A 516920-nucleotide genomic window follows, 5' to 3' on the forward strand; every position below is an offset into this window, starting at 1 on the left:
TGGAACTATTTTTGATGTCTAAGTGCTAGACGAAGACAGTTGGACTTGCTTGAGTTCTTAAAGATGTTTCACCTCATCGAAGAGGCGTCTTCAGTTCTGAACTATTTTTAATAATTTATTTTGAGTGGGTTCCCAAATTGACACTTTCTGCCCAGAGGTGCATGTGTGCAACAACACAGCCGCACAATGTACTGGAAATGTATTTCACATGCAAACAAACCAGACCCTGAGGACAATATAGCATATCTCATCTACACATTATGCATGATCGAGCCCAACAATGTGAGGAGGGCATACGTATGTACTCAGTGTTCTCAAACACATTTATGTAGGCAGAATACGTTCAATATCAACATTTCAAGAAGAAAACAAAGCTGATGTGAAGACCTTACACTAGTGATCTATTGTTTTCATAATAAGCATATTTTACTTTGTATGCTACTTAAATAGGGGAACCTCCAATGCTGTTTTGTTTATCTTTAAAAAAATGTGGCTGGAATTATTGAAGGACACATATTGTGCTTTTTTCCTTTTTTGTCCCTCTCCATTAGTGTTTTATGGGTTTTTGTGCATGTAAAAGATCTTGAAAGTTAAAGAGGTCAAAGTCTGCACCAACAGAAGCTCCTCTCTCCCACAGAAAACACTGCCCCTGAAACGCCTCGTCATTAGTCCTGCCTTTTAATTCAGTGATTTCATAACATTACACTACGTCACCATGTCACACATTTGCATAATTTATGCCTAGCGGCTAGTTTGGCGTTAAGCACAGCTGCTCTATTGTTGTAAGTGGTGCTGGGTCAGGCGTGTGTGTGAGCTGACCAATCAGAGACTGTGTATTCGGGAAGCGGGGTCCTACAGAGACAGAGGTTAAAACAGCGTTTCAGACAGAGGGGGAATACAGTGATGGACCATATAAGAAAACTGATGTGTTTGTTGAGTACTAAAGCATGTAAACCCATTCAGTGGTGGTGGTGGTCCAAAATAAAATGATGAACCTGAAAATGAGCATAATATGTTTGAGGGTGATATCTCTGGTACGAGTCAAATATATCCTTACAAGCATGGCATTTCATGGCAATCCATCCGATTGCCATGAAATTTGGGACAGATATCAAGGAACCCCAGAGGAGGAATCTTGACATTTCTTATTTATCTGGCAACCCCAGTCGGTCAAATATTTACATTGTCCAGAGCTTTGTTTTATGAAAATAAATCCACTTTACTTTGGGTTTAGTGGTCATTAAAGCATGTTAGCATGCTTAAATGATAAACTAAGCAGGTGAACGTCTATTTAACATCCGCAGCACTTACCATGCTATTGCTAGCATTCAGCTCATAGCACCACCCAAAGTGCCTCATTCTTGTTTGAAAATATTCAGGCTGTACCAAGTAGTTCTAGTAGTTTTTGCATGTCTATACAGCAATTCTAAAGAAAGATAGTCGATGGTTGAATCTCATTCAAACATAATCAAATACGTACACTTTTGGCTGTTGGTTTGCTCCTGCCCTTGTGTGGCAGTCTAAGAGCAATCTAACAACATTATAAATTACATTTATACAACCACAATGACAAAATATTTTGGTTCTGACATTATCATAGTAAATTATTTAAGTTATTACAAAAATGGAAATGATCTATGTATCTGCTTTCTGCACTCCATTTAATGTGATGACAGAAGCTTTATATGTGAAAAAATTACATTTGATTCAGCTCTAGAAAATATATGTAGTTATTAAAACTGGCGGTTGAAAATTCTCATTTTCAAGGTTTTGAGCATCACAAACGCCACTCACCTCTGTTGTGACAAAAGTCTCCATATTATATGTATCAAAATAAATTGTGACCACTAGGCAAAAGCTGGAAAAACATTTTGGTGAGCTGAATCTTTTTATTTACTCTGCAGCTATATCAAACAAATGCATTGTTCTCCCTCAGCTTTCATTTGGTTGCACCCCCCATGGACTGGTTAATATTTGTCAAACAAATTTCAGTATATCGGTGGCAGTCAACCAAAGTCTGAGAAGAAATATTAAAAGATAAATGAAAGTGGGAAGGTGTCATCACTAAATGCCTGGGGAGAACACTGGCCTTGACACTGATGTAGCAACATCAAACAGTTTTATTATTGTTCACACAAACAGAAACAACATTCACAATGCCACCTGACGAGGGGTGACATGTTCTTCTTTTATTATTTAACCAATTACTTCATGCGTACCACTGACAGATGCCTTCATGAATTTCAAATGGTCTCCTGGCCTCCCTCTGCTACCACCTACTAGGCCTGAATCCCTGAAGCAGGTGAGTTGAGTGCTTGAGCATGAAAGTCAGTGAAGCGTTTAAAGTAAAAACTACAAAAAAGAAATTCTCACAAGTGCACTTTGATCTTAGACAAATATTTTTTCTGCATATACACTTGTGGATTTTACACAATGGATGTAGTGTAGCTTGGTTTCAGAGCTCTGAATCACCCTGCACATGTACAAAATGTTGTGGAGCTTAAATCTGTTTTGCATAACTTAAAAAAAAAAAAAAAATTAAAAACTCACATTCCCACTCCAACTGCTAGCTGTCTTTTTTTCATTTTGGGTTATGTGGATTTAATACTTAAAACATTCTGCCAGACTCCAGATTACCTTTGGTAACATATTCAAAATTCTCTTTTTCTGAAATATCCTTGAATGGAAACTAGGGTATGGTAGAGTTTTAGGAAAGATTGTGCTCGTGGCAAATAACAGGGAACCACTGTCCTATCCATACCCTAATCCTAATATTTTCTGCGGACAAGACTCGTCGTATTTTCTGTCTTTGCTTGGTAGCTTTGTGTAGACAGTGGCAGACTCAGGATGTTATAGGGGCAGGGGCAAAAACCATTAAAGGGGCACCAGCTGTATGCAGTGGGGCACCAGCACGCAGAAAGGGTACCCCAGAGGGCACTTCATCCTGTTTTATCTACCACAGGGGCATCCAAGAGGACACTTTTGCAGTGTTTTTGCATTTTTGCCATGTTTTTTGGATTTTACATTTCCCTGGGAGTCCAGTGACAAACTTGTTCATGCTTTGCTTGCGTCACTTGGGTGCCCTCCACTATCCACTGGGATAGGGTTAGGCCACAAAAACTTTAGGTATAGGTGAGGGAAAGCTCATGGTTTTGGGTATCAAAAACACAAATGTTTGAGGTCTTTTAATGGGAGGCAAACTCCAGTCTCCTGTAGAGGAGTCAGACACGGTGCAACCTCATTCACCACCCCAACCTCCACAATTATGATCCACCTAGCTACATATAGGCCCACTACCTCCTGCAGTGGCACAGAACATTGGCACTGGATGTAAATTGTGATGTGTGGAAATGTAACAGGTGACGACTGTTACTTTAAAATAATATCGCCATTGGTCAAAAAAGGTATCAGGACACCCTCCATATGCAGACTGTAGAGGTAGAAACCTGCTTCCCAATAAAGCCCATTTCACTATCTGCCCTTATTTGTCAGTAAAGCCTTTTTTCCTGGTGATATTACCAATAAATGTCTATTGAGCTTTCACTGCCTCCACATGTTTTATGGTTTAAGCTGAAATACTGTAAGCAGAGCTGCAATAGGCGCCATGGGTGTGCTGCAACCATGACAGTTAAGGGGCTCAAAGAAATATATCCAAACAGGTTACAAGCTTTCCTGGTTAAGTAATAATCGTTTCAGACAGGCGTTTTTATCAACAACAGAGTCCTGCAGTATGAGAAAGTGGCTCCCATTTGTTCTGCCCCAATGGCTGTAAAGGAAATATTGCAAACCATTTTAATTAGTATCCAATGTTGTGTTGTCGTGACAGCAGATCAGGGGAAAAAGCTCTTGATACACGGTGTAGGAGGTTAAAGTGATAGTTACATACAGGACTGTTTGTTTTTTTATCGCCAATTTAGCTCACAACATCTAAAATGATCTCACAGCAGTCAATGCGCTATTTCTGTTACACAAAAAGCAATAAAAAACCAGACTTTCAGCCTGTTTCACAGACCGCCCTCCCTTTTGCAATGTCACATTAAAGTTGCACTTTGTAGGAATGCTTACTCAGTCATTGCAGTGTACTAAAAAACTTGCATGTGCCCTGCAAAAAACATTTTCTATAGGGTTGTTCCATTTGGAAATCTGCATCGCTGTTTGCACAGTAAATATTTAAGGAGGGGGGACGGGACACTAAATGCATGGCCTCAAAAACCATATACTTCTGTATGTGTGACCTATTAAAGTGAACATGATCACATTTTGCCATCAAATTTGTACATCAAATCCAATCAACTCTAATTAAATGTAATTTAATCTCATCTAATCTACTTTTGAAGCAGCATACATTCTTAGGGAAGCTTGTATGTATTTTTTCTGCAAGGTATCCAGGAAAAAAAACACTCTAGCTTCAAGTTATTCCACAAAGGAGAGGTGAAATTTTAAAGAATAATTACTGAAATGCATGTCCAAATTGATAAACACCGACTTTCAGCATGTGATGTGTCTGAATGTGGACAGTCAGGGTGTATATGCTTGGTGTGGTAATTTGTTCCACCCTTCTCCACATTAGTAGGGTAATTATAATTCATTGCACCCATATGAGTAGCGTAGCTCTGCCCTTGTTATGCCATAATCAGGTCTTTACATTAATAATTCTCATCCCCTGAAGGGATATTTCTCCTGTTATTTACACTCGTTACTCTAAAGGTTAAGCCCTGGAACTTTCTCCTTGTTCATTTGTCTTTTCACTCTGGAATTGACAGTGGCTGACAGGTCTACTAATCTTTAGTAGAGAAAAAAGATTGTGCTTTATTAGGTGCACTGGATGTTGTGTGCATAATAAATACAAGATCTGTGACTAAATCATGTGATTACAGACCAAGTTAATGTTATAGGTACTGTATATGCTGACCAATCCTCAACATTAACTCATGGTGCAAAAGGAAGCAGGAATGGGAACTTGGTGAATTGCTTGATAATTAACAGTAGTGAGTAACCTTTTGGATCCATTCATCATTTGAATTTCCAGTAAGCACAAAATGTCTTCAAAGAGTGATGCTTTGACAAAAAGATTTGAAATAAACTTTCAGGAACAACTCTGACCAAATGGTATTGTAATAAAAGGAAAACGTACTGTATATTTCGTAACCATCAAAGAATAATACATCGATGTTTCAGCAGTTCTACTCCCCTGATAAATTAAGTCCACCATTGATCTCACCAAAAGGGGCACTCTCGCCAAGAAATAATATCACGGTTGATCTAATTAAATTCACTACCTAATATGCAATATTTATCGTCTCATTTTTGAAATGCTCTGTAAACTGTAGCCAGACTTGAAACAGCCACTGAAATTCTCCATTTGCACCATTAAAACACAATATTGCAATAATTAGTACTCTGTTGGCACAGGCTTCTCGTTTTCCATTCTGCTTACTATAACTCATGTTGCATTATTTCTAATACATCACCCAAGTAAGAGCCATTTGAGTTATGTAAAGTTGAAAGCAGCCTGTTCTCGCTGCCAGTACGTCAAACAGACCAGCCTGGTAAGTGGCCCTGTGCTGTCAAGTTTGACACCTTAGGTAGGCAGGAGTTTTAAAAGTGAGAAAGGGCGGGAGGCGGTTGGATGGGTTGCGTTACGTGAGAGACATTATGTAAAATATGTTACGTAAGTGTTACGTACATGACTGTCGATACATGACATGAGTTACGTCACGTAGTTATTTTAACCTAAAGAATGATCTTTTCTTAAACCTAACCAAGTATTTTTTAGGCAACCTTTAGGCAGCGTTAATAACAGCTCATAACAAGTCATACGTCATAATGTGTGAACTGTTTGTCAGCAAGCTTTATTTTGAAAGGGTAACCGGACGTTTGTGTATGATGTACAGTATTATTGCTAACATGACTTTGGAGTCCTTTAATTGCACAGGTGATGCTAGAAGGGTAGGTAAAGCATTATAGTTTCAAACTTAAGGCCACTGACCAAGCTGCCGTATTTGAAAAGCACAATCTCTGGCCTGAAATCAGGTTGTGGGAGCCTTCAATATTGATTTCGAGCTACATTTCTTTTTCCACTTCTACTTACTAAGAACACTTCAGCCTATCAATCCAATTCATGACTGTCAAAAGTCTTCACCACTCTAGCACCACTCCACCTGCTGCATTAGTTCTAGTTTCTTTCATGCCAGAGACAACCCTTGAACCGATGCTTTGGGTCAGCACGGACTTCCTCCGGGCTGACTATGCACCTGACGCCTGCTTCTGGTGGGATGTGAAACGTTAACGAATGTAAATTTGGTAGCTGTAAGTACTGCACTATATCCCTTCAATGCCCATAACGAAAAAGCTGACCGTGATGTGTTTTTTTTTTTTTTTTTTTTTACAGCCGGGGGTGGGGTCGAGAGCTGGACAAGAGCCCTGGAACATGCGAGCACATTTTGGAAATATAAGATGTCAGAGCTGCTTTTGAGCTGTTTTCATTGGGCCCAAAATTTCAAAAGAAGTCCCTGCTAACCCTGCTTCAAGCTATCAACACTCTGACAACCAAGACATGCTAAGTGCACGGTGTTGTCAGTAGCATGCAAAATCATGTCTGTTTCATTTCAGACAATTTGAAAAGAGAACCAGTACTTTTATCCAGGCTTGTGGTTTCACACAGTCTGGAGGACGGTTTGCTGGAGGACAGTTAGGGTGATGAGGCTAAGAGTTATCACACACGCACACACACACACAGACACACACAGAGATGACTAAACCAGGCTTACAAAAAGAAAGATGAGACATGGGGTGAGTTTGATACAACCACGCAGATATTAATCAGTGAAAAATTCTACACTGTGGCACACAATTAACAGACCAATGTGTAGACTGCAAAATACAAATGAGAGCAGAGTTATCCCAGGGCAATGCGTTGAAAAATTCTCAATGATCTGCCATTAGAGAAACAAGGCTCTGCCCAAATAAAAAAAAAGTCTCTAACAAGCACAACATTTACATTTTAAGACATATTTCTCCCTCATTTGTCACCACAGAGAAAGTGTTTCAAATATAATGGGATGCAAATCTTTACCTCACACAAACACATGCATGCATCTAAAGAGACACACACACACATATATATAGACGAACACCCAGGCCTGGGGCTTGGTGGGGCACTAATGGGCTTTTGCTGTCAGCTCCTAGCCTTCCACAAGACAAAAGGATGATTTCTGTCACGTCCACAGTCATTGCATTTTGTATCCAGACCTTTAACTGACCCTTCAGACTCCAGCAGTGAGTCATGCTATGGAAATCAGGGCCTACGCACTGACAATATCTTCCCATTTCATACAGACAGTCTCTTCACTACTCTCCAATTTAACCTCTCCATACCTACATTTGTATTATTTTTCTGTTCATTCAGTAGGCAGAGAGGGAAATAAAAACCTGTGTCCCAATTCCATACGTTAGGAAACCACTTTGAGCTGTATATTAATCTGTATAATGTAGTATATCTTCAGTTAGACTTTATAAAGGAGTTATAAATGTATTTAATGATGCATTTTCAATGAAAAAAAACAATTAAATCAGGACATTAAAGCCAGTTAGTGTATAGATAAAGCTAGATGTTTTCCAGCTATTTTTTTTCTTCTTTCTTACAAGGCGTGACCTGTTTCCCCATTTCTTTCATGGATTGCATTGTGGGCCAATCCCGCCATCAACTGCACACTCAAAAGTCAAGCAGATTTAGCATGCATACAGATAGCATTATGTATGTATTCATCTTCTGATGGTTCTGATCCAGTTTCTGTGAAGCGCTCCCTGCACTGCTCCCTTGGAAACCTTGAGTCTAGCCGTGATTTGAGGCTCAGAAATACCCGTCTTTGCTTAGCATAACAACAAAAGAACAATAAGCTCCTACTTTCAGACTATCCTGATTATTTTTTTTCAGGTTTACGAGACAATATTTTAGATTTTTAGTGTGGTCTCAGACTGTAAGACCCCACTGTACATAATTCATTTAAAGGTCTTTAGTAGGCTCACTATAAATTTCCTGCTTTCTAAAGAATGTTGGTGGTTGACCTTGCACTGAGGACAGCTCACAGGACTGATCATGGTTAGTAAGGACAGCACGCACTAGTGGCCAACAACTCCTGTTTTCCATAAATGCCACCACAGCTGAGAAATCTTGAGAAGCGCCATCGCAGGAAGGTGAGTCAATGCATCAGAATACGTGTCTGCCAGTGCCGACGGGCAGCAATTGGCACAATTTCTTCGTGTCGTGTCTTGCATTTTATTATTGATGGGCATGGGAGACAGTTTAGCTGTTGCTCAGTTGATATGTGAGAGATAGAAGAACAAGTGGAGAAGCTGAAACACCTCAGTTTTCTTCTGTTTGGATGGATTGTAAAGTGATCTGTGCTTGCAAGTGTTTGTTGGAGCTTTGTGGATTAAACGCAGTCTCTCCTGTGATGATAGCTGTCAGTAAGTTGAATTACCGGCGCCTGTTCTTGGATAGTGGTCTTGTATTTTTTATGCGTCTGTGCCTCTTTGCTCTTGTAATTTAAACAACAGTGTCAGACTGAGAGAGACTGGAGCGCGGAAGCAAAAGTTTAGCTTTCACATAAATCTGCTGGAGTTATTGATCTTTCAGTCGAGGGCTTTTACGCCTCTTACATATCCTAACATTCCACTTGTTGTTTTATTGTATAGTTCGCTGCTTTGCTTTATGGCCACAGAGAGTTTGTTATCAGGGAGTTTGAGCGTGGACACAAACACATCTCACACACACTTACAGACGCAAACACATACGTAAGCGGGTGCGTGAAACACTGACACATGCTCTCCCACTCAAACATTCATCCCATTATTACTCATACGCACACAAACACACACACACTGAGACATTTATTTAGGGTTGCCATTTCCTCTGTCTGGAGGCAGTATTTGTGGTAGCACGCTTTAATGCCAGTCTCTTCACTTCAGTCTCTTGTGAGCTCCCTCTACTTCATCTCCGTCTGGTGTGTCAGAGCAGCTTTACCATGTGTATTTCTTCTGCTCAAAAGCCGGCCATTACTCTCTGCCCCCCCCCCCCCCCCCCCCCCCCCCCCCCCAATTTTTTTCCTGTGCGCTTGGTCTGTCTCTCAGTGTTGCCGGTACTTTTTCTTTTGTGATAAGCCGTCATTCGTCTTGATATTGTTTGCTATCTGTCTAGCCTCTTGATGTAATGTTTTGTATTCATCATGGTGGAAAGGAAGAAGGAATGGGGACGGCTGTTTTTAAGCTTGAAACCAGGCAAGCAAACATCCAACTGCCAATCATCACTAAACCGAATCTGAAACATGCTTTAACAGGGCTGGATGATGATTCAATGTTTTATCTCTTCATCAGTGAAAACAGTTTAATGATGGTGTAAGTTATTATTGATATTGTATTGAGTCTCAACACTGTAGCAGAAATTAAGTTGATCTACAACAACAACATATTTTTCATCCTTTTTACTTTCAGTCACAAAAGTGTTATATTATGAACTGCATGCTAGTTGAGGTGGTCAGGGTGGATGGTGGATGTGTGAAGTGCAGGACACCTGACCTGGGTTCACATCCTGAGTTCTGTGTGCTTGAGTTCAGGTAATAAAAGCACTTCAGTTTGGCACCAGATACCTAATCTTTACCAAGTGCTGAGAGTGTTTGAATATAACCTTGAAAAAGATGAATCATGCTTTAGCATTAGCTATAGAGCGGATATTGAGGCGATTGCAAGAATGGACTAAATACATGTGCAAAATATTTACTGACTACGTTTCTCATATGTTTTCAAACTGACATTTTTCCACTTGGCAGATACCTAAATAAGAATACCCTCCTGTTTTTGTTGGTAGAAATGTCATGCAACCCATATCACATTTGCTATCACTATGTATTGGCTGCTGATAATTAGAAGAGACAAGGTTAATTACTTTTAACAAGTTTATTTTTAATGTCTTTAATGTTCTTATTGTCTTTTATTCTTATTATATACTGTTTTCTTTATGCTGTCTACAAACAAACAGAAGGGGGGGGGGAGGGGAAATCTAATTAAATGGCAGGGTTAGGGGTTACTGATGCAGCAAGTAATCAGAAAAGTAACTAAAAAACTAAAGTTGACATGATATTTGCCGCTAAAATGAAGTGTAATGGCAGTATAAAAATCAGAAAATGGAAAAAACTCAAGTACAAGTACCTCAAAATTGTACTTGAGTACAGTACTTGAGTAAATCTATTTAGTTACATTCTATCACTGTTTTGGATTACTTCAATACTGAACATATGCAAATAAAGACTAGAGAAAATAAATACCAATAAGATTACTTTGATTTAATCTTAATAAAAGTGTGTGTGTGTGTGTGTGTGTGTGTGTGTGTGTGTGTGTGTGTGTGTGTGTGTGTGTGTATACACTCATGACTCATGAAGTGTTTACATTTGTGCACATGGATGGTTACTGCCTAGTATATTCTTTATTTATAAATTGTAATCCTGTTAGTAATCCCCCCCCCTTTTTTTTTTTTTACTGAATGTATCTGTAATCTAATTACATCTTTTTCTGTAACTTTAATAGAATACAGTTACCTTTTTTATTTTGTGATAATTGTGTCAGGTTAGAAAATGTATTAAATAAAGAACAACCAAAGCATCAACCCCCTAAAGTCATTGTTGTTGATTAATTGTGTCACATTAATTCAGATATAGAAGTTATTTGCTATTTGATAAGTTAGCAATTATATTTTTGACCAAAATGCAATATATTAGGAACTATGATAAATTGTTTATCTAATACATGTCTCTACTTTCATTTCAATTATTTGTCTGTTTAGATGCTGGTTGTCCTTGGATAATATAGTTTTTGATAGTTATTTGAGGTATAATGTAATAGCTCAATAAGCCAACTGATGTCACATTATGTAAAAGCCAGTTTAATGTCTCTATTACCTTGGTAAAGGCTTGATTCAAAACACTTTGAAAGATGTCATGACTAACATTTGCTGCTTGTGTTCCAGGAACTGCACCCACAAAACAGCCCATTCACTTCTCAAAAGGAGAAAAGGCACCAGTAGGCGACTTGTTAAAATAGAAGCTAATTAATTTTCACTTGAACAACTGCTGCAACTCTTAGACAGCAGCTAATATTGTAAACAAGGAGGGAAAAACAAAACATGCGCCCCTTTCAAGATAAGGTTATGATCCTAAAGTGACACTTCCTGGTGTAGCTCAAATTTTTCAGACAGCTTGGTCGAGTCTGTGGCCTCCAAAGAAAAACAAACTTCCTGAGTCATTGCAGAAGGGCTGAGGTTCTTTTGTAATATGAATACAAACTTGTAAACAGTACACAAGTGCCTTTGGCCAACCCTGAACTGAAAGCGTTAAAACCATATCTTTAATTAAAGTGGCTTTTATTTGTGAGTCACTGGTAAACAATCATTAAAAAAAAAAGCAGGCATCTCAATATTCCCCTTCCTTTCAAATCAAATCAAAATTAATTGGCTAATGCTAAGTAACATAGCACACGCAAATGTCACACAATGTTATTTATAGCACCAGGATAGTACCAATGCCAAATTAATAAAGTGACAGTAAAATAAAAGCTTTTGACTCCACGCTCTTCTCTCTTTTTTACATTCTTGTTCATTCCTTGTACTGCAGTTAATGTGGAAGTGACGGTTCAGGACCCTCAGAACATACACGGAGCTTCAAAGTCTGTCAGAGGCATGCATGTTTTACCGGAAGCCTAGACCTGTTAGCTTGATAGGTGACAAGTAACCCTGGAACTTCTTAAGATACTTCTGAAATACAACCTTACCCTGTTTAACCTCTGCTACTTGGCAGCCAAGACATTCTCTATTTTTGTCCCTCTATGTTTCACAACAAGCCGACTCTTTTCCTGAAAGGCTCAGCAGCAACCTGACAGATGTGTTAAGGGTGCGCCAGGTTACTGCAATTGATCATGATGCGCGCTCTGCTCACAGGGGCTGGCTGAGGGAGCGTAACCAATATGAAAGACTCAACAACAGCCAAATGTGTTGTATAAAGTGCACTGCTGTGTATAATCTACAGTATAAACCTACACAAATACGCAAGGGAACTTATATGTTTGTGTATTTTATCTCTGCATTTTTTTATCTTTGTATTTCACACTTTTTTTAATATAGTAACTGACAGATAATTTTCCCAAGTACCTTTCCATACCTGTCGCAGGATTTCACAGAACTTTCATGAATAATATACTGAATGCAAATGTGCTATCTACCATCACCATCTCACTCCGAAACCAACTATCAAATAGGCGGCTTGGTCGGTGGCTTCAAACTACTGAATGACGCTCTACCTGCCCCACTAGCCTCTGTTTTGCCGTGAAGGGCTCCGTGGGAGTGACCTTTTACATGTAATGTGAACATGGGAAGTTAGAAATAATATGTAACATACAACCTCCAGTTAGACTTTCAAAATAAAGCTTGCTGACCAACAGCTTACATATTATGATATATTATGACTTTTGGAATGTTATTAACGTTGTCAAATGGTCACAGTTTGGTTAGGATCAGGCGCCAAAATTACCTGGTTAGGTTTTGTCAGAGATCATACTCTGGGTTAAAACGCTACTCACGTCATGTAGTTAATGTAACATAGCATTTGTTAAGTTGCTCATGTTACATATATTAAAAACCAATCATTCTTGGTCACAAACAGGATGCAAACACCAGAGGGGAAAAAAACTGTGAATGAGTCACCCTACCACCCCCTGACTTATGGGTACCTACAGCGTCAAACTTGGAAGCATAGCAGGCTGCTGTATTTAACACCTTGGGAGTGAAAACGGGCTGTACCTGCATTGTAAAAATGAGAGACACTGAAATGAGTCAAAGAAGTCTGCCTGTGAACATGTTACAGTGAGGCCTTTCCTTCCTTTGTGTGGAGTTTCATCTCATTTCAGAAATGTACTCTCTCACAGACTGTATGTGTGAACTGATATATGTGGTACAGCCCCGTTTCTAGAAAGGTGGGGATGCAGTTTAAAACCTTGCATGCTTTGCTTGTGAGCAACTGAGCCTTGTGAGGATGCCCTGTTCATACACATTAATGATATTACGACCCGTTACCAATGAACCTGTTTACCTGTGAAACGTTCCAAACAGGTGTTTTTTGAGCATTTTCCAGTCTTTTGTTAGCCCTGTCCCAACTTGTTTGAAATGTGTTGTAGTAATGACATTCAGAATAAGCATATATTTACAAAAGTTAGTGAAGCTGATGTGGTAAAACATTAAATGTTCTGCCTTTTATACTGTTTTCAATTGAGTATATGTCAAAGAGACAAATTATCACAATTTATTACATTTCTGTGTTACAGCGTCACAACTTTTTTTGGATCAGGGTTACACATGTGTAACCCACATTGTACAGATGAGCAAGACACTGAAATAAATCAAGGAGTTGTGCCTGGTGAACAGGAACTGGTAACATTGAGGTCTTGCACTTTCTTTATGTGGATAGAGTATTCATGCTTTTTTAGAAATGTACTGTCTCACATACTGTATGGGTGAACTGGAGTATGTTGCCTCCCTTCGGACTTAAAACTGATTTGTTTTTGCTGTCCTGCATGTGCACAACTTTCTAATTTATATAGAATTTAAACCAAACCTTAGTTCAGGAGAGTGGAATTATTTTATTGGATTTCTTGGGTTTAGTATTTCTGTATCTAAATTGGATTTACTAGAATCCCACAGTTGTAATCTAGTTCTATTGTTGTTACAAGTTTGTATTAGTTTTTTTAATAATTGCCTTTTTTAACCTACAGTATGGTTTATCCAAGGAGGGAGGATTTCTCTTTAAATTGACTCTCCCAAATTTGTTCACCTATTTTTTATTTATTTTTTGTTTCTATATATCACATTGGGCAACACAAATAAAGGTATGGTTTTCCTGACCTTCTGTAGCTACTTTGTTCCACCCAGGGTCAAAACGATAATGCATTATGGTTATTTCTCATTGGAAAACCAAGAACCAAAATGCTTCAGTTTTGTGTCATACTATTGTGTGATTTTAGCTTTGCAGTGTCCACAGCATAAGTGAGGCAGAAAAGAGAGCAATTCAAGTCAGTTTTTCAATTATACCAGAAAAAAAACAGCTTAGACTATTCACTGCAAGGGTTAAATAGCATAGCCTCGGTAGCCCACAATTCCAATAGGCAGAAACATTTCCTAAAAGCAATTCCTGAAGGCAACAACAAAGGTGCCACCAAAAATGCTACTGTATTAAATGTATGTAGAAGAAACACTGACGACTACTATTAAACTATCCTGGATAACTGAAAGGTAAATAACTTGCTAAGCTGCTAATATCCAATGTAGTGGCGCACAAAATTCAACCATTCAGTAAGGGACCGAATAAAATGCAGTGATTTTTTATTTATATATATATATATATATAAATATATATATATATATATATATATATATATTTAGCAGAGTAGCAGAAGCAAATAAAAATGTCAGCCACGTCTTCTTTTTTTTTAAGTTAACTTCTGCAAAGTAGCTACTTACTGGAGGTCAACCACCCCCACCAACACACTCCTGCAGACCGCTCCACAGACGCTCATTCTGAGCGCTGTTGTGTGTCAAGGTGCGGGATGGTAGGCGGTGGACCAAACCACAGAGGCATATAAACGGGGGACCGTATCTTTAAAAATTTGAAAACACCTTGCTTTTAAGTCTCCAATTCGCACAAGTGTTTCCAATGCATATAATAACGATATGTATGTACAGCGGCTTTAAAGCAATAGCTGTAACAGTGCACACATAAAATGTGGTTCTCATCATTCAGTTATAAGTTAGACCCACTGGGCCTAGATATATAAAGTATACAAATGCAATGACACACTGACATGCCATTTGAAAACCATTAAGTATTTCTTTTTTGAAGCAACTTAACTACGTTTAACTCACTTGTATAATGACACCACACATACAAGTTATGACGCATTACACAAGCCATGTTTTTGGAGGCGAACAGTCAGCGGGATATGAACCATTATACTGCAGCAGCTCAGCTCTTCATTGGAGTCGAAACGCATGCATTTATCATGGATGAACTGTCTCCCCTTCATTTTAATGATCAGAATGTGCAGCTGAGTGGAAAATAATCCAAGGTGCATACTGCCATATTTTAACTCCCACAGCAGAAACATTTTTTGGGGTAAATATTTATCACTGCCATTAACCTTCAAGGCGAGATTATTGCTGTTTACAGCATTCAGGTCATAGCTGTTTCTCAGTAAATATTGTGTGCAAATGTTGTATAACAGTAACTCTAAGGACATATTCACACACACGAATAGTATGCAACACATGCTAAACACATGCCCATGCATGCACCTTGATGACGCTGTAAACTGTGAAAGTTGGAGGGGTTTTTTTGTATCTTTTCAATGTGCGAAAATCAAAAAGGACACTGGCGCTAAGGATGTGAACACCTTGGCCTGGAGCCAAGGCTGTGAAAAAATGTGCTTTTAACTAAAAGACAGGGTTTGAAAGAGGTTTTGAAAGTTTAACAGAAAGTTTTGAAAGTGAAAAATGTTTCCAGCACTTTCATTCAGGGGTGTCCATTTACAACTTTGCACTTTAACCACCTCATCTTTAAAGCCTTAATGTGCAGACTTCTTACGTGATTAAAGCTTCTTTGTTTTGTTTGAGTTTTTTAGCTTTTGTAAAAATGAGACAGTCCAAGTGAAAATTGGTGCTGTCTATGTCCATTCATGTCTGTGTCCCCAGGTCAAATCCACTTGAGAGTGTAGGACAGTTAGCAGTCCATCAATGAAACCACTGTGTCAGCATAGCAGGGGTCCAGACACAGAGGGCTACAGAAAAATAGTGAAATTAACGAGAATTACCGCCTCACGGTTGTATGCCTCCGCCAACTAGACAAGTTACAGTTTACATCCGTGTGTGTCTAGCCTCATATGTAGTGAAGAATTTGAAAGAATTCAATAAAAAGGTATAAAGTTTATTTTTTTAACAAAATAGAAGCTATCACTATATTGACATGTAGGGTCAGGCCAGTCCCCAGAGTAAAATGTTTGCAATTAATGTTTCCACAAATCATGGATATGTTCAGATTTGTATATGTCAAATGTACCATAATGACATTTGTACAAGGCATGCCACATCATGTTCACATTATATGTAGAGGTCACAGTTGTGTCGGGATGTGGAGTTTCAACATCAGTAAGCGTGAAACCACTCTATTTGATACAGAAGACGTCTGATCTTTTTCTAGCAAGTCTGCTGCAACACATAGTTTTGATGAGATGTCTGTTTGTGGTGACAAAACATGGTGTTTTTGATGAGATCTTGGGAACATTTCCAGCCATTTTTGGCAACAAAATCAGGTGTTTTACGTAAAAAAAAAATGTCTGTTTGTTTTTTTTCCAAAACGGTGTTGCCACAGCATTAAATTTAAAATTGAACCTAAATGAAACTTAAAGTTGCAATATAAAGAATTGTAAAGTTTCAACATATCTGGTTTGCAGAAATGTACATTGCCAACATTTATTATGGCGATTGGCTTGATATGATTCCAGTGAATAATTTCCAGTGAGAAACATGCTGCCTTCTGTATTTTTAGAGTACAGAGGACTGATACAGAGCTACGCCACATTGTTCAAAGACAATCACCTGGAGCTCAATATCAGCTAAACCAATGAGCTTGTGCTGGACAACCAGAGGAACAGCAGGCCCCCTGTTTCAGTTGTCATCCAGGGGGAGGAAGTGAAGAGGGAGGACTCATACAAGTACTTGGAGCCTAAATCGATAACAAGCTGGACTGGACTCAAAACACTGAAGCCCTCTTCAGGAAGGAACAGGGCAGAGGGTTCTTCCTGAGTAGACAAAATTGATTTGACTTGACTTGAGCTTTGTTGGTCATGTTCTGATGTATGGGAAAAAAACAGTCAAATTGACCAATGAAGCAGATTCTGATAGAACAAAGTTGTAGCCATGACAGTTAAACAGTGCCTCAAATAGTGATGTTGCTGCAAAGGAGCTACAATATGTAAAACATGGATGCTACACACACATCTTCAACACAGAGAAGATCTATAAAATCACCACAGTTTCAAGATGGGTACCAAAGATTATTTATGTAACCAAATCAGTCGCAACAAAATGTGAAATATGATCACAATCTCTGTGAGACAGTTGAGAAAAAAACTGTGCTTGAGAAACAGCATTGAAAATGACCAGCACAGCTGTTTTGCAGAGCATTATGATGTCACAGTGTAGCTGGCCTTTGACCTTTTAGGATATAAAATGCCATTGTTTAATTTCATCCTAACATTTGTGTGAATTTGTGTCAGAATTACCACACAAATGTTTGAGATATGGCTGAAAAGGTGTTTTGTAAAGTCACAGTGACCTTGTCCTTTGACCACCAAATTCAAGTCAGTTCATTCAGTTCAAGTGGATTTTTGTGCAAGATGTAATGTGATTCCCAACAGGCGGAAATATTTTTCAACTAAGTATAAAACAGCATAAGATGAGATGTCATTGAAAGCACAAACCGCGAATGTGCAGGTCCCATTGAGGGCTTGAGGCAAATTCTGCAGCTCGCTGTATAGTCGCTGCTGTCACAAAAAACAATGTTCCCACACACTCAAATCTGTGAAGCTCCACTTCTCAGTTTTTTTTTCTTTAAACGCTACATCCACTGTGCTCTTCATTTTTCTTCTTGGATTGTTCTATTCCAGCAATGTGCCACCACATACTACCGTAGACTCTATGGTTGCACAACATTCTTCTTCATGGTACCCGACCCGGATTACAAGTGGCTAGCTTGACAAAGTAGGCGAGTGGAGATGGTGGACAGCAAAGGTCAGTCAAAGAATTGCAATTATTCACGGTCATATATTACATGCCGCTACCAGTGTGCAGAGTCAATGCAGTCAGTCAGCTGTGTTAAAGTGATGAGAGATTGAGTGAAGTAGGTCTATTTTAGCAACACGCCAATGGCAGCTGACCTCAGTTATTTTATTTATTTAGATTTTTACTCACATTTCTGTGAGCGGTGGGTGCCAATTTTAGACCCTGTGTACATGCCAGATTTTGATTTCTCTGAGACATGTTGTCTTTGAGTCTAGTTTAGGGAACATGCTGCCAAGCCTGACATCACTTCTCTCTTCATAACACTCTCCTGAATGAATTTAAGGTAGAAATAGAAAAATAAAAAAAATGAAGCACAAGGCTGGAGAGTGATATTGAACTTAAACTGGAACTGCACTGGAAAGACATACTACCACTACATGATGTGAGAAATGGTCATAGATTAATATGGTTTAATTGTTAAATGCAGATATAGCCTTTCAGAGATTTAGAAGATAATTATTTCTTTAAGTTGTTTTTTTATAAAAGGCCTTATCATCATCATTAACTTGTGCACATATGAAAAACTGCTGGCCTTCTCTCCCAAGCATCTCATCAGCACTCAGGCTCTGCTCAAGGGCTTCATTTCCATCCATTTAAAGAGTTTTATTTTGGCATCTAGAAATTCTGCCTCCTTGAGTGGCCTGCTCAAAGCGTCAGGCATGAGGCAAAAAATTAACCTCTAAAATTTACATTTATTCTCTGTATAATGAGGCAGCTAGGGGTGGCTGAACGGAAAGCAAACACAAATTATATACAGTGTGCACATATACCATTGATTGTGAAACTCATTGAGAAGAATGTCCTGAAATAATAATATACTTGGCTTCAAAATGGACAGTTTTCAGATCACTCACACTCACCAGTCAGATCTGAGAATGATTTGAGTCTCTGCATCAAGAAGCGTCAATATCTTTTTAGATATTCAGCATTGATGTTTCCAAATCTAGGTTTAGCTCCATGCAGTAAAAACAAGCTATTTTAACATGAAAGAGTCTAGATATGCTGCGGTATGGTAATATTGTATGGTGTTGTGTTGCAGGGTGGGAATGAACATGTTTTGAAAAGATGCCTGCATGTTGTGTTCTCACATTATTTGTTATAAGATGCACAGTTGCGTTGTGACAAATACTCCTCCCACATCTCCTGAGTCAACTGAGCAATTCCTGTGGGCACGGAGGGCAAGTGACGAGACAGCGGAGGGTGGCACAGCTGACAAGGCGCACTGTGCCAACACAGGAAAGGAACCACTTTGAAATGAAAGGCATTATGGAGAGCTACTTGGTTTAGTTTACTTCATTTTCCCCAAATAATGACCTACTTGCCGCAACCATGAAGTCAAGCTTCATTGTCTTTTCAGTAATCGAAAGTTAGCCACCAACAAATGAGCACAAAAAACATGTCAAACAAAAACAGGGTTGAAATAATGATAGAAGAACTTTTTTTTTTTTTTTTTTTTTGAAGGCTCGACTGATACCACAAGACTGTCTGATTTTCTTTCAAACATTGACGAGTACTCCGCACGGGGAGACAGTGTGGTTTTCTCTACACAGAAAGAGCTGTCAAGCCTTAAAATAGATGTTGAGGAAGGTTCAAATAAATGTACATGTACTGACAAAACTGAGGAGGCAGAAGAAAACTGCACTTGACAAGTAGAAATGGAAAATATTTAACATGTGAGCCTAAAGATTAACTGTTGATCGACTAATGAGCTCATTGACAGTAGTTGCGAGGAGGACTTCAGCAGCCTGTGGAACGAGAACACATGCCCCAGTTAAAACACTGGAGCTGATTATTCTGCTTTGATCGGGAACAACACAGCTACTGTAGAGCTGAAACTGTCAGCTGATGACTTGATAAGTTCTGCAAATTCTAATAAACAATGGGTAATGTAATGATTACAAATGAAGTTTTAATATTCAAAATATTTAAAAATCCTTTCAAAAGTCAGTGCTTATTTGCGGGGCATGTGCAGCCGCTGACATCAACTACTTGCTAGATGCATCTGAACAACACATTCTCACTCCTCGGTAAGTGGCCTTAAGCTTCAAACTATGACATCCTACTCAACTCTCAGGGTCAATTTTGCATGTGAATGGCTCTGCAGTCAAGTTAGCAATAATACTTGTTGACAAACACGTCACATATTGTGACTCTTGGACTGTTACTAACGTTGTTATACAGTTGTTTGTTAGGTTTGGGCACCAAAACTACTTGGTTAGGTTTAGGAAAAGATCATACTTTGGGTTAGAATAACTTTGTTTACTTACATCATTTACGTAACATGATTTATATATGTATCTTACATAACATAACTCAAAAACATTACTCTTCACTCTTGGAGCAATAATAATAGTAATGCCTCCAAGAATTAATGACTAACAGGACATAAGCAGCGTTAAAACATTAAAAATAATACTTATTGTAAGTATTATTGTACTTAAAAGAAAAACAAATACAATGTTAGTATGCAAATGTGACCGTTGTGACCATGTATACAATATGAATGGGAAGAGATATATGGAGTGCTTTGTCAGTAAAAAACAAAACAAAAAACAACTACCATATCTCTCTCCACCTTGTTGTTCCCATAGAAACAACATAGTCAGGAGGCTTTCATATGACCAACCACAAAGAAGGATGGCAGGAGTCCACGCACTGAAATTCCAATTCAAACACATTTATTTTCAACAATTTCCTAGTGAAAATTTGCTGCGCTCTGCGAGACAACTCAATAAAAAGCTCATCTGGATGCACATAAATAAATAGGTGTTCACAAACACACAGGCTGCTGCACAACAAACCATCAGAGCTTTTTATTTGACCCAGACTTTCCATCCTAGTTCCAGGGCCGTGGTCTTATTCAGGAGTTTTACTGAACCTATGTAGCTTCCTGAAATGCTGGGACATGTATTGATTTAGCCTTCCTTCGTAGTTTCCTTCATTATTTCTCTCTTCTCTCTTTCTGTATTCTCAGTATCTGTCTTGTTGTGAGGTAAGATATAAATGATCCTGAAAACGAAATGTCATATTTTGCACGCTGGTAATGTGCTAATTCTGTGCAACATAATCACTTTACAGTCATCACTGTATTTTGTTCTGATCTACCCCATATTAATTGTAGTTGAGAATTAGTAGCGGATGCAGTAATTGCACAATCACCATCAAGATCAGCACAGGCTGGGAATACTGACATCAACAAGCCTTTTGAAGTTCATTTACAAACTCCTCTCATACATTAACTTTTACAGTCTCAAAGGCACTTTCACTGGTTTGTATCCTTACTGTAGATGTAATGGGTATGTATACCATAATTGATTGAATAGTCCCAACTGATCCTTTAATTAAAGAGTATTTTGGTGTCTGTTGTGTGTAGATTTGAAGTTCATGATGTTCATGCGATCGTTATATATAATGCCATACAGATATATTATCATGAAGTTGTACTCCATTTCCACATTTTTTCTACAAGTTTTTATTTTTGAAATCCTCTGCATTTATTCCTGTGTGGTTGTAAATCATTTCAACAGACAGAGTAGGCAAACTTCATCTAATTACTGTGTTGCAGAACAATAAGCCCATTGCGCATAATTTACCACAAAATGCTTCTGAGCATTTCTGGTGTGGACTGATTGTGATTTTTTTGATTTGTTTGTTTGATCTTTGTTTAATCCCTAATGACCATGATATTTTGCCAAGAGCATGATCTTTTCCAAAAATAACCCTAACAATGCTTTAGTTGCCAGGAGAAGATATTGTGAAAAGAACCAAAAAAAAAAAAGATTTTACATTTTACATCGTGATCATGATTATAATTAGTTTTATGCATTTTTGATATTGCTGTGTTTGTGTTCCTGTAACATTATAATAATTGTGTGTCTAGGATGGTCATGGCAACTGACCAATGGTATTTTTGTAATGTTGTAGCCTTGCAACTTGGGAAGACAGAAAAAAATATGCACATGGGAGAAGTCATCCTTTGTAACACGTGGTTAATGTTGTGAATGGGTCTATTTTAACCCGAACCATGTTAACCTAAACCAAAACAGGTAAATGTGTTGCCTAAACCTAACCGAGCGTTTTTGTAGCCTAAACCTAACCAAGTATTTTGCAGCCTTTATGTTCTCTGTTCAAAATGCGCAGCAGTATTTTGTGTAGAACCCTTGCTTGTTCAAGCATGGTGACCAATAAAGAAGCAAGGAGGACACGTTGCTTGTTGCTTTTAGTTTTTCTGGGCATGTTGGCATGTGAAATATTGTATAAAGCCCCCCACTGTGGGATGTGTCTCTCTTTCTAAGTGGTTACTACCAAGGTCAGCTGAAATTGTTCTTCAACCAAAACCTTGTCTACACTGTCAGCATGTCAGAAGCAACCCATCAGCACCACGTCAGCAGCAGTTGCAGTCCTTTTTCTACACTGGGTAAATTCAGTCACACTATTGTTGTGCATGCAGAAACACTTTGACAGAAGAAAAGAGTAGAGTATGTAGTGCTGAAGTAAAGCGTTGGAACTTTTCCTCCTGAACTTGTTTCCCTCCAGTGGATAAGCATGAAGGGTGGGTGTTCCTGCTGTACGGGTCAAGTAACCTGTACAGCAGCTTTGTAAAGGTGCACAAAAGCCCACATTTTCTATTCCGTTTCCATCTCAAACTTTATTCTTCCACCACAGACACAGGTTTTAGAAGGAACCCTGTGAATTACCTTCATGTTTTACTCATTTGTAGATACTTGCAAATAAATGCGGTATGTAATAAAAAAAAAAGTGTAATGTATTTGGTTGTTTTGACCAATCAACAGTCACAACCCACAGGCCATTAATTTAGAAGTATATAAAACTGAGGAAAGCAGAGAATTTACTGATTTCTCTTTTTTTTTTGACATTACAAACTAGTTGCATATGTACAGAATTCTTCAGAGAAAATGCTGCTCAGAAAAGGTTGTTGGAAGGCTTTCTTTTGGATTTGTTTAAATTCCACTTCCAGTAGAGCATTGTTGGTCCTTGTGGGACTTTGGACCTACTCATCTATGGCTGTTTTTTTTTCCATTTTGACCTAGGCGGGCTGTGGAGTTGATAAAGACCCACAGCTCTGTCCGATGGGACACTGGAGGGCAGGAGAGGGCAGAGGTGCTTCCCTGCTTGCCCTCTGTCTTTCATTCCTCCCACTACTTAGATCAATAACAAGCTCCTTAGCCACAGGTGCTCTCCAGGGAGGCAGACCTGGAGACTTCCCTCTTCAGCACATTGTCTGTTGCTGACTCCAGCAGAGCCAAGCATTCGAGCCTGACCGATGCACACAGCCTCCAGCCCTCTGAGGAAATGGAACATACAGTATGCAGGTATACACAGAGCCTTTTTTCAAAATGTGGACATGCATGCATGCACTCTTCACATCTAAATCTCCCTCTCTCATAAACACACACGCACAAAAACAGAGAGGCAGAAAATGGTTTCATTAAACATTGACAACACACTGTGCAACATCCCGAATACCAGAGAAGATAAAGTAAGATGCTCGGTCATAATTGCAGTGATGTTGAGCCCTCCTCAGTGCCGTGTGATGAATGGTGTGCAACACTATATACCATGCAGCAAAATGAATGCTGCATATTTGTGTGTGAAAATTTAAATATGCTTTGAATGGGCAAGATACTGAGATACTATTCAAATTACACTTAATTGTACAGTGCTCACACCTTTTAAATTAGTCGTTTTTTTTAACCTACTACTTACTTACTACAACAGCTGCCCAAGGAAAAGAAAATTGTAAGCATAAATTGCCCCTTTGTCTTCTTTTATTCATGTTTCGGTCTTGTTCAGACTACATGATAATAAACTTGACCTTCATCTAACATCATGTCTGCTAACCGGACCCGATCCCTCTCCACAGGCCGGCCATCTACAGCACGCAAGTTTGCTGTGCCTTTGTGCTACAAGTGTAGACTGGGGAACCAAATATGTTGTCACCAGCATTGATTTTTTTTTTTTTTTTTTTTTTTACACTTTCAGAGGAAGAGAACACAACTGCATTTTGTAATATATGTTCCACAAAGGTTCAGAGAGGTCTAAGAAAATATTTGTTGAGTTTTAGCACAACAAATCTTATTAGCGCTGTGGAATATGAAACCATCCATCTTTAGTCACTCCATCTTGGCCTTTCTTACCCTGTGCTGTGAATAAACTACAGGTAATGAGGTAAGAGACTTATTTTTGAAACACAAAAATGGTGGAATCAGTATCAGGCATGAAAAACAGTTAATTATTGTTATAATAATAATGCTAATAATAATAATACGATCTTTATTTATGTAGCACCTTTCTTAACAAGGTTACAATGTACTTGTACAGTGAAATAAAATAACGTTATCAGTATCAGCTGGAAAAAAATCCATATTGTGTATTCCTAATATGTATTTGTCCAATCGCCCAACCTTAATACACGTGACACAGGATCCCAATTGGATGACCCAGCAGGTGTCCACTGTATGTTTATTCAGTTTTAACAGCTAAATCTCATTCACTGACTACATCTGCACTGCAAGCTGAAGAGGCGCCACCCACCAGCCCAACAGACACTTTCAAGGTCCAATTTGTAAGATAGTTGATTGTTGGGTCTCATTCCCAACTCGTCAAATACTGACGTTTTGGTCAGCCTGGCCAGACGGAATACAGAGTAGTATTTGTATTGGTGACTTGATATCTTTTACTTTTACTCAAGTATGACTTTTTGGGACTTTATACAACACTGCATACGTAAATGGTCACTTAGGTCACTTAGGTGGCATGAGTGACATACTTACATCATTGACGTTACATGACGTGACTTATGTCACCTACGTTACAAAACCGAATGTAGTTATGAATATGTATGTTTGTAAAAAATGTAATCTTTTCCTAAACCTAACCAAACTGCAACTGTTTGACAACCTTAATAACAGCCCAAAGTTACAAATTACCTATTATCGCTACCTTGACTGCAGAGCCCTTCATGTGCAAAACTGACACTAAAGGAGCCAAAACTGTCATATATGACAAGCTGTGAGTGAGAACATTCTGAACAAAATACACATAGGGATGTCTAGAATACTGTTTTAAATGCAGATAGCTAAGCAATATGTTTCTTACTTCGTGTTCTGAAATATTCATTTAATTTCTGTATTTCCACAAATTCATGCTTTCATTTGTTCAGTAATGATGAAGACGGCACTGTAGCATTTTCTGCAAGAAATTCAGCATGGGGTCAGGTAATATGGTGTGAAGCTGGCAGATTTGACAACCTCTGGCTCTTCAATACAAGCAAGAAATTCATGAGCTACCGCAGATGGGATGGAAATGACCTCTGTGCACAAGTCAGGCAGGGTTACATTGCACATGAACAGCTTCAAATCACAACTCGGGCCCTGTAGAAATACCAAGAGGAAAGATGAAGAAAGAAGTAAATGACGAGGCCAGGTGGGAGCAGCTGGCTTTCATCACTTCCAATAAATTGTATAACTGGCTGTGATATTTTTTTGTATGTATCATAATCTCAGGAATTATAACATGCATATAGCAAACGCTCAAAATTCTTCAAATAAAATGGGAGTTGTATGTATTCAAAATAAATTGTTTATGCACAAGATGAAAGACGTGCTGTCGAAATAAACAGGACAAAACACTAGAGTCTTACATCCTGTGGACTGCCCTACTTTCTGAACCAGGATGACAATGTAAGACGTCATGCTGATTCACTACCAAGCGATAACATTCCCCACCATAAGTACCTTGTTATCTACATCATTTATGCTCATTTCGAAGTTTCTCTTCCTGTAGCGATATGTATTCTCCCTTAAAGAAATATGCAGAACAACGAGAGAAGTACAAAAATAAAGCATGATGTCGTTGCGGATGTTCGAGGTATAAGGGGGAACTCACATAGTTCAAGGAGCACTGACTTAAGCTCAAACCTCTTTGTTCAAGAGAGCTGGGTTTAAAGTTTGGCTTTAAAGCTTACATTCCATGAAACTCCCAGAAGAAAGTTTTTTGATCACAGGTTGGGAACTGAAAACTTGTGCAAGGTTGTGGTCCTTTGTGCTCTTACTGGCACTCAAAAGGAAATATGGTGCCAACTGGAATATGAATTAATTCGATTAGATTGAATTTTTGTCGCTCAGTTTTAAATGCTTATTCTGAATTTGATGCCAACATGTTTCGAAATAATTGGGACAGAAGTAACAAAAGACTGGGAAAGTTGTGGAATGCTCAAAAACAAAAAATAAAAAACAAAAAAACAGGTTTGAAATATTCCACAGGTAAACAGGTTCATTGGTAACGTGTGATGGTATCATGACTGGGTTTGAAAGGGGCACCCTCAAAAGACTCAGTTGTTCACAAGCAAGGACGGGGTGAGGTTCACCACTTTGTGAAACAACATGACTGTATAAAGAATATTACCACATGGGCTTGTGAACACTGTGGAAAACTGTTGTAAAAAGATTGCATTCTGCTTTTGTTTATTTTACACAACGTCCCAACTCTTCTGGAGTCAGGGTTTTACAGTTTATACACACTGCCGCAGTACTGGCTGTCGCGTCTCTCCACTACAGATTGCTAACAAGGTTTGGTTACTGGTAATACAAGGAAGCTTGCAGGATCCAGATCTAAGGCTGGATTGCACCAACAAGGATTAACTTTTAAACCTGATTAAATCATGTTGAGTAAGTTTAAATTCTGTTGTGCCAAACTTTAAAACTATCTTAAAATTAAGAGATTAAATTTAAACCTGTTTTCGTTTTTTCTCTAAACCTAGAGTAAATTCAATTCTGGTGCACCAAAACTTTAAAAATCTGAACTATGTTCCAGTATTGACTTTTTAAACTAACACTGGAGGAGATTTTACTTTTAACATGTCTTTTTTAAATGAACTGAGCAAAGTTATCAAGGTACTGGAATAAAACAAGGGACAGACTTAAACCAAATGAGTTTTGTGATGCTGCTAAATTTTTTATCAAGATACCAGTTCAGTAAGACATAGAGCTGAACAGACAGACTGGACTGACTGTCAGACAGGGAAGTGAAAGAGATGCAGACGGTTAACTGATAGGGCATTTCCACATGTGCTAGCTTGGCTTGGCTCGGTTTGACTCGCTACATTAGTCCAGTGCAGCTGGGATTTATATCTCCATTACAACAGGGCTACCTGCTTCAAGGTGTGTCTTTAACTAAAGGGCACTTGTCTTGAGTAGAAGACATCTAAAAGCAGCAGGCTGGTCGATGGCTGTGATTAGCAGTCAGAGGAGCGGCTGAAAACACTCTTCCTCCCGGCTTTATTCTCAGAATCTCTGCTAACAAAGACAATCAAGGAATGGGCAAATATCTAGTTTAAAACTTTTCAGAACATTACTCTTTCTCTTTGTGATTTTTTGATAAAGGGAAGAGAAAAAGGGAATATCCTCCTGTCATCCTCGCCTCGAACCTTTCCCATTTTGATTGACCATTCTATTCATGTCAAGCATAGTGGTTCCCAATAGAAATCACAGTGTGAAGGGCTCAAATGTCATCTCACTATGTTTGGCATCAGAGGCTATTCATCACAACTTTTGAATAGCTGAAGAATAAAGATGGACAGCACCGGGCCATCAACGTTTAACCTGCTATTAAACACCACAAAAAAAAAAGGTAGCGGCCCCTCAGACCTTTGTTGAGACAGTTTAGGCACAGCTACCATGCGGAAACTTTTATTTGGAGGGTGACTCTGAAGGATGGGGGTTAGGGAGGAGAATTGGGACTAGACCTCACTGGACAACGAAATTTTCTATTGCTCAGTTGGCATTACTGTCCTGTCCTTCAAGCAGTGATGCAATGACATCCAAACCCAATCAGAGGCCTTTATTTTCTTCAAAATAAAGTCAATTTTCTTTTTTTTTTTTTTTTGTGGATTCAGATTTATGTTAATAAAACTTGCGTGTTGTTACCTTTTCTTCCCTAACGTAGTGTCTTGCATTTGGGTCCTTTTTTGATAACCTTCATAGACAAATTATTAAGAGAGACAGTCCCAATCCCAATGAAAGCGAGCACAATGTTGCTCATTCATGTGTTGTGGCATTTTAATTATGATGCTGTAATTTGAACAAATAAAAACATTTTCCAACTGATCATGGTTAAAATGCTTGCATGTGACAAGTTACACCAGCCTAGCAGTTTGTCAGTGCAGCACCATGACTTAATTCTGCAGTAAATGAAGGACAGTGGTGCAATCCAAAGCTGGATTTAACGAAATCCGGATCTCTAATCTTGTCAGCATAATATGCAGATAATGACGGGGATGTGTCCGCACTGGCAGGATATCCCCACTTTGAACCAAGATGGCTACTTGCAGAAGCACTGCCTCATGAATCAACATGGCACATGTCATTCATCTCTTCCAGTTTACAGCTGGAACTGAGAGTGAGGGACACAGCACAGTCAAATACAAGAGCCAATCACATCTGTCGCTCAGTGCCTGAGCCAATGCTGCACAAGGAGCAGAGACTTCCCTGACAGTAGCTCAAGCTCGCTGTGCCAGGCACCTGGAGTTTGCCACAGTAATTTAGCCCTCAGTTTCCAGAGATTTCCACTTTCACAGGAAGACATGGCTTAGTGTGATAGCTATATGGTTTATTACATTATCGCATAACTCGATTAAATACTCTATCACAATTAAGGCTCTGAAAAGGCTCTGCTGTAATGCACTCTGGCTCCGTCGAGGCTGCCGGAGGTGATCCGCTGCCAGTCTAACTGGTCTGCCAATGTCCATCATTAGCTCTTTTATCTTTCCATCATTTTAAATGTAGGTCTATTTTTGCTCCAGATCATATCTATAAAGTTAGATATTTACTTTTCCCCAAATGTATACAGATGCCTACATTTGACTATGATTAAAATTGAATGATATATTACCCACTCTGTCTTTATAATCACACTGCAAGGTCATTTTTATCTTGCCTGGTTTCAGCACTTTTCTTCCAAAGTTTGTGAAGCAACAGAAGAAATGCTTCCTTCCGTTGATGTACTGTATTTGGGAAACACAGAAAACAGATAACATGTTATGCTGTAGTCCATCCAAAAAGTTTAAAATCTATGAATCTAAAAATTCTATGTGCTAACATTCAGGAACTGTTGTCAACTCATCAGACACTTTTGACACATTTAATGCTTTTAAAGACATTTCCTCTTTAAGCATTGCAGGTAAGTATAAAGGTATGTGGACCTGTGCAGAGGTTGGTTTTATGCAGGAATATGTTATTAGTATGAGTTCGGTTAGTCTACATATTGCCAACAGTTAAAGGATAAGTTCAGTCATTATCTACTCGCCCCATGCCGATGGAAAGTCGGGTGAAGTGTCTTAATCCCAAACACATTTCTGGAGCTTTACAGCAAATCAGTGTTGCAGCAATCCTTCTGGATTTGAATCCTTTTTGTTTCATTTCTTTGTAGCATTCTAAGCAATTCCCCATCTTCTTTAGTTGTTTAGGAGAATCCCGCAATGCTGTTTTGCTGTGAAGCTGCAGAAATGTTCTGTGGACTTCCAATCTTCATGTGACTTCCCATTGGCATGAGGGTGATCAGATAATGACTTATGTTTATTTGGCCGTAGCTCAGGAGGTAGAGCGGGTCGTCCAGTAATTGGAAGGTCGCTGGTTTGATTCCCTGGGTCCCCTGGCTTCACTTTGAAGTATCCTTGAGCAAGATACTGAACCCCAAATTGCTCCACCTTGCATGAAGCCTCTCTTCTGCCATCAGCGTATGAATGAGTGGATGAATGTGTCAAAAAGCGCTATAGAAAAGCAGTATTTGTAGAAATGTGTACTTTCATGCAAACGAGGTTGACTCAGTCAGTGTTTCCCACACATAGACTTATCTTGAGTTGGCTGCCCACGTGTATTTTTAAAAACTCATTTTAGCATTTTTTCACTTTAAAAAAAAAAAAACCCGAGTGAATGACACCATCTGCAATCAATTAGCTAGTAGACAATCTTCCCTCGCTCTTCACCTCCCGTCTGCTGACGATCACACAGGCTCTGCAGAGAAACACAGAAAGAAAGAGACGGAAAGAGAGGTTCTCTGGTGATGTAACCTCTTCTTTTTAATGCAAGCCTACTTATGACATTGTTTGGTACAAGCTTGTAAGTGCACCTGGTCATTCGGTACAACGTTGATTTCAATCATTTTGATTGGCTACATAATTAACGACAAGCTTCCTCCACACACAGCTCACCTGCTACCTCACAAACACAAATTTAACACTATTGACTTTTAAGGTCTAACATTTATAAAAATGGAATTTCAGACATTTTAAGAGTTTTTAAGGACCTGCGGACACCCACTGATTTAAGGGCTCTAGTTTCCAGTCGAACACATGACATATAAACCTTGCAGCCTATATTACAACATGTTTGCAAGGACCTTTCACTTTATCTTATAAAGTAAGAAAGGGAGTATTTTACAGCCTCGGCTCCTTTAAACCCCATTGGTCCTCACTCACAATCCCCCACACCCCCATCATCACTAATGACAACTTTCCATCTTCCATGGTCTAATTCTAACTCCATTATAATATCCTGTACAAAATATTAGGATTTGCAGCTCTTTGCATGAATAGATTGAGTGGATCAGTTGCCAAAGTTAAGAGTCTTCATTTCACCAGATTCACCCACTAATTTCATTCAGGAAAGGGAGCAGACAGGATTTAGATGGATTTTTTCAGCTTTGAGGCTGGTGAGACCTGTGTTATGCAAAGCAGGCTCAGAACAATATGAGAAAAAGGTGGCTTTCTGCTGGAATTGATTTTTAATGATTATGGGTTAATGACTTGTGTGCAGAGCTCACGGTATGAGCGATTCAAGCCTCCCAAATGAAGCCTCCCCATCGTTTGCAGTGCTGTTTTCTGTTCTAAGACAACACCAAGATACTTTTAAGAAGAGATCCTGAAAAAAAAATGAGACAACTGTAGTGCTGTCTACACACTCTGCATCCCTGAAGACTCTTTCACTAAAAAAAACACACACACACACGGGGAGGATGTAGTGTGGTAGTTTAAACGATTCGGAGCGATCAAACCTACTCCTGAGCTCTGGATGCTGCCGTACAGGCAGACCTGTTATGCTCTCCTTCAGCACTTTCACAGCTCAGCATGAATCCACTGTGCTAAAAGGCTTATAATAAACTTCCAACACTTTCAAAGGTGCTCCTCAAAGGCTTCTCCAGGCTGGGTGAGCGGAATAGCCACCTACTAAAAAATTGGCCACTATGCAAAACCAGAAAAGTATATTGTAGGCCTATTCATTGCAAGCAGCCAGTCTTTAAGGAGGTATAATAGGATTTAGGAGTTAGATACATAGAATAGTGGAGCAGAGACCCAGAAACCCGTGACTGCAGCTTTGACAAGGTGATGAAAGTTTTTTTTTTTTCCTCTTCTTTTAAGCTGCATGTATCTGCTCTTTTGTGTGGGGGCTTTTGCTATTTATGGGTTTATAAATGGATTAATACATCTCTTTAAAGTACTCTCATGCAGTTTAGTGGGTTAAGATGTGCAATTAAATCAATGAGTTGAATTGGATTTATGCCTGCAAATGTAATTGCTTAATTTCAGAGAATCACTGATGAAGGTAAGAGCATCCGAAATGTACAGAGGCGTCTGTTTATTCTGAGATTTAAAAAGTCTTTAGCTGCTGTAAAATAGGAACTTTTTGACCATCTTCTATAATCATGCATGTGTTTATCCCAACACGCACTGGGTGAAAGCCCAATTTGTAGACTGTCCACTTCCTGTTTTTATCCTTTGCCTGCCCTTTTTCTGTGTACACCTGTGTTTCATTTGTTCAGCCCTTGTGTATTTAAGTCTGTCTTTTTCTCCATTTTTTTGGCAGTTGGTCTGTCTTTTTCCATCTCCTGCGTCTCTCGTCTGTTCCCTGGTCCAGTCTTCTCTGTGTATTTTACCTGCATTTGCCGCCTGTGTCCTTGTGTAAGTCTGGTTTGTACTTACTTGCCCCTCTTTTGTTGTTGGCCTTTCTTGCCTGCCTTTTGTTACTTGTATTCAAAGTCCTCACCTTTGTTCGCCAAAACTTAAAGCAACATTATGTACAGATCGTCATTTTGTGTGGTTTGGCACCGTGGTATATACAAATCCCAGTTCCGTAACAATTTGTCAGATGTAATGTAAGTGCCAACTACAAACAAAATCATAACAATGGTATGTCACTGAAGCTGTTATATTAAGGTTAAAACGTCACATAATGTTGCCTCCACACGAATCATCTAGTTTACTTCACTAAGTTTCCAATTTCTCCATATCTGCATATCTCTTTGGACTGTGGGAGGAAACACAGTCCAGTGCAAACCCACACATACATGAGATTAACATGCAGAAATCGCACAAAAAGTCAACAGCCTACACAGATTTTACATATACTTTTGTGGTTGCCTACGGGAATCGATCTGAGTGCTGGTTTTAGCATTTAACTGTAGGCTGTTCAGAGTGTAACATCAGCACGAGTATGCACATGTTATTTTGTTCACATATTAAATGAATGACTATCTGAAAAATGTTTGTTTTATATGATTATTTTATACAACTTCATGTTGTATTTTTACTCATATTAACAAACATTTTATAGAAACTGTACGACTGGTTTTATCACACTGTGCCTAACAGAGAAACAGGCATCAGCCACATGAATACATTTGAATAAGTCTACCAATTGTTTTCATTATCACAATCGTTTGGCCTATAAAGACGTCTTGTGTTGTCAAAACAACGAACTCAAAGACACTCGGCTTCTTGTCATAGAAGATGTGAGAAGTTGGAACCTGTAAAGACAAATCAACAGCAAAATTGTTGCAGATTAATTTTCTGTCAATAAACTGATTCTTGATTCATAAAATGCCCATTAGTTTTTGCCAGAGCCCAGTGTGGTGATGGTACTGGTGTATACGTTGTCCGATATGAAACCTTTTTTTTCAGAACATAACACCAAAAAAGACGCTTGGGGAAATATATAAATAATCAAATTCCCAGTGAAGTTAACTGTGTCAGGGCTCTGTTGTAAGTATATTGGCAAATTATAAACTATCCCGCCTCCGTTATGTACATGCCTTTGTCACAAGTGTTTGAAAAGCACATGTTTATGTTTATATGCTGTGTGTACAGGCATATCGGCAGATATACCGATATTGGCATTTATTTTCTCCCCCAATATCAATATCAGCATCGGCCGAAAAAACACAGTATCAGTCATAGGTTGTGTGTTTGATGGTTAGGCTGAAGATAACATTATAGCTGTGAACATAGCAAAGCAGTGTGTGTACACTTTAGGCCATTTGTCATTGAATAAAGAAATGCTACAACTCCTCGAGACCCAAGCTAAATTCACATTTCTTGCTTGCCACCCGCTGATTAAAGTGAACTGGGGTAGCCACAGCATACGCAATATCTTTGACCTTTAAGTGAACCAGCTGCTCTAATTGGAGTGACAAGCCACTTCTCCAACATGTCACCACCACCACCACAACTTGGCCGTCGGGTCGAACAACTTTTCTAGCAGAAAACCTGCTTTGTATGTTTTGTTTTTTTTTCTAAAAAAAAACCTAAAACACTCGACGCTGTCACGTACGCTGATTATTTGACATTCGAGGGGCTGGAACCAGCAGTTCTTTTTGCATTTTCCTTAAAATGGATGGACTTTGATAATAAACAAAATATTTAGTCATTTAGAAATTTTCATTTCCGTCTCTAGAGGATTCTTTTAAGTTGTGCAGATATATAAACTGCACATGAAGTTGTGCACAGAAGTGATCGAAGGAGTTTCTTGAACTTACCCACGTCATGCATTACCACACACAAAGTTGCATGTAAGCATTGTGTTTGCATCCCTTTGCCCTGTCATTCCAGCTTATGCATCTATCTGTCAACGTTCACATCAAAGCAACCCTGATGGGCTTCATAGCCGATCCTCATAACAACAGGAGATGTTGGCTTATTAAAAAATAATATAACCTCTTTTATGAGGCAGAAAATGTCTGGAGAAACATCTGTGAAACAAGTTGTGTATTAAATATGTAGGAGCTACATTCAAAATTCCTTTTTGCATGGGATGGCAGAGCTATAAAGAGAATCCAGAGTGCGGGCCCCCAAGCTCATTCAAGTCCCGCCATTCTCCCTATCTGACAGTCAAAGCAGAATGATCTTGCTCTCTTTGCCTCCCTCTTGCCATTTCCCCAACTCTGTGGGGATAAAGCAGTCAAAATGTTCCTATCACTGCCAGAAATTAGTGACTCGGGATTGTCTCTGATCATTTTAGAAAATCAAGAGAAAAAAAAACAAAGCATTAAGAGGTATTTTTTGTACTCTGCTTTCCCTGAAAGCATTTGCGCAGGCTAAAGAGTTCATTAATGCCGTTTTTGTTCTGAAGTGGAGTCCTCTGGAGACTTCCAGAGAAATGAAGTAAGGATGGGGGTGTGCTGCAGTACAGCACGAAAATGAGCACAATACTGTTAGATTAAAGAGGCTGGATTTCAAAGGGTCCTTTTATAACCTTTTAATGTAATGTTGCTTTATCCTTGAGAATTACATTGGATAGATATTTTCTATTTATCTTCACACAGCCTATTTTCCGACTGAATGGTATGGTGGAATCTGTATTTGTGCTTTAATCATTATCGTTATTTGCACGGTAGATCTGTAGAGGACTTTATTATCCTGTGGTTTCTCCGGCAGGTCCAATATCTATCAGGCTGCAGTTTTCCTCTTCCACTTTAATTGCAGCTTCATCACATGGCTGCATGGTGAAGAGAAAACTGCAACAAGAAAAAAATCACTGGTGACTGCGTTTGACACATTTGATATGGCGTTTTGATGGTTTGAACCCACTTCTCTGTTTCTGGTTACATCAGTCTTCTCTCTAAAGGGAAGCATCGGCTTAGTTTACAGAGAAATCATTCAGATGTGAGCGACACAAATAGGGCCGACGCCTGCAGTGGTAACTCAAGAAAAAGGACATTCAGCAGAATGTACACCATGCAAATGTAGACATCAAGTGTCGCTCCCTGTTGAGTACAAACAATCACACACAAATGAAAAATGTAACCAAGCAAGTTGTGCGACAATGGCAATTTCTATGTTTTCCAATTTGACTCCAAATTAGAAATCAAAGGGGCCCCACTGCCAACATTTAACTTGCTGCTCTCAGAGGCAGAACCCCAATATTGAATCACACAGGGGATGCTCGGGTTTTATTTTTCCTAGATTGGAGAGAATGTGTGTGTGTGTGTGTGTGTGTGTGTGTGATATTTATAATATAACTTTTACTCTGTATGTACACTGATACAGATGGATGCTTTGGCTCATAGTGAATTGCCTACTTTCCATAAAACATTTGGAAAAAAAGAAATAAATATCATCAACAGCAATGAGCAAAGTAGGAAACACACACAGAGAGACACGAGAGCCACTTAGAGGATTTTATGCTGTTCTGCTGGCAAAACATTTCTTATTTCATACTGCAAGATGAACTCTAATGTGAGCTGAAAGTTGTTTGTGCAGATTGTACCTGAGTATTTTGGACGCTCAGCAGCTTTGTAAAAATCTCAGACAAAATACCTGATTATTTATGTGCTAGAACGAAGGATGCATGATATTTAGAGGCTCCATCCACTTTCGGCCTGAGATTCGGAAGTTTATATTATCAGTTATCGGTTGATAATGAAATTGCACAGAGCTGGTAATCTGAAGCCAAATTGCTTTCAGTCAGATCTAGGCTGCCCATCAAAAATGCATTCTAAGACCTGAGGCTTTGTTTGGAAAACACCCCCTAAAACATTAAGTTTTCTGAGAAACATGACAGAATTGTCAACATTCACTAAAATCTTTATTTCTCAGCCTCCGGAGCAGATAGAAACTGAGAATAAAAAACATTTAGGATCTTAAGACTTTGGCTTTATTTGGAAATTATTGTCTTTGTTATAATGTCCATTAACAATTCATGATGCATTTCTTCAGTCACATTTTTGAAAGTGACAACACCATCCAAAACATGCTCACGTCGCATCAGGCTCTAAAGGGAGAAACATGCAAACATTGCACCTGGTCTTCAAGGAATATACACGCAAATTTGCAAAGATTTGTAATGGAGGCAGGATATTTGTGTTGTCTACAATGAAACCAGTGCACAGAAACAGTCAACTTTAATTAGTGAATTTAATCATTAAAAAAGTACCCCAGGCAACTTTTTCTGTATTATAATCCCTAAATAAAGAGTTTTCATATCTGCTCATATTGAGCAACATATACGCAGATACCAATTAATGCCAATTAATATATTGTTCAGGCTTTAAAAAACAAGTTTTGGAGTACCCCCAGGTTTGCATAGACTAAAGAAAAGGGACTTCTTTTTCAATTGGAAAATGTGAAATTATTGGTTATCATATCGGATTCGGCCACGAGAAGCAGGTAATTATCGGTTATCGGTATCGGCTGAAAGAAAATCCATATTGTGCATCCCTAGCTGGAGGAGATTCAATCATGCACTTTAAGTCTGTTTGAAGGTCTTTACACTTAAAATCTCTGTTGGAAGGATTTGGATGTATCTATACTGTATGAGAGACCGTGTGTATTCATTAAGAGCTTATGGTCTTAAACACAGAGATTAAGTGAAATGTGTGGGCTTGAGGATTTTACACATTGTCATCCCTGGCCTTTGGTCTGCTGCACCAGAATGTCTACTGCCTTTGAGCCTTGAATGATATGTCTCAGTGACTGCTGGCAAAGATGAAAGGCTCCATTTTGAAGTGGTTAGTGCTGTTGTGCTCGACCGGCTGCCTTATATTCCTCCTCCTGTCAGAAACACTTGGCTAGACACGTGTGAAAACCCCACTGCCATCCGGAGCCTGTTATCACATGAAAAGGCTGCTCTCTGACCATAGGACATTTCTGAGCGTGTTATTGTCCATCGCATTGTGCACAATTTACTTTGAGGCTCAGGGGGACTCAAAGTAAACAGGAATAAAATGCATTGATGGCACCTCGAACAGTGCCGAAATCCTGTTTGAAATGGATACACCAGTGTTGCCAAAGCATACAGACACCTCTCTACAGCTGTGGACTTAATATGGATGTGGGGAAACTGCAATTTATATGTGTGGCCATGGAGGGGACACACCTGGCGTTGACTAGATGAAGAAAACACTTCACTTTAGACGCCATGATTTTAATTTTCGTCTTCTTTCAGCTTTCCATTAAGTCATTTTGAAACTTAAAAGCCTCATTCCCACCAAGTGCCTGTCGTTGAGATGAAGAGCTATTACTTTCACATCTGGGACCAGGAACAATAGCATCTAAATAAAATGGTACGGGGAAGGGCTCTCCCTGTGCAAAACAGATTTTACTGGGCTCTCTGGGGCAGGCTGTTATCACCACAATTGTCAGAGATCAAATGGAAAATGTAACCGAAACAAATCTGCTGTAAACCAGTTTGGACAAAAAGCCATTATGGAGAAATTACCAGATAATAGCTCAGAAATAAGTAAGTAAATTCAGTACAGAAAATAAAAACAGAGTAAGGATGCCAACGATTTGTGTGCTTTTACTGTTTATTTGAATGCCATTGAAATGCTGTATGGGAATATTAGCCTGGCATCAGGTATTTAGAGTGAAAAATACCTTAATCTATTTACACTCACAGGTAAATAAGAAGTCAGCACGTACTTACACTGTCACATGGTTATACTTATACTAAAATGAAAGCACACAGTAATTTGCAGACTCCATCTGGCACTTAACCTTTTCTTCTCATGTTTTCTTAGCTCCTACAGTGTTTTCTCACAGCGTGGTTGTAATACTGCCTACATTATCATTTTAACCAACATACACTTTTACACATAATGTTTATGTTGAACAAATATCCTGTTCCTTTAGTATCCATTTGTGATACCTCAGGTGTCATCAGTAACATTTTCTGTGAATAAAACTGCTACTACTGGTAGAACTGATACTAATAATGCCTCTGTCAATGATGTACTGTAAATAGCATGGCTGCTATACTCTGTAACTACAAACTGTAAAAAAAAAAAAAATAAAAAAAAAATCCTGCCTCCAGTGTAAATCTTTGTCAAAAGTGTTTGATAACCAGTCAGTATTGACATTGGCCCCAAAAACTGAATATCAATTTGGGCTCCACTAACAATTACTGTGATGGCAAGTTCTGTAATGACTACTGTGATAATGTGAAGTGGAATGAACACCTGAATAATAGGCCAAGATAGTACATATGTATATAGGATCATAACGTCATTTAGTACAAAGATGGAGGCTATATTATTTGACCTTGTTGTCGTTGTTGTTTGAGAATTGTACTGTGGCAAAAAGCTGAAATAAAGAAGCTGAAATAGTAAATTGTTTTTAAATGTGAGATTTAAATACCATTCTGGTGACTGTTTTTCAACCTCTGAGAGAAAAAGGCCAGTTTCACATCGTCTTTATGGCGAGTTTTGCGTATTTGTTACTGAATCCTTCTTGTTTTCAAAAGCAGAATAAAGAAATACTGGCACTAATCAGCCTTGTTGGCAAAGCGGAAGTATCTAGGCAGCATAAAAGAGCAAACGAGCGAAATAACTTAGCCTAAATTGACAGATTTACTGGAAATGGTGTTGTTATTAGAGCCGACTGATACTTCATTCTTTGGGCCATTACTGAAAAATTCCAAAAATGATGTCAGTCGACATGCACAAATGTTTTTTAAAGATACCTCAGATGTCTTTGATTGAATTTCATCATGACAGTAAACTAACCCTAAACAACATATACGCCAATACCGATATATCTGTGATAGGCCAATGTCAACAATAACGGTCAGGATTTAGAGAATATATGACAAATAAGTGAACCTTTAACCTTTCAAACTTGAATGTAAATGTAGTAAAGTAAGGCTCCAGGTGTCTGTCCTGCAGGCTTTGCACCAATAAACCCTTTTCACAGCGGATATTTTGACTTGTCAAAGTAGGACAAGCACAAGTGTGACCAATAACGTTAACGATGGCTCCATTTTATTAAGTGTCCCAGTAAGCCATGTCATTGAGTGAGCATGCACAATACCAGAGCCCTGGAAGTAGCTCACTGAAATGGAATGCAGCCGTCACTAATGTTATAAATTCCACCTGTGCTTCTCCTGCTTTGACAAGTCAAAATGTCCGTTGTGAAATCAACCCTTACCCACAAGTACAAGAGAAACCAACACGTGTCGCTTTTTACACGAAAATCTAATCTGAGGCAGCATATCCACATATATTCAAAGCTCTGAATCACAAGCATGCCTCAAAGGAATTCATAGAAAAAGAAAATAAAAAGCCTGCCTAGGTCTAACTAATCAATAATCAATCACAGTGGAAAATGAAGTAATGCATTATGCAACAAATAAAGACAGAGAGTAGCATGTTGGTAAATCCACACTAATCTACATGTCTGAGCCTACGGATGCTACTTGAGAAGTGTGTAAATGGCAAACAGGCCTTTTTCACAGACGACAGTTTGATATGTCACATTATGAAAAACACAGGTGTGCATATTAAAAAGCGCAAGTTTCAGTCTCCTGATATTATTCATGCTGGCTCACTGTTGTGGCTTACTGGAACAACTAGAACAGAGTCGTTGATAATGGTATTAGTAACATCTGTGCTTTTTCTACTTTGACAAGGTAAAATGTCTGTCAGATTAAAGCTGGTACATCTGAAGAAATTCATTTTCTTACGATATCTGGAAGACATGATGGAGACGAACGTCCTGTTAAGCCAGTTCTAAAAACTTAAATTGTGTACTTTACACTATTTTCAACTGTGAAAAACATTCTGTACTCCCTGGGTGCCCTGGTGGCCTGGAAGTTTAGGCAAGCCCCCAAGAAGAGCGCCAGGCTTTGAAGCCAATATGACATAGTGGCCAGCCACGTAAGAACAATTTCACATGATGTGCAGGGGCCCAAACAGTCTTTTCCTGAAGGCTTATATTGTGAAAGAAGCAGCTGAAAAATGGTGGATACTTTTTTTTTTTTCCCAAGTCCCCGCAAAATGGCTCGCTTTACTTTCAGAATTTGATCCATTCACAATACATTTAGAAAGTCTAAAAGACCAGCATAATATCTTATGTTACTATGTTTTTTAGGCACTGCAATGTGGACGATCTGGTTAATCTTAAACATGGGGAGTTTTACTTTTTGGGTTCAAGCCCCACAAAAGCTGCATTCCATTGCAGGTCGGAAGTCGATATTTCCAAGTCGGCATTCCTCTCTTCCAATCCAAATGCGTCCCAGTACATCCGCTTGGGAAAACATGGAGGCCTGCAGCAAGCAAATGTTTGTTTGGCAAGTGTGCTTCTTTATGGGTCCATGGGTTATAGCGCTGAACATGACAAGCGACGTTCCCGCTTCACATCCAGACAGGGATCCCTGTCATGTCTCCACAATTAGCTGTCAAATCACATATTGTGAATGTATCGAATGTGGGGCTGTCAAGATATCAGATTTTCACCACATGATTATCGTGGCCAAACAAATTCCCGATAACGATATAATTGCAATATTCAAGGGGAATTTAGAAAAGAAAAAGGCTGTTGGCTCAAATGTATTTTGAACTTTGGCAAAAAAGAGACAAAACACACAGTAGACAAAGAAATTCCACTCAAAATAGAAGTGTCAGGAGGTGGAGAAAGTCTGTAACCAGAGCTGTGAAAAGAGTACAAAAAGAACAGTTACACTTAATGAATAGTGAAAAGGCAGCCAGAGGAACTGACAAACACAATTCACAAGTCTGTGCTGGATAACACAATATTATCATATGTGTATTATTGACACAATATCAATATTTCATTTTCTAATATCACAGTTATCATCAATATCTGTATACTGAAAGCTGGGCCGTGTGCTGCATCAACCAATGACGCTCAAGTGGTTATAAACACGTCTCCCTCTGTGTTTTTGTCAAGCACAGTTTCAAAAAGACTTTTCAACTTAAAGTGTTTATTCGGCATATTGGGTTGTTCTGTCGATTAGGAGAGATTTGGGTGTGTGAAAACAAAATGATGAGAGGGGAACAAACAACTTTAAAAAAATCAAATAGAAAACCATGCACACCTTCTGTCTGTATTACATTCCACACACTTTGCCAATACAGTCTCTGCCAAAATCAAATCAGAGCCACATTTCTGTAGGACAGTATTTTAATTATAACACTGGATACAGTGTATTGTGCAAAGCTTGCTCTAGCAGCACTTGAGTGTGTGCAGAGGTGCAAAGTGTACAATACGGAGTTTTGTCAAGATCAATATTTAAACAGCTCAGTGTTCATTTTTCCCTGTTTCTTTTCCTTTTTCATTGCTCAAACATGGCATTAAGCAGACCATATTTCTGTGTTCAGTCTAAATTGGGCATCAGCAGCCTCCCCAGGTTCATGTACTAAGACTATACCAGTCATAATAGTGATGGATTGAGCTACTTACAAAAAGGTACAGATGCATTTAATGGGCAGTCGAACATTTTAATGGTTATAGGAGCACCTTGGTGCCCTACTCAGAGCTCTCACAACACCTCACTGTGCTATTAAGTGCAACCGGAATGGAATTATAAAGGCATGAACAAAGCACTCTAAATCCTTACCACAGAGACCATCAATGCACAAACATTGAGACAGAAATGTATAATCGTTAGGTAAACTGAATCTCCTGTCATTTCAATGTGTGCCATTATGCCTGGACAAAGACACAACAGGAGGGCCAAAGCTGACATACACTATAGAGTATAAAGGCTTTGGTTGTGTGGTTCACGGCCTCCTCATACTTCCTGTGATACCTTCAAAAGCTACAGTTTACCCTCAGAACTGAGCTGAAAGCAGAGAACTTATGTCGGAGATTTTGAAATGCTTACACAAAAACAAAGAAATAATGAAGGATTCAATTATGTTATGAAATATTACATAAATAATATGTAGCTTTTCTATCAGTCTAACACTTACACTTCTGTCAGGCTCTTGGAAGCGGTAAAATAGATTTTCTCAGACATATTTCAGACTGTCATTTTGTGTTTTTGAGCAACTCATCATCTGTGACACCAGTAGTGTTCGGCTGCGTGACAGATGATCACCGGTCCCCGGTGAATTTCTGCAGTCGACGTCAAGGGGACGCTTTCCACTTATTTTCACTCATTGGGAATTTATTTCCTCCGTGTGAGTAAAGCTTAGAAGAAGAAGCCATCATAAACGCCTGCAGGTTGAACAAAGCTTTTTTTTGTAATGTTTTATAAGGAAGTAAATGCATTTGTAATATTCACACAATGCGTATAAACACGACTTCTGTTTATAGAAAACTTCAAACCACACCGTTAAGATTCTTAATTAATTTTATCAATTCTGTGATGTTTCCAGTAGTAGTCCACGCTGCAATCGGTAAAATGCCTTTTATTTTAAAGTTACTTTTGATTTATACTTTTTTTCTTGTTTGTTTTTGAGAGTGAGTTGGGTTGTCACAATTTTGATTCTGAATCGAAAATTCATCAAAATGAAGTTTCAATTTCAGTCATTTAATCAAAAGTAAGATCTGCGATTCTCCTCTCACCCTTTTTTCTCTCCACCAGCGCCTCCTTACCCTTATCAGGCGCGCGTCCTTAGAAAAATGATGAACTTCAAAGTTGACACAGCTAGCTTACCGGTGGCCTGCAGCTGCACTTCCAAACACTTATCCTGAGAGCACGAAGACGATCAACTGACTGGTACCGGTTTCTTTTTATCTCAGTGATCCTTTGTAACAACCTTGATTTCTATCTTTTGTTGTTGATGTTTAATCCCTGAACGGTAGTATGTTCTGTTTAACTCTGGTACTGTTATTTTTATTATTTGAACTTGCCTTACCCTAACCTGTAAAAAGCTTTAAGGGTTAAAGTCAAGTTATTGTTGTAAAATATCTCTTTTAATCTTTTTTTTTTTTATCATCTTTTTGAAGAAGAATTTGAAAATGCGAATGCCAGTAGTCAGGGCATAAAAGAAATGATCTGTTGATCTCTACAAATTAAGATGAAGAAAATCAAGGGCATAGCCGTCATTTCGGGGGACAAAATAAAATTTAAATTGAATCATGACCATAAAAATCAAAAATCGTGGAACTGGAAAATTCTGGCATCCCTAACAGTAGGAGTAGATGGATGACAGGAAATTAGCGGAAAGATTGTGATAGGGAATGACATGCACATTCTAATGAATGTTAATTAATTTTTATCATTTTTCTTACGTTGAGGTCATTATTTAATTCCCTGTGTTGATTATCTTTTTATTATGCATCTGTTATGATATGAGAACTATAAAGATATTTTTTGATTACCATTTCGACATTTAATGATCATAAAAGAGGGCGTGTTCACCTCTTCAGGACTAACTGGGAGAGGAAACCAGGGTCAGTTTTACTTAATACACCAGCTAGGCCTGACTAGATCATTACAAGGACCTAAACTGAAAGGCAAACATTCCACTGTATGAATAAAACACATTTTAAATCTCTTCGTAAAGCGTGCTTGGATGTCTTAAATCCAGTACCAAGAGAGGCACAAACAACGGCTGACAAAAAAAAGTCATGAATCAATTCAGATGCTTCTTGCTGTGATGATACCGTGCCAACCATGGAGTCACTACAACCCCCTATTGGAATCTGGCTTGTACCACGGCTACTGTCAGTGTATGTGTGTGTGTATGCTTTCCTGCACATGTGTGTGTCTGGTTCCTGCAGTTAGATTTATTGGATTTGGGGGTCTCTCCTGCTGGGTGCTCTGCGGTACGAGTGGGTTAGACTCAGTTTCTCTGTGTGAAGCTGGCAACGCTTTGGACTGACCTTGCAGTGGAGGTGTCACTATGCAGAGTTGTTGTCATTACTCAATTAGACAGAATTAGGCACTGGCTAACGTGACAGTAGCATGCTGTGAAAACTAACTCGGGATTAGATTCTAGGCCGGGCGATGGAATCAGTCACAACAGGTCTGTTTTTATGTGATGATATATAAAGCCTTAGGATATTACTATCTCTGCATGTCTCTGTAGGAAAAAAAAGACTAAAAAAGCATGCAGGCTGCTCTAATAGAGGAAGGTTAATGGAGTGTTGCGTCAGGATAAATCCTGTTATACCCCTTTCAGACAGCCGCAATGTAAACCTGTGTTTGGTGGTCAATCTCATCCAACCTGGGTTCAACATGGGTCAGACACTGCTTGGCCTTGGCGAACAGGTATTCCTATTAGGGATGGGGATCAAATTGAATGTTATTGACATTAAAACAACTTAAATCCAAACACTCAGCTGGAGTAAAAAGGGGAAGAAACACATGGAGACAGAGATGGCACCTGAGTGGACAAGTAAGACAAAAAGTGTTGTGCGAAGCTGACTTTAAACCTGCCCAAGACGTTCGGTTACTTTGGTTGCAGCAGTGTTTGTTTTTGTGTCATTGATATTTGTGCTGTTTTTTGCAAAGATGCTCCTCCAGGACGGATGTGGGGGACCCTTCCTGGATTTCTGACCATATGTACACATGTCTACTGCAATGATGAGTCCGCATTTTTATGCACTCAACCAGATTAATTACTTGTTTCTTGTAAGGACTGTCCATATTTCAGAAAGGGGTAACTCCAGTGAATGATTTCATATGAGCACATATAAGCTGGGACTGAAAAAGGTGTGTGTGCATGATAACGTCACAAGATGCAGTCACGAAAACTTTGGTGATCCACTTATTTTTCATGTAGCGCCACCATCAGTTCCGAATTTCAATTTACCCAACGCTTTTGTGGCCATATATTTGAATCCCATCAGTGTCAACTATACTTTGCGTTTAGTGCTAATTAGCAAAGCATTCTAACACTTTATTAACATAGTAAACATCACCTTGCTAACCGTGCCATCATGAACTGTTAGCACGGTGACGTTAGATTTGGCTCAAAGCATCATTGTGCCTATACAGCCTCAGAGATCTGATTGGCTGCAGACTCAGCCTTGTTGCTTATTCGTCATAGTAATGACTGATTTAATTTGAGGGTTAAAGACATTCAGTGTCCCCCAGTCTGTCCACTGGAGACCTTCATGGCACTAACACTATCGAGCTTTCAGCATGCGAATCCTTGCCCGAGCAGAAAAACTCTCATTATTTGATGAAGCATTAAAACAAGTAGTTTTATGTTATAGTTTGATTTATATCAGTAGTTTTCTGTGTTTTACTGTTACAGATGATTAACCAATAAAAAAGCTGCTGACCTGGCAGAGAAATGTAAAAATTTTCATCAGTGAAACACTTCTTATTCACTCTTTAACCTCTGTGAAAGCACAGTCCTCCTCATGGGTAAATACAGACTCCAGCAGACCCCTCACGTGTCCACTCTCTTTGAAAGCTAATGTTAATTGTATATAGTTAATAGTTGTGGGGACGATAATAGTAGGTGATGGGAGGAAATAACTCTTCCACATCCCTCGTGTCTGATAGAATTTTCCTTGTGATTGGCCGAGGCTCGGGCTCAGTAGAGGTCACTCTCTCTTTTCTCATTCAATTACAGATGGACATAAATCAAGCTGTTTCTCCAGCCATTTTGGGCGACTGCTGACCACTTTATTATGACCTTGCTCAAATTTGCAAAAGGGTATTTTACTCTTTGCCACTCTATTCCTCGCTCTGTGTAATTTAAACAGTGACAGCTTCGCCTCATTAAGGTACCATCTGGTGAGATGCAAAATAAAAGAAGAAAGCACTCAATAGAGTGCAGACCTCCAACAGGGTCTAATAGTCTACTCCGTTAATGTAGCTGTTACTTTCTCATTCAACGATGTACTGGATAGATTACAAGTTGTTATGTGAGAGTGTCCGAATGCAGAGTTGGTCCTGATGATGGTGTAGGAGGTGAGCTTTGAGCTTTTTTTTGTCTTTTTGACCATGACATCCTTCGTGCTTAAGCAATTTCAGTTCTCTTCAGAGACGAAATACTTGTGCTGCCCCCAATTTTGGGAGGACCACAGACCACACAATGTTATTGCAAAGTATATAGCAGCAGCTTTTGACCAACTGAAAAAGAATCTAGAAGGTGACTGAAACCCCCCCCCCACAAGTAGGATGAACACATGCTTTTTTTAAAGGCATGCTTAAAAGAGACATATTATGCCTTAATGCTGTAATGCTCAAAAAACACATCAGTTTTCTCATGCTGTCCATTGCTGCAGCACTGTATTCCCCCTCTGCTTGAAATGCTCTGTTTTAGCTCCTGTCTCTTTAAGCCACCCCCTCCTCCCGAACACACAGTCTCATCTGATTGGTCAGCTCACACATGACTGAGCCAGCACTGCTAACAACAACAGAGTAGCTGTGCTGACTTAATTCTTACATGCTGAACTAGCAATTACGCACGTGTGACATGGTGTCATAGTGTGATGTCAAGAAGTCACAAAATTAAAGACGGGGCTACTGACAAGACGTTTCAGGAGCAGTGTTTTCTGTGGGAGAGAGGCGCTGCCGTTAGTGTGGACTATGACCTTTTTAACTTTCAAGACCTTTTACATCCACAAGACCCTATTTACCACACTGAAGGAAAGGAAACAAGTGAAAAGCATAATAGGTCTCCTTCAGATTACTGAAGTTGATATTGTGTTTTTCAGTAGCCCAAAAGCTTGGTTTTAATTTGGACACACAGCAGTTCCCTCTGTAAAGCTGATGCTAAAAGGCTGAAGAGGGGGCGCTAATTAAAAATAATGAGCTGCATCAGTTGTACCAGTCAATTTTATTACAGCTTAACATAACATTATTTCAGATCAGTAATGTTCCTACACTACAACCTTGTTCTTGTCGAGATCCAGAACCCTTCTGACAGAAAACATCATATATGTTCATCTAATTGTCAAACACATTTCCTTGAGGATGAAGTAGTTTATGAGTAAGTAGTTATTTATGTGTGTGCTATATTACCTAACCCATAGCCAATATGGCCTTCTCTTAATATACTGCTCTTATGTGCATTGTAGTATCATCTAGTTATGTAAAGAAGAGGTTCATTTTGTGTGTTAGACACAATCATTCTGCTCAGAGGAAATGTTATTAAAGCTCTTTCATACTTCATTATCAATTCATTTTTAAAGCAGTCTGAGTATCCTAAACATAGGGTTCAACATAAGGGTTGGTTGTCACAGATAAACTCAAACTCAAACCAAATACAAAGCCTGATTAGCTTAACTTAGCATGAAGGCTAGCAACTAGCAAGACAAGGGAAACAGCTAGCCTGGCTCTGTACAATGGTAAAAGAAAATTCCAGCAGCACCTTTAAAACTCACTCATTCCCTTTAATAGGACCGTCCAATCATTTCATTTGGCCTGTATGGAACAATTGGATGCCTGTCTGTCTACCTATGTACCTGCCTGCTTCATGAATATACTATTTAGTCCTGAATACGATTGAGGCACTCAGCTGGCTTCATTTTGCTTAGTGGTCACTTGCATTGTTGCAGCAAAACAAATCCCTAAAAAGCAGAAACCAGTCAGAAGTATCCTGGAAATGTACCATATATTACAGAAATTAGCAGCTATTCGTTAACTGATAGTTGGAAAATAGCAGAATATGATTATTAAATCATGTTGGAGTCATTTTCAATAAATACTATGAAATTTCTTTAGCTGTAAAATGAAGTCTTGCCTTTAGCTTCATATAATAATATTAACTGGATATTGAATTTAAAACATATATGTGGTAAAATATTTAACCTGTCTCCGCATGGAGCAACCCAACAGTGTGCTGTTGTGGTCCTGTCAATCTTCTTTAAACCTATTTTTTAAAGGGTGTTACAGGAACAGGCAAGGCCAGGTATCGCCGCCCACCCCAACACGCAGCCCTAATGGCACGCCACTTTCAGCGACCTACCCCTCACTCACACTGGCCATCTCTCGCCCTCCTTCACTGACAAGAATGAAACAGACAAAATAACAGCCCCCCCATCCCCAAACTGTCCATCACTCTAAAGGTCAACGTAACACTATGGCCCTGGTCCCCTTTCGAACTCTTCACCCAACCTTAAACTGTTCATTACCCCGCAGCCCCCTCCTCCACTCCAAGACTGTCCATCACTGCCATCCAGGTGAGAAGGTAATTCCTGCCTGAGCAAGGCAGTGTCTTCTGAGAGGATAGATAGATAGATAGAGAGCTAGAGAGAGAGAGATGGATAGATGGATGGAGAGAGGGAGAGAGAGAGAGAGAGAGAGAGAGAGAGAGAGAGAGATACTTTATTTATCCCGAGGGAAATTCAAGTGTCCCGTAGCATACAAAATACAGAACATACATTACTCATATATAAAATCAAAATTAACAGTAGCTACAGTAAACAGTGCAAATAGATGTGCAAATAGAGGTAGATAAATTGTCCATTGTCTATTATCTATTGTCGTCCCTGCCTTTACTGAGAGCTGTTGTACAGTCTGATGGCCAGGGGGACGAAAGAGTTTTTGAGTCTGTTGGTGGAGCTGGACTGGGACAGCAGTCTGCCACTGAACACACTCCTCTGCCTGGTGAAGGTGTTGTGCAGAGGGTGGTGGGTGTTGTCCAGTATGGACAGCAGTTTGTCCAGGGTCCTTCTTTCTGCCACTGTCACCAGAGAATCCAGCTCTGTACCCACTACTGAGCCAGCTCTCCTCACCAGTCTGTCCAGTCGACCGGCGTCTCTCTTCTTGCTGCTTCCTCCCCAGCAAACCACAGCATAAAAGAGGACGCTGGCCACCACAGACTGGTAAAACATCTGCAGCAGTTTTTTGCAGATGTTGAAGGACCCCAGCCTTCTAAGGAAGTACAGACGGCTCTGCCCTTTCCTGTGTAAAGTAGTGAGTGCACGGGACATGTACCAGTGGTTTTCCCATGTACCAGGTTTTTTCATAGCAGATCAACATGTAGGCATAAAAAAATCATTTACCGCAGGGTTTCTTTCAACTTGACTGAGAGGCTTCGCGCAAATCAAGTTTTTGTTCAGTCTCTTCACATCAGACTTCAGATATAACTTCCAACACTTCTCCAACATTTCCTTCATTATGAAGTGGATGTGTGGAGATATGTAGGAAGACAGTAAGAAAGTGATGGAGCGCTATGTCAGGTGGCTCATAATAGAAACATCTGCGCAGCATTGCTGGTTAGATGAAAGACCTTGTGATGTATTTCCAAAAGAACAAAATGCCAGAGAAAAGTGTAACAATCAGATGCTCTGGGTGTTATATTCATATACGGTGACTTAAATCCAGTGCCAGGAAGTGGTGTTCTTTTTTTAATTAGGACAACAATGACAGTCTTTCCCTAAACAAACTACATTTGCAATGTGCAGATATTGTTGAAATGTTTCAAAAGTGGCCTTGATGAAATCTGTGATTTTTGCAGAAAAGTCCAATATCAACTGTTTCCTCAGCGTTACTTAAAACCAGAGGAACCAGTTGTCATCATTATCGGCAGATCAATTATCCGATAAATATAGGTATGTGAGCATAAAATATCTTTATATTAGTCTTAAATTCATAGGTCACAGTAAAATTTTTAAAAAAGTACAATAAAAGGATCAAAAATCAGCACCTAAAATTTACATCACAAGAAAATAACCTTCAATAGACAAGAGGGAGAATAAAATGATCCAGGACAAGCAAGTGAGACAAGGGGCGAATGTCAATAAAGGGGACATTTGGGCAGTGGAGTGACATTTGGAAGCATACTACTTCCTGTTTTAGCGACAAACTGAGCGGAGCCTCTAGGTTGGGTTGCCAGGTACCATGAGACAAATACTGTAAAAAACTGACACTCCTATTTGATTTGTATTATTGGAAATTGGGAGAGTAACAGGAGAGATTACCAATCAGGAGTACAGCGGGAGAAAGGGTTAAAAATAAGGGAGCAAAATCAGTAGTGTGGCCAGTTTGGAGGTACTGTAGGCCCGCTGTGTTCACACATAGATATGGATTGATTGTTTGGTAAATAATAAAACAATTATTCTCATTGTGTGTTATTATTCTGAACTGCCACTATAATAATTATTAAAAAAAACAAAACAACAGAGGCTTTTTTATTATATTGCCTACATAACAAATATGACTCAATGTGACTGTTACCAAGCTTCCTGTCTGGCAGTTAGCTCGCTATATCAGCTAACTTTTCTTATGAAGCATCTTTGCTCCGAGCGCTTTGCTCCCTCATTCATTTTATCTTTATTGAATGAAATGATGTGATCCTGAGAACAAAATGCCAGGGTGGAGTAAATGGCACAATACAGAGAAAAAAAAGAAAAGAAAAGAACCTCGGGGATCAGCTGTGACAAATTGGCACGTTCTTGGGTGTCTCGTGTATTCGCGGTTATCTCACAGCTACAGCATAGTTCACCAACTAGCCATGGAATTAGTCCGTACTGTATGTCACCAAGCTTCTAGGGTGAAATATTTTACGAAGATGTGAGGATGAATTTTGCTGTGCCGCTCTACTCAGGCCTGAAGATTTTTCTCAGCTGAAAGAGTCTGAGCCAGTGGGACCTTTTCATATCCTCTGAGAGATTGAGACATTGTGCCGGGGGAATGGCTGGATTATCGGCCGTCTACCAGGATCACATTTTTGCTTTTAATCATTGGCTGTACAGCCAAAAACCATTTACATCCTCCCAGTCTGGATTTTCAGATTGAAAACATAGAATGAGTCGGTGCAGACGAGTCTGAATCTGAGCAGCCACCCTGAAATGCCTTGCACACTTGACCTCCTCAGACACATTCAAGGGCTGATTTGGAGCTGAAGGAAGCGTGCAAAAAGAATTACTGGCACAAGGCCTTAAAATCAGCGACGTGTGTGTGTTACCCAGACTTTTGCAGAGCATAACGCAGCAGATCATGTAATTTCTAGCCTCTCCCCAGCTGTTGGCTTGCTTGAGAAAATTAGAATTTGAAACAGGTTTGACCTTTTCCTGGAAGAACATCTAAAGAGCTAAAAGAAAATATAAATAAAGAAGGAAGCGCCTGAGGTTTCATTTCATATCTCTCCAAAACTACCTGCAATGAATTTTGTAGTAGTAAAGTGTCATCAGGTTCAAACTGAAATCTTTCTCTTACTGCAGTTGTATAACAAATTGTTTGCAGTGTAAGATGAAAATTATAGCTCAAAATCGTTCGTATTAATATGATAATAGAAGTTATTAAGCAACCTGCTAATTATTTGTCCACCGAGATAACGGCCTAGTCCACTCAGTAATACCAGTAAACAACTCTTAGAATAGGTCTATTAACACACATATTAATTTAGAGGAAATAATTGTAATTTAAGTAAAGCATTAGCAAAATTGTTCAGAAACCAAACTGTAAATTGTACAGAAATCACAAGCTACATAACGACTTTATAATCAAACATTCATTAACTGATCTATAGACAAAAGACGTGACAACAACAAAACACAAACGAAGCTACAGTGACAAGACACTAAACAAAGAACTAAAGAGGTTTGGGGTTTTGGACCAGGTAGTATCGAGAAGTGGGCAAGAAAGGAGAATCTGAGTTTGAACTTAGTATTTTCCTTTCATAGCCTACACTTATTGAATCGGTAAACCATCAACCTTATTATTCAATCCTTGGAAAGTTTGTTATACCTAATGAGGATGTAGGGGAAGGAGGAGAAGTTGCATCTGATGAGGATGAGGATGCGCCAATCCTCCCCTGCATCTCTCTCTCTCCATTTCAGGCACCCTTTGGGAAGGTGTGCAGGTGATCTTCAGTTGCTTCAGTCCTGACTTTGTTGAGTCAGGACACAAAGGTGTAGCAGGCCTTTTCACCAAGCAGCTGAGGTCCAGGCCAGCAGAGGTGTGTCCCGGGTGGCGTCCAGAGGCGAAGTGAGACTACTATTGCAGTCTGACTACTCTCAGGGGGGTGTCCTGAAGACACCAGGCTGACAGAGGTTTCCCAGTCAAATCCAAATGAAAGCAGGGTTGATAATCCAACAGCAGATATCTGGTAATCCAAGTAAAACTGAAAATCTGTGCCTCAGTTAGAGCTAAGGACACTTCAGTTGTATCTAAAAATATTTTGATTAATATTTCAACTCAGTTCATAACCATTCAGATCCTTCAAACCTTGGTGAACACACTCAACTATGACTTCAGGTCAAAGATGACTCAACTCCACTTTCTCTGATTTAATTTTTGTGCTGCGTTATAAAACAACTGCAGCCATAAAACAGGTCCCTTTACAGCGCTGATGTCCATCTGTGCAGATGGCAGAGTCTCCAGTGTGTTCAGTGTCAGAAGGCATCTGACACCAGAGACTGAAAGCCAGAAACCATATTGCAGCAGCTGGTTGTATGCTGTTCATCACCATTCTGCCTCGGGGACTTTTAAGTCATTTTGCTCTCCGTCTATTTTTATGGTTGGTCTGAGGGAGGTTTATTTAACTAGATTAGAACTCAGTTTTAATCCTTTTAATTCAGCACATCCCATGAAGACATCTCTCAAATCAAAGTACTAATATCCTTCACTGCAGTGGCATTTCTGCTACCATCATTATTTCCTTTTAATTATTTTTTCTTAATTTTTAAAGAGGACAGGCTGTTAGCCATCATGTCATGTTTTATTTGGATGGTAGAAATGGATTACTCTGGTTAGACAGCGCCACAGTCAGGAATTAATCCGTTCAGTAAGTGGACCGTGTTACATTCCTCTCCTGTGGCCCTGTATCCTAAACACAAGGTACTTTGGTGATGCACGGATGCCTGATGCATGTTGTGTTTAATAGCCATTAGCAGTACAATGTGTATACATAAAGAGCCTTATTCATTATGAGTGACTAAACCGCTGAATTATCTCAACTAGTGTCCCGTGAGCTATTATTGGGACAATTATGCTTGTCGATGCTTTTGATTTGATTCATGAGAGATTCAAGGTCGTGTCAGGCAATCAATTGATTTTCTCTCCCTGTTTTAATGGCAGGGAGTGTCGGCGGTGCCTGTAGGGGCTAGACAGAGCCGCTTTCTAAAAGGAATGCATTGTGCTGTCTCTTAAAATGAACTAATTCACTGGAATCACTCGGCATGAAGGGAGGTCGGAGCCAGGTCTCTGTGGTTTCCCAAAGACCAGACAAGCTATATAAACTTCACATTTGTAGTATCTGCAACGATTTTCCCTCGCCTTCAGAGATTTCAAACACAGCCCGGAGCATTCTGGGGTTTCTTACTTGCTGACTGGCGATGTTTCAGGCGTCTGTTGAGTCCCTGCTGTGTAACCCCTGTTCCTGTTTTGCCAGCCCTCCTTTCTTTCCCCTGAACAAGTCAGCGGGCTTAAGAGAGATTGACAAGGACTTCAGTGGTCAATACTGGCTTATATAGCTTGACATGGAGTCAGCAGTTAACTTTGAGACCATGTGAAACAGATATAGCGTTATCTCTTTATTAGCAGGATGGCAGTCCAACAGACAGCTCCAATAAGTTAATTTTAGCAGGTAATGTTGATCATGTTCACCTCCTAGTTTAGAGTTGTGAGCATGCAAGTATTTTTTAACCTGATGATGGCTGAAGATAGAATCACCTACATTTTTTCAAGTAATTCTGAGGAGGACATGAAAGTGTGTATCAAACTTCATGGCAATCCAACAGTTGGTGAGACTTTTAACTAAAAAACAGTCAACCTTGTGAACCATGAATCCATTAAAGGATAATTCACCCAAAAATGAAAAGAAATCATTATCTGCTCACCCCCATGTGGATGAAAAGTCAGGCGACTAGTCCACAAACATTGCAAAACAGTGTTGTAGCATTCTCTTAAACTGAGAGTAACGTTAAAAAACAAACAAAAAATACATAAAATTGCTCCCTACAGCTTGTCCCGTGGAATCCGAGTGTCCTGAAGCCCCGAGATCCAGAATCGATTTGAGACGATATTTACATCCTCGATGTGCGATCAAGCTCTTGCACCCACTTCAGATGTAGTGGGTGCTAACGCTCTTAGCTTAGCAGCTACAGTGAATATTTCATCTTAAAAAAGTTGTAAATAATGTCTTCAAATTACTTTAAGATCTTGAGGCTGCTGAAGACTTTTATTACACCACCAGAGCTCTATGGAGCCATTTTATGGTTTCTGTTTTTCCCCCCCATAGTAGTCCCCATCTACTTCAGTTGTTTAGGAGAATGCTGCAATGCTGTTTTTGCTTTAAAGCTCCAGAAACATCTGCGTATCCTTTAAACTTTAAACCTAGTGGTAGTGCTTTTGGAAACCATGAATGTCTGTAAAAAAAATCTTAGGTGACCGACAGACAGACCAAAGAACGTAACCATCCCTGTAATATATGTCAAAATTGCGTGTGTTTTATGTTAACTGCTGTGGCGTTTTTTCTTTTTGGAGGACCTGATCAAATACAGCAAAGAAAGCAGAAACATTGCTGACCCAAGACCAATTATCTCAAGTCACAGTGAAGAAATGGGACTTGACCTGTGACCCTGAATCAATACACCTATTCTTGTAAGCTTTTAGTACTAATAGATTTTATTCTCCGGAGTCTTTTTTATCTGCAGGTCTTGCGTTGCAATCTCTAATGACTATGTCAGATCCTTCAAATTAATAAAAAGCATCGTTACTGTAATGCTCGCTCCCATACTGATACTGTAGCTGCTGCACAGCGCTGAGACTGTAACAATAAGAAAGACACGTGAAACTTTGAGAGTCAAGTTGAGGGATTTATTAGAGAAGGGTGAATATAAAGGTACTGTATGCAGGGATTTCTATTCTCTGAGCAAACCACAACTAGTCAAACCTCTCAGTCTATATTTATACGCTACACAACTTCCAATCAAGGTCATCATAGTTAGTGATGTAATCATTAAATAAATGGGATTTAAAAAGGCAATACAATAGACCATAAGTGTGCTTTGGAAAAAAAACACCATATGGATTATTATTATAATTATCAGGAACAAGGAAACTACTTGGATGCCGACACTTCCAGGTACCTTAAACATAAGTTATTCCTAGCACTACAGATTACATTCAAATTGAAAGAAAAATATCAAGAGGGAGCATACCAACATTGATATATTCCCTATAGAATAACTCCTCTAGTGAACCATTCAGGATTTCCATTCAGACAGTTTAAATGTGTATACAAGCAGGATATCAACTGCCACAATTTTTTTTGAATGCCACTCTTCCTCCTCTGATATGTTTTTCTTTTTTTATACTCCCATATTTTCAAAAGTACTCGTGTTTGTGTCACATTTTGGCTCTCACATATTAAGCTACAATAAGATCGATAAATAGTGTTGGGTGTGCGTGGCTGCCCTGCGAGCCATGAAGCCCACAGTGTTCACAGGAGCCATTACTGTGGCAGTTTAACATGTACTGTAGTCCTCCTGAGGTGTCACCACGCACACACAGGGCAAACAGAGGTGGGTTAACACAATGTAAAAAGGGACTTTTTCTTCAACTTGTCACAGTCATGTTTTGTTGTTTTTCTTGGGTAAGCATGACTTTTGTTTTTTTTCTTAGAAGGAGTCCATGGCCTTGAATTCGCTGAGGGCCTGGACAGGGGAGATGTGTTTCTTCTGGGAGCCTCGTCGCACACGTGTCTGGCACTCCTCGGGCTTCTCCCTTTTTACCAGAGGCTTCTTCTCGGGGGCCTTCATGCGCCAAGACACCACGGGTGAGTTAACAGCCGCTGTTCCGTACACCTTCTGGTACTTGGTGGAGGCTACATAAGATGCCTTTACAGTCAGCACCACTGCGTTCATGAGGTTCTTGGCCGCTTGGATCAGGGAGGTGGCGCTATCCAACTACAAGAGGGTAAGGAGAGTTGGAGGGGAAAGAGAGAGGGAAACACTAAAGGTTAACTCAAATAATTCAAAGTCTGTAAAAGCAAGCACTCAACAAGGATAATAGAACATATTAGCTACATACAGTACCTAGGAGGTCTCTGCTGCAACTGGCAATTAAAGCAGGCTGAAAACATGGCCCTCGCTATATGACGTCTTATTTTAGCAGTTCTTAATTAGCAGAGGCAGGGGTCAGGTATACCTCTGTCTCCGTCTGTTTTGTTTGGCTGACATTTAAGGGTCGGCGGCCAGTGGGCCTCCTCCTACCTCACACTGAGACGAGTCAACTGCTTAGATTTAATGAGTGTGGACTCCAGCTGGCCACCATGAAAAGGTTAAAATCTCAGCAGGGCTTTGCATATCTCATGCGAGACGAACGGTAATAGAGTCCTGAGAAATCATGAAGAACTGTATCAACACAAAACGCGAGGAAAACCCAAAAGCAAAGATTAAAGTCACGTCTGATTTTAATTAGAGGAACAAATCATACCGAGGCAATTCATGAGGAAGTTCTTTGCAAACAAAACAGTAGGAGAGCACCAATTTCACCTTTTTCTCTCCTGATAGAAAATCTGAATTCAGTGCAGTGCTTTTTTTGTTCATTTAAATATAGGAGCAGTTTAGAATGAACTCCTAGTCCACTAGTCTATAGTCCACTTCAAAAACATTTCACACCTACGACTGTATTAAATAACTCTGTTGTATGTATACATATACACACTAACACACACACACATATATGTGTATATATATATATGTGTGTATATATATATATATGTGTATATATATATATATATATATATATATATATATATACATGAGAGAGAGAGAGAGAATATACCACAAATATATTAGTAACATTAAAAGTTAAATGTCAAATGCAAGCAATATGGGATAATTTGAAGAGTTTGGGCAGTGATAATGGGGTTCACAAGGCATGAAAAATACAAATGAAAAGAAAAGTCAGCACTGCGTCTTTCTGCTATCATTAGATGGTAATCAGTCTGAAATAATTGCATCAGCCTTAATCTGCATGACCCTTCATCCGGTCTTCCAAGCTTCATCGTGATCTTGCACTGAAAGGTTTGCCCACCCGCAGTGCAGAGGATAAAAAATGGTCTCAAATTGACCAAGTGTAGTGATTCAAGCCCGAGGGCCGATCTAGAGCAGCAGCCATGTTCTGCTCTGTATGGTGAGACTTACCCCAGACACGATGAGCTCTCCACCCAGATTCTGAACCTCAGCTTTCACCTTGCTGCAAATGTTGAGCTGATGACAGTACAGGGCAATTCTCTGCAGGTAGGCCAGCAGATCCTGCTTGCATGCTGAATCAGGGCACTGAATGGAAAAGAGGGACAAGAAAACACACTGTTAGAACACACAAAAAACTAGTAGATATTTGTATTTCTAAGTGTCATCACTGATCATGATCACTCCAATGTTTAATAGGTAGCCTTTAATTTAAAGGCTTCCATGTAATAGCTGCTGGTTAGCGATTGGCCTCGTGGTAGCAGTATGAAATACACCTTAATGTCGTTTGATACACCTCCGCCATATTATCCATATCAGTTGTGTTACAAGAAGGAATTATGAAAACAACCTCCTTGGAAGAGATGAAAAGTTGGGTTGCTGTAAAAAAACATGAATGTGATAATGCACTAATCTGTTTTAAACTATACTCGTTTTGGGGTTAGTACATCAGTGCAAAGACAATATGTTTAATGTTTACCTCATCAAATCCATTGATTTTTTTTGTAAACATGCGCTTATTCTGACTTTTGCTGCCAGTGTAAGTAAACACAGATGGTTTTACACATCGTCCTAACTTTTTTGTAACAGGGGTTGTATTTACTGACTGACTTGTAATACTTGGATTGACTTACTGACACTGAATGTGTTTGAAATCACTCCCTCGTTCACACTTTTGTTACTTCCTCTGTAATAGACACTTAATAATTTACTCTACATTGCGCTTATGGCTCATGATCATTCTGCATCACTGACAGGCGCAGTGAGGTGTTAATGTAATTTCTGCAGCTCCAAAGATGCTCAAACTATATCACATGGAGGGTTATAGTGCACCAGTCAATGAATGTGAGAGGGATTTTGGACACAACCAAAGAGTATTCAAATGGACAGTAAGTTTATCACAGTTGGGTCGAATAAAGGCATTCAAAATCCATTAAGGTTGAGATGAAAATTAGCGTGCACGTCTTTGGTTGCATATTTGATCAATCTGAGAGCTCTATGTTATGTTTTTGGTTAAAACTGGGATACACAAAGATCCAGAAGTAGGTTAGCTGACAGAAAAGTATATACAATGATAACATGACAGAAATTAAAGCCATCAAGGCACTAGATTTGCCACTGAGCCAAAAAAAAAGGTTACTGGCCTTTCTTCAGTAATTATTTTACAAATCTAAAGCTGCTTATCATAAAAGTACCATCTTGTTGTAAAGTGTGTATGTGCTTCCTCAAATAGGTTTGAGATGTAGATTCTCGACTAAATTGGATTGTTATCAGAATCATGGTGACTGATGTTGAAGCCGTTTAAAGCAGAAAGCAAGAACAACAATCCTCATAGAAACAGTTGGGTTCCAACATTTTGGGTCGCTAATTGCATTTCTTTGCACCGAGCCTGGGAGATGTTGTTCAACTTGTTCTTTTTTTTTCCAGTGGTCGTTTTTTGCCAGTTTGAGTTTCAAAGGCACGTTGAGTTACACTGCGGGGTGTCAAACTGATTAATTTCACATAAAACAAGTTTGTCACAGCTTGTTGCCCAAGAAGAAAACCGATCAATCAGCACTGAATGGACATGATACTTTGAAACACATAACAACTTGCTTCCACAGCTAGCTTAATGTGTATCTCTCCTCTTCTTGTCTTCTTTCTCTTTTTTTGTTTTGAACCAGGAGATCTGTCCTGGTCCTGCTGGCCTTTGTGCCACTTCAACAGTGAAGAAACCAATCATTCAGAGCAGCAAATGGACCAAAAGAGAATACGAGGACAGCCTCTTGAGGTCTCATCCTATCACACAGTCTTCCCCATATTATTCCATCTGGAAGCTTTCCAGGTGTCAGCTATGGCCCACTAAGCTCCCAGTGGGTTAAGAACACTGCATCAGCTGCTTAAACACTGTGAGCATCATTTTGTAGCAACACCTTTCCTCTCGTCATTAATATTAAACGGTCCTAACTAGGACATTCAGCAGTACGGTGTGGGGACATGCACAGCTCATTTCCTTGTCTCGTGGGCTCGGGGTAGAAGGGGGGTGGCAAGTTAAACATCGAGCTGTGATATGAATATACCCCCTCCAGGACATGCAGCTTTTCCTAGCCGCCCATCTTCCCCCCGTCTCGCTGAGAAGGCAAACAGTATTGATTGGCTACAAGTGCCCTTCACTGATTGCTACAAATGGCACATAAAACACAGTCTTTCCAAAATCAAATAAATAGTTTGTTCTTCAACCTACAAATATAATTGGAAAAAGCAACTCAAGGCGTGATTTACATTTATAGCTATGGCCACTATCCACTATAACTGACTTGGAACAAAGACCAAAGCTGCCACCAGCATCCAGCTTCCTCTCAGTGAGTGGCACTGACTGGGCTGAAGCTGCTAGCTCATAGAGCAGCCAGTGAGGCAGAGGGAAGCTTCTCCTCGGGCATTATCACTGCACCGCCAGTCCTGGCTAGCATGACCGCTAACTGCACTTCACAGTGCTGGCACACACACACACACACACACACACACACACACACACACGCTGCTGCCCCAGGCAAGTTTGATGCAGACATGACACGATTGTTCCCTATTGTATAGTTGACTAATAGCCCGTTTCTTTCACAGATTCCCTGTTGATGTAAATAAACTGTATGGCCCATTACTTTGCCAGGCCCATTGAAGCTCTCTCTATCTCTATCTCTGTCCATCATATGAAAAACTGCATTTACCACAGAGTATTAAGGAAACTGTATGGCTCACTGCTTGACTTTACTTGGCCTTTTTGAAACTCCTCCCGACCTCAGTGCCTCTCTCTGCATTTCAGGAATCTTCTTTTTTTGTTCAGTCCGGAGAAACAGGTGAGAAATATCTTATAGTGTTTTTGTCACATAATTGGGCCCAAAATGAACAAAACGTGCTCCCCATGGATAATTCAGGAAGATGATGTGAACCCTGGTGCGGAAATGAGGGCAACACACTATCAGAGTGTGGCAGTCTGTCAAAACACAACTCACACCTTACACTGATGCAGCATTTATAAGCAGGCTGCGACTGACCTTTTACTAAATTATGCAGCGTGTAAAAAGTATTCATTTTTAGCCTGTTATTTTAGTTTAAAATACACCACTTTTGCTGTTCCTCTTTAAAGGTTAGAAATTATTATAATCTGAACATTAATATAGCAACAAACAACTATTTGCTATGTTATGATATAGAACCAATCACAATTAAATTGATAATAACTTCCAATTTAATTGTCTTTTTTCATGATGGACCTGTTAGTGAGTGATCCATGGCATGGTCATTGTGGTCTGGACCAGTTAGTGAGTGGTCTGGACCAGTTAGTGAGTGGTCCGTGGCGTGGTCCATGCGGTCCTCCAGAACATCAAACTGGCTACAGCCTGCTGCTTTATTAAGTGAACAACACACATTTGATTTGGTCTGAGATGCTGCTGCTCTAGTGTACTATCTAGTGGCAGTAAATGTCCTATATTTAACCTTTAATCATGGCACTTTTCTATACTACTCTTATTTCTGCTGAAAATAATTAATCTTGTTTCGACATATCAAATAGTATAGTAGGAAGATGTTTAAGACAGAGAAGGATGACATGACATGACACTACAGTCCCTGTAGTGTAAGCTGTCACCTGTTAGTTACTTCAAGAAAGCCGGTAATCGTTCCATCTGCTCATCTAGTCTCTCACTCAGACTGAGCACTACTGTGTTCTAGTACATGCTGAAACCACTGATTATATTTAAGTGACTTTCTAATGTGCCCGCTGTCTTTCCTTCTTTCATCTGGCTTTTTGCACATAAAAACCTGACCTTGTGTTCCCATTTGTGTGAATCTTTCAAACACTCTGTTCTCTTTGAAAATTAATCTATTGGAATCTGTGATCCGCCATATTAGCATCACATTGAAGGCTGAAACCTGTCATGTTGCAATATACAGTCAGTGTGAGCATGAAAAGTGGATTTTCTCTTCGTTTGATGTTTTTCTGAGGCATTAGTATGAAGCGTCATAATACAGTAGGTGTCATAGTAAAGGGAAAATGTGGATGCTTGGCTGAGCGAACAAATTTTGAGGTGTTTTGTTTTATCATAATAATTCATGTAAAGGATTTAAGGAGGCCTTAACAGGTGAAAGTTCTGGCTTATTGGGCTGCTCACCAGCATGGTCAAAATTGGAGCTGCAGCAGTCACGCTGTCACACACAACTCAAGGAGGCAATTAATGTGAATTTGCGTCACAGATATACACATATTTTTAGATTCCTTCTGACTAACGCTTCCTGAGGACATCATTATATCCAACGTGTAGTCCCACTGATTTAACTTCCGATAAATCCACTTGGAAATTAAAATGCTCCTTGCCTGACCATCATCACATTTTCAATTTTTTTTTCAGTATCAGTAAGTAATCCAGTGACAGTGAATGTCCTATTAACATGGGTCAGACTTTTATAACCCCTACTTTCATTTAACATGGTTTTCTTTATGCATCCAGAAATGCTTATGATAATTTTTGCATCCACAGGCATGATGGGGACGAGACACTGACATATCATGAGAAACTAGAACGGCAGTCAGTAGACCGCATACCTCCGCCAAGGCCCAATGGTCCCCTTTTGTAAACACTCATAGATACCAGCCACCAAATTACGCCCAATTTTTTCATCAGGATCATTATTCCCCAAGAAATTAAGGAAAATGTCGAAAAATGCCCTATCTCACAATGTTAAACAAAGTGACAGAAAAATTCCTGATTCCAAACAAAGTAAAACCGAAAGTTAATGGTGTCTGCTCTGAGCTGAGACTCATCCTCCATCCAAGTTTCATGGAAAGTTTCTGTTCAGTTGTTTTTGTGTAGTCCTGCTGACAAACCAACCAACAAACAAACTGAGAAGTGAAAACATAACCTCCTTGTCTGTGGTTATTACAAAGCAACTTACACAAACTTAGTACAAACCTTTCTAAACTAAATATTGATTTTGGTCAGGCACAAGCAGTGCTGTTTTCTAATTTCCCCGAAAAGCTGACAATCCTGAGATTTTCACTCGGCGAAAGCATTCACTTTTGAAGACAGTTGCTATTGACTCCTCCTTAGCCAGCTCCTGTTAAACTGTAGTTTTTGTTTTTACAGAGAAGACTTTGAATTACACATCAGTCACACTTGGTTTCACTGCTGTCAGCAGAGGCAACAGGAGCTCTGCTCTTATTGTTCTGCACACAGTGCGACAGAGCTTTCCGCTGTGATAACTACAGTGAAACCTGGAAATCTGAATACTTAGCCTCAAACTTGCATGTGTTTCGCAACATTTATAAACACTAACTTGACATCTTTATGGTATTTATGTTTCTTCAACAATGCCAAAGCTCAAACTGAAAGTTCATGAAAGGAAAAGGATTTCTGAAAGTTCAGACAAGGAAATAAACCAGGAAAAACCATTTAACACAGTCAAGGGGTAAGGCTGGCGATTTTCTGTCAACAGTTCCCATGAAAAGACCAAAACCAAAAATAAATTGGTTTTTACTAACAAGTACTGTCTATGTAGCCACAACCTCATGTAACTTATTCCACCGAAGACTTCCATTTTTGTCCAAAAACTAAAAAAAAACACATCAGAGAGCAACACAGTTCATTACAATGAACATTGCCACTGTAGTTTATTTCGAGTCAATCCCACATACACGGTCCTGCTGCAGTAAATACTCACAACTGCAGAGAACGGTAATAATCCGTGTATAAAAATAGCCCCCAAGAATTGCAGAGTTTGACAACTTTATATAACAACACTCAACTTAAAACAACTAAATGTACGGACATCAACAAAGATCACCAAAACAGGTAGACTTTAAGGCAATTGGTGCCGCAGAATTACTCCACAATCTGTCTTAAGCAGAGTGATGCATACTGTTACATGTATATAACAACATATATAACTCTACCGTGTCTCAGAATAAATGCCCCTAATATTGTAGTTGACATTCACTGTTTAGGTGTATGTAGGAGGCATACTTAAAGAATAAAGCAGTGTAGGGAAAATGGAGTGGGAGAAATAGAGTAGAAAAAAGGCATTGCTGGAGTGAAATGGGCTGAGGTGCCTCGAGGGGTTTTTCTACGTCAAGTGCTGTGCTTAAATGACTATGAAAGAGCTCGCCGTCCTCCCAGCCTTCCACGCAGAATTGACTTCTGCTCACACGTGTTCATCAATAGGGCTGATGTACAGTCACAGCGACAAGGTTTGCTACTTAAGGGACCTGTCTGAAAGCAGTGGAGCAGCCTTTATTCTTACAGTCAAGCCGCAGTGTTCTTGACAAGCACAGGTTACCTACCATAATGTGTGAATGCAAAATACTTGTCCTCTTCTTCAGGAATGTGGACAAATAATTTTGAAGTCATGTTATTTGTTCTATAATTCCATTAAGATGCTGGATAAAAGTGAACTTTTTAACTTTAAATAACTCTTTGCATTTGCTGAATGGCGAACAGATACTGCAAGTGCCTCACATGAAAACACTTTCACAAACAAATGCATGTTGGAAATGAAAAGGTCCTCTAGCCCCTCTTTATTTCCTGACACAGCTCTGATGTCTCTGGAAGAGTAACAGAAGGCTTTGAATATTCAGTAAACACTGGTCTAGGAACCATTTAAGTGAGAATTAAAAATGGCAAGCCACCTGCTCTTTTCATTACAGCAACTGTTGATTCAGACACAGGCCCTGCCAGTGATTTGCCATGTGACACATTCACTCCCACCAAAACCCTGTTAAACACTGATCATCACTCAGCAGCCTACAAGCTAAGAAATTAATACATAAGAACATGAGTTCATGCTTGCTTTGTCCTCCCTGTCACATGTCCTGCTCTGAACAACAGACACAAGCCGTGCCGCAGACAGAGACCTGCTTTCTGGAACAAATGTTGTCTCACACATAAAAACATGCTCATACAGATTGAAACTCTTGCTTTTTTAGCTCTCTGTTTGTGGTAATTACTGCATAACAGACAGAGTTGTGCAGTCATGGCTGCAATGCGCTGTGGAGAGCAGGACAGTGTGACATGAGAACAGTGCCAGCTTTGACTAAAGATGCCTTCTGGTCAGCTAAAGGCTTAGTATACTCAACGGCCTCTCAAACTGACAGTCAACTGTGCTAGTAGGTGGTGAAATCATCTTTATATATTGGTATACTGCACCCTGAGCAACATTTAATCAAACTTCTGCATGTTCCTTTGATTATGAACATAAATTACCCTGGATAGGATCTTGCCTCATGAATGAATGTGAAATGATTTTAATAAGTATAAAATGCCTTCACAGGACATAGTGATGAAGGTTTATTTTACCCTGCTGGGCTGAGAGTTATTCTAACTGCAAAGCAGAATATGTTTTACTTTTTCCTCTATTTGAGTTAGCAGGACATCAGTTAACATAGTTTCATTAACATTTTTAGAACATTAGGTCATGGGGCCAGGAATAACTGCTTATTTTGGGTTGTAGGTCTTCTCAAATTTTTAAAAAACATTTTTAGCACTGAATGGAAAACTTCCTGGCCCATTTATTCCCAATAATAATAATTGTGTATTTTGAAAGATTTAGAAGCAGATGTGTTGTAATTATAAATAAAAATATGTAATTATTCCATGTTCGTCTATCAAAGTTTCTATATTCAATATTTTATATTAACAACAGATCATATGATTACGAGAATTGTGAAGGGGGTCACATGCTGGTGATCATAAACAAGGGTGAGTATTGAACTAGATATGTGAATAAGTCACTGTTTGCTGACACAATTGCTGTATCAACTTCATAAGGTGATACATGTCAATGTTTTGTTTACAGTTGGTTTATAAGGCATTGATATGCGGATCGCAATCTGCTGATGGATTAAAATATTAGTCACATGACTTGCGGCGTTCCCCCAGCAGCGGAAATGATAAGTGCAGGATCTAATGGTTATTAATGTTCTGTGTGCTTATACACATCTCAAAGGTCACACACAAAGTGCAAGTTCATACAGTGAAATTGTGCGGAGAAAAGCAGCATTCTCTGTAATCATTAAAGTAAATCATTACAGATTAATTTAAAAGGAAATGTAGCCTACAGAGATCAGTAGAGGTGCTGTGAAATTTCCACGTGGGTGCGGGTCTAAATCTAAGAAAATCATTTGTTTTGGTGGGTGGATGATTTATGCCTAATGTCAGAGTGATCTGCGCATCACTGGGGGCAAACTGAAGCAGTTGTTGATCACTTGCGGGTAAGAGGTGTGAGAAGTCAGCAGTCAATTGCAATATACAGTAAAACAGAGCAGTCAATAAACTAGGCTTTTGAAAAATTGCCAATTACCACAACCACAGGAGGTCCTTGACCATACAACCAAATGTGCATTAAAATATAAGGTTAATAGGTCCAATAGTGTGTGAGATTAGCTGCGGACAGAGACACATGCACATACACATACGATCCCCTCAGACTATGCTGCCTTTATAAAGATGTGATTAATTTCTAGTTATCAATATTGTATAGACATCCACAGTCATTTACATTGTTGTGTGCAGGCCTCATGTGAGTTGCCAGACTTCAGAAAAAGATTTTGATTAGTGTGATTGTAAATTTTGATTTTAGCTCCAACATTTCTTCAGCTAAGCAGCGCTGGAACGAGGCCCAGCATGTGATACTGAAACCAACAATAATTGTTCCAAGGGTTTGCTAGCTAACAGCAGTTGCAATTACAGTGACAACAGGCTGCCTTAATAAATCAGTGAGTCTTGTGCCGAAGTGTATTCTCACTGCTTATTAGAGACAGATGAAATGAAGAAGAACATTATACATAACCTGGAGTGCTGCATTCTGAAATACCTCCCACTTCATTTTCTGAACGCACACATACACGGCATACACACCTACGTATTTCTTTTCACTCTCATCCTCCCCAGACACAGCACCGATTGATTAGATATTGAAAATGGTCTGTCAGCTGGTTTTGGAGTGGTACTCATCTGATAATGAATGTAACACCTCAGTTGGGAACTAATTATATTAGAGACACAACTTGGTTCTGCTGTCTTGCTCTCTCAGTGTTGGCCCCATTGGGAGACGAAGTCATGCGGCAACACAGCCCGCCGCTCCAGCTGGACTTGTCAATGCCCGCATTAAAGATTTCCAATGGCCATGCCCACTTACTCTAACTCAAAATTTGCTCTGCCGCCAGCTACGATGATCCACTCAAAGACTGTTTCAGAAAAGTGTAACGGTGAAAAACGACAGTGACAGACACATGCAAAGTCACCTGATCTGCAACAGCACGGGCCAATTTGTCCATCCTGGAACCAGCCTCTGCAATCTTCTTAGCTGCATTGATCACATCTGAGGAGTTCTTCAGGGGGCCTTTGCCTCTGGGAAAATTCAAGGAGTGAGAAAGAAGGAGAAACAGAATGTGGGTGGAGTTGCAGAGACAGAGGGCATGCAGTTTCCCGTTGAAGTCTGAGCTCACCCCTGTGTCACGCAGGCTTATGCAGCAGCTAATTTGCTGTGGCTTGCAAGAGGAATATTACAGGAACATTTCTATCAAACACTAATATAGGATTTTTCCTTATAATGTAAACAAACACAGTTTAACGTTGTCCCTAATGATGCATCATAGAACTGAAATAATAGAGATTTTTTTAACAGCAAAACAGCAGGAAATAAAACAGGAGAGGGAAATAATGGCCGACAACTGAGCCTGTGATCTTTGCTGTTTCCTTGATTTGCCAGCATGCTAAAAGTTAATGTGTGATGTCTCATTTTTAGTCAGTGATAAGCTGAAATTTCCACTCAGTTTGTTCATGCCACTCGGAGTTACTGGGGTCAATGCCAAGTAATAATGGCGCAGTCACAGCGCCACAGCCATAATCACTCATGACTAATCACTCATGGCTCTGATTTTTATTTATTTTCTTTATTTTTGGTTTGTTCCAAGCCATAAAATTGTGGAGTGCATCAAAACCCCATACACGAGACAGATCGCCATCAGTTAGGCCTTTTCCCTGATATGTTGAGCCCAGATGGGGGAGATTGAGAGGAAAGCTGCTGGCTTTTAGTAAACATAAGCGGCAAGACTCTTAATGCAAACAGATTATCTATTACAGTATATCTTTGAATCGTAGCATGGCTACGCAGTCTGATCACAACAAATGTTATCTGGGTCACTTTGCTGTCAGTCGCAAAGTCAAGATTGTTTCTCAGAAATCCCACTTATCACTTTTCTACCTGCTGCTGCATTATTTTTTTTTAAAAACAATGGATCAAGAGTATGTGAAAAGGACTGCTTGATGTGATGACGCACAGAGAATTATCACCCGTTAGATTTGGTCATATACTGTATTTTTCCCTTTTTATCTATTCTAACGCTTTCTGTTTTCACACACACTAGGCAGTTGTTTGCAGTGAAAAACCTCTGATACCCACTCAATGCTAACAGCACAGCACTTAATGGCAGAAAGACAAAGTTAGCGACTAGCTGGTGAACATTTGGCAGCTAAAAAGCCAGTCATGTCCCTCTGGAGTTTGTACCTGCTAGATGTGTAAATAAGCTAACTGTTTGCTGACAAATTAGCCATGTGAACTTGAAAATGTGACAATACATCAGTGTCGTGTTAACAGCTTGTTTCTGCTTTCAAGTGGCCAAAAAAATCCAACCAAAACAAATTTTGTTGCTTTTTACCTGGTGAAGTCTGTCATCTCCATCATGATCATACACATTTGCTTGGCCAGCACAATGATGTCATTGCCGTTGTCATCCCACTTGGCCACCTCTGCATCCAACTTGCACTTCTCCTGTCTGAAGCTCTCGACCTGCTCAGCAATCTTGGCCTTTTCCTCCTGAGGAAGCTGTGCCATGATGGCCTGCAGGCAACAGAAGGAGTGCGGTGAAAACCAAAAGCATTAGAAAAAGGGGGGGGGGGGGGGGGGGTTGCTAGGGAGTAAATTTGAGTAGAATTAATTGGGAAGATGCCTCAGAATGAGGGAAATGCCAGAGGAGAGGAATTTAGGTAAAGGAAGTAGATAAGGTTTGGGAGTAGAGAACGATAGGGAAATGAGGAAAGGGGCGAATAAGAACAGGGATTAGTTTTGGAGGAAGAGAATAAAGGAAAGAATATAAAGGGGAGAGCTGTAGCACCATTTCGTCTCCTTTTTAATCCGCCCTACAAAACTTGAGCATTAAGTTTGGAGTCTGACTACCCCTTCCCCTCCGAAATGCTTCAAAATAAAGTTCTAAACTTTACGTTTAATGACTGGACCTTTTCAAACCCCTTGACATCTTATATCCATAAAGAGCAAATCCATTTTTGCTTTCATTTTTTTTCCTCAGCGGCCTTTGGGGGCAGGTCCAAAATGGCATAAATCTTGTGGCAAGGTCACAGGCGCAGTAAGTACCCGGTATTATTTGGGAGATAAATGTATAATTACCTCGCTTCTTAGACCAGAGAATGAATAATGCATTTGTTCAACATTATGTCAAGGAGGTGAGATGGAAGGAAGAGTAACCTGGTTTCCATTAGGTCGATTCGATTGACTCAAGAGGCAGTGGGAGCAAACGAGTACAGTGAAAAAGAAAAGTCACCATTGTTTTTTAACCTCATCTATTATTGACTGTCCTCCAAGAATTACTATTCTTTTAATGAAATAATCGCCCTTGTCCTCCTTTTCCCTCTCTCACAGCCAAGCTGGTGTGTGGGGGGTGCGGGGTGAGCTCAGTGAGAAAGTGCGTCACTTTGCTCATGTCCCCTGGTAGATGTGTCGGGAGGAAAATGAAAACAAAAAATATAGATGACTTGTCCTCCTGAAATTCTTTGAGAGGAAATAAGCAGGAACAGGAGGGGGGCCTCAGTGAAAGAGCGAAAATTGAAATTACAGACAGAAATCGAGAAGCATGGAGGCACAACTTTTTCTCATCAGAGGCCAACAGATGTGTCCATGAGCTTTGGCCTACTGATCACTGTGTGAGAAGAGCTTTGATGGCGGTTAGTTTGGGAAGAAAAAAAAAAAAAGAGAAAAAACCCGAACGGCATAAACAAACAAGCAAAACCAGCCCCCTCAAGCCCAGTGTAGATTTCCTCTGCTGCTGGTGCCAAGACACACAAACAACAGCGGGGCAGCAAATCCCATTAAACAGCGTGTGCGGTGAAAACACTGCTCACATTTAAAACAAATACCAACTTAATATGTATTTAGACTGCACAATGAGGAATAAGCCATTTAAAACAGAGTGACTGATTCCAGCAGGGCAAATTGGTACTCACTTTGCAGGTACGCTTGCACGTGTCACTATGAATTATGGGTTGCACACAGCAGGCGGTGGCTCCTGGGCCCCTGCACCAACATTGATTTAATCTGTGACAAACCTACTGTATGTCCGCCCATCCACAAGTCACATATACCTCCATGGGTTCATGTACATTAGTAGTCCTCTGTTCAAAATCTCTAACAAATAAAGAATAGATTACAGTCAAAATTTGCTAAGATGGCACACTCTTCTAATAACATGTATCCATCGCACTCGTTTGATTATGGGAATAAAAGGGGCTCTGTGTAACAATTTGTAGAAATGTACATGCATTAATCACTTTTTTATTGGCCATTTGAGAGCAGATTGTAACATGACGGAAAAATTAGACCTTCCCCGTCTCTCTCGGTTTCTTTTACAAGCCTGTGGACGCTTTGTTGAAGACTTTAATGTTGCTGGACCTTTAAGCTGTCAGTGCTCTGCTCAGTCTCTTGCTGCCATGCCTGCCGCCACACCACTCACCCAAAAGCTATGTTGCTACAGCTACTGCTGGTGTTCATACAGCATTTCAAAAGGCCCGACTCCATCCACCCCAGCATCAACCTGGATGCTCTGTGCCCCTGTTTACACCTGGTATTATCATGCATCTTGTGTGGTCTGATTACAAGTGGATGATGTGAATGCATCCAAGACTCAGACTACATTCGGACATGGCCCCGTATGGCCACATTCTTTTAGCAGTATGTATGCAAATGTGTCCTGGGCCATGATGAAGGACCGCATACTCAACTGGCGTCCTCGGCATAAGCACACATCAAACATATAGTCTAATTTCCATTTGGTTCGCCAATTCATAATCATTTGTGCCTTCCTGTAAATTTGGCATTGAATGTTATACGTTAACTTGTGTCTTTACTTGCAACGTTCTCAGACTTACTTAAAACAAACCACACAATTGTGTGAGTAATTGAGTTAGGAGAAACTTATACTTTTTGAAATGCGGTCTATGACAAATTCTTGATTATTTGGGGCTTCTTGTAAATTTGGCAAATGTCATACATTAAGTTCATTCTTTGTGTAAAAAAACATTTTGTCCTTCATTGCCACTGTGTTGGCTATGATGTGCATGTGTTTATTTGAATATAGACCCAATCAAAAGTGGCCCCTTGTGATACATAGACTTCCTGTAATGCCACATGTGAAATGAAATGTTCACTTATGATCAGATCACTAAGGACTCATGTTAATACCAGATGTAAACAGTGCCTGAGTATTGGGGGGAAGTTACAATTATCACTCCCCACTCCCTGTTGTGCTGTTTTTCTTTGTGGAGAGTGACAAGGTTGGAGCTTACATGCCTAATGTTAATGCAATACATATTCTTCATTCAGATAACACTTCTTTCCACATGGCTGGCTGACTGAACTTTTATTTCCTGCTCGTTAGATTTTGTCTTATATAACACAACACCAGCTGCGTTTTATTTTTAAGAAAGTTTTATTCATGTTTTTCATTTCAACTATGACCTGTTTTAAGATTGAAGAAGTCAGTTTGAATAATAATTCAAATATTTATAAATATAAACTTGAGGACTACAAAAGGTTTTTCCGTTAAGACTAAAATTGGTGCTTGCGCTCTCAGTTTGTGCCTCTTGGTAGTCAGTGGCTCCCTCGCTTACATGTTCATGTTTAATGTAGCAAAACAAAGGGTTATGTAGGCATAGCTGTATTGTAATTGCTTTCTAATCAATAGCGACACAGGTGAGTGCACTGTGCCATGGGGCAGATCTCTCTGACCTCAGGACTTAAGTGTGTTCATTAGCATCCTTGTTAGTCATATCATATCATCATATACACAATTGAGGAGTAGTGCGGTTATGGTTTTGCTGAATGCCCTTGTAAAGAGTCAGATAGACACTGTGAATTGAGAATCACAGTAGTGCAGGTGTGGCTATTTCTGTTCAATCAAAATGTTTTCCCCACACTCTTCTGCACATAAGAGCTCCGCTAAACCGAGACGAACTGTTCCTCCAAACAGCTAAAGGGAGCAAAAAGTCTCTTGAAACTCCACAATTTGGATTGAAAATTCCTTTTTCTAAAATTAGGGATCAAGGGAGGTTGGGGAGAGAGAGTGAGGGATTTGGTTCGTATTCAAATTCACTCTGAAAATGGTGTGACAAAAGAGAGAGAGAGCGTCGGGGAGGAAGAGTGAGCGAGAGAGGGGTTCTGAACACAAAAGAAAGCTGCAGCGCAGGGGTAAACACACGAGCCAATTGGGACGTCAAGGGAGCAGGAAGGCACTTGGTGAGGACCCCCTCTCCCTCCTCCCCTGCTCTCTAGAATTCACTTATCCCCAAATCCCTTCCCCTACTTTACTGATAACAACAAGGAGCGGGCCTTGGGAGCTTAACATAGTGGCAAATCCGGCCGAGGGAGTGCTGTGCCAATACACTGTGCGACTCGGCTACGTCTGCAGGGATTAGAGCGCTTTCCGGGTTTCTTCACCGAGCGCTGCGTCTTGAAATGACTTTAATTTGTTTCATTTGAAATAAACTGCCCAGACACTCAGAGTTCAATTTTATGGATGACCTATCAACAGTGTTATCCAATCACTGTGTTAAGAGATGTTGGGTGTGTGTTTGTGTGCGTGTGTGTGTGTGTGTTGGGGTGGGGGCTTTGTGTTTGTCTCTCTGTGCATCATCCGCAGTGTGTTATAGAAGAGTTTGTGTCTGCATGTTCTAATGCAAAGAGACACTACGTACAGGCCTCCTTCCCCTGTGTGTTTTCCTGCCTTCTCATTATGCATGTTAGCTCTAATAACTTAGCTTTATGCGTTAAGTATAATAGAAGTGACAAGGGGAGCACCACACAAGGCAAAGCACACAAAGGCCTGTGGGACTGCCCTGGACTTGATTTTATTACTTTCTACACTGAGTAAGGGAGAGACAGTGAGATTGGGAAAGTGGGAGGGAGATATTATGCTTGTGTCATGTGTGTGATACCCGCTCACAGAAGGGCCTTGGAGGGATCATGACTGTAAACCTCAGTGTGCTCATGTCAGCTCCTATGGAGAAAATGGATTACGCTTCCTCTTGTCTGTTTGAATAGAAACACGGAGCACGAGTGTGCACTTGGCATGACCGTGAGAGGACAGCGCGCTTTATCCTGACACGACAGGCTGAGGCCGACTGGGCAGATCACCAGCAGTTCACTGCAAACACATCTTTTATGGATGTGCTTGCCTTCTGCGTGTGTAAATGTTTAGTCTCTGAGGGCATAACAGTTTCTATGAGTGGAAAAACAGGCGATATCAATTAACTGTGCGCAAGGCTTTGTCAGGATGCCAGATATAAAGTATGTTGTACACAATAATGTGCACTAAATGCACAACTAGGAGTAATCACATTTGATAACACGCTGCGATACAATGTCGTGCATTTATGCGATGCGAGCTCGAGAACATAACTTGCTAATTAGAGATGCCTGAAGTATCATTACATTCAGCCACGTCAGCCTTTAATCCGCCTTATATCACTGTATTAAAGTAACAAGTTATGACAAAGGGACATGCTGCTACTTCAAACTGTTCCCAAGAAGAGCTGCCCACTCAAAGCACAGTCGAGTGCCAGGAAAACTAGTCAACAGTTTGGTGCTGTGAAGCTCCTTTGTGTGGCAGCGCTGGTGCGTCTAAGCTCAGATGGCCCTGCAATGTTACGCTGCGGGAGCCTTAGTGGGAGTACATACAACAAACTCCAAGCACTTCACACTTAGGACCCCCACGGTGATCCTGGAGCAGCTACTGCACCTAAAGTCTGGGTCTGTTCTTTTTGTTCATGTCTGCATTCCAGATTTGACAATGCTTAACTTTTTCTGAGTTGTCTCTTAGTTCATCATGTTCTTCACTACTAGATTTCTGCGAAATCAAATCTCTTCATAAATGGCACTTTATCAACAGTAAATTTCATGGCTGTTACACACTGATGTAGAATTTTGATTATATTTTGTTTTAAACACACAGACGCATACATCCCCAATTCCATAAAAGTTGGGACATTGTGTAAAACAAAAACAGAATTGAATTTTAACTTTGACTCCATATGGTAATATCCTTTATACAATCATCTGTTTCACTAAGTGGTGAACACTGCACCATCCTGGCTTGTGAACAACTGATGTTTTTAAAGTAAAACATTAAATATATTGCCTTTGGAATCTGTGTGTGTCCCTATTATATCTGAATAACACTTTCTACTAGTTCTTAGACTTTTTTCAAGAGTATTTTCCTCCTAAAAGGGACGACATCAGTCAAATGGCAAAAAAAATGACCTATTTCTACATTTAAGGACCTCTAGTATGGATTATGATTCCTGTCAGTCAGGTGCAAAGGTGGAAGTAATGTGATGTTGTTCCACATAATGTCGTAAGGAACAGATTGGAATGGATAGATGGGTCAACAAAGCTGTGGCTTGGACACAGGAGACCATTGTTTGTTTCCTACTGACAGCTGATGTTTTCTTTTAAAATGCTCTTTAACCTCTCCGAACAATCTTTGGAGCCAAAAGCACAAGCTTTCCCTGATCTTAAACAAGTAGTCCTTAATCTAAAATAAACTCTGGCAGAAGGCACTAACAAAGAATATTGTTCTGCCAAAAAAAAATGCTCAGTTGTGGGTTTTTTTTTTTTGGCAGGAAATGGGAAACAATATATTTTGTCATTTAGTTTGGAGAACTTGTTGGCTGCACTCATAGCCCATAATATTAAAAACTGATGCAACATGTGAATACAGGTTGTGAGTTTCATCAAGAGCTTCCATTTGTCTGCCACTTTTGGAAAAGCTGAAAAAGGATAAGTAATGGCAGGGAAAATAGACAGGGAAAGATTTTATAACATTTGAAAAAAGATACACTATTACAAAACTTCACTATTGACAAAACAAGCCCTTGCTCAATTTGTTGGTTTGCAGGTAATTGTGGCTAATGCTAGCTAATGTGACAAACTTTTATTATTGCTTACTGATATTAGAGTCATTTTGCTGATCTTATGACACCTCTCCACTTCTGCTTCTGTTACGCTTTGATTTTTGATTATTCGCTATTCTATTAATGCTTTTTGTGGCCACAGTGGCTACTGTTCAACTACAGTTATATGGTCTCAGTTTAATGTACAGTATTTTGAGCTAGCCTAAAGGATGAAAGGTTGCCTATTAGCAGTGCCTGAGTTGATTACTTTTTCTAACTAATATTGAAAGTCATCATATTCAGGGCTACAGCTACACAGTACATACATTTAGCAACAACACGCTGCTGTTTTGGTTTTATTTATTTCTCCCTGCTTTGTGCATTACACTCCTGCGTGTGCAGACTGTGTAGAGACTCAGGCAGTATAATTCAGGCCTGTGCCACAGGGAGAGGCATTGGGCCAAGTCATACTCCTACCATCCACAATCCATTCAACATGCAACACACCGCTAGAGCCTCTGTTTTGCTGGAGGGGAGCAAGCACTGATACCCTCTTAATGTTCTTTAAGCTGGGCCCAAGTGAAAAATTGCTAATGTGCAACAAAGCTCAGACCCTGGTGATCGTGACTGAAGCCTTGGCGCAGTGCTATACTGTATTTAGTGTTTTTGTTTGGCAACTGAAGGGAATTTGGTAATTACTTCTTTGTTTGTGATTGCAATTTTACACCTGCCATCCCTGAACAGTGTTTATTTAAAATAATCCCACTTGTTAGGATAATTGAAATGGACTTTCATGCTATGTAAGTGGAACTAGTTGAAATTGATTGAAGTATTGTTTGGGAACAGGGGTGGGTGTTCAACTTGCACCTCAGCCCACTACTTAAGCAATAACACTTACATGATAAATTTGGGCCTGTCGGCCAGCCTTTACCCAAGCCAAATACATGTTTTCTGTTTCTTCTTTTTTAAGACATTCAAGAAGTTTCAGCACAGTGGGGAAGTAAACATTCACTCACCCGAGCACTCTGTCCAGCAATAAGCTGGTCATCTTCAGTCTGGACACTAGTCCTGCTGCGAGTATCATAGTCTTCCTGCTCAAAGTCGGAGTCATCTTCCAGCTCCTCTGGTGTCTGTGAGAAATACAGACACAAAGTTGGGCAAACAGTCAGAAAGAGAGAGAGAGGGATAGAGACTGGAAATGAAAAAAAAAACAACAACAACAAAAAAAAACATACAACTCCTAAATTGACAGCTGAAAAGGGCAATTTTTCTTTGCCTTTATGCCCATTGTGCTGGAAGCCAAGAGCATTTTCCTGTCTTGTCATTTCTATACAGTGTCTTATCTGGAGTTTTAGCTCACACTGAACTCAACATATGACAGCATGAGATGTAACACAATTAAAAAGAGTCAAACAATTGTCTTTATTCTCTGAACATGGTTTAAATGGCTGTATCAAACACACAATGAAAAGAGGGGAATAGTCTAAAGAGATTTGGTGAGTTGATTGTGTTTTTTCTGTACCTCCTTTCCAATCAAATTGAAAAACTAATGGGTGAGACCGCTGAACACATGCTGCTGGTTGTCATTCTGTTTTCATGAGAATATCCTCCTCAGAAAGATGACAGCATCAGTCAAATTTTACATTTAACTGACAAGTTCCTCTAGTATCAATTATAATTCCTGTCTGTCAGGAAATGGGTGCCACTCTTTGAAAATGCAAAACTTAAGAGTTACAAGTATTTTTTCTAATTCATTACTAATGAAGCAAGTTGTAAAGTTGTGTGAGACTTATCTCTGTTTGCAAAAATATTTGCACAGTCTGTCTCTGCACAATAATCGTATGTTCTCTGAAGATGTATAACGTTTGATCATTGCTATGTGACTATAATTCCTTGATGTTATTCTTTAAAAAGCAATGATAGTTCTTTGATTTTCCTTTTTTATTTCAAAGCAGAATGAAACACATTTTGGTAGGAAAGAAATATGCTGCAACATGCTAAATAATTGAAAAAGCTTTGGGAGTGCAAACAATTTGTGATGTCTCTCATGAAATAAAAACAAATCATTAATTATATTATATTTTTTGCATCTGCTCAAAGTAGGAGACTAAATGACTAATAAGCATTTTATTGGCCTTTCTGGCTACAAAGTGCTGTCTCACTAAATGAGATTTGTTGGTTAGCCAGCTAACTTCTACACAGGCTTGTTGATCTGATGAAGCTGGCTCACTTCCAATGGGCTACATCACCATGTTAATATATGCCAGATGGCTTACCTGCGGCATAGCAGAAGATCAGATTAAAACATGTAAATGTGTAAAGTCATCCTTTCCTACATGATGCTGACATTTAAAAAAAAGCCCTGCATTTACAGTGCTGTCACGGGTAACCTTGCAGAGAGCACTGTGAGTTATTCTATTTATAGACTGTGAGAATGTTGCCTCCCCATAATGATTAATTATATCACAGATATAATAAATGTTTTACACAAAATCAGTGCTCACACTGGCTATAAAGCAGGACTTCTAACAAACAACAGGTTGCTAGTAGACCATGGCCTATGGCAATAAAGAATGAAATTTACTGTGCACCCGCATAGGCTGGTAATTGATCTGAATTTCCTTCTTAGTATTCCCAACAGTTGTTGATCCACTGTGGCCTTGTGCGGTCAAGTTCTATCACTGCTGAATACAACTTAGTGAATAGAAAATCTTTTCATTGACTCAATGAGACAATGTTTGCATTAATTAAAATACTTATGCCCACTGTGCCTTAATTATGGGCAGTGATGAGCTGATATAAAAATGGGAAAAGGAACCGAATGCACTGGAAATTATAAATAATTTTCACAATATCTGGCTTCATTAAGCGTACTTTTCTTCAAACCTTTCTATTAACCCATAACAGCAGGAATACCATTACTTTGAACTTACATAATTACATAATTGTTTTTTTCTTGTTCATTCATAAAAGCACAAAAACATGTTCACAATTTCTTTAGTATATATTTTGATGTATTTGTTCATTTAGATGATCGCACACCTACCCAACAAACTCATACTATTTTAGTTTAATCTCATGGGAAACAACAATCTCATCATTGTCTCAAATTAAATGCTTGTCAAAATCCCTCTCGTCATGTGAATGAATTCATAGCTGCATCATAAATTCTATGCTAACAGAACCAGATGTTAGCCAGCTTTTGAGACCGCTAATCCATTATAGCTAATTTCAACAGCACCCACTCCAATAATTCCGCCAAATAGGGGTGACAGCATAATTATTCCCTGACCTGTGCAGCAGTGATGTACCATGGAAAAATAGTACCACATTAAATCACAGCTAGGTGTGGTCACAAGTAGGACAGACCACACCTGACCACACCCAGCTGAAATGCTGTACAAAGGATAACTTTTTGGAGCGTCAATGACTCATTGGACTATCAGAATTTGAGCCATTGGGTCCAATAAATGTGGAAAGTCTAGAAGAAACCAGAAGTGAGCCGGCTTGGTTGGTGTAAGTCTCTAGTGTGCACACTCTATTCTGCGATATTCCACATTGATCACAGTATTTTTATACTCGGGAAGTCGGGTTTTCTTCACTTAATGTGGCAGCAGCTTTCACAGGAGTAAATGGGGCGCCGCCTCAAATGATGTTGATCTTGTTAGAATGGCAGTCTAGTTGTGATATTAAAAGATTACATCTAATTTAGTTTATTTTAGCTTTACTTTACTTAAGGTTAATTTAGCTCTGAACTTCGAGTAAAACTTGAACTTTCTGCGTGAGAGAGGCTCTAGGTCAGTTGTTGAGAAAGGGAGGGAGTGCAAACACTGGTTATATTACAGTTGCTGGTCTCCAACCACTGTTCCATTCTATCCAGTGCTTCTACTTCATTGCGCTACTCTACTCTCTCTCTCTCTGTGTGTGTGTGTGTGTGTGTGTGTGTGTGTGTGTGTGTGTGTGTGTGTCATGGGTACATAAAGGCCAGGACAAAAGTATGTTTTCGAGAACTTTCATTATAACCGCACACTCTTCTCAAGACTTGCCTCAATTTTTAAACACTGTGGAGAATTGGTTTCTTAATCCATCTACTGCTCATAAGATCTGTGCTGTAAAAATTCTAAAGGAGCCATTATTCGGCTTAAGTGGGAGAAAACTAACACAGTCACAGAAAAAAAATGTGTGCAAGAAAAACTATTACACGTAGCACCAACATTCGCTATCTATAGGATGGAGTTAGACAACATAGAAAGCAAGGATCTTCCAAGTTGTTTCCTCAGAAAGTAATTGAACTTGGATGGGATTATGAAGCCAGCTGGTCCCGGGCAGTTCAAAGCTGCCTGTTTTACATTATTTACCAACATCAAATTATTTTCCATAATTAGATTTTTTCCAGAGCTGCACTGGGAAACCTTCCAGCCTGAATAAAGTTGAATAAATGAATTACATGGTGAAGAGAGAAGGGCCAGTTTGGGTGAAAAATGCAGATACTGTAACATCATAGAGCTGCTGGTGTCATGTTGTAATGCAGCATTTTTATCGTGACACGCTGAATAATGTTCTGTCAGCTGTATAAAGCGGATCATGTGTCAGGTGCAACATCTCAAATGGGAATTCTATTGAATTTTAGATTTCAATTATGTTTTCCTTCAACCTTAGGGTGGATATATTTTTGTCAGAGAACATCCTCTTTCATCTGAACTACCCAGCAGCACAATAATGTCTCACAGATTTGTAGCTAAAATGAGAATGAAGAGGCAAAAAACTGGACAGGTTTCTTGGAGTGTGTCAGGAAATGTTATTCTTTTATGAATACTTGCCTTTTGTAAGACAGACTTTTTAAACGTATTCAGTAAAAGGCATTAAGATCACAATATGTGGACTGGAAGACAACATACTTACATCAAATAGGCTCAACACACACAAATACAAATATTATTCTGATGTCTAATTTAACAAAATACCCAGCAAAATGTTTTGAATATATTGAGGAAGGCAGACACAAATTACTGCACTTGGCCTTGGTCAGCATTTCCAAACACATTCATTTCTATCAAACTCTTGCTGAGCATTTAAACCATTTCAGCGTGTTTCAGTGACTGTTCTCCTTTTTGGTCCTGCAGAGGAGGTAATGGACATACCCTTATCATGAGGACAGCTTTCCTGATGTCACGGACGCCATCGTAGACCAGACGGGATGCATCAATGAACTCATTCTCCTCAAACGCCTGTGGGGGGTTTGTACTCAGTGCCTCAATAGCTACCTCCACTTGTTCGGCAAAACGGGGCATGACTGCAGCGTGGAAAAGGGAGGAAGAGGGAGAGGGCGAAAGAAAGATATCAGAGTCAGGTGCAGCACGTGTTAGTAATCTTTAAAAATGGTTGCAGGCTTATCAGTCAGATAAAGGAAAATGTTGAGGACATGATCCCAACCTTTTCATCTCAAAGTTTGTATCAGCTGGGTCTCCCCCTGCGTCACTCTCTGCACTTGAGGGAAAGGCGAGACGTCACCCTCAGCCTCCGTGTAAGCGACAATATGCTGTTTGCACATTGAGCGCCAATTAGCGGTTTCACCTTGGCTTACCCAACAGGCAGATTGGCCTGTCTGTCACAGATGTGTTTGTGTGTAAGCCGGCGTTTGTGGAAGTGTGTGTATGAGCATGTGCATGCATTTGTGTAACCTGTGATAAGATGGCTGTGTGCGCTTCAGAGTTACAGCACAAGGACGCTTACTTGCAAGCTCGGTCTGTCAAATCACAATGCCGATGGAGGGAAACAAATTCATCAAAGTCTTTTGAGCTGAACAAAAGCCAAGCAACAAAAGAAAAGTCCCTATTGACCATAAAAATGGTTGGTTTTGTTGTCAGTACCAATTGGCCAGGCCCGATGGAAGAGCTTTATGCTCTTTGTGTGTTCAAATGAATTGTGCTGAATGTGAATAGACATTATTCAATATTCAAGAATACAGACTGAATGTTTGAATATTTAGCAGGCTACCTTTCTACGTAATCTCCTGTTGAAAAAAAAAATATTGAAAGCGAAGTGTATTAAATGTAATTTTTATATGGACTCTGCACTGTGCCAAATTATCATAACAAAAGCTATGGTTTACCTGGACAGACAGTTACCAGCCAGAGAAGGTCAGTCTTCATTTTGTGTTATCTGTAGGTGCTGTTTCAAACAACACAAATGCTTTAACTCCACCATTACTTGTAACTGTGCTTCAATGACAGCACAGGCGTTTCCTATAAATCCACAACATGTTTCTATATATTTAAAATTGAAGTTAAGATAAAGACAGGTGCAGAGAAAGAAGAAAAAGACAGACTTTTTTGATATGCTATAAAAAAAGATGTCTTGGCTTCTTTGGAAATAATCAGCAACAAATATGTATACATAAAGAGCAGATTTTTGGAGACTGGATACTTGGACAGATTTACGACAAAGCCCTTTGAGAGGAGAAGACAGGTCTAATGAGGACAGTCGGATAGCGAGAAGAAAAACAGGGGAAAAGACAAATAAAGCATGGCAGCTTGGCTGGAGAGCCTCCACCAGGAAGCCAACTGGGTGATTTTATTATTATTATCCACACTTTTCCTCCTCTCTTACATGCCGAGTGAGCTAAATCAATTAGCCAGCTTGCACTAAAGGTGTATCTGCAGTATACTTATTTGTCTGATATAAAACATAAGCTATATTTCACCAAACATAAAAGGCACTACAAAAAGTCTCTCCCTTTTTCTTTTCATTTTTAATTCAGTTTAATCCACTTACTGGAGAAGCGTAAAATAGGCTTTTGGGAATTGCTGGGAAGGCGTTTTAAATAGAAATATTTAAATGTTCTCCAAGCCCTTAATGAGCAAAGTTGCTGATGGTAAGGAGCAATTTCACTCATTCCAGTTGAAAAATGATGAAGGGAATTAAATGTGACCATGTAGGAATGGATTTTTTTCACCTCCTAGGCTTAAGCATAGTTTAAGTGAGAAGTTATGGAAGTACAATGAATGCTTAAGAACCGGAATGGATTTTTTTCACCTCCTAGGCTTAAGCATAGTTTAAGTGAGAAGTTATGGAAGTACAATGAATGCTTAAGAACCGCACAGCAGAGATGGTGTGCCCCTGTGAGGTGTGTAACGAGCTCCAAACAGCGGAACCTGCACAGCTTTTGATGCCTAAACCTCAATTTTGCGTGAAGACAGCTCAATTTAGACAATATATCAGAAGAGGTAAAATGAATATCACTTTTATACCAACAGAAGCCTGCATCAAATCAGGATGCACAACTTTAACCCTACAATTGAATGTGCTGTTTTTGGAGGATAAAGTCTTGATAAGTCCCCAATATTACAAGCATTGTTTAGACCCGAAGAACCTTATTTAGTTTTACTATATTACTATGATATTGTTATTAAATGCTATTTCATGGTATTCATTTCCATTACTATGATGTGTGTCACAGCATTCTATAGTATTGTATTGTACTTCATATATCGCATATATATACATATCTCATTGTATACTTTGAAGTAGCTCTTATCAATATTTCTCTATTGATAAAGGATAACATGACTTAAACATATGTGAAAGTGGTCACTCTTAGCTCTTAGTGATGAACTATACACAATTATCACATGTCTCAATAGTTCCCCTCAGCTGTACAGAGCTTTATAGTGTCTTTCAGGCATTGTTTCCGTTGTTTTAAAAAGCAGCATTACTGTTCATCGTTGAGCAAAAAAGCTCTAAAACCCCACTACCTATTCAGCACTAAATGTCAGATAAATTTGGCAAATAGCTGCTAAATATGGTGAAGCATTTAACAGCGGAAAGAAACTCCAAAAAAATGACAATTAAAGAAAATAATACACAGCAACAGATTATTCTTTCAGGAGTTGTTGGGGACCAAAAAAAAGCTACAATAAAGGAAAGTGAATATTCAACTTAAATTTGTCAGGTGGCAAGACAAAGAAGAGTAAATAAATCATTTTGTCAGTGTTGTTTTTGTAGCCTGTGGGCAAAAAAACATTACACATTAATATATACAGATAGCTCGGTTGCAGAGACCACTATGAATGCAGCCCTTCCACAACCTCATTCTGGCCCTTTGATCATTTTGTTAGGAGGCTAATTAGCCCTTTCATTAGTTGTGTTGGTTGCTAATCACAAAAATACTCTCGTATCATTACAATGTTTTAACCTCGGCTGTTAACCCTTGGGGGTCATATCTCATCTTAAACCTACGCATTACTCATCTAGTCAGAAGTTTACATGTGGCAGAAATGTTTCACTCAATACTGACAAGGCAGCTTAAATTCAAGTCCACATTATGAATGTACATACTTTAACAGTGAAATAAATAGTATCAAACTTTAAAGCTACTTGTGAAGAACTGAGGTGATTGAGTATTAAAACTTCAGTGATTCTGCTTGTAGTGTGTTTACTGCTCTGTTCACTCCACACTCTAACCTTGGTTAAAATGTTTCACCTACCTTCTCATACTGCATTGCTGCTCTCAAAGCAATTTCCTCATCAGAACTTGCTCCTACAGGAACTCCCACCTCTATTTGCCCACAGATTAAGAGACCTTACCTCTACTCCTTGCAAGCAATGAGGCTGCCATCTGCTTCCCATTCTGGCTAAAACTTATTTTCCCACCATCATAACAATGGATACAAACTTACAGTAAAGAGTGACTCATCCGGTTCAGCAACAGTGTACCATTTTGAGATATACTGAAAGAGCTGATTCACTGTCCTGTTTCCCCTTAAGTACTAATTGCTTTCTCTCGTGTCTATATTAATGGCCACTGATGTCAATATTAAGGTTTTCTGGTTAAAGATTTTAAAACAGCTGCTCAATATTTATGGTAGCTTGCTTTAAGTCTGACCAGACACAAAGTCTGGTTCTCAGAGCTATTATTTTGAAAGTAGACAGTGTGAAGAGTCTTTACTTCAATCCTTCAGACGCTGCTGCACTTCTTTTTAAGTGCACTTGATCCACTGATTTACAGGCATGACATGTGGGTGGCAGTGTGAGCATGTGTGTTATTACTCACTGCAAAACCCTGGCTAAATCCCATTTACTGTGCCCCGATGTAATAACAAGGAGCAACGCCACCCTGCTTCTCTAAATGGCACACTAGACTTAGGCCATATATCAGTTTTTTAATCTACCCTCTTCGGGCACCACATTAATGATCGACTCTAAAATTTGTCCCCCCCCCCCTTTTTTTTTGAGGAGAAGATTAGTTCAAACACAGGGAGTTAGTGGGCAAGAAAAGTGTCTCAGTGAAGAAGGAGGGAGAGGGGGAAAAAAGAGAGGGAAGCCATAACCACTTTCCCATTAGGCTATTGATTTTTCTCCCTCTCAAGGACACGCTTCAATCCTGGGCCCATGTGTGGACTGTCTGTCAGGAATCTATGGCTCAGCTTTACACAGAAGAGCTGTGCACCCAGGCCGCCTGTATTCGGCCAGGTCATAAATCTGACTGCTCTCAATATGAGGAAGAGGGATGGGCAAATTGAGATAAGGTCAAAGGGCAGGCAGTTGTGCTGAACGTCCTGGGTTTGATGTGGCAGCTGTCAGAAAGACAGGCAAGTGGTCGCGACTGGCACGAGTGGCTCCAGGCATAAACACAGGAGCCATCAAATAAAAACACAAACAGCCTACTCAAACACACACACACACACACACACACACAGGCACGGGATAAATGTTTTACATGCACACCACTGAGAAAAGGAAAAAAGGGATCACATCAATGAATTCCACTAAAATCCCCGCTCAAATCGCTTAGTGAAATCCTTGGTGACAGCTATTGATTTTTTGGTAGAGTCTAGTTAATTGGACTCAGTACCCTCTAAAAAGTGTGTGGTCCTATATCCTTTTTTCCTTTGTTCAGCTACACTTAATCATCTTTCCCCCAGCTATAGATTTCTCCTTGACTGTGTTTAAATCCATAGACATCAGGCCAGTGAGGACAGAGTGGGGAGGGAGGCAAAAGTTCACAAGGATCAATAAGTGCTTTATGGTCCAGATCAGATGTGCATGGTAGCCCCTAAAAAAGCCAACTAGCACCACTAAGAGGGAAACAGGAAGGGGAAACACAACAGCTCTTCATCAAAGAGAAATATGGAGCCAATGAAACGCTGGTCTAACACAGTTGCCGGTTCCCTGCCTTAACATCTCAATTAGCACCCGCAATCGAGAGGCCTCGTTAAAATTTAAGATAGGAGTTTTCCTTAGGGCGGTGCAGCCAGCATGACTCGCCTATTTGCTGCATCTGTATAGACTTAGCCATTACCTTAAGGTAAAGTCAGACAGGAAGCCGGCCATCTTGAAATCAGCTGCTTGTTGCTGCATCCATCATCTTGTCAATTTTATGCTAGGCTTCCTGCTTAAGTATAGGATACAGTCCTACTGAAGCTGAGAAGCAGCTGGTTATACAAGCTCCAAAGGATGGAGCGGCGGCATCTGAATTTTCCTTTTATTTTTTTTAGAGCATGAATCTGGCTTGTAACTAAATTACAACTTCACTCATGTTGGCAAGTTGCAGATGCATGATAAATGCCAAAGTTGCACAAATGACCACCTACACAACATTTTTTAGGTTTTGAGGTTTTACATTTCACAGGTCTACAACGTAAATTAATCATAATATATTTCCTTTATAAACATCTGCAGAATAAACCAGAAGTTCCACTAAGTGTCAATTGGCTGCAGAAATTGTAACCTATCCATAACTAAAGATTCTATGAACAAAGCCACAGGTCGTCCAAATTAACAGACAAACTATATTGTTGGTCCATTCCATTTAGAACAATACATAGAAGTGTGTTCTGATCCGACATCCAGGCATGACATAATTTGTCTCTGCCTTCCGAAACTGTCACAAATCACTGCTAAAATTAAACTTGTTTTATGATGTGACAACACTATGATTTACTTGGTTGGCTGTAGGGACAGATCAGTTTGGATTAGAATAGGCACTTCATTAAAGCAACATTATGTAAAAATGGGCATATTGTGCGATCTGGCAACCCCCACAGTTTCTGAGTGGAGCACCTCTGTTGTAATTATAAATCCCAGGTCTGTAAAAATTTGTCAGGCGTAGTGTAGGTGCTAACTACAAACAAAACTCATTACGTCGTAATAATGTTATGTCTTGAAAAATTGCATCTTGAAGTAAACATGTATGTTATGCTGTGGTCCGACCCTCTTACTGAAGTTACATAGTGCAGAAACAAGTGAAGAGGGGGAGGAGTGGCTGAGACAGAGACACCACTCACCCTTTTACAAGACACTGTACCATTAAAATGATTTTGCACTTGTTATTTTAAGGTAAAAAAGTTCCATAATGATGCATTAAGTTGTGGCCACATTAAAGGTTCCCTGTGGAGTTTTAAACCACTAGAAGCGCTGTGGAGCTGGTTTTCTATAAAGGGTGCCTGTTGTGATTATTTCAATTAAGCTAACATCATGATGTTTTAAGGGAAATACTGTCCTCTGGGTTCAAATTACTTCTTGACTATGGTTCTGGGACTGGATAAACCTGTGGAACGATCATGGTCATGCTTTTAAAAAACCCAGTCAAACAGACAGAATGTATACAATTTAGATGTTATGTTGACATATCCATCCACCCCGGGCATTTTATAACGACGTGAACTTACTTCCACAATTACTACAGTTGCTGGAGGGCTTTGCCACAAGAATGTAAACAAATGTTTTGGGGAACTTGCTGAAACGACTGACGGTGTTGGAAAGTCCGATCAGATATATATGCATATAATTACTGAACTAATATTAGCGTTTTTAGTGGAAATATTAAGCATCAAAAGCAGAAGTCACCCATGTTTTTTTCTTTGTACATACAGTATAAAATATAGCCCTGACACCACGAACAGTGTCAAAGACCCACAAATGGCCCTAACGACTCTGAAACTCAGAGCTCACACGTTTCCTTAACAACTCTGTAAAGACACTCCAACACAGAGTTCAAATGCCTGCAACTCCCGTCCAGTTCGTTAGAACTGAAGAAGCCTCTTGGATGAGAGGTGAAACGTCTTCAAGAAACTGAAGCAAGTCCAGTTGCCTACGATACGGCACTTAAAATTTTCTATAGATAGCACACATCAGCATGCCCACATCTGCACGTCAGGGTAGTAAAGATTGGACTAGAACTATTAGCCCAAGGCTGCAGTATTGGTTGTGCATGTTTCTTGAACCATTATTATTATCTCAGGGAAAATCTTTTCAAACTACAATAATATTACAGTGTTATCTGTGTATTCCTCAATTACAGAGGAGATCAAAATATTGTGGAATTTTTTTTATAGCATATGTTAATGGAGCCAATATTGGACTTCTCACTGGTTCCTGTATAAAGTGCAAGATGTACAGTACATTATTTCAATGTGTAGGTGGTTGAACTAATCCATATAGATCACTGTTGGCTATGTTTCACATTCAACAGTTAATGAGATTGATGTAGAGGGAGTTCATGTAATACCTCATTCTGTAATGTTATAACAGCCATAACATGTAGAAAGAATTACTGCATTTCTGAAATGTAACAGAGTGGAAGTTCAGAGTCTCATGAAGTGCCTCAGTAAAGTGATGCTATCTCTGCTCATGTATAGGGTTTTGTATATTGTGTTTCCAGGGTCTAATTGTTGAATCTTTCACCTCAATTCTCTTTTGCATAAACAATTCAGGTATTATGCTTCTTATTTTTAGGTATTAGATTTACAGTATGATGTTAACTCGCAAAAAAGCAACCACACGATAAAGATAAATCAGTGGGTGATCAATATGATGCTGCAACATCAACAGTTCTCCCTTCGTTGTTCTCAGTAATGCTGACATAATGCTTTTGGAGTCCTGCTGTCTCTAGAAACATACTCCATGGAGGATTAATAGAAGAGCGGCAGAATTATACAGTCTTCCTATGTGACCAGGTTATGGTCATATGAAATTGACCTTAAGTGTCCAGATATTGCCGCTGTACTTCAAGAATTGATTAACTCAATCAGCAAAACTGAATTATGCAATAATAGAGCAGAATGTGCTTGAGATAACATCTAACTAGTACTGAAGGTAGTCCATTATGGTGGAGATGAGCGCCAGAAGAGGGACTCAGACAGATGGCTGCGTGAACACATGTGACTTACCTCATGCTGTTGTGACGTTATCAGCTAGCGGGAGGGGAGTTGATTGTGTCTCTCAATTATCTCCGCAGATGAAAGTAACGAGCGAAACAATACATATAGCGTGTCACTAAATGGGGTCTAATGGGAGAGATAGCAACCGGGGGAGGGATGGATGGGTGAGGATAGAGAAAAAAAATAGAACAAGGAAGAGGTAGACTAGTGTAAAAAGACGGAATGTGTGGTCAGATTTGATTCTTGTGGACAAGTAATTACCAAATTTACTTTCATCCTGTGTCTTTGTCCACCTTTCATAATGGTGCACTTTTAAAAGGAATGTTTGCACCTCCTTTTAAGGGATTTGAGGGGCTATTTCATAAAGCAAAAATGTTTCAACAACAGACTCTTTCTTCTTTCCTTGCATTTTGACTCTTTTTTTTCACAATACATACAAACATAACAACTTAAACAAGGTTCAATTAATGAAAAAAACATATGAATTGTGACCCAACCAATGCTGGCAAAAAACATGAATGAGCAAATCTTGCACTGGTACAAACTGCTTCCAGGAAATAGCCACAGCCGACACTGACAAAAGCACTCACCTTTCCCTGCCTACTCAGCTTTTAAATATCACTATACTTAACCCCAGCGATAAAGGCGGAAGCTTTACAACCTTAAATAGTGTTACAAACTCACAGTGTGACAAAGAGGTGATTTACTGACACATGTTTCCCTCAGGGCTTAGCATAGCTGTATGCTGAAATCATTCAACACCAGAAACCGGTATACTTGACTCAGCCTGACTTAATTCGGCTGCTAATGTTATGCCATTTCCTATATACGTATACTCAATATCCCAATCACTTCCTACCTGTGTGCTGAAAAAGACCGAAGAGTGGTGTTAGCTTTACTGAAATAATCACATCAGACACCCTTTATAGAAAAACAGCTCCATAGTGCTTCCAGTGGTTTAAAACTCCACAGGAAACCTTTAATGTGCCCACAACTTAATGCAACATTATGTACCTTTTTAACGTTAAACAAAAGCTTTAAAATCATTTTGATGGTACAGTGTCTTGTAATAGGGTGAATGTTTTCTCTGTCACAGCTATCACTTGTGTCTGCAATGTGTTACTTCAGTGAGAGGGTAGGTTTACAGCATTAGATACATGTTTACTTCAAGATACAAGTTTTCAGCACATAACATTCTTATGACGTAATGAGTGTTTTATGTAGTTGGCACCTTCATTACAAATTGTCAGAACTGGGATTTGTATGTATGACAGTGGTGTTGCACTCAGAAACTGTGAGGGGCACCAGATCTCACATAAATGTGAATTCCTACATAATGTTGCTTTACGATTTTGAAAAGATGATGGACCATGAATAGCTTTTCTTCCACACAATACTGGTAGATCCTGCTAGCATACCATGTACTCTTGTGGCCCTACAATGCCTTCTGCTTGAAAACCTGGGAAACCCCAAAGCTATATAAGGACGCTGTGTAAAATCCTTTTTGACATATACTCAATAGAACACAGTGCAAAGACAGTATATATAATGTTTTACCTCTTCAACTTCATTGATTTTTGTAAATATATGCTTATTGGTTGGAACAGGGAGAGCAAAAGACTGGGAAAGTTTTGGAGTGCTGAAAAAACACCTGTTTGGAAGATTCCACAGGTAAACAGTTTAATTGGTAACAGGTGATAGTATCATGATTGGGTATGAAAGGATATTACTACATGGGTTCAGGAACACATGCATAAAACCGTAATTAATTATCGCAACCGTCGCTAAGCAAAGTGCTGTAAATCTTTTCATTTATGTTTTACACAGCGGCCCAACTATTTTGGAATCTATGTTCAATCCTATAAATACTGAGCCAACATAACACTCAAGCTTCCAGCACTTAACACCACTCTAAAAGTTGTCTCTTTACTGCCTCCTGCACCCTTACACCCCGTATAGTGTGAAATGGTTTCAGTCAAATTTAGGGGGGAGACAATCTTCACTGTAGGTGTGACTGAGATATGTGTTGTCTGAGCTGCCACAGAGATAAACTCAGGTCTCCTGGAATGTGCCGTGACACAGGAGAAGCACAGTGACAGAGGAAAAAAAATAATAGATGAAAAAAGGTCGAGAGGCAGATGAGTGAACAGGTGGCGACCAGGGTTTGTGTTAGAGCCAAGACACTGATCCAAACTGTGGGGCACTGGGCATCCAGGTAATTAAGGTGCATCTATAAGTCACTGACCAGACTGGGGAGCTAATGCAAGTGCTGGTGTGTGTGTGTGTGTGTGTGGGTGGGTGGGTGTTGCACTCCTCCTCATGAAAGTAGCTTGCCAATTTGTCAAAAGGATTGGTGCAAAATGTGTGATGCACAGTACAAGGGTGAAGGATATTGTATTTATCTTCACAATACATTCTAACACATTACAACTGTGGCTCCTTGTGCCACACCACCTTTGTGTACAAAACACTAACCGGTCTCAGACAGGAGCTTGATGGACTCCAGCACACGTTCAGTGTAGACTCCAGGCTCGTAGTTCTCCATCTCAGCATTAATGATGTGCACCACACGAGCGGCTCGGCCCCGGATAGCTCCAGCAGTTCGGTCGAGAGTGTCCACGTCGCCCTCTTGCAGAGCAATTACACATTTGTTGACATCTTCGAGGATGTGGTTCTCTTTGGAGGGGCAAAAAAAATGAATGAATGGCAGTGGAGGGACCCAAGACTTTCTTCAGCTAGAAGAAATAATGTTTTGTTACAAAATAATATGTTTTCCTTGTAAATGGAATGTTTTTAATAATATGTGCTGATGATTGACATTGTAAATTGTCTGTGCAAAAATAATTTAATGTAATTATTTACGCTTCTCTCTGAATGGAAATGAGTTGTTCATATAACATAATAATTCTTAGCAATTACAATTTCATTTATTTATCCATCGTCTCCATCTGCAAAACATGCCAGGTCCAAAGCCCCTGGGCTAGCGGTGCGAACACCAACACTTCCCTGGTGCTCCGAGAGCTACCAGTCCGGACCACTAGAGGCATGGCTAACTGGGCTATCTACCTAATTGGCAGCTATAGTTAGCTGCAACTCTGACGAAATGCTGTCTGTTTGAGTAAGAATTCCACACATGGCTTATTCTTACATATTGCACCTTTAAGTAACAGAAACTCCTTATAGATTAATATACAGGTGAATGGGAGCTGTTGGGCAAAATATAAATAAATAATAAATATAAACAGAATACAAGCATGCAAAATGTAAAAAAAAAAAAAAAAAAAGTTCAAATCTGTGGCTTCCTATTTATTATCTATAACTGTCTTATGTCTTAACTGTAATTTTGTTTTTCACATCAAGCTGCCACAGAGAAAGCAACTTGATGTTTACAGGAAATAAAATATATTTTTGACTGTAATTCTAATCTGTAAAGAAAATGTGATGTATTGCCTCATACCTGAGACAGACAGGAAGTCATCCACAGAGGTGATGTCATCCACAGCCTCAGTCAGGATGCGCACCTGCTTCTCCCACTGATCCTTGAAAACATCCATGTTGTCCTGGGCCACCTTGCTTTGGGGGCGGGCTGCCAGAGTGAGAGCAGCATTGATAACCTGGCATGGAGGAGGGGTCCAATTCATTAGACAAGGTTTGTGAATAACAACACATAATGTTATGTGAAAGGGTAAGTCTGGCAGTGTTATATTTTTTTTTCACAGTGAACAAATCCCATAAAAAGAACACTATTGTATATGTTTAATAAAAAAAAATCTAACTAATCTCATAAAACAGCTGGCCCCTGTAGTCTTTGGCAAACATTACTGGAATAGGAGTAAAAAGTGCATATGTTGGGGGATATTTTCAGCTTTCACTTTAATGCTCTAGTCACTATTTACAACAGCAGGGTGGTGTACGTGGGAATGACTCAAACTACACTGTCCATGTTTGTCTTAATGAAGACATGCGTCACTCACAGAATTACTTCGGTCCAATGAATGTTTGAAATAGCTTTTAGATAAGAAGAGAGTGACAGACTGCTCATTTGCATTATTGAATTGCAGGTTTTAGTATTTTTGTGGGATTTGTTTACAATTAAACAAATACTGAATATCATCAGATATATCTCTCAAACACACTGTCAGTAACCAATGTTGTGTTAAAAACAAAAAACAAAACACAAATATGTATTTACAGATGGCCGGAGGATGTATCAAAAAGATACACCAAATTGTTCAGCATTAAGAGAGCAAAGTTATCTTTTCCAAAAACTAACCAAGTATCTTGACCTCAAGAGTCTGATCGACGTAAGATAGAACATTTGGCTTCAAGCCAAAGAAGGAAACTTGTGTCCCTATTTTCTGTTTTTTTTTGGACTATTAACACCCCACCGGAGAATCATCACATCAACAGACTTGTACTTAAGAACAGGCAGTATTAATCATATCACTATGACAGCTGGCATGTGTACTTCAACCAGAAGTAGCATTTCTTCCTGTTCTTTATCACGTCCTGCTTTTTAGATTTAGTTTAAACTAAATTAATCTGATGTAGCAAAAGAGACACTATGATCTGGACATAGCAGTTACTGAGGTTGTGTGTTGTCCTGTGTGTGTGCATTTGCATGTGTGAAGATAAGGGACCACGGCTAGCTCTACCCAGAACAGATGGAAATATTTCTCTTTGTTCCACCCCCTCTTTGTTCCGTCTTCCCAGCCACAAAGTCTGTGTCTATTATGTTTTTTATTTAATCTGTCTGAGTTGTGCATTGCCAAGAGGTATCAGGAGACGCTTTCTCCCCAAGTTTTCTGAGTAAGTGGGTCTCAGCAGGTGTGCATGGTGGGTCCGGCATGTTGGATCCTGAATCTTAAAGTCAGTCTCCCTTCTCCATCTCTCCTCACCATTACTGTGTTGGGTCACGAGTGAGTAGGGCCCACTGTTAACCTTGGAAACAACCGATCGATTTTAACCTCCTCCTTTGCTTGCATCCTGAGAAACAGTACTACAAGGTCCACCTACACATTATTCATAGCTCTTCCTCACATTCTGCCGACGAGTGATTTTTTCTGTTATTTCTAGGTACTCCGATTTCTCAAAACTCTCTTAAGATACCCATTTGAGGGGAATTAAGAAGAGTTAATAATAAAAAAAACATGTTGACTTGTGCTTGAGTAGGGTTCAATATTATGGGATAAAAGTGTTTTTTTAAGTCCTCACCTGTGGACATAAGCTGTCAATTTGGGTGGCAGCCATTCGAACCAGCTTCACACCCTCTTCATTGTTGGAGATGGAGCAAGCCAAGTTGGCCACCTGAAAAACGAAGAAAGCAGAAAAAAAGACATTACAAGCTGAATGCTTTTCCTGAAGGTCATAAGCACAAATTTTTTTTCCCCCCATCCCTGCAAAGGCAGACCCCCCACTGTAAAGGTTAACTTTTTTTAAAGGCTGTCTTAAAATAACATTCATATGCCTGAATAAACAATGAAACAGTTTTTGGTTATTGCACATGTTCCTTCTGTTTCATAAAGGATCCCATCCTATAGTGTAATGATTGACAAAATTGACAGTCCACATCCTGTCTAAAAATGCCCTCTAACATTTTGTCGAAAGCAATAAAGCACCGGCAGCCTGAGATATACCAATTTTACACCAAAATAAGCGCATATATGCCAGTTTTTTATACACCGGCTGAAAAAATAGGCAACTGAATTCTTTCCACTTGCAAGTAGATGAGTTTGACTTTCTGTTTTGCTTCTGGTGTGTCATGATGACACAGGAACACCAGAAAAACAGGCATTAGTAGAAAAGTCTTGGAGGCCAGTGATAATGTCACAATGGTTTTCTTTTACATCAATCTCTCTTTGAAACTTAATGCCGACTGATCAATGTTAAAGAGCTGCTTGAACGAATGGAAAACTATTCATGCACCAATGTCCTTCGCTCAAACGTGCATCATATCATTGTGCCAGAATAGGGCAGAAAATCCACCTGGGTGTCAGTTTTCCATCACTGCTGATCGGAGCTGGAGCCAATAAATACACGACTACTACAAAGTCTTTTGACTTGAATGAAAGCTGATTGTAACCTTTCCATTTGAAAACAAAAGCCAAATGCTAATGTATGTTAGTGAGTTTCTATCCATTGTGAAAGGGGCGTTAGACTAATAAAGTAGGTATCACCCTCTTTTTGTTACTATCCCTTCTCTGTATCTCAGCAAGGAAACACTGTCAAGAGCGCCTACGAACTCTGTCCATATGGGCATGGTAGTGTGATATATTACTAACTATCTTTTAGTGTGTAGAGTAAAAATACAGCAGATACATATTGTATATCTTTGTTTTATTTATTGGATTTTGTTTGATCTTATTTCTTTGACTGTGAACCCCTTTGTGACCGATGTCTGTGAAAGGTGCTTTATAAATAAACTTTGCTTGCCTGCTTGTTTGCAAGATACATCCCCACTGTATATATAAATACAGCACATGGTATGAGTTTTGTATTGCTATTCGTGCAGAAAGGGAATTTAAACATTTGTCTGAGAAAATCATTGTTGAGGGAAACAATGCACCGAAGGTTTGAGTCCACTCAATTTATTGCCTCTTCCTTTGCAAACAGTCGATTGCAGGAAATAGCCAGCATCAGATCAGATGACACAGATTTATTTTGTGCTGGACAGTTGGAAGAAATATATTTGTAGATGAGTGGTGGATGACACAGGTGTTGTGGCAGTCCAACACTAATACGTGGCAACAAATGCCGTGCCAAGTAACATAGCAAAGGCAGGAACATAGTGCTCAGATGCTGCAAGGTTATTGGATTAATTCTGATCCAAAATGGCCAGGTTCACACAATATGTCTACAGAAAGTCTTACTCATTAGGCTGACATTTCCAGCATGCCTGTGATGCATGACTAGCATGCTTAAATCATTATGGGGGTGGTGGTGCAAAGAGATGTTTTATTGTATGATTAAGGTGCCAGATGCTTTTCATGTATGAAACAATCCTTAGTTTGATTTATGTGTTTCTATCGAGGAACTTGATAACATGTTTCAATCTGGCACCCATATTAGAGACACACCAAGCATCATAGTCAATTTTGTGTTCGTCAAGCTAATTTTGGTAAAAGAGCTGCACAACTACTAAAATGGATTTGTTAACAGTTTATTTTTCTAAACTGATTACATTTGACTGATGGCATATGAAGATATTGTGATCTGGTATCTGCATGCTGGAAGACTAAATGGGGACTGCTTGAATCATTTGAGAAAGGTGGAATATATTCTAGAGGCTTCAAAATATATTAAACCAACACTTTATTTCTGGCAGAAACACACAGTCTGCTATATTCCCATGTGAAGCCATCACATTTCTCCACAGTATCACTGTATTTCGCAGTTAATTTTCATAACTCCAAACTCTATATAATCCAATACCATCCTTAAGTAAATCAGATTTGAGCATGAGCCCAAGCTTTGAAACTGAGCTAAACAGACACATGCCCGTTGGCAGCAAAAGGTGCCACTCTGTATTAGCACTTCTAGCGCTCACATGTCACTGTTTGAGGCAAATTGAGGTAAATCAAATTTGTGTTAGAGGACTCTTGCTTAGAGCTCTGTCTCTTTACTCATGACAGCAATGAGCACATTGATGGATTGCAGTCCTTTATGTGAAGCCGTGTGTGTATGTGTTTAAAGCGTGGTGTGTGTGTGTGTGTGTGTGTGTGTGTGTGTGTGTGTGTGTTAGAGAGAGAGAGAGAAAAAAAACAGAGTGTGATTGAGAGTCTGCGTTCCACATAAACGCGAGTGGCCGCTGAGATTTGAAAGACATGCGAAGCAGAATTGAAAGGACTATTTCAACATAATTTAAGACCCTGCATTCAATTTCTGGTTTACATTACCGTAAACTAAACATAGAATTTTTCCTGAAACTTTATTGAGCTGTGACATATTTGCAATTTTCTCCTTGACTTTGCAAAGTAAATTTGAAATTAATGCACTGTAGTTTCTACAAAATATTCTTAGTAAAGAAAAGGATAGCCAATTGAAACCTTAAAATTCAGTTATATTTCTATTTCACTTTAATGGTTGGTGGAAGCATCCTGCTTTGGAACATTTGCCATTGCCTGTCCTGTCTGACTTCTTCAAAGCACACATTAATATGAGTGTATCTAATATTGTCAGGTTGGTGTCGTTCCTGCATCCTCATAATTATTGTTGCTTGTATCATTTCAACTAAGCAACGAAAAATGCTTTTAGGGCTAGCTGGTGTGGCTTAGTGGGTTACTTACAGGGCTCACACTCTATCCTGTTTGGAACATACTGTTCACTTATTATTTTCAGCTTCGTTTTAGTTTCCTGCCACTGTTTGATGAGGTTGAGGATACTAAAATACTTGGTTAGGTCTAGGAAAACGTGGTTTGGGTTAAAATAGACAATTCCACAACATTAGACACTTGTTTGAAAGGATAACTTCTCCAATGTGCATATTTTTCTGCTCTTTCCAAGCCGACATTCTAAAAACATGATTGGTCAGTTTCGATGACGGCCCTGAAGGGCCAGGGCTGGAACAACATGGTTATAGCAGATCGCACTTTTAGTATGGCACTGTGAATGGACTATTTTCAGCAAGCTCCCTGCTTGTTCCATTAAGACTTGGAGTAAATTGGTATATTAAAACTGAGCTTAAATAATACAGCCTTTATGTGCCATTATTTTCTCTGTCTCCATGAAGTAACAGGCTTTCAAGAAGTAGGACAAAGGTACAGCACTTCCCATTTTTTTCCAATTACTGTACGATTGCAGTACCTGCCCAGTAGAAAGTGAGCCTCATCTTTTTCTCGAGCATTGCTCACGCCCAGCTGCCCTCTGACAGGGGGCCCATGGGATGCAAAAGGGGCAGAGGGCTTTTTGGAGGCTGGAAACATGCCCATCAGGCCCACTCCCTCTTACCCAACACAGAGAGCTGGGCCTGGGCCTGGGCCAGGGCCAGCGATGCAACATCCAGCCAAAACTACTAATTGCAATTATCTAAGGAAGTGCCTCTCCTTTGAGGTTTTAGGTTTTTTTTTCCAAAGAGAGGAGGGAAAAACCAAGACAGAAGGTTTGGGACTACACCACGCAAGCCTAATGCTGATATGGTCAAGGATGTTGGAACAGAATATGCAATTCAAAGAGCTGTGCGTATGCGTGTGTGTATGTGCATGTGCATGTGTGTGTGAGAGCGGGAGAGAGACAGGGAACAGTAGAGAGAGAGATCCCTGCTGAACGCCCATTCTTCATTTTAGCCTCGAACAAAGAACTATCGATTTTGTCCTTTTGCTCTGCCCTGGATAATCACTTCAATTCTAATTTGATGAAGGTTTCCACTGCAGTTAGAGAGATGGGCATTCTCATGTATGGTATCTAAATCACCTAAATGGAGCTGAGTAACTGAAAATAGATCTGATAGTGTCATTTTTCCCCATTTTTTTTAGCCAGAGGGTTGTTACAAAGAACCTCAAATCTATTGCCAGGAAGCACTGAGGATGGCAATACATTAAATAACATCTTAACAGGCTCTCTATCTCTCTCTCTTATCGCTATTTAGCACTGTCTGTGTACAATGCACATGATCAGTTTATATCCATGAATCTCCTCTTTGTCTTACCTACTGTACGCATACTCCTACTGTTATCGGTACATTTATCTTCTTTTCTTCTTCTTTTCTAATAATTCCTATAAATTGATCTTTGGTCATTATGGAGGGAGTGAACACTTGAGTGGCCAAAGAGCAGGAAGGCTGAACCAGAGGAACACTCTCCCTGCTTCAGTCAGGATGGTTGGTGACCCCCTAAACCATGCCATTTCTATGGCCATTTCCAGCTACACCTCACAAATCCCCCTTCCGGTCACTTACAAGATTGACTAACAGAGCCTTGTCACCAAAGGTGCTGGGCACAACTGCTTCGCCCCAAGAAAGAAGCAGGAAGTGGACTTTAAAAACAGAGGAATAGCAGTGGTAGAAGCAATCAGTGCAGATGACATTTTAAGTTATGTCACGGAAGAAGGAAGCACTTTGGTCTATTAAAAGTGTGTCTTCTGGATGTTTACTTGTTGCAGGGAGGGTGTTGCTTTATTCGGCTTTATTGACATGGACTTAAGGGTAGTAGGGTTGGTAGGGTGTAGTTTATCTCTTTCAAATGCACTAAACAATAAAAATAATCACTTACTGCGAGAGCCTGACCAATACGTATTAAGTAACTAACTTAATAAGTAAATTAACTTAAGCTCAATTTGAAGTTGGAAAAACATCTGGGGGCCATCCACACCTTTAACCTAAATGTATTTCCTGCGATGCCACCCATTTACCTTGATCTCCACTTTTGGTGCAGATTATGGTCGGTAGGTGGCACACAGATCAATGGGAAACAGACTTCAATACATTATTGGATAAAAATAGGTCAGAAAAATCAATAATAACATATTAAAAAACTACCTTGTTTTATCAGTTCTAAATATTTAATCATAAATATGTTATGGCAAATTCAAACTCAATTAGAAAATTTAACAAAAAAAAATTTGAGAATCACTGGTGTAAAAAATTCTGATATCGCTATTTTGGCGGTGTAAATGTGTATACATCCATTTTTGCAATGATCCCCCCAATGTTTTTATCAAACACTTGTGACAGAAATATGTAAGGGAGGCAGGGTATTTTATAATTTAAATATAAACTTGACTTCTAAAATGACTGAAACATCAAACTTCACTCTGAAATAAATAATTTAAAATGACCCCAAGCACCTTTTTCTGCATTATAATCTTTATAAAAAAAGTTTTCATATTGGCTCATATTGGACAACACATATGGTGATACCTATATATCTGTGATAGGAATATCGGCCGACTGATATATCAGTTGGGCTCTACTAACTGCTCCTTTGTGGCCTCTCTACTGCTTGTGCACTCACATGAGCACCAACATGCACTCACACGCAGTAAATAAATCAGTCTGTCACCATAGGTGGAGCAGAACATGTAACAGGGGAATACAGTATGCAGACTGTGAAACAATTACAGACCTGCCCTCACAGGAATACCTCTGTTTGTTTTAGTTATGAGCTGTCAGCTCCCTGCCGTGATGCCTGTATGTATTGCGTATAGACCGGAGCTGACGCAAACAGGTTAGGGTGCGTGACATCAGGGTAACGCCAGATGTCAAGGTTGTGAGAAGTTTAAGTCCATGGGGGATATCACGCAGCAGGAGTCGATGACCTTCTGTGACTGACTATAAACCACACCTTTGAAAATCAATCCCTATCAAGGAGTGAAGTGCGTATTGCCTCAGGAAGAATGCCCACCGGGCTCGGGACGACATCAAAGGAATGCCAGACCTTGCAAGCACATTAAACAAGAAAAGTGTGAAATAACAAAAAACAAAGGGAATGGATCTGCAAGCATGTTCGCCATGATAATGGGCTGTAATGTCTGTTCTACACTTGAATCCTGTTCAGATGAAGGCAGTTCTTTTAATGGTGAATACTAATTTTCACTACAAAGTGACAGAACATGTGTTCATATGAAGTGACAGGGAAGGCCATTTAAATAAAACAAGAACACTGCAAAATATAATGGAAAACCATTAAAAGACAGACAATTAAACAAACTCTTATTATCTCGTACGGTGAGGATACAACATGATCATCATTTTGATTACAGATTGCTGTTTAATTGCTCCCTCTGCTACCTTTTTGTCACCCCCACCTCCCACCCTCGCTTGAGAGACAAAGTGAACCTAAATTGCGAGTGACTCTAATGCACTTAGGAGTTCTCTCTACACTTCCTAACTCAGAATGGAAATGAGTTTAAGTCACTGTTTACTAACTGACAGGTCCACTAATATGTGGCTGACTGGGATACAATCCTACACTCCTTCCAGCACAGCCCTGGTTCATCAACTCCATGCATACAGATGCAGCTGCTACCACAAGCACACACACGCAGCCACAGACCAAGAGAGTATCTCATTATTTCTAATACCCAAATCTTTGAGATAAAAGTAGCTGCTTTCAAATAGCCAAAATAGTGTTTACTGACTAGGCAACTGCTAGAGATGACCAATCAGGGATTCACCCATGCATTGGATCGAGAGGATTAAAAATAAGGTGGTGGTTGGGAACATTTTTGTCTTTTCTTAAGAGTATGATCTGGACCTGCTCCAATTGAAAAGTGTCATGAGATATCATCTGTTGTTAATTGGTGCCATATAAGTAAAACTGACATGACTTGCCTCAAAAAGCATATCAAACATATCATAATAGTACACACACACACACACACATACACACACACACATATATATTTTATTTTATATACTGTTTATCATTATTAGTCTATTCTCTTTTCTCTTTTTTTGGAAGTGGTGTGCATTAGTCTCTGAATTGATTGAACAAACTGATTTAAAAAAGGTAAACAAAACCAAACTAAAAGCACAGTATGACTACAAAGTACCTAAAATGAAATGTGTTGCGGAAAAAAAGGCTGCTTTCATTTGACTTGATTAAATCCATTATATCCAGGGTTTTTATTCTGTGCTGATTAACTTTAAGTGGCCAAGGTGTTCAGGTTAAGACATCCACAGAGGTCCCTTGATAGCAACATGGAAGTTCACTGACCCGATTTCATACGGTCAGTGATTCCTTAACAAATCTGCTTCTAGCTCAGCCCCAGCAAATGTACACATCCCCTTCGACCAATCCTTTACAACAGGAACATGTGCAGGAGCGTGTGATTGAGGTGGGGATGTGCACAGCAGACGTCAGGAAGAAATGAGACAATCCACTCTGAAATACACTGATTATAGTTATATGTCTTGACGTTCTTTCACTGAAAAATTACTTCCAAATTAATTACCCTGTAATGTGTTTAATGCTGCTCCTCAGTGGGATGGATGATTAAGCTTGCTTTTCGACAGCACTGCTTTTAATGGAGTGCTGCTGGGTTTATTTCCTGTCCTCTTGTATGTGTTCATTTAGACATGCATGTAGAGTTACTGTACAGTTGTATTTGGTCCTTTTCCTTACATTCAGAAATGCTCTTTAATTCTATACCTTTATTTATAAAGTTATACATTCTAAAACCTTCTAATTGAAAACACTTGACGCTCCTAGAATAAGACTAAAATCTAAGATCCAAAATGAATAACACACAAATAAAAAACTCAAATGTTATGCCCTGCCCGAGCTGTAATGCCACAACCACGGTGCTCAGTGTAACTCCACTTCACCAAGACAGACCCTGAGACCCAGCTCACAAATAAGCAACCTGTCAGTCTGTTTTCTCACTATGACTTTGATGATGCAAACCAAAAAGACCTTCTATAGAAAAAGTCATCTTGAGTTCCTTGTTTCTGGCACTTCTGTGACTTAGAAATATCTTATACATATATTGTATCAGTCTACTTTTTTTGAAAGCTTATTTAACTTTAAAAAGTAATTCAGAGCTTCTAATTTCACAATATTAAAGATGCAGTTTATTTACATGAGAACTGAGTGTGTACATGGCAAAGGGATTGAAATTTAAATTTTAAATAGCTTACTTAATATCCTTTTTATGTTGTGATGTGATTTTATATCTTGCACAACAGGCATGAGTCTGATAAGCTAGTGATTGAAAGAATATTGATTGGCTTTCTCCTTTTACCTTTCACCTCGCTAATGCTGTTTTTTTGTGTGTTTAGGTAAAATACAAAAGAGGCTGTGTTAGCCATTCAAACATTCATTAGAATGCAATGTCCCATCATGAATAAGAAGTATAAAAGAAGAACATGGATTTAACATCTTAGTTCTAACCTTTTCACGCTCACCAAAAAAACAAAGTTGCTGCAATGGAATCTACTTTTCTTTTGTTCGTCTTATGTCGATATGATTTTGAATGAAAGCTGTGATCGAACCCTACAGAAAACAGAATAGCCTTCACAAAAACATCATGGTCTCTGTGACAACCATGACTGAGCTTGCATGAAAGGCTGACAGAGTGTGATTTACAGTGGTCGTTTCTCTGGAGCTGCAGCTGAGGATTGGGTATTCCTGCTAATACCATGGCTGGCTTCTCGATAAATATGATAATTTGCTGCAGGCTGCTGGGGAGGTGAACCAGCACTGCTAGCGGGGAGCAGTTAGAGTCGTACATCAGACAAGAGCGCGGGTGGATGACTGCACAGTTCAGACAAGTACAGACACATAAACATGGCTGCAGATGTACATAAACACACCGCTGGAAAGCAGAGTGGAGGCACCTGATGAAATACAAGAAAATGAATCTTACAATCTGTTTGCATCAGTCCCTACTTTGCTTGTTCAGACCTTTATAGTGCTAAACGACAAGGACCAGTAGCTTCTCTCAGTGACCACATCTACAGAGGCTTCAAAATGTGATTTATTTACATTGAAATTTGAATGCTCAAATGAAGAAGGCTATAGGAAGAGAGGATGGGCACCTAGAGAATAATATCCACTATATAAAATTTTATTGACCTCAACAAGGGACAGGGAGAGGTAATTGAAGGCAGTATAAACAAATCATAAAGTTAGCTGGACAGAACTGACTTGGGACAAGGATATATATTTGTGTGTGTTTATATACTATACACATGGTCTAGATGACCGTCTTATTGGTTCAATTTTGAGTCCTGATATTGGATTATCTTGGCCTCATTTCTGTAAAGGAAGAAGGGAGAGGGGAACAAATGGCTGACTCACTCCCCCTCAGGCAGAGGGCAACTGTTCACACTTCCTGTTGGTCTCGGTGTCTTGCTGCTTTGCTGTGCTCAGGTCTCAAGGAGCAAAGGCTGGCTAGACTGATTTCTCTTCATTCTGCTACAAGCAGTCGCACAGGGGTGTTGGTATCACGATACAGTCAGAAAGTTGTGTCACCCAGGTAGGTAGTCCGGTAGTTTGTTCATCTTACAACATCTTTTTGCTCAAGATGGTACTGTAGCCACAGGGGCCAGGCTGCCTCTCGCATAGTTCCTCTCCATTCCACTCCCCCCCACAAAAAACAAACAAAAAAGAAACCCAAAAAGCAGCTCAGGCTGTTTCAACTGAAGTATTGATTTCTCTTTGCTTCCTCTCTCTCCCTCCCTCTCCCCCCATTCTAAGAGTGCCAGCCAAGCAGTCGGGCTTGGCACCAAAACATAATTATGAAAATGGACCTCTGGGTTGTTTCTTTTAATCTATCTGTACATTCCAGAGTCCCTCTGCAACAGAAGCTATTTAAAAACTGTTTCAGGGGAACTGAAATGTTTAACCCACTGTACTGTAAAGAATGGTATACTTATTGGTGGCATGACATCGGTTGTTGTCTAAATGTGTAACAGAGGTGTCACCTTTTTTAGCCAAAAATTATCAGGGAAAGCCTATTATCCAAACTTACACAATATATTGTTAGCAGAACCGCAGACGTCCAACTACCAAGGCAGAGTGAGATTTGAGTGCTCAGTAGTTCCTGTCAAACGCTGGCATCAATTTGCACTGTGTGGCACCCGTGACAAAGTGCCTAGAGTCAGACAGCAATTGCTGCTCCCTCCTCAACTTACAGTTCAATGGCCAGTGAAACCAAAATGACACAGCCAAAATCAGGCCCATTTTCGAGACATTAAACTCTGCAGCACGACGTGAGATACAGTAGCTGCAGTATCAGAACTGAGTCCTTGCTCAGGTGTTAGTGTTATGTCTCAGTACAAAATGTAAGTCCTATATCTGGATATATTTGGGCTGTCTTTCTATACTATTAGGTAAAAACAGAAAAAGGTTTTCGGCAAGATTTGTTCTTCAACAAAGGTCATGTGAGGTTATATGACTTATATTTAAATGTTTAGTTAATGAGCATGTTTGTGATGTAATCTACTGTATATTACCGTAGTTGCATTTGGCCTTTCAAAGAAAAGAAAATGATCATCCTATTTCATAGAGGACTAGATTCTCAGTTGATCCAAAGGATCTATAACAGCATATTCCAATCTCAGACAAAATGTGAACACGGCAAGACCTTGACATTTCTCCACATCACATCCCTCTGCCTCCTCACATCTGTCTAAGGCACAAGAAAAGCATGATTAGTCTTGTTGGATAATAGATGCAGGGAGTGGGAAAGGTCAGCGGTTGTCGGGCCTTAATGCCTCAACCTTTAAATTGGGGGATGGGTGAAAAGGAATGAAATTTAAAAAATGAGCAGCGACGACAGGAGTTGGTGGCACAGGTGATTTATAGGAATCAATAATTACTCATTCCATGTCGTACACATGTGAAGCATGGTGGTGAAATCACAGCCCAGGGGCCTTAAAAACTCTGCTTTACATCCTTCTGTCCGCTTCCAAAAGAGAGGAAAATGTCAGAAGACATCAGTCGTCCTCTGTGAATGTTAAAGTAGGAAACATTGAATTCATTAAAGCAAAGATAATAGCACTGATGTGATTGATTTTATTAGCATCACATCATTTTGCACCTAATTTTCTGTTTCTATAGAAGCCAAGTTTTCTACAGTGCATTTAGGTCCTGTACAAACAAAATCCTTCAGAGAGCCAGGACACATCAGATGGACTTATTGATCTCATAAATCTGGTGTACTTGTATCTAAGGAAGTCTAAATGTGCCGGCAGAAATGTCACATTGATTTCTGTGCTTTTATATTAATGCTTGTGTGATTTTCTCTCAGGTGAGAACAGGGAAGTGTGAAGACGTGAAAGGCCATCAGGCTGTGAGCAGAATTAACAGCAATTAAAATAGTCTCCATCCCGATGGCCATTAGTCCTCCTCTATCTTGGAATATTATTCCTAGTTGGGTGTTAATAAATAACACCTCATATATAATGCAGTGTGCCCTAAGCTCTTGCTGATATTTGAGCACTTTTATAAGTATAATTTCTGTGGTGATATATAGTACACTGCAGTACACTGTGTATTCTGTCTAGCTTCTTCTCTGCCCAGTGATAAAGACACAAGGCGATAAAACAGTGAGCATATAAGAAAAAAGTGATAAAAAGGAGATCTAGAAACTTTTTTTTTTTTCTCTGTGTTGTGTTGCCTTCAGATAATTTCCTCTCCTGTCACCTCGAACAAGAGAATTCTGGTCACATTAGGATAAAAAGAATTGCTGTAAACATTTCATTTTCCACTTTATTGCCTTTATGAAGACAAATGTTTTGCACTGGAAGTGTTAGTGGTATTACACATCTATCTTTGATTCATGTCAGTTTGACAAAATTATAACAGTAATGTCTTTGGCACACTTTTTGGCAGAGGACATTCACTGGAATAATAAATGAATCGCAGCAAGCTGAAGGACCCAGTGACCAGACAAAATCAAATTTGCAATCACCACAATCCTTTGATGCAATGGCTTTAGCTAATTACTTCATTAAGGAGAAGACATAACTTTTGCCCTGGGTTGCCAATTAATGTGAACCCTGGAACCAAATGTGTTATAGGTGCTTTTCTCCAATGATAAACTATAAATTGTGAGTCCAATTAATTTAGGATTGGTGTAATTAAGCTTTGGGAACTGAACACTGCAACACCTATTGCTCCTTGGGGAGTAGTGTATGGACATTTCCTCAGTAAATAATGCTCACACTCCTCACTCTCCACCTTGAAAATGCTCTTTCGCATAAAGAAGTCATTAAAACATGTTTCTATCATCAAGCACTTTTAGGAAACGGTTGCCTTATGACCAGCTGGGGTTCAGCCTGTAGCATTTAAGGTTATTTCCATAGTACAACAGACGCCAGGTTGTAGGAGTCACCATGAGGGCATATTCACAGCTGCTGTCCCAGGGGTGTTGTTGCTGCACTGTGTAATTGGATATTTGTCTTAAAAATCAAGCAGTCTGTTTTTTGGCTTTGCATATGATCCGACATTAAGTTAGGGTTATACTGTATGTACAATTACAAATCATATCATCTTACAGGGCTCTACAATAAACACTGTTCATGTAAAGGTCATGTTCTTCCATTCTGAATGACTGTAAAAACGATGTTTTCTTGTCTGTCTGGCAGTAAGAAAACATGTGTTTTTCTCTCGCTGCTCAGATCGAACTCAGATGACCTGTCCTGAAATGGTTCAATTTTCGAAAACGCTGCCTGTCGGTCAATATACTGATGGAGGTGGCTAAAATACAGTGACTGTTTACAAGTTAAATTCTCATAAAAGTGGAAGCTATACTGAAGCTTCATCTTCAACATCCTGCTGGGGACAAACAGACAGACAGACAGATAGATAGCTAGATAGCTAGATAGATAGATAGATAGATAGGTAGATAGATAGGTAGATAGATAGATAGATAGATAGATAGATAGATAGATAGATAGATAGATAGATAGATAGATAGATAGATAGACAGATAGACAGATAGATAGGTAGATAGATAGACTTTTCTCTCATATTAACAGGTATAACTAAAGAAGCTTCTGACGAGCAAACCACCAAAAAAAAATCCAGGAAATGTTTCTTTTGTTACTAGTTTGGCATTTGTTCAATGTTTTCATTCTGAGTTATGTTTTTGACTGTAAAAGAGGAAAAACCACACTATCCAGCCACACAAACCAGTGCAGTGCTGTATACTTTCTACTTTTTATTGTCCAACATTTTATTTAAGTGTCCAAAGACTGTGTTGATTGTATGCTCTGTGTAGTGCCTTTCAAAGATCTTAACAAAAGTGTTGATGGGAAAGTCACAACAACAGTCTTTGGACAAATGAATGTAATGTATGATTCATTAGTGTCTGAAATCTCAATTTACTGCTCACTATAAACTACTGAGTGTCTAGTATAAAGAGAATATGAATGAGTGAATGAGGTAATGATGTCAGAAACAGCAACACACGTGATAATCTCCATTCAAGCAATAAACGTACCCCTTTGCAACACTCACCAACAATGCTTGACCCAAACACCACACCCTTACCCCCAAGTTACTGCTACATTGTTAGCCACGTTTAAAATGCAGTCACTTAAAATAATCATAGGCGATGCAGTGGCCTGGCTTTGTATGACTTGGAAGTGCCAAGCAACCAGGCAGATAATCACATCATTTCACTGGTTCACTGAATGGATTCAGGAAACATATGCCCACGTTTGCCAAGCTGATGGTGAGTAGTCGAGTATATTTTGTATGTGTGACTGGAGAAGCACACCTCAGCCTAACAGGGGAAGTTAGGTGAAAAGAAAAGGACACAGCAACAACTAACATTTTTAAATTCGGATGTGTTACTTGCGCTAAATTACTCATCAGAGCCACGAGTAAATCTTCTGTCAAAAACCTTTGCCACCCTGATGAAATGGAGTTTCGGGGTAATTGGCTGGAAATGGTAGAGCAAAGAATTTCTGGATTATTTGCCATGGTAACATTTGTCTCTTCTCTTCAGCTAACACTGTTTGCAACTTTAGTCCCCTCATGTTTTCTCTTTATTGCTGCCCCTCTTGCCAGAATTAATTCACTGGAGCAAAAACTGAATTCTAAACTGAATGAAGTGTGTTGATATGAATTCATATGCTGTGGGCAAAGTGGTGAAGTTGTGCTTTAAAGAAGGCATTTGGGTAGCACTTCATTTGACAACCCAGTAATTACAAAGAACTTCCTACTTACTGAAGAGTTAATGAGCATACAGAAAACAACAACATGTTTTTTTACAGCAGGGAATGCTGTAATTACAACAGTAATGTAATTATTTCAGATTTTTACAAAAATGTAAGGATTTGTTTTCAACACATGTAGAGCAACTGCTTACCAATAAACAGCTACATGTAATTAGTATATATCTATGTAATTACTACTCCCCAACAGTAATACCTAAGTAAAACATTTGTAATGGGTACAGTGATAGGAAGTATATGAAACTGGACTATACAATCATGTCAGTGCAGAACAGTATTTTTATCTGCTGGGTCAAATTAAAGGTGATTTGGGTTAAACTGAACTGTAATAAAAACAATTATATTCAGACATATAATTTTTTGGGGGGCCCACACTGACCATGTCAGAGACCTGAGGGTCCCAAGAGTCCAGGCCGAGATTGTCACTGTGGTTATATGAGATCAGCATGGGGGCGTGAGCAGAAGGGGGGTGGGGTGTAAAGTGCCAAATCATCCTCCATTTGAGGCATCCTCCCCTTCATTTTCTCTGCTCCCCACCCCACCAAAAGTAAAGCTCCCCTCTGGAGAGAGAACGGATGGCTCCTTCTGCTCCATTAATCTAATGACAATGCCCCGTGACTAAGACCAGCTTAGCAGGCATTGCTCATCCCCATTGGCTCTTCTTTCACTTAGCATGCCATCTATGCATGAATGCAACAGGGGCAGTGACAGCAAACGAGGAGGAGAAAAAAAAAAGAGACACAAAGTTGCTGCAAACAATGGGCAGATTACATTGCACCGGTGTCCATGGTTATGGAAGGATGTCACATGCGTGGACTGATAAAGGTTGTACTTAAAAAAAAAAAAACCTAAAAAAAACAACCTGTCAAAATAGTGGTAAGAAGAGATTTCACAGAACTCATATCTGTGATTATCAGTGTACCAGGATGAGTGAAAATGCTGCGAGAGAGAAAAGGAAAGTAACATTCACTTCAACAAATAATCTGTATGAGTTGCATGAAATTAGATGATAAATAAATAAAATGTAAAAGGGCCACCTTATAGAAATTGCAGATTTTTATATGCTATCAAAGTCAGAAGAAACGTGCTCTTTAAAATTGCAATCATGTCTAAAAGCCATGCTGGCTTTGTGAACACCACGAGAACTGTGACGGACTGCAACAGGTCATAATCGTGTCTTTCTCATTAATGCTAGACAAATTAGCTCTTCATCATTGAGCAATGAAAGCCATTCCAGTGCACACCCTCTCCTTGCTGCTACTTTAACCACTCTACATCACAAAGGAAATGAGAAAGAATTTTCACAATTATTATTTTTCTGACAGAATGAATGCACAAAACTGCAATCTAGTTTCGCAGCAGTGCCATAACAGCCAATAAGTACAGTCTACATGGAACAGAAAATCACTAGCTTTTTAAAACGCATTTGCAGCACAGCAACGGCGCTGCCTCAAGTTTAATTCTAGCTTATGGGTGACTCTGATGTGATTTTTAGTTCAGTCCTTTGGAGTAGGTAGTCGAAACATCCCCTTCCATCTGATACCTCTGGGAATGTCACTGCTCTGTGGTGTATGTGTTGCTTTCTGATGACCGCAGGAGCACAGGCTCTGTGTATGTTAGCCCGGCTTCTCATAGGAGAGATGTCTGCTTCAACCTAACCTCTGGGGAAATAGCGACCAGAAGTTAGCTGTCAAATAGCAGAGCTGCTGGCCCTGAATAGCATGGGGTCAGTGTGGCAAAATAGGCCTCCCACACATCAAGAGCAGACAGGGCTTCTTAACTAAATGTGTGACACTCTTAGTCAAGCTATCTGCCAAATATTCTTGCCCACATTAAGATTTGATTAAACGAATCGGCTAGGGTGTGACATTGCCACATAAACCCTTGTAAACTCATAGCGATGACTGAAGTCATTGATGACAGGAAGTGGTTCTCTCAACCCCTGAGGTCTAGGCAATTCAACTGTATTTGTATTACACTAATTAACTGTGACTAAAGCTTTACAGGGCAAGACATTGTGACACATGTTATGAAAGTGACACCTTGCAACCTTCTGCAGGAATTAGAAAACAAGAAATCAAAAGAGAATGAGTTAAAAAAGCTGATGTGAGACCAAGGATTTCTTAAAATCATCAGAATGAGTGTGCAGGATAAAAACTATTCTCTTCAGCTTGACACAGTGTCAAGTAAAAAAGACAGGGTTCAGCTTATTTGATAAAGCTCAGTGTACTTTCATGACGCCTGCAAATTTGGGTTGTATCCACAATGCACGTAATTTGGCGGTAGAACATTCTTCCCTTGCGCTTTGTATTTTTCTAGCGTTTTTTTGAGGTTACAATATTCTCAATTTTTCAGCACAAAGTACGGAGTCCCACAGCTGTTTCTATTAATTACATATGATCGCCTGATCGTGCATGCAGACGTGCTCAACAGTCACACCACACTATTTTGCCAAACACGCTTTTCCAAGGTGTTTTTGAAGAGGTCACGCCTGTAGCGACAGGTCTCGGTGTGATCAAGGCCTAAGTCACTTTGGATTAAAGTGTCAGACAAATAAATGTAATGTAATATAACTGGCTGTACTATTTTTGAATACAAGTAAAAAAGATCAGAATCGCAGGTAAGATAAAGAATAAAATGATGTAGTAAATGTTTTCTGTAGGTAGCTACATTCATTTGTGTTTCATGGCAATAACTGAATCCTTTAAAGTTTAAATGTTTTGTTTTAACAAAAGGTCAATTCATATAGATGCACTTTTTTGGGATATAATTGATGTAATGTAATGGAATCAAACTTTATGATGAATTATGACATTTTGACCATGAAAAAGTTGGGTTCTTCTTTGCAGTTTGTCACAAATCATCTCTGGATCCTGATCAAGGGTCTGAAACATCCCTGGAAACACCTTCCTGCCTATTTCAGCATTGTTTTGGGGTAAAAATGTTTCCACCTCGATGACTCAGTCCTGATTGAGTGTTCTTCTGCTTTATTACCCAGGGGGATGTTTGTTGCCATGGTGATAGAGAAAGCAGGCGCCGATACAGTATTTCATTATTGACCGAACAAAGAGCAAAATGAAACATAATTTGCCATTCTGAAAGACGGACAGGAACGGATTAAATAAAATTTCTACCTTGCTATATCATTTGTCTGTTACTGCTGGTACAGAAAAGGCCATTATCATTTAAGTTATTTTAGTTATTACAGCAACTACTGATGTCAGCAATTACAGGAAAAGGCGACAGAAAAAGACGTAGAACTATGATCATCTTATAATACAAAAATGCACCCACTAATCCTACCTTACTTCCTTGTCTTTACCAATATAGCGTTTAAAATGGGAAGGGGTAATCTGAAAAATTATTTGTCTGTCATCCTACACAGCAACAGGCGGTGCTTGACATCAACATATTATGTTTTTATTTCTGGCTGCATTTTAACTAATAAAATAGAAAACCTTGAACTTGCAAATACTTCTTTCTGCTCTGACATTAGGGAGGTGAATACCATCATCCACCCACAACAGTACTTACAACAATATAGGCAGTGACAAATGTATGTTGTACAGGGGCACATTTCAACCTTGGCTTTTATAATGGTGAAGACATTTTAGTTTCTACTTCCTATTTTTCCAGTCCACAGTTAAATTCATACAGTACGTGATTTTTTTATATGCTGTCTTGAAAACGGCAAACAAATTTATGTTAATGTATTCCAGTTGTTCACAAAATGTTCATAGCATACCCCCCCTTCAGAAGCTGAAAAAATGTGACATTCCCCACCTCACAATTTGTATTAATCACAGGGGAAGCAGCTTATAAAAAAGGGTCCAGATTGAATTCAAAAGGAGACATACAGTTTTATGCTCTTTTTCAGGTTCATAATTTTATTTTGAGTTACTACTAGAATAGGTTTACATGCTTTAATGCTCAAAAATCAGTTTTCTCAAACTGTCCAGTACTGCAGCTCTGTATTCCCCCTCTGTCTGAAACGCTCTTTTTTAGCTCCTGTCTCTTTAAGGCCCCTCCTCCTGGATACCCAGTCTCCTTTGATTGGTCAGTTTACGCATGCCTGAGTCAGCACTGATCACAACAACAGAGCAGCTGTGCTAAATCAATTCTTTAGTGCCAAATAAGCCGCTAGGCATAAATTACACAAATGTGTGACACGGTGACATAGTGTGATGTCACAAAGTCACAGAATTAAAGGCGAGACTACTGACAAGGTGCTTCAGGAGCAGTGTTTTCTGTGGGAGAGAGGAGCTTCTGTTGGTGTGGACTTTTACTTTTAACTTTCAAGATCTTTTACATGCACAAGAACCTGTATAACACACTGAAGGATGTGTGAAAAAAAACAAAAGAAGCATAATAGGTGTCCTTTAGTTTCAAAACATCTGAATGACTCCAACTGCAATGACAAAAAGCTGTATAAATCATAACTTAAACTATGACTTAGGTAGACATACTACTAAAGAACATACACATTAATAAAAATATCTTTCACCCTTACACACTGGTGAAACCACGTGCATACAAGTGAAACTTGCTGCATGATATCACTGGTGTGTATGCAGGCATACGAGATATATTGTCTCTAGTATGGGTGTGTAATCCGTGTATCATTCGTTCATTCGTTTTTCAAAATAAAACCAAAAATAAGAAAACGAAAAAACAATTCCTTTTCTCAGTATTCGTTTCCTAAACTAAAATGAAAAAACGGATAACGACTCGTTTTTTTCAGTTTTCGATTTTATGCTCAAATGAATAATGGAAAAAACGGATAACGAGCGTTTCCCGTTTCATGTTGCAAGCATTTGACTGCGGTCAAGCCAGCCGTGGTTCGCGTTCGCTTGGTCAAATCAGCCGCACGTTGTTTTCTAGTGCGCGAATATACGGACATTTACGGTAATCGTAAAGACACCGCTCTAAAGAGCTGCTGGTAGTGACAGTGGGGCGGACTGAAGTCACACAGTCAGACCCGTGAAAATTACGATACTTTTTCAGTAATTATTCCTGGTAATATACTGAAGGTATCACGGAGGTTTGCGTACGGATTTCAAAGTAAAGGACGAAAGTCAAAACGTAAGGATATTTCACCCAACTTTTACGTGGAATAAAAAGCTTATTTTCCATCAGCATACTGCTGAACTTAGTACTCCCCAGACTACCTTCATGCATAATATCAAGTACTTTTACTGTGTACTTTTTGAGTAATCCTCTGTCAAAGTCCTTAACAGAGGACGAGAATAAGGACAATTTGCCCAACTTTGACAGGGAATAAAAAGGTTATTTTACATAAGTAGTCTATGATCCTTATACTGCTGAACTTAGTACTCCCCAGACTACTTGCATGCATAATATCAAGTACTTTTACTGTGTACTTTTTGAGTAATCCTCTGTCAAAGTCCTTAACAGAGGACATGATGAGCACAAGGGTAAGACAGTGCTGCTAGCAAGACTAGTTGAGAGCAAGCTGGGTCCTGTGGAGTACCAAAGATTTCAAACAAATGTTTCTGGCTTTTGATGTTGAACTTACTTAGGGTTGCTTTGGTGTTACAAAAAACACACACAAACACAAGCATCTCTTAAATTAGAATGATCTATTTCACATCTATAATACTACTTACATGTTAACCTTTTTATTCCACATCAAAGTTGGGTGAAATGTGCTCATCATGTCCTCTGTTAAGGACTTTGACAGAGGATTACTCAAAAAGTACACAGTAAAAGTACTTGATATTATGCATGAAGGTAGTCTGGGGAGTACTAAGTTCAGCAGTATGCTGATGGAAAATAAGCTTTTTATTCCACGTAAAAGTTGGGTGAAATATCCTTATCCTTTACTTTGAAATCCGTACGCAAACCTCCGTGATACCTTCAGTATATTACCAGGAATAATTACTGAAAAAGTATCGTAATTTTCACGGGTCTGACTGTGTGACTTCAGTCCGCCCCACTGTCACTACCAGCAGCTCTTTAGAGCGGTGTCTTTACGATTACCGTAAATGTCCGTATATTCGCGCACTAGAAAACAACGTGCGGCTGATTTGACCAAGCGAACGCGAACCACGGCTGGCTTGACCGCAGTCAAATGCTTGCAACATGAAACGGGAAACGCTCGTTATCCGTTTTTTCCATTATTCATTTGAGCATAAAATCGAAAACTGAAAAAAACGAGTCGTTATCCATTTTTTCATTTTAGTTTAGGAAACGAATACTGAGAAAAGGAATTGTTTTTTCGTTTTCTTATTTTTGGTTTTATTTTGAAAAACGAATGAACGAATGATACACGGATTGTGTGTGGTTTCAAGTCTGAATTGTCTTACAGCTTAGCAGATGCACATAGGCCCACAGCCAACATCACATCTGCATGAAGCAGCTGTATGACACCCAGATGTATGCACTTACAAGTTACTCTTGATTTCCAAGTCAAACAGCGGTTTAGCTTTGTGTAACATGTGAAACGATCCCCCCTCTGGCCGCCTCTAATGCAATAAGATCAGACCAATGAATGCATATGGATCAAATGAACCCAAAATAACACACATTACACCCACAACACACAATATATCACATTATATGCTCTCATTAATGCATATTAGAGCACATGTGCACAGGGACAGAACAGTTTATACTTAAATGAACAATAATAGATAGTCCAGTAAGCTGTGTTTACTGTATGCATCCTGGGAAAGAGCAAGCTAGTGTTGCTTACTCTGGGTGGTGTGGTCTGATGATCTGAGCAGCTAGCAGGAGGGCGAGAAATGCCTTGTGTGCTTCTGTGAGCACACATCATTTGCATACTCTATGAATCGGATCAAAGATAGTGTGATGAGCTGTTCCCCGCCTCATGAATATGCAGCAAGCAATGTTCTGCTTGCATTATGAGTCCATTTAGGCCCAAGCTGCACTGCTGTGTTTTTCCTCTTACTTCCACCTTATCCAGGATTCTCTCTTCACCTGTGACCTTTGCAAAACAAACCACAACTTATCTGCCTTAAAGTCTTGAAAGCAACTGGAAATGGAGAAGAGAAAATAAATAGACAAAGCACAAAAACTGCTGAGGAGAGAGATAAGACTACATTGGGTCAGAGAAGAAAGGAAATGAAATTAGGTATATGTCCTGTTTGTGCTCGGCTAGATTTATGTTCCCGCTTTATTTATTTCATTTGAGGAGAAAAGGGCGGATGCAGTAGAAGACATGTGGATATGTTAAGAGCTGTGGTCATGAATTTCGTAGGGAAAAATAGGATATGACTGAACATAGCCCTCAAAACAGGTTAACATACGAACATTCAACTAGAAACAACAGGAGGTACAATTCCTTGGGTGCAATTGCATATAGGATACCATGTACGAAATTGGGACAAAGCTGGCAGGCGAGATGATGTGTTTTTTAGATTATATTGAATCTGTAATTTCAGTATTTCTGTATTATAATTCTGAATATATATTACACAGGCTATTTTACACTGAGTAGCTTTGAGAAGACTTGCCGCTACGTAAACTTTAAATATTTCATCATAAGGATGAGGATAGAATTTTTTACCTTAATGACCCCCCTCCCTGCCTGCCTTTTTTTTTTTTATAAATTTGTAACACCGTCTTAATCATCTAAAAAGGAATATCCCAATTATCTATAGTGCTCCTCGCTCCAGCCATGCCTCTCTGTTGGTGCCAAAATTCTATTCCCCTCCAAACCTGTCACTTCACATTTGACAAGGAACAAATCCCTCTCTGCCCATCTACTCTATTGTCTCATGATTATTGAACCAATGCCAATGTGTGTTACTTGATATTTTGAAAATTCTTACGGACATTAGGGGAGAGATTAAGACAGTGTTGCTCAATCACCCTGGGGCACAACGGAAGGTCGCTTAACCACCGACTTGACTGGAGACTCACATATTTGTATTTGTTTGATATTTGTTTGATATATCTTCTTTCTCTCATATGTCACTGAATAAAGCAAAGTTACAGTTACAGTTGTTGCTCCTTTCACAGTTATTAGGCGACACACAGCGTGACAAATTTAGCTAACGATCATGTTTCATAGGAAGCACATCATAAAGCCTTGAAAATGTATTTTATCGCTGCATATACTGTCCCAGAGGACCTGACCTGCAATATATTGTGCTTTACCTTTAATAAGCTATCTTGGGCAAAATCACTGGGTCCCTGTGCTGGAGGTTTTTATTCACTTACCTAATTAATCAGTGGTGGGTGGCGCCTGCCATCGCTGGCTTGCATTATTCGGCATTTGTACAGTGGTAAAAAGCCGTGGCTCTAATTAGGAGAGATGATCTATTTTCCATAATAAGAATTGATGACTTTTCTTCTGCACCACCAAACATTTTCTCTCTTTCTCTCCCTCTTTCTAACTCAGGCCACCCCCATTCTCTCATACTCCCCCACACGGCCACACTTCAGAGCTGTATATAGAAAAGGACCAAATGAAGCACTATGTGATTAATGGACTTAATTTCCAGCAGATTTGACTTCACGGTGACAGCCCACTTCACCTCCAAAGCTTTCTGATTATTAGATTTAAGTCTGTGTCAAAAAAGTCAACCAGCTTACAGAGGAATGGCCCTCCCTGATCACCCACACAGTTTTTACCTGTCCTTCTCACAAGCCTTACATGAAAACTTGACATTTTCATGTTTCATGCACAGTATGTGAGCTAAGAAAAACAAGAAAAAGAATAAATAAGTAGGAAAAATGCACTTTATGAGACTACTTAGTTTAAAAACAGAAATTATTTATAGAATAAAGTTCAAAGCGGTTAAAATAGGCTCCTGTAGAAGAAGACAGATGCAGCTTGCCTAAATTAGTCACCTTGTAAAACAGTGAGCCCATATACTGTATGCTATAATCTTGTCGCATCCCAAGGGTGTTGGAGCTGCCTAATCTTTGAGCACAAAGGCGGCCCCTCTCTATGTGGCTTTGCAAGCCTGTGCTAATGCTGTGTAAACATTGCTGCTGCTGTTTGCCACTGATTTAGCACATGTTAATATTACATGAGACAGAGAGGCCCTTTGATGATGTAAGTGAACACTCAAACTAGGGCTTTCCACCTCAGGGAAGGGGAGACGGGGCTGTGGAGCAGCTCCTCCGAGATTTGTTTCACTTCCGCGTATGCAATCCAGCTTGGTAGGAGTTGAGTGGCTGAGTCTCATCACAGACGAGGATTGTTCTACTTTCATATAGTGGGACTGAAGAAAAAGGTAATAATTAAATGCAAAAAGTGAAACATACAGGGGCTGGCAAATGATGACTAAAGATTTTTTTTAATTTTTTTATTTAAAGCAGCCATTGATGTGTTTGGTTGCTTTTTCAGGCATAATTAATGAAACAGCAGACCAGTTAAAGTAGCTTGTACTTAAAAATCAAAGATGTGTCTACAGGGACTTAAACTCACTGTACCCAGTCCCTTATATCGTTACTTCCAAACAGGGACTGACAACCTTGCTCACTCCGATGCACCTGGACGGCATCAAATCAATGCCTACACAGGGCATGTGAGGTCTTTTGACAGGAAAAACTATTACCCAACAGCTGAGAAAGTCTGGCAGCAACAGCTAACAATGGCATTTGGAGTCAGAGGAAGACGATGAACAGTTATAGCTGCTAGCAGTGATTCGATGACTGGGATTTAGTGAAGCAAGTAAAACAATTTCATGTTTGTGATTAAAATGTGCTGTATTTTTTGTCAGAATCCTGTGTTGAGTTTTTAATCTGAAACAAAGTATGCCGACATTATGCATACTGATTTTTTCTTAAACGTGTTTGTAATTTTAAAAATACTGACACCATTCTTGTCATAGAGATATTATTTAATAGAGCCTTATTTTTTTTTTTTTCTGTCCATGTGGTTTATTTGAGTCAAAAGGAGAAAAAAAATCAGTTCATTACAAAAATCAAGGTTGGCAAAAAAGACTTCAAAGACGTAGTGTTATGTTGTAAAATGTTTTTCACTGTATGTAACATTTTTATAATGAAATCACTACACAATACAAATTCTCTATAATCAACCACACTGACTGAAGATTAAATCTAAATTTCAAAAAGGGGTACACTGGATCTACCCATACAGGGCATGTTTAGAGATAAAGAGCAAAATCAACCACTTTATGTTTTCTTCAGTAGAGTGGATGTTTCAGAAATTTGAGAGAGACTTAAAAAAACCTTCAGGTTTACAACATGTCATTTTTTTTGAGAATCCATCGAGAAATATTTTCCCCTGAAATTTCCCTTGAGCTTTCCTGTATCTCACAAATTGAAAGCCATCTCAAGCCTGTAATCTACCAACACACAGTCTTGACTGAGGCTTGCAAGATGCAGTGATCTCTATTTTCTTCTCCTCTGTTTCACCTGTGTGCTTGAACCAATTCCCCTGGTCTGTCAGGAGCCTATGGCCAATTTGTGCCTTCTGGGAAACGTCCTTCATTACTACTGCACCAACCTCTCATAATCCCACACCTCCCACAGCCACCACTGGACAGTGCAGTGACGATGAATCCGGAAAACTGACTCCTTTGTTTGTGCCTCTCCGCTCTCTAAGGTCACTAGCTCTCTCTGTCTTTTTCTGACTTCAACCATCCACCGAAACCACGCATGTTAGCTTGCCAGCTGGCATCTAGTTACTGTAAATTTTGAAAACTGAACTTTTATGCAAGTGCACACACACAAGCACAAAAATATGTGCGCATGCACAAATACTCATGAATGTGTGCTCTCACACACTCGCATCACAATGTCATCAATAGAGCGGTATAAGGACGAGCAGGCACAAGAATGAGAAGATCAGTTTTAGGAGAGAGAACAGACTCTTGATGAGCCATTAACCTGCTGTCGGTGAGCTAAAATGGCTGTGGGACGAGGTTTAATTTACCCTTTTATAAAGAGGTCGTTGAATTGATGAGCCACAGGAAAAGAGTTACACCCCTGGTTTGGTGAATTAGCAATGCTGACGGTGAACAGGTTGAGTGAGGAACTGGAGGAGCAGTCAATATCCCCAATCAATCTAAGCTTTCAGACAATCACTGCTACACTCGTGGTCAAATCTACAAAACTAATAATATAGATTTGGGCAGGCCTCTCTTGGCGAAAAGCTCCAATTTGAAAAAAGGAAAGCATTTGAAATTTCTTCTGAAGCACTCTTTGTTTTGTTTGTTTGTTTTTTTTTTCTAGCGAATTTGATTTTGAAAACAGATGTATTTTGGCGCAGTAGGCTAAATGATTTCCAAAATGTTTTATTTTGTCAGCCAGTACTTTCATTTATCTCTCTTTGGGCCAGTCCTTCTCAGCATTGAGTTTAAGATCTCTCTTTAAAAATATCCATCAGCGGGTACAAAGAGTCAATTTTCACTTTGAAATAAGCTGCCAGAGAGTTCTATGTGCTCTCCTCACCATCCATTACAGTAGCTCTATGGATGATAAATTTTAATAGACAAAAGATGGCTAGCGAAGGTCTTTCCATCAATGAAAGAGAGAAGAGAAAAATTGAAAATTATGGCCTATTCTGTGCGAACATGGTATTGCAGGTTGCCTACTGATCCATTTCATCTGAATGGACCTATATCCTTTCCCATTATGACACAAAAAAATAAAATTAGACACAGGCGATTCCCAGAAAACAAGTAACTAGGAGGATTGCCCTGGTCATCATATGGGTGGAAAACAATAATTTGTCCAACATTTGCAACTGACACACTATGAAATCTAATTGGTTACCCACAAGCCTGCCTCATATACTCACTACTGCCATCTGCCATATTTATATGTATATTATATTGACAATATGGATGGAGCTTCTGGAAGCCAATGTGGAAGCCCCTTAAACCTGCATTCTTTCTAATGACCAGCAGGAGAAGACTACACTGGTTTTAGAAAGAAGTGGGATTGTACGTAAACTCATGGAAAAATGGCCCTATATCTCATGTGCATTTTCTCACTCTTTCATACTACTTTGTCTTTATTGCCATGATAATTACAATTGCCACCAAAGCTGACAAGGAATGTCAATATGGGTCCTTATAAGCTGCTTTCACAGTCGACCTATAGGGTTTTTCCGATGAGGATGGGCTGTTTCTGACTTTAGAGACATCTAATGGCAGTAGAAAATCAGACATCATTGTACATAGCAATGCAGGTCAATGTTATTTCCTTCTCCAGCAGTAGGCCTAGCATCTTTGCATGACTCAATGGTTCATACCCCATCTCCTGACATCGGAGATGCAGAGACCTTCTTGACAAAAATCAAATTTACTCAGTTCCTGTCAGTTGTTGCTATGAATCTGAATGTATCTGTGTGTGCACTGTATGCCTATGTGAGAAGGATAGAGTACTTTAATATACATTTTCCTTCACTGAGAATAAATTAACAAATAGCACTTATTAATTGAAGTTTCATAGCATGCAAGAACATAAGGCTTTGGTCTAATGGTTAATAACTCCAGTGGCAGCGTGCTTCACAGTGACACCCATTGAGAGCATTTCCTGTTCCCCTGGTATACTGTAAGAGCTTAAAATTGGAAGTGATCTATATGGGTAATGACACACACCCGGGGCTTAAAACCATTACTACTTTTGATAAAGATTTTATGAGATCATAATGAAGGTAACAAACTGGGTTGTCAACACCCTTAACAGATTCAAAAAAATAACAGAGGTTCATATGTGATTGGTGTACAAACAAGTAAGAATAGTGAATGTATTTGTCTCCAATATTTTGATGATTAAAGGTGTGTACACATGCACACACACACACACACACACACACACACACACACACACACACACACACACATTGTCCAAGCTATTTCAATGATGTATATGTAGCCATCTACATAATAACTGCATTGCTTAGTTGTGAGTTATTGTTTGCAGTGCTCCCCCCCATTGATTAATCTGTAATAGAGGTCAAACACAATCGTGCAAATTTAATATAATGTTATGATTTGTGCAACAACACGACATTGAGTTCAAGGTCATCATCTAATCCTTTCCTTAGCAGACTTTCAGAAATGATTTTGTCCTCAGAACGCACACTGAACATTAATCATCGCATGAATAATGAGATAAAATACGTTTATGTATAGTCTCTACATTAGAGACAAAAGGGGATATATGTCTGGACTGCCTGCTCTGTGGAACACCGTATTGTTCACATCCTGGATAAATGAAGATAATACATGAATCATAGGCAAAAATGCATTATGGGGCATCTAAAGTGATATGACTAAGCCCCCATGGGCACATGACATAATTAAGGATTTATACGAGGCTATATATCATATTACCATTGGAAGTCTACTTGTTCAAAGCGCGAAAGCATGGTGCTACGTCAAGTCTTATTCCTCCTTTGCTTTCTCTTTTGTCGCACTTAATCTTGTGTAATCCACTTAGTGTCATATCTGAATAACATGACAGGAATTCCGCCGCTCCTTGTCATGTAGCACCTTTGCAGAAGCTACTCCGGCTCTTGGCGGGAATGCAGGCGTTGTTTTTGTCTCAGAGCTAAGCTTAGCTTCACGGCAATTTGTTTGGGCATGGTTTGGTGAAATATGTCACACAAACATTGCCACCAATTCATGCATTCTGTGAGAGATAATGGACCCTTGAGTTGACTCTCCTAAGCCTTCAGGAGAGGGTTGTGAATACATGCTAGATGCTGGTATAATTTCCATTTGTTTATCTCTCTTTTCCCCTTTTAGAGACAGTGGAGATGTAACACAAAGAATATAAATGTCAGCTTGAGGTTAAAGGATTGCTTGATTGCATCCTAGGGCACAGCTATAATTCTTCAGAAAAGGGCTGATGACCAATTCCCTCTGAAACACGAGGAGTGAGTCACAAGGAAATTAGCAAAGAAGCCAAGAGGGAAAAACAAATATCAGTGGGTATTATTAGAATCAAAGTTCCGCAAATTATTTATGTATGTACACTATGTTTCTAATGATTTGTTCATTTGTATTGCATTTTTTTGTTATAAAACTGTTGTTCAAATATCATTTGTTGATCTATATCCAATAAAACAGAAGGTCACAATAAAAAATGCGGTATCATCTAGCAACCCTCTGCAGGAGGACAATTTGTGGTATTATTTGTAACTGTATTGAATTTGCATTACCCTTTTGTTTGATACCTGTCATGCTAATACTGAAACTGAGGAGCAATGTGGGATACTAATGGTATTGCTAGAGGTAAGAGGAAGAAGTACTCAGATCCTTTACTTAGTAGCAACACATTAATGTCAAAATTGTCTTAAAAGTAAAAGTTCTTAATTTAGAATCTCAGTAAAATAAAATATTGTATTAGAATTATATTATAGTATTATCACCAAAATGTAAAACAATATAAAAAAAGTACTAATTCTGCAGAAAAAAATGTTGCCTTTGACTGTTTCTATACATTATTAGATTATCAAAACTGATGTAGCAATGTGTGAAATATATAACAGTTTGGACCCTTTTGAAAATTAAACTATCTGCTTGACTATTTCACAGACATCTGAAATCTGCTTTTTTTGTTAAAGGGTCACACATCAAAGGGGTTGGACATCATTGGTTTAATCTTTCACAATGCATTGCTTTTCATGAGCTTATCGTATTTTGTTTGTTTTTTTATGAAAAATTGCAATCTGAAAAGTAACTACAGCTGTCAGATTAACGCCAGGTTCAGACAGGATGCCGAAGCGCTGCGAAGCGCCGCGCTTGGAAATTCTCGCGCGAGCCACAGCCCTTTCGTTCACACCAGACATGGAATTTCTCCACGCTGGTCGGCAAGCGGCTCTGCTCCTCGGCTGTTCTGTAGTCACACTTGGAGCATTGGAGCTGTCCTTGTAGAATGTATGCTGGGGGTCATACAACTCCCTGTACTTCTCCACTTCCACAATTAACTTCACATCATCCATCTTCAACAACTCCGGCGTCTCTCTGCCTCTCTCTCTCACTGTCTCTGTTTGCGCGTGTATGTGTTGACTCCCCACCCCCACCCCTTATAACCAGCTCACTCTGTGTCTCTCTCTCTCTCTTTTGTGTGTGTGTGTTCATCTCGTGCTCTGATTAGATACACACACACACACATACACACACACACACACACACACACACACACACACACACACACACACACATCACATTCGTCAATCGGGGTGTTTAATTATTGAAAACAGTTTTATTTTGAAATTTGTTTTATTTTGAAAATCAACCGGATTCTCTCGTTGTTGCTTTGTTTGACTTCCTGCCCTGCTTGACACATTCAGCTGCGGCACGCGAAAAAAATAGACCAGACGCCGAAACGATCGGAGCAGAGCACCACGGCGCTTCCTATGTGAACGACACCATTGGTTAACATGGGCGCCGAAACGAAAATGGCTCCGCTCCTCAGTGCTTCACAGCTAATCCCAGCGCTTCGGCGTCCTGTCTGAGCCTGGCGTAATGTATTTGTTTCCTCTGTAATATGGTCTCAGTGTTTCAGTACAAGTGCAAATACCTCATAATTGCACCCAACTACACTACTTGAGTAAATATACCTTTCCACCACTGCAGACACAGTGCCACAGTCATGCCTAGAAGCACACTTGAGAAAAAACAGTGATTATCCTCCCATTGACTGGGACTCATCGGCTGTGGGTTGTAGCAGTATTGATCAGATCACCATACATCAAAGTTTCATCACCTTAACACCCCCCTTAATACACTGCTGTCAGTAATGACTGCTGAGGGAGAAAAAAATCTGACATCTTGCTGGCAGATTGATTTACTTATTTTTCCTCTTGATATTGCAGTCCTTGAAGGTTTCTCAGAATAATCTTTAGCGGCAATGACTGAATAATTTTGGCATGGTAAACATTCTCTTGCGCCTTATAATACCTTTTCGATGTAAATAAGTAATTGATAAAGACAAAGCTGCCTAGAGGTGTTGACAGTCGAAAACTAGTATTTTGCCTTTGGCAGTCAAGGCTGGAGATTCTTAGGGTTATTTCAGGAGAAAATTGATGTGCTCTTTGTGATTTAGATGTTTCATGTAAAATGTTATAAAAAATCATTTTGTTCTCTTCAAGGTTTCTCCTTAAATTTGATTTGTGAATGGCAAAATTTTCTCTAAGTATGCAGCACTAACTGAATGCAGCACTTACTGTTACTTTCCTGTGCTGGAAAATGAACACATCGATAATCTGGTGAACTTGTTGTTTAGAAACTGAGAATCTAGTGTGGCTGTGGCTCTGGAGATAGAGGGGGTCGTCTACTAATCAGAGGGTTGGTGGTTCGACCCCTGGTTATGGCTGCACGTCGAAGATTCTGAACCCCAAATTGGTCTTGATGGCTATTCAACGGTGTGTGAGTGGTTGTATGAATGGCTGAGCAGAGAAGCACTTAGTTGTGTGCTGTGTCTCTTCTGATGAGCATGTCTGCACCTTGCATGGCAGCCTGTCGGTGTATGAAGGTGACCAGTGTTGTGAAGTGTTTTGAGTGGTCGGTAGACAAGAAAGGTGCAAAAAACATTCCAACATATGTCAAAATACAAGTTTTAGAGCTTTTATCACATATGTCTTGCTCTATATCTTTTGTACACACCAGTATCAGAGGTATGGCAAAAAAGTGATTTTTTTTTCTTTATGCTATTTTAGAGTCTGTGATTTCCTGGAAAACAATTAAAACATTGTTGATGACTCACCCTGCACTCGGGGCGTCTACTAATTTCGAATCCAAGGAACGCTTTCTTAATTCTTATGACGCTGCCATGGGTGTCCAATTTCATCGATCTCAAACATGCTTTACTGCACCAGAAAGAAGTTGCCAAAGTGATATCAGAATGCCACCTAGTCTCTGGGGATATCGGGGATATCGGGGATATTGTCAGCATATTATACTCTCTTGAGCTGAGCTTCTAACCAAGGATCCTCTTGCTCATTTTGGGTCAATCAACGGGATTTCTTGATTTGTTGTTTTTTCCCACCTACTTCCTGATGATGGGGCCTACTGTCCTTATTTTTTTCATAAGCCCCATACTTTAAAATCCCTTTTGTACTATTCCTCAGAGCTATGCCACTCCACAATTCTGTTTCTGAATTCGAATAACTGACTATACACAGACATGTTCTGACATGCCTTGCAAGGTGTAAGAAACTGACGTCTTGTGTCCAAGACATCTCTGATGGGCAGAAGGAACAAGCACCAGAAAAAAAAAACACTCCGAGGATCTTGCAAGTGGTGGGTAAAGTCTCGTAATATCACCAGTTGGTTGTGTACACACTTTAAGTACTAGGCAGATTCAGCGTCCACCCAATGTGCTCCCATCAAAAAGTATTTCTCTCTTTGTTGTGGTAATGTGTGTTTTTCCTCCATTTCCTTAGTGGTAATCAATGGCATTAACTTACATCTCCTCTAGTGTAGGCATGAAAAGTAGTGTCTATCTCAAATACTGTGCTGATTTCAACTTGAAGTACTCAGAGGTGGCCAGAACAAGAAAAAGGGTTTCAGGGGAAAAAAAGGCACAGGCAGTCAGAAGAACCTGCTAGTGCTCTAAAACCATTAAAAGCTGTTTTTTTTTAAATAAAATGAAAACCCAGAAGGAGCCTAATGGCCACACACCCTTTGATAGACAACAGTGGTTCATTTTGCATGATTGCAACTCTAATTACAAACATTTAGTAGAATCTGGATGCCAGTATTATCACTCATTACTACTGAAGATTAGTTATATACTGTACTTAGAGACTCAAAGCAATCAACTAAATGCATATATCTGCTTTTACATAATGGATAATTGTGTGTAAATCAGTGTGAAAAGATCCTGTTTTGACTGTTTAAATTGTTTGCTATGTATTGATGTATTTACTTTATACCATTTAATATGGCCGAGAGCTTAAAATAAACAAAGAAAAATTGAAAAGTGAATGTGTTCTATAAGCAAAGTGCACAGATTTGTACTCATTCCAAGGCTTCGCTGCAAGAATCCAAATGATGTTAATCTGTTGCGGTGAGACAACGTTTGCATATCAGCATTCTTTTCTTTCTGACATTTTCTTGGCTATGAGCTCACCTAAAAATAACTCCAAAAGGGGAGGGGGACACCTTAGGTGGATTAGGTGGAGTGTGATGTATCTTTCTATGCACTTCAGTGGCTACATCTTCCAAAGGCAGATTTCCATTGAGGCTAATAACTTTGAATGAAACGAGAGGATTAATGTTGGCCTACAGGTTCGGGTCATCTCAAATAGACCTGCTTTAACAGCGATCCATCCACTTCCTGGTTAATTGTCCAGTTAAGTGTTTAATGCAGTGGCCCCCATAATAATATTTACTGCTGCACTCTGTCACATGTCGCTGAGCCCTGAAGGCCAATTCAGTATTGGTTACATTCAACTTTGTATTGATTATGCATAATCACTGGAGGAATGTCTTTCCCCTTGACTCTGGTCATGTCCAAAGTAAGGTCACTGCTGTAAATCCAAAGTAGGAAAAGCTAGGGAACTGATGAAGGTAAAGGGAATAACATAGTTTAATGTAGTACTGTATGAGGAATCCGTTTGACCACAGACATAATAAATTGTATTACTGATGTAGGAAATAGATTTGCTGTGAATAATAAGAGCATCTACAGCTCTAGGGATTAAGCTGTTATAACAACATTTGAAACAATCGGGTATCAAAAAGCTACTAAATTAAGCGAGGGACTTAGGTAAAATACTTCAAAGTAGGATAGTGAGGGATTCACAAAAAAATCAAATAAATGTAAGTACAAAAGCACATCATGGGGGGTTAATCATAATCAAAACAAAATACTAAAACATTAATCGGGGGAGCTTGAAAAGAGCAATAATAGGAGCCATGCAGTCTCATCAACCAGAGTACATTGTGCACATGTACTGTACAGAGACTTGTCTACCCATTAAGTAACTCTGCTCTTGATTGAAAAAGCATTGCAGAGATAGGGCACTGTCAGAGATAAAGCAGATATGGAGGTGTCCTTCATAACACCAGAGCTGTTCAAGAGAAAGGCTCCAAGATGGAGTCAAGGTCAGAGGAAAACCTCATTCTGACATTAGAATAGTGATGGAGCGTAACGTCCTTTAGATGTCCAAGAATTGCTGGCACTTATACATTCCCACTGCAGTGGCAATAAAAAAGGAACCATGGTAACTTTAAAAGATTGGATATTCATCTTGTGTTTGAATTAACAAGAGCATATCGGTGTGGGCAGCACTAATTTAATGGAGAGTGCGGCCTGCAGCCTCAATGAAACAGGCAGATATAAGGAAGTAAAAACTAAAGAATGATTATTATACATCTGTGCTGAATGGTGTTCAATGGGGAAGAAATGCATTACAAATGTATACAGATATACAGATATGGTAGGGAAGGGAAGTAATGGCTTTAGAGGAGTACAAATTGGCAGAGCTCTGGTGATAGATCACAATTTCTTCCAGCACTATAAACTTTTAGTTAGGTTTGATTTAGATTATTTGCCTCTACACATCATTTTACATGCGATACATCCAACATATAAACATCATATGCTACACTAATGAAACAAAACAACGAATTCAAACAGAGAAAAAAAGTAAAATGAAATAGCACTTTCGAAAGAAAAAAAACACGTGAGAAACTTAACTTTTCCTGGGAAGGAAACTCTACTATACTAAGTCTACTATACATCAATTCCCAAAAATGATCAAAATTAAATACAGTGCTGCTATCAATCCTCAGCTGGGATAAACGTCTGCAGTCTCGCAAAGTAGCTGCATGCAAATGGTTAATTACACAGAGTTGAATAACAGCACTGTCAATTATCTGTGTACATGTACTTGTGATGGTTGGATATGACGGTATTCTACTCTCTTAGCCATGTGAGCACATGAGAGGTGAATAGGGTGTGATAAAAATGCATTGTGTTGGATGATGTGTGCTTATGTTCCTGATTTTGGAGACCTAATGAATTAATCTCTATATTTATAGATATAGATATTAAAGGCAACATTTTATAATGAGTCCCTCAATAATGAAACATTTTCACCGACACTGAATTTCAAGGTTTAATTTAAAGTCCAATGTTCAGCCTATAATAATGCTGTAGCAAATCAAGTAATTTCATGTGATAATTTCTCACTCGTCTTGGGAAAAGAAATACTATCTCCATTAATAGCAGCCAGAATTGAGCAGTTGACTTGAAATATTGATAATTGCTGTGATACTTCTCAGCCAAATGACTATACTTTAAACATGAAATAAATGATTCGATAAAAGGTAGTCTATATAGAAGTTATGAATGTATAAGGGAAAATTAAACTTTTCTTGAGCCTTAACATTGAAGCTATACAAGAGTTTGTCTCTGATATCTTGCATGTGAGACACCAAGCGTACAAACTGATATTTTGAATGAGAGGGGAAATATTACAACACAATATTTTTACTTTTAACATTGCATTCAATATAAAAAGGCTTGATTACAGAGAGGAAACTTGTGTTTGCTGTTGAGTCTTTCAAACAGGAAAAATGTCTGGATTGCTGATGGGCTAGGATTATATACTTCTCATTAAAGTTAGCCTTGGGAATTAATTTGTAAAATCCTGTGTTAATAGACCAATGATGCAAAGATGTGCACAATTTTACCTACCAAACACAGAGGAATAACTAGCTCTCTAATTCTCAGTGTCTGTATGCTCTCGGCTTACTTACTTTTAATACACCTCCACCATCTCTTACCTAGTTTCCTCTATGGATGAAGACAGCTGAAATTATCCAACATCTCTGTGGTGTTAAAATACTGCAATTCCAAACAAATAATGTTGCCAAAAATGTTGTTATGTTACAAGTGCAATGCAAGAGTCTTTTCATCTGTCTGACAAAATGTCAGCTTGTACCGTAAGCATAGTGCGATTTCATTGTATAACTGCACATGTGAAAGGTTGTAAGTGAATAAACACAAAGGCTGTAACAATGAAAAATATATATTTTTGAGATACCTAGAGAAACTTTCACTGACTATTGCAGGTTCATTGTATTAAGTTTCACAGATCCATTACATGTCTTTAAGCCAATAACATACGGGGCTTAAATAATTAGTGGTTTCATGTCGCTGGTCAAGATGGTTTAATGAGTATGATGTGATTAGGAGAGCCCTCAGGGTGAACTTGGCTCTTCGCTGAGGTGAGCAGGGAACAATGGTGGAGAAAAGAGGGATATTAAATAGTGTGGAGCAAAATGGAACAAAATCAAATGAAAACAAAATAGAAATAGAGAGAGGCCCTTCCTTTTACTTTGATACTGCTGACCAAGTCCAAACTCCAGGCTAATGGCTTAAGACAGTTCCACCCTGACATCAGGAAGATGACTGCAGTGACATTGATCAGGGTGTTAATTAGCCTAATATATTAGAATATTGTGATGGTGGTGGTTATGATGACTGTGTCTGTGAAGGTGCGAATAATGATGATGACAGCAATGACAATGATATTGCCAAGTATATAACATAGCCTTGAGTGTATGAGCGATTAAGCTAGCAAGGACCGGCAATGTCCATGATCACCCTGACTAAAGGATACAATTCTGCATTGCACCTCCGTATAGCTTGTACTCTATGTTAGCCAAAATGTGGCACCAGAAATGCAGTATGACTGTCTGATGGAAGGATAGATCGTATAGGTATGTTATGTAGGTATCAAGTACTCATACATTCAGAGCAACTATACTTTGATCCACTGTTTTTTAGATGATACTTAAGTACAACAGTACAACAAGTACAAAAACTGCAAAATAATGTGGCATATAACAAATAGTGAAATTCTTATCTGCAGTGAATATATAATTCTCAGTTCTCTTTTTACAATGTTGCCTTATTTGCATGAATAAAAAGTGAATGTAATATGCAAACATCACATTAGTTAGAATAGTGATTCCAGAAGTTCCTTTAATAAGATTGTTCATTTAATTCTTAATGTATGACAGCATAGTTCATATCCAACCACACTAATTACTCATCTCCACCACTTGGCCAAAAAGACATTCTAACTATAGCTCTGCCAGCTGCAGACCTCTAATGAGACTTTATTGACGAATCACCCCATCAACTCATAATCCAAAATGTGTATGCATGAGCTGCTCTACCAGTTACAGTATGATAAACATATTTAACCCTGTAGAGCTTTATCTTATTAAAGGGAAGGAGCAGTCACATGTTCCTTTCTATAAGTCTTTGTGGACTCATGAACCAACATGTACTCATCCGGGGCTCCACCTTTGACCATAGAGCTTGTTGTATTTGAAACATGCTTGGGAGACCTTATTGGCTTCGTGAATGAAGCCCCTACTACTATACATACATTAATATGTAACCAGTCCAGCTAACTGTGAACCACTGTGCAAAATGTGAGCCAGAGAGGCATTAGGGGACCAAAGGGATGTAACATCTTGTTAACATGAGCCTCCTAGCCCTGATTGACTCTGAGACTCTCTGCGGTATCGCAACACCTTAAAACTCTTACTCCTCAAGATTCTAACTCTCTGGTTTGCTGTCAAAACAGTTGAATGGATATTGTTTTTTAGTAACAATGCTTTCACTGCTGCGGACATCTCTCTAAACAAGGCTGTAAATGCTCCTGCACTTCAAGCAGAGACATTTATAAGTCATATTTTTAACCCTTTTTTAACGAAAATATATTCAATTTAGCTAGTTTGTTGCCACAAATTTGCTGATACAAAATGATAAACAGTTCCCTTGTGACGAACAAAGCTGAAAAAATCTGGCCATTAAAGTGAATGATTATGTACCATATTCTATCTAAGTGAAAGTTTTGTGAACATTGTTAGTCTTTGGCCAAAGCTGAATATAATTATATGCACAAAAGTTGCTTTTTTTTAAAAAGATGAAATGATTTGCTCTAAAATTGTGCACAAATAGCTGCACATGGGTTCATGCCTGCCAACACACAAGATTGTGATAAGCCAATTGTACAGCCAATGGACAGGGGCTAACTCTCCATCTCCTCGGTATACACACAACTGCTGTATACCCCACTGTTGCCATATGCCTTACAGATACACAGGACAAAAACCTGCAAGAGAATAACAGAATGCATCTACTTAAAATGTCCCTGGGTAAACACAGTTTTAACATGTTGAATGCAAAGGACAAATTTTGATTGTAGCATCACTCAGATCCTCCCTCATCAGCAAACAGCTGGGGCAAACCAAAAGGGCACATAAATCACTCACTCTCTCAGCTGATGTCAAAGGAAGCAGCAGTGCTGTTTTAAGTGACAGTATGTAAAGAGATGCCCGCATAAAGGGTTCTAAAGGCTCCTTTTAAAGGGCCGTGAGAACAAAAGACAAAGCCAACTGAAGGGCAGAGGAATTTATCTCGAGACATTACCTCCTACCCCACTACAGATGGGAAGACCAAGAAACAAACTCAATCCAAACCCCTGATTAAAATAAGAGATACTATAAACCTTAAAAGAATGTGCCGAAAAGACTGAAAGCCAACCTGAGTAGCACACCATCCCTTCCTCTACATCACCTCTTCACAGTTTGTGAAGATGACCTGTGCCTGTGAATCATGGATAGTCTGCACAATGTTTACAATGGTTGATGAAGGTTCTCAGTCATCCAGGTCATGGTAATACTAAGTGCTATATTGTAGGCAACTGGACTTGTTTCAGTTTCTTGAGGACATTTCACCTCTCATCTAAGAGGCTTCTTCAGTTCTGTTCTCTTCAGTTCAGAAGTGAAAAAGCCTCTTGGATGAGAGGTGAGACGTCTTAGGGACAGTCTATAGTCAATGGCGTTAAACAGCGGCTAAATGAATCCTAGTAACAGTCTGACACATTTCATGACATATTTTCACAGTACCTGCCCAAGACACCCCAAATACCACAGTCCACAAACCATACATAGACTGGATGGGCAAACTTGCATGTCTTATCTAGTATCCTTGCAAGATCATGTTAGTCCACTGCTCCACAGCCTGGACTGCATTGCTCTTCCAAAAGTTTGGTTGAGTTTTAAAGAAGTGTTTTGAGGTTCCAGCCCCAGTAAGCTGTGCTGTATGATACCCCAAAAAATGACGTGCACCCTGCCATACCTGTTCTTAAAACTAGAAGCCTCCTCCATAGATGGCATGCACTTTGGGAAAAGGAGTTTATCAAAGTTTTCCTTCAACTGCTTGACCGCATCTCTATCTGAGGTAATCCTACCTTGCTGAGACCCACCTTGCAAAGGCTCTGACTCCCCTTTCTGAGTCATCTAATGATTTACTTCTTTGAGCTCGACTGAAAGTCCTTCACAGTGGTCTCTCGAAACTGCTTTCACACTTGTCAATCTGGGCTTATTCTGCTGATTCAGGAGTCGTCTGGGCTAATCAAGACCAATGATCTTGCTTCTTAGATGTCTTGTCTTTCTTAACCAATTGTGTGCACCAGATTTTTCTTGGGTTGTCACCATGAAACACCCCAATGATCATCTGACCACAACTCTGAGCAGCCATTACATTGCCTGCTATCCTCCATCAACTCAATACCAAATAACTTGGATTGGATTTTAGTCCGCCAGTACATATATTTAATGTGTAATGAAGAAGAATAACACCTTCCTTTTGCATTACTGACCTGTCTCACTGTATTGGCATACAAAGGTCAGTGTGCCTGCAGCATGTGGCAGTAACATGAACTGTATCTTAATCTTGCTGCAGGACGCTCTCAATTTTGTCTGAAGGACTGTTATCTTCTTTTAGATTAAATTTGCATTCAAAGTGGGAGTCAGACTTCTGCATTGCATAACTGTATGACTATTTGCTGCAAACCAAGGCAAAAAAGACAGCAGTAGAGCTTTGTATAAACAGACCCTCAATGCCTGTAGTCTCACACAGGTAAACAATAACTATCCACCACTATATATGAGTACATAGAGTATGAAAAAAACAGCTGAAAGCTTTATTTACAGTTGCTGTGATCATCATATTTCTTTTTTTTTTATCTTTAGATAGGTGGTGCAGTGGAGGCAGGTGCACATTTACGTAAATCTTTTTGCGACATCACATGCATACATTCATCTCTTATCCAGGAGTGTCTAAATTATACTTTAATAAATAACAGCACATTTGTGAGGTGTAGCTGTGATTGCCTATTTGCATCACTACAATGAAACTCAAAAGGAAAAAAAAGAAAGAAAAAGGTCTACTTTCCAGGTGTACGCAGCACCATTGCTCAAAGGGGTTGAGCTTTGCACAACAAGCTGCGTGCCACAAAGTCAATGGTGATTGAAGCTTCAAGTTGTGGCTTGGAATGTGATTTCAGCCACAAATATGTGCACAGACAGTTCAGAGGATGAGCATGCTTAGAAGCGTGATGTACTGTACCTCCACTGTACCAAAGGATTAAGAAACAGTATCCTCACTGTGTGAGAGAAAAGCTATATGTATGGCATTTAACCGGTGAAAGCAAGAGTAAGCATACAAGGTCGGTGCAGAATTCTAGAGGTAGTGTGCCTATGTGTGCTTGTCTAAAAAGGTTCAAGTTAAATAAACTTTATATATCGTTACATATCTCATTTACAGTTTGATCTTCAAGAATGCAAATGTGCTCTGTGTTGCAGTTTCTCAAATAGTCCATTTCTAATATGTGTATTTAGGCTTCAGGCATAAATGTATTTTCTTCCTATTTAATGAGGAAGGTTTTTATCGTGAGATCATACCTCTGTGTATTGGTCGAAGTTTACTTTGAGGCACCATTATGGTGACCTGACCTGCATCGCTCATATATTTGCACACAACTTGCAGATTCTCTTTAATTTCTGAACAGGTGAAAAAGAAAAGGGATATGTGTGTATATGCATGTGCCCTCATGCATAATTCATGACTGACCTCCACCAGCTTGTTAGCATGTTCACGGAACACCTGGGCGTACTCCTTGACCTCCTTTTCGTTTCCACTCTTAGCCGCTTCAATGAGCACCAGTAGAGGGACATTGGTCTCCAGGAAAGAGTCTGAGATGTGGTCCATCACTGCCTTTCTCAACTAGAATATAGAGAGAGAGAGACGGGGAAGAGGTCATATTATTAATAATATTGCAGATGACTTCACTGTATCACATTTGGCAATGATTACATATCAGTTAGCATTGTAATGAATATGATGTAGTAACATAATGGGGGTGGAAGGACAGAGGCAGAAGCAAAGCAAGAGGGAGAGTGAAACAGAGGAGTTGAACTCTCAATGGGCAGGAGTGTAAATTGCTTGTAAGGTGTCATTTTTCCCATAAGGCCTTTTACTAGGGCGGACTTAGCGACTTATATCTTTGTTTATGGAATCGTTTTGTACCAAACTGGCAGGGGACTGGTTGTTTTATAAGACAGTAAATGGACCCTGATGCTACTCACTGGGATATCTGATGAGATGCCAGAGGGAAAAGCATAGAAACCACATCACACAAGTTCTTTATCTTATACAAAGAGGGAGTAGGTCACATGAGACCAGTACCAAGACAGGCAAGAACACACTGTAGGGAAATTAAATATGATTCCCACACATGCATCAACACCATTCATTTGTTTTGAGGCAACTTTCAGTCTCATAGTCCATCACTATGAACATGAATTTGTTTAAATTCTCTGCCCTACAAATATGCAGTAGTATGAGTTTTAGTGTAAATTTGAAGATTATAGCCTAAACATAAATATTAACACATTTAATTCACTTTTTAATACATTTTTGTTATTGTTGAGTTCATGGTTGGATAGTAAAAAGACATACGTAAAACAAATAATCATATTACAAAATATAAGTAACTATAATCAGGCCAGACTACATTTGAAACATTATTGTTAAATTGTCATGGATTGTTTGATTGCGTTAATGATTGTGTTTTTAATATATGACAACTGCACATCAACGATGATATGAGATATATGAATATATGAGATATAAAAAGAAAAAATATATATATTTGTGGAGCTTTAATTGTTGTTGTGGCATCACATTTTTTAATATGGTGCAATATTTCCAATGTTTGAATTTGAACTAATCCAAAAATTGCCACAATTATTTAGATTGCATTACATTTCTTTGGAATCCAATGGATTACGTTCCTAAAAAAACTGCCATGTAACTTGTAATCAGTATCTGACTACGTTTCAAAGTAAGGTGACCTAACCTTTATCGTGTTGTACTATTGTAATTGTAATAGAAACAATTACTGCAAAATGGAAACAAAAAAAAGTAAAAGCTGTGCTTCATTATTCAATTCATTTATCAGAATTTCTTTAATACTTCAACATCATGTGCAATGCAAATTCAGTATCAAACATAATTAAGGTCTATACAAACTAAAAGAGCATAAAATGTGTGCACACCACCCATGAGTATGTGAACACAGACAAAAATCTTGTCTTGCTGGTTCAGTTATCAATTCTTCATACATAAAAATGGAGGCATTAAAATGAAAAATACTTAATTAACAACATGGATGACAGACTTTGTTTGAGTTTTCAAGCCTTTGTCTGTAATTAGATGCTAAGCAAACATTGTCACCGTATTCTTGAATTATAAATGTTTAAGCAGCACAAGAGAGGCTAGAGAAGATTGTGGCAGTGAAGACCTGTGACCGACAGAAAAATCATTTAGCCAACAAAAAAGTCATATGTAAGTCCGTCACTCGCACTTAAATAACCTGCAGCAATTACAAACTTAATTGCCAGTCCACAGAGTGGAGGAGAACAATGGTGAATTATGCCATCCTAGGGGCAGATAATCTATCACTATTGCCTCTGGAAACAGACTAGATTTGGCCAATCTAGTGGACATGACAGGTCTGCAAATGCTGTAAACAACCTGAAGCCCACACTCTCTGCAAGCACTCCTTTATTCAGAATGCTATAATCCTGGATCACTGATGTGATGAGATGTGTACTGAGATGCAAAACAAGACCAAAATGTCTGAATGCTTTTCTGAAAGGCTGATACACTTTGGCATTTTCGAATTGTGAATACTGCATCTTTTTCACTCAGCTGAGAACAGACTTGCATCACTGCAATTGTGTAACCTTGCTATCCTGTCACCTGGTGGCAAGGGTGAGGAATCAGGGACGATAAAAATCTTGCATTGCCCGAACTATCTTCACACTATGTTAGCGCTGTTGCAGCACTGAAGGAAGGTGTGGCAGAATACACTATAAGAATACACTATAAGGTAGATCTGGGTAGTTTGTAGGCCTTACTGTCATTACCTCACCGATGTTTTTACTGCAGTAAATAAAGTGATGGAGTGGAAGGGGGGAATGGTGTTGAGCTGCATTTTGAAAATTAATTTCCTTGCCCTCAGCCTGTGTCATAAATTAATACTAGTTCTGACCAAGTTCTGACTGTAGTGTGTCTGCCCTGGGAAAGTGACACAGTATGATAATGAGAGGTAAAAAAATACCTACTAAAAAAGAACTATAAGAAATAATGACATCGGTAAAATGTTCATATAAAAGGATTGATCTTGGAACAGGAATGCAGTGCCACTGATGTCTGTCACATCTTGTATCATTTTGTATAACACAGAATGGTATAGTGCACTAGTTTCTTATACAAACAGTATTCGTATGTTGCAACAATGCATTCATATGCCAGTGGAAGTCTTATTTTATATGTCAAATAGATTAAAACAGACTAGGATTGCATATACATATATTTATGTATAATTGATCAGAGCAGTAAGATTTATACTACATCAGACAATATTAGGATCGAGATGCAGTAATTGCAATAAATGTGTAATTTTACCAATTTTCATTTGTGATGCAAGTCACTTGGAAAGCCAACAGAGTCATAAAACAATCCTCTGTCTGTTTAATATATCCTGATGTAATCTAATAATAAAAAGTCTGGTTATGCTGAGCTTTTAGAAATATAAAATAATGAATGAAGGGACTGATCTGAGTGTGGAAAACATTTTTGAACAACTACTGGGTAAAAATATTCCTGTAAATTGCAAGATGTTTTTGTTGGTACTGAGGAGCAATCACTGGTTGATGGCATATACAGGTGCATATGCATAGAATATGTGTAAGAGAGTGCTAGACCTCAGGATACTCATGAATGCCCAACAGCGAAACTGATTCTGACGGTGGGTTTGAGTGGAGAAATGATACAGACGAGTGATTTCCCAAGTCGCAGTCTCTCCTGCACCATCAGCATTCTAATGCCCACACACCACTCCCACAGAAATCCATCTTCAATCTTTCAGATCTCACCTCCCTCCATGCTCCACCCCCACCGTCTCTCCTCTAACACTCCCTCTGTATTTCACTAACACTTAAAGGAAATAGACCTGGAATTCCAATAGATAGCAAAGGCTCTGCTCATTATAAGTTAGTGGGGCAACTATTTGTCTCCCCAGTCATGCAGTGCCACGGTGGTTTCAAGCTCTAAATGCAAGAGATTTTGTTTTACATATTAATATTCTAGATTACTCTGCTATGGGCGTTATGGGTGTTTCATTTCAGACATACAATTTACATACATAGATTTTACTCTACCAGGATGCTATTAGCGTGCTAGCTGGGAGCATGTAGGCTGAGGAGATATGCTGGGAATGAAACATAGCGGTCAGTCAAGAAAGCTGTTATGACTGATGCACAGGTGGAAAGATAAGGAGAAAGAGTCACTATGTGGTTACGTGGACATGTTTGGGTTGATATTCAAGATAGTACACCTCTGACTATATGTCAACAATTTGGGGGCAACCCTTTCATGTTTCAACATGGTAGGGCCAACAAGCACAAATTAAAGCCCATGAGAAGCTGTTAAAAGCTACTTTTACCAAGGTCAAAACTGAACTTCCGCACATGTAGTCCATAATGAAATGTTTTTTATGAATTTGCCTGGACATAGCCATGACCTCAATACCACCCGACACCAAGGATGAATTGGAAGGACAACTGAGAGCCAGACCTTATCGCCAAACGTCAGTGCTTGAGCTGACTTCTGCTCCTGTGGCTAAATGGGATAAATCCCTGCAGTCAGGTTCCAAAATCTTGTGGAAAGCTTCCCTTGAAGATTGGAGGCTGTTGTAGCAGAATATTAATGTCCATAGTTTTGGAATGATATGTTTGTGTGTCCTCACACTTGTGCCATATTGTGAAGACCAAAAGTTACATAATCATAGTCACATTGCATCCTAAATGTTAAGTATTGCTGAAACATTTGAATGATTCTGGTTCAATGTGAGTGAATGGAATAATAAATTAATGTTCATGCAGTTGAGTTCCTTAATGGAAACTAGTCCTTTCAATTTAAAAAAAAAAAGGACTGGGAAGTTGTAAATGATTTTGTTAAAATGGTTGCTGTTAATGGCTTTTCTATCCCAGAATTCTGATAATTTGAGAGATTGTGTAATTAGACCTCCTCCTCTTATAACCTCCATCATGCCTTGTATCCTGAAAGGGTCTACTCTTGCCATTCAAAGAGGAGAGAGCAGTGTAAGCCACCTGATACTGAAGTGACAACAAGATGCATATGCTTAACAAAACATGACAGACAAATACATGTGTTGCTCACCGATGAGTGGGAGGTCTGTGGTTCTTCAAAAATGAGATTAGCATGAATTTGGCGAATTTGCTTATCAGTGTGGAGAATGTTTGCATTTTGTGGGATTAGACACCTGTTCTGTCACAAAAACACATGCATGAGGGAAACTGTCGCGAACACCCCCTGTGTTCAGTTCATAACTCAAAAACAAATACATAAATTCATGTTCAAGGAGTGAAAAAATACAGACTGAATAATCATGTGTAAACACATGAATTTGAGAGGCAAACTCTGTCTACTTGAGTTGTTTACAATTCAGTAGAGTCTTAACACATGCCGAGGATGGATACCATGAATCTGAACTGAAAAGGGCACACCGCACTGTCTTTCTGAATGTTTTCAGTTGCATTTCCGTTTCTCTTACATTTCACTTGTGATTCAGAACACATAGCGGTGGGTACCTTAGGGTCAGCACAGGAAAGTTTCTTATTAAAATGTCAAGAGCAATCACACCATAAACGGCTGGAGTCACAGCTGAGGGGAAACAGCCTGAGCAAATCAAAAATTAAGTAATAGCTCTCATATATGATATCTATCAGGGAGCATGGGCAGATGATTAGTGAGAGGAGAGTGGGGGAATGAAAGGGGGATAGGAGGACTGAATGATTATCAACAATCTAAGGACACACACATTAGACACCTCATCTCAGAGCCTTCATTTAATGTTGCCCGCAAAATAAAACAGTTTTAGAAACTAGGAGAAGGTGCATAAATGCTGCTGATACATTGAAAAGTTTGTGTTCCTGAAGGAGAATTATACTCACAGATATTGCTCATAGCAAAAAGCAGTTGATCACCTGCATCTACTGCAGTTTTTTTTTGATAATATGATCAAAACATGCAACTGAGTGTACCCTTTCAGGTTGTATTGAACTGATTGAACTTATAGCCAGATATAAATATATGGTTTTCAGATATAATACAACAATGTCTTTCCATTACATAAAGATTCCCCATTGAATTTAAAATATGTGCCTGAAGTCATGTGTGGTGACATACAGTAAATAAACATACAGGCAGAACCCTGGCGGCCGTGCTTCACTCAGAACAAAAGTCAGGGATTATTAAAATATTTTACACCAATGACACCAAGCCTTTAGGAAAAGTGTTGTTGCTCCATCTCACTGACAAACCGGGCACCCGTAACCTGCCCTGGAAATCTGATTTCTATGATCTGCATTTGATTTGGCATAGGCTCTGGCCCTTCCGGACGCAACCGTCCCCATTTAATCAAGGCATTTAATCAATCATTAAAAACACACTGGCTCGTGTATCCCCTGTGGCTGGGAGAGCCTGGGGTTCAGTGTTAAGCCCAAGGACACTTAGACATGTGTGGGGATAGAGACGCCAACCCTGTAATCAGTAGACCCACTCTACATCCTAGCAACAGCACGCCCAACTGCCACGGCACACATCTTGCTGTAAGTCAAAATAAGTGCTAAATAGCGATATGTTCAAATAGTAATCATTGTTTGTCTGGTCAGTAACCTATGTGTCTCCTCCCACCGAACAAGCAGTAAAAGAGAGAAGAACTTTTCTGGTATCCCTGCCCACTTTGTCTAATCAGAACAGAGAACTCCATAAAGAAGCAGTCCTGTCTGCTCATGAATGCACAGAGAGCAGTTTGCTGTCTGTTTGATGTCTGGCGATTACCACTGCGCATTCATGTGGTGAGGTAGAGAGATGGGAGGGGATTGGAAGTTTGAGCAGCTTTATGTTAAAAAAGAAAAAAAAATCCAGAACACACAATTGCGAAACGTAAGCTTGTCTTTATATATTTAAATTAGCTGGATTTAATGACAAGCACCTATGTGTCATTGAATGTAATCTCGGGGTTTGCAGAATCTTCCCATACCAGCATTTTGTCTGGCAAGAGGGTTGCATGAGCAAGGTTAGTCTGTTGTGATGCAATTTCGATTCAATAATTTGGGCCCCTAACTGGACTAATTGATACTGCACTATAATTATTTTTGTGTGTATAGCTGTGTTTCTCATTGTGATTTAGTTATGTCCAAACATGCATTAACTGTAAAGACAACACTGACATATTATCACCTTATAAAGTTGATACAGCAAACGTGTTGGCAAAGAGTTGCCTATTTACACAACAAACAGATAGAGAGCAACATTTGCATTTATTTGGAGTCATGTCTCTGGCTACCTGGCAAATATAAATTTAATATTCACTCTCACTTTAGCTTTGTTTTTTGTCTGTAACACCTACTGAGGAAAATCTCTGGCAAGCTGCTTGCTAACCAGCAAACTTTCTCTTTCAATTGTCTGCTGCTGGCAGGTAGCATACTCACTGAATGCACCTAAACAACTACCTGCTGCATCTGGAATTGATGTGGATGAGAGCAGTACTGTAAGAGTAAACCATGGCAGAAAAGTTGCGGGTTGTAAAACCAAAACAATGAGCTGAAACTCTCCATCAAGCTGAGGGGAACTGCAGAGTTGGGTAATAATGTTCTGTGGGATTCATTTCACGAGTGACTCCTTTCTCGTACAAGTTGTCATGTAGTCATCTTTTTTATTTATTTATTTATTTTTTGGTCTTTATTCTATCAAAACATAACTAATCAACACGCGATGCCTCCAAAAATGGATGCGTGTTTTCCAGTGCCTGAGTTGACGGGGAATTTGCACAAATATAGCTAATGAAACTTTAATGCGTAGCCTCAAAACATTTTGCAGGAAAAGAGCGAATGGATTCACAGATAATCTAGAATTGTTAGTCTAAACAAAGAGTTACAGCTGACAAGATTTGTGGCAGCTGTTCCTCCTTTACATGATAACCCTCAACAATTAAAAACAGCTGCACTAATCAACAAACTAATGGCAGGAATGGAAATGATTTCAATATCCCAAAGCAGAAAGAGATGCAGAGAAAGAGAAAGAAAAAAAATACGTGAAGCAGTAGTGCTATAGGGAATCCTGGAATCAGCCATCAGTCAAAATAGGGCCCAGAGAGATGACTTGACAGATGCATTCATTACATGCAGGATGACAGGGGGTAGAACACATGGCTCATTTCCAACAACTTTGTCAGGTTGGTTACCTTTTGAATGCTAATTAAAGAAGGAAATATATTTAAATCCTCAGAAATTATGCTAAGGACTGTCCTCCCCTTATGTCCATCTGTTTTTCTGTCCACCTCTCACTCTCTTTCTATTTCTAGTAAAAAAGGACTTCTTCTTTGTTGAGAAAATGTTAAATAAAAATACAAGCAGTAATATGTGACGTTGTTGTAGTGCTTGTTCTTTATCAGTGCCTGCTCTCAAAAAGGGCCAGAGGCTAAAGCACTCTCATTTCAAACGGCCACTAAAGATGCAATGTAACTCATTTTTTGTGAATGAAGGTATTATATTTGCTGAGTAAGTGCACATTTTTCACCTGTTCTGTTGTTATGAAACTGAACAAACTACTTGATGTTCTTGTCTGTTTGAGAGGCAGACTGAGCCTCCTCTCCAAGAGTCCTAATCTAAACAACCACTGCTTTCTGTTTTTAAAGATTCCTCTTATAGCATCAGTCATTTCTAAAAAGCAACTATTAGTGACAGTAAAGCAGTAGTGAGTGATGGCCTACGCAACTATCCCAGTCTCAGACTTTCAAGATAGTCACATGGGTACAAGCTATAGATAAGATGTCAGCTTCTCTCAAGTGAAATAGGACCCCCCCCCCCATCTACTGCATTAAGTAAACATGGGCAATTATTTCAATGCATTTACTTACCTTTTAATGTGTTTATTCAACAGTAATTCATGCTTGAAGTACAGACCAAGTTAAGGGATACATGTGTTTTGATTCAAGGAAGGGTGTAGGGTTTGTTACAAAGGAGGCATTTTAAAAATACATCAGAAAATGAAACATGTTGTGTATTTCAGGCTCAAGAATGAAATCAGTTGTTGAAGATACATTTTACAGTCTGAAACAGAATATTATACACAATATTAAGAATTACAGAAGAAAATTGTGATTTGTCTATGAATAAGTTTAACTTTAAAGATGACCACTTAAAGATAACAACTTCCATATTGGATTGCTAATTTTCAAGCTTGAGTTGTTGGGCTAATTACAGAGCTACAGAATGCTGGATCACTCATTATCTCGTCTCGACATTTTATTTCTGTGATCTGGTAAGGTGCCTCATTTGGCATAGAAAGTTTCTTATCAGACAATGAGGTTAAAGCTCAGTTGATTTCATGTTGAATTTCAATTACATTTGCATTCACTGATGCTATTGTCATTTCTTTCAACCAAGTGGACTTGGTGAACTGAATCAGTGACTAAGCATTATCCTAGTTCTATGGGTATGTGGGCTTCACTCTGCAATTGGGCTATATATAGGCTAAACCACTCATCTCAAGGCAAACCGGACATTCACAGTGGTTGAACTGGTATGCCTAACTTTTTCAGTTAAGTGCACCTGCACATAATTTAGTTGCACCCAATAATCCATTTTGGTTGAATTTAATTGTATTGCATATTATGTAGATGTAAATGATTGTAAACATGAAAAAGGTGCAAATACATTCAACAAGAAAGAACAATAAATTATGATAATCTCAATTATCAATCTCAATTTCAGGTGAAAATGTTTAGTCGCACTTCACATATTTTTGGATGCACGTGTGTCCAAAATAGCTGCACCATGGAGCCCTGTATGGGACTGAGGGGATCTTCATTTCAGGACAATCAGGATTATGTCAGGAGAAGTTGGTTGTGCGGGTTCATTTGAGTAAATTATGTGGATTTATGGTAGAAGAATGTGGGACTTCCAAAGTTAAAATCTTGACCTTTCCAGGACACAGTATCAAAATACATTGTCCCTCAAAGTATTACCAAAATAACAACAGTGATATCACAGCAGCAATTTCAAAATAGCAACAGTGATTACAACTGAGTTGATCGTCAACTACTAGGTATCACAATTCTATCACCAGACAAGTAGATCAGATTTGAGCACCCAGATGACATGGGTGTTTTTTGTGCGTGTGCAGTTTTTTTATACTTTAATTCCTTTATTCAATATCTGCACATGACAACTGCTGTACAGTTAGAGTTATGGAGAGATCGTGTCTATGGCAAATGAACTAGGGTTAAAGTTAGACAAATAGAATTCTCGGTCCAGGTTGAGTAAAGATCATGGTTGCAGTTAATAAAAAGGTAAATTATGACATTCTGTGACTGGAAGTGAACCCATGCATAAAGATACTGTGTGCCCTTCCACCTCCCCGAGCTATGCGGCTTTACTTTCTATTGTATTACTTAGAATATTTTGTATAGGATGTAAATTCTAAATTTCTGTAATTAAATTACAGTAAACATTATTATCACTGGTTTACAGTTGGTACAGTATAACTGTCTTATATTAGTAAACCCCAATTATTCAACACTTTAATTTCACCTTCATTTCATCAGTCACCTTTAAACCGTCTTCATTTGGGATACAATTCAAGAAGCCACACATATAACATTATGCCTGCTTCAGCAGTGTGAAAGATAATGAAATACATTTCTTTAGAAGATCAGAAATCTCCTGCTATGAAAACCAGCAAAAAAGGTTACAGTCTTCACGGGAGCAGCATGCTGTAACTGAGCTTAGTGCTTCGCTCCGACGCCACTGGATCTAATGACAGCACTTGAAGTCATTGTCAATGGCATACTTCTCAATCATTTTTAGAAGTCGGTTTTAGTTTCTGTAACAGTCCTGCAATGTTTCTAATCCGACCTTGCAAATTGAACTTATCTGCTATAACAGGAACTGCGTCATATTCAACCAATTTCACTTTGTGCCACACGGACCAATTTTGAGTTCTTTATTGTTTTCAAACATTTACTTTGTTATGGAGAAGATTTACCACTGTATCCATCCATAACACCTGCTGACACTGGTAGCAAAATATTTCTCAAAAGATTTTCACAAAATCTTCTCTCTTTCTTGGCCTGTAGTTGTTAAGATCTGTCGTGCTATTTGCTTGGCCCTCTGTTTTGATGCTAAACTTCAAATGGTTGCAAAGTTTTGTTTTTCTCATTGAACATTTCCAAACTGACATATTTTGAATCCTCAATGCCGGGGGTGGATAACAATAACCTGTTGGCACAACAGTATTTTAATGTATTCACCACTAAAGCAGAAATGCCTGCAGTGAGTAAACTGTGGTACAATTTTTAATCAATTGAAAGAATAGGAATGTTCTCAGGTCACTTTAGCAAAACAGCAGGTCATGGCCTGTCTCTTGCAGAGTAATAATTCAATTCTGTGTCTCCAGAGGTTTAGCAGTTGGGGCAGCTGTCCTGTTAAGGCTGCCTCCATCTCCCAGGGCAACCAAGGCCATTGATATGTTTTGCTTTATCTCAGACTCTTACAGACAGACAGACTGCCTCCTCTTAGAGAGTGCTACACGTGACCTGAGAATCATACAACATGACCTACAGTAACTACGGTAAGCAAAGTTTTTTGTTTAGACTTCAATACCCCATGGTATCCATACGTAGATGAGTGATGAGTAACCTCATTCGGAGACTTAGTATGTCTTGTGGGTCAAGTACTCACTATTAAGATATGTCCTTTAGAATTGGGTAATTTCCTTGTGATGTACAACTCTATTCTCCTCAACTGAACTTTAATACATGCCTATTTTTAAGACAAATGAATCACTTGTTCAGTCACGAGTTAAAAAGCTCTCAAGATTTCCATTACAGCCAGTGTGTACACCCAGCCTTTAGACCAGAGGTGACCATATTTTCAATCCTAATTCTGGTCATATTTAGTTATGGTAATTGCTTCTATGTTATACTTCAAAATATTGTCTTATGTATGTCCTGTCTTGAAATTGTTTGTTAATAATTAGATGTTGTTTTGAAAGGCACAATATATAACACATTATTGGTATTTATCATGATTAAAATAACGGATAGCTGGATAGCAGGGAAATGATCACTGCTGTCATAATTACTGGCTACATCTTGGCCCAGAGGGTCAGCATGGAAGAGGCCCTGCTGCTGCCAGCACCAGATGTACAGCAGGAAAGCAGAGAGTCACCTGCTGCGAAAAGGCTGGTAAGGCATAAGGGGCACTGACTTATGGAGATGAAGTTTTGGGCAAAGACAAGACTTGTTATAGCAGCTTGTTGTATATTGTTGATAAAAAAAAATGCATACAGAGTTTTTCATATTTTTTTTAGCTGGTAAGAACATACCGTATGTTAATTTCAGTGTGCTGCCCCACTGAGCAGCATGGTCAAGCCTTCAAAGAGCTGAGGATGTAGAGCAGAGTGTGTGTGTGTGTGTGTGTGTGTGTGTGTGTGCGGGCGCACGCGTGCGTGTGTGTGTCTTTGTGCACATGCATGCAGGGGAAATTGCAAAAAACAGACTTATCCAAATGCTGTACCGGCTAGTGTGTAAATCTCATCAAGAAAATAAAATTATGACTGAAGGAGCATGGGTCTGAATATCAGCGGTGATTGAAAGTCTTTCTTCAGGAGATACAGATGATTAGTATGTATTGTAAATAAAGAGCAAACATGTAATCATTGTGAATGAAGACAGGAATAACATGTTGCTGGGCTGTAATTTTAGACTCATGAAGGTCGGTTCGATATTTGCTTGCACGTCCTCAAGTTATCTTGTTTGTTTAGAAAATATACTTTTATTGTCATGTTCGTATTAAAACATTCTTTTAATGCTTGTATAATGCAAAATGTTGCATAGTTATGCTACCCTGCATTGTCTCCATTAGGCTGGGTAGTGTTGTCAAAATTTACATTTACTAAGAAAACAAAACGGGGGTGGGAAAGACATGCTTGACATCTACCGAATTTGCCCTGGATAACAGACAGCTTAGCATTGTCTCGTATGTATAAACAACAGGATGAAAGAAAAAAAACAATGCCACATTTCTCTGGCGGTGTTGTCACAAGGCTTGTTCAGTCTTACCTGCTCTCATTTCACAAACGCTGTCTGTCATTTGTGCTTGTCTGCTCTAATATTTGATCCCTCCTTTTCACAATGGAGACGGCGCAGACTGAAAAGCTCAAACGCACAATTGTGCTCCTCCCTTCAGGAAGGTCTTGTGTCTCTACACGGCGCCACTGACTTGCTAAATTCAAAATGTTTTGACATAATTACAGTATTGCATCTCTATGCAATGCCTGCATGTGAGCTGTGAATTTGCCCTCCCATCCAAACTCAAAGCTCAAACAGACCGCCTATTCTGTCAAGCCAACCCCTGAGTCAATAGAACATCCTGTCAGAGTGAGTACCGCCTGGCAGTCTGTCAGGCAGCCCCACCAAATTCCCAGCGGGAGGGGGAGATATAGCCTCCCATCTGTAATGATCCCCTGGTCTTAAGAGGTCAGAGAGGACGCAACTGCAGCTACTCTGTGCAGGTAGTTTCTATTGTCAATTTTGCTTGAGTGCCTCTCTTGCACTGAATGGAAGGACAGGGTTGTTTAGGAGTGTAACTCTATTCAGGGACTGTAAGTGATGTCCTGATGGTTTATGAATGGGTGTGAGTCGTAGATGATGTCCTCATGTCTTTCCTGTGTGTGCTCCAAATACTTTAAATTTATTGCAGTGGTTGTTCATAGAGTATGTGTATTTCTGTATTTTCAGGTTACTGGTTACAGGTTACAGGTTACTGGTGACCTGTCCATGTCCTCGTCCATGGTCTCGCCAATGAGAAGACTGTGATTGCTATTAAGTATTGAATATTTAAACTCTGATGGCAGAGAAAAGGACATGTTCTGGTCTTGTATCTCACAAAAGCTGTGACTATAATTAGTGTTAAATAACATAGGGATGTCTATCTATATACAGTGCTTCTGGCACTCAGTGAGGTTATTAAAGAATACATTTAGTTATACGCTATTGTCAACACATGTCATGAGGGAACCCAAACCAACAATGAATGGATTCTAAGTATTGCTTTTGCATCCAAAGCCTGATATACTGTAGCACATTCATCTGTACAATATTCCTTTATTGTTGTCCAAAAAACATTAACAACACATCAATGTGCTAAAATGTTCCACTCTGACACGTTCCCTAATTAAAATAAACATTGGTACCATAGTTTCCACAACCAATGGAACTAATGAAACCGATCTGCCACTGAAAATAGTCCCCAACAAATACACTACTTTCTCTCATTTGAGAAACTTTTGCCAAAAAAAAAAAGGATAATCTGTCAGCCCGTCAGCCCTAACCTTTACAGAGATGTTAAAGGAAAAATAAGTCTTCTTTGAGAAAAGGTTTATACAGTGTTTAAAAGGTTGAGATTGAGATGTAGCGTGAAACATGTACTCACCTGTCTGCGCAGATCCCTGGTCTTTTTGGTCATCTTATCAATGGCTGAGTTCAACGGGTCACCTTTCTCTTTCCTCCCAGTCTGTGAAAGAAAACAAAAATACCATGTTAACCCAGTTCAAGTTCATGCTATAACAATTGTATCGGTTTGACTCCCAATACTGCACTATATATTTCACAGTGTATTTTTCCTGTGAAGTGACCCAGACAATGCTTATGGGGTATATTTGGTGACAACTGGCAATTATGAAAATACACTTCATCACAGTACTTGTGTCGACATTTACTGTGATGGCGTTCCATGATTAGACCGAAGTCAGTGGAAACATGTCTCAAACAGTTTGGTACCTAGCAACTAGCGTATCTGGCAAGTATCAACTTAGTTGTCGCCAATTCCCCTGTGTGCTGCACTTCATGTCACTGCCAACTCCTACTGGTGACTTTAGGAGGGTGTCGACTACCATGTGCTTCACCTGATACATGTGGAGTCACCAGCTGCTTCTTCTCACCTGACAGCAGGGAGTTTCACTGGCAGAGCAGCACGGACCTTCCCTCTATTCGGATTCCCCTACTCTCCAGCTAACACGCATCCAGACCAACCAGTAGGAGTCGCTAAGGCAAATACCAGGACAGCGTCTCTTACCATCTTTCATATAGAAATATTGCCAATTGTGTTCATTGAAAAGCCTGGCCAGAGTAGAGGCTCCAGTTTCCGCTATGCCGCCTGGGCACCCCATTTACTACTTTACAAGCTCTACTGTTTTTGCTCAGAGACCATGGAGAAGAGTGGGCTGATTTATACGACTCCAGTTATAAAATTTCCACTTTTACTATCAAACTTTGGATGGAAGCTTGGCCTGAAGGTTAGAAAGATACTGTCAGTGTCTTGGAGTGAATAATTTCTGCTCCAGGACACATATAAATGATCCTGTACTCTGATTCCTCAAGAGAAATGCATACATGTGGGTCTCAGGCAGTGGAGAATGGTTAAATAGCACTGTTTATGAATAAAGGATGACTTTTTAAAGGATATAATGTTAAGTATCGTTGCTAATTTTACAGACACAGTATTTGCATAATGGCGAACAGGTTGCCATAGCTTGATAGAAGATGTTCCCCAATTTCTCTGCAAAGACTAAAGTAAGGGTAAAATGAATGTACAGCAACAATATTAAAACTGTAATGAAGTGTGGGGATTGGGACACAGCTTAAGAGTTTAGCTGAATGGGAAACTAACAATAAAAAAGTGTGCTACGTGTGTGACAGCTGTACATTTGCTACATACTGTACACGGCTTCCCTTGTATGCTCCATCAACACTGAAGTCAATTGTCAACAAATAATGACTCCGTCCTTTTATTTTTACAACTGACAAATTGAAGAAGTTGTTTCTGGATGGTGAATGGTAGATGGACTTGCATTTATATACTGCTTTTCTGGTCTACCCACCACTCAAAACCCTTTAGAACACTTCTCACATTCACCCATTCACACCCACATTCATACACTGATGGCAGAGGCTGCCACACAAGGTGTTGACCTGTTCATCAGCAGCGATACAGCACTCCCTAACCAAAGCGCCTCACAGTATCTCTATGCTCAGCTAATCATACACAATGGAACAGCCATCAGGAGCAATTATGGGCTCAGTATCTAGTCCAGGGATACTTTGACATACCAACGAAGCCGGGGGTTAAAAACCACCAACCCCCCGATTAGTGGACAACCTGCTCTACCTGCTGACAAATGTTGTCAGGTTTTTTGTGGATTTTTTGATGAAAAAAAAATATATTATGCTCATTTTCAGTTTCATAATTTTATTTTGGGTAACTGCTAGAATAGATTCACATGCTTTAAGGCTCAGAACACACATTGGTTTTCTTTGCTGCAGCACTTTATTCCCCATCTATCTGAAACACTCTGTTTTAGCGCCTATCTCTTTAAGGTCCCCCTCCTGAATACCCAGTCTGCTCTGATTGGTCGGTTCATACACACTTGAGCCAGTAGTGCTAATAACAACAGAACATCTGTGCGGAATGAATCCTTATGTGCCAAACTAGCTGCTAGGCATAAATTATGCACATATTTTATTCAGTGTCATAGTGTGATGTCTTTGGGAGGAAGGAGCTTCTGCCGGTGCGGACTTTGGGTTTTTAAACTTCTTTAAAATCTTTAACATGCACAAGAGCCTTTAGAAAACACATACAAAAAAAAAAATGAAAACAGATTACATGTCCTCTATAAATATTTTGCAGGCAAAAAACAGGTTGTAAGACACAGTGGTCTTTTGTCAAATACCAGCATAAACAATTATGGTGCCGTCGCCAGGCAACCATTAGACATTTCTACCCAGCATAGCATGAGGACAAAAAAACAAAAAGACTCATCGGCCTTTGCAGAAGAACACAATACCTGGTGATACGGATCCCCATCCACCTATGCTTGTTCCGAATGAGGATTTCTTCTAGACAACCTGACCACAACTCCATAACAACAGGGCTTTAAATAAAGGGGCTATTTAGTCATTATCCTGTTTAATGAGACACAAAATGTGGCTGCTTATCTCTGTGTTGCCGCACTATTGTCCTGCCCTTTTGATAATTGAGTGGAACAGAACGGCTCATATCTACGTGTCACGAAGAACTAAATGATACAACATCACACGCCCACCTCATTGTAAACTCGCCTGTAGGTTAACATCGATTGTCACTTTCAATGCCTTGGTCACTATCAGGTTGTAAAATTACTGTTTCCACATCGGTTCTAAACATGCCTCCTATCACACAGAGAGAGAGCAGCAGAGGGAGAGGGCTACAAATAAAAAACTCAGGCCCACAACATGGTGACATTGACTACCTGACACTCAGAAGTTCAGAGTTATTTTTTACCACTAAAATTTGATTTTTGTGGTAACCCCTCTCTTTCAGCAATTTCTTCAGTTTGAATTTGTCACTGTCCAAGCTCAACATGTGAGTTTGTTCTGTGGGGAATTTGCATGTGTGTAAGGTCACTGATGTAAAAGTGCTGCTCAATGAAAAGAGCCTGTAGCCATAAAAACAGATACTTCTCTGTATAATGTATTGCTGGCTTGCCCTTGGCCAAGGCTCATATAGCACGCGTTTTCTTTCATATGGATGTTAAACATTAGGAATGAGCCATTTGTCTCTGAGCGCATACTACAGTTAGTCACCCCCTCTTCTAATAGCAATCACATGATGCAGCCATTTTTTTATAGAGCAATGCAGCAAACTGAAAGGAAGAAAACTGGCCCTCATATTGCGAGTAATATGTCTGAGATTCAGTCCAGCAAAGACAATCCGACCTGACCCGAAAATGTCTACTGTGCTGTATGTGTGATGTTGTTATATTTGCAAGCCGTATTCTGAAACATGCAGAAAACAGCTTTTAGCCGTTTGTTGATTGACATAGAGGGAGGAGAGGTAATGAGGATAACATTCAGTTGCATTCCATTATCCGCCACACTCTCATACAAGCACTCACACTTTGATGTGCATGCACAGACAAGCTCTGCTATGCCAAAACAGAGGACATGACATCATTAGTCATTGTAGTGCCTAAAGAGCCTAATGTGTCATTAAGGCACCAGAGGGACGCACGGGATTAAAGATGCTCACTGCCAAAAATAAAAAAGGGGCTTAACTGGAACCTGTCTGAGGACACTTCAGACATATTCATATGATTTTATGTATAACTCTCGACATTTATTGAACTGAGAGAAAGAGAAAATGGACAGGCTCATGATGACACAATAAACTCCTCTCATTATTTATACCATAATTAGACACACCAATAAACAATATTGGCGTGTATGTGTGTGTGTGTGTGTGTGTGTGTGTGTGTTTTTCTTTCATTTTCTGGAATCAGAAATCCCAGCTGTTTTATTTCTCAAAACTCTGTACTCTTTAATCTGAGTTAAGGAGATTAAAACAGCACAGTGATGTCAGTCTAAGGGGACAAAACCCAGCACCTGTTATTCTGAGCTCTGATTGACAACAGAGCAGTACTTATTGGAGAGAATAGCTTCTTATAAATGCTACAGCTCATTGTGTAATCTTGCATCTTAAAAATCAATGCAATATTCTTTTGACAGTTACAGTACGTCTATAAGGCTATCGTTACTAAAAATACATGCTTCTCTATAGTGTAATTCCTCTTCTGCTTGAAATGATACGTAAAAACTCCTTCAACATGCAATGGAAAATGTTTTGCTAATGTTTGGTTTCCTGCAAAACAACACCCAATTAAAATCCCTATGCATGATTTCCCCATCACAAACTTTATACATAAGGCAGTCCACAATGCTGAGTCATAGGTTAGTCAATGCGTCAGGCTCATATTCATTCCTCTATGATCAAAACTGTGGCGTTTAATATGTGGATGTATCTATGTGCATGTTTGTGTGTATGAGGGAGAACCAAACTGAGAGAGACGAACCGAGTCACATCATTGCATTTATGTGTCCACAGTGTTTATCTGGGAAACTATTTGACTTTCCCTGCATTCCCATCCAGGTGTGCCCTGTGTGTGTGTGAGCAATTGTGCTCTCCAATTCGCAGCCATTAAAAGCTTGACATCACAGTTGGCTGTTGAATCAATTGTCCCATACAGCAGCACTGATTGTTTAGTTTTTGACTGCCACATAATGAAATGTGCATGTTCGGTTTTTCTGGTAAACACAAGTCCCCGTGGTGCTTTGCAGACAATGTTCCCAACTGTCCCCATCCATTATTTCCCACCCCCTGGTGTGCACTCATTCATTCTCAGTTGGGGAGAGGAAGATAGAGGAGAGTGTCTGAAAATAAGAATCTAGCGTGCGGGGTAATGGGAGCAGTAGCAGCGGAGTTGTTGTTGCCCACTCAGGAGACGGCTGGCGCATGGCGCACGCTGGCGGAACAGCCGAGGGCCCTGAGTGTGTTCGCTCTCTCAGGCCCTCCTAAAGTAAGTCATGTAATTCTGTGGTGCACCACAGTGCAAACTGCTTCACTGCATCTCTCTCCTCCAAACCTGTAATAGTGGAGTAAGACATACAATACTATCAGAAGATTGTGGCACTTTGTTTCAGGTATGTTGGTTTTCCATTTTCCAGTTGTTATGAGCTGTAAAATAAGAGCTAGGGCCCAAATTTAAGTGCTATTTCAGAGACGGCAAATAAACACGTGTCAAATGCATTTGTAGTCGAATGTTTTTGGTAGGGCTGGGAAAGTTTTTCTTTATGCTTTATTTTTGTGATATTTGTGAGCAATGTGTGAATGAATGTCAAAAGCTTTTGTATCTGGAAAGAAAATCATGAACAAAGTTAATAAAAAAGCAGGTGATCAGTATTTCTCTGACGTATCTAAAAGAAAAGGTGGCAGCATTCACTCGTTCATTGAACTATCGCCATGTCTATGACCCACCCTTGAAACAAAGGCGAGAAAGAATTACAAAGGCGAGACAACACTGAAACCGATGGATGGTGAAAGGAGTGAGGAATGAATCTGGTAATTCATAGGCAATAACATGGCAAATCAAAGGAATGGGCAGATGAATCAGAGAGAAGAAAATAGAAGACAGGTGGGGGAGGAAAGGGGGCATGAGGCATTCAGTCTCATTGTCTCCCAAGATCAATGTGTTAAATGACATCAATTCCGGCTCCTTGTCAATTCAATTAGGCAGGAGCGAGAGGTACAATTACTGTCCAATGTGGTTATACTGTCTGCAGTGGGCTTAAAGGGGAAGGCAAGCTGATAACGAGAGGGTGAGAAAGTGTTTGTGTATGTGTGAGCCCGGGGTGGGGGTTGATAATGGTGGTAACATGTTGGTCGGGTTACCAGGAGATAATGGGTAGCCAGATCCTCATTAAGATAAGTTGTGCTCCCTCAGCTGATGGGCCAATTTGACTTGTTCTCATTAAGTGGAACTTAAAGAGGTGCAGCGGTGGCTATCAGCTAGTTTGATTACAGGATACTGAAAAGGAAAACACGCTGCAAGGCCTGCAGCTTAGAAAAATACTTCCAGATGAGCAGTTCAGATTAGAATATTTTTTCCTTTGTTATTTTTTTTAAATGAGATGATGCAGCAACAAAGTACAGAAATAGATGCCATATCATAATCTCATTATAGCCATTATAACCCCCTGGCATACTGACTGATATACAGTGCAGGCACAATGCAAGGCTGTAGCAAATAAGCAGAAATAGAATTTACAATACAATGTGAGTATGATTTGAAGCGTGTTCATACGCATTGAAACCGGCTTGCTAAATGTTCTTCCGAAGGAATCAAAGGTATAATAAAAATATAAATTAAAAGTATATATTATATTTTGTTTATCCATCCATCTTTTATCTATACATGCTTACCATGTGCAGGGTTGTGTAGGGATGGAGTCCATCCAAGCTCAAATACAGGCGTACAGCCAGTGTGGACAGGCCGCCAGTCTATCACAGGCTAACACATGCAGACTGACAACCATTCACACTCTTATTCACACCTATAGACAATGTAGCATCTCCAACTCAATTGCATGTCTTCAGAATGAGGGAGAAAACAGGAGGAAACCCATGTAGACGTGGACACTACTAACAATTTATTTGCTTTTTAATGACAGGGACTGTTTGTTAAGCTATAAATCTGAGATCTTCTTCGAGAGAAGATCAAGATTAAGTAAATGACTATAATAAATCCCTTTCTTTATGTTATTCAATTCTAAATGTATCTATCTGCATATGGGTTCTACGTCTAGGTAACATAAAGGAACTACAGCTTTAATTTTGTTCTACAACCTGTGTTGTCTAATAAAAAGTAAAATAACCTTGATACTTGAAACAAAAATGTAGAATTCAAAGTCGGACATTTTTCTAATTCTAAAAATTATTCTAACCGGCTTTACAGCTTGTAAAAAACATTTATGGTCAGTGATGGATACAAGTTTATCACGTACACAGAAGATAATAACTCATAACTGGAGGATTATCTTTGCACCTTCACCTCCCACGATACCAATCACACAACTGATCAGGTAACAAAGTGTGTAGCAGGGGTGTGGACAAACAAAAGCTTGACCTTTATTTGTGTGCTGGAGCTACAGGCACTGTGGATCGGTGAGCAGCATTGCACTGTTCACAGGATTTTAGATGACATTGACCGAGGACATTATTTTTACACTTTGCCTCCTAGGGCTTTACATGTTTCAGCTATTTTTGTGACTGTCTTAAAAGAGTTGTTTTGTTCATGCGGCTGTTTACAGTGAAATTAAACTGAAACGAAAAGGGCATAAAATGTTATTCTCTTCTGTCATGTGTCATAGGTATTGATTGTTTATGGGATGTCCTTAAAGGCATGCATGTACTGTAGGTCTGACACCAGACTTTCCTTTTTTAATGAGGTTTCATGAAAGTGATAATGACCTCAGGCAGTGGCTTTCAATCCTTGTCCTTAGGACTCCTGGTGCACCACATGTAGCTCATTATCCTTTATGTTTCACAAATTCTACACATCATTTACAATTTTGAGGATGGTTCTTACCCTGCCTATTTCATTATGAAAACGAAGAAAAAAAAATTTTTTTTTCACTGGGATTATCAAAAATCATTGCTTTGTGTTCTTAACTGAAAGATATGGATTACATGTTGGCATTGCATTGTAATTGCATTACATTTGTTTTTCATAATTTATTCACAATGTTATTGGAAATCGCTGACTCTCTCTCTCTCTCTCTCTCTCTTACACACACACACACACACATAACATTGTCACCCTTTTAAAATTCTGCTATGGGGGAATGAATGACTATCCAGAGCTCCTGTGTGGAGCCTGGGGACAGTCAGCACCATGTGTGGCTTATGCGAGGGCTTCATGTCTTTTCTCCTCTCACATGGTCGCCCATAGTGTCTCTAACGGTGCTGGCAGTCTCCTGTAACTTAGAGTTAATGCAGCTGAGAACGACATCGCCTGAGGAGGAGCCGGAGATCCTCCTGGCACAAGCTCTCTTATGTTTAATGGCTGATGCCGTTTGCTTACTCCTCTCATTACACTGGCTCATGTTTAGACTGTGGGCCTGTCACTGGCTATTAGCATCTGTGGTCAAGCAGGCTGTGGATGAGAGGAAGCATCTGGCTTATCATCAAGCACATCGTAAGTCAGAAATGAGCAGTTTGTTTAGGATTGGGTAAACACAGAATGGAGGATTAACACCCTGTGTGCATGGATACATGGTTAATTGGACGATTCATGCGACACAAAAAACAAATTCCTCAGTCATTAAAAAAAATAAAAAAATAAATAAACCAATATCCACATAGAGTATAGTATTTATAGTTAAGTATGTAAACCCTTGGATATTTTTGACAAGAGGTCGGGGCATTTTCCATCTATGTTTTTGGCGTCAGAGCCAGGTGAGCCAAAACATGATCTTTTCCTAACCCTGCCCATGTGTCTTTTGTACCTTAACCAACCCAGACAATAAGCACAGCATTGTCACAACACGTTTCAACAAATCCATGGTTTCCAGAAAAGTACATTGCCAACATTTATTCTGGTGACTGAGTTGTGGCTTCTTTTAAATGATTTATGGCATATTTTTTGCCATTAATTGAGATGACAGGAGTGAATCAACAGGGAACACAGAGGGAAACCAACAAGGATGACATGCAGCAAAGGTCCCAAGCCAGAATTCAACTGGGAACATTTCAATGGCATCTCAGACCATTCTGCATATGTTAACATACTGTTAGCAGACTTTTGCTAGGGGTTAGAGAAAATCTTGGTTTACCCAAAGGAGCTTTTGTAGATACTTTCTGATGGCTTCATTCAAACAGGACAAGACAGCTTTGTTTATATCCATGCGAGGTGTCGATACAGCACTTTCTAACCAGAAAACTTCAGGATAATATTGCACTCAGCCTTTCTCACAAACCAATGGAACAGCCATAGGGAACAATTTAGGGTTCAGTTCCGTGCCCAAGGACACTATGACATGCAGCTGGAACCTGGGGATCAAACCACCGACCCTCCAGTTAGTGGATGACCCACTCTACCTCCAGTAACATGTAATGTGACCCTGCATTAAGTGTTGCTCCAACGAGAAGACACAATAGTAGTAAATATTGTGATGGATTAATCTGCAATAACCTGAGGGAAGTTATTTATTCTCATAGAGAATCTAATTCTAGAAAATTCAGTTCCTCCACTGCCTTTACACACAGAGGGAGGATACAGATATCATTAAGACCGTATAATCCATCTACCTTATTCGGAGTAAGTACAATGGCATTAGGATGCTGTCAACCTCCGTATTTCTGTTTTTATAGTAGGAGGTATCCCAAAACAATTGAAAAATAGTCAGTGACTGAGCTAACGCAGAAACAAGCTCAGAGAGGCAGCACTGGAACATAACAAGGCTGTTCGAGGGCTCTGAAGCCCATAAAAAACTCAAGGCATCCCTGGAAGATGTACCCAACGTGTGAAGATGCTGAACTCTTACATGGTTGGCCTACTTGAAAAGACACTTTCATGATGACAAATTCAAGGCAGAGATCCAAGTCTGCATGGGAGTTAAATAGTTTGAAAAATGCTAGCCATAAAATCAAAGAAAGAAAAAAACGATGAAAGTTGGCATGGGTAATTGTGGGCTGGCTAATTTACCGATCCTGACATGCGCTTCCGAAAAACACCACTATGCGTAGTTGCTTGCAATGGGATGTCACGCAGCGATGCAGGGGTTTAAGAATAGAAGCATGAAGAGAGGGAGGAGGGTAAAATATTAAGTGTGTCAGGCGGACAGCCAAGGTTTTAGGTGCATAGTTTCAGGAGAATAAGAAGAGGAGTGAGGGGAAATGTCTGGTTATCAGACAGAAAGAAAGAGAGAGAGAGAGAGAGAGAGAGAGAGAGAGAGAGAGAGAGAGAGCAGAGGATAGAAAAGTCTAGTCCTGCAGCAGCAGTATGGGGAGCTAGAGCAATGCTGCCTGCAGCCTCCCTGAACTGAATAGCAAGTAGTTTGCGAGGGAGGGACTGAAGGAAGGGCAGCAGGAGAGAAGAGAAGCGAGGGAGGGAGAGGCTGAGAATAGGTTAGAGAGGGTGAGAAAATAAGAGAGTGGTGTGATATCTGTGAGAGCAGAACTGTGCTAAAGAGAAAAAAAAGCAAGTCAATGGGGTGAGAATAAGGTTTGAGTAGCATTGATGTACTTTTGTTTCACCACAGAGCTGAAAAAAAAAATCAATTTATCACAAACACACCTATACATGCAAACACAAACGTGACGTGGCTGTCTGCGGGTACTTGACGTTGTTTTTGAAAAGAGTGAAGCTTTAATACAAGTGAAATGCTGCTGATCGGCTAGAACGCCTCGAAACAGGAACTACTGTAGGTCAATCCAATTCAAGGACCTGTTCTTAATACCAGGAGACATAATCCCATTTCATCATCATTTTCTCTTCCCTGCATTGCATCACTCTCCACCCCTCTGTAGCGGATCAGACCAGACAATGACATGTTACAAATTATGGGATTTCAGTGTGCTAGACAGTCAACACAATACAGACATTAGCGTTGACTGCGAGGGTCGGACTCTCAAGTACTTTCGATTAAATGGATGTCAGTGTCAGACACCCTCAACTATGTACATACTCATCATGTCTCATCCATATCTTATGTGTCACAAATAGTGCTGTTAACTGCAATCATGGCTGTGGCTTTCATGTCAATACAATGAGGATGAAATATATGTCAGATTTTTACTCCATGACTTAAGCATTCACAATACAAAAATAATCTACCTTCCCCATTATTAATGCAGAACAGGGCTACAGAAAAAGAGTCAAGATGGGCTATTGTTGTGTTATGTACAGTTTAATCAAAACATACCAAAAGGTGCATTTTATGCAATATCATTAAAGGCAGAGTTTCTGTGTCCTGGAAAATTACTACCTGTTCTGTGTCCTGGAAGATTTCAATGTCTCAGACAAACAGGAGAAATTCAAGTCACACATTATATGTATTTTCTGTGCTTAAAAATTATTAATGTAGAGTTCTAATGCTGTGCATTACCAACCCAAAGTGACAAACAAAGACATACAATAACATTACAGGAGATTTTGTTTGATTTTCTTTGTTTTCATAGTGTTGTTTTGTAATACTTGATTGATAAACATTTAGAAAAAACATTGAGTTTATGTAAAAGTCCCCTTTGACTTTATATGTAATAACTGAATGGACACATGGGGCTCTATCTTACGTTTAATCAGCAAAACTAAAAGCTGTAGTTATAAACTCTCCAAAGGAAACGAGTCAGGTGTTTTAAATAATCAATGAAGTTTATCAGCTGTTCCTCGTGCGCATGTTAATGCAGAGATACACATATGGTTTCTGCTGCTGGAGGATCGTTGCAGGTAATGTCATTAATATTTTCCTTATTGAGGATGTATTTCACCCTCTCATCCCACCCTTTATTGATCAGGATCATACTTTTTATGATCCGTCCTGCCTGATCCACGGACTGAGATCTGTGCACACATAGAGGGATACGCAGCAGGAGTTAAATATCAGTGTATTTTTTCATATGCAGTCAAACAGTTGTTGATAGGACAGATGACTGTGAAATGGCAGGGCAGAGAGTCCAGCAGCCACAGATCACATCCCTTTCCCTCAGTGAAGATGAGTGCTGCTGTTTAATATGTGTTAGATCCTGGCGCACCTGGCTCTTAAAGGGAATGAGAGACAACTAGCGTTTGGTTTGATTAATGTTCCACCAAAAACACACCCATGACTAATTCAGAGTCTAAATACCACCTATTTGGCTGCGCACCGCACTTTGCGCCCAGATTATCTGCCGTTTAACTAGCAAAATGGACTTGGACACACCCTAAACGCACTAGCACTCTTCGCTTAAGACCGTGTGCTATAGACCGTCTAAATAGGGCCCATGGAGTCTATGTTTAAGTCTGCAATAGTCTGCAAACAGTTATTTAATTTATTCACACTGACTTGACATGATACATGTACATGTAATTGAAATATTTAAAGTCAGTAGAAAGATAGTTGACACCTTCATGAGTGAATTTAAGCAAAATAATGTAAATGATAAAAATTAGAGAAATCAGAAATGTGACGGAATAGACTGATTTGCTCTGTCTAGGCATTATCTACCCTTATACTTGCCTCAGACTCCATCCCTGCTTGCCTGACAGTCTCTTTCAACCCAAAACTACCCCTCTTTACGCGACCTCTTAACTAGGCTGTGTAGCGCACGGGGTTACAAGTCAGAAAGGTAACTCCATTAACCTGAAATGACTGACGAGAAAACAAGTTTTTCACTGACGCTGGCACATTTTAGCACTGTTCTATTTTTTCACACCCTGCCTCTCGAAAGTTAGATGTAATGCGCAGGGAGATGTGAAAGACCAGTTATCTCTGACACACACCGGTTTCAAATAGTCCACTGCACAGGCACACAAGAATGAACTGATTTAAATTATACAAAACATGTGACCAGCAAATGAGTTTTCCAGAGCTGCCAGGTCTTTGCTATCAATGTGAGGGTGGTGGTTGTCAGGGATAGCAAGGACTATACAGAATATTATGCGTGTTTTTGTAAACCAGGATAATGATGACTCAAGCTGCTCTTCCGGGTGGGTTGCTGTGTGTAGGTAGCACTAATCAGGGATTAGGATGGTTTGGGAAAAGGAAAAAAAAAAACATGGCCTCAAGTCTGACAGCAAAACGTAGCCAGCAGTGAATCAAACAAAAACATGCTAATGATAGCATGATAACACTAGCGTACCTACTGCCTATTGTGACTGAGCCCACCGTAGAGACAGCCGCTGTGCACACAAACGACACAGATATACTGTACAGAGCAACACAACAGTGTGCTCCCTTGCCGTAATGATCTGGGGTGCAACAACTTCAAAGACTGCTGGAGCTGGCTGAACTGGTGAAATGATTATGTCTCCCACTATCCTTTCATGTGGGCTTTGTCAGTCCAGCCACACAGCAGCTCAAGCCACAAACAGAGTTGTTGCTGCTATTAGTTACGAGGAATAAGGAACAGTAAAGCCACAGAATATCTGGACATGATGTAAGTGCACTGCGTGAAGACGGATCAGGGGATAGGACTTACTGTCATGGTGGGTGTTTGGGGATTGATGACTTCAAAGGACATCTATTCTCTTCCTTAAGCTGACTTATAAAATGTATTCCTACAATGGCCACAGCTGCTCGAGTCCAACCAGTATTTTCAGGAAATGACATGTAGACATCACCCTTGAAAATATTGGCCGTCATTTGTCAATCTGCTTGGAAACAGCACAGATTCAAGCACTAGGAGAGACATATGAACCTTTCTACATCTGATTTATTAAACTGTCGCACAGCATCTAAATGAGCACTGATTTGATCACAGGCTGAAAAATTGAATCAGCTGTGGAAACAAGGACATGCTGCACCAGTCCCTTATTTACATACATCAGGCCCTATGTGTGTTTGGCAACTCTTGGCCTATTAAAAGGGATGCCTGGTGCAGAATAATTTCCATACGCTAAACGGCAAAGGGGTTATAGCAAAAGATCTGCCATAGTTACTGAGGTTCACCAGAGAGATTCATCATCAACTCTGTTTCATAAAGACCCTCCAAGTGCTTCCATAGCGTCTGTATGTGTCTCCATATTTGAATAATGTTTTCAATGCAGAGAAGTGCTGTCCTCCTGCATCTATGACATAAAACCTATATGTGCAATAAATGCACACTGTTGTCCAAGTGCAATACATTTGCGATTTGAGGACTTAATTAGATAAACATCGGCAACAGAAAAGGAAGCACTGGGATTTGATTAAGTGCAGTAGAGCCTGAGACGATTACTGCCCACAGCATTTTCCGACCACCCAGCCAGGCCAGCAGGTGCGAACGCCGTCACAGGAGGTTAACCGCCCGAGGAAAAGAGGGAAGGGAGCCAGGAAAAGAGCTAACGGCTTGGACCTAGGGCTGATCCACCACCTAGCCTACTCCGGGCTAATGTCTAGTTTCTGGGAAATAGATTGGGCTGAACAATGGAAAATCAAAGACTGTTGTACCCAAATCTTACAGAGGTGGATCCATCAGAACATTCCAGATTAAGCTATTGCACTCATTTGTTGAGTCATGTCACGTGAACAGAACACAGGACGCCACTTAGACTGACTACGTTTGAGCACGAAGCATCATTAATATAAACAGTCTGCCTTTCCCAAAGTTAATTAACAGTGTCTGCCAGATGTCAAGTTTTTAATGGTAAGATGCCAACCGCACTATTAACACTATCTATCCTGCTTTTTACATTTCTGAGGTGCAAATAAAAAGAAAAAAATGCACTACAGAATTCTTACTATCTGGATAAGTAAATACAAAAGTAAATGTTGTTTTACTTAACATTTGTTTCATTTTATTCTATTCCATAATAAAATATTTGGACACATTATGTTCTTACATTTCATTGTGCGAACCTGTGTTTGCAAATAAAGGACCTTGACTCCTTGATATGCAATCTCTCACAGCAGTCCTAAAATAAATGCTTCATTTGTTTAGCTTCCAATGTTAATTTCTGTTTTTTTTTTAAGCTGTGTCTGCAGTCATTTCAAGGTGTTGTTTTGGATGTTGTCAATTTGTTGTGAAGGTATATAAATCTCCTGCATTAAAATCCTTGAAATTTGTGTCAATGTTCTCCAAGGTAAGGTGTAAATAATGCAATTGATAACTGCTTAGTGTCAAGGGAACATAATCAAAACTTCATATTATCAGGAATGTATTGTACAATTGGGGCTTTTCTATTCAGAAAACTAAATACACAAATATTGACAAATGTAATTAAAAAATAAAGCCAAAAGGGGACGCAGTATGAAAATTCAGTGACGTATTTGGAAAACCTTGACCATTTTAATACTACCGTGTGCTCTGCCTGGCAATAACAGTTAACATAGTCTGGGAGCAGCATAGCAGGAACTTGTGGGCATCACAAGAAGGGTGAAGTATGCCCCTGGGCTGGCCAGCCTTATTTTCAAAGCTGTGACAGGGTCAGGTCTCTGCTGAGGGTTATCGTCTTAATTATGCATGGCCCATCTGGTAGACAAGGCTCTGGTGAAGGTGGGCAGCTGCACCAGACAGTAGCTGATAGAAGAATGACATGATGAATAATGTCGATTCCCAGTGCCTGTTCTCTGTAACTTAAATAGAGTGATGCCAATATCTAATATAGCCAGTGATTTGTCACTTAGGTTAAAGAGACTGACAGTGTAAAGCAACACTGGCAACTTCGAAAGGATTCAGTCTACTCTACACAGCACACTACAAAATAAATGGCCAGTTGTAAATGTAAAATCTGTCCCTGACAGAACACTGATACTGGGGAAATTTGCTAATTATTTCCAGATTATGTTCACTGATGGGATTTTTTCAAGGCAAGCATGACGGCATGCAGTCGCTGCAGATTAAAATCATTCCCCTGAATTGAAGGCTCTTTAGCTACATACAATTTTATAAAAGCAGCACCCACACTGCTGGAGTTCTTTGTCAGTAAGTGCATGACAAAGGGTGATGTTGATTGGGCTGTAGATTTGGAGGTTTGAAATAACTGGGGTGGAGAGAGAGTAAATCATGCAAAAACATTTTTTAACAGTTAGACATGAACCAAAACACACACACACGCGCACGCACACACACACACACACACACAGACACACACACACACACACACACACACACACACACACACACACACACACACACACACACACACACGGCAGAGACGAAGTGAGGCTGAGAATTTTTCTCTTGTCAGAGGATTTAGCTGCCATTGTCTGCTACCAGAGACAGTACTCTGCATTTTAATCAAGGGTGCAGTTTTGAATCCAGTGGCCCTATGATGTGATAACAATTGGATTTTTCACTTCTACTGTGTCAGGCTCGGGATGCGTCATCATGCACCATCACATTCGCCATAGTTATTGGGATCTAGTTATCTGTGCATTGTGCCTGTGGTCAATTTACAGTATGTCATGATACTGATCAGCCTGTAGGTGGGTAGATAATGCTAGCCTGCATGGGTCCATTTGTACTAATGACTTATCTAGGTTGTAACTTCAGCTAGAAGAGCTAAACAAGGTGGTCAGTTTCACAGATTTGATACAACGATGGAAAAGGTGACATTTTCTTGCACTGCCCCAGGGCTGCAGAACAGTTTATAAACACTGTTTTTATTTGCAGTGCACAGTTTTCAAATATTTAAGGCTGAAAATATCTTGTGAATGTAAAAATCATAGCGCATATTCTAACTGACATTTACAATAGGAACTGTTTAATGCATGTGTAATGTGTACTGTACAATGCATAACAAGAAAAAAGTGCTTTTCTGGGTGTGTGTGGGTGAAAGCTATAATAAAATGTATATACCTATTTAGTTTGGTAAGCTGTACTGAAACACAAGAAGAGCAACCATAGAAACAGTGAAAGCCTGCTAAGATAAAGCAGATGAACACATCAACCTTGTTGAATACAGTCACACCTTACTCAGGAGAAAATATGTTTGTTTTATTTTAATGTACAGAAACACTTGTTTGACAATGTATTTGCTGCAAAGGACAAACATTGAATACTTTGTGAAAAAAATGTCTGCAATTTATTTTTAATTATTAATGTCTTGTTTCAGTTACTTGGAGAAACATCCATCTTCAGCCTATGGCATGCCCACCCCTTTTTGTGCCATTCTAATAGTAATGTTACTCCATCCTTTGTCAGCTAGTCCCCGTGTACATTTGTACATTGCACATTTTTCATCAAATATACACAGTGAAGTGTCCCCAAAAAACAGCACTGGTGTCATTTGCTCCATATGTAAACACACACTAGCTGCCAACAACGCTGACACACTCGCCCCTGAAATACCCTGAAGGCATTGCAATGCAATGTAAACTATAACGCCCAATTCCAGCTTGCCAGTAAAACAATCTGCATGATATACTGTATGTACACCAAACGGGGAAAAAGGTCCTTAAATCAACATAGACTTTTTTTTGTTGTTGTTGTTCATGAATGCTGTGATGTGTAAATGAAAAGCTCAAAAGACAAAACATCCTCCTAAACTTCTTTTGCACTGCAGCACAATGGCTCAGTGGCTGGAGTTAGGATGTCCTCCCCTTGTTCAGGGAGCCTAGTTTCATCATACACCAACAGACATGATTATTAGGTTACAGGAATGATCCTTTCATTGCCCTTGACCAAGGCACTGGCCTAAGAACTGGAGCTGAACACCCCATGGGGATTAATAAAGTACAACTTTAACAACCCCCTTAAGTCATTATAAAAAGGTGTTATGGGGATTCCCTTAGCGAACACAAAGGACATCCCTCTTTAGTGTTGAATTCTGCAAGGTATTCGTGCAAAGCCCTGAGATACAGAGAAAGATAGTGAGGAAGTGACCAGTATACAGGTGTTCTACATCTGTAATAGACTTAAAATAACTTCAGGAATAAATCATTCACAGGCTCTAAAAGCTTGACATCTACTGTGTTACTGCACAGTCTTTGTGCCGTCCTGTTACTGCGTACAGACATGACAAATTGATCCGTGGGACAACAAAATTAGATACTAACTAGGCTGAATGCAGCCCACAGGCCAGAATTAGCTGTGCAGTAACACAGCCTTACATATTATTTTGCTTTCCACTTGCTGATTTTTTTTTTTTTTTTTTTTTTGCTTTCTTTCAAGAAAATGATTTTAGTGAGGACTAGATATTGTCAAGAAATCAGCACACTGAAGTATCATGTATCAAGTATCACACAAAGTTTAACACACGCACATACTTCAGTGTCAGGTTAGTGTTTAATCATTAAGTGGATGTCAAGTCAACCTGAATGAAAAAAAAAAAAAAAAATTGAACTACTGAATTCACCTCTGAGTCTTCTCCCAATATCAGGCTTATTGCTGCCTGTGCTGGATGTGACAAAGCAAAGCCTGGCATTAAGGATAATGCCTGCATTATTTTAAATTTCCCATTATTATCAACAGTTCCCCTTAAGAGGCAAAAACAAGAAGTTAATTTATCCTACAAAAAAATTGCCTGTGTAGCCAGAGCCTGATATAGCATCTCCCTCTGTGCCACCGACTTCACTGTCATCCAAAACCCATTAAAAACACATGAACAAGCCATACTGTTACGCCGGGTGACATATTTCTTGAGATCAACACAAGTTTATTCTGAAACAACTCTCAGAGTAGCTCTTCGTCGAGCAGACACCATGCTTAGGGCACACAGATCTGTGTTTACATGGCTTTGCTAGTTTGATGAGCTGGGAGGAATAACACCTTACTGGCACAGAAGAGTACACTACACCTCGGGCTTTGAAAAAAAAAAAAAAATGTCTGAGGAGGTTTAACAAATGTGTTTGTGCGTCTGAAGAGAGAAGAAGGCATTCAGTAGTTTCTCATAATATTTGTAGAAGGACCTCATTTATAAATATTGTATACACACTTTCCATGCCTGAGTGGGAAAGCCATGGTGACGTGAGAATATACACATCCTTTGTAACACATTGAGATGGAAAAGTAGCTAATTAAAATGAAATGGTGCTTTCCATCATATCTTCATGCCCGGTTTTGATTTCTAATTAGAAAAACTAAAACATATATGAACAGGTTGTCTTTTGCTTTACACTAAAGGCTAGTAGTGGGTGCCATTTCCTATTTAACTTCCCTTGTAAGCTCAGATATTGTCACAATTAGCGGCACCACATTCAAGGCAATTCTAGGCAACCAGAATAAATGTTACAATGTCAAACAAGAGCTTACCTCTAGACTTGTCAAAGTAGGAAAATCACTATTACTAATATCATTAATGGGCGTTCTATTTTATTCAAGTGTCCCAGTAGGTCATGACAATGGGGGACAATGATCTAGCATGTGCAATAGCAGGACCCTGAAATTGTGGCAGCTAAATTGAATTCAGCCATCATTAATTTTATTATTTGTACCTGTGCTTTGTAACTGTGACATGTAAAATGTCTTCCATGAAAAAGGCTTATGATATGACATAATGGCATCATAAATGGTGGCTGCCTTCATGGTGCATGGGCATCATACATCATCTGGTATCTCATTGTGCAAAATGTGACTACCATTTTGAATAATGGAAGAGTCCATGGAAGTGCATTATGTTTATTGTTCAATATTAGATCTCTCTCTCATTAACATAATAATACAATCATTCCTAATCTGTAAATATTCTAGAGATAATCGGATTTTCAATGTTTATTAATCGGTCACAATGCCGCTGGTGATCGGGATCTGGTGGGTTGCTTTTTAAATTGACAGGTTCAGCAATTTAAAATGCCTTTGTATCGTTGACATGGTGATGATACTTTAATTTTCATTGCTGCATGACATCTACCAATTTATCAAACCGAGGAGTAAATAAAAGCAAGTGAGTTGAAGTCATCAGGGGCCTCTTATATCAAATGTCAAAAATAATTACGCATCCTGTATGTTATTAAGACATAGTTTAAATTATTAGCTAATAGTTGCAATAGATCATTTATACATAAATATGGGATTCTAATTCATTATGTGAGATATGACTTTGTTACTACTTACCATTTTCTTTTGTTCGGTTAATGAGCTGTTATACAGTATTTTGTACTGTAAACTGCAGTGATATATATAATTTTTGTTTGTGTTTTAGGTCACTTTGAAGTGCGAGATGATAAATGTGCTGTTAAGTTCACTCCAAAGTCAAAAGACACATTCAGGATACCTGGGTCACCCCCAACAGTGTATGTAATGGATTTCAGCATCATCATGTTTTTCAGACATAATGCTACTAATTATTACAATCAAGGTGAGACATCAGTAGAGAAGAAATAGAGCTCCAGTGTTTGCCACCACCTGTGGCACCGTCACTAAATGAGCAGCAGGGATATTCTTGACATCAACATTTGCACCAGACCAAACATAAACAGCATCAAATACAGATAAATATTACCTCTACTAAACATTTTCAGATGTCAGTCAAAATCTGAAGGACATGTTTGGTGCTATTTCTGTTAATTGAAAATGTGTTGATGAGTAGTGTGCAAAATTACTGTCTGAATCAAACTTGTAAAATGAACACTGAAATATATAATTAGTGCGGGTGCATTGTAATCAAATTTTATTTGTGTAACGCATTTTAAATAATTTAACTTCAAGGTTCAAGGTGTAGAACTTAATGCTTGAATAAAAGAGAGAAGAAAAAAGAGGGAGGGGGTCCAGTAGTACTCTTAGTTATAGTGTTCCTCTCCCTCTTTTTCTTGACCCATTTAATGTAGTGCCTCTTCTGTGTTTCTGATACATTTTTTTTCCATTTATTTGATCTCTTCAACTGTTGGTTTTTCAGATGTAAATAGATGGTGATTTAACTTCCAGCCACTTTCAAGTGATATGTTTTAATGAGGCTATGGGCATTATTGTATACAGATATTTACCTCTATCGACTGCCCTCTACAGTAATTGAGTTCTATGGTCTGTACCTTGCATGGCAGTGTAGACACTAGGGGTAAAGGCACAAGTAATTTTCAGTCCAAATTTACATGTGTTTCAGCCTTTTGCATCAGAGACCCCTCTGTTCCCAGTATTCTGCTCTGCTTCATCCCAACATTAGAGAGGCCAGTGGACACATGAAGGATGTAGAGGCTTGTTTGGCTCTGGATGAGGCAATAGGCCAGAGTAGTCAGGGCTATCAAAAGTGGGGGCATGCTGCTCGAGCGAGCTTGGTTTTGAAAATAGGCTTGGTGGCTCCCAGTGGGATTTCTGCGTCATCTGACAGCAGAACAAAGTTCCTTTGGCAGACAGAGCCAAGTCACAGGCGCTGTTTAATGTAGCCTCTGAAGCCAAAAACATAAGAACCAGAACACAAATGCACCAAGTGAAAATGTAAAAAAATGTAATTGAATTAAATACCGTATACGGAAAACCCACACACATCAACACGCCGAATCTGGGTGAAAAACTGGCTGTGGCATGTAGCGTTTAAATTCTACCAGCCGTGGTGGCAGGTGAATAATTCTGATCTCGTTTCTGTATAAAAGCATGTCCAACACCGAGAGTCTGACTGCTCTGTGTTGTGACATGGCAAAATCACTGTCTCCTTCGAGCTCACTCTCAACAGGGAACACCGCGCATTGGACATAGCTGGAAGCAATTTAGACCCATATTAATTCCGTCATTCACACACACACACATATGCACACACACACACACATATGCACACACACACACACACACACACACACACTCTTTTTCCTGTTGAGTCTCTTCCAATATAGAATCCCTAATACAAACCTTGATAGTTGCTAGCTCTTTTGCTATATTCTTTTGTAAAAAATCAAATATAATTTGAATGATAATGAATTAACGAGTATTGTAACAAGGTGGATACTTTTTGAACTTATTGTCAACCTATCTATCTATCCATCTATCTATCCATCCATCGCATACACAGGTTACTCAGTCCTCGCTGCAGTGTCATCATTTTTGATAATTAGTAAATTCGATATATCTTCTCTATCTCAATAACACTATAGGTATGTCTGTTTGGCATGTCCTTAAAACAGCCAATAATGTTATTGTAACACGGGCAGGCTGAAGCAGTACCTTTGCTCTTTATCCTTACCATAGAATTTGACTGGTCGTCAGTGCCAAACATCTATGTTTGAGCATCTCATATGCACCGTGGGGATGCATATGCATATGCCACAGAGAATAGTGCCACAAATAAGTAAAAAGAGAAGGAGAAGGACAACAAGTTCAAGGCATCAGAGGCCAACCGAGGAGCGACAACTGTGGTATGGAAAGGAGCATTTCTAAAAGCACCGTAGTTAATCACTTATGTTTCAGTGGACACATGATCACTGAAACTGGGCAATAAAAAGTGTCCACCATACAAAATTTTGATTAATACTTAATATTATGGGGTGTAAAGGAGAGTTAGAATGCCTTTGTGGTTTAGAATATGTGGCAAACACTAATAAAATACAGAAAGCACAGGAAGTCATCTCATTGCATAAATAAAATGTGTTCTATACCAAGGCCAATCACCATTGAAATTGTATGGAATTGAGAAGGTTAAAGTCTCACCTAGAAATGGCAATGTATTTTACCCAACCAACACTGAAAGCTTCGCTGTTGCAACCAAGAGTAAAAACATAGCATCTTTGATGCATAAGATGAAGAGGTCTTGGATATGAATGATGGCATCAAATAAACAGGGTTAGGGTGTTGGGAAAACAGCACAGACAATTAGTTAAAGTTTTCAACATGTTGCTGTAGCCTTGTGTTCAATAAATAAAGTAAGAGCATGTTTTATCACAGCTGCCGAACTTACACAGTGCAGAGCATTATTTTTTTTTGCTTGGAGAAAAACATAAAACTACAGGCAATTTAAAATCATGTGACTTCCAAAAGCCACCCCCAGATTTATTGGCATACAGTTTTTATTCCCTACCAACGATGATACACACTCTCTTTACTTTACTCATTTTGGCCTTTTATATGGAAGCCAAGAACGGCCATGTTTGCATTATTTTGTAATGATGCAATCTCGACATCACAAGTTAATTATTTCGTTATATCATCAACCCATTGTCATAGGAAACCAAAATGTTGCTTCTTGTTACTTAAAATGTTTATCAGAGGTCTGCAGTGCCAGGTCATAATGCATAGATGGTGTCTTAAGTAGCAACTCATTAAAGCTGAAAATGCTAGATCCTCATGGTCACATCAACATGGGCAAAATATCAGAGCTTTTTCTGGGCTTGCTCTATAGATCCTTTCTCTCTATACATCAACCCACATTTTCTCTCACCCTGAAAGCCTCAAAAATGGGCAAATAATGAGGATGGTGCTATATTGATTTTTCTGTTTAAGAAGTTGACTGTGCTTACTGAAGCAAACTTTGTATCACATAAAAACATGCTTCAAGGAGTCGTAACCCATTGCGACAGCCATGTTCCCCTGTCACATGCTCCAGTGAGCATTAAGATATTGTTTTTACTGTTTCGTTTACCCATCTTGGAAGATGGAGATATATTTTGTATAATTTGAGGAAAACCCAGGATCTAACGCAAACCTTCACTGGGTTACTGCCTTCACAATTTGATTTAGTTTAAATATATGAGATAAGATTGTGATGGTAATAAATACAAAAAATGCCCACAGCTATCTCAATTTATCTTTGATTACATTTCTTCTGTTCCTTAGTTCATCCTCAGTTGCTGATTATATAATGGAATTATGTCATTTAAAGTACAAAAGAAGACAGAAAGTAAGCACTAAAACTACAACAAATAAGCTCAATGTTAACTCTTTGTCTATTTATGGCCCTTTCAAACTGAGAGAAACGTCCATCTACTGGAGGTCGCACTCAATTGCAGATGCAAAATCATCTCTTGCTGCTTCCTCACCACACCACTGACAGCTACTCCATGGTGTAAGTGTCTGCACAGACCCCCACCACAATCCTTTCCCAGCTGCCCATCAACATTATCTCTGCAGCGGGCCAATTAGTCATCATCTGCCTTGTTTTGTTGGGCTCACACAGTCAGACGTCCTCTGATTCAATAAATGATTTAAATAATGGGCCTGTAATCATAGATGCTGATAATTTTGAGTCTTATTTGATCCCTCAAATCAATTCAGTCTTCCAACAATACACCACCACCGCTAACCATTTTATCATAAAAACTATGCAAGATCAGATACACTGTTCACTTAATAAACCAGGGAAATAAATGCCTCATAGTTTTTAAAGCCATTTAAATTTTTCATGTTTAGTTATACACAAAACAAAATATTTACACCAACATTGTCACATATTGAAATTTATAACAATGACTGCTCGTCTTCTGAATGCCAGTTAGATGTTGGGCAATTTGTTGAGAGGGCTGCGCAATGTCCTCTTTCCTAAAACAGGTAAAGCAATGGTCAGATAGGAAGCCAGTGAGGGACTGTGTTTTGTTATTTCAATGTCACTGATTTGAGTCTCCTTCAAATGTAATAGTTACTTAAGTGTTAATGATTGCTCACTTAGTGCAAAATAGCCAGCAGTGCAGCACCACTGGTTGGGGAAAAAAAAGTAGGGGCATTCCGGATGATTAAATAGTTTGAGCAGTTGTCTCTATGACCTGTCGATCAGAAGAGCCTTTCAGATAAACAAAGGAGACAGCTTCACAATGCACTGCATAGCATACTGCAGGGCTTGAAACAGTGTCCCATCATCCCCCAGTCAGGTTAGGGTTAGGGTTAAGAAAATGTGCTTGGGACAGGCAAGACTGGTACTTAGCAAATGTCAAACTGAACAAACTACCACTGACTACGCGGACTATAACATTGGTTTTCTCTTCCCATGGTCAAAATTAATGTAATTGTTTATTTTCCCATTTAAATGGTGTTTTTTATGGCACTAATAACAGACAGAGATGGCAATAAAGTAAATAAACATCCTTTTGATCATCGGTCACTATCAGCCGATACTGATTCCAGCAATCGTGATCAGCCCAAAAAATCCTGTTAAGAGCACTCTTAAAAAGAGATATTTTCCACATCAAAAACAGACATCAACGCCTTATTTTTTTTTAAAAATCTTCATGCTTTACTTGTCAATAGACACAGATACTCAGAATGTAAGATATGAGATATTCTTAAATCAAAAGAGATGAGTGATTAGTCAGAAAATGATACTCTTGCAAATGCATCAAACAAAACCCCTGATAGCTGAAAATTATTATCAGCTCCTAAGCAGTAATAAAAGAACAGCTCATCCATCTAGTTTACAGAAACCACAACTACTTGCTGAAGGCAACACAGATCCTGGATAATTTAGGTGAAATCTTGATTTATTAGTGTGATATGAAAGACGTTAACTAACATTGAAAAAATACAGACTAAACTTGAATTTTTGAAATTTATATTAAAAGAAAACAAAGAAGGTTACTGAAGGTTATTCATTTAAAAAAATCCATATCCTTATCAACCATAAACCGACCCTAACACACACTTTCACTCACACTTGTGCTGACCTTAACTCCGAAGCCGAGAGCCAAAGCTCTTAAAGTCTTAAAACTGATGGTCTGGATACTCTCATCTCCTGTTCGCTGTGTCAAGTCATTATAGTGCACCAAGTCATTAGCTGATGGTGTAGTCATCCATTACAGCTAAGAGGGAATATAGCAAAGGCAAGGCAGAGATGATTCCAACTTCAAAATGTCCAGATCATGTGAAGGACGACTTTTCTTCTTTTTCCTCTGTGCTCAATATATCTATGCTGCTGTCAAACGTTCACTGAGCTCTCTAATGATCATGATTGAATTTAAAAAGTGGATCAGAACTGAAGAGTTTTGTGTAAAGTGAGCTAACTGAATCAAAAGATCAGGGCAACATTTGTTCAGAGTTTTGACTGTCATCTAATGAAGTTATGCTAAATTTTAGAGGTTTGACATTGTTGTATTATTGTATCTTCCTCCACCGACTTTACTTTGTTAGATCTGAGTGATACGTGAGTTCTCCTGATAAAAATTAAAATGGAAAAAAAGATCTCAAAGATCTCAATTGAAAATAGGGGCTAAAAACTAAACAAAACATACATTTGTAGAAATTAACTGATTTTAAAATTGTGTTTCAATCAAAGAAACAACAGAGAAACAATTGACAATTCTTCACTTGTAACATGGATAGTAAGAACCTTTTGTGAGTATTGTGGTGGTGGATGCAGTACTTAAGGTGAAGTTGTCGAGTGCCAGACAGGGTCAGAACAAAGTACAGGGCTGTTAGGTAATTGTGGTTCATTGGTGTAATTATTGTAATCAACTAGAGACCCAAACTCCCACCCTATTTTCAAGCTAAACTACGTATGGTCCACTAGATGCAGCCAGATAATGCATTGTCATTTATCTGTCTTTTTAGAAAGCCTAGAAATTGCTTAAGATTTGGTAACCATTACAGGATCTGCTTCATATTGACTGTAAGAGCACCACTACTAGTGTTACGCAGAGGCATACTCTACTTTTTTTGTTCCATTTTGTAGAACTACTGATTTTGAAATCGAAAAAAATACAATTAAGAATAGTATTCAGTATTGATAAGATGAATATTGAGAGATATTTGTTAAACAATGAAACCAAATAGCTTTGGACATTCATGGTAACATTTCTGATGTGCTGCATACAAAAGCCTATGGTGATATATTGGCAAGGGTGAACCCGTTCTGGATTACTTGCTTATGTAATCCAGAGAGATGAATGCACATGTATTCAATGATTCCACCATCAACAACAAAAATCTACACCAAATCTTAGCTTCTGATCCCTTCTCTCATTATCTCTCAGCATCTCTCTCGAACCATAGATATGGCTTGCATAACAGACAAAAGCTTAAAAGTTGGTAGTGTCACAGTCAGAAAGGTCTGTAGAGTTGCTGCAGTAATGGGTTATACCACTGGATGGGGACACTTTGTGTTTGATAAGATGCACTTAAAACCATCTAATCCACTATCCTGTTCCCTGCAACACTGAAGCTAACTCTCCCGAATTAGCACTTACTGTAATCTTATATTCATATATGACGGAAAAGTGGAGACTAGATAAGATGTGGTTGTACAAGTACAGTGAAATACAGTAGACATTGTGGAAAGCCCGGTCTCAATTAGGCACCTGTTCCACAGCTAATACTAATGCCATTCTACCAGCTTCAAAACTAACAACAACATTAAAGTAACTGACCGCCAAAGCAGAACACATGAACAGGCACATTGACCTGATAAACATCTGCGGCAACACAACGCAAATCACCTGGGCTTTTGCCTTCACTTAGTTTAGACCTACAAGACCCCAGTTCCAAAGCATCAGGATATTTTATTCAACTTGCCGTTTAAAGCGTCTTTGAGTATCTCTGCTCTCAAAATGCATTATTATTATTATTAGGTCTAGTTAATAGGCAAAACAAGGTTTTCTGACAGCAGTAATTTAAATTAAAAATCTTACAAAATGTTAACTTTTACCTGTCAAGAAACAAAAACAGCCAGCTAACTCCTTGGCAAAGAAAAGCAATTGGTATTGCTGTTTGTAATAAGGCTGTATTAAAAATGTTTATTTTTGTTTTCATTCTTTCTTAACTCCTTTTAAAAACAATGATAAAGAAAGCCATGATATCAAAGATGTGGCATCTGTCAGTAAAAATGTAATGAAATCAGAAAGGGGGAAAGGTCAGATGGTTAGAAACTTGGCTGATATGAGGAATGTAAGGCCTTGTCACAGCTCATTGTCTTTGAAAATTAATGGGAGAAAGATGACAAGGCTAGGAGTGATTCCAGAGACGTACAAAGCAAGGCGTGAGCGGACCTTCGGAGAAGAATATTTATGTTATAGCTTTATGCTAATATTATGTGGCAAGCAATTACATCTGTATTCAGAATGGAGAGCCTCGCCATAATTGACAATGACATAGAAGGCATGGATACAGGACAGTGTGATCAAATGAAGAATGTCATAGTCTTGACTCACTTTATTGTAACCTTTTTTGCTGGCAAGACTAAACATTGATTATGAAAAGACCGAGATTGATTAATTACACAGTCATATTTGAATTCATTAAGCAGACATGACGATGACTACATTTAAATTGTATCGCCATTACTGAAATAAATTACTTCCGTGTGATGTGTGGATTTAGTTTGTGATCTTGAGAGAGAATATGGTGAATTTTAATTGAATTGTTTCTTCTTTGTTGTTCTTCCATATGTGGACTCTGTTAATATGCATAAAAAATGGCTCTCTGCTTTAGGGGTGGAACTAATATAGGCCACCCTTTTTGGATGGTGTCCCATTGGATAAATGTTATTTTGCAACTCTGAAATCAGAAAACTGCTTTCTCACAGCAACGTCAAAGGAGGCAGACATTATATGGCCCAATTTATTACAGTCAGGGAAGGAGGGAAGGAGGGAGAGAGAGAGGGAGATAGGGAGGGGGAAGAGAGAGAGAGGGGGTTTCATTAAAGCTCCTGGTTTAAGCCCAGCCCATTCTGAATATGTAAATGTCTCAGGCACAGAGAAAAACACAGCAAGAGAAAAGCGAGGAGGGAAGAGGGGAGAGAGAGCAAGAGGAGGGGAGCAGCATGAAAAAGTGAGTGAGCGATCAAGGGAAAGAGAGCAAGAGAGTGAGGGAAAGAGAGCGAGCACTCTGAATTGTGAGTGGCTTACGACACTCAGTGAACAGAAGGTGCTTCTGCATGCGCTGTCAGTGTACTGCTCTGCTGCAAGGGATTGCGCGCTCCTTTGCTTCCCACATTTACCGCCCCTGCCTGCCGACCAGCACCAGCCTTCAGCAGCCTCTTCCAGCTGGCTGAGAAAACACCCGGAGAGCATGGGAGTGAACGAAAACTGCAAGCCACAGGGGATGCAAGCGGCTTCTTAACCGAGATGAGCCACTGAGATGACAAGGAATACTGTTACACAAGAAAACAGTGAACAGGGTTCACCTCTTTAAATCCTTCTTTTTTTTTCTCCTTGCATCCGTCACTGAAAGCATGATTACCCGCTTGAATGGATTTAAACCTTACAAGTCAGTGATTGATTCCAGAGATGGACGATAATATGTGTAGACAGATCTGCTGAAACTTAAGCAGAAAGGGGAGGAGAAAAGAGCAGGACAGATATTTACAAAGCTTTTTTTCTTGGTCTTTTTTTCCCTTTCACTGGTTGTCTCTTCTCCCCTCTGATCATTGCAGCAGAGGACTGCGGAGGAGCAAAAGAGACAGAGCTCATGCATGCAGACAGGGGAACTTGCACTTCCTACCATCTCGCTGAAAGCTACTTGGATTCCTTCTCTTTCTGGCTCTTTCACTTGAGGAGAACTAAGACATTGTAAGCCTGCCAAGGATCTGGTGTCCACTGAAAAGAGAGAAGGGAGGGGGGGAGAATTTGTACCACAGTGGGGTCTTTTTTAGATTCGCACATAATTAGTGTTGAGGCACAAAGCGAGATGCTGAATGGAGATTGTCAGCTTTTGGATAGGGGTGAGTAGGAATCTTTTCAAATAAGATCGATCAATGAGGACGATTTTATTTTTTCATCCCCTCTACTCTCCACCCACTGCTTGATATCTAACATAAGCAAAGAGACTTGCCCTTTATCCTTTGAGTTTTTCGACAAGGACTCGCTTGGTTGACGAAATAAAATAAATATAATCACTGTCTATAGATTAAATACAGAAACGGAATTAACCAGATTATGAAATTAATTAAATATGATGTGATAAATATGATGTGATCATAAGTGCAAAAATAATATCCAGAGTGGTTCAATGGACATTTTCTCAGTGGCATCCCTGGATATTTATGCTAATGGATTTCCTTCTAATTGGACTGTATTTAAAGTGGCCACTGAAGAAGCCCCCTGGGTTGATACTGTGTTTATTGGGCATTTTTCTAAGAACGGTTCCCTTGGTGGAGGGGGTTTGTCCAAGGCTGTGCCGCTGCGACAGCAAGCTGCTGTACTGCGAGGGGCTCAACCTCACAGATATTCCCCGCAATCTGAGCAGTGCCATGGGCCTGTCCATGAGAGAGAACAACTTGACCGAGCTGCGTGAAGGCCAACTGGCTGGTCTGTCACAGCTCACCTGGCTCTACCTAGATCACAACAACATTGACATTGTGGAGGAGGGTGCATTTGACAGGCTAAGACGGGTCAAGGAGTTGGACCTCAGCAGCAACCGGATTGAGAGTCTGCCAAATGGTACCTTTAGGCCCCTCCCAAACCTGCGTATCCTGGACCTCTCATACAACAGGCTGCAGGCACTAGAGCCTGACCTGTTCCACGGCCTTAGAAAGCTCACCAATTTGCATTTGCGCTACAATGCTCTAAAATTTGTGCCAGTGCGGATTTTTCAAGACTGCCGAAGCATGCAGTTTCTGGACTTGGGATACAACCAACTGCAGAGCCTGGCACGAAACTCCTTCGCAGGCCTCTTCAAGTTGACTGAGTTGCATCTTGAGCACAATGAACTAGTTAAAGTCAACCTAGCCCACTTCCCTCGCCTCATCTCTTTACGTACTCTGTACATGCACAACAATCGTGCCACTATTGTTGTTAATACACTGGAATGGACATGGCATTTTTTAGAGAAGATTGACCTGTCAGCCAATGAAATCGAGTACATTGAGCCACATGTTTTTGAGAGTGCACCCAACCTAAAGGTGCTAATGCTAGACTCCAATCGGTTGACATCTTTGGACCAGCACATCCTGGATTCTTGGTCATCTCTGGACAGCATTACCCTGGCAGGGAATGACTGGGAGTGCAGTCGCAACGTGTGTGCCTTGGCCTCTTGGCTGAGTGCCTTCCGAGGCCAGCGTGACAATTCCCTGCTGTGTTCAAGCCCCGACACCGCACAGGGCGAGGATGTCTTGGATGCTGTCTACGCTTTTCAGCTATGTGAGGATCCCCCAATGGATGTGACTACAGCAGGCCTGTATGCCTCTACAAGGGATCTGGCCCAGGGAGGCTCTGTTTTCCTGGGCCCATTTACTCCCAACCCTTATGAGGGTGAGGGTAGTGAGGTGGTCACCAGTTCTTTCACTGTCACAGTGGGCCATGAAGACCTGGAGAGCACCATGCAGATCCACAAGGTGGTGACTGGCACCATGGCACTCATCTTTTCCTTTCTCATCATTGTGCTCATGCTGTATGTGGCATGGAAGTGCTTTCCAGCCGGAATAAGACAGCTGAGGCAGTGCTTTAGCAGTCAGCGCCGTAAGCAGAAGCAAAAGCAAAGCATGCAGCAGATGGCTGCGATTTCTACACCGGAGTACTATGTTGACTATAAACCTAACCACATTGAGGGAGCTCTGGTAATCATCAATGAATATGGCTCATGCACTTGCCAACAGCAACCTTCTCGGGAATGTGAGGTGTGACCCTGCTTTGTGAGTACGTCTTTACCTGTGATTATCTGGATATACAGTAAATCCCTTTTTTCGGATACACTTGGGCGGGCAATATTGCGGGACATAAGGAATAAAGGGATCTTTTGGACACTTTTTACGCAGCATCTCACTGTGACGTGGAAGGAGTGTGCTTTATGTGGCTGACTATTTTGCGGTGGATTTACTGCTACTGCTATCTACTGCTGATTTGAGGCCACAGGGCATAATGGGCCCCTGACTCTTGGACCTGTTGATGTTCTACAGAAACACAGAGAGGAATACATTGTGGGCACGGAGGCTTTTCTCTCATGTGTGGATATTTGAGCTTTAATGTGTCTTTCTACTTCAGGACATTTAATTATTGTTTAAAAACAAACTGGGGACACACAACAGAAGAAAAAAGAAAAAAAAAAAAAACCATTTGTATTATGGTAAACAATATTTGACTGGCATTTAAAATATTGAAAAAAAAAACATGTTTAAGTTCGATTACAATGTAAAAATTAAAGTCTGTGTAAAATATGTTAAAAGAAGAAGTGCAAGTGTGGAGAAAAAATGATACAAGATAATCTATTTCTTTTGTAAACTACGAAAAAATGTTTAAATAAATGAATTGCTATTCACAGTAAACTCATTTGTACGTGAGAAGCTGTCAGAAAGGATGAATGACAATAGACACAGTCTTTTGCGCTTGTGGACTGGAGAGCCATGTCTCTGCAGTGTATCGAACCAAAAAAATAAAATGAAATACAAAAAATTAAAAGGGGCAGAGGGATATCTGCATCTCATCTTTAATGTAAAATCCATGGTCTGAATTTTAGATCTCTTCTCTGTTTTATCTCTCATATTCGTTGTTTTATCATTCACTGTGTTGGCTCGCTATCAGTGTAGTTTCTTTCCCCCTTCCCATTGCCTTTCTGACAATAGATTCAAGCAATCTATTATATTCTAATCGGTTAGCATATTTTCATATTATTATGTCACTATTTGTGTACCATCCAAGTAAAGAAAGCAGAGTGTCAAAGATCTAAAGCTATGCCTTTCATTGCCTCTCACTGTTTGGCTTTCACGGAGGAGCAATGTCTCCTTTCACTGAATCAAGCACACTAAATACAACAGTCATTGAAAACATTGCTTACTTAAATCCAAATACAATGTCAGATTTTACCAGAATCATTAAAGAAATATTCCAGCAGCTTAAAGGAAGATTTGCACATACAATATTCTTCACTGTGTTTTCATGTGATGTAAAATGTTTGTTGAATACAAGGCCATTTTGAGGTGTATATATATCCTTCTTCCTCTGGTGTTCATTGTGTAAATTAGTCCACTGACAGATGTTGTGTTTCCACGGTCCTTTGACATGAACAGTATGTTTTGTGAGGGGGGAGGACGGGCAGTGAGAGGAAGATGGAGGATCACAACGACTGCAGAAAGAGGGAACAGACTGCTCTCTAGTGTGCATATTCTCATACTGTGGCTGCGTTTTACCTATTGTGCACCATATTCTGCAAACTTCTACAGCAGGGGCAACATCACTATACTGAATTTGCAGCAGCTTTTCTGAAAAAAATTGAGTGCATCAATTTGCATCATTTTTGTGTTCTTTTGCTATAAATTAAGATAATGTTTACAACTTGTAAGTCAGCAGGAATAAAAATGTTTTACGAACTCACTGACAATCATTATATAATAAGTTCCAATACGAGTAAAACATTATCTTCCAATTCATCAACGATATTGTAAGTGCTCACATGTTCAATTGAAAAGTATGCAACAAAAGGTCAGAAAACGGGTAAGACTTGGTTCTTGAAGGGTTAGAGATGGTCTGAAGAGTTTTAAATTGGTGGAGCCTGTTCTGGAGTGATATAGGTCCCAGGAGTGAGCCCTGCCTGAGAAGAAGTACAGAGGTCCCCCAGGGAATAATGTGTCCGAAGAAAATTGTTTTACTAGGGTTGAGGATTCATTTTATTTGACCAGGGCTCATTATCAGTGGCTCTGAATTGAAATGTTTTAGATGATACTGGTAGTGATGGTTAAAATGGTCAAATATTTTTACAATATTTTGTGGAAACATTGCAGGAATTAGACAAAATGTTAAACTCTTGAAAAGGATTGATTGAAATTGTGTTTACTCCTATAATCACTAGATTATCATATCCTAGGGGGACTAACAAAGTGACGATATACATATCAAATCACCTTATTTTCCTCCCACAGCTGATTGGATTTCTTTCAGGTAAAATCCCATTACAAACTAATCATCTTTAGTAATATGAAGGGTATGCTGGGAATTCAGTGTTTTGCACTTGAGTTCACTAAATCAAAACTATTTCCTTATTTCTTTCTTTGATAAATGCAAGTGGTAGTAAACATGCATTCCATGTTCCTCTATAAATACATTGGATAAGTATAATTTCCAATAATATGATAAGAAGGTAAAATTTCATCAATCAGTTTTTAAAAACTATAACGTGTGTTTGTTTGTGTACGAGTTTCTGCTCAAATTTGTGTTCAGGGAGTTTGTCTTACACATATCCACACCAAATGAATCATTTGCGTTCATCTACAACTGACCTCAATGGTCCGTGATAGTAAAGGGACCCTGTATAAGTCATTAACATCGACGTCTGAGGAAAGAGCACATATAGGATCAGAAATAAAGGCGCTTGAGAGCAATATACCTACAACGTGCCCTCATATTTTTTGGCTATTGACAGAGATATTAGTGTAGTGCTTAAGTAACAAAACATTCAACTTTGTGCCAAATTTTCAAGAGATACATTTTGGGGAGTGATAATGCCCTCATCGCTTAAAGTTGCCATGTGGGATTTATGATCCATTTCTTGTTTATGGGACCAAGGTCGTCCCACTTTAAGACTCAACATACAGCAGCTGTTTATCACAACTTGCCATGTCATGTGAATGCAAATGACTGCAGTACATGGCAGGCCTTCATGATAGGGACACAGATTTATTTCATTCTTTCATCTTCACATTCTGTGAAGACTTTTCCCTGCCTTTGAGTCCTTCACAGCCCCTTAAACATGAAACTGCTGGGTAAATTTGAGGTTGTGAAGCTTCATTTGTATAAATATTGGATGATGCCTGGCATAGAGGCCAGCGCTGGCACCTCTATTGATTTCATTTCACTCTTTTCTTGAACAAGCAAGCGGGGCAAAAGGTGATGGAGAATGGTTCTGAATATTTTAAAAGCTTTGGGCACTGAGGGTTAACATTAAACTTCTTTAGACTCATCTCTATCCCTACTCACCTTTACCTTACTCTCTCTCTCTTTCTTTGTCCGTAAAACACCATAAATTCAGAAAAACATCAATTCGTCTAACTGACAATAGATCAAAATCTCTGTTTGACCTAAGCCTGGGGTGATAATTCCCTGAGGAGAGATATGTGCTCTCAGACAGCATCCATTATAAATGCCTTGATTGATGATGCTCAGTAAAAATCAATATAGATGAGTGGTAACCAAAAATGATCATAGTGATAACAAATGTAGTCATCTCTCCTTCACATTTTCAAGCGTGAACTGATGAGGATGGTATGGGACATTTACATGCAAAAAGATCATTGATTTGAAAGCTGATTAGTCATTCTGCCGATCATTGTTCAGGCAGAAAGTGTGATGTTCTGCTCCTTTTAAGGGCAGTTGGGCATAAGAGCATGACATTTGTTCTGTACTCTACAGAGTCACAGCTGTTTGCCAGCCAGAGGATATACAGGGGTTGTATGTATACCGCACATGCTAATAGGTCTGAAGCTATTGTCTTGAAGCTTCTGTGTGCAAAACTGAGCATGTGCTGTATGTGTGCGCATGCAGTTACGTTTGTGTACATGTGTGGTTATAAATAGGCACAACAGACCTGGAAATCCTATGATGTCAAGGACTATTTTCTTATGAATGCAATGTGGAGACGAGAAGTCACAAAAGAAAGATGGATGTGAAAGGAGAGTTACTGACACAAAGAGCAAAGGTCACAGTGATGAAATGAGAAAATTCGGAGGGGGTGTGTTGTGAAAAAGGTGGGGCATTCTGTACATGAGGCTGGGTCAGCGCTTAAGGTCAACAGTTACAAAGGAGAGGCCCTGCAGGCTCAAATTGTACAGAAAGTTGCTAGCTGAGATCACAATAAACACAATTTAGCTTCACCTTAAATCAGCAAACACTCACAACTAGCCTTGTCAGTCTTGAACCTTGTTCACACAAAAACAAACAAAAAAACAATGAAGTAAACGGCAAAATGTTTTTTTCTATAACACAAAAACAGCAGTGGAATGCAGTATACAAAAATGGTCTCCGCATGTTTCTGCCAGTGGACCTGCACGCGCAGCTTATGCAGTGGTGTATGTGTGTGTCAGAGACAAAACATCATTCTGCAGATCTTTAGGAAATAGCTTGCATCACAACCTGCAGCAAAGGGGGGCCCTTAGAGATGCAAACAAATCCTTAAAAAATAAATTAACCTGGCTTCCTGTGAGGAGTATCGATCGGGCAACATTCTGCCATCTCACTGGGACCAGGACGGTGCTGCATAATAAACGCTTAACACCCCCTCATAACTGGATGGAGAGCTAAATCATGGGTGGCAGCATGTACTGCAGTAGGCTGTAAGGAGCTGGCGATGACTAATGACAATGAGTGGGTGGCTTTGCAATGCTTCTTTTATAACAGGTGGGTTTATCAGGATCAATATTGTAATCATCATCAACATTATCTTTGAATCCAAAACAACTGACACGGCATTTTCTCTCTTGTTGTAAATTCCCTTCTCTTCCTGCTTCCAAATATTGCTGTTGTTGTTGTTATAAACGTGATATTACTACACTGAATTCTATATACTTTAATTCTATATATTCTACATGGCCCCTAACCAAATCCTGGTGTTTACTTAATCTACATGTACAAGCTGGTGATTAATTAAAGAGGGCAGAAAATGGAAATTTCACTCACATATTATACAGACACATCTCCATTTAAATAATAGCTTTGAATGAGAATGGCTTTTAGTTTTCGTCCAAACCCCATCCTTGTGAACACTGAAATAAACTGTCAAAAATACGACTTTACTTAAACAGACAGAGGTCCAGTAGGTCACTTAAATTACATTCATTACTCAGGCTAAATCTCCAGGCAGCTTATAGCTCTCTACACCCACTGCTTCATTTACATGCACCACACTCAAGCAACCCTGAATTAATAATAATGACTGAGGTGTCATTATTCTTACCTACTGTACATATGGTATTGTAGGTAGAGCAGTGGTACCTGCTGAGGAAGGTGAAACTAGTTAGAGAATGGGGGCACGGTTTGCAACTGAATATTCATTACAGTGAGTCAGAGGGTACACGAGGATCAGACTACTATAGATTATTTATTATTTTTTTATTATTAGTGTGTATTTTGTAGTTAACTTTCCTGCTATATTGCTACATCGGATTAGCCCATGATAATGTTTTGTCTTGCACTTAACATAAAGCAACAGGGTCATTCAGTGAGATAATACATTGCAACAGCTGGGCCTGCATCTGGGGCTCCATGTAACCGGTATAAGAGCAGATGTGGGTCAGCGCCGACTATTCAGAGTATTATAGTGACGGAACTACAAAGCTTTATCCATGACTAGACTCCGGATTTTCCATTGAGTTATTGTTATTCATACCTTCACGGATTGACCCCGGGAAAATTGATGGGATATCAAACAAAATCCAAGATAATTTAGGCTAAAATTTCTACACCACAAATCTTGCGGGTCATGCATTTTCTGATATGTGTTTTTAGGCCAGTTCTTTTTCTCATGCGTCAATAGTCCTTCAAATGGTCATATTATATGAGAGACCTAAAGACATGTGTCTAACACATACTCCAGCAGCCACACAAGGAAAAGGAGATCGATACAATGCATGGCTGAGGTTTCTGTGACTGAATTGTGCAGGTTGTAAGTAATGTGATTGCATAGGGGACGCTTCTTGGCAAACACAAATCATTTAAAAAATGAAACAGTAAGTACTGTAAATACTTGAATTTTAGGATAACCCATTACCTCTCCAACAGCATTATCTTACAAATGGTTAAACTAGAAGTATATTTTTTGTAATAGTGTAATGGGACAACCTGGTGTCACGCCAAAGTGTGCCAGTGTCAAAGTGCATATCCTCATTCCGCTGTCAAGTTAGCACAACACATCCTCATACCTTTACAACTGCATAGACCGATTGTCACTGCTAAAACAACATACAGTATATCACCGTTCCCAAAACAACTTGTCTGTTGCAGAGAACCAGTAACCAGTTACCAGTATCGGACCTCCTGTGTACTCTTGCAGTACAACTACTTGGTTAAATTTCGGAAAACATTGTGGTTTGGGTTAAAATAACAAAGTTACTTATGTCACTTTACGAACTTACCTAGGTTCTGTATGAAACTGCAATTATGTAGGTACGACTCACACTGGACACAAACAGCGTTATCCTCAGTGAAAGTCATTTGCTTGTCGACCCAACCATCCGTCCCCAACCCTCTCTCTGTGTGGACTTTTTCTCTCTTCATACAACTCCCCGACTTCCTTCTTTATTGCTGTAATAATGACCATAGCCACTAGAGGTCCCCGTGTAGAAATAAACGTCTATATGAGTCGCAATAAGCTGCCTTTACAGTTGAGCCATATCATAATTTTACCAAAACCAAAACTACTTCATATCAAGTTTCGTGACACAAGTTAACTATATTACGTATGTACATGGCATTACGTACGTGACAGAACTTATGCAAGTTAACTTATGTCAAAACTTAAAACGAGTCAACATTGACTTTTGGTTTCACACAGGACACAAACCCCAGGCACAAGCCTCCTGGGTGAAAGTCTTCTGCTTGACCCATACATCCACCCTGACCCCTCCCAATGTGTGTACTTTTCACATCTAGGCGAGGCAAAACATTACACTAACAAGGTATCCACTACTGGATGAGCATGTAAGTTACATGCTTTGGCATGAGACTGTGCTGAATGAGAAACACCATCACGGTGTTTGCATCAGGACAAAACTGTGTCAGGATAGAGAAATACGTATCGAATTATATATACACTATAAATCTAAATACATTTGTAACTACTAATAATTCCTTTTTACTATCAATACAAATAATGAATTTTCTACTTTTCACCAAGGTGGCTGTAATCAAAGATGTTGAAGTATAAAAATAACAAAACATATTTGTATAACATTGTGCAGCCACACAGCCCACCTCAAAATATCAGCCACTTAACCATTCAGGGACATCCTGGCCTTTTCAGCAACTGTAAATTAAGCTGCCATGAAAGAACATTTAGATTCACTGTGTTATATGTGGGCACCAACAGCTCGACTCAAACAAATCAGCAAAAAGAAAAGAAATAAAAAATGCATACTGAGAAGTGATTTCAAAAGAATGCCTTTTTTCTTCCTAAATTGAAGACTGTGTTCTCTTTTGCCGAGCAGACTGACGTCAGCTGAACTTATCCACCATTTATGCTAAATGAGTCATCAGGACAACTGCATCATACTTCATTATTCATAGTCAGATCATCTCAAATAAAACTGAATCCCAAACAGCACTTTGATTAAGCATTTCACAGGTATGGCACAGAAAGACTGTCGGAGCCTCTTTTTGAATAAAAAGTTAACACAGGTTAAGGGAAGTAAAAATGGACAGCATTTATCATTTCCCATTTATCTGATCAGTGTCAGGATGAATAAATGCTATTCTACCCGCTCTCCTTGCTCCCTCTCTCTTCCCTATCTGTGAGGGCAGATTGGCATCTTTCCAGCAGCCAATGCGATTGGCTGCATAAATGGAATTGCCCCATTCTCCAAGTGTCAACTGAGCAAAGGGAATGCGTTCACTGTTTACTAAACCATTGGGCTAAAATACATCCCTGGTGCAGCAAGTACTTAAGATGCAATTTTGGTAGACTTTCACACTGTGACAGTTTATGTGCAGAAGCTAATCCAGCCTAAAGCCTTCAAAATTAGTACAGAAGATGACTTACCTGTCATATTGGAAGAAGAAGACAAATGGATCCACAAAGAATGCAAGAAGAGAAACAGAGAGAAAAGAAAAGGCTTGTTAATATATTTACTTTTTTGCTTTCGATTGTTTCTTACATCAAAACAGCTCTGGTAAAACACACTTCTAAAACAAGTTCAACTGTAACATTAATTCAATCAGAGATCACAGACACACAAACAGTTTAAGAATGCAACAGATTGCTGTGAGATTAGGCGGCCGATTGCAGAGTACAGTAGCGTGTTTGCCTTGCATAGACTGGAGAGCCTGCGGTATGATAGTTAAACCAACAGTGCGTTTAATGTCGAACTTGCAACAGACGACAACAGCGAAAAAGAGGATGAGCAGAAAGACGACCTTGTATTGGGAGACTGTGTTGAGCTGTGACGGCCAACTGTGACACTGTCATCCCGTTCTGCCGACCATGCTGCACAACACTACAGGTCTATATAAGTTTATAACACCCTCATGCTTCTGTGCACTCTAACGGTGTTGTAAGGATGTTAGGGTTTGATCACATCATTGCTGTTACGGCTTCACACAAATTGAAAAAGAAAAGTGCCATTGGTTGACTGACTGGTTAGCACTGCTGCCTGCCACTGGACACATGCTAGATTGTGAACTCTTAGAGGACTATTTTTTTTTTTTTTTTTTAATGATTTGAAGTTTCTCAACATTCTGAAGACATTCAAACAGACTGCAGGCTCCAAACATCCCACAGGAAACTTGATTGCTGCTACCTGTGTAAACCATGTTATGCAATGTTGACCTCTCCTAGGTGCCTCAATGTGTTCAGGCGCAACCATCATCCAGGTTTAGTTATTTGTAATTCAGTTTTTCTATTTAATGCACCTTTATACTTCTAGTCTGCTACAACTCAGACAGAAATATTGTCTAACGAAAAAATACAAGCGCATTAAATGCAATTAGTAGTATGTAAGTTTTATGGCGTACAAAAAAGCAAGTAAGTAAATTGTAAGTACTAAGTAGAAAGTGAGTACTAAGTAGAATGTTCAATGCAGAACTTTTACTTGCAACAGAGTACTTTTTTATTCAGTCCTTCCAGAAAAATGCAGAGTTTTTTTGTGATTGTTGCGGGCAAAAATCCTTGATTATGCGGCACATTTTCTTAAAAAATGCGATGGAATTTGCGGGATATTTATGCAATTTTATGCGATGAAATTGCGGGAATTCGCAAAAACTGCGGGAACTTGCAAAAACTGCGGTTTGATGAATAAGAAAAAAAAAAAGTGATTCCCCCAACACTGTTACTAGGCTCACTAGGCTACTACCTTAAAGTAAAGAGTCATTTCTAATGACTTCCTATGATAAGCAAGCATACTACATCACAGAAAGTGCTGGGAATAATTAAGTTCTCAGCTTTCCGATGACATCACTTCATAACGTTCCCAAGGCAACAAGAGGAAAATGGCTGCTCTTGTGTGAAGTAAACGCAACATTTTTCAACTTTCTGCGAAGATATATGTGACTTTTTTGCAACGAAAATGCGGGGATTATGAAATCATGCAAGCCCCGCATATTTCGCGCATATTTCGTGCATTTTGCACGGAAATTGACGATTTATGCGGCCAAAGTGCGGCGTCTTTGAAAAATGCAGCCCCCGCATAAATGTGCGGACTTTGGCTGATTATGCGTTGAATTATGCGATCGCATAATTGCTTTTTCTGGAGGGACTGTTTATTAATACATTGGCACTTTTAAGCTCTATTTCTTCCCCCAGTGTACTGTGACATCACTACAGCCCTACCGATATGCAATAGTTGGGGCCGATGCCGATACGATGGAGTAAACAATTCTTATATAGGTTATTGGGCATTATACACACATTTGTTGCAGTGATCCCTCAAATGTGGTTACTAAACACTTGTGAAAAGATATGTAATGGATATTTTACAGTTTAACAATGAACTTTATTGCCCAAAATGACATCAGTGCACTGAAACAGTAAGTTTCACTAGGAATTTAATAATTTTAAATTACTCCAAACATCTTTGTCTGTATTGTCGATGAAAGTTCTCAGTCATCCAGGTCATGGTTAATCTAGGTGCTGTATCGTAGGCAACTGGACTTGTTTCAGTTTATTGAAGACGTTTCACCTCTCATCCAAGAGGCTTCTTCAGTTCTACCTAACTGGAGAGGAGTTGGCAGGCTTTTAAACTCAGTGTGGGAGTATTCTTACAGAGTCGTTAAGGACACGTGTGAGCTCTGAGTTTGTCTGTATTATGTATGTAAAAACAAACGTTTTTATATTGGCTCATATCGGACAATATATACGCTGATAAAGATATATCTGATCGGCCAATATCGCTGATATTATCGGCAAACCAATATATCGGCCGGGCTCTAACTTTCACAATTAAATGGTTCAAGCTCAACACTGCTAATACCACCTGTACTACCAAAATGAATAGTAATAAAACTAATGAAAATACTGACTCGACAATGTGAAATGGAGAAGCAATGTCGCTGATGTGAGTGAAATCAACCTGCTTGAATTTCTCCAAGATGCTGTTGCAGCACAGTTGATGACAAACATTGTGTTATTTCATCCTTGAGACCCACTGTTTATACTCATTAAATGTGGCCAAACTGATCAAAAATGTATTTGGTTACAGTGAAATAAAATAAATTAGTACAGTAGTGCCTGAGCACCTGAACAGTCATGAGATATTCTAGGAAACTGCCCACAACCTCAATCATCTACAAATGTGTAAACTGCAATGTGATATATCATATGTCAGTTTGCCAACATGAGATCGGTTTCCAGGGATGCTATTTTTTTATAACAACAAACTGGTCCCTCTAGAGTTAAACAGTGCTTATTAAATGTTTCACAGTCCATTTGTTTATTTAACAGATCCGTTTATGACAGACTATAAATATGCTGTAATGCATTCTCTTCTAAATCCTCCCCATAGACACATATAGGAAATGATGGAGGGATATATGCTAAACTCATTATTTCTTGTTTTAACTTCACATTTGTCGGTTCTTGCCTTCATCTGTTTAAATATCACAATGAAATAGATATAAAAAATAAATAAATAAAAAAAGAAGAAGAAGCTGATTGTCCTTTCTCTTTTTGCTGGTAAAAGTATTTCAGGAGTCAATCACCATTAAATTTATCTTATAAATGCAGATCTGTCTTGGCATTGTTGTCGTACTGAATGGACTGAATTAAGTGAATTTTATAGTAGATGTATGGTGAATGTCAACTTTGCAATGTAAGGCTGCATTTCAGTTAATATGCCATTAGTTTCGCTCTTGGCTGATTTGTACAGTAAGTTTCCCATGCAAAATGCAGGCCCTCCAGACTATGTTGGAAAATGAATCATTAAACTTTTCAAAATGAACCTAACACACTTTTGTACAAAATACCTTTACAATCAGATCACTGAAGCTAATGTTTTGCAACAGCGATATTACTTTTAGTTACTGCATTACAAATTCCATTTGGATCCAGTTCCTCAGCAAGTGCATTAATTACAAATGAGAATAATTTACATTGTATTTTGTAAGAGAAAAATAGGTGTGATTCAAAAAGACATGTGCCTCTAGTGTTTCTCTTCAATGCTGTTCATTTACTGTGCAAACTTAAAGGTTGCCTGATAGAGCCCAGATGGCCAGCTGAACTGTGGGAGTGCAGGGAAAAGAAATAGGTGCTAAGGATCCCGACAAACACATGCAGTACATGTACAGTACATCAACCAAAGACGCCTCCCGCCACAGTGACAGGATTCAATGACATTTGAAAAGAAGAATCCAAAGAGAGATGACGAGAAAACCACCTTTAAGGAAATGAAGAGATCAAAATCGCACATATTGCAACTTTGAACATTACTGTACGTGAAAACAATAATGACAAGCATGCAGGTCTGTGGTTATTGCGTGCAACTGCTGCAGTAGAGGTTATGGAACTTTTTCAATTTTCAAGGCAGGAAAGTACAGGGTGATATAACTGCTGAGTGCTCAGTGAAAAAGAAAACAGTGGTGGATGGTAAAGTCTTTACGTTGAGAGGAAAAGGCAATGGTCAGAAAAATATTGCAGCAACAAAAAAGGAACACAGATGTGCTCAACCACCCATGCTAACTGTACATAAAAAAAGAAAAAGCAGTAAAGTGAGATCAGCTCTATTAGATTGCAAGTGCAAAATAAAACATGTTATTTGCTAACGCGTTGATTAGTTTGACAATGATATAATATCAATAACTTTGCTATAGCAGTGTGCCATTGACATTTTGGAATCAGTCCAGAGGAAATCGTCTTTATGTATTACATTCAGTGACTTATCATTCGACTAAAGCTTGTTGTTTGCATTTGTAAGACCTTACTTTGTAAAGGTTAGACTTTGCACTAGATTAGCAAGGGTAGACTTAAAACCCCATTCCCTGCGAGTGTGACAAATAAAGAGGTTTAGGATGTCTTTACACAGATCTGCCTCATGTGTCTTAACAATTCTGACCACCATAATCCATTAAGTGTCAACTTCAGCAGCATTAATTCAATCATTCTCATAATCAAAATGGTTGCTCTGAGCCCCTGCTGCGGGGCTTAGTGATGCTGTGCTGCGAATGAAAAGGCACATTAAAATGGGCTAGAGCATGCAATCCCCCAAAAAGGCATTTGCTGCGCTCTGCATGCACCAAGGACATGCAACAGTAAGGTCAGGATCACACATCGGCAGAATACTGAATAAGTCAGCCTCCTGGGCTGGGATTCCTGGATCCGGCTCATCCCTCCCTGTCCAATGGTAAAATGTCTGATTGCTCTAGATACGCCGTCCCTGAAGGCTTGCTGCGAACTTTCAACAAGCTGCACAAAGTCTGAGGTACTAGCAACGTGGAAGGTATACACACTCACAAAATAAATAAAAAACTAAGTTGTCTACAAAAATTCACAACATATTTTAACACAACATTTTTAAAGTGAATTTCCTCAGTCTACAAATGTAATTTCCAATCTGGTCCACCTATGGTGCGGAATATTTCCATGTAAAATATACTGTAAAAAACACTAAATGTGGCTCGGTATGTTTGACAGGCTCTACAGTGAAACATCAGGTGGTCTGCTCTGCTTTTATTTAGAGAAACTTGCACAGGCAGGGGCCATGGAAGCGTCCTTTATACTGTTGCTAGACAACCACAAAGTCAGCTGTTGTCCCCTTCTTTGATATAACATTAGTTAATGTCATTCTAAACGAAGGGGGTGGGGCATAATTCAGTCACGACGCTGCTAATCTGATGCTATTTAAGTGATTTTCCTCCATACTGAAACAGTGGGCACAAACCACCATAATCATGTTTTTTTTCACTATTCCTGTTTACAACAGTAGCTCTGTTGTGAGAGCAGAAAGCTCTGTTCCCATTTGATCAGACAGCAGAGAAAAAGCTGCAGTGACGTTGGACTTTTTTCAGCACTCAGCTGAAGACTTTTCAACTTCGGGTGCTCAGGGCATCTCTAAAACACATGCAAGGTGCGCTTGGCGGATAAAAGCGAGGTGCCCTGGGTGTATTCCCAAGCATACAAAACCACTCAGATCTAGTGAAAACAATTACAAAAGGCAGTGTTTGCTGCCAAAAAGGTGTCCGGTGTCATCAGCTGCTTTGCGAGCTCAATGCAGAGACCAAAGTCTTTAATTTCAGACAGTCCCTATATGTTTAGCATGAAATCAATCAGTTTGGTCTTCAAGCTGGCTTTTATTGCAAATTTGTGATCTTACCTGTGATAAGCACACTTAAGTAGTCCATGCCACTTTATTGCAGTTTGTTTGTTAGAAAACAAAAAAAGAGGTTGATCATGTTAAACTATGTTTCTCCTGAGCCAGTCAAATGAGAGCAGAGAATATAAATCTTTTTTTTCTTTTTTTGGGAATTTCATATGCACGTACCCTTCAGGCAAGTGTTGTTTCCTCCTCCACTGAAAGCATTTGGGACTACAGTGTGGGAGTGGGAATGAGAGTTGTTGTTTTAAAGCTGGCACTAATGAAACCCATGGGTCTGCAATGACAATGGGATGATGTTTGATGAGAAAGTATGCGGTCCAGTTTGTGCTTTGTGTTTGGCCTTGCATGTGTGTCCGTGTGTGTGCAATTGTATGTAGAAGTAAAACAGTTTGTTCCAAAAACAAAGATCCATAAAACCAGTTTTGAGACATTTCAACAACAGTGTGAAGCTGCCATATGTTCCTCTTTAATCCTTTGATCGTCTGATGTCCCATGTCTGTATACCTATGAATATATTTGGATTATTTGACGAAAAATGCCAAGAATCTTCAAACATGTACCATTAGATATTTACCTGCAGCTCTCCATTTGTCATGAAGCCAATTTACCAGAAATGGAAACGTTCCCATTTTTAGTGATTTAATAATATACTCCCTGTGTATGGAATGTACTTAAATCTTCCACCATAAATTTGAACTAATTGTTTCAAAGTTTAACAAAGATTCTGCAGGAGCTAAACGAGTTATGCTTTCTGTGCGAGTCCTATAATGGCACCAGAAGTGCAAGTCAAGATCAATTTTCAATAATGAATCCTAAAGTGCAGGGCACCTGACAACACCCCAGTTGAATTAAAACGTTAATTAATGAATCTACAGATGCAATGAAGAGAAAGTACCTCACCACATGAAGAAATTTAATTTAGCACAGATGGTTAGACAAACAAAAGGACAAAAAGCAACTGTTACAGAAAACGGGTCAATAAATGTTTCAGCTTCTCACAATGGTGATTGGATAGGTTTAGTACAGAGACAGGGTGATAACAAATTATAAATTCCATCCTGTCAGGTACTCGCATTATCCGTGCCCACAAGCTAAATTGTATATATTTTTTCCTGCATTTGTCAGAAAAAAAAACAAATATATATACCACAATTAAATGTAACCAACTTCACCTATAATATATTTATACTCCATTATCACAAAGGCTTTTAATAAAATTCTCCATTCAACTCTCGACAGCTCTCTCAAGTATACAGCTTAGAAACCTCAAATAACTCCCTTCTGGCAGCAATTTCTTTAAAGCCATGTCTCTTTGTTACAAGTACAGTCTCAGCTGCTATACATTTATAAAGAAAGAGACTGAATGTTTCACAGTCTATTGTGTGTCTTGCACGCTAAAGGCTCAATTGTGAAGGTGCAAATTTGGCACAAACACTTTATAAAAAATAAATTAATAATAATTATTTAATTTAATAATAAATTATGAGCTACAAGTAGCGGAGGTCGAATTTCTACTACTACTAGATTTTCTCTGGAAAAAGAAAAATAACTTCTGTGGCAATAATCACTACAAAGTGGGAGCAGAGTCAGTAGATAACAAGTAATTCAATAAAGTGGATTTAGTGTCAAGTTCATGTCATATCCAGTATATACTAGTACTGAATGAAATGCCTTCATAATATCAGACGAACAATCTTGCATAGCTCCGCAGCAAGATAAGGATAAACTGTACAGTAACATAGACAGTAAGGAACCAATATTTTAAACTGAACTCAAGAAAGCACAATACAAAATAAAAATTATGAAAAGTCACCTTGCTGCCATTTACATTTCCCAATGAATAACTATTTCCTCCTTACTCTTAATAATGCATGGAATTTACTGAGACAAAACACAATTCTGCCCTTTGCCTGTGCATTTTAATAAATTATAACAGACAAATATGCAAAACAAAACATTATGCAGGTAAATAGTGAAACTGTTTAACTGTAACCTTGATATGAGATAGAAGGAACAATAGACTGTAAGCGAGTCAAAGGTTTGGAGGACAGCGAATCAGCAATGCCAAAATCCAACACAACCAGATGGTCCCCGGAACAAGCATCGCCGAGAGCAAGCTACCTCCCCCCCTCACAATTTACTGTACATTCAAGCATGGACACACACCCAACATCCCCCTGTGAAATCTTCAAAATGTATTTAAGAATGGCGTTGAAGACATCCACAGTTTTGTACAACTGTATCGATAAATTATTATTATTAACAGAGTTTATTATATAGTCTGTTTCAGAGCTAGAGATGCTGTTGCATTATTACTTTTAAGATACAAAAGATACATGCACAGTTTCTCTCCTAATGTTTTCTTGTGTTTCTTTTTATTGGTATTTTTTGCATTCTTTCAGCTTCCATCCTATTGAGAAAAAGCCTCTTTTCCCTGCACCTTTTGAGGTAAAAGGGCGAGGGTACAGAGGATGGAAAAGATGTATCTAAATATCCTGAACAAATGGTTTTATTTCCTTGGATGAAGCAAAGCACAAAGTAATCAGTGAGCAACCTCTCTTGCCCCTCTTTCACAAGCCCACGCACCAACACATCCCACACTCGCAGATATACTGAGAGGAGAAGATGGGCTTGTTATTGGCCACAGTGTAGGAGAGTCATCAATCAATCACGAATTAATGGCTAGCCCATCTCACTGAAGCACCCCTGCAGTCACAAAGCCGCACACATACTGACTCCTGGCCTCGTGGACACACATGACTCAAAATCAAATCACAAAAGCCATTTCATTAAACTGTGCTGTAATTCAATAGCTGTAATCATTTACTAAATGATTGTTGGGGGAAAAAAAAAAACAGAAAAACAAAAACAAAAAAAACACTCTTTCAGACACTGTTGCTATGCTGCAAATCCTATAATTCTTAACAATAACACATTAAAAGGACAAATAAATGCCGCGTCTGGACAGTAAACAGCAACAACAAAAGCATCTTATATTCCCAAAATGAGCTTACAGTGTTTTTGTCTCTTAGGAACATTTTAAGCACAGTGCTCCTTTGTCTATTAAACAAGACAGCAACTAGAAGACCATGTGACAAATCCCTTTTTTGGAAAACACTGGCATGTTTTGGTCCATACCAGCCATAAGGGTCTCTGTAGGGGGTGGTGAGAAGGGATACGCTCTCCAGTCATTGTTGTTTGAGAGGCCACTGAGCCTCTTGATCCCTGGGTAATCTCCAGATATCTGTCTGAGTTATCACCTCTCCTGATTTAGGTCACCCTGGCTGCTTTCAGTTTTTTTAGGTTGTCCACCATCCCCCACAGAGCACACACAAAATCCTGCATGCAATAAGACGAGAAGATAAACAGGCAGCCTGACTTGGAAAACATACACATTAAAGCATTGCTTTCTCTCCAGTTAAAAACAAATAAATCCTTTTTTGTAGACAGAAGAGTGAGTCAATAATTTTACTCATGTTTCAATGACAGACACTTTTAGGAAAATAACCATACATATCTTAAAAACCTACCCTTAACACTTGACAATTAATATCAGAGTTATGCAAATATACTTTTCCCTAAAATTCTGACCCAGATCACTCTGGCTGGCATTCTTTATTATCTGTTGTCTGGTATGCTAGTTCATGGTTAAAGTTATATTTATATTTATTTAACTTTAACCATGAACTAGTCTCGTTACATAGAGGAATGCTTAATTTGTTGCATATTGTTCTAATAAGTATTACTAATTATGGCCTCAGTGGAAAGGGCGATACATAGCTTTAAGTGCCATCGTGTGGGCTATTTCAGAGTATAGTCAATATTAATAAGTGAATTAATTACAGTTACTTTTATGCACAACATTTAACTTGAAAGCACAATATAAAATAAATGATCTTGAGTGTGAGCAGATTTGTTAATTCTTTATTTTTACACATTTACGTTCTCCATAAAGAACAGAGGTAATTTTTCATTCTACTACAGGTATAGATAACTACAAATAATAGAGCCCAATCGATATATTGGTTAGCCAATTTTATCGGCTGTTATATTTTTTTTAAAAGAGATTATAATTCAGAAGAAGATGATTGGGGTGATTTTTAATTATTAAAATTCCAGTGAAGTTTAGACAACACAGTTGTTGTTAAACTGTAAAATATCCTGCCTCTGTTACATATCTTTGTCACAAGTGTTTGATGACCACATGAGGGATACTTGCAAAAAAAATGCGCAATACCAACCGATATATTGGTATCGGCCCAAAAACTGGAGTATCGGTCGGGCTCCAATAAATAAGTTACATGTTTAATTGAATATAACTTTGTGTCAGCAATTGTTGACTGACAGCAAACTGTGCTTGCCCACCTTACTTAGCCACTATAGCCAAAAACATTTTGACAAGGCTCACTTTGTAGGATTGTGCTGGTAAACATCACTCCATGCACCAAAAAGTAGCATCCTGTCCTCATATCTTTCTATTTAAATCCTCTAACAGTGGAGCACACTTAGCCTCAGATCTGTCTACAGCTCAGTGTTACTCACCCGACACCCCCAACCCCACCCTAAGCCACGTGGCTCTCTTGCTCCGTATCATCTCCTTATGGCCAACACTCCTCATGGCTGTGACTAACAGTTCGCTCCTCGGCCTTTGAGGAAGACTAATATCCTGTCCTCCTTTGCTGTAATGAAAAAACGTAGGCTGGGGAGAAAGGATGGAAAGTCTGGATAATGGACTAGCTTCTTATGGGTCTGGTCTGGGTGTGGCAACAGCTCATTTCTGCCATTTAATTTCACCCAGGGTTCATGCTGATAAGATCTGAAGCTGTTCCAAATTATTTTGTTTTAATTTGACATGCTAGAGAAGACGGTGGACTAACAATCTGAAGTATTGAGAATGAAAATTTTCAGGATATGCTAACTCTTTTATTTTTACGTTGTTATTATGTTATGAATACATATGAAAAAGTCTAATTAATACATACTGTAGATACTTGCCAGGTTTATTGTAACAAAATCATTACTCAATATTAAATTACTGATATTAATGGTTAACAATTGACTAATATATTGATAGCTACTTTCAAATGCTGTTAATAACTAACTCAAACTTTAAAACTGTATTTACATGTAAAGAACAAATGATTAATCTATTGTAACAATGCATCATGCTTTAGCAGTAATTTAACAAGTATGTTAAATGCAATGTCTGTAAAAAAATGATAAATATGTAATTTTTAAAACAGATGATAATAATCTGGCCAATAATGTAGCAATTTTTGCAGTCATTTGTTGAAAATATTAAAACTATAATTCTAAAATTGATTAGATTGCCAGTATTTTGGACAAAGTATAATTTCAAATGGTTTACATCATGTTAAATTTGAAGATGTTGATGTTGAACTACTTAGCAAATTAAGATTGGAAGGGAAACAGTGACCCAATTGTCAGAGGAGGCATGAAATCATTTTGCAGTTTTGAATTAAACTGTCCACACAGTGATACAGTGTGTGTATATATCATGCCTGACTTGAGAACAAAAAGAGCAAAAGTTTGGGACAGTAAGAGTAAATGCATCCATTCACAAAATAGGGGAATTACTGACCTACTGGGTCAACCGCAGTCTCACGCCGCAGGCCTCATTCCAATAGCTACCAATTTGGGGTAAGTTCTCATGATCTTGACCTCCAAAGATGTCACAGAGGATGGGTTGAAAACGGCATGTTTCCCGCTGCTATCCGACATATAATACATCATTTGCCATTATGTAGTCAACATCCCAGTCTCGCAGCAACACTGGACCATTGTTTGAGGAAAATGGTCGACATCGGTCACGGTTAAAAGAACGATTCTTCATCTAGGCCATGGCTGCTCTTGACAGCATTCCCCGCAGCACCAAGGGTCTGTGTAGTGCCCTTCTCAAATGCACACGAGACATCATAAACACACTTCTCATGTTTTCTCATTACAATTGATCGGGGAAGAGTTAATTTAATACCAGCTTTATCGCTTCTTACCATTCCTAATGGAAAGTTGAAGCCATGAAATTGCATCTTCCGCAATTTCAGCATCTTTTGAATTGCCCTTCACCAAAATGTGAGCTCATTTTTCATACATATCTGTATATACATGGTCATGTATATCAGTGCAGAGCTAGTATGGTGCTGTCATCATATATACATGTTCATTTACTGCTGCTTAAACTGGCTGTATTATAAAGCTGTCATCAAAGAGGATAAGAACACACTCCAGGTTCTAGTGAACACAGTCACCTCAAACATCTGGCACCGGATCTTTCATTGCTGAATTAGCATTTTATTTCCACAAGAGCAGCATGTGATCATAATGAGGTCATGGCTGCTCCTCATGTCACGCAAGCCAAGTGAAACGAAGATTATACATTGCCCAGAAGTATGAATGGTCTTGGACAGGCTCTGGTAACTGGTAAAGAATCAGAGGCTGTTGCATGTCACCAATGCAGACAAAAAATATGCACACAGACATGCATTTCTCTCCAGCTCAGTGTAGGTGGCAGTAGGCGAACACTGACCACAACTGTTTATGTTATGTGAAACCACATCAAACTTTTATGGGCATAATTTCTGCAAAGTTAACAGGTCTTGACAGTCCCACCCACACGCTGGGCCTTCAGGACTCACCGAAAAAAGGGCAAAAGTGAAGCCAGAGGACTTTCTTGCTGCACATGTCTAATTTTACCAGAGTCACCTGCAGCAGTTAGAGTGTGGAAGCAGGTTAGGAAAGGTTGAGGAATGTAGAAAGAACAAAATGAATAAAGAATAATGAAACTAAGAGACAATTCCCTTATCCTCACCCCTCACATCCTTAGCAACAGTTAGGCTGTTATCCACGTTGAGTTTATTCAATAAGCCTGTATACACATGCATCATCCATAGCTGATAGAGCTGCTTGAGATGGAACATGATGCAGGCTCTACTTCCTTCACTGGCTTTGAAAACAAAGCTGACACATTTGCTGATCGTTTCTTACTTTGTCTCAAAGGTAAGTGAACAGACAACATGATTTTTTTTTTTTTCTTTTTTTTTTCTCTCCAGTACAGAAGCTCAACTGTGAAACGGTGAACACATGTGGGGTGGATGGGTTGGATGGATGTCAGGTAAGTACATTTATACCATCTGATCTTTATTGGGGAATAAAACAACCTTCGATGTCTCGTCTAAAAGGGTGTTTTCAGACATTGATAGTGGACATCTAAGTGCATATACAGTAGAAATACTGCCCTGCAATTTCTATGGACCATTAATTAATCGTTTCTTGTAAATATGTACCATATAATACAGGGAGGGGTACTATAATTGACTGGTGAAGATCGGTAAAAAAAAAAAACAATCATAGAATGCAAGCAACCAAGTAAATATCTGTCAAATACAGCCCATTCCACCTGTGCTGCCTGGTGTCTACCTTATCGATTGTGTTGTTCACCAGGGTGAGACTCCAGATACAGTTAGGCAGACAGTGTCTAGGCAGTAGTGCATAGCAAGCACTGGTGCCAGTGTTAGCATGCAATGAGCCAAAAGAGCAAACAGGGAAAATTGACAAACTCAGTTCTCTCGGATCTCAGTGAAACTCTTTAGGGGAATTAATTTTTGGATGCACAAAACTTCCATTTGTCCACAGCGTAGGCGATGACAAAAATAACCACCGGATTGGAAATGCAACATGTGCATGGCGACTGTTAGTGAGGAGGGATTAATAATGACAACTGTGATGTCATTCTGGTTGGCACATTTCACTTGGTGTCTGAAAGAGATGTAAATATGGTTGTTTGATGATCTGATCGTTAAAGCTGTTCTGTGAGAGAGGGAGACATATCCAGAATTTTAGCAAACAGTTGGTGAGAATGTGATGGAGTTTAACAAGAAGAAATGAATCATGAGAGTAGCACTAGATATTTAATACTTTGAAGTGTTGGCTCCTACATTAGTTACCAAACGGGTAATACATGAGGAATAGGAAGGGCTTTTGCAGGGTCTCCTACGTGCAGGATCTATGCACAAAAATGTCCACAGGAAACGACTGGAGCTGTATCAAATTGGACAATCCTAATGATGTTAACTGCTGATAGGTATCAGGTAGGGCTGAAAAAGCCTGATCCCTTGTACAAACACAAGTACTGCAAAAGGCTGATGCACAGCAATACTGCAAATACATTTAAATATACATGGAAATGTGTTATGTAAAACAGATATTTATGTAAAAGTATAATATTTATACTTATGTATGTATTCATTATTATATTATTCTTTCTTTAATGTTTTCAAGTGTGAATTTTGCCTTAACATTGGGAAACATGTATTTCTGTCACATAGGACATTTTGAGGCAACAAATTGTGACCTTCTAGTTAATGATATTCAGGTATTACCATGTACAAAAAATGCTTTTACTGTAAAGGGGTAATGGCATACAGCTTACTTATGAATGATTGATGTAAAGGCCAGTGAAGCCTCTAACCTAATCCCCATAGATCCAGGGCTATTTCTCTGTTAACATGAACTGCTACGGCACAGAGACTTCTGTCTGTCTAGACCTGGTTTAAGCAGTAGAGTTAGGAAACTCTAAAGCTACCTTTGTGATGCTAAATTATACTAATGAACAAAGCTCACTGACAGTTTTTATGTACAACAGTAAAATAAGCTCAAGAGGGACTGTGAGTCATGACCAGTGTTGGACCACTGGTTGGACCAGTGTTACTAATGAAGATGGGGAAAAACAAAGTGAAAGAATGAATGCCAATAACCTTAGCCAACATCACATCAAGACATAAATACTGAAGTGGATTCCTAGAGAATACGTTGTTGAGAGTGTGAAGTGAGAAAACAAAGTAAAAAAAAAAAAAAAAAAAAGTAGGAAAAAAAGAATCTGACATTAACAAATGATAATTGTTGTATCACCATCCTTTGAGGATCACTGTGCAGGCAACAAGGATCCTGAGACAGATGGAGGCCCATCTGAGCAAACCCACAAACCAAAAGGGCCATCAATCAAAGTCGATGCGTTTTTATGGGGATGGGCTGTGATGTGAGTGTTAGCATCTCCCTGTCTGTCATCGGAAAAACAATCTCACGAACTCGCAAAGTCACAAAATGCTCTCACAAACACAGGAGCTGTTAAAGCGACCCACAGTGTTTGAGGGATGGTTGGGCGACTGGAGATTGGAGACCAAATCGACTCTGTAACCTCTGCAGGCCACGATCAGGCTGCGCGTTCACCCTTGTCCTGAAGAACATTCAAAACCTCTCATCCATTCCATTCTTGCTTTTACATCTCAAAAGGATAGCACCATTAGGCACCCACCAGCTTTTGCAATCTAACATATCAGCATCCGTAGGGAATCGTAGGTAGTTGTTCAAATTTTGTGCCTCGCTGCCTGGGGGGTTGGGGGTTTGGCAGTGCTCTCCAGTTGACTAATTAAAGTCTAAACAAGTGCATAAATAAATACAGATGGGGACTGCAATTCATGGGCAGCTTTGGCTCCAAACTGAAAGGCTGGACTTACAGTAGAGTCAGACCACTCAGACTTATCCAGTCACACAGGCATACAAGACTGAAATAATGTGTGCGTGCTCTGTTTGAATGTGTGTGTTTGTGAGAGGAAGACATAGAAAAAAAGAAAGAATAAATGAGAAAGAGAGGGGAAAAGAGAGAAAGACACAGAGGGAGAGGATGAAAAACTAGCCCCCCATGATGCATAGCAATGATTTGCACTGCCATATTTAGCCGAAGCTGTATGGGATCTCAAGTCTGAGGCAATAAACCACGGTCCCCTCCAAGAAAGCTGTAAACACCCAGCAAACACATTGTGCCATGGGATGTTATGCATTGTTTTCAACGATTAAAGTTTCTGTGAGGTGAAGAGCTGCCTTATGATCAAGAAACAAATTACATAACAAGTAATTTGTGTCGGCATCAAAAATATCTTTTCAGGAATAAAATCTGCACAAACGAACGAGCTGTGGCGCCATTACAGAATGAATGCAGTAAATGCTTATACAATTTTGGAAAATATGCTTATTTGCTATCTTGCAGTGAGATAGATGACAAGATTTATACCACTCTCACGTCTGTACGGTCAATATGAAGCTATAGCCAGCGTATGATTAGCTCAGCTCAGGTCAGCATAAAGACCAGAAACAACTAGCCTGCAGAGGTGACTAAAGTACATACATTATTTTTACTTTAGTCGATGTGCAGATACTTGTGTAAAAAAGACGCTGGTCAAAGTAGAATTAATGATTTACCTTTTTAACTTTTTACTAAATGTGAGAAAGTACCGGCTCGGAAATGTACTCAATGTATGAAAGTTAAAATGTCCCTCTGAAGGAAATTTCTACTTCTAACTGAATCTCACATCATATTAATACAATTCAAAGACTGAAAACTTAAAGGACTTAAGTTAAGTTAACTTAAAGACTTAAAGGCTGAATCTATATGATTTGCCCAAGCTGTTCGTAAATGCACCGGCAAGATAGTTGACATTTTGGGTTGGTAAGGCGTCCCGAGCACAGCGAAATAATCCAGGCAGGCTCTCCGCATATACAAAACACTAACATGACTTTTCTCCTTGTTCGAGTCTCCCTCTCTGTCTGCTTCCGTCTTGTTATGTCTTTTATGTTGTTTCGTCTCGCTACACCTGGTGTGCGTGATATGCACTGATGGGTTCAAATCAGTCTTGTGATGTTGAGAAGGCAGTGTGCAATGATGCAAAACTAAAAATGCCTTACAACTACAGTAACGAGTCTGTTTTGAAAATGAAAGGAGTAGAAAGTACAAATATTTATGTTAAAATGTAGGGAGTAAAAGTAAAAAGTTGTCAGAATAATAAATACTCGAGTGAAGTACAGTTAATTCCCACCTCTGCGTGCCTTGTTCTGTCTACAGTAAAGGTAACAAAATCCACCTACCAACAGCTATAATGATCTTAATTGACATATTAGGTCGTTTTTGTTTAATCTGTACAAAAATGTAAGTATAAAACAACAAGTTGTGGTTTTATTAGGGCTTATGTGCTGGACTATTTCTTGGCAGTGACTTCATGGAGTCTCCACTGTTTGCATGACAAAATAACTGTCATGACAAGACTCCAGGAACAAATGAGTTGCAGCATGTAGTGAGCTTTACAGGAAGTGAATTTTGTTACCTTTCAACAGAGCCAGGCAGGCTGTTTCCAGTTTGTATGCTGGAAACAGGCTGCTGTGTGTAGCTTCATTATTTTCCACGCAGACAAAATAACGGTATTGATGTTTTCATATCATTCTCAGCAGGAATGCAAATAAGTACATTTCCCTGTTGCTAAACCACTGCTTTTACTATTCTAACGTGTTTTTGTTCTATCTTTTTTTGTGAATCTTGAAGCAACACCAACCATCATTAGTAACCTTGACTTTAACTGTCGTTACCAGTTATGTGTGAGGCTATTGACCACGATGCAACAAATGTTGACACAATTATAAACCTATAACAACAACACACATAATTTGGATATCCTATTTCAGAGATACAATTTCACTGTAAACCTCTCCATCCATAAATGAAACAGCAGCCCATCTCTGAGTGAGTGACTGTCACCTGCAGGACTGTTAACATCACAGTGTCTATATCTTCTCAGATCCATCTTGGTGAGAGACAAGATATGACACAAGCTAATACCTGACGCCTGTGTTATAATGAGCTCGTTAAACTATATGGGGCTTTGTTCCCAACAAGAGACACTAACCAGCCTCTGCAACATGCACAAGTCCATAAATTTTTATTGGTTCCCACCCATTGCATCCTCAGCCATTAATTGTCAGGGTGGGCGGTGTGTACCATTACTAAGTGCAATTTAATCTTGTTCAATAGTAAATAGAGCAAGGATATAAAATGCATCTGGTGACTCACAACACAAGTTAAGTGAAATTCTAATTTAGAGGAGAGGAGATTGAATTTCACATAGTTATGATTCAAAAATCCAATATCATTTAATTTCTTGTATTCCACACACCTATTTTATTACATTTACCATCCTGTAGCTGTTGGCTTCACTTTACTCTGTTACGGCCCTGGGGCCTGTGGTCTTGCTCTTTTCTGTGTACTTGTTGTCGTTTCTGTTGCAGGACTGATTGGAGCTTGATTGCCAACCAGGCCAACCTGGCCAGTGCACCTGCAGGATAAATAGGCTGTTCCCTTTTTGCCTTTGTTTGCTTATTTTGTCGCACATACAACACCCACCATACATTGATCATAGCACCCACACCCTTACATACACTACTGATACTGATATACACACCCCATACTATCTTTAACACTTAATTTAATAAATTACCTTTGTTAAACTTTGATCAGCGCATGCGCATCTCCCTCTTTTTGTTGCAGCTTGAGAGCCAGTCGTAACAACTCACAGCCTTTGATAAATCAACACAATCAATAAAGTTTTAATTATTATGTAAACCAGAGCATATTTTGCATGTATGCTGTGAATAGACAGTAATGTATGGATAGAACAAAGAGGCTTTGCTGGAAACAAAATCGATGCAATTCTATAGGGTCTATTGCACCTAGTGTCGACGGTGTTAGATCAATGGCCATGGACACCCTCTACATGTTGCACCATGCTTGATTATGTAAGTCCTTGAAGACATGGAAACTCATTTACAGTATGGACACACACGCACACACTCACATTTCAGCCATCAATCACTCCAGAGTAACTGCCTTGAATGCCATATTTGGATAAGATAATTACTTACTGTCCAGATTAAATGATATCAACATCTCTATGACAAGATTTGTTGATGTCGGTATTTTGAATATAGAAAATACCTGAACAGTAATGATCATAAATGGGCCCTCTACTCATTTTATACAATTGGACTTGAAAGTTGAATTCATATAACAGCCCATGTAATGCACTGGATTAAACTGAGACCCTAAACCTAACCTTAATCCTAACCCTAACCCCATGTTATTGGTGTTTGGCCCATACTTGGTGTTATTTGGTAAGATATTGCCGCCTCTGCTTGACCAAGTTTGACTATTATGTTTTGAATACTTTTCTTGCCAGTCTCCCAAATTTCAAGAAATTGTGATACCTTTGCTCCCATTTAAAGGCTAATACTACAAATGATTATTATTGTTATTATTGGTTATTGTATGTTTGTTCATATGTTAGTTACCAATATAGCTCAGACTACTTCACAAAGGTTTGTGAAATTTGGAAGGAAATTAGGGAGACCTCAAGCGGCAGTAGCTAAGATGGTAAAAACTATTGTAGGGTATGGGGTGGGTGTTTGGATCATATCAAAATCAAGGCAGTGAACCACATGCTGCTTCCCAAATGTTGCTTTTGATGGGTGTTTGATGAAGTGCATGATGAAAGAAATGGTAACTGTTTGTTTTGGGTGTGGACAGCAACACCATGTAACTATTCATCAAGATCGTGATCTTTGGCTTGTAGCTCCTGAACCATGTAGAGCAGGTGGATCACCACAGCAACAAAAATGAATATCGACTAACACAATATGATTCACTTGATATTTTACAACATGCATACTTATAACGACTACTGTGATTTTAGACATGATTCAAGTACTCTCAAACAACGTATGACGACCATCAGGCACTCGGCTGATTGTCTGTCATGATGTGAATTTTGACAGAGATCCCGATCAAGATAAAGACTATAAAAAAACTAAACATTTTCTATTATTAAAATAACCAATTAAGAGGAATGTTTGGCCTTGATGGTAAAATTTATTCTGAGTGCCTTCTAGTTCCACTACATTTATTTTAGGTTTGTTATTGATGTTTGTGCTGCACAAGAATATTTATTCCAAGTACCATATCTTTGTCCTTCTTTTGCAGCCTGTCATTTGCATCCACTGACTTGAATACAGAATCATACTTGTTTACGTTTTAGCCCTGAAGCATGAGAATGACTTGTGTGGAGTGAATACATCATTTACTTCTGTCTCTGATAGTGATTTATGGCCTACAGCCTTTTGTGGCTGACAAAAGATAGACAGCTCACTGGCCTGCTCCCAACATGCCCCTAGCACACATCTCTAACATAACTGATACTGTAGCCTCCAAACTTTTGACTCAAAATGTAAACAAATGCTAGGTTTGCCAGGCTCGATGCTAAACTTTTAAAACCCCATCAAATGTGAATGAAAAAGACAGCAATAGGTGATGGCAAACTGTCATAAACAGAAGTCTGACACATGGTTATATGCACTGATATCTACCAGGAGTCCACAGAGCCTAGGAGGTGTCAAAAATAAATAATTGCAGAGCCGATCATATTAGCATTGGTTCAAACTAATAGCCACAACCAACATGTTTTATTTCAGTGATTAGTGGAAGCATCTGATAACATGTGATTCACAGAGCTTGGGCTTTAAACACCGGTAAAATAAAAGTGTAATTACTGAAGTTCATGTGCCATATGTGTAAAAATGTCCACTGTTTTGAATGAATTTGAAGACACTTGGATCATTCCTGCTACTGTAAGACAGCTACAGATATTTCATAATAAATATAAATAAATTGATAATTAAATCACATGTGCATGTAATTAGTAAAATTCATCAATCTCATTTTAAAAACAATATCAAATCCAGAGCATAAAATTAAGTTATCTACATGCACAAATTATTAAATTGAAGGCATGCAAAAATGATTAAAATTGGGGGCACAAATTAAGGAGCATGTGTGCACAAACTATTAACTTGTGAGCACACACAAATGATTAAAATCTGGACCATGAATTAGGTAATCTGTGCCCACAACCTATTAAACCAAGAGCACGGATTAGATAATCCATGCCCAAGAATTATTAAATTGAGACCACAAATTAAGCAATCCATGTACTCAGATTATTAAATTGAGACCACAAATTATTAATATGAGAGTACATGCTAATTCAGCACATATCATATGTGCTTATATTAAGTATTCATTGTTTTATGCCAGCTCAGCACATAGTTTAAAAAATACCAACTCATATACTGGTAAATAGACTCAAACATCATAACCCATTACTACATATACACCAATCTATAGAGTATTTTAAATGTACTGTATAAATCCACATTTACATAGTAAGAATATGCCATATAACTTGAGTATTTCTTCATCTAAAACAAACAAATATGCCACTGACCTGATATGAATTTACCCTTCGGAAAATCCACTTATAATAAATACAAGACGGATCTCTCATTCATCATCTCTTTAACATGTTTATGTGGATTGGGGAAAAAAAGATTTGGATTAGCATATCTCAACTGTACTGACACATCTTTTTGCTTACACCCAGGAAAACAAGCAGACTCCAACAAGACGACACAGATACTGCTTGTGGCTAAATTGCGGTGCAAGTAATGTAGGCACCAGGTTTTGAAAAGGATGAAGAGTGTGTGGTATCAAGACAATATCTCTGGTTCTGCTATATCAATTTTGATCATTTGTTTTTAAACAGTGTTATTGGATTGCAATGCTAGACCAGTTGACCGCTTTTCAAAACATGCCACCTACATTACCTACAATGCAGCTTAGCCTCTGAGCATCACCACTGGAGGCAATCCATCAGATCACATGCAGCTTCCTCTTGAGCCACAATACTATTTTTAACATATGCAGTAGTAGTCCCCTAAAATTGGTGGAGTTACCCTTCAAGTAGTTCTAAAACAGACTGGAAAATATGCGAGTGACCTGAAATAACTCGGCCTTTAGAGAAAGTCCTTAAGACAGATTTCTTATATATCATATCACACAGAAAGCACTTTCAACATGTTGATGGATTTTTTTTTTTTTTTTTTTTTTGCGAATAATTCAGTTGCACTGGCATATTTATTTATTCTTTCTTAATACTAGGAAAACAAGCAGACTCAAACAGAAAGACAGAGATTCTAAATTGCTTTTCAAGATGGACCCTGTTTTTACAGTTGAAACAATAATTAGACTTTTTTTTTATCTGTGAGCTATAGGGTATACTGTACGGGCTACTCACTGAATTGTATTACATTTGAGTTTTTGATCAAGTTTTGTTCTGGAGCCTGCAACTTCACTTATGTTATGATCTATGTACATGTATGCATAACACTCACATTATTAGCATATTGTATGCATAAGTGATTCATGTCCCTGATATGTATGAGGCATATATACACACGGACATCATACAGTAATGCATTATATCCTGTTATAACATATATGCAGACACATGCATCATAAATTTAAATCGCATAAATACACATAGAGAACAGTACATCTCTGTGACTGTTACAGTGAGAGCCTACAGTCCAAAAACATCCAACACTGAACTTCACCCCCTGCCCTCACCCAGCCACTTAGAAGCACCAGTCACACTCAAAAGAATTAAGGGTGCCATTCTGAGCAATTACGAAATTTAGTGGTCACATTGTCAGAATGATTTGGCCAAAGAGGAATGATTCAATTAATACACCATGGGTCATTAGCCATTTTCTCCTTTGGCCAGCAGAAAAGGACGTCCTGAAGGTACCAAATGACCAGTAAAGTGGAGTGTAATGCAATTTGATTTTACAGTTATTAGATGATGAGAGAGGGCGAAGGAGAAAGAGACAGAAAGACGGACAGAGAGACTAGAAGAGAAAGAGAGGAAAATAGAGAGAGACAAATTGTTTTCCTAATTATGTTTTTTTTGTGTCCCCTGGTCCCTCGCTGCTTCGTTTGAGATTTCATTCTCTGTGAGTATTTGTCTGTAGCAGGGAGGGGCACAAGTGGAGGGATAAGTGTCTCATCATATCAGCTACTGTATTACTTTACACAAAGTCACCACTGAATCACAGATAAATAATGCCAAAAGGAAGATAAACTGGATGTCAACTCAGCCCAAATGTACTGACAGGAACTAAAATAGGACAGAAACTCCCAAGCCATAAATAAGGTGGGCAGAAATCCTGCGCCTGCCTATGCTTACACGCACATATTCACATGTGCATGATACAGATACATTATCTCTATCACCCTAAATGTATCTATATTACAATTCATACAATCACAAGGACAGCGCAAGCACAGCTAAAACAGAAATCAGTCAAAGCAAATATCGCCCAAATAGCAGACTCTTGACTGTTTTGAGTAAATTTTATCAACTATCTAGCATCTTTTTGGCTGTGGGTGAGGACCATGCTGATGGCAGCCATGCCACTCCTTGGATCATTAAACTGATTACCCTTGCCACAACTGTTTCCCTCCCCACCAGCTTTGACAGACAGACAGACAAGAGAAAGACAGCATGTTTATTGACAAGGAGTGTGGGTACTTCCAAGCCACCCGGAGTAGAGCTGGCAAGTGGTGATTTGTACTGTAATTTTTAACAGGGGGGATAGCCCGAACCCTAGTCAACTTCTTACAACCCTAATCCTAACCCTATACCAAAAACTATATATGTGGTCAAGCCTCTCTTAATATATGTTGTTAAAGAGGTGGCTTGGTCTGGGTGCTGATCATTCAGCAGCACAGACACTAAAGAATGATCACAGAAATACTGTAAGATAATATGAGTAATACGGGCAGCAGTGTGACTGTACAATCCTCTATAGAGTATATAGGCTACAATATAGTATAGAATTGAGTATTTGTAGTATATAGTTTCAATAATGGTAGATCCAAGACGAAACTGACATAAGTGCAGGACTGGGAGAAAACGGTGCAGATATGTATATGTCTGTTAGTTCAGCACCATGGACTGCACCATTAATTTATAAATACACAGCACAGTTACATATTTCAGAGCCATGGTCGGTGAAGCACTATTGGCATAGTGGCAGCATGAAGTATTGCAGCTTCCATGTTCATGTTCACATGACACACACTGGGCCAAAAAACATTTTTCCTATACACCCTCAGAGGAAACGAGGCCGCTGTGATGTAGAATTTGATTTATTCAGTCCAACTTTTGGAAAATCTAAAGGGGCCTTCTGATAAAATTATTTAATCACATTTCAGACACATATGGTCTCAAACAGGTCAGCTAGAGAAGGATTCTAATGCGCATGCACTATGGGCCTAAAAATGTAGAAGTGTATCCACTTCTTCTTGAAGGTCTAGTCTGTAGGATTTAGGGGGATTTATTGGTGGAACGGCTGCTCTGAGCGCTTCAAGTTGAAAATCGTTCCTGGCCTCGGCGATAGTATTCACCGTATTTTTGTCTCCTATGGATCATGTCAGGCACCCACATCCTTGTTGCTCTGATGTCCCAATGCCAAATAAAAACAAACAGATAATAAACCGCAGAGGGGCAGTGTCGATCATACAGTGGCAGTTGTCAAGATAATGTTGTCATAGAGACAAGAAACACGTGCATCGTTTTTTCTCTCAGCTTCATCTCTGTGCACAGCCAGTGCTTTTCTGGCAAAAAAAACAAACAAAAAAACAAAAAACAAAAAAAGAGCGAGCCTTTTATTTCCATAGAGGGAGTGAATCTGCCAAGTCGAACTACCATATTTCTACAGTAGCTCAGAACGTCAAACCTAATACTGGCTCTAGAAAGGGCCTCTTGAATTGTTCCTATTTTTAGTGGCCACCGTAAGGGAAGGGTGACAAAAGCGGTATTCAGTTGTTCACTGCTCAATGCCACCAAATCCTTCAAACTAGATCTTTAACTCATGCTCATCTGTTGATTTTTAACTATGTTGCATGATGCCCCTCCAAAATGCTTCTTGCTACAGGCTAACATGCCCATTAGATTGCTTCTCTTGGGCTCCATGAGTGGAGGTTAATACTAACAGTTGTATAATTTGTAGAAAAAAAAAAAAAAAAAAATATATATATATATATATATATATATATATATATAAATCTTCCAGTGATGTCTGAAACAACCATCCATGTGTTCTTATATTATACTACAACAAGTTTGATTTCATGTAAAGAATGCATGACTTCTATCAGCCACCTGACTCAATGCTAAGGAATTCCTTATTCTGTATTATTTTTATTCATATTCTCTTTTCATTTCATTACAGACTTAAGACAAAATTCTTGTGTGTGTGCTCTTTGGATTACTACATTTGTTGCACAATGATCAACAAATGACATTACGTATTGTGATGTTAAACTCAAAAATCAATGTTCTGACCTATCTGAAGTCCTTGAAAAAGTTCAACAGCAATCCAATGCAATATACATAAAAAGAAAAACTCACTTTGAAGTCAAAGTACTATAACTGACTTCTTACAAGCCAGATTTATGTCCTAAAATATCCTCAGATATGAGCAGGAGAGAAGTGAAGGCTCTGTTTAGGTTAGACTTTCTATTCAAGTCCAGGACCACTGTCCTAAGTAAGGAGGCATTCAGATTGCATTATATGTAACACTCACGTAAATTCAAATTGTTGATACAGAGTAAGTAATTTGCACTTGTATAAAGGCTCATTTAGTATGTGCATTGCTAATGTTGTAGCTAGTTGAGCCTGGAATTGCAGGAAAGGGCTGGCATCAAGTTTCATGATTGACAGAATAAACTCTGGCAAGCTTAACTCCAAGCCTACTGCCCTCACGGAGAGATAGTTAACATCACTGCCGGGTTCTGTCCATGTCCTAAAATAGTACCTTTGAGCAGCATTTTCAGCTATTCATTGGGCAGCGAACAGCAAGTGAGAAACTGGCAAGCTTCAATAATAAATAATCCAATCTCTGTTTAGTACACAGTTTTTAAAGCAGCCAAATGTGATTAAAGTTGGAAAAACATGAAGCTCTAGTGAATATGTTTTTTTTTTTTTTCCTAAAACTGATCAACAATTCTGGTACACAGAATGGAAAATGGAAGGTGCATTATAGTTTGTATTCACTATGGATGTGTCCGAAACCTTTCCCTCAATCCTCTTAGCTCAGCTGCGGGACAGATGAAAGAAAATACGCATTCATTTTTTGGCAATCACTTTTTTTCACTGTACCACCATGAGTATGTGAGGGATAATTAAGGCCTGGTTGGGCTCAGGCTTCAGCTCACATGGGACAGTTAAGCGAATGCTTGAATTTTCAAGCCCACTGAAACCTCTAATTTAGCTCCTCAGTCTAATGGCACTCTACATCTGCATCTCCAGAGCCCTCTGAGGGGTCCGGCTGGAGCAACTATGATTAAAAGAAAAGCAATCTTTCGCCAGGGTAGAGCGAAAACTATCACAAAAGCCCGCTTAATTACAGAGGGACTGCGGCCACATGGCCAATTTCAAGCTATAGGCTCCCCACGAAAAGACTTTCATTTTAAGAGCACATAATCTGAAGATTTGTTGATGTCTGTGGTTAGAAAGGCAGCATGACCAGTGATGACAACCCCCCTCCTCCACCTGACAAACACATATCTCTGCCTCTTGCCCCCGGAGCATGCCAACCAAGCAGCTGGCAGGGAGCGGATGGATGGCAGACGACCAGCAGCTGAGGCAATGCTGCTTCTTCTTCCCTCAATCTCTGAAGTCTGGCTTGGTTGTTTCATTTTCCTACTTAGTCACTGCTCAGCAATGTACTATAAATGATTCTGCCTCTGATGTAGTATTTTATATCCGTCCTTCCGTATAGATCCAATGTCATTCAAGGATATAACAAACATTTAACGTGTGTTGTTGGATCAAACAATTTTCTTCCAACTGCTGTAACTCCACACTCTCCACCACACCAGCCCATCCATTCTCCTGTTAAACAGCTGCCCTCTTAGCCCTCACAGTTGGCAAATGTCCTCCATTTCCCCATTCCTTCCTGTTTCTCTGTGGGGCCTCGGTTCCTGCTGATGTCTGTGGTTTCGGCCCATGGCGCAGCGCCCTCACAGCAAGATGCAGCTCAGGCATCACACACATCAAATCGGAGCAAAGAGCAATCAATAGCGTGCGCTGTAATGTTTATCAAAGCAACAGACATCCATCTGTGCATGAGCTGCAGCACAACACTGCAGTGGTTAACGTACACAGAGACTGCTCCTTTTTGCCTGGCTGTGGAAACGAGAGGGAGATTGTTTGAGATGCAGAGAGATGCTTATTTTTAATTATGCATTTAGCTGGAGCAGGGAATGCATAATGTGTGCTGTGTTCATGAAGGGAAAGCATAATGACAAGTCAAAATGTATTTACTGCCCCCACAAATAACAGATTTGTACACAGGGGCTAATTCACATGAAGATTATGTCCTCCTCAATCCCTTTGAAACATCAGTGCTTTGATCTTATGTTGGGGGTAATTTACATTAAGATTATATGCTCTCATTTCTTTCAGAACAACAATGCTTTGATGATATGTATCAGTAAGGATCAGTGTTTAAGCTGGTCTTTTATCGCTGGGGACATTATTCTACTACAACCATACCAAATATTATCGAAGGACTATAAATAAATTATGATATCATCAATTATCATATCTCATGAAATACAAACAAAATATAGTAATATCTGGTTGTATTGCACAGAACAAACCTTTTTTTTTTTTTTTTTTTTAAAGATATACATTAATATGTGACATATACAGATTAAAAGCAAAAAAAAAGCTGTGTACTTACTTTATCCCAAATGTTTCCAACTATGTTCAAACCCAGAGAAATCCAGTTTATATTAAAGGTAATGGTACATTCCATTTGTTCTGCCATCGCTATAACTTCAATAGGGAACATCAGATGATATGTCAGAGAGTGAGGGAGGAAGTGGGTGAACGTGACTAAATGTAATGTGAATACAAACATTACTTGTTGTTGTAATTGTGAACATTTCAACCGGATGTGAAATATCACTTTATATATTATTATAATAATATGAAAGATAACATTTAATGTCATGTGTATTATTATGTTGATTATCAGGTGCAGTATTGAGTCATTTTTACTACCTTTCAATATCACTGCCAATTTCAATGTCATTGCCAATACTACTTTTTTTCTATTTTAGTTCATTTTTCATTTACTCTTGTACATGACTTGTTTTACTTCTACTGTTATACTATTAGGCACTGTTTTTTGCATTTACTGCTTAAACTATATATTGTATATTTCACTAATATTTCATTAATTCAACTATTTTACACTTGTTGTCTTAAACTTGGCTCAGTGTGTGGCCCTGACCAGAGGAACCCACAGGTTGTGACTGGTTTTCTATTGTACAATAAATTTTTTTGGGGATTAATAAAGTTCTTTCTTCTGCTGCTTCTCCTTCTCTTTCTCCTTCTTCTTCTTCTCCTCTTATCAAGCCGGAGCATTTCTAGGGGTAATTTAAAAAGGCTTTAACAACAATCAAAGCTACAAAAATATGAAGACATATCTCTCTTGTGTGCTGTCTTTGCATGCAGGTGAGCAAATGTATGTATTATTAACATTCAGTGTATGAATGCCACCTTCTGTCACACATGAGCAGCGGTGCAGCAGCGGCTCTTTGAGTAACACAATCAAGCCAACAAAACAGCAGCCATCATGGTGGTGGGTTGCAGAAGGACATGAGCCCCTGGGTCCCTGTCAAGTATTATTACTTGCTGCAGTATGCTGTCTACTGGCAGACAAGCAAATAACCATATGAGAACTGTTAAATCTGCTCCCCTGCATGTACGTTGCATGCTCTTTTTAAGCTCCTGCGGATTTCTCTGTGAAAAGTTAACAACAACTGTGTTGTAGGCGTAGGGCTGGGGCTGCATCTATGAGGGAGAAGAGACGCACTGTGCGTTTGTATGTGCACAATCACACATCTGTCTATATACTGTTTGTTAATAGAAACACCCAGGGCTGTCTTATTGTGGCAAATAGACTTTATTGCCAGATACAGATACAGAGAGAGAGAGAGAGAGAGAGAGAGAGAGAGAGAGAGAGAGAGAGAGAGAGAGAGAGAGAGAGAGAGAGAGGTATTAAAAGCATGCAGATACACATTTTTCAGGCGGTGCATGACCCACATGGTGTGGACCACTTACTCAACAGCAGACAAAAAGCAATCATTATTTTAGCACTAGGGCAGATTAGCAAGGCTTACCAGGAATTTTATCACTCTCCCATAATGTGCTGCATGGTATTAGCATAATGCGAAAAATGATTAGACACCCTTTATCTCTGAATCACATAGGGTAACTATGCAATTATTAATAGGAGCTGTCCCAAACATACTCTACTAACTGTGGAGCTTACCATGTCTAGATTAGAGAATAAATAAATAAATAAATAAATAAATAAATAAATAGCAACCAAATACAGAAGCAGGCTGAAAACAGCTGGGGTTTTTTTGTTTTGTTTTCTAAGATTCACTGTAAAGGATGTCTATACAGAAATCCTGCCACATCTGAAGAGCCACCTACACTCACCCTCACTGTCCCCATTACTGATCGAAAGCTGTGGCAGATTTTTTGCAGCTAACAATGGGATATAGAGGACATTTTTATTTAATTCAGAACAGCCATACAGAAATAGATTTTTGGATTTAGATTTTGCCGTCATCCACGTCACTGACATCACAACCTTGAGACTCAAAGGAAACTTTCACAATCCAGCATTACAACCAAAACAACAAGGGCAGCACAAAGACATGACTGGAATTTTCTTGTTTGCAGCACAGTAAACTTGTTTTACTGAGCAGATACTTTAAGATTACTGGGAGAGGAGAGAGAAGTCTGCAAGCAGTTAGGGTGGCGAATATCACTGTCAATATTATAGTTTGATGCACAATGTTTTTTTCAGTTATTTCATATTTTATTACTCATGTATTTATTTTTTACTTACTCGAATTTCTTATTGTCTTCTATATTTGTATCTAATCCAAATATCGCTATAGTGTGATATTCTATTATTTTCTATAGACGATATTTATGCCATATACAAAATCTAAGACGATATATACTTATATCACAATAACGACATATTATCAATATATTGCCCAGCCCTATTTCCACTAATAATCACATCAATACCTTTGGCAGAGAATTAAATGCTAAAAAATGTGTCAACAATACAAAAATATATTGCAGCAATGAGGCAAATGACTGAAAGTTCTAGGGACAACCAGTTGAGTTAATCGCAAAGTACACACGCTTTTTAACAACACTATACATTAACAGGTTTGACTCTCCGTGAAAAGGAGGATCAGGGTGGGCACATTGGCCAAAACGGAACGGAGAATGAAAGCAAAGACGTTTTTTGGGGGAAAAATAGCATTTGGTTTCAACAATATATTCCTGGATTTACTTCTTTCTCAGCTCATTTATTCCTTAATGGCCTTATTTGCTGGATTCTATTTGTTATTGAACTAATGTTATACTCATACAGACAGCACACCAAAACCAGTGACAGTATGCCTTAAGAATTAAAAAAAAAAGGAGGCTGAATACAAGTGTAGGGGAGGTGAAATAATAGCAGACCACAAAATGAAACTGCAATCTTATAAATATCCTTTATAATTTTGTAAATGTTTAATTTGTATCCTCGTATCTGCAGTACTTAATTCCTCTGTGAGTCATTGTGCCATGTAAAGTATGCTGCCCTTCTAATTAGATAACTGCCTTGATTTAAATTAGTCACTCAACTGGTGCTAATTGTGGTCCTAAAATTTTAGAGCATGGTAAATGTTTAGCATGCTCCTAAAGAAAATAAAGCCCAGAGAGGGCAAATTACTTGCAAATCAAATAAATCAGTGAGAAAATACAGGGGATTCCTCTGCAGAGAACATGTACACAAGAGTTCATGGGCTCTTAAACAGCTGGTTTATAAGCCCATGGAGACTGATGGGCATTATACAGCGTGGTTTATGGGTTTGGTCAACAAACAGGACTTTCTGCTAGCTTGCTCTGATTAGTGTGTAACTTGCTGTGAGCCTGGGAACTGCTGACTCTTTGTGGGCAGTATGTCTTGTTATTCTGCTCCCTCAAGATGACATGGAGACAGTGTAAAAAAAAAATGTTTTGACGGCGAGGAAATATACAAAGAGCAGTGGAATCAACGGAAAGATGCTTTCTTTTTCTCTCAACTTTACAACTCTCAACTAGACCTGCTGTCTACCATCCTTTTAAGTAAGGCCTTTGCATCCCAGCCCTACACCCATCCACACTCATGATTCAGTTTGTTATTGTTTTTTTTTTTCCCTGAATTCCAGCTGACAGTGCGTCTGTGCAATTCTTGCTCTCCCTAGCCTTGCTGCAATTTCATACAAAAAGATTTGAAACAGAGAGGCTGTATATGTCAAGTGAAGTGTCATGAAAAAAAGCGGCTGGGTGACACCGCCTAAAATCATTGTGGCAGCTTCAAACATGTGTTTGTAACCGTGAAATGGAGCATTGAAAAGAAATCAAAACACATGCTGGATGCTATTCTCACCAAATAAATGTAACAAACACCATGAAAGGCACTTTCTGTTGACTAGAAAAATATCTGCTGACGGAACACAACTTCATTAGCATGTCTTTCAACGATAGCAAGATGACAGGTCACAAGAAATTGTTTTCTCTCCCTTCTTTTCCCTCCTATGTGCTGTGAATGCTGATCTCGGTGTCTTTCAGTGATTCTCTGAGCTTAGCTTTCATCAGTGGCAGGCCGTCTGACTGACTGACCTGTGTGAGTTAAGGTGAGCAGCATCACATAAGGCCCGAGGCCAGCACCAGAAAAAAGAAATGATTAAAGAGGTCGGAGGAAGAAAGATCCACCTGCAAGCAGTCTGCAGAATCAGTCCTCACTTTCTATCTTTTTCTCCGTCTCCACCTCTTGCTCGCTCATTCACATCGTCCTGCTCATACTTCACTCAGCATCTTTCTATCAAATAAACCCTTTTCTTCCTCATTTCTGCACCTCCTCTGACTCAACCCCCTCTAACCTCTTTCCTGTATTTCCCCTTCTTTGCTCAGATTAAAGCACAGATAAAAGACAGTTTTCTTTAGAGCTTTTCAAGTTTAAGTGCGAAGCTCACATTCTTTAAACTGAATGACATGAAAAATAGTAGAATGGGGGTTTTCAGATTTGGCAGAAACATAACACAAACCATATGATGTACAATATATACCTATACAGCCAATTGTTGATATCTATCCTGTCATATCAACAATAATGCATATAAATCCTCACAACAACAAAAACAATTAAATAAATTATCATAGTTCAAGAAACAACACAAATCTGTTGGGAATTGTATATTTGCTAGCAGCCATATAACTTAGCTCCATGTGGCATGACTCATTACTCATGTGGCCACAATAATATTATCATGAACATGGTTCAACAGTGCATAAGTGAAACATAGTTGTGCATAGGCATTTGAGGACTTCTGATCTAAACAGTATTGCAAGCAAGAAGCAAGTAGTTTACTATGTTGCATCAAAACATACCACCCTTGACCATATATTGATTTTCAATATTGCCTACACTAATGCCTGTTGTAGTAAATAATACAGAAGTCATATCAGTAGAAAAGTATGCTGATGATAGCCTTTATTGAGGAAGGGTCTAACCAAGGATATGTAGTTACTGGTTTTGTGTATTGGTGTTAAATTTCATTCATTGCAAAGACAAAAAACATACGTGTACAGGAGATCTGCCAATTGTCATCAAACATGCCAAACCTGAGATACTGGACAAATGCGAGTCTGGGCACAGTGCTTGATGAAAAGATATGTTTGGAACCATTGCAGATGTAAGTTATCTCAAGAGAATCTCAAGAAACAATCTTATCTTTTTTCTAAAAGAGATTATTTCTTTTAATGTGTGCTCAAGCCTGCTGCCAATTTTTGTACATATTTTTTGACTGAATACTTTAATTTTGCTAAGTCTGTCTCTGAACTGGGGCCATCTGTGATCCTTAAATTTAAGGACGTGAGAACTGTTTAACAACCTGCTCAAGACGGATAAAGGGAGGTGGAGGAACTCTGATTATAAAGGCGATATGGAATGGTGATGTCCTAAGTAGATGTTGCAATAGGCTGAAATAACATATCAGGCAAAGTGTCAAGTAAAATCAGTTGGTCGATGGAGTCTAGGTTGAAATCTGACAGTGAATGCGATCGCATCCAGTGACATTTTCTCTATCTTAGTATCTCTGTATATGTGGGCGTTCTATTGCAGAAATGTCACGAGTTTGGTGCCAAAAATTAATGTCCCAAACTATTATGTCTACGTCTCAAGGAAATACTGTATATAACCATGTGGCATTCAATGATTTAAAAAGTAGTATGCATTTTTCATCATATGGAATTTAAAACAGGCTTATTACTTCTGTAGTTTCCTGGCATGTCTTCTAAAATCAGCCAGGCGGAAGGAGACAGTGACAGGAATCTAATTACATCCAAAAGAATTTACTTATCAACACACAGTGGCTACAAAAACACAAACATTGCCATGGGTGGTGACAAGAGAAAGCCATTGATTGCAAAATGTTTCAAATAGAACATATATATAGGCGCTGTGTCAGGGGACAGGTAGGTGGTACATTTTGCTATTCCAAGGCAACATTTCATATCAGCATGAGCATATACATATGGTGGGAGATGGCCCCTGGTTGCTCATATTATTGCTGCTGCAAGTAAAGATGAAAGGCAGAAAAAAAAAAAAAAGGAAAACCTCCATGACAATGTTGCAAGCTAGCATTTTAGATTCAGAGAAAAGAACAAACATGCACATCAAAAGATGAAAACAAAAAACAGGAAGAGTTTTGAGGACTGGTCCCAAGTGGATCTAAAATTCTACAGCTTCACACAATCAGAAAAACAGGCATTGAGCCAAAACAGAGGACCCCACATGAACATTGATGGTGAGGTAAATATAACAGCGGATGAGGGAGAAAGACAAAAGATGATGTAGAGGAAAGCGTGTGAGAGAGGAACGAGACAGGGAAAGATTTGAGAGAATTCGACAGAAGACAGAGATGCATGAGGAAAAGGTTTACAAAGCAGAGTATAGATCAGCTGATTGATTGATGTCACTTTTAGGATATCAGAGAATATGGATGAGTGTAGGCTCTCATCCCATTTGGTAGTCAAATGTAATGAGATTACCATGACACAACAATACATTACTGCAATTAAAGCTGAAGTATCGATATCGCCAGGAAAAGGACGAGAGTCAATTTTAATCAGGATGGGCGCCTAAACTACACAGGGCTGTCCAGTGTGCGTTACTTTGACAAATTGTGTGACAGTTTTCACAGACACAAGTGTAAAAATAAGAAAACAGTTAATTTTAGAGTTGTTAATGAGGACTGACATTTGACATAGTCAGAGTATCTTCCATAGGTGCCATTGTCGAAGCTAGAAATTATTTCAGCATCAAAGGACGAACTGTTCGAATTACGCAGGCTGCACTGTACATGCACTTGCACATGGCCTCAAGCAAATAAATACAGGAGATAAAACTGACCTCAGATGAGTACTTCGAAGATGAGGTATAAACAACAACAGTGGTAAGCTAAGTCAGCACCCAGCAGACCTTGGGCAGTAGTGGTATGAGTGTCATCCACAGTGAGGTGGAAGAAAAAGGACAACAGAGATCATCCAATTCAGGACCACTGGAGCACGAAACAGGCTGTATAAGACAGCTTACATGTGGCCCAATGGCCATATGGTTGTTTGCATTCCCGTAAGTGTGTGTGTGTGTGTGTGTGTGTGTGTGTGTGTGTGTGTGTGTGTGTGTGTGTGTGTGTGTGTGTGTGTGTGTGCATATGACACAGAGAAAGACAGAAGGTGACAGAGATGGAGGTATGTTTGTACATGGCAAACAGAGATGGTGATACAAGGGATATCCACATTCTTACTTGTTTCAAAATCAGTGAACTGAAGCTTGTGTAAATGCTCTTACATGAACCATTTTTCTTCTAATTTTTCATTGTATCTAATGTATGTATGGATTACACAGTATGCGGTGCATGTATGTCGACATTCCATCAATTGTTACATCGTGGTGACATTGGAAACACTTTTTCTTTGTTTGCAAAAAAAAAAAAATCATGTAGAAAATATAATATTTGCGTGGAGGATATACGGGCAACGCAAAACCATTTGGGTCAAAGACCTAAACTTGGCAGAAACTTTGTATTTTATTTTGTTAATTATGTTTTGTGTTTTTTTTATTCGTGCAGGCACTTGCTGCTCTCCATGAATTCCAACACAATGAATGGATGAGGCTCTACATTGCACTTAAATGTTCAACAACATACAGCATGCTTGAAATATATACACTGTGCACAATAAAGGGGTAAGGATTCACCACATGCTGCATTCTATTTGCTGAGCCTGTGATCAGTGTTACAATTATGGTTGGAAAATGAAAAAAACTTCCATGTATGAAACGTGGCTACATTCTTTACAGTGATTTGCTGTTTGAATTACATCTGTGTCCAGCACTTTGTGGATCCCTGACAGTGATGTCTCTCTATAATCATCCCAGCAATTGCTGTGTTCTTTCTAGGGAAGATACTGTACAGTGTTAAACTCTGATTTCATCCATTTCATATAAAAACATTTTCTTTTAGCTGTTCATGCATGCTGTCCTCATCAAGTGTCATTCCCTCGAACAACACAAACTTAGCTATAGGCTATGTACTTGTAAATACTCATCAAACTAATCCTTCATGGAACAGGGTGTTCGCTGGATTTGGCAGATTAAGGACATTTGCGAAACTGCTTATAAAAGAGAAGTAAAATGCACTGCACAAGTGTATAGCCTATTATTTGTGATGTTTGTTAAGGGATATGTGTTCCTTGCCAATTAAGAGCAGTGTCGGCTTTGAATCTGTATACTGTACAGTTGGATTAGAAGGTAAAGAAGCTGTTGTTCCTTGAAGGGTGTGAAGAGTGTACAGGTACAGGATTTAGGGAAATCTATCTGCTGGAATGGAATATGATATTCATTACAATATTTTCATTAGTATATAATCACTAAAACTGTGAATTGCTGTGTTTGCTACCTTGAAATGAGTTATTTCTATCTACAGAAGGAGTCCAACATGTTGCCCCACAGGAGCCCAGAATGGAGAAACCAAACTTCGGTTCTAGTGCGGGCCTTTTTCATTTTTTAGTGGCCACTGTTTAGTAGGCTGACGCAAAGGAGTATTCAGTTGTTTGCAATCTGTAACTTCACTACTAGATGCCAATAAATCCTACACATTGGACCTTTAACTAAGGCCTATCTGTAGCTTTTAAGTATGTTGCATGATGCCACCCCAAGAAGGATTCTGGTAAAAGTCTACCATGCCTGTTCGACTGTCTCTCTTGGGCTCCATGATAATATGCATAGGGTGTCAGCAAAAAATACCATATTTTTGTCCAGGAGGTTAATCTTCCAATGATAATTAAAACAAGAAAAACAATAGATCCTTTACCCCAATTCATTGTACTGTTTTGGGGTGGTATGAAAAAAGTGCAAGGAAAGTGAAAGGGTTTCACAGTGGGTTTTAAAAATGGAGCTAACATGGAAGAAGATTCAGTTTTCCAGACTATGGGACTTCGAGAGGCTCACAGGTTCCATGACCTTGCCCCGAGCTTTTGAGGAAGGTCATCACAGGTGTGTTGAAGTTTTTATTTCGAACTCCTGGTCTCACATGTCATACTTCTTTCCATTTAAGGGTGAAGCTGCTATTGTCAATCTCGATGTGTGTGGCTTGGTGTGTTAAGCTTTTAAGCTGTAATGATGCTCAGCATCGTAGGAAAAAAAAGAGAAAAAAACAGGTAACAAGTTGATATGGATTTTAAATACAATTCAGTCTCAAATGCTTTTTTTTTTTTCCTTCACAAATGTTGAAAGTGTAATGATTTAGATTTTCTGGTTGCATTGTGAGCTAACGACATTCAGCTGTCTTTATGATACAATATAAAATATCTTCTCACTCAAATATATTGTTAGATGGAACATTTTTGTCCCTGTGTTATTATTTATTGATTTGGAGAGGGGGAGACTGGGAAATAGAGTGTGCCTGTGTTTGTGTGTGTGTGTGTGTGTGTGTGTGTGTGTGTGTGTGTGTGTGTGTGTGTGTGTGTGTGTGTGTGCGTGTGTGCGTGTGTATGTCCAAATGCTGTGTCTAATCCTACACTGAGGCTTGCCCCAGTGGCCCCTCTCCTCTTCCAGACCTAAATGGAACAGGTGGGGAGCCGGAGCCTCTCGGGGCCGGCCTCACACCTCACTGGTGCCCACACTTAAATTGGCTTCTTCTCCTGCTGTTCCACACCAGTAATTACCCTCCCCAGCCCCTGCCAGGAACAGGAGAAATGAATGTAGACAAATAAACAAATAAATAGAATGCCGGAGGGGCAAAGTCACAGTACTTTGCACCCACTTGTTCAAACTGAGTATAGAGGTATGAAAATTGGTTGGGATGTGGAGGGTATCACAGCTGTTTATAAGAACATGCACACACATGCACATGGGGTTCTACAGCCTGGGTTTTCTCTCAAAATGTTATGGTGTTATATTTACAGAAAAATACCATGTTTTGGCAAAATACTCAATTATATTCAACAGTCACTCCAGTTGGATACCTACGACTGACTGGTGGAAACTCCACTGTGGCACCCCACTGTGTCCTGGCTGCACTTGTCTTGTCTAACATCTGAAGTAACAGTAATCATCACTTTTGTTACAAACTGTGGTTTAAAGAAATGAGGAGGGAGCAATATCTGAGATATCTGCTGTGCCTCATGTCAGAATAACCCAAGTCAGAAGCACATGATGACTCATGTGTGTCCTCATGCTTTAAGCTGTCAACATACCCCTCTGTCTCTCCGGCTATCCATTTTCTCCCTTCAGAGTGAACCATTAACTCAGACGGGCCATGTTTAAAGGGCTTTGCCTATGCCACTGACACCCTGTCAAAGGCTCTGAGATTACCTTTGTCACCTGCCTGTCTGTGACAGACCTGATGGCATGCATGACAAAGTTGAGAAAGAAGATGATAGCGAAGAGAGACTGAGAGAGAAAAGCGATCGCTTCAACCGAATACTGAGGAAACAGAAGGAGCAGCATCCAAAATATTCACTTCTGAACCAGTCATTGAGTACAAATTATCAGATTGAATCAACGTGCAAAGTAGTATCACAGAATCATGGTCCCATGGGTTACATGATATAAACAGTTCTTAAATAGTTATATGTTAAGCATTTTTGATCACAAGCAATGAATGAATTATAGTTTTGTGTTATTCCACTGATACAAGTTCAGATGAGTCTCTACTGTCTGTTGGGGGGAAATGTGAGACCCCTTGTCATTATTTTAATACTGCAGTCATAAACACAGAGGAGGAGGATGGCAATTACTGAGATTCAAAAACAACTTGAGTACACAAACTCTAACTAGGCCCATGATACCCCAAGACATGTAAACAAACAGCACAGCTGGATGTAAATTATTTCAGCTCTCTCATCTTCAAATTTTAGTTTAAATCTCTTGCCTGAAACAATAACAACGAGCCGGATAATCATGTTTTAATCTGGCTTGTGTCCCGATGTCAGCAGATAATGATATTCATATTCATGGGTGTGTTGCGCACACAAAAGCCTCCTAAATCAGGGTTTGCACCCGAGCTTCAGGCCAATAATTCAGTAAGTTTTAGAAAGCTTGAAGGGAGAATATGGCAGGGTTGCGGGGGATGGTGAGATGGGAGGGGGTTGCTATGCCAATTTGAACCACCCGAGCTTCACAATCTGCCCGTCCAGATTGCTCTTTGGACCCACTAGCCTCTCCATTGGGAAATAATATATCATGTAGTAGAAAAACTGTGGGTTACTATGTGCTACAATTATAGATCATTCTGCATACTTCTGTCAGAAAAGTTAAAAAATAAAAAAGCTGAGGTATGATTATATACATTTGTTGGAATTTCTAAAATTCTGAGACAATGATGTGTACAAAGTTGAATAAAATGGTTATTGTATAAATAACCTCAGATGCATGAGACATACACTCGAGAACTCGATTGGCTGTTAGTCCAAATGCGCCCAACAATGAATGCCACTTGTTGTTAACTGCACTGATGAAAAGGAAATACAAAATGATACAGGGACTTTAAGTATTTTATTACATGTGAATTTTGCATCTAATTTTAATACATAACCTCAATGCAAAGAATCACGTTTAATGCCAGGTTTTTGTATTATCTTGAGTCAATAAGAACAAATTATTGACCCTTAACATTAAACTTGTGTGATAACATGAGATGGGAAATGTATATGTAATTAAAGTTCTTAAAGTCAACATATATTGCAATTGTGTTCAGTAATAAATACCTTAACAATAATGTGAAAGGTAGACAAATGGGCTTCGAGTTGAACACAACAACAAAGTTAGTTTTGTTAACTTATATAGACAAGAACATGTGCAAAAACAGTGAAAGTACTAACCGAAGGTGTTGGCTGTGGAAGCCTCAGAAATAGATCAAAAACGTATTTACAACACCCAAGTGTTCTGTGACATGTTTTTGATTAAAGCACCACCCACAATTTCTAGAAAAGATTTTAAAGAATTGCAGCTTGCTCCTTTGCAGAGGGCAGGGGCTTTGACTTGCACTTCAGTTACAGTGGCATTCCTAGAAATAGCATCTATATAGAACTAATTTGCAAAAAGCAAATATGTTCCTACAGTAGTTCAGAATGGACAAACAGAAAACTGGCTCTAGAGAGGGACTTTTTAATCAGGGAAGCGTAGGATGAGGGGTATTCAGTTGGTTGCAATCTTAATCCGAAACTCTTGTACCTTAAGGCTAATATAATGCATGCCTGATTGCACTTTCAAGTAGAAGAAATGTTGTTGATTAATGTATCTGGCAGATCCGAAAAAATAATAATAAAAAAAAAAAAAATGTTAATGAAAAAACAGATCAGTAAAATGTTCATTGACAGTGTATTTAATCAGTTTTCTGCCAACATACCGGCTCTTGTAATACAAAATCAAGGAAAGATCATGGTCTCAAAGTGAACCCTAACACAATGTTTCTCTTGATTAAAAGTTATCCTAAACCACAACCTTTCTCTAACCCCCGACCATCTCCCTGCAACTTTGGTGAATAAATGTAGCGCCTCATTTACTCCAAACACATTCCCTCCGAACACAATCCAAGCAGCCATTACACTTGACAGCACAACATAATTGGGGAAACGATTAAGTACTATATAAATGGAATTTTGAGGAGACAGGTTGACATAAAACATATCAAGATACCAAGGAAGGGCAGCATTTTAATCTCCTAAATAAACAAACATAAAAAATGTAATAAACATTCTATTGATATGTATTTTGTACACCTTACTCTAGTTGGAGTGTAACTTTTAAGACACCATCATTTATTTAACACTTTGTAGTCGTCTCTATGCATAGACAGATGAGAGATGTATGCTAAAAGATGGGATGCCCTAAAGCGATTGAAACCGAAGGGGATCTGTGCAAATTAGCAAAATGTCTGCTGTTAAATACCTCTTTCTCTGTTGATGCCAGAAACATCATTCATGGCTCGTTACCACTGGAAAGGTGTATATTTTTAGCTCTAAATGTTTTATCACCTGAATGCTAAGGATGTGTAAGGCTAGAAAGCATTTGGATAGTTATTCCTTACTCTACCAAAATGACTTCCAGTGAAAACAGGACTCCCACCATCCTTTGGTGGACTGTGCAGACATCGCTGCACACCAATTCCACAACAATCCAACACATTTCTGCTCGCAACATGACCAAAGCGTTGATGTGTTTTGCCACCAGGGTGGATCATCAAGTGGTATGACTTCCTTGGTAAGCCTGAACATATCAGGTCTAACACTACAGCAAGCTAAATAAGCAAGATAAAAAGGCTGGAATCTAAGTCTTGAAGCTGACACCAGCTATGATCTACTCATTACAAACTCTTCCAACCTTTCCTTCACTTTTGTCTTGATAACAATCTACAGAAGAGTTGTGAACCAATAAACTGACATACAATGTCGTCTCTTTATTAACATTACATGGGAAAGCATTGAGTACTAAATGAGCGACAGATGAGATCTGTATGCTAAAAGATAGGAAGCCCTAAAGCCACTGGAACTGAAGGGGACCTGTGCAAATTAGCAAAGTCTTCTGTAAACACCTCTTCCTCTGTTGATGCCAGAAACATCATTCGTGGCTCATTAGCACAGAAAAAGGTGTATATTTTTAGCTCTAAATGTTTCATCACCCAATCACTAAGGCTGTGTAAGACTAAAAAGTATTGTCATATTTATTCCTTAAATTTCTTCCTGTGGAATTAGCGTTTCTGACATCCTTTGCCAGACTGTGCAGACATCATCGCTGCACACCAAATCCTCACCAATCCAATCCATTTCTGCTACCAACACGGCCAAGGTGTTGATGTGTTTTGCCACCAGGGTGCATCATCAAGGGTTATGACTTCCTTGGTAAGCCTGAACATGTCAGTTCTAACCCACCTGTGTAGCTAAATAATGAAAGATTTTTTTTCACACCAGCTATGAGCTATTTGAAATTACATTTTCCTCTAACCTCCCCTTTAACTTAAGTTTCATTAACAATCTACAGAAAGAATTGAGAACTGATTAACTGAGAAAAACAATACACCCTATATTCAGACTACGATTTACAACAAGTGACATTTCACTTTAAAATGATAACAGACCGCTCGCTCAAACTATTGATTCTGACAGCTGACAACTCCTTTCTAATGGATAGAGCTCTATACTGTATACCATTGTACTTAATACTGCCTATACCTACCCTTTTTAATGCAGTCTTTTAATGTTTTTTTGTTTGTCTTTTTTGTTGACAGCTGTATGCAGAGGTACTGAAGCTAAATCTTACAAAGGTGAATTTGCCACTACACCTACTACAGTACAACATTTCCAGGAGCTTGTAGCATAATTGTTGTTTCAAAAACAAACAACACAAAATCACTGGATGTTTTTCACATGTGTTTTTGATCTATTTTTGATGGGTCAATTTTCTCATGTAGTAAACATAGTAGTGTTAATTCTGCACCTGATTCTGTTCTAATTGTAGTACTTTATAAACATGATTTCTAGGAGATGGATTGGCATTAAACATGCCATGGTCACTGGATGTATGTATTTTTTTTTACAAGTTACTGTAGTTGTTAGTATGTGTATTTGGGATATTTTGTGTCACCACCATGGGCTGGTAGAGAGAACTCAGCTTCTTATCGGTTACTGATTGGTGAATTTTCTCTTATTTGACCAGTACATTTTGATGGAAAATTAGAAAGTATTTGGACATGTCAAGAAATATGTGAATGTTAATTTACACGTAATTCTGCTGTAGCTTTAGTCTCCAGTATTTGCCATGATATATCTTTTGTTGTTGACTGGTAATTAGCTATTTAGCTAACATGTGGTAGGCATGACATGAAAAACAACAAGCCCTCTCCTCCGTATGGAAGCTCATACACTGAGTACGGTGACTCAGTATGCACAGAGGTAGTTGCTTTAAAGACCAGCAACACATCAAGATGAATGATGTGTTTGAATGTGTGTGGCATAAATTTAAGAGCTTCAATGTAATTGCAAGAAGCCAACCATAGCCAGCTTAGTGACTGGTATGGCTAGAAGTAACGTTGGTGTAGCAATTAAGCTGACATAACTAGGTAACATTTTTTGGCCTGCATGGTTTGATAACTTGGAAATGTTACTATAATTAATTGGTTTAGCAATTTAGACTGAGACCTGTCAGCTGGATGGTTTCTTTACAAGTAAGTAAGCTGAAAAGTAATAATGTGCAATGGTAATTAAGTAAATAGTTACGTTCAACATCCAATGTTGGCACTGTATCTCTTACCAAGTGGCATATGTCAGAGTTTGCGTTTGCTATCCACAGTCAGCGATGTTTGAATTTCTCTGCTTCAGTCATTGCATTGGATGAATGAAAGAATAATAGAGGATAAAAAATAATAATAAATAAATAAATTGATCAAATTTGATTTCTCAAGGACTTAAGGGCTAGGAATAATGGATCATTTTAGGACAAAAGGAAATAACAAAATGAACAATATGAGCAAAGAAAGAAAAAAGCCAAGGGAGAGCAAGAAACACAGGGGCTTGAACTCCCCTTGATATGATTCAGGATTTTTGAATATTAAGCTTTAACAGCAGAAAAGAATGGTGAATAAATGCAGCAACTTTATGTTATAAAGCCTGCTGTCAGTTCCACTGAGGCCAACACATCTGATTTAGCAGCAGGCTCACCTCAGTCACTTGTCATTTTGTAAACAATCTCAGGGAGCATGTGGTGGAGGGCCTGTTGCCTGGGTTACAGTCTGCCCATCAGGCTCATTAGTGATGCCAAGGTTGTCCACAGGTTGGCCAGGAGCTTTCAGAGTATCCTCTACCCTCAGGGAGGGCCAGAAGGCACACTGGAGTGGATCCACGGCCAGACCAAACCCTCTCCTCCCCCCTCAAAACAAGAGATGCCCTTTTCTTCTTTAGTGAGCCATCATCAACCAACAGTTGAACCTCCTCTAACCCCCTACACTTTAAAGAATGTCATTCATTCATTCACTTTCCTTATTTGGCCTAATCATTGCTCTTCTGCCAGCATGTGATCTCTTTTGGTCACCTTCTCCGTCCCTTTGTTTTAGCCGACAGCCGTTAAATCTCAGAACACCTTCTCCTGTTAATCACTCACATTGTAAAGCACTCTAATCACAAAGTCACATTGGGTGGTCTTGGATATCACAATGGAGTCTCACTCCATGAAGAGCAAAATGGCCACATTCATTTTAAACGATTTAAGTCACATCCCCCCCCCATTGCAGCCCAAGAGCAAATCCTCCCAACCCTGTTCATCCACTCCTACTCGTAGCTACACCCACCCTTACTCTAGCAGTAAACGATTCTGCTTGAATCCCCAAGATGTATGGCTCGTGGTGGGAGGGCAGACCATTTAGGACCTATTTCATGTATTTCAGCTGCCAGAAAAAATGGATTGGTGGACTTAGTCTATTATTTAACTGTAGATAGAGCAGGCTTGGGTATTACAAGGTAGACTTTTAGCATTATAACTCTTTACTGTCATTAAAGGGTGAAATGAGAACATGATTATTTATTGTATTACTCTGAAGATAAATATGCATATAAATTGTGTAATTAATACACATAAACTGAGATATTAGACATTAAATAAGTCAAGTTACATCTATAAAAGGTATCCTTGACTTTCATTGTTGCAAAATGTTAATAATGACTTGAGAATTGAGCTTGAAATTCAGCCTACCACCTGTAGACATAATTATAGGCTACCTTTGATTTATATATATTGCCTTTCATTGCAGACACCTTATAATTACTTAGGAAACTACTTCTAACTTCAATTATGTTTGCACTTACAGCACCAATCTATGTAATGTGTTGTAATAAAAAGTAAAAGTCTGATATCAGACTTGGCCCCAAAACCTCAACTTTGGTAGGTTACTGTCTGTGTCGCCCGACTCCCAGACTTGTCCAGAACTGCCTGTACAATTGCACCCCCTCCCTCTCTTTTCTCATTGCAGCACAGAGGCAGACAAGGTCCTCCATCACCCTGACTTAGGTAGGACGGCTGGATCTATGGGCTGTAACAGGGTTGGTGAGGGGGGGGGGCATAGTTGAAAGCCTGGCCAGACACATCTCCCTTTAGATCAATCACATTTCCCCTTTCTGTCCTTGAACCTCCCTCTCCTTCTGTTTCTTTCTTTCTCCTCTGTCCTATTTAAAGAGAAGGGATATGTGATGGGAAAGTTTAACAGTATGAGAAAGTACCTGCAACACCCTGAGCTTTAGCTGCCTTGAAGTGCTTATTTTTTTGTCAGTACCAGGATGGATTGGAAAATGACTAAGTCTCTCTGACTCTGTCTGTCTTTTTGCCTTGTTCTGTGTTTATGGGCATATTAAAATGTGCTATTTAATGGTTGAAAACAAATACAGCAATTTTTTTTTTTTGTTTGTTTGTTTTTTTACATCTGTTGGTGCATTGATTTTATCTGACTTGTCATGGTGGTTAAAAGTGTGTTGTGCGCATACAAGTGCGCATGTGCATGAAAGCAAGCATGTCTGCTGTCAGGGGTTGCATCAGCAGCTTTGAGTGATCATTGTTGTGTCGACTCACTTCACTCTGGCACTGCCACTCCAAAACCAAGGAGCCATAAAGCATGGCTGTCTGCCTCAAAGCACCCATCCATCCACAGGCACTCGACACTACCTGAACCCTCTGATCTTTTACAGAGACCCAGTGTGTGAGTGGCAGGGCTTAAAATGCTAATGATAGCGTGGCAGCAGTGGAATATAATACAGCACAGACAAACGGAGTCATACCCTGACATTTTTGACTCTCTTTACTATGTTAACATGAAGAGCACGGTGTCGTGTGTATATTCTGTGTCACATATAACAACCGACATTTATGTCAGAGGTTTTTATCCAGAGTGCAGATGTGCTATTATTTAAATAACTAAATGTCGGCTTTGATTCGTTTTGTTTTGGCAGGCAATGTTTGAAATGCACTTTCTTCAGAGGGAATTGACTCCTTGTTACCACAGTAAAAAATGACTCAGTTAATTTAATTTTGAATTGAGAAATATCACTTTTAAGTAATATTGTCTGCAATGTTGACTTCAAGTGGCTACAAGCAACTGTCTTTTTTTTTTTTTCTTTTGATGATGATGGTGAAACTAAGTAAACTTTTTGTTTTAGCGCCATACTACCAGACTACAGAGGAGCTTCTTTCCTAAGACTGACACTTTTAAATTCATCATCCGCACTCATGTAAATACGTTTTGATTTTATGACTAACCCAACTCGAATAAATCTGAACGTGAGGCGGTGACAAACATTTAGAGTAAATATGATAACAATGTTTACAAAGCCAACCTTCTCGCTGATGGTCTTGTTTGCTTACGTAGGTCATAAAGAAGGATTAGTATAAAATTGAGGTAGTTTCACAGCAAGTTAAACTTGTACAAAAAAAAAAAGGAAGCACAGCATTGTGTCTCTCCTGTGTGCAGCCAGTACAGGGCAAACATGCATCATGTGAATCTCATAGTTTGCTCATTGTTGTTTTTAATATAATGTTAATAAATTAGAGTCAATCATATCCTCGTGTGGGCTGGAATACCGTTTCCTTATAGTACAGTTAAGTCGCAAAGACACATAATCATGTTGAATATGTTAACTGACACCAATTGTAGGTCGGTTGCTCAAAGTAATGTCACAGCATTATTGGGTCTGCTGTATTGCTATTCTATTCATTGGAGAATATCCCCACTATGTCAACTTTCACACATTTATTGTATTTTGTGAAACTGCAGAGTAAAGGGGCAGAACTAATCAATGAATTGCCATCCATTACCAGGTATCAGCTATCAAGGCGGCATTAACAACGTTACTGTCACCACTCACTTCCGTAAATCCTTAACTTAAGTTGCTTGGAATTCTGAACGCCCCTGTTTCACTCCACCCAATTCCATACTTGTAAAAGAAATAAGTAGAAAAAAATAGCAAACTGGAACGGAGTCTTATTTTCCAGTAAGTATCTGGTCCAACTGCGTATATTCTTATTGATTTTCCGTCTCAAGTGGCACTGTATGGTTTCAATAACCACACGGCTGAAGGTAATAAGAGGGGTATCAAATCAATTTATATCAATGTTGTATCACTGCTTAGACACTCAGACGGACAGATAGACACAGACAGACAGACAGACAGACAGACAGACAGACAGACAGACAGACAGATAGATAGATAGATAGATAGATAGATAGATAGATAGATAGATAGATAGATAGATAGATAGATAGATAGATAGATAGATAGATAGATAGATAGATAGTGTGTTAAAAATGGAGTCACTTACCTATTGAAGAAACCAATGGAAGGTAATCAGGATGCACAACAGAACACAAGAAGAGAGAAACAGAGAGGGAGGATTACTATGTGCTGCAAAAGTAAGCTTAAAAATACTATTATCTCTGGTAATGGACCACTTGATGGGCCAAACAACAAATTCTGTCATACTGACAAATGGTTTGAGGATTCGAACTACTCCCAGTTGCTAATGTTAATGCAGCCATACTGAGGTGCGTGGCAATCCTGTTTGCTTTAATATGAAACAGAGAGACTAAATACCATCTCTGGAGAAATCCCAAACCACCTTCTAGACAAAATGGCCATCTTTGTTCTTGTACAAAATGTGCACACTGATGTATGTGTACTTTCACCATCAGATATCACAGGGGAATTAGACAAACACGCTTGGTTGACTAGAGATATGAAATGAGGAAGTGGGGATGAAAAATGAATCAGATGTGAGCATGAGTAGGCATGGGTGTATGCTGAAGAACCAAGTTTCTATCTCTTGCTTGCTTTGGGTAAAATTCCTGAGTCCCATTGATTGAGCATTGTAATCCAGGTCAGAGCCCTGAACTGGCAGCCACAGAAGCTACCCAAGCAGTGAGCTGGCCAGGTTGAAATTGATCCTAGCGGTCTCCTGAATCAAATAGTGTCCAAATCCTCTGTGCCATGCAGCATGCTGATACAATCTTCTATTTGACCCCAGTGCAAAGAAAAGTGAGAAAAGAAAGAAAGAAAGAAAGAAAGAAAGAAAGAAAGAAAGAAAGAAAGAAAGAAAGAAAGAAAGAAAGAAAGAAAAGAAAGGAAGGAAGGAAGACAGAAAGACAGAAAGAAAGAAAGAAAATCGCTGTATGATTGATACTCTTTATAACCCCAAGATTAGGTTATAATAGTAATAGTAGGTTGTCAAGCTGACAAAAAGGTCTGAACTAACGAATCAGGGACAGTGGAGGAGGAAGAAACAATGATCATGCATGAGGTAGACCGTTTGTTTCAATCACCCAATATGCTGTATCCTGCTAAACCCAAGTGACTGTTCAGCAAATCAGCACTGTGTGGAAATCGAGCATATCTGACAGTCTACATTGAATCGATCACCATTGCAGAGCAATTTATGCTAAGGTTTGAGTTTAGGGGAAAAAATATCCAGTTGATTTAGAAGGGAGGAGGATTGGAGATTTTGACACAACCATAACTAAAAAAATATCTATTTTAATGCGTTGCATATTTTATTAAAGGTTTTATGTACAGCTCACATTACAGGTGTACCAGAGAAGCATAGCTAAAAACGGTACAAATTAAGTGAAAATGATGCAACGTCTATTAAAGTTGTATAAAGCTCTGAGTGTTTAGTGTTGATACTCAGTGGGTTTGGTAGTATGCCAGTAAGCCACACTCTTATAATATGGAGTCATATGTTTTAGTACTCAAATCAAAAGTATCTCTTGATGTAGTGGCGCTTTAAAAAACTCAAAAATCAGAAGTGGTATAGATCCAATGGTCCCCTTGTGCACTGAATTTCAATCTCTACTTCTTTAAACTTTAATCTCAGACAGAATTATGCTCTTAACACAAACTTAACCCAAGCCTGAACCATAAGGAATCAGTGGTTATGTTTACTTTCCCTCTCAGCAAACCATAGACCCAATCATTAAGCATGAGAGACTATGTTTAAACAAAGTATGAGGGACCTGTATGCTTTCTGCAGTGAAATCAGAGCATCTTCAGCCTGCCAGTTTGAGAACACCCCTCAAAAGTCTGGTGTAAATGAATGCTATTTCAATTAATCACCTCTGAATGTCCTGCATTTTCTGTAATTGCGGATTTTTCAAAAAACTAAAATTCTCCAAAATAATATGGACTTGAGACATTGCCTACCAATTATTGGCCAGTAAATTGCTGGGCATGATGTTCGTGCTCCCGTCTAGAGTATGATGCCAGAGACGACACATCTTTAATGAGAGCACCAATGTGCTTGGTGTGGGAAAGCACACTGGCAGCCTCCTCCTGGGGCCATTGTGGGGTTTTGTTTTTTCTTTGTTTTTTTGTTTTTTTTTATCTTGGCTGCAACCTTGCTTTTAAGTGAAAAGTTTTGAATCAAACTGTGTTCTTTTAACTTTGTGCACAGTTATCTGCAGGGGCAGCCTTCACCTGCTTCGTGATCACCATCCATGTCATTTTATTGTGAGGCTGTAAAAACAGCTTCTGCTGCAACATAGTATGTCAGTCCAACACAGGACAAGTAGAAATAATAGCTTACAGTCTGATCCACACCTATGGCCAGTTCAGAGTTCAAACCACCTGATCACAATGCTTGTGTGAGGCCAACCACGGTCCCTTTTATTTCTTTAACTGAACAAATACAGAGACATAAGCAGGAACATACGCAATCTACAGTACAGGCAGCAGAGCCGAACTCTACTTAAACCAATCTATGCTTTTAGTGTAAGAGAAGAGGGAGACAAAAATATAAAACCTGACTTTTCAGTTTCACAGTGGAACAACAGTGGATATCTGACTTACTGATACTTAGTATTGCTTGCTAATTTTATCTGGCTTCCCATTGTCAGACCTGACATGACTACAACTACAACTGATCGCACCTGTTACCTAACAAAAGAAAATGTTTTTATCTGGCCCCTTTCTACAAAAGCGGTAGTGTTTCTCGGAAAGAAGACTGCATTTTCCATGAGCAGCACCACCTCATGTCGTTAAAGTTATAGTTCGGGTCTTTTGATGTAGGGTTGTATGAGGTACTTATCCGTAGTCTCTGTATTACCTTACATGACCGTCAGCTCTCCCCCTGTGTGGAGAAGCAACGCGTAGAAACAAGGGAAGCAGAGCATTACTGCTAAATGGCACTGACAGCGAGATGTATTTTAGCCACCTAAAAGAAGGCACTCCTAAAAAAATATATATCTGTTTAAGTGTACACTCTATTTTGAACATTTTTGGTGCTTTACATTGCCTCAGACAGCTTCTGAAAGTTGAAAGTTGAGAGTTGAAAAGTTGAAAATTGAAACAGCTGATCTGCAATGTAAAACAGTGCGCGGTAGGCACAGCTATGTTAGTGTCTAGGAATAAGGATGTTGTACAGTTGAGGGGATGCAGTGCTAAAGGAAAGAGCTGTCTGACGGTAATGTAAAGCACCAAAAATGCATGGGGGAATTCCACTCAGTGACATGCATTAAGAATAAGTATGTACAAATAGCCAATGTTCTCGCTGATGGGAGATGTCATATATCGGTACTAAATTGAGACAGCTTCATAACCAATTAAAAACTCATTATATCTCTATAAGTAGCACACTGCAGTTTCTTATAATCTATGTAAAGGCCATTATTCTGGCCCAAGAGAAGGTCACATCTAACAAGGCAGTGCTCACCATGGAGACAAGAGAGTAATCCCATCAGTGTGCATCAGCCTGTCTTATTGTGTTTATCTGCAGGGTTTTCAGTGCTGGAACACTCCACACTGATTGCCATCCATGAGCAAATCCTGATGTCACAGCAAGTAAAACAGTGCAACTTCACCTTCACGTTTGAAGATATCAGTAAAGTCACTAAAATAACAGAGTCTGAATTCACTTTGTTTTTGTGGTTCAGAACCATTGCTGCTTCTTTGTGTGTATCATAATTACTTTTTTGCATTTTCATTTATGTTTCCCATCAGCCAAAAAGATACCTTAAGGGTGACAGTTTTGCTGTATCCAATTACAAAAGTCTAATAAAAATGCACATGATTATGATGTTGAATTTTATTTATTTATTTTTATTTTATTTTTTTTTAGTGAGTAGGAAATTAGCCGCTTGTGCCTCCTGTAAAAGTTAAGCTTTGCCCTGTGGTGTATGCTCACCTTGATTGCCTGTGTTACAGTACAAAAGCGTGCAAACCATGATTTGATGACATGAAGGGGACCTGTGGTGGCTTTAGTGCGTGTAAGGAGATGTTGAAGACATAAATTGTTCTTTGACTCCTATGCATTCATATTTTAGAGCAGGCAAATGGCAGAGCACTCCTTAAAACAAAATTGTCCTTTCTAAAATGTAATCTAAAATTAAAGGACAAAGAAAGCAAGAATTCTTGTAGCTCTTTCTCACTATGTCTTGCTCTTAATTTAAATCCAAATGAGGCCTCCAACTCTTCAAATTAAACAGCGTTAATTAATAAACAAACTCATAAGCATGCACCCAAAGTGTGTATATGTAACATCCTATTAATTAAATATTTAGTCCCCTCATCTATACGCCAGAGTGCCTTTGTCTTAATTGCAATGAACGCAAGCGTGAAGTCAAGCAGAGGAAAAGAAAATAGTGTGACAATTGCTTTTATTTTTCAGAGAATAAACATGTAAAAGGGATCTTTGTCAAATTTGCCACCTAGACAGGATTAAAGGTGCATCAAGATCTCTTTGTCTGATTCTTTCCAATAATGTGGTGAAAAATACCAGAAGCTGGAGAAAATGTTAAAGCTCGTTGCTTCAATGTCTTACTTACTTCTATTATTATTCTATTAGGCACTGTTTTTTGCATTTAACTCAAAAACAAGATGAACGAGACTCGCTATAGATACACACCGGTATTTACTTCCTGCTTTGAGCGACCGCGCAACACACAAACACAAGAGGGATCTGCCTGCACTAGTGATTTGAAACTTTGACACTCACAGTAGGATGTAAATACCGGTGTGTATCTATCGCGAGTCTCGTTGATCTTGTCCGGCGCAGCTTCCGTAGTGCAATCGGCTGTGAGGGAGACTCGCGTGAACGCGGAGCGTGCCTCCAGGCAGATAAAGCATAGTGACTGTTTAGGCTAGAAAAATGTACTAAATGACGTCGTTTCGAGTAAACTCTGGATGTCGCCACTTCAGGACACTTGGATTGCAGCGGACGAGCAGTATGGAGGAATATTACAAAGTTTTTGTATAGTTTTATGGACCTTTTCGTCGTTTCGTTGTATGGATGTTCCATGTATGTTCCATACAACCTGAAGGGGTTTATTTCTCCATAACAACCGACTAACTATACATTATCCCGCTTATTACACGGCTTACGAGTGAAATAAATAATAAATAATCACCCACAATGATTCAGCAGCGACAAGGATTGGTCGGTAAAGTTTTCACTTTCACTTTCAAGGCCGGCCTGAGAGCGGAGCTGGACAGCGGTGCTGTCTTGCTTATGTTGCTATATGTTGCCAGGGCGGATCAGAGCGCCGTCCCTAGCAACGGTCTGTTATACTTGACGACAGTCATTATACAGAAATAACAGACCGTAGAACGCAGCGATGGACCAATCAGAGAGCAGCATTCAATAGAGCCGTGTAATAACTTACCATAACCACTTTCAGTATTCTCAATTTGAAGTGCAATCAATTAGTGGCATATTTTGAGCAATATTTGTTAAAAACAAATGAGAACACTCTCAGTGCCTGCGTCACTGTTGAAAAGCAATTGTTGAAAAATGAGTACTTATCTAAACATATGAACACCTTCTAAGTATAACACAATTGTACTTTTTCAGCCAAGTCTCACACCAAAGCATGTAATAGACCCGATGATCCACCAAAGATCAGCATGTGAGGGTGACGGTTTGCCTCATCTACAGTAGGCATGAAGAGTATGAGCATATATGAAGGTGCTGTACCAGCAGGGGGCGATAATGATAGGAACAATGGATGGAAGTAGAACGAAGAGCAAGAAAGACTGTATGGAGAGGAGGTTGGGGCGGGTCGGACAACAAAGGTTCAGGTACCGTGTGAGGTCAGTTTTCAGGAAATAGTTATTTTAACCAAAACCATATTGTTATTTTTTTCCAAACCAAATAGTGGTGATCGTTTTAAGGAAGAAGCCAAACCATGATGTTTTCCTAAACTAACCAAGTAGTTTTGGGTGCCTTTATTTTGAAAATGTAACAGGATGTTGCACGTTTATTATTGCTACCTTGACCACGGAAGAGACCATGATGTTTTCATGAGTAGGTGAGGAACACTGGGACAGTAAGACTGGACCGATGGTGTTTGTTACAAATTTGGCGCAATATAGGGTTTACCTTTTTGAGAGCAATACTATTCCTTTTTAAGGGTGAGTCAGTGATTTGTTCACTTATTGTGAATCTATGGTATTATTGAGATCACAGTTAATCCAGCTCTGAGTTTATGTGGGGCAGATACTGTTACAGTATCGCTTCACGGGCGAAGATTTTAAAACACATTGTATAAGGTAATTGTACTATTACATACATCTTATTTTGTCAAAGGTCTTTAACTTTGACAGCCTATAGCAAGCACCTGCTTTATCTTAAACTAAACTAAATGTACTTATAACCATTTGGTCCTTAATCAAGCCAAGGCCTACTGACTGTTAGGGCTCCTCATGACATCAACTACAATGCTGAATTGTCCTCGATAGGCCGACAAAGGTGACCAGTAAAAATACTACAATAACTTTTTGTAAGTAAGCCATTTCTGCATCACATCCACAAATCCGGCCTCTTTAAGTTGCACACGGCTTGAAGGAATGAGTTAAGTTTCAAGCTCAGCTGCAGCTCTCATGTTAAAAGAGGGCCAGTGGATAAAAAAGTCTCCCTCAAAGAGAAATTTGAAGTCAGGAGGGGAAACCTATTCATCTTGGCTTTCACTGATGAATCCCCAGATTTGTGGCAGCAACAGGCATAACCATTATTCTTCCTTCATTCTCCGGTTAACATGATGTATTACTGAGGCAAGGGCCAGTAACTGAGCCCTGTGTGTTTCATTAAGAATGAAACATGGAGTTTTTCTTTGTCAGTAAAGATGAAATTTCTGCGATCAAGGGATTGTTGAATTGTTTAGTAGGAAGTTTTATTTACACAAAAAGCTCTGTGTAGACACAGCTGCACATCTACTATCTGTCTGTATTTAATTTCAGGGCTATTTCTTGCTGTCATGTCTTACCTTATGTTAACCAGTTTTGTTGCGGTTGACTTTGTTTTTGTTTGTTTTTTTGTTTACTGTTGCAATGGGATGTATAATGCTTGAAAATTATGTTGTAAAAAGCAAAGATTAGGCAGAGGAGCACATTTCCAGGGTCCCTGTTCTGGATACCTTCTGCAGATCCTGTTTGGACATTGCCTCTGGTAGGAACTCTTTTATTAGCCACTTATGATCAATGTGTTATTCCTACACCAGTTTGTTGTACTCACACTCCCACAGAGGGCCTGCCATTTAGTGTGTAATGCATCACAAGTAGGGCAGATGCCCAAGGACAGGGAAATATTCTGAATACGTACAATATGCTCCTGTTGTCTTTTGTCAACTGCTAAAATGTATTTGTTAATGAAATGCCATTCAAGGCGTTTGCAGCGAGTGCTGTTATTTGGTAGTGGCGATAGAAGCTGCAAATATGGATACCTGTAATTCAAGCGGCTGTGAACCAACAGTCTGGAAGTAATTTCAATCATGAATTGAAAATGAGAAAAATATTATCACAAAATCCTATTATATGTCAGAATTATAGTTTCCCATACAGACACGATAAGACAGTTTACCCTGAAATAGGAAACAATGACTTTTAGACGAAGAATAAACAATACTTGTGAAACTCTATTGAGTGAACAACATGAATTATTTTGATTGATATGCGATAATAGGGTTATGCGCTCCCTGTGTGACTGTCACGTACGCATACCATGGAGGTAAGATGATAGAGGGGCTGAAGTGAGTCGAACTTCTGACGATAAATAAACAAGTAGAGAAAAGCTTGATCTCAAAGAGGAGGGAAAAAAATGTACAAGCTAAAACGGGCTAAATCCAGTCTGACATTCAAAGCACATTATTTGAGGTACTTTATAAAAAATACATCTTCAGGTTACTGTAAAAGTCATTACTGAAACTTGGCCGCTCATATGATAAAAAAAGGCTTTTTTTTTCTTTTTCTTTTTTTTTTGCTTTTCCCTTTGGGAATGTAACTGAAACAATAATAAATACCAAAGTTTCACTCTGTTTGCAACGATCCCTGTGAGAGTTTTAGGATCAAGTCTTCATATAAGTTTAAATACAACATGGTTTAGATGGACACAGACTTGAAGAGAATAATTTAGCAGCAGATATGCCATTACAGTAAAACGTGGGTGGATATTTTCAACCATCACCCAAAGAGACAAACCATCACATGGCAGTGCAAGGATGACTGCAGCACATTTATGTAAATGACTGTCAAGATTTATGTCCCTAAGCAATGCACTCGACATGATGTACACAATGTTTACTTCAGGGCCACACAGAGATGCACCAACTGTCTAACCTTAAATAACTTCACTTGTTAGAAGTTGTACTTAAATGTATTTATCCTTTGTCCACGTAAAGAAAAAGAACAGTAAGTGTATGTTTATCAGTGATTTCAAAGGACTGATACTGCTTGGTGATACAGATGTTGACAGTGCTCATTATAATAATTTGGTCTTTAAAGACAAGGAAGTCACGGCGTCTCTGCAGGCCAGCTGGATTAAGAAGGGCGATTAAAAGTCTGCTCTTCAAGTGCCACAATGAAAATATAACAATTGTCACTTGACAAACAGCACCACAGGCTTTGCGTGTATGTTAAACACTCTCATGGTGCTGAAACATAACTACATTGATTAAAGCACAAGCGCGGTCCCGGAGAAAACAATAATTCAGGTATCAATAGTTTCTGTATGACAATTAATGAAATAATTCCCAGTTATGTGAAATGGTTGTTTAACCTACAGGTTCAAAACTATACAATGCAGCTCAATGCTGCTTTCATGCACTGTCAGCTATTTGTTTTAGTTATCCATAATTTTAAACCATGGGCAGCCAATCTCAGCGTAGAGGCTAATACGAATCTGACGCTACCTACAGTGCTGAATGGCACAGGACTAAAGTAAAATGAATGACTTAGCAAACCAAAGACAAAGTCAACCTTGGTCAAAACGTGAATGAATACAGGGCTAAAAAAAAAAAAAAAAGGCTACAATGGTGTTACCATGTTGCGCTGTGTCTGCTGTATTTGTAAATAGGTATGCCCCACTTATGCAGAAATGGAAAACTAATATTTTGTTAAAAGGTCATATTTATAACATTTTTATGTAGACAAATACATAAGAATTCTGGTTCCAGCTTCTACCAAGGTTTGTCTGCCAATAGGATAACGGCATCAGTATCATGTGGTAGCTGTGTTTCATAAGTGATCAGCAGTCTTGGTAGTTGCCAGTTTGTAGAAAAAATAAATAAATAAATAAATAAATATAAATATAAAATAAATATGTTATTATTATAACATAAACAATATGTGCCCAGCATACTATATTGCCCTAATGTTAGCTAGCTAGCGTTAGCAATGTAAACATTAGCTAGCGTTACTAAACTTAATGTTTGCCAGCTAGTGTTAGCAATGTTAACTGGTACACAAACTGGCAACCACTTAAGGGGGCCAATGATTCGAACAAAAGCGGTGTTGTGATGTGAATGCAATATAGGGGGGAGATGGAATGCTACATTTAGCGGCTGAATGTTATCGATAACACCTTTTAAAAGCTCTAAAAGTACATCATCATAATACAATACAATAGAAAAACTAGTATGAGACCACATTTTGTTCATTTTTGCAAATATTCTTTCTTGATTTGTATTCAAACATTTAGGGATGGAATCTTGTTTCAGTATGTGTAATTGGTATCCATCCATTTGGTTCCATCAAACTCAAAGTAGAACATATTATTCTACAGATCTACAAAACACAGCAGCAAAACATTATCAGAATCATCCAAGCAGGCTCACGGGAGATATAAAGGGCAATGGGAAGGCTATTCTAAGACAGTAGCTATGAGTGTTTTGAGCAGAATTTTCTAAAAACCAGGTCAGGCAAAAGTTTTGGGAGCAAGTTTGACCTTTAACATACATCTATCAAGGTATGCAAGCCTGTCACTCACCTCCATTACAATTTGATCAAACTCCTTTGTCTGTTTTCAACTTGGAAGATCTATCAATTTTTTAAGCTCATAGTATTTTAGGTGAACAAAAAGCAACCTCCCACAGGGACTAGCAATTACATCCAGAGAAGTGCAAACCTAAAATGTCCTTAAGGACCAGGAAGATGAGGAGAAAAACAGAATTGTAAGCTCTGAGTCTATCCTCTCTGTCACAGGTCCCTGAAGCATGCATAGACTTGAGTGTCTTAACCAAACTTCTGGCTGGTGGGTGACCTCAACTGTTCTTTATAATTTTACACTAAGAGATGTGATACATATTTTCTAATTACAGATCACTTCCAGAGGAAACCACGTCCTGCATAAAATGCTCCCTTGAAAGCCTTGTAAATAAATAAAGGCTAGCTCTCTAATTAAACAAGAAGGGGCTCTCATGCAATAAGCATGATGCCTTTCTTTATCCCTGAGCCTTTTAGGGAAAAGTGTGCCTTGAAGTTAAAAGTCTTTTATGAAAATGTGTTTTGAAAACTGTGAAAACACAGACATGTATTAATAAATGCCCACTTAAAGTGCAACGAAAAGTCAGCATCACCCTCGGGTCGTTTGCAAAGCACTCGGCTTTTAAGTTTGAGTTTAATTATAGATTGGGCAAAAAGGTGGTCACAGCAGGAATCAGAATAAACTGATATTCTCATAAAAGAGAGCTGGTATGTATCACGGTTTGTACTCAAACTGTGATACATACCCACCTACACTTCCTCTTTTGAATTACAGTTCATTGAAAAAAATTATAATTTTATGCATGTAATATCGAGGCTGTAAAGCACAGCTTGCATTGCAAATTTATACAAACTTTGCCTATGAGTCAGTGCAATAAAGGACACAAACAGAGAAATGTTACTTTAAAGTAAAGTAAGGTAGATAGGAATAGACAGACAGATAAGACACAAATCCTGAACCCAGTTATGTACAGTTCCAATAGATCTGACACAAATGGGATAAGCCAACATGTCCTGGAAATGTTTGTGAGGTCAGGATTACTGATTCATTTCATTTTTGTGCCATGACATTAAAAGGAAAATACATGAATGCGGGTGATGTTTTCACCTTTGAGTCTGTGTGTGAGTTTGTGAGTCATCATGGAAAAATGTCTTTCTGGAGACATACTGTAATTTGTAGCAGAAGTGATTTTGAGTACTTTGTCAGGATAGCTTCACAACTGTGCAAGATACAGTCACTAAACTTTACAGGTTTGTAGTTGAGATCAGAATGAAGGCTGATACTGTTGTGCGTAACGCAGTGCACAAGCTTTGTAATATATTATTTATTTTTTCCAAAATCTAAAATAATGTTGCCTTCAATGTTGTGTCAATTTACCCCCAGTAGCATCGAAAAATGGCATTGATTATCAATATTTTGCTCTTTTTCTTACATTAAATTAGACTGATCAGTTTTTTCCAGAGCTGACGATGAATGTAGGTAAGGAGTGAGACATTGTTGCGACAATGTTCCTTCCTCACCTCCATTCAGAAGAGCACATGCGCAATACCGTTCAGCTACTGACATTGAGATCAATGACAATGTTACGGTGGTTAATTTAAAAAAAATATCTCAGGGCTAGGCGAAAAGGCCTGAAAATCATATCCCGATATTTTTAGGTTATATCTCGATGCACAAAATGTATGTCGATATTTTTAAATCTCCTCAAATCATTTCATTAATGCTAGGACTGGGAGACAGAATCAAACATTACAATATTTTTGACCACATACCCTCTCTGATGTGACAATAATATAGGGATGACTATTGGTTCTTTCACAAAATTTTAACACAATGGGGTTTTTGTATTAATAATCATCAGTAAAGTGGATATAATGACTAAGTGGTTAAAGGCAAACATTAGAACAAGAATAACAGTCTGGTAAGTTTAGAAAATTACATCACTTTACTATAATGCAGCTTTTAAAACCAGGAAAAAACACATTTTTTGTCATATCATAATATAAGGATATCCAAATCTAAGACGATAGTAAGCCCCATATCTCAATAACGATATAAAGTATAAAATCTTTATATTGCCCAGTCCTAAAATATCTTTTACTTTTGTCTTTCTGTCAAACTCAATGATGGCAGATCATTGTTTGGGCACAGCTTAAACAGAGACGGATGGAAGAGTATTTATTCGGCATCATCCTTAACTTAAAATCGTGTGAAAAGGGACGAAAATTAGCACGCCTGCCCGGATGTTGTGATTCCATCACAGCTGTGACTATTGCAGAGTCATTTGACCTGTTAATTAATGCCAATTGTATCCTTTCCCACTGAAGACAAAAGCCAGATGTTAATGGGTATAGTGGGATTTTTTTCTGGTGTGAAAAGGGTAAAAGGCAGTGACTGCAGAGAAATACACAGAGGCATATGATTTGTCCATTGTTTATAAGAAAACAGCGTGCTGTATGGTACAATGGTGAATGCTTCACTGCTAAGCTTGTGCGAAACTCTGAAAGGCTCATAATTGAAATTTATATTGTTCATCTTTTCATGTTATTGCAGCTATTACAGACACCTGATAGAAGACAAATCTTTAGGCATCTTAGAGATTGTGGAAAAGGTTGTGGTGTGACGGAGTGTTCCCATTTTTGCTTCATTGCTTTGCTTTTGTGCTGACTCAGAACATGTCATATTTACAGTGGTGCCTTTTTTTAAAGAGAGGAACTGAGGGGGATTGTTGTAGAGGAACCCCTGGTAAATGAGTGTGCAGACCTTGACCACAACTCATAGCTGACATGGCCACAGAGCTGGACAGTATTTGCATTGGTGTCATTGGTGTCGGTGTCTGCATTAATTAATTAATTCATTTATTCACTTGTTTGCATCAATAATAACACTTCAGTCTCATAATTTGTTTTGATTTCTTTTGTGGATGTGGAGGCACAATTTGCATAAACCAGCTATTCTGGGTTGCGTAAAATCTATTGAAGTTACAAGGGCCGCACTGAATAAGCTTGCATTTGGCATAATAAACCAATTTGGTCTGAACTGACTTTGCAAAGGAAGGGCTCCATCTGAATGGCCAGCCTGATCAGATAGGCCACGAGAGACCACAAGGACCCCATTCGGCTTTACTAATCCATTATATATGCAATGCAAATCAACAATACAAAGACCACGGTTTAATCTGTTTGTATAATGCGGAAGCTCATCAGTGGAGTGACTGGCTGTCAGTGAGCAAAAAGGTCAGAAATTCTAAATAATGGATGCAAAACACTGATAAAAAAAAGTGATTTTAATTAGGGTCTGACTCAAAGCAATAAGCACCTTCGAATTTGTTATTGTGGCATAATGTTTATTAATGTGTTTATTCCCCGACTCAAACACCTCATCATGCAAATTGATTATATCATATTGAAAAGGGACAGACAGCTGAAACCCACTTAAGACCTTATCCTTCTTCTACAGCACAGACTACTAGAGGAGGTGTTAATTATGCCACCAAAGGTAATTGTAGATACTGTCGAGTAACAAGTTCAAACATATTATGTGTTACTAAATAATCGACTATGGAACTAAAATGTGATTGGCATGATTTGCATAAGTCCTGCAATGCTAAATGCATGTATCCACAGAGATCCATTTACAGTTTTGAAAGATTTGATGTTAAAGTCCCTTTTGAATGGCGCAGTGTCCCATCACACTTGCCCAGAGAGTGACGCTGAATCAGACATTCCGCCAGTGTTAGCACTGAACCAGATGACTGACTTCAATCTAATGGAAGCATCACTTTCAAAACAAACTCAATATACAGCACCCCTCTGGGACCCCCTCCATACAAAAAAGAAATAGCTGCCTCAAATCTACAGGGATACTATTCAGGGGCCCCTTCGATTGAATCTATAGTCTGATAGTCTCTGGCAGGCTGTATATTTCTTTACTTTATACTTGGCCCCAGCATGGGAGATTGATACCCATTGAATATAATAGAGGCAGGAAAAGCTATTCAAAAATCCCTGTAAGGATTGTGATGGAGTGTCTAAACAATAAGTAACCAAATGGGATTCATGACAGTCTCACAACTTTGAATCACCAATTCACAGCATTGACTCTGAAATGATCTTTCATGAGAAGAATATCAGATGTCTCCCAGTATGTATGAGAAGAAACATTAACTGTCAACACAGTGACTACTATTCATCTGTTTCAGCTGGACCAAACTGCCTTGTCTTCTTACGCTTCTTTTAAACAAAAAAGTAATTCGACAACACTTTTTTGGTGCATTGTTCTGAACTGTGTAACCCAAACTCTGACCTGACCCTAGAGAAAGAAACAATGTTTATGCTCTTCATATGCAAAATTTAACTCCAGTGTAAACACATTTATTCACGCACAAATGTGAGTCAATAAACATGTATACTCAGTCAAAATGTACCACTCTAACATACACAGGTTTTTAAATGATCTCCGGCCCTCTCTGGAGCCAGTGTTTGGTGTATCCACTCTGGCCTACTGTACAATATGGCCATGCAACATGCCAGACTTTGCGGAAGAGGTCATTCAAAGGTAATGAAAACACAATGATTCTTATTTTTAGGAAGCATATATGAATGGAAACGTAATATCCGCCCCTAAATCCACACACTTTAACAGATATCAGTGTGTTTTTCAATCAGCCTGATCCATATAAGACCACCTGATTTATAATACGAATAGATACTGGTAAAATATTTCTGAATAAGAGGAAGGCCTATTACAAGTGCACACAGCTTGACAAAAAGGCTCGTATGCTTAAAGACAGTAGCGGTCCTGTCTCACCCTCAATACTGGTGGCCAATATATGGTACAAAAAACGCATGTCAGATGTAAAAACACGTCACATGTGTCAGATGGCTGCAATGTAATTTTTTACGTGCTCGCATGTAAGCACCTCTATATGTCAAGACAGGATTTAATAAGGAAAATTAAATAATTCACAGAGAAACATCAAAGAGGACCAACATGCTCTCCTAACATCAGCGAGTCCTCTTTCCATACACCTGTGTGTGTGTACCTTTTTCATTCACAAAATCATCATGAAATGCTGTATTTTCCATCTAAAACATCAGCATGCCTCCTTTATGAAACCTCAATTATAACCACCAGCTGCCACCAAGCAACAAGCATGACATTAAAATTCTACATGGCCCCCGATATGTGCTTATCAAACAGCAAAGCATTGATCATAAAGCCTGACTGCTGAACTTCTTCCCTGTACATTAGCATCTACCATGTTATTAAAAACCAGGGCTCTGAATAAATCCAATTTATTTCCCTGGCAAAAACCTAACTAACCTCGGCACTTAGTTTTCTACTGGATTAGGTAAAAACAGAAAGAAAAATTAGCAATTAGGGTGCACTAGTTCAGTATGAATAGTTGTACAGACCAGTTAGTTCCTATGATGTCACTAGCATAAATGTCAGCTCCAGAATCACAGTCCCTGTCTACATGAAGACACAGCTCTCCCCTTTTTAACTTGGATCTATAGCTGAACTGCACTTGCAAATGGATGTTGTGGGTGTACCCAAGCTCACAAGTGAACAAGAAAGTTACAGTATATATTTGCGTGGTTGCTAAAATGTGGCTAATAAAGCGGCTAACATCAGATAATTAGCATAATTAATATTGTTATGTTCAGTGTTTCAGTAAACGCTTCTTCGCGGCACCAATGGGAAATTGTTTTGTTTTTTTTGTATCAACACAAAGTATCTTTCCTACATTAATATCTGCATGCTAAACAATTAGCTTGTAGCTTGGATGCAGAATGCAGCCTAAATGGCAGAAACGGTGTGTTCTTAGAACAGTTAAATAAACAGAAACCTAAGAGGACAAATGTGTTTGTCTTGGCAAATGGCTGTATTTGTCAGATTAAGCTTTCAAAACAGAGGCAATATACAAGATCCACCAATGTTCATTTTAACGGCAGTGCAAAACAATTCCATATGTGCTTTGTAATCCTGTCTGGCGGGAACACTAAAAATATGTCCGTGGCACACAGTCACTCTGTGTGGGGTGTCTCGTCTTTAAAGTGTAAAGTTCTTCTGTCTGTTCACAGCTTAAGGTGAAGGACTGTTTGAATATTTTCATGTGGTTCAGGGAAGTATATTTAGTGAAGCAGAAAATCACTGCAAGTAGCAGAGAATACAGAAATGTTTTATAAATGCTAAACAGCAAAAGTGAAACATATTAGAGATGTGTTAAGATTGCTCACAGTGAAGTGATGCAATCATGCATCACTGTTTTAATGTAAGTTCACTTTTCAAACAAAACATCATTAACTTTCCTGGTGCTATCGGTGTTATTTATGGAATACAAGTTGTTGCGATGAATTTTGCTATAATCCCAAAATGTCAGTATTATTATCTGACATGCTTTCTCTGAAATTTCCCCTCAAAATTCAACATTTAGAAAAGAATGGGGATCTTCATGAAGAAAAGAGCTTCAAGGGATTTCTATTTTTGTTTTTTATATTTATATATTATATTTCCCATAAAGAATATTGCATTAAAATCCCTTTGCATATCCTAAAATGATGAGTCCAGCTGTGAAGCTGAGCCCTCAAGCTCTCTTGAAAAAATTAGGCTTCAACTCTTGAAGATTTGGAGATGTAAAATTTAGAGGTTATTACATTTTGCAATGCTCTCTAAGTAAGTCTTCAAAAACTACAAAACTTCTCAAGAAAGTAACCCAAATGCAGCCCGCTGCAGGAACTCAACAGCATTTGGGTCATATTGGTTAAGTCTCCCATGTGTAGAAATGTTATCTGATTAAAGTATTTTTCAAATTATTCTGAAGGCATACGATTTTGAAGAAAATGAAACAATCCCAATGGAAATTGGTTCTGTGTATGAGTTGCTTCCAGCCCAGTGAAATCAACATCTCTGAGAAAAGAATTTAGATTGAAGAAGCTGTATAATCTACTTGGCAGACTTTTTGTTTAATGCTGTGAGTGTCTGGTCATAATGAAGGTTTAAAAACATCACGCAGACACTGTGCATGCTTGTGGAAAAAAAACCAAAAAACATTGGGAAATTAAACTTTTCAATAAATACGGTGACAATATTACCACTCACTAGCTCTGTTTTTTTCTGCGTATCTTTCCTCATGCATGAATATCAGTTTACAAAATAATAAATATATGAATATTAGATCAGCACACTACCTCTATAGACAGGGAGATAAATGAATGGATGAATAAATAGGTATAAAATTTTAAAACACACTTACCTGTTGTGATTCCGGAGTGCACATGTGGGAAAGACGAAACAGAACAAAATAATTAGCAATCTTGCAAATAACATCAATGTTCTCAGTGCTACCAGTCACACACGCACACGCACGCGCGCGCACACACACACACACACACAAAAGTGTGCAGTGTGGGGAATGTGTTATTCTGTTTTTACCTTCATACAATCCTCTTATTTATTATATTTTTTTAATTATAATTCAACTTTCAAAACCATTTCCAATGTATGAGTTGCCTGACCTTAACAGTTGACCTTAACTGAAGTTGTTTTAATTACTCCAACAGATGTTACGAGCTGATAATCGAGAGCGATATCTGTGCAGATCAAAGGATTTTTTGTTCAAAAGGATCTGCATGAGCCTAAGACCATTACAGCATTTGTATAATATAAATGAAGCGATCACTAATTAGAAAGTTCACATGAACGAAAAAGGTTCCGCACACAAGAGGACTTCACTGTTCAAGAGGAAAATATTAACAGGACCTTATGTGTGTTCCGTTGAGTAATTTAGAAATCCCACTGTAGTTCCGTCAAATTTGGCAACATGTGGCACATTTATATCATCGCTGATTGTGTTACCCATATGCCATGAAATAAAACATTGCTTTATTTATATCTTTTATCTGCCTAAAGTATTGTATATCTCCTCTACAGCACACTACTCCGGCAGCATAAAAGGCAATGACGCAATATGAAATGAAATGGCACAAGATTATAAAGACTCCCCATTTGCAGTCTTTGAGAGATCAAAGCCTGATATGCCTACATATGCCAGAACAAAATGTCGTCAATGGGTTTATATTATGACTCACAAAATTAACTGTAAATGAGAATGCATTTAAAAGGTATAAGCACTGCTGCAAAAGCAGGGTACATCTTCCCACAGCGTCACACTGACTTTAGTCTCAGAATTTACAATATATGTGATATGTCTTAGAGGGAGAAAAAAAGAGGGGAAGGAGGAGGAGGAGGAGGAGGAGGGGAAGATGACAACGAAAAAGGAAAAGGGACACAGTACTGCATTAACACCACCAACAGAGCTTTTGTTACATAGTGTCTCTGCCTCTCCAGCTCACGTCTGCTGATGAATGAATAGTCCGTACATCATTTTCCTTTATTGTAATGTCATTTGTGATTGCTGATGACAGGTATTCACATCTTTGCACGAAGTGAGCAGAACGGAATAACAATTATCTCCACTGTGCATAACATAGAAGAGTATCACTGGGCAGTTGCAGCCAACTCCCTCCAATGAAATCCCAACCGTCTGGTTCGCATGATCTCCGATTTGCAACCATCAATAATCTACAGTGATGTGATTGCTATTTTACAAGCAATTTTAGAGAAGAGGGTCACAGTATCAATAGGCCTGACCTTTTGAGTGATGAAGAAAGACAGGTGTGGCAACAGCTGCAGCCTTTTTAGTGCAAAGCCTATCTGGAGTACTGTAGACTGTGCTATGGGATACTCTGTACACTAGTTATATAACTGGATGACAAAATATAATAATTTAATCGAATTAAATAAAACTGTCCAACCAATCAACCAAACAATGCATCTATTCATTAATCAATCCATTGTGACTCACTTGAAAATGGCAAAGTCGGAAACTTTTTCAGCAGCAGGGTGCTGATTAGGAAATAAGCCATGATTTGTCAAGCAGACAGTGTTGCACAAGCCCTCTTTGACAATATCCCTGTTTTGCACACTGCAATATACTGATTTTAGGAGGAATGACCTGACCTGAAATAAGAAAATGACAGTGTAATCAAACATGACTAAAGACTCACGGAAAAAAATAATGACAAAGGTCTGAGGGAAGAAATTATTAAACTTGGCCCAAGACAAGAGTCTCATCCTCAGTATATATGTCTATGTACGAGAGAGAGAATGAGGGGGCAAGTGCATCTAGGGCTGCGACTAATAGATTCTTTTCATTATCGATTAATGTGCCCAGTACTTTCTCAATTAACTGATTGAAAATGTTGTCTGTAAAATCTCAGAAAATAGTTTAAAGTATTCAGCACAGTTACCCAGAGCATTAAGTGTTTTATCCTACGAACAATTTAAAACCCAAAGATATTCAGTTTGCTATCATATGACAAAGAAAGCTATTTTTACTTGAAACAGTTACTGATATGATTAATGAATTATATAAATAGTTTGTCATAAATTTTCATTTCAAATGTCTGATCTGAGCTGGTTCATGTCTTGCTGAGCTTATGTAAAACCATGAAATAAAAAGCACATTGTGTATTAAGAAAAAAACAGCTTTTTTACTGCGTTGAGAGGCAAAGTTATCTCCATTTATTACTTTTCCTACAATGATAACCAAGATAGACAGAAAATATCCAGCCTATGCAACATAAAAGAAACTCAAATTAGGCTGAAAATGCTGAAATGTCTCAGCAGTCAGAATTACCAACCTGTATTATCCCCACACAGTACTTGAGTAAGCTTTCACGTTTCACTATACGTCTCTGTCTCGTTGTCCAAAAGGGCTAGTGTACATCTAACAGTCAGCTTTAACACAACATCCCTCGTGAAAACAAAACTGGTGGTATAGTTGCATGTAAATTACCTTTCACATTGTAGTCATGATGAAATGTTCATATAAATATCCGTTTGGCTACTCCCTACACATATTATAGGCCTATCATACATATCAACCTAATGACTGCTTTAATGCAGCTACGCTCATGAGCTTTACTCCCACTACATGACCGAAGCTCATGCGATCCTATGGGGGGAAAATCTGTTTATGAGACACATTACTGAGATCCCCAGCACGGAGACCATCCCAGCTGATTCTATTTAAATTGTTATTCTTACCTAAGAACAGCGGGTATCAGTGTTTTCACAGAATTCCTCAAGTATTAAGCAGCCCATGCATCAATTAACATAATAATTGGAAAGATGTGAGACCCTGTTCAAAAACTAAGGAGCCATTTTGGCCCGGCCTCTGCAGCTCTAAATGAGGGTGGATCATTTGTAAAGGAGCCAGATCATCTGGTTATGATCCAGTTATCATCGTGCTGCTTCAGTGAGCACAATTGAGATGGCTCTGTTTATCAGTTATATAGCTCCTGCATTGCATTTGCACTGTGCAGTCACGGTACCGCCCTCCCCCCCTCTCTTCTTTTCTCACTCACTCCTGTTAGTGTTCCATTTAGTAGACAGCAAAGTACAATGAAATCAAATAGACTATGGCACCAGCTCTGCGTGGGATGGGACGGGATAAACTAAGCAAATCTTAGCAAGGACATGTTAGGTATCTTTATTACGCCACGCCGCTTTGCCACTCCTTTTCCTACATTCACATTTCCCTGTCAAACATCCATCACTTCAGTCTGGCTTTAAGGTCAATATGGTGAATCGATAAGTCCCAATTTACAGCTATTTCTCTCTCACTGTTTAGAGTTATTTCTGTTTAAACCACAAACAACACAAGTGTGCAGGTTTTCTCCCAGATTGCTTCAGTTATGCTTCAAGCATGATACATTGTTATTCATTGTTTCATTTCTGGTGCAGCCCATGTATTTATAACTATATTTATCATTCTTCAATTATTTGGAAAATGTCTCTTTAAGGCTTTCATGTCTTTCATTTCAGCATTTTCATTCTTTATTAATCTAATAAAATATATAACACACACATGCATACAAATACTATATTTATATGTACTATATACTATTATATAATATATAAAAAAAAACCTCTAAGGTCAATTACATTATCCTTGTGTGACTGAAAGCCAAAGGGCCCTAAGTAGAGGAAAAGCTCCTTTCGATGACAGTTCTGCCAGATTTTAGGGGACATGACAGCCAGAAGACAGACTTTATGAAGGCTATGGTAATTCCACTCCCACTTTACCCACAGCATCTCCTGACGTTTAAGCTTTTGGCTCAGTTGTCACACAGCGGCATGTGAATTTTAGTGGGAAGGTGTGAGATGAACAATAGCACCATCTGAAGGAGGGAAAAAGCAACAACTATAAAAACGCAACCAAATATCCTGTAATTTCATTAAATTTAGTCAGATCATTCAAATTATTGACTGAAATCAACATCGACTGTAGATCTTTCATGTTAGAAACATCTGTAAGACGTAACAAAAATGTATTACTGACTTACTGATGTGGGTACACCACTAGAAATATTAACAGGAAAAGTTAGCAACGACTCATTTCTGTGACAATCAGACTAGTTGATTAGTCTAAAAAAAAAAGAAAAAAACTCGGAAAAAACAAAATTGAGCATAATTTAATCTATAAGGCTCAACAATGTCCGACAAAAATAAAGCATATATTACATCTTAGACGAAAAAGTTGACCGGCGTTGATAACATTAGTAATGGATGCTCATCTTTTCACAAAAAGGTCATTATAGATCAAGTACTGTGGTAATATGATAGTGTAAATGCCAGCTAACTAAAATGCTGTGTGACCTTGAAAATACCATTAGCGCAAGTTGAACATTACAATATTTTTCAGGGATATTGAATTATTTTATATGCATTCAGTTTTGAACAGTTAAGTGGTAGCATGACATCAGTCTTCCATCTCATTCTAGATCTATTAAACAACGCACACCATAACTTTGATTTACAGTTTTTGCTGTATCCATATTTCATGATAAATCACAATTTGAAGGTGTCTCTGGAGAGCCCTTGGTTAGGATATCAGATGCTGAACGGACAGGTAGCGTAATAGAGAGGATGCGATTTATGGATGCGTGCCATGTCGACAAACAACCCATGGGACTTCTACGGTACAACTTCATGACTGTGTATTATTTTAGAAGAATACCTATGTGCGATGTTAAGAGAAAAAAAGCAGCTGGAAGTTTGTCCAAGCAGATGTCAATTGGTCAGAGGTGAGAAGGGGGCAAGCAGAGTGCAATTATTTACTCCTGGCTGTTTACCCGTGACAGACTGATTCAAGGGGAGGGGTTAATAACTTGGCGTGACCTCAGATCAACACTGACAGACCACTCTCAGTCTCTCCTACTTCACTGTTCTGGACCTAACAGCACCTTCAAAAAGATGAAGATTTTGATTAGATCATGTTTGCAATTCAAGTTGTTTGAGGCTAAAACATTTGAATTGATATCTAACATAATGTCATTATTAAATAATTATCTATAATGATGTGAAAATTATCATTTTTATTCCTTTATTTTCATGACCAATCGCACAGTGGTGGCTAGGGCTTTTTTTGTTTTATGTAAAATACCTTTAGAAACGAGAAGGTTGAGTACCAGCTCATGTTTTACAGAGTGAGCCTGTCACATAAGGAAAGAATTTAATATTGGTTGTTGGAAGCCGTAATACGTAATACTCTACCTTTTTTTGTGTATAGTTGAGTAAGACAGCCCCAAATCTTCCAGTGTGCCCAGTTGAACCAGTTTTAATAATTTCAACACTGTCTTTTCTCATCACTCTGACATAACAGAAAACTCTAAATACTACACATCCATGAACCTCTGCTGCTGCGCAATGAAGAAAGAGCCAGTCAGAGGTGTGAACCACAGTGGTAGACAATCCTAAATGCTGTGGCTTGGCAGTTGGGAACAAAAGATGGCAGCACAATTGCTAAATGTATTCAAAAGTCACCCAGAAATTAAAAGTGAACTGGTATAAGCTGCAGATTGTAAGTTGTTTTTCTCAAAACAGTGATCTTTAGGTTCTTCACATGAAAGAATCTTAAGCTAAGTGAATGGATATTTCTTGCCGAAGTGACTTGTGCCTTTGACTTTTAAATGCAGAGCCAAATATTTTCAAAAGGCACTTGTAACCTTTATACTAGTATTCACCCAGGAGTGCTTCATGCAGTTTCAAGCCCTAGAAGTGATGATTTAACTCTGAGTCAAGTAACATTCTTTAAGGAAAAACTAATGTAACTAACTAACTAATGTTATTTTTATTAGTGGAAAACGCCAATGTCTTTTCACAGATGCAGACATGAAATACAGTGTCAGAGGCAGTTAGCCCAAAAAGACTATTGAGATAATCTTCCTGTGGTCCCAAAATCTACTGCTGCCAGTAACTTGACAGGAGAGTATATGAGTATGTGACTGAATCACAGAATGAAGGAATGTCTATTACCAGAGCCGTCATTCAGCTGACCGCTTTGGAAGTCATCAAGCAGGTGAATCCACTGGTTAATGCTGACTTTCTTTGAGGTGCTCGGTTACGGCTCGGTCAATCATTCATAATGTCATAATATTTTGGTAATTATCATTTTAGTGATTTTATTTTAAGATACCAACATTTCAAAATAGCACGGCTAAGAACAAGTTCTGTTTTTCGTGTCAGTGTTCCATTAAAGTACTAATCCATTGCATTGTCATTCTGCCTTGTATTTCATACACACTGTGTGAGAGCCACCCACAAATTAAGTTTGTCCTAGTGTCTTATTTGCTATGCAGGGGATTAAGTCTGACCTGCAGAGAGATATTCATCCAGCTGTTTCTGTTTTTCAGTTCATAACAAAAAAGGAACAAACTCACCCTCTTTCTGACACTTTTAATGGCACTGATCTCCTGACCACACTCTATTCTATTCATTTTACCATAATGCATGTATGCACGTTCATAAAATTTAAGTATTAAGGTATGAGCAAACATACCAAATCTACCATATATTTTATTGTATTGTATTGTCTAGATCAAATGCAAAACACGCTTAGATATTAAATTATATGTTAGAATGTTAAATAGCAGAAACAATTTTAATGCCAAAGCTTTCACTGTGTCCACGTTCTCAACAAGTACATAACAGAGTGATGTTAAATGGCACAGCAAGGTGTATATTTATGTAGGTCTGATGAAATTTAACTTTTTTGTTTTGACATGCACGTTAACTAAGTGCATATCAACTAAAAAACCACAGAAAAAGCACTTGCACTTTCACAATTGGTAATGGTTTTAGTTGGCAGTAGCACACAAACCTAGACCGATAGAAATAAAACCCTCCAGTGAAACCCTTATAATTGTGCCTCTTTTAGTACATATCAAAATACAATTCTCCATGTGATTAAGAAGGTCTGTAGTGGGCTAGATGGGTCATTTTCCCCAATAACATTATCCGGAAGAGATTGTACCCTAAGGGCCAGATCTACTAAAGGTTTGCGTGTATAAAAACGTGTGCAAACTCCTTGCACACGCAAAAAAATGTACAAACTGATTTACTAACAGCGCGCAAAAAGGGTTGCGTCTGTCAAAGGTGCAAAGTAGCGCGTTAGTACGTTTGCAGCAATGAATATGCAATATGGGGCGTTTACACGCAATTGTGCGTGTTCTGGGTGGAGAAAATGTAAATATATTAATTTAGCACGCGCAAAGTGATTTATCAAACCTGAAAACAATTTTGCTAATAGAAACTGCTTCTATATTTAACACGTCTCAAAGAGAGGTGCAAACGGTTTGTATGCGTAATTGCGCACACATGGCTGCGGTTATTGTTGTAAGAAGGAGACGCCGAAACAATGGAATCAATCTTCTGATGTCTTGGTATCTCCTTCTCACTTCATCCACTGTTCGCCTGTTTTTTCCAACAGCATTAACTTTTTCACCGATTTTCTCCCACACCGCGTTTCTTTGCGCGACCGTCAGATTCCTTTGCTGCAGCTCGTTGAAATGTTTATTCGCTTCCTCTACCAACACTTCTAATTTCAAAGGGTTGAATTTCACTTTGCGCTTTCGCTCTCTCAAACTCGCCATGCTGAAAACCATGAAACACGCTATCCCTCATTTAAATAGGCGTGTCTCCAACACGTTTGCACCTGTTGTCATTTACGCAATCACTCTTAGTAAATCGCCCGCAAACCGCGGTTCAACCCCACACGCAAATTTCGAGATTGCGCACACAGATTAGTACAAGCAATTTGGGATCTTAGTAGATCCGGCCCTAAGTGTCAGTTTATAAAATTTTTACAACCATTGAACGGCAGCTGCAGTTTTGCATGTTTCCGAAGATTGAATTATGCATGTGTCATCATTACATTACATTAACTCTTGCAACCACTGAGTTAGAAGACAACCTGAAAAATACCCTAATGCAATTTGTTTTTGCTTAAGAGTCTGCGCGGGATGGACCATTTTCTTCTAATTTAAGCACATCAGAGTGCTGTTTTGATTTGCTGCACATTTCTGGTGCTGAATCTTGCCCCATGCCTTACTGAACCTCCAGCATGGTGACTTTCCCCCCCAAAAAGTCTGTCTTGTCTCTCCTCTGCTTTTGGTGAGGCATTTTTATCAGGCGCCACTGTGATTGGCACAGCTGTTAAAAGGTCTGAAATGAGCAATGTAACTGAGAGGATAATGATACATAACCAAACCCTCTGAGTTATATGTCACATAACACAATGTTTTTGCAGATAACATCCTGCACATACTGTGTAAGAACAAAATGACAAGTGCTTGTCCACGCATAGATGACCTAGTACTTGGTGCTTGCAACTGTGTCTTACTGTGTAGGACTTGTGAAAGTTTGAGTGGATGAATGTTTCAAGCCCTGTCAATCTATGCACCTCAGTGAATCTTAAAAGAAAACACGTTACTATAACCCCTTGCCACTTTAACTTCCTTAAAGGAGACATATTATGCCCATATTCAGGTTCATAATTTTATTAAACTAGGTTTACATGCTTTAATGCTCAAAAACACATCAGTTTTCTCATACTATCCAGTGCTGTGGCGCTGTATTCCCCCTCTGTCTGAAACACTATGTTTTAGCTCCTGTCTCTTTAAGGTCCCCCCTCAAGAATACCCAGTTTGCTCTGATTGGTCAGCTCGCACACACCTGAGCTAGTACCATTAAGAACAAGAGCAGAGCAGCTGTGCTAAATTAATTTATTTGCATTAAACTAGCTACAAGGCATAAATTATGTAAATGTAAGACATGGTGACGTCGTGTGATGTCAAGAAATCATGTGATCAAAGGCAGGACTACTAATGACATGTTTCAGGCACTTCAGGAGCAGTGTTTTCTATGGGAGAGAGGAGCTTTTGTCGGTGGTGACTTTGACCTTTTTAACTTCCAAAACCTTTTACATGGTTTTACAAACTTTTTGCAGAACCTATATAACGCACCAAAGGAAGGACAAAAACGAAAAAGCATAATAGGTCTCCTTTAAACTAAAGGATAAAGTGCTTTAACTAAATTACTAAACTGCACTGCTCAAAAAAATTAAGGGAACACTTAGTTGTGGCAGTATAACACCATATCAGTTAAACTTCAGGGTCATCAATCAGTCCATTAAGGAAGCACAAGTGATTGTGAATCAGTTTCACCTGCTTTGGTGCAAATGAAAGTGACAACAGGTGCAATGGACCGGCCAAAGCAAGACAACCCCCCCAAAAGTGGTTTTGCATGTGTTGGCCACAGACAGTTGATCTCTCCTTTTCCTTCCTGACTGATTTTTGTGTAGTTTTGTGTTCTGCTAGCGTTCTTGTCACTACTGGGAGCATGAGATGGTACCTGCAGCCCAGTTAGGTTGCACAGATAGTCCAGCTCCTGTAGGATAGCACATCCATATGTGTGGTCGCAAGAAGGTTTGCTGTGTCTCCCGGCACAGTCTCAGGAGCCCCGTTCTCTCACAGATGAGAGCAGGTTCACACTGAGCACATCTGAGCACAGGCGTGAACAAATCTGGAGATGCTGTGGCGAACTTTATGCTGCCTGTAGCATCATCCAGCATGACCGGTTTGGTGGTGGGTCAGTGATGGTCTGGGGAGGCATATCCTTGGAGGGTCGCACAGACCTCCATGTCATAGCCAACGTTACCCTGACTGCTGTTAGGTACCAGGATGAAATCGTCAGAGCGATTGTAAGACTGCATGCTGGTGCTGTGGGCCCTGGGTTCCTCCTGGTGCAGGCCAATGCCTGACCTCATGTGGTCAGAGTGTGTGGGCAGTTCCTGGATGACAAAGGCATCGATGCCATTGACTGGCCCTGTTGTTCCTCTGACCTAAATCCAATTGAGCACCTATGGGACGTTACGTATTGGTGCAACCAACGCTGCCAAGTACACAGACTATCCAGGAACGCCCTGATCCAGGTCTGGGGGTAGATCCCCCAGGACACCATCCACCGACTCATAAGGAACATGCCCAGACGTTGTCGAGATTGCATACAGTCACATTATGAGTTGCCGTGATAAAACTTACACAAGTTGGATCAGCCTGTGATTTCATTTTTTTTACTTTTACTTTACATTTTGTTCTCAAGAAATTATACAGTGTACATCAGCAAAGATTTTCAACTTGAATAATTCGTTCATCAAGATCTGTGTTTAAGTGTTCCCTTAATTTCTTTGAGCAGTGTAGTACTGTGTTGTGCTATTAGATACAGAACAGCATGGTAAGAAAACTTTGGTGCTGAGTATCAGAAAAAGGCTAATTTTCCACTGTGTGACTCATTTGAACAGTTGACAGACAAAGACTTTGCACATTTTATCTCTTGAGAGTTGATACATGCACCAGCAACCACTGGTTCTTTATTTCAGCATTTTCCATATCTACTCTCTCTATTATCACTAATTTTGTCAACTTCCAAAAGCCTTAACGTCTCTGCTTGCTTCTTCTCTCTTGCTGATATTCCATTAATACAAGAGTTTGTAATGAGTGCTGAAATTTTCATAGATGCAGCGCAAACCGTAAATGAGACCTGTCGGTAAAACAAAGCACCGCCTAACAAATTCCCTTTGATGTACAAGGAGCCAAGAGATGTTCACTTGTCATTTGTGTTTACTAATCTCTACTAAAGAACCAGCTGATAGTCAAAACATGCAAGAGACCTAAAAATATCAACCTTTCTTCCTTGTTTAGATTTGTTTATTTTTAAGCGGAGCATTACTCATCTCCATTAATAGATTAAAAATTATTTATTTGTTTCCCCGAATGCCCAGGGGAAGCCTCCACATTCTGCTTTAACAAGTGTCATATTTATTGATAGAATATTGTTTAACCGTGCATGCTTTCCACAATTAAGAGGGTGAGACTTATTCATTCCACCCCAGAGCGAATAAGCATCATTTTAATTTAAGAAATAACAAAAAATGCTTCACTTCACAATTGCTTGCATTTGCTGCCTCATATTGCTAATGAAGCTCGCACTGTAATTAATGAGATAAGCAAAAGAGACTTTTGATGAGGCCTGCATGTGTGACTGTGTCTGAGGGCTACGTGTGGACACAGGCTATCTCTGAGAAGGCTACAGCCTTGAGGTGAGTAATCACCCACAGGGAGTTTCTATGAGAGCGGCCCTCTTAAAGCCATTAATTAGATCTCTTCTCTCACTGCACTAACCCCAAGGTAGGTCACAAGAACTGCAGCTTTTCTCTAACCCTCTGTCTCTCCATCCCCCTTTGCCCCTTGTTTCACCCCCCCTCCTTCCTTTTGTCTTGCACTTCTGGCCTCCTATCTCTTCCACTCTCTAACCCCCTTTTGGCTTTGCCTGTTTACCCATGGCCCTTGTTTGACTGAAGGCTCTCTGGGTTGCCCAAGACGCTGGTCTATTCTCAGTGACAAGTCCTAGTGGCTATTACAGCAAAACAGAGCAGTGAGCTTCAGGCTCACAGGCTCACATATCAAATACAAAAGAAAAGCTTGGAATAAAAATGATGCACTCACGTCTGATAATGTGAACATTCAATGAATAAAACTAAAGGCAGAATTATAAACAGTTTAACATGTATATTGAACAAAGACAACTGTACAAATGGAAAAATAAAACCACAGTTGGTCTGAGTATATTTAGGGCCACAGCTCTCATGTGTAAATATTTGCTTAGCTATGAAAACAATGAACAGGGGTGGACAAAATAACTGTAGCACCTTGAAATATATTCCAACTAAAGTACAACATTCCTGAATTAAATCATTATATTGTTTGTGTGAAGCAAGTACTTTTTGCGTTCCCTGTATGGCATTTTTCTGCACTTTCTCAGACTTTAAGTTCACCACATACCTAGAACAAAGTCAATGCCAGTCAGTATTCCTACAGTATAATGGGAACGTACTGTATGTGCAACTATATGTGTCGATTTAAGGTGTGGCAAGTAAAATCAATTTGTAAATGTTAGCAAAAGATCATGGTTATTTACAGCATATAATAAAAATACTGCACAGAAAACTTGATACAGGTATTCAAACCTGGGCTACCGCTGTTGAAACTCTAAACACCCATCCAACAGCTTGACCTTCTAACATTCACATTTTGCTGTGCTCTGTGAATGTTGCACTACTTCCTGAATAATGAATGATAAACCCAGGACCGGTGCTAACAACTCTGTGCTTAACATTAAGACAGCGTGCCTCCCTGAGAATATTTCTGTGTGCAGTACCTCAGAGAAGATTCCTTTACGCAGTATTTAAAATCTTTCCCCTCCTTTGTTCCTGAATGTGTCAATATCAAAGAAAAAGAACTAAAACATACATAAAACACACACACACACACACAAAAAAAATTCTTTGTGAGCTTTGCTCTGCATTCACGTAATCTCTTTATTTTAGAGGTAAAAGGTTCATATGTAAAATATAGCACTATTATATATGTAAATGCACGCACAAAGCAAACTTGTCCCCTCACAGGGTTCACTTAATCCTATCTACTCCATATGTACTGTAACTCAAGAGCTGCATGCCTACAGGGCAGAATAATTTATGTCCCACTGTATCTGCCTGAGCGGTGGCATGTTCGTATCAGTGAAACAGCTTGTTGCATGGGTGCAGAGAGAGAGAGAGAGAGAGAGAGAGACAGGGAAAAGGCATGATAACAGCATTAAGTGAGGAAACTGGATTTATATGCAATGTAAACCAAGAAAGCTTTTTGTGGGATTTCTATAATTATTGTAATGTAAGTGTGACTCTTCTGTAGGTGTGTTCCGAATAAAACGCACAGATAATTTGCCCTCCATTTGCAAAGCTCACTTAGGCTTGTGAAAAAGCCCCCCCCCCAAAAAAAAGACGAACTGGAGGGCATTGAGTCTGCTGTGCCTCATATTTTTACAAAGAGATAAGAACTGTACGCTAGCTGAAAACATCCTCTTCACTAAGCTTAATTTAACTTATTGAACTTGAACTTTTAGAGATGATATCAAGCATCAGAGTGTCTATACATATGCATAGAGTTGTCTGACAGCATGCTTTCCACTTATTTTTTACACTTAGTTTTAATGTTTTTTCTAGTTTTTCACAGGATTTGAAAATCGTGCCTAGTCTATAATTATTAGGCTTGTAGTGGTTAAAAATATGACTGTTGACCAAGCTACTGCATGTGTTTATTATTTTTTTTATGTTAAGTTAAGTCTAAACGTTGCTCATATGCTAAACGTCCAATTGGATTCGTGCTGGAACAGTTTGCTTTTTAGAAACATAAAAAAGCCCATTAAAAAAGAATCCAATTCATTATCTATGCTTTCAACGACACCTAAATCAATGGAATAAGTTGGGTGTTGCACTCATTGTTATGGTGAAATCTTGAAGGCACCCACACACCAGGGTTTTCATCCATTTGCTCTCCAAGCTGCCAAGATATTTTACATTCTTTCCTTGTTCCATTCTTTTCTTAACCTGAGTGCACTATCAACTACAATGAATGGCAACGCAGTTTTAAGACTGATTCCCGTTCTCATATGTTTATATACTGTGTAATCGGTGATTATGTGTGTGTTTCTGTGACAATCGTTTTCTGTGATTGCACTGTCTTAGTGGTGATCTTGTATATATGTTAAGTAATTTGTTCTTAGGTCTGTCTTGCAAAAGACTTGATTTCGCTGAGACTTGCTGTATAAAAAGAGCTGAACAAAGCACTGCTGCATTGTGAGGATTCTTTTGCAGCAATTATCACCAAAGCTGGAACGAAAAACAGTGTATAACTGTTAACTGTTTATGGGGTAAACAATCTTCCAGTGCTCCAATATGCCCATTTGGATTACAAATCCCTTAAGACTGCTGGTACATCAAACACCTGGTTTATACGTTTTGTCAGGTTGAAATCATCCCACCTGACTTGTTCACCTTATATAACCTGTGGTCTCTATTGTAAATAAGAGGTTGGGAAACTGACGACTGCACAACCAACACACATTCATATTACTAAAAAACAGTGTATCATGTGATGAAGTCCGTTGGCTGATATTCATCTCGTGATATATTTTACATGTATGTTCTTTGTCTTTGGCAAGATGAAAGATAACATTCATGGATGTATATTTAAATGTCAAATCATATACTTTATATCAGGCCAAACTACTTCAATATAACACACAAGAACAAAACCCTTGCCAGCTGTGTTATTTCATTTTTCACTTTGAGCCATGATAAAAGATGTAACAAAACATAAGTTTTATGCTTGTGCTGTGTTAAACACACTCTCCTGGGGGAAAGAACGCCTGCTCTACATCCTACACTGTGGACTTGTGTAGTGGAGATCTATCTCCACTACACAAGGAAAAAATGTGAGTGTAAGGGATTATGAGTACAGTCCACAGAGCAAATTTATTTTTCCTGGAGGTTCAAAATACAGCAATCACTCACTTGGAGAATCAATGTGAACAAAGGACAACCAACCCTATTCTAGAAGATACCAATAAGTCTGTCTAACAGTTATCTTTATTTGAGTATCTTATTGATGCCCTTTCTGTACTCTTGTGTTTTGTGGTCTCTTACTTTCTGTTTGCTGATGTTGGATGTGTAGATGGAGCATCTTTGTAGCCCTTTGAATAGACATTTTCAAGTGAGAAACAGAATTTCTTCCATTTGCAAACACTTTTCTGAACTTTTCAAATATGCTGCTTGATTTGAAAATCCGCCTCAGCAGTTAAAAACAATGTTTGCTATATTCTAACCTGTCAATGTCGGCCATTTTAAAGTGTACATTTTATAATGGAGCAGAGGTGACACTTTACTGTCAGGTTTCTATACATTTTTGGCTGAAGACGTGGACCTGCTCAATCTTACCATGCATGACATAGTCCACCCATGAGTGATTGGGACTGGTTTACTCATAGGCCTCCGACATGTCACCTGACATTTGTTTATTTCATGACACATGAAAAGTTCAAAAGGGTGTCTGTAGTTAATACTAAAAAATAAATAGATGTTATCGTCATAATAACATTATTCCAGGTCCAGGAAAGGCCAACAGCACACAATGACCAAGAGACCAAAGGGAAGGGCTTATGGGAAAATTAAAGTATATTCTCCTGTACAATATATTAAAAAAATCTCCATTCATATGTCAAAATGTTGTGTCTGACAAATGGTTGCGGCCCTGTCGGTCATCTTAAGGAGCATTTTTTGCATGGCACAGAATAGACTGAGCTGTAAAAAGATATTCTTTTGGTGGTTCATTTACAACATAGAAATAAAAAATCAGACTTTGCCTCATAGGATTCACAGAATCTGTCTTCATTTCTCTACAATGTTTGGTTGATAAGAAAATTCTCTGCGGAAAATATATGGGGATAAACATAATAAATAAGAGAACACTAGATATGATTTCACATCCAATGATAGATCCTTCAAAACACTACAGATTGTGTTGAAATTACGACAGTTGGTGAAAACTGAAGCTTACTAAATGATGCAACAGACTTAAGCAGAAGCTGTGTTGATATATAAAAACTGCAAATCCCTGCAATATTTGTGATGAAGTGTGGATTGAAAAAATCGTATGGTTGCAAATTTGAAAATTCCTAAGGGGATTGATTCAATTTCAGCACCAGCCTGGAGAGCTCTCTTGTCCTACTTAAGGCCAAGCTCACTGCTGTTCTGAGCATTCCCCCAGACTGTTTCTTGGGTTTCGCAGTGCTGCGAGCCAAGGCTCTTGTAAGGTTAAACTATCTGACAGCTCCGGTTTCACTGCAAACAATGTTCGTCCTCCGGCTGATTTTCACATACTTAGTGGTGTGAATTTCCACATGCTCCATTTGTGTTGATCACACATGATTACACTTGGTTATGTGGTGTCTCCATGGCTAAGTGCAAAAGGGAGTGGTGAGAGGTTGTTCAGGAAAGTGGGAGAGATGAAAAGAAAGATGTAGGTGGGCTGAATATCTAAATGCGCCTTAATGGTCTCTGATTGTGCTTTGCCCTTATGTGCATGTGTGCAGGTTCATGTGAGTATCCAACTAAAGAATAACAGAGAGCCTGACAATCAGCAATCACATTTTTTATCCACTAAGTAAATGTTTGCACCTTAGATACACAATATGTAGTAAAGTTCACGTATCACTACATGGGCTTATTTCTATCCACCTCTGAGAGTTTTGTGGTTAAAAAAAAAAAAAGATTCTACCCACGTAATTATGCTGGGCTGAATAACCGCAAACAATTTCACAAATGTTCAGTTGAGGAAGTTGTGATACAGCTGCATAAAGAGAACTTTTGAGATTGTTTTCCTGTACTTTCTCAGCTGTCTCATTTCAACCTGAAGCTGCAGCTGTGTCTTGGTGATTGAGCTTACATGACGTTAACTGTGTCTTATTTTAAACAAGAACAGGATCGTATTCAAAATAGGCCATACCGTTGTCCTATTTTGCTGTCAATAATAGTTACAGGAACTCCTTCTAACACCACAAGGCACTGTGTTGTCCTATGTGAGTTTACTTCAGCATATTGTTCTCTGTCTTGCTTGTGTGTATGTGTGGATTTATGCTTCAAACAAAAGATAATAAGGTACAGTCACAGGTCAAAATCGACTAAGGGCGGCATTACCACACACTAAAAGATTAACACAGGCAGAAGACTCCAGTTCTGGCCCCATTTTGCAAATCCTCTCATGCAAATTAGGTCATCACCATTTCAGTATTCTCTAGGGAGGGAAATGCACTTGAAAAACAGCATCAGGTGGAGGGAAATAGAGAAAGAAGGACTTGTTACTATGCTTAACATGAGATAAGGCAAACTGCAGCGAAGGAGAAAAAAATTGTAAAAGTTACTTTGGACTGTGTGTAGTTTTGAAAATCGAAAAAACACACATCTCCTGCAATGTACACACAGACATTAAATTCAATTAAAACTAGACCCAAGGTGAAGCAGTTATGGCTTTACACAGTGTGGTTATCAGACCCAATCAGGCCAATAAGTGCAGTTTTTTAATGCCAGAACACAGTGCCAAATTATATCCGGGCTTTTGGGCAGGGGCCTGCTTCTTGGTTCGGCCATGTGCCAGCATGGTTCACGGGGGGGCTAACACAGTTTTAAACATGCAACTGAAGCACATGACTATGTTTTGATGGTTTGTTTGTTTTAATATATATATGTAAATATTTTTTTTCATTAATATGAGAATGAAATGAATCAATAAAAATGTTTAGTTGACTTCTGATTTCTTGCCATCTAAGCTTCAGTCCAAGTCCTGGCCTGTGTAATTTCCCAGAATGAACCTAGTCACTGCCGTATTCCTACACTTAAAAGCTTTAACAGATGGAGAGAGATAGAATATTACCTCTTTGAACAATTTATAAGGCCTTCCATTAAGCGAGACTACAGTCAAAGCCAAAGCTTCAAGATAAAATCCATCATGTATCTCTGAAAACTGCAAATGAAATGCATATAATGAAAAGTTTTGAAATGGCCAACCAAGGTTGAAACTTTTTGTCAATCCAAATGTGTCCTCTGGTTGGATGATCAAACACTCTCCTTTGAATATTCAGCATTATCTTGTAATCAGGTGCATTTCTACTGGGCATTTAGTTAGTGCTTACTGGTAGCAGTCCTTAGGCCTCATTGCAGCTGAGTGAACAGTTTTGTGCATAAGCACTCGTTTCAACAAGGATCAAATTGATCAATTCCGTCATGTTTCTCTAAATTTGCAGCCAGTCACAGCATCTAAAGGATTAACAGGTAATGTGATTCACACTGACTATTTTGTTGCAATACAAGGCTTCCTGACATCACCTGGACTCGAAATTCCCCAGATCCCAATCCGTTTGAGCAAGAACAGGTCCAATCCATGGTGGCCCCACACCACAGGACACCCACCGAGATCCTGTGTCTATGACCTAATGTGTCAGAGCCAAGTTAGATCCACGGTGGGGCGTCCATGGACTTGACTAGTTCCAGGACATCCCACTAGATTGAGATCTGTGGAATTGGGAGGCCAATGTCGATGCCTAGAGCTCTTTGTCACATTCCTCGGGCCATTCCTGAACATGTTTTTGTGGTTTGGGCACATTGTGCTGCTGGGTGTGCCATTGTCATCCGGGAACGAGATCGCCATGAGGGAGTGTACATAGTCTGCAACACTGTTTGGGTGGATGGTGCGTGTCAAGTGTCATCCACATGAATGCCAAGACCGAAGGTTTTCCAGCAAAACATTGCATTGTAACAAGATGATCAATTTTATTTACTTCACCTCTTAGTCCTCTTATGGTTGTGGCCGATTAAATTAAAAACCACTGTGTTGACAGTGTTTTCACCTGCTTCAGTACTTATTATTTTGCTTGTCTGTTTGTTTTTACAGTGTATATATGTTCATGGATATGCCAAATTCAGCAGGGCCTCAACCATATTATTTGTTAAGGCTGTCTTACTTTTCTTTCTGAGTGCTCAGTTTTTTTCAGAAGCTGTCCTACATTCAGGCTACTAGGTCTTTTTTTTAAAGGATGTTGTTTACTATGTATGGCAAATTGAGAGTGTTTCCTTATGTAAATGAGCCTTTTTCTGCACAAGCAGATGGTTGTGGAACAGGTAGGATTTATCATTGTTTAGTGCATACAGGCGTGTATACTATGTTATATATGTTTGATTAATACCAACTTTCTTGTGCATACAGGCAGGTCGTACCCACAGATTTAGAACTTGCATGCTTTGAAAAATGAGGCCCGTGTTACATGAACGTCTATTCTCAGCAGAACGTCAAGGACCTAGTTTTTAAATGCCAACACTTCATACAGCACGCAACTCACAGACAACAAACAGGCAAAGAACATGCAAGGTCATATACGTGTATGTGGTAGGGAAGCTTGTGCTCAATGTCTCCATTAAAAAAGGATGCTTCCTGTGCTTCAAAATGTGAGGTTTTATGTGCATTAGACCTCATGTTGTAGCCTCAGACATGACAAATCTGTTTCATACTGATATTTACCTATATGAAGGCTTATAGCTTGTAAAGGCCAAATGATAAGACATAATTAAATATCAAAATAGTTGCATTTTTGAAGAAGGCCCATATAGAGACATATCATTACATATCTGGTTTCCCAGATATAAAATTAGTGTCTGTATTTTTATATACCTCACATGAAAATGATTTGCTCCATTTAGGGGAAAATAATATTTAAAAAGTATACAATATTGCAAGAAACTGATGTCTAACTGATTTTTTTTCTGTCATTTCTCTCTTTTTTAAAAAAGAAATTCCTACATGTTCAGACTGTTGATCGCTCTCTACACTTAACAATAGGTCTCTGTGGTGGCTTTCAAATAATGATGGTGGGTGGGGAGCTTTTGATTGGTTAGAAGCTACTAAGCAGGGACCTAGACCATGGAAAATGATTTTAATTTATAAATAACTCCTTAAAAGCAACATAAAGCACAGGAATCAAGCATTTTTGTGTAAGAGTGAGACTGTGAGTGTGTGTTCAAATGCATTTCTGTGTGTGTGTGTGTGTGTGTGTGTGTGTGTGTGTGCGTGCGTGCGTGAGTGCGTGAGTGCGTGCGTGCATGCGTGCGTGTGTGTGGGAGGACTCTCTGGAGAATCCATTTGCAACAATCAAACAAGAAGACTACAGCATATCTGGTAGGCTAGAGCATAGAGATAGAGCTGGCTATTTCCCTAAGATCAGTTTTTAAAACAAGGGTAAGTTTAGAGGGAAAAAAAAGAATGATAAAATGATAAACCTGGTTAAAAAATAAATACAAAGTAATCAAGAAAATCAGAACATCAAGTTGTTCAGACTCTACGAAAGCCATCCTAATTCAGTAGCAGCAATAATCAAAGTCTATTTGCTTACCAACCAGTTTTGATCCTGTCAAGTTCTGCTCTAAATTTAATTCACACTAGTAAAACAAAGTAAATCATAAAGGTACAATGTAACAGAAAATAACTAATTTTTCATGTCCATCCTTTCCTAGACATAGAAATGCAAGGGCTTTTTTTGGCCTTTAAATAGAGTAATAAAGCTAACAAAATCAATAACGCATTATAAAAGAACAGGCGGGAACTGGGTGTCTATAGAGTACATGATTTAACAGAACAACACTCTATTTCTTTAAAAGGTCAGTGAGCTATAAAGTCTGTTCAAACAGTGTGGCCCCTTCTCATTCTTTCCTGACACTATAGTCACTTATATTTTACCAATACTTGAGGGAAGTATCACCCCGAAGCCACGAAAAGGCATTTTAGACCTTTTCTCCATCTATGTAATCACTTTATTAGTGAAACGAAGATGAGTTTGTGCTGTTATATGGATCCAAAGGGTGTAATGAAATTTGACTCTGCTGCAGAGTAACAATATAATATAAAGCGAAGGGAGGCAAAGAATCAATATGATATATACTTCACGTGTTTGTCTGTTTCATGATGAATGTGAAGGAGGTAAGGGATTTTAAAATAGGTAGCAATTAGTAAAAGTAATTATTCAATAAAAATGATTTACAATAATATATTTTGGCATAGGTTAACTAAACAGACCCCATCATTTTAGAGAAGATATGAAAAACATTTGGATTGTAGCATACTTGGTAGTGACACCGTGCTTTGCAGAAAATTGGTCAGTCCAAGTGGTTATATGAGGTCCCTTTTTTAATCATAATAATTGCAAAATTATCAGCATTTTTTCAACAAATTTGATTCAAGATTAAAGCTTAAATTACAGTGCCCATTACCCATTTATTTCCAATGCATCCCTTTCTCGTCTTTGTAGTTTGACCTTACTCATGGGTCGTTTATTTTACCATACATTTCATCTCACATCCAAGCTAACGAGTCATCCTCCTCTACCTATTAACTGTTGCAATTGTTCCTGCGATGCTTTCTCTTATCTTTCTCTTCTCTCAGTCATTCATCCCCAAACCCCCCCTCGCCCCCTCCAGTTCCTTCAGTGGGTTACACAGAACACAGTTCAGCCCAGTGTAATTGATCAGTGTTGTTGTGGACCAGACAGTAATGATTTGGTGCTAGCAGCTAATGCCACTTTCTCACGCTTCTACCTGTGAGGGCAAACGCTACTGAGGAAAGAGAGAGGGACAGGGATAGAATAAGAGAAGATGAGAAGAGAGATGAGTCAAAAGGAAAGAGAGAAATATATATAACAAAATACAGGGATAATAGAATATATGCAAAAAAAACAATATGTGCAAGGCTGCATGCTAATTTCAGTGCTTCCCTACAAATTAGCTTTTCAGGACTTGGGGTCAGGAATTCCGCCAGAAGGTCACTTCCACAACGTCGGAGAGGTTGATTAAACTTCACAGTACTTCAGAACTTTTATTTACCTCACAGGAGTGGGGTTAGGAAACAAATAAAAACAGGGAACAATTGCTGAAAAGTGCAGATGGAACACTGTCCTTTTATATTTCACTTTGTGATTTACCATCCCCAAACCAGTATATTTACGAAAACAGATTGTACATCTAAAGAGGGCACAGTAGAGCTCCACGACAGTCTGTCTAATATATAAACAAGCCAGTCTTTTGCCAACTACTATACAATTTTGTTTTAATTTCCACCTACTTGATGGTGTGAATGAGAACATTAGGATATCTAAGTGCGATACGAAGGCAACTGAACTTGCTTGACTTTCTTGAAGTTGTTTCCTCTCTCATCCAAGAGGCTTCTTCAGTTTAAAGAAACTGAACTGAAGAACTGAAGAGCTGCCAGCTGACTATTTAACTGAGTTTGACAATCTAGATGAGGCAACAAATGTTACATCTCACTTTCCGAGATCTCAGAGTGAGACTCCTCCTTCAATGAGATGTGTTTCTGGCTACAAAAATGATCTTGTTATTTATTTAGGTCTGTCTTCACAATGATCATTTCCTTAATGTTGTCAGACACTTAGAATAACAGCCTCAGCCAGTCCCACTTATAGTGGACGTGGACAGTGCAGCCACTAAGGATTACATTGCAGTTATTGCAGCAGTGTTGGGGTTTTAACACATCAAACCAATAATTCAATATAGGGCCCAGATTAGATATTTCCATTTAAACTTGCAATGAAGATTCTATGCATTTCACACTGTTTTTTTTGTTTAGTTTTTTTTTACTTCAAACTACAAGTAACCTTCTTTTTTTTGTTGTTGTTGTTGCTGATTTAAGCAGGCGCCTTTAGATAAAAGTTTCCGCCATCTTGTGTCGAAAGATCTTGACCCGACTAGCATATGCATTTGTTTTGAAAGTGAGTGAAAGAAAGACTCAAGGTATTTCTCACACTATTTTTTCTGTTAAAAACACAGCTGCATGATGCATGGTGATGAGGTAATGCATCTATGTGTGGCTATGTAGGATCAATAACTGTAATATGAGGATGGTGAAACATAGCAAACTTTTCTTTAAGCGGCGTACCACCAGACCGCAGGGCAGCTTCTTTCCTCAGGCTGTGAGACTCCTCAATTCATCCTCAGCGCTCACATTAAAAATAGTTTTAATTTTATGACCTATCCTTACTTATCACAAATGGCAATCCAACCCCGTGTCAGGCTTTAAAAATAACTATGAGGAAAAAGCCAATCTTCTTGCTGATGGTCTTGTTTGCTCATGCAGGTCATATAAAGGGATCAGTTTTAAACAGAGACTGTTTAATAACAATTTAAAGTTACTTGTAGTCCATTTAATACAGACAATAACTTTCAGTATTTTCATCTTCAAGAAAAGAAAACCAAGAGTATCAAAAAGATGTTCTTGGAATTTGGATGATATGGATGACACGTTGGCCCCGAGAGGATGACCATGAACACAACTGGAACTAACAGGAAGGTGGAGGATGACTGGAGGCTATTTCATTAGCTGTCTCCACTAATACCAAAACATTTGGCAGTGTTAGAGAGAGAAACTCCTACTTATTGGAATACAGTGTAATACCGCTCACTGCTACATGTGGATATCCTTTACAACTAATCCCTCATCAACAGCTGTTGACAGATGAGGGACATGTGCGGGTCTCAGCTTATGTATGCAAAATGAGGAAGTGGCTGCTTCCTACTGGACACCGGGACTGACAACAGTGCCTGATTAATGTAGAAAGCAAACAGACACTAACGGGACTCATTTGAAGAAAGCCCACATTTGCACATACACATACATTTGCTTACACACACTCAGCAGGGCACATCCAAAGGCACAAAGGTTACACATACACAGAGGCACACTTTTCTGCAAATTGTGGCTTGCATGCTTGATTTCCCAATACATTTAGCCCCCTGCATCCATAACCCTAACATATGTAACGGCTAATACAGTTAGAGCCCAGGTCTTTGCTTCCATGTCTGCTCACTTAATGATATTAGGGTTGATTCTATAGTTTGATCCAGCTATCAATGTCAATCATGTTAGCGCTGCTCAAAGCAGCAAGCCCTTGAGGCGGATTGGCATTGGAGGGAGGGGGGAAAAAGAGGAGAAGGGCTGGCAGCTTTCTAATGCAATAGAGCTGCCAGATCTGAGAGCTTTTTATTACATTAATATGTTCCTGGATAATTCTATCTCATCTCCTAATATTACTTAGCCTAAAAACCCAATTAAAGTCTCATTTATCCGATCACCTCAATTGGAGATGGTGACATAAGGGCGTTCAGACAGCCATGTGATGGTTGCTTGCTACCGCCTACAGAGGATTCGGTTTCTTCTCCAGCCACGCAGCAAAGCATAATTGGAATTGAGAGTACGGCGTGTAGCATTCTCTGGCTGATATTTCAGCTACTGTTTGCAATAATGGTGATCAGACAGACAAGAGCTTTATGTTATCAGGTGCATGACGGAAATCACTCCATAGAATTTAGGTGATATAGATGTAAGCTGGGCCATATTGAGACAATAAAATCCCTAGTGTGCGGTGTCTTGAAAGAATGAGCTGGGTTGTTAGAGTTTTCCTGCTTGCGCAGCCTGCCTAGATGTACAAGGATGCATTGCATGCAACCTCCTAAAGGTCCACCCCCTAATACTTCCTAAAACTGCCCAACACGTGAAGGTGGGTGTTTCAAACAGGGCTGTGTACAAAAAGGCATCTGAAATAAGTTAGCTACATCGTTGCCAGTAAAGAGGAAGAAGAGCAAGAATGTGACAAGATCATCATAGTTTTCATTGTTATAATACTACATAGACTTTATATGTGTGTATATTTGGTAGTGTTGTATAATACACAGTATATTTAGTATCCTTTGAATCTCAGTCCAGTGAGAAAAATATGTTTTCATAACATTGTTCACGATAAAAACTGTGAAGCGATGTTGTAAAAATACAACAGAAACAATAATATGGAAGACGGCTGAATGGACCGAACTAATAACATTTACTGATGACCCACAGTCGTCACAGCCTGTCACTTCAGGTCATATTTCAAGCAACACTAAATAAAACAAGGAGAAATGTGCATAAATGTCGGATCACCACTTGACCGCTCTGTGTATTATGTTGTGGTATTAATAATGATATAAAATAACAACCAAAAGAACATCTGTGTACGTCTATTGTCCAACAACTACACTTCAGTTCAGCTTTGGTCTCCTCATACTGATGACTAAGGAACAGACACATCCTTTCGGGGTCCTTAGTGCTTTGAATTAAGTGACTTTGTGTTAAGTAATTACAATAAGCTTTAGTGTGTGTTTTCCACAGGCCCTCGCACAAAAAGCTGTCACATATTTTTTGAGACGGTAAACTGTATGCCTACATGTTTTCCAACTATATTGACGACAAAGTATTCACTCAGTGGTCATCTTTCCTCTGCAGGTCTTGTTTTCGTCCAGTTTATCTTTAGGATCCTGAAGAAGGTCTCTGGCTTAACCTCTCCGCAAACCAGAATTGAACTTTCATGTCACGCACATGCACTGCTTCAGCCTGGTTATCGGTAACAGTCTCCAACAAAAACTGCCCACAACAAAATTCACTGCAGCAGAAATAATGAGTTTCTTTTGGCATCGGATGGCAATGTGAGCAAACGCACAACCAGTCACTGTCTTATGTTGGCAGCTCTCGATAGTCGCTGTTGACCATGTCCTCTCACGCTATTTCAGCTGCAGCTCAGCCTCTCTCTGCTGGATTTCTTCAGTTGTTTATTCTTACTCGAACAAGTATCCTGCCTGAGTATCATAGTCAGCCAAAATACTGTAAAAAGTCTCCCCCTCTATGACATCCTCTCCCCTCATGTTAAAATCACATTTTCGCTTTTGAACACATGGCTAATTTGCATACAACCGAGACAGGAAAGAAGTTTTGCGTTTGAGTGCCAGCTGACATGCCCCCCATGTATGTACTATTTCCATCCATCATATCTTTTTGAGATCATAGCTTGGGGATTTCATTTGGCAAGATATTGACAACCCTGCAAAATCATGCCAGATTCAGCCTTAGTGTCCACCGGGTTCACCCCAAGAGTAGCTCTGGTAAGGTCAAGTAACCTTCTGGTGAGTAAAATTTGACACTTTAGTATGACTTAATGGCAAAAGTGACCCCTTAACTTTACACTATTTATGTTTCTGGCTCAGAAACAGTGGCGTTCTTCCCAGAACTCATCCAACAGAGCAGTGTTAACTGCAAATGCACCAGCTAATACTGCTTTATTGATATCATTAGCATTGCTATTCACTGTTTCCTCTAGCACAGAGATTAGTGGGCGGACCACCCGGTAACGACTAAGTACCCACTAATTCCCATCAACAATCAGGCAACAGCATTTGCAGTGCTATCGATCAGAGCTGTAATTATGTCTGCTGCTAAGGTGCCACCAATGCAAAATGAACAATGTCTGCTGCAGCTGGACATTAAAAGCCTTTCATTGGTAAACTACTGGAAGACTTTTATTGTGAAGCCAGTAAAGGGAAGTCAAGCCTTAGTCACAGAGTTAAGTCATAGTGCTAACTCACTGTGTGATACTAATTAGCCCAAATTAAATATGGAATAAAGAATAAAATATTCTCCACCATGATGTCAGCGAATATGTTAATACTGTAAATCAAACCTGTTCAACCAAGATACAGCCACCCTGGCTTAGTTAAATTGCAAGCTGCCGGCAAGAGAGGCTTATTGTAGTTTGGCCAAGCTTAAGCCTCATCCATCATCAAGGAAAGTAACATGTTTTACCCTCCCATTCTAGCTGTATGTTAAACCAGTTGTGCCTTTCCAGCATTGCATGTTCTGGTCACCGTTGCTCATGGCACAGCACTGTGCACCTGTCTAATTTGACATATGACGGGTACATGTTATGAAAAGTAATTAAAAATAAATGAGCTCCATTGGCAGTCTTTGGCAAGCCTGTGAATGAAAAAACTAGAAGACAGAGGCCAGAGTCACTTCACAGGGCTCATTCAAGCTGAAAGAAATGCCACACACACGCATAATCAACTTTGCGCAACACTGCTGTGTAGAAAGGTTTCTGTATGAAGAGCCTGTCAAACTTTAAAGCTGACGGCGGCAGCAGTATAGGGCCACGTCAGTTCCGACTCATGTTAGCTCAAAACTGGAAGATACTGTGGACACATCATCGTCATCAGAACTAAATGATAAGCACCAAAGGATAATAAGATGTTCTGACTCAGTAAGGGCGTGTATTTAACTACTTGTCTTTGTTGTATTTCTTAGAATTGATTTTCAGAAAACAACATTATAAGAGAAACTTTTGTCGAATGCATCCCCAAGGCTAAAAGCACTCGATGACGATGAACATTGCCATGGAATATGTTTAGGCCCCACTTCAGCAATCTAATTCTGTCCCTCTCCATTTCTTTTTACACTTAATACAGCAAATAAAAGAACAGAGTGACAACAAATATTATACCCTTTAATACTCACCAAACACAGCAAACAGTGTATCTTTAATCAGCAATAATGCTTATACCTTTATCGCCACTAGATATTTTATAATAAATAGTGTTATAAGGGGCTCTGAAAATATGACAGCAACTTCTTAACTAAATCTCAGTTTATTGCAATGGCCAACACTGTCTCTGAAGCACCTGGGATTTGGTGGAGTGGGAGGATTGCAACATTAATGCATGGCCAAAAAATCAGCAGGAGCTACACAACACTACTGAGACAGCACTAGAAAAATCCTTAAGAGACATGTCCTGGACCAAATTAAAATATGTATGCCCTATATAAAGCACTTTGAATTGTCTTGTTGGTGCTGTACAAATAACCTTTTCTTGACTTGCCTGTTAAGAATTCTGATCAATTTTGTAAGAGCATGGATAATCAGAAATCATCAAATGAAACAAAAACATTGAGAAATAAAAAAACACACAAATAAGAGCTAAAACTCAGACTGACACCAACATGAATAGATCATTTGAATTATCAAGAAAATCTGTGAATTATTAAATTCAGCAGACTAGAACCAAAGTTGATTTGTGTTTGTTCAGGATTGTACAGAGGGTGCTCATGGCCTGGATGAAATTATTTGTCTTTGGTAGATAAAATGCAATGCAATTAAACACAGCAGAAATTCAATACTGCTTTCTGTGATGGTTATGTTCAGTTTTTTCAGTATGAGCTATAGGTTGCAATGTTGTTTCACGGTTGATAAAACACCTTAAAAATAAGGCAACCTCACACACATGAATGGCCCCATACATGGACGGAACTGGGGCCAAGATACATTAGAAAAAAGAACCCTTTTAAACTGTATGGGTTGTTTGGTGAATGTTTCACAGCAGGGGGTCTCTGAGCTTTGCTCGATCCACAGGCAGGCAGCCTTGCTATCTCAGTAGAGGACATTCACTGTGGGTCAGTTGCTTCAGCTGTCTCCAACTCGCTCTCAGACTAAAGTAGTAGGAATAAAGGAGTCATCTGAGTCTCCTGGGGGCCTTAAAGAGACTTACAGTTTTTACCTGGGCCTTCTGGTCAATCCCCCTTCAAGGGCTATGTCTTTGAGCCAGCCTTCAATGGCTGAGAAAGCTAAGTTGTTCAAAGTGAGTGGTGTTGGTGCACAGTGGATTGCAGCTTGTCGTGTGGCGCATTAGGTGTTGACAGATGGGAGGGAGGGCATGGGACGCTGTGGGGAACCAATGATTTATTGCTGGGCCTGGGACACTTAACGGGGTGTAAGTGCTGAGTCTAGAGGGACCATGATGTGAGGACAATTGGAAAAAAGACAGGAATAAACAAAGGGAGTAACTGAAAAAAAGAGAGGAGGTATTGCAAATTAGATCATAGATGAAGGAAGATTTTGATTAACTCAAATAACTATTGTTATGCAAAATGTGCATGGTTGTAACAAGGAAATCATGTACTGCTCTATGAATAATGAGAACACCTCTAGGGTCCACTACCAGGGAAGTCGAATTAAGGGAAACATACACATTATTGATGGGAATTTCATTCAATGTTATTTGCATTTAAACAACACTCATGTAACCGACGAACTCGCTGAAAATAAAAGAGGAGGAGAAAGAGGGAAAGGAGGAAAAGAGATAGAGAGAGTAAGCATAAAGCAAGAAAGAGAGAGGGGGAGGAAGAGAGAGTGCAGAGACACAGCAGGGACCAAAGTAGTGGGCACGCAAAGATAATGTCAGGCCGACATTATAGCTCCGGGTGTTGGTGGGTTCTCTCCCTCCACAGCACGAGTAGATCCTCACGGCACACGTGTCTACTGGTGTGCTATACATTGCATAGTGGTTGTGTTCCAAACCCTGCTGTGTCGTTCATAACAATAACCTTTTAAATATGATTTGATTAACATGATTTATCTCCAGCAGTGAGCTCTAGCTATTATTGTACATCTGTGCACCCTTAATTTTTTTAATGTCAAAATTATGATATGGTATGATACATATGAACTTCCCGGTCATTAAACTTTAAACTGAAATCGACGATAAAGAATATTTTGGTGTTGAAGCAGGCCAGTATGACAGGAATAGCTCTAAAAAAACATTATTACAGCATATTGTATTTATTTTACAGGGACAACGGATTAAGTTTGATTTGTTATCACATCTTAATGTCCTTTCACATGTATAATGCATGAAACATTAATGGGCTCAAACTTTCGGGTCAAATTGCTAAATGTCTGCTGCTAAATGGAGTTCAGACAAACAATCCAATTTACGTGTGGGTTAGCTTGCAAAAAACAATGTAAAATATAACAAGTAATAAACGGGCTGAATGAAAATTCAACAGCCCAATGTTCCTTCTTTCTACCAGACATGAGGAAAGCCTGTTTGATTGTCTGGCGAAACATTCTCTTTCTGCTACAACTACACATCTAATATAAGCCTTGCTTAGTTGTTTGGTTATCGTGTGGTTGTAGTACCATTAACAAAGTATGGATTCAGTTCACACTGAGGAAATAAACTGGAAGAATGTGAGTGAAACAGGGACACAGATTGAAACCTTAAACACATCATTTTGCTTCTTTAACTTTGTATGTAAGCTTCCACCTACACAGACCTTTGAATGGGGCTGAGGGGTTAAGTGTTGTTTTTCAATGGTCGTATCAGGGACATGGACATTGGATTGTCTAGATTCTAGGAAACCCAAGTACAACATGAAAACATAGGGCAGACGGGCCATGTAATGTGCTCACCAGGGTTGGTGAAGGAAAAAAACAGATGACAAGTGGACCAGTTCCCTCCAGCGTTCACCCTGATACTGTTTACATCTACCATCGTTAGAATGGCAAAATAAAAATAAAATATAGACATGGTCTTTATTTAACACCCTTGATAAGTATTATCTGTGGGAATGTAGAAAGTGATTGGTAAATTGACAAATTGGCAGCCACAGTACATACATTGGTAATTCTAATGCTATAGGCTAATGCTATGACAACAATACACTCAGTCTAGGGTACAATCATAGTGCGTTAACTTGCTCCTCGGACTGTCCCATTTCACAAGTTGGGAAGTTGTTTTTCCCATTTGTGTGTTAATGAATGTTTTTAAGCCTTAATGTAGAAACACGGACACTACAAACAAGATAACTTACCTACTTGGAAGGCAACTAACGGATTTGACCTAATACCATATCGCAAATTATATGTGAGTAAAAACTTTATATGCAATAAGTGAAATAATAATAAATGTTCTTCCTTCAACCAAACATTGCATTCTTCATGCTTCTACACCAACACTGCAAAATCACATTCCCTAATTTTTGGCAATTTGAGGGGTCATTCACATGAATTTTCCCAGTCTTGAACTTTTTTTTCCGAATCTTCTGTTGGGCCATTAAATGTATTTATGGTGCAGTTGTTATATATTTTAAAAAGTGTCATACTTCAATTGACAATGGCACAAGCAACTAGATCCAAACATAGAAGCCACGAATTGACCTAATACGGAGTCCAGTGTGACAGAACCTATCAGTGTCATCATTTTTGATGGCCCCCACACACCCAATTAGCCTTACAAAACCCTGTCAAGGTAAATTCAGCCTCCTTGCATCTGTTACAGCTGTGCCCTTCAGCCAGCTTAGGGTGATGGACAGTGGACCACATCAGAGGAGCAAGAGGATGGAGGGTCTGTTATGTTCAGCTTTGTTCTTCAAATCCAGTCTTTTTGTGACACTGAGATCATGTTGCACTGTAAACACAAAAATTATGCTCAAATCAGTGGCAGGCTCGCTCTGTGTTTTGTGGTGGTACCTTGCCAGTGCATTGGCAGGGTTTTGTTACATACAAATTCTTTGTGTGGAGGTTTATAAACAATGAGGAGAGACAGTGTGGGCAATTGCTGGCTCTGTGTGGGTTATTTTGCCAGAGTGACGCCTCTCGTCTAGATGGTCTCAGACAGGGAAAAGGAGTTTATATAGAGATTTGATCATGACTTGACTTAACGATTACTACGCTTTTTAGGGGTTCATTAATATTTTAATATTCCTCTCTTAAAACTTTCTCAACAATAGATAGAACCTTGAAAGTATAACAAAGTAAACAACTACTCCACTGGTGCAATCCATAATTGAACACAGAAACCATGGCAGTAGGAAACCATACCTTCTTCCACATCAAATTTAACTTTTCAAGCTCTTTCCAGGCCCAAATCCCTCAAACTCAAGGACCCTCTAAGACATGGTCTGAGATATGGATCAAGGTTTATTACTCTTAACACACTGAGAATTTTTAAGGAGAAGCAGCAGGCTTAAGGTTCACCTAACATTTGGTCTCTTGCTTCCTTGCCATACAATGCATCATTCAACTTCAATCACTCCTGCATGAACACAACCATTGCAATGTCTCATGGCATGTGGCGCAAGAAACAGTCAAGTACTTTAGTTTCCATCCTTGCAAAAGATATGTGAATATAAGCTACAACTCAAATTCAGAAACTTTCAAGGGTTTCAAGGACCCGTTGAAACATTGGCAGTAGGGTCTGTCCTTCACCTACCTGTCTCCGACTGTTCTCAGACAGCACCGTCAAGTATACACTATAATGGCCTTTAGCCCAAAAGCTCACTACTGATCACACTGCCCACACCTTCCCTTCCCTGCTCCTGTCAATGCTCAGCTTTGTCTGCTTCACAATGTCTCTCTTTTATCCTTTTTCATAACACTTTTAAAACAATGGCAGGTCAAAAGGAGAAGATATGATCTGATTGGGACAGCACAAGCACATAGAAACACACACATTATACAGTATGTGATCACTCAGCCAAATTGTTGATTGAGCATTCTTCGTGGCAACTCCCAGAGGAGCTGTGTGAGCAGAAGGGCCATCAGTCTCTCCTTAATGATCATTCTACCTCACAACCCCTGTTTTATGTGCCACATCCAGCTAACAGTTAGATTAGCGCGCTCGCCATCACACTCCCTAAATCCTTCTCTCTTCTGCTCACATGCCTGCCGAGTTGCCCCCTTTCACCCGCCATGGGTTCTGGCTATGGCTATATTCTGCCCGGGCTCCCTTGACCCAAGCTGGTAATGCATTACTCCCCAGATCAATTGATAGATTGGCCCTGTCGGAGCTGCCGTAACTAAATCAGCTGCTCCTGATGATTCAGCACCAGCCAGGGAGCCGGGCCTGCTGTCACCAATCACAGATCACCAGCAGCTGAGACAGGTATGGACATTCTCCTGTCACTTGAACCTAATTTATTGCCAGCTACCACATTGATTAACCTTGTGCTGTGGTTCAAGCTTCCTATAAAAATTTGTGTGTTGGGAGAGGGAGGGGTGTGCGAGTGTGTGTGTGACTGAATGAAGAAGGTGGAGAAAACATAAGGGCAAGTGGATGTTTACATAACTTCGGAAAACTTTGCACAAAAGGACATTCACTGTACGGCCAGGATCAACTTTGTGGCAGCAAAGGAATTATGTCTCTGAATGTTTGAGTGAAAAAAAGTATTTTTAACTGAATTATTTCACATCAAGTGGGACAGTATTTCTATCCTCAGATGCTACAATGTTGACCAAAAATCATTCATTATCCATAATCTATGGTCTAAATCTAAAAAGGACGGACGGACGGACGGACGGACAGACAGACAGACAGATAGATGCCTATTTATTCTGTGTTTATTAAATACAATTAGCATGATAACTAATGAATCCTTAGCAGTCACTGTGGACACCTAAAATCTAACTTTATTCAAAGACTTTTTCCTGGGTGATTTCTTTCAGCAGTCAGCTCAGGTCATGTCTAGTATTACAAAGAGTGAGCTGCAAATTGTCAGCCCTGAGTTTGTTAGATCTGACACTGAGGTAATGAGATGATTCACAGTTCCCATGGTGCCTACACCCTGCCAATTGCCATTTTTAGTTGTTTTTCTAATATTTTGACTGCACTGCAGTAAAGCCATATAAAGCAACATCTCAGCCAGGGCCACAGTAATGCATAGAGTACCCTGAATAACATTTGACCGTGAGTCATTCCTAAAATAGGCGGTTAAAGAAGGTCTTGAAGGTCTTGGTGAACATTTCTTAAAAACTGAAAGAATAAAAAAGTGGCAAGCCATCACCACCTAAAATTGTACAACTCGGAATAAAACCATCTGGAGTTTAGGTCATTTTTTGGATGAACAGCTTTCCGAAGAATCTACATTATTTATTAAATAATAGACATTGTGAGCTGGCCTGGTTACTATATCCTCACATATTTACTCTTGGTTGTTGATTTACCCTCATTGGTGATGCTGAGCTGAGAAGTGGAAGCATTTTGTTCTTTGTGTCTCGGTGATTTACTCTCTGTTCTTTTGCTAGGACAGCCAGGGGCTGTCAGCAATCTTCCAGCTGTAGCCTCTAAAACACAACTCATGGGCCTAATGAACCAAGGCACAATTACTTTAGCAAAAAGCTGCCTTGACTTAAGAGGGGGAAAGGGCATCTGAGTGTTCATAAACACGCACATGATTTTAGGTTTTTCAAGAGTGATTAAAAGGACAAAAACTCTTAATCTAACCCCATTCTCTGAGCACAAAATGGCTGCACTGTTTGTTTGTTCGTTTTTCATGAAAGAACCCTACCTAAAACCATGTGCATAAAACAATACCATTATTTGCACATCACAGAGCTGCAGCTGTCTCTTCTTTTAAAATGTACAATTTTTGTTTCTTCGCTATATTTGCAGACTGATCCTACCAATTGTCCATAAAAATACATTGTGTAACTGACAAAATAATTCTACTCACACTTAAAAAAAGTCAGTTTTCTATGTTATACAACGACAATAAACATACATTACATTACATTTTTTGTAGGATTTAAAAGGAATTACCATTTATATTTTCTAAATATCAAAATAATTGTAAAAGCAGAGCATTGTGACACACCTGGGTCTATTAGTTGTGAAATTTGAGAACTTGTGTGTAACACAGCAGTATTGTAAGCTCCCAAAAGCAAAAAAAAAAAAACATTAAGCACAGCATTCAGAGTCATGCATGCAGCGTGTAAAACCATTGCAAGCTTTTGCACTGTTAATATTCTATAACAAGCAGACAGGATCTCTAATCCAATGAGGACCTCATCTAATAGCCCCCCATTGCTTCTAGACTACTTTATGAGCACAGATGCCACAACAAATATACATTATTCGGTTGAAGATTACAGAGTATTGCACAGTGCCTTTTGCCAGCAGGACAACTGATACTGTAGGGATCAATAGACAGCCAGCTTGCCAATTGCTCAATGGCCTCAAATGACATTCAATACATGCTGGATCAACATTTAGAGCACAGTGTCAGCATGCACATGCAAGAAATCCAATGTACTACGATTAAGATTTAAAAAGTGAAAAACACATTAAATAATGCAGGGTAAATTGTTGTAGTTTATGTTGGGCTGTTTATCAAAACTTCATTTTAAAAACTGGAGACCATCTTGACGTGATCACAACAGCAAGGACACCAGTCAACATGTTCAGTTTTGACCCATGAGCACACAGTAGATATTACTACATTATTAAAAGAGGCCACAGCCATCTTCAAACTCAGCCATCATTTTAACCTTAACTACATATCTGTAAAGCTGAGATATTGCATTCACAAGAAGGGGAAGTACATACATACCGTTGGATGGACATATGTCCACATAAATAAATGTAAAAGTACTCAAAACTATGTCTGTGGTAGTTCCCGGTACAAAAAATGTGTCAGTGTTTCACCTTTTGAGACAGACTCACAAGGTGAAAACATTACCATCCGACTGTTAAAGACCTTCTTTGAGAGCTGCTTTCAGCCTAGACTAGATTTTAACAGTGGTGAATAAGGCACTAAACTTCTCCTTCCTTTGGGGAGAAAAGCAGTCTTTTGCATGCACTCTGGCTCCTTCCTTGAGACAGCAGTCATGCTGATGGTCCACTTCGGATCACCAGTTCACTTTTGAAATCCTGCAAGTTCCCATCTTAGCCTCAAGTAATGGTTTACAAAGCTGACACACAACAGCTGAAAAGAAAGGCAACAATAACAGGTTCTTAAGAGAGCATATTATGAGTTTAAATCCTTGATTTACCACTGGCAGCATCACTTAGGTATTAACACGTCCCGAGTTTCTTCCTTTACCGATGGCTAAACTACTTCAGGCTACAATGTTCAATGTGTACTCTGAGTCCCAGTTTAGTAGAGCACATGGGTACATTACAGTCATTTTGAACAAAGCAATAACTCACCAACAGTCGAGGCCCATTAGGGGTTATCTTAGAACTCAGGCTGGCCCAGTAAGTGCCCCACTGTGGAAGTTATAGGCTCTGCCTTTTCAGTGATGAATGGCTCTGTTTATGGCATCTGAAAGGTTGCCATGTTGATTGTATCTCAATGTTAACTTAACATTACTGTTTCCTCAAGGATCCTTGTATAGGAAAGAATGGATCTTTCCATTTAGACTTTTATTTGGCTTAAGTTTCCTTGGGTACAAAATAACTTTGTATATTTCATTATGATCAATTCTGGTATTGTTTAATTTTTTTTTTTTGCTATCACTGGTGCTGTTATTCTTACAATTACAAAATTAATGTGAAAACGCCTGCCAAACTCCCATTCAATAAGCATCGTCTTTAGTGCCATTGCTGTCAATAAAGAGGGTTGAGAGGCAACTCCATACTTTTCCCTCTCAATCCTTCTTTTAGTGTATTAATGAATAGAGAGTGAGCTATTCTTTATCATCATGTACTGTACATGTAATGTCATTTACTCAGACAGGGTGCTCGATTTTTGTAACCACACCACTACCCATCAAAATGTCTGCTGTACACATCTCCACAAATGAATACAGGAATGAGTCGAACACTACTAAAGGAAGCCAGACATTTAATTGATTCAACATGCGTGTTTTAGAATATGTTGGGCACCGGTTTAAAGTCACAATCCCAAAGTCCACCACAAATAAGCAAATTATGTGCGCAGAGCCAATGACAGTAACTCCAAATTTGTTATGCTTAAATAGACAAAGCTCACGCAGCTTAAAACTCCCTATGCACAAGGTATGTTAGAGGTAGGTCTGTTAAAGTAGAATATAAAGCTGGATGTGTGTGATGACTAATCATTGTGTTAGCCAGTCTCATAACCTTTAAACAGCTGTGCCAATTGCAGTGGTGCATGAGAAAAGTGGTTTACTGAATGAAGAGGAAAAGTCCAGACCAAGAAAAAAAAAACTAATGTTGCCCATGAGGTTTATAGTCGTAACATGCAAACATGTGACATTACCAACACTGTACGTAGCCAAAGGCCCATGATGTGCCCATTTAATGTGAAATTACATTTGCTGAGATATTGAAAGTCCTCTCATGTCATGTTCACACAATTATTACTAATGCATGTCAAGTCTGCAACTCTGATGTTGGCTTTCTTATATTTTTTAATATTTCAACAGTTTTCTTAGGAAAGTGTTACATTTATTTTGCTGGTTGTTTTTAGGTTGTGCATTTTGCATTTCATTAAATCTGGATGTTGACATGCAAATCATCAAAACAGTGATTATTTTACGTCAGTTTTATTCTGTAGTTGCTGTGCATTTTAGTCGCGTTTACTGACAGGATACTGAAATTAGCAACTAAGTGATGTACTGAAAAGGTGAGAGACCTAACCTTGTAATGTAAGTTTTTTTTGCCATTTTCACTGATTGTGTTGTCATTTTGCAGTCCACACAGCATTGTGTAAAATGTCACTCTGAGGTGCATTTACAAACCTAATTTGTAATTTTTTATGAAAAATGGTCTTTTGATTGGCATTGGCGCTACTGCTTTCCTGTTAATAATCTTGTCATTTGATCCTGAATTGCAAAGCACTCGATAAAGTTTGTTTCAACATGATCTCTGTAGATTAATCACTGATCATCCTTCTGACATTTAATAATGATGATTGAGATATTACATCGATAATGGTGTAGACGTACATGTGCAGGGACGACGCTATAAATAGCCACAGCTGTGTGTAACGGTTGGACGTAATGGCAGCTGTTCTGTTGCAGATGAAACAGAATTAGTTGTACTTTTTCTGCATTGCTGTTCTTCTCATTGACAAGTCGAATGAGTGGTGGAGCCGGCAGAAGTATTGATATACATCTGGATGTTTAAGGACTTTCTACATCCATTTATAGCTAATAATGGGTTTGGAAATGAATTTTGAAAAAAATGTCTGTTTGGTGTGTGTGTGCGCGCGCTTGCACGTGTGTGCCTGCGTGCGTGCGTGCGTGCGTGCGTGCGTGCGTGCGTGCGTGCGTGCGTGTGTGTATGTTCAAAGGTGAGCATGCGCACAGTTGTAATTAGCTATTAAGCATTTTATATTAAATCGGAAAGGAAACTCACATTGTTCATGTACTCGCTCAACAAGTCTTGAAGGGCCTGCCGAACGGCGTTGCACTCAGCCACTATGCGTTCACGGCGGTCGTCACGTGTGCATGAAGAGTCGGCCATTAGCGCGGCACCGCTGATGATGCTCTCCAGGCGTTCCTCCAGAGAGGGCCGGAAACGAGCCTCGCTGAATGTCAGAGGGTCCAGGATGATCTTGTTCTGTGGGGCCAGAGGACAAGTAGAAGGTCAGGACAGTAATGGGGTACCATCTGGGCTGAGACATGACCAATGGAGCCTCACACTCAGAAACTGTACCTAGTGATAAGAATGCGTCATAGGTATCATGTATAAAGTCATTATGGACGGTTACCCAGTGGTAGAAGACAGCAGCATTTGCCTGGAGGGGGTCATTTCTGATTACAGATCAATAGTAGCATTATCACTGTACTGTATATGAAAACATGCCAGGAGCCTGCTAACCAGCGACTGTACTTGTTAAATGGTTTAACACAGATTAGAGGAGTGGAGAGTTAAAGAATGTAGGAAAAAGTGCCTGTTTCTGCATAAATAAAAGAGTTTTTGATTTCAATAGCAGTTGTATAGTATCTGGAAAAAATATGAATGACTTTGATGCAGGTTTAAACCAAAAGATTACATGCATAAAACAAGAAAAAACAAGCTCAGGTTTGGACCTTAGACCTTTACTTAACAAAAAAAAAGCTTTGAAATATTAAGTGAGAAATTTAAGACTGTGTTTCTCTCCCCAAAAGGGAGGGAAGTGTTTTGTAATAAATCCATTCAAGGAGAAAACAGAAGTCAAACTAAAAAGCATTTTCTTGTTTAACCCCCCACACCTAAATCATGTTGTTTCCACCCAACAAATTCCAATTACAAATATGAACATCTATCCCAGACTTCAAGTCCATAATGGAGTTATATTTGTTTAAAGAACATGAAACGCTTCAAATACACTGGCAATCAACAGTTCAAGTTTTTTTTTTTTTTTACAAAAATATTAAGATTAATGCAAATTGTGGCACTGAATGAGGCTGAATCAAAAACAATCAGCCACCAGAATGTTGAACAGGGAAATCAAACATTGTAAGTGATACTCCATCCAAAAACTCTCTGGGCACAAAACACTCACTCCCTGTAGACTTGCATAGTCCAGGCCTGTATGTTTCGGGGAGCAGCCAGTCTCTCTTTTATTATGGACCTCTTCTGCAAAATGTGACTCCACAGGGATATGCCCCCTTCTCTACACATCTTATATATTGTTACATTCTCTTATATGATCTCTGCAGTGGGGGAATGATGTATCTGTGAGTTATTATACCCATACTATTTAAATGTGTAAATGGTTTTAAGAGGCGAGGTCATGCCTGACTCTTTTGATACCCATAGCAATCAGTACTCTGCATGTGCTTCATGCACCCTATGAGTCGCTCTACCATGTTTTAAAGAATTCAGGAAGCACAGTGCATACAGCTTTTTACACAAACAAGGACCAAGAGGTGGCAATTTTTAGCTCTAGTTGTGATGATAAATGCATTTGGTGCCATTTACAGTGTGTTATGCAAGTGAGCAATAGTTGCAGAAAATTGATGAGATAGAAACAAAGTGCTAGAGAGTTTATTTCCTTAGCAAGGTAGTGACCCCTGCAGACTATATAAAACATTATGTAAGTAACGTCCGGAAACATTACTCATGTAGACATGAGAACTAAAAAACAGATAGTAGTGAAAGGCAGTGGTATACTGTATACTGTATCTTTATATGAATAATAAGAGAATTTGTTACGGTAGCTCCTATCATCTCTTTCTTACTAAGATTCCAATCTCACCTAGAGGCAATATCATATACGATTGTAACTAATCTCCCAAGTCTTCTTCGACAATAGGGCTGCATAACGATTGTTTTCATTATCAATAAATCTGCAGATTATAGTCATGATTAATCAATTAATTCTTTAGTCTAAAAAAAGCCCCCCGCCCCTCCAAGAAAGCCCAAAGTGACATCTTCTAACAGCTTCTTTAGTCCAACCAACAGTCTAAAACCCAAAGACTCTTCCTTTACTATCATAAATGACAAAGAAAAGCAGCAAATTATTACATACAAGAAGCTGGATCCAGCAAATGTTTGATCATTTTTGCTTGAAAATGAAACAAAATGATTAATTGATTATTAAAAAAGTTGGCAACTAGTTTTCTGGTCCACTAAGTTGACTAATCAGCCAGCTTGATCAGACAATAATGCAAATACCATGGTAATAAAGCAATTTATTCCAATGATAACTTATCTTCACTTATTCCATTCGTAGAGATAGAAATACCCATGGATCAGTGAATATAGACACTAATTCTTGACGCAGGACAGCAACAGATGCCTACTGTCATGTCCCCTTTCCATCTATTCACAGCAAAACATTTACCTACGAGCAATCTGAGTCTAGTCTTTCCATCCTAAGGTTTAACCAAACCAATTATATGCTTCTAACACTGCAGCACCTCACTGAACTGAAGTTGCATTTCTGTGTCAAGTAAGCTGCAAATAAATCAAACATTCACCAATAACTCTGACTGGAAAAGCCTTAAGATTTTGCTCTGCGGCATACATGACGAGTTTCATAAGTGTTAGGTAATAGTACAGAGCAGTGTTTGGTCCCTTCTCAGCCAGTCTAATCCTGGGGCAGGATGACAGACTGTCAAATGATGCAAAATAACATGCAAGGTGAGAGAGCGCAGGCAAAAAGCATAACCTACTTTTCATCTTCAGCTGGCAGGAAAGTGCAGTAAATACAAGGTTTTGCAGTAAAAAAGAAGATAGATGGGGAAGGGAAGAGAAAGTTTGGGGCTACAAAAAATAAATTAAAAATACAAGATCGGAGGAAGAGATAGAAGGAGAGAAAATGCAGAATCGAAATGCAAAAAGGGAAAAAGAGATAAATATAGAACAGAAAGAAATGTCTGCAAGATAGTGGTTTAACATAAAAGACAAGCAATCTGATTACTAGATGTTTTTCTGTCCTACGCTTTGCTGACAGCCGGCCGACAATAAACAAGAGCCTCTACAGTGGATGACTTTGTGAACTCATGACATTACCTACACAGAGTTTCAAAAGTGTTCTTGCAACTGTAGATTTCCTCACGGACACAAAAACAACGGCCTTAAAACCTCTGTGATATATATACTTAACTTGTTTTGTTTAGGCTTTGAATGGTAATACAATTACTTCTGACATTTGATTACATTCAATTCATAGAATTTTTTAAAGCTATGTACGCCATATGGTAATTTGTTGTCTAAAAGTGAAGCATAGGGTAAAAATAAAACAACTTAAAAGAATGCTGTTAATGTTGTGTTGTGTTTCTTTCTTTCTTTCTTTCTTGCTTTTACTCACTTTCACTTTCTGTTTGATTGCCTTTTCCTTTCCACTCGTGAAAGCAGCGTCTTTTGTGTTATACATTATACGTCTACAGTACAGGTGTTTAATGAAGGTACAGCATCTAGCTGAGACAATACTAACTCCTTCAATTTTATGCTAAGTGTCAAAGATCTATCTCTGTACTGCAATCAGTGAGGTAAAATCTATATTGATCTTCTCAACTGACTGATCAATAGACCAAAATCCATATTTGGTTCTAAGCCTATGTAATGTATTTGTGCGGCAGTAGATAGAAACACAGTTTAACATTTGCTCTTACTAGTGCTACCCTCTGATACAGATCCTCCACAATAGAACTTGTGTAAATTTCCAATATCGAACAAGTAACTAACAATTATTAATCTTAAGAGATCAGTCACATTTCTAATCATGTAATACAATTGACATGCCCCAATGCCTTAAACCAGAAAATAATAAAAGAAAATCAGATCAGAAAGTGACATCAAGATTTTTCTAATTGCAACAAGTACTTGTCTCATAAATGTAATTGTTGTTTCTGTATTACAAGATAGTTATGTCTCAATTATACAGCTCCAGAAATTGTGAGATAGTATCTCATAACAAGAAGAAGAGGGAGGAGGAGGAGGAGAATTTGAAGCCAAGTCTTAACTATAAGATATGGATGTCATAATCACAAGAAGATTTAAAGGGGAAAGCAATAGTTTCCCATATAACACACAAAAAAATCTTGAATTATTCCCCTTTCCCTCGTCTTCCCTTGTTGCGTTATGGCTATCCTTATGTTGACATCTACATCAGAAATTAGCGCTTCAAGGAGGCAAAAATGAACAACAAAGTTCCACACTGCGGATCTCAACAAAGAAAGATACAAAGAAGAAAAGAACATCAAGGGAAACTGAGAACATCCCCTCTCAACCCAATTGTTATTCCACACAGGATGTCAGGTTGCAATTATCACCGGGAGTTGGGAATAGGCAGAGAGTAGAAAGAGAAGCAAATGCTGGGTTGACAAAGGCTGAGAGGTTTTCAAGGTAATTGGCAATGGCTGAAGTCATCCTCACAAGCTCACAAACGTGACTGATAGTGTCAGTTCCCTCAATAAGTTTCACAGTGTTAAACTCATTTTTTTAGACTTTCGCTGTCTTTGAACCTCATTATCAATTACTTTGTTGCTTGCTTTAAAGGCCCTAACTAGCCAGTATTTGTGTAAAACTGTCTCTGGCAAGTGTGCGCACAGTAAATAATGACACTGTTTGCGAAGCAGCTCAAGAAAATGCCACGATCAAAGCCAATACAATGCAAAGCTTCCTCATATGCCTAATATATCCAACAACATTTTGTTTTAATATACTGTGGAACCTCATGATGACTTTGTAGATCATTCATTCGTAAGTGCTAATCACACTACTGTAAAATATTATAATACAAATCTACATCAACATTTTTATTTTCACTTCTTGCCCTCTCTTCTAAGTTTGCAGAGCACAATGAGCTTCTGAGCAGTGTGATTAGCAAATAGGGATTCGGCAGAGCATATTTGCTGACACTGATCTTTGTACCATACCAAAAATGTTCAAACCGTCCTTAAAGAAAAGAATAAATTCATCTAAGCATAATGTGAAGTCAAGTGTGCTCTATGCTGTTTTGTAATGTACAGCGCAGCTAACTGAAATGCATTCTGACTAGATTACCAAATGGTTTGGAAAAAGATATATTGTAGTATTTTGATAGGTTGTTTGCACAGAGCAGTAAGACAGCTCTTACCTGCAGGCTGATGAAAGAGTTAAGTTCTATTTTCCTCAAGACTAGGCCAGGCTTCAAGCCTGTAATTCAATGTGAATGTTGATTTTGACAGCATATCAGGGCCAGAGGCAACCTTATGTTTGCCCCACACAGGGTGAGGTTATTAGTTTGACCCCACTTTGGGGCATTAACCAGTGAGACGGGGCGCATGTCATATCAGCCTATGTCAAATGTGCCTTCCAGGACTTTCCAATATTTGATGACAACTATTTTGTCTAAGAGGAAAATTCAACTAAGTCTTAAACATACCACTGTAACGCCTCTGGTGGCCCTATTCCAGGGTTCAAAGGCTGCTTGGTTGTGACTATTATGCTGTTTGACAAAGCTCTGCCCACACTGGCCCAGGAGGGGCATTAGTCATAACCCACACTCTGATTGATTAACCTAATGAAGAGTGCCTGACTCAGGGCTTGGCCTTCTATTGTGACACAGTGGAAGGCAACTATAACAGCTTTGAAAAGGCCAATTTGAGAGGGTGTGGTAAATAACAGCGGATTAGTTGTGTCACTTTAAAAAACACTTTTCTTCTATTTGCAATCATAAAAAAGTTAAATCTACAATTAGGTGGGTGTATGTGAGTGCTGTGATTACATGATTAATGGGCACACGCAATAATATCCCCGTGCAGCGTCATCAGTCTAAGAAACTCAAGGTTCTGCATGACGTGTACATATGTACATGTGTTCTGTGTGCACCTGTGTTTCATTAGCTGTGTATTTAACTTTGTGTTTTTCCTTCACTCTTTTCACAGTTTCTCATTGTTACTGATTTGTCCCTGTGGTTTTATTGTTTGTCCTCTGCTTTTTGTATACTCTTTAATTTCTATGTGCTTGTTGCCTTTTTGTTGCCTGCTTTTTTTTTTTTGTCGTCTGCCTTTTTGTTGCCTGCTTTTTGGACTTTGAGACTTTAAGTCGGTTATTTAAGAACGCTTTTTGTTTTCCAATCTGCCCACCACTGTTTGTCTTGTGTTTGGGTCCCTTTTTGATACACATAACATCCCTGTGTATAAATGTGAGTGTAGGAGATTATAGGCAGTATGTGCAGATTTCCCCTAAACCTCCGCTCTGTATATTTAAATCATCAGAGCTGGTACACGATACACCTCAACAAATGGGTGTACATGTGTGCTATATTATTTTGTGGCTTGTTTATTGATCTCTTGTACCAAAGAGTGATTTCACTTTACAACATGCCATCACTATGATGACCAAATTCTGGGCGAGTCAATAACATATACACTAACCTTTATATTATGAGTATTATATAACGGCCTGCAAATCAAATTTCCATTGGGATAGTAATAAAGTCGTCATTTTAGTTTACGTATACAACTTGGCTTTTTGGCTTTTGATCTTAGTATTGTACAATGTACTCTTAAAATAGAAAGGTAATTTAGTCATATGCTTTTGAAATCATTTTTTTCAGCCATCCATCCATTTGTTCACATTGTAGACCTCCTGGAGCACACTAAATATTTCAAAGGTGAGCCTTTACCTTGTCTTTATATTGTAAAGGAAGCTTAACTGGGCAGTGATTAATAATTTATACGTAAAAACAGTGGGACATATTTGCAAAGAGACCTAAATACATTTGACCATTACGCGACACCATCTACTAAACTGTGCTGAATGTTTCATACAATACAAAAGAGAAAGTAAAGAAAGTGAAACGTAACAAAAAAAAAAACAAATAAATAAATAAAAACAAAATAAAAAATAAAAAACACAAATGAGTGACAATTTAAGCTATTGTTGTATAACTTAGAAGTCAAAAATGTTTTTAGTGGTAATGATTTTAATCAACTCAGTCATTTCTTGATTACAATGTGAAAAACAGTCCCAAAGAACGTAATTATTATCAAATGACTAGATGAGATAGAACCACAACTTTGCTTTGTTACAGGACACAATGTCTCATGTGCACCACAGTATTTGGGAGCCCAACTATTTCAAATTCCCTTATTGAGGAAAACACAACTAGTTTTCTCAAGAAAATCACTGTTCTCCTCAAATTGCTTTTGCCAATGCAACCATGTGTAATTATGTTCAAACGCAAGAAAACAACGATAAGTCAATCAAACATTGTAGCACAAAAAATTGGAGCCAATTGAACCATCAGCTACTAACAGTGTCTTCTGTTAGAGTCCTCTCTATATTGGTGATTACAAAACACACGGCATTTAAAATTGAAGCTTAAAAATTATTATTAAAAAAATTTATTTAGATTTTAAATTTATTTCAAAAATTATTTAGTTGGCCATTTTCTTTGTTACACAGTTGTGGGATCAGAAAAACACAGAAAAGGTTTTACCATCGTCACTCAAACCGAAACTTAGTAGAGTTCACCATCATTAGTTGTAAAGGATATAAGCAAAATGTTAATGCATGAATTCATAACATTTAATTGAATTCTTCATTCATGTCATCAAGAATCAACACCCATTGTTAGTTAAGAACTCTTATATCAGCAAAAGCTAACTGTGATGTAAAAATATAAGCCAACATAGCTAGCACAAATTTACCATACTGTGCAGCAGCTTGACCTCAAAGGAAATGTAAAGCTCTACTTTTGGAAGAGATGTTCATGCCTGTAATTGTCTTCCCTTGGTCCTCTGAGAACTGCATGAATTATTAAGTTGAGTGGTATTGTCCCGTTTGCTGCAGCTACATGTTGTGTAGTAAACAAGCATTGCTATGGAATGTAGCAAAATGTCTACTGAATGGTAAATATACCACAAAAAATATCACATTAAAAATCAAAAAGTAAAGCATCCGTAAATAATTAATAAGAAAAGAAAAAGAGGGCCAATTGGGGCAGAGAAAGGAAAAGACACATGAATTAGTAAACTAGTGTAACCAGCAGGAAATCAAGCTAAAAGCACAGTAGTCCTAAAATAGTGAGTGCATGCCCCATTGAGCTCTCTACGGCCAGTTTGAATACATTTCCACAATGAAACCCATTACTACCCACCCTCTGAAACATGTGCACAGACACATGCTTGCTCAGGCTTACTTGAAACATAAACAGGGCTGGAATTACTGTACACATGTTAATTAGGATTTCACTTTGAACAGAGACAAAAGCCGTCCCGACTGCCAACAGGGACATATTCAGTCAACAATCCAACTCTACTCTCCAGATGTCTTCAGCATGTTTGAGAAATTACACTATATGAATATTTTGAGCAATGTTGTTTATTTGGAAAAGGGGTGAAAGAGCGGAGGAAAACAGAGACAGCTAGACAGATCCACGGAAACAAGAAGCACCCACACAAAACATACAGAATAGTTTTCCATAATAGATGTGCCACTTTCAGACTCAAATTTAGAAGGGAGACGATACCGTGCGGTCAGGACATCTTGATTAATGATTGAACTTGTATCCTGCTGGTTTAATTACGTCAAGTTTGAATGTGACCTGCCTCATGTAGGCTATACCGAAGGGGAGATATCTCAGTTGTGCATATAATCAACTTGATTAGGGAAAGGAAATAACAAGTTTCAGTATAATCAACATTTTTTACATAACATTAACAAATTTAGTTCTCTGTGGGCTATGCTCTCTTGATATATGCCTGTAACTCATATTCAAATTCATGTTATTTGAATGTTTATAGCATTGGAGCAGTCAACAGTCCCTCTTCTGTAACTCTGCATGTCTTATCACAAGCATAGCTTGTCCCCCCGCGGGTTTAAACTTCTTGACATCTCATTGCTTCCCTCCCTTTTGCCTTCTAACATTTGCTCAAAAAGTGAAACACTGATAGCAATCAAAATAACGCCCCAGTTCACAACAGTTTCAATAGGGAGAGCAATGATTTCTTTTTTTTGTTTTCCACTTCCTGGCTCAGCCATATCTGCAATGGCAGGTCTGGAAACAGAACCAGAGAAAGTGACTCCATCCATTGTCAGCATCTAGGCTTTGTTACAATGACAACCTCTGAAGCACTGTACAGGAAAACAGTAAGATAAAAGCTGCTTTTTTGTTGTTTGTTATTTGTTCTTAAGAACCAACTGAAGGTCACCTGTCTTGTCTTCAAACGAATGAATGCCCATGCTATATGATGAGTAGCATATCGGAGCATAACAGGCAATCACCGAGACTACATCATCTACACTAATGTGATGCTCATGATACTGAAGGTATGATATAACTTGTATTCAAAACCGTGTAGGTTAAATTATGAGTGTGTGCCCGAATGTTTATTAATGTAGCAGATGCACATAGACAGAGTCATAAATCATACAGTACAGTAGCATAATAAGGCCAACAAGGCTCCTCGCCTGCCCAGGTAATGGTAGTTGGACCATTGCCCAGTCTATCTGGCAGCAATGTGGACCCACAGTAAGCTGCAGGGGAGCATTAGGGTGGGGGCGGGTTTGAGTGGGAAAGGGGTTTGGCACAACACACTAGACAGTGTCCAATATTTCACTGTATCAGGTGCTGGCATGGGGATATTGGAACTTGTTCTTTGACCCTTTGATCTCAAAAACATGAGACAAAAATAAGCACTTGGTCTAAAATGTTAGTGGTGAATTGTTGAATATTTTTAGTCAAAAAGGTTTTCCAAGGTTTTCGTTTACTCAGAAACATGTTTTTGTTTTATTAAATGTAGCACTTACAGTGTCTCTGTTTTTCTCTCTACCCCAAAATGACCAACTGCTCTTAAGGAAGTTTTCTTTAACCCGGAGTTCCCCTGGAGTTAAAGCCATTAAGGCCAGTGAACAAACTGCATGTATAATAAGGCTTTTAGTGAAAGTTCAAAAGGCCAGCCAATTATCATTCTAAATTCCTAATCACATTGGGTCTCCGCCTGCCTTCGTTATTATCCAATGAACTCCCTGGTTTATGTTTATGAGACTGTCTGTCAATCAGTGATCATCCCGGCTATTTAACTACCTCAACTACTGCACCTCTTTGCTGTCATTTAAATGTATGTCACTTCAGCCGTCCACCACCCCACCACCACTAGTGTCAATGACTCTTCAATGGCTCCCAAGGGGGATATCTGTAATGGCTTATATTAACAGGGCTTTACAGCCATACACATTGATTTAATCAATGGGGGCAGTCCCAAAGATCTTTAAAATATTGAAATGCATTGACTCTGTTTCGGTGTCTTCCTTGATGTAAGTACAACACATGCTGACAATTTGTATCACTTATTTGTTAATGTCAGATTTTCAAATGTGAAATGGACATCCATTCTATATATTTTTTTTTAAACATATTAAAAGGATTTAATGTGATAAAAAAAACGGCCCATGTCTGACAGAAGAAATTCTGTAGCTCAAGGAAAAGAGATGACAATAATCAAAACCGTGTCGGGTGATCATGAATCATTATTAAACGTGTTTTACTTTTCATTGTTTGCATCATGTGATTGTCCCCATTTGGCTGTTGCTACTATATAGGCAAAGCCACACCTATGCTACTTGTTTTTAAAGCCCTAACCTAATTGGTCAAACGTGTTAGATTTTATTTATTTTTTGACACCTAAAATAAAAGCTTTTGAGCATCCCCTTTATGTTGTTACATTTTTTTATATTTGGAGTTCTTTATTTAATGATTTCCCAGTCTAATGCCAATTAGGTGTGTTATTTTTATCCTGTAGCTGGAAGCTGCCAAACAAGCAGGAGCAAGTCCTACAGATGGTCATTTGGCAGCAGTGTCCAGTTGTTTAAAAGAGGACACATACTGGGGGTCATCAGCAAAGGCACACCTGCCGTCTTCCCCGCTAATCTCATTTGATGTGTCCGGGAGATAGTTTGAATCAATGTTTTCTGGAAGTCAGGCTGTTCCGCTATACTGGGAGTCCAGTTAATAAGGAGATAATGACATCTCCGCAGGTTACAGAAAACAACAACAGATTTCTCAAAATAAACAATGACAAAAATAGGAGCAACTAGCCAAGTTCATGTGGGAAAACACATTTTACTTCATGAGTAATGATGGCAAGGCAAGAGCTTAGACAACCCATAAACCTGAAGCTTAAGCCTCACATTTTCAATACCCAATACAGAATGTAAAGGAGTACTTTTCATTTGAAATCATTGACTAACAGTTCAAATTCACTGCAGTTTACATCCATTAAACGAAACAGTTGTAATCATTTCTTCTTTGTTCTTCTTCTTTTTTTCTTACATTTAGATTGCATGTACATTATAATATCTTGTTAAATGTTACTGTCTGATAAGCATTTACATTTACATCTCTCTGTAAACCCACCATGACATGACCCACTGGTTTGTGGACACAGTTTTGAAGCCTCAAGTTTGGTATTACATCCATCAACATCTTGGGTTTAGATGCCACAAGTGACAATATTTGGACAAGAGGGTTGAGCTAGAGAGGATATCCTAGTTGAATCAGACTGAGAACCCAAGGACACGTTGTGGTAACAACTTGTCAATCACAAGGTAGCCACGCCCTAAAGCATACCCTGCATGATTGTCTATTTACAGAAAATTGAACCATAATTTACAAAATGATCACATGCTGTAAGATTTTAAACAAGTGATTAAGAATTTTTTTTATTATTTGTTTAATGAGGTAATAAATAAAGTGAGAAATAATTTTCAATTAAAGAGGTAATTTTTTCATATGCTTACATATAATCGGACTTCTTTTTGAAACCAATGGAGTCGGCCCCTGCTGGCCATTAAAAATAGTGCAGGTTTGAGGCACATGCATATTGGCTTGAACCTAATAGCCGTGAACCTATTTAGTTAGCATGTAGCATATACATTCCTGATTTTATCAAAGTACAGACTAATTTAAGTCTCATTGTTTTTCGCTTTTTTTCCTGTTTTGTTTTGATTTTCTATACCAAGTTGTCGGGAAAAAAACTTCTGCAATATACCTCCCAAAGTAGGTAATTAATGGGAGTTTCACCAAAGAGAAAAGGTCTAACAGCTATTCGTTGAGACAATGATACCAATCTCCAGGATTTATGTCCCGAAGAGAGACTCGTTGTTGGAAGTCATAGTGATTATGTTCGCTGTCTGACAACAACAAATAAAACAAAAAGGCAATGAAGCAACAACTGCACATCAATCAGTCTTCTGAGATTTTGCAAAAGTGCACGAGAAGAGGCTATTAACTGACCTCTAGCCCAAGTTTAGTGAGTCTGTGTCACTCATAAGATCTTATTACAGAAAGAACCTCCCTCCACTCTCAGAACCAATTTCTAAATACCTGTGACAGTGGCCTTCACAGTTTAGTAGGGGCCAAGATGTCAGTAAGTGAAAGTACTGATAGTGCCATACCTGCCAACCATCTACTGCCTTCAGAGAAGATGAGTGGGAGAAGAAAAAATAATAATGTAATATTGCACTTTCTGTTATCTCATCATTGGGTGTGACAGACCTTTTCTCCACTGGCTCATACCCCTTGTAAAGGATCACCTGAGTGCTCTTCACACATGAACTATTAAGAACACATATAAAGTTTGGCTGTTTCCAGAGTTATCCCTACACATACAAACATGCAGTCGACCACCTACTTGCATGACATTACCCACACAGCCGCGGGGCTTTTCTGTGCTGGTATTAACTGAAGGCTCCGACTGTCTATATCATATTGAGGGAGCATTAGAGGGGATTGCATGATCTCTGAGTAGAAGGGGGAGTGGGGTGTAAGGTCCCCTGCCTCCAGCTGAGCACAGCACACAAAACAGGCAGATGTCGAAGACTGAGTTCTTGTACTCTGGTGATGTCCATATACTGTATAGGCACCGTAGAAAATTGTCAGGACAACTCAAGAAGTTGGACTACAAACTAGCTTTACTCTTCACTACTACATAAATAGCAACAGGCACCATCACCTCTAAGGAAGAAGTTTGGGGTAGGGGTAATTATTGCCATCATGGCTCACCTGCTAATCTCCATTCATTAACCACTTTTTCCTGCAAATACAATGAAAAAGTAAAGGTAATTAAAAATGACAGGGTTATAAAAGATCCAATTAACATTTAAATGTTTGTTTGTTTGTCATTTCCATTGCTCTGTGGGTAATGCTGAGGCAAAAAGGGTTGAAAAGAAAAAGCGGACTTTACTAATTATACGGTGGGAGCTTGGGTAGACCTTCTCATGTGCTCTGTCGCAGTGTTAGACTGATGCTTATGTGTCCTAATGAAGATTAAGACCTATCACAAAACTGCAAGGTGTCCCCCATCCCAGGGAAAATTATGCTACAAACAGTAGGCACACTCTGTCTACAGAACGTAGCCGGAATTGTTGCAATGCCACCATATACCTCATGCGCTTATCAACATGCAGACACAGAGTAACAAGGGCTTTTATATTTACTGTAGCTGCCACAGCACAACTGTATGAATAACTGATGGACAGTTATGGGATAAGGCATCAAGGTGTATATATTTCTGTATATCTTTTACAAATTAAGGGCTTATCTGATTACTCTGATTAATTATAGAGGTCTCCAAAGGTCAGGAGCCGGTCGCATCAGTTGTTCTTAAGTTCAAACTGATCGTTGTTACAATGTAAGTGCTTACTAAGTGGAGATTAATACATTATTGAATCAAAACCACATAGTAGCATGAACTAGTTCATGTAGACATTAGTTCTTCCTTAGTATTTGCCCCATGTAACTGCCAGGTAACTGATCCAACTGACCCAAAAAAAAACTTTAACATTAGAAGATAAAAATGTCCCCGTTTATGCATCATGAGAGTTGTTTTGTTCCTGTATTGCATCTTAGCTGTATATTGCGTTCACTCAGTCGTAGTGTGTGACAGTTGCAAGTGTAATTTTGTATTGTGTTTACTGTTGTATTGGTGTTTATGTTGCCCAACTGGCCAGGTCAGTCTTAAATCTCAATGAGGTTTAAAAGGTTCAATGAGGGTTGCCCGATATTGAAAAAATCGATTTCTGCAATATGAAAAAATACTGGAATTTTTACCAGATAATTATGTATGTGATGTCACAGTAGGTGAAAGTCACCATGGTTGCAACCACTGACTGGCATAAAGACTACTGAGTGGCAACACTGCTAGTATTTATGAAGTGTTGCAATCTTAATCTCAGCTTGAACGCTGCAGAAACAAAAAACACAATTTAAAATGTGAAATAGTTGAGTTAATTTGCTTGACTTGACATTAATTTAGTCTAAAATTGAGACGTGACAGAATATGGTGCCAGGCTGTCTATCTGACTGCATCTCCAGCCAGCTTTCATTTTCCCTAGACATTTTTGTGCCCAGTGGAAAACAAAATTGCATGATGAAAGCGAGGTTTCTCGGAAACCACTCTATAGCCATGACATTGCGCGATCAACATTTGTTTCATAACTATATGTTACAGCAAACTGCTTTGCCAGTTTTAGTTTTACTGGTTCAATAAATCACTAGATTGAAAGTATCTAGAAGTTACAAAGACCTTAGCAAGGACTTTACACAGAAATGTGTTGTGATGTGATGTAATATAATGAATGGATTTATTCTGACATTTTCCCCACTTTGATTTGCTGTTGAAATAAATAAATATACATAGCTCTTCACACACTGAAGAGAAACTGAGTGACATAGGAAGGAACACAAGTGAGGAGAAAGAGAGAAAGCAACAGACACAGAGCGAGAGAGAGAGAGAGACAGTCATGAAGGCAGGCGAAGGGTTTTTACTAGCAGCCCTCAGGCGGACTGCAGTACTAGAACTTTTCCTGGTGGTTGCTTCACCTGTGCGCTGGAAGTAACAGAGGAAACACCAATGAGAACAGATACAATCATGTCCAATGCTGTTTGATTCTTCATCAGACTGGTGCTTGGTGCTTACAGGACCTTTTTTCATCACATTCTGTTACAGGTGCATGGGCAAAATGTCTCCCCTTTTTTGCTAAGGATGTGAAATTAATATACTCACTGAATAGATTAGTAAATACACTCCATGTGATAGGCCATACTGGTGCAGATCCATCAGAGAGCATTATATGTAGTGTATATGTCATACGTATTTTTTCTGATGAATGGTTTTGTTTATGGAATCCAAATTCTTCACCTGACCACCCGACAATACAAATACAGTCTTCATACTGTCAGCAGAATAACACACCAGATGCTCAGCCTTACAAAGGCATCAGGAGGTCCTGTCCAGTTTCCTGTGGAGCAAACATAAATATACATATCCCCCCATAATTGAAAACCATGCAGGCACATGGGGACTCGTCTCCATTTGAATATGAATGCAGTTCTCATTTCATTTTCTGCTTTTTCAAATTCTGTCTGGCAAAACGATAACCCAAAACCTCAGCCACTGCCACCCCTTCAATAGAAATCATTCTGCTAGTCACTGCCTCTGTCCCTCCCAATGACCCAGCCCCTTTCACTCTTTCTCTTTTGTCCAAATCACCTGTTCTCAAAATCAGCACCACATACAATGGCTTCTGGGACTTCAAAAAAGCATTCCTGCTAAAAAAAAAGAACATCTTGAGGACATGTTTCTACTGTATATGCAGAAGAAAAGTAAATGGAAGACTATTATTTTTCAAACCTGGGTTCTATTGTCCAATAGGATCGTGTAACAATGTACTCATCCCTGTCGTTGTAGACAGAATTACTTGGCTGGAAAAAATATATATCACTTTATAACTGAGTCTAGAGGTGGGGGATCAGGGTCTATTTCCCGCAAACCACAAGCCACAATCTAATTTGCAATCTTTATTCTCAATTCTAAAATGCCCTATAGTCTATAGCCAGACTTCCTATGAATATCCTATGAATATGCTCCATTACTGGAACATATGCCTTTACTCAGCATTCTTTACATCAGAGAAGTCAATGCTCACTGCTCTTTCACAGTACAGCTGAAGCTGTGACTGACAAATCAGACGTGTGACAACAAGTCAAAAGTGCATGATTGGTTTATCCCTCTGCCCTTCTTCCTTTATTGCATCACACCCCTTTGCCAAACTTAATCTTTACCTGACCAACAATATATTCAACTGCTCTTCTATTCTGTTTTGGCTGGACCGCAGCACAGCCACGCTAGTCTGTCCTTGACTTACTGAAAACATGATGAAGTTACACTATTGGTCGGTAGAGTGTTAAACTTTCCCCGCTGATCATTCAACTTTCAAAATGAATAAGAAAAACAGTCCTCAATTTCGTCCTCAGAGGCACATTGACTACACAGAGTCCAGCCATTTAGGTTTCCACTTAGTCTTGTTTTAACTTTATTAGTGGTTTGCTATCGGTGTATGTGTTATATTCAATGCATGTGGTCTGTTGCTCTTTTTATACAGTGAATAACTGTGAGGAAGTTATAGTGCTCTATAACAAATGTCATTCCATCGTTTCATCTGAATTTAGGGCTGCTTTGTGAGGTATCCTTTGGAGTTTTTGACCTTGAGTAACTCTATGGAGCTGTTTTTTTTTTTTTTGTTTGTTTGTTTTTTGATGACTGCGTTCCTGTTTTGTCTCGCGTACATGCCATTGACACAAGACACACACCCAATGGTTTTCAGACCATTCTACTTATCTAGACATGGCAGAAAGGCAGTTACGAGGACGACTATTAGCTTGTCAACATGGTTGTAAACCACGCAAGATTTAAAATGCTAAATACTTTGCAAATACTTTATGAGGAAGGCAAAACGTTTGTTAGACCTCAAGGATGCACAAAATGTGTTTTGGTGAGAAACAATGGATGTTGTTATTAAAAGACTCCGCAGGGCACCTTCAACATCTGCTCAGGGATAAAGGATGAAAATGAGCTCTGCCTTCGACTCATTTTTAAATGTTTGTTTTAAATGTTTGTAGACTCCATAATGTTTAAAGGAGCTTCCTTCAATCACATTAAAGAGAGATAGAGATAGAATGGTGAAGAGAACAAATGTTTTTTTAAAAAAGCCGTCAGTGAGGCAGCAGCACAGCAAGAAAGAGGGCCATGTCATTTGTACTGCCAGACTGAACCAGGACACCCCACTGAACTAGCATTTAATAGAATTAAGAATTAAGGGTTTGATGCAAAGGCAGCACAAAAGAATGAGACTGGCAGTAAATTTGCAAATAATATTTTCTACATCAGTCACTTCCTTATTTGCTTAGCATGAAAAGCTTTAGATCAGTGAAACCACACGCTGTTTTCACACAGGCTGATTACATCATGGTCTTTAACTCAAGATGTGCAGTCATTTGTTTGATGTTCAATCGTTTGTTTGGATTTCAGATGATTTGCTAAATGTGGGCTGTATCGGCAGTGCATCCACTAGTGAATATGCAGCTGGGTATTTACCTCTGTGTGGAGAGGCAATGGGGATAGGGAACAGGCAGCCAGTGGTCTTGGCAAGGAAGGAAGGATCATTTTCAAAAGTTTCTCATTTAACTGCTGCAGCTTCTGAAAGATTCAGAAGAGGCTCACAACCTTCAGCCAAGACTTATTTGCTATTGGATGCCATTGAGGCTGAAAGTGAGAGAACAACTACACACAATGGCGATGTACACACTGCGGATGATTTAGTAGGCACCGTTACAAGATTCAAAAGACCGGAAAAGGGATGAAGGCAAAAGATGTGGAACTAACAAGATGAAGACATAATGTCGGAAAGCAAGAGTATGAAAGGAGCACTCAATTTCATTGCTGCAAAAGTCTTGACAATGAAAACTACGCTGATGAGAGGAGAGGCATCAATTGACTCTAGCTAAGTTATCATTCAAGGAGGATTTTCTTTTCAGAGCACATGTTTAAAAGAAAATAGCACAAAATGAAAGAAAAAATGTCTTGAACCCACCGTGTTAAACCTTGAGATTATCAAAACAGGAGTCTAATGAGAACTCCTAAACTTGACATCTTGGTAATGGGAACACCTCCTTTGTCCTTCAGGGAAGTTAATGTTTTGTGTTGTGTTTTGGTCTGATGGAAAAGACTGCTTTAAACTTTACATTAAAAAGTAGTTGCAGTCTGAAAATTTCTGTATTTTTTTTTTTTTTTTTTTAAAGAGTTAGGGAACGAAAAAGAACCAGAGGAGAGTTAGTGTCTTCGGGTAGGATGTGGGAGGGCTGGGCTCTGGATCATCGCTCTATGCGGATGTACTTACTGCCACAGAACACTCCATTATCTCAAAATGACAGCTAAATTGGCCTGTCAACAAAGCTACACTCATAGAGGCAACTTCACTGGTGCATTAGTGCTTCTTCTAAACGTAGATCAGGGATATGGGGCATCTCTTCCATTCTGGAAGCCACAGGGGGAAATTAGAGAGTTTCTGAGTGCACTATTCAAACAGGCGGGCTTACTGTAGCTATTGGTTGGTTTCCCAAGCTAATCAAAACCCCTGCCTGGCTGTGTAAGTATTTTTATGACTGCCTAAAGTTGAAGTGAATCAAGCCTGTGCATCAGGGGGAGTCCTGCCGAAGAACAGTAGCACACAATTGATGGTGTGTTATTTAAAGTCAGTACTTTCTTTGGCTGCCTCAATTTCAGCTGCAGTGAAGAAGACTGATTGTTACTGGCTTTCTTAAAGCAGCCACTCAATATTTCCATCAACCTATCTGTTTGTGAAGTCCACTGACGTAATGCCAACATTTCAAACAGCTTTGTCCTGATCTAGCACCCCAAATCAAATTTACAACTGTAGCTCTTAGCTGAGTATGAATAGCTTTCCTCTATATCTGCCGACTTATCTACAGAACCAAAAAAGGTAACTTAAGGCCGCCATCTGAATTTAGGTGTTACTGCCTGAACCTACTGTGAATTAAATTTCTCGAAAGTAGTCTGGTAAATCCCAGAGGCAATGCCACTATCTCAGTTCCAGGCAGTGGAGGACTCTTCCATCCCCTGAGAGACTGTACACCCCCTCAATGCCTCAGGTTTATCAGTCTCTGAGAAAAAAAAAAAAACACTGTCTTGTACTGTATAAATTAATGCTTGCTGGATACTTACCGCTAAGCATATTTAAAAAGGCTATATGAAGTTTCACAAGAACGTATGTCAGTAGAGAATTTTTATATCATATTTACTTTGTGGGGATGTCTGTAGAATTTTGTCTTGAGAAAATAGACTACTTTGCATTTCTATACAGTCACACTTTGAGGTAGTGGAGCTTAGCTTAGCAACATGGAGAGTGAAAATCAGACAAGCAGCTCATTTATAATCTTTTGGTTAGGTTTTGTCTCAAATCCACCAGGAGTTCCCTGGCAGATATATCCCTTTGCAGAAAAGCTAGCCTCCATAACAGGACTCTTTGCTTGTGTGTATGGTGCATGCGCATGCCCATATTATTGTTCAGAGTAGTGCAAAGAGAATGTGTGGGCGGAAAATAGTGCATTTCGGAAAATTATCAAAATCTTTTGAAAAGTACTTTAGCTTTGTCTGGCTTGCAAGGATAGTAAGATTGGCCCTAAACAGAGATACTGTCTCCGACCTTCCTTGTCTGTTTGTGTATTTACCTGAATACTTTGGGACAAATTTCACCAGAAGACTGTTCACTCTAGCCTCGCTCCTGGGTGAAACTAGAATCCGTGTCGGTACAAGTTGTCTGTTGGGTGGGTGTGTGTGTGTGTGTGTGTGTGTGTGTGTGTATATATATATATGTGTGTGTATGTGTGTGCCTGCTTACATATACTGTACATGTAATGCCCCCACATCCATGAGATTGAACTGAGCTGAGCGGGCAAGCTAGCAGGTGGGGTTCCTACATAGAAGACCTTGACTGGAAGGCAAGATACCTTTTAAAAAAAAAAAGTAATTTGCTGCACCCACACAGAAATCAGACCCCAAGAGTTTTATGCTGAGAGAGGGCTGAAGATGCACAGAGGTATTTCACCCTGGTTGCTGTTTATTTAATTTAGGGTGGCTGTCCATATATTGAGAGAGTGGTAGAATATACTCTAACCACTCCGTTAATCATTTCCCTCATTCTAATAGTGAATGCGAGCCAAGAAAAAACAGTGTGACTTTTGCTTATAACATGCAAACTAACAGAGATAAATGAAAGTGAAGCTTGAAAGTCTGGGAATATTCGAGGACATATTGTTATGGTAAAACAGCTGATGTATTATGATAAATGTCCTAAAGTACTTTCACTGTGTCGTGTGCATCGTGGAAGCATGTAAATTCAAATTGCCAAAGTGCTTTGGCAGAGCATCAGTCAGTCTAATCTAACAAGACTGAATCTATAACTGGAGATAAACAAGAAGAGCTGAGTAATTCCTGAAAGCTGCAAACTGAGCTTTATGGAAAAAAAAGAAAGGCTGATCACGATGGACTCGAGGCTATAAGCTCCCACTGTAACTAGTATGGATCTCCAAATCCTGTTTACCAATGACCGCCTCCTCCACAGCTCGACTTATTGCCATCAAGACAAGACAGGCAGTGGCTAATTACTGTACAGCGACAAACAAACCAATACTTCTCTATCTCCCCGGTCATGTCCCATTACTTCAGCTTACTTCCCCTATTCATATTTCCTCTGACAGGTGCATCTGTCCATGGAGAATGAGGCAGTGTTTTAATCGGCAGACAGAGGATGTCGTAATTTAGAGGCGTACCTCTGGGCTAACACGTGGCTAAGCCAAGGTGAAAATGACAGTGGGAGTGGAGTTTTATTGAACACAACGGGGTTCTTGTCAATAACGCTGCCTCTTGGCATTGTGTTCGATGCCGTTATTAATGCTTGGGGTCCGTTCGCATCTGTACATGATTGCGCATCTGTGCATGTTTGTGTCTGACCTTCCGCAGCGAATATGAGATGGTACGATGATGAGGATATACAGTTTCCTCTCTGCCACTTTCTCACAGGCAACTAAGGAATGTGTTGAACACCCACATGTTCAAGCGCCGAATCAATGTGAGTCAAGGAGAGTGAAAAATCTGGGTGGGGGGGGGGACAATGCAGAGGGAGAGAGCAGCAGGCAGCAGACTCTGCGTGTGTGTCTGAGCATGAGCGTGTGTGTGAGAGAGAGAGAGGAAAGAGGAAAACGGGAGAGAAATAAGAGAGAGCTTGAAATGAGACAGCAAGGATAGGAGTGCGCAGATTGATATAGCAATTACCAAGAAAGCTATCCCTCAGTTAGGAATACATCTACATACATTAGAGCCGGGTTTGCTCTCCAGCCACTGTTTCTCTGAGGTTGGCTCAGTAGCATCTCATACACAAGCCGAGCACGCGAAAAGGTCATCGCTGGGCAGTCACTGTGCTCACGCTAACAATAAGGAGCCCATCTATCGTGTATGTTGCTCATGATACAAGAGAAAGAAATCCATCTTAATGCCAAGAGGGGAATGAGAACTCCCAAAAAGAAAAACCACAAGTCTATCTTCATAAAAGGGCGTATTGAAAGAAAAAAGAATGACAACAGACAAGAAGAGGTTGATCAGCCTCTGCTCACTGGTCTATGATGTTTTGTGGAATTCCCACATTAGCTGTAATTCAAGTCTCGGCACATTGTGTGCCATAAACATAAACGTGGTCGATCACTTGTCATCGCACAGGTGGACGCATGCAGCATTCAGAAAGCGACTTACACTTGGAAGCAAAGCTTGCCACAGTGGGATTCAAAGGACTGGCTGTCATGCACACTTTCCCTGAGCTAGCAAGTAAATCCAGTTATAGTTAGCCTATAATGTATGCAGAGTTAGGAACGGCATATGCTTGTGCAGTGTGACTACAGGCCCTGCAATATATAGAGGAAGAGTTTTGCATGAAAATGCCGCTGCCAAATCAGACTGCGCATGTAAGCACACTCACATTTCAAACACCCTTGTTGGTTCAAGACACAACAGACAATGAGAACAAAAGAGAGAAAGGGAGCAAAGAGAGAGGAAGGAGGAAGGGAGAAGACGACAGAGAGGTGAGGGGGGAGTGAGAGTGAGATGCTGTGTAAATAACCCTGTTAAAAAAGAAGAAAAAGGGAGAGGGCAAGCAGATGGAAATAAAAAAACATGGTGAAATGATCCAGTGCGACTTGGATCTCTGCCGTAGGCTCAAAGCTATGCTCTGCCAGTGTATGCATGTCTGCACTGTGTGTGAATGAAAAGTGTTTTTGCGTGTAACTGTGCTTCAGTGTGTGTGTGCATACAGTACATACAGCTGAGCACCATTCACTGTGGTTTTATGTCAGATAGCTGCAGGTATACAAGAGCTGTGATGACACGACAGGACTGGGATACGGCACAGGTCTGCTAACTGTTTTGTCCTCTTTTTGCGGTCATGTGGAGGAGAGGAAATCATTACTATCCAGCCGGACGTGGGCTGAAGGGTCAGATTGCAGAGGCTGTATCTGTTGAACTCTAATACCGAATTCTCTTTGACAAAGCTCAACTCAAGGATCTACATACATCAAAACATCTCGGCATCACAAGATAGCTTCCATCTCATTAATGTTACAAAACCATACAAGGTGATGCAGGCTCTTGCTCTTAGTCGAGAATAAGCCAGAATGAAAACCTCTGTTTCTAAGGACTTGAAGGAAAAAAGGATAAAAATGGAAAAGATGGAGAGAGAGAGAGGGTGGGGAATGAAGAGAGGGAAAGGACAGAGTGATGAAAGTAATTAAACACTGCCATCTGCTGGCTGTTGTATGAACATACTGTATGCTTTGAGCCTGAAGCTAATGTATTTGAACAGCTGCACCTTTGACCACCTGTTTGCATTGATCCAACCTAAGCAGATGTGACACACAAATGACACAGCGGCGGGCCAAACTCGACATAATAATGAGAAAAAACTTCCAAATTCAAACGCAATAGAAGACCCTGTTCAGAAAGAGGCAAATTTAATTTGCTGGTTGAAAGAGAAGAAGGAGCACTGAGCACGATGCAATCATTTTGATGCAATCACAATTATGTTAAAAGACACTATCCCCATCCTCTCCTCTTGACTCATCTAATCGAAGGCAGCAGCAAAAGCAGAGGAATGAAAGGAAGGCCTTCTATAACCCATACTTGAACTGGCACTGTTTTCCTAGCTGGGTTACATTAGCATAGAGTCATAGTGTATCTTGTATTTCTTCATACTAAAAAAGGCATCTATCAGAAGTACTTACTTTGCTGCTCTTCACAATGCTGATGTCTTTGTGTGTGACACTTCAAATAAGTGTGAGAGTGGGAGAGACCAGTAGAGTCATAATTTTAAAGGGCCGTATCAGGTGCTTCTTGCTTTTGACTGTACAAAGATAAGGAGGCTTAAAGCGGGAGAATTACAGGGAGACAAAGAGAGATTTTTTGCATATTAAAATGTGCTAGGTGAGAGGGAGAGAGTGGCAGTCTGTCCATTTCCTGCCTGCACATGAAGGCTCACAGATAGTGACCAGTCCTCTTTAGAAATAGAACTTTCTACGTGTACAATGTACAGTTTACATGAGGCAGATATATTACCTGCATGATAAAAAAAAAATATTAATATTTGCAATAAAGACTCCACTCCACTGGCCTCCTATATTTGTTTGTTAAATCAAATAGAAATGCTACACAGTGTAAGTGTGTGCTGTGACCTAAAAATCTATGCCTGCGTGTGCGACAGTGTGTCTTTACCCACATACCCTTAGGGCCTTGACTCCATCTGTCGTCCCACTGAGCTCAGATCCCCAAATAAAGACTTTCATTCCAACATGACAGGGCTTTTCCTGCATAGCGAATTTAAAGGTGGCCGCCTTCAAATTCTGTTCCGCCCTTACTAAAAAAGCAGAGCGTGTCCGCAATACTAAAACCTATTTCAAGAGTGTTAAATCCTTCACTGCCAACTGCTAGTGCAACACCTGAATCAGTCCAGAGTGGTGCTAGGTGAATAGGAAATTATTTGGATGACATGCTATCTAATTAGCACTGGCCAACTGTCACTATTTCAGTCAACAAAGTGCTCAAGTAACAAGACATCCACGTCAACCTCACCATCATTACCTGATTTACTCGAGGACTCGATAAGTTATTTTTCACGCCGGCATTTGTTTGACATGTCAGGTGGTCTATATATATCTTTTGTAACAGCACCGTTTTGTTTTTTGAATGAAAACAGGTTTTAAAACCTGCAAAAACTCAAAATCTTGTCAGGTACACAGAATTTGTCTAATTTCTAGTCAAAAATATCTCATCACACTTAATATAAGACACAGTCACCTAGAAAGTAGTATTTTAGTAAGATAACGGGGCCTGTTTTTGAACAATTTTCACTTATTCCATTGGCATATACTGTGTATATATATATATATATATATATATATATATATATATATATATATATATCTAAGTATGTGTGTTTGGTGGAATGTGTTGTCTGCCTCATTTTGAACAGGGAAAAAGCTCAATCACAATTTTATCAAATTTAAAAACTGACATTTCCACAGCAAACTAACCGTTGATTTTAAAGTTGATTGTCTGAAAACGTGTTAATTTTCCCAACATGTACACAGAATTCTGAAAAGAAACCCTTCCAATACATGTGATGAGGAACTCTTTTAAAGCATCTAAAAGGAACTTTCATGTTTTGTTGATTCCAGCGATTCCAGTGGACAAAAGCAGTTTGAGCACCACTGCCACCTGTTGTAAAGATCTTGATCTGGCTAGTGCATGCAGCTGTTTGCAGGATGCATAGCGATGAGGTAATATATCTATTTGTGACTATGTAAAATTAATAACTATAATATGATAACAGTCACACAAAGTAAACCTTTTTTTATTACCATTCATACACCTAGGAGAGATGTAAGCCTTCAGCTAACAGATTTGATTGCTTATGATAGTTATTTTGTTGACAAAGCCAAGGTTGTTAAAAGTACAAAAAAAAAGTACAACAGTAATGTTGTTATTTTGAGCAAAATCTGACCTGGTGGCAGGTATTAAGAATAGCTAAGAGAGGCATCAATATTAAATTGAGACTGTTTCATCACCAGTTAAAAACTCCTTGTAGTACGTTTAAAGGTAAGAGGTGGAGGCGGAGTTCATGTTGCCTCTTTGTTATATGCCAAACGTCACTGAAATTTAGTGAATTTGAACTGATGCGACCTCCCCTTTCTCTCTTAAAAGATCTTGCATCTCAGTGTCCTAAGTTGACTCATACCAAACTAATTCTAGGTGTCAGTGAAAAAAAATTTAGATGAGGTCGTCCCCTCTTTCTTGTCTTATTCATAAGTTGCCCTTTCACTCTAGCTATAGACCGGCGTCTGCGCCCTGCATTTAAAAATCTTGTCTAACCTTTTGTGTCACGGACTGTACATGTTCTGGAGCAGTTCAGGCAATGCTCTCAACATCAGTGCTATTTTCATTTTAGTGGCATATGAGCCACAATCATCCCCTCAAAACCTACAGAGTCTTCTGGATGTTTTACCCTAATTAAACATAGAAAAGAATCCATATGGAAGGTAATCTATATTCCTGTCTTTGTTGTGCTACTTTTTCAGATGAGCGCATATTCTTGGTATTGACAGAGAGGAAATGAAAGCTGCTCTTCAGTCCACAAAAAAAGGAAAACTTGTTTACAGTGTGATCAGGACTCTTTATTCCTGAGTAAGTGTCAGACTCAATTATTGATATTATTTATTTACACATACGCATCTTTGGGTAACTACACATCCTGTAACATGTGAGTGAAAGAGGCTGTAAGAAACATAGGTGACAGAATAGAGAATGAAGGAGTCCTAATGAATAGACTGTGTAAAATGATTTGTTTAGCTGAGAGAACACCTTGTCCATATCCACTCTCTCAAATCCTTTAAAGAAATGAGCACCATCACACTACAGCTACTCAACCAAAAAATAAACCAAAAAAGCTCAATTATTAAAAGTTTTTTTGGTTTTGATAGGCTGTGTCTATCTGTGCTGTAGTCACGTCTGCCATCCAAGCCTACAATCGCTGCGAAAGGCCAAAGAATGAGTAACAGATCAAAGCTGACTTAGGACAGGGAGCAGCACCCCAAAACAGATAAGTGCAATCATCCAACTCCACAGTATCCAGAGAGCTTCCATTACTGGAAACAAAGCAAGCGTGCATGTGAGTGCTCGCGGGTTTGTGTGGATGGAAAGATAGTTTGAGATTATCTGGACAACAGTGTACAGCCGCCCCCGCAATGTATTACAATAACATATACAACCCAAACTATATGCACCACTGTATGTGCTTTACAAACAAACACATATAAAAGAATGAGCACATGCACAGTCGCAGACACAATCCTGCAAGTGCCATGCCTCACAGCTCAGTATCAAGTCATTACTATTCTGAGAGGATCTGACCATAGTCTGTGTCTCTGTGGTAAGTTAAGAATTAAACATGCACCAGCTTCAGGCAAGCACAGAGGGCTAAGCAAAGGGCAATTTGTCTCATTTAACTGCTGCCTGTCTGCCTGTCTACCCAATAGAATCAAATTATGCAGGTCTTTTGCTTTTGTAAAAAGCCACGCTGTTTTACATAAAAACAAAGTTGATGTGATTACTATAGGCCACGGCCTCGTGCAGAATAACACGGTAGCAGATTTAAGAGGAAACTAAAATGTTGTTCATCTCGAAGCGTCTAAGCCTTCAGCGCTAGATAGCCTTAAGTTATTCATCTAATGTGTTTGTGTCTATGCTTTACCCTACTGGTCTGACATGTGGCCCCACAGCAGCAGCATTAAGCCAAAATAGAAGCTGGTTGCAATTTCCAAACATTACCACAAGGGGTCACTCACATGCCGTTAATTAGCAACCTTGACTGCAATAGAGCATTGTGGTTTGTAAGTGCATGCTAAACAGCAAAAGAACTGGGAAAGATACATATGGTCAAAACATTTTTTGAAAAACACCATGCAGTGTGTCAAAGCATGCTGCTCTGATTATAGTTAAAACTATATCAGCAAGTTTATGTTGAGAAAATCTGCATACATCTCAGTAAAAAAAATTCAAACTGCAGGATAAGGTATCACATCTTTTTAAAAGTGTATACAGACGTCTTTTGTTTTTCTTTTTGTTTCACCGTAAGTGTGTTTATCAGCATTACATACAGTGCATGTGACATTATTTACCTCAAACCAAATCAAAGTGATGGTTAGTTTATTCATTCATTCTTGAGTATAATCATCTTTTTATACAACTTTACCAGTTTGTATGTGTGCATTGTTATACCCATATCAAAACAGTCATGCCGTTGCACTCCTAAAGAAATCATAAACAAAAAGACTAATGAGAAACTCCTCTGCTGTCTGAAATTGCAGATGCAATCAGGCTGATCTTGTATCATTAAGAGATTAACTACCTTCATCTTACGTAAGAGTCTGCACATTATGTTTTACTTTATAATTTTTGTCCTTTGAAGGTGATGGCATCCATAATTACGGTACTTGGTAATTTATGTAATTAAACACAACATCGTATCTGAAGTGACAACGTTTACTCATTAAATCTAATTGTGATCTCAAAAACCTCAACAGTGTGAATATAAAAATGTGTGTGGCATTGCACAACTTTGTCCCCTATTTACTGGAACTGTTAAGCTCCTGTGATATTTTTTTTTTTTTGCCATGGGTATACATAGTAGAACTAAATTAAACTTCTTCCTTCTGTATCTTCCTCTGCATTCCTCTAATGTGTTTTACAGGTGGCAAAGTAGATTCTGCTGCAGTTCATTAACACTGGCACTATTCAACTTTATGCAAAGTTTTCAAGAGCTAACATGAGTTTTAGATGTACTGTGAAGCCATATGTTTACATTTATGTTCATAAACATTGAGAACAAAAAGAACAGTTCAAGAATATAGGATTATATAACCAAAACTGTTACTACTGTAAGGCACAGCTGCGTGCATTATTGTGTGGCGCTTGTCAATCTTTAATAATATGAGCTGGGTTTGTAACAAGCAGACAGATTCTGCAAACAGATCCAGATTAGATGGTTTAGAGGAACATGAAACTATAGTATTGATCCCAGTGAGTAACAGGGGCAGTTGCAGTGTGTAGCCTGTTCTATGATTTAGTGGGAAAAGGATAAAATAATAAATAATAATAATAAAACAATTGTAACAACAAAAGGTAAGACTTCCCCTGCTGCTGCTGCTGCTGCTAGACGAGAAGGGTTGTACACACAGTTCTGACTTCCCTGATCACCGACCCCTCTCACCTTGCTAGCTCCCTCTTCCAGCCCCCCCATATATCCTGTGGCTGTTCCATACTTGAACTCTGATGCACATGCACTTATAGTAGTAGAGAAGGCATTAACCAGCGAGCACTTTAAAGGAGACAGGTTAGCTGCACAAAGGACCTACTGTATATATATTCTGTATGTTTGAATGTATAAATGTGTGTTTTTACTGTCCTTATTTTATATATTTCTTCTACTTATGAGCAACTGTTCTTTTGTTTGTCTTTAGGAGCTGTGCTGAGGTAAATTTCTATCAACTGTGTTGGCATGGCAATAAAGTACTAGATTGGATTGGATAGTGCACTTTACTTTATATCATAAAGGTGCAGTGGGTATGCTTTTTAATGTTACGACAAAGCATTGTCACTTTGGGGCTATAAAAACGATTTATTAATCATAAAGTTAGCAGCGTATTCTTCATGGCTGTGGTCTTTGATAGAGCGTGCACTGCACTAAACAAATCACAGTTGGCAATTTCCTGAAAAATCACACCTGTAAATAGTGGACAAGTTAGCTGTTTGTTAGAAGCTTTATCTTATAACCAGAATGGGAAAATTATCCTGTCCTGAAAATGCTGCAATATTTGTTATATCGCTAAAATAATCTACACATTATATAAACATTATCAGGGAGAAGTTGACTGTTGATTGAAATGATGTAATGCTGCTGTTGAAGAAGGAAAAGATCATCATTCATTTAAAATGTCTCTGAATTTGTCATTTAAATGTATAAAATGTAAATGCAAATACAATCTGGGTGCCATCAGTCATGACACAAGCTGACGGGAAAATCATGCCAGAGAAAATCTAACACATACATTAAAAAAAAAAAAAACTTTTGATTTAAAAAGTACTATCTTAACTAAGAACTAGTAGTTCTTAAGCTTGCTCGTCATTGGCCAGACTACTAGTGGTTTTCTATCCCACCAGGCACGTTTTGAGTATGTGTGTGGGTAAAAATGTCAGAGCTCAAAATCCTGAACCAGAACCACCTCAATGTCTAAAATTGTGGGAGAGGGACACCGAAACAGAAAAGAGTTACAAGCTCTGAACAGACCAACAGTTCACCATCAATGTGTAACCACTAGATGGCAGCAGAAAATCATGTTTGCAGATAAAACTTTGAGCACAAACCAGTTCAGCTTGTTGTGTTTGTGTAGATTAAGGGTACACATCAAAGTGTAGAGAAAGTGAGGAAAGTTATGGATTGATTGAATATAAAGGGAACGAAATACTACTGGAAGCACCGTTTAACCTTACATACATAACTCAGTGAGTGTTTGAGAGATATAAAGTATTATATAAATATGTTGTGACACTGAAAATGAATGTTTATTCCAATATCAAAGTTGTCAGCGTCAAAGCACATGTAGATACAGTAACAATGAATGTACAAGTACCATGTAGTATTTCTAATATGTGGTTTCGGAGACATAACTTGAATGATGTGTGTGTCTTTGTTTATGTCAGAGAAGGATATGACAGAAGCAGAACAAGCCATCGCAGATACTAGTCCTGGAAATGTCAGATCATATTGATGTGCCTATTGTAAAACAAGCTATACTCTTCCCACTGTTATGTACTATACTGTGTAAAAAATAATAATGTACTCCTGCAGTACATGTGTCAAAAACAGTTACTGCATTCAGGGACCTTTGTCTCTGAGCTTTGAGACGTGTTCATTAGTATTGCCTTGAAGAGGTCAATGATATGCGCTCTCAGCTGGGATATATCAGAGTCTGACTATAGAAAGTGGAGTAGAAAAGAATGCTTTGCCGACTTACGTCAAATTCATTGAGGGCAGCAGCCAGCTCGCCAATGCCGGCATGGCCATGTTTCTCATCAGTGGGCGAGGTGGCCTGAGCAGCACTGGAAATGCCTCCTATGGCCTCCTGGACCTGCTTGAACACGTAGTCTCGGTTGGCACGTGTGGCAGCCACATCTGGGTGGCGCAGGAAGGCCTGTGAGGCCGTGTACAGCATGGTGGCATTTTTCTTAAGGGCCCCACGTGCAGCTGCCATCTCATCTCGACACTGGGGGTCTTTCAATTCCTGAGAAGTTGAAGAACATTCTCAAGTAAGTTCTAATAACCATCATCAGAAACATAATTCACAATAAATGTAACGAGAAATCAGTGCATTTCTCAAAATGTTGGATGTTGGAACAAAATGGAAAAAAAGACATCCGATTTTGATGGCATCATTATCTCACAATGTAGCAGAAAAGAAACCCTGGAATAGAATTCCGTTCAGTGTCTTGCTCTGGGACCTTTGAGCAGGCTGGATGTTTGCCAACATGACACTTGCAGGAAAAAATCTTCTAAGAGCTTTTTGTCACACTGGGGGCGATGCTTGAAAAACACTTTCATGTGTTATCCTTCTCTCAAATATCCACTGATGTGAATATTTAACAGATTTTCAGTAATATTAAAAAGTCATTTCAAATGCTGCTGAAAAACTGGAAATTCTAGCAAACATTACTTCAACTAAAACGGATGATAAACAGTAATTATCAGTACTCTTTATGTTTCACAAAAATCTTACAAAGTACACGTATTCATTGACTACAAGCTATATGAAATTATCAATATATATGAAAGAAAGCACTCATAACATCTTGTTAATGTCATCATGTCTATTTTGTGTGTTGGAATTGTCAATGCAGTTTACAGCAACAAGTATAAGTACAAAAACTGACTGAAAATAGGTTCATTTCCTGTTAAATTAACCAAATTTCCCCTACAGGAAAAAGTTGCATCTTGTTCAGTTGCTCCATAATGGCAGTGTCTGTGTGTCCCAATGGCCTTAAAGACACTATGCAAATTATGCAAAGCAGATAAAACTGCATTTCATTATAGACTTGGCCAATATTTTGTCAGAATATGACATCAATGACTTTGAATTTGAGCCACTAGTGATCTCATATAAACAGTATTACGTAATTTACCTCCAGTTGCTCACCATTATTCAGCTCTGCACTCACTTTATAAATGAAGTTTAGAAAATCACAGACAAAGAAAACCTGAATGTAGACACTATAAGGTGCTCTCTCTTTCAAGGGAACACCTTGTGCCTGAATGTGACACACAAATAAGGAGCGGTTTACTTTTTCTGTGAAAGACAGAGTAGAGGAGACAGGGGGCTTCCTTTTACCTGCTGTCTCCGGGCTGCCACATAGTTAAGCTTCACCATCTCCTTCCCAAACTCCTTGAAGCGATTGGCCAGGTCCTGCTCATTGGTCGCATTCTTAACTCCCTCCAGGGCTTCCTCCACCTGTCACACAAACAAAGAATTGACTGGATTTTGTTGTAGAAAGAAATACATTAAAGTCAAAAAATACAACATTTGTTTTTGGCGAACATTTTTTTAATCCTGCGTAATTGCAACCAGGTTTAGAAAGACAATAACCATTTAATTGTGCTTTTTTTAATGGGTCTAATTTCAGCAATCTCCATCCCTACTGTGGGTACATTCTGATTCCGAACTCTTTTCTATCCCTAATGAAAGCGACGCACAATGGAATGGAAATGAGAGAAGAGAGAGAGAGATAACTTTTAAGTGGCCTTTGATGGCAGGGCTTATACTGGCTTGAGTTAAGCCCCTCTGTGGGCCTCAAGAATGAAGCTTGAAAAAAGGACTCTGACTGTGTGTGTGTGTGTGTGTGTGTGTGTGTGTGTGTGTGTGCGCGTGTTTGTGAGAGAGTGTGAGCAAATGAAGGTGCATGTAGGCCTGAGTTTGTTTCAGATTATACCAAATGCATATCGTTCTTTCTAACAACATGTATAACGTCTCCTTCAAAATGCTGTGCCACTTTCAAAGTGAAGAAATAAGAAACCTGTGTTCAGATGACTCTACAGTGCATGAGTGGGAAGAGTATGTGTTTTTAATCACATCCGGGCACCATGCTATGATATTAATACAGTACAATCTGATGTGTGTTCCCAGGATACTCCTCCATACCTCATCTATATGCTAATGTGTGCAGAGGTTGTGATAAAAGCATATATTGCTTCTGTGGACTACACAGCAGCTGGAATATCTGACCACATCTTTAAGTACACTGCACATACAAGTCTTGTTAACACACTTAATACTATCACTTGCAAAAAAAATATTTTGGGAGTCATTTCAAAACACGTTGGGTATATCAACGAGTATCTGAAGATTTCCAGCTCACCGTTCTGAATGCAATTCTAACACAACATAACTAATGAGCTGGCATGGCTTCATAACTCTCTAAGGTCGGAGGGCCATATCAACCGGCAAACACACTGCTGAATGCTGTTGAAGAAGTACACTTCTTTTGGCAGAATATAATGTGATGATCGCACGTACAATTTTAAGGTGGGACAGCAGCCTCATGACGTCAGCCATGTCAGCGAGGATGAGCAGGCGGGTGACAGCAGAGAGGAGGGCGCGGGCAGCCCTCACCATGGTGCCACGTTTCACAGAGGAGCACGGGTCATCGGCAAACTCTGACGAAGCAATACGCATCGTCTCTCCTGCAAGAGGAAAGGAAGAAAGACTGTAAGCTGAAGAGTGACATGATTTTGTTTGACTTACTACTGTATATACCATTTTTGTTTAAAGGTGATATTTGTAAGAAAAGTTGATTTTTGAGTCTTATTCCTGACTCGTCAAATACCGACGCTTTGGGATTGTAAAACGGGCTGGTTGCCGTCCCAGAGAGTCAGTATTTGACGAGTCCGGAATGAGACTCAAAAATCAACTTTTCTTGCAAATAGGACTTTCAACACCAGTTTATTTTGTTTCCAAACAGTTGCACGCAGGAAATTTACATGAGGAAAACACAAAGAAACATGGAAGAAAGTGAATGTGACACCTATATACCAATATTTTATACCTATATATGTTTATTGCAAAAATATCATAATCAAGTATATTAACTCTTTAACAGTTCTATTGTTCTTAGCCATCTTCATAGATGGCTAAGAACTTAACTTGAAAGAAGCCCCAATATGCTCAAACCCACACAACTACCAAGATTTAGGCAGCCTTACAGAATAATGACGACGGCTGAGCTGTTTCCCTCCATAATGTGCTGCAAAGTGGTTTCGTTATGACCTCCCTTCACCCATTTCACCTCAGGTCAAGTAACATTCTAGAAAGCATTAATTCTGCCATGTCTCTGAGCAGAACTCATCCCTCACAGCCTTAACACACTGCATACAAATGTTAAGTTATTGTTTTAATAAATGTGTGTCTTCATTTTAAGCAGCAACACAGCCTTTATTCAGTGTTTATTGACAACTTAGTATTTTATGCTTATATCCAACAAAGCATTAGTGAGTAAATGTTCGTTTTCTAAATAAAGATACAACAGTTCCAACTGGGTCAGTAGCAAAGAAGCAGCAGGTCAACACAGTGCCAGCTCTTTTTGCATGAGTTAAAAAATACTGAGCAAATAAAGCTCTTTGTTTATCTCACATACCCGGCCTGGTTCTGAGAGTTCAAATGTATTTCTAAAGGAAACCTAACTGGGCAACGTCCCATGCTGAGTTATTTTACAGAGGGGTGTTAGACTGAAAACATCACATGGGATGTGCACGGCCCAGGACAAGAAGGCTCTGCCCAGAACATTATTGGTACCCATCTACCGAGCATCAGTGATATCAATGAGTGAGGTGAGGTGTCTGTGCAGAGCCCAAAGGATGCTAAAACACCAACCCCAGTTCACCTTGCTGCCGTTGGGCTAAAGATACAGACACTGCTGTACCACGGCACTACAGGGCAGCTTCTTTCTTCAGGCCGTAAGACACCTTAACTCATCCATTGCACTCAAATATAAAATTAGTTTTATTTTTTAATGACTCATTAATTATTAATCCACCCCTATAAGTTCCGTCTTTAGTAGTAGCATAAAGGGACTACAAACTGCAATTCGTTCAGTAAAATGATAATAAAAGAATCTATCTTGTACAGTAATGTAAGGTGTATAAAATGCCCTGACACATCCTTACATACATACACACAAACTGAAAAAAACACACACACAAAGGCAAACAAGATGATGAATGCACACACACACTGTTGCTGGTAGTGTCATAAGTCTGTCTGGCCCATTGATGAGCCAGTGAAGAATGACAGTACAAAGGGCCTGATTACTGAACCCCTCTGTGGTCTGAAATTAGCATCTATAATTTAATCATGACAAGATAAAGGGGTTTGGGATGATGAGGTCACAATGACAGAGGTCTGATGAGGTGATGACAGATTTAAGGCTGTTTCACAATTCACCTTAACTAGCATGCTGATGCCGCTGGGCTGGGGATACATCTTGCTGCTGCTAAATATCTTGTAAAAAATAAATATGATGTGTTTCCTCTATTCAGCAGATTCTAAAAGAATATATCTGGCCTGGTATTTATAAAGTCCTTCATGTAAAACAGTTTCCCCTGATAACCTGTAATTATATCCAACCTAGCAAAAAAGTGTAAGGAGAGAATGAAAAGGGTGCAGCCCACTTCTGTGCTGAAGAGCTTTGGAGCGTGCCCAAATTCTCATGATGGCAGTAAAAGCTTGGCAGATGTGGAGTATTAACTTTCATCTGCTATTCTAGTGTCCTGGGACAGGCAAGTTTAATACATGGCCTTAATTCTTGCCATCAGACGAATCAGAAAGGTCAAGTAATTATTGCTTTTGCTGCAACCATTTGTCAATTAATCGATTAGTCCATTGAAAGAAAATTATTCACCAACCAATTAAATAGTTAATTAATCATTTTAGTCCTTTTTCAAGCAAAAATGTCAAATGTCATTGCTGGTTCCAGTTTCTTAAATATGATGATTTGCTGCTTTTCTTTGTCATGTATGATAGTAAATGAAGGAATTTGGGTTTTGGACTGTTAGCTGGTCAAAAGGAGCAATGTGAAGACGTCACTTTTTGACATATTATATGGACGATTAATCAATGAATCACTAAAATAATCAGCAGACGAATCTTGATGTAAATAATCATTAGTTGCAGCCCTAATGTCAACATATACTAACAAAGATGCAAACGTGTGCTACAGTAGTTCAAACCATGCCCCAAAGAAAAAAAAGTTCTTCCATAAATGTTTTTTAACACAGCCTTTCTTTGGTTTTGGCTCACATGCCAAACAAGCGAAAAAAGATTGATCTTGTCCTTCCTGATGTCAGCTGTGTTGATGACCTGTGTGGCAACAGTCTATTTCATGCCTCAAAAGAGCTGTGTGCCAACGCAGTCGAGTCAGTGTTCAACAGCACCGGCGGCCAAGTGGAGCTGACAGTGCAGGATGAGGAATACGGCTACAACACAACATACTGTGTGCCGAGCTCCATTTGCTCTTTCTGCTGATGTAGTTATTGAACGGGGAATCCAATTCCATTCTAGGGACAAACATTTGATTCACGTAAAGGCTCACTGACTTGCACTCCGCGCAGAGAGGAAACTTTTGAAACTGTGACATTGTCCCATCTGAGCAAACGCTCCCAGAAAGATTGAGTGATTTGTTGAGTTGCATTCATGCAGAAGCTTTGTGGTTGGAGACATCTGAAATTTCCAAACTTTTGCTAATGAGAATGGGCATCTATAATGCCTTAAAATTCAGCAAGGATTCCCACCATCACAGACAGTCGAAGCTTTAACGATGCATGACTTTAGGGTAAACAACTCCAACATTTGGCTCATTACATTCATGAGGCTGCATGCTCCAAGTAAAGCCTAAATCTAATGGGTACTAATCTGTTATATATAATGGATTTGCCTTGCCACACTTAACTCTAACACTATCTAAAGTTGTGTACAGGTCTGACTTGTTCTGACATCTGGTCCACTTCATACATTCTCCAAACAGTCCAGTTTTATATCATTTCATCATTTCATATCATTTTATAAAAAAAAAGGTTTCCTCTACAGTATTTTCACAGAAACACCAGCAGCGCTAGTAAATCATTTCAGCTAGAACAATGCTGAGTAGAGATCTAACGCAACAATATCTGTAATACCTGTATATGTTCAGTATATGGTCCAAACTGGTATAAACAGGATTCAGGAAGCTGTATTAACGTCTCAACATTTTTTGTGTGTAACTACCCAATGAGCACTATATGTATTCTGGGGTCCATTCCCCATAGTGTGTCTGCTGTTTTGTAATAACAGTGTCTGCACATTGCACTGGCAACCTGACCTGAAAATTGCAAGCTTTCAACTTTAGACAATGGTGGAATGGACTCTTCTATGCTGCAATTGAAGTAAATAAAAATGCTTCAAGAAGAAAGTAAGACATAAACTAGACTTTTTGAATTTATGTGTCATTCAGAAAAGTTCATTATCCAGCCACCATCCTAGTTAGCTCTGCCAAGGAGGTTATGTTGACACCCATGTCCATTTGTTGGTTGGTTGGTTTGTCAGCAGGTTTACACAAAAACTGCTGAACAGATTTTAATGAAACTTGGATGCCCAGAATAGACCACATTAACTTTTGGTGCAGATCCAAAAGGTTCCAGATTTCTTTCTCACATTCTTGTACATTGGGAGACAGCGATTTGTGAGATTTCAGTTAATTTCTCAGGGAATTATATATTATTCTTAATGGAGAAAAATCAGCTGTATTTAAGTGGCTGGTATCAATGAGTGAGTCTAATTTGATGCAGATCCTAAATCCAGTGAGCTGTATTAAGTTATTTAAAATATAGGCCATTTGGACATGGTTACAGTGGGACTTCTGAGGGGACTGATAGTATGTGGGCAGCCCTTTACTACCATGTTATACTTTAGAACTAAGTATGCGTGTCTGTTATTGTTCTATAAAGGGGAATAATATAATATATATAATAATTATATAATAATATTGCTGAGGGAGAGGAGGAGTTACTGTCTGGAGGTGAATGACAGGGATATTGCACAATGACACTGTAGTTATTTGACCAGAGCAACGCAAATATATTACACAAGCAATGTATCTGCATATGAACATTCAACAAGCTCACCTTGCTTACGAACATCCTCCACAGCAGCAATGAGCTCCTCCTTGAGGTCCTGGCTGTCTTTGGCAATCTGCTCACCCTTTTCCAGAAAGTTCTGGGTAGCCTGCTCAACAGATACTGCCAGGACATGGGCCTTCTTGGAGCGCCCCTTCTTCTTACTGGATGGCCCTTTGTTGCTGGTGTTCACCAGGGTAGTCACCTAAGAAGTAGGAGAGGTAATTACAGTTGGTTGAGTACCATACAGTGTGTCTAACAAGGGTGAAAAATCATAGCTTGCTCTTGGTGCAGGATGGTGTTGTCCAAAATATTAAAAATTGCTCCAAATGTATAACCTGTTGCATGCTTTGCTAATGTCAACAACTGACAGTGAATCACCAAAGCATTATGATGAGAAATTATAAGATAAATATTATATCTTTATAATACTAAAAAGAGACAATGAGCTGTCTCTAGCTGTTACCCAGCAATGTCAATCCAATAAAAAGATCAATTCCAACAAATAGGCTACTTTCTTTCCTCTTTTTGGTAGATGTACAGTCCATTACAATGATGGGAGAATGTGCTGTTCTTGTTTTGGAATGAATACTGAAACAACCTTAGAAAAACGCTTTTAACTACAGTGACAAATAGCCATGTCTTTATCCATAATGTGGGATTCCACAACTGTAATGAGGCAATTCATTCTAAATGCTATCACAGCTACAGAAACATGCAAATTTGTACACAGCATTAATCAGGTACATTGCCTCATCTTAGACAGGACCCACTGAAAATACGTAACCCTCAGCTTCAGTGAGCGTCAATGCTGGAAAGTACAGCCAGTACATCAGTGACTGAAATGAACCTTAGGCAACAATTTCCTTGATCTCAGCTCTTTTGGATAGGCTACACTGCACAGAATCAATGGGATGATGTGTAATTGAATCCAACAGAATGAACTTGTGATCTAATTGGAAAAAGTCAGCATTTTGCCAAAGTATATTTTGTCAGAAAGTGTATTACAATATTTCCATTAAGAAAGCTTCTAGTACTGTGAAGAAGCACTAGTGTATTGGACTATATAGCCATTGATTTCTCCCCACAGCAGACAGTCAGTCAAGAAGATGACATACAGAGAGATACGTTTAGTGCAAAAACTATGTGTTGATTCCAAGTGTAAACCCACTGTGAAGTCACCCATTGGTTTGTGGACTACTTTTTTGAAGCCTCAAGTTTGTCATGGCTCTCGCCATCTCTGAGCCAAAAACAACCATATTTGGATGAGAGTGTGAGGCTGAGGAGGATGTCCTGATTGACAACCCAAGAACAGGCTGTGGTGGTGACTTCACACCATCACAGGATAGCCACAACCTAAAGCAAGCCCTGCTTTATCATCTATTTTACTCTAAATGGGACTATAATTTATAAAAGTGCAGTATTGAAGAACACTTGAAACTAGCGATTGAGACCATAAAATCATTCAGAAACTGTCTACTAAGGTAATAAATCAAGAGAGAACCAGGATCATTTTCTCTTAAGATTACATACATCTGACTTAATTTTTGCAACCAGTGGAGTCACCTCCTGCTGGGCATTAGAACGGATGTGGGTTTAACCTACTTTCACATTGGCTTCACTTTTAAGACCAAGAAGAAGTATTTCATACTGTCTATGGTTGGTTCATGTTATTGCATGTGTAGATGAAGTGCCATTGTCCAAGGGCCAAAACAATAAAGAGTCTGTTTCAGATGAGCACTTTGCCTTAAAGAAGTTACAAAATCTAGAGGAACAGGCATCCTCACTAAAAGCTAAAAGCTTTTAACTAATCAGCCATCACAAACTACACTCCTGAGAAAATTCTGAGAAATATCTGTTGCAAATAGCACTTGGAGACACGCACTGTGCAAGTATGTTTAGTTTATACTTCTTTTACAGACATACTGTGAGAAAATAAAATGGTTTGAAACCATCCATATTAATTATACCGTATTGAGCTATAATTAAAGTGTCATTATCATCAGACAGAAATGTTCTGAAAGAGAAAGTCTGTGTTTGCTATTAATTAAGGAAAAAAAACAACACATTAAGCTCAGTCAGCCTGCGGGACAGGCAATAGAAGAGAAAAAATTACTTCCCACCGGTCAATTATTCATTTAAGAGAGGAACTATTTCTTAAGCTTGTACGTCTGTCACACTGTCGCTGGACATAATGACACATGTCTGTCTAAAGCCCGTAAAGAGGCATGTGGAAAGAATTGCTCATTAAACCTTACAGTCAGAGTTTGCTGTGGGAGTATATATCTTACTTCAGCTGAAAATGCACAATGGGGTGATATGATTCGTTTTCTGGAATATATCAGAGGTTTTCACTGTGAGAAGGTGCTAAGAGCAAAGTTATGTCCTTTCTTTGCTGCATAACTTCAGGGATTCAAGACTGGAATAAAAACTTTAATGATGCATGTCCGTGCTCCTGATGGTTTCAGGAAAAGAAGGGCTGATATTAGACTAAGTTAACCTTTTTGGTCATAATCCTTTTTTAAGTGTTTTTAAAGCAATTCATGATTTAACAACATTATTTTTAGAATCTGTATTCAAAGCTGCCCTGAGAACCAACTTTGAAACATCTGTTTACCATCAACTCATCTGCTCAACATCACCTTACACAGCTGAACGAGTGCTCATTATGAAGTGCAATGGTGTGTTTCTTTCAATCTAAGTTTGTTGAATCAATAACTCATCATTATATTTACACATGAAAGCGCACACAAACCTGTGCACACAAACTCCCTCTGCCACACACACAAACACACTCAGATGCTGGCTGCCCACATAAAGGCGTAGATCTGCCACTACCAACAGACAAGCTGACAAACAGGCACAATCAATCAAACACAAAAACACAAATAAAGGCAGAATCCCTATTCTTTCATGTTCTACCTCACAGACCGCATTATTAATTCTTGTTATTGTTGTTTAGCAAAAACTCAACAGTGCACTGATGTGTCCCGGCTGATTCAAAATCAGCTAGTGATGCAGAAAAGAAATTTCCGTCAGTGCAGGTCTTTAATCGCTACTACACAATAGCCTGTTTTGTACTGTATAACTAATTAACATGGGCATAATATTGCTCCAAACCCCCAAATAGTCATTTCTGATTTCTGCAGATTCTTGGATTTTTATACATCTATTAAGGAGGAAAGCAAATATTAATTTCTGATTGGCTATCAAGGGTCTTTTTTTATAGTAAATCACCACAAATATAGGCAGCTGGTCAAGAGTTTAGTAACTTATCTAAGTCAGCATGCTAGCCACAGGCTGCTTCACTCTATGGTAGTATGTCAATTGAAATAGACCTAACTATTGGGTAAAAAAGACCTTCATCTCGTTACCCATTTTCTCTTGTGAATTCCAGACTATCATGTCTACAAAATGTCAAAAACACAACATGGCCTTAGAGAGGAGGAGGAGAACTCTTCCGAAAAGGTAACTAATTTTGCAACGATATCAATACTACATGTATTCGGACGTATTCCCAATACCAACAAAAGGGTGAAAGGTAATATACAGGCAAACAGAAGAGTATGAAGCAGCTACACGGTCACAACGTCACCGTCATCAACGTCATAATCATGCCCACTTGCTCGCTGTGAATTCTTTGAACAATGGGCTCAATCGGACTTTGTACTCGGGAGCTGGCAGAGTATATTCCCTCTAATGTCCAGGCCAACAGATTTGTATATTTGCGTCACACATACAGCTTGTGCAGGTAGTACCCAGAAAATTTTAGGGTAGAAGTGCATGTGTGAAAGGGCCTAGGTTGTCATGGCTCTAGTGAACTAAAACACAATGAAGAGCCCTCATTTAAGAAACAATGGATGAGCTCCAATCATGGCATTCTTCATCTCAACATGGTGCATCAAAATACTCTGTTTTGTCACCTTGCTAAAGTGCCTTTTACTGCTGCGTAGAGACAGCTTAAATGCGGTGCAGAACAAGAACATAGATTTAATCTGTGTGTGGTTGGATGTTTGATATGTTTTCAACAGCGATTACGCTTTCATAAAGTCCCATTAAGGTTCATTGTTTAGAAGTGGTGACTGGGGAGGCCATGGAGGACTTCTGGCTTCATTGCAGTGTTAATGAAAACATAATTTAATTTGTGTAGCACTGTGCATGGTGGCAAAAATGTCATGTGTAGAGTGCAAGTGTTTGCACCTGGTCCTTTAAAACTGCATTATATTCTTTAGCAGTTCTTCAGTCAAGCAGAGCAATAATTGGAGCTAATGACATCCCTAAGTTGGCTGCCCATGCCATTACAAAGTAGATGCGCTGCCAACAGCTGGCAACGGACACTGTGGATTAAAGGCAGCAATGTAAATATGTCAGTAGGAATAGGGAAGAAATATCAATCATCCAACTACATTAGTGTTTTCAATTGGTTGATTTTAAGGGTTCTGTGTCCATTATACCAGCTCACAGGAGGGGTTGATTACCTGGTGTGATGGTTTTTGAAATACTTGTGCATTACCAGTTTTTTTTGTTTTTTTTTAATTAAAAGGGTTCAAATGTCATTTGAGAAGATCCAGGTGTTAATTCAATTCTCTACAGTCCCAGAGCTTCTCTGGTTGTAATTTTGTGGCACATAAATGTATCATAGATGGAAGAGGAAACTGTTGCATCTGCTACTTTCTTCAGATATTTTCGCTTAGAGATTAGAGGTCAAGTCTTTAGCTTTCCCTTTTATCTTGGTTCAACCTTGGAGTTAATAAGATATTTAACTTCTAAGTCTACTTAATATCATTTGTTCTCTTCCACGGAACAAAAGGCAAGAACATGGGAGTTAGAGTTATGGGCCTGCATGATTCATCTGCACTTCAAATGCTTATTTATTAATTAAAACAGGTCCGGGCTGTATAACACAAAGAGATAAGGCTACTGCATGTGTCATGTAGCTTTTCCAAAGGGATTGAGTCAGTAAAGTCAAAGTTGGGTGACATTTTGTAGTGCAACAGCAGCTATCATTTAATTCAATTATTTTTGCTTTCCCTACTGGGAAATGAAAAATGCCTATTAGGTTTCATGACAATAAATTCTTTAAGACTGATGGCCTGAAGTGGACTAATAGAAATGTGCTTGAAATTTAGGATCCAATAATTCAGTCTTTTTTTCCATAGCTATAGGTGCTTTCAACTAGGCCTGCACAATATCAGAAAAATCTGCAGTGTGCTATATCATTGCTCAATATTGTGATGACAACATGACTTGCGATGAAAGTAAATTTAAAAACTTGACACTAATTAATTTGAGGATTAGCTGACAGCTAGCTTGGGCTTTATCTGATCGGCCAAATGGTGTGAATGCATGGCCTATGTACTGTATCTAGAGCTCCATGTGTTAGGTTAAATGTTTACATGCCGAGTGTGAATGCATGGCATCTGTATATTAAATGATATTTCTTTTAATTATTCTTTTGTGTGTTGGTGTTCACTGCGCATGTTTATATTATTATAACGATAAAAATAGTATATTAGTAAACACTCATTTCAGCTGGCAATGAACATAAGCCACTGTTGTGGCAGTGCTGTAAGTGTTATTTTAGAATTTAACTTGATTCTTTTCCAGAGGGCTTTGCATGATCTTGTCGACCCTAATATAAAGTACGGTATTACCTCAGATTAAATAACTGGCCATACTTTTTGGAGACAGATAGGTTGAAAGGATTTAGCACAGCCAAGCTGAGTGAAGAGGCTATACAGGCTGCTGCGTACATCCAGAAGCATAGCCAGAGAACTAATTTAAAGGACCTACATAAACAGGCAACAGAGTGATTAGATGAAGCGTGGAAATCAGATTTAACAAAACATCCCTGGGAGGGACAAACATTGCGGGAGGAAAGACATTGCTTTAGTTTCAGGCTGAATGACATTCCATTTTGAGGTCCTCAGACACTGCATCTTTTTACTGTGGTTGCTGAGGCATCCAAGTTTAATCACTGTCACTTTCACAGAGACATGGCATGTGAAAAATAGCCTGACTGTTTAACTTTTGGAACATATTCAGCAATGACAGCCATCAAGTTCACACACAGCCTATCATGAAAACAAGGAACAAATGCTGCAACATGATGTAAGCCCACAACATTTCAATTAATGAGTATGCTTGAAAGATAATAGCGATACCCAACACACAGACGCACACACTGACAAACTTCTAACACAGCCATGCCACTTTAAAAACACAGGGAAAATGTCAAATATAGTTTGTAACATTTAACTGTATCTGAGTTAATTTGTAATTTGTAAGAGTTTGTACAATGTATTATGTAGATGGCACAATGATGTGATGTCAGAAGAAAATTAACAAAATAAATTGAATCTATTAATCTCTGTTTATTAAACAATACAAAGGATAATATAAAGTTTAAGAATTATTCGACATTATAGTCACAAAATGTGATACTGGATAACCGTCCAGAGCTCATGGTGAATCGCAATAAAGCTTAAAAAAAGAGGGGTGAAAAGCAAATAAAAACTTAAGACTGGCAGTCAGCCAATGCCATCAGTAATAACAAGCAATCTGGAGCAATTTTATGGGCCATTTTATTTTGCCACTTTATCTGACAGGATGTTACACAATGAGGAAAACCCTAAAGGGTCCCCGAAAGGGTAGTAAGTCTCTCTTAAAATGGGTTTAATCTACCCATTTCAGTCACTGGTACACTATGTAGTAAAATCTTGTGTCATTTGGGATTAACACTAAAAACATATATACTGTATAATCTTGTTTTTATACAAATGTGTTTATTACCTCTGCCAAGGAGGTTATGTTTTCAAGATTTCAAGGATTTCCACGAAACTTGGATGGAGGATGGGTTACCGTCCAGAATAGACCCCATTAACTTTACCTTAGGATTCAGATAAAAGACGGATCCAGGATTCTGTCTCTCACTTTATTTAACATTGTGAGAAAAATTTTTTTTTCAACAATAAAAACTCAGGCATATTTAGGTGGCTGGTATCTATGAGTAAGTACAAAAGGGAGCTATGAGAGATATGAACTCTACTGAGTGCCATTCCAGTTTAATATGTATTCACATACTTGTAAGTTGAAGGTAAAGGTTGCATATTTCAATAAGTAGCAAAACTGAGTTTTGCTTTACCGGATAGTAATTTCTTCATCTTGGAGTTTACAGTTATTTTTTCGAACTCATAACCTTATTTTAACACGTTTTATTTTGAAGTTTACTTTTCTCTGAGTGGCTGACTGATCATTTGAAAAAAGAGAATCTGGTAGGGCAAACCAATTTTTCTGGACATCTGTATTGCAGTGACCTAAATCATCTGTGGGATGTCAGACACAGTCCTTTACTTACAGTACTCCCCCTCTATGGGCACATGTGGCCATTAAAGGGGTGAGCAGTAAAAGATCAAACCTGTTCTACACACACAAGGCATACAGCAGCACAGTGAAGTGAAACGGTAAATGGTGTCATAAAGCTATTTTTGCATGTCATGACTTCAAAACAAAAAACTCAGAAGACTTCAATACCTATTGCAAATACAAAAAAAGAACTGAGCACACAGACTAATCAAACGGTTCCCCCAGGGAAGCAGGTAGGAACAAAAGTAGTTTGCAAAAAGAAATGACGCGGTCCACAGTAATGTTTGCCTGGTGCATCCAAATGTGGCCTTATACAAAACAAAATAGATTCAGCGTCTTGGCAAGGCAGCCTTGCCCTTTTCTGCCAGCTGGTAATTGGCCCCGGGCAAGCCCATTTATCGTGTGTATTAGCAGCACTGCTTGGATTTTATGCAAGACCACACTGGGGTTATTTCCATACAGCCACAAGTTATGTCATACTCGAGCCTTAGCCTCGACCACTCAGTCAAGCTTTACTATGTGGATTGCGGTGAAATATACAGAATATATCCTGTATAGAACTATGTTTCATATCTTAACCTTACAAATAATGAATGTTCTTGGATATTTGATGGTGCACCAAATCCTTTGAGTTTCACTACATAACCACCCAGAAATGTTGAAAGAAAAAAAGCAAAGAATAGAAGCCCAGACTCAACAAGAGCGTACATCAGTTCTGTCAGGACTCATGGTGCACGAATGAGTCAACTTACTTGCCACCATTACTGTAAGCCAATTATACAATTGGCTTACAGTAAGCACATGAAAGTCTCAGCTATGAGTACAATCTTAATGATAGCAAGAAGATTAAAATGTAAAGGTCTTATCAGCAGATTTAGAATGATATGATTGGACATACATTAGTGTTGGCATGGAAAAAGAGTTACAGGGAGTAAAAGGGATAAGAGTATATAGAGTAAGAGCGATAGAGAAATGAGTGTGAGCTGTCTGCACAGATGCTGCAACAGTATAAAATATTTAATTCTTAGCTGGCTAAAGAGGGAGACTCTTGTCTGGTTGTGTTCTGCCTGATGAGGAGAGAATTAAAATGTCTACGTGAATACTTCTTGATGGTGAAAAGAGACACACTGAACTGTCTGGCTCATTATGTTGTTATGTGCTTGACCACAGGGGTCCTCCGCACAGTATTAATAGGAAAACGTGCATTTGCAACATGCTGCATTACATACAGTGGTTCTCCAGGGGCCAGATATAAACACAATAAGTATGCATACAAATACGATTATGCGATTGCATTTTCCACACATTAATTGGTATTTATTTGCATACTTCTTGCATGCCACGTGAACACAAGGTTTTCCAGAGAAAGCACAGCAAGATATGGGGAAGTAGATGTAAATATAGTATAAAGTGAGAGACCAAATCAAAGTCAAATGATGAGGCTTTTTGATGAGTATGCATTCTATGAACTTAATTTTAATGACTATTTACCCCTCAGTATAAAAAGTATAAACAGAATGTTTGATGAGCTCATTTTCGTTTGATGAGCACAACCACAAACAGTGAAGCCATGTGTAATGACCTTGCATAAGGATGGCAGCTCGGGTGATGTCGGAGGGGTCCCGAAAGGCAAAAAGCACAACTGGCAAAATTGTGCTTCTTCTCTGCCATTCTTTTTTTCTTTTTTTTTCTTACTGAGACACTTGAGCAAAAATATGCAATCTTAAAAGCAAACAGTTGATTAAGCATGTGTCTACATTCATTTATAGCTTTTTTTTAGTGGAGGTGCAATTCAGGCTCATGCATGCACGCACATTATCATAGAATAAGTACGACTTATATAACCGAACAATGTGTATGCACGGATTTATACCTCTAATGAGTGTGCACACATATTTCTGTATCCGTGCAGAGTTTCAGTCTTGAATCAACACTGTATAATCTATCTGTCCACAGGTGTTATCCTACTAGGGAACTACTGCTCCTGCTATGTAATAATGTTAAAATAACATAAAAGTGTATTAAAAAAATAATAAATCAAAGCAGTAAATTACACTTATTCTATAATATGTGTTCACATATAGTAGTTGTACCTGTGATTTCTCAGGGATTAAGCTGACAGTCCACAAAAAAAAGCTTTTATTAACTACTTAAAAAAATCTGCAAGCTGAACAGACTCAGCACGTCATGCTACCAACTACAAATAAATATGTCCAGCCACATATTAACATGGCCAATGTTGAACAAAATGCATGTGGACAGCTGATACTGTGAATAACGGATAATTCTTGGGTCAGTTCTCTCCCCTAGGAAAATTTCAAGATGTTCCCAAAGATTGATTGCACAAGGAATGAGACACACGCAATGAGCACAGAGAGACATCAAGACACGGTCACTGGGCAAAAAAGATGCAGGACAGCAGAGGCGCAATGAGGACAAATACACAAAAATTGTTTAGCCTTTCTAAAGCAGACACAAGAATACACTTGCACAGGAATCTCATGCAGATTTGGGCAGGAGGAAATATGATGATCTAGAAACAGAAATGGGGAAAATCCCATCTACATACAATAGATTGGCTTGTTAGCAACATATGATGTGTTGACATGATGATACATTATTTATTTTGTTTTCTGTTTTAATGTTATGGACACTTAAAATATATAGCTAGCTATAGCACTGTAAACAGTCAGCCATGGCATAGTACTTCTCGCGTCAGACATTGTCCTATCCAAAATTAACACTGCAACACTGTAAATTCTTCAAACACATGGTGGAGAAACAAGCTTAGCTGGATTGAGTTTGGTTTGGTTTCCAGTTTGCTGCACCATGTTTCAAGCTGTTTCCCATCCTCCACTCAACCATGTCTGACTCCATTTATTTCTCACACCTTTGTCATCAACAGTCATGTCCTTGCCAGAATTCATTAATTCAGCCAGCTCTTCTAAATCCTACTCAAGTACGCAGGATTTTAAACTGCAACTCAGATATGAAAGCTCACTGCTGATTGGATAACAAATATGTGTGGATCATTGGATGCTGACATTTTGTGATGGAACGATGCTGGAAAAAATGTATCCCAAACAAAAACAGTCCAGTTGTTACCACAGCATCTGCAAATATTGTATTCATGTAAAATGGATATGCACAAGAAAACAGTTTACTGTTGTACAACTTTCAGCCCTTCTCTATTTTAACCCCAATTCCAAAAAGGGGATGCTGTGTAATAAAATGTACAAATGAACTGTTTTTACCAACGACAGTTATACAAAGTTTTACAATCTTGTAGTGGTGAAGTGGTGAACCTCACCCCGTCCTTGCTTGTGAACAACTCAGTCTTTGGAGGATGCCCCTTTCAAACCCAATCACGATACTATCACCTATTACCATTTAACCTGTTTACCTGTAAAATATTCCAAACAGTTGTTTTGTTATCATTCCCAGTCTTTTGTTGACCTTGTCCCAACTTGTTTGAAGAGTGTTGCTGGCATCCTATTCAGCATAAGCATATATTTACAAAAATCAATGAAGTTGATGAGGTAAAACATTACAATATGATATATATTGAGTTTTTCAATTGATAATGTGTCAAAAAGTATTAGCATATTTTCACTTTGATATATTTAAGTTTTACAAAGCATCCCAACTTTTTTGGAATCATGGTTGAAACATAATCAGACAATGTTTGTTTGTTTTTTTCTTAAAAGCAATGACATATCAAGTATTCACTGAGATAGGAAACAGTTAACAGGTAGGCTAATACATAAGTGATTATACTGCAGCTGTGGCGAGGCTAACCTTTCCTTCAGGCCTAAGGAGTTGTTGTGCCTTGCCCTCCCATTTTATTGCTGATCAATAGTATTAAATGCCATGCGGCCTTTCCTCTCCAGAGCCCCGGCCAGTGGACTCTCCACTCAGTAGTAAATCCCTGTGGCTCTGCGTAGCCATTCAATTTTCCGCCTTCAGCCTCTGCGACTTGCATCCAATGGATGAGTGATGCACTTTAACTGTTGAACATTAGGGAAGGGTGCGCGCATGTGCGTGCACGTGTATCCAACACATCCATACACAGCTCCTGAGAGATTCTGTTAACCTTTCGCACCTCCTACAGTTAGTAATATCCATAACCTTCCATCTTAAATAATTGATGAGGCCGTTTATGCCCATGTGTAAAGTGCATAATGTGTGCAAAAGCTCAGGGGACAAAAGCAAGAGGGCGTTCTTTTCATTTTTCCAAGTGAGCGAATCAGTCACCTAGCTGTGAGAGGGACAATATAGAAACCAGTTTTCACAAGGTGGCTAGCTGTGATGGCTTCAGGCCATGTTACACACGGGGTGTTCACCAAGTGTGTCACAGTAGATACAACACACACTACTGAGTGTCTAATCCCCAGCAAACTGTATGTCTATTTCCACACAAACTACACTGAAGACAAATAAACATACATATGCAGACAACTGCATAAACTTGCATTGCACATTTGCATATAAGAAAATATGCAAACATACTGTATACTCATATTTTCCTGAAAATGTGAACTGTGCAGCCCTACCTAAGAATCCTGCAGAGCTGCATTACGTTTCTTAGATTTTTTTACATTGAAGGCTGTGCACACTTTCTCATACCCTGTTATTTAAAATATCTTTTGAAGTTAACAAGTGCTGAAGTGCAAAGCAGTCAGGATTAGTGAGCATTAGAATTAGTACCTGAATGGGTTTTTGGGTAGCAAGGAGGAAGGGTTTTAGCAGGAAGTGTCACATAGCAGGGGTGTCAAGCTCTGACATTCTCAACCACTGTATGCAGCATGCTCTCTGGCAACAATATCCTCAGAATACCTCCTGGAGGCATGCTCAGTATAAAAGGCTGGAGGTGAATGTTGGATCGGAGCTGTGCCTTACAATGATGGATGAGAAGAAAAACTAATGAATAGTAAAACATCGCACTAGATTTCAAACAACTTCACCCAACTATCAGCTTTATGTTCAGTTTTTTCTTTTTTTCTAGTGATTTTTTTTAAACATACAGTACATATTACATATATTAGGTCTCATAGTATTTTAAGTTATGAACACTCACGGAATGTATCAAATAGTGGCAACAAGATTCAGTAGAAAAGCAGAGCCAGTGGAATCAATGGTGTTATCTGCAGTAATGATTCTCACATTTTGAAAGGTGAACTTCTAAGAACAGCATTCATTCATTCTGCTCTGAGAGTGGAAAAGACTTTCAGGCTTCCCATAATATTTCCTCATTAGTAACCCTCTTAGCCCATGTTCCTATACGCTGTTTGATCCTCCCACTCCTTCATTATCATTCTCACAGATGTCTTTTTGCTATCATTGAGGTTACGTAATTCATTTTTGAGGCATGACAGGATAATTTTTGATGCATAGTTGATCAGAATTAGACAGAGCGGGTCCATAAGTTCTAGTAGTACTTTTCAGGTGGACATGCTTTAAACCACTTGATGTTTTGTAAGAAAGATTTTGCACCCATTTGAAAATCACTGCACAAAGCCCTATGCAAGAGCCAAACTCTGGAACCACATACCAGCTGGAGGACATTGTTCTCTGTAGAGAGAATTCTGAGCATACCTAAAAAAAAAGTGGGAGAAAAAAGAAAATAAAACCAGCTGGATGCCCAGAAATGAGAATGTACCTAAAAATACAATTCATCTAGTGTGTGGGAAAAAGACTATGATTATTCCATGGGGAAGTGGTCTAAGGAAAACAAGGGCAGCATTAAGAGAGTGGGTTTTGAAATCAATACAACACTGGCCAATTAGAAAATTTCAGTAACAATGTATTCTTTTTAACTCCCAAACTTTCCACCTCTACTTAAAATGTAAATTAAGGATACTGAAACTTTTGTTAAAATTGGGTATTTATTTGGTACAAATGCCAATAAGTCCTCATTTGACTTTGGTTTAATTTTTTGCATGATATGCCTTGAGGTTTTCACATAATCCTCACAACAAATGGCAGCATATATGTCATCTGAGAGGCAGTTCACTTCAAAGACAAACCACATAAAAGCTTTCTCGAATCTCATTCTGAAATGGCTACAAGTGTGAGAAAAAATAAATCACCGCAGCCATCTACTGAAAACACGGCTTCAAGGACTGTGTCTGAATATAACAGTACCATGACGTTTGAACTTTAGATGGCATGATACAACAGTAGCAACAGAGGACATGAACACTTGCAGTATACTATGCACTGCACTATGCACTGCTATGAACTGCTTTGCTTCTCAAGCAGCAGCCCACCTTCAGTAAATTAATCAAAGTCTGACAACTCTACTGGCATCCTCTGTGTGTGATCACTGCAGTTAATTATTTCTTCAACCTTCAGTCCCACTCCATCCACATTTGCAGATCAACATGCCCCTCCAAAAAGAAACTGATTTAAGACTACTGACTGATATACCATGGCCTGGTATAGTCATGCTCATCTTACATTTCACATTTCAATTGCTAACCGAGATAGTTTTGACTTTAAAGTAATGTTGCAACAAGCTTGACCTTTGACTTCACAGATTACTAAGCCATTTATGTATTTTGACTGAGAGCTAAATGAAGATAACATAGGTTGCCTTTGTGGAGCAACACACTGCAGCTCAGGTTGTCATTTGAATTGGCACCTGCATCTTCCAGCCTATTTTAAGCAGTGATAAACCTATAGATTATGATGCGGTTACTTTAATGATAATGCATTTAATCAACAAAAGTTCCCAACGAACTCCAGATAGATATGTTAAAAACGTAGTTGTCTGTCCACACCATGTTTGTAGGTGCACAGCTAAGCAGTGAGCTAAACACACTTCCAATAAAAGTGGGAGTCAGCCTCTGTGAAACCATGAGAACATTTTTGGTCAACAAATGAATTGATATGTGATTATTATTCAGAAAACAATGAGATATCATAAACCACCGCCCAAATGTATTAATACAATAATAACAAAAAGCTACATTGTCCCTTGTGCCAAGGACCAGTCAAATATCAACATCAAGTCAAATCAGGAAGTACATCACAACACATTAGCATTAGACAGCCAGTATAACAGCAAGCTTGATTAACAGTGAATTGCAGAAAAACTAAATGACTATGGGCTCTATCTTACGCTCGGCGCAAAGCGGCTCGCAGCACAAGTGTCATTGCTAGTTTCAGACTGATGCAGTTGCCATTTTCTTGCCCAGCGCCCAGGTTGTGTAAATAGTAAATGTACTTGCGCCCACCTGTGGGCCTCTGGGCGTGTTGGTCTTAAAATAAGGTGTGGTCAGATGGTGGATTGTTATCTTGAGGCAGCAGAAAGTGACAGCATCATAGACTAACAAAAAGCTTGTCTAGAGTCAAAGGTGCAGTGTGTTTCCTGCTATTTAAAGGATGCATTAGATGCGTCTTCACAGGCGGGTTCACACCGTTCATAGTAGGGCTGGGCGATATGGCCAAAACTGTTATCACAATATGTTTTTTTATATTGATCGATGTTGATAATTATCACGATATACAGTATAGTTAACAATAATAATGTTGAATTGACAGTTTTAAGAGTATTTTCCTTAGGACAGAACCCAAAACAAACCAGAAGGTTAATTATGGTTTATAGAATACAATTATTTATTGTCAGAATGAATAGGTGACATTCAACATTCAACAGAACCAACCAACCAAATGGCTTTCTGTTAAACACCGAATAAATAAAATGATGAATATGTACAACAAATTGCTTGTTTCAAACGTGTCTCAAACATTTTAGACGTAGTATACTGAACTGAACATTGATTAGAGAAAATAAAATAAAAAGGTAAATGTTGAGGATGATTATGCTGCTGTATTCTTTGAATATTGCACATTCTTGAGCTTGCAGGTATTTGTTCAGTTCAGCTTTAATGCCTCCTGTTCTGTAAGACCTGATGTGTTTCGGACGTGCGACCAGACCACATATCAACTGTGACCTCTCTGAGCTGCCCCAACTTTACCCTACACTCTGCGTAGAGAAGATTTTTCAACCGTGCTTATAGGCATCATATCTTTAGCGATACAGCACGTAACTGCGCTGGTTATGTCTTTGAGTCGCTTGGGTTTCTGCTCATATGGGGTAATGGCTGAAAAAGCAGCGGCAACTGTTGGTTGCAGTGGGGCTGGGCTGCTGGCTAGAGGAGGGGAGGCTGACGCTAGCATGACAGCGCTAACTCGTGCTTTCGGAGTACTGTTTGGGACGGTACCTTTTGAGATGATGGAAGAGGTTGGTGGTGTTTCCAGTTCTGCTGAGGACTGGTCGCCGACACATTTTGCACCTAATGGTGGTCTGTCCTTTGTCAGACTTCATATAGCCGAACTATTTCCAAATAACCGAAGTGGTATGACCTTTCTTCGGTACAATTTCTTCGTCTTTGTCAGCTTCCTCGCACTCGGTTTCGCCAGTCGGACCGCTCATTGTCTCGTGTCGGCTCGACACACAGGTGGTCACCGTCAGTCTGAGCTGTTGTGAGTGGGAGGGGCCGGAAACATGCATCAACCACATGCGTCTGTTTCTCTGCTGTGCGATTGGCGGCTGATGCAGTGTTTTCTAGGTAAAGGAAAACGGACTCAAAAATAGCTATCGAAAATAAATGTCTTACATTTATCGTCGTTATCGTGGAAAATTTGCGCCCAGATTATCTGATGTTTAACTGGCAAAATGGACTTGAACATGCTCTAATTTTTGGGCCATTTTTGAGGACACTGTAGGGGGTACATTAACACAGTCAGGATTTATACTCTCAACTTGAAGGAAAGCCAGAAAGTCTTTAGGAAGTCAGGTGCAGGAGTATTATGAAGAGCAAATAAGTAGTGTACACATAGGGAGCAGGTCGTGGTGGATGAATGGGCTAAACACAAGACCTTTACCCAGGGAGACTGGAGTTCTCCACAAAAAGGTCAACGTTGACTTATTATTTTCCAGTCACAGTTCGGTTAAGTTTGGACAACACAGCTACTTGATTAGGTTACGGAAAATAATTATGTATGCACGCACATTCAAATGCAAGAAATGAAGGTGCTGAGTTAACTGTACCAATTACGTTGAAAGTTGGACTACAGAGAGTTTTTTATTGAACAATCACTCTGCCTTTAAGTAGAAACAAAACTTAGCCTTGAGATAAAGGTGAGATAAAACTGGAAGGAGAGCTGTAGACCAGCAGTTAAGCTCGGCAAGTAAATTATTCATGTTAAGGAGCTTGTTTTGTAGAATTTTCAATTCTTTAAAATAATAAGACAGCATTCATCAAGTTAGCCCTGGTTTATAGGTCATATGGGAAGAGGATGGCTGCCTGGATGAAAGTAAAACACAAAGAAAATTTAAAAAGCACACATACATATAAAAGGATAGTTAGAGGAACAGACACACATTGTTGGCTATTCAGTCTCAATTAGATTAAATCTAGGCTGATTTTGCCTCCAGCCAAATATGTAGACAATCAGAATCTCAGATTATCTATACGCTTCTTTCCCTTTCATCCTCTTCGTCGCTGTCTCACTTTCACACACATACAGCAGAACAGGGGAGGCAAGACCCCTGCTGTCTCACTGTCAGTGTCCTTTGAAGATCCCAAAAGGATCAGTTGTATTCCACACATAGATCTACTCAGCTGTCAGCATCTTCACAGTGTAGGCTGTGTGGCATTATGTCACAGTCTCATCTGTCTAAGGCACTATCTCTATAAAAGATTAAGTGTGCATTTGTGTTGTTTCACAAAATATCTGATGAGGCAAAACTGAATGGATACACCATTGGTGAGCAAATGTATCCTGTCACAATAATGTCCTGGTTCACAGATTATCAGACATTACTAGACATGCAGTGCTGACCTTGGACTCTCCCCTGCTGCTCCCACAGCTCTCAGGCATGAGACAGTCAGTACTCAATGATGAATATAGAAACAGCCTCTCTCTCTCTCTATCTATCTCATTCATAGGAGGAGTAAGTGTTTGTGATATGCTGAACTACCGTTTATCTATATATGTAGAAGTGTAATGAAAACTTCAGCCTTGTAAGCTGCTAATTCGAAACACAAGGTGTTAAAAGTGTATGAATACTGCAATACAATTCATTATTGCTGCCTTTAAAACAACAACAAATGGTGTTTGATGACATGGTGGATTCATGTGCAAAATGTGTGTTTTAAGACCAACTGAAAAGTTTGGTCAAACTATAATACAAAAGCTTCAATGTTTCATTGTTTAATTTATGAAGGTTTGGAAATGTGGGAGTATGTGGGCTTTTGCTTTGTGTTTAAAAGAAAGAAATTATTTCCTTTTGTCCCTGACGACAAAGGCAAAATGTTCATCAAATGTATGAGCTGTACTTTAGCCTTGATGTTTCCATCACTCTAAAGATGACATCATAGATGGCGTGCTGTTTAAAACGTATGATTCCTTATCACAAAAACAACTGCATGGCATTGCGACTTGAACGCCACATGCTTTTATTCAACCACCCAAGGCTGTTTTCATAAGACATGCAGAGTTATGCTTCAAGAATACTGCTGAATTTACTCAGTTGAGTATAAGCATAAGGATATACTGTATATTACATGCAGTCTTTTCCCTTTTTTTTATTATTATTATTTAAAGTGGCCATCTGTGAGATTCGTGTTTGCCTTTATTGTAGTTACACCTTTGGCAATAAATAGCTATTACTCTGGGGCACAGCACTCAATCCACAGCAGGCACTGTTCTTAAGTATTAGAATAATTTTAACCGTATAGATAATGGCTTCTTCTACAATCATTAACATTCGTATAATAAATCTATGGCTAAATTGCTGATAAATCAAAAACTGGTGCAGTAATTACAAAACAAAACTAACATTTTAGACAGGATAGTCCCTTTTAAAGCTCTATTTTCAGTATATTCAGTATAATATTGAAATTGGATTTATAAACTAGACTACATCTATCTATTTAAAAAATAGAAGACATTTTGACATGTCACACTTGGCAAATCAAAGGACTAATTACGCTTTTAGGGTCCTGGTATTGTACATGCTGGCTCTCTGTCACACTGTCCTGGATTAATGAGACACTTCGAATGGAACAGAGCCATTATAAATGTTATTAGTAACACCTGTCATAATGTCTGCTCTGAGTGTTATTTATAAAGTTGTGTTAAAATCAGTTTCTATCATTGTGAAGCAGAAAAACTCTTACATCCAAATCTTGACTTGGAATTTCTAACTTCATTCACATGACATCAATTACTCATTGAAAAACCTGAAAAACATCTTGTGTTGGTCCAGCACCAGAGAAAAGAGAAACAGCATAGTGTTTAGTTGAGGTTGTGCTTGTGAGAAATAAGTGCTAAAACCAGGTGTGTTTTGTGTTTCTAAGGCAATCTGTTCTGATGGGGTGTATTTTTCTGTGGTAGAAAAGCAGAGCGAGAAAGTGGACAACCGGCATCTGTGCATGGCTGCTGTTCAAAACCCTGGGGCAAACCATATGCTGACAAAGCAAGGTGTCAGAGGATACAGCCTGAAGACAGATGAAAGTGTGTTTCACAAGATCCAGCACTGACCCCAAGGAACTGGCAGAGGTAATGAGAAGACAGAAGCTAACAGGGGGCACTCTACATAATGACACAACTGTCATCCTTATCATACTACCATGTAATTGTGTATTACTTACTATCATCACCTTTTTCAGGTCATCAGTTTAAATGTGCTGTGTGTGTGTGTGTGTGTGTGTGTGTGTGTGTGTGTGTGTGTGTGTGTGTGTGTGTGTCTGTCTGTGTGTCTGTGTCTGTGTGTGTATGCGCAAGTTGACACTATGTATATAGAAGGGAGAGCAAGGGAGAGCTGACACAGCCCTAATATGACATGCAATATAGACAAAAATAATACGAGAGTGACAGATAAAGAAAGAGGTAGGTGCAAGTAATTACCTGCATTGCACCTCTGTAGAACTCACATGTTGAACTGAACAGGAACAACAATACATTCATTCAGTTTCTTGAAGACGTTTCACCTCTCATCCAAGAGGCTTCTTCAGTTCTAACTAGCTGGTGGGGAGTAAGGGAGTGGAGCTAGTTAAAGATAAAGGTGTGTGAGTCACCAGAAACATCTGAGAATGATATCATGTGAGGCAAGAGGACCAACTGAGGCAAAAATGAAGGAGACCAAAAGCATTACATAATGATACAAAAAAAGGAGCAGAATGTTATTTTATTCATTGTGCCTGCATGTTAAATTAACTTAGATTTAGGTTTACCGTCAATAATATAATTCATCCAATACTGTTTTAGGGTGGATTTCTCATTATAGCACACTTTACTCAAGATTACAATTTTAAACCCTTAACTCATGTAAGTATGACACTAAATACAGACTGCAACATTTTTGTGGAAAACAAAATCTTGGATAATTAAATCTTTACAAGATGTCTCTGTCTGTCCAGCTGTCTAATTCAATGCCTTGTCTCCCCCTTCAAACTTAAATTAAAATTTGCTTCCTGTACCATGGCAAGTGTCCGATGAGCAGCATGCCAAGAAGCAGGGGTTCCAGACTGCCTTTGAACATCACCACCTCTTAAAGGGTTCAAAGCCTCTTAGAAATACTGTCATCCAAATTCAAACAAGGGATAGAAAAGAGTACAAAGACTGGAGGACTTCACATCTCCAAATCCAGTGAGCTTTTCCTCCTTTTCAATACTTAGCTTTCAAAAATGAAGTGGAAGACATGCTAGATCCATTTCTTTAATGCATCCAAGACCAAGACAAAACTTTATAATGGCATGTCTGTTTCTGAGATTGCCCAAAGTCATTAAACTAAAACCATAAATTATTTTTGTTTTTCGCTTAGAAGTGAGATGCTACTGGTGTCCCAAGTTGTCACGACTAGACGACAGGACTAGAAATGAAGTAGCAGTGACCAAAATGACCAAACTTTGAGAGCTACTGTTCTGCGGTTTCAATGAAAACTCAGAGGAGAAGTTTAGCATCCCCTCTTGCCTCCAAAAAGTGTCTGTTTGAGGTCCAGGCTTCCTCCTTTTCCGCTAGCTTAATGGATTATGACAGTGATGCAGCGTGAAGCCTTAATCCCCTTGCCGCCGTCGTCTCCCCTCCCTTTATGTTAAGCCCCTTGACAAGAGCATGTGTGTATGTGTGTCAGGTGCCAACCAATACTACGAGCCAAATGTTGGCCTTGGATGATATACAAAAACAAAGAGGGTTAAAGCATCCACTGCTTACAGTCAACTCTGCCCTTCAGGTGCCCTGCTAGCCCATTCCCAGTGCTGTGAAGTCAATTATACCAGTATGCAAAGGAAAAATAGCTTTCTACTTAAAAACCAAGAAAACTGTCTGTCAAATCACTTTATTCCGTAATTTCACTCTTTCATTCAGGAACAGTGTTGAAAGATGGGAAATGTATGTATTTTTGAAAAAACAATCTTACATGAGTCAAAACCACCAGAAAGAACACATATTACATATTTTAAGTAATCTTTGACACAGCTACAAATCATCCCACATTGTCTCTTTTTTTTAAGCAGGCTGAGCAATGATGTGTGGAAGGGAGTATCCACAAGTCTATCAGTCTAACATTGTAACAACAGCGTACAATATTACATAACACAACAGCAGGACTGCAGGCCTTTTCATAAACTGGATTAAAACAGTTATGGTCAAATACATTTAATGAATGGCCATTGAATGCAAATGCACTGAAAACAACTTGACTTGAACACAGGATATATTAGAGAGAAAGTTTAAGCTCCACCTCCAAGTTACTTCAAATGAGTGTCAATAAAGAGAAATCACTCAAAACATGTTCATCATCATAGCCTACACCAAGCCTGATTGGCTGTTAAGAGTTGTAGGATCCATATTTTGCTATCCTGATCATGTCAGGAAATGATTCGGAAAGAAACATCTTAGACTAAAACCAACTACTAATGTAGGTGTCACAAAATGGTCAAATTATCCTACATTATGGCACTTTTGGTATCGTACAGAGGCCAAAACTATTATGCCAATATGATAATTATCATACAACTAGCAACGCTATTCAGAAACAAGTCCAGCCATCAAAGCAGGACTTGTTCTTAAAGGCTTTCATTATCAAGCCAATGTACTTTTACCCCGTGTGACAATGAAGGAGAACCAACGACCTACTGTACAATGGCAGCACAATTATCAGTGTAAGACACAGTAATAACTCCTAATTGTTAGTCATATTTGAAAACATTTTCAGTGCTGAAACAGAATCAGCTGTACATGTAGCACAGACCACCTTCCATCTCTGTTAAGATACAGAGTTAATGAATAAGAGATGACTTCTGAGATCAAACATTCATTAAGAGAAGCAAGTTCCACTGACGGTTGGCATGAGTACTCACCATGAATGAATCCATGTTAGAGTATCAAAAGCAACCAGGGGAGGTCCCTAACGGAAGAAACCATAACTAGGACATGACTTGATAGCTCTCTCTGGACTGGCAAACCAGACAGTCAGTGCACCAGAGAGGCTCTTCCCTGCATCACATGGAGGCAGACTGTCATGTCAACATCCCAATGGTGGAAATCCCATCCAAGAGGCAGAATTAGGGCGGAGAGATCAGGGGGTAAATCCACTTTGTTTTGCATTTAGTGGTACTCATGTCATGTTTTAACTCTGTGAGCGCTAAAAATGTTTTCTTTGGGGTTTACCAGGTGTGTCAGGCTTACTGATTAAACACGGCATGAATGCATTATGTGAAATACCAAACGTAAAATGTACGAAGTCTACCAAATAACTCCCTCTTGGATTTGAAGATGGCTAAAACAGTACACTTGCATTAACAGTGAAACACGTCAAATGTAAAACAAGGTACAACTAGAATCTTCATATCCTTCCCAGAATTCAAAAGTACAGGCAGGACTTTACTCAGCATTAAACAATCTATAAACAACTATTTAATTGGTGTGCACATCACAATAACCAGAACTCAAATTCAAAGACTTTCACTGTGCAAAAGAAAACCATAGCCACTGCATCTGGCTTCTTAATAATTGAGCAACAGCCCCAAAGCACGAAGACCTTTGACTGTAATTAGTCAGTATGCTTCAAATTTAGACTCAGACTCATCTTAAATAAGACATCTACAATTTCAAGGCAGAAAAACAGACATTAATTGTTAGAATTAGAGTGTTTTATAGAAGAAAACAGTGTTTTTACGACATGCATTGAGAACATGAAATCAAAACAGTCTCTTGTATTGCATCCTTTGGCTTTCATAAAGAAAACCAAGAGACAATAGTATATACATTAACTGTGTGGTAGATCAGTGGTAGAGGAAGTACTCAGCCCCATTACTTGAGTAAAAGAACTAATACAACATCTAAAAAAAACATTACAAGTAAAAGTACTGCATTTAAAATCCCACTTAAGTAACTTAAAGAACTTATTTTACAGAAAAAATGGTTAATATTTATGCCATTATGTGATCGTTACTACTGAGCGTCAATATGTATTAATATAAGTATTTTACTGTTGTAGCTGGTGAAGGTAGGCCTATTTTTAACATCATTATCTTCACATGTCAAATAAATGTAGTGGAGTAAAACTACAAAGTAGTATGGTATTGAATTACTCAAGAAAAGTACAAGTATCTCAAAATTGTATTACAGAATATAAGGAAAAATATACTTCTTTGCATTACTAGAGAAGATAAAGAGAGAAATATACTCCTGGAATTTCAATACAGAGGAAGAGGAGTAATTTAAAAGTAATCACATGAACTCATTGAATGTATGACATAACTGATTGGTTATTATATATATTGACATTGTCATATTTAGCTAGTTTTTTAATATTGACTGCATTTATTAAAAGGTGTTCATAGTAAATTAATTGAAACCACCAAACAGGGGTTGTTTTATGAGGTAAAAGGGAAGGAACAAGCCTTTTATAAAATAAATAAAAGGCAAGTCCTTTTGACTAGTTAATCAAAAGAATTCTGCCAGCTGTCTGTGTTTTTTATAAATGGGATATAGTTGTTCTTGTCAATTGTTCCTCGAAAACACACACAACAAATAAAGCAAAGCATTATTTCTGTGTATTATACAAGCGTGGATAAAATGGAAAAAAAAGATAAAATGGATTGGTGAGCTAGAAGTGGAAGTAAAGACTAAATAGGCAGTGAGAAGATTAAAACAGATTCAATGTGTGTGTGAGAGAGAACGACAGAGAAGAAAAACTGTCTTTTCTCTGATGAAATAGTGTTCGACAGTAAAAATCCAACCTTTGATGAAGCCTTCATATACCTCTCATGATCATCTCATGATTTTTTAACTCATTAGTAGCTCCTGCTGTGAAACGATTAAAACAGCATGATGTGAGAATTACAAGTTCTTGAACCAGCACACTTTTAGACCTGCAAATCCAAATCTACTCTATCAGCAGGAAAAGCAAAGAGATATATGTACTATAGTGGCAAGCCTTGCTTTATCATTTTTTAATTTTTTTTATTTTAATGCTCACTATCAGTAAACCATAATGCACTCACATGGAGTCAATATCTGCCTGTTCAGCAGGCACGAAAAGTCATTTTATAAACTTAAAATCAAAATTCTGGCAATACGTACCATGATGTTCTGTTAAAAAAAATGTCTGTGCAATTATAGCTAATGTGATACAATACTTATTTACCAATCTATTTTTTCTGGTAGCTCAATTTGTTAATTTGCTTTTACATTATTAGAAGGCTGGATAGAAAATTAGAAATGTTGGACCAAAGTATTGTGATACAGCCACAATATACAGTACTACCTTTATAAAGGATAGCATAACTTTTTACACATTAAAAGGAACAAAAATGAACAAAGTCCTTAATTAGCAATGGACCAAAGACCATACATACACATAATTGCCTGATATGAGTCAGCAGTTGACCCACATCCCCCAGAAGCTAACAACTTTGTCTTGCAAAGATGAATGCTGCACATTTACATGTCTAAAGTTTGTGTCAAGTTTCATATAAATTTGTACATTGACCTCAAGAGCCACTCTACATAAGAATATCCAGTGCCTGCCTGTGAGTGAAGCTTTAGTTTCGAATTCTGTCATCATTTTCTGTGGTTATATCAAAGCCATACACCATTCTGGCCAGCGGGTTCCTGTTCTTGGCTCCCACATTTCCATACCAACATACATAAAGTCTAGACTGTAAAAAATAATAAAAAACAACCCAACCTCTAGTACCTGTTTTTCACCCACCTGCCTCTCAAGGCTACTTCCCAATAATTTTTCAAAAAATATTGCTATCGCCTGCAGTATAAAAATGTTTGCTATATCAGAGACATGCTGCTGCCTTCATACCCAGTGATAAAGTAAGCCCCTCAGTATTATTAGCTATGGACTTGCCCAGTACTCTAGCAGAGGTGAGAGAAGCTTGGTCATGATAAATGAGCCTGCTATCTCAAGCAATGTCAGGGTGAGCCTGTTTGTCTATCCTCCTAAGGCAAGCTTTTATTCCATCCAAAAACACTGAATCATCCAAATTGACAGGAAAAACAATCACGGTGTCTTGTTCATATCCGAAAACGCTTCACACTTCCAAGGCAATTGCAGAAAAGATGAACTACCAGAGTTGGCTATTCCGCCTATTCCCATAGGTGTGTGTTGAATGCATTTTGCCACAATACCATAATTTTTGCATTATTTTACTGTTACTGTGCAGCAAGCGGGTGATGAATCATTACTGAATGTATTGTCCATCAATTCAGAAAGGTAGCAGTCAGATGAAGAGAGCAAATAAACATACATATCATTTACTAAAAAGTGGTTATGAAAAACAACAAATACCACAAAATGTCTCAGGGTTTAAATCTCAGTGTAAAGCAACAGCTATCACACCTCCCCTAGATTGTAACACTGAAAAGATCAGATGATTATTATTTCTAGACCTGTCTGACAAAAGACCTGCAACTGAATTCTTTATCTTTTAGCTAAATCAATAAGCATTGCATGGGGAATTCACATACTCTGAAAGAAGCTGTCTGAATTAATTCAGGCATCACTGCTGCAAGAACAGCAGAGTTGATTTCAATAAAAAGAAATTAAGATGTCAAGGAGAAGAAACATCATTTAAGAAACAAGAAAGGTTTGTTAGTCAGACATACCATTTGCTGTAAGGCCTGTCAGGCATTGCTATAGACTGGAATTAAAAATGGTCACTATGCATTGACAGAAAAAAAGCGTATAGGCCCTTAGTCTTGCTAACATTAAGCAATTACCTACCTGTCACTTTAATGACCACTCATGAGAACAGACACAGGATGTGGATGACAGACTGCACATAGTTTAGGTCTGAATGGAAACCAACTGGCTTGGATTTTAAATACAGCCAACCTACACATTTGAGATCAAATCTGCATAAATTAGAGTATATATTTCATTAAGGTTTATCAGATATTTTGATTCAAAAGCTATTCAACCCTGGAGTGATAATGTCAATTTAAAAAATCATGTCTAGGTTTTCTTCCAAGCAAACAGTAATGGTGGTTCAGTGGAAGTTTTTTTTATGTAATCCAATTAAAGCAAATAAGCCCAAAACCCATAAAGTTATACTGGCAGGGATAAGGAGATGGCCGGCAATAACTCATGCTCAAAAATCTTATAAAATGAATCAGGAGTGAGACACATTCTCAACTTCTGCTCTGATTCAGCCATCTATTGATGTGCTCATACTGAATCTTTTTTTTTTCTTTTTTTTATGTGGTATTTCTTTAAATAAGAGGAAAAACTCAAGCTATCAAAAAAAATCATGCAAGTCTAGTATGATCCCAAGGATGACCAGGATTTGTGCAGAAGAGTGTTTCAAGTCTGTTCAGACCCGTTAAAAAATATGCAGCACTACAAGCTGCCTTGTACTGTGCTGCTTACTGGATTTAACAAGCAATGTATGCTTGTACAGATCCTACTCAATAGCTTCACAGTCCTTTCTATGGTCATGTTGGCTTATTTGACATTGATATGACCATCATAACACTGGAGAGATTTTAAGCCTGCATCACATTGGTGTAATGGACAGCATTTGACAGGATAATTCAATGAAGAGCTTGGACCTTAGTCACATGACCTTCACTTGAATCAGCCTTACAAATATGCACAACTTGCCAATATTAAAAAGGTTTGCAACACATCTTGGACATAAATTATGTATAATCTTACTTGGATGCATATGACTCAAAAGACTTATTACCCTCCCCAACGCCACAGTGGAGGATTCTTGACTGATGCTGGCAGATATTATCTATTGAAAAAGAAGAATGAGGTACTATAGAATGATAGTTTGAAAAGACATTTTATTTAAGTGGCATAAAACCAATCTCATGTGTTCGCGCTGCTGTAATTTTTATTGTTGAGTTCCACGCTTTAACTTATAATTTGTAAACAGTATAAATCTTATTTCATTTTTTACCTGCTCAAATGCTTTTGTCATTTTTTTGTTTACTGAAGTGTCTCCGGACTATCACTGTATTACCATGGAATAAGTTTTAAAAAGTAATAAAGACAAATTTTATGAAGCATTTGTGTGGTACTCTTATTCTAAAAGCCTTTAACATTTTACACTTAGGTGTTCTGTTGGTGCTTAAATTTTATTTGGGGAACTAAAAGCATTATGACTTGTTTAAGACTGTGGACTTGACTGCAAAGATTTGAGACTTCTTTATGATTCACATAACAATAACTTCTAACTGACGTTCCTACTTTTGAGGCAAATTACTTTAAAACAAGTGATTACATGGGGGTTTTGTGTGCAAGTTCAGATCCCCCCATACACCAATAGTGATGGCTTGTTCCAAGCAAGCAAATATAAAAAGTTGACAATAGGAGATAAAAAAAAAAAAGAAAAAAGGCTGTGTATTGCTGCTGTAAAAAAGTAAAGCTGGCAAAAAGTCTACAATCAATACTTAAACATTCTCTAGGGGACCAAAGAGTAAACAGGCTGAGTTCTGAGTCAGACTGTGAGTAAATCTAGCCTTCCCACATCTAATATCCACCACTGTCAGTGGGTCAGCAACTACCTGCAGTGGAACAGCTTCATTAAGCCATCCTGGAGAAATGGGATAGTTACTTCAGAATGTCTTAAAATGAGTCTGGTCATAGGTGGAAGACTGACCTCTCAGCAACTTCTGTAGTGGCAAGTGGCAAAAAACTGTAGTAATAGGGAAAGGTGATGTCTCAGCATGTCATTAAATGTGTTATATTCTCCAGATCTAGCCCAGGAACACTGGCATCTATTTATTGACTTTAAAACAGTCTTCTGGCTGAAGATTTGGTTAGTTATCAAAGTTGTTATTAATAACATAAACAATGTCTCTGTTCCAATCAACTGACCCAGAAAGCTGTGACAGTGTGATATCATCCTGCAAAATCCTGAAACTGAAGCAGCAAAATGGAATTCATCCAATTACAACTCAACTCAACTCAAGATGTCTTTTGTGACGTACGCCTACGAAGTCAGGTTGGGTTTAGGTTGAAATCTAAAATCTGTGCAGAGCTCTACCATGAATGGGTAGCAAAATACCCCTGGTTTGACAAAGAATAACCAATATAAGGGAATACAAGGGAAAATGCAAGATGCACTGTCTGGTTTCTGTCTGCAGGCTGACAACAAGAAACATCCTCCAGCAGAAAACCAGCCAAGACATTTTGACATCAACCTAACAGAGTGAAATGGAATCGGGAAGAGCACTAAACAAACAACTAAAAAACATACTATGATTCAGGATCAGCAGAATACTTTCAGCTCCATCAAAAGCTGATGTATGGAAGGAGATCACACAGAAGATGCTATTGCAGCATTGCAGAGACTTTGCATTAGGTTAAAAGAAAGGGGATTAATTGAAAACATCCAATATAAAGCACATTGGAGCTAACCAAAGAACATCAGACCTCAGGGGGAGGCTGCTGGTACAGGCAGTGATCACATCAGTGCCATCAGTGGGGATGTGCCAGTCCCTAGTTTTACACCAGATGGGGACAGTGACATCATTCCCAGAAGTCAACATCTTTGCCAGCCAAGTCTCTTAAAGGAACAGAGTTTAATTTATTTCACAAAGCAGAGGAAAGATTTTTAGATTTCATAGTGTGTTTTCACCAACAGCATCTTTCAGGTATTTCTTCACAAACACTGATCATTCTAAAAAACCCAAGTTGTGCTTTGGAAGATATAACACTTGACCTTAATCCTAAACTTTTCAAAGATTTCACACAAGCTCTGAGCAGCAGCAGCTGATTACATTTTTTTTTGGCGCCTTGAGTTTCCACATCACCCTTGTGTAAGTTGAATATAGGACCAGGACTGAAAAATGTCCTTTTAGCTTAAAACTTTTCAGAAAAAAATGCTTTACACCTGTCTGAGTCCATACTGGGTCTAATCCTTGTCTTTGAAAAAGGGGGTAGGAGAGTAAAATTAGGCACTGGCATCACTACACACAGTAAACCAGCTCCTTGAAAAAGACTCTGTGTGTTGTCTTCCTCTGTTTTGATGTCCAGTGGATCAGGTCAAAGCTACCACAACGAGAAACTCATTCTCAGCTAAATGCTTTTTGTGCCTTGGATAAATGTGCTCAAGAATTTGCTATCTCATGTACTGAAGGGAAGTGAGTTACTCATGGTCAATCTATAAAGAGAGTGAATGGGGAAAGATTTTTGCACCCTAGGCTTGCAGTATGTCACCTATCACTAACTTTAGCCAAGTAGAACATTTTTAATCCAGTTTTTATTTGCATAATATACATTTTATTCGATTTTATTTGATTCTTCTTATGGGAGGAGAGTTGGGTCAGCAACTTAGCACTCTCTATTAACCAGCCACCGCTGGCTCTGAGTCATGTGAAAATTCTGTCATAGAAGCCTACACAGGCAGCAGGTGGAGTTTACTTACAACATGCTTTGGCTTTTTACCTTTGTAAAATAATATGAATGCAATCTGAACCAGGATTCTGTAAAATTTCATAAACAAATTCAAAATCTATGAAATCTAATCAAAATCCAACCCTCACAGACTCTGTCACAGTAAGCCAGGGTGACCAAAGTCATGTTCAGCCATCTGTTCAGCTTGGAAGCCAAACAAAGTCAGTGGCGATGAGCCAAAATCCTTGGCAGGAGGCCAAATCAGTTTAACATCTTTGTAACAAGTGAGCTAGCAAAAGTGCAACCACAAACTAATCCATTTCGCTCCCATACTGGGCTATAACAAGTGTCTTATGTTTATCAGTTCATCAACATTGACGCCATCAGACTTAAAAACACTACTGAGTGTCAACTAACCTTTAAGAGTATCAGAAATTATAAACAAAAAAACAGTTCTTGTGCTACTGTTAGTACATCCATTAAAACCATTAACCAATTGGGGAGGGACTCAAAGCTCCAGTTATCTTTTAAACTGGTTTGGCAACTTGTTTGTTACATTTGCATCACAGAGTCAACTGGACTACCTGTGTGACCAGGGGCTCCAGAAGCCTCTCCACAGTCAGGGTGCGAATTTCAAGACTCTTGGGGTCCCATTTCAACAGGATGGGGGAGGTGGCGGTCGTCATGGTCTCTGTTAGACACAAAAACAAATCAATGGTTAGAAGAATGATATGCTGTAAAAAGCTTTTGGCACATTAAAACATATATCATCATTACATTCGCCCAAGAGTACAGGGTGGCTGGAAATGTGAACACAGTTTGTAGGCAGTGTGTAACAGCTATTAAAAAGACTGTTACTGGATATAGGTATGCAAGCATAAATGTTCCTGCAAGGCTGACAGGTTGGGAAGACAACACATAGGTAACAAGGTGAGTTAATGATGAGGGAAGCCTGTTTAGAGCAGCATGGTGTCATCCATAGATGGTAGTTGTGTTCCAGCGATGTTCTGTGCAGTCTTGATTTTGACTCAGTGTATGCACAAAGTATGTTTTCTGTGATGGGGTAATAAGTTTACCTGCAGCTTTTTGACCAGGTTAGATCTCCTGGGCTTTCCTGCAATTATTCAGTCTTTTGTGTAAAGACGAGTAGTCAGATGACGAGGAAAGACTGTTTGTGATGTTCACACTGAAACAGAAGACTTGCAATTTATGTACGCTTGTTCTTCCTTACTTCAACTATACATTTAGTTAAGGGCCAGATTGCTGTCACTGCAACAACATCAAGGCTCTGAGCCTTTTTACTTAAGTACACATTTACTAGTTTAAGGCAGAAAGTAGTATGCACCTTTATGGGGTGCCAGTGCTCAGGACCATGGTGAAAGCTATTTGCTTTACCTTTTAACAGCCAGCGGATGACTGATCACAAATGTCATGTACCAGTTGCAGCATATCGAATCCCAGGATATGGAGTTTTTTGACATTTTCTCGTTATAAAGTAATGCTTATTCCAAGGTTGACAAAGTGTCAACATGACATTTCCATTTAAACACTGTGCAGTCCCATGACATAAACCACAGAAAATAGTGCACTCTGCAGAGGTAATGGCCATGTGTCACGGGGTAATTTGTTATTTTTTTCTTCCAATAAACATTTCATGGATTACAATTTACGTAACAATAACCTTTAACCAATCAGAAGCAAGTACTCACAGAGACCGTATTTCATCATGGGGTTTGTGCCAATACTTAATCCTCAGACAGCAATTCCACAAAATATAATGAAGCCCAGGCACAATCTACTGGCCACAAAACACGTTTTGGTGGATGTCCGGTAACTGTTGACAGTCAGCAGATCTCGGCTCTGCTCATCAAATAAAACAAAGCACAGTCAACATTTCCAGCAAACCATAAATTACTGACTGGCCACCTCTCTCACTTTAAATTTATGTAATTAACTTCCTTAATTAACCTCACCAGTACAATATATCTCCCTGAAGCTGGAACAGATTGAGTGAGGCTGTATCAAATTCAGGGAGAATTGTAATGTTTTTGTGTAATGACATAGTTAGTTGTCATTCAGTGAAGATTTGACATAGACTATACTGCTTTTGAGGAAGTCTACGTTGGAGATAGAATTAACCTGAAGTTCAGGTCTTCAGCATATCCAACTACCTTTACTAGAGTCATATCTTTGTGTTGTAGAAAACAGCAAAAAGTGAAGTCACAAAAGTGAAAAGATGCAAACTCTGCAATATGAGTCTCAGTTATTCTTTAGACAATCTGATATAGACTGGAAATATTTTTCATTACAGCTGTTTAAAACCCTTAAGCTCAGTGGGGTTATATTAGGTGAATGTGAGGATTGAACAGCTGGCATGGGGGTAGCAGTCTGTTGTACTGTGCAGATCTGTTTCTACAGTAAGCAATTTCCGAATGGGCCAACTGGGACTGGCCCAGTCTACTGCCAATGTCGACGAGGCAGAGGGGAATAAAGAATGTGAATAAGAATGACAGATCTGGGCCAGAGGCCTCTAATACTACACACAGTGGGTTAAGATGGATGAAGAGTAGGAAATCTGGCAACTTGGCACTATTGATGAAACCACAACCCAAACATTATAGTTCTCTTACAAGACCATGGACCTTTAAACTTTCAGGCCTTCACTTACTGTGTGCTTGTGTCATTACATTTTGTCCCCCACGAGGGACAAATCCGGACAGGAACAATGAATCAAGCTTTGTCCATCTGTCAACGCATCAATCTATCACGCACAGTAGTTTCACAGAACCTGAGGGAATGATGTATGTAATTTCCCTGTTCTGACATTTTCTAAATTACACATACTGTATTGGTTTGAGGGCTGGGATGGAGAAGAACGATGAATACAGTGTTACAGAGTTAATTTACTTCTGGAAAAACACTTGCACAATGGAACTAGAAAATATTCACACATTGCAAATTGTGAATAAACAAGCTTATGTTTGGCTACAATTGCTTCAGTGAATGTGGAGCAAAGCACATTTAAAGAGAAAATAGGCACATTCAGAAACTAAATGTAAGTCTCTTCAGCACTGCTGATTTCACTAGCTGAAATGACAACTGTCTCAATGGATTTCATCAGTTGTAGCCATTTAACTTTATTTACATTAGTTGTTAAAAATACTAGTGAAGGTTTTGGTTTTTGTTCGATAAATACACTCCAAACCACCCTGTAAAATTTATATTCAGTTTCCCAGAGAAATAAACTATATTTTTTCATTTTGTCATTCATTGTTCCCAATTGCTCAGACCAAGAAAGTAGCGAGTCTTCCTCTATGGTGAAAGTCTAGTTTATGTAATTTCATGCAGCTGACATTAGCAGTCAGCTAGTTAGGTAATGGTTGAGAACAACTTTGAAAGAAATGATATCCATGACAGCCTCTCTTTCTGAAGACTAGTTCAACAGCTTTCCTTTTTGATATTAAAGGTTTCCCAGCAGAGCGTGGCACATATCGTGAAATTAAGCAGGGGTGATGCAAATGCTTCGGCCAGAGGAAAATGCACCCGCTGAGAAAACAGCAGCACTGTGAGAGATATCAGAGTGCCGTTGTAATGCAATAAACAGAGTTCACTGGTGTATGACAGTGCAACATCTCAGACAGCAGGGTTGAAACAATTCAACACATTATGTGACCAAAACAATAATAGAAGCAGCTTGTCAAGAGGTTGGTAGTAAGTGCTAAGTCATAGAAGGTCTGTCAGTTAACTAAACTGGAAATGGTTGATGGGTGAAACAAATATTATATATAATAAATGCTATTGGCTGCTCTAATTCACAGTGTACTATGGTTGAAAATCACTGAGAACAGCAATTACTATATTATACAAATGTTTTTTTTGTAACTGATAAACAATTTAATGTCATGCTAAGCATTAAAACAACTGAACACAAAATTTAGAGTTACAATTAGTCAATTAATCAATAAGTCCATCACCAGAAAATGTATCTTCAACTATTTTGATAATTGTTTACTGGTAAGTAATTTTTTGACAAAAATGCCAAACGTGTTCTGTTTTTGACTTCTCCAATGTGTAAATTTGCTGCTTCAGTTTCAAATAATTTAAACTAAATAACTTTGGGTTTTGGATTGTAGGTTTAACAAAACAATACATTTGATCATTTTTTATTTACATTTATTATATTCTAAAATGTTATGGACAACATAATTTAAAAAAAATACAGTATAAAACAGATATATCTATAATGAAAATGATCCCAGACAAAATTATACAATAATGCAGCATGAATGACATATTTCTAATTGATCTGAATGTAACCTGAAAGACACATACTCATTCATGTATAAATGCTGTCATCATTACAATAGAGGCTCACTTGACAGACAGCAGGCTGAAAGCAAAGCATACACTTCGCAGTGCGCAACATTATTAACTATCAGTGACAGCAAATGATCTGGTGACTCATGTGATGTAGTTTTCTGTTGTTTAAGATCTCCGTAAATGTCATGACCCTATCAATGAATGCTCTTCACGCCTATTATAATTGTAGGGGTCTACATTATTTCAATGTCATATACATAACATTCGTAATATAACCACATTATCTATAAGTAAACCTCCAAAACCTTTAAGAACATGGTTCTGATGATGCAGAGGATAGACAGCAAAGCAAAATCAAATTCTAAAAGTGTCTCACAAAGCTAGAACAGAAACAGCTGAGAGACGCTTATGTGTCAAACAGGCTGGATGTCATTATTCAGCACATTCTGCTGCACTGTTTAACAACAAATGTCATCAAACAGAATGATATCTGGGGATATATTTCTGAGGTAAACTTAAAAAGTCTCTCTTCTGTGTATCATTGTTACAATGCCTCCACTGTGGTCTGGCTAAGATCATGAAAACAGCACAATTAGTACAAAAGTATAGTGTGTGTAGAGATATATTTAACATTGATCATGTCATTACAATGCAATGTTCTTGTGGCAAATCAGAGAGGACACAATACCTGAAATTAATTAATATCCAACATACATACATAAAAAGTAAATAAGGTATCTACAAAATTATAGTCACAAATTTCAAGGTATTCCCAAACAACAGAGTGAGCCTTTTTCAGAAGAAGAGTAAAATCTCTCTCTCAGAACTCTTTTGTTCAACCAGCATGTTTTAGTAAAGAGCATGAGTCTCATTTCAGTTGTTGTAGTTTGTGAGATGTCCTACCATCTGCTGTGTACAACTTTAAGTCTGTGACTGATGCTTGAGCGAAGCAAAATAAGACAGAAGGAGACCAGAAAATGATTTACCGTGTGAAAAAAATTGCAAATACAGATAAGATGAGTTCAGAAGTTTTTTTGTTTATTTTAAGTGACTGTGCAGACAACGTCTTGTTTTGCATTTTGACTAGAAAATCACATGATGTTGTTTGTGTTGTTATTAACGCTTCCATTTGTTGGTATCTGTATGTATTGTAAAGCACTTTATGTCATGTGACTCTGCATGTATGTGTAATTACTGTACTGTGTATATAAATGTGTGTGGTTTTGTAGTTTACAGTTAACTGTAATGTTCTAGTCTTTATTCCCTGAATAAATCTAACAACTGTTTCCTTCTGCCCCAGGACTGACTTTTGGGGAAGGATGGCAATGTTTCAGAAGGTTTAGAATAACACAATATGCAGCGAATAAAATGGGCCATCTGCTAGAGTCAGGCATTTGCATAAAAATTCCATTCCTCACGGCTAGACACTGATATATCTAAACTGAAGCAGTTTTCAAATGAAGTGAGGACAAAGAAGACTTGTGAGTGCAGCAATGTAGAGTATCACATTTTTGCATATTCTTTTACTATTTCTTCATATTTTTAACTAAGAGGTGTTTCTGATATTCTGTCACCATAGTATGTAAAATGAAACACCTCTGAATTAAATCTAATACATCATTGCTGCTACCTGCGGCCTCAAAAGTTACCAAAACGCTGAAAACTAGAACTTCAGATCACATTTTCACATGTGGACATACTGCTGGTTTCACCAACTGCTGCTGTTCAGCATTTTCTTTTCAGCACAGGAAAGCAGCATTCTCACTGGTCAATTCATCACTAGCCTGCAGATACTGTGCCTGTTGAGTTTGGCAAAGAATGCTTGTCAAATAGTAGCTTTGTTGTTAATTAGGATTCTTGTTTACTGTCTTGGCGTAAATAATACTTTAGTTGTCTCTGTTCATTAATCATTTCTGCCTACTCGAGAAATAAAAGGCCTAGGTGTAGGTACATTTTCCTCTATTTACTGGTAAAGGCATAAATCACAAAAATTACAGAAGAATCAATGCAGTATGTCACGAAATTGAAGTATCATTTTATAAGATAATGAATGAATAATCAAATCTCTATCTTACCTCCTCATTCCCTACAGAAACCGTTATGTAGTTGACTAAAAGGCACACAACACTTAAATTAATTTATAAGGTGCTGACTTGGTACATACTCTCTACACACAACTTAACAAAAGATTGGAAAAGACTGGCATAATGATGAAACTTTGATAGCATGATGTTCCATGCAGCAAAGATTATCCATTACAAGTCAACAGCAACTAAAATATGCACATAATATATAAACATCTTGATTAAGGCCATGCTATTGTTGCTCATGTGAATTACTGCTTGAAAATACTTTCTAATGGGATAACCACACAGATGGGCAGCCCAGATGCTCAGTGGTTAGCACTGCGGGCTCATGTGGAGTGTCCACAGTGGGTTTGCTCCAGGTGCTTCTGTTTTTTCCAAACAATCTAAAGGCATACACTGCACGTTAGGTTTATTGAAGACTTTAAATTGGCTGACTTGGGAATATGTCTGGTCCGGCTTGTTTACCCTACAATTTGTCCAATGATCTTTGTATTACAAACAAAAAAGCGAAGCCTGATTGTGTTTTATGCACTTTTCTACCAAAAATTGGCGTGTAAATGTGGATTTTTTCGACATGGGTGAAATGGACAATTGATTCCTTTCCCATTGACAGGAGGCAAGTTTGCCTTTATGTTTGTCTTCTCCACGTGTGTTGCAATTTGTCATTACGAACATGCCGGAAACAGGGAACAGTAGAAAGCAGCAGTTCATATGTCTCATCAGTCTACATCCAGAAGAACTTGTTTTTAAAAAGTCTTCATCAATCTCATTGTGAATTAGAAACATTGTTTTCTCCTGTGCTGATGATGGACGTTGCTAAGGAGTGAGACATTTCGCTTTTTTCTCATCTCTGTTGAGAGTTGCACATACCCAGTATCAATCAGGCAGTTTGCATCGCTCATGTAGTGACACGGAATCCAGTGACAAGGCAATGGTGGTTACTATCTTTTACTGCAGTCTCCCTTTTAAACTCAGCACCGTCTGAATGATGTTTAGGTGCTACATCAACAGAGACGGCAGGCCAGCAGCCTTCAACTACAACACATGTCATAGAACCGTGCCTGACCAGGGGCATAAATTAGCGTGTTCACCCAGGTGAAGAACCACACAACCCTGTATGTATCATTAGAGAAACACATCATTGTTTCAGGGTATCAGCTCTCTGGCTTCACCCACCTTTTCCTGAATTAGCATTTTGAAAGCTGCATTGCTGTTCTGGCCCTCTAACATAGTACTGGTGTTGAATTTTGCACAACTGTGATAAAGTATTCAAGCAAGTCACTGCCAGAGTTTGGAAGGGGAAGACATTAACGAACGTTTTATCTGTCATTAAAACTATCCACACAGTTCTATTTGCTTTGATTGCTTTAGGTGACTCTGTTTCCACAAAACTCTCTCTTCATCTAATTTTAGCCAAATATCCCTTACAGGATTTGAACTGTGAATGCTGGAAGGAGAGTGAGTGAGAGCTGAGTAGATGAGGGTTGTGTACACAGAGGCTAAAAGAACCAGCACAAACATTCAGCAACCTGTCACTGCTGACTGAATGACATATGTTTTGTTATCAGGATTAAGGCGTGGTAACAATGTAGGATTGGTAACAATGGCATCTGTAGCAAGCTCACTGCATGCTGCCATTTCCTATAAATCAGCTCATTTGTCACCTAATGTGGGGTCTTCTTGATACTGTTTGTTTTTTATTGCCCATTAAACAATATTATTACCTTAGGTTCTGCTTGTGTCAGCTCTTCTCTGAAGTAATGCTGATGACATGGCAGAAAGACAACTGCTAACGGATGTGGAGTAATTACCTCAGTCAACCAGGTGGTAACTAAGCTGTGTGCGTGCTTAGAAAGTGTGTTGTATGGACTTGTGTGCGTGTGTGTCGGGTTGGGGTATCTCATTTTCTAAATTCCTGCATGTATTTTTAAACTTCTGGTTTTATTACAGAGTTAAGAAAGCTTTGCCTCAAAGGACCAGGGTTTGATCTACACAAACTCTGTTAAACAAAACAGTTGACAATAATTTTTTTATGGACTACATAATAAGTGAATCGACGGTATGGTAAAGGAACATTGCACTTTTCAAAACTACTTTCCACATATTCAACATTAGATTTTGATACTTGATTAACACATCCAAAACTGCTTATCTCGTTTAGAAACTGACCAAGCCAATTTTAACCACACTAATACCAAGTAACACAAACAGAACTAGACAAGGTCTCTGACAGTTCATTAAGATGTCCCTTCAGACTACAGTAAACCTTTCAATAACTCATGGATTGTGTCTTGATACAGATTCATTTACATTAATATCAATCAAATAACACACCTTGTACACCTGAGGGACATCTTGCAAAAAACAAGCAGGAGAGACCTATCATTTAATCAATACAAGTGCTCTGACAAAGTAGGAAATCAAGTATAGACAAATTTGTAGAAAATGGATGCTTTTGCATTTCAGCTGGACTATCTTGAGTCCCTTCCGGCTATGGTTGAGTGGCACAGTACCAGGGTTACCTTTCTGGCATGAGTTGCACCCTTGTATGATCTCAAGCTGAGTTCAAATCCAAAATCTCCCGGGGAAAGAAGCAACAAGGCTTTTTTAAGACCACAAGAAGCATTTCTGCAAAAAACCAGTGATCCAGAAGTTGGATGACCTGCCTGTCATGAATGTTGAAAAAAATATGACATCTAAGAAGTCTAAGCCTGGTGAAGTTTTACTCCTAACATTAGAGACAGCTAGCAACAAAATCAAAAATTTGCAACTGCATTTCATTGTTAATGTCCATTGTATGCGCCCTTCATTTTCCCACTTGGAGGCTACTTTTTCTAATGCCTTATACTGGCATTTGCATCAGTTTGTCAAACCAGAATGTGACTGATGTATGGTGGTCCTAATGGAAATAAACAAAAATAATCCCTCTGCTGTTCATGTACGCTACTTTGGTGTTTAAAAAAAAATTGTGGCAGGATGATGAGTGCATCACAACAAAGCAAGTAACAGCGGTGACACTGAAGACAGATATTCTGCTGAGTCAGACCTCTGTCCGTGTGTCTGTATTGATTGAGCACCTGTCATCCAGAGCCACTCCATCGAACGGTATATTGACAATACCAAAGAAAACGGATGGCAATGCTACTACTGTTCAACACTGTTGGCCCCACTAACACAAACAGAAAAGACTCAGATTTTCTTTACCTCCTGTGGTGTCTTTTTGGTGCTGTTGTTCCACTCCACTACACTGCACTGGATATTTATTACATAAAACATGATTATTGAGTACCTTGAAAATATCATTGGTCATACTACTTGCTGTAGAGAGAATGTTTTAGACAGAATCAGATACATTTCACCATGTCTACAAATTGATTTCACACTATGGTGCATTAAATCATATAACCAGATTAGTATACATCTAAATAATACATATATTCATGGTTTTATTCCACTGCCTGAACACACCCCCACTAATGTCCAGTTATACACACAAATGTCGACACTTGTACTCTGAACACAGTATGAATGTTCAACGATGTAAAGACTGCAAAACAAATTTATTACATATCACCGGGTCAGACTTCGACTTAACTGAGTGGAATACGTCAAAAACTTAAAAGAAATTTTTATGGCATGGAGTACTGAGGATGAATTTAAGGTTTTCACAGCATGAGGAAAGAAGTGCCATTGACATATGATAATAATTTCATTTTAATTTCCCCCTCAACACAATGTCATCACATCAAAATCCATAGAAACCGGCAAGTAGTCTTCCCTCCATCTACGTACTCAAACAGACTCTGCCTATTGCTGCTCCAATGGAGAGACATTATGCCTCCTGCCCTCTGCCACTGCTCCATCTGCTACTCCACCTCTCTCTCTTGTTACATCTCCAACAGGAAGTCACATCCACACAGCTTCAAAGGTCAGCAAATTTTCCAACCTGACAGATCCAAACACACATGTTGTTTCATAAAAAACTTTCATTAATGTACACATGCATGTACTACAAAAACTACTTTCATTTCCTCCACAGTAAGAAAACATGCAGGCGAGTTAAACTCCCTGAACACTCTAAACTCCCCATGCTGAGTGCATGTGGCCATTTGTGAGTTTTAACCTCAACAGATTGATGACCTGTCCAGGCTGTAACCCTCCTCCCACCACCAGTACCATCACCATGCAAATGATAAGCTCATAGAAATTGATGAATTGATGGGTGGATTTTTACATAGACTTCTGGATTTCTATATTACATAAACACACTGTCTTAATTTTCATGACTGAATAAACTGAATAAACAAACTGACCTTAAAGGACAACACAATTTCATACTGTTTTACTTTGTTTATATTTGGCAGACCTTGCCACCTTACAAACAGTGATCTGGGGACCTTATTTTCCTCTGAGAACAGATTGTTTATTCAGTTATGGGAAATTTAAACACTTTTTTAAACCACTCTTCAAAAATGCATACCTTTTTTTATTAATTTTTGGATATGCAATTCCATTTCCTGTAGTTGTTTGTCCAATTTGATAGGATTGGCCTTTTCGACATTATCTGGCTGGCTGCCATGACTCTTGAACGCTTTGTGCAATTGTAGCCAAACTTACATAAGATGATGCGTGCACATACCAACTCTGAACGACCGTGCAAAATCTCATTGCAGTTTCCTTATAAATGACATTACACTAACAAAAATGAAAATGGCCGTACCACAGTCATTTAGACCAGCCATAATATTTGTATGATTTACTTAAAATTTTGCACTATTCGTCCTTACACAAAGCCCTAAAATTTTGGATATACTCTAGGTTTCCTCTGAGGCTGTCTGTTTTCATTAAAAAAATAAAAAAATAAAAAAATCACTTAATAAATATAAAGAAAAGTCTGGAGAAGCAGTGTGTGGATGTATTTTGGGTTCTACACTGTGGATGGCAAAATTACTAATAATAAATGATAATAATAAATGATAAGGCTGTTTGCCGAATTTGTCAAAGCAGCTGTCTTACTCTACAAGGACAACAAATCTGAGGACTCATCTGCAAGCCACAGTGGCAGCTGAGGCTCCAGAGGCAAGTGAAGCAACGTCAGCTTTACGACCTTGTATGATTGCCTGCAGTGTATGACACTACATGCAAAAAACAAAAGACTATACTGAAGGGTAAGACACTCTGTAACCGCTGATGGATGGACATTGCATTGTGCTATATGGGTTGCATTTGAATGACTTAACCCCAAATGAATTACATGTTAGTTTGAATTCCTTCAAATTTGACTTTTTCAATAGCGAAAGCCCCACTGTTCTCCATAAAACATGGGATGCCCTAGCCAATCAGCACAATTGTCTGTGTGTATTTTGATGGAAGTTGAGATTCAAATGCAGCGTGTCACGTTATATAAAGTCTCTCAATATGTGAAATCAGCAAAGACAAGACATTCACATTCAATAATTTATGTATGCTCCTCACATCTCAATTAGATAGACTGTATATGATCTCAATTTGCTCTTTTGGGGTCGCTATCTTTTAGCTCAAATCTCATCTGGTGGTCTTTAAGGAAGAATCAAAATCAAGACTCCTCCCTCTGATAGTGCGTGTTGACACGGATTAACTTCACTCCAATGAATGTATTAACAAATGAGGTTAATACATGATAAGCATTCAGGGAGTACAGAAAATAAGGTCAAACCAAGTGCTAAACCAAGCAGCATTGAGTATTATTACAATCCTAATGTTTATTTACATGTAGCAACAACAAATGTACGCAACAAAAGCAAAAGAAAATAAAGTAACAATTATAAGCTTAAAACATACAATGTTCTGTAATTACATCCTAGTTCATGAGTTACACCGAAAGCAGTTCTAAGGTTTAATGTGTGCCTTGTGTTATTCAGGAAAGCACCTTTAGCACAGAATAACTCTTTACAGAAACATGGACAAGATGTTTAAAAAGATTCCAGAAATTCTGAGCATAACCCGGTAGTGCTTGAGAGTGAGAGCTTGTTAATATTTTATAATCGAATGGAAAATCAAAACACTCAAGTGTAGACTTAAAGATTTTAATTTACTGCTAGATCCCTTCGTAGACGCAGACATGAGCATCATAATATGCAAAGAGACAGATGGACACCCACTGTTATTACATGTTGCTGCTTCTTTGTCTCACTACAATATGATGAGGGTAAAAATGTCTTTAAATGGTACATACTGTGGGGTTGCAGAGAGACAGAACACTTTTTCTCAGAATATTCTTAGCCTTGGAGTTTTGCAAATACATGCATATTTGTCACAGATAAAACTGTTCAAAAGTTTAAACTCTGCTTGCACTGCATAAAATGGGCATCAGAGCTCCTTTACCATACAACACTAACTTTGTGACTACAATCCCTGTCATTTGTCATTATGGAAAGTTAATATGCCGACACTGCACTGACCCAGATTCAGAGCAGAGTTAAGCACATACACACACACACGCGCGCACACACACTTGGTGGAGCAGTGGGGGAGTCTCTAAAAGCAGAAGTCAAGGCTCAACCTGTCATATCGCTGCTCTCCAGAGCTATGTTCTCAAGGCGGCCAAAATAGGCTGATCAAAGTGGAGCACAACCTGTGAAATTCTCAAAGCAGCCATGTTCTCTTAGGAATTCAAAAAAACCTTATTTAAAAACATAATGCACACACTGAATAAGTTGAATAAACCACGTCTTCTGAAAGCACCTGCCTCTGATTGGCTGGAATGCATCCATGAAAATCCTACATCTGGACACCTCAAACAACTTTGAAATACATCGCTGCTCCTGCAAGCCTGTCAGATCATATGTTGTACACTGTCTTTGAAAAATCAGGTCCAATCCTCCTGCAGCCTATAGATACAGCCTGTCTTAGCACAAAGGTTATCCTCAATAGCGGATGCTTTATTCATGTTGGCATCTTGCCTGCCTTGCCTGCTTAACTTTTTCAAACTGAGGTCAAACAACACTTGTTGGACTGCAGGCATTATTATTCCATTCACTATATTGTCAGCAAAAGTTAAAGAAAATTAGTCGTTGTGAATTTATTATCTTGGTAAATAGGAAATGTAAAAAAATAAATAAATAGAGGATTGACCATGAGGGTGATAACTAAATTAAATAGCCAAATACGGCAACACTGATGCATTTACCAGGCTATCTTTAGAACCTGCTTAAAAAAAGATCAATGCTGTTATTGCTTATGTATTGTTTTTACTATCTACTATTGTGATTTTATTCTACTCATGTCTTTATACTGTAGTCGTGAGTATTACAGGCTGCTGAAAATACAAAATAATTTTCACACATACAGTCTCAGGCCTGAATGCTCAAAATGAGAATCTCAGAGCAGAAGCTGAGAGTATAGCAGATGCAATGTTCGATGTTGCAGTCAAAGCATATGGTGAAAGCTTGGTTAGCTCCCAACTAATTCCCAAGATAAACTTTTAAATGCATGGCTATGCACTGAACAAATATCATTCAAACTTACCTTTGGAGGAAAATGAAAGGCAAATTCTTTTACCACAACTATATAGCAATGCATCTGTGTCATCATCAAATGGCCAAAGCAGAGGAAGCGAGCCTCTTTCCACTGTAATCACATTTTTGTGCCAAACTGATCAGGTTTAAAACAATTGTGTTAATTACTTGAGCATGACAAAATTCGCAACCTTGCAGGAATCTTATTGGTTGCTCTCCTGCTTATATATTTTCCAGAGATTAAAAGCAGGAGCAGGGTGTTAAAGGTACCCTGTGGCGCTTTTAGCTACTAGTCGCACCATGGAGTAATGTTTTTATGTTTTTTGTATTGTGCACTGCATGCACATGTGGATTCTACCGATCGGCAATTTGGGGCAGGAAAAATGCCATCAAACATAGCACTGGAAGAAACAAGGTAAAGACTGCTGGCAAGTAAACATGGAAGTAAACAATGTACTGAACAATAAGCCTTGTAAATGTTTTATGAGGAAGAACCTTGGGGATACAGCCAATGCATTTTGGTGAGAAACACAAAATGTAAATATACGTTGTTTGTTTACAAGAAAATTCCACAGGGCACCTTTAATCAATCTACATTTTTGTTATCAGAACAAAACACATCATATACATTGATGTCCATCTATACTGTTGAAACAATCTGGTCTAATTGACTTTTACTCGTTTATAAATCTGTTATTCATTCTCATTAAAGGTAGAGTTCTCTCATTATCTCATTATCTGAAATACTCCTTTTCAAACACCAATTTCGCATCAATTTGTTGATGGTGATTGACATTATTGATACAAACTGAATCTAAAAACTACTCTTAACTCTGTCAGCTTCAATGCTTTTCATTTTTTTGCACTTTGTTAAGTAAAAGAGCTTTCTGAGAACGATTCCACACAAATGTTGTGACAGAATAATAATTTGCCATCGGTCTGAATGGGACAATGAGCATCATCTGACCTGGCTTTGCAGCCCCGCTGTCAAGAGAGCAGACAATGCTCAGCTTTCATTTGAAAACAGAAACACAAGTTTCTTTAATAACTATCGTATCAGATAATTGTTTATTACACCAGAATGGAGTGTTATGACTGTAGTAGACATTGGTAGTATTGGTTTCATCAAGCTATTGTCATGGGATTACCCCATGACAATGGTCTAGTGGTCTAGTATAAATGGGTCGAATGCAGGTTGAATACATGTTAATAATCCCACATCAGACATGGGCTTTGTGTATGAGAATGGCATAAAGTTCTACAAAATGTCCATATACACAATCTTGCACTTTAAAATGTAGTCATTTGCATGCTCAAAAATAATCTACTCCTTAACTAAACCTTCCATTATTTCTAACTGGCAAGCGCTTTAAAGGTAAAATTTGAATGTCCCATTAAATCAAAAATACTTATGAGCGTTATAGATGCAACTGTTCCCATGTATATGATTACAAAATGTAACAAATTTGTAATTTTGTCTATATGAAAAAAAAATGATTTGACTTAAACCCCCATTTTTGCCACTTGTGGATATATTTAGTCTTGAATTAATTAATGCTGCAGAAATTTAGCACAGCCATCTGCTGTTTTGTGCAAACCAAAACAATTTTAAATTGTGGACATGTAAAATTCTATGTAGTGTGCCTTTTGGAGTGGAAGGTACAAATCACCGAATAGGTGAAAAGTCTGAAAATTAGGTGGATTTAAAGTGTCATCGTTCATTTATGGTGTCCTGTCAAAAACAGTGGCTGACAATGGCTTTTATTAATTTTTAAAGATATGACAATATATCAAAAAATACCGATAACATATAAATATGTAGATGCAACTACAGAAGCGATATTTACCAAATGAGGATGCAATTATAAGAGGTAGAAGCAAATGAGAGACTGCATTCCTTAAATATCTTTATGGATGTTCAACGTGTCAGCATCACTCGCCTTGCTTGGATTTTTTCTCTGCTCATGCCCTAAATATCTTAAGCAGCCCTGCTTGTAAATGCGGAGGTTACATTATATTGAGCGCTGAGTGTGTTGACTTCAGCAGACAGAAGATGGTGGACGTTTATTAAAGAGGTGCTAGTAAGCAAGCTTTTATTGTTCAGCATCAGGTCAGCATGGAGTCACTCAAGTTTTAAATTGGGCTGGTGACGGCATGAGACACAGAACACAGTCAACACCAATAATGGCAATTTCAGCTCAAAACGAAACATAATCTAAGAGCTACTGATATCACCGCCCACATCTATGATTTTTTTCAGCAATTGAAACAGGTTTGGTGTTGTGCTCATTGACAGCTGTTTCTCAGGTTAAAAATACAACCTTTGTAGGTGGGATCCAGAGCCAGAATAACAGCATTGGAAACATTTCCATAAAACGGTGACACGCTTGGATGAGATGAAGGCGGCTATACATATTGCTGTAAGTTGACTAATAATTCTTTAGTTTATGTGAAAAGCATTATTTCCTGGCATCGGTTACCACAGATGCTACATCAACTAAAGCTGCAAGTATGTCAGTGAATATTAATTGCTCAAAATAAAAGACTATAGATAATACTTTAAAAAGTCCAAATAAAAACTGTATTTTGCATTTGTAGCATATCATATCATGGCCATCACCTACACCTACCTCTGTTATTATCTTTAGGCTACTTTCAGTAAAACAAAAAATCCTAATTGGCAAGTTCACTCTCATGTATACTGTGGGTAGAATTCAACGTCTTGTTCAGAAAGCTAAGACAGCATGGTTCCTTGCGGCTTCCTTGTGGGTTAATGATGGGTAACTGAGTGACTGTAGGAGATGAAGACTGAAAGGAGTACAAAAGCAAGCAATCTACACAAACATATGCAGACAATTTCTGAGAAAGTGGGGAAGACTCAGGCATTTCTGTGAAAATCAGTAAGCAGTTGGCACATTCTAAGCCTTTAACACCCCAGTTTTTGGTTTATTTATAGAGGAGATCTATCTTATCTTGACTTGAGATTCATTTCAAATTGCGTGAACTGTATGTTTTAAACTTTTGAAAAACAAAGAAAATTGCTCTAAAAGAATATGTCCCTGGGCTTCCACTTCAAGATTTTGACTAAGCCCCAGAAGTCAAATCCTAGAAACGCTCCTGGTCAGCACATAGATTTTCAGTAAGGCTGACGAGTAGTTTTAAAATCCTAACCAATTTTGAAATTGGTTTGCGTCATGCACATGAGGATGAACCCCACAGATGTTCTTCTCTCTAATCTCAAACATGCACACACTACAAGATTGGAAAATATTGGTGCATCACAAACTACAGGATATTAAGATCATTCTGACAGAGGGAGCGATGCACCGACTCACATGATATCTCTCATGTGATCTAATAAGGAGCTGGATGTAAACAAATGAAGACTGTGATGCAGCAACTGGCTGTAGTAAAATTTTGCAGTGAGAAAAAGTAAAAGAAACAAGTTTGGATACGAAAATGATTTTAACTGTCAGTTTTAATATGTCAACAGTGGTATGCCAGCTAACATTAGCCTCAAGGGCTAGAATTTTAACTGTTGCTTGGCAAGACTGTCAGCTGCTACTGTCACTGGCTATAGACCAAATCAGATCAGATTTTAAATATTAAATATCAATCATTCTGGATATCATTGGGGAGGCCCTGATAAGTCTGTGAGCAGTTCAGGAAGTTTAAGCCTAGATCTGTAAACCCCTCACATTATGAGATAATACTGACTGAGATCCCAGACCGGGTTTCTCCTCAGAATGTAGGGAAACTCCTGTAGTCTGAGTGTTAGAGGAGTCAAGAAAAGCAGCCACCTAACAATAGAAAAGTTAATGGACCACGACAGAGCACACACACACTGTGGGGGAGGAGCTGGGCCAATACTTGGGGCCCATACTGGTCACAGATGTAGCCTATGGTGGGGGTGGATAGAGAGACAAGTGAGGCCCGAGAGACATGAATGGCCCCTGGCAAAGCTCTCTGCACTGATTTGTTTTTGATAGAATCAAAACAATAACATGGCACAATGAAGAATAGAGACACAGCAGAAGCAGAGAGAGAACTTTCTGGTGTCATTAGTGCATTAACATGACCTCTGATGGCTAGCAAAACAATGATTGTGCAAATGAGAATGACATCGAATGTTTGCACACAAATTATGTACAGTTCACTGAACTGCATTGTCAGTGCCCATTCATTGATGTCTACATGCCACATCTACACAATCCACCACATGCCTGTTTTCTATTGAAGTGACACTAGTTTATGACCTGCGGTCTTGACCAGTTTCAGCCCATGACTGGACTCTGCACACGTGCTTGCTTTACTTGTTTAAACATCGTAACAGGGAAAAGATAATTATATAATGAGCAGTGATTAAGACAGGAACACATTTCATATGACAATCATCCAAAGGAATATTGTAGATTTTCCAAGAAAAACAAGTTGATGTAAATTGAAACAACTAACAGGGAGCAGAATCAGTTGCTCCTTACAGTCTAAGTGTCCTGGATGATTTCCAAACGTGACAACTATCTAATATAAGTTTCACAGCAAAAAAATGTAGAAACAATCTGTGTCATTGAAAATACAATATTACGTTCAGTTTATGGAGACAACTTAATTATCCTAATATTGAGGACATAGCTACAGTGTAGTCATCATTATGACAGTTACCAATGAAAAAATCAAGTTATACTGGACCACTAGCATGCCCCGAAATGAATCCATGTCTTACCATGACTATCAGATTCAAAGTGACTTGGACATGCAGCTCCAACTTCAAAAAGAGTGTCTTTGATGCTCACAGTTCAAGCCATCCTAGACCGTATCATGAATAACATGAATTCTTAGAGTGAGACGAAGCAGGCTATAAAGGTGATGAAATGATCAACATCAGCCAGATAAATTCTGAGGATCACTCAGGTGGTTCTGCCTGTACTTTCGTACAAAGGCTTTGCTGTCACTTCATACACTCCGCACCGATGGGCCACCGACCAACAAAAGAGAAATACTATTAACAATTCAGTCTTCAAAATCAATTATTTTTCCCAAGAGACTGTGACATCTGTGAGAGGCTGAAGGAAAATCATTAAAAACAGTAGTGAAAAAATCTTGGCGGCTCCTTGGCATCACACTCCAGTCACAACATCTCAATGAGAAAAGGTGCTGTCTGCTGAAAAATTTTACTCCCTCAGATCTTAGGAGGAGAAACGAACTCCCTTTGCTCTCTCTCCATGTGTGTTTCCACTGATACGACTAAAACCTTATCACGGGTAATTTCACCCCTTAATTAAAGCGGTTATCAAAGAACAACTTTAATTTTGAAAACAGACCTGCTTGTTTCTCGTGCCTTGCTAGTTTAAAAGATTTCCAACAACAGCTGTTGTCAGCTGCAAGCCTCTTGTCAAATACTGTAAGTGAGGCCATCTAATGCATGTTCCTCAGCTTTTGCCTCAAGCTTCCTACTGCATGTCCCTTGTCAAAATCTCCAAACTGTACAATCGGACCCTGACCATCTTATAAACCTAAAACCCCTTATTTGCAGTTAGCCTGAGCCTGAACGAGGTAGTTTGAATTTCCTTTTATCACCAAAATTAGCACCAATATGCAGGTTTTTTTTTTCAAATATGGGAAAACCTTCTCAAAATAGGCGACTTTCTTCTTGCTCATTGCCAGGACACAAGTCTGCCTTTCTGTTTTTTTTCTGGTGTGTCATGTTCTAAATCACAAATGCGGTGGAAAAACAGCAGAAAGCAGCAGGGAGGCTGGTGACAATGTTATGTTAATGTTTCCTTTTTTCAGGCACTCTTACAAATCAACGCCACGTTAACAATGTTTGAGGACTGCTTGAACAGAGACAAGTGGGAAACTGTTTACAACATCAATGCGTGTCATAGAATCGCAAAGAGGGGCAAAACTTTGCTTAACCACCTGGATGTCATGTCAGAGTTATTTACCCTGGAATGGATACCAATTGTACCTGTTCCCACTGAAGACAAAAGTCACATGTAAGTTGTTGTCAGTGGGATTTTTGTCCGCTGTGAAAGGGGTATGATACTGGTTAGGGCCTAGAATTGAGGGTGGACTCCAAAAATCCCTGAGGATGGATACTTGGACGTTTTTAGAAAACAAGTCGTTGATGACAACAATATGCTCTCACTCTGTACTTAAACAGACCAGCTTATCTATCATTAAAAAGGTCACTTTGAAAACTATAAATAGGAACAGTTGAACAGCTAGCTTTTGAAACACTCCCTGCACAGAAATATTTCATGACGACGCTAAATTAAAGATATGCATGGAAATGCAGAGAAAATGATTTTCATGGCACAAAAAAGCTATTTTAGAGTTTCAAAAGAGACGTTACCAACCATGAACAAAGCCTACAGAGGTCACTATGACATACACTATGGTAAGCAATTACATGAGATTGCACAATAGTATGAGAAAGTAAATCAATCTTCGAAAGACTACAAATAAAAAGTGATCTTTAATATACAACAAATGTCCCACCTGTTTATTTTAAAAAGTGACTAAAGTGATTAAAAATGTAGTTGCTGATGGATTTAACAAGCTAGTGGGGTTGGTTGTGCAGAAACATTACCTCCGACCATTGTTATAGTTTCTAAAACTCACATCAGTAAAACACCTTAAATGGGTAAACTGTTTAGCAGCATCCAAATTAACAGTGTTTTATCAGTTTGTAAGTGAGTTATATTTATTTTATTCAGCTTTATTATCACATCAAATTGACCACCTTTGTTTTCACTAAATACCTGATAGGTCAAAGCTGCAAATCAACCATAACAAGCTAAAGGCCAAATTATATTGCATCAACTTATCACAAGCGATGAAATTTCCCAACTATCAGCATGAAAACAATACAACACATATGGCAGATCATAAAGGGCCGTGTGTGAGTGTCTTCTTTGAAACTTCAGGACATAGACACTACATCATCAGGTCATTAACCTCATATTCCACACTGACTTTAAATCCACCCTTCACATTTAAGTCTGTGCAAATCCTTCAGCGGCTTTTGTTGGGTGAAACTGTAGGATTTCGACAAGTCTGAAGCGTTGTTAAAAATTTAACTCCAACCTGAATATGAGATCTGAGCTGCATGTGATATTAAATTTTGATTAAATATTTCCACACAAGTAAAGTTGTGATGACAGAGGGGGTGCACATACTTTTGCACTTTTCATTTCTTTAAATTCGATTAGCTTCAGACAAAACATCAGCCTCACTTCTGATGACTTGCAATGCTTTGTTTGTGAGCAGCCTCTTGGTGAAATGTTATTCAACCACACCCACCCACAGACTTCTGACTAATGGAAGGATGGGTGGATGGATTGATTTTCGTAATAACAGTCCTGTCGAGAATGAAGCCAGGCTGTAACAATATAAACTTTCACTGAAACAGCTCTTTTGCTATGCATCGTGGTTGTGGGTGTGGTCAGACTAACAGACATGAAAAGAAGATTAGAGAATAACCTCGCTCTTTCTTGCTGCACCAAGCTGCTGCTGACACTAGACTTTCAAGCATTGCTGGATCATCCACTTTATTGTCCCCCCTGAAACAATAAAGTGCTCTTTCCTTTTTTTGGTTCTTCTTTATAGTCCAATGTGGGATAATGTCTTTTAAACAGTTAAGGAAACAGCAGATTCATGAAGCCAATTTAACATATGCCTAGTCCTAAGTCCTAAACTGCTGCTTAGTAAGAGTTATCAAGTGTCCCCAAGAGCACACAATATGTTACCTTAAAGATGAGGAAACACACAATTAGCGAAAAAACCCTGATGAGATAGTTTGCTGTTAGTTCGATGCAGTTCCACATTGCAGCATTGGGTAACACAAACCCTGGGGTTAGGAGAGTTAAAATTGATGTGGTAGACAAGAGTCCCACGACTATTGATTGTTCTGTGTTGTTTCTATTGCCTCATCTCTCATCTGTTAAACAGTATCAAACATTTGTGCAAGAGCTGGAGTGAGAAAAAGCCGAAGAGGAAAGGCGATCCTGTTCCAGTTAGCGGGGGTACCATGGCTACCTTAAAGCCCTGCTTCAGTACAACAACAGGGGGTTCCATGGTGTTCAGCCAATATCGCTTCCTCTCCCAGGAGACCGAGAACACAATGCACGCCTGCCTGCCATTGATTCACCCCTAAATTATGGCTTTTTCTTATCCACGGCAACAGAAAAAGGCTTTATACTGCATTTGGCATACAGTAACTGAGCCGAAACATTGAGATAATTACATACAGGTGGCTGTCAAACCTTTTGTACTGGGTATTATGAAATGAGGAGTAAGAGATGGGCTATAAAAAAGCAGAAAATAACTATGTTTCAAAAGAGAACTAGTTCAGAATAGACTGATGTTGCTCAGTCGGGAACAATATAAGTGTTTAATTTTCCAAAATCAAAGCAAATTATCATTTAAGTTTGTCCAGAGGATCGAAGTGATAACATAAAACCAGTAACTACAAACTGTCATGCGGATTACTAAGGCTTGCTCAGCAATGGTTAACAATCTAGTATAACAGCATAATTATGAAAATAAATGTACTCTTCCGTAAAATGACAGAAAATGTATCCTAAAGGTTAAATAAATAAGCCTTGCATAAAAGACTGTCTTAGGCAGATGGTCAGCCAGTGATACACATATGTAGTTATCTCCCAAAGGGCAGAGAAGAGTCTGTCCATGCTTGGCAGACCTAAATCACAGCTCTTGCCTCGTCCGCCTCTCGTCAATATTTAGTAAAAGTCATCTTTAGTAGTTTAAATAGTACTTGTACAGCAAAATTTAACAAACAGAACATTTTCTTACTCATAATGAGTAAAAAAAACAGTTTTTCTGCCACATCAAACAATGGGAAATGCATTGTGAGGTTAACTAATTGAGGGATTGATTGAAGTAATGTCGAAATCATTGGTTGATTATTCGATTATTCAATCGTCAGAAAGGTAACTGACAACAATTTGAGAATTAATTCATTATTTAAAATGACTACAAGGGACTTTCAGTTTTTGTTGATTCTAGCGGCCCCGTTAGACAAAAGCAATACGACACCAGCACCTGCTGTTGTGAAGATCTTTGCTAGTGCGTGCCGGCCGCGTGTGCATTTGTTTTGGAAGCGAGTGACAGAGAGACCACAGGATGGATCGAGATGAGGTAATGTATTTATATGAGATATATGTGACCGGACCAGAGCACAGGAATCAATAATCACTATATAAAAATAGCAGTCTTTTTGCTGATGGTCTCGTTTGCTGCTACAGGTCATTTATAATCATCAGAGGAATTATGAGACTGTTTCAAAAACACTTTAAAAATTCCTCGTAGTCACTTTAAGTTGGGATGCAAATTTTAACTGATAGTTGTCTGCCTTTAAAATTGATTATTAATTAATCATTAATGATACATGAAATATGTTGGATGTTTTTCTGTTAGAAAACTGTTTTGACCAATGACATGATGTATGTTGGATGCAAGTAAACACCAAGTTACTTGAATTGTAAACTAAATAACACAAAATAATGACTTGATTTGAATCGCAGAGACCCTGCCTGTCACTATTCAACAACTGGCCCAACAAAATCAAACTCATATTAAGGCTACTAAATGGCTAAAATTACATTTTCAAATACCAGTATTTCATATTGTACGTTGATACATTTGATAAGCAAGTATTTGCAATTTGTAACAAGATACTTTTTGATCTCTTTGTGCCCTATACATTTTTAATCTGTTAAAATCTTAGCAGCCATTAACTGAGTAATCATTAACATCCCTAGTTTAAGTCAATGTGAGGACTTGCTTCTTCTTAATAGAAGGTAGGTAAATAATGCCTCACCCATAATATATTTATTTCTGAAGGCCCTTCCTAATCTTCTATATCTTCTATAAAACTCAACACAACTACACAAATCACAGGATTATTTTGGCCTCATCCTTTGCAGGCTGTCTCATGAAATCACATGGTAAACACATGGGGGAGAGTGGACCCAGTCAGTCTCAACATGCCTCCTTGCCAATCAAAAGTTTACACTCTAAATACAGCCACTATGTGACCCCTAGAGCCCCCTGGGATGCCACATATCCAGTTACAGGACGAGAATGTGGATGAGCCACGGCGGGTCACAAAAGCTGTGGTCTGACTCCTGCTGCACTGTACTGTTGAACGCAGAGTGCACTCAGCCTGGATGATGCATGTCTGCAAAACAAGCCCCGATGCAAACTCTTGCTTATTTACAGTTTTTGCAAAACTCAAATGAGGCATCAGTAGTTAAGCTGCAGTGTGGATGTACGTCCGTGTGTCTGTACACTGAAAATCGTGAAGCTTAAATCAGCTGTTTTACACAGCCTTCTTCAAACTGTTATCACTGTTAAAAGGAGCAAACGGAGCCTTGGCCACAAAGTAACGCTTTCCTTTGCAGGGTGAGGCAAGGCGAAGCTGTGCACTTCACTGGCTGCTTGAGTCGAGCACGAAGGCGCATTAAAGAATTCAAAATCATTCGCGAAATATGAGTATGACTTCTAACTCGTGCCACCGAAAACGACTGGTGACTTTATTTGAACAAAGGGGCAAAATTATCAGACGAAAGAAACCTACGAGCGCTGCGAACACCCATAAAGAAGAGGCTGGAGAAACTGAATGATCTCCGCCGAGACACTGGACGCTTCGGCAGCCGCCACCGCGGATGTGGCTCCGTTATTTTTACTAGCATAAAAGTGGCCGGTGTCAGCTAGCTTAGCCACTCCACTAGCCTAGCAGCCTAGCTTGTCTCAGCCCGACATGCTCGGCACAAGTCAGTCGGAGCAGGCTTTCAGCACTGGGCTCACTGGATAGCTGTGCTTGGAGTGGGGGTTCAGATAACGTTAGCAGAGTCGGCAGCACAGATTTTATTTAGCTAACGAGAGCAGCCGAGCTCAGCAAAACAGAGTTGTGGCATTATGAGCTGTGAAGTGTTTCGGTGCGGATGATTTATTTACCCCGCCAACTAGCTTAAGCACAATGATGAATGAAAAGGCGGACCTCGCCTAAGCTAATGTTAGCAGCAGTGCAACGGGTCAGTCGGTGCAGCAAGTGTAATGCTACCAGGCTGCTAGCAAAAAAAAACAAAAAAAAACACATCCAGTTGACAAACCACAGCATTCAAATAGCTAACTAAACACTACGCACCTTCACGCGTTGGAGATGACACCTCTTGCAGGTCCGCAAACTGTTCACAGCGCCTGGTTTCACTGAGTATTCCCAAAAAAATGGTGTCCTCCTGTTCAGTTAACCCACGGCGAACAGTGAAAATCGACTCAATCCGGACGCTTTCCTCAATCCCGTGGTGCTGAATCTGAGGCTACACGCTTCTGTCGGTGTCTCGGAGATGCCTCCTCCTCCTCTGGCTGCCTGCGAAATAATGACCCCTCCCAGCGCTCCGACCACAACAACAGAGTAGGCAGGTGCAGATGATGGTGCGCTAGTAGCGGAGAGCCTTGCAACATAGTGGGCTGTGTGGTAGATTCCAGGCTTGTCAAATCAGGAGAGTCTCCGGCGTTGACGCATGCGTGATTCCGGGCGTGAGGATGCGCCCTGCCAGGGAGCACATTGTAGGGAGGATTTCTGAGTTTTGGCATATTCTGCGACTCCAGCTGTAGTATTAGTCATTACAACACAACATCACCGACCGTCTAACTGCGTAATTACTACAATACATTTAGAAATGTACCACATGTATATTACAGAAACTGTCTCTGTGGAAGTATTTGCTGTAGAGATAACAGCAGATTATTATATGATTATATTGTTAATATTATTATTATTATAGTCTTAAAAAGCCAGCAATTGCAGATGATAAAAAATGTCTAGCTTTGTTTCATAGACTAATTTAATTATTGTATGTTAAACTATATGGATTTTTTCATGGAGTTTTTTGTGAACTGTAGCCAAAACTTGTGAAATAACTTGGCTACTCCTCTTATGCTTGTTATAGCTTTTGACAAGACTGACTTCATTCATTCAGTCACTGATCAGTTATTATATCAGTTAGTAATTGATCAGTTTACACACATCAAGTCACCCAAAATCTAACCATTGAATTAAATAATTTCATTTTCCTTCTCTTTTTCTTTTTTAATCTCTCCCACAGTTTTAATTATTCACATATCAAACTAATACATTTACACTGTACACTGCTGATGAACTTGGGACAATGACAGGAGCATGAAGACTTTGTGCCGACATTCCTTTTTCACAGTAGGTATTTTGACTTTGACTACAGTGACAACGACTTTCGGGAAAAAAGACAATGAGGTCAAAGGTCAAGACAAGAATCCAAGGTGAGCCTGACAGTCACTGGAGTTACTGCTGCGACCCTTCTTCCATGAGAAACACAATGACAACTCCAGCAAGTCTGTTGCTATGTATCCCTAAAATATAAATCTTAAAATAAATCATCTCTAACTAAAGCTATGTATTTATTCTTTAGGTGCATAAAACATACTCACCCATCACTGAATCCAACCCTCGGCTCACACTCTTTATGTCTGATGACTCATCAGTGATGAGTCTTCTGACACCTCTGTGAGGTTCAAACATGTGCTTTATCTAATTCTTAGACATTGTTTTGAATGAAAAGGCAGTGATACCGCAAGAACAATAACTGTTACATACAGTATGCTCCATGTGTAAACACACAAAACCCATCACAGATGCTTCAATATGGAGAATTTTGGTGTCCCAATTTTTCAGATTCTGTAAATCAGTAAAACAGCAGTGATGTGCTGCTGATGTAGAGTGAGACGGTGCAGGACACCGTGTGCAGACTGTCCCACTCTAACAGCAGCAGAGCACAGCCACGGGGTCTGTTCACTCATCCACGAAGCATTAAAACTCAAAAATCAACACATTCGCTGTAAACATGTTGTTTTTTATTAGCTGCGCTTATAAAACACAACATAGTTAATAAAGCTGTAAACAAGTGTACATGACTTCTCTGCTCCGCAATAAACGAACTGTGAGGAAGACAAATTATGCCAGGTAATTAGTGCCTTTTTTCACCGCTGACCGCAGACTTGCTAATTAATCCTACAAACAGAGTGATTTTGTTTGAGGGAATTTTTATATTTATTGACTTAAGTTTGCAGATAAACATAGAGCTTTCTGTGTTGCAGGCTGTCGTATGTAGCTGCAGCTTTATAGTGCCTCAGTACAGCCAACCCTCCAGCAGATCTTGGATCTGTTGAAAAGGTTATTTCAGCAGAAGCAGTGTTTGTTGTGCCGTCACAGTCAAGAACTTTCTCACATCACAAACAATATGCTTTGGGTAACAGGAGGACCCAGTGACAACTGCAACAAACATCCTCCAGTTCTCCATCACTCATCTGTTTCTGGGTCCAAGTGACAAGAGGCTTTGCAAGGCAGACCAGGTATCCCTCTAATATCTACATCCTCCAGCCCTACCTGGGGGATCCCAAGGCTTTCCCATCCCAGACTGCATATGTATGAAGACCGTCCTGCTTGTTCTGGGTCTTCCCTAGGGTTTTCTCCCAGTTGGATAAGCCCAGATTTTGTCCAGGGAGGCTGCCACCCAATCAGATGCCTGAACTACATCAACTGTGTCCTGGGGAAAGAAAAAGAAAAGTGTGGTTGAACTCTAAGCTCTTTCGAGTTTCAGAGCTCCTCACTCTGTCCCTAAGGGTGAGCCTAGACATAAAATGACGGTAGTCATTTCAGCCGCCTCACTGCCTCAAGCTAATGACCATAAGTAATGTTTGGAAACTAGATTGCTTGGTTTAATCATGAGGTTTGCCTTCAGGCTCAACCTCCTCTTCATCTTGACAGTCCAGTGGCAATCCACCTGTCGATCTCCTGCTCCATATTAACCCCACTCATGAACAAACCTAATCTCAGCTCACTCCCGAAGCCATGGCAGTTTATCCAGCACAGTCGGCAGAATTAAACATTGACTTTGTCAGTTTCTGCTAAGCACGGATACTTTGAATGTCTACATTTCATATGTAACATATTAAGATTTCCCCAAAGCAAGTTAAGTGGTGTAGTTTGGGATTGTTGCCAAGCAGCAGAGAACTGTCCCAAACCGCCTCAAGACCACAAAAGCAGGTATTTTTAGCGAGACATGGGGACAGGTTGTAATATCATGGTTTGGGTTTTTGTTTTTTTCTGTTTTATTTTGTAGGTTATATCCTCAGGTGTCATGTTTTACTTTATACTTCCTGTCTTTGTTTTTTTACCCACCTGTTTTCTGCGTACACCTGTGTTTTGTTAGTTAATCAGCCGCTATGTATTTAAGTCGGTCCCGTGTTTGCTCCACTATGTTACTTTATAGCTTTTATTGGTGTGTTCAGGTCCTTTTTTCGATAACCATAACATGTAAGTGTTTTGATGGCGACAAACCGCTTGATTATGGTTAGGATCGTGGTTTGGTTCAAAAGTTAAATTGGCTTGAAAATCTGCTGACGGCTCCCTAAAAATACCCCGTTTTATCACCAGAAAAACAGTTGGAAAATGTCCCAACGTCTCACTAAAATATCCATCTATCCTTTTTTTCTAACCTAACCAGACCTGAACAACACAACACAACGGTCACAACACAGAATTGAAACTAGAGATTCAACATGCAGTGTCAGTGGTTTGCAGAAACATGCACATTTATTCTGGGGATTGGGTTGGTTTATCAATACACTGGTTTGGAACTTGGTGAAATGGTCCTAATAAACCATCCACTGGAAACCTTTACCATCACTTACTTTTTGAGTATGCTTCCTGGGCTTGAGCAAAGACCAATGCTTAGGGTAGATGAAAACTAGAAAAATGTTTGCTGTAGTCACAAGCAAATGTCACATTGTTCCTAACTGACCGGTCAGTCAATGGTTATGTTTACTAACTGTAATACATCCAGTTATTGTGAGTGAGATGCTGCTATTATTCCTAATATCTCTGTTCCTATTATAACTACTAAATTAGGCAATTACAGAGCTTAACTCTTATTTATATGTGCTCAAAAGCAATTAATTTCGTTTGACAGCCATATTAATTACTCATTCGTCAACACGTCAGTTCACTGGAGGCTTAGAGGGGAGACACCCAAAGTTATTTTCAAGCTTAGTCTGTTGAACTTGAGGACAATTACTGAGTCTGAAATGAGCAGGTAATCACTGAAAGCCTCTGAGAAGTTCTGTCTCCGGAGGAAATTGGATTACGTTGACTTCCAGCCAACATATTAGGTCAGTAAGACACAGCTGAAGTAGTTGGACCTTTGATGCTGTGCAGCTGTGGCAGATGAACTCTCACTGATCATTAGGCATCTTCTGGAAAATTGGTAAACAATATTGTGCGCTATCACCGGTGCAAGACCATAGCATAAAATAAGTGCAGGGGTTTGAAAGTGGAGAACTTGAAGGTCTTGAGAAAAGCAAAAAGTGACACCTGGGTAAAGGTGATGATCAGTAAATCAAATGGTGAGTCATTGATTGGTGAGTAAACATTGCTATAGCCAGTTGTGTCCCAACATTTCCTTTTTCTGCCTCCTTATTTGTCTTGGGAGAAGAAAAGAACAGCAACAGCAGCCCATTGTTTCCCATCTGCTTGTGTTTTCAGTGCATGGCAGCAACCCAACACAACGCGTTAGCAAGCTATTATTCATTTGTCAGATAGGGGACCGTGACTGTGGGGTTACTGGAGACATGTCTCACAGTGTATCCCAGCCCTTCACTTATCTGGTTCACTGGCCTGATCCATCTGGAGCGAGGCTACAGTGGGAATAAACCTATCTTTGAGTTTGAGGAGTTGTCAACTACTTTATTATATTTAGATCAAGTCAAGCAGCATAAAGCAGCGAAAGATCATACGTTTCTTTCTGCTTTTAAAGCTGCACAGCTTCACACTGAGATTTCCTCCGAGATTTTATTCATCCAGTGTGTATGTACTGCAATATACAAGTGTAAAGTATACGTGTATGCTTATGTATGCACACGTGCTCAAGTGACAAGTGCCGTCCGCAGGCCTGGCTTACATAAACCCCCATCTGTTAGAACACATATTCACATTCCACCACAGTGTCCAGCTGGGTCCCCACCCTCCACCCAGAGGAGAGGCACTCCAGGGACTGTAATCGGAAAATGTCCCTGAACTGGCTTCCACTGCTCTCTTAACATAATGAGGCCATCACTACACCCAACGCGCTTTACTTTGGGGATGAATAATAAAGTTTTGTAGTCTCTTGGCTCTGAAAACCCACACTCTTTATCCTGTGACTCGAAGAGACGAGAATGCAGAAGACAGGAAAGAAGGGTTGGGGCTGCAGCTTTTTGAAAACTGCCATTGGATGTTAATATCTCAAGAGGAGAAAAGTACCCTTGTTACTTTTTATCTCTCCTTTGTGACATAAGGGTCATTCACATCTGTTCAAATCAGCAGTCATGAGCTATTTCATTTTCAAATACCAGAGATGTGAATGGCCATGGACAGATTGATCCTGAATGGCCTTGCAACCAAAAGAATGACCAGTTCTGTTCAGGGAAGAGTGTCTCTTACTTGTACCACCTATAATGAGAAATATATTCAGCGGTATACAGTATGTGGAAAAAAATATGTGCATTGCATTTGTTTTGAAAAGTAAAAGTTATTTGAAAACATCTTGACAGGCCAATTGGCAGAAAAATATGTTGGAATTTCTGCAAATCACAGATTTGTTAAATGTGTATGTTTTTTAAGATCATACAAACATTTCTTTAATTTATTTCATCTTAAAATCAGATTACATGTATATGAGCTTACTAGAAATCCTGATATTTTTAAGGGGAGGTCGAGAAGCCGAAGCCAAAACCTGATCTTTTCCTAACCCTAACTGAGTGTTTCTTGCACATAAACCTAACCAGACTTTAGCCACATTGTTGTCCAAACATTCAGTTAAAAATTTTAAAAAGTAAAGACACATACATTTCAAAATATCTGTATGACTTGAACAGTATAAATTTAACATATGCATGGTTTGCAGAAAATGTACAACGCCAACATTTATTTGGCAAGTTGGTTGGTTTTGATACATAACAAGCTGTTAGAAACATATATATTAATACAGACCAGATATTAATTACTCACTGGATCAGCAGTCAGCCTTTTTCCCGGGAGATTTCGTGCCTGGTGGCAGACAAAATTGAATAGTGAAAGCAAGTTTTATAGGGAACCAAACTAAATGCAAGTGGTGTCAGTATTCCATAGCCATAATATTGTGCAATCAACATTAACTTCATAACGATACGTTAAAGCACATATCTTCTAAGGTTACTTTATTGGTCTCCACCAGGGAGAAATTTGTCTCGGAGATAGGGAAGAAGTTGCAGCACAAAAAAGACATACAATAAAAACAACATGCAGTAAAAACGTACATCAGGTTAAAAGACAGTGATGGAATAGACACAGACTAACACTGGACGATCCTAAACATATACTGCCATAAATATACATCCACACAAGCATTCACATAAGCAGTCGCATCACATCACCTCACATCACCCTCATTCTATCTCTACTGCCATGTTTAAGCAATTAAATTCTCTTATAAAGGGCAGCTTAAAGACATATTTTACAATATGTGATCACACAACTTTGTAAAGTTTGAGATCAAGTTAAACTACAGGCAAAATTGCAATAAGAAAATGTCTAAAGAAGTCATGGATACCACAGCACCTCTCAAAATATATGTCCATATCAGGGTGATTTTATTCCAGTTGAAACCATTACTCACATTCTGTATACTTTAGGCCATATACTGTATGATCAGGGAATCAAGTGACTTAAGACCTCGATGTACCTTTTGACAGTGTTATCAATAGAGACAAGTTTTCCTTCTGTAGATTCTAAATCCTAGGAGAGTCTCTTCTTCATTACCATTAACTTGTTCAAGCACATCTTTTCATCCAACGAGATATAATCACAGCGGCAATCATCTCTTCATCCTGCTCATTATCATTATCCCCGCATCAACACAAATGCATCGCTTGGTCTAGGGTATTATTGAAACCGTTCACCCTCTATCTAAATAGGTTTTGAGGGGAAAAAATGTGTTCAATGTGACAATCAGATATGAAATCTAAAAGGGTCTCGGCACAGTTGTGTGTCAGATTGCCTTTTGTATGCAGAGCACAAGAGTGAGAATGATTACATTTAAATGAGCTCCCACTTTACATGATGATTTTAGTGGGGACATGCTCACAATTACCTCTGAGCTTTCAATCAGGGATGCTAAAAATAGGAGAATTCTTATGGAGTTGAATGTCTTTTCGAAAATGTCTAAGTGATCACCCTGATCTGCTGGTTGTTTAATTTATTTAATAGCCCATAAAAAAAGAACATGAACAAAACACTGGGTTTCATGGGTCTCCCCTTATTTTGATTCAGCCCAGTTGCCAGGATATAATGTTAGCAGCTAACGTTTGGACAGATATGTCCGAGGTTTAGTTTTGTACCAAACGTGGAAAATCATGTTCTCATTATATAATCATAGCCAGCTATTACATCAGGAAATGCAGGGGATGGTGGTGGCATTATTACAAGGTGACAAGGCTGCCAAATGGCTGACCACAGTTTGAGTGCATTGGTCAGCATGTTACCACTCTAACAGGACACAGTATTGAAAGGGTTTCTGAATACAAATATTTGGGCTTGTATATCTGGTTGGATCAGAAACTTACATTTAAATTTTAAAATTAACACACTAAGACAAAAATTGGTTATTTATTTCCTCACATTCTGTAGGAAACGGGTCATTGAAGCTGTCTTTTTATCTGTCCTGGATTATGGTGATGTTATCTATGGACATGCCTCTGTCTCCAGTCTTACTCAACTAGACTCCGTTTATCACTCCACCCTCAGATTCATTACTGGTGACTGTTCTTCCACTCATCATTGTATTCTATATGAAAAAGTTGGGTGGGCACCTTATTCAACATGCTCTAGTGATTGTATAATGCTCGAAGTTCCCGGGGTGAACACTAAATTTGGGAAAACTGCTTTCAGTTTCAGTGCTCCATACACTTGGAACATTTTACAACATACATTTAAACTTCATGCAGTTATACCTATAGGTCAGTTTAAGACTTTGATTTCAAACTACTCAGCATTTGAATGCTGTCCTGTATGGTTGTCTGCCATTCATCTTTTTGAGATTTAAATAAATGTTGAATGAATGAATTAATGAGTCACACCACTGGATATTTTTAAGGACACCTGGGGATATTTCCAGGTGTTTTTGTGCCGGCTAAAACTGGCATTTTAAGCCAAAACAGGATTTTTTCCTAACCGTAACCAAGTGGTTTTTGTGCGTAAACCTAACCAGAGCATAAGCACCACATTATGACAAGAGGAAATAGAAAATTCAGTCTAGACCGTACAAATATAAAGTCGCAATATAAAGAAAAGTTTTAACTTATCTGTGGTTTTTACAGAAACTGACTTAGCTAACATTTATTCTGGTGTTAGGGCTGTTTGATCAGAGAAAATAAATAAAAATGTAGTTTAGTTTAAGTTTAAAGATTGGAAAAAGACAGACAGTTGTTCAGACCATTAAAACCAGCAGTGACATATGGTTCAGTACATAAAAGAATGACATTGCAAACAAGCAGAACATAGCAAACAAGTTTAGTGCATGAATCATCTATTGTTTTAATTGATTACTATAAATCAACTACTGATTCCAATTTTGAGTACACATATTTAGTTTCCAAACATAAAGCCATTATCCTATAACATCAAGGGTCACACACAGATAAGAAAAGTAGTATGACAAAGGCATTCCTAAATAGTTAAACATAATGTACTATTTTTGCAGCATCCTGAGTCATGAATTAAAGATTGCTCATGATTTAATACATGAGATGAAATTAATCATTTAGACTGCTGTCAAACATGATTTATTATTTGGTTTGCTTTAACGGCTATCTTTTATCCTTTGGAGAGCGTTTGAAGTCATTTCACAGTGTTCTTTGGTCCATGGATCATGAGTTAGTGGAATCTTTACTGCAACAAGATACCATTACCTCCCTTCACTGCTGATGTTATACTGCTTGGCCGCTGACAATAATGCTATGGCAAATTGATTGCATTAGAAAGCAATGCACCTATGTAATACACTTTTCTCTCTGCTCGAATACTCATCTACTGGGGAGGGTCAGCGTGCTCAAGGACAGGATGGCTGCAGAGGCTGGGAGTGTGCATATATTTATCTATTCTAGGCAAGAAATACTGAAGCGTAATAATGTCAGATTTTTTATTTTTACTTGCTTCACCATCCTTCTCCCTCAATCTAATAAAATGCTCTAAGGGACGGTTTCTACTCCAGTAAGAAAGCAGATATGTTTGTGAAATGCACTGTGGTTTATTATGCACTCAGGGAAGAGGTGGCATATTCCTGATCATGTTGCCCTTTCTGCATCACCCGGTGGCTTGCTTTGTTAGCATCCAAGGTTGTTAGTGAGTGTGCTGACTAGATAAGCTTGTGTGGCATCTCCCTGAGATGCACACATTACAATGGGATTTAATGTGAGAATGAAACAGCATCTGCCTGTCATTTTGTCTGTGCAGTGCTTGTGAATTTTGAGGCTTCCGTCCCAAACACAACCTTCAGAGAACCGAGTAATGCCATCTGTTAGGGTTTATACACGAATATGTTCTGAATTTTGAGAATCTTCACATGGTTTTTCTGGAAACAATTTTGCCTAGAGGAAGTTCAAATCAAAGCATTTTTCATGAGGCGACCAAGGTGTAACTTTTAAATCTGAAAGCAACATTCATATGGTGTATTCCAGCATGTCTTATCATCAGGCCAAAAATGCTGAAGGCAGGTCAATTTGTGGCACCACAGCACTGCTTCCTTTGTAAGCACCATACCAGAACACAGCCTTTCAGTGGAGGCTCCCAGCTCTTATAAGCATTTCTGTTCCAAGCTGGGCCACATCTGCAAGCTCTTCTGCATAAAATGAAATGGGCTGTCAATACAAAATACATGCAGTGTTGTGTGTATTATTCCAGCAGCCTTTTCAAATCATGTTAACAAGTAGTTGAGATAAGAATTAATTATATGGTGTCGTTTGCACTGTGTACTCTGGGATCATGTCCCTAAAGCATTTTGAAATGACCAATTATGATTTTTTTTCACCGCCATAATTATCTTCTCTGATATCTTTCAATCCCCTCAATACATTGCCTTAAACGTACAATATGTAACTTCTGCCACTAGGGGGCTCTCTTGAGTGCAGAGCCTGACCCTCTGGAGAATAAATCCCCAGAGTCACATTGGACTCTGCTCTGATGTGAAGCTGTTAACTGTTAACTTTTGGTTTTGAAATATGGAGTATCTTCATTCCTGTTTATCAACCTGACTGCAGCAGCGATCCGTGGAGGTCACCTCCATTGCCGGGTGTTTTATGTGCATGAGTTTGTTTTGTTGTATTGCATGCTTTTATTGTCGCAAATTGGTTCGTGTCTGCACCTCCTGTCAATGCTTGATGTCTGCACTCCCCATGACAAATTTGATTCCCGATAACCTGCACCTGGTAAATCTCTTGTATTTGTAACAGGTGACCACAAATCATGGCATGGTTCGATGGGTGGGACCAGCCACCTGGGCCAAATTTTAAGGAATGATGAGACTGGCACAAAGAAAAAAAAAAGAAAGGACAGAAGGCAGAGGGATGCAGAGAGGACAGAGAGGTGTGTGGAGAGACACAGAGACGTGCGGAGCAAGGATGGTGGTATACCAGGTGGAAGAGAGAGAGAGAGAGAGAGAGACTGACAAGCCACCACCTTTTCTCTGTTGCACCCACACTGGACTGCAGGTTTTAGGGGGTGCTGGGATTTTAATATATTTGTGACTCTTTTAACTGAATGCATTCAAAAAAATGTTAAATAAATGTTAAACTTTTGTACATTGAAGTTTGGCTCTTTTGGTCTCCTCAGTGTTGCTCTTCACTTGATAAAAAATGAACCCACCTTTCCCCCTTACATAAAGCCCCCCCCCCTTATGATCCCCTCATTACATTACCTAAAATAACATATGATGAATGAAGACCATTTCATCCTTTACAATTTTTTTTTTTTAATCTAAGACCTGATGACACCACCGCTTTTCAAAACAAAGCAATGTCCTTGGGTGGGTACATAAAGGTGAGAAATGGCTTGATTAAACATCCTGTTAGCAGTCATCCTGTTGTGATAATTGTGCTGCTCAACAGTCTGCAGCATTTGCTTCTACTGTATATCACAATTATTTTTATGTTAGCTCGAGTGGAGTCCCTCCATGGGGTACCATTGTCATACAAAAATATGACAATGGTATAATAATCATAATGGTCGACTAGTTTGACGAGTGCTGATGTTATGTTTAACAATCCTCTGCACGCCCTAAGCACTAACTGCACACCACAACCTGCTTAGAAGTGGGATTCCTTACTTGAGAAAATTAGGTTAGGAGTTGTCGTAGGCTGTCTTTAATACACATGAGGAATAGATCTGGAGAACATCAGTGCAAGAAACATGATGGTATGAAAGGTCATTAAAAGTTGGAAATTGAAGACTAATCATCACCTTCAGCGCAAGTCATCCCTGCCTCGTCATCAAAATTGCAAAGTTATGCATGTGTATGTAACACATGCATGTCTTTACGAGGATGCAGATGCAAACACATACACATACACAGCTGTTACTGCATGAATGATTCATGTTTTGTCGCTGCTCCAGCTCCTTGAAACACTGCATGATGATGTCACGCTGGATCTCTCACAGACAGAAAATCCATCCAAAGATTTGAGAAACCTTGGCATCCACTGAACAAGATGAGCTGCACTTTGCACTTGAAAATGGTCTGACCTCTCATGAGGAAGGCAAGAACAGCCTTAGTTCAGACATGACTTGGTTCGTCACAGCTGTCAGTAACTCGAGGAGATTGCAGAGCACGATGAAAGAGGAAAATAAGGAAAAGGAACAGTACCACACACAGAGGCATCAATTATTCATAATTCCTGTGTTTGGAGGAGGCAACTGCACATTCAAACTGGTAACAAGCCATAGTAAGTGTTGGTTGTCTTCAGGCACAGGTTTATTTCCAAAGAGTTTTTTTTTTTTTTTTTTTTTTTACTTCTCAGGCACAAAATTAATTCTACAATACTTTGAGTGAATGTACCAACAGGGCCTTAGGGGGGTGGTTGTAATTACTTCTCTGAGTTTGGTCCAGGAAATGCAGCTAATTTTCCTGGTGGAAGCCCTAAAATAGGAGGAAAGCCAGAATGGTCTCTCACTATTTCATCAATACACGGTGGCACACAAGCAGTGGTCCATTTCATTTACATTAGGATATCAAAGGGTACAAATGTGCCTCGCTTAAATATCGACCAGAGCACCCCCATCATATTCATATAACCTCGCCTCCCTCCCACACACAACACACACACACACACACACACACACACACACACACACACACACACACACACACCCACACACACACACACACACACACACACACACACACACATGACTTTTTTAAACTTGTTAAACACCATACTGAAAAAGCTAGAAGGCAAGATAGTATTGATTTATATATATTGTTCTATATGTTTTGATTGTGAATTGTAATACCATTAAAAATATGCATCAACCCCCCCACGTCAGTAACCATCTGCTTCTTTGGCAATTCCTGTGCAATAAACTAATAAAACATCTGCAATGCACAAAGCGCCTTCCGTGCAGGTTTTGTATACCATTCATAACATCTAACTATAAAGCAAAGAATCTGTCTGTCTGCCTGTCTGTCTGTCTGTCTCATATTCACATATCTAATCCAATCTACTTCACACTTGTCAGGTTTGTTGCTGATTACCAAGGAAGTGCAGTGTAGAATGGTTGGTGCAATTTGGATATGCGACATGTTCAATATGAAACCATTTCGAATAAACTGTGAACACTGCTCAGGAGCAGCGGGGGCATGGCTCCATTGCTCTGCAGACTGAAGCTGGGCTCACACGTGATCCCTCTCACATGATCTCATAGGGAAGCAGACATAAACAAAATGGAGATTAGCATGGTATAGGAAGAAAAAAACAAAAGCAGACGTTTAAGGGGCAATTTGTAAGAATTGACCACCTGTTGAATTCATACTGAAAACAAATAGTGGGCAGCATAATGTTAGAGTTACCTCTAACTGGTACTAACTCATTAGCCGTCATTAGCTAGTTAGTTCAGTTAGCTGTGTAGCTATCAGTCTGGACTGGGAGTTCAGAGAACTGGGGGAGTGGTGGTGTTTTTTGAGCGAAATGGGTCAGAGCTAGCTAGTTAGACTTCAGTATATAACTTTGCAACACAATCCGTAGACCTATGACCTCATAGTCAGAACTGTTATTAACATCCTGTTGATAATTTAAGCGATATTTTGAATGTTTTCAACTAGATTTTTTATATATTGCACCTTTAAACAAGTCTGGATGAGTCTATAGTTTAGTGAGAACGAGAGGTGACAATTAAAGTTTCTGTCAGCAAGAGTATGCTAGCTCACGTTAACTTCAAGGGCTAGAATGTTTACTGTTGCTTGGAGCACCATCAGCTGCTCTGGGATGCCTCTCTCATTAGTTGTTGTGGTCCAGCTCAGGAAAGTGCAGATGTAATTATCCAGATTTTAAGTTGTAAATATCAGATATGTTTGATATTAACAGGGCGGCCCCAACAAGTCTGTTAGAAGTCGTTGAGGCTTAAAAATGGATCTGTAGAACCCTCACATTATAAGATAAACAGCATGGTTTGAATGGGAACTGCACGTTATAGAAATCGTTTTTGTTCATATTGATTTTCTCAACAAATACAGATGTAAATAAAGAAAAAGTCATCTTAAGAAATAAGAAATGTTGAATAAAAACTACAACAGCATTCTCTTTAAAACTTTCTATACATCAGCTGATTTATTCCCTTATGTGTTGACATATGATGGCTATTACTGCAAATATAATTAAAGGTTGATAATTAATTTGTCTTTCTTGATTCTTTTTTGTTGTTGTTGCAATGATCACAAATGCAACTCAAAAACTTTAGTTTAACACATATCTTCATGGACTTGCATACATTAATGGTGCAACAATATGTGCAGCAATAATGTGATTCAACAGAGGGTGAAAGCCACCCCCCACTGAGAGGATGATTGTATTATATGATTGCACTATGTATATACTGTTCCCCACACTGCAGGGGGGCTGTGGAATAAATTATGCCAGCCAAAGTGATGTTTACTTTTAAAATGAACTCCAGATTTGCACTTGAAGAAGCACCTTTAGGGAATATTGTAAATTAATATTGTAAATTATGAGTAAAAAATCTAATTCTAATGTTTTATTTGGACATCTGTTATAGCAGTTTTCAGGGCAGTTTACACATTGTGGGACTGAGGACTTTAACACGTTATTAAGAGTAAATGGTTCTAAAGGCACACAACATAACATTTCTATGTTGGAAAACCAGGGTCACTTCATCAATATTCTGTGGTTTCACACTTACAGATGTTGAAATGGAGACTTGAAATGCAGTCACTGGCTTGGTAGCCATGTCCCATGTAACTTTGAGAAGCTGGTAGACTAGAAAAGCTCTATATAAATCCAAGTTCATTAACAAAAGTCAACGTTTGACTCCAATACCTAGAATAATACAATACAAGTAAGACAGGATTCATTCTCACCCTGACACTATGTTTGTCCACCTTCCTTTAAATGCTCAAGGAGATAACTCCTAACATAAAGTGACAACAAAACGTCCCAGTGACAGTCCCCGTAAGTGTCAGTCACAAGTGTCTTCACTTAGTGCCTCTGGACAGCTGAAACGATGAGTGGCAGATGCATTCATTTCTAGGTGCTGCTGCCAACTTGCCACTGTGACAGTAGTTCAAGACAACAAGCACCTGCAGGGAGACAGCTAACCTCAATTGATGATGCTACACCCGCCATCAGTTTGTCTTTGCAATTGCATCTGCAACAATATGGCAAGAAGATTAGTTTCCTGACTTCATAATCTTGATTTATTGAAGTCATTTGGCTCACAAAGTGAATCATGGGCTTATTGAACTGCCTAAAAAACATTTCAGAGGAAGTATCAGAAACTTACTTTGTTCACGGTTTTAACAGTTTGGTCATGTATTTCTGCAAATGTGTGGGTTTACTGGGTGTTTGGTGTTTTTATTTCCTGAGAAAATAAGAGCCACATTTAAAATAACCACACAGTACTTGTATGATTTGAGGTTTATGCCATTTAAACATGTAACATGTCTTTTCTTTTCCTGTCATTAGCCTTTGCATAGATACGCATGCTGCCATTAGAGACTTATGATAATGAAGAGTTGAAGCCTGCATTTGATGGAATTACAGATATAAAGCCTTTAGCAAAATATATATAACAAGATGTAGCATATCTAAATGAATTACCCAAAACTGGGAGTGTTAAAATAGATTTTCCATGGAAACCAGATCACCTCCGCTCTGTGCTTGCATTGCTTAAGTGTTTGCTGCACCGCCTAATAAAGCCAGAGGCAAATAAAAGCAGAGGGACAAAGACCAGACTAGCAGACAGCCTTGAGTACTGGCTGTTTTATTGTGAATGTACTGCCACTGGATCTGAAATATATACTGTTACAAAGTCTCGTTCAGTGACTCTCATCCATTTATAAGCAGATCTCCAGGGAGGTCTCATAGCAAATGCTTCGCCCAGAGTGCAGTCTCACTGGTTTATACTGAAGCTCGAGACAGTTTAAGTGCTAACCAGAGGGCCACTGTACTTCTTCTGCAAAAGAATACTGCAGTGCTGTTACTATACGGGCACAATAAACTTCTCTGGAGGAAGATGCATTTTGTTCAGTGCGACTGTAAAATGCATTCGTTAATGAGCACAGAACCGAAGCAAGATTGGAAAACTCCAAGAACCCCTCATTCTTGATGTTCTTACGATGAAAAGGCTCAGAAATGATAAACCGTGCCTGCCCTTGATAACACCAGCAGGAACAAGGTAAAGCTTTATGCTTTTTCTTGCTTTCATCAGTATAAAGTAAGAGGGAGATTTTTCAGAAAGATAAATTTACTGCCTTAATGTCTTTTTCCTCTCTCCAGTCAACAACAATACAGTTCTACACAAATGCAGATGGATGACTCCGCAGCAACACTGAATAGCAGAACTCTTGATCACTGTCTTGGAGAAACAGTATGAGCTGAGGTGTTTGAAATATTACTGGGAAAACAGCATGCAATGTGATGGATGCACTTCCTTTTAACAAAACTGCAGACAGAACATATTTATTTATTTATTTATATATTAATTATTCTAGATAGGTCTGGGCAATATACAGTATATACTATACTTGTCTTTGAGTATTTTGAAAAGCTCTATATAAGTTAACTATATTATTATTATTATTATTATTATTATCATTATTATTATTATAAAGACATATCATTATCGAGAAATGAGACTATCAGCTTAGATTTTAGATATCGTTTTAACGTGATAGTGTTTTCCTGGTTTCAGAGGCTGTATTACAGTAAAGTGATATAATTTTCTGAACTAATCAGACTGTTTCTACTTGTTTTTATACTTATCCACGTAGTCATTATGTCCCCATTTTTGATGATTATTTACCAGAAATCTCATTATGTTGATATTTTGTGAAAGTACCAATAATCATTCCAATATTGTTGCATCAGAGAGGATATTCGGTCAAAAATAGTGTAATGTTTGATTTTGTCTCCCCAACAATGAACAATCAGGCTCTCTCTCTCTCTCTCTCTCTCTCTCTCTCTCTCTCTCTCTCACACACACACACAGTTATAATACGCAGGCAATATCATAGACATTTCAAATATGTTACTTGGTATTTGTCTATTTATCTAAATAACTAGTATTATAATGAGTGCTTTGGAGAAGAGCTTTGGAGGAGCGAACCATATCTTTTGTGAATATAACCAAGTCCTCTTCAAATCTTGACTCTGACTCATAGCTGCTGCAAATTTTAAAGCCTTGCCAACACATGGGTTTCCAGGAACACTTGGACTAATACAGGGTAACAACAAAATAAAGAATATACCAATAAATATCAAGCCTCAAAGCAGGACTTTGGTGAATAAATTATATAAAAGCAGAACAAGCATCATTATCATTTAGTCAATGGTTACTTGTCCATGCATTTGTCTTGAACAGGGTTGCAGAAGATGACGATGCTTCCGTTTGAACCATTTTGGCTGTCCGGATAAGAGCTGAGTGGTCAGCTGGCCCTTGGTAAAACAATGGTCTCCATTATTTCCCAGAGAAAGCTGTTGTATATTACCGCTGGCAGGATACCCAAAGCTGTAAATCAAGAATGACCCATTATCCCTCACTGAAACAGAATAATGGAAACAACCTGCCGTGATTCATTGCTGCAGAGGGAGAGCTGTTTGTGTGTGTGTATGAGAGAGAGAGAGAGAGGGAGATTACAGATGTTTAAGAGCAGTCCGGAATCACATATCAACTCGTTCAATGGATATGTTGACTGAAAAACACATCACTCTGGCCCCATTTACACCTGGCATTAACACGTGATCTGTATCCAGACACACGATCCGTTGTTGATGCAACATTATGTGATTTCCCCCAGTAAAATAACAGCTTCAAAATCATTTTGAGGGTACAGTGTCTTGTAACAGGGTGAATGGTGTCTCTGTCACAGCTATCACTTGTTTCTGCACTATGTAAGTTCAGTGAGAGGGTAGGATCACAGTGTTACATACATGTTTACTTCAAGATAAAAGTTTTCAACTCCTAACATTGTTATGACGTCCTGAGTCTTGTTTGAAGTTAGCACCTACTTTACGTCTGACAAATTGTGTCTACGACGGCGGTGTTGCACTTGATGATCATTGTTATTATAGGTCAAATTAGTATGATATATCTGCTGCAATTACTTGACTAGTCCACTATTTTTTGGGAGTAGTCGATGACTACTAAAGTGCAGCAGCTGTGAATGCCTTCGTCTATTCTGTGCTATGAAGGTGCCAAAAGACGCATTATTCAACCACGCTGTATGAAAAATGAAAGCAAGCACGGGTGAGAAATTAATGACATGAAGGTAAGAAATAACTGTGTTTGTGCTCATTTGTGCAGCTGCTTTGCTGTTAACAAGGCATATAATTTAAGTAGTCACAGAGTAGCTTACGTGCAGGAAATACAACACACACACAACAGACATTTTTTTTTCTTAAACAAAGAAAGAAAGAACTTATTAATGTCTCATATTTGCTGGATAAACAAGGGAACAAATATGTAAGACTTTGTTGCCGACATCATCTCAAAGTTCATAAAGTTTCCTCCGACTCAACAGCTCAAGAAATGTTATTTTTTTCCAAGGGAGTCTGCTTTGCTGATTTGCTGCCATCTCAGATTAGTCATGCGCGGGTTTTGCTCTGGAGGACAGAGATCAAATCTCAGTGAGGATAACGAGAACTCATTAAAATACCAGGCGTAAATGCAAAGACAAGATCAGATTTATTTGTTATAACATAATACAGACCCCATTGTCATACAAGGTGTAAATTGGGTGTAAGAAATTGTTATAGAAGTTGAACACCCCTCAGAGTGGAGGTCAGTGGGGATTCACCACTGTGGCCTTTCCTCTCTTGACCATAACCAACTACACTCAAATGGGTCATTTTAGAAAATATTACCTGCTTGGTGATTCAGACTCGAAGAACAATGTCATCTCTGTTGTCCCACATGGTCCAGTGCTCAGGATGTTTTCACCCAGGTGGCCAGAGTTCAACTCTTGGTCAGGGGAGAGATTGGTTTGATGCAGCAGGGCGTAAAGTGATAAAAAATGTTCCTGACCAGCTGATGTGTCCCTCAAAGGACTTCAAAGTGCTGCAATAACTCCCGTACCACCAATAGGTACGTTTTCTGTTAGATCTGCAGATGAAGCGTGTCATCTTGATGCATCTTGGCGGCTTCTTGTTAGTTCAATAGCCATCCAAGATTCACTGATTGTTGTCACAAATGAAACAGTCTTCAGGATTCCTGGTTTTCAGGAATATAAGTCAGCATACTTAAAGAATAGGTACAAAAATCTGAAGTATAGTTATTTCAACCATACATTAAACTTTTTTTTGGAAAATTACAGTGCATGCTCTTTTCCACAGTGCATGTGATGTTTCTTGTCCTGGTTAAACTGCCTATTTGTAATGGGGGCAGTTGGATGATTATGCTAATGAATTATCTAGATTTTATTGTGCGATGCAACAGCACTGCCTTGATTGAAGACCGCTTACTTTGATTTATCTTTGTGAAAATTAAAAAGATGAGTTTGAGAATAAAAAATGTAAAAAGGAATGAGTTTTGACAGCTCCTCCACCCACATGCCTGAATCGTTTGCTTATTGAAGACACAACAAATGAGCTATAAAATAATACACCAGCAGCACACCTACTAAACAAAGGAAGAAATCGCTGTACACAGTGTTTGACCTAAATGTGGCACTTCTTATACAACTCAAAGTTTTGTTGAGTCTTTCACAGAAAGCATAATAATATTCAGTTTCCTTGTTATAGCTCTGTAGTGCAAAGTAACACAGCTAACTGACACAGGTTTTTCATGTTGCCTGGTAAACATTTTGGCGTGAAACTGTCTAATAAAGGTGTGAATAGTTAAGGTTTTGAGAGAGGCTGCTGCTGCTGTGTGCAATTAAAGCATCCTAGAGATTTACAAGCAATTAGCTGGACAAACATAAAGTATATATAACTGCAATTTCTGCAAGAGTCCAACTTTGCACAATGATGAAGTAAAGTAAGAAGTTCACATCTGTCCTCTTTTTCTGTTCATTTGCTTCCTCTTAACGTGCCTCTCCTCTCCCTTTAGGCTGCCTGCTGCACACACTGGCATTCGTCTGTTGTGTTCATTACAGCTTCTGTACCTGTCATTAACAGGCAGAAAAGCAGCCCAGTCGCCAGGATATAATGTTTGAAGATTACATTTCTGCAAACCACAGATATGTCCAAGGCTGACATTTGTAGCAAATGTGGCATATAGCTGACTGTCACATCAAGAGGTGGAGGGGAAGGTTGCGCCGTTATTACAGCCAACAAGGCTGCCAAATGGCCAACAGCAGTTCAGGTCACACGATATTTGTTAGGACAGCTGGGGACATTTTCAGCCGTTTGTGTGGCGTGGAAAGTGGGTGTTTTTTACCGAGACCTGTCGACATTTACATACATTTTTGTGGTGATCAAAAAGGGCTATTTTTCCGAATTCCAACCATCTCCATCTGTGATCGTGGTAACCAAAACAGATATTTCAACCAAAACAATGATTTTTTCCTAACCCTAACCAAGTAGTTTTTGTGCCTCAACCTAAGCAGACCATAAGCACAACAATGAGATTCAGCCTCAACAGACGTAAAGTTGCCACATAAAGAAATGTTCAGTTTGAACTTATCTGTGGTTTTACAGAATCGGCTTGAGAAAACAAAGGTCTCTATACTCCAACTGGGTTGTTTCGGTCATCTTGTAATGTAGAAATAGGTTTACCCGTGTTTAAAAAACCTGCATATACAAGCTAATTTAAGTGGAAAGGTAGAAAAATAAAAGTCGTGGAGTAAAAAGTACAATAAAAGTCAATAAAATGTAATCTTTATTTTTTATTACAAATGTATATCTGTTCCAAATCTCAGTCATCAGTCTCCTTGATATAAATAATTGGTATTGGTATGGGCCCTGAAAAATCAGCGCCAACGCAGCCCCCAGGGGCTCGAACACATGCCTATTAAATCCCGCTATAAATGACATACATGACTTGTTGTTGTCGTAGTTTTGAAAAGCAAATATGATATCCTTTAGGGGTATTACACAGATCACTGTATGCTAAATTCTGCAAAAGATGTAAGCTAATGATGCAATAATTATTTTTTTTCCAGTTGGGGATCGGAGTGACTTTTCTTTCATTTGGCATTCCTGGAGTTTACCTTGAGCTGCCTTTCTCAAACGTGTAAAGAATTTGTATTCCCTTAATTTTTTTCAGGAGGGATGTTTTTATTTGTCTCATCATGGCAGTAGGAAACGTAATCTGAACTAATGTATTGACTTGCTGTCTACGGAGCAAATACATATGAGCCCAAGGACTGGCTGTAAAAACAGTATACATGGCATAACGCTCCGCTTTGAGAGGCCTTTCCTCACCCCAGCAAGAAAATCCATTCCTCTAATCAATTATTTACACATTTCCTTAGTCATGCCGGGAAATTCCTGTGAGCAAATTAAACAAATAAACTGTGGAGAGAGAGACAGGTGAAGGGGGATTAGCACTGTGTGTACTGTATGAAGAAGAGGAGAATTAGGAGCTCAGAGATGTTCCTGACTGCTGCCAAATGATATCCTCAGTTCGTCAAAATCTGTATATTTGAAAAGCACTGATCTTGGATCTCTGGACTAAAGTGCTTGTGAAAAAACTGTCTTTGCTGCCTCCCGAAGAGAAAAGGCAAACAGCTTGAAGAAAATTTCAAGATAATTGCAAAAGATCCAAAGCAGTTAACTGAAAGGAGGACAAAAGAGGTTAAAATCAAAAACAAGTAGGCACCGACTCAAAGGCGTTTTACACAACGTGACTGCTGTTATTTGAGAAAGATCCAGTAATGTTTTGCCATCACCAAATCATTTAATTTACTTCAGTTTACATCCTGAAACTGCAGACTTTTCATCTGCGCCTGCAGGGAGTTCGGTATACCTTCCTGTGTGTGAGGCAGACAGCAGCTGTCCCCTCTGTGGCGCCTTCACATCACCCAGCATCAACACAAGTGTGAAAAGTGAGAAAAGAAAAAAAGCTGTGAAAGCCTCTAAAGTTATTCAGCAAACTGTCTACATGTGTGTGTGATCTATTTGTATTCCCATAATGAAGCCAATCACACACGAAACTATTTGCAGAACAGCGTCTGAGGGGAAAAACCTGTGAGTCCGTACCAATTTTCTGAGGTTGTTGAGTGCCACCTTGTCCTGTTGTCATGGTGATGTTGTCACCTATGTATGTTAGAGGGAGATACGCTCGCACAAAGGGATGTTTTGTTTAATAATTGCTTGAAGACAGGTCACTGCGGAAACCAAAATGTCACCAATGAAGTGGGCTTTTGTGGAATATTGTGATACATACTTTAATGGATTTGCATATAAATGAAAGAATACAAATACTGTACAAGTAGTGTACATGTTGTCAGCTATTGTTTGAATGTAGTCTTTTTTTGCTAAGTTTTAGTTGGCTGAAAGTCTGGCCATTGTAGTCTTATTTTATCCTCAGAAAACCGCAACCATTTTACTCTTATTTCAGTCAAAGAAAACGGCATATAGTATAGTTTTAGTTTACAGAAACTGTTGACATTTTAGTCTCTTTGTCGGATTACATTGATCCAGACATTACTGGATCCAGACAAGTAACATGTTCTGATTTATTTCAGCCAACATTATTTAAAAACTGGCTTCGACCCAATACTACTAAAAATAAAAAGAAAGCAGTACAACATTGTGAAATGCCCATAGTACATGACAAACTTGCCTTTTAAACAAAAGAAGATGTAGAGGTTCTAACTGTGCTCATTGTGTGCTGCCAGTGTAGTCCTGATATGGCATACACAGCACGCTGCATAAAAAAAAAACAACCCCCCCACAGTAAATAATATACTTCATCTTTTTCCCATTTTTTCCAGTTGTGTGGAAATTAATCGCTGGAGAACATATTTAGTCATAGTTTTCATACAGGAGACAAAATACGAAACAGGTAGCACAGTGTAATAACACTGCTGTACAATTATGTTCAAGTCCTTCATGCAGCCAACTTGCTCTAAGATATAGTGAAATACAAAGCTTTGACAAAGAGGGCGAGAAGAAAATGATCTTATCTTCTGCTCTGTTGTCCTGGGTGTTTCCCTGCTCTTCATCGAGTGCATACTGGGATAGGTTCCAGCCTCTGATCACGCTGAATAAAAACATCCTGTAATGGAAAGCAGATGGGTGGTTAAATTCTTGGAACAATTTTCTACTAATTATTGCATAAATGCACCTCGTGAAACAACTTTCCACATTTGTATTTTCCCATTTTCTTTCAGCAAATGAGAAATAAGTGAGAAGAATAAGTTGAAATGAGAGCCAGAGTCTGTGGTGTGTAGTCTACTATTGTATTCGTCTTTTGTTGTTGCACTGTGGCTTGTGTTGGGCTTGTCACCAATTAGCTGAGAGTTAATAAGTGTGGAGATGCTTTTACTCAACAATCAAAACCTTAGCCATTCATTAATCAGAGCTAATGGAATGGCTTACTGCTTTTTAGTTAGTGAGGGAGGTTGAGCTGATGGTATAAACAAGATTACAAAAATGCAGTGGTCATGCCGGCTGAGCCATGGCTCCCTCATGATCATGATCAAAGCACACTGAATACATACATAAAAATAAAGAGCGAAAGAGTTTTTGTTCTGTCGAGATTTGACAAGGCCAACTGCTGCAACGCTACCAGCACTTGTCAGGCCTTTGAGTTTTCTATGATTTAGTTTGCTTGTCCTGATGAAATAAACAAGCACTTCAACCCCAGTAGATTTATGCTGGTGCATAGTGGCCTTAGAACATGATGGAAAAGTAGGACCGCGCAAAGTACGTAGAAGACTGTTCTTCAAAAAGCATTATGCTGAATCAAAGGCAAGTGCTCTGGCTCATGTCTTCATCAGAGGCAAAGTGATGAGTCAGACTACACTTAATAATAACAGTTTGTTTAGACTACACGTGCAGGGACTCTTACAGAATTGCATCATTCTGAAAAAAGACTATTATCTGTATCCTTCATCTGTCCTTCTTGTTTTGTTTTTTTTCCATATCGGCACCATCTTGTGGTCCACTTCAAAGCTACACTGAGAAGGTGCATGTCATACTGAATCAAAATCTCAAGTTTATCAAGCCAAAATGAAATGATTAACCTTTTATAAACAAACACACATATTCCAGAGACAGACCTAGCTCTTCATCGATTTCATGTGGAAGTAATATATTTTATTTAAAGATCCAATGGGGATGAAATAATTCATGTGCGACCCTACTGTCATATAAAGAGTAATACAAATATCAAATTACATAAATTGTAACATATAAACGTTCATGAAGTAAAGCATTTACCGCTCCAGCTCCATGTCCATCGCTGCTGCAGTCAGGTTGATAAATGGGAGTGAAGATAAATCCACTTTTTATTCCCAAATGTTAAAAGTCATCTCTGAGCTCTCCTTCCGTCAATAAAAGGCTCCAAGTCAGAGCAGAGTCTGATGTGACTTTGGATGTTTATTCCTCCAGAAGGTCTGGCTCTACACCTGACTCTCTCCTCCAGAGCTGTCCAGGACATGTACACACACATGAATTTACAAAACAACAGGACGGTTGCAGTGTACCAGTGACAGGCAGATCGAACTGCGTTGTACGTTTGCAGTTTCGTACCTACTTGGTTAAATTAAGGTAAACATTGTGGTTTATTGAACTTCAGTTATGAACATGCCTACATACCATACTAATGCAGTCACGTTATTGACGTGACACAACTTCCGTATGTTGATAAGTTTAAATAACTTACTGTTGACTTTTGGCTTCAAATGGGACATGAACAGCACCCTTCTCCATATGTGGGCATTGACACTCTTTTTACTACTTCTCCTGATATCCCCCTTGTGTTGTGCTGTTGTAATAATTACTACCCTCACCACAGGAAGCTGCCTAACAAGAAATGTAAATATGAGGGGTAATAAGCTGCCATCACAGTCGACCTTTATGGTTGTTTTTCTGATGAGGACAGCCTGAATAAACAACATGATCAATATAATCGAGGATATTTAAACATACATGAAACGTTTGATTCAACATTAATGATGTACCATGTTTAAAGGTACCCTGTGGAGTTTGCTTCAAAGTCTATATATGTTTATGCTTCTGTTCTGTTTTGCTGGCACAAATAACTACTTGGTCGCAATACTTGGTGTATTTCAATCAGCAGGACTGTGTGGGGACATTGTGAGTGTGCACACGATACAAATGGGGACCCACTCATAAAAACTTCTAAAACTCCAGGGTACTTTAAAGGTGCAATATCTAACATAGTTGATTTTTGAGTTTTATTCCCAGGTCGTCAAATATCGACACTTTGGGTTTGTGCCCGGCCCAACTTCCAAACCCAAAGCGTCCATGTTTGAAGACATGGGAAATGGACTCAGCGGTCGACATAACTATCTCTCTCCAGAATCGCTTTTTGCACCTTTAAGATCCATCCTGTCTGTCTCCTCTGTCTCTCCTGCAGGTCTCTGCACAAGAGAGTTTGTTGTTATCTCTTTGCCTCCACAAGTTGATAGTGGCTTAGTTGCTGCTCTGTTCTGCACAAAAGGACACTGAGATTCAGTTTCACCAAAATAAGAAAACAGTGGATTTGCTGGATGAAGGCCACAAGGGAGCATAGGGACTACTGTACTGCATAAATGCATTCTGCATAAACAAAAACAGCATATTTTTCTGCTATTTCAATGTATGTGGCAAGGAAACGTGCTGTTTTCTTCTGTGCCATATGGTGAGTTATGTTAATCAGCTTCTCGAAACTTTAAGCCGAGGTAAAATCCTGCAGTCACAGCAAGACACAAGGTAGAAAACTATAACTATGTTTTTCATCCCTTATCACAACATAATAATGCATCCACAAGCACTTATTAGATTAGATTATTTCCGAAGGGTGATGAAATTTGTTTTGTGTTTTATTCTGGGCCAGCATGGCAACCCCGATTCTCATGGTGATGAATTAAGACTTAATCTTTCATTTACATGATTGTTGTCTTATATGTAGCACTTCAATCCAGTGTTGTCAATCTACTTCAACATGACAACTGTCTGAGGAGTTTCCTATGCTTAAAGCTGTTCAGGATAAAGTTTTTGAAGGGGAAACTGTTTCACACTGTGTTGTTTTGGAGTGTGTGATTGAAAATTATTTCAGTATTTGGATCATTAGCTTAATACACGTAAGCGGATTTCAAAAGAGCCTGGGAAGATAGGCTAATTCCACCTGGAGACGTTTTCTAACTGTCTCCGAGTGAAATGACTTCTCCATTAGCATGAACCTCGCTGCTAATCCTCCAGCTCATTAGTTATTTGAATTAGGTCCAGTGGTGGAGTTATAATTGTAGACATTCTTGCAGTGAAGTATTAACCCAGAAAATAAAGTTGCCTGCAAGAACGGATCTCCTGTATGTCATTAGTGAAGCAACAGTGAGGGGCTACAGCTGTCAGTCAGCTCCTCAGTAGTTTTCTTCCAGTTCACAGGAGTTTACCTCCTCCAAGAGAATATGATAATGCAGGAAAATGCAAACTCGACGCATCAAAGTGAGACAATGCTGCAAACAACCCAGCTCTTTTGGAAAAGCTTATTTGAAAATGCTGATGTTGGCCTGGGATGTGTCTATGGATAGGGATGTGGAATATGATCAGAGAAACTGAAATATATCAGTGAAGAACAGCAGCACTCATGCACAGCCTTGTGGGAGGAACGAGCCAATCCTATCTGCTCTGCACACACACACACGCACGCACGCACACAAGCACATACACACTCTCTCTCTCACACTCACGCAGAGAGTTTGTGTTGTTCAAAATATCCAGAGACTTGCTGGTGTTATTTGTCATCTGTGCCTGCAAGCCCTTACATATGCTGGAATGTTTTTGAGATCTAAAATGAAAAATGATGCAACTGATGTGACAAGTTTCCTCTACGACTGAGATAAAATCTCTTGCATCATCTAAGTTTAGTGCGTGTTATCGTTTAGGTTGTTTAAGGTCATGGCTCCAAGTTATTATCAGAAGGAAATCAATGTGCGGATAATAAATCCCTGTTTTTCTTAATATTTTTGGTATGTACGGTGGCACATGCTATCTTTTCTACAAAGAGAATGTTATGGTTTGCAAGGTTAACCCAAACCGAGGACATAGTCACAGGGGATAAGGTGAGTTAAAGATTAATTGTATGGAAACAGGGGAATGGAGGTGGAGAGGCAAGGAGAGGGTGGCTGGCAGAGCTGGGCCACGCTGGAGTTTCCTTGGGGGTTACTAGACAGGCAAGCAGGGAGGCAAACAGGAAGTCTGGCAGGTATGGGATGATCCATAGTAGCTGTGATTGAGGCTGAGGGTGCATGGTGGTAGGCAGGAAGGCAAGAGACGATCCACACTAAAGCCTAACAAACAATCTTGCCTGGAGCGGGTGAAGAGCTGCTGGGTTGATGAGTAGATGCACAGCAGGAGAACAGGTTCAGCAGGTGTGCATAATCAGCAGGAATCCTGGAGCCAGGAGGGTAAGAGAGGGATTGCCATGCCCACACAACAGACACATAGATAACCTATTTTATCTCTGGCTCCATTCAAGAACCTCTTGGAACCTCGGTGCTATCTAGCGAAGCAGCCCATGTTTCCACCAGTTTTTGAGTACAAGCATTGTTGGAAAATTGCCTTGGACATGTTATCAAGGATGTGTCATCCACAAAGGGCACTGCACAATGTGCTATGACCTGTAGAATATCACACGCCCACTTTGGTTTGCATTTCAGGTCATGGAAACCTGCTATTTTTTGGAGGGTGTTATGAGCCACCGACATGTTCTGTCGCTCAGAGCATTTAAACAACACACTGACAGCTGTTTCTGGTATTTCGGTGACAAGGAAGAGCAAAGGAAACGGATCATGTAAGCAGGGCTGTAGCCAGGATTTCAAAATTAGTGAGGTCCAGAATTTGACAATGTCCCTAGACCCCCCGCACGAGCCCACACACACGCACGCACGCACACACACAAGCTTTATAGTTAAGTAAGTATAGTTAAGTAAACGTTTATATACTGTACATAATCAGACAGTGAAGTGATGGTAGGTTACTTTGTGCTGGTCTAGTAAGGACAGAATAGAGACCCCTTTTTGCATTTTTTGCACAAATCATACCAAAATGTTACCTACAAAAACGAGTACACTGCCCATGGTAGTGTTGTAATTTAAAGAACACACAGAGGGATCTGTTGACCAAGAAAAGGGTTTTTATTAGGCTAATAAAAGTGTGTGTGTTTGTGTGTGTGTGTGTGTGTGTGCGTGCGTGCGTGTAAAGAAAAAACTCGTGCTGAGTCTCTGTTGCCATGGTAACGAACTCGAGCGTCGACCTAGGTAGTTAATTGATCTATATCTATGGTTTTACCGGAATGTTTTTATCCGTTTTGACATTGGCTTATAGGCTAAGGCTACCCAGTCTGGCTCAAACCGTAATGTTGTTCATTTATTCCTGAAATATGCCACTGGCTCGGACTAAAATGGGGCGGGACGGGACGGGCCTGGCTATTCAACCCCCGTCTCCCTCATCCTCTTTTTTAATTACACCTGTGTCGACTAGGACCGAAAATAGCGGATCTGACTACATGCAAGTTAACCTACTGTTGGAGGATCGCGTCGGTCATCGGCTTAATTTATAGCGGGCTGCTTGGTCGTAAAATAATAATAATAAAGTTGTCACTCACCTCAGCTCGCAGTTATCTTCCTTCTGTTAACTGAAAATGTCCCGCGTTTTCCACTTCCTGCTTGCGTGCGGTTTCAAAATAAAAGTCCGATGTGTTACAATAACATGTTGCCACGCTGTTCGGGGCTTCTTTTATTTTTTTCTCTCAGAAATTTTTACCGAGGTCCGGACCTCGGTGACCTCATAGCTGGCTACGGCCCTGCATGTAAGCCATGAAATATATTTCACAAATACACGTTACCACCAACCCAATGTTTACTTTCGTCCGCCATGTTCTAGTATCATATGGCATTAACTTGGCAACTGGTGTATCAAAATTTTCTCTGTCTTGCCAAGTTGTCCATCTCCGACTTGAGGGGGCGTCCACGTGAACTTTCCCAGTCGAAAAAGGTCTTTTTTCGCACTATGGGCCTAGCCTTTGCATGTGTGAGACTGCAAGGGTATATAACCTGCTGATGTACAGGCCTTAAGACTACAATAATAAATTGCATTTTGATTACTTCTATAGCCTATATTACATATTTCTGTATCACGATGTGGTTGAATATTAATTCTGGCCTACACGATTCAAGTACTATTTTACACATTCATAATAAGTAATAAGTCAGCAATTGGAAAAACTATAATGTGGCATCCGTATCTCAATGAATTGTGAGGAATTAAATCAGTGTACTTCAGTGAAATCGCATCGCAAGTGAACTCTCTGAAAGTCTGCAGAAAGTTCGCTTGAGGGCCTTCGTAGACTGGATGAATTTAAGGTCTGGACAGACCCCCCCCCTGTGGCTTTTTGTTATGATACTGGCATTTGTTTGAGTGACACCATATACAATGAAAATGTACATGTGACATAAAATAGATTTCTGTTTGTTTTTTAATTTCTGCTGTGTTTATTCTTTCATGTTATATTGACAGACCAAAATGATTTTCACTCTGGCCAACATGGCAGAAACCTGTAATTTAAGGCAATACAACAAGACAGAACTCTGATAGTAGTGATAGGTCAAGAGGAGGAATTCTGAGCTGTCACACACAGCCTGTAATTTGCTTCAGGCCTGGCTGATGTGTGTTTTGGTTTTGTAAAGCCAACATCAGTTTGACTTCAGAAGGAGGTAGTTTGTCTGGCACATGAAGAAGCAACCTTTCAAAATCGTTGTCATTTTGCTCCAAGCATCTGTTAAGGCCTGTGCAGAAGCTGAATTCACAGTTCCCATTCGTACATGTTGTCCAGGACTGGCTCCTTGTCATTGTGTATTTGTCAAACTGTATTTAATTTCTTAAAGTAATATGGCTGGCTGTAGGCTGTCACTGTTAATTCGTTGATATCTATGTACATTTTTATGACTCTGCCATCCAAAAGTAGACAGATGGTGTTTGTTTATTTACTGCTTGTTGTTTTAAAAGAGAAAGTTCATTTCAAACCTTTATTTAATCCTTTAAAATCATTTGCAGTGATATCAAGATACACAAGAATAGGCAGAGTTGAAGTTCATTAAGAAGACAGGTAGACAGGAAACACAAACGTGTGACATTTCAAAGGCGTATCTTTATTGTGTATCCCTGGAGAGAGTAGACTGTGCTCAGTAGAACAACATTATATCTGTGCAAGACAACATTGTTGGCAGGCTTCTTATATTTATTTGGGGTTTTATGTGAACACACTTACATTCAGGACATTGATAACACCATTGTGAGTAATTTCAAAATTGATGTCAACTTATTCCCAATACGGCCTGTGAGAAGTGATAGAGCACCTCCTCTGTAGAGCAGGACATTGAGTTTTACAACCAGAGTGAATGTTACAAACCTCCTGGCTGCCCTAAGATTAACAGCCAAATCATTCGGTTTACAGATGTCTCATTAATACGAGGTGGCTGAGAAATAAAGAGCAATGTTGATACACTGACGTGTCTGTTTATATGTCTATAAACCAAGTGCCAAGGTGGCTCTTATTTTCTTTGTTTGTTAGCTTCAGTTTTGTGTTCAGTGTTGTTGGAGCACCTGAAGCAAACTGTGTAGGAGAATAACAGCAGACCAGAGAATGGATTGTATCTCACAATATAATAGCAGTAACTCTATATTTAACATATTATCACACCAATAATTATCACTTACTGTAATAATTTCCCTCTCTGTGGGGTCTGCGTCAGTGTCATTCTGTTAGGTTTATAGATACTTTTTCTCCAACAATAACATTGTAACTCAAATGAAAAGTTCTCCTTTCCAGGTGTCAATTTATTTATTTTATTTACATTTTCCTCAGTATATTTTATTAAAAGGAAGACAAGACACTATGAACCGCATTTCCATTTGGTTTCTTCATTGTGTCAGTCAAGTCTAGCCCTTTCATGCGTGAACATTATGTACCAAAAGGTGCAAGAGGTGCTTGGTGCATCTTGTCTTCCTCTGCCATTTTGAATGTATGCTGTCATATCTCAAAATGACAAAAAGATACAAAGATAATAACCAACTGGAATTGTGGAAAAGGCTTTTTAGGACATGGTGCTCTAACTTCAATGGTTAAAAATGGCCTTCGAATATATGTCTGTAGTGCATGAAAGGGTTGGTTACCACAGATATGAATCATAATAATAAAAATATACAAAAATAACAAGAAATCAGTTTTTACTTAATTTAAAATGCACCACAGTATATAGAAAAGAAAGAAGAAGAGCTGATATGTGGCAACTGACAACATCCTTGAATATTCGTATGCCAACTGAGGTTGGATTGAAGAAAACCATGTATAAACTTGATATGTTAATAACATACTATGGAAGACAGCAGAACATACCATATAGGCTGTTATATATTGAGAAACCCCAGTACTAATCTCCCATATCCCATTTAACAGCCTTCAAAATGTCGTCTTGTTTTTGTGAGTGTAATCTGTTGTCATGAGATGAACTTCATCATCAACACCCTGTAGACCAGTGTGTGTCGGTGTACAGCATTGCCACCAGGTGGCAGGCTAGAATCACAAACTCCTCCATTGTTGAACATTATCTGACAACACTTCCACCAGCCAGTATATTCAATGAAAACAGTCAGTGGAGTTTGATGATTGTAAAATCAATTATACCCCATTTAAGACTTTCTGGTATATTCTGTGCTTTCAAGACACATCCTGACATTTCAGTGTTGTCTTACATTTCATTGCAGTCATCACATCAAAAAGTTGCTGTTGGAATATAACATTTTGAGTTCAACAGCAGCTGCTGACGGCTGGAGTCTGCAAGTGTTAAAGGAAGCGGTGTAACGGTTCAGTAATTTATTGATCTTCACTGAGACTGATCCCCATTGCAAACATCAGTGGTTTTGGTCCTGACTCAGACTCAAATTGATTTGGTCTTGCCTTTGACTCAAGTCATTTATAAAGACTAATTGATCACCTGAATAGAGACGATGTTGAAGTTAAGTGTGACGGACTAAACAACAAATAGGATAATAAATGATTGGACCGTGTTTATTACACCAGGGGGCAGGAGAGCTTTACCAAAAACTAGTACATGATGGCAAATGAGGGTAAATAACAATAATACTAAAAACACTAAATATACATTGATTTTTTCTGAATGTAGAATTCAAGTGAAAGGGAAAGATAAAATAAAGGGAAAAGAAGTGCCTTCAGATGACTTTTGCACTGAGGAACAGCTTGTACTTGCTTGTTTGATAAAATCATCAACAAAGCAGCAAGATGGGTAATTAAAGGTGGAGGACATCAACGGTATTTGGCTTACTCAATTCCAATCTTGATCTCAAAATGAAATACACATCTTTGTGGCAATTATTTAATGTGAGCAGTTCCTCTTTTCTGCTGTAAATCAAAGACAGAGTCGGGCTTTGAAACCTACGTCCTTATCACTGGAAATGAGATTCCATCTTTGTTCTATGAACTGACACGGCTTTAAATTAAGTGGCCCATTGAGATTTGACTCCACATTTGAAGTACCACCTTTCATTCGAAAAATGTTTTCCCAGCGAATGTTCCCACACATTCCTAATTTGACCAGTATCTATCTTGCCATGTTTCATACATGACATAAAACGAAATCAGTGAATTAACACTGATTGAGTTATACATTCACATGAGACTGTTTTTAATAAACAGTGTGTTTTTTTGGGTGAAATGTAACCACCCCTTGGAACATGTTTGATTAACAGATATGATAAGGTACTGAAAGGAGGTGACAATGAAAACTTCCACACCACAGAGAAGATTGCACACATTCAGTCAGTACCGTATGTACACAGCTGCAAAATGTTCACTGGCTGTCTTTTTGGCCACGCCAGCTACATGTGGCTCCACGGCTAAGAATGTAGGTCTGTCAGCCAGTCTGCCACTTTGGTCCAGACTGAAAAATCTCAACAACTGTGGATAGATTGCTTTGAAAAATTAGTACAAACACTCATATCCACCAGAGGATAAATCCCTCTGACCTCTGGTTGAATGTTAGCATGCTAACGCTACACTAGGATGGTGAAATGGTAAACAGTATACCTAAACAACCCTGAATACCTGAATCATAACATTAGTCTGTTAGCACTGTCAATGTAAGCATGCTACAATGTCTACATTAGCATTAAACTTCAGTAGCACGGCTGAAGACTTACAAAATGTTCACTGTTTTCTTTCCTTTCTTATTATATTATAGCGACTAAAGCATAAATTAAGGCATTTACGGTTACAATTAGCATCTCAAAGATCTTGTTTCAAGGTGTAATTTGAAAGAAATAGCTAGATTTCAAAGATAGTTCGGGCATTGCTCAGTGAGCCGTGGAGCTAAGGATCCTGCCCGTATCACAGCCTTGGATTATGTCGGAAGGGGTATTGGGAGGCAGGATGTGCTGTTTCTTCACACTGTGTTGATAAAGTTAGGTCATTTTTTTAATGTTTTAAACTAAAATATTGGCCATATCTTACAAATGGCACCTTTAAGATCAACACTGATGAAGTATTAGACAAACACAAATGTTCATGTTCACAAATGTCTTTGGAGATCCATCATCATCCTGAACTACAGTTTATGGATGTTGATGACGATAAATGTTACCACTCAGTGTTAATCATGATTGTGAGTCAGTCGTGTATGAATGTCCCTAGAGCACAGGACATGGAGTTAGATACAGGGTTAGATAAACACAGATTCATGTTGTGATAATATAATCCACCTCCCCAGGGAAGGCACCCACTGTTGACATTTTTCAAAACAGATCTCATCCAGCCAAGCGCAGACAGACGTCACATGCTGAGAAAGAAGAATCACACTCATATTTTGCTTATGATTGGGTTTTTTGGAGTATCCTTGTTTTTTTTTTGTGCATGCGAACAGCTTATCCTGGTTTCAGAAACCTGTATTTTACCCCAACTTTGAGAAACCTCAATATGCTACCTGGAGTACTCTGATAGAAACCAGGACACTGTGGCATGTAAATACCTCATCCAGGTTTCTTAGATGGTAAAAATCCAGACACACCAGCACGCAGACGATCAGAAACCTGCGTTGCCTTGCCTTAATGTGACTTCCTCATAATCATCAAACAGCAGTGGAGCCTGAACAAGAGCCCTTGTTGTGACCAAACGGTGTTATATAGGACAGCACAGATGGAACCACACTTTCACAGATAATAAAAAACTCTCATCTGAGGACAAACAAATATGTCCTGTCAATTCTGTGACAGAAAAGATTCAAATCATCATTGAATGGAAGAAGGAAAACTTGAGTGTCTCTATTCCCTTTCAAATTCAACATGGGATGGTTTTGCCCAAAGCTTAACACAGCCATTACAGAAAAAAAAGAATCATATTCAGTCAGGACAACCTCTCAATACATAATCAGAGTATAAAACCTGGAAGACGTAACAGTAAATCACAATGACATTCCAAAATATCACACAAGCCACTGATTGATTAAGCCTGCCCCTGTGGTGTGTCCTGAACTGCACTTTCTGCATCCAACTTTGATTTATGTTTCCCTCAGCCATAAGATTTCGAGCATCAAGTGAAACATCATCTTTGCCTCTATTATTTCTTTTTATTGTAAAACAGTGAAGAATGTAAATTATGTTTGTCTGCTGTGGGCACACTAAAGTCTCTGCTGTGCTGGAAATATAGCTACTTTTATTACCATTGTTATTGTTGCTACTAATAGTCGTGCCCTAACCATTATTCCTCTCATATTTAAAGCAATATTTCATAAAAATTGGCATTTTGTGCGATTCGGTGCCCACCACAGTTCCTGAATAGAAATCCGAGGTCTGTAACAATTTGTCAGATGTAATGTAGCTGCTAACTACAAACAAAACTCATGACGTCATTACAATGTCAGGTGTTGAAAACTTGTATCTTGAAGTAAACACATATGTAACGCTGTGATCCTACCCTCTCAATGAAGTTGACTTAAGTGGTGTCTGCTCTCACGGCAGTCTAAACATTTTACACTTGAACTACTACAGTGACGCTTTCTGGGAGCTTTCAGCTGGTCTGAGTTTACGTATGAACTTCAGTTCTGATGCTTGACAGCATCCAATCTGAAGAGAAAAAAAGTATATGTTCATACCTCAGTCTGCTCTCTTTTTTTCATGCCGATTGCCTCAAATTGAGCCAAGAATCTCACTCAAAAATGCTGCCTCAGGAACACCCCACCAGAAAAGATGTTGTTTTGATGGATTCACAATTAAACCACAGTGGTGTCATTTTCATCTCCTTCCAGAAGTTCTTGTCAGAGTTAATATATAATATATCACCAGGGGGGTAATCATCAGCAAGCACAAAACATTCTGACTGACACAAGCAATAAATTTTGTATGACTGACACAGAACATCATAAAATATTCCTGAAAAAGATGTTCCGCTAATTTGTTAAAATGATCTAACAGCTAACGCAATATCATACTGTATTACAAATTAGTAAAATTCCAGACATACCACTAAAACAATCCGCTTGGCTGACATGAAGGAATGTTTTTTGTGATTTGGGAATAACAAAATGCATCTTTTTCTTAGCCGCAGCTTGTTATGAGCCATGTATTAAGAATGCTGGTTTTGGATACCTGATAATGAATCATTGAACAGCCAGACAGATAATATTTCTAGCCTTGAATCTTGGATGAGATGTGAGCACAGGTCACTCACCAGCTCCGCCGTCAGTATTACTCTCAGTCTGCATTCAAAGGCCCAGAGGGAAACAATGTGTCAACACACCTCCAAAAATTTGGCTCAACATGAAGGTTCGTTGCGGTATTTCCAACAGTAGATTTATAGACTGCGCTTTTCTTTGTTGGAGTAAGTGTGAAATGCTTTCATTGGAATCATTGGCAGCTTGTAAGTACAGAAGTCATTTGTCTCGGTGTATTGCAGCCTCGAAATGAGGGCTTGTTTGTGTCAACGGGCAGGTGGATGTTAAAGTCAGAGTTGCAAGTATTGAAGCAATTATTCTCTGTACCACCCAACACATATTGGTAAGATGATTTTTCCTATCTGTCTTATGTGGCACTATCATGGAGTCATCATTTTTATAATTAAAATATGACAGCCCCAAACTGAAATTTTCTTGCTTTACTAAAAAATGAAGCTTCATTTACACTTATGGACCTCATCTCTGAGACAGTAATCAGACAGTAAAAAATGGACCTTACTACCCTTGCTTATGGTTGGTTATTATTTTTGTAACACTTTTTCCACACATTTTGTCAAATTTTACTGAAAAGCAGCTGATTTAATCCATCTGATCATCATTCTGCCCACATGTGTTATTTATTTTTTATCAGCTGATGCTTCTGGTATTTTGCACCGATGCACATTTAGTTAATGTAATGCACATTGCAATATGTTTATCTAAATGTCTTCATTGGGTTTTCAAACATTTACATATTATGCATTATACATTATACAATGAATGGTGCTTTAATGTCCCATTCTTAAGAATTGGGAGTTGGTCATCTAATGTGCCTTCAGCAAGGACTCAGAGACTAACAGTCATCCTGATTTGCATCCCAGGCAACGAGCTCAGCTGCTCACGAACACTCAGCTCAGCTTCATTATGCATATGCAGGCTTGACATTTTATGCCAACTGTGGTGTATGTCAAGCCCGGACTCATTTGCTGTTGTTTGCAAATATGCCAGTAATTAACGTTTACATTTTTTAATATATGTCAGACATTCTGCCTTTAAAGTACACCATGTCAAATTAGAAACAATGCAACACTGGTGGCAGGAATATTAATAACAACAATATTGTCAGGCCTAACAATACACCTGTCTGTGTACTCTCTTCAAGGAAACCTGGACAAAAACAGGCCTAAAGTATGTGGACAGTAGGGCCAAACGTGACTGCTGAACATCACATTCAAAAACCATGAGCATTAATTTGCTATCACAATGGCCTTCATTCTTCTTGGATGACTTTCCAAAAACTTTTGGAAACTGGCTGAAAGGATTTTCACTGATAAGGCCTGGCGTGAAGTCAGTGTTCCAGTCACAGCAAACTCTAAAATCCATTTTTTCCACATTTCTTGCTTTGTGCATAAGAGTATTGTCATGTTTATAAAAAAACGAGAGTGTTTTTATCAAACTGTTTCCATAGAGTTAGTTTTAGTTGTATAAATATTATGTGCTTCAAATTCCCTTAATTGGAATGAAGGGGTCCAGTCCAACCATCAATACAGCCAAAGACCAAATGAACACAAACATGGCAGTACAGACCGCCCTAATATACAACAGAACGTTATTAAATACATGTAGTAGGGGGTCCGTCTTCAGTCTCTATCAGTTAAAGAGTCCTTGGCATTGAAAAAAAGGTTGAAAACCAAAGCCTTAAAGTGTACATTACTTTATTGTTACAGCTGGAAAAAGTGGGGCTAAAAGTAATAACTTATTTACTGCTGGATAGCTTCTGAACTGAAGCACAAAACGGAGTACAGTACTTCATTTTTACTATACTTTTTTACTTGGTTACTTTCCACCATTGCACTAAGTATATGGGCAGGGCTGTCCATATACTTTTCTCCACATGTGTTGAGTACATCCACAAACAACAGAATATCCATGTGTAACATGGATATTCTGTTGTTTGTGGATGTTTTAGCCAGACATTATGATATTAACACTGTAATGAGATGCAGATGAGGTATACGAAGGAAAGTATAATGGATGTATAATGGATACACGTTGTGTATGATTTTGCCCTGCAAAGGCAAACGGGAGCGTACATCTCCTCTGACATCACATCTCTAACCCCCCCAGCATTTAATGTATTAGACACCTTCTGTGCCATCTCTTGCATCTGATCCGGTCCATTTACCTTTTAGCCTCGCTGTCCCTGTCTCATCTCTCTCTCTGCATGATTCATTCTTCACCTGCAGTTTGAAATGCACTTACTGTAGGGTCAAAAGACTGGGAGACCTGCAATGGTGGAACCTATCAGAGAGAGTGAGGATAAAAGAAGTGGTAGCTAAGGAAACAGAAGAGCATAGAGACACAAACCAAAGCAGGGCAGAAAATGGGAGATTAAAGGGTCGGTTAACCCAAAAAAGGTTTGATGATTTCAAACTTTAAAGCATAATTTGCAGAGACAGTCTGTTACTCAGATCCAAAAATGGAACCACAGTAAATCATCTTACACCTTTGATAGATGGAGAACATATGTATAGTTTACATCCACTACTTTTCAGTCTAACTCAAAGTGAGACAAAGAACAAAGACTTAATCTCCCTTTAGGCTTTTAGATTTGATACAGATTTTGTAGTTAACTGACTCTGTAGCAAAGGCCTAATGTTCACAGCGAAGAAGATTAAATGAATGCCTCCTTAAATAAACACAGCAATCAGACACTTGAGTGGAAATGAGTACAAATACTTTTTGCTCATTGAGAACACAAACCAGCCAGTGTTTTTCCGTTATAAATCATTACATGTCTGCACTGCTCTTCCTTTTGCAGTGCAGGCTGTGACCATAGCTTACACTGATTAATACAGATGCCCAGGGAGGTGAGAGCATAGAGTGTCCTGTGATCCCGGTGGCGATTTAGTATTGATTTGCCATTTGACACAGCCGCAGTTATTGAAACTAATGGAGGGCCGTCAAGGGGACTGAAGAGAAAAGAGGAAAGGGAAGGTGATGAATGGGAGAAAATGCATTTGGTGGTTGGAAGGCAGAGAAGAAAGTTGGAGTGAGTGCAGTGCCCTTTTATGATGGTCTGGTGGAGTTTGCTGTGTTTTCACCTGTTGCAGTTAATTGCAGAAACAGCTTCTGGCAGTAACACTGTGAAGAAATACGTCCGGGAACTTAAGTGAAACTGGTCTGTGAAACTGAACGTTTGTTGTTTAAGTTTTAGATGGAATCTGTCTTCAAATGCAGCATATTGTGTGTACAGAAAGTCTCAGCTCTTAATTGTATTTAGCACAGACATGACATATTTGTTCTCCGTTTTTCACCATGCTCATAGCGTCAAAACTATTTCTTTCTCAAAGTGATTTTTTTCCCTTGCTTGCTTTAACATTTGCACAGTGTTCTGTGGATACCATCTTCACCTGAAAGACCAGAGGAAGATCTGTTCCTCAGACCGTAGAGGCGCTGCTTGACGACGGCAGTGATGTGACCAGCCCATGTCTGGTCCTCATGGATGCTGACACCCAGATATTTAAAGCTGTCCACCCTCTCGACCCCGGCGGTGTGAAGGAAGTGTTGAACATCAGCATGAGAATTCTAATTTTGACAGTCTAAAGTTTTGTGAAATTAGTGTCCTTAAAACTTTAGCCTACTACTTCATCTTTAACTCCCATGCTCTTACTCTTGTTTGTGGTATCTCTTCTTCGTCTGAGTTTCACTATCCATGTTGTGTTTTATCCAATGTAATTTTCTGTTTCAACCTCGGGTCAGCTACAAAAAAAAGTGTTTTAAGCTTACTGGCTAACTGCGCACCTACACATACAGTACTGTATAACAAGGAGTCCATAGAGGTCATTTTGGAGGGCACCGACTTACAACACACAATTTCTGTTTAAGTATGAGGAACTCTTAGTACTGTGGGTAAATTACAGAAATATGCCATGCAGTTCAGTTCCCACTGGTCACATTGTGAAATCTACTGTATAATCAAAGCTGTTTCTTATTCTGCCCAGTACCCTCCAGATTACAAACCTACGCCTACAAACGTTGAAGCATACTGTGGAAAAAAATGTCTTTTTGGACCAAGAAACTTGACTTTTTTGCATACACAGTATGCTAAATGTGTTTTCTGTCTCTTGACTGATCGGGGGAGGGTGGAAGCTGAACAAGTCAAAAGTTCAGGGCCATTTCTCATTCGCAGTTAGCCCTGACGCTGATTAATAAAAGGGAGTTATTACATATTATATAATAACACAGTCCTGTCTTAATAAGGCCTTGCAGCTGTTTTTACTGGAGATTGTTGAAGGGACAAACTTTTGGTCATAAACATGCTGTATAATTGTGAGTAATGAGCAATATTATAAAAACTGTAATCAAAGCACAAAATGGCATAACAAGAAGTTTAACTCAACTTTTCATAATGTGCGAGTAAATTAAAATACATTTATGTTAATGTCACCAGAGTGTGGCCAATAGCTTAGTCACTGCCAGACATACAGAGCAGAAGCTGTTAATACAAAATATTATATTTAAAGCAGGATGATATGTGATAGTTTACTTCAGTTCAGTCATTTGGTGAAAATTATGATCTCAGGATATTGAGAAACGACAATGAAATGACCTCTGGAGGATGTAGAGATTACCTGGTGATGGTTATAAAGCCGAGTCAGGACAGGAGAACAGAGCTGAGTGAAGTGTGCTAGACTGAGCTCAGCAGGAGGAACAGCGCTCGAGTGAAACGACAGCAAATCTCTTGTGAAAATGAGCCTTTGAGAGAACATGAAATGACACGCGCCCATGAATATGAACAACACTATTACCCTGAAACACGCACATTCATATTGGTAAACAATCCAAAGCCATATTATATATATGATATTCATAACCTCTCCTTTTGATTTCAATAGCTGTATTTTAAAATCGACATTCTGTAATCCAGTTTACAGCGATTTGCATCCATCAACATATTCCACGTAACAGCCCAGGACTGAACACAAACAATCTTCTCTCTATACTAGGCGTAAGCATACAGAACATGGCTCTGGGAATGGATGTGCTGTGGTGCACTGAGTGAGAACGATGGCAGTTTAGATAAAAGTCTTGAACAGAATCAAAGCCCCGATAACCGATGGTAAACCCACACAGGTGTTTCCACTTATTCTGCCTGATTAGATCTCTTCTCAGAACAGTGTGGGTGTGAACACTCACATCTCACTTGCCACTACTGCATGTGTGAAAAAAGTGGTTGAAAGCCTTTTGTAGCTCCGGAGGAAGATGCACGTAATCTGATAAACTGCCTCCATTAATGTCACTGCCACATTGCATCATGGGTAATGTAGGTGCCAGATTTTGAAAATTGTAAAGAATGCATGGAATAAAAAAAGGCAATACATATCTCCAGTTTGTCTGTATTGATTTTTGATCATTTGGTTTTCTGCAATGGTAGACCATGTTCCCATTTCAACACCTGGCACCTACATTACCCACATTATTATCAGATTACATGCAGCTTCCTCTGGAGCCACAAAAGGCTTTCTCCACTTTTTTTCCCCTACATATGCCGTAGTATTCTCCAAGACCTATAAACACTCTTTAATGTGCAAAATTGGTGGAGTTACCCTTTAAAAAGTTAAACCACATGCAGACAAACAGTTGTAGCTCCTTTTAAACTAGCTGAATCTATTTCAGTAGTGTTAATACATAGTTTTTTTCAGATGTAACTAGAGTTGTAATGATGAGTTGATAAATCGATTAGTCAATTGACAGAAAATACTGTAATTGGCAACTATTTCTGATAATCTATTGTTTTATGTACGTTTTTAAGGAAAAATTACAACATTGTCTGGATTCATCTTCCTATATATGGATATTTTCTGCTTTCCCTAGGCCTCTAAAACAGTAAACTGAATAGAAGAACACATATGAAGATGTCACTTAGGGCTTTTTTTTTTTTTTTTTAACCAATTTTTGACATTTTTCAGACTATGTGAACGATTAGTCCAAAAAGTTGCTCTCAACGATACAACATTTTTTGGTGACATCACATAATTCCCAGTGGAGCCTCCACCCAAACTCAACCTGACTAGATGTCTATTCAGCTTGTGTAATTAAAACACCTTGTGTGGGTGTGCAGGGCTTTTGAGGTCTTGGGTAGAATAAACCCTTTTCACAGCAGACATTTTAACTTTTCAAAGCAGGGAAAGCACAGGTGAAATTTAAAACAGTAAAGATGGCTAGTACAACTGGGGGTGGTGATGATTGGCCACATTCCGGCAGGCTGAAAATGTCAGTGTGTCCTTTTGACATTTTTTTGCAATTAACACAATATCCTGACGGACCTTTAATCCACTGCGTTTATCATGTAACTCTTAACTGGAGAGTTTTATTTTGAGCTGAATGGATTGTGCAATTGTACAGCTTCCGTCACACAAAGACTTTGATTGAAAAGAGAAGCACACTTATGTAATTTTAAGTGCATAAGCTCGGTAATTAGGATGATATCAGATAGATCATCAGGGTGGCTAAACTCAGAGCAGATAAGTTGAAAAGATAACATGAGTTTCTCATGTGTTTTCACTTGTTCCCTAAACAACCTTGCATTCTATACATCTGACATGGTATTAAGAAGGTGTACACAGAAAGACAATAATGGTTGGACATGAACAATAATGCTATGTGGAATGTGCTGACAAAATATAAATGTTGGAGAAAAACTGAACACACTTGTGAAAAACATACAGACCCAGCCCAGGATTCATTGCACTACACATTACATTTGATGCTATGAATACTTGTGCTGACAGCACAGTAGAGTCTGGAGATGACTGACCTCTTCACAGTATTTATGTGTAGCGCAGCAGTTTGTGGTGTTGTTATTTTTCCACGTAAATGAGAAACAGGCTTATATTTGTGCCCTTGAGTTGAGGCAATAAACACAAAAGTATAAAGCCACCATTGCAGCTTTTTAGAAGGACGAAAGTTAAGCTGAAAATACATCAGGCCCAGTGGAAAGGATAAAGGACTGTTGGCAGTGTATATATACAGGTAAATAAACTGGTGATGATTAATTCTCCTCAGCCTGCGCTGATATTTTTAGCTGGGTCAGCTGCGTAATGATGTCTTAATTGAGTTTTGTGTTTTTAATGCAGCATCAGAATTATCAGTATGCCCCTAAGTGTCGAGCACCGCCATCTGGGGCATTATGTTGATGACTAAATATTCCACTAATTAACTGTCAATCCAGCCAGTCAGACAGGTGCCATAATCTCACAAACAACACTCAATCAAGAGCAAAAATGCTGTCACGACTCTGGATAAAAACTCTGCACCCCTTATTTACAAAATGAGAGAGATCGAGAGAGAGAAGGTACGAGCGAAGGTTTGACTGTATTAGACTGGTGGTAAACACACAGCAACAAAAACATTTTCACCTAAAAGACTGGAAAGATTCATTTAATAAGGCATCATTCTGAGCCCTTTTACAGTGAGCAAGTAAGCGAGCAAAGGTTGTTGACTGATGCTCAAGTGGAGTCATTTTAGAGCTAGAGCACTGTGTTCTTGGCTTTCTTTTCTTTCAGAGGTCTTTTTATTGATTGTCAATAGTGAACAAAACAAGGACTGTGCAGGGAAAGAATTTTTTTTTTTCCTGAATGACACTCATCTGTATCACAACATACCTATCTCCCCCAACAAAAACAAACACACAGAAACCCACAGCTGTCTTTTTCAATCCAAAGTGTGCATAAGAAGCACTTTCAGCCTATTATTCAATACGCAAACACATTGTCATTTTCATTGATCAGCAGCTGAAGAAGTGCCAACACTCACACCAAAAGCAGAGATGGTGAAAAAACATGAGGGATGAGAAATCAATACTTCAAGAGTCTTTTGGCAGCCGTATCGGTCCTCTGTCGTCATGCTTTAGTTTTTTGTGTTTGTCTGCTAAAAATAGATTTTGTGCTCACTACGGCAAGCCGTCCATTCAATTCTGTTCATTCTAGACAGGTGACGTCAGATTGTCTGCAGAGAACATCTTTTTTTATCAGTTATAACTGGGTCATAACTACCCAGCTGTTATCTAAAAGCAGTGAGACATATATCTCTGAACTTTGTCAAGCTGTTTTTGCTTTCTACTTACTGTGAACGTCATGAATTAATAAAATGTCATGCTTTGCATTCACAATTGATCATTACACCGGATATCAACAAACCCTGTTGTAAATTGGAGGCTGATTGCGATGTCACTCATGCATTTTAATTTTGTATAAACCTGTGCAGAGACAAAGGTCGTGTTAATGCTCATAGTGAAGGTAAGCTACAAACATGGCAATTTGTCGCAAGTTATAAAGATTCACTTTTTAAAGATAATGTTTTTTTCTGCTGCAACACAATATTAATATTTAACAGAAAGCCATTATGTTGCTTGTTGGAAATTAAGCATAACATTTAGTATTAGAAAAAAGCATTAAAAGTTATGATAGAAGGTAACAGTGCAAGAAATGAGGATTTGAAAGAGAAGAAAGAGAAGAAGGCAGAAAAAATAGGAATAGAACTTTTGATAAAGGTGCTACAAGGCAGTTTTGCTCTGGTTTAAAGGTCCACTTTGTAAAAAAGTGCAGTTTGAGTCTCATTCCCAACTTGTCAAATACTGATGCTTTGGGATTGTAGGTCGGGTCTGCCGCCATCCCAAAGTGTCAATATTTGACGAGCTGGGAATGAGACTCAAAAATCCACTTTCCGGATGAAGCAGTGTCTTCGGCTGAAAATGTTCCATGATGGTTTAACAGAGCAAGCTGTTCATTTCTCCTCAGTCAATAAAAGAACTTTGCACAGCAATGTGTGGACATTTCTTCAACAGATCTGAATGGACAATTTCACAGACATCTACAGTGGGCTGAATCTGTCAGACTGCCGTTACAATAACTAATATGTTTCTGATATCATTGCAGATACATCTGGCAGTCTCAACAGCACATTTCACAATACATTGCAAGTCAGCAAGATTAAAAGGAAACCTACAGCATTAAACAGCAAACGTGCTGCTGTTTCTTCAAACTAAAGCTCCGGGATCAATACAACTTTCAGGATCCTGTCCACGTGTGTGTTAACGCATACAAAGCGTTCTCTAATCTGTCTCTGACATGGTTTTTGCTGAAAGTAAGTATTATCAGCACATTAAATTCCTTAAAATGGCTCCAGGTAGAATATACAAATCATTTTATTTCACTGCTGAACACAAGATGTCCCCTACTTAACTGTACTTCACTTGGTGTGTGTGCAATGGAAGCTTCGATTTCCCACATCACACTTCACGCTGAATATTTGACGAGGATTGGTTACCAAACTATTTTTGACGTCAGATATACATGAACGTACCAAATCAGGTATTCAGAGAGACATTTTACACTTTGAGCAATGAATGTGAAAACAGGCGTCTAGTGTCAAACTCTGCTCATACATCCTTCTACACAGTGAAGCTCGAACATTGGACTACAGGAACAAGAACAAGGAACATCTTTTTGACTAGAGGGGGACTTTAAAACCAATAAATACTTAAAAAAGGGGGGCAAATAATCTTGACAGGGTGGCGGGGGGGTTTCCTTAATGGTGAGGTTTAATCAAACATATTAAATAAAGATATTCCTCTATTAATAAAATATCATAGTTGCAAGATATACAACTGTTAAAGGAAAATCTACCCTACATATCCATGAGACATAATTCTCTTTTTCTCAGGCTCGAAGTAGCTAAAGCTCACTTACTTCTTCACAATGCTCACCAGAAATACTAAAAACAACAAAACATATATAGAATATGTTAAAACTGACACTGTCTTCACAGTGAAACAGAAATAAATTATAGGGTGGTGTTTCCTCAATGAGTTTTACATTTACTTGCATTCCCTAAAAAGACTTTTAGCCTTAACTTTTAGCTTGAACCTTATTACAGATTATGAATTTACTCAGGTTTTAATGTGCACCAGACTATACAAGTATTATATTTTAAATAGTCACAAATTTATGGTCCAAATGTAATTATTTTTTGATATCAAAATAAAAAAAAATGGACAATGTGATGAAAAAAATCTTTCATAATTGAGTCTCATCAGCCCTCACTGAGCTCTATGTCCAGCAAAAAGGATGAACATTTTCTGAAACAAAGCTTTTTTGAGTCGGTGGGGACCAAAACAGAGATAAAGAATGTTGTACTTACCTTCATCAGGTGGCCAAAAACTCAAAATTCAGCTCTGTAAGTCTGTGGCTGCTGGATGTGTGATGCTAACATGTCTGTGCATCTTTCAGCATGCTTTGTTGCTTTTCAGCCCCCTAGTGACCGAAATGGAGCACAGGAGCTATCATCATCCCTCTAAGAGAAATCCAATAGCAGTCATTCTAAAAATCACAGCTGACATTAAAGTAACATTGAGTAACTCTTCTGAATGATGACTGGTTGGAGTGCGTTAGACATAAGGCTTTTGGGGGCAATAAAACATTAGACAGTAGACACAGATTCATTCACAGCTCACAGAACAAACAGTACATCAATGTGAGATCATCAAACATAAATCAAAGGGAAGAGAGCAGGAGAGGTACATCAGGAAAATTAAGTGCCCTGATTGCGCGTCTGTTTAATGAGGCTGCTCAGGAGATGAATGACCCTGCTTGAATGTCTCAGTCCCGTGAGGCTGTTATGAGTTAAACCTCTTTCTAGAGGAGTGATAGAGAAAGCTTTTCTCAACAATTGAGTGTTGTAAGTGTTTGTTAGTAAAGAGGTGTAAAGTGCCAAGTGATCTAACTAGCCCATTCTAACGACTCTATATTGATGAAGAGGTTCATATTGGACACATTCAGGTCCCAAAACCCATCTTTTCAATCAATTCCACACCCGTATTGTAAGATATAAATTGTCAAGCTACCTTAATCCAGTTGCAGTAAAGCCAATGTTGTATAAAGAGTTATACCAACTATAACAATCAACTGCACTTCAATCAGGAGATACTTCATTCTGAGTGAATGCATAATATTATGGGAAACCTATACTTATGAGGAAGCTGCATATATTCTGATAAATTGCCTCCAGTTATGTCACTCGGTGGCAAGTTGCATTGTGGGTAATGTCTTTTGTAATCAAATTTGAACTTGGACCATGTTATGTGGGCCGGTTGTGTTGTGTTTTCCAGCTAATAGGGGAAGGTCAACTACAAGCTTTTGTTTTGCATTAAAAAATTCAGGCAAGAAAAACTTATAAATATTTCAGTGTATTATACTCTTATAGATCAATGCCAGAAGCACTTACAGAGCTTCTGGCATTGATCTACATATAAGCACTTACAGAGCTACTGGCAAATAAAACCAGACTGTAACCTTTTAAAAGAGCCCAATACCATGCCTGTACTCAATTCCACCTCAATACTGCTGTCTATATCACAAAGTTGGATGGACTTCCTTAAAGCTGCTGTACGCGTCATCATTTTAGCTGACTTCCTGTCTGTTTTGCAGTTAGCAACCCCCTCCCTCCTCTCTACGTCCCCACATGAATGGGGAGCAGTAATCGTGGGGACATGGGTAACTGACCAAATACTATAACAGTGGTTACTGTTGGATTATAGAGCTATTTAACGCTTATTTAAATAAATAAAAAAATCACTTACAGCAGCTTTAATGACAAGAACACATAACCGTCATGATATTAATCTGTAAAGTTTAACTGGCAAAACTAAAAATAACATCACATCTTATGTCTTTCCGAAAATTTTAAGCAAACCGACCATCAACTATGCAGTTACTGCCCTCAGTCATGCCTCAATCACAGCCCTGGTTGCAGAAACACTGGCAGAGCTCATGCAGAAACATGATGGGTGGTGCCTACTCTGGCCTGTGAGAGCTGACCAATCAGAGCAGACTGGGATTTTCCGGAGGGGGGCCTTAAAGAGACAGGCACTAAAACGGAGTGTTCAGACAGAGAGTGAATAGAGTTGCTGCAGCAATGTACAACTTGAGTTTCTGGTACCTAAAATAAAAGCATGAATCTGAAAATGAGCATAATATGCAACCAGTACAATACAATAACAACTTGACCTTGGATATTCCCAATGTACGCATTCATGTTGACAGAACTGGTTTTAGCACTGTTTTAATGGCAAAACTTGAAAACTGCCCTCAAGCTGGATTATTTTTCCAACCTAGGACATTTTAATACTTATTATCTGATGTTGTGTATGACTTTTGTTAATTCTTCTTCAGTTGTGGTTGTCTGGCCTGATTAGTGTTGTTTTTGTATGTTGGTTCTGTGGCTGTCTGATTATGAATTTTTTTCTTCTTCTCCTAAAAAATATATCACCTGATTAAATAAAGATTAATAACAGAGAAACAACAAACATCTCAGACTTACATGTTAAATTGAAAATTTCAATTATTTACTGCAGTTCAGCACCCATGGTTAAAGTCAGATTTCTGATTACAAACCCAAAATCGTAACACAAATATTGTTCAATTTGGAGTCTTGTGGAGCTTTATTTCGACAAAACACAAGAATAGATTCAAAACTGCGGAGAAGAAAAAGAGAGCAAGGAAAGCATCTAAGTATAACAAAGAAAAACAAAGTTAATTGGAGAAAATATTGTATTTTCATTTCTATTTAGCATATCTTTCATTTAAGCTAAATATAACTGGATTTTTCATATTTTGTTTGTTTTAGTCTTTTTTATATATCACATAACTCTTGTAAGCTTTCAAAGATTCTAAAACAGACACCAGTGGTATTTTGTTTTCCTTTCCTATCAACATAGTATCATCATTCCGCAGAGCTGTAGACTGCATTCCTCATAGACATCAGATCTCAGTTCAGGACAGTGGAGATGACCCCAGTTGGAGATCCATGGTGATCTGAGAGGAAGAGAATGCATTGGTAAAGATTAGTTCCCACAAGCTTTGACTTAGCCTCCGAACCTACTGTTTCCCAGGGGCTTTCTGTGTGAGTGGGCCTGAGACAGTACACAGAAGACAGGGGAAGACATGCAAATGAGTCAGCAGGCAAAAAACAAACACACACAAAAAAAGAGTCTGTCTCTTCTGATGGGGTAAGCAATTCACACATAAGATCCAACGAAAACAGAGGAGATAAAAGAGAAATTCGGTGCTATTGCAGAAAAAACAAATATCAGTGTAACAACCGCTTGTTATTTGTAAAGGCTGACTAACAAGACAGCTGCAGCCTCAGGGAAGTCATTTTAAAACATTTCCTGGCAACCCAGACAGTCAATAACAACCCAGGTTTTAAGCTATGACTCAAGTTAGCACATTACAACAATACACTGATGAAGGCATGTAAAGTAAGGGCACGGGGAGGCTTCGGTAGGTCTTCGTGCTTGAAAGATTAGAGTAAATCACATCGCCATGAATTCCCAACAAGAAAAGGCTTTTTCATTTATTAAATTCTGCAACTCCATTTGCTGCCTAATGTCACCAACCTGACACATCCTAATGTGAGCATGAAACAGTGCTATTTTCGGAGCATGAAACACAGCTTGTGTTCAGCACATTTCATAGATTTGCATCAGATTAACTGAGAAGTGGGCAGAATGAAACAGAAAAAGGAGCCCACGTCTTAGATTCTTAGAGAGCAAACATTAACAAGACAAAAGGTGTAGAGTGGTTTCCACTCAGCTTCAGATTAAATCAAATTTTCCACTTCTTTTTCTTCACCTCAAGGCTCTTCCGCACGCAGACACTGCTTCATGGTCAGTCCCCTGCACTTAACAATTCATCCCAGCTCATGACACACTGCTGTCATCCCCTCAGTGTTAAAGGAATATAAGTTATACATTAACCTTTCAGATGTGCATAATGAATCCAGTCTTATCCTGTTGTGGAGGGTTTGATCTATGACCTACAGTACAACTTTGACAAGTTGCACTTGGAGTACTCAAAACACAAAGACATCCATGTGACTGCTGGCATGCAGACTCATTGGCCCTGCCAAATGTGCAACAGAATCATCTTTAATGTTATGTTATGTCACGCAAGTGCTCACACATACATGCTGATTACAGGCTTGTCTTCTTTTGCAGCTATACGTTATCAGCCTATCCATCATGGAGCAGTAAAGTCACAGTGAAATAGGAGTTAGAGATGTGGGCAGGGTATCGAGCAGAGGGATTTAAATCAAAAGCCTTCAGATTCGATTGGATTGCTCCAAAGTAGGTGTAGTTTAGTGACTACAGAGCAACAGTAAGCTGTGGAGAGATATGGAGCTGTAGAGGACTGTTGGCGTCCATCCAGATCACACCCATAAGCAAAGTTCGACTGAGATCCAAACACACTTCAACAGTCACTGACTTTATTTGTTAAACAGGGTTAGCTACAGTAGTCGTTCACATCACATTTAAATGGATATACACCCCTTTGTTCAAGATGAGTTACCAAACATACTTACAAATGCAAATTACAGGATTTTTGTTGTTTTCACTTATAATTGACAGAAACCAATAGCTAACTTAACTATCAACACAATGCAGGATCAGAACTGGGAGCAAGCTACATTTTTGTTATTTCTGTTACTGAAACACATATTGCCAATGGCAGAAATAAATAAATCAGAATTGGAGAAGAAAATGCAGGTTTTGGATTAAGACCAGCAGACTTTGAGACACCCACTGCCCATGGCATCTTTCAGCCATCCAACCTGACCAGCCAGACCACCCCATGAGGAAGAGGGAGAGGGTCGGGATTCATGCTGATCCAGCTTGGACTAAGGCCGTTCCTGGCTAACGTCCAGTGGCTTGGACATGAAATGGACGAAGTAGGACTCAAACAGAGGGAAATCAGAGACTGTTGCAGCGACATCTTCACAGAGATTGGTCTCAGCCACAACATCCCAGAGCAAGCTGTTGCACTTAACAGGCTGACCGTGTTCCAAGCTGTCATTGCACAGGAAGAGGAGAGGTGTGTTCACATCATTGATGCTTGGTGCTCAAATGCAGTCAAATTTGATGGACAGTGTTTACCTGATGTCGAATTTTTTATGTGAAGCTGCTAACCATATAATCATCACTATCTTGATGATGCTGTTTACATTCACCCAGCTGCAAATCTAAAAAATGCACTACAGAATTATTTCCTGGGTGTATACGTGTGTATGTACTGTACATATGTTTATAAATAACTGTATATATGTTCTTTGTGAGGAGAAACTGTCATTTTGTGATGCAACCCTGTGTTGTTTCATCACCTAAAATCTTAAATTACCTTGAACCTTTCACTGTCGACACAACTAACTAATTTGATCAGATGTGAGGAGATCATAGTGACATTAGGTATGTTTCTCCATAAGCAATATTTCTGGCACAAAAGCTCAGAGCAGTAAATCCACAGAGCAGTGTGGAGGTGAATCCAGGCAGCGCAACATTTATAAATATTGGAGATGCTCTTCCTCCGAGGACAAGCCTGTAACTGGGCAGAGATTCGAGCAAAGATCGACGTTCTCTCATGTGAAATACTGTATATATCCAGTGGTAGTTCAGCACTTTCATCTGAAGCGCAAGTGAACATAAGACGAAAACATCATCATTAATTGAAGTGGATGATCCCGTTTCAAACACAGTGCAGTACTGTATAATGGGACAAAGGCAGGCAATGATTAATACAAAACAACAATACACAGAGTGAGGCGCAGATACTTTAATTTTTACTCTCGAGGATTAAATGCACCCGATCATGTCTGACTCACACTGAAATATGTCTATTTTTGAATACATAATAACGTCACAATCCACACAGACGCAAGTAAGGAAAATAGCTTTGCATGTATGAATTGAGTGATAGTGGGTCATAACTGATCATTGACTTGGATAATAATATACCCTGTTTCTGAAAGAGAAACACTTGCAAGTCAACAGTTAGCAGGCAGGAGAGATGAGCTCTACTCCTCGTGTGTTTGCTGTTGCAGCTCCTCTAGCCCCTTCACACACACACACACATACACACACACTTATGTCTCCACACTCTCCATCATTACATAGCAATGGCATGTAATCATTTGCTATGAGTCATCACACTCAGACCCCCTCCCCCCACCTCTCGCCTCACCCGCGACTCGCAATCCCCTGCCTGGCTGTGCAGTGACACATTTCAACCTAATGGTATTTTTCCAGAGTTTTCACCTCCCGCCTGATATCCACGAGGAAAGATAGGTAGGAAAAATGAGGTGAAATTAAAACACTGGCCAACGTAAGCATCCAAAAACATTTGCCTTAAAAAATGAGATAACAAGAATGCTTGAAGGTCAGGCAAAGTTATAAACGCAGTTACAAAAGAGAAAAACGCCTCCTGCTGCAACATTATATATGCTATTCTTACACTGCTCTCTACTTGTGTTAGAAACACACAGAATTTGCGCATTTAAAAAAACTTCATTCAGCAGGATCGAGAGCACACGTCCCTCTACTTTTGTATTCTGAGCTCTGTTTAAGATGAGATTTCTCAGTCCCTTGTTTCTGAGTCACACACTTTCTTAATCAATGTCTTTGATTCATATGACTTTCCCTTTTCAGATCCCCTGCTTTGAATGTGTGCCTCTTCATCTGTACCATCAGTGATTTCATTTCCTTTCCACTTTGTGTCTTAAGCTGCCTTGACTCCTCGCTCTTTTCCTCTCTGGCTCTGCCTGTTTAGAGCCTGTATGTGTGTTTCGGTGACTGTAAGAAGGTCAGCAGCGATAAACAGATCGTCCCTTGCCTCCGTATGGCTGCTAATTGCTGATCAGCATCATTCACACAAGTGGACTCTGAGCAGTGACAGACTGCTAATGGAGGAAGCTCTTGTGAGTGAGAGACAATGAAAGCTGGAGCTCAAGGGTTGAAGGCTCGTACTGGCAGGGGACTGAGACACATTCAGCTTGAATACATGACACGCATTTATGACGCATGTCAGGGAACAACGGCTGACATTTATCTACTGTTAGATAAACGTTGAAGAGTCATTAAGTGCATTTTGGATGTGGATATCCACGAATAGCTCAAATAACCCTGGCATGTAACAGATAAGGAGGTGATATAATAAATCAGAGCTATGTGCTCCCAGCAGGCTGGTGGTGTCTTAGTGGAAGTAAAGAGTGATGCAACCCCTGCCAAATTGCCCAATCAGATATAATTGTAAATGGATATAAATGTAGAGTTAATTTGCAAAAATGTTCTCATTCCCAACTTGTTAAATTCGCCAGCTTGGCCAGTGCCCTTAGGCTTCAAACTATGATGCTCCACAGTTACTACCCTTAGTGTTAGTTTTGCTTCTGAAGGGCTCTGTGCTCAAGTTTACATCTGGTGAGACTTTTAGAATGAAGAAACAGTTCACATAGTATGACGGTCTTGGTTAGGGTTGTGCATCAAAACTTTGTTAGGGTTAGGAAAAAACATTTGGGTTAAAATAAAGAAAAACTGCATTCAGTCTCGTAATGTCAGTTACATGAGTGAAGTAACCTACGTGATGTCACTCATGTAAGGTATGTGACATCAGTTACGTTATTTCCGTACGTTAACTTACTTACATTATATGGATTCAAAACATATCACTCTTGGTCACAATTAGAATGCAAACCCCAGCCTCCATAAAACCCTAAAAAAAATAACAAAAACTTGGATAATCCATGGAGCCTAAAACAGACTGTATCTACTCTGGTTAAAAGAATCACGCCTCTTACTGATGTCCACAACCACTTTAATTCTCACCACAAAGTTACGGGACACCGTGAAAACTGCAACAAAAAATACATTTCACATACATCACTTTCAGAGATTATTTTCCCATACAAAGGTACACAAGTTTCAATATTCAGAATAATTACTGTGTACACCTGATTAGCCAGTAGTAGACAGTTCTCTCTCGTCCTTTTTCCTCTCTCCCTCTTTTCCTCTCTTCCTCAATTCCCACTCACAACTTCCAGCTCACGTCTCACGTTACTCAGACAGGAAGTGACCTCTCACAATAATTTTAACTTAAACATTTCAATAAGGTCTGACGGCAGAACCATGAATTAAACTGCATGCAGGTTTCATCATAAATTTATGTAAACATAATAAAAAAACAATCAGAAGTCAAATGTGACGATATCACCCCAGCTTCCGGTGTTGCCATGGTAACACGAAGCCGCTATGGCGAGCGTCAGCTACAAAGACCAAATATGAATGTTTGGATACATTCATAGACCAACCATGGAATATGGAAGCCTATTTCTGCCAGTGTGATTAATAATTAAAGATCCCGTAAGTCATTAAAATGACTTTATAGCAGACCCAAATGGATCGTGCGGTCCGGAGGCTTGGTTTGATATTATGGGATTCCTCTAAAACGACGTTTTCAATGTTGATATTCATTTGGGTGTGCACAGCTTAGTGTCACCCAATTGTTACTGCTGCTTTTGTGCATAAGACAAAACAACACATAGGCCTTTGTATCTGTCATTATTTTGAGATACTAAGAAAGTCTCTTATTGTTTGAGATACCAAGCTTTGATTCAAGATAAGTGAGTCGTTATGTTGAGAACGTCTCTCATTATTTTGAGACGCTCATTTTGAGATAACATGTTATTAATTTAAGATAAGTTAGTCATTATTTTGAAAAAGTTTATACATTTTTTTGCAGTACTAACTTATTATATTTGTGATGCTGAGTCATTATTGCAAGACAGTTTCTTGTTATAATCAAATTGGCAGAAATGGGCTTCCATAGGATTCAGACCTAACACTACCTGTAGAGTATTCATTCCATCTGTGTGCGTTTTCATGCTGCAGCCTATTGTTTTCAACATTATAATAATAATATTAGATCCAAGGCACATGGTTAATGAGAAGTGCTCCTCAGTTCTTTATATTTTAAATATATTTGGAATAGGAAATAAGTAATGTGCTTGCCTATATGGTGATTTAGATCTGAGATAACGGCATTCATTCCTTTACAACACACAGTGTGTACAAAAGGTAATTAAACTCCCCCACAGCAATGGTACATTCCGGGGGATGGGCCATTGTCACCTGCAGTGCACCCAATTAGTCCACCTGTTATCCCCTATATAATTGATCCTCTCCCACACAGCCAGTCCTTTGTCCCTCAGCATGGTGTGTGTACATACTTATGTGAGTAAGGTCATGACTTGATGTGATATTTACTATAGGTTTGTACACATTATGGGAGCTGGTGTTGGGTTTGTTGAACACATATGTTGGGATGTTGGTTCACTGGGTGCTCTACTGGTTTAATTTATGGTTGACTGGCACTTATGATACACTTATGGTGGTTCTAAAGAGCACTTTGTTTAAAGTGACAAGTATATTTTACAATTATGGAGTTTCTGTTGCACAGTCACCAGCCTGAATTTGTTAATCATTATTTCCTTTGTTTGTTTACTTTTTTATAGGAAACTACACCTATTATGCTTTCAATTACAAGCAACAATAAAGAGTTGAATTAAACCTGAACTACTGGCTCATGATTCTGATCGATCATCTATCGTGGGTTCGTTTCCCCACACCGGCAACAGTCAAGACAGGATAACCACAGTCAGCTATTCCTTTATTTCAGTGTCCAAACTATTTTGGCTTGAAACACTTCACCTGTGTAGGTGCTGAAAATACTGTGGCATTACAAAAAACAAGGATGCCTGTTTCTCTGGTTACAGTGCGCATGAACCGGCTCGTTCAGGTGATTAATGTGTTAATTGGTTGCCATGGGACAAAATTACCAATTCCACTGCACTCATTGTCCTAAAACATTATCTGCATGCAGGCTGATTGCTCTATAGATGAACATAAAAGCTGTAAATGATTGTAGTTCATCTAAAATGCAGATTCTCTGTAATAGAATAGAAAGCCTTTGTCATTGTACAGAGTGCAACCAAATTAGGAGCGCTACTCCTGATCAGGGCAGTAAAAGAAGACACAAACATAACATAACTCACAAGAAGTATACTTTTGTTATGAAGAGAGGAGGTGGCGAGCAGAGGGAAAAAAAAAACAGCATGTGTTCATGCACACACATCCTGTGGGCTAATGTAAACACCCCTCATCTGTCAGTTACCAGGTAAACATTAGAATAAAGTTCCTGATAGCTTTGTATGAAGCTGCAAGACGCTGGCATCAACAGACTATAGGTAGGAATTTGAGAGGACCACCTTATTAAACGTCCATGCAAAATATTTCACATTCTGCCTATTTTCCCATTATCACCCCTGCATAACAATGTAACAGTTAACTGCAGTGAGTGTACAGTATATGCATATTTGGTGTCTGTTGCTCATGCAGAAATCCTCAATGTCAGACTAACAGTGCAGGTTGTGTTATAACAATAAGCCAGGCAAAATCTCTTGTACTCGACCCCGGAAAACGAGACATCTTGACAGGTGGGAGGAATATTGAATGTACATGCAAATATGACAGACACTATAAGCGGCTTTCACCTATAGCCTACTGTTGTTGAAGGCTTAATGTAAGTGAAGCCACACAAAAGCAAGAGTTGGCCTTAATTAATGTGTGCACACACGCACAGAAGGTGAAGTAAAAATCCTTTCCTCCGAGGTTTCTGTTGTGCAGCTTGATGCAGAAACATCTATCGGATCTATGTTTGCAATCAAATTACTAAGATGTAATATACACTAATGTACTCCTGCTTCAGTAACATGTTCAGGTTCATAGTGACTTGATGAATATGAATTTGACTCTCTTCTTGCTGAATGAAGAAGGATTACCAAAAGGTATGACAAGGCGGCTCCACAAAGACTCGCTCTGTAATCTCTCTTTCAAAATGAGTCAGCTTTTTCAAGCAATAATCTTTATTCAATTATGATACATCGCTGCAAAGGATTTATCTCTGCTCTGAGAAGGAGGATAAAATGTGTATTTAGGTCCCCGTGGAAGTGTGGTTTCAAAATTAAACACTTTCATCTTAATTTAAATACATGCTATGAGGATATCCTTCATTTGAAGACAACGGTGCTATGAGTGCTATTACATAGGCATTAATACACCAGAAAGAGCAGCCAAAAGTCTTATGTGTAACTTACTTTATTATGTAATTACTTTTTTTTTTAGCCATTAGGGCTGGGAATCTCTAGGCATGTCATGATTCGATTCTGAATATGAGGGCTACACAGTCCCAAAAAATGGGAGGAAGTTGTTTGACTTCTGACTTGTATAACTTCAACATAGATATGTTGGGTTTAAGAGTGTTTCTCCATGCATCTCCTGTAGACTTCTATACAGCTGACACCACAGTTTGCCACCAAAGCAAGATTCAGGGAAGATTCTTTTATAGGTTACTTGAGCAAAACCTGGATAAGGAGGACATGGTACAATTCAATAAACACATCTGTTGTGATGTCTCAAAGAATTTCATCTTAAGGCTATGAATTTAATTTTCCTGTGATCTTAAATGTTGTCAGCCCCATCATGAGGTTGACATGGATTTGAGTGAAATCTCAACAAATGTCAAAGGATTTCTTTTAAAAGTGGCTAACACATTCATGTCCCCCCTCATGGTGAGTATAATAACGATGGCGATCCCTTAACTGTTCATTTATGGCATTCATATGCTCAAAATCTTAATTTGCCCAATACTTTGGTTTCTGACCAGATACTTGCGAAACTAATTATAATCCCATCAGCCTCATCCATACTTTGAACATGGCTGTAGACTACTGGTCATGTTGGATTACATAAGGCTGTCTTATAAGACAGCAGATGTCAGTCACTAAAAATAAAACGTTACATTGCCTTCAAAGCCAAACACATTCCACAAGACCTGTTATGTGGCCTTGGAGGACCGTGTGTTTTTCTTTATTTTAAATCCATCAACAGCCAGATGGCAGACAGGCATTTACCAGAGATGGACCGTAAGCTCTATGGTTCTTGCAGAATTGATCTATTACAACCCATTTGGTCTACATTTGTCAGGATCCTGGGGGTAAACATGGAAATGTTAGAGATTGCTCCATTTTGCTGTACTTAATTGTAGCCTAATTGGTCTAATATCTTAAAGAACATTTCTCCCAGAAATGATCAATGGCCTAACATGTTAAATGAGCTCTGGTTTGATGTCCAGCTGTGCTTTCAGAGCACAAGATGTCGAAGGGTTCGGAGAAATAGCAGGAGAGATAAGAATCTCCATGTGAGGGAATGAGTGAAAAAACAGGTTTATCGACCATTTAAAGACATCTTGGCAACTCACACCTACTGTAGAAAGAACAGGTAATTTGGCATCTAAAATTGCAGCAATTTTCTGAAAACATTTAGCAATGTATTACAAAATTGCACACTTTAGCTCAGAGAAAGTCTGGGTAATATTGAGGAAAGAGCATGGAGACACAGTCGAGGGCATGATTTTATCAACCTTCAGGTCAGGATACATTCAGCTGATTACAAAATACAACTGCTGACCAGGAAAGGCATTATCTGAACGTATAACAGGTGCTGTAACAGTGCAGGAGATTCATTGAGTGAGGTGGATTCCAAGGGCCAAGAGCTGGATTTTCTCACAAAATTAAAATTCATCTGATTAATAAAACAAGATGGAAAAATGCTAATTTAATACACAAATTCACAGTTCTCATAAAAATAAAAAAATCTGCATTAAATAGAGCCTGAAGTCATTTTAACATTTAAAGAGAGACAATCTAAACCCCAAAGAAATAAAAAACAAGCTGTCCAATTTACATCTAGAGACACAGAGCTGTGTTGACGCAGCAGAGCTGAATAAATAACACTGTGTTGTGGTGCTCAAAGCATTGAAAAACTAAATTTAAAAAAAAATCAGCAAACAACAGCAGGGAATCATTTCAGAAATTATGTCATGGTTACTTAGGATAATCCACAGACCCAGATGAGGAAAGTCTTCAATATTTTCTGACAAAAGTTATAGAGGAGGAGGTCTTGTACTCTCAGAATTCTCATAGCCCTGGGAAATTAAAACCAAAGCACCTGCATGACTAGATACCACGGGGCTAATTGAATTGTATCATAACTTTCCAAAAAAAGTCAGTGCATCAAATAATACTGTGTTTGGACCGCGCACTGATGCGTAACATCCATGGAAAGCTTTTCAATGAATCAAAATTCAGGCCCTCTTTGTGACTTTTTAAAAAACTGCTTTGATTATTGTAACAAAATCTAACTTCAAAAGGTCCAAATACTAGCTACAGATTTACCCTAACCCCTACTTATTTATAGCTACAAATACAAGTCTTTAACCCCATCTCCTCGCCTACATTTGGAAAATGGAGCTGACTCGGGTGTCATAACAACATTGTTTTAAGTATTGACATTTTTAACTGCACCAGAGAAGCTGGGAGGTGTCTGGGGTGAATGTTAGCTCCGTCTTCAGCATGCATGACAGTGTTGAGGTTTAGGCAGCAATAGCACTTTGGTTAATATCAGTAAGAGATTGTAGCTTTGGTTAAATATGGATAATAATATTTTTTTTTGTAATTCAAGCCACATTTTTTGTTTGAAACCAAAGCAGAATATTTCTCAGACATTATCCTTCGTGCTGTGCCAAAACATTTTATAATGCTGTAGTCACTACGAGCATATATTGTATTGCACAATTGGACTTTTTGGTGAAAAACAAATCAAATACATAGTCAGTAAACATTTTATGGATTTGTTTTGTAAGTTTTGAGACTTGCCAGATGCATTCATTCACAACATTTCCTCATTTTCTGGTACCGCTTTATGTTTAGGTCCTTGTAATATGCGTAATACCTTATAAGTTGCCTATTAACATAAATAAGACTTTGTAAGTGTTAATAATAACATAATAACGTGTTTATTATTTAATTATAAGACATCTATTACCAATTACAATTACACTTGTTTATAATAGCATTACAAACTTTGATGAGTTTATTTATTGAGGCTAAACCTTTACTACGCGTTTGTGTAGCTTTATTATGAGGATTGGATCCTATATTAGATTCTACACTAATAACTTGTTATCAACGTATTTTCTGCAGATAGGGTTGCATAACATTACGTAATTATGTCAAAAAATAATGGTTTTTGGCTGAACCGTTTCCTTGATCTTTCCTCTGACTCCTGATCAACAGCTTTAATTTGTTTTCCTTTAAAGCCAGTCCTGACTAACTCATTACAGCAGCATAGTACAGACAGGAATACAGAACATTGTGCCGCCAAATATAGTGACTGCAAAGGAAGGCTCTTGTTGAGGCTCAGAAGAGAAGCTACAACAAAACAACTTCTCCTCCTTCTCTTACTCTGTTAATGAGTCTACTCATCTGACCCTGTCATTACCTCCCATTCACAGCCTTCACATCTTCCTCAAGACACCTCCATCTTTCCTTTCATCCACCTCCAGCTCTCAGCCCTTCGGCCCCACTCATCAGTCAGGTGTAGATGCCTTGAATGTCGACCTTCACCCTGACACACACAATGACGCATGGCTCTGCTTATATTCAGGTCACACTCGGTCTTACATAACTCACGTCTGAGAAACTGCCACTCTCTATATCTACCGCACCACACGGAGGCAAAGGAGCCACTGTGGCTATTGAGCACAGCGGAGGAATCCTGATTAAAATGCTGACCGGTGCAGCAACCCAGCAGCAGACTGTGATGGGAATAATGGAAGTAATGACCGAGATGGCTTGCCGGTGCTCGGTTTGCTCTGAGTACTTCCTGTTCAGAGTTCTTTAAGATCTTGGAGAAATGTGTGCTGAATAGCACAAGGCATATTGATGTTTGTGGAGACATTGCAGGTGAATAGGAACATTTTTGACTAATAGATATCACCATAACATGTCCTTGTTGATGAGTTACATTAAGACAAATATTTTATTATTACAGGTTTTGGGAAATGTTTATGTTTCCATGAATATGCAAAAGAAACGTTATCTAATTAGATATGTGCTAATTTAAGTTTCCAGAACAGAAGCGTTGGATTAAGCCAGATTCAAAGTTATTTTTTAATTTTGTTTACATATAACGAGTCAAAAGTTACAAAGAGAATTTTGGATCTTCTTATCACTCCATAGATAAAGAAAATATGCTGTCAACAGCCGTAAAAATCTATTTTTCATCCATCCAACTGTTTAGTAAATCAGGCAATGAATGATATATGAACAAACCTCTCATTAAAAACATTCAGAATATAGCCTGGGAATAAAACTGTAAAGTTTGGCAGCGTCCTTTAAAGCTATGCATTGTAAAATTCAATACGTTTTTAGAACAAAAATGGGTTAACTAACTAATTTATTAATAGATATCACCATGGAACAAGTTCCAAATTGAACACTGTATAAAGGCAGGTTCAAAATTGTTGTTATATTTTATACAGACATTAGTGTCAACAGCCAGCCTTAAAAATAGAAATAAATAATTATTAAAATAATTTTTTTGCGCATGTTTTTAGCAATAAAATGTTTCAGGCTATGAATGATATATGAACAATGAATAGGGATGAAACTGCAAACTTTGGGGCCACCTTCACAACATCTAAATGTTAATGTTGGATGTTTTTTTTCCTCTAGTCTGAACGAACAATTGTTATGGAAGCAAAATCGCCCAAAATGGACCAGTGCATGAAAAAGCTATGTTTTCACCCATAGTGTCTGCACTGAAAAAATAAAAAAATAAAAAAATGGATTAGGCAACAACTGATGCAATGTGTCTGCTGACATAGGAAGACTTTGCTTAGTCAATTTAAAAAGAGACAAATTTCAGAAGTTATGATCCATTAAGAAAATGAAGCTGTGTCTGTTAAGATTAGAACATGAATATGAGGAACATGACGACTCAAGAAAACATGCTACTAAAGTTAAATTCAACTCTATTTCTGGATGAAAACATTCCAGCTATCACTGTGAGTCACAATGTTCTTTCAGTGTTGGAATGTTGATTTTATAAACAGTGGCAAAAACATTTTATTATTTCATCTTAGCATTTGGAAAATAATGGTTGGTTTATAGAGTCAGGTAGCTTAAAGCCCACACTTTGTCTTCAGTGTCACACTAATCACTGATTTGATTTCATGCATGGGGAACAGAGCCACTCATCAAAAGCTGAGCGGAAAATGTTTTGAAATGATCCCCTTTGGTATTATCCAGATGTTTAAAATTAGCTCTGTATATTTGGGTTAACAAGGACAAGAACATTTTACAAAACTAATTAGCATGATGGAGGATTTCTGCTTTCATCGGACCTGTAAAATGGCCACCAGCTCGCATTAGAGTCAAGGTATCATGGGCCCTACCAGGAAACCATTTTTCTACATTGTGCATAACAATGTAGAAAAAGCATCAGTGAATTGGCTTTGAAAAGCAAAGACTTTTAGTCTTTCAATGTTTGTCCTTCTCAGAGTGGATTAATACTGTTTACATAAGTGCCTTTCTTGGGACACAGCAGGATATTCAGTGTATCTTTGACTGCCTGACATTTGGACAAGGAGGCTTTTATTGTAACGGCACAGACGCCTGCAGACAAGGCACATGTATATTTCAAAATAAAAATGAACATGCAGATAATGCGTATGTTGGTAAGTGCTACATTTATTATTGTAAGGTATCAGTAAGACATTTTAAAACCTGTGTATCTCAGAATACTACCGTGAAGACAGGAACTTTCTTACAGGAAGTTATTCCTTGGTCCCTCTATATCAGCAGCCAATGTATTCAATAATTCACACCTTAATAACCATCCGGCACTGCAGAGTCCTAAACTAGTGAGGAAGGTTGAACTAATAAATCTGCCTCACAGTTCCTCCACACAGTTACTGTCCATGGTGTGAAAGGAGAATTTATCATAGAAAACACACAGAGTCAACCTGAGATGAATATTCACCTCTTTAAGGATTCAAGCTCGTAACAGACTCTCAAGGCTTCATTTTCTTGGAGCTATAAGGTGTTTGTCTCATTGACAGCTTATCTTATCTGCTGATGAATTATTTCCTGCCGCTCATAAATGAATGACTGTGTGGGCCTCGAGTTAAAAGACTTCAGGGCTGGAAGAAGTATGAACATATTTCAATCAAGTGAAAGAAGGATTAATTGAGTAATACAGTAATGACTGGGTGAGTTAAAATGTGCTCTGAGTTAATGTTACTGTGTTACAACTTTGAAAGGGAAAGAGGGCGGAGAGAGGGTAATTTAACAGTTATTTTTCTTATGACGTGTTAAATAAAAGAACACTTTGAGGCTACAAAATAATGAGCACTAAAATATCAATGGACATCACGACACAGAGCCCTGATGTCCAAACCATCAATACATTGCTTTTCCATAGACACCCAACTGTATGTCCTCCACAAAGTACAAGCACATACAAATCTGGGGGTGTGGAGTGAGAAAGAAGTTACATAACCCAATCTCTAGCCGGCTCCTCAGCCTCTGCTTGAGGCTAGCAGCATTGGGCTAGCAGAAATCACACCCTTATTTTTGGAATTGCACAACAAACTTAAAGATTGCACCCACTAACCTTAATAACAATTGCCCACATTGTGCAAAAGCTAAAAAAAAGTTTTCTAGCATATGTATATATATATATATATATATATATATATATATATATATATATATATATATATATATATATATATATATATATATATTACGGAAGCCCTAAAGGGCCATGCATTCATACATTTTACTTCCTCCGTTTTCCCATGATAATGAGTTAATTTCATTTGTTTTCTCGAGATCTCGAGTTATTATCTCCAAATAACAACTGCCGTTTTCCCGAGATAACGGGATAATATTTCGAGATAACGGGATAATTTTCTCGAGATAACGAAACTTTGTTTTCCCGAGAAAACGATATAATTAATTTGAGATCTTGAGAAAACAAAACAATAGTGTAGTATATTAAATCATTGCAGGAAACATCAATCAGTGTAGCAATGTCAGAGGAGCAGGAGCATATCGATCACCGCGTCACATATATTTTCAATCAAGGCCTGACACAGGCTGAAATAGCATTATGCCTTGCTATTAGAGATAATATACACATTAGTGTGCATAATCTAAAAAGACGTTAGCAAGGCTTCAGCTATATCGGCGGCGCAATCTAAGTGAGCTTGATGTCGTCGTTAACTACATAGCTGACCAGCTACGAGGTCCCGGGCGTCTCCATAATCTCAGGCCTATCATATCACAGTCATTATCTCGAGATCTCAAATGAATTATATCGTTATCTTGGGAAAACAAAGTTTCGTTATGTCGAGATCTCGAGAAAATTATCCTGTTATCTCGGGAAAACGGCAGCTGTTATTTCGAGATAATAACTCGAGATCTCGAGAAAACAAATGAAATTAACTCGTTATCACGGGAAAATGGAGGAAATAAAATGTATGAATGCATGGCCCGTACTATTCCGTACTATATATATATATATATATATATATATATATATATTATAATATTGTTTCAATTATTCATCACCTCCTGGGTAATTTCTGTTTCTTTCCATTTTTGCTTTTGTCAGAGTAGATGGTGATAATGTGCCTTAAAGCAGGTTACCATCGCCATCAATTTTTCAATAAATATTGTGATAACATTGTTACTGTGATTTTGTCAGGTCAAGAAAATCATGTAGTGTAAAGCTGATACCATGACGGAAATGTAAATTGATAAAACCTCCTTGGATCAAGAATTCATAATACAAAATATAACAATGAAGCTTATTTCCAGTTCAAAGTGTCCCCTAAACAGCTGTATAGTTGTCTCTTTTTTTAATGGTGGTCCGATCATTTTTGCATCACAAGACAAATTATCAGTAAGGCTGAGTGGTCGCACCATATTCAGCTCTGTTAATAGATCCATGATAATGCATAGCCTACAAATCTCAGACTGAACTGTTGGCGGTCAAGCTGCATTGCAGGTAATGTTGGTGCCAGGTTTCTGATAAAAAAGTAAAATGCATGGAATAAAAAAAAAGTTATGCTGCATAATTTTTTTTAAACTGTCATGAGTCCAACAATGCTATTTGCTTATCCCAACAGTGTGGGAATCTATGCCCTCAGAGAACTATTTAAAAGAAGACATATAAAAATTACTCATTGCTTTTTCCCCCGGACATTGCTGAGATCAAATTTCTTCGAATAACAGTAAATATTGGAAAGAGCCCAAGCCCAGTCTTAAAGAATGCTGTGTTTGGCAAAGACACTTATATCAGAGCATCACTTCTGGTTATTTGATGATATTATTGTATTAACTTTGATAGCTGATGGTGGTTTTAGTCCCAGTATTCAAAGTAGATACAGTTTAGTCTTTATATTAAGATAGAACGTTAGAGATAATGTACAGTGCATACAGTACATGCTTACATAAATACACATATGTTAACAAATGCAGAAACACAGTATGCAAAAACACACATTCATAAATGTACCTGAAAAGAGGTTTCGCAAACATTAGTAAAGGTGGCCGTAATTAAACAGACCTGCAGTGCAGCTTAATCCAAGTTTAATCAATTTTAACTGCACAGCTTAAGATACTAGATCCGGCACGTAGAGTCCCCTGCTGATGTTGTCTGAGAAGCTGACTGCCCACCAGGATTCTCATATTGCAGACCATCAAGTGCAAATGCTAGACAGGGTCTCAGGGGCTTCCTAGCAAATAAAGAATAGTTTAATTTCATGGTTATATCATTTTCAATGGAGAGGGCTTCAAAAGGAGGGTCTGGCCATGAGTCCTGCAGGAGAACACACAATGTCGTGGATGTGGTCGGCATCAAGAGCACAGGATGGAACATGGTCATCTACACATATAAATAGAATATGATTTATAATGAGTTTAACCTGTTTGTCATTTTGCTTTGTGTCTTGTTTAATGTGACCTTCATGCCCGAACAATACAATTTCCCACTGGAATTAATAACTAAAATTGATGATTCATTTTGTTAGCAGGATACATTTTTAGAAAGTGAACCAGGGAAGGTAATTATCTTGATTTAGGACATTTATAGTAAAATAAAATTCATGATAACTTCCCTGAAATTATCATTCTAAATCATTCTAATTTGCCTAAGGCGTATTTCAGCAGAGCAGAGGCATTCTGACTCTTTAAGCACTACTTCTCTTCAGGTGGACTTGTTCCAGGAACAGCCGCAAGATCTCTGCATAGCAACGATCCTCTGAGTGGAGGTTTTGCTGTCACATTACAGTTTCTGTAGTTTTTTGTTGTTTTCTCCTGTTTTAAAAGAAAATTATAGCCATCTGAAACCTCTCAATGTTGGCCAGGTCAAGTGGCCTGTGTTTGTGGTCTATTAGTGCAGAGGATCTTGGCGGGATTAGACCACAACAGCACTCCGTTGCCTCGGTGTTGTGTCGTAATCAGATAGGGCCTAATGGTCCGCTCTGTGTTAATCCTTATGGCAGCTCATTCAACACACACGCAACTACCATATTGACTGTGTGATTAACTCATTATTCAGTCATTTCAGGATCTTAGCCGGCGGTACAAAGCTCAACCGTATCCAAACATTTGTATGGGATGGAAATTGTAAGCTTCAGATGTATGGAATGTCATGGAGAGAAGCAAAGGAAAACGTATACTTTTCATATGATACAGATTTTATGGCCAGATACATCTGAGCCATGCAGCAGAGAAATTAGACTGTGAAAACAAGATAGAAGCCTTATTGCTGATTTGTCACGGAATAAAAATTGCTTAATCGCCTATATCCATAGGTTTCATTTACATTTGGGACACCAAGGACATGTCCCCACTATTTATTTATTTTTTTAATTAAATGGCCCATTTTATCTCCCAAGACTTCAACTTGCACCAAGAAATTTTAACTAACAAATGAAAATGCTTTGCTAAGGCTAAGTAAGAGTCATCTGAAGGAAATCTGTTAATAGATGCGATTAGCATGTGGGCTAATCTAGGCTAAAATCAGAATGTAAGACGTAAGGTGGATGGATTAGCTAGCTAGCTAGAATAGCCTGCTGTATCTAAGCTAGGTTTGCAAAGATATTAAGATATTGATAGTGACTTACAGTGGGCTAATGGTGCTACTAGCAAAAGTAGTTTCTAATGTCTCAAAAATCATACAAATGATTTGATCTCAGTCAGGTAAGATTGATTTATCTTTAGCTTACACTCTCAACATTATTTCAGTTGTTTCATTTTTTTAATTACATATTTTAATCAAGGTATTTTCTGGAAATTATTTTAGTGACCTTTTGATGCGCCTTTATTCGATTTTTCCCAATCTCCATTATCTCTGACCTCACACAGACCCCCCATTATATTGTCTAAAATCATATATATTGAAAATTGTTGATGTAGAAAAACAATTTCCATCTGAGCTCTTACAGTTTGTCTGCACCACTTTTCAGCACAAAGTGATACCCTTTTCATCCAAGCCTTCTCCACTCTCCACCAAAGGGCTGCAAGAAAATGTGTTTGTTTCCTCTTGTTAAACTTTACTCCCATATTTCCTAGTCTTATTTGCACTCTCCTCTCTTTTTCTTCAGTTTCAACATGAGTGTACTCGGGTAAAAACACTTTTGCACTTTTGTCTCTTTCCTCTCCATTTCCTGTAAATTTGGGGTGTTGATCATCAGCAATTTTTTTCACAAATAGTTGACAACAGTGGGTGTAATAGCTGCTTTCCTGCACAGCAAATTTCATTCAAGCATAGTATGACATAACTAACTTGTTCTTTTAAAGCCAATGCTGCGGTTAGACCACTATTGGCTGAACAGAATGATCTTGCACAGTGGTAACAAAGAGGTATGATTGAAACAGCCACAGCTAGCATGAATATTATTCCCCAAGATGGAAATAAATTCATCTTTTTATCAAACACCTTATTTCATTCATTATTGTCTTTGCGCTCACTGCCTGTGATGAAGCATCCCTCCGATCCCGCTGCTTGTGTTCTCTGTGTTCCCTCAACCTGCAGTTACAGCATAAAAACAAGCGTAAAGAGAAACTATTATTACCTCCTAAACATTAATTCAATCCCATTCTCTCTCAAATTGGCTGAGCAATGGTGAGTCACAACGTTTCGCAGAGCAAAGTCAAACCAGATGGAGCTTTACCTCACACAACGACAAAAAGCAAATGCATCTTGTCACCTTGGTCATTGAAATGAATGGGGTGTGAATTCCAGTGTGACTTCACCGCAAAGGGAAATTCAATACTGCTGCTGTACGCATTAACAGCATTAAAGGCACATTAGTGTGTACTGAACAGCCAGATCAGCAGAAAAAAAGTGCTTGCACCTATGTAGCGTGTGTTATGTAATCTCAAAATATCTTTGTTCTGCCTAATTTTAGAAAAAGCGGGCTGAAAAGACCGTACATGGAGTGAAACTGTAATGAGCTCTTTGAGTTCCTGTTCAGCCCCGGTTCATTCAAATTGGTGTTTTTTATTATCTAATTTGTCTTATTCCCATTAAACCTGCTCTCTTTATGTTGGCACTGTGCTTAAGATTATACTGAACCTATTACACTTTCTGTCACTTTTCACAATGTTTCTATCTTAATGAGTGTTTTTAATGATTGTTTTGATGACATGATATGATACACTGTCAAAGGGTCAATCAAAGCAAAAGCCGAGTGCTTGTTTGTGGAAATGTTATGATTTTGGCGCTCAGAGCGACTAACTATATGGATTTTTTTGTGTGGTCAGTCAATATGGTCGTTCCATCACAAGCGAAGAGATTACACTGTATATTATATGTTGATTATTGATTATCCATCAATCAGATGTTTACATTTGTTCTGATCAGATAAAGGAGCTGAGAATATGAAAATGAAGAGGGCAAGGGAGGATTTCTGATGTGATAATGTAGAGTGCCCCCATCTAAACAATAAGACATTACATTCATGGGACCTTGCAAAATTAGCTGTACTCCTAATACTTTTTTTATTTCTTATTTTTGAAGTTTGGCCCTCTGAGCTAAATTGTATAATTTTTGTGATTGTTTCTACGTGTATTCTAAGCCTCAGCAATCGCTTATTATTCATTGGATAAAGATGAAATTGTAGAGAACATCCAAGAAACCTTGAGGATACCAGACAACATGTATTCATTTTGATATAGTTGTTGCACAATATTTACACTAATCAAATTAATGACAACTAATCTTTTTTTTTATCTTCCCAAGGCAGATTATTTCATTTTCATTTCATATATAAAAAAAATAAAAGACGTTATGTAACTCAATCATATAAATTTTTGTTGAAAATATCACTTCTCTGGCTGTAACATTACATTCAAGGATTTTTTAAAAATGTTTGTACCGTTGTTGAATTCAAGTTTTTTTTGTGTGTGATACCCATTGAGCCCATTTTTCAAGTTCCACTTAAAGGTGCTATTTGAAAGAAAAGTTGATTTTTATAATGGCTTGGTTGGTTGTATACCAAATGATGTCACCTTGCTCCCTGAGTTAACCTTAGTTCCTTGGCTCATTATTTCACAATTAAATTTTTTTTTAGTATTTGGAGTGCAGCTACAGGATTTTGCTTTTGTGATGACATTTTTCAAGAGCTGGGAGATGTTCTGAATTCTGGGTGAGTTGGCGTTGAATGACCCTCCGGCACGTTTCTCACAATTCAGTATTCTTCCCTAACACACTGGTCTTTGTGTTCACACTTAACCAAACCTTAACCATGGTGGTGGTCAATAAGAAGCATACATTTTGAAAAGTACTGGCGAATGCTGCCTTTCTGCTGATAGCTGATACCTCTTTATCTGTGCAGCTTGAATGATTCAGATGAGGAGGGGAGTGAACAATCACGGGAAGAAACCTGGAGCATTAAAGTCACATTAAGTGTCGAACTGATGAATGTGTTTACTCTCTACAGTCATGTGTTTAAGCTGAAAGAAAGCATTAAACAAAAGGCACCTTGCACCAGTGAGTATGATCTTTAGCTCCATTTCTTTTTCCTTTGTAACAATATTCATTTCAGTGATATTTGTCTCATTTATTTCATTTGGTGATAAATGTGTATTTTTTTTGATACAATATTATTGTCACATTGGGTCATTCATAAGTCTGCCTTCCACTAATATCAGTTGCAGATTGGTAAAGAGTGACAGAAAGCTACAGATTATTGACAAAAACAAAAGGACAGGAGCTGGCGATTTTTTTTTGTATGAGGAATGAAGATGTCTGTTTTTTCAGGCTGGATTTAGAAACAGCTTCTAGGTTGTTTTCTCATTTGGCAACGCTATCCTTAACCTGCTGCTTGGAGGCTAAAACTTGGGGAATTTAGTGGAGTTTCCTGACACTTTCTGTGTGTGCCCGGAAGGAAGAAGCTTCCCCTTGTGACATCCAAGGAATTTTTCCCACAGCTGAAGGAGAGGGCAGCCAAGGGATTAATCACTTTTAGATGTTTAGAGTGGAACAGGATGAGTCCCAGTGCTCCTACCACCTCCCTGTCCTGGAGGTCACTGACATTTTTTCACCCCTTTGCGTTGTTTGTTTGGTTCATGAAAACATTTAAATCTGTATGGTGTTGTAATGACTGAACACTAAAAGATATTTGGTAGCAGCACACTGCAGTTTATTCCCAGACTGGAAAGAGTACTCGTACTTGTCTTACATATAATTCATGTGTAAGTAAAACTACATATGTTTTTATAAGCATTTACATCAAGCAATCAGACTACTAGACTGGAAAAGCATGAATGGTTAGTTTTTACAACCCAATCACCAGAATAAATGTTTACAATGTGCGTTTATGTTGAAACTTTACACTGAATATGTTGCGACTTTAAGTTTCTTTATGTTCAATTTTCTATTTAATGTTGTGACAATGCTCTACTTCTGGTCTGGTTTGGTTAAGCCACAGGAGACTTTGTTAGACTGTTTTGGCTTACCTGATTCTGTCACTGCAAAAGTGGCTGGAAATGGTCTTGTTAACATCTTGCTAAAAAGACCCATGTTTCTGCAGGCATGTAATCCTGATGTCTTCTCAAAAACATCCAGTTTTGTCGCCAACAACACTGCTGGAAAATTACCTGACGTCTTGTTAAAAATATCCAGTGGTTTTGTGCTTCCAAATGTTTAAATGCCGTCTTGAGCAGTGGCTATGGTTTGGCAACTGCCTCGTCCAGTTGTCACACCACTGCCATCACTATCGTGTCTTCTACCTCCGCGCATGAAGGTCATACGTGTAATGTGAATGTGGTATGACACGTATTGTTGGAATGTTAATATGACACTGAAATGTACGCATTGAACATATCTGTGGTTTGCAGAAATGTAAAATGCCATGCCAACATTTTAATCTGTCGACCGCGCTGTGTTTTTAAAAATTCATGGTTTCTTAATGTTAATGATCATTGGCTCATTTTCCACTAGATCCTGTTTAGAACTAATTAAGAATTATAAGTGCGGCATATTTTTGCAGCATGTTCTTTTTGTTCTTATATTATAGTCTGTATCTCAGGCTCAGACAACTTTATCCACATGAATAAGGGCTTAATAATAACAATTCACAACTAATTTTGAGACTCAGATTTGGCTCCTGGATGACACATGAGAGGTAAGGGGTACGTGCTGATCTCTTTAAAAACATGTTTTTCTTGGTGTCTGCCTGCCTGTGTGTCTGCCTGCCGGTCTATCTAGGACTTGGCAAGGGCTGCAGCTTAGATTACCTTGGTTGTGTGGAGGGATGGAGAAAAGCCCCAAGCTTTATTTTTCTCTTGTAATCTGTGTTTGCACAAAGGAAAAGAGGAACAGAAACATGTGGATTCTCCTGCGGTGACTAAGTGGAGCACATGAGGAGGTCATTTTATGCTTCACGTATCATACAAACTACATATGGATCTGTTGAACTGCCTCACTGACTTGTGTGATTAGCCCTGTGCCAGATGTTGAACTGGAGTAAATCCATACAAACAATTTGAATTGTCCTTGGCTGGGTCTGTTGTTGTCTACCGTTATAGATTATTGGGCTCTTGCCATGTACTGTGCGTATACTATCTGGGTTCAAACATATATCTTACTGTACCTATCACAGGTTACAATCTTATTAATATGAATGAGGTATATACTGTAGCTATGGATTGAAGTAAAAGTCACACTTTATTTTATTTGACACTAATAGCACAATAAGCCATATTTCGTATCCAGTTAGACAAGACTAGACATTAAATGGTCTTTATAAGCCAGTAAAGGAACACAGTTACACCAAACATAGACACTATGCGCCCCCCATCACTTGTTTCTGCACGATGTAAGCTCAATGGGAGGGTAGGATCACACCAATTTCTACATAATGTTGCTTTAAATGCAATACCATATCAAATCCAAACTATTAGTTAGGCACTCTTTTTCCCTGTGGAAACCTGTTGTACAAAACTCATATAATGAAAGCAATTCAGATGAGTTGGTATATTTAGGTTTAGTTTTTGTTTTAAGATCTATTTTGTTTGTTTGTTATATCTTTCCTTTCCACATTACAAAAAGTCATACAGGTTCAAGTCCCAATTGAATGTCTCCAAAAATGAAGAATGATATTCTAACTAATCATTTATTATGTTGTTATGGAATTCCCCAAATAGATTATGTAGACAATTTGTGTCAAAAGTGGGAAGTGCTGGACATGAACATTTTAGATGTAGCAATCAATATTGATTCGGTGATGTCTCTGTGATTAGGCTGTGAGGTAGTCAGATAAGAGTCAGCTGACAGTCACCTGAGAGCTAACATTAAAGGCCCATTGCACTGAGAAAGACCTGATTAAAAGTTGAATGCATAACTGATTGAATCAACCTTGTCATGAGGTCAGCGACTGCTGCTCTGTTATTTACCAGATGGTATACAAGGCAAGGCACTCTGTCAGTCTGGAGAGAACAACTATGCTTAGGTCTTCTCTCAGTGCAGCATGAAGTTAAAATACGTGATTTCATAGAGTCTGTTATTCCTCAGAGAATTATCTCACTCTCAAATTCCAACAAGTAGAATATCCATTACACCCTTTACTACCAAATAATGTTGTAATTAGACATCACATGTAATGCTACCAACATTGACCTGATAGCTTAATTAGTTAACAGAAGTTCATTTATCTAACATAATTTGTTGCTCATTAGAATAAAATTGTGCCGTAGAATAAAGTCAAACCACAACATCCACATCGGGATGCTGGTTGCTACTTCACACAAAATTAAGTGCAATCTAAATTAATTTAGAATTCCTTTAAATCAATTAAACGGAATCAAACTGCATCTTTAAAACTTGTAATAACCTCAGACAAAACTATGTGCAGCACTGTTAGATCCTTTGTTCAGCATCTGTGAGGACATGCGGACGTGTCTGGCCCTGAATATACGTTGGCACAGACCCTGGAACAGGCAGTGGAAACCCTGCCACCCTCGCTCTCCTTTTTCCCAACGGAGGCATTCACCATCTCAGAGTCACCTGTATCTGAGGAACTTTGCTCTCATTTGCAAACAAATGGCTCTTGGATTTACTGGCAGCTGTGACCGTTGATGTGACAGTCGACACTGCCAGCATCTCAGAAAAAATCTTCTCCGTGGTTTGTAAGAACACTCACAAACACTGCATTTTACTGAGATGATGAATCTACAAGCTTTTCTCTCTGGTGCACTCCCGACTCTCAGTGGAGCTGCTTGAGGCTGCAGCTCTCCTGCTGCTGTGGACCTTATCTGAACCATATCCTCTTCTGAATAAGACTAATTTCACTGCCCGCAGAGCAACACAATGCTCGCACATGTGGCCCACACACACAAGGTGAAGGGAACTGGTAATAAGAGGAGCACACAGTCTGCCAGTATTACAAATGCACTAATTAAGTCATGTTATAGCAGAGCCTTGTTTGTGCTGACCTCTTGGAAATGGAGGTCGTTCCGGCAAATGCAATACAAATTACAGAAGTCATCGAAAAACACGAGAATAGAGAAAATTGTACCCAAGCCTGTGCAAATGAGACGTGCACTCTGTAACGCAGTCTTTTTGTGCAGTGCATGAGGCAGGAGTATGTGCTAACTCCATACAGTTTGACTAAGATACTTCATGTTCTTGTGATGCAGTATTTTTTGGGGGGCATTTTCATGGCTTTATTTGACAGTACAGCAAAAAGAGTGACAGGAAATTGGGTTGAGAGAGGGGAAGGGATGACATTCAGCAAAGGGCCACAGGTCAGATCTGAACCCTGGGCCGATCCGGAGAGGACACAGCCTACATGAGCCACACACTCACCAACTGAGCTAAAGGGGAACCCTATAATGCAGTATTTTATATTAATATCATGTCTAGGGTATACTATAAAAGACACAGTAAGTGACATATTATGGATTTGGATTTAAAGCACTTTTCAAATCAGTAAAATTGTGTAAAGGGGTAAATCCAGTGACCCAGTATCTTATTTTGTGATGCAAACCAAAGTCATATTTTCCAGCTGTTGAATATCCAAAGGTATAAAGATAGCACACACCTGACGCTCTGATGAAGGCCACTATAGGCCAAAATGTTAGCATGTTGGTTGATTGAATTGGTGAAATTGAGATTAGTCAACTTTGTCCTGAAGATTTGTGTGTGTGTTGCCTTTGTACCTTTGGGTACTCAACAGTTAAAGTTTAAAAAAGTGTTTTACAAAAAGAAGAGAGGATAAAGATCAATGTAGAGAAAAAACAATACAAATGTTGATTAAAATAATAAGTTACAAACTCAAAAGTGTGACAAAAAAGCACACAAACAAACAAGCGAACAAAGAGAAGATATTGTTTTTTGTCATGTTACTAAGTTTTAGTTTTGTGATTCCTGTTTTATGTTGAAAGCCTCTCCTTGTGTGTCATGCTTTACTTTCCACTTCCTGTCTTTGTCTTTTTCCTGTCCTTTTTTCTCTGAACACCTATGTTTGATTAGTTAATCAGTCTCTGTGCACTTAAGTTTGTGTTTCCTTCACTCTTTGTTGGTCGGTCTGCCATCTTATGTCTGTTCCTGGGTTCCGCTTTGTTCCCTATCTATCAGATCCCTAGCTATCTGGTTTGTCTTAAGTTTCTGTTTTACTTTTCTTGGATTCTTCTTTGCCTGTCTTTTTGTGGCTTGCATTTTGGATTTTGGACTTGAGCTTTGTTATTAAAGCTTTTTTTTTTTTTTTTTTAGAATTCAGCAGTTAAGAGGTCAAATGGTCCTTTTGAGATGCCAACCACATCAGACCTTACCTTACCTCAATTAAATATTAATTCATTCACCCACTCACCATTGACAAGCCTGTTTTTTGACCATTAGAAGGCATTTCTAAAGAGGACATACTGAGCCATCATCATGCGCTCACCTCTTCTCTGTAATACTGCTGAAATGTCAACAGCATTTGAGCGAATTTAGCGGTTTTGCGTCAATGACAGTGTGTCTGGTTTTGTTTCCTCTACAGGTGCTCACTTCAGCAAACAAGGCCACACGAAAGGGCACATTGTGGTTGTGTCACAGCTTCAAAATTAATACCAGCATAAAGAAACAAGGGTGCACAAAAAAAAAAAAAGCGTATTTCAAGGGCTGATGAGGACTTTATGACTGCAGAAAAGGAATGGTAATAAAAAGACACATTCAAAAGCACATTGCATATGTATTCAAAATGTGGAAAGTTGTGTTGAAGTTTACCTTTTATTTGAATCACATTAAACGTTTATACTATCTACCAGGCTTATTCTGTTTTTGCATGTGGTAAAAAATCTACAAACACCATGTGAAACATCCTGTATAACTTGTATAGCAGTACAGAATACATCTCTCACCATACCAACATAGTATGGTTTTGATATATGTGAGAGATATATGTTAATATCATTAAAGTATTCATCTCTGGTACAAAACAAGAAAAAAGAAAGTTTCATTATGTTCTTTGCTCTTCATTGGCATGGATGTGAGGTTGAAGTGTACTCTGAAGTGCCCCTGAAGCAGAGAAGTTCATGGAATATCAATCGATACATTCACATCATTTATTTAAACTTCACCTGCAGCAGCAATCACCTTGGGACAAGTGATATTCACTGAGTGACCATAGACAGTCTGCTGTGGTGCCACCGTTAAAAGTAGAAATGTTAAAATGAGGAAAAGAAATGAAATGGAATGCCATGCGAGCAGTGTCGCCAAGCATTAAATTAAGAATAAAGCATCATGTCGCAATCAAGTTCAAAGTCCTACTGGATTCCAGCTCGACAACAAAAATGTGTTGCTAGATGATTTAAGTTAACGTCATCAGCAGATTTGCTTGCAGAGGGAAAATCCATCTTTGTGAGTCTCTCACGTTGAGTTTAACTCGGGTGAACTTTGATGAGCATCTTTGCGCTGTTGACCAATCATAGCAAAAGTTTTGGAAAGCCAGAGAGTCCAAACCTGGGAAAAGCTTTACTAAATTATTTGCTGTGCTGCACCATCCACCTATATACTACTCTGTCAGAGTATAACATGAAAGAGGTATGGTTTGCAGACACTTAAGAGATAGGAGTCTCTTGGATAAACAGTGTTCACTTATTTAGTAAGCGACCAAACTACTGACTAGCACTAGCATGTTCTTGGCTCGCTAGCATGCGGTTATGATGTGTTCATGTATGAGTTAACTTATATATATATATATATATATATATATATATATATATGTATATATATATATATATATATATATATATATATATATATATAGAGATATATATAGATATATATATACACATATATATTCAAGCTGAGAACAGCCACTCTTGCAGTTACTTTTTAATGCTGGTTATCTTGAGATCACAAGTTAATTTGTCTTGTTATCTTGAGAAAACAAAAGGCCAATGGCTGGAGATAACAAGACAATTTATCAAGGGAAAAAGACTTTAAGAGTGGACCACTCCATATACACACTCCACTGTGGGGTTGCTAAGTTTCAAAGCAAACCGTGGAAACTTTTAATGAACTAATTATTGTAAGGGATAGAGTCACATACAGCGGACAACTTAAGCCTGTTGTTTTACTGTCAAGTACACTGTAAACTTTAAAAGTTGATTTTGAATTTAGTTGAATTACTACGTAAAGTAGACTATTAAATGCAAGTTGTACGAAACAAATTAAAATTATTAGTCTACTTTACTTGGTAATTTTGAGGTTACAGTGTACTGTTATCAAGATGTCATTTATCCATGCTGGCATGGTACTCCTGATCTCAGAAAAAAAAACATTATAATAAGAGGAAACACTGTTTATTTTTTCTGTGATAATGATTTGATTATCTTATTATCTCGCAATAACAAAGCTCGTCTTCTTGAGATAATGAAATGATTAACTAATGATCTTGAGAAAATGCAAGCACGTCCGGGATTACATAGCTGTGACCTAAAGAGAGCTTAAAACCTAAAAATGTACAAACAAAAACATTGTGTGATATCGACATTTGGACTCGAGATTCAAGAGGTGTCCAGTTGACCTTTACAACAACTCATGTAACTTTCTTTTGCCTTTCCTTGTCTCCATTCCAAAGAGAAAAAAAGAAAATGGAAGGAAAGAACAACAGACAGAACAGCAAACAAATATGTCACTGCCAAACACTACCCCCTCTATTTCTCTTTCCATCTGTCTCTCTGCATACTGAGACGTATTTTCTGCAAAGCCGTTATTTTCCTCCATCTTGTCAAAGAGAGCTTCTGTCTGCTCTGGCTCCTGTGTTTTTCTAAAACATGATTTCATACATTCGTTTGCTTATTACATCCACAAAAACCCACCTTGTGCAAACTCTTGTCTCTTCCATCTCCTCTTGCTCCTTGACAAAATATGCAATCACAGTTTAGCCACAAAATTACAACTCTGCCACCTTTATTATATTCTGAACACCGTCTCATTATTTAACAGGGGCGCATGGGGAAATTGAAAGTTTATTGTTTTCGCTGTGGCTTGTTTTGTGGCTGTATCTCTCTGCTTCTCTGACTGAATATGCCTAATTAAACAAAGTGCTGTTTTGTTATCCTTCCTAACGCACAAATTAAACAGGGTCTTGTTGATACATTTCTCTTCTACGTGTTCCTTTATGTTGGAGCTGTGCCATGGGGAATTTCAATGAATGACCTGAGCTATTTTTAGTGACACTTTGACAGATTTGTCTTTACCGCTTAAGTGTAACACTTGATTCTAAAAGCATGCACACGCACATACACTCACACTCACACACACTGCCGCCATATTGGAGGCATGATTCTGCATTGCCAATTACCCGTCACGATTTATGAAGCAGATGGAGTCGGTCAGTCTCTTATATGTAATCCTATTTCTCCTGTCCTGTAGAATTTTATTATTCATCTCTTTTATCTTTATCTACCGTGGACTACAGGTCTGTAATAAGGTGAACTGGATGTAAGTCAAGAGGACATCACTGCCTTAAACCAAGGAGACAAATGCTCCTTTGATCCTGTATGTAATTCCTCTCAGCTGAAGATGTATGGATATTGTAATGGAAAGCTGAAATGTTCTACAGCATTAACAGGGCTCCAGCTGGTAGTTAATGTACCTGCCAATTCTTGGTGACACTTGGGGAAAAAAAATCACTCTATCCACTTTGCTGAGGTCTCCAAACCGAATCTGATGCCAAAATGCAAAGTGCTAAACGGACACAGACATAGATTACAGCTCAGGGCTGCACACACGTGGCCATGAAGGAAAGAAAAACATTACTGACGGGTTCCTCTGCACAAAAACTGAGGTTATGTGAACCGACCTGTGTGAGCACTCTGAGGCCAAAATACAGCCACCACAAAGGCTTTCTTCTTCCTCTGTAGCCCGAGGTTGGAGTGGCTAATTAGCATGTTTGTTATTGTAAATGCTGCACAGCAGATAAAAGCAAACTGCTGGTAGGAACAAAAAGAGAGGAGCGGTGGTTTCCCCGGAGCGGGAACTCCGTCCTCGTTATTAAACGTTTATGTTAGACGCAGCTAACCAAGAAAGATAAACTGTGATTTTATGAGAAATGCCTCCCAGTGGATTAACGCCGGAGGAGTCAACAATAAGGGGGCTGGAATGTTGACAAAAAGAGAAATTTAGAATAACAGGCATATCCTTTCAAACGTGACTCAACCTCTCACAGCAACAATTTATTGTTTCAATTTCAAGCAGAAGCACTATCCAGCACAGCAGTGGTTAGACTAAGCCGAACTGGTTAGCCTGAGCCCAACACAAGGCTTTAATCCTGAATAATTTAAGAAGCATACAGCGAATAAAAACAGTAGAAAGTTTGATTTAAATGTTTACAAAGCATCTTTATTATTTTTATAATAAAGAAGATGCATAGCCTACATGCCCGCCCATATGAATAAAATCCTAAAAGTGCAGAAAATTCTGGACCACTTCTGAAGGCCGCAGTCCAGATCATTGAAACTTTCACTGAACATTGAAATGTTCCATTATATATTCAAGTCAAGGTAAAACAATGAGATCACAACAATGGCAATAAGTGGGTCTCCGGGGAACACAGTATGTTACTATGAAATATTTTTTCTCTAACCTTAATATAAAACTGTTATGCTACAAGGTTTGCGTTTGGTCACTGACAAAAAACAATGCTATAGAAACGTCCTCTGTTGTCAAGTGCAGCGTTACACGCGCTCTTCTGCAGGTGCAGGTGTCAACTTGTCACCTGTCACCGTTTCTCTCTCTCCCAGCTCCACCTGATTTCCTTCTTTGCTCCCTTCATAATAAGCTACGGCCACTGCAGATCACTGCCGAACATTTAAAGTAAATATGGGCTGTATTAAGCTGCTTAATACAGAGCTGTTGAAATGACTACAGCATCCATAAAACCTGATAATGGAACTGAAGAATATGTGGCTATCAAAATGTGTTTCATTCTTCTTTTATGAGGATAAGCATGATAAATAAACCTAGACAAACAGAAAGTTTGTAATAATGGTATTACATTTGGATTTTACAAAATATGTCATCGTTAACCCATGTGTCTGTCAGTTTGTTTTTACATCTGTTTTCAGAGCATGCACCTCAGTTTGGAGAGATGCATGAGCTCCAATCCAACCCCATATGAAGAGGTTTAATAGTTCAGTTGTTACTCTTCACATCACGGCAAAACGGCTGTGGCTTCTTGCACCTGTCACTCTTCCCCAGTCAGCTATGAGGGCAGAAGAGTGGCAATTATTTTTTGGCAATCATCACAAATCAACGGAACCGAACATGTAATCTGCGAAAACTGAGGAGAGATTTAATTATCGAATGAAAACATACACCTGTTCACCCACCAATAAGGCACAGATATTTCTACTGTCAAATATAGATTATTAACCTAATCTCCCCAGTCTACACGGCTCTATTTTGTGGCTCCACAGTCACTCCATGAATAATCAGACTAGCCTGTCAGTCATCATTAGAGGTTCTGAAGGAGCAGACGCTGGAAGTCTGGAGGACATATGTCCTCCTCCTCTCCTAACCACTCATTACTGACTAATCAAAAAATGTTCTTCCTCTAATTACAGAGACATCTTGGCTAAATTTAGTTGAATTACCTTATGCTTGTACGCCATCATACTTTGTCTTTCACCCTGCTTCAAAGACAAAAAAAATAAATAAATAAAAAAACATAACCAAACAAGGTCGCACAGATCCTGTGTCACATAGTCCAAAGAGCTGATTGTGGACTAACTGGACATTGATCCAATTAGTCTTAGGAGCTCTTTAGCAAATACTGACAAGCATCTTTTATCTACGTATAATTTAAACAGAGATCCTGCAGTACTGATATGAAGAAGACCCATTATTACACCAGCTTAGCTGGAATCAAACAATGGTGGCATAATGCTGCCTCATTGTGTGATTTCAGGTAGCAGCACCAAGTTTAGAAAAAGTGACATCACTGAGAGCAATATCAGATTACATACAGCTTCCTCTGGAGGGGGACAAAAGGCTTTATACTACATGTATTGTCAAGTCTTGTCTGCAGGTCATCACATACAAACACAAAATAGCTGGGAGTCTATACTTTGACTTTTCCTGTGACTTTACCAGGTAACTTTATACAAAGCTTTTCGTTTGTATCTTATCTTTTTCTGATTTGTAATATGTGAAGGCCAACAGCTGTCTTGAACCTTTACTGGAGGTTTGTATAGCTGTAAACCTACAGTACACATGTAGTGAGGGCAGGAGACCCTTATCTTTTTGACTCACGTGTTCACATCACTGTAAACATCCTCTCTGTGTCAGATTGTGTGTCTCTGTATTCATTCTTACAGGTCAGCTGTTTTTAATAAGGTCAACAGTGAGGGTTTGTCCACGATTGAGAGGAAAGATGAATGTGCTGCCGTTTCAGTGCACACGTTTTATAACTTCAACCAAGCTATCACTGGAGTTTTCGTGGCATATAAGGGAGTTAGCTTCACAACTAATTTTGCATGGGTTATTTACACAACAAGAAGTACAGGAGCTGTGACTGAGGAGTATAGGATTCGCTTGGTATGAAGTCTTACACTGTGAAGATTTACTCATGAACATTTCCATAAGCCTTAGAGACAGGTTGAGATGATGGAATTCCTGTTCATGTAGTTCTGTAGGACTCTGAGCTGCTTAAAGTTTCCTTGATCCCACACGGCAGACTACACGGTTCAAACCAGGATGAATATATACATACATATATATAAGTGCCCACACATACAGAGAGAGGGAGAGAGAGAGAGAGAGAGAGACGCACACTGCCGCTGTTATCCTGCAGCAAAGATCACAAGGCTTTTTAATGTCATGTTGCTACACAACTCTGAATTCTTACTGTATTAGAATTTTAGGCAAATCTTAAATGTTACCTGTAGTTGGAAAAGCAAAAACCTTTCAAGTGCAGCACACAAAGGGAAGTCAGTTATTTCAAAACACAGAGAAAAAAGTATTTTAAATTAGACAGTGAGAGTTACAGGTGAACTCCTCCTTTAACCTTAAAATTAAGCGTTGTAGTGCTTTGCATGGCCCCCGTCATCTGTACCCTTTGACCCCCACTGAAGACGAGCCTGATGACAGTCAAGTTCCAACACAGTTTATTTTACCGTCCGACCATAACCCTGACCAGCTGCACACCCCCAAGCTAAGCTGCTTAGCTGCTTTTGCATGTTGATATTTTTAAAATTATGTAAATTATGCAAATTGCCCCAGTTAATGGTTAAAATGATTAAAAAATATAGAATCACTGTCATGTTTGCTGTTACGCTGTCTGTCGACCCAGACTGAGGTAAATATTTTATAAAGATTCAAATGTTAGCCCTAATAGCATAAAAAAAAAAAAAATCATTTGAGAAAATGTCAGGCATCTATTTTCGTAGCAACCAGCCGTGCTGATGATATGACCATGATGATGTGACAATGGGCAAGTTCAGGTTTTAAATGTTAATGGAAATCAGTGTTGATCCTCTGTCAGACATGGCACCTGGGAGGAATAGGGGTGAAAACAGGTTAATATTGATTTCTTGCTGCTGTGTTTCCTGCTCGGTTGCTATGCATACCATCAGAAATGATTAATGACACAATATATGGGGACATGCAATGACTCAGGGCTCAGTCAAAGAATTGTGCGTAATATAATACAGAAGGTATAATATGTCATGTTTCTGCATTAAAATGCCTCAAAATGACTACGTCTTTGTTGTTTTTTGTTGATATGTGTGCTAACATTATCCACATATTTTCCAAAAATATTCGAACCCAGAGAAATCTGTAATTTCATTCAGATTTCGTGCTTAATGGTGCTTTTAATTTACGGGAGAGAGTCAGAGGGTGAGAAAAAGAACTCACTCGTAATGTGAATAAAACTTTAAAACATCACCTTGTCCGTGAACATTTCTGCCTGAGTCGCGTGGGTTGATTTAACAATGAAGACTCGATCCCATGATCCCACGCTGCTTACATCTGTTGTTTCTTTTGTTTTGATTGAGAGGCCCCTCGAAGCAGAAATAACATACTGCGCATTTAAATTATCTGATGAGGTCTTCTGGCAGGATGATTATACTAAATTCGAGTTGTGTCAGGAAGGAAACAGACTTTATTTGTAGAGCCTTTGCAATGTAATCTTATGTTGTCATGTCATATGTCAGAAGTTGTGTTTTTGACAGTGCAGCTTGGATATGAACATACTGTGCACACTTCTTATACTCAAATTTCTTTTTACTGCAGAGTTGCAACCATCAACTTTGCACATATATTTCTTTTCTCTCTATTTTTTCTTGCATCACCACAAACACCCTCCTTTGCTTTGCCTCTCCTGTGCGTTCTACTGTATTTTAAATTCTTTATGGTATTTCTCCTTTCCTGAGGCGTAGATGTCTGCAGATTTTCTCCATATTACAGTGTAAAGTGCAGAAATTGCTGAGGCTGTGTTTTGATTGTTTTCTTTTCAAGACCCCTCGAGCCTAAACATACGATCAGCCTCCACACGACGTGACTTGCTTTTGCACACTGAACCCAAATATGCAACTTGAACTCGATAAATAAACATTATTGGGTTCCTGCTATTTGCTGATTTTTTTCTGTTTCATGTCACTGTAAAAAATCAGATACCGATAAATAGCCTATAATTTCAATTTTCTAATATAAGACTGATAAATTATCAGCTGGATTTACATAATGCATCTCCAAACAAGACATTTAAATATGTCAGCTTGGGCTCTGGAAAATTGTGATGGGTAAATGAGCATTATTTTAGATTAAAAAAAACAACAAAAACAAACAAGATTAGACTATCAGACTCATTGATAATGACATTAATCATTGTATGCAGCTCTACATTGGCTAAATAGGTAACTTATTTTAACAAAATGAGAAGTTGCTGATATTTTTTTCTGAATGTGCTTGTCCTGCCTGCTCGGGAACTTAAGTAGCGGGAAACAGAGGAAAAAGGAAAATACTATGATTTGTTGATCTTAACAAATCACAGTTCAAGGGGAATACAGTGTTGTAGCACTGGCCAGTATGAGAAAACTGATGTGTTTTTTGAGCATTAAAGCATGTAAACCTATCCTTGTAATAACCCACATGACACAAAGGAGAACAAGAAAGAAGGAAAAACACAGTTTCACAGAAGAGGGATGACACTGGGTTCATAAGTGAACAATGTCAACTGCCTTGGAGGAATTCATTTCTACATTGAGGAGAAAATGACCCGAGGCGATATAGCTGTGTTTGTAATTAAGCAGGAAGAATGAATTCTAATTATAGAGCAAGGGATTAAATCATAAGACAGAACTGTGATGGATGTAAATAGGAGATGATGTTAGTTAGAATCCCTCTATATTACCTCTAACACACACACACACACACACACACTGAATAATTGGTATGGTAAACTAGGTCCGTGGTGAGTAATCAAGTGAGATTTACACTGAATACAGGCCAAGAGGATATGCGTGTGTGTTGGCTTTAACAGTATTCTAGTGGGGGTCATTGTTGATTTCATCTGTCCACACACACACACACACACACACACACACACACACACACACACACACACACACACACACACGCTCAACAAAGTGCATGTAGCGTGAGAAAGGCGCTGCAGGGCCCCTGTGTTTTGAGGAGCTCAGAGTACACAGAGCACATCTCAGGAGAGTTGTCTCAGTAAACTCGGCTGGTGGCTCATAATTAAGTGAGATTTACAGTGTCAGGCAGAGGCCGACAGAACAAACGCCGGGTGAGGGCGATGAGTGGTGAGCGTCTTGTTTTAGTTCCAGTAAATTTACGTCTGTGTGATTTACATCTCAGTGCTCCCTCATGTGTATGTGTGAAAGACCGAAAGGGGGCAGTGATTTCCATTGACACGCGGCTCAGGCTTATCTTCAGACATCCTTTAAGGATCATTTTGACATTATTTAATGCATGTGAAGACAAAACAGCAATAGCGTGAATATTAAGCAGCTAATATTGAGCCACTTTTTAAACCAATGTCTAAAAAATATTTTCAGAACTCGCTTTTGTTTTGTTTGCGTGTCCTTGCTCCTGGCTGTGTTTCAGAACTTCTGACTCGCCGTGGCATTGTTAGCCCCCTCAGATCCACCTAACAAAGACATGTAGTAATCCCAAGGTCCCAGCAGTAAAAAATGCAGGAAAAAGTTTTTTTTTTTTTTTCTGTAGCAGCGCCTGAGACTATAGGATAGTTTAATTAGCTGACGCTGCTCTGTCTTTTGAGAAATGCCTGAAAACATATTTTTGCTTTGTTGAGTTTTGTATTGAATCAGTCACGTCTGGTCTCGCAGTCTCAGTATACACGATATGCACATTTTGAAAAGATCTGTCTCTTTCTGTGTGTTTATATCTGCATGTTTATGAGGGAGATTCCCCTCTATGGGACCACTTCCAGGGATTATACCATTTTGTTTTGAGATGGCATTATGTTACAAAGATTAGAATAACTTTTGAGAGACATGTTTGTTGATGAAGCTGTTTGTGAAAACTAGCTGTATTCACACAAGAGCAGAGCTATAACATTCTCTTCACATCCTCCGTGCTATTCCCTCTTTTCGCATTTGTCCTAGGGTCCTTTTGATTTACAGAACTAGTTTCAGAAGTCATTTGTGTGGTTAATAAAATCAATCATCTGCCATATTCCTCCAAACACAGAGGTTATTTAACAGTTTTATTCCATTTTCAGTCGTTAAAAAACAATCCTGAAGAATTTAAGTGATCTTGATTTTTGTTTTTAAGTGTAGATTTGGTCTGTGGTACCAATGTGTGACTGACTTCTTTAGTGTTAAAGGTTCAACCACTAGTTTTGTTCTTACAAATTCTCTTCAAGTCCTCCATGCTTTTCCCAGAACTAACTCTTATTTCTAACCTTGCCATTCCTCATACGCCTTCAGTCCTTCCTGCAGTTCCCAAGTCACCTGACCCTCACCTGCCCACACACCTGCCCTTCACCGCCCGATAAAGAGGTTTTCAAACTTTGAGTTGAGGTTGGGATTGTGGATGGAGACCTGAGAGACAGATACTGCCTAAGGCAGTCATTTATTATAGTTTGTCCCACTCCTTTGGTCTCCTTATCAACACAGTCAGAAGTTAACACAATTACCAGGATAAATGTTGGCAATGTGCTTTCCACAGACATGTCAAAACTTTTTTTATGTTGCAACTTTACATTTTTTAGGGCCAGTTTACAATTTTATGTTTTGACAACACTGCACTATGGCTGGTTAGGTTTAAGTACCAAAAACACTTGGTCAGGGTTTCGGAAAAGATCATGTTTTGGCTTAAAATACCTATTTTGGTCACCACAAACACAGCTGGAGATGTCCCGACTTTCTGAAAAAAAAAACAAGAAGTTTTTTGTGGCCACGCATAAAATTGTCCTTACTGTATGTCTCCTTCAAGGTAGGGAAGGCGATTCTTGAGAAAGATAGCTGACTGCTGAGTTTCATTCCCATTTTGTTGCATACTGACATTTTAGTGTCATGGTTATAGATATTTAAAGGCTGTGGCCCGCCTCAAAAATATTCAGCGGTGTCACACTTAGAAATGTTGAAATGACGTAGTCCCTTGTCAACAAATAAAACACAGTGTTGAACTGTGGTCGCTGGCTCGGCATGCCTTCTCGCCTAACTCTGCCATCATCCCCTCCACCTCCGTCATTAACATGTAATGTGAACGTGATATCACACGTTTTAGAAATGTCAATATGGTGGCCTACATATGACATGTACAAATGTGAACATATCAGTGGATTGCAGAAACGTTAACTACATGGCAACATTCTAATCTGGCGACTGGGCTGCAGCAGCTCATGTAGGCAGTTAAGTTCCTTTAAAATCCCATAGTGACTAATCACACTCAGTCATAACTTATATCTGAAGACACAGACATGTCTATCACAAATGTTGCATAGATATTATTCTCACTCTGGTGAAAGATTTATCTGCCCATTCAGACATCCAGACAAAAAACTCACTTCCTTTGCCAGATCATCTATTGTGCTTCAGGCTTAGCATTCCAGCCTTTGTCCCTGCCTGCCACTCTACCTGCTTGAAATGACCCCTGGCTGTTCTCGGTTGATTTTTACTTGTCTGTCTGCACCTCTTTTTTGGAGCAATCTGATCCAGCTGATTACTTGCTGCTGAACCTGCAAACTAACCTCCTCACCTGCCTTATCTCCCAAAATCTTGAGTCCACACAAAATACAAAATTACAATTATCTTTGTAAACTTATCAGCATTTTGCACTCATGAGCACCACCTTATCTGTCATTGGACAATAATAACTGGATGAAAATTTTTTAAACAAGTTTTTCCTCGCTCGAATCGAGGGTCTAAGGACAGAGGATGTCGTTCACTGTACAGACTGTAAAGCCCACTGAAGCAATGTGATTGTTATTTTTGGGCTATATAAATAGAATTGATTTGATTTGATAAAAAAAACATACTGTATATATTTACTTAAAGTTGAATTTAAGCCCCCATATGCTCTATAAATGCATCTACAGAAAAATGCATTTTTGGTTTGAAAGTGTAATTGTAGAAGTGTCTCAAATGGGTCTTAATATACAAGATTAACTTTGCTTCTTTGATAAATGTTTAAACTGCACTGTTTGGGTACTCAATGCTCTGCAGGAGCTGTTAGTGTGATTTACAACATGCTGTTTTGACAACAGTTCCAGGCTGCTCTGAATCACCAACACATACTCTGAGTGTGCAGATTCACACCATGTCCCAAGTACCAAAAATCAATGAGCGCTTCACCTGAGAAGCTGCTGGCACGGCTCTCATCTAGATAAAATCTCGCACCAGGGTACTGTGGTATCTGAGAAGACTCCACAGTGCTGTTTCTATTTTTGAGCAGAAAAAAGTCCAGTTCACATTCAAAATCAGGTATGTATGAGAGAGTCCAGTGGGTTACTCCATGTTTGTGGCTTTTCATTGATTTAAACTCTGTTATGACACGTGGACCATGTTTTTTTTATGATGGGTTTTTGTTTGTCACAATTCAGCTCCTTTTGCTTCTTCGTTATCTGTACAAAACCAAAAATAAAAAAGAAACTGGGTAAAGGAGCAGAAGTTCAACTTTCTTCGCTGCCTCTTGACAGGTTAATAACATTTGCCATACTTGTACACTCAAACAGAGAAAACATAGCATGCAATTGAACTGTTTCTTTTGGACAAAGTGGCATCATTTCAGTCAAGCCTGTCAGCCAAAGGGCATGGGAGTGTCCTCTCCTTATACCTCCGTCATTTTCATGTGTTAGTGGCTTTAGCTTTTTTTTCCTTTCGTGTCAGCATTTTCAAGTTGACCAAGAAGAAATTTGACGTTAAGCTGGTATCAGTATGAATTTCCAGTGATGCTGGTGTTATCATGACCTTGGAATAGAAGTGTTTTGTCTCACTCAATAGCAGTACCCTAGGGTGCATATTAAAACTTTAGACTTTAGACTTTAGACTTTTATTCATCCCACATCGGAGAAATTCACTTGTGACAGTAGCAGGTAGACAGACATACAATAAGTACAAGGGACATTAAACAAGTAAGTAAGTAAGTAAGAAAAAGCCACTTTTAAGATTTACCGTAGTTTTGTTTTCGGGTCAAAATCATTTTCTTTTGAACAACTCACGTTAGCAGTAGCAGTAGCCGTCCTGCCAGTCGAGATGCGTCGATCCCCGAGTGCGGCGTAACATGGAGGAGAAAGCTACGTGTCCATGTTACGCCGGGGATCGGGGATCGACGCATCTCGACTGGCAGGACGGTGGCGAGCGGAGCAAGCGGCTGCTAAAGTGAGTTGTTCAAAAACCTTCTTTTTAGTAAACTCTGTGTACACAAACAATATTCTCAATGCTCGTATTTATGTGTAGAGACCCTGGTGATACTACGAGCAAAGTTTCATTTTGTGTCGAGTCTTCTTAGTGTTTTAAAAATAGCGATTTTGATGCTACCATACAGCTGCCCCTAGCACGCAATTGAAAATGATTTTGACCCGAAAACAAAAATCTTGAATGCATATGCATATGTCCCTGCCTTCAACAACAAAAACAATCAAAATGCTGTACAATAATCATAAACAATAATCAAAAACTTGAGCACACAACTGTAGTGCAATCTGAGATTTTTTCAGAAAAGCATTAAAATGCAATGTTGCCAGAGGGGCATCACACAGCCAACAAGACACCAGAGACGACCTAACAGGAGAGCATAAATCAACATTTCAAACGACTGTCTGCTGAGCAGTGCCTGACAACACTGTTTTTTCTCCTTTCCTTAAAAACAACACAACAAGACCGTGGGGGCTCATTTTAAATGCTTATGGCTGTCAGTTGTTAAGCTTTTGCTGTTCTGGCCTTTTTGCTTCACTACCTCTCCCGCATTATTCTAGCTGGCAGATTTATGTTACATGGCTGGTTTCCAATAAACAGATGGTGTTCCACCTGTGCATCTCTGTCCAGGACCGAGTCTGCTCACCAGAGGAAAGATACCTCGCACATAGCAGTGTGTGTGTTTGTGTGCGTGTATTATGGCAGATGGTGATGATCTTTGATTTAGCACGCACTCACCTGTTGCATCTGTCAGTGGTAAAGAAGTACACAATAATGTTTTTGGGTAACCTCAGTCATGTAAATGCTACTGAATTCATTTAGTGTCCTATAAGTTGAACAATCATTTTACAAAGGCTCTAATTTTGCCGCACACACAAACATCGTGTTTCTATCATTTTTAGGGACATTACATAGACTGACTTACCCAAACCATAACCACTACTTGCCTGAACCTAACTTTAACCTTGAACCAGGTCTGCTCACTAAAATATATTGATTTACATAATCAGAACTTGCGTACGTCCCCATAAGAAAGGATGGTCCCCACAACGTGAGTAATACATGACCACACACACACAAACTCAGAAACTGATAGCTGCCATTGAATGTGCTGGACTGCTACCACCAACTGTATGATTAAATATCCTCTCTCCCACCTGAGCCACAGCTGCCCCATGTGTCTGTTACCAATAAGCTTTCTTTCAAGTCAAGCCACACTCAGTGGACCATCTAAGAGGGGCGGACTGACACCAGGTACTCACTTCACAGAGTTTAATACATCCTCTGTCTGATCAACAATAGGAGGCCTGAAAATTTGGTCCAAACACAAGAGGCCTTCAGGAGAAACGCTTTGGTTCTTTTGGATGTGTCTCATTAATCTACTGCAATGTCTTGTACTAGAACTGCTTTGTCTCTGCAGCCACATGCAGCGACCACATTTGGAGAAGGCTTACCTATTTACCTCCTAAGGTTTGATAGTTTGACATGAATATAACAGTAGAGGATATGAAGATAAAAAATGTCCAATGTTAAGTTTGTGTTCTTTAGTAGTGAAGCTCTTTGTATACGCAGTATGAACATAAATAAAATGATTATAATGTGTGTGTACAAGTTTGTTCTTGTGCATCATATCATAGCATCTGTATTTACAGAGCACTTATCAGATGAAAGTGATTAAATATACATGAAGAGCAAAATCTAAATCTAAAATAATAGACAATTTACAACAAGTTAAAACCAATAGATTACGGAAATGATTAAATAAGCAGGCAAATTAAATAAGATCAGGATATACTTTCCAGGTAGGTTATTCCAGAGCCTCTGGGCCCTGATAAGGATAAGAATCATACTCAAGTAATGAATAAATAGATCTTCAGTTAAGGGATGCTAATTCACAGTTGCTTCACAGATCAACTAATAGGCAACCAAATTAGCTTGACACCATTAACATCGAACTTTGTATCAGACCCAAATATTTGGTCAGTCTCTCTGCAAGCAGAACAGAACCTCTTCTCTTAGAAATATGAAGCTACTTTTTAACTGGTATAGACTGGTTAGATGGTTATCTAACTGGTTAGATGAAAACATTTCCATATTAAACATAAATACAAACAAACATTAATGTGATTGAAATCCGGCTCACTTGATGCATATTAATGAAGATATTGGAGACATTTGTGCTGTATGCATTTGTTAAGGTATATTGTTGTTGTTGAGAGACTACAGGTGGATAGGACATTTTTTAATGAATAAATATCACCATTAACACTCTCTCGTCAATGAGTGACATACATATTTTTATATTTATAAAGTTTTATGATTTTTTTTTGTTTAAATATGCAAAAGAGGCATTATCTAAATGAATGGTGTATGTAAATGCTACATGAGATGACTGATACAACATTCATTTTGAAAAATGGCCTATTAATAAATGTATTGCAAAAAATATTTTAGGCAAAACACGTTGTACTTTGCCAACATTTATGCTGGCAACTGGGCTGGGATACCACTAAGGCCTGATTCCTTTTTTGCATGTTTCCTTGTTAAATCATCAGAGTGATTCCAAATCAACCAACTGAGCAGAACACACAGACTTGATGTTGTCATTATTTATTATTTTTGGGCATTCTTGAAGCCTGTGTTTCTCTGTGTCCCTAATATCGTGACATATTTACTCCCCCAGCTATTTTTGGTCTGAAAATGCACTGTGACTCTGAAGTCTCATTACTAATACTTAAAGCATATGACTGGGAATGATTCAGATTCTCCCCCGTGTGCGTGCTGGTGCTCTGGTTTATCTCAGGTCCAGTGCCATGGCCACTACAACTCCTAGACAAACAGAATAATCTCATATCATTCCAGTCCAAACTGACAATCATAATATGATTTGCATTCCTCAGCTGCCATGAAAACAGAGTCCTTATTTGACACTGTTTTCAAATATCATAATTCAAGAGGTCACAAAAATACTCTTATCCTTGAATAGCTCACCTTCATTTACAATGTATTAACAATTTTATTAAATCAATCAAAGTACCAACTGTCCTAAAAATTAAAACAAAAACTACAAAAGTTTAAATCAGATTTTGAATTGGGTTTACAGGTTTTATGTGTCCCAATCTATACAGTGTCAAAGCCAGAGAGGACAGCATTCTTACAGTAAAAGGTGGCTATGCTTTTTTTTTGTAATGGCATTAATTAACATTGGCAAAGTGTAATAAATGCTTCAGCTTTCACACTGTTAAAGCAGTGGAGTCAACAAGTTTCCCCTGTCTGATAAGAGTGCTCTACAAGGCAGTCATACAGTGAAAATCAACACTTTTGAACGCAAAGAGGCTGAGAGGCATTTGATGCTGCTGGGTTACAGGAAGGGAAAAGAACAGATCCTTGTTTGACTTTGAAGCAAAGTGGCTTCAGTTTACAGCAAAAGGTGCTTTATTATGAGTTATCAGGACGCCCAGAGAATTTACATGGTCAGTTGTCACCTTGACAATACAATGCGGCAAACCAAGAACCAGTGTGAGAAACTTCTGACCGTTTGACCTTTTCAAACATTCGAGGCTTTGAACGATCATGTATGAAGTGATATCAAAGCACGGCATGACTTGTGGCCGACTGAATCCCAGCGCTCTGCTGAGGACTGATAAGATGGCACACAGTCAAAGTCTTGTGCAGATTACCATATTGAGAGTCTGGGGGGAGAGAGAGAGAACAGAAAAGAAAGAATGTGTTGTGTGTGTGTGTGTGTGTGTGTGTGTGTGTGTGTGTGTGTGTGTGTATGTGTGTGTGTGTGATGTGCAAATGTGCAAATATCTGGGTTAGCACCATAACAAATGGGACCCAAAATATGAGTAGGCAACAGAATGCCCCTCCTTCTCTTACTCTTAACACATTTATGACAGGCTTCTTGACAAATGACTAAGGATGAAATGTCTTATTCAGGAAGATATGCAGGACGGCTGAGAATTTTTTTTTTTCTATTGTACATAAATACAGAACATGATGACAGAAAATACCACACATTTTGGTAGAAAAAGATTTTTTTGACGGGATCGCAAGCAACTGAGGATAACAGAAAAATGTAAGTTTGTCAAGTGGTGGGACTGCACTATGCACTGCAGCAGGACGTCACAGAATACATGAGACAGCCTTGTGTTGATATACCAAAAGCTAATTTGTAACATACTCTGAGTAACCAAACGCTACAATACATCAGCATTTCAAAACTGTGTGTAAGTCAGTCAATCTGAGGTACTCTGGTCGGCTGACGAGCCGCACTAAAAAGGGAACAAAGATCAAAGAGCCCCAGTGTGCAGTCTCCTGTAATGTCCCAATCAATTCTTTGCAATCAATGACCACCCGCAGTGCTTTAGAAATCAGCAGACACTTGATGTCCTCCCTGGTGATGCTCTACACAACATGAGTAGCAGCAGACTGCACATTATGCATGTTATAGAGGCTTTTTGCCTTTATTTGGGTCTTCAGAAAGTGACACAAGTAATCAATTGGATTGTCAAGAGCATTCCACTGTTTGGCCCAAAAAAGTGGGTGTGACTTTATATAAAAGGGGATATGGATCCTACATAATTAACCCAATATGCATGTTAACACCCTCAAACACTGCTAAAGCAGACAATCTGAATTTAAACAACTATATTAAAATTACAATGTCAAACTATGTGAAAATGTGAAAGGTTTCAATTGTAGTGAAGCTAAGTCTGCAGCCAACAACTTTGTCATATCAACTCAAAAGGTGACGACTTATATCAGTGTTGTTCACGGCTTGTTTCCTCGGCCCCATAGTACCCAAAAAATCTGTTATTGCAAGGTAAATCAGTAGCTATTAATAAATCAGTAAGGCTTAGATCCTCGAATAAAGACAAACCATTGGCGACCTCTTCCTCATACATAACACATCCGAATCATCTATGTTTCTGGAAGGCTCAGGCTCCATGCCATCATAGCCGGTCTCCTGTATGATGCTGTGGGCTCTGCATGACTGCAGTGTCAGCCCTCTCCTCTCATAAGGAGGAGCAGGTGGGCAGGATGAAGATGTCGCTTTTCTTATGAATCCAATAATGAGGATGTGCTCTGACAGCTAAGCAGAGTCACCGTGACTAGAAACAGGAGTGCAGCCACAGGACTGTCTCCATATTAGACCTCGGTTGCTAATATATCATGTGTGCTTTTAGGCAAACTAGAGCAGTGGATGGTTTGATGGATGATCTTTCTGTCCATTGCTCCAGAGTGAAATCAGCATTGGGATTTAATACAGATACAGTCCTTAACGAATAAATCTGAATGATGTTCTGACTCTTCTAATCTAACATCTAATCTAATGCCACCAACAGGTAAAGGTGGGTGAATAAAATGTCTAATAATGTCTGGACCCTCTGTTACTGTATATATATTTTTGTTTAGTTGTGTGCTTACATTATCCCAAATGTTTCCAACAATATTTTAACCTAGAGAAATATCCAGTTGACTACATGAAATATGAATGAAACTTTAGAGGTGCACTATGTAAGAATAGGCCACCTGTCAAATTCATACTCAAACCAAATAGAGGGCAGCATATCAACAGAGTAACCGCTAACTACTGGTAGCTGTAGTTGCTCTTAGCGCAGTTAGCTGTGCAGCTAGCAGTCTGGACCGGGAGCTCAAGTTTTGGTGTTTACACTGTTAGTATAGGAGCTTTGGACTGGGACAGGCTGAGGCTATCTGTTCTTTTTTCACATTCTGTTGATAATTTTCACAAGTTTTTAAAATATTTTCAATTAAAATTCTTACATTTTGCACCTTTAATATAATACCTGCTCCGTTCACTTTCCTGCCTGAGCTATGCCAGGTAGATTTTCATCGGCATAGATGGTTGTTGAACAGTGAAGACAACAACTCCCATGATCCCATTCTACTTCAAAATGTCATCAAACTACAGTTGTAGTTTTCATTGCTTGATTAAGAGATCCCCAGCAGCAGAAATTACGCACTGTGTATTTAATGCTTATTAACTGTAAAGTATGCTCCAGTGACTGTTGCCATTCAATTCAAAGCTCAGCTGAGTATAAAGCTGACAAAATGCTGGAAGAATAGTGCCCCAATGTTTGACTTACATGCAGTACACCATACTACATATAATCACAGTTTTTTTGCTATAACCATGATCCTCTCACTACCCTTAACCCTACCAGAATTTACATGCGCAGGTGTTGCAGAAAGCAAGAATGAAAGAAAGAAAGAAGAAGAAATTGGCATTGAACATCATCTGGAGATTTGTGGATTACTTACTGTACATTCTCAGGCCAAATTTAACTTTTTGCTGCACTCATTTTTAAGGTCTATGAATAGTCAAGTCTCCATTTTTCATTCATCCTGCGTGTCTTTTTTTCTGGTGTGTAGCCAGAATTAGAGCATTGTGGGGTGAGGCAGAGACTCTAATGGTTTTTGGACTGCACAGACACACCAGCAAGGCTATAAACGTTTAGCCTTATTTTAAACCCTAAAACTAATTAGAAAACACAGATGGAGGCCAACAAAGTGCAAAGAGGAGGCAGTTGATATCCTTTAACTTTCCTCTGCACTCAGTTGTAATCATGGACCGGTGGGAGCTTTCTGGAGCTTGACTGTTTTGTGCAAATATGAAAACTAGTTAAGTTTTACTTCAAGCAAAACACCTCAGGCTATCATCAATACTGCTTTTTACTGCAGCTACTGATTTTAAAGGTAGAATATTTTGCAGTGTTATTCTTATTTTACTGTTTGGGATCAAAACAACCCTGCTCTTGGGTGTTTTTTTGCCCACTGACTCTGGATAAAATGTGATGTCAGTGCTATATCGATCCCACACTTCAGTCTTCTGTAAATCTGGAATTTTATTCACTTCTTTGATACAGTAATCAGTGATCAACATGTCTGCTGGAATATCTGATTATTTTTTCATCATTACATGTTTAAATTCACCCCATATATAAAACGATTGAGCGGTATGTCACAACACTGTGGTGGTTACATCCTGGGCTGATGTTTTCCCATGCAGGCCTAGTTTGTCCGCTCTGTGACCCTGCCTCTTGACCTTTCCTCTCCTTCGGGCTCCCTGGTGGTTTGTGCAGGCCTGTCCTTCTACTTAAGTTATGCACATAAGGCCTGGGGATGGCAGCTGTGGTGTCACTGGGAAACTTCACAGCTTTGCCAGAAGGCACTCCAGTGGTCAGTTCTGGCTCGTTGGTGCCCCTTGGGTGTTTAGATAATCTCACTGATGCTGCTTTGTCTTGTCTTTGCACGTAATGGAGAGGTAGCTTCAGGTATAGCTTCTATGGAGTTACACAACCCAGTTATCAGAATGAATGCTGGCAATGCATGTTTTTGCAAACTATGGATATGTTAAAATGTTTCATTTCTTTATGTTGTAACTTTACTTTTCCGTAGGTTCAATTTTATCCTGTGACAACACTGTGCTTATGGTCTGGTTAGGTTTTAGGCGCAAAAACCACTTGGTTGGGATAAGGTCATGTTTTGGCTTAAAATACCCGTTTTGGTTGCCACAAACAGGGCTGGAGATGTCCTGGGTGCTAGGAGTGAATCAAAAAGAGACGCAACACAGACAAAGGCAGGAACGACAAGAAAGACCAAAAAGTGAGCTCTAATGATAAGCTGATGTCTAAAATCCAAGCAACAAAAGGCAGGCAAAGGAAAGTGCAAAGAAAAGAAACTGAGGACGAACCATAAGACATGGAGAACAAAGACAGGACTCAGAGGACACTGGCACAGGGACACAGACAAATCTACAAAGTGTAAAGGGGAAAACACAGACTTTCCTACACAGAAATGATTAACTAATGGAACACAGGTAAGCAGGAAAAAGGGTGTGAAAACAGACAAAGGCAGGAAGTGGAAAGTAAAAACATGACACATGAAGACATGAGCTACAAAATATGAACAAACCAAAAATCCAAGCCATGGCACCAAGGGTTGTTTACCCAATCTGATTACCACAAACATGTCTCGAGGTCTCCTAAAAAATATCCACACAAAATTTCACACTTACAAATGTTGAAACACAGTCCTTAACTGTGGTCGCTGGCTTGGCAGCCTTCTTGTCGGCAGCCGCCATCCTCTGCATTATGGATTCAGGCCATAAACAGGTCATGTGAATGTGATATGACACATTTTGAGAAATTTCGGTATGACACGTACAAATGTGAACATAAACATTGAATGCCAAATTTTATCCTGGCGACTGGGCTGCGTTTTGGTAACTATGAAGACCACAACTATAGTGCATTATCGGGGCATTCATAATGCTTCATAACTACACGCATAAGCGCACAAAATGCTTTCTGATGCACTGTATCAACAGTCATTAAACATTATTGATGTGTGTGTGTGTCTTCCAGGATGTTACATAATGTATTATAAACCCCATCAGACAACATTTAACTAACCAGGAGACGCTTTAACCTATTTTATTGACTATAAGTCTTTTCTATAGTGTTTGACTGTTGATACAGTGCATCAGAAATAACTCACTACGAGTTTTATTTTGTTTTTGTCTCACTTTATTTTTCCCATGAGGGCTTCATAAGACTATAAGATATCATCATACATACAGATACAACAATCAAAGACCTGTCAGTGAAATCAAGTCAGATAAAGAAATTAAACGTGGCAGACCTCTTCAGCGTGTCAAAGAGAATTCGTGACCGGATTTAAAGTGACGCTCTCTCGTGGAGAGCCTGAACGCAACAGTAAATATGTGACGTGTGGGTGGAGCTGTAGGTCCAGACCTGCTGTACCAGCTCTGACTCTGTGATCAGTTACAAAGGATGCCACCAGTGGAAGACGATCACATGGAGCAAATGCGTGGAGATGGAGCTGAATGTATTTGATTTTTGTTTTTGTTGTTTCATCACTTTTTAAAAAAAATCTAAATGATACTTTTACTCCCTCCACAATGAAAGCCTCAGTTGTTTTTTGAGTGAGAGTATTTTTCTTCTTCTTTTTTTTTTTTTTAGCACTAACAAGCTCCTAATCATGCATGCGTTTGTATGTAGTTACATGGACTTTGCATTTTTATGTCTCATTTTTCAAATAGCCTATAATTCGCCTGACCAGTGTCAGATTGTGACTGCGAGGACGCACGCTTCATTGTGAGACTGACCACAATGCTTTCTTCAATAAACTTGCTCTAAAGTTCTCTTTATGGCGTTTCAAAAATGACAGACTCTAACTTGAGGAACAAAAGCAGCTATGGGATCTACTTTGCTGAAGCTTTCAATGGATCAGTTTTGGACGAAGTGTTTCCAAACGACAGCATCACGAAATGCACGAACTTCACCATGGACTCACAGGTTGTCGGGGTCGGGATCATTCTCTCTCTTTTTATTCTGGTGGCGATTGTTGGGAACATTTTGGTTATCCTGTCTGTGGTGTGCAATAAACATTTGCAGACTGTCACAAACTTCTTCATCGTCAACCTAGCCATGGCAGACCTGCTGCTGAGCATAATCGTGCTGCCTTTCTCTGCCTCTCTGGAGGTTCTGGGATGCTGGGTGTTTGGCAGGGTTTTCTGTAACATCTGGGCTGCGGTGGATGTGCTCTGCTGCACCGCATCCATCCTCAGCCTCTGCATCATCTCCATCGACCGGTACATAGGTGTTAAACACTGCCTGAAATACCCGAGCATTATGACAGAGAGGAAGGCGGTAGCTATTTTGGTCCTAGTTTGGGTTTTATCCACGGTGATCTCTGTCGGGCCGCTGCTGGGATGGAAAGAACCGCCGCCTGTGGATGACAGCATCTGCAGCATCACAGAGGAGCCGGGTTACGCGCTCTTCTCCTCTCTCTTCTCTTTCTACCTCCCGCTCATGGTCATCCTCATCATGTATTTTCGGGTCTACGTGGTGGCCCGCAGGACTACCAAGAGTCTGGAAGCGGGCGTCAAGCGAGAGAGGGACAAGTCGATGGAAGTGGTGCTCCGGATTCACTGTCGCAGCGTGCTGGAGGACGCGCGCCCGGCCAGCTCCAAAAGCAGCAAAAACCACCCGTTCCGAAGTTCGCTGTCAGTGCGGCTGATGAAGTTCTCCCGGGAGAAAAAGGCTGCGAAAACCCTTGCCATCGTTGTGGGGATGTTCATCTTGTGCTGGCTGCCTTTTTTCTTCTTTCTGCCCATTGGTATGTCTTATAACTTTATATTTCTGCTCCCTTGGCATTAAATGTGCCAAGAACGCATAAAGAGGCGCACAGGGGCATTATCATTTTTTTTAACTCATCAAATGCCTTCAAGTAACCTAATTGATGTTATGATTGAGCACCTTGTGGGAGATGTACGTTGGCAGTGATATGAGATATTTTCCAGATAATTAATTTATGTTAAATGTGAGTAGCTAATTAATGCATTTGCGTCACTTGGAGTGATTCAACTTTTCAGCCTGCTGCTCCTCCTCAGATAGATTTCTATAAACGACGCAACATAATACTGGCTGCAGGTCAAAATGGAATACATGCATTATGCTGGTTTCCATTTGCAGGAGTTGATCAAATTAACATTGTTCTAATGTTATAAAAACACAATGTTTTGGTCAGAAAAGGTCAAATCTGCAACGTGATCATTAACGTGGCTTATGTTTTCATATGGCTAATTTTTAAAAGAGCAGTCATAATAGACTGACATTCTTCACTAATGAGCTCTCTATAGCAAAAAATGCTCCCGACATCTTGCAACCCTCACATGTGCTCCTTCCCAGTCCAGTTCATCATCCATTCAGGATTCAAGATTCAAGATTACTTTATTCGTCTCAAGGGAAATATGTCTTGGGCACAGGCTTCCACATGCATGCAAAAAATACTTAAGCGTATTTCACAGACAAGCACACAGGTATTGTAGTCAGAGTCTCATATATAAAAAACAATACAAATAAACCGTGTCAAGGGTTTTGTTTCTTGATTTGCAGGAAAAGGTCACTGCTAAATAACAACATTTAATTCTACCTGGAAGTCTTGAGAATACGAAATTATTTGAACTGAAGAATTAAAATGTATTGATGAGAGCACCTCTAAAACTGACCATAGTATTGGAATGATGAGATGTAGGAGTTAGGATGAGGAAATATCCAATAATTATGAGATGGTTTAAGACACAATAGACTGGCATTCTTCACTAATGAGCACTCTGAAACAAAATGCTCCCGACATCTTGCAACCATCACACATGCTAGTTCCCGGTCCAGTGGAATACCTATTCAACTGCAACATTCAAGATTACTATTATTTGTCTCCAGGGAAATTTGTCTTTGACATAAAGGCAGCCACAAGCAAGATCACTGTGAAATGAGATGAAATTCTACCTGAAGGTCCTGAAAAAAAAAAAGTATTTGCACCGAAGAATAAAAAAAATGTAACGATAAGAACAACTTTAAAACTGACCACAGTATTGAAAGGATGTCGGAGTTAGGATGAGGAAATATCCAATAATCACGAGATGGTTTAAAAGGCCCTTCAGTGGGGATGACAAATGCAAGTCATGATGGATATACGTAGAGTAACTCAATGCAAGATGCACATAAAGCTGCACTTACACAAAGTAATAGTTTTCACCACACACACACACACACACACACACACACACACACACACACACACACACACACACACACACACACAAACTAATGGTGGTCTCATGAATTTTCATTTTGCATATATTTCACGTAATTGATTGTAAAAGCCATTATGGCCAGTCAGTTATCAGGTATAGCACTCACAGCACTCTCATTGTTGCTGCCCCTCCAAATGTACTGAATCAAATTATTAGAGCAATGCCAGCTGGGAGAGAGAGTGAGGTGGGGAGAAATCAAAAGGGTGCTGCTGCTAATCACTTTATTCACTCAGTGTGAGGGAAAAGGGCAAGTTTACGTTTATCCAGAAGTCTAAGATAGATATACTCCATCTCTTCTTGGGAAATGAGCAAAGACAAGAATGAGTTTTAAACAAAGGCATTTTTATTGTTAGTACAAATTATTATACCGTCACAGACTGGGACTTTACATACATTATGTAATCACCAAAAACACTTACTGGTATATTAATATCTATAGGCTCTCAAGAGGAACATCTGCAACATGCATTTTGAGTTGATTTGATGACAAACAATCTCTAATCATATCACTTTCATTTACATACCACCTGCTTATAGAAACCATCATCCAGGATCTGAGGTCTGAAACAGTCTCTGTGTAGCACAAATCAGTATTCAGAACAGAAAACAAAAGGGAGCTCTGCCAAAAGGAATAATTATTTTTGAGAAATAGGTCTGACGACATCTTGAATTTTAAATTTATGATTCCTGCTCGATGGTAGAGGCCTCTAATTTGCATCATAAAAAAAGTCAGACTGTCGAGAACGCCTTTATCATCTAAAATAGTGTCTGCGTCCTAATGTCTGTAATGTGATTGTTGAAGCCACAGAAATTAAAGACTCTCAGGATTTTAAGCTCCTTGCTGGCAACAATGAGCCCTGCAGAATCCATTCAGACATGTTGCTCTGCAGTTTGATCCAGAACTGTGGGCGCCCCGGAGGAAGTAGTTTAAAACATAAAGTCCCCCATAGGGATCAATGAAGTGTTACACTGTTGTTATATGGACTCATCCCTTTGAGAGGCTGTTGTTTGTTTGTGTGGACCAGTCACTGCTTACTCATACTTGGTCAGTCAGACAGATTGATGTTGGTACATCGTAGATACACATTAATAATGACTAACCTTTTGCTGAGAGGCAGACATGTACTTCCAGCACCTCTTGTGCCAATCAGGCCTTTTCTCTGTGATGATGCAAATCTAGACGAAGTAGTGTGAGTCATCTGAAACTCCAGCGAGAGCGCTGCATTCAGAATCACTTTGAATGCTCATTCTCTCCCAGTGTAATGGATGAAACGGCAAGCACAACCATATCACGCAGGGACTAAAGAGTTAGCTTTTAATATGAATTAATTAGTGATTTTTTTTTTATTGGCTGATTTATCTTTGTAAAGGTTTATTGTGCATTTTATATTTATTGAAGCTATACAGGTTTAGAAATTACATCATTTTGCAGGAATGTATGATTAGAGAATTAGAGCCCATAAAAAATATAAGTACTGTGATCAATATATTTATGAATTATGATATAATTGCAGTTATGTTTCAATGGATTGAAATTAGAATGAGTTTTATGCAGCCTTCAACCCACAACACCCAAACAATTGGATTATACTCAACACTTTTTCTCTTTAATGCAGCAATTTTGCTCTAACTTATTATTAAGAAGTAAATGTTGATTGCACAATGTTATGGCTGTAGAAAATTGACACCAATGGCATTTAGATTGATTTCCTATAAACCTTGCTTTCATTATGCAATTTTTTTCTGCCACTATGCACGAAATCTGGGAAAATGAGGCCTGACTCACGATCAAGTCAGGCTGGCAGCCTGACACCATTTCTATAGAGAGGCGAAATCCCGCCTCTTCCGGTGTGCCCCATGGGACAATATTTCTATATATGAAAAGAAATTGTGCAGTAGTCAGTGGTGAGAGACAAAAACATTCTTTATCACATTTAAAAATGTGCCATGAATGACACATGTCAATACATTGTCAATTTAAAAGATAATTTTACCAATTAAATAATTAAACCAACACCAACATGGCCATCCCCGTTTGCAGGACTAATAAAGGAATTCTGATTCTGATTCTGATGTGAAATGAGAGTTGGTCACTTCTAAGAGCTAGCTAATATACAGTCTGGCACAACAAGGTTTCGTTTATGGGTTTTGGTAAGCGTTAAAATGAGACATCACATCAGACTTCACAGTCCTATACTTCAACAGTTTTATGACAAACTACTATCATTTGCCTTTCACCGTTTACTGTCATACATATTTTTTTCTAAAATAAGGTTCCATGGTGGTTCACCGGAAGTCTCTATCTGCTTTCATGTCTCCATTATAAATTAAATGAATGAATAAGGGCACGTTGTTCTGTTGTTTGTGGTTGTTACTTTAAGGAAAATGAAAAGTGATCCTGTTGTGTTTTGGAATGCTAGGTGGGGCATGTCTGTGGCCAGACACCCCCAGGTGTTTTGTTTCCACTTTGAAGAATCTGGTGATATTCTATATTTTCTTACTGTCAATAAATCCCATGAAAATAAACCAATTATGACACGACTAACAAGTATTTAAGCTTGCGTAGCCGAAGTCTGTTATGTCTTTCAAAGGAAAAAAGGGGACTGGACCACGCTGATAAATTAATGGCCTTTAATTGTTTCCACACTACTGTGTCTTTGTTTGCACAATTGAAGATCTATGAGTGTGCTCCAGTTTACTTTTTTCCTTCAATAATTTGCCGTCCTCGAGATGAGAAACACCTGAGTCAGCAGCATTTTGCTGGAAGATGCAGAGAGAGACTTGTTCCTGATGTCCCTTATTTCTCTGTGACCTCCACTGTGTCCAGAAACTATTAAAACCACATCAGCAAGCCACACTGTTGTACTTTCTGACATGTTCTTTCTTTATGATGAATATGGGCTCTGTAGTTTTTATGTAGGTCTCACATACACTGTCCTGCTGCTGTAAACGCTAATATAGCAAATTTGCAGCAGAAATGAATCCCAACAAATACACTGTGTTTGCACCTGTTAGACTTTTGCCATGACAGAGCCTGGCTGCTGCAGGAAGTTATTTAGCCTTGAAGGTCCTATTTGGAAGAAAACTTGATTTTTGATTCTCATTCCCAACTTGTCAAATAATGATGCTCTGGGTTTGAACACTTTTGGACACTTTGGAATGGCGGCTGACCCATCCTACAATCCCAAAGTGTCAGTTTTTGACGAGTTGGGAGTGAGACTCAAAAATGATTTTTTTCTTACAAATAGGTTCTTAAAAAAATGAAAATGAAAAAATGGTAATGGTTATATAAGTAGCATTACAGCTACTAAAGCCATACATGCATACCATTGGTTATGCAACTATGTCTTGATCCTATGTGGCCTTATGTTGAAGGTGAGATTTAAAAAGCCCTTCATGAAATGTTGACCTTCACACAGAAAATTAAATGTCAAGAGATTATTCCCTAAGCACTTTAACTGATGGACTGATCAGGAATCCATCTGCTCACACAAAAGAGCCGTCAAAAAATTTAGCCGGAGACATTGGACAGGTCCCCAGACTCCTTGACAGGCTTCAACGTGTATTCACTGCATTGATCTCTTACTTGGCTTTATGATTTGTACTCGGATACAAGCCAATGTGAACTTTTAAAAAATCACATCCTCAGAAAATATTTGGCAATCATCATGCAGACGTTTGACTTAAGAGACACTGTTGTCTCAAAGGCAATCAAACAAAAAAGAAAGAAGAACCTAAAGAAAATACCTGTTATTATGGTGTTGTGTAAGTGTGCGTCAGAGTGGTGAATCACTTGCTGTCTGCCTGTAAGATGAGGTCATTTCCGCGACAAGAATCAATGGAGTAATCACCTCCTTTAACCACTTTATTAATCTTAATCGCTGACCGTATCGTGTCAGAACTGATTTGTAGTTGAGTCTATTAACAGAACTGAAGGTAAAGTAAGAATCAAGTAGCAGATGCTACAGACAAAAAACAGTCATGCTGCAGAAAAAGATAGACATAAGAGTGTTATTATTCAGTTTATGTCGCAGAGTAAATTGCACCTGCATGCATTTTTTTTTTTTTGCCCTTGTTTAGCTGATGTCAAAACAGCATGAAACCATTACTGTGAAAATTACATACAAGCCATTTCATATATTTCCACATTGTTCTAACAAAATTGAAATGAAAATGGACTTCTAGGCCCAGACGGTGCAGACTTGACATTAGCACTGTGATATGTTGCTTCTTTGTCCAGGGTCAACATCGTTAAATCCAAGCCTGGAACCAGAAAGGAAAAGAAAAGGCAGAATCTCATAAGAAAGCAGCACGTCTTACCACAATTGCCATAGCAAAGCAGCGAGGGCTTCACAGAAATTGGACTTTCATGATCTTGATTATTGTAAATTACCATTCGGCGTGGTTTTCGTCTTTGTTATATTTTTCTCATCCAAACATGGGAAACACCCCAAGAGAAGGTGTATATTCTACTTCTATCTTAAAAACAAAGCCCCTTCATGTTGTTAGCAATCTGGTTAAGGTGAGACTAATGTGAATGAATTAAAATTAATAAAAAATTTTAATATAATATTCTACTCAAGCAAAAGCATCATAAAAATAGTTTTGTGCATTGACGCTCGTGGCTGAAGCATGCTGTATCGGTATCTGTTCCATTAATAAAAGTCAACAAAATGTCAGAAACTACTCTGCTACTGTAAACACAACCAAACACCCACTGCTGCACCATAAATCATTACAAAAAATAATCATGTGAATACCATACTGTCAGAGGGGTGAAAAATGTACACATACATACTGTATTGTTATATATATGTATTTATGTATTGTTTTTGATGAATGCATCAAACAACAAAAGTGCACATTCAGGATCATTCAAGCATTGCTTTCCTATATTGTTCCTAAAATAACATAAACCATTACAAAAAATGGGCTGATTGATATACCAATTCAAAACAAGCTATAAGTCAAATCTGTAATTTTACTTAAATTAACATCATGTTCTCACTCCCAACATGTCAAATACAGCAGCTTGGTCAGTGGCCCTGAGCTTCAATGTCCACACTCACAGACTAACAGACTTTGAGGTGTATTCCTGGTAAATCTGCAACGGTTTAGGGCTGATCCATTTCCAAAAGTGCATGAGGGCTCTCTCGCAGGCATTTTGAGCTCTTTATGGCCACTTCACACAAGTCTGGACAGACTTTGCCTGAGCGAATTACCAGCAGTTCATAGAGTTAAAAATGGGGTTACCTTAGGTTACCAGGGGAAATCTATATGCGAGATTTCAACAACAAATTTCGAAATCACTACCGCAAATCTGACATTTTCTCCTAGAACTGATCACTCAGTTTATTACAACATACATATACAACATATAACAACATATGAACAGCAACACATAACACACATGACACATATCAGAAAAAATAATAACATGACATTGGGATCTCGTCTGTGATGCTCTGCTTCCCCCTATAGTGTGAAGCTTGCTGAGAAGTATTTCATATAATATTTGTTTTGGACTGTTGTGAGTTGACCCCAGTTTGGTCAGGATTAGGCACCCAAACTACTTGGTTAGGTTTAGGAAAATATCATTTTCAGGTCAGCTTTGTGTTAAGTCGTTGACTTTCAGCTACACACAGGACTTAAACTCAAGTCTCCTGGATGAAAGACCTGTGTTTGACCTGTCCAACCACCCTGACTACCTCCAGAAACAGATTTATACCAGTTTGCAAAAAGGGCGCCTCCAGAAGTGGTCCCAAAGGGCAATCTACAGTGTGATAGATTGAATGCGTTGACCGAGTTGCTTTGTTTGACGCGTTGGGAAAGAAGAAAAAGCTGCAAATAATAATGTTAAAAACATGATTTTGAATATGCATAAATTGTACATTCACTCAAATATTCCTCCATCTTCTTCTAGGTTCTTTCTTCCCGGCTCTGAAGCCATCCGAAACTGTCTTCAAGGTGATCTTCTGGCTGGGCTACTTCAACAGCTGCATCAACCCCATGATCTACCCCTGCTCCAGCAAAGAGTTCCAGCGTGCTTTCACTCGGCTCCTCAGGTGCCAGTGTCACCAGAGACAGAGGGTCCTGCGTCGCTTTTATGACCAGAGGTGGCGGACAGCTGTCAAGGGAATGACAAGGGATCAGAGGGGAGACTATAAGCCTGGCTATGCTATGCACGAATCCTGTGGCAGCTCTTTGTTGCACAAGGGGAAAGGGCGCTCGCTAGGTTTCAAGAGATGGAGTCTGTTTCCACCACTGCAGAAGTCCTCATTCCAGCTGAAAGAGAAGGTGAACAATTTGTCAAACAAAATCAAGGGAGGGACAGGAAAAAGTACGACACCTGCAGTGGGCCGGATTGAAATAGTAGACACGGTCTCTATGGGGATTTACAACTGTGAGCAGAGCAGTTATCAGTTCTATGATCTGGCAGACTGCTATGGCCTTAAAGAGACTGACATTTAGACTCCACCAGAGAATCTTTTATTTATTTTGAAAGGGTCATATTTGACCAACATGCAAGAAAGACTGTATCTGAGAATCAAAGCCTGATTAAAGCTGTGGACTGAGAACGATGGCTTGATCCCAGCACAAACAGGACTAAAACTTTATCTCAACCCCTCATCCCCATCTTGTTTACTTAAGATGAAACTGCTTGTGAGCTGCCACATTTTGGAAATGGACACAAACGTAGCCAACTCCTTGGACTTACTGCTGTCATTTGGAAGCACTGTGCATCGACATTTCACAGCCCACAGTTGACAGGTGTACTTTTGGCAAGACGTTTAACATAAGCCTCATTTTACAATTCCACTTTTTTCTTTAAATTTTTGTATCACACAGTCGACATTTTTTAAAACTATTTGTCAGCTGACACTGTGTGACGATGATGACTCCCAATGAATGGTGACTGCTTTGATATTCAGCGGACTTTAAATTAAAAACATACAAGGGAAACAGACTGAATCAATTATTTTGAAGCTCTAACAGAGCAAAGTTAGTCATAAGTGCAATTTTTATTGTTGCCAGAATGTACGGATTAATCAAATGTAATGTTTCTTGATGAATTCTGATTCTAGATGATACTTCATCTAGAATTTTTTTGTTCTGACAAGGCATTGTAAAGACAAGAGGCCAGCAAAGAATAAAGATGTTGCACAGTCAGTATTTATTCCAACTGTTGAATTTATGAATTAACTTGGCATTGATATGTAAACATAACATTGATATGTACACTTGTTTGATTGAAAACCTGTCACTCTACTTGGCCAAGTGAGTGCTGATGTGAAATGAACGTGCTTTGTTTTTTGTATTTTTTGATGTTATGTTTGTTTATGTAAGATGAAAAGCAAAATAAAAAGGAAGGAAAACTATTTGAGCCAAAGGACCCTTGTACCATAAATTGATTCTTAATTTTAAAAAATCTGCCACATCCATCAGATGCTGCTATTGTTTCAATCTTTTAACTGATCGGCTGTTGGGCTTCCTCTTCTGTGCAGCGGTCATTGTTTACAGTCCAATAAGCAACTTGAGATCCGTGAATGGAGTTGGAGTTACGGGGTAAAACACATTAAGGTGTGTTTACAGGTCTTGGGGGACACAGCTACTGCAAAACCTGAGGCCTACATTACTCACAATGCAACTCAGTCACATCACTGGAGACAATTTATCAGATTAAATGCAGCTTCCTCTGGAGCCACAAAAAGGTTTTATACTACTTTTTCACGTAAGCAGTAGTACCCAAGATCTGTGTAAAGTTGGTGGGGTTACCCTTTAAAAAAAAGCTAATAAAAAGCTAAATTGTCCTCAGACAATAGCAGATGAACTTTTGCTCTCCACACAGACTGTTTACCTGCATGCAACCAGAACCTGCTCAAACATGATTGGTTAATACTAGAGACTTCAAACCAGAAGCCTAAAGATTCTTTAATATTATGCACATACCTGTGATCCTGCATCCTGATCTTTTTACCTTTATTTCAAATGTATGCTGTTGGGAAGCAAATTTATATCTTTTTGGAGAAAATACCAATTAAACTGATGGAAATCAATATCTGCATGTGTAAAGCAAGGTGAACAGAGTAGTGAGAATCTGCTGACTGAAAAAAAAAGGAAGGAATTCAAAGAGAGTGACAGACACAGACACAGAGGCTGGAGCTTCAGGCGATGTGGAGAAAAGAGGAGACAGAGAGACTCTATCAAGACAAGAATACCTCAATTGCTTCCTGTCATTCACTTCATTCCACCGTGAGTTTACTCGTGTCTCGACCAAGGAGAATGTCAAATAGCTGAAGTGCACTTTTCTCAATTTAATCATGACCAAAACTATTACATGTCAGAGAAAATTTCAAAGTAAAGAAAGAAAAGGATGGAAATAAATGCAGAAACTTCCAACATTTGGTGTCAGGACAGAAATTAATTTCCCAATGTACTCTCAAATCCAGACTGCATAAAAAAATATACAAAACCAATATGCTGAAAAACACAAAATAAAAGCGTGTTGTCATGGTTCAAATGCTCTTTGTTGTAGTCGTTAACAAACGCCCTTTGAAGTGTTTGTCCGTTCATTCTCACTCTCACTGTCCCCAAAAACAAATCAGACTTGAAACAACATTATAACTCCATCAAAGCTTTATTCTAACTAATGATAAAAGTCACTGGTTGCAATGTGATGATGACACTTTCACACTTAGGGTTAAAGAGGGAGCCACTTTCTTGTGCAAGTTTAATAAAGAAAGGCTTTGAGTCTGTCTGAGAGCTAATAAACAGACTGCAGATAGACATCTAAGTTCATCATTTCCACAAAGCTGGTACTTGACCATCTTGAGTCAGACTAATTTGCTTTGCGTTCTGGGCACTGGGTAGCCCTGTGCCTTGCAGGATTAGGTTACAAGTTACAGGAAGAATGAGGCAATAGCAGAAAATAATATATACCTTCAGTGAGCTCTTAGGGTTTCCAAAAACTCTTGCCACTCTCACTTCTCACTTTACAGCAATGTTAAACCGCAAATTGAGTCATGTTTTCTTCTTTTTGTCAGTTGTCAGCAAATGTAATTGTGTGTTACCATGGAAACACAGCCCATAGGGGCTGTCTGAGATAGCCTTGGGTTATGCTGGCAGCCTTTTCAGCCTTTAAGCTAAGCCTTTTTAGCATTTTAGCCCAAATTAGTCTGCCTTTATGCTGCCGTTACGTGCAACTCAAGTATTACAGTCTAAGAAGCGAAGCTAAGACTGGCCTGAAGTGCTAAACAATCCACGGTGCTGACTCACAAAAAATAAAGAAAAACTAGAACAACACTGTGAATAAGATTTTGAGAGCAGATTAAGGTTATTGGCAATGTGGAAAGAATGGCTGAGGGAGAAACAGGCGAGGAGAGAGAGACCCTAGCTCTATCAAGACAAATAAACCTCAATTACTTCCTGCTATTAGCCCCATTCCACCATGAACATGTATTTAGCACTTTGGCAAAACTAGATACTAAAACAATATTCCTGTTGAAGTGAATGTTGATGTGAGTAAGATTACGAAGCAGAATAACCTGTAAAAACCCATCCCCAGTTAATGTTGTGTCAACATAGAACAGCAAATGTGTTACATTTAAAATTGTGTAGTTTGATTTAAAATTACAACCCCCCAAACACGTCAGTCGACAGGTGAATTAATGGACCAGACGAGGGAAAGTAGCCCTACACTTACTGTCTTCAAAATATCCTGAAAAAATCCACACATCCATCTTCATATAGCTCTGACCAGACCCAGGACTGGTCTCCACAACGTATTCCATCTTACATAAGGCCTCCTGTAAACCCCTACCTACTGACAGGCTATGGAAGGTGGACTGGAAACTAATCTAGCAGAACATATATCAGAGCAAATACCTTCCAGGAAAAGTTATTCATTTTAATTTCATACACAGAACATACCTCACTCCCTGCACTTTGCATAAAAATGAATTCTTTACCATCACCAAACTGCCCCCTATGCACTCAGCATGCAAAGGGAACATGTTTTCCCATATGGACCGGGAGGATTTCAGACGTCTGGAAGAGGTTTTCAGAGATGTTTTCAAGCATATTGTCCTAAACAATTCCTTACTTGTCAGAAGTCCTGTTACTTAATGACTTCTCTGACTTGAAACTCTTTGTTAAGCAGAGATGTCTCTGTCCAGCTGGCCTTAGCTGCCAAGCTACTGATAGCTTGTAGGTGGAGATTGTTGATGACTCCTCATTCTGTTAATACACAAAAATGCTTTATGCTTCATGAGTACTGGGCTGCCAACATGCACCAGGCAAAAGCAGGGGCCAGGGTGGGAGTGAGCCACAGGGGGGAGTATGGGAGGGTTGGGGGGAACAAATGCTCTTAATTCTTCTATTTTGTTGGTTGTTTGTCAATTTTATGCTCTTTACGCACAGACATTTGTGATAATATTCATCTACTTTGTTATCTCTCAACTTATAACTCTATCCTTATATAATTGTATAGTCTTTTGTATAGTATGTATATATATATATATATATATATATATATATATATATATATATATATATATATATATATATACACATATACATAAACATATTGAAACAACTAGCTTTATTTCATTATAATATTGATATTATTTTTTTTTTAATTATATTTCCACATCATCAGTTGTAAGCCCACTTTATTAAATATTTCATTGCCTACGACCTGTCACAAAACCTTTATCTATCATTAGTATTGAATAATAGTATAAGTACTTCCAAAGAAGAGTTGTAGAAGGTAAAATATCAATTTATTAAATGTTTTTGTGCCATCATGCTGGAAGTACTGAGCATCATTATGCTGCAACATAATCCATATCTGTGCTGGGCTGTGTAAGACTGTTTCAGCACCTTTGCAAAAAAGAAGTGAAAGAAATGAGACACATGTAGTTTGTTTTTTAATGATTGCTTCACGTGTGATATGCATTTAAGTATCATAGTGTAACTATTAAAAACAACAATGTAAAAAAAAAAAAAATGTACATTTTATGTTGTCCTTTACAATGAATGTAAAATGTGTGGTGATGAAAGAGAGCACAACTACCCACACCTGCCCTCAATCATCCACCACCTGCCACTTTGTCACAACAGCTTGAGGTCTGATATTTCCTTCTGTTATTTTTAGTTGAAGCTAATAAGGGTGCTGCAACTTCTGAATTTCGTCTGTCATCAATCTTTTCATAAGAACAATTTCAAAAAAAAGAAAAGAAACAAAACCCTTATTTCATATTTCTTTCTATAAGACTTCCTCTAGTCTACAAAAGTAATCCTGCCTCACCATTACACACTCACCTCTCGGTTCTGCCATCCTCCCTGACCCATTTGAAGCTTCCTTTATTATTTACTGAAAAATGATTTGTCAAGAAAGCTCCTTTCAAAATGAACACACAACACTTTCGATTGCGGCTATAATACATCTGGGGATCATTTGAAGGATTTTACTTCAACATGCTTTAGGCCTAAACAAAATATAGACATACACCATCTTGTCTAATTATTCTTGCAGGTCGTGACCACGATCTCTGATATCGGGGTGAATTTTCATCTCATATTTCTGACATTGGGGAACTGCTCTTCCAAGGCCATAGAACAGAGTAACACATGGACATAAATCAAAGATAATTTACTTAAAATTGCTAATATTGAAAAGTAAGAGTCAGACCAGACAATTTTTTCCTTCACACAATTAAAAAAAAGAAAGCACACATTACACAAAAGTATTAAACAGTGATTTCATACATCATGGTTGAAAGCATGGTTAGTGGCCCAGTTCACTAATATTTCTCATAGTATAATTGTAATTCTTTCTGTTTCAAACATACAGTATTTTTTCATGCTGTTGACAAAAATTTGTGATTGGAGCACTCTGTGAATAGTACCATTGATTCACTAAAAATGCAGCCCTTACTTTTCACAGATTTTTCCCTACATAAAACAAACAGATTCTATCTTCATTTTATAGTTAATCTGCACGTTCATTTGCGTCCTTCCTAGTGTGTGATAGCTCCATCCCAGGGGAGGATCCTGGCAGACATACCCTACAGCCCATAAACATGAGGAATGCCCTACGGAAGGAACGGTTGAAGAAACCATACAGAAAGGGGTTTAGAGATGAGTTGATATATCCTAGCCACAGAAATATGTCCCAGACAACCACCTCTGTGCTGTATTCAATGAACGGGTCCACAATGTTGACTGTAAAGAAGGGCATCCAGAAGATCAGGAAAACTCCCATAATGATACCCAACGTTTTTGCTGCCTTTCCTTCCCTCTTTATTGTGTTGCGGTGTCGTTGTTTCTTGCTTGAGTCTTTGCCCACTCCATTAGCCATCTGACTTTCCATGGCGCTGATCTGCCTGGCCTGCCGTTTGGCAGCTTTGAAGATTTTCCAGTAGGCTATTAGCATGATAGCCATCGGCAAATAAAAGGCTACCAAGGAGGCCATGACAGCGTAAACGCGATTGACCAAGAACACGCACACATCTTGAGGGAGCAGGATGTCCACACCGGCAATATGGAGATCTAGCATTATGGGGCCAAAGGAGATGAGCATGGGAACAGCCCAACATACAACAATTAGAAAGGCCACCCGATTGTGGGACATCTTTAAAGAGTAAAGTAAGGGGTTGCAGACAGCGTAGTAGCGGTCAAAGGCAATGCAGCTGAGATGGAATATGGAGGCAGTGCAAAGCATGACATCTAGGCTGGAGTGAAGCCGACAAAAAAGGAAACCAAAGTACCAGCATCCCTCCACCGTCCGTATCATACTATAAGGCATCACTAACAGGCCAACGAGGCAGTCAGCCACTGCCAGAGACATGACGAAGGAGTTTGTGGGTGACTGCAACTGCTTGAAGTAGGCGATGGACAAGACCACCAGGAAGTTGCCCACCACTGTGCAGATAATGCCAACAGAGAGGAAAGCATATAGGAAAATGCGAGACGCCGGGTTCCTCAGTGTAGTACAGGACTCAAGAGATGTGTTACCGTCTCCAAGCAATCCCCAGCTGCTGTTATCCATGGTCTAATCAAACCTGTCAAAACACACAGATACGGTCATAAGTAATGAGAGTTTTGGGCTCAAGTGAGGCGTCTCAAAGCAGTTTGCCTACGCGCTTCTATGGTACATTAACAGTGAAAAAGTGCACAAACCACCCAGAATTCTGTTTGTTTCTGACCCAATTGCTGCTCCATGGTAACTTCTCATGAGCTGAACTCTAAACTGTAAGCTTTAGTTTGACGTACGAATCGCAGGAGACTATGGACCTGCTTGTCCTGGTGTGGTAACCATATCTAAAATGCCATCTCTTTGCTTGGTGTGGAGAGAAAAACAAATGTTCTTTTCATCAACACATATGTAGTCTGTAGTCTGTCGGTACTTTTCTTGTTTACAGATATATTTAGGAAGCAGAACCCTGTATATTACATTTATCGCAACATCATTTACAACTGAATATTAGAATATGAAAAATATCGGTAATTCACTAAATGTCACAAATGATTGTTTTATCCTCAGGGATCAATTACATATTTATGAAACTTTAGCCCTCTGAATTCACTGAATGCACTGCACATTAGAATATGTCACACAGCAGAGCACATATGACTGTAAGGAACAGAATAACATTAAGTTCTGAGTGCCAGTGGTGTGAACAGGGAGCAGATGTTCCAGCTGACTTGGAGTAGATTTTAATGAACACCGCAGGGACTGGCGGTGACGGCAAACTGATGCTGAGTGAAAATGTAGACTTTTTCTCGGCTTTTACACTTGTTGAGTTGAACCGACGCACAACATCATGGCTTGAAATATCAGTAAAATCAAGATAAAGTAAGTCATTTGATTTTATTACATGTAGATCCTACCACAGGTTATTTATTTCCTGTTGTGATTATCATAAAGGCTGCTGATATATTAATTCTTCATTCACTGTGAGTAGGTATCAGTGCTGATTGCTGAAGTGCCCTCTACCTCTTTGAAGAGGGAAGTGGCAGAGTAAAGGGCACTTCGGCACATAGCAAAAAGGGTATGGGCACCCCTTACCTTACCCTCACACGCCTCTGTTCACTTTCATCCTTCTAATCTCTCTATTTATGTGAGAAGCATGATATCTGAAACAATCATACAGTTATATTAAAGACTTTTAATTTTGTATAATTCCCTTTCTCTGCTATTGTCAACAAAATAAAAACAACAAAACCTTAAGATTTCAGTTTACTTACACTGCCAGTAGACAATAATTAGTACAATTTTAAAGCAAAATCTTCCTCTCAAGCTTATAAAAGTTTAAATTATTGAATATAATAGTGTGATCATATTTGTCTATATGCCTGGTATTAATACAAATACTTTATCATATTCTGTCTATTAGTTTAGTCATTTTTGCAATCTAACAATGCTCGAGAAAACAGTACTAGAAGTATGATGACGATGTCCACATTTAAATGTAATATAAAATATCAAGGTGCTTTTTTATTACGAAGTTATAGTAACTGCAACTCTGACAAGGCTACAATTAAAGTCCAGACGGATTCTGTTTCTTTCTGTCTGATTCTACGGAGAGGAGCTCATTTTAAACGTGACTCAAATAACTCATTCACAGATGTTAACATTACAAACAAGGTCTTTTAAATTCAATCTAAAAACAACAGTTTGTTTATCAACTACGTCACATTGAGCAGTACCAGAAAAATGTAAAAAACACTCACCTGTACAGAAGAGCAACGATCATCTGTCTGCCTCATGCCTGTATCATACTGCAGGTCTGTCAACCTTGGTTTTTACACAGAGACGAGAGGGATGGGAGGGCTGGGAAGCGGGCTCTAATGAACACATGCAACAACAATCACGGTAACAAAATACAGTCTGCTGCCAACTCCCCTGCCAACTCAATTTAAACGACTGTAGAAAGAGCAACCAGGACACTGACATTTCTTAATTTTCTGATGACACTGTCGCTCTTACCGTGGTATCTATATATTACTTCTAAAGGTTTACATGTGTACAGACGTGTATAAAACAATCATTGCATCATTGTTGTTTCCAACACTGATAAGCCAGGAAATTATATTTGACACAAAATCGATGCAAGAACATAACACTGTAATTAAGACTATTGATAAATCCATAAACAGGATTGCTCAGGCTGTACAATACAGTGCAACTAATTTTCTACAGAGAATTCATTACGAACTCAGTATCAGTCACATCATTGTGTGTTTTTTAGCCATGTTGTCAGTGTGGCTCTGGGGATGGCATTCAGTCCACCAGTTCTCCAGAATGAAACACCCCAACAACTATTGAACGGACATGGTTGCAACTTCACTTTCTACATGCACCTAAAACAGCTCTCATCAACCCTTTCATGTGTTTCAGTGTGCAGTAGAGCACAGTCAATCCTGCCAAGCTTGAATACCTTGGGCCTCAGCCAGTGACAGACGTATCTCAAGTGTGGCGGATGTGTTCTAATTAAACATGGGGGGATTTTTAATGAAGGGTGCAATAAAAGGCACATTGGCTCAATAACTACTGTTTTGTCAGACCAGTTATTCATATGTGTAATGCAAGTGTGCTTTACAGACGGCGTAGACTGGCTGCACATCTGTTCTTTTGTTTTTGAAAGAGGAGTGAAAAGAGGTTGATTCCCAGGCTTTGTCCCATTTACAAGAGAGCAAATGAAGTGACCTGTATAATGTGATTACACATTTTATTATCAACAGTGTAATACAGACTTGGGCTACTATAAATTTAATGTATGTGATCCTTCACATTTGCTATCATTCTGAACTCGCTTGTGGAGAATACATGTAATGTGATCAGGATACAAAGAAAGGTAACAGTATTTCGGTTAAGGTACAAAAAAACCCCAAAACAGATACATTCAGTAAAAAAGAGGATTACTAACAGATTACAGTTTTAAAATAAAGTTTGATATACAAGTCTGTAACCATGCACTAGTGCACACACGACAACTGTTCACGAGTCTGAAACAACATCACTCTGGTCTTTAGTGAAAGCGAATACACAAGTGTGTATTCTTAAGGAATACACACTCGTTTTTCTCATTATTTCTTTTCACTCGACTTTATTTGCATATTTTTGGTATTGAAGTAATCCAGAAGTAACAGAATGTAATCAAGTTACCTTACTTTCATATTGTGTTAATTGGATTATGTTACTGACTACATTTTTCAAGAGGTAATAACTGTATTAACTGTACCAGAATAAATTTTTAAAGTAACCCTCCCAACCCTGTCTTGGCATGCATTTTCTTTAAATTATGTTTATATACTAATATTTTACAACATTAAGCATATTTTTATGTATTTATTATCAAGGTATCAACAGTTTGAATGAAAAAATCTGAAATGTTAATGTCATTGACTTGGTCACGATAAAAAAATGTTTACATTATTTGAGTTCATGTTATATATTGACATACTGACTATTTTAAGACAACACTGGCAGATGTACCACCCGTACTTTTTAAATATTTTTTATAACAATGGGTCTTTCATCTCACACTGCAGTAAACAACAGCAGCTTCTCAATTTCTAGTCTAGCTTACCGAACCGATTTTATTTGTGAGAATACAATTACAATGAGAAACCTGTAGAAGGGTTTTAATACATCTAAGACAAGAAGATACATACATATCCTCCAAGGACTGTGACAATCCTGTCTAGGAATTTAGCACATTTGCTCACTTCTTCCTTTCATCATCTGAAATTTTCTGTATTTTTCTGTATTCTGACATTGGAGCAAAGTATCTTCAGGTTTAATGTAAACTAAATTACTAAGGCAACAAATGACCCAATTGTCTTCAGTACTCCCTTAGACTTCATATTTAGGAGTGGGTGTATACTCAAGCTTTGTTTTGAACTGTTAGAGGCTGCTGTCTTCTGTCTAGTAAAATGGATTTTGTTTGTGTGTCCCAAAATCTCAACATAAATTTGTTTTAAAATCAAGACAGAATACTGTACTTTCTATCCTTCAAGTTTCCAAAAGTAAAAACTCGATACATTTACCATTCTTTGATATTCCCTCCTATGCAAGTCTTCTGTGAAAGTTAGAAACATTGAAAATATTGAGAGGATACAACAATTACAATTATTCAACTTTATTTTGTGTGCAGTATGAGAAGAATGGAACCTTCTTTCTTTACATTGTGTCCTTAATCTCTGGTTTTAAATTAATCAGTGTACTCCTGTAATTGCTATGGCCATTAAGACGGTTTATGTGTCCATGTGTCTTTATTCACTGAGAGGACAAAACATATAAGAGATATAAGCCAATGCATAACAGTAGTAGTAGTTTCTCTCACACTCACACAGACATGGTTCCTCTTCTTCCTCTCATTGATTTCTGTTTTATTTTTTAATTTCAAATTGTTCTTTCTGACTATTTTCTTAATCAAAATTGCTGTGGCCATGGCCAGGGGTAATGTGAGGACTGTGACCTTGACTCAGAGCACACAAAACTGTAAACATTGCAACTTTAGCTGTACATGCACTAGTTTGGATGATCTTTGGGGCAATGAAGCCCTCTTCTGGTGTGTCATTGCAATTGCATGTACATCATGAGCTCATCATTGCCATATGTATGCACAAATCACACACAATGTGAGAGTTTTCTTATTCAGATAAATAAAACCACACTTCCATGTGTGACCCCAATTCTGACAGGCACAGTTATTAAATTGTGCTAACGTAATATTGTTGACTCATGTCTGTGAATGCTGCCATTCTAAACTCTGCTGAGCTGTCATTACTGGATTCTACTGTATATGTGGCACAAGGATGATTTTATGATGCTTTTGTTAGTCGTTAGCAGCTATTTATTTCAAACCACTAACTACTCTGATGAAATGAATGTGTGAAGATTCCACAGCCACCATATATGAGCTTGCTTGTTTTTCCCATGTCTGTGTGTGTTGATCTTGCTCTTGTTCTCGTACACATGCTGTGGTCACCATTCCTAAGACAGGACTGATAATGCCGACCTAGCAGCATCTCTACATATGTTAGAGACTATAATCAATAGGTTACTGTGCATTCAGTGCTCTCACCTTGTTGTGTAGGTTTTAAGGTTGATGAAGAAAGCCTTCCAATGTATAGCAATTCATATAGGAATGTTATAGTGTGCATAGATGTAAGGTTAAAAAATAGGGCAAGGGCCCAATTAGAATTTATGGCAAACACATGTAAAACATGAGTCCTAATTTAGTCAATAATTGTGAGAATATTTATATGTGCTGAGTCACCAAGTAAACAGAAAATTGAGGTTACTCATTTCCAATGCAGGTATTAATTTACCACATTTTTTTGACAAAGTGAAGTTCAGGACAAGAAATGACACGTGACTTGAATCAAACAGAATCTTGCCGGGATGTGCTTCTTTTCTGATGGTACTTTCATTTCCTCATCATGACATACTTCCTTGTATTCCTCTGAAATCTACCTAGATCTATATCTTGGCAATGATCATAAACCTTGATGTTGACAAAAAAAAGTTGAAGTGAAGTTTTAAATGTTTTTTAATCAGATACTACACAACTGATATACAGTATATAAAAGGAAAACGTGTTTTTTATCTGTTCAAAAAAGAGACAAAAAGAATAATTAAAAAAACCAACAAGGTATTTTTAAAAATGATATTTCAATATGTATTTATCATATATTTATTTCAATGTTTATTAACAAATATGCAAATGTTCATATTCCCCTTCTCAAAAACATACAAGAAGAATCAGCATTCTATTCAAACTGTTAATCATTAAAATTAAAAATAATATATAACAGTAGTTCAGACTAGCATTCAGTAATCCACATGTCAAACTATTTACTTCATAATGGATGATTCTGCAACACCCAACATTATATTCAATGGCAAGATTTTTCCTACAATATTCTTACTTGGCGACTGTAAGGTAACCTACCTTAAACTACATTGTTATGGTTATGTGGAGATCGTCTTCATTGCTAAATATGTTTAAAAAAAAAACCTCCAACATTAATGGTTGGTCTCCGACGTAATATGAATCATTGGTTTCCAGCATCAAAATCATGTTAACTCTACACCCTAAGCTTTTGGCACTAAATTAACTGCACACTTCTTCCCTCGTTCATACTCAGCAATGGCAGTGGATGTAAACTGTGTCCTGCTGGATTGTATTAGAAATAAATATTCAGTACATTATCCTCTAACATATGTATCTTTTTTTTTTTAAATGTTAACGATGCATCTAAAGAGGTATTCATAAAAAGTACATACAAAGGGCAGCTGCTACAAAAAAATCTCCATAAAGTATAAAATATGGTATTGCAATCTTAGTGATTAGTCCTTTAAATCTACGGGAATTGAAACACAAGTGATCGTAACATCATATGTGGGAAGTACTGAGAATTTTTGACACACAATACACATCTTTTTACCACATGACACATGTCTAGTGATACATTTCAAAATGCACACTTATTATGTGATTTGGTTTTGGCTCACTGGATCATTGCTTTTTCCAAAGTAATTGGCTAAATCAATGTATCTGACTTAGGGGCTTATAAGTCCATCAGCATCTGTGCCGCAGCCAGCAGTGTTATTGAAAAGACTGCCAATGAGCCCACTGTGGGCCAAGGAGCACTGCCAGATGTTGATGTTGATTCTGAAATATTAGAAAAAACAGAGGTATTAGTTAGGGACATTCTGTGGACTGAAGGAAACTTCACAAGTTAAAAATGCAGGCAAAAAAGAAAGCTTCATCCCAACCTTGAGCCCTCATCCTACTTTCATATTTAAAAATGACCAGAGAATTACAAGTTTGACATTATAACATGCATTTGATTTTTTTAATAGATTAATACTTATAATCCATACATTTCTTCATCTAACAACTTACGTGCTAAAACACTTCCTGTTACAATGTTCAGGGCAGTAGAGTTGCTGAGTTCACTGCTGAACTTGGAAGTTGCATCGGTAGCTGAGGGAACTGAGTTTTTATCTTTGAACACAATGGTCGCGTTGACAACCACTGATCCATTCCTAGTGACAAAGAAACAAAGGAAGACTTTTTAAAACCAAGTGGATGCCAAGAATGGAGCAAAATTTAGTCAGCAAATGAAATTTTGTCTTACGTGAAGCTGTTTACAATGCAGCGTCTGTAGTCTGCTCCAAAAGCCCTATTTCCTGCAGTGTTTACCTGAAAGACAACTTAACTGTTAGTTGACAAATACAACTAACTACAAATACAGCAACAACTCTATAAATATATCTGCAATTTTATGTTTCCCAGAATTCTTAAGCAGTGAAATGATTTGGATAACGTGCTTTGTTCTGTTTGGAGGGTATAACAGGTTCCATATAAAAAATATTGGCTTACATTGTTTCCAGTGAAAATTATGGTGACAGATTGATTGAATGGTTGATGCATATTTGAAAATTAAACAAACTTCTGCACTAAAGTTCAGAAGGTGCTTCTCTGTTTTATGATGCCCATGGAATATCATTGTTAGAAAGTAAATTCAATGTATTGCGGTAGAAGTTTATGTTGTTAGTAGTACACTGTTATAGAGCATAGACAGCTTACCTCTCTGACTACTGTTGCAGCCAAAGTCTTAAACGCTGCTGAGGATTGATCGGAGAGATCTGATGTAAATGTTTGGTCGAGACTAAACCCAAGGCCAAGGGTTCCCTCACTGGATGTAGGAGGATCTGTTGATGCTGTAGTAGCTGTAGTAGAGGGAGTAGCTGTATTAGGAGCCGCAGTAGAGGCAGCAGTTGCATCTGGAGCTGTAGTAGGGGCCACTGTTGCATTTGGAGCCGCAGTGGGTGCAGCCGTTGCACTTGGAGCCGCAGTGGGTGCAGCCGTTGCACTTGGAGCCGCAGTGGGTGCAGCCGTTGCACTTGGAGCCGCAGTGGGTGCAGCCGTTGCATTTGGAGCCGCAGTGGGTGCAGCCGTTGCACTTGGAGCCGCAGTAGGTGCAGATGTTGCATCTGGAGCCGCAGTGGGTGCAGCCGTTGCATTTGGAGCCGCAGTGGGTGCAGTCGTTGCATCTGGAGCCGCAGTGGGTGCAGCCGTTGCATTTGGCGCCGCAGTGGGTGCAGTCGTTGCACTACCAGATGTTGATGTTGATTCTGAAATATTAGAAAAAGCAGAGGTATTAGTTAGGGACATTCTGTGGACTGAAGGAAACTTCACAAGTTAAAAATGCAGGCATAAAAGAAAGCGTCATCCCAACCTTGAGCCCTCATCTTACTTTCATATTTAAAAATGACCAGAGAATTACAAGTATGACATTGTAACATGCATTTGATTTTTTTAATAGATGAATACGTGTAATCCATACATTTCTTCATCTAACAACTTACGTGCTAAAACGCTTCCTGTTACAACGTTCAGGGCAGTAGAGTTGCTGAGTTCACTGCTGAACTTGGAAGTCGCATTGGTAGTTGAAGGAACTGAGTTTTTATCTTTGAACACAACGGTCGAGTTGACAACCACCGATCCATTCCTAGTGACAAAGACACAAAGGGAGACTTTTTAAAACCAAGTGGATGCCAAGATTAGAGCAAAATTTAGTCAGCAAATGAAATTTTGTCTTACGTGAAGCTGTTTACAATGCAGCGTCTGTAGTCTGCTCCAAAAGCCCTATTTCCTGCAGTGTTTACCTGAAAGACAACTTAACTGTTAGTTGCAATTAAAAATACAACAAAAGTACCAATGGACATCTCACCAGAAAGGATTTAGTTTCCTTATTGCCCCGCAAGGTAGGAGTGTTGCTAAAGTTTGAAGACAATGGAGAGTGAGCCCAACTGGTATCTGGGCTAAACCTCAATTTTGGGGCGTTGCTACCTTTCACCCAGTAAGAACAAAAAAAAACCTTCCAATAGGTGCAAAAATCAGTGTGGGATTAATGGAAATTAATATATTCACCTCTTCAAATGAGGCGGGGTTGTACAAATACAGCAACAACTCTATAAATATATCTGCAATTTTATGTTTCCCAGAAAACTTAAGCAGTGAGATGATTTGGATAACGTGTTTTGTTCTGTTTGGAGGGTATAACAGGTTCCATATAAAAATATATTTACATTGGCTTAGATTGTTTCCAGTGAAAATTATGGTGACACACTGATTGAATGTTTGATGCATATTTGAAAATTAAACAAACTTCTGACAGCTTACCTCTCTTACTACTGTTGCAGCCAAAGTCTTAAACGCTGCTGAGGATTGATTGGAGAGATCTGATGTAAATGTTTGGTCGAGACTAAACCCAAGGTCAAGGGTTCCCTCACTGGATGTAGGAGGATCTGTTGAGGCTGTAGAAGCTGTAGTAGAGGGAGGAGTTGTATTAGGAGCCGTAGTGGGTGCAGCCGTTGCATTTGGAGCCGCAGTGGGGGCAGCCGTTGCATTTGGAGCCGCAGTGGGTGCAGCCGTTGCATTTGGAGCCGCAGTGGGGGCAGCCGTTGCATTCGGAGCTGCAGTGGGGGCAGCTGTTGCATTAGGAGCCGCAGTGGGTGCAGCCGTTGCATTCGGAGCCGCAGTGGGGGCAACCGTTGCATTTGGAGCTGCAGTAGGGCCAGATGTAGCATTAGGAGCAGCTGTAATGGTGGGAGTTGCAGTTGGGGCAGCTGTAGGTGCCACTGTTGTTGTAATTGTTCCTACAAAAACAAAATTTAGCTTCTTTTAGCATGTGCAGGAACTTTGGGAGCACAATATTGTAAAAAAGAGAACAACATCATAAAAATCAACTCTTACTTGCTGCAACAATGCTTGATACATTAACTGGAATGGTGATGGAACTGTTGGATGCTGCTTCTACCAGAGCATTTACCACAGCACTAGTTTCTGGCACTGAGCTGGCATTGTTAAATATCAGCTGAGAATTCACCACAACTGAACCTTGACTGTAGAGAAAGTGTTGTTATTATATGTATTGGTGTCTGTTAGTTGAGACACCTCAATATCAAATGATGACATTTTATACAGACAAAACTATTAATTAAGAAAATGAACAATCAATTTTAAAGAAGCATAAACATTTCTGAAAGCACTAATCAAAATAACAACAATGTCTCCAGATTTTTAGGTAAGGGTAACTTATACTTGACTTTGCTGACTAAATTCCAATTAACACAGTGGCGTGCATTCAGCTTTAATAAAAAATACATTTGTTTTTCTAATGTTAGATAATGAAAATTGTCATATACCTGAAAGAGCTGATCTCAGATCGCTTGTAACGATCTCCAAATTTCTTAGAATAGACACCATTAAGCTGGAGAAATGAAATTGACAAACAGTTAAAGTAATATTTTAAAAACAAGAATGAGAGATGTGAGAGAATTGCTTTTGCTACACTATTATGTCGTTTTGGTTATTTAATCACCTGTTTTTATTTTATAGCTTCATAATCTACCTCTCTGCTGTCCATCTGTATACTCATTTGTTTTTTATGTTACTATACTGAACAGGCAAAACTTTGCATAGCATAATGCATTTCCTTGCCCCTTAACCTAACCTTAACCATTAAAACTAAATAACCCTTACCCTTACCCTAAAAACCAAGTCTTCACCCTCAGACAGCCTTTTAAAGACCTGTCCGAAAGTGAGGACTGGCCAAAATGTCAGATGCCCCTACACACACACACACACACACACACACACACATACACACACATATTATACATGCATTATATATTTCTTTTGCATGACATTAAAAAAGATATAATATGAAAGTTTACAGTTATATAAGGATAATAAGAAACATGAATGTACTTACTTCTGATGTTACATTGTTTTCTAAGTCCTTAAACTCTTGAGAGGATCGGTTTGCAAGTTGTGCTGTAAAGTTTTGCTGCAGCTTAAATTCCAATGTGATCTTTGACTCTGCAGGGGCAGCTGTTGAGGCTGGAGCACCAGTTGTGATAACTGGTTGTGTTGATGTTCCATTCACTGAAGGGGAGGTTGCATTACTTAGAAGTATTAAACATATTTACTAGTACCAAATAATGCAAGTTTACCGTTGTAAGAGCTGCATAACCTGCATCAACTTCAAGTGATGTATGAATGTGAGGCTTTGCATTACCTGCTGGTGAGGTTGCATTGACAGGTAGTGATGTTGCATTGACTGGTGGTGATGTTGCGTTGACTGGCGGTGATGTTGCATTGACTGGGGATGTTGTTGCATTGACTGGCGGTGAAGTGGCGTTGACTGGTGGTGAGGTTGCATTGACTGGAACAATTGTGTTTGTATTGAGTAATGACTGAATGGCAGTATTTGCTTTGTTAAACTGAACAGAATTAAAATGCATTGACTGGTTGTGTCATGATAATACCTGTTGAGGGAGTTGTTGCCATCATTGTTGTAGGTGCAACTGTGGATGGGGGTTGAGTTGGTGCCAACACAGCTGAAAATAACAGTTACCAAAACTGATGTTGTTGTCTTTTAAACATATGCTTGTCATCATATATTCTGTATGAGCGTCCACTAATCATTTACAAAATATACGATTTTAAATGATATGATGTCTTACCGGTTGCAGAAATAGATGATGTGTTGACACTGAGGGAAAAGTTAGAGCTGGAAGCAGCAGTCGCCAAAGTTTCAGCTACAGAACTGGCATTTGGTAGTGTAGTCACATTGTTGAATATCAGCTCAGCATCTACCACAACGGATCCCTGTCTGTAACAGAAGTATTTGTGAAAAGTAATGTTTTGATGCCATAAACTTATTTGGCCATTGTTGTTTAAATATGGCTAAATGACAAGGACTGATAGAGGTATAAATAAAAGAACAATTTAAATCTATTCTAAAAATCTGAACATTTCTCAATACATGATAAATCCTAACAGACAAATGAAAACAATGTACAGCACTTCTTTCTGTTTTCATTAATAATCAACAAAAAATCAATACATTATTAAACAACTTTCAAAAATGTGAAAGCAAGCAGTGTTTTATACCTGAAGCCATTGACTTGAGTTCGATTGAACACAGCTCCAAATTTTTGCGAATAGACAGTGTTGAGCTGTGAATGAATAGAAATGTTAATTTCAAAATATGTATGAATTAATGATAATAATATTATGCCAGAACTATTTCATGTTTTTTTTTCTCTATTCTCTGTTTGGCTTGATGTGAAAACCCACATCTCTAAATATTCTGTTCTAGCCATCTATTGCCTTCATCTAAAACTTGATAATTGAAATATAATCATATAAACTGCATGTGCAATGCTGTGAATTATATTTGATCATTTACGAATGCAAGCGATGTATCGCTGTTTGTATATGTACATTTTATGCTTTTATCTGCTACACTGTCTTGACAACTCATTCCCGCTACAAGAATCAATGTTTTTTTTAGTTTGAATATCTTGTTAAAAACTTTAAGAAAAGAGCATCTTTAGAAGTTCTGTCATCTAAACATTTCAGGTATTGTTGTTGAAAGATGCAAAAAAAAACGAAAAAAAACAAACAAACAACGCTAGTTACACAAACTTACCGCTGATGTAACTTGGCCTTTTAATTGCTGGAACTGTGGTGAGGATTGGTTACTTAGTGCTGCTGTAAAATTTTGTTGCACCTTAAATGCCAACTTAATTTTTGGCTCTGGTGATGTTGCAGCTGTTGTAGCTGGGGCTCCGTTAGTTGTGATTGTTGGTGGTTTGGAGGTTCCAGTAACGGGTGGAGAGCTTGCATTACCTAGAAGATGTATTAAAAAAATTAAATCAAATGAACAAATTGCACTTGGTGCCAGTGTTGTTATAATGACACATATTGCCGCCACTTTTTTGTGTGGCAGTCATTTTAACTAAAAACTATTATATTTTTTAACTGAGTGTGGGATTTGTATTACCAGGTGGTGACATAGTTGACATCGTTTGGACTGAGGTCATGTTGACTGGTGGTGATGTTGCGTTGACTGGTGGTGAGGTTGCATTGACTGGTGGTGAGGTCATGTTCACTGGTCGTGATGTTGCATTGACTGGTGGTGATGTTGCATTGATGGGTGGTGATGTTGCGTTGACTGGTGGTAAGGTTGCATTGATGGATGGTGATGTTGTGTTGACTGGTGGTGAGGTTGCATTGACTGGTGGTGAGGTTGCGTTGACTGGTGGTGAGGTGGTGTTGACTGGTCGTGATGTTGCATTGACTGGTGGTGAGGTCATGTTCACTGGTCGTGATGTTGCATTGACAGGTGGCGAGGTTGCGTTGCCAGGTGGTGAGGTTGCATTGATGGGTGGTGATGTTGCATTGAGTGGTGGTGAGGTCATGTTGACTGGTCGTGATGTTGCATTGAGTGGTGGTGAGGTCATGTTGACTGGTCGTGATGTTGCATTGACTGGTGGTGAGGTCATGTTGACTGGTCGTGATGTTGCATTGACTGGTGGTGATGTTGCATTGATGGGTGGTGATGTTGCGTTGACTGGTGGTAAGGTTGCATTGACTGGTGGTGAGGTTGCATTGATGGATGGTGATGTTGCGTTGACTGGTGGTGAGGTTGCGTTGACTGGTGGTGAAGTGGCGTTGACTGGTGTTGAGGTTGCGTTGAGTGATGGTGAGGTTGCATTGACTGGTTGTGCAAATGTTTGGAGTATTTTTATTGTAATGCAGCAAGTTAGACTGAATTGTGATAATTCAATTGTGTTTGTATTGAGTAATGACTGAATGGCAGTAATTGCTTTGTTAAACTGAACAGAATTAAAATTCATTGACTGGTTGTGTCATGATAATACCTGTTGAGGGAGTTGTTGCCATCATTGTTGTAGGTGCAACTGTGGATGGGGGTTGAGTTGGTGCCAACACAGCTGAAAATAACAGTTACCAAAACTGATTTTGTTGTCTTTTAAACATGCTTGTCATCATATATTCTGTATGAGCGTCCACTAATCATTTACAAAATATACGATTTTAAATGATATGATGTCTTACCGGTTGCAGAAATAGATGATGTGTTGACACTGAGGGAAAAGTTAGAGCTGGAAGCAGCAGTCGCCAAAGTTTCAGCTACAGAACTGGCATTTGGTAGTGTAGTCACATTGTTGAATATCAGCTCAGCATCTACCACAACGGATCCCTGTCTGTAACAGAAGTATTTGTGAAAAGTAATGTTTTGATGCCATAAACTTATTTGGCCATTGTTGTTTAAATATGGCTAAATGACAAGGACTGATAGAGGTATAAATAAAAGAACAATTTAAATCTATTCTAAAAATCTGAACATTTCTCAATACATGATAAACCCTAACAGACAAATGAAAACAATGTACAGCACTTCTTTCTGTTTTCATTAATAATCAACAAAAAATCAATACATTATTAAACAACTTTCAAATATGTGAAAGCAAGCAGTGTTTTATACCTGAAGCCATTGACTTGAGTTCGATTGAACACAGCTCCAAATTTTTGCGAATAGACAGTGTTGAGCTGTGAATGAATAGAAATGTTAATTTCAAAATATGTATGAATTAATGATAATAATATTATGCCAGAACTATTTCATGTTTTTTTTTCTCTATTCTCTGTTTGGCTTGATGTGAAAACCCACATCTCTAAATATTCTGTTCTAGCCATCTATTGCCTTCATCTAAAACTTGATAATTGAAATATAATCATATAAACTGCATGTGCAATGCTGTGAATTATATTTGATCATTTACGAATGCAAGCGATGTATTGCTGTTTGTATATGTACATTTTATGCTATTACCTGCTACACTGTCTTGACAACTCATTCCCGCTACAAGGATCAATGTTTTTTTTAGTTTGAATATCTTGTTAAAAACTTTAAGAAAAGAGCATCTTTGGAAGTTCTGTCATCTAAACATTTCAGGTATTGTTCTTGCAAAGATGCAAAAAAAAAAAACGAAATAAAACAACAAACCATGCTTGTTACACGAACTTACCGTTGATGTAACCTGGCCTTTCAATTGCTGGAACTGTGGTGAGGATTGGTTACTAAGTGCTGCTGTAAAATTTCGTTGCACCTTAAATGCCAACTTAATTTTTGGCTCTGGTGATGTTGCAGCTGTTGTAGCTGGGGCTCCGTTAGTTGTGATTGTTGGTGGTTTGGAGGTTCCAGTAATGGGTGGAGAGCTTGCATTACCTAAAAAATATATTAAGAAATTTTAATCAAATGAAAAAATTGCACTTGGTGCCAGTGTTGTTATAATGACACATATTGTAGCAGCTTTTTTGTGCAGCAGTCATTTTAACTAAAAACTATCATAATTTTTAATTGAGTGTGGGATTTGTATTACCAGGTGGTGACATAGTTGACATTGTTTGGACTGAGGTCATGTTGACTGGTGGTGAGGTGGTGTTGACTGGTCGTGATGTTGCATTGACTGGTGGTGAGGTCATGTTCACTGGTTGTGATGTTGCATTGACAGGTGGTGAGGTTGCGTTGCCAGGTTGTGAGGTTGCATTGATGGGTGGTGATGTTGCATTGAGTGGTGGTGAGGTCATGTTGACTGGTCGTGATGTTGCATTGAGTGGTGGTGAGGTCATGTTGACTGGTTGTGATGTTGCATTGAGTGGTGGTGAGGTCATATTGACTGGTCGTGATGTTGCATTGACTGGTGGTGAGGTCATGTTGACTGGTCGTGATGTTGCATTGACTGGTGGTGATGTTGCATTGATGGGTGGTGATGTTGCGTTGACTGGTGGTAAGGTTGCATTGACTGGTGGTGAGGTTGCATTGATGGATGGTGATGTTGCGTTGACTGGTAGTGAGGTTGCGTTGACTGGTGGTGAGGTTGCGTTGACTGGTGGTGAAGTGGCGTTGACTGGTGTTGAGGTTGCGTTGAGTGGTGGTGAAGTTGCATTGACTGGTTGTGCAAATGTTTGGAGTATTTTTATTGTAATGCAGCAAGTTAGACTGAATTGTGATAATTCAATTGTGTTTGTATTGAGTAATGACTGAATGGCAATATTTGCTTTGTTAAACTGAACAGAATTAAAATGCATTGACTGGTTGTGTCATGATAATACCTGTTGAGGGAGTTGTTGCCATCATTGTTGTAGGTGCAACTGTGGATGGGGGTTGAGTTGGTGCCAACACAGCTGAAAATAACAGTTACCAAAACTGATTTTGTTGTCTTTTAAACATGCTTGTCATCATATATTCTGTACGAGCGTCCACTAATCATTTACAAAATATACGATTTTAAATGATATGATGTCTTACCGGTTGCAGAAATAGATGATGTGTTGACACTGAGGGAAAAGTTAGAGCTGGAAGCAGCAGTCGCCAAAGTTTCAGCTACAGAACTGGCATTTGGTAGTGTAGTCACATTGTTGAATATCAGCTCAGCATCTACCACAACGGATCCCTGTCTGTAACAGAAGTATTTGTGAAAAGTAATGTTTTGATGCCATAAACTTATTTGGCCATTGTTGTTTAAATATGGCTAAATGACAAGGACTGATAGAGGTATAAATAAAAGAACAATTTAAATCTATTCTAAAAATCTGAACATTTCTCAATACATGATAAACCCTAACAGACAAATGAAAACAATGTACAGCACTTCTTTCTGTTTTCATTAATAATCAACAAAAAATCAATACATTATTAAACAACTTTCAAATATGTGAAAGCAAGCAGTGTTTTATACCTGAAGCCATTGACTTGAGTTCGATTGAACACAGCTCCAAATTTTTGCGAATAGACAGTGTTGAGCTGTGAATGAATAGAAATGTTAATTTCAAAATATGTATGAATTAATGATAATAATATTATGCCAGAACTATTTCATGTTTTTTTTTCTCTATTCTCTGTTTGGCTTGATGTGAAAACCCACATCTCTAAATATTCTGTTCTAGCCATCTATTGCCTTCATCTAAAACTTGATAATTGAAATATAATCATATAAACTGCATGTGCAATGCTGTGAATTATATTTGATCATTTACGAATGCAAGCGATGTATTGCTGTTTGTATATGTACATTTTATGCTATTACCTGCTACACTGTCTTGACAACTCATTCCCGCTACAAGGATCAATGTTTTTTTTAGTTTGAATATCTTGTTAAAAACTTTAAGAAAAGAGCATCTTTGGAAGTTCTGTCATCTAAACATTTCAGGTATTGTTCTTGCAAAGATGCAAAAAAAAAAAACGAAATAAAACAACAAACCATGCTTGTTACACAAACTTACCGTTGATGTAACCTGGCCTTTCAATTGCTGGAACTGTGGTGAGGATTGGTTACTAAGTGCTGCTGTAAAATTACGTTGCACCTTAAATGCCAACTTAATTTTTGGCTCTGGTGATGTTGCAGCTGTTGTAGCTGGGGCTCCGTTAGTTGTGATTGTTGGTGGTTTGGAGGTTCCAGTAATGGGTGGAGAGCTTGCATTACCTAAAAAATATATTAAGAAATTTTAATCAAATGAAAAAATTGCACTTGGTGCCAGTGTTGTTATAATGACACATATTGTAGCAGCTTTTTTGTGCAGCAGTCATTTTAACTAAAAACTATCATATTTTTTAATTGAGTGTGGGATTTGTATTACCAGGTGGTGACATAGTTGACATTGTTTGGACTGAGGTCATGTTGACTGGTGGTGAGGTGGTGTTGACTGGTCGTGATGTTGCATTGACTGGTGGTGAGGTCATGTTCACTGGTCGTGATGTTGCATTGACAGGTGGTGAGGTTGCGTTGCCAGGTTGTGAGGTTGCATTGATGGGTGGTGATGTTGCATTGAGTGGTGGTGAGGTCATGTTGACTGGTCGTGATGTTGCATTGAGTGGTGGTGAGGTCATGTTGACTGGTCGTGATGTTGCATTGAGTGGTGGTGAGGTCATGTTGACGGGTCGTGATGTTGCATTGAGTGGTGGTGAGGTCATATTGACTGGTCGTGATGTTGCATTGACTGGTGGTGAGGTCATGTTGACTGGTGGTGATGTTGCATTGACTGGTGGTGATGTTGCATTGATGGGTGGTGATGTTGCGTTGACTGGTGGTAAGGTTGCATTGACTGGTGGTGAGGTCATGTTGACTGGTGGTGATGTTGCATTGACTGGTGGTGATGTTGCATTGATGGGTGGTGATGTTGCGTTGACTGGTGGTAAGGTTGCATTGACTGGTGGTGAGGTTGCATTGATGGATGGTGATGTTGCGTTGACTGGTGGTAAGGTTGCATTGACTGGTGGTGAGGTTGCATTGATGGATGGTGATGTTGCGTTGACTGGTGGTGAGGTTGCGTTGACTGGTGGTGAGGTTGCGTTGACTGGTGGTGAAGTGGCGTTGACTGGTGTTGAGGTTGCGTTGAGTGGTGGTGAAGTTGCATTGACTGGTTGTGCAAATGTTTGGAGTATTTTTATTGTAATGCAGCAAGTTAGACTGAATTGTGATAATTCAATTGTGTTTGTATTGAGTAATGACTGAATGGCAGTAATTGCTTTGTTAAACTGAACAGAATTAAAATTCATTGACTGGTTGTGTCATGATAATACCTGTTGAGGGAGTTGTTGCCATCATTGTTGTAGGTGCAACTGTGGATGGGGGTTGAGTTGGTGCCAACACAGCTGAAAATAACAGTTACCAAAACTGATTTTGTTGTCTTTTAAACATGCTTGTCATCATATATTCTGTATGAGCGTCCACTAATCATTTACAAAATATACGATTTTAAATGATATGATGTCTTACCGGTTGCAGAAATAGATGATGTGTTGACACTGAGGGAAAAGTTAGAGCTGGAAGCAGCAGTCGCCAAAGTTTCAGCTACAGAACTGGCATTTGGTAGTGTAGTCACATTGTTGAATATCAGCTCAGCATCTACCACAACGGATCCCTGTCTGTAACAGAAGTATTTGTGAAAAGTAATGTTTTGATGCCATAAACTTATTTGGCCATTGTTGTTTAAATATGGCTAAATGACAAGGACTGATAGAGGTATAAATAAAAGAACAATTTAAATCTATTCTAAAAATCTGAACATTTCTCAATACATGATAAACCCTAACAGACAAATGAAAACAATGTACAGCACTTCTTTCTGTTTTCATTAATAATCAACAAAAAATCAATACATTATTAAACAACTTTCAAATATGTGAAAGCAAGCAGTGTTTTATACCTGAAGCCATTGACTTGAGTTCGATTGAACACAGCTCCAAATTTTTGCGAATAGACAGTGTTGAGCTGTGAATGAATAGAAATGTTAATTTCAAAATATGTATGAATTAATGATAATAATATTATGCCAGAACTATTTCATGTTTTTTTTTCTCTATTCTCTGTTTGGCTTGATGTGAAAACCCACATCTCTAAATATTCTGTTCTAGCCATCTATTGCCTTCATCTAAAACTTGATAATTGAAATATAATCATATAAACTGCATGTGCAATGCTGTGAATTATATTTGATCATTTACGAATGCAAGCGATGTATTGCTGTTTGTATATGTACATTTTATGCTATTACCTGCTACACTGTCTTGACAACTCATTCCCGCTACAAGGATCAATGTTTTTTTTAGTTTGAATATCTTGTTAAAAACTTTAAGAAAAGAGCATCTTTGGAAGTTCTGTCATCTAAACATTTCAGGTATTGTTCTTGCAAAGATGCAAAAAAAAAAAACGAAATAAAACAACAAACCATGCTTGTTACACGAACTTACCGTTGATGTAACCTGGCCTTTCAATTGCTGGAACTGTGGTGAGGATTGGTTACTAAGTGCTGCTGTAAAATTTCGTTGCACCTTAAATGCCAACTTAATTTTTGGCTCTGGTGATGTTGCAGCTGTTGTAGCTGGGGCTCCGTTAGTTGTGATTGTTGGTGGTTTGGAGGTTCCAGTAATGGGTGGAGAGCTTGCATTACCTAAAAAATATATTAAGAAATTTTAATCAAATGAAAAAATTGCACTTGGTGCCAGTGTTGTTATAATGACACATATTGTAGCAGCTTTTTTGTGCAGCAGTCATTTTAACTAAAAACTATCATAATTTTTAATTGAGTGTGGGATTTGTATTACCAGGTGGTGACATAGTTGACATTGTTTGGACTGAGGTCATGTTGACTGGTGGTGAGGTGGTGTTGACTGGTCGTGATGTTGCATTGACTGGTGGTGAGGTCATGTTCACTGGTTGTGATGTTGCATTGACAGGTGGTGAGGTTGCGTTGCCAGGTTGTGAGGTTGCATTGATGGGTGGTGATGTTGCATTGAGTGGTGGTGAGGTCATGTTGACTGGTCGTGATGTTGCATTGAGTGGTGGTGAGGTCATGTTGACTGGTTGTGATGTTGCATTGAGTGGTGGTGAGGTCATATTGACTGGTCGTGATGTTGCATTGACTGGTGGTGAGGTCATGTTGACTGGTCGTGATGTTGCATTGACTGGTGGTGATGTTGCATTGATGGGTGGTGATGTTGCGTTGACTGGTGGTAAGGTTGCATTGACTGGTGGTGAGGTTGCATTGATGGATGGTGATGTTGCGTTGACTGGTGGTGAGGTTGCGTTGACTGGTGGTGAGGTTGCGTTGACTGGTGGTGAGGTCATGTTCACTGGTCGTGATGTTGCATTGACAGGTGGTGAGGTTGCGTTGCCAGGTTGTGAGGTTGCATTGATGGGTGGTGATGTTGCATTGAGTGGTGGTGAGGTCATGTTGACTGGTCGTGATGTTGCATTGAGTGGTGGTGAGGTCATGTTGACTGGTCGTGATGTTGCATTGAGTGGTGGTGAGGTCATGTTGACGGGTCGTGATGTTGCATTGAGTGGTGGTGAGGTCATGTTGACTGGTCGTGATGTTGCATTGACTGGTGGTGAGGTCATGTTGACTGGTCGTGATGTTGCATTGACTGGTGGTGATGTTGCATTGATGGGTGGTGATGTTGCGTTGACTGGTGGTAAGGTTGCATTGACTGGTGGTGAGGTCATGTTGACTGGTGGTGATGTTGCATTGACTGGTGGTGAGGTCATGTTGACTGGTCGTGATGTTGCATTGACTGGTGGTGATGTTGCATTGAGTGGTGGTGAGGTCATATTGACTGGTCGTGATGTTGCATTGACTGGTGGTGAGGTCATGTTGACTGGTCGTGATGTTGCATTGACTGGTGGTGATGTTGCATTGATGGGTGGTGATGTTGCGTTGACTGGTGGTAAGGTTGCATTGACTGGTGGTGAGGTTGCATTGATGGATGGTGATGTTGCGTTGACTGGTGGTGAGGTTGCGTTGACTGGTGGTGAGGTTGCGTTGACTGGTGGTGAAGTGGCGTTGACTGGTGTTGAGGTTGCGTTGAGTGGTGGTGAAGTTGCATTGACTGGTTGTGCAAATGTTTGGAGTATTTTTATTGTAATGCAGCAAGTTAGACTGAATTGTGATAATTCAATTGTGTTTGTATTGAGTAATGACTGAATGGCAATATTTGCTTTGTTAAACTGAACAGAATTAAAATGCATTGACTGGTTGTGTCATGATAATACCTGTTGAGGGAGTTGTTGCCATCATTGTTGTAGGTGCAACTGTGGATGGGGGTTGAGTTGGTGCCAACACAGCTGAAAATAACAGTCACCAAAACTGATTTTGTTGTCTTTTAAACATGCTTGTCATCATATATTCTGTACGAGCGTCCACTAATCATTTACAAAATATACGATTTTAAATGATATGATGTCTTACCGGTTGCAGAAATAGATGATGTGTTGACACTGAGGGAAAAGTTAGAGCTGGAAGCAGCAGTCGCCAAAGTTTCAGCTACAGAACTGGCATTTGGTAGTGTAGTCACATTGTTGAATATCAGCTCAGCATCTACCACAACGGATCCCTGTCTGTAACAGAAGTATTTGTGAAAAGTAATGTTTTGATGCCATAAACTTATTTGGCCATTGTTGTTTAAATATGGCTAAATGACAAGGACTGATAGAGGTATAAATAAAAGAACAATTTAAATCTATTCTAAAAATCTGAACATTTCTCAATACATGATAAACCCTAACAGACAAATGAAAACAATGTACAGCACTTCTTTCTGTTTTCATTAATAATCAACAAAAAATCAATACATTATTAAACAACTTTCAAATATGTGAAAGCAAGCAGTGTTTTATACCTGAAGCCATTGACTTGAGTTCGATTGAACACAGCTCCAAATTTTTGCGAATAGACAGTGTTGAGCTGTGAATGAATAGAAATGTTAATTTCAAAATATGTATGAATTAATGATAATAATATTATGCCAGAACTATTTCATGTTTTTTTTTCTCTATTCTCTGTTTGGCTTGATGTGAAAACCCACATCTCTAAATATTCTGTTCTAGCCATCTATTGCCTTCATCTAAAACTTGATAATTGAAATATAATCATATAAACTGCATGTGCAATGCTGTGAATTATATTTGATCATTTACGAATGCAAGCGATGTATTGCTGTTTGTATATGTACATTTTATGCTATTACCTGCTACACTGTCTTGACAACTCATTCCCGCTACAAGGATCAATGTTTTTTTTAGTTTGAATATCTTGTTAAAAACTTTAAGAAAAGAGCATCTTTGGAAGTTCTGTCATCTAAACATTTCAGGTATTGTTCTTGCAAAGATGCAAAAAAAAAAAACGAAATAAAACAACAAACCATGCTTGTTACACAAACTTACCGTTGATGTAACCTGGCCTTTCAATTGCTGGAACTGTGGTGAGGATTGGTTACTAAGTGCTGCTGTAAAATTACGTTGCACCTTAAATGCCAACTTAATTTTTGGCTCTGGTGATGTTGCAGCTGTTGTAGCTGGGGCTCCGTTAGTTGTGATTGTTGGTGGTTTGGAGGTTCCAGTAATGGGTGGAGAGCTTGCATTACCTAAAAAATATATTAAGAAATTTTAATCAAATGAAAAAATTGCACTTGGTGCCAGTGTTGTTATAATGACACATATTGTAGCAGCTTTTTTGTGCAGCAGTCATTTTAACTAAAAACTATCATATTTTTTAATTGAGTGTGGGATTTGTATTACCAGGTGGTGACATAGTTGACATTGTTTGGACTGAGGTCATGTTGACTGGTGGTGAGGTGGTGTTGACTGGTCGTGATGTTGCATTGACTGGTGGTGAGGTCATGTTCACTGGTCGTGATGTTGCATTGACAGGTGGTGAGGTTGCGTTGCCAGGTTGTGAGGTTGCATTGATGGGTGGTGATGTTGCATTGAGTGGTGGTGAGGTCATGTTGACTGGTCGTGATGTTGCATTGAGTGGTGGTGAGGTCATGTTGACTGGTCGTGATGTTGCATTGAGTGGTGGTGAGGTCATGTTGACGGGTCGTGATGTTGCATTGAGTGGTGGTGAGGTCATATTGACTGGTCGTGATGTTGCATTGACTGGTGGTGAGGTCATGTTGACTGGTGGTGATGTTGCATTGACTGGTGGTGATGTTGCATTGATGGGTGGTGATGTTGCGTTGACTGGTGGTAAGGTTGCATTGACTGGTGGTGAGGTCATGTTGACTGGTGGTGATGTTGCATTGACTGGTGGTGATGTTGCATTGATGGGTGGTGATGTTGCGTTGACTGGTGGTAAGGTTGCATTGACTGGTGGTGAGGTTGCATTGATGGATGGTGATGTTGCGTTGACTGGTGGTGAGGTTGCGTTGACTGGTGGTGAGGTTGCGTTGACTGGTGGTGAAGTGGCGTTGACTGGTGTTGAGGTTGCGTTGAGTGGTGGTGAAGTTGCATTGACTGGTTGTGCAAATGTTTGGAGTATTTTTATTGTAATGCAGCAAGTTAGACTGAATTGTGATAATTCAATTGTGTTTGTATTGAGTAATGACTGAATGGCAGTAATTGCTTTGTTAAACTGAACAGAATTAAAATTCATTGACTGGTTGTGTCATGATAATACCTGTTGAGGGAGTTGTTGCCATCATTGTTGTAGGTGCAACTGTGGATGGGGGTTGAGTTGGTGCCAACACAGCTGAAAATAACAGTTACCAAAACTGATTTTGTTGTCTTTTAAACATGCTTGTCATCATATATTCTGTATGAGCGTCCACTAATCATTTACAAAATATACGATTTTAAATGATATGATGTCTTACCGGTTGCAGAAATAGATGATGTGTTGACACTGAGGGAAAAGTTAGAGCTGGAAGCAGCAGTCGCCAAAGTTTCAGCTACAGAACTGGCATTTGGTAGTGTAGTCACATTGTTGAATATCAGCTCAGCATCTACCACAACGGATCCCTGTCTGTAACAGAAGTATTTGTGAAAAGTAATGTTTTGATGCCATAAACTTATTTGGCCATTGTTGTTTAAATATGGCTAAATGACAAGGACTGATAGAGGTATAAATAAAAGAACAATTTAAATCTATTCTAAAAATCTGAACATTTCTCAATACATGATAAACCCTAACAGACAAATGAAAACAATGTACAGCACTTCTTTCTGTTTTCATTAATAATCAACAAAAAATCAATACATTATTAAACAACTTTCAAATATGTGAAAGCAAGCAGTGTTTTATACCTGAAGCCATTGACTTGAGTTCGATTGAACACAGCTCCAAATTTTTGCGAATAGACAGTGTTGAGCTGTGAATGAATAGAAATGTTAATTTCAAAATATGTATGAATTAATGATAATAATATTATGCCAGAACTATTTCATGTTTTTTTTTCTCTATTCTCTGTTTGGCTTGATGTGAAAACCCACATCTCTAAATATTCTGTTCTAGCCATCTATTGCCTTCATCTAAAACTTGATAATTGAAATATAATCATATAAACTGCATGTGCAATGCTGTGAATTATATTTGATCATTTACGAATGCAAGCGATGTATTGCTGTTTGTATATGTACATTTTATGCTATTACCTGCTACACTGTCTTGACAACTCATTCCCGCTACAAGGATCAATGTTTTTTTTAGTTTGAATATCTTGTTAAAAACTTTAAGAAAAGAGCATCTTTGGAAGTTCTGTCATCTAAACATTTCAGGTATTGTTCTTGCAAAGATGCAAAAAAAAAAAACGAAATAAAACAACAAACCATGCTTGTTACACGAACTTACCGTTGATGTAACCTGGCCTTTCAATTGCTGGAACTGTGGTGAGGATTGGTTACTAAGTGCTGCTGTAAAATTTCGTTGCACCTTAAATGCCAACTTAATTTTTGGCTCTGGTGATGTTGCAGCTGTTGTAGCTGGGGCTCCGTTAGTTGTGATTGTTGGTGGTTTGGAGGTTCCAGTAATGGGTGGAGAGCTTGCATTACCTAAAAAATATATTAAGAAATTTTAATCAAATGAAAAAATTGCACTTGGTGCCAGTGTTGTTATAATGACACATATTGTAGCAGCTTTTTTGTGCAGCAGTCATTTTAACTAAAAACTATCATAATTTTTAATTGAGTGTGGGATTTGTATTACCAGGTGGTGACATAGTTGACATTGTTTGGACTGAGGTCATGTTGACTGGTGGTGAGGTGGTGTTGACTGGTCGTGATGTTGCATTGACTGGTGGTGAGGTCATGTTCACTGGTTGTGATGTTGCATTGACAGGTGGTGAGGTTGCGTTGCCAGGTTGT

General features: G+C 38.9%; 4 protein-coding genes across 4 annotated transcripts; 2 read left to right on the forward strand and 2 right to left on the reverse strand.

Annotated features, from left to right (window-relative positions):
* Positions 1–55439: 55439 nt before the first annotated feature.
* ctnna2 (catenin (cadherin-associated protein), alpha 2) lies at positions 55440–378579 on the reverse strand. Its single transcript, XM_073466691.1, has 18 exons — positions 378513–378579; positions 354021–354127; positions 324201–324396; positions 319564–319730; positions 318382–318501; positions 317014–317280; positions 286980–287183; positions 146890–146970; positions 132872–133024; positions 92596–92688; positions 90839–90995; positions 89857–90057; positions 79363–79514; positions 75238–75351; positions 67702–67883; positions 66286–66391; positions 56970–57104; positions 55440–55727 (listed from the first exon to the last, which is right to left on the reverse strand). Exons 2-18 carry the CDS (start codon positions 354120–354122, stop codon positions 55440–55442), a joined length of 2718 nt encoding a protein of 905 aa, XP_073322792.1. The 5' UTR covers positions 354123–354127; positions 378513–378579.
* On the forward strand, positions 176270–177847 carry lrrtm1 (leucine rich repeat transmembrane neuronal 1). The gene has a single exon (XM_073475178.1). It carries the CDS (start codon positions 176270–176272, stop codon positions 177845–177847), a length of 1578 nt encoding a protein of 525 aa, XP_073331279.1.
* A 97182-nt stretch (positions 378580–475761) lies between the features above and the next one.
* Positions 475762–485455, forward strand: adra1d (adrenoceptor alpha 1D). Its single transcript, XM_073469246.1, has 2 exons — positions 475762–476898; positions 484302–485455. Exons 1-2 carry the CDS (start codon positions 475941–475943, stop codon positions 484847–484849), a joined length of 1506 nt encoding a protein of 501 aa, XP_073325347.1. The 5' UTR covers positions 475762–475940; the 3' UTR covers positions 484850–485455.
* A 4915-nt stretch (positions 485456–490370) lies between these two features.
* Positions 490371–491429, reverse strand: LOC140994762 (5-hydroxytryptamine receptor 4). The gene has a single exon (XM_073464573.1). It carries the CDS (start codon positions 491427–491429, stop codon positions 490371–490373), a length of 1059 nt encoding a protein of 352 aa, XP_073320674.1.
* Between the last annotated feature and the right edge of the window lie 25491 nt (positions 491430–516920).

The sequence above is a fragment of the Pagrus major genome, chromosome 1 (genome assembly GCF_040436345.1).
Source record: "Pagrus major chromosome 1, Pma_NU_1.0".
Taxonomy (NCBI): domain Eukaryota; kingdom Metazoa; phylum Chordata; class Actinopteri; order Spariformes; family Sparidae; genus Pagrus; species Pagrus major.

What these genes read in the sequence shown, in the direction of transcription:
- LOC140994762 (XM_073464573.1), bottom strand. Translation starts at nt 491,429, where the DNA reads ATGGATAACAGCAGCTGGGGATTGCTTGGAGACGGTAACACATCTCTT.
- lrrtm1 (XM_073475178.1), top strand. Translation starts at nt 176,270, where the DNA reads ATGCTAATGGATTTCCTTCTAATTGGACTGTATTTAAAGTGGCCACTG.
- ctnna2 (XM_073466691.1), bottom strand. Translation starts at nt 354,122, where the DNA reads ATGACGACCGCCACCTCCCCCATCCTGTTGAAATGGGACCCCAAGAGT. An exon ending in GGAGGATGTTCGTAAGCAAG is followed by an intron (nt 319,731 to 324,200) that starts GTGAGCTTGTTG and finishes TTCCTCTTGCAG; the next exon opens with GAGAGACGATGCGTATTGCT. An exon ending in TTGCTGGACAGAGTGCTCGG is followed by an intron (nt 67,884 to 75,237) that starts GTGAGTGAATGT and finishes TGTTGCCTGCAG; the next exon opens with GCCATCATGGCACAGCTTCC.
- adra1d (XM_073469246.1), top strand. Translation starts at nt 475,941, where the DNA reads ATGACAGACTCTAACTTGAGGAACAAAAGCAGCTATGGGATCTACTTT. An exon ending in TTTCTTCTTTCTGCCCATTG is followed by an intron (nt 476,899 to 484,301) that starts GTATGTCTTATA and finishes ATCTTCTTCTAG; the next exon opens with GTTCTTTCTTCCCGGCTCTG.